Below are 576,716 nucleotides of genomic sequence, written 5' to 3' on the forward strand. Positions count from 1 at the left end.
GAATACACAGAAGAACTATACAAAAAAGATCTTCATGACCCAGATAACCATGATGGTGTGATCACTCACCTACAGCCAGACATCCTGGAGTCCAAAGTCAAGTGGGCCTTAGGGAACATCACTGCGAACAAAGCTAGCAGAGGTGACGGAATTCCAGCTGAGCTGTTTAAAATCCTAAAAGACGATGCTGTGAAAGTACTGCACTCAATATGCCAGCAAATTTGGAGAACTCAGCAGTGGCCACAGGACTGGAAAAGGTCAGTTTTCATTCCAATCCCTAAGAAAGGCAATGCCAAAGAGTGTTTAAACTACCGCACAATTGCAATCATCTCACACGCTAGCAGAGTAATGCTCAAAATTCTCCAAGCCGGGTTTCAACAGTACGTGAACTGAGAATTTCTAAATGTTCAAGCTGGATTTTAAAAAGTCAGAGGAATCAGAGATCAAATTGCCAACATCCACTGGATCACAGAAAAGCAAGAGAGTTCCAGAAAACCATCTACTTCTGCTTTATTGACTATGCCAAATCCTTTGACTGTGTGGATCACAACAAACTGGAAAATTCTTAAAAATATGGGAATACTAGGCCACCTTACTTGCTTCCTGAGAAACTGTATGCAGGTCAAGAAGCAACAGTTAGAACCAGACATGGAACAATGGACTGGTTCCAAATTGGGAAAGGAGTACATCAAGGCCGTATATTGTCACCCTGCTTATTTAACTTATATGCAGAGCACATCATGAGAAATGCTGGGCTGGATAAAGCACAAGCTGGAAGCAGGATTGCCAGGAGAAATATCAATAACCTCAGGTATGCAGACAACCCTACCCTTATGGCAGAAAGCAAAGAGGAACTAAAGAGCCTCTTGATGAAAGTGAAAGAGGAGAGTGAAAAAGTTGGCTTAGAGCTCAACATTCAAAAAACTAAGATCATGGCATCTGGTCCCATCACTTCATGGCAAATAGATGGGGAAACAATGGAAACAGTGATTGACTTTATTTTCTTGGGCTCCGAAACCACTGCAGATGATGACTGCAGCCATGAAATTAAAAGACACTTGCTCCTTGGAAGAAAAGCTATGACCAACCTAGACAGCATATTAAAAAGCAGAGACATTACTTTGCCAACAAAGGTCTGTCTAGTCAAAGCTATGGTTTGTCCAATAGTCACATGTGGTTGTGAGAGCTGGACTGGAAATAAGGCAGAGCACTGAAGAACTGATGCCTTCAAACTGCGGTGCTGGAGAAGACTCCTGAGAGTCCCTTGAACAGCAAGGAGATCAAATCAACCCTGAGTACTCGTTGGAAGGACTGATGCTAAGGCTGAAACTTCAGTATTTTGGTCATCTCATGGGAACAGCTGACTCATTGGAAAAGTCCCTGATGCTGGGAAAGATCTACACAGGAGAAGAGGTTGTCAAAGGATGAGATGGCTGGATGGCATCACTGATGCAATGACATGAACTTGGGCAAACTTCAGGAGATGGTGAGGGAGAGGAAGGCCTGGTGTGCTGCAGTCCATGGGGTCGCAAAGAGTCAGACATGATTGGTTAACTGAACAACAACAACAACATAGCCAATTAGCAGAGATCCCTCTTCTTCTAGGTTTACCTTATAATTCACTAGTCTAGGTGTTGTTTCCTGACTTGATGAATGCAGGTCCTCATGACCTGATGAATAATGCAGGTCTTCATAACTTGATGAATGCAGGTCATCATGACTTGATGAGGGAAGGTCATCATGAGATGATATAGGCAAAGATATATTCAGGTTTTTCATATCATAGTCCTTTCCTTTCTGATCTTCTCCTGAACAAAGAAAGGAAAGAACTGATTAAATGTAAAGGGTTACAGAGGACAGGTTGAAACTTAGTGAGAAAGGTCAAGTTACATGAGGGGAATTTTCATCTACTTTTCCTATTTTAGAGTCACCTCACCTTAATCTCCTATATTAATCACTTTTCTCCTTGCTTTGAAAAAATAACATAGCAAACATGACCCTACCTCTAGGATTTTCCTCAGAAAGTGGATTTTGAAGCAGTCCCCTGCTTCCATACTACTCAGTAAAGTACTCTTCAGGAAAATTCTAAATATATACCACCTACAGAACCTATGCATTGGGATCTATAGAATTAAATTCTTCTATGTTTCAGAGTCTATTTCTTGGATAAAGAATAGTGTGTTATACAAGTCTCATTTTTACATTTCGTATTGTTAGTAATAAATCAGAAATATGTTGGTGTATATAGAAAGTTGTTTAAGACTTTATTGAAGAATGTCATATGAATCATCCCTAGGATACTCACTGTTGGCATTATTTTAAGATTTTTGGTAATTACTCTGTTAATTTCACTCCACAGAATCTTTCATAGAAACCAAGGAAGTTATTTTTCTCTGATCTTAGAGACTGGTTCCAAATAGGAAAAGGAGTACATCAAGGCTGTATATTGTCACACTGCTTATTTAACTTATATGCAGAGTACACCATGAGAAATGCTGGGCTGAAGGAAGCACAATCTGGAATCAAGATTGCTGGGAGAAATATCAATAACCTCAGATATGCACATGACACCACCCTTATACCAGAAAGTGAGGAAGAACTAAAGAGCCTCCCAATGAAAGTGAAAGAGTAGAGTGAAAAAGTTGGCTTAAAGCTCAACATTCAGAAAACTAAGATCATGGTGCCCGGTCCCATCACTTCATAGCAAATAGATGGGGAAACAGTGGAAACAGTGACAGACTTTATTTTTCTGGGCTCCAAAATCACTACAGATGGTGACTGCAGCCATGAAATTAAAAGACGCTTACTCCTTGGAAGGAAAGTTATGACCAACCTAGATAGCATATTAAAAAGCAGAGACATTACTTTGCCAACAAAGGTCCATCTAGTCAAGGCTATGGTTTTTCCAGTGGTCATGTATGGATGTGAAAGTTGGACTATAAAGAAAGCTGAGCATTGAAGAATTGATGCTTTTGAACTGTGGTGTTGGAGAAGACTCTTGAGAGTCCCTTGGACTGCAAGGAGATCCAACCAGTCCATCAGTCCTGGGTGTTCATTGGAAGGACTGATGTTGAAGCTGAAACTCCAATACTTTGGCCACCTGATGAAAAGAGCTGACTCATTTGAAAGAATCCTGATGCTGGGAAAGATTGAGGGCAGGAGGAGAAGAGGATGACAGAGGACGGGATGGTTGGATGGCATCACCCACTCGATGGACAAGGGTTTGGGTGGACTCCGGGAGTTGGTGATGGACAGGGAGGCCTGGCATGCTGCGGTTCACGGGGTCGCAAAGAGTTGGACACGACTGAGCAACTGAACTGAATTGAAGAACTGAGCACTCAGAGTACTATTTCTTATATGGTAACCTTAAACATTATGATTTAGAAATTTGTAACATAGTATATCAACAAATCAATAATAAAAAGTAAAGCATAGTAAACAAGTACTGTAGAAATGGAAAAATGCATTTCTGAATGTGCCAAAAAAGGAAATCAAATAGAAATTATGAACTATAACATGAATTAATTTTCTAAGTATATATTAAGAAATATCAATGAAAGACAACATATTAAAACTAATGTGAAGTAGCTAAGGAAGTGTTTAAAGGGGAAATATATAGTTCAAAAAACAGTTTTTAAAAGAAGAAATGACAAAAATGTGTTTTGTATTCAGTCACAAAGGCCAAGAATAACTGAGGAAATCTCGCAAAACAGAAAGATATCATAAAGAAAAATAACAAACAGAAAATAAGCTAACATAACAGAATAATCAACAAAATCAAAGGTTGTTTCTCTGAAATCAAAGACTTAAAAATACACAAACTTGTTCACTACACTTGATAATAGCAAAAATGAAAAAAAAAAAGGCACAACCACAAATCCAACTATCATTTTAAGAACTAAGAAGAAAATTCAATTAGACAAACTTGGTCAAATGGTAACTTTTATAAAATTATAAATTATCAAAATCTACTCAAGAATATACAGAAAGTCAGAATAGTATAACTATTTAGAAAGTTAAACCAATAATAAAAAGTCTCACACCCTGGAGAAAAAAGGAATCTGAACCCAAACAGATCTCCAGATGATATTTCATCAAATTTCCAATGAACAAAAATCTTTTTCTTATGCAAACTGTTTTAACAAAACTTTTAAGTACTAGTGTTTCATTTATATTAAAAGGTTAGCAAATCTTGATATGAAAACGATGCATGTAAAATACATGTAAGAAAAACTATAAGCCAAATTCAAAAACGAACATAGGTGCAAAAGTCCTAAATAAAATATTACTAAATGATGCAGTGGAAAAAATGCATAGATGAAGATTTATCTCAAGAATTCAAAGTATGCTCAGGTTCACAAAAATCTATCAATGCAAATTGGCATATTAACAAATGTTAACAAAAGAAAGGACAGAAATCCTATTATCATCTTAACATAAAAAGATCATGTGAAAAATTCAATAGTCTTCCAAGGTAGAAACAGAAGAAAACTTCTTTAATTTATAGACAAGTTTATCTAATCAAAATACTGAACTAACATTATCCTTAATGGCAAAACTTTAGACACATTCTCATTGTTTTAAAGAAAATATAAGAAAGCCTACTACTTATTTAACATTAAAGACATAATGACTGGGGGAAAAGCAAGTAAATTATTATCTGCAAATATTTTAACTGTCTACATAGAAAATTAAAGAGACTCCAAGGTCAAATACTAGTAATAATAAGAAAGTCTGACGGAAAAGTTGACATGAGATCAATAAATTAGGACCATTCATAGGCCAACAACCAGATACTGCAAGAAAGGAAAATATGTCATTCACAATAGCAATAAAAATACAAGGTAACTAGAAATAGACCAAACCAAAAATATATAGTGAAAATTGCAAAATTTTGTTAAAAGTTACAAAAATAGAATAACCTATATTTCATACAAATGAAAACTCCTATCATAATAATGGTAAGTATCCTCTAAATTAAACCACAGACTCAATGCAAATCCGATAAATATTCAAGCAGGATATGTGCAGGTATTTGCATGTGTGTGTGTGTGTGTGTGTAAACAAACTAGGAAACAGAAATCTAAGAGCAGGAAAAACGATTCTGGAAAAGGAGAACAGACTGGGTGTATTTGCCCTATAAGATAGCAATACTTATTATAAGCTAAAGTCATCAAAACAGTGTGAATTGGTGTAAGGATGGAAAAGCAGGCCAATATAAAGGAACTGAGATTCAAAAACAGTCTTAAGCATGTAAGAGCATCTGCCATTTGGTAACAATGGCAGTGCAGATTAGACTGGGGAAAATACTAAAATAAATGCGGACAACACAGTAATACAAAGGATCATAAGAGACTACTATCAGCAACTATATGCCAACAAAATGGACAACTTGGAAGAAATGGACAAATTCTTAGAAAAGCATAACTTTCCAAAACTGAACCAGGAAGAAATAGAAAATCTTAACAGACCCATCACAAGCACAGAAATCAAAACCGTAATCAAAAATCTTCCAACAAACAAAAGCCCAGGACCAGATGGCTTCACAGCTGAATTCTACCAAAAATTTAGAGAAGGGCTAACACCTATCCCACTCAAATTCTTCCAGAAAATTGCAGAGGAAGGTAAACTTCCAAACTCAGTCTATGAGGACACCATCACCCCAACACCAAAACCAACCAAAGATGCCACAAAAAAAGAAAACTACAGGCCAATATCACTGATGAACATAGGTGCAAAAATCCTTAACAAAATTCTAGCAAATAGAATCCAACAACATATTAAAAAGATCATACATCATGACCAAGTGGGCTTTATCTCAGGGATGCAAGGACTCTTCAGTATTTGCAAATCAATCAATATGATACACCACGTTAACAAATTAAAAGATAAAAACCGTATGATTATCTCAATAGATGCAGAGAAAGCCTTTGACAAAACTCAATATTCATTTATGATAAAAACCCTCCAGAAAGCAGGCATAGAAGGAACATGCCTCAACATAATAAAAGCCACATTTGATAAACCCACATCAAAATTATCCTCAATGGTGAAAAATTGAAAGCATTTCCCCTAAAGTCAGGAACAAGACAAGGATGCCCACTCTCACCACTACTATTCAACATAGTTTTGGAAGTTTTGGCCACAGCAATCAGAAATAAAAGGAATCCAGATTGGAAAAGAAGAAGTAAAACTCTCACTGTTTGCAGATGACATGATCCTCTACATAGAAAACCCTAAAGACTCCACCAGAAAATTACTAGAGCTAATTAATGAATACAGTAAAGTTGCAGGATATAAAATTAACACACAGAAATCCATACATGAGGCAGGGTGCTCAGGGCTGGTGCACTGGGATGATCCTGAGAGATGGGATGGGGAAGGAGGTGGGAGGGAGGGTCAGGATGGGGAACACATGTACACCCATGGCTGATTCATGTGAATGTATGGCAAAACCACCAGAATATTGTAAAGTAATTAGCCTCCAATTAAAATTTTTAAAAAATTTTTTAAAAAATTAAGTATAGGCTGCACAATACATATCAATACACAAACCAGAAAAATAAAATAAAATAAAATAAAATAAATGGGGCTGGGACAATTGGTTTACCTACCATAAAAGAAAGATCATATCCCTTCCTCACTGCATAAGATCAAAAATCAAAATATACAAAAGGAAGAGACTCTTTGTATTATTTCAGAGTAGAGACAGATTTTGGAATCATGAAAGCACAGTTTACATAAGAAAAAAACTGATATCTGAATATTCATTTAAAAGTATCAAAAATAAGCATTTACTAGGGGAAAATGATATAACTGATGAAAAAATTTATGTAGGATATATAAAGAATTCTTAAAATTCAATAAGAAGAGCAACCAACTATTACTGATTTGAGAATAGAGAAAATTTACCTCATGTCCTCTGGGAAACTCCTTTAACCACTTAAAAAAAAAAAAACTGAGCAATAAGATACGGTTCTCTGAATGATGTGGGATAATGTTTAACACTCCTGATAATGAATGTTAAAATTGTACCATAGCTTCCTAAAGCCTTTGACATTGGATATCACTGCCACTATTGCCTCATATCAAGATTTAAATAACAGTGAGCTCTTCAAACCTAAGAAGGAGTTTCAAATGCTACGGAAGTCAGTTACATGGAAAAAAATGTCTAGAAGAATTATTAACAAGCAATTCATAGAAGAAGAATACTTAAAGACCAATAAATGTATGAAAAACTGTCCACCATCAGTTAATAAAGAAATGAAAATTAGAATAACCTACCACTGACTTTCACTTCTACCCATGAAGGATTTAGTGCTACAAAACTTATTCACAACCAGAAAATAGGACAAAACACATGTGACAACAACTTTCAGATATTGTAAGATAAGCCTGGAGTATCTTATCATGCAATCAAGTGATTAAATGCTCAGAAAACAAAAGGATGGGTTATGTCATAGAGACACAGGAGTCAACCTGAAAGAGCTCCCAAGGGCCCAGACTGGAACAATTTGAACAAAGTAATAGCATAACTAGATTATGATATAAATTAGAAAATATATATATTTTCAGTATGAGTCCATACTGATATAAGCAAATGAATAAATAAATAAGTAGGGGAGTAGAAACAAACCTTCTTTATAAGGTAATCCCAAATAATATACATATACTAATATTACTCCCTCCTCTAGGAGGTAGAGCTTCTTGCTCCCTTCCCACCTATGGGAGCAGCCTTATTTTTTGACCTCTTGAATATTTCTCTCCTCTTCTGATGCCACTAACCATTGTCCAAGTTGTCACCATTTGTCTTAATTACTGCCACTGCCTCTTAACAAGCCTGCTATTTTCACACTTACTATCCATCCAATACATCCTCAACACTGAAATGAGAGAAATAACAGATAACAGAAACAGACATATAGGAGTTCTAGATGTTGGCATTAACAAAGACTTTTAAAGTAATATGTTTAAAGCATAGTCGGAACAAATGAAAATCTAGGAAAGGAGCTTAATGAAAGATTTCTGTGGTTTAAAAGGAACACAACAGAAGCAACCTACAGTAAATGTCCAGCAAAAGAGGAATGGATAAAGAAGATGTGGCACATGTATAAGACGGAGTATTACCATCTTTATTACCACTTATTACATCTTATTATATTTATTACATCTTATTACCATTTATTACCAGCCATAAAAAAGGACAAAATAATGCCACTTGTAGCAACATGGAGAGACCTAGAGACCGTCATACTGAGTGAAGTTAGACAGGGAAAGACAAATATCATATGATATTGCTTATATGTGGGAATCTAAAAAAAGGGTACAAATGAACTTATCTACAAAACGGAAATAGAGCATGTAGAAAACAAACATATGGTTACCTGGAGGTGAGTAGGGGAAGAGGTAAATGGGAAGACTGAGACTGACGATACAGACGACTCTATGTGAGACAGATAGCTAATAGAGACCTACTGCAGAACACAGGGACCTCCACCCAGCACCGTGCAACGGCCTATATGGGAAAGAATCCAAAAAAGAGTGGATATGTGTATAACCGATTCACTCTGCTGCACCTGAAACTACACAGTACTGCAAATCGACTACACGCCAATACAAATTTTAAAATAGTAAAGTAGTTTTGCTCTTGCTTTGTCTCTCTCTTATTCGGGATTTTAAATTCATCCATATGTCTAACTTTTCAATTTTACAACACATTCTCTTTCCTTGAGAAAAGAGATAATTCACTAAGTGGCAATAAAGAATAAAACTATAAATTACTATAACATAATGTAGTTCTTTTTGAATAGAGAAAAATACATTCAGAATCTGAACAGTTCTACCAATAAAATATGAGAATTGCTAATTTTACTTTAATTTCTTTCAAGAAAGCACACCCAGTTGGGCCACTTGCATATTAATTTGCAAGTGTCTTAAGAAAATTAATGACAAGTATTCTTCGTATGCTGTTTTTTGTCCTTTGCCCAGATTCTAAAACAAAGTCATGGAGTGCGTAGGATGTAATAGGAAAGAGGCTGAGTCAAATTATATTTTAAAAGATTCCTTTAAAATTTAAATTTCATCGAATAGAAGGTCAGAAGATAATTAATAGAACGGTTAGTGCACAGTTAGCTTAAAAGGGAAAAGTATCAAGCAGATTTTTTTAAAAATCAGGTTACACAAAAGGAAATAAATAATCCTGGACAGTAAACACAGCAATGTAAATTAAAGAAAGCTCAAGGCATCATTTCAAAACAAGTAAATTAACCACACTTCTTTTTGCTATGATAACACCAAATGTGGTGAGATTACAGTATAACCAATATGTTGCTGGCAATGTGATTTAAACTCTTCTAATAATAAAAATTAATACAAAATTCAGATCCATCAGCTCAAGAATCCCCATCTGGAGAATTTATCCGAAAGAATAAATTGGGCTTCCCAGGTGGCACTAGTGGTAAAGAACCCGCCTGCCAATGCAGGAGACATAAGAGATGCGGGTTCGACCCCTGGGTCAGGAAGATCCCCTTGAGGAGGGCATGGCGACCCACTCCAGTATTTTTGCCTGAAGAATCTCATGCACAAAAGAGCCTAACAGGCTACAGTCCGTGGGACTGCAAAGAGTTGGACAAGACTGAAGCGACTTAGCACACATCCTAAAGAAAGAATTCAAAGAAAGAACAAAAGCTATAAATATTATTAATAAATCAATAGTAGTATTTATAACCAAAGGGAGCAAAAACTGAAAACAACATACATGTTATGAATAAGTAATATCACAATGAGAAAGAAAGCGGCCTCCAGGCCTTTCAGATTGCAAACAGGACCAGAATACTTCTGGAGTCAGACCTGCAAGGCTAGGACAGCAGCCTATGTAGAGCTCTGGCTTAAACCTCTAGCAGGAGGGAGCAACACCCACACTGATTACAGGGAGGCAGCGTAGAAGAGCAACCAGGGGCTAAGCTGAACAAGGAAAGAATGAAAAAAGGTACAAAAGAAATGTTGAAAACTGATGGGAAGCTACTAATGTGTGAGGCACGCACAACAATGACAACATGGGACAGCTAGAGACAGTATCTAATTAAAACACTGCATTAGTATTATACACAAAATTCTTCTTCTTCATGTTTTTGTGGTTTTATATACTTCCTAAAGTACATAGGTATTTCTGCAATACATATATATTATACCTACAATCAGAAATAAACATTATTTAATCAGAATAAATTAAAACATAGGAGTCTAATCCTTGCTATTCTCAGCACGGTGGCTTGTTAAGAGATGCAGAATCTTGGGCCCCACCACAGACCCAGTGAATCAGAATGTGCAGGTTAACAAATTCACAGATGGTTCATACATATTTACAATCTGAGAAGCACTGCTGTAACTCTCCTGCTCCCCGCACCCACCACAGTGCACAGTGCATAAGAACCTACCAGACTCTGCTGCAGCATTTTCCGGTGAAGACATGTCGTCATTCCCAAAAGAGATGGGTAAAAGGTTTCTCCAGGTACTGAGCCTTGTGTTCTGAGAGTTAGACAGACGGTCTAATTAATATCCTGGGGCTGGCACACAATTGTTTTTCACCTAGTCAAACATACAGTGTAAAGGAATTTTAGACAACTCAGGTTCTCAGTTTTGACATATTATTACTCATTTATTTAGTCACTGTTATTCAGCAAATTGAAGGCCGGGAGGAGAAGGCGACAACAGAGGATGAAATGGTTGGATGGCATCACTGACGTGATCGATGGACATGAGTTTGAGTAAGCTCTGAGAGTTGGTGATGGACAGGGAAGCCTGGCATGCTGCAGTCCATGGGGTCACAAAGAGTTGGACACAACTGAATGACTGAACTGAACTGATTCAGCGAATTAATTCTTTTATGCCAAACTTATTCTGAATTAGGTGCTGCGGACTCATTATTGAAGGATAAAAATTAAGTTCAGGGCCTATCTTCAAGGAGTTCATTTACAACCTATAAAAAGTCCTCACATAGGATAAACATTTTTTTCTCTTCTAATCTTTGCCATAGTAGGCCTATAAGATGATGTTATATTGTTCCTATTGGTTAAAATCTAGAGGGTTTTTTGTTTGTTTTTTTGGTCTGGAGACTTTTATCATTAGTTTACTTGCAAATGAAGTAAAGTGAAAGTGTTAGTTGCTAAGCATGTCTGACTCTTTGCCAGCCCATGAACCATAACCTGCCAGGCTCCTCTTTGGAACACTAGAGTGAGTTGCCATTTCCTACACCAGGGGATCTCCCCGATCCAGGGATCAAACACTTATCTTCTGCATTGCAGGCAGATTCTTTACCATTCCATCACAGAAATAAGGTTACCATAACTGAACCTAAAAGTTATTATTTTGAAACATGTATTTTAAAACTTTGTGATACAGTATGTTAAGAATGATTATTTAAAACATGGGAGTAAGACAAAATCATAGGTGGCATATCCTTTCAACATTATATGAGAATGGTGTTTAAAAGGCCTCCCAAGGATTATTTAATTATATAAAGAGATTGTACTTTGTACAACTCATTATTTACTGTTGATTCAAAGTCCTAGACTTAGTAAGAATACATGTTAACCTATAAATTTTCATCCTGTAGGGATACAAATAATTTCCATCTGGATGAAAAAAGATAATACCAAAGATTATAATTTATTGCCCTGTTGGACATAAACCAGGCTTTTAAAATCTGACCTAGCAATCTTACTCTAATACTTCTTCAAAATACGTATAAAGACCTAGACCCTCAAAATGTTCTCAGAACCACCTTTGTCACCTTCCCGGTTGCTTCACTAATAAAAAAATTGAATAAAATCCTAAACACAGTTTCATTTCAAATTTTAATGAGTTACATTTTAAATTTTTTGAAAATTCTACTTTTATGAAGGGGTTTGGGTAGATTTCTTCTTTTTAAAAGGACAGCAGGACTTCCCTAGAAGTTCAGTGGTTCAGACTCTACACTTCTAAAGCAGCGGACGTGGGTTTGATTCCTGGTCAGGGAACTAAGATCTTACATGCCACAAGGCAAAAAAATAATAAAAGGACAGTAGTGGCCTTGTGACTGATACTGAGGTGGTGGACATAAGTGGTACGCCTCCTCTGGAAATAACACTGAAAAGTCAAATATCTTATTGTTAAATAAAACCCACCAAGAATGACGCCCAAGCTTCTGCCTCCCAGATATATGACTGAAAATATTTTAAATGATACAATCTTTCAAAATTTGTTTGACGTATAGTTGATTTACAACATTGTGTTAGTTTCTGGTATACACCAAAGTGATTCAATTATATATAAATACACACACACACACACAATTTTTCATTTTAGCTTCTTACAGGATTTGAGTATAGTTTTCTGTGCTATACCACAGAAGCTTTTGCTTATCTATTTTATAAATGCTACACTGTGCTTAGTCGCTCAGTCGTGTCAAACTCTTTGCAACCCCATGGAGCCCACCAAGCTCCTCTGTCCATGGGGATTCTCCAGGCAAGAATACTGGAGCGGGTTGCCATGCCCTCCTCCAGGAGATCTTCCCAACCCAGGGAATGAACCCAGGTCTCCCACACTACAGGCAGATTCTTTACCATCTGAGCCACCAGGGAAGCCCATTTTATATATAGTAGTTTGTATCTGTCAATCTTAAACTCCTAATTTATCCCTGCCTCACCCCCTTCCCCCTTTGATAACCATAAATTTGTTGTCTATGTCTGTGAGTCTGTTTCTGTCTTATAAATAAGTTCATCTGTATATTTTCTTTTGTGTGTGTGTGTGTTAAGATATAGTTTTATTTTTTATTTTGTTGAAGTATAGTTGATTTACAATGTTGTGTTAGTTTCAGTAAATTGTGTTAGGTGTACAGTAAATTGATTCAGTTATGCATACCTATATAACCTATTTTTTCAGATTCTTTTTCCTTATAGGTCATTCCAAGATATTGAGACTAGTTCCCTGTGCTATACAGTAAATCCTTGTTTAAGACATATTTTCGATTCCACAAAAAAGTGACATTATATATTTGTCTTTGTCTGACTTAATGTGATAATCTTTAGGTCCATCCATGTTGCTGCAAATGGCATTATTTCATTCTTTCTTATGGCTGAACAGCATTCCATTGTTTACATATACCTCATCTTCTTTATCCATTCATCTGTCAATGGACACCTAGGTGCTTCCATGTCTTGGCTATTGTAAATAATGCTGCTATGAACACTGATATGCATGTATCTTTTCAAATTAAAAGTTTTCTCCAGATATAGGCCTAGGAGTGGGATAAATAAACAAGTATTTTTGTAAAAATCAATAAGAAAACAAACCAATTTAAAAATAGGAAAAAAAAGTGAAACTGACACTTCACCCAAGAATATGTACAGATGGCAGGGAATTCCCTGGCAGTCCAGTGGTTAAGACCATGCTTCCACTTCAGGGAACACAGGTTTGATCCTTGGTCAGGAAACTAAGACCCCATACGACCCTCGGTATGGCCAAAAAAAAAAGGTACAAATGGCAAACAAGCATATGAAAAGATGCTCAACAGCATATGTCACTAGAGAATTGCAAAATAAAACTACAATAAGATGTTAAGCGCTAACTATCAGAATGGTTAAAATTCAAAAACATGACAATACTAAATGCTGGCAAGAATGTGGATTCACTGCTGAGAATACAAAATGGTACAGTCACTCTAAAAAAACTATTTAGCAGATCCTTACAAAGCTTTTCCGGTGGTCATGTATGAATGTGAGAGTTCGACTGTGAAGAAAGCTGAACACCAAAAAATTGATGCTTTTGAACTGTGGTGTTGGAGAAGACTCTTGAGAGTCCCTTGGACTGCAAGGAGATCCAACCAGTCCATCCTAAAGGAGATCAGTCCTGGGTGTTCATTGGAAGGACTGATGCTGAAACTGAAACTCTAGTACTTTGGCCACCTCATGTGAAGAGTTGACTCATTGGAAAAGACCCTGATGCTGGGAGGGACTGGGGGTAGGAGGAGAAGGGGACGACAGAAGATGAGATGGCTGGATAGCATCACCGACTCAATGGACATGAGTTTGAGTAAACTCCGGGAGTTGGTGATGGACAGGGAGGCCTGGCGTGCTGTAATTCATGGGGTCACAAAGAGTCAGACACGACTGAGTTACTGAACTGAACTGAACAAAGCTTAAAATAGTATTGCCATATGATCCAGCAATTGTTCTCCTAGTTATTTACCCAATGATCTACAACTATGTCCACACAAAAACACGCATTCAAATGACTATAGTTGGTTTATTCATAATCAGCAAAAACTGGAAGTAATCAAGATGTAATTCAACAGTGGAATGGATAAACTATAGTATATCCACAATGAAATATTATTCAGTGATAAAAAGAAATGTTATCTAGCCAGAAATAGATATGGAGGCATCTTAAGTGAATGTTGCTCTGGGAAAAAAGCCAGTCTGAAAAATGTATGATTCCAGATTGGCAGTATGATTCCAACTCTATGATAAGGCCTTTATCAGATATGTGTTTTGCAAAAACATTTTCTCCTAATGTACAACTTGTCTATTTTTTTTAACATATCTTTCACAGAAGTTTTTAATTTTAATAAAGTCCAGTTTGTAAGTTTTTTCTTCGTTCTTTTGGTGGTGTGTCTAAAAATTCATTGCCAAAACCAAGGTCATCTAGATTTCTCCTATGTGACTGTGCCCTTTAAAGAGCTATTTTAAAGTCCTAACCTCCAGTATCCGTGAATGTGAACTTATAGGGCATTTCCAGGTATAACCAAATGAAGATGAGTTTCTAACCCAATGACTGATATCCTTAAAAGACAAGTGAAATTTGAACACAGATACAGAGGAAGAAATCCATGCAATAACAGAGGCAAAAATTGGAGTCATATGTCTACAAACCAAGAAACTCAAAGATTACTGGCAATCATGAAAAGAGGGAGGCAAGGAAAGATTCTCTCATAGAGACTTTAAAGCCAGCAAGGCTTACTGACAACTTAATTTCAGAATTTTGCCTCCAAATGTGAAAGAATGCATTTTTCTTTTTTTTAATCATCCAGTTTGTAGTATTGTTATGGAAAACCTAGGAAACTAATATATTTTCTGGCACCAGAATGTTGTGCTGATGTAATAATTACCTAAAAATGTGGAATTAGGTAATGGGTAGAAGATGGAAGAGTTCTGAGGTACAGAAAGAACTTAGATTGCCTTAAAAGCACTATTGATGCAAATACAAACGTTAGGGATTTCCCTGGTGGTCTAGTGGCTAAGACTCCACACTCCCAATGCAGGGTACCTGGGTTCAATTCCTTGTGAGGGAACCAGGTCATACATCTTGTGTGGCATGGTCAAAAAAAAAAATTTAATTTTTAAAAATTAAATATATAAATACAGAAGTTAAGGGCAATTTTAGTAAAGGAGTTGGAAAGAAAAGAAGGGAATTTTAGAAAAAGAGCATATCCCAAACATATAAAAAGTTTTACAACTCAAAAAGAAAATCAACCCAATGTTTTTTCAAATGGGCAAAAAATTTCAAAAAAAAATTTTTTTTACAAAGGAAAAATACAAATGGTACACAAACAGATGAAAAAATGCTCATCACCACTGGCCAAAGGAAAAATGCAAAAGAAAACAATACTAAGATATTACCACATACCTATTAGAATGGCTGAAATTAAACATACACACACACACAAAACAATACAAAGTAGTTTTGGCAACAATGTGAAGCAACTGGGATGCTCATTATTGCTGTTTGGATCACTTATTACCCTGTTTATTTTTCTTAGAAGCACTTGTCATTACCTTAAAATTTGCTTACGTTTGTATGGAATAAGTCAAAATTTATCTGCTTATATGTTTACTGTGTATCTCAGTCAATATAAGGACCATGAGACTGGTGACTTGGTCAGTCTTGTTACCATTTTTGTCATCTCGGCACCAAGAAAAATGGCACAAACTGGGCACTCAAAACATATTTATTAAGAGGCAGGAAAGAAAAGAAAGGACACTAAGATAATGAATGTGTGGGGGGAAAGGAACCCAGTCACAATACACTACAGAGGGACAACATACTGTTGTAAAAGAAAATGAATTTAGATCACCAGAAGGTTACATGCAGAGACTGTTAATTTCAGCTGCACGTCAGGATTATCTGGAGAGCTTTGCAAAATGCCGATCCCTACACCAAATCAAGTTGAGAACCATTGAGGAAATGGAACCTAAACTACAGAGCTGCATGTATCTGGGTGTAAATCTTGGACAAGTCACTTAATTTCCCTTTGCCCCAAAATTCTCACCTACATAATGGAAATAATACACACTTCCCAGAGTTATTGTCTAAAATTAAGACTACAGATAAAGTTCTCAGTAAATGTTAATTCTCCTCCCCAGGGAAAACTTGATGAAATCTTCACTGCCCAGTGATAAATGCTAATTCAATCGTTAACTTATTTCAGACAGTGACTGCAGCCATGAAGTTAAAGACACTTGCTCCTTGGAAGAAAAACTATGAAAAATCTAAGCAACATATTAAAAAGCAGTTAACATCACTTTGCCAACAAAGGTCCGTATAGTCAAAGCTATGGTTTTTCCAGTAGTCATATATGGATGTGAAAGTTAGACCATAAAGAAGGCTGAGCTCTCAAGAACTGTTGCTTTCAAACTGTGGTGCTGAAGAAGACTCTTGAGAGTTCCTTGGACTGCAAGGAGATCAAACCAGTCAATCCTAAAGGAAATCAACCCTGAATAATTATTAGAAAGATTGATGCTGAAGCTGAAGCTCCAATACTTTGACTACCTGATGTGAAGAGTCAACTCATTAGAAAAGACCCTAATGTTGGGAAAGATTGAGGGCAGGAGGAAATGGGGCAACAGAGGATGAGATGGTTGGATGGCATCACCAACTCAATGGATATGAGTTTTAGCAAACTCCGGAGGATAGTGAAGGACAGGGAAACCTAGTGGGCTGCAGTCCATGGGGTCGCAGAGTCAGACACGACGTAAGCAACTGAACAACAACAATCATCAATTCATGTTTTTCTTTCTTACTTGATTATTAAATTGAACATCTGCATTGGGTAAATTTAGAAATACAAACTTTTTTACTCTTCTGATAAGATGATGCCTGAAGCTATATGATTCTTCTCAAACCTGGCTGTAGGTTAATTACCTAAGAAGACTTTTTTTTTTTTAATACCAATACCAAATGTCCAGACTTGGCCCAAGTCAACTAACTTAGAATCTCTGGGGGGAGCTTAGAACATCAGCATTTTTTAAAAAGTTTAATTCAACAGTGATTTTAAAACATAGGACTGAAAAGCTCTGATTTGCATTAATGATATCCCATGCTAATTGCACATATGACTCATTCAGGGAGCTCTTAAAAAACAGATTGAGTCCAGAACCCCAGCATAACCTACTGATTCAGAATCTGTGGATATAAAGCCTATCATTTGGCAAAGCTTCATAAAACTCCCCCAGTTATTCCGGTGCACATCCATTGGGAACCGTAACTTTATGCCATGCATTCAGTCTCCCTGTTGTCCACCAGAAAACATCATTTAGAACTTTCACTGGCCTCCTGTGCCAAGCCTGCTCAGTGGCTTTTAGTCAGCAAATGAAGTGACACATCACAATGGGTCTTGATTTTACAGATCTTTTTAGAACATGTTCTTGTGAGATGCCCCTTGACCCAATCGTTTACCATACACTGTGCCCAGCACTAGCTATATAGTCCATTGTCCTTTCCAACCAAATCCCTGTAAGAGGCTGCTGATCAGGTAAGGACAAAATGGAATCACGTTACTCCCCAAGCTTTATTTCCCTCTAAATGGTATTGCAATGCCAGGACAAATTAAATGAATATCACTGGTCAGATGAGTCTGAATGAAATCTGAGTTGTTTTCTGCACTGAGAAGAAAACTGATATGTTTGCTTCCCTCAGAGAGGTAATAAAAGTAGGGAAAACAAAGATGATCCCTGAGTTAAGCGCATTTCCAAACTCAACCTAAATCCAGCAGCAGAAACCTTAGAAAATGATTTCAGGGGTGTCAATCAGTCAGTACACACACCACCATGGCTGCACTACCAGGGAGATAGTAGTGCAGTATTCACATAACCAGGCATTAATTTAGGTTTATTAAGTATATAAATTCATGTGACCCTCACAAGAACCCTATATGTAGGTAATATTATTATTCTTATTTCATGAATAAAAAGAAAAAAGGAACAGAGGTTAAATATTTTGCCCAAAGTCACATAGCTAGTAGGTGGCAGTTTCTGAATCCAGTCAACCTGCTTCAGTCCATTATCTTGTCTACTCCACTACTACGGTATAGATGAGTGATGGCTAAGTTCTTAAAAAAAAAAAAGTTGAAGTCTGCAGCAGAAACTGGATATCAGACCACGTGTACCTAGGGCAAGTTACTTAACCCCTCTGAGCCTACTTTTGCATCTGAAAAATAGAGATAATAATAGTACCTGTCTCACTGAGTTGAGGTGACAATTCAACAAGGTTATGCATATAGTGTGCTTCTAAACAGTGCCTGGCACTTTTAAGAGCTGTCAGTGTCAGCCATTATTATCTGTATCATAATACAGCCCAAGCAGTTAGGGAGAAATTACAACCTATGATGCTGAAAATTTTCCCTGCTGATCTTAGATCTGTAGATTCCCATTACAGCAGAGCCAATAAAACAAGTAATAATATATATTCACAAAATCTTAAACAGTCACTGAGGAAAACCCCCAGCTCCTCCAGTCCAAGATTATGAGTTAGTCTGGAAATGGAAAGCTCTATTTGCTATAGTTTGGCTCTTTTTAGAAAAACATACTCAAGTATCAAGTTGTATAAATGTAACCGCACCAGGAGCTAGACTTTCAAGTAGCTGCAGACTGTGGCGGACTTTTGTTAGAGAATATGTCACAGGAGAAGATTCCCCTCAGGTGGTAAATGTCGCCTTCCTCAGTCACAATTTGTATAAACAAAAGAAAAACAAAGTAAGGATTCAAACAGGTAACAGTCACCATATGCTTGCCATTGTATTAAACGTTTTCCATGTATTACCTCACCTAATCTTCACAACACTTTTCCCACCCACAGGAAGCCAACAACCCCACTGGGTTAATCTCACTTTTAAGTTTACGACTACACATCTCAAACAGGCACTCAGCGCTGCCTAGCAATCCAATTCCATTTCCCCACTTAGTTCACTGTCCCACTCTCCAGAAGGGCTATGTCACATGTATCTCCTAACACCTCTTCTCCTCTCCCTTGCTGCCCTTACTCTCAGCCACTGGCTGCCTTCATAGACAGATGGTGCCTCTACTACCTGTCTGCATCTGTACTTTCCTCAGCTTCCCCTCTAGATACAATGGACTGTATGTTCCTATTCATTTCAAAGCCAACTACTCACCAGCACTGGGGTCTCCTCTCTGAGGTACTCAAGTACTTCCCCTGAAATGTTCCCCTTTCTCATCTGCATCATTTTCCCCTTTCTATGAATTCAATCCCACTAGCACATAAACATATTCTAGTTTCCCCTATCTTAAAAGAAAATTCCACTTGATTTTAAGACCCCTCTAGTCTACCAAAGTATTTCTTGTTAAAATGATGAAAATCCTCTTAATTGCCAAACTATTCTTGCATATTCACTGTGGATGGCCACCATCTCCCTCTGGCTTTCCTTCCTCTTCTCTATGTACACTCTCAATCTAGGTGGTTTCCCCTAGTCCTTCAATTTAAATATCACCTATGTGGTAATGATTCCAAAGACCAATTCTAGCCCTAAAATCCTCTAGGACTTTAGACTCAAATTTCCAATGGCATATTTGACATACCTACTTAAAAATTGACTAGCTGATTTATATTACATATGCTTTACCATAATTAAAAAAAAAAAATCTACCAGATGACTGACAGAGTGATGGAGAGATGAAAAACAAGCATAGCTAAATATTAATAGTAGGGTCTAGGTGGTAAGCATATTCACTGTAAAATTCTTTCCAAGTATATTGTTCATATGTTGTATGTTGGGGAAAAACCTATTAGGAGACTCAACATAATATATTCAAAACAATTTTTGATTCCATCCATTCCAGATGGGAAATCTACCTCTCACCTACAGTGTTCTCCCATCTCATTAAATAGCAAGGGAAAAACCCAAAACTCAGCCTTGAGTGGCTCTCTCCCACCTGGAATATAATTCCATGAAGGCAAGCACGCTGCTCATTTAGAAAAGTCCTAGCACACAGGAGGTGTTCAAAAATAACCTGTGGAATTGATCATGAGTTAATGCTGTTTCTCTCTAAGTCCTACAATCCTCACTGGTCCTTGAGTGAGAACGGAGCTCTTGGCCTCCAAACCTCCCCAGCCCAGGGAGCAGAAACTGTCCTAAGACCCGATTATGGCTTCTTACCCATCATAGCAGTTCCATGCTCCTCAGCGAGAGTTCAACGCCTTTCTTTACCACAGAACCAAAGTGACTCCTGTCCCAAACCTGTGACACACAGAACCCATGACACATGTCACAGCACAGCTGGGCATCACACTGCCCAGGCTATCTTTCCCCAAGGATTCAGCGGACTCTGATCTCACTTTGCCCAGGGCCTGCCCGAATCCAGCCCAAAAGACCTCCTTGTGGTGACTGGGGCCACAGTCCACTCCTTCAGTGGGCACCAGTGGCGTCTTCCTCCCAAGACCATTGACTGGACCCAAGTCTGCCCTCCCCCGCTCCTGGCAGCAGCCCCCTCTACCCTCCCCCGTGTCCCACCTGGCCCCCACCACCTTTCCTCACCTGGATCTGCCCCGCCCAGCCTGGCCCCAACCGCCCCGCCCGCCTCCAGCCCGCTCCCTTGCCAGTTGGGTTCACGCGGGAGCTCTCAGGCCGGCCGAGATCGGTGCCGTCCAATCCTGGAGGCTCCCGTGGGCCTGCGCACGGAGCCTCGCCCGGCTCCAGACCCCTCGGTAGCAGTGCTTCCCTCTGCTGGCCTTCCGAAGCACTGCCGCGATCCCCGCGGACCCCGCGGTGGCTTTCCTGTGGTCCCTGGTCCACTCCTGTGTGTATGCTCGTTCCCAATGCCGGCAACTGTCTGAGCTATGCCCACATCCATTGACCCACTGAGGACTGTGTTCTCTGGGGGTGGTCGCCTGGTTCACACCTGCCCCTAAGCTTCCTACTGAATTGGAGAGGAGCCAGGATAGGCTGCTGGTTTGCAGTGTCAGGATAAGGCAGGTAGTGTTTAGGCACTTTGGATAGGATAGACTATTGCAAAAGGAGTCGCTAGCCTGTGCCAGAATGGCCTGTGCCAGAATGTGAGGTCATTTAGCTGCTAAGTCGAGTGAGACAGTTTCAGCTAGGGTGGTCAGTGTAGGGGGAATCCAGCGTATAGACATTGTCTCAGTACTACAAGCCAGAATCGTTTTATCCTAACAAGAGCACCTCTCTTCATTTGGTCCTAACCAGAGCCACTCTGGTGAACCTAGTTCCCTTAAGGCATGATGAGACCTGCCTCACTTAGCGCACAGCCTGGTCCAGGGGAGCCATATCATTGAACTGAGCTGGGACTGAGCAAAAACAGTCACCCTCTGTCCAGGCATAGGGGTCAATTTCCTGCGTGGTGAGTCACAATAGCTGCCTACTCTCCACCAGAGGCCTGGCCATCCCTCAGCAGCCAAGGCTTCCTCCAATCTCAGGATAGGATTCCTCCTTAAAAGATGGGCTCCTGTTTGATGTTTCTGTTGTTTCTCATCGTGTCTAATGTCAAAAGTCTGCACACCATCACTGTTTCACAAATCTGAGCAGCACAAATGAATCAGAATGTTCTATTGATGTGTTCCTACATATCATATGGCTGTCATGGGGAAACACAGGGAGAAGTGTCGCCCATGGCATAGGGAAATCACTGAATGGAGACTGAATGAACACTTGGTGGAAGTGGTCCCTGAGGTCTCATCCTGTCCCTCAACTTTCTGTTAAACCATATCCTGTTCCCAGTGGTTACATACCCAAGAGGCTGCTTATGTTTTCACCAGTGAAAAATTTGAAGAATTATAAAGTTAGTTTTTCATCAAAATTTCTGCCATTCTTTGGCAGTCTTGCTATCACCAGTAGTACAAGGAGTCTTGCAGGCCAAGGTTTAAGTCCCTCCTTTGCTACTGAAAGGTCCCCTTTCTAGCCTGACTGAGGAGTAGCTTGGTTGTCCCCTCCCTGCTGCCCGCAGATACCACCTTTTTGTATCCTGCTCAGTTCCAGGTCCACTGTGGATTCCTGGGGAAGCTCAACTAGTGTAGCAGCAGTGACCAGCACAGAGGTGATGCAGATTCTGGAACCTCAGTCTGCATTCCTGACCCTGGTCTGAGCACCCAGACTCCCTCAGGATGGACCCTGAAAGCCAGGCATACTTCTGCTGTCCATTGAGCTGAGACCCATCTGCTTTCAACTGCAAGAATTTACTGCCCATATGGCCACTCATCTCAAGCTGTGAGTCTCCAGACACAATCAGAGAGGACCCTTGAGGACCTCCCAGATCCCAGTAAACAGCTTGCACCCAGAACCTCAGGACCCAAAGTCATGTCTTCACAGCCCCCAAGGCCCATGTTCAAGTTCAGGGTTTTCTAAACCTTTCTTGGGGCCAGGTAAGAGCAGGTAATTAAGAACAAGCAAAGCTGACAACAACAACAAAAAATCATTTCAGCCACACTACCCTTCCACAGGCTCCATCGTGGTACAGACCTCTGCTTTACAGCCTGGTTTATTTTTGGATGGTGCTCTTCACACCCAGTACCACCAAGTGTGAGTCAGTGGGGACTGTGAGCTTGGAAGAAGCTGTGGGGCCATTTCTGTGTGTTTCTTTCTCTCTGTTCAGCTTTGAGATACTTCACATAAAAGACTCTATAAAAATAAATTGTGGAAAGTACAAGGCCAATAAAAATCCCAGTGGAAGCTGAACACTGGTTTATTTTAAAAGCCGAAGGACATGCACTTACCTCGTTCTGGATTCCCAGCTGCCTAGTTCCTGGGCCTGGCACATGGTCAATGCCCCATAAATATTAATTGATCGATCCATTAGTTGGTTGCTCCCCCATTTGCAGAGCAACAAACAGTCTACCGCTCTGCCTGCACACACACACAAGCCTAAGGAGAGAGTCCTTAGGCTTTGATGGGAGAGTTGCTAAGTTGGCAAGGGAGTCTGCCACAATGCCCTGCCTTCTACTTCCAGCTCTGCTTATTAAGAGTCAAATAAAGATGTGGCAGAAACTGAATTGCAAACACTGCCAAATTCTGAGAGAGGAGCTGGATGCATGCCTTTTAGGCCTCATGTATTTGGTCCTCTCGGTCAGTGCCAAGCCCTGGGCTTTACAGCAAAAATTCAGATGTTGCCATCTTACTGCATCTTATTAGCTGGACAGAATAGGGTGCGTGCAGAAGGCAACTTCTTTGTTCCTTTCTAATGTCTTTCAAACTCAATGCTTAGATGCATTTTTCCCCCTGGGGTCTTGCATATAAAACCTTGGGCAGGTCTATAACTTTGAGCACCCAGAACAGTCCTTTTCAGTGTAAGACTCCCTCTGACTTCTTATCTAATTCTCAGGCTATCTCTATCTTGAGGCCAGGACTGCTTTGGGCTAGAAATAGGCATGGGAAGTGGGCACTTCAGTTTCTCCTTTCTTACCCAAATTCACACCCACATTCTACCCTCCAGACCCAGCATCTGACACTTCTGCAGCTGGAATCCAACACAGGACCCTCTGCTGACTGTTTGTCCTGAGGAAATCCTGGGCTTTCCCTAAGAATTTCCCTAAGAATTCCTTTTTGAGATACCTCCAAGGGCAGCTCCATGACTGGGGTCATGTTGCCATTCACCAGTTGTTTATAATGCCCTCCCTCTTTTCAAATGAAGGAAGGGCCACCTTCAGGTCATTCTGAAACTTCCTATAGAACCTGCCTTGCCAGTACATGAGTAGTCACGGCATGGTTGAAGCAGAGTAAAGAAGGCCACTTTTCAAAATTAAACTTTTTTATTTTGAGATTATTGTAGATTCACATGCAGTTATATAAAACAATACAGATGATCTCCGGTACTCTTCACTCAGTCTGCCCCTGGTAACATGGTAACATCTTACAAAACTAGCAGAACATCACAGCCAGGATATTGACATTGATGGGATCCATCCCTCTTGTTCAGATTTCTTTTGTTTTACTTTAACTCATTTTTATGTGTGTATTTTAAGTTCTATACAACCTAAAATTTACATACATAATACTGTACATCAGCTGTGTTTCAATTTTTTGAAACAGTTCTACATAATTTTATTATAGGAGTAGGTTCGTGTATCCACCACCACAGTCAAGATATGAAACAGTCTATCACCATCAGAATGGTGCCCCTTTATAACCACACCCACTTCCCTCCTACCTGCCCCTCCTCCCCTGCTTCCTCCTAAATCTAGAGTAACCACAAATCTATTCCCCATTTCTATAACTTTGTCATTTTAAGAATGCTATATAAATGGAATCATGCTGTGAAAACTTTTGCGATTGACTTTTTTTTCAGCATAATTCTCTAGAGATGCATCCAAGCATGAATCAATAGTTTACTCCTCTTGGTGTGAATGTACCAAAGTTTGTTTAACCATTCACCTGCTTGAAGGGCATCCAGATTATTTGCAGTTTTTGGCTGTTACAAATAAAGTTGCTATAAACATTCATGTACAAGTTTTTGTGTGAATATGTTTCCATTTCTCTGAGATAAATGCCTAATATGCAGTTGCTGAGTCTTATGGTAATTGTATATTTACTTTTTTATAAGGAATTGCCAAACAGTCTTCCAGAGTGACTGTACAATTTTATATTCCCACCAGCAATGTATGAATGACCAGTTTATCCATATCTTCACCAGCATTTGATGTTGTCATTATTTTTTACTTAACCATTCTGATAGATATATAAAGATATCTGTGGTTTGACTTTGCATTTCTCTGATCACTAATGAGATTTAACATCTTTTCATATGCTTACTTGTCATTTATATATAATCCTCAGTGAAATATCTGTTCATTTGCTATTTTCTAATTGGATTTTTTTATATTCTACTGTTAAATTTTGAGAGTTACATTCCAGATACTAGTCTTTTATTGGATACATAGCTTGCAAATAATCTCTCCCAGTTTACAGTTTGCCTTTTCATCCTCTTAATAGAAACTTTCACAGAGAAAAGGATAGATTTTTCATTTTTCCTTTTATGGATTGTGATTTTGATGTCAAGTGTAAGAACTCATTGCCTAGCCGTAGAACCCAACTCAGGGTTTCCCAGGTGGCACAGTGGTAAAGAATCTGCCTGCCAATGCAGGAGACACAAGAGATCCAGGTTTGATACCTGAGTCAGGAAGATTCCCTGGAGGAGAAAATGGCAACCCACTCCAGTACTTTTGCCTGGAGAATCCTATGGACGGAGGAACCTGGAGGGTTGCAGTCCATGAACTCGCAGAGTTGGACGTGACTGAGTATGCATGCAATGCAGCAACACAAGAATCCAATCCTTTCCTTTTATTCCTCTAAAATTCTCATGGTTTTACATTTATATTTGAGTCTGTGATCCATTTTGAGTTTGTTTTTGTTTAAGGTGTAAAATCAGTAGGGTTAATGGGGGATTTCTGTTGTTTTTTTGTTGGCTTTTTTTTTTTTTTTTGGTCTATGTATGTTCATTTATTGAAAGGCCATTTTTTTCCCATTAAATTTCTTCTGTACCTTTGTCAAACATTAGTTGGGAATACTTGTGCAGGGTTATTTCTGGGTTCTTTATTCTGTCCCATTGATCTATATGTTTATCCCTCTGATAGATTATACTGACAAAGTATAGATTATACTTTGATTATGGTAGCTATATAGTAAGCCTTATTATTTAGTACAGTGGTTTCCCTCACTTCAGTCTACTTTTTCAAGATTATTTTAGTTGCTCTAATGTTTGCACATTTTCAGAACATTTTTTAAAATAAAATTTATAAAATGGATTTTAGAATAAGCTTACCTATGTCTACAAAATGTTTTCCTGGGAATCTGATAGGAATCACATTAGACCTGTAAATTAATTTGGGGAGAATTGACATCTTTACCATGTTGAGTTGGGAAGGCCATTTTCACTCTGCAGTTTAGTGATGAATGTGTGTATGTTTGAGCAACCTAATACAAATAGTGTGCTGGCAGATAATAGAAGCTTAATAAATATTTTTGGCAGAAAGGAAGGATGGGAGAACCTGGGAAAATCTTGAAAAGCTTGCATCAGTGGTTCCCAAATTTGGACACACATACAATCCTCTGCTGACATTAGTAAAAGTACAGATTTCTGGGTTTCACCTCAGCCAAGCCTGCTGGTTCAGATTCTCCAGGGTTGAGGCCAGCAGACCTCTATTTTTAACACTCTTTATAATTGATTCTCAGGTACAGTCAGGTTTGAGAACATGCAATACAGAAACTAGACATGGAAACAGTTTGCACGCAATGAGCTGAGTCCCTTAGGACCACAGTATTCTTTCTGATATTTGCCCTGAAACAAAGGAAGTGGCAGCTGAAATCAAGTTCACTTAAGGCAAATGAACAAGTCCTTCAAGAAATATGGCTCAAAATGAGTAAACAGCCCTGGAGGGAGGGGGAAGGACCTTTCCTATAAGGAGAAAGATTAGATTCATTTTGAAACTGTAGCCACCCACTTCTTTTCCAAAGAGAAAATAAGAAACCAGAGTTCAGAAGACTGCAAGCAGTTGCAAAGTTGTAAATACTGTTATTTATTCACTGCACTGCCTACTTGATTAATCCCCTAACCTTGAGGTCCATGAAACTGTGCAATAGGGCCCCGAGGGAGCTGACTCCAGCCCCAAGAAGGTTGGAAACGAAACTGTTCAGATGCCTGCAAACTTCTTTCCAAATAACCTATCAGACTTTTCTATTGTAAAAGAAAGTGAAAGTGAAGTCACTCAGTCGTGTCTGATACTTTGTGACCCATGGACTGTAGTCAGCCAGGCTCCTCCATCCATGGGATTCTCCAGGCAAGAATACTGGAGTGGGTTGCTATTTCCTTCTCCAGGGGATCTTCCTGATTGAACCCGGGTCTCCTGCATTACAGGCAGACTCTTTACCTTCTGAGCCACCAGGGAATCCCTTCTATTATAAAGAAAACAGGAAATTAGAAATAAAAGTACTTAGAGAAGAGCTCATAAATTAAATTTTTAAGCACAGGCTTCTTTAAACCTTTGTCATTGTTTTTGTTTGTTCTTTCTCTCTGCTGTTGCACATTTTTTAATTTTCAATGTAAAATTCATTATTTAAGTAATAAATATATAAAAGTAAAGGAATTTTTAAAAAAATATTCCCCTAGGTCCATCACCCAAACACTGGGCAATTTCTACTAATATTCCATTGGTTCACCTTCCCTGCTCTTCATTGTATTCCCGTGTGCATACATGCTTTTCTGTTGCTTTTTATTCAACTAGCATACAATTTGGAGTTATTACGTCAAACATTTTCTTAAGTTGTGACTTTTCAGTATTTATTTTACTTGTTTTCTTGACTGCATAATATTCATTAGTGCTAATATACTAGAACTGCTCTTCTTCACCATGTTGTCTTTAGTATTACCATATTTTATTCTATTACCATTTCTGTTCTATTCTTTTTTTTTACCAAAAATAATTGTTTTTTATATTATTACTGATATATTCTAAGGCATTCCAGCCATTTTTAGTTTGCTGTTTTAATCAAGAATAATGAGACAAACATCTTAAACAGATATTTTCTTATTCTGAATTATTTCTTTGGGATAAATTCTCAGGAATATCATTGTTAGGTCATTGGGCATAAGTATCTTTATGCCTTTAGATATTTATGAGAATACCAAATTCACCAAAATTTTGCAAAAATTGGATAGTATTTTTTAAATTTTGCAAATGTGGTGGATGCAAATGTATATATTGGCATTCATTATTTTTTATTAGAATGTGTCTACCATTTGTATTTTTATCATATACATTGTCAATTTAAATACTTTATTACTCTATTGTAAATTATAATGACCTTTCTAAATATTACAGATAATAATCTGTATTCACAATTATGTAAATGTTTTCCCTATCCACTTCTCCTATTTTTACATTAGTTTTGTCATTGTTACTAAACAGAAGTTTTAACTTTTCCAATATTGTCAACTTTGCAGTTCTTGTTTGTTATACGCTTTGTCTATTGCAGGCTACCAGAGAAAGTTACTATGCCTCTGTAGATCTGATAAAACCAGAGTCTATTTTCTACCAGTTTTCCTATGCTTTTTTTAAAAATCAAACTGTATGTAATTTTAGCAGATGAAGTGAATTTGGAATCTAAGTCATCTTTTCCAGCTCTACCCATGAAGTTGGCCTCTTCCCCCACACTGAGGCACTGACTGCCGTAAATCCCCTGTTATATAGCACTCAGGGTTCCTGGGCTCACACTGTGGTCCCCCAAGTCTGTTTGTTTTGTACATTTGACAGCTCCAAGTTTTGGATTTTAGTTTTTGCTATGGTGGTGGCTATCCGGTAACAGTGGAGCTGCCATTTCACTCTTCTTTTTTTCTTAGAAGGTCCCATCTTATTTTCCTTTCCTATAATTTTTAGAATCAGAGCCCAAAAAGGAAAATGTTCTTAAAAGAATGTATAACCATTTGGAATTGCATGGGGAAAACATAGACAGATAACAAAACATATTACTCCCATGGCTTTGAGCTAAGTCTCTCATCAGATTCCTTCAAGGGATCTGGGGGCACTTTGAATACCATGGAAATTCCTTCAACCAATGGAGAACCCAAAAGTACCAGCTGCAACAAAGCATGTGTCCCAGAAAGTGTGACCAGTGCACACCTACGGTACCGTAAGAACGTACCCTTTACAGGTTTATCTTGATGTGAGAGGGTGATTCTCAAATTCTTTCACCAGGGGAAGTCCCACTTTGAGCTCGCAGGGGCACGTGCATGTGCCTGCATGCACACACACACACACACACACACACACACACACGTACACACAGAGTTCTATTCAACATAAATGCCAGAACTAAAGAAGGTCACAATCACTATTCAAAAAATGAGTTTCAGAAGTGACAGGCATGCTTTTTTTTTTGAAGTTACTTCTTAAGTGGGCCAGAACTTCCATCCCAGGTCACCTTCTCAAAGCCCTGCTGGCCTCCTTCCTGATTGTAGAGTATGTGGGTACATTCTTTAGACCAACATCTGAGGCTCTTCCATGTGATCAGGGTCAGAAGGATGTGCAGGCAGAAGCCCTCGGGTTCTGCCTCTGGAGAATGTCTCACTTTCTCTGCTCACCTAAAACAATCACAGCTTTTATTGGGTTGCTTTGCCTTTTGGCCAACAGCCTTCCTAAAGAGAACAGTTCAATTGTCTTTTTAATCTAACTGGACAGCAATGGTTGTTTCAGCCTCAGAAGAGAGAAGCAGGAGGACGCATGACATGTGATGGAAAGATGTGTGTGTTATATAAGCCCACATGGACAGGCACATTCTAGGGGAAATGTAAAAATGCACCAAAAGGGTAATCAGACAGCAGCGGTGTGAATCTGCCCCTCATAGCTGCATGACCTCAGACAAATTAAATAAACCTTCTAAGCTTCGTTTAAAAAAGAGGAATAAGAATACCACTCAAAGTTGAAACGAAGATTCAATTAAGTCATTTATAGAAAGTACCTATATACTATTACTGTCTTAATATCTAAAAGAACCAAATAAAATAATTTGTTACACAATTTCAAAGGATGCATGACTTCATCCATAAGCAAAGTCCTATAATACCCTCCAAAACGTCTCCATACTTCCAGGATGAAAGAAAATGTATACAACAGAGGCCCTTAGCCTTTGGGAGATTTATTCTCCTGGAGAACTTGGAGAATGTTAAAAGTTACTTTTTCCAAAAGATGCAGCAAGTCAACATTCTAACTATAGAGCTCCCCACCTGCCTGGAAGCACATCTGTGAGCAGCTCCATGGAGCCCAGGCTGGGAACTCACGGCCTGAGCACTCCCCACCCACAGGCCCACCTTCTGTCAGCAGGGAGAACAAGTGACCATGACAGGCCTCAGCTTAACTACATCCCAAGCCATCGTCCATCTGAGGGCTATTCAGTCCATCCTGAATCTTGACATCTCTGCCATAAACTAGTGCTTCTCCTCACCCCACCTGAAACCCCATGCTCGGGCACAAGTTCTTTGTCTACAAGGAAAAAAAGAAAGGCAGTGTATCAATGCATTAATAAGGTTGCAACATCTCACTGCTGTAATTTCCTCCTTTATGATTTATGATTAAAAGTAGCTAACACTTTTTGAGTTCTTACTACATGCCACACAGTGTGCTAAACACGTCACTCAAATTGTCATCTAACTCTCCCAGAGACAGCATGAGGTGGATTTCATTATCTCCACGTGGCAGTAAGTTAGCTGCATCTTGGATGGTTTAAAGGGGTTTCCCTTGTGGCTCAGCTGGTAAAGAATCTGCCTGCAATGCAGGAGACCTGGGTTCAATCCCTGGGTTGGGAAGATCCCCTGGAGAAGGGAAAGACTACACACTTCAGTATTCTGGCCTAGAGAATTCCATGGACTATACAGTCCATGGGGTTGCAATGAGTTGGACGTGACTGAGCGACTTTCACTTCACTTAACTAGATGGTTTAAAAGTCACTTGCTGCAGGCCATTTAGTCAGGAGCCTAGCTTGGAGCCGTGCTCTCATGCGACTCTGATCTCTGCCTCCTCCCTTCAGGGCACTGCAGATCTCCTAGGACATTTCATAAGTACTGACACTTTCAGTCCTTAACTGTTTCCCGAAGGATCCCCAAAGCATTGCTCACTCCATTTTCTTTTAGCTCCCCAGCCCTGAGGAGTCCCCTCTGGGAAGATTGCCCTCCACATATAAGCTGCTCTCTGCTTGCTATACACTTTTGTGAACCCATAATGCATCACACTTAAAGTTGTCAGAGTGTCCAACTTTCCCATAAATGGCATGCAGGGTCTTCAAAGCCTCCATATCATCCTCTCTATTAACGCATTGCTTCCTATTTCAGATAAGAACCAGCCCATTTGTCACATTTGAATTTCAAATATCCACCCACCTTATCAGCTTGCCTGCCACTGTCCTTTGAGAGTCCAGTTCAATCATTTGTGATGAAAATGTAGCTGGGACACAATGAAATGAAAGTGAAAGAGTGTGTTTCAATTATACCTAAATCTTCACAGCCAATGCCTTGGTAAGTTTCAGTGGGTCATGAAAATGTGTTGATGCAAAAGCGTCTTGAACATTCAGCATTTTTCAAATACTGGAACTACCTGTGTTGTAGGCACATGAACAGAACTCAAGAGTTTAACCCTCTCTACTTGCAGTCTGACAGTTTTTGTGACACTTACTCCTTCCACATCTTCATCAATCTGATCTGACTCCAGCCTGGTCATCCCAGTTTCTGGTAGCACCTTGTGTGAACAGTTTGGCTTTCTTGATTAAGAAAGAGCTCACTGTGTTAAAACCACAGGGGCTATTGAGAAGGGCCACATTACATGTCACCAGGACTCTTCTCTGAAATACATTTAGCCCATGGGAAGGCAGAAGCACACAAAGTAACCCACTGAGAGAGAGAGCTGAGGAGAGTGGGCCTGGCCACATGCTGGAGGCAGCAGAGGAGAGCATTGAGCCGGGGGTCCATGAAGTGGGAGACCTGGGGTTGAATTCTGACTCCATCACTTACTTACTAATGACCCTGGGAAAGTTCTGAATGCATCATCAATATAAGGTGATGTGTCAGGGTATAGGGTTGTTGCCTGGGAACATGGAATATGATAAGTACCAAGAAGAGGTATGACCCCAGAGAGGATGCAAGGAGAATGCTGTAATGCCCATGGACCGTCACCCAGCCAAAGTAGAGACACTGACTCCCTCTAGAAGAATTTAGCCCAGCCTCATTCCACCCAGAGTGCTACCCACCTGAGGGTGCTGTCATCTGGGTCCTCGGCCTCCTCAAGGTCTTCCCACTCGCTCTCACTCTCATGGGACACTTCTGGAGGCCAAGTCTGTGAGAAAGTACCCCAGGAAGAGAACTGTGGTAAGGGAATGGTCCCTGAATCTGCCTCCAAACATTCTCCACAGGGTAGTTGGTCTCCCAATGAAGGGTTGATAGTCAGATATGCTTCATCCTCCGAAGTAGGAGAAGGGGTCCCAGGTGGACGGTACATGTCCTGTTCCTCGTTATCACTGTACAGTTCAGGACTAGAAGACAGAAATCCACGTGTCTTCCAGGGTTGATCACAAATCCCGTTCCCCACTTTCCCTTGCCTTCAGGATGCTGGTCATGACATGTCACAGGCAAGCCAGCCAGGCTTCAAACAGTTCCTGCCAGAGACTCCTCTGGGGCCAGGAGGTGAAGAGTGAACAGGGCATGGCCCTTGACCTTGAGGGGTCCGTGATTCAATGGGAAGAGTAAGCAGTGAACAGATGTTACAATCAGGTAGTTAGTGCTATAGTACAGAACGTTATGAGAGTGGGCGTGCTCCTTACTGAGTCCAGGAGATGGTGGGGGGACTCACCAGAGGACATGGATCAAAAGCAGAGCTCTGACCCATGCTTCGTATGGGAAGACAGTCAGACCTCTGGCAAGTTTATTAACTTCTCTAGAGCCTCAGTTTTTTCATCTGAAAAAAATGGGAAGGTCAAGAAACTTATAGGAGTGTTGGAATGCTTAAGTTAAATAATTTTGATACAGCCATCCATGGCTCCTGGTACAGGGTAAGTTCTCAGTAAATGGAGGAGGTCATGATTACTACTATGATTATAGTTCTTTCAACAGAGGAATTAGACGGAAAGAGCCAAAGCAGGAGGCTCAGAACAACTCAAGCATCTGACCTTCAAAGCACTTTGCGCAAATATCAGGTCCTTTTCTGAGCATTGCAAAAGTGCTTATTTGGAGAGGCAGCTAGCTGGAGTAACATTTACTCCCTGTGTGACATAGAAAGCAGGTGAACGGCGAGACTCATTGTCTGGCGACGAAGATGCAGAAGCAATGGTGAAAGAATAAGGCTTCCAGGGGCTTCCAAAGGTCACCACACACTCCTTTTTTATTAGAAAGAGCAGTTCATAAAGATGACAGAGCATTTTGCATAGGGCTTCCAACATGCAAAGAAGGTACTCAGAAAATATCTGTAGAGAGTCTGGTTAGAGAAGATGAGTAGGAAAATCTAAAAGAAATGCAAACAGGTTGATCTTTGTACCAAATACACAAGTCCTTGTGTATCAGCCTCTTCACTCACCCCCATATCAACAGGTTGGTTTTGTCAGTATCCTCTGCCCTCCCGTTCCCTTTCCTGCAATACGTCTCTCCCTGAAAATCAGCGCTGGCAACTCCCTATAGCCAAGAGCTCCCAAACACCCATGCAGGTGGCCCTCCTTCCAGTAGAGCCAGAGTAGCTATCTCAACCTGAGTTTTGCTGTCAAAGAGACATCCTTTTTGCTCATGAGAGATACAGGGTTCAAGTAAATGTGCATTTCATGTAAATATACACACACTCATGTGCTTAAAAAGGGACTATATTCTGTAAGGACATTCACTTTAAGAAAATATTTTAAAATCTCTAAGCACTTTAAGGAAAAAATTGGTTTAAAACCTTAAACTACTTGACCAAATTGTGTAGAAAAATGTGTTTCTTTGTAAATATAGGGAGGGAACGTCATGGAAGCTTTACCAAAGGACAGGAAATCCAGCCTGGTGCCCAGACCCACTCTGTTCCCCTCCCCCAACCCCTCAGCCGCCAACCTGTCCCACCTTCCCTGCCAAGAAGCAGGGACAACAGGGCAGTGCCTGGCTGTCCACACTTCACCTCCCACGACTGTGCTGCTCCAATCTTTCTAATCATCTCCATGCTCTCCAGATTGGATTTGGGGCTCTAGCTACTGGCCCTACCAGGAGAGAGATCCAGGGAGGCCATCAGCCTAAGAGGCAAAGCTGCTGGGTGCCTGGAGAAGGGTTGGTGATCTCCAGGGTGACATGCTGGCCATTCTGGTGACATTCTTACCTCCGGGAGAATCACTGCCTTTCCATCCACCCTTCCACCCAGGCTCCCGACTGCTCTTGGAGCGCTGACCTGGGGTTTGCTTGTGCATGTGGGAAAAGAGAGGTGAGGCAAGAAGGGGCATAGGAAGTCAAATACTGTATTGCTTTCTTACATGTTTTACAGAGATCTACTACTATATGGCAGTAGTATGTGTACAGTGTGGTAAAAGAAGAGAATAGGGCAAGAAACGTAGAATTTCATCTTCTCCATGAACACTCTGGGTTTGCAAGGGTGCTGGCAGCCACTTGGCTGTAGGAAGTAACCACCTGGTAGATGGTAAGATCTGGCAGTTTGCTGGGAATTTCAATTGATTGGGATCTGTCTTTAGCTGGAAATGGCTCAGGAAAGAGAAGGAAAACTAACTTGTGTTGAGTTTTTGCTGTGTGCTAGGTTCTGGGCTAGCGCTCTGCATGTGTTATTTCTTTTGCACGGCACACTTTGGAATTACCGAAGTCTTCATGAACATTTGAGAATCCTCAAGCTCAGAGAAATCAATTCTCCAGACACTCTAGTAAGTAGTATAGCTGAAACCAAGGCTATGTGATCAAGAATGTGATCTTTTTGATCTAAACCACTGAAAGAAAACTTCACTCATGGATGCCAGAAACAAAAAGGCAGTTACCTGGGGCAGCCACTTCAGAATTAAACTGTGGACATTCAAGGGAGATCCACAAAGAACCACAATCCCACCTTGGAATCCTAATTCTAACCCTACCCAGGAGCTGGGGGAACTGTGTCCAGAGATTGCTGGTCATGTGCCATGCTTTTCCTCCTGTAGGGGGAAGTCACGAACTATATGCTTTAAGTGCAAGCTAAGGTTCTACTGGAGGAGAAGCTAACATAGCTGAATTTTGTTTGGCTGGAACAATACACTATACTTTTAAAAAATTCTATCTGGACGCTTCTAGGAAACATGCCTGGCTTCTGTCTGTCACAGATCAAACCCTGTCTAATTGCATTACCCCAATTGCTTTATAGTTTGTGTCACCCACTAGTCCCTATAGATTTGCCCTTATCAGCCTTCTAGGAGGCCAAAAATTAAGAGCCATTTGATGTCAGTGGGTTTACACAATGTCAAACATGAAACATTTTCCCCCATTGTTTGGCTGCTTTGTGCCCATGCATCTAACTAACAACATGCCTAGGAGCAATATCGTACCCTCTCTCCATAAGCGTACCCCTCTCTTTGCTCCTAACAGGTTTCCAAGCACCTAGGATATGTGTAGTAAATACTCATCAAACTGAATGAAAGAGTTTGTTTTCCATCAGAACAGGACTGAGAAGTGGGAATACTCAGAGGTGGATGAGCACAAAAATGCAGACTAAGTTAAAAACAAGTGGCTATTTAAATGAACATTACAGGGCTTCCCTCGTGGCCTGGTGGTTAAGAATCTGTCTTGCAGTGCAAGGGACACCAGTTTGATCCCTGATACAGGAAGATCCCACATGCCTCAGAGTAATAAACCCAGGCACCACAACTACACGCCAGCACTCTAGAGCCTGTGAGCTGCTACTGCTGAGCCCTGCAACTACTGAAACCCGAGTGTCCAGAGCCCATGCTCTGCATCAAGAGAAGCCACTGCAATGAGAAGCTCTGCACACTGCATGAAAGAGTAGCCCCTGCCTCACTGCAAATAGAGAAAGCCTGCGAACAGCAACAAAGATCCACCACAGCCAAAAAATACTATTAAATAAATAAATCTTTTTAAAAAATGAAGGTTTCAGTCTGGTTTTGAAGATGTAGTTCTTTTGGGGTTTTTTTTAGCTTCTGTTGATTATAAAGCATCATATTAGCTACAGAAGTGATGATGCACACAAGGGAAACTCTTTCTTACCACAAAGCTTCAAGAGGCCATTAAGGATGCAGAACAAAGGTTTGTACATGAGGAAGAAATCCCAAGGCCTGCCATCTGTAGTCTCCAAGGATATTGGAGGACCTCTGGGTGGGGTTTGCTTTCCCAAAATCTCACAAGTTGTGATTACCGCAGCTCCAGATTTCAGGTTTCTCTTGCTTCATCCTCTCCTCCAAATGCCCAGAACCCTCAGGCCCAGCAAGCATCTGAGCCATGTTATTAATTGCTTGCTTGTAATTTCTAGCAATGACATGCATACAATTTACAATATGTCTGCAAATGGACTGAGCCTTACCTTCCAAGTCTCCTGATATCACAAACTGAATCGCAGTTTTGCCTCAAATCCTTCTCCAAAGAGGTAGCCAAGGTTGATGCCTCCATTTCTTGGTGAAGTCTGCATAAATGAGGGAAGGAATCCCGAGGACCAGTCAAGGAAGTGGCCCAGGGTCTCTCTATGTCTTGGTCCCACTGTGCCTCTTGGCTGGCTTGTTGGAAAGACTCTGGCCGGAGACCCAGGCCTTCCCCTGTGTCTGGGGAGGCACTGTCCCTCCGGCTGTCCTCTTGATCCAGGCTGGGGCTCTGCTCCAAGTCAGTACACGTTGCTCTGGTGAATTCTTTGTCTGCTGTGAGCACAGGTGTCTATTGAAAGAAATACTATGGATTATTGGATTCATGGTGCACATTGAGCAAAATCTAAATATTGCTTTTGTACCAGTTGGTACCACAGTTGGTACCAATCCACCCCTTTTCTGTGCTTTTCAAATGAGTGCCTAGACATGCTATTTCCGTGTCCACCTCTTCTTCTTTGCACCCACCCGAACCAGGCTTCTGTCCCCATCGCTCAACTAAAAGATTATCTAATTAGTATCTCTAGATACCTACATCTTTCTAAAGCCAAAAGATAATTCTCTGTCTTTATCTCTAACTCTCAGCAATGTTCAACATAATTGGACCCTCCTCCTTCTTGAGAATGTCCTTTACTCATTTACTCTACTTAAACACTGAGTTTACCCTAAGCTCCACCCTTATCTGAATCACCTCCAAGGCTCCTTCTCAGTCTCATGCGTTATCTCATTTCTTTGGACCAGACTACTCAATGTTGGGGTGTCACATCGCTCACTTCTCAGCCCTCTTCTTGACTTTTTTTGTATTCCTCCCCAAGATGATCTCATCAAATTTACAGCTTTCAGTGGCATTATTTGCTGGTAATTTCAAAATCACATTTTCCAGCCCTAGCAGATATCTCCACTGAATGCTCTATAAACATTTGTTTACATGCTATCAAGAACTACTGCTTCTTTCCACATACCTTAAACTGCTCCCTCCAAGTACATCCTATCTTGGTAAGTGGTACCACCATTCATTCAGTTACTTTAGCCAACTCTACTCCCAGTCTTCACACCAATGTCAAATCCAAAAATCATCCCATGGGCTCTACCTCCCAGAGTATCCTAAATCTGACTCCTTCTTACAGCTATCTGGCTATAGCCCGAGTCTAAGACACAATATGTCACCTGAATCACTGCCAGATTACCTGCTCCACTCCATCTCTCCCAGCAACCTAAGTGACCTCTCCAAAGTGTGGACCAGATGAGGCCATATTTCTGCTTCACCATTCATCCTCCCACCTCCCCAGCCCAGTGGCTTCCCATGGCAGCCAGGATGGAATCAGCACATTACCAAAACCTACAGGCCCTACATGATGTGGTTCCCAACCCCCTCTACAACTCCTCCCCTTCCACAGTTCCCTTCATTAACTACTGCCCAGGCACAATCCTTATCTTTGTGTCCTTCAAAAATCTAGGTCATTCCTGTCTCAGAGCATTTGCACTTGCTACTCCTTCTGCCTGAAATGACCTAACTCCAGATGTTTGCATAGCTGCCTCCTTCTCGTAACTATTCTAGTTCTAAACTAAAGTCTCCTTTCCTTGGTCTTCAATCAGACCTCTAGAGCCAAGTGAATGAATGAAAATTCTTCTTCCATGTGGCCCTCAGGTGTGAGGAGAGGAGAAGCATGCCCACCATTCCTCGCCTCAAACCCTCTCCATTGGACACTTCTGGGTTCTCTGGTAGAAGCTCTTCTCCAGGACAGGACAACTGTTTCCTTGGGATTTACCAGATATCTGAACAAAAACACAGGGTACCAGCCCCTTGGCTTGATGACCTCTGAGTGTGTGAAATCTGACCCTCTCCAACCCTGTTCACTTGCTTAACACAGTTGCTATCATCTACCTTCTTTTCCAAACTAGCAGGTCTCTGATTTCCTTCCTATAGCTCTTGTCTCACCAAAGTTGGTATAAAATGCCCTCTTAGAGTCCAAGCATCAAGAATACGTGGGTCACCAAGTCCCTGTGCTGTCTCTACCAACTGTCACCCTCAGTGATAAGTGATTGATTTTATACACGGCTTATCCACGTCTCAGATGAGGAATCAGGAGACCTAGAGAAGTTAGGCAAGTGTCCAAGGTCCTTGCAGCAAACAGAGCAGGTACAGATGATTCCAGGGTGTCCACGCAGACCCTTCTCCATGAGGGAGGTCTGCTGGTTGCTGGTGGTTCACAGCAAGCCCATCCCCAGGAACTGTGTTCAGCTTGAGGGAACTGCCTCAGCCAAAGTTAGGCCCCTCCCTTGGGCAGCTCATACCCCAGTGCTGTTTGGTGGAGATAGCAAAGGTACAGGCTCTTTTGTTCCACTTAAGAACAGCTCTGAGGGGCCATTTCAGCTTCAGAGTTCCCTTTGGGGTCAGCTGAAGCCCCTATTGCAGCTGAAGCTCATTTACTTCCCCTTCCGCCCAGCCCTGCTTCTCTCACCTTCACAAGGGTGTTCCCAAGAGCTGTCCTCATACACCTCCTGCACTCCAGTCTCTATCACAGACTCTGTGTCCTGGAGACTCAACAGGTGGCAATGTGATGGGTAATGTTAAGTGTCAACCTGGCTAGGCCATAGTACCCAGATAACTGTTCAAATACAAATCTAGATGTGACTCTAAAGGTATTTTTTAAATGAGAGTTGTCTATAAATCAGTAGACTTTGAGTGATGCAAATAACCTTCTATAATGTGAGAGAGCCTCATTCTGTCAGTTGAAGGCCTTAGGAGAAAAATGACTGAGATCCCCAAGAAAAAATGAGTCCTGCCTCCAGACTGCCTTAAGATTCACACTGTGACATCAGCTCTCTGCTAGATTTCCAGTCGGCCAGCCTATTCCACAGAATTTAGACTGGCCAAGCCCCACGACAAGGAAGCCTGATGTGCTGCAGTCCATGGGGTCACAAAGAGTCGGATACAACTGAGAGACTGAACTGAACTGAAGCCCCACAATTATCTGAGTCAACTCCTTAATATCTCTCTCTCTCTTTCTCTCTCTACACACATGCACACACATATCCTATTTGTTATATTTCTCCCAAGAACCTAATACAGGCGTCAACATAGCAATCTGAATTTTCCAGATTCCAATGCCTCTCTTCTCTGCACTAGACCATACACGCCTAATTCATGTTTTAGAAGCGTGGACTTAGATCCTTCCTATTTTTCCCCTCCGTTTCATTCTTCAGAATGGAAATTCTTACCTCCCCTTTGTCTGATTTTATATGTACTCCCCTTGCCCCTGGTTTCCCCTCCCTGATGCCTGGCTGCCTCTGATGCCAGAGAACCCAGCTCTAGAAGTTTCACAGTCAAGATTTAATTATGTAACCAACTACGGGAAGACTCAAATATTGGGAGAGGCAGGAGCAGGAAGAGGAAGAGAAAGAAAGGGCGTTATGAGCTTGTCACAGACTAACTGAGGTTAGGGTGGTGAACTACGTTCCTGCCCCAGTGAAATAAGACAGCACTGAACCCTATCAAAGGCAAAAGTTAGGCTTCTCAGGACCCACCAGACAAGAAAGGGGTGCCTGAACATGATGCATGTGGAGAGAGCAGAGGGCAGCACCCCTTACCTGCCAGCCCTGGTCCATCTCAGGCAGCGCACCTGGAGGGGGTCGGCAAAGCAGGAGCGTGACTTCCTGTGAGGCTCCTCGAAGTAAATGGAGCACCTCCTACCAGAAACCAAAATCTGTGGTTAGTTATGGGGCTGGCCTGGCTGTGGGGGTATCCTCGTCTGTGTTCCCCACTATCTCTCTGGCCCCTCCTCTGCCTACCTCGTTCTGTTTCTTGGCTGCAGAGGACTTTGGAGAACACTGCTATGGGCCTGACTTCCCCAAATGCATGGGTCCAAGGCCACAAAATGATGAGCCAATGCTGAGCTTTAAATGAGCAAGGTCTGCTCAGGGCCTTTTCACAGCAGCATCTGCCAATACTGAGGCCTCTTCTTCAGAGAGAAAGAATGATTCTAGCAAATGACTCTTCCCATCTCAGTGTTCATTACTTCTCTACCCCGCTCATATCAGGAGCCATCGGTCACATAAACACCACCACTCTAATCTCTAAAGCTTGACCCTCAGCCCAGAGCTCCTGCCCAGGCTCAGCTCAGGCCTCGGAACTTCTCACCAGTGACACTGCAGTGGCCTCCTCTCTGCTCCCTGGCTCCTCCACCCTCACCCATCTCCCTTCCTCCACATTGCTAATGTGCAATCGTTCCAAAATGCAGGTATCATCAGGTTCTTCTTCTGCTGAACCCTCTCTCTGGCTCACCTCACCCTCAACATAAGCACAGCATCCAGAACCTGGTCTTACCTGCTGTCTCTCTCCCACTTCCTCCTCTCTGCACCCACATCTGTAGCTCCCACCATGGTGAACGTCTTGCTCCAAGCCATCCTCTCAAAGCCCCAGGCGTGAGGTTGCCTGAGGAGCTCTTATTACCTAACTAGACCAGGACTTCTCAACGTCTCAGCACTACTGGCATTTTAGGCTAAATAACTTTGTTGTCAGAGCTGTCCTGTGCATTGCAGGATGTTGAGCAACATCTCTGGTCTCTACCCATTAGATACAATTAGCTGTGACAACCACAAATGTCTCTGGGCTTCTCCAAATGTCCCAAGAGGCAATTTCACCCCTGCCTGGGAATCACTGATCTGGATCCTACTCAATACAGCTACATTGTATACATTGTAGTATACATTGTACATTGTATATTGTACAATATGTACAATGTACAATACATTGTAGTCCAGCTACAATGGACTATCACAGAAGGGGCTCCTTCCTAGCTCCCTTGAGCAAGCAGTGGAGTGTGGGCTTTTCTCTCTCATAACACTTATTTCCCGCAGTGAGTGTTGTTCTCTTGTCTATCCCACCAGCCCCATGAGTTCTGAAACCCTATAAACTGTCCGTCTGTGTGTCTTCAGTTCCTCCTACAGTTGCTGGCCCAGCAGCAGTTCTCAGAGGACAGTTCCTGGATCAGATGAAGGATGCAGGATGGATGGAGACATCCCCCCTCTAATCTTGTTCTGAGGATTCTCCACCCTTCCTCATCACTCCTTCATGCACCTTGCTCTGTTCCCTGGAGGTGGATCTGCATCTTGGGCTACAGAGAAGCTTTCTGCTGGGTTCAGCCAACAAGTGGGTGAGCAGGGGTCAGATCTGAGGAAGAGGGGGAGGTCCAGGTTTGCTTTCCTGCCCATGGGGTTATCATAGAATAATGATATCTCTCAGCTAATTTCATAGCTCGTTTCAGCGAGTCTACTTTACCCAGCTCACTCAGTTTCTGCGCTTTGGCAACTGCTTCTATCCACTCCCTCTGGACTTGAGGGAGAGGGTAGATAACTGCATCCACTGTTCTCAGCCCCAGGGCTCTACACTTTCCCTTGAGTTTCCCAACAACCTCCACACTTTATTAAGCTTTCTCAAATGGTCCAATTTCTGCCAGGACCTTGACTGATATGTACAATATTTCATTGAGATGTTATGTCATAAACATTGTTGTTGTTGTTCAGTCACCAAGTCGTGTCCAACTGTTCGTGACCCTATGGGCTGCGGCACATCAGGCTTCTCTGTCCTTCATTCTGTCCTGGAGTTTGCTCAGATTCATGTCCATTGAGTCAATGATGCCATCTGACTATCTCATCCTCTGCTGCCCTCTTCTCCTCTAGTGTCCACTTTTTTCTTTCTTTTTTATTACATTTTTTATCATAAACACAACCTACACAACTCTACATGTCAAAGCTGTAAATTTAATAGAGAAATGGGAAACAGAGTAGAAAAGGCCCATTGGAACTTCATGCCCATCTCTGGGAGTGAGTATTAGGAGACCTTGGTGGCTCAGCCAGTAAAGCGTCTGCCTGCAATGTGGGAGACCTGGGTTCAATCCCTGGGTCAGGAAGATCCCCTGGAGAAGGAAATGGCAACCCACTCCAGTACTCTTGCCTGGAAAACCCCATGGATGGAGGAGCCTGGTAGGCTACAGTCCATGGGGTCGCAAAGAGTTGGACACAACTGAGCAACTTCACTTCACTCACTAGCACAGAAGTCAGAATTTTATCTTGAGTTTCATTACAAACCTAAGTTGAAACAAGGCTTACTCAAGGTCAGATACCTAAGAATTGAGGTGAAATTTTTAATATGAGGATGTTCTGCCAATTTCTCTCTTTATGTGATTCAAGCTCAGACTCCAGGTGTGATTTCCAGGAGCCAACAGTATTCTTCACTGAGGGTGGGTGGCCCTGAAAGGAATGTTCTCAGCCCACAAACCTTAGTCCACAAACAGGACTTCATCCCTCACGTCCTCCCACCTGGAAGTCCAGGCCTTCCGTGGACCTTCCATTCACAGCCAGGATTATGTCACCAACTGCAATGGCCCCATTCTCCTCCGCCGGCTGCCCAGGGAAGAGCCGCTTAATCATCACAAGATCATTCTTGAGGTGGCCGCAGTGCTCGCTCTCCATCTGCACAAAACTGAATCCCAAGCCACTGGCATTCTTTTTTAGCTTGACTTCAAACTTGGGGCCTGTATATGGGATGTGAATGAGATCCATCCTTCAGTAAACTACAGATGAAATTTGCCAGCCTCAAAATGCAAATTGTCAAATAGATGAATTATTTCTGTTTTATGTTAAAAGGTTTCATTTTATTCACTTTTATATGGAGTCTATTATACATTTTATAGGTCAATGCCATCCAACAGAAATATGTGAGCTGCATATGCAAACTACATATGTAATTTCAAAGTTTAACCCAACATATCTAAAATATTACCTTTTCAACATGCAATCAATGTGAAAAAAATTATTAATAAGGTATTTTACATTCTTCTTATGAACTAAATCTTTAAAACTCAAGTATGTATTTTATCAATTTGGATTGGCCACACCTCAAGCATTCAATAGCCACATGGGCAAGTGGCTACCATATTGGACAGAGTAATTATAGATAGCCAACAAAGTTATATGTAAAGATACAATGTATAGCCATCTACAATAGACCCATATCACTTAATAAAACTTGTATTTCATATATTCCTGTTACCCTTTTAGAACCCCAGTCATGTTTTAGAGTACTTGAAAAAAACTTTTGGAATAAATAGACCATGACAATAATCATGGCCAACTCTATGAAAATGCTTTTGCTGCCATTTTGTTTAGCCCTATGAACTGACCATAGACAAAACAGCTGCTTCTGGGCACCCAAGGTGGACACAGACTCAGGAACTTTTATAGTCTGGCAGCTAAAGAGGCCTCTAGGCCTCCCCTTGGCTGCTTGTACCACCCCAATAGAGGGACAGAGCACTAATTTATAAACTCAGATTTGGGGCAAGAATGAAAGTGTCTGAAGCAATTAGGTTCAGGTATGTCACATGACCATTTCACTATCATCATCATCTGACCACTGTAGCTCATTCTGTAGTCAATTTGTCAAAGGTCCTCAGTGGAGTGAGATGAGGAACAATGAAAGAGGAAACAGGCTTATTTTATGCACACACCTTCCCCCCTCCACCATGTGTATTCAACATGACTTATGCCTTCAGAAAAATCTCTATAAAGAGGTTGAAAAGCAGTTAAGCTCCAAATCATGATGTTTTAAGGGAATAAGTGTCTTCCTAGCAGGAAACAAAACCATCAGTTCAGTTCAGTTCAGTCGCTCAGTCTTTGCGACCCCATGAATCGCAGCACGCCAGGCCCCCCTGTCCGTCACCAACTCCCGGAGTTTACTCAAACTCATGCCCATTGAGTTGGTGATGCCATCCAGGCATCTCATCCTCTGTCCATAGGGAAGTACAGAAAGGCAACCCATCAGAAGATGTGCTATAGTATCCCTGTAAACTGATCGTGGTTTTGCTTTTTTAAATGCTAATAACTAGGCTAGGTTTCTGAGCACCTTCCTCTCCTCACCCACCTCAGCATTCCTTCAGATTTTGCCACAAAAATCTTGGCTGAAATATGGACATTTGGTCAGAAAAGGCATGACCCTTTCATTTCAATTTCAACCCCAAACACTTATACACAAGCATTCCAGCAGCTGATCAGAAAACCTCAGAAGGCTTCGGGGCAGAATTATACCTGGTCATCATATTTTGGACAATGCATTTTTTTCCCCAGAAATATTTCATTAGATTGCCTTCCATCACATCAGAAAGTCAGCCCCATTATAACCACCACTGCTCATTATCTTCTGAGAACCCAGATGAAGCCTTCCTGCTTTCCCTTTGGAGATGACAATTCAAAAGCAGCACAGGATGACATGACAATAGTAACACTCAATTCTCTCTCCTCTCACCATCTGTCGCCGAGACACTGCTTGCGGGCCTTCCAGGCAAGACTGTTGCCAAGGAAACAGCCGTGCACTCATCTCCCATCCTGTCATTAGCAGAAGGACACTGCTGTGCAATCCTGGGGCTTCTTCTTTCTAAGACCAGTCTTGCAACCTAGAAGTGTGGGTGGATGAACTCAATTTACACCTCATATGGCAACCAGGAGGCTCTCCCTCCACACTGAAAATGCTTCATAATTTTTTGATATTTCCAGTAGCTGCCTCATTTGAATCTCAAATCAAAATCTCCAATCTAGCCTATTTGTTGGGGTCCAGAGCCACATTTCCAACTGTCTATTGGACAAATGATCCTGGAAGTAATGCATGTACTTCCATTTCAGTATATTCAAGGCCAAATCATCTTCTTTGTCTCACTCAACCTCCCTGCCCCCTCCTCACTCTGCCTAAAACACTCCTATTCTTGCCTTTGCTCTCTCAGAACCCAGACCTGTCCCTCAGCTAACCTCCCAGGGGCCACACTTGCAGTAGCCCAACTCTCTTCCTTCCACCCTCCAAATACACATCTGGCTTCCAAGACTTGTATATTTTCCACCAGAAACATCCCCCACAATGTTCCCTTCTCCATTCCCTCTCCTGTTGCCAATGGCCAGCTGAACTGGAGCAAGTGCCCTGTCACTTGACGTCCTGGACCCTATCTCCTCTTCTTTCAGTCCATTCCCCTCAAGGTTATTGATGGATTAAAATAAGACATGCGTTGAACGTGCAACACTCTTGATTAAAAGTCTTCAGTGTTTTCCATCACCTAAAATTCAACCCCTCAGGACAGGATCCCAGGCTTATATCAATCTGGCCTCCCCCTTTATTTCTGGTTCAATTTCCCATCCTTCTCCCCCACACTGTGTGCTCCCATTACCCAGAGCATGATCCCATGACCAGACATCACCTGGAAGCTTTTGATTCTAAGCTGCCATTCAGGGAACCCGACCCTGCCAACATCCTCCTGCAGCAATGGTCATTCAGCACCAAGCCTGTGACCCCAGAGTGACAGTTACTACCTGTCACACTGCTAGTAGGTTGGCCATTCTCTAAGCATGCCCATTAGTCAAGTTCTAAAGAATAGAGAATACTAATAAATGATGACTCTGTTTTCAAGATATGTCAACCATGGTCACCAAGACAAGTAAATCTCACCACAAACTAGAAGAATGGTTTGGGCAAGGAAGCAAAAGGAGGCCTTTCCTTGCCTCTATTTGCCAGAGTGGGTCCCAGGGGTCCTCTGCATTTCTGCCAATTGCTCAGTTGCCAAGAGGGAGACCCCAGCTCTCTGGCTTAGGACACTGTGGCAAGCAGAGGCTCCCACCCTCAGATGGAGGATGAGACAGAGGAAAATAATATCCAGATGCTGCCTGGATACTGCACAGAAAGAGAACTTAGAAGTTAACGCTCTGGGCATCTTGATTTCTACCTCATTGTCATTAAAGGACCCCTAGGACAGTGTGTCCTATAATTACACAAGATAATGGAACTGGCATGAACTTGGGGTGCGGTGGGGTGTCGGTGTGTGCTGAGGCAAGTGCTGAGAGGCCCTGAAAGCAGATGGAGGCATTGGTCAGCTACAGCTGGAGCTGAGGGCATGAGGGGATGGCCGGAGCCAGGCAGGAGAAGTCCCTTTGCTTCATCAGCTCAGTCCAACTGTCTGATTCCAGACTCCCGCCAAGCGACAGTAAGATTTTCAGGGCTCTCTATGGGAGGTGAGCTTCCCTGCCTGGGAACATCTGCCTGCTTCCTCCTGACTTTGACATCTCCAGGGAAAAGTGCTGCTAAAAGGTAGATGTGAAAGGAAAAAAAAAGCAGACAGAAAAGAAAGTCTCGTTTGTTTCCTGCCTACCCCTCTCGCACCCAGAGGCAACTGCAGCTTCTGATGTTGCCAGGAAATCTCTGGAGGGATGGGAAGCTCCCCAGTAAGCAGTAATGTTGCACTCACCTGTCCAGAGCCCTTGAGGCACTGCACAGCCTGCTTGTGGGTGAGGCCACACAGACTCATTCCATCCACCTGCAAGAGCCGGTCACCTGGGGGTGGGGGGGAGATGTCATGTCCCTAAGCTCCTCAAGCTGCAGGAAGGACTCTTTGGGGAGACCCTGCCCAGCACCTCTCCATGCAGCCTCAAGAACGAACGGGGAGCTAAGCTGGGAGGAGCCCCGACTGGGCCTGAGTACTGGCCCCTTGTGAACACCTCCACTCCCAGTGGTCTAGAAACTTCTGTCATTGGCTCACAGAGTAATTAAGCCAACTAACAAGCACAGCCTTGTCCTTTCTCTCAACTTCCCATGAGACTATTTTTGAAAGTTTTTGCAAGTCTCTTATGGGTAACATTCATATCTCCAGGATATTTTTTATTTCAAAAAAAGGTCAGGGAGAGCCGGCTGATGCCAGGGATGCTGGAATTCTAGGGGAAATGTATGTAGGTAAGATCTCAGTGCATTTTTTAGCTACATTCTGGTCATTTTGGAGAGCAGTGAAAACCCTCCCCCTTCCTTCAGAGCAGTGGGCTTGAGGAAGGGCAGAGAGGAGGCTTGCTGGTGTTCTCCCCAGATACTAAAGTGGTGGTGACCGATGCCTACTCCATCCTCCATGGGGAGCACTACTCCCATGAAAGCCGAATGGCCACAAGCTTATTTAAAAATCTCATATTTTTAAATCACTTGTGTTTCCAATGTATTTTGAGCCCCATGTTAGTGTCAGGTAGGTGGGCCAGGCTAAATCATCTTTTCCAGGTGAAGAGACTGAGAGCTAGAGAGACAATCATTTGTACAGGGGACAGAGTAAGAGTTGGGCAAGGCTTGCAGGCTGCAACCCCCAGGCCAGGGCTCCTCACACCCCAGAATGCAAAGCCCATCCCTCACCCTGCAGGATCCGCCCTTCTTTGGCAGCTGGCCCTCCAGGAACGATGGATTTCACGTAGATACCTCCACAGAGCACACTTGTGTTAATTCCTCCCTGGAGAATACAATAAAAAAACTCACCAGCCATTTGCTCCCCTCCTGAAGGGTCTTTCCCAACCTCCCTGACTCAGAGAGCCCCCATCTGCCTGCGACTCTATCCTATCACCTCCTCTCCATGTGACACCATCTCATATATTCACCTGTTCATTTAGGCTATATTATCCACTGAGCAGGAAGGTTAGATGCTCATAAGAAGCATAACAATATGAGCTGGATGAGAGAGTTGTGCTGTATCCAGCCCAACACTGGCCCATGGCAGGTGCTCAGAAATGAATCATATCAATGTACCACTTTGTGTCTCCATAAGCAGAGACCAGCAAAGGTGGATACAGCTATGATCCAAAAGGCTGGTGCTTGGCCTGTCCCATATGCTTGTGTGTTGATCTGTGTATGCAAAGGTAGAATTCAACTACACAGTGTTCTGCAATTTACTGTTTTTTTAACTTAACAATAGATCACTAAGGTCCATACCATCACTAGACAAAGATCTAACCTTTTTTCTTATAATTTTTCCATGCATGTATGTACATACATATAAAGATTCAGTGGGATTATATCATTTATGTACAATTTTTATCCTCACTCCTCAGGATCCACCAGATGGAGCTCAGGAATCAAATGCAGTGTCCATCCTGAATAGAAGTCTTGCCAACCTGACTTTGTCCTGGCCTTGGACATGGGAGCATGAGGCCCCACTGTGTCCCTGCTGGGGTGACTGGAGACAACCCCACTCATCTCTGGCTTGTGTCCCTGAATCCCCACCCTGCTACCCTCTCCTTATTGTCCAGTGTAACCTTAATTCCAGCCATGCTCCTTGGAGTGTCTGCTCAACCCAAGTTTGTCATCAGTCCCCCAATTTCACCTTCAACTCCTATTCCTCACTAAGGCTCCCACAGATTTTCTTGGTTCATCACTTCCGGTGTGCTACTTGTACCCAATGGGCACTGGGTTATTAGAGATTGGCATATGAGTGCAATGCCCACCAAGGCTCCAGATGAGCATCTTTTCAACTATTTACTTTTCAAACTCTCTTAGAAATTCTTACAGTCACGCTGAATCCAAGTGTCCCATCTTCTTTAACCAGCTCCACGAAGTAAATTTCGCTGGCATTGGTTTCTGAAGGTGATGGAGGACAGGAAGAACCAGCACCCTGCCACAAGCAAACAGAAAAAGAGAAGGTGTGAAGGCACTGGTGCTGCCTAAGTAGATGGCATGTCTTACCTCTCCCTCGCTCTCAGGAGATAAAGAGAAAAAAAATTGCACACTAAAAAAAATCATGTTTCAGGGTTGGGCCAACAGAGGATTCCTTGTATGAAACTTGGACTTATCTCCTGGTCTCTCCAGCGTTGTTTCCCAATCCACAGAGCTGGAATGAGAGATCTCCTTCTAACAGTGAGTATGAATGGTGCCCAACACCTAACATGGCCTCAATAGATTCCATTCTGTTTCTACTTGAGATGCAAATATTGTTACGAGCACTGAAGTCATTCAGACACGTCCTACACACATGACACCATTCAAGTGAGGGCATGCTGTATACCAGACACATAGCAGCTTCCCCAGCAGAAGAAAACCTCAGGAGGATCTTCAGCCATCTCTAGTGAGAGTAGCTACATGGGTCTCTACTCTACAGTGAGTGAGTGCATGAGGGAAGGACAGAAGAGAAAATTATCTACCTCATCCCAGGCATTCTGCTCAGTGCTGTGACATGCATGATATGTTGAGTCATCCTTCCAATCACGCAATGTTAATTGAGCACCCGCTATATGCCAGGTACTGTAAAAGTTGGGGAGATGGCAGTGATAAGACACACCTGCCCATATTGAACTATTTCTAATGGGGAAGGATCTTTCAATGAACTGTGCCAAGAAGATGGGGCCACAGATACTCCGAGCCTTTTGTCCTACCTGCCTCCTTGACTTAGCTACTTCCTGGTCTACCTTGTCAGAAAATACAATTAGCACATAGAAAATAAACAGACTGAAGTAAGCTTAAAAAAAAATCTTTGATACTAATATTTGGTCTTTGACTTTAGTTCCTAACACAGAGCTCTCAAATCCCTGGGAATTTTCTGGGTAAGGAGAATGTCTTTGGTTCTAAAGAGTGGACTCTGGCTTCCTGTACAGTTTCAGGGTGGGGACTGGTGACCATAAAATCAAACCATGATTAGAAGCTTGGAACTTTCAACTCCACCCAACTTCCTATCCTCTTGGGAGGCAAAATGAGCTGGAGATTGAGCTAATGATCCATCATATCTATATGCTGAAGCCTCTATAAACATTTTAAAAGTATGGGATTCATAGTTGCTGTGTGGATAAACCCATCTTTGCAGGAAGTATGGTACACCCGCACTCTAGGGGGACAGAAGATCGTGCTCTCAGGACCCTTCTAGACTCCACCCTGTGCATCTTTTCATATGCCTGTTTCCATTAAAAACATCCTTTACAATAGATCAGCTATGGTTGATTTCTGTTTGAAACGGAACCGTTTCTGAATGAAATTGTTTTCCTGGGTTCTGTGAGTTGTTCTAGGAAATTAACAAACCCAAGGAGGTGGTTACAGAGAACTCCAGTTTGCAGCCAAGTCAGACAGGAGTGTGGGTAACCTGGAGACTGATGACTTGATTGTGGTCTGAAGTGGAGCCATTTCAAGGAACTAGTCCTTCACCTGTGGGATCTGGTGCTAATTCCAGCCCGTTAGCATCAGAATTGCTTGATATGGAAAACCCACACAACTGGGGTCATGGTGTGTGAGATAAAGGAGAACAGAGTTTCGTTCTAGACACAGGGCTTTAAGGCAGAGTGAACCAGAAGACATACAACTGACACAGCTCCATGGGGCCCACAGCAAAAGGGAAAGAGGTCTGGTGGGGCAAGGAGACCTTTCCATCTAGTGTCAGTGAAACACAGCTGGAGTGTGGTGGCCTGGGAGCTAAAGCAGACAGTTCTCTACACACCAAAGCCAGCCTTTGTCTTCTTCCTCCTTGGTGTGTTGTCAAGAGCAAAGCCAATGAGTTGCAGCTTGAGGGCCAACTCAAGGCCAACAATGAGAGATGTCTGATTGTCCCTGCATTGGCCTTGGCAGCAGCCAGTCATTATCAGCCACAGTTATAATTAGTGACCAGGGTCACTGAAACCTCGAACACTGAGCCCTGGCACTGTACTAGAAGTTTTACCTTTTCCCTTTTATATTTTTTCTCAACAACCATGCACTGTGAGCATTTATTTCCATTTTGAAGATGAGAAAACTGACGGTCAGAGGGGTTAAGTAACCTCTATCCGCCTGACGTGGCAAATAGAGAACAAAGAAGAATTTTTGAGCCAAAGCTGTTGGGCTTCACAGCCTGTTCTCTTTACTCCAGGTTCTAGAGTGAAGCAAGAGGATGATTACCTTTAATGGCAGAGCAGACAGCTGAGTCCTCAACCTGGGCATTAAACTCTGAGTCTGAGCCATTTCCAGTTCTTCGATATTTCTCTCCCGGTCTTGTGTATGTGATGAAAAACTACCCCGGTGCCCATTGCTCAGGCTGTCTGTAGAGAATACCCCTGAATTGGCTGTGCTGTTCTTCTCCTCGCTTGAGGTATTGCCACAAACACCTAAAAAAACAAGCCAAGAGGAAATTGACAGCTTGGAAAAAGGATGGTGTCTCGGCGGCATTTCTATGTGGGGCACCGTGTTTTCCTCCAGTGATGGAGAGATCTTTCATAGCAGCGGGGAGCCGTGTGAGTTCAGCACCTCATGAAAGATGATGCATTTAGAGTAGAGGAAGGGAGGATTCTGGATGTGTTCTAGAAGCTTAAATAGAGCTTATGTGACCCAATTGTGAAAACACAGGAGCAACGGACAGTTATAATGGCAGTTCCCCCTTACTAAGCTCTTGTCATGTGATGGGCTCCAAACACACACATACATATGTACCTTTCCATCTCTTTTACATACCCACCAAGAAGGTGTGACCCCAGTTCAAACATAAGAAAGCAAAGTGAAAAGGATTAAATCTTGCCCAAGACCCCATAACCAGCATGTAGCAGCACTCTTAGAGCTGGCCTCTTCCAGGGTCCCTGCTGATCACACCTGTAATCACTCCAAAATGATCCAAAGATCAAAGTGTCCAGTCACTGGGAGCAACTTTGTACTAACTGACGGTGGACTCCTTTTGGGTGAAGACTGGGCCACTGGTTCCCTTTTACCCTATGTCTTACCCTTGAGTTGACATAAAGCAGAGGAAAGAACCTGAAGAATCAATAGGCAAAACCCTGGACAAGGTAATTCACATTTCTGGACCTCAATTTCCTTATATCTAAAATAGAAATAATATCAACTACTTCACAGGGTTGGTGAGGCTTAGAGATTATATACAGAAAAAGATGTTTATATATGGAGAAAGAGGGGGAGAGAGAGATTACAGCTTAGTATTTGGTACTAAGAGCCTGGATACATGTATTTACTATTCATATGTTAGTATCAGTGATTCAACTAGATCCCAGTATATAGGAGGAAGGAACGCAGTTAGATTTTCTTTAAATCTGGATATGTAGACACATAAGTAAGTTTACAACTTTCGATACAGACTCATCACCACCCAAGAAAGTGCCCAAATCCAATGAATGAACTTAATTTAATGAATTAGATTAAAAGTTGTTCAATCCTAAAGGTATTCAGTAGAGAGTAGTGGAGCTACCATTCAGTAATGCCTCATTTCTGGCCATTTTATTCAGATTCTACTGTCATTGTCCTCTGGCAATGTTGGAAGCATCTGTTCATTTTCTTCCGTACCCTCGACAAGAGATGAGGACAGGACTTATGATTGGATTAAAATGTCAAGCTGTGCAACGTATGTCCTGCCTAACGGAAATACAAGCTAGGAGACTTTCTATGGGTAATTAAAACTCATTTTATTGTAGATGGTGATGACTGCTCCTGAGGGAATGATATCTGTCTTGTTCTTGACCTCCAATCTAGAGCACCTCCCCCAGTAGCACCCCAACCAGATAGAAACTCCTGGCGATCAAGCCTCTGCCCACAGTGACCAGCTGGAGTCTCTGTGAAAACATCTTGCTCCAACAAAGGTAGCAACTGTGTCGAGGAACCCCAGCTGTGACCAGGCAGAGTTACTAACAGGTGACAGGTTCCCAGGATGAGAGTACATGCAATTCAGAGGCACTGTGGGTACTCTATCATCTAAAATTCTAATATGAGACTGTGATTTTGAGCCTCACAGATTTGGGGTGCCACATTTGGTCACCCCCCAATGCTAGCAGACACCCTTGACACAAATGACTCCAGCTCAACTGCATTATGTTTCTTGATTTAAGAAAAGGATGGTTTGATTTCTTCTTTCTGTTTTTCCTGTGGAAAGTGTAGAGGGAAACCAAGGACAGCTAAAATAATGTGGGAAGAACAGTGACAATGTACAAAAGCCAATAAAGCAGTGAGCTGAGACTGGTATTTTGGAAGGGCTGGGCAGGCTCCTGGGTCAACTCTAAATATAGGATGAAAGGCACATGTCTGAGGCCCCAGCTTGGCCACCTCTCCCACTCCCCATAGCTTCTGGACCAGGGGTAGCTGCAGCACCTGGGAAAGCCATCTGGTGATGGTGTACACACATGCAAGAATGAGAGATTTTTCAGTGGAAAAGGCAAAGGGGGCAACTACATTTAGGATCCAGAATTGCTGGCTGGTGTGGCGTGAAGCACTGCTGTACATGAGAGGGAATTATACAAAGCTCCTGAAGTGTGAGCCTTGCTTTGTAGGCAGTCTACTGGCAAATTGCAGGATCATCCAACCAAAAAGCAGTGGAGGACCTAGGTAACTGGGAGGGAAAGAGATGTAAATATCTCCCCATTACTTCCACCAAGCCCCCACTAAATCTGCCCCAGATAAACATAGTAATATTGTTTTTGATAGTAGATAATTGTCATATAGTTATCTAAAGGATGAATAAAAACATTAAAAAAAAAAAAAAACCCTTTACTCACTTGATTGATCTGTAACATGCTGAGCCTTGACGAAGTAAGAACAGAATGCTTGTTATGTGAGTAGCCCCCTGCCCCCATCTCCTTCCCTTTTGATTGCCACACCTATGCCCCAACTATGTAGAAATCCCGCAGCAGCCACTTTTAATGAGGACTTGGGTGACAGAATGCAGATCCTCCCTGTCATGTAAGAAGAGTGGCAGCAAAACACACAATGGCTGCATCTGATAAAGAACTAAGGTACGCTTCTCCCATTCAGCAGGACAAGCAATGGTAGAGCCTGTGCTGGCCCTGAAATTGTGGAGTTTATTGATTTGTGCCAAAGCCATTACCACGGGGAAAGTAATAAACAAGACCTCCATGACTTAGAATCCCAGTCCCAGAAGGTAAAGATGCACTCCTGAGAATAAAGAAGACTCTCCAGCTTCTGAAAGCAGATGAAGACATACCTTTTGACTGAGAAATGATTAATTCTATGTTGTCAGGAGAATTCTGAATCATTCTAACAGCCATATCGAATGTGAAGCCCTCCAGACTGATGTGATTCAGGGCTAGTATCTGCCCTCCTGGAAGAATAAGACATCTCAATCATCCCATCAAGAAAATGAAAAAGAGCAATTCCTTAAAGCAGCATCTCTGGCAATTTAAAAAGACATACCTGGTTTTATCTTTTTGGCTTTTTCAGCTGGTCCCCCAGGTATAATAGAAGATATAAAGATGCCAGGATCGACTTTGCCTACATCTTCCCCCTCATTAATCACAAAACCTATAGTCCAATTATATTAAAGAAGATGATAATGATTTTGCAGCTCAGAGATGTTAGGTTATTTATTTGAGATTATGCAGCTGATATTTGTACCTAGGCCCTCTGATCTTCAAACAGCTCTTTCTACTCTGCCATGACACATGGAGAAAAGTAGATTGTCTCCCTTTCAGAAGCACAAATAAAGCCCATCAATGTGCATGGATTTTGCTCCAATACATAATCAGAGATAAGAAAAAGATGATTTTTAATCAAGTAATTTCTCTCAGTGCCTTATTTCTTGTAAGGTTATAATAAAATTTTTAGGGGTCTTCATATGTGGTAAATTGTAAGAGGTGAAAAATATTGTCTATTCTTTTCCGTCACTAAGAATTTCAATATACTAAGAAATGGTGTTAGGTGAAAAATTGTTTTTCTACCTTGTTCTTAGATTTTCAAGATATGCACTCCAAAATCTTATAGGATCTAAAAAGAAACTTTTGTCCCCAAAGTCCCATTACTCATTAGGCATATTTAAAGGGAAGAAAAAGAAGTGATCACTGAAAAAAGGCAAATTGGAAGAGGACAGGCAGGAAAAGGGAGTAGGAAAGTCTAAAGGGAAGATGGTACACACCTCCTTTCTTCCCAGAGAGAGAGAGACTGGGACTCCTCTACCGGGGGCCCTCTTACCAAAACCACGGTGTGGGTCCCGGCTCAGAGTCACATGCACAATTTCTCCATCTGGTTCAGCTATAAAGCTCCTTCTCCTGTTATTTCGTGATCCTAGATATGGAAACAAAGCCACACACTGTGCTTTTTCCCAAAATTATCGAGATGTAACACAAAAGGTGTGAACAGCATTTCACACACACATGCATGTGTACATGCATGATACTGGATATGGATTACTGAACACATACTAGATGAGCTCACTGGGTCAGTGGTGGCTCATCAAAAGCAGAGGCAAGGCAGGCTGGGCCATGTGCTTGTTTTGCACGACTTATTACAGCTATTCTTTTACTATACTGGTCTTAGGATAAGACAGAATTTGAGCAGAGATGACTTTGCTGACAGGGCTTCCCAGGGAGTACAATGGTAAAGAATCTGCCTGCCGATGAAGGAGATAGAGGAGACATAGGTTTGATCCCTGGGTCAAGAAGATCCCCTGCAGGAGAAAATGGCAACCCACTCCAGTATTTTTGTCTGGATAATCCCATGAAGAGTGGAGCTTGGAGGACTACAGTCCATGGGGTCACAAAGAGTCGGAAATGGCTGAGCAACTGAGCGTGTACAACCTTGCTGACAATGAAAGCTAAAACTAAATTTGGAGCAGAGAGATGAGACAGCAAAGTCTTCCTCTTGTTGGCCCCTCACCACAAGGGGAGACGTGGCCTCAAAGTCCAGCAGAGGCACCCTACAAGTTTTCCCCCAGCTTGGGTCTTGCAGGGGACTCAAGACAGAGCCTTAAGGGGCATTCCAATGCTGACCACAGAGCACATGGAAAAACCCCCAAACGGTAACCCACCCCTCAAGGATTTCCACATCACTCCCTCCCACAAGGCACCATAATGGGACTGGCACACAGGTCATGTAAAGAGCCACCTGGTGGTATTCCAGATCCAGCCCCCAGGCTTAATGCTCATCCAATATAAATATCTTCTCTAATTCAGGAATCTTTATGTCCCACTGGGGACCTTCCTAGAGGATATATGACAAAGGGGGAGGCTGCCTGCCCTGTATATGTTTTCTGGTAAGAAAAAGTGAAAGTATTATTTGCTCAGTCATGTTTGACTCTTTGCAACCCCACGGATTGTAGCCCGCCAGACTCCTCTGTCCATGGACTTTTCCAGCCGAGAATATTGGAGTGGGTTGCCATTTCCTTCTCCAGGGAATTTTCCATGGATTGAACCCAGGTCCCCCGCACTGTGGGCAAATTCTTTACCATCTGAGTCACCAGGGAATCCCCTTTCTGGTAAGTAGTGGGACATGATATTCTGGGACTGCATGAAGAGTTGTAACAAAAATGAATTAAGCATTTTTCTAACCATGCCTCTCCATGGCAGGTATGCCTCTCACGGGACCAGAGTGCTCAGAATCTTGGCCAGTGCTCACACATTTCAGATCGATGTGCCCAGCCCAAACCAAAGGTGGACAACAAGGGCTCTTCTCAACCATAAGTAGTTTTGAGATTAATGGAAAAGCAAAAAGACTGTGAACATTATTGGAGAAGCAAAATGAAGTGATGGCAAAAGACTGAAACCAAGCATGATGTGTAAGGTTTTCTTTACCCCTACTTGGCTGATGGTTGGCCTGTACCTGTGAGCATGCTCTGAGCAGGCTGCCTAGAGAGAGGGTCACAAGTTGTTGGCTTCTGAATCAAACAGAGACGCTCCAGCTGCTCTCGGCCAAGGCAGGGGCTGTGGGGAAAGACAATAAGTTTGATCAGAGGCCCCTGGGAGGCAGCTTCCCACCACTCAGAGTATGTGTGGTGGTCCCATGCTCTATCGGTCAGCAGATCCATAGATGCCATCAAAGGCTGATCTGGTTATTCGAAGTACACTGGAAGGAATGGCTTTGGGAGCTTTCTCTCATAGAGGAGATCCTAGAGTCACCAAGGTCCCCTATGAACCTTCCATTGTCTCTTCTTTGGGTTTGATAAGCAGCCTTTCAAAACCTCCATTTTCTTAACTATAACAAAAGAATAATATTCCTATTTCCCAAGACTGTGATGGCTGCAAACTAAGGTAGTATGTATACAGCACTGCTGCTTTTAGTGGGTCCTAACTTTTTGTAGTTTGCTTTCATTTTCCAGCTGGCCAGCCATGCTCCAGCATCCCCACTGTGATGGCCCCTGAGGTCTTCACACAATAACTTACCTGCTGATCCTTGCAGCTGAAAACAGGAACCTCTCATGCTGGCATTCAACTGAATTTGCTGAGACAGCATTCTAGCAAACAAAGGATGTTCTAGGCCCTAGGAGAATAATGAATGAAGTGGGGAGCCTGCCCTACCCACAGGGCCACCTCTGCTCAACATAAGCTACATTCAGGGATGAACAAAGTAGAGAATGAGCAGGAAGAACAGAGGCAAAGCCACAGGACTTAGAGCCTAGGAAAAAGCCAGCACTGGGCCTCATCTGAAGAAGGCAGGCCAGGAGATCAACCATCTGAACAGATCCAGTAACCCTTTATCACCCAGGGTGGCCCCAACCTCAGGGACTCCACATCTGCCCCCACTGTTTTAGGCAGCTAGACCAAGGTGGAGATGGATGCTGGCAGACAGCTTGCCACCAAGCCTCTCACTGTACCCTGGGATCAGTGTTTTTATGTTACATATATTTGACCACAGTTAAGAGACCCTAGATTTCCCTTTTCATGGAAAGTTATCAGTAACCTCTGATGAAAGAGATGGGAATGCCAGACCACCTGACCTGCCTCTTGAGAAACCTGTATGCAGGTGAGGAAGCAACAGATAGAACTGGACATGGAACAACAGACTGGTTCCAAATAGGAAAAGGAGTATGTCAAGGCTGTATATTGTCACCCTGCTTATTTAACTTATATGCAGAGAACATCATGAGAAATGCTGGGCTAGAAGAAGCACACACTGGAATCAAGATTGCCAGGAGAAGTATCAATAACCTCAGATATGCAGATGACACCACCCTTATGGCAGAAAGTGAAGAAGAACTAAAGAGCCTCTTGATGAAAGTGAAAGAGGAGAGTGAAAAAGTGGGCTTAAAGCTCAACATTCAGAAAACTAAGATCATGGCATCTGGTCCCATCACTTCATGGCAAATAGATGGGGAAACAGTGGCAGATTTTATTTTGGGGGACTCCAAAATCACTGCAAATGGTGACTGCAGCCATGAAATTAAAAGATGCTTACTCCTTGGAAGGAAAGTTATGACCAACCTAGATAGCATATTAAAAAGCAGAGACATTACTTTGCCAACAAAGGTCCATCTAGTCAAGGCTATGGTTTTTCCAGTAGTCATGTATGGATGTGAGAGTTGGACTTTAAAGAAAGCTAAGCATCGAAGAATTGATGCTTTTGAACTGTGGTGTTGGAGAAGACTCTTGAGAGTCCCTTGGACTGCAAGGAGATCAAACCAGTCCATCCTAAAGGAGATCAGTCCTGGGTTCTCATTGGAAGGACTGATGCTGAAGCTGAAACTCCAATACTTTGGCCACCTGATCTGAAGAGCTGACTCATTTGAAAAGACCCTGATGCTGGGAAAGATTGAAGGCAGGAGGAGAAGGGGACGACAGAGGATATGATGGTTGAATGGCGTCACCGACTCAATGGACATAAGTTTGGGTAAACTCCGGGAGTTGGTGATGGACAGGGAGGCCTGGTATGCTGCGTTTCATGGAGTTGCAAAGAGTTGGACACGACTGAGCAACTGAACTGACTGACTGATGCGAGTCATTAAGGGTTGTGAAAAACTGGCATTCATAAACTAAAAGTAGAGGAGTACCAGAGATCACTGAGGACTCTGATTCAGCTTTCGATTGAGAAGGCTGGCTGCCATGCAGTGTTGCCAGTCCCCTCATGGGCATGTACTAGCAGGTAACTGGAAGGGTATTTTGCAGTCAAAACATTCTCAAGATGGCCTCCAGTCAGTCATGGCTTCTTTCAGCTTTTAATCTATCAAGTGAGCTGAGCACACCATCCCAGTCATCCCCACCAGGGGGGTGGGCATGTAGATAAACACAGTCTTGGAGCCTTCAGACCAGTCCAGATGAGTACCATCAAGAGGAGAAGAATCAGCCAGCCAAGCCCTGCCCTAAATTTGTAACCCAGAAAATTGTGAAACAGAATAACAAAATACCTGTTATTTTAAGCCACTGTGCTTTGGAGTTGTTTGTTACACAGTAATAGATAGTTTTGTTTCATCATTATTGATTGGGTTTGCAGTATATGGTGATACATATTTGCATCAACAGAATTGGGAGCCATAATTTTCTATGAATTGCTTTAAGATATAATATATGCATCACAATCCAAATCAACCACCATTTTCTCTTGCTGAAACAGATGTATAACTCATTCCAAAGAACAGCTCCTATAATATCTTCATTGGTCACATGCTGCCTGTGAATCTGTGCTATTTATAGAACTTACCATGTTAGTGCAATCCAACTTATAGGCTATTTTAAAATTTATGGATCATTGTGTTATAATGTAGAGTTATGTTGATAAGCTCATTATTTTCCCTTGCAAATTAAATTACAAGTGATTCATCAACAAAGAAAGCAGCAGTAGTGTAGCAGTTAGGAGTGCAGATTCCAGGTCCAGTTGTGTGTGTTCAAGTCTCAAAATGGGAGAAAATAGAAACTACTTTGTAGGGTTGTGAAGGTTAAAGTCTTTGATGGGTACAGTGTTTAGAATAGTACCTGGTTCATGACAAACCCGAAAAGGCTACTACAGCTTGTTTATTTTGTCCTCATCAATTTCATATCATCACCTAGCTCTTTCTCCACCAAAAGATGGAGCAACATAGTAGGGGGACACGGGATATCTGCCTTAGAGGGTGTAGCATAGATTTGGCCCACAGACAGCCTTTGGGAAATCTCTGTGGAATTAATTGATAATTACCCAATGAATGCATACTTCCCTGAGACATCTGACCTCCTTTAAACAATGTCTTCATTGTTTAAAGGGATTGCTCCAGAGCACCAAGTACATGGTGGTTCAGGCCCAGAGAACAGATGTGTTGAACCCACCTGCCTCTGAGTCTTTGTGCCCTCGTCCCCCTGCTGGTGTCCATGGTGAAGTTATCCAGGGACCTGTGCAGCAGGCCTCCCGCGGCATCCTCCAGTCCAGGTACGAACAGCGCGTTTTCTGAGCATGACAGTCTCTGAATCCAAGTGAGTTGGTTGGACTGGGCCAGGTGTGCAAGACTCAGACTGGCCAGTTGCACACACTTATCAGAGTCTGAAATGTGGCAGAAACAGACAAACATAAAAACCCACAAGAATGATGCTGGGTCCATCACTCTTATGGCAGCAAAAACACATCACAGGCCCCAGGTGCTGTCCTGGCTTTTCTTTGTCTGCATGGAGGGACCTAGTTTTCCTCATGCTGGCTCGTGGAGCTGCTGTGATGAGCCCTGAGAATGCCAAGTCTGCCTCGTTAGCACTCACTAAGGAAAGAAAACTCAGACACACAGGTAGAAAGAGAAGGGATACCCTCCACCCCCCGGCAGCTGACAGGACTTTGAGCACAGTTAACGGCAGTGTCAGCGCCAGCAGAGCCTTGTGTAAAATTAACTGCCGCCACCCGTTCTGCTCGCTGCCTTTACAAACCATCCTCCAAATGTTAACAAACAGGTCTGCAGATTACCTGAGCTCCCAAGATTACTCTCTGCCCTGTGGAACATAATCTTTCATCCCTACACAGCTTAGTTTCCTTACTACTAAGATTTAAGATCCGATTTTCTGAAATATGAATAGATCAGATGTGTTGTCTTCCAGTTTTAACAACGCCCTCCCTCCCTTCTTGCAGAAAGAGGTAACAAATGATTTTGATGAAATCCCTAACGTGAGCCCAGGAATGTGAGTGACTCTCACCACTTCACTGTTTATGTCATTTGTAAGAAACTGGATTCGATAGATTCCTTAAATTAACCAGGATTTATACAAAGCCCAGTTTGTAATTTGAAAAAAGAAAATGATGACTATGTTCTGACTATCAACAGATGGTACAACCCTGCTACAACCAAGAAGCAAAGAATGCTCAGCACACAGCATTTGTGTGGCTCCAGTGGTGTGTGTGAGTGTGTGTGTCTGCGCTCATATCTAGAGCACAGTCAGGTGTCTTCAGTGAGAGCTTGTCCATGAGCATTTATTTCCTCTAGTAAACAATCCCCCTTACCTACAACGGTGCCTGGTTTGTTGTCAGTACTGTACCCACTGAAAAAGGTAGCTCCTTTTTTTTTTTTTTTTTGGCCTCACAACATAGCATGTGGGATCTTAATTCCCTGACCAGGGATCAAACTTGCACTGCCTGCAGGAATCTTAATCACTGGACTGCCAGAGAAGTCCCAAGGTAGCCTTTAAAAAATACTTCGGCGGAACATTCTGTGTCTAGGAGGCATTCAATATCATCATTCACATACAGTAGGCAAGGGAGATGGAGAAGGAAATGGCAACCCACTCCAGTATTCTTGCCTGGGAAGTCCCATGGACAGATAGAGTTACAAAAGAGTCAGACACAACTTAGCAACTGAATAACAACAGGCAAGGAAGGAAAGAAGACTAAACGCAATTTGAATATGATATAGCAGCAATGACAGTAATATCCACACTAGCAGCCTACCCATCCTGTGTGCTTATCACATGCCAGGCACAGTGGTAAGCATGTTATCTGTATTGTCTCATTTAATCCTCACGAGAACCCTGTGGGTTAGATATTATTATACCCACTTTATAGATGAGGAAAAGTGAGGCTAAGAGAGAGTTAACAATTTGCTCAAGGTCCCCAGGTTTTGTAGGTGGTAGAGCAAAACTCACTCAGCTGACTTTACAGCCCATGCCAGAAAATGGATGTACCAAGGACATGGAGATAAAAACAGCATAGGAGATACATCTGAAGCCTGTCCAGCCCCCTCTGATTGCCAAGGTCTAAAGGGACAGCGACCTTAGCCTTAATTATGGTGGATATTTAATACTCACAGGGAGACACTGTAGGGAAAGAAAGTGGTGACAGGGACTCAGCTCAAAAAGGCTTTGTGGGTTTCAAAGAAGCCTATGCATAGAGGTTGGCAGTATGGGAAGAAGAGGATGTGCCCTAAGAGAGGAAGGCTCCAGAAGGTAGCAGAGGAGTAAGATCACCAAGGGCCTGAATTCCCAGCAGAGTTCTGTCCCCAGCAGAAGATGGAGAGCACTGGGGCACCAGAGAGGAAGCCACAAGGAAACGGAAAAGGGAATTAGGGCAGGATGGTGGCTGGTCACTGCAGATCTGTGGAGTCTTACAGCCATAAGCCTGTGGAAGGGCCACAAGTACCCCTGAAGCTTCTGGCCATCTGTCTGAAAGGACGAGAAAAGCCCTGTGGTCCCCCTCTGCAATGCTGACAGATTCTCTCTAATTTAATCCTGAATTTATGCACTTGTAGAAGCTCGGTGATTTTTCTCTCTCCCCAGGGAATCAAATATAACTATAAAGTAATATGCTTGTTGAGACAATTCACAGAAGAATGACTAAGAAACACTTGGAAAATGTCCAACTTCCCAACAGTCAAAGAAATGTCAAGTGAAACAATACTAAGAAATCATTTCTCCCTATAAATGAACAAAGATAAACATGATAATATCTATTCCAGCAAAGATGCAATAAAACAGGCACAATGATACTGGGCATGGGAATGGCACTCAGAAAAACAGCAAAAGCCCTAAAAATGCCCCTGCCTTTGTATCCCCAATTTAAATGAAATCTAGCTTAAAGAAATAATACAAGATACAAAAGAATTTTTCTTCCACTGATGTTTGCTGCAGTATTATTTATGATATTGGAAACTGAAAAGTAAACATCAAATCAAAATAGAGGAACAATTAACTAAATGACTGTGTTTCCACACCAATTATCCAACCATTCATTCAAAAAACATGTGTTAATATTAACCATCTCCCACTTGATACACCTCTGTTTCATGTTGGAACAGTAAAGGCAGGGACCTTCTCCCTACCCTCTGGGAACTCCCAGCTCACTGAAAACTGGAGGTAGACACATCCACAAATAAAAAGGGCAGAACACCACATGTGAGAAGATGGAGCCTGCACCAAAGAAGGAGTAGCCAGCTCCATCTGGGAAGGCAGTACAGAGGCAGTTAACTAGCAAGGACTTCAAGGAGCAGATTGTCCTTGAACTTATTCTTGGAGAATCAGACTTATCTTGGTTGTCTAAGCCTGGTAGAGCATGGCAAGTAGAGGCCATGCAAATATTAGATTCCCCAAAATTCCTATTATGGTAGATTTTGTAGTTTGGGAAAACACTGTATTATGAGCAAAACAGGCTTAAAAAGACTAATTTTGCTAGTAAGCCCACGGTGTCTTTATAAATATTTTATGTTCATTGATATCAAGCAATAAAATAGATACTGATGTCTCACACTTTATCTCAGCAATAACAGGTAAGACTCAATTTACATTCATTATTTCCAGCTCCCTGGAAACATCATAGAAATGCTACTCTGTGACTTCAAAGATATATTTATATATTTATTTGGTTTTGCTGAAAATAAGAGGCCACTTTTATTTTCTGCATTTGGTTCTGCATCCGAACGCTCAACAATTTTGTTTCCTAGTTGATCCCCAACCCCAGGAGGCCAGGACCCAGTGATGCAGCTCCCCTGTGAATTGACTGGTGCCAATCCCTTGGCATGCTGCAGTCTATGGGGTCTCAAAGAGTCGGACACGACTGAGCGACTGGACAACAATAAGAAACAAAACCCCGACAAGCAGGAGCTGCCATCACTAGTCACATAGAGCCATGACCATCACACATTCACTCTAGATGAGCGAGAAACAGCACGGCCCATCCTTGGAGAACAGCACAAACCTGTCGGATAAACAGTTACTCAGCTGAGGACACTGAGGCCCAGAAAGGGCAAGTGAGTGTTCAGAGTCACGCAGCTAGTAAATGGCCTAGCTCTGGGTCTGTTGGACTCCAGGGTCCACATTCCAAGCCCGGGGTTCATCTGCATCCAGATCACCTGGGTTCTTTTACAAGTGCAGATTCTGATTTAGGGGCCTGAGATTCTGCATTCCTAGCTGGCTCTCAGGTGATGCACCCACAGAGACCGCTCTGGGAATATGAATGGTGAAACCACTATATTATATTGCTCCCTGTTATAAATGAATAAGAAATAATGGTGAGAGCTCAACAGTAAATGTGATACACCCAGCCTTCAAACCCAAATAGCTTTAGGTTGAGAACGTAGGGTCTACTCACCACCTGTAACTCCAGGAGAGCTCATCTGAGCGTTAAACCCATGCTGGGCGCAGCACAGGCCCAGCAAATATTTACAGGTCTTGACTGAATCAGTGACAAATGTGTGCTTTTTCCCAGTGATGCTGCTTGTGATGATGAACTTCTTTCGCTGTGGGGAACAAACACTAACTTTAAAATATTGATCATTCTCACTCATCCATCGGAGCACAACTATCCAGAAAATAACCAAATGCAGGAGCTGTCAGTTGGATACCAGTGTAGTAGGCATCCAAAAGGGTACGGCAGATGTTATCTGACTATGGCCCAACATTTTTTCTTAGATTAAATACAATTTTTTTTCCCCTTCATTCATAAATCAAAGGTTTCTTTATTGAGCAATTGCTATCTGCCAAGGACTGTGCTAGGTGAAAAGAATACGAAAAGAGTTCAGTACAGGCATTGCCCTCAGCAAGGAGTGAATATAATTTCCATGTGCATTGGGAAAGGTCATTAAATACAGTTTGCGTTGTCCAAACTCTCAGACATGGAAGGCAAAATCTCAGCTAGCAGGTTTATAGAAAAGATAAAATCGCATCAGTAACCTCATATTTCATGCTGTTATGTGCCAGGTTCTGTTCTAAATCCTCTCTGTGTTTTAATTCATTTCATCCTAGAAGCTACAGAATGAAAGCAGTCCCATCATTATCCTTATTCTACAGATGAGGAAGCAGATGGAGACTCCTCAGAATGCAGCAGGAACTGAGGTCATATCACCAGGAAACACTTCCTCAGCATTTATACCTTCAAGGCCCATGCACAAAGGGATAATTTTTGTACAGCTCACTGAGATAAATTGGAGAGGACTATCTATATGGGCCTATCTATATGGAGCTTCCCAGAAAAGATCCTTAAATGTTTGCAATATATAACTCTAATAAGGACAATGAAATATACAGTAATAGAAATTACTTTAAATACGAATTTATACAAAACTTCCAAATAAAATCTCTATTCTAGATATTTCATAAGAACCTTGAGCTTGCTCCGGTAAAGATAACTTTATAAATACAGGTTTTACGCTTGAAAGGGCACTCTGAAACTCCTGAACTTCTTTAAGGCTAATCCCTTTTAATTTGTGATAGTTACCATTCCCAAGAAACTCCATTCACACAATCAAATATTAACAAAGGGCAACAACTGTTCATTGCTTTCCCTTTAAGAAACTCTTTTTTACCATTAACCTAATTTCAGATAATTTAAGCATTCTCTAAATATCCTTTACTTTTATTAACAAAGTAATGTTGAACCTGTACTAATGTGAATGGATTTTGAATTTGACTGAATTATATCTAGTATTTTTTATTTAGTGAGTTTTCTCAAACATTCATAGATGCTATCCAACTATCCTTATAAATTTTTCCTCAGTATTCAAATTATAATGTCTAAACTCCACTGGTTGATCATTTTATCCATACTTTTCCAAAGTTGATTATTTGCTTAGAATCCATCTACTTTTTCAGTATGCATTGATATGCTTATATACAGTCATGACAATTTTATATTAAGTTCACTCAGGTATCAAAAATCTTGGATAAGTCATTTTTTTAATTGAATAACTCTTCTTTAACAAATTTAAAAAAAGAATTATTCACACATGCACACATGTATACCACATCTTTCTTTCAGACCATAAACTCTTGCCAAACTCTTATGCTTTTGGACCCCAGTGCCCTAAAGTATTAAAAACCCCAGAGAGTAGAATTTCTATCTCATTTCTTGGCATGAAGCTGAAAGAAGTCTTGACTGTAGTGGTTTAGATTTTTTTTTCCACTTTGATAACATCATTTAATGGGAAAACCATATCTTCAAGCCAACTTTCACACAAGCAAACTGCTCTATGAATAAGATGATGTGTAACTTGAATCTCAGGGTTTTCAGCACAAACACAAAAAAATGTATTTACATCTGTGTTGTTACAGACAAAAATACTTGGTGTTTCTGTAACATCATGTTTGTTTCAAAGCATGTTTTATCATTTCAAATATTTCTTCCCTAGTAATTTTGTTGTTACTTCTGTTCCTTTGCAGGCTTATTTATTTGTTTGGCTTGACACATCTTTGCAGGCTAAGATTCTCTGAGACAGAGGCAGATGTGCCCAGCTAAGGAAGTTGAAACTCCAGACCCCTACTTGGGAAGGCCATTTCCTGGAAGGGAACAAGCAACAGCTTCATGTGTTTTTATAAAATGTTAAAAGAAAGATGCTTTCACCACAATCAGTTAAAATCACTGACTCTTCTTTTGACTGCAACTCAGTTTTATTTTTCTCACCAGAGGTAACGCTGCATGATGGAGAAGCAGACCCCACTAAGGAGAAGCTGAAATGCATGGGGCTGCTTTCAATGTAGAGTTAATGGGATTTATTTATGTGATTTGCAGTCTCTCCTGCAACAGTTTATTGCCAGCCATCCCAGAATACTCCTTGCATTGGACCAACTCACCTAAAGTCTCAGCATAAAGACATAGGGCCAGTAGTCATGTAAAACTGACTATGCCCTACAATACCCAGCCTCAGAAGTATGTGGCGTCAGTGCCAGAGGGGAATAAGATTTGAAGTGCAGAGCCAGAGGCCAGTCTGCAGGAAACATTTTCAATCATTAGAAATGAAAACCTGTAATTTAATTCTCAAAAACATCTAATTAAGTGGAATTTTTATCATATCAGGAATGTACTTTGTAATTGTATATACACTGCCTTATCAATACAGTGCACATTTTTTCTTTTTCTTTTTTTTTTTTTTTTTTTTTTGATGGGAATCACACAATATGGAATTTATTTGATTTTCCTGTGTTGGTAGCCTAGAAACCTGCAGTGGCGCTTCAAAGAGCAAGAATGTCTCTGTCGCAAAGCTGCATGTTTTATGGATCTCATCAATAAAAACAACTTTCAATCAGATGTGCTGGGTTTCTCTTCTCTCTAGAAAAAAAGATATTTTGAAAGTATCATCCTATGGGAAAGCACAGAGTGTATGCCACCAAAACTTTGAAAGAGAAAAAAAAAGAATTATAGAGTTTATCAGGAAGTTCATTCAAAAGAATATTAATTCTTTTTACTTTTGTGATTTTGCAGTAGTTGATCTTTTAAAATTCAAGGGTTGTGGTGATTTATTTTCTCATTCTACATGAGCAGTCACTTTAAAACCTTGTTTGTTTTTGGAAATTTGTGTCCTTGTTTTTAAAGAGAGCCCTACAAATGCTGTATCCTCCCAGGCTTCACGCATTTCTCTCCAGACATTTTTAACTACTATTAATATCCAAGAACAGTTATTAGCACGGGTAAGTTCATCATTTCACAATGAATGATTTCGTGATTGAATAATCTTCTGAATCGATGTCTCTGTCACAGGCGGGCTGCCAATGTACCTACAAATCATATTCATTGTAAAAATGGCATTTTTTTTTCTGTTTCCTTGGCTACCTCTCTTCAGGTTGACAAAACAAATGTTAGCAACTGTCTGAAGCGTTCTGGCTTCCGCTAGTAATTAAGCAAATTTGAAACTAGCTTCCTAAGTTGTAGCATGAAGAGTTCAAGTCATTTTCTGTGTAAGATGCTGGGTTTGTGGCAAGCAGTTGGTGACATTACTTCCCATGATGACTTTTCCATATAAAAGGATATTTATGTTGAGAAAGAGACTGGTCATCAGAACATGGAAATCCTAATTAGTGACTGGCTGTTTTAAAGCTACTAAGATTGTTTTGTGAACCAGATGACTTTCCAGCTTTAAACAAGAAATTACTTGTGGTCATGGGGAAAATAAATATCTGTAAAAGTTAAACCAACTTAAATATAAAATATTTAAGGGGGCTGTTAAATTTATGGCTTCAAAAATTCAATTTTTCAAAATTACTTGGTAGGTAGTCTGCATTTCTACAAATGTTTTAAGAGAAATTACACTGAGAATTGAGAATTTTGAACAATCAACTATGAGATAGAGAAAATAGGAAGTAATGACAGCATTGAATATTCAATAATCATGCCCCCACTGTGGCCTGCCAGTCTCCTCTGTCCATGGAATTCTCCAGGAAAGAATACTGGAATGGGTAGCCATTCCCTTCTTCAGAGGATCTTCCCCACCCAGAGATCAAAGCCTGGTCTCCTGCATTGCAGGCAGATTCTTTACCATCTGAGCCACCAAGGAAGCCCTCATTCAATAATTAAATTTCACCAAATAATCTTTCAATTGAAATCAAGTCATTTGAGTCATTAAATTTCTGAGAAGTCCACAAATAAAAATATCAATTACTTTTTTTTTAGGTAAGGTCAAAAATATTTGGGAAAAAGTCAGTTTTCTGATATCATAAAGGCCACTTTAATACAATTATGCTCAATTCTTATTTATTTTTAGATGTAAACTTTTTTCCCTAAGTAAAAATAATGCTTTATTATGAAATTATATTGAGAATCACACTTTAACAAGGTCAACTTCAACAGCCAAGATGGGAGAAAAACAAAAAACACTGAGAAAATGAATAAAACCAATTGTGTTCTGCTTAGGAAACTCTAACATCAGATAGTAATAATGAAGATAAGAACCAAAGAATCAGAAAAAAAAAAAACAAAACAACTTGTTAGTAGGAAAAAATTGAAAACCACAGAAGAAAATTCAGTAGAAAAAAAATGAAAATGTTTACTGAGCCACATTCAAAGAACTTCATGTTTTATAATGAAATCATTGCTGAAGGTATGGGACATGCACTCAGAGGACAGGAGAGTTGATTAGCTAGTGGACCATTCTCTGCTATGGAGACACATAAAACGTTTTTTATGCCAAATTTATTGTTCAGTTCAGTTTAGTTCAGTTGCTCAGTCATGTCCGACTCTTTACGACCTCATGGACTGTAGCACGTCAGTCTTCCCTGTCCATCTCCAACTCCCAGAGCCTACTCAAACTCATGTCCATCAAGTCAGTGATGCCATCCAACCATCTCATCCTCTGTCGTCCCCTTCTCCTCCTGCCTTCAATCTTTCCCAGCATCAGGGTCTTTTCAAATGAGTCAGTTCTTCACATCAGGTAGCCAAAGTATTGGAGTTTCAGCTTTAGCATCAGTCCTTCCAATGAATATTCAGGACTGATCTCTTTTAGGATGGACTGGTTGGATCTCCTTGCAGTCCAAGGGACTCTCAAGAGTCTTCACCAACACCACAGTCCAAAAGCATCAGTGCTTCGTTGCTCAGCTTTGTTTACTGTCCAGCTCTCACATCCATACATGACTACTGGAAAAACCATAGCCTTGACTAGACGGAACTTTGTTGGCAAAGTAATGTCTCTGCTTTTTAATATGCTGTCTAGGTTGGTCGTAGCTTTTCTTCCGAGGAGTAAGCATCTTTTAATTTCATGGCTGCAGTCACCATCTGCAGTGATTTTGGAGCCCCAAAAAATAAAATCAGCCACTGTTTCCACTGTTTCTCCATCTATTTCCCATGAAGTGATGGGACCAGAATGCCATGATCTTCGTTTTCTGAATGTTGAGTTTTAAGCCAACCTTTTCACTCTCCTCTTTCACTTTCATCAAGAGGCTCTTTAGTTCTTTGCTTTCTGCCATAAGGGTGGTGTCATCTGCATTATCTGAGGTTATTGATATTTCTGCCAGCAATCTTGATTCCAGCTTGTGCTTCCTCCAGCCCAGCTTTTCTCATGATGTACTCTGCATATAAGTTAAATAAGCAGGGTGATAATATACAGCCTTGACGTACTCCTTTTCCTATTTGGAACCAGTCTGCAGTTCCACATCCAGTTCTAACTGTTGCTTCCTGACCTGCATACAGGTTTCTTAAGAGGCAGGTCAGGTGGTCTGGTATTCCCATCTCTTTAAGAATTTTCCACAGTTTGTTGTGATCCACACAGTCAAAGGTTTTGGAATAGTCAATAAACCAAAAGTAGATGTTTTTCTGGAACTCTCTTGCTTTTTTGATGATCCAGCAGAGGTTGGCAATTTGATTTCTGGTTCCTCTGCCTTTTCTAAATCCACCTTGAACATCTGGAAGTTCATGGTTCATGTACTGTTGAAGCCTGGCTTGGAGAATTTTGAGCACTACTTTGCTAGTGTATGAGATGAGTACAATTGTGCGGTAGTATGATCATTCTTTGGCATTGCCTTTCTTTTGAATTGGAATGAAAACTGACCTGTGGAGGTATGGGTCAGCAGTGGCCTGCTGCAGGGGCTCTGGGTGCAGCATAAGCCCTCTTGGAGGAGGTCACCATTAACCCCACCATAGAAGAACCACCAGAACTTACACAGGACTAGGAAAACAGACTCTTGGAGGGCACAAACAAAACCTTGTGTACACCAGGACCCAAGAGAAAGGAGCAGTGACCCCACAAAGAAACTGACCCAGACATGCCCATGAGTGTCCAGGAGTCTCCAGCGGAGGGGTGGGTCGGCAGTGGCCTGCTTCAGGGTCGGAGGCACTGAGTGTAGCAATGCATTCATGGGACCTTTTGAAGGAGGTCACCACTATCTTCATTACCTCCACCATAGTTTGGCCTCATGTCAAGCAACAGGGAGGGAACACAGCCCCACCCATCAATAGAAAATTGGATTAAAGATTTACTGAGCATGGCCCTGCCCATCAGAATAAGACCCAGTTTCCCCCTCAGTCAGTCTCTCCCATCAGGAAGCTTCCATAAGCCTCTTATCCTTCTCCATCAGAGGGCAGACCGAATGAAAACCACAATCACAGAAAACTAACCAAACTTATCTCGTGGACCACAGCCTTGTCTAGCTCAATGAAACTATGAGCCATGCTTTGTAGGGCCACCCAAGACAGACAGGTCATGGTGGAGAATTCTGACAAAACATGGTCCACTGGAGAAGAGAAGGGCAAACCACTTCAATATTCTTGCCTTGAGAACCCCATGAACAGTATGAAAATTAATTGCAACTAAATTCAAACAAATGATGTTCAAATGTTATTTCAAAATCTTTACATTTAATAGGTGTGTTGCTATTGTAATTTTTTTAATGACTGACAAATGTTTTCACATCTGTAGTCCATGGGAGACAGCCCAGATGCCTCCATGCTATGTGTGCAAAGGGAAAATTAAAATACAAGGAAAATATTCAAAAGCATGCAGACTCCATTGCGCCTGCTTCAAACTCTTCTTCCCCATCTGCCATTCCCAACCTTGCTCTCAAAATCAGTAGATTCCCCAAACTGAAAGAACTTCACCCAGAGGGAAAGTTGTAGTCCTTTAGGCTAATGGCTGCCCACGGAGGTGAAAGGGGGCTGTGTGAGAGATGGCCAGAAGAAATGGCCTCCAGGGGACTCTCAAATCCCCTGAGAGACTTCTTCCAAATATGCCATAGTCAACGGAGTACAGGTTAGCTGACAGGCTGTGAGCTTATTTTCTTAGGAGAAGATCACCTGACCTATTGTTCCTTTAAAGGGGTAACAGATCAAAGGAAAACAAAGCCTGGGTCATTTCAACTGAGTGACACTCACATAAGCCAAAATCTTTTCAATTTCTCTCCACTGAAACCGTAAAGTTGCAATTCTGGTGTTGTTTCTCACTTCATATACTATGACACCCTTGGCACAGATCCCCAAGGCCATTTCCCCTTCTGGCCTTGTCTTCTCTGGGAGAACTTGGTACACCAGCACACCATATTCTGGGAGCTGCTGAGTGACCTAGAATGAGAACAAGGCCAATTAAGAAGAGACAGGCACATTGGTCCAAAATAATGGATTTCAAACCATTCCATGAGGAAAAAAAAAAAACAAAACCTTAACAGATGTTCTGAAAAAAGAGTAAGATTGCCAAATAAGTTTAGGAAACACTGAGCTAAACATATCTCCTTACTACAGCATTTCTCTGTGCCTCTAATATGATAGTGTTGTTATATTTTATTAATAGAATGAAGGAATCCTTCCCTAATGAAGTACCTTGAGACACTTGGAACACTGATATTAATTATGAAAGTGATACCAAAAAATAATAATATTCTGAACAAGGTTGTAGAATTCAGACTTTTCTGAATCATCTCACAGGGATTTCTTTTCCTAAAGTCTACTGCAGTACTATCTGATACAACTCCTTCATTTTACAGATGGAAAAACTGAGGCCCAGGCACAGAAAGCAGCCTTTCAAATGATCAGCAGCACTATTAAAGCAAAATAACATCCTGCAGAAAAAATGAGCAATCACTGGCATTTCTCATCATGTGGCAGTGATTTAGTGGGGTCCCCACAGCCCAAGATCTGTCTTCAGTTTACCAGTTTAGGAGATAGAATTTCGTCAGGGACCTGAGGGTCAGTCAGAGCTGGGAACTGCATCAGGCTAACCAAAATCTTCACAGACTGGTGCATAAACCTAATACAAATATTTTTTTTTTTAATGTCTGAATGGTAATCATGTCTCTATTCTGGTCTCTGCCATCTTCATCTTCACCTGGTAGACTCCAGTTCTTACTAGAAGATTGATGCACCCAGGCTCAAAGCAGGTAGGCTCAAAATGTGTGGATGTGTTCTCCACACATTTGAAACTCTCTCAGAAGAGTTTCAGTGGTGAGATCTGGTGCTCATCTCTACCCCAGAGCAGAGGGGACAAAATCCTGCCCAATCTCTCTCATCCTCAGGTCAGGTCACAAAAATGAGGACAAATTATGGCTTTGGAGAGCTCCTTTCTCAGGGTCCTTTCTGTCTTTTCTCCCTGTACTGATAAGTAATCTGTGCAGATAAGTCACATTGCCTACAAAACCTACAGCTATTTGCATGATCTTGATTACATTTCTGGACCCTGAGTCTCACTGGTTCTTTTAACTTTGGAAAGACCCGGGCATTGTCACTATCATCATCATCTAAAACAGTATTTATTGGACATTAGTGCTGAAATATCCGATGGCCAGACTACGCATGTACTTAAAGTATGACAAAGCAGGGCCAATCCAAAACAATTGGGTAAATTCTTTTAAAGAATTTGATGTGTTATTTCTTAAAAAAAAAAAATTAAAGCACTAAAACAGTCATCATTAGATGATGAATCAGAGTAGAATATTCAATAGAATAGAATTCTATTGAATATTCATCATCAATAGAAGATTCTATTCATCAATAGATTAGCTTCTATTAGACTTTCTTTTATTTTTTTAATTGTCTAGTATTTATTTTAACTTTTAATTTTTTAATTATATAGAAAGGGATATGATATTGAAGTACTTGGAGCCACAAAATTCTTGAAATGGTTCAGTGCCATTCTGTAACAGAGCAGGACCCTACAGGGCTTTCCTGGGACAGACTTCCCTATCCAATCTCTTTCGCCTGCCTCTTGTTTGTAGAAAACCTTCAGCTTCCTAGGCTTTCCCTCCTTTGACCCTATCATTGCACTTCTGGGAATCTGTCCTAAGAAAATATACCAAATGATCAAGGTCAAAACCCTTTGATCAGAGTGATGTTTGGTGCAGACTTCCAGAGTTGGGTTGAGAAAACTAGTTCCTTGGAATAAATGTTCCTAAAGGCACCACCTTATAGAGTACTTGGAGAAGGAAATGGCAGCCCACTCCAGTATTCTTGTCTGGAGAATCCCATGGGCAGAGGAACCTGGCTAGCTAGCTACAGTCCATGGGGTCGCAAGAGTCGAACATGACTTAGTGACTAAACCACCACCTATGGGGTACTACCTAAAAAGGTATCACCTAAAGGTAAGGGAAGCTGGTGGCTCAAAGGTAAAGAATCTGCCTGCAGTGCAGGAGATGTAAGAGATGTCGGTTTGATCTCTGGGTCTGGAAGATCCCCTGGAGAAGGAAATGGCAACCCACTCCAGTATTCTTGCTCGGAAAATCCCTTGGATGGAGGAAACTGGTGGGCTACAGTCCATAAAGTCACAAAGAGTAGTACACGACTGAGCGGCTAAACACAAAAGTACTACCTTAAAAGGGATTATTGGGCAAGCTTTACAAAGGATATTTACAAAACATTTGTATTTATCTGGGGAATGCATAGGTTATAATGCCAAGTGGGAAAAAATAGAAGGTACAATTAGTATGACTTCAACAACAAAAGGAAAATATTTTAACAGCATATGGCAATCCCTAGTTACGTGGAAAAAATGGCTCCATGGTTGAAGAAGTTTGGAAAACACTGATTTAACCTTGAACAAGTTGTTCTGAGATTAATATGCTAATATAGGTGTGAATCTTGCCATCAGCGGTACCCAAACTGGACTTCCGCCAAATCTGATGAACTGGCAGAATTAGTCATCAGTGAAGCATAGGCCAATAGGTGTCATCTGATAATGGAAAAGGGAGCCACAAGGAGCTATAATTAAATAATCCAGTAAATGTTTATTGGAGTAACTCATCTCTGTGCTGAGTTCTGGGGATCCAAGGCCCTCTGGACATTTACAACCTAGAAGAGGGGACAAGAAATGAACAGAAATATCTGTGATGTAGACTGTCAGCAATATATGCCAACAATGTATAAAATGTTTCTAACCTGTCACCCTGTGATTCTACTCATGAGAGTCTGTCCTTAAGAAACTAAGCAGAAATGCAGTTAAAGACATATGCAGAAAAAAATATGAATCTCAGTGTTGTTTAAAATAGCCTCATATTTAAAATAATTTATGTGCCAAACAACAGGATACTGAGAAAAAATTTGGGGTACCTCATGTGTTGATTCAAAAGAAAGTTTCAAAATTTTAGTGAGATGAGATTTAAAAACAGCCCACAAAACTGACTATATAATATAAATCCAATTTTAAACATAAATGCATGTACACATGTGAATGCAAAGATGACAGAGGGAAGGATGAATATATACAAATTGATTGTACTGTCTCAATGGGGAAGAATGAAGTGAAAAGTGAATGTGTTATTCACTTAGTTGTGTCTGACTCTGCAACCCCATGGACTGCAGCCCTACAGGCTTCTCTGTCCATGAAATTCTCCAGGCTAGTATACAGGGGTGGATACCCATTCCCTTCTCCAGAGGATCTTTGTGATCCCAGGGTCCAACCCAGGTCTCCTGCATTGCAGACAGATTCTTTACTGTCTGAGGCACCAGGAAAGCCTATTTGCATGTGTGTGTATGTGTGTGTGTGTGTGTGTGTGTGTGTTAGTCACTCAGACATGTCTGAGTCTTTGCAACCCCATGGACTGTAGCCCACCAGGCTCCTCTGTCCATGGGATTATCCCAGCAAGAATACTGGAGTGGGCTGCCATTTACATATATATATATATATATATATATATATATATATATATATATATCACTTTGCTGTATATACCTGAAACTAATGGAGTATTGTAAATCAACTACTTTAATTTGAAAAAGATATCCCCCCAAAAAAGTCCCCACACTTTTCCTTGAGTTGGTGGCTTCCTTTACAACTACTGGTCATCCTTCAGTGGGAGGAAGAAGGGACACAATGAGCCAGGCACAGTAAGCCAGGGCCTGTGCAGAGGCCTGCAGACCCAAATCCTTGGCCTCTCTGCTGGCTCTGTGGTCCTGCAGCCTCTCTCCATCAGAGGTGTGCTCATGGCTTTGAAGTCCTCACTTGTTTATTGTCCTGGGAATGCTGCATCCACTTAGCAAGGAACCGGAACAAAGGCTGGATTAGGGGACACACTGAGCGCCTTTCTGCCAGAGCTGCTCAAATGAAACACTCAAGTGTTTATACTGTACGAGGGGCTGCAGAAAGTTCCAAGTGACTGACCAAAAAAAAGGATAGCCCTCACCTCAGCAGTTCTGCTTTCGAAAGACTATCTCTATCAAAGGCTAGAAAACACAGAATATTTTTGTCCCAGGAGACATTGTAAAAAGAAATAAAAACCCTGGAGTTCCCTTTTGAAACTGTTCCCCAGCTCTAGAAGCCCCACCAGGTACATCACCCTGGGGATGCTAGGCGGCCTCCTCCCACATGTCTCTGCCCCACCCCCAGCTCTATCTGCGCAGGCAGAGCGGCCAGCCCCTCGCATCCTGAAGTAGAGTAACTGGTACTGTCACCCTTCTCATTGGGCAGCTATCAGCTATCACAGCGCTGCAAGCCTCTGGGTCCCCTTCTGTCTTCTCTACAAAACTTGAACTCCCCAGAGGCAGAAAGCACATCCTTCCTGCCTCTGTTTCCTGTAGTGCCTGGTCCACTGCGGGTGTTAAGTTGTGAACTGAGCAAAAGCTATTCATTGGAGGCTCTGTGCACCCACAAACAGAAGAGACTTTGCTTTTGGCTCACACTCAAGTTTGTACTTCAGATGTCAAAAGTGTCTCTGTGAGAAACGTGGCCTACCCCCACTCACAGAACATTGGCTGTGTGAGATCCAAGGTTGAAGAAAGGGCCTGCCATACCCACCCTGGCCCAATAAATCCTACTCATTTGGGGGATCATTTCCAATGCCATCTGCTTCCAAAAGTCTCAAGTCCTGTGCTTGTACCTCCCTGTGGGTCTGAGCACATCTAGCCCCAGAGAAATCTCTGGAAGGTATTGCTGACTATGTGCCCTCTCAAGAGTCCAAAGGCCTCACCCTCAAGAACTCCAACTCAGCATCCTCTCCCCAAAGCACAGGACTCAAACGGTGCATCTCTGAGACTTCCACTTGGACCCGGAGAGCCGTCATCCTCTCAATGAGACTTGCAGGGATATAATCTTCAACTCGAAAATAGGCTTTGTTCTCTACCTGCTGGAAAGATGCAGAAGAAAAGGGATACAGCCAAGACACCTTCTATAAGACTCTGAGCAGAACATAAGCTTGTCTGCAGTCACAACTCAGTTAGAGCCCCAGGGAAAAGATGCTCTTTTGAAGTGCCAACTGGGATATCATATTTTACCATATTAGAGGTTGAGCCAAACCATATAACAGAAACAGAAGGGAAAGAGGAAAGAAGCCACTTGTTTTTGACCCCCTTTTGTATGCCAGGAGATCCCCAGAACATATTAGCTCTTTCTATCTTCAAGGTAATCGTAAGAGGACAGTATTATTATTGTCATTGCCAAGATGAGCCAAATGAACAAGAAAGAAAGTCATTTAACATGGCTAAGTTCACACCATTTGGAAGTGACAGAAACAAAGCCCTCACCCATTCCACAATGTGACGCCACTTCCTAAATGGCACAGTGAAATCTTGGCTCTAAAGCTTTGTTTTTATATACTTATTTAGTATTTTTATTTGTATGTGCTACCAGTATACTGTCCCCTCTCACAAGGGAGGCCTTGTCTATGGCACTTTCTCTTCATAACAAGGTGTTCAAGAAGTTGTCCCCCAAACAAGAGAAGATCTGACACCAACAGCCCGCCCCAGGCCTGAGCTTTCATCATCTACTCTTTTGGAAACCTGAGGCTTCAGCCCCACTAGCTGCTGCAGGAAGATCATTATGGTTCATCATCACTCACTGCCCAACACTGAGTTCCCTGGTATGGACTCTGGGGCACGGAGAGGTACACAGACATTTTGGGGGGGTGGTCTCAGGGTTCACAGTAAGGAATGAGGAAGGTAGAGCTTGGCAGATAGAGAAGCTGACCCTTCCCTGGTATTCCTGAATCAGCCCATCTAGTCTCAGGAAGCCAATGCCAGCCTAATCTTGGGCAAGACGCAAGCTGAGGACAACTGTCCATGAGGGAGACAACTGGAAACTGGGAACAACTGGCCACTGGGAGCATCTGGCCTTCTCGGGGCTGGGAATGGGCATGTTGGTCTGATGAGGGGGTCTGACGGGAACAGCACAGCACCCACTACATCCCCATGTTCCTGGTCTGGCACAGGAGTCCCCATGTGGCTGGAGACAGAATCCTCCAGCCTAGGGCTGGCCCATGCCAGTTCTGAGCTCAGCTCAGAGACACTAAGTGGAAGAAATTGCTTGGTAATCCAGTACACAATAAAGCATTCAGAATGCTATTAGAATGGCCCCAATCCAGAAACTGACACCAAATGCTGGCAAAAATGTGGAAGAGCAGGAACTCATTCAATTACTGGTGGGAGTGCCAAATGGTTAAGCCTCTTTGGGAAGACAGTTCTTCAATTTTTTATGGAACTAAACATATTTGTACCATATAATCCAGCTATCATCTCTTTGGTATTTACCCAAAGGAGGTGGAAATGTATGTGCACACAGAAACCTGCACATGGGTGTTTACAACAGCTTCATCCATAGTTGCCAAAATTTTGAAGCAAAAGAGGTCCTTCAGTTGGTGAATGAATAAATAAACTCTGGTACATCCAGACAATGGAATATTATTCAGCACTAAAAAGAAATAAGTTATCAAGCTGAAAAGACATGGAGGAAACTTACATGCATATTACTAAGTGAAAGAAGCCAGTTTGAAAAGGCTACATACTATATGATTCCAACTATATGACGTTTTGGAAATGGCAGAACTATAGAGACAGTAAAAAGATTAGCAGTTGCCAGGGGTAGGGGAGGAGGAGGGTGGAGCACAGAGGAGTTTCAAGGCAACGAAACTACTCTAGGGAATTCCCTGGTGGTCCAGTGCTTAGGCCACTGACAGGGCCCAGGTTCAGTCCCTGGTAGAGGATCTAAGATACTGTAAACCACGTGGTGTGGCCAAAAAAAAAAAAAAAGCCACTATTCTGTATGATTCTGTAAGAGTAGATACCTGTCATTATAAATTTGTTCAAACATATAGAATGTACAACACTAAGAGCGAACTCTAATATTAACTGTGAACTCTGGAAGATAAGGATACATCAATGTGTAGGCTTATCAGTTGCAATAAATTGCAATTGATAGTAGGAGACAGTGATAGTGGAGGACAATGATAGTGGGGGAAGCATATGTGGAGGCAAAAGGGCATATAGGAAATCTCTGCATTTTCCACCCAATTTTGCTATGAGCCTCAAACTGTTCTAAAACAAAAGTCTATTAAACATTTTTTTAAATTGTTAAGGACATTAAATTTTTTTTTTTAATTTAGGACCATTGACCCAGCATCCCTTTGCTAAAACTAGAGAAGTCAGATCAACAGAAGTCAGCATGAAATTAAAAAAGCTCCAGCACAAGTATTTCTTTCTTTGTCATTTATTTTGAAAAGAAAAATTAGAAGCAACTGGAATAATAATAGTAGTAGTTATGAGCACTTCCATGGCGCCTCTAGGTGATGCCCACGAGTGAGAAAACAAATAAGAAAGCCAAGTTCTGGCCCTAGTGAGGCATACCATGTGGTTATCCCAAAAGCTCATTAGGAAGGCCAGGGGAAGACATACTATTGAGTGAGAAAGCTGAATGCAAATCAAATGTGGCAATGTTTACAACTGCATAAAATCCCCGTGTGTGATCAAAGGCTGGAAGAGAATGCACCCAGAGGAAATTTGTTCTGCTGCAATGATGTGATTAAGGAGATTTATTTTTGTACCAAACTGTCTTTGTCTCCCTTTTTAAAATGCAAATGTAATCATGTTACTTACTTCCCAGCTTAGAATTCATCAGTGCCTCCAGTCTTTCATTGCAGTGGTTTCCAAATCATGTTTCTTTCCCCAGCACCATAACCATTTATCAGACAAAATATCCACCCCTTAGAAGGGCACACGAGGTTCCTTCCTGGATCTGACTGGCAGCGCTGCCCAGGCTCGAGGCCCATTAACTTAAGGCTGCCGTGAAATCCTTGCAGCTCTGGATGGGCCAGCCTCCTCCTCCTGCCCACTCAGTGACCCAGATATAGGGAGAGGCCTGCACTCTGAGACCTCCTTATGCCTTTTAATGTGCCCACCGCAGTGCCTGGCACATAGTATAGCAAGGCCCTAGAAATGAGTCCCAACGGTGCTCTCACTAGCTTGCCTAACCTCACAGAGGCACAATTCTTCAATCTGCCTGCCAATGCCAAAGACACAGTTTCGATCCCTGATCCAGGAAGATCCTACATGCCTCGGAGCAACTAAGCTCGTGCACTACAACTATTGAGCCTGTGCTCTAGACCCCGGGAGCCGCAACTACTGAGACCACATGCCAAAACTACTGGAGCCCTTGCACCCCAGAGCCCATCAAGAAAAGCCACCACGATGAGAAACCTGTGCACTTCAACTAGAGAGTAACCCCTACTCACCACAACTAGAGAAAAGCCTCCCCAGCATCTAAGACTCAGGAGAGCCAAAAACAAAGAAATAAATAAATAAAATTATTTTTAAAATTTTTAAAATAAAATGCAATGGAAATAACACCAACTTTGCAGGGTTGACTCAGGCTTAGATGATGCAAGCAAGGAGCAAGCCCTCCATAAACTAGGGTTGAACGAGTAGACGCTCAAATGAATGGGTATGTGTAATCTGCTGCTTTCACACACACACACACACACACACACACACACACACACACACACACACGTGCAAGAAAGGGAAGAGGCCTGCCTCTAGGGGCCACATGGGGGCAGCAGAGAATATCTAGGAACCACACTGGTGGCCAGAGCCGATGCTGAGGTGGAGGTGAGACAGGATCTGAATCAGAAGCTGAAGGTGAAGGATGAGATCCAGGCTGAGGCAGAAACTAGGTGAGGCCAGTCAGAAACTGGGCACATGGTGGGCATAAGGGGTCACCAGAATGGGGTGCCTAGAGTCAGGTCTGGGCCTGGATTGCAGAAAGTGTAGAAGGGTCTGGGCCTATGTGCTCCCAACTGCCCTCAGTGGACCTGGCCTGCTGTTTCTGTCAACTCTCAGCATTAAGTTAGGGTATCAGGTTAAAAATTGTATGTTTGAATCTATAGACTGAAAGTTAGTCTTTGTTTTCCAGCAGAGCACTCCTGAGTCTGGAGTGGGGGCAGGAAAACTTGCAAACAGCAGTTGCGATGTGCAGGGCCTTGGACACACATCACCACCTTCCACCCTGACAGTGGTTCTGACCTACTCTTATCTCTTATTTCCATTTTGCAGATAAAGAGCTGAGACAGAGAAATAATGTCTAATGCCGCGTGGCGACTTAACAAAAGACGCAGGGTTTGGACCTCATTCCGTCGGACTCAAAAACTCCTTCGATCTATAGAGCCTGCTAAGGTCAGCCCAACACTGCCCTGGGAGGCCACACTTCCCTGTCTGTAGGAGCCATCACAGGGCTGGACTAGAGGCTGCAACAAGGATGGTGACTGATTCGCCAGGGCACCCCTGGTTTACAGCACCCTCCATGTGCCTGGGCCATTCTCCTCCCAAGACCCCCTCAAGGTAGCAGCACAAGGGCAGGAGTGAGCAGCCCAGGCATGGTTAGGACTCCAGCTCTGGAGGCGAGGAGACACAAAGGAGCTCCAAGCAGTGATAGGCCTGGAGTTTTGTCAAAGGGGCAGGGAGGGGTTATGTGGGCTAGGCTGGCCCTGGGAGACTTCCTGCCCAGGCAGGGGTTAGGGTGGGGACATGCCAAGAGAAGAAAGTGAAGTCTCAGTCCCTGTAGATGAAGTGGGAGCAGGGAAGTGAGGGTCAGAGAAGGGTAGGGTGTTGGGAACTGAACTACATTTCCCTGACATTAAGTTGCTGACTTTCCTGATGGATGACTTCTATCCACAGTGTTATCCAGCCAAGAGCCTGTACTCAGTTCATCCACCCACTCCTTAGATAAGTTGCTCTTGAGCAAACTCCCCATATTTGAGGCTCTGCTTTGGCGTGAGGGAAATGGCAGAACAAAACAGACAAAATCTTTACCGTCTGGTGGATTCCATTCTAATGGAGAGACTGATAGAAAGACTGATAAGGAAATGGATACTCCATGCCAGACGGTGAAAAATGCAAGGGGATAAAGAGGGACTTAGAAGGCTCCAGACATAGAGGCAACTTCTGAAGATGTGCTGGGAAGAGAGCAAGATATTGGTGAAGCCTGAAAAATGTTTTTCAAACTGCTGCCTGAAATCCATTGGTGACCTGTGAGTGGTTCATAACCAGCATTTATAAATTAACTAGAATAGAACAGGAAATACCAATATGTATCACATAAGTGCATCTTATTTCCTAAACTTTTGCCTCGCTTCTGTTACATGGATACATGTAAACAGGTTGAGTTATAATGTTTGTTTCTTTTTTTAATTGGGGTCATGGCACAAAACATCTGAAAGCCAGTGAGATGAGCTCAATAAATTAGTACATTACTGGCTGTAGGCAAGACTTTAGATTAGAACTACCTTACAATGTATAAACTTGACCTGTTCATTTTTGTATCCCCCAGAGCTTAGCAAAGAACACTTGATGGATATTTGTTGGATGGATAGGTGAATGGATGGATGGATGGATGGATGGATGGATGGATGCAGTTTACCCCAATCTCAGTGGTAGGTACTAAGAACACAGGCTCAGTCTTCACATTTACAACAGTTCCCCACTGTCCCATAACTGCTTCTCCAGTGACCCACCCAAGGGCCCCTGATCTCCACCCCTACCTCCTCTGGATAACTGCCAAATTCAGCCTGCAGGGCAAGGACCCCCAGCTGCAACAGAGTCTCATCATTGCAATACAGCTTCTCCTCCAGGATGTCTTTCCGAAGTTGCAGGTAAAATTGATGCCTTGTCCAGCTGTGCCTGCCAAAGAGATGCAGGAATAAAGGTTACTGGAAGGCTGAAAGCAAAGGAGAACACTAAACTCAGAGGGTTTCCTCAGTCTGTGAAGCAGAAAAAGGAGAGAAGATGGGTTACAAGTCAGCAGGAACCCAGAGGGCAGTACCAGTAACACAAGGGTGATCGTGTTTATCCACACCATGCCTCCTGTCACTCGTTGAGGGCTTTTCTGTGTCCATGACACAGGGTTACTCACTTCCCACAATACCCTGGAGATGTTTGTTCTTGTGGCTCAAGTAAGAAAACCAATACTTAGTCAGATGGTATGTCTAATAAGCAAAGGAACAGAGAAAGTGATCCAGTCCCAAAGCAGTGACCCTCTCCTCCCATCCTCATCACTGAGCTGCCGGGAGGTGGGGCATGTTGGGGTCAGGGGAGAGAGAACTTGACCTTGACTGGCATGTGTTTGAAACAAAAGGGTAAAGTTTTCATTTTGACCAGGGCTTGTCCCCAAACACTTACCTTTTCCCCTTTTCTGTCATATTGGAATCCAGTAAAAAGAAGACCAGATACAATAACTGTTGTAATGTGTACACACATTAATTTGCCAAGCATTGCCTACCCATTATCTCTAATGTCAGCCTGGACAGACATAAACGCCCAGGGAATAAACCAAGAAGTTTGCAGCACTCACTGGAGCAGCCCATAGTGACTCACGAAGAACTTTATCCTTAGAAAGAGCACAAAGTTATTTGGGGAGCTCTTCTTCTGGGGCTGCTCACTCCAGCCTTCAGGGGCTATTTTGCACAACCTGGTTTCAGCATCCAAGAAAAAGAACTCTTTACCTGAAATGGAAGTAGAGAGTGTTTAGAGGGAAAAGCAGTCGGGCAAGCACCACGCATCAAACTCACAGCCCTGAGCTCTGCTCAAAGAGTGAGACAAGAGCCGACTGAGTGTAGGAGAGAGCAGGAAGCAAGTTGTCTGGATTCCTAGTGCCCCAGGATCTTTGTCAGGCCCATGAGGGGCCAAGAAGAGGGAGCAAAGATGAAAGTGTCAGTGAAAAGAAACTTAGCACCCAGAAGAGAAAATATGAATATTTATCTTAGAGGAGATATCGCTTATCATCTGCCTCCCAGTGACCGCTTTATAAAAATAAAATTAAAAAACACAGAACTGAGTATTTATTCCATTTCTGTCATGGGCCAAGTGCTCTGTATCTAGGTGTACAAGGTGCTGCGTCCTAGTCTCAAGCAGTTTTGTTAGAAGGACTAGAACTCGGGGACCTAGACATTGGGCTTCCCAGGTGGCACAGTGGTAAAGAATCTACCTGCCAATACAGGAGACTAGGGTTCAATCCCTGGGTCAGGAAGACCCTCTGGAGTAGGAAATGGCAACCTGCTCCAATACTCTTGCCTGGAAAATTCCATGGACAGAGGAGCCTGGTGGGCTACAGTCCATGAAGTCACAAAGAGTCGGACACAAATGTGTGACTGAGCACACATATCACACGCACACCTAGACACCAGGGTTACCTGAGGCATCAGGGCAGCTGTGGGCTACCTGGGAGCCACTTACCCTTCATGTAAGCCAAGCCAAAGTAGGTGAGCTCCCCAAGGTTGGCAAAGGATACAATGGCACTGAAGACAGCTCCCACTGTCGACGTGACGTCACATTTCACCTCCAGGCACTGCCCGCTCAGCAGCACCACACGGAGGCCCCTGAGAGCCAAGTACGACTTGGCTTTTTTGGTCTAAAAACAAGAACAGTATAAACCGTAACAATAACTCAAAGACATGGAGTCTTTACCATGGGCTAGCTACTGTGCTAACCGCTTTATGTGTATTTTCTCATTCAACTGACAAACAACCTAAGAGATGAGTCTGTTTATGATTCCTGTTCAGCAGATGAGAAGCAAGGTTCAGAGACTGTAAGGGACCAGCCCAGAGTTGTACAGTTAGTAAAAGGCGGAACTGGACTCAAATCCCTGCTCTTGGCCAGGCTCTGCAGGGGCCAGGAAGGTTGGCGGGGGTGGGGGGGCCTCAGGCAGCAGATGTCTCTCCCCTGCAAAAATCCCTGGGGCTCCACTTCCCAAGAGGACTGCTCAGGGCCACAACGGTGAACCATATACCCCCAGAGTAGTGAACAGTGCAATTCTGACCCCAGGTCATCACAGAGCACAACAGAGAGAACTTGGGTGGGCACCTGTCCAAGGAGGAGAGAGGGCTAGAGCTTAGCAGATTACTGTGAACTGAGAAATTGATCAGCAGAGGCACATCCAAAGATGTGGAGCAGCGTCTGCCTTCTGTCCCTGACCCTGCTCAGATTAATTCCAGATGCATCTGCCCCTTGTAGCCCCACCCCGACCACTGCCACCTCCACCGAGCCACTCAGAACAGCCCATCAGTCCGCTCCACAGAAGCTGGTCTGCCACATCTCTGCACACACTGCCCACTGCGCCCAGCGCCCTTCCCCTCCATCCTCTCATGCAAGTTCCCACCAGATTTCCAGGTCAGGCTCAGGACCTCTCGTCTGCAACCTGGAGGACTGAGCCACCCACTCCCTTCTCTGCTGCCCTGGTTCTTAGTGCTCAGGGTCCCTGCTTTCTAAGGATGAGGGCTGAGTATTCCCTGTGCCCCAGAGCCTAGCCTGAGGCCTGGCCCAGACCTCTTCAGAATGTCTTCATTAAAAGACAGTCATGGATGGGCACTGCAGATGGCTTTAGTTCCATCGAGACCAAGCCTGCCACCGCACTATGACCCTCCCACACCCAGCGGCAGCTCCACTCCCCAGCACTGGACTGGGATCCTGTGACAGTGGGATTCCCCACGGTCCCAGGCAGGGGTGACCACATGGCACACCCTAAGCCACTCTGGTCCCTGCTCATCCGCACCTGTGTCACCGGATTGTTGTGTAACACACGTGCTCATGCCAGGGGCGGGGGAGGGTATGGAAGGTGCTTGAAGTGCTCTGTGCTTGAGTTTAATGCTCTGCAGTTGCCCTCTTGAAATTTGTAATGATTGCATGTTTAAATGTACGTTTTCTAAATGACGTCCCATTAGAACATGCACAAAGAGCTTGGGTTCACAGTGGTTCTGCCTGCCCACCTCTGGTAATGGGTTTTGGCTGCCAGCTTCTCTGTTCCCTAGTGCCCCAGGCCCCTTCCAGTTTCCCCCTCCCCCTCCCTACTCTGTAACCTCTGCCAGCCTTCACTCAGGGCAGCTATCCACTTATATAATCCAGCATCTCTCCCCTCCTCCCCAGAAGGCTGGTTCAGGGAGGGTCCCAGTCAAACATCTCAGAGCAAGCCAGCCAGTGGCTGTACCCACAATGGACTAACAACACCAAAGCTCTTTCCTTGAGCCTCAGGAGGGACAGCCTGTCATTCACCCCCAATCCAGGTCTGCCTGGGTTGAGCCAGCAGACCAAGGGAAGGGAGATTGACTTTTCCTCTCCAGAAAATAAATGCATAATGCTGGAACACAACTCCATGTGAAAAGGAGTATCTGCTCTTTTCATATCAAAGAGATCTGGGGTGTGGAGCGTTACCTGACACCTACTAGATGCTTCAACAGTATTTCCTGACTAAATAGGGAGATGAAGACAGAGCTTGTCTGGAAAGACAAGCAGGACTTGGTAAGTCACAGAGGTTTCTTCCAAAAGGGGAAGAGGATGCTGAAGGATGGATGTGAAGTAGCAGTGTGACTTGGCAAGGGCTGGCAGGCTCCTGGAGGAGACGGTAAGCCCCTCAGAGCTCGATCAGCCTCGGGTACTGCTCAGCTGGCCGCTCACCACCACCCTTCAGTCTAACCCAGCAGTTACCACAATTGATCCAGGCAGATACAAGGTCACCGGGGCCTCTCCAGCCATCAGGGCGAACTCCGGCCTGGAGAACTAAGGAAACAGGCAAAGTTACTCTCGGTAAAGAAGAGAAATCAAAGTCAAGTTCCACAGGGCTGGACCCCCAGCTTCAGAACTGAGCTTCCCCCATAGTTTCACCTCCTCCTACCCACTGTCAGCGTTCCCTTCCCCCAAACCAGCAGGAAGCAGGTTTCAATGAGATGGGATCAACTGGGCGGAGGCCCTAGCTAGGCTAGGCATCTCAGAGCAGATGTCTTAAACAAGTAAGTGTGGCTTTGGTGATGTTCTAGCTCTTCATTTGAGTGTCCACTTCATTTTAAGTGTCATAATTCATGCATCATCATATAATCTTTTATATGTCTCAAAATTATACAATACATTATATGTATAAATATATGCAACAAGAGTTTTGGAAAACAAAAATACTTTGAGATTTAGATTCAAAGTAAACATTTTACCTTGTTCTGGATGTTGAATCGGTAGTGTGCCTGAGTATTTATTCTTAGTGTCACAGTACTTCATGTTCATTGCACACTTGTGACCCAGGAAATGCCCTGATGCCATTATTATTTATACCCAGCCATCATCATGGTGCACCCAGTGCACCATGTGGGGTGCACATTCTCAGCCACTTTTGCAGGAAATGGAGATTCCAAAAGGTTAAGAAATTCACCCAAACTAACCCTAGTGGGTCACAGGATTGGGTAGGCCTTTTTTTTTTAAGATTTTTTTTTATGTGGATCATGTTTAAAGTCTTTATTGAATTTGTTACAATGTTGTTTCTGTTTTATGTTTTACTTTTTTGGCCACAAGGCATGTGGGATCTTAGCTCCCCAACCAGGGATCAAACCCGCATCTTCTGCATTGGAAGGTGAAGTCTTAACCACTGGACCTCCAGGGAAGTCCCTAGGTGGGCCTTCTAATGTGTCCCCCATGGGTACCCAATAGGACTTCTGTCTCAAGAGGCCAAAAGTGCAGCCAGGGGGTAATGCATGTCCTGAGAGAGTTGCTAATATTATAGAAGCATTCGATCCCCATCCCTCCAAGCTCATGAGGACCCGAGAGAGGTCTTGGAGGGCAGCAGGGGCTGGAGCGGAATATGGTGCTCATCGCCACACAGGAGAGGATGTCTGAGGCTATGCCAGGCTCCACTCATCCCTAATTAGTTGAGCACATTAAGCAAATCTCTCTGCAACAGACAGACAGGCAGACAAGGCCTGCTGGGAGCTTCTGGGCCTGACATTCCCAAAGGGCTCCTAACGCTCAAACAGAAAGCCAGGCAGAGACAGCCTCATTCGTGAACAGCCTGCTCTGGAGGTGCTTGTCACAGATCCAGGGGTGCCCATCCCCATGGCCACTGTGGCCTTGTGTGGTTAGTTTTTCAGCTAATGTCAGTATCACACATGGAGGGACGGGTGCTTTTTATCTAAACAGTGGAAGTGGCTCTGACTGCTGGCACCAGGGCTGTTTGGGGCAGAAGGTGCAACCTGGGACCACGCCCGATCTCACCCTCCAGCACAGGTGTAGCAAGCTGGCCCCTCAGCTGAGACCAGACTGCCTGCCAGGAGTCTCGGGTCCCCGGAGCCATGAGCAGGGGCCACCCGACATGGTCTCGCCTGTCAGCCTGGACTTCCCAGGGGGGCAAGCCGGCCTGCTACTCTTGAGCCCCAACTCCCCACACTCATGCAAACTCTCCTGCTCTTGTGCCAGCCAGCCTGGAGAATCTCTCTCCCAAACTAGCCCACCCATTCCTTTGCTTCCACACATCACCTGCTCAGAAGGCCCCTTCCAAGTATGTTTGGCCTTGTCAGCTCTCTCACCACCTCCCTTGTTCTGTCCTCACCTCACATCAACAGCTGTGAACTTCCTGAATGGTGGGACCCGGAACCTTCAACCTCCTATCCTACAGAGATTATAGCAAGGCCACTCCATAACACCTATTGCCCTGAATTACAGGGTTGAAGATTATTTCAGTCTGTAAGTCTCAGCCCAGGGAGGCTGGCCCTCAGCAGGATCCTGCCCATTTTCATTTGCTGTGTCAGCGTCATGGCTCCTCTCTCACACCACCTGTGGAAGTGCCCTTCGATCCTTTTTGCTCACCTTTCCCTTTCTTTGCAAAAAACCCCTTTGGGAAGGAGTTGCCGGCCGTGAGTTTTCTGGGAGAGCAGAACCGGAGCTGAGCCGTCGGCCTTCCTGAAGATCTGGGGGAACTTGAACTGGAAGGGCGCTGGCCAGCAGTCAGAGAAGAAGCAACAATTAACAGTGGAAACAGCTTCCCTCTAGGCTGAACACAGCCTAAATTCCTAACACAGAATCAAAAGCTAAATGAGTCATTGTTTTTAACACTGTGTTTTGTGGTTGTTTGTTGTGCAGCTTATGTAACATAGACAGTCTCTACATAACAGCACGCTGTTTCCAAACTGAGCCTAACGTGGTTCCTAGAGGAGAGAGAACGCCCTGACAGCTCAACTGCCATCAGGCCCCTCATCACCTTGAGCTCATATCTGCTTAAATGTGGCTTCTTCACCTGCCAGTGGAATAGGATCAGGTTTTTCTTGAAAAGCAAGAGACTTCTCATTAATAATCAAAAAGAGAAGAAGCAGGGTACAACCGCTCCCACACCAATATCCCACACCAAGTTCACAGCACTCTACACCTTGCTGCCTACCTGTTCACAGAGATGCTACAGCGATCATGTGCTGAGATGTTCAGTCCGGGCTCCAGGGAGCTCTGGGTCTCTGTGCTTCTCTCTGAAACTAACCAAACATCATAGTGAAAGGCACGGGCAGAAGCAAATAACACAGTTTTCTTGCATTAAGCAACTTAGGGTACGGATATCAGCATCACGACTTGATAGCTGTGTGATGCTGACAAAGTTACTTGAACGTTCTGTTTCCTCATGCAAAAAACATAAACAGAAATAGCAGTCACAGACGGTTGGGGGAGTTTGGGAGAGATAAAGCCTAACAAGAAAGAGTACTTTGTTTTAGGGTCAACAGACAGCAACATTATTTTCTTTCTCAAATCTCACATTCATTTGAAAAGTAGAGAATAGTAGAAGATTTGAAGATTATTCTAAAAGGCATTCTTCCGACACACTTAGAGCAACAATAAAAATAATCTTTACAAATTGCTTCTCCTTTCATTCCGCCTAGAAATCAATTAAAGGAAAAATTTTTCTTTGGTGATGTTTGCTTCAATTTGTTTTTATCAACTCGGACAGTTAAAACTCAATATAAAAAGAGTCTAAGTTGGCTATAAATAACTCAGCTAAATTATATCTCCAAGTGAAGCTTTCCTCAGGACACAGGCAGAGTCCTAAGCTCAGTCCCTTCTCTTCAGGGGCACCCTGGAAGAATGGGGCTTGCCCGGGCTTTCTCTGAGCCCACAGCATGGACATCAGGCCATGAAACAACGAAAGGAGCAGGAAACAATACAGCGGATATCATCAGCCCACCCAGGGGATGCTCAGGGCGTACCCACCTCTGCAGCGATGCGGACACCCCAGAGCCCACGCCGCCTGGCTCTCATAGCTCGCTTGATGCAGCCTGTTCCTGAGCAGGTGGCTTCTGTCTCGCTGCCCAGAGGAGCTCTCCTCCACAGCCCTCCTCTCCACCTGATGGCCAAGTGCATCACACATCCACATCCCAAGGTCAAGAGGGAACACTTATATAAAGACATACAGCCTGGCCATCAGTTTAAATCAATGTGGAAGGGTCTGTCCTTCACGATGGGAGTCCAACAAGGAGCACAGTAGCCACCAGAGTGAACTCACCCACATGCTCGCCCACCAACCACACAGCCTAGAAATGGGTCAATTGCCCCCACCCCCCAAAACCTGCCTACCCACGCACTCCTGTGCCTTGGTTCACACCAAGACCCTTGGCAGGCCAGGGTCTCCCTGATGATCGCCCCTGTGCTGCCAAGACTCAGAGCTACATCGTCTCCACTTCTAATCCTCTCCACCTCTGCCCTCTCCATTACTGCTGATACGAATGTCTTCTCATCACCTCCCCTCAGCACTTTACTCACATATGTCTCTATTACACCATGTTGCAACAAATTCACTTGCCTGTCTGCCTCCTGCGACCTCATTGCGTGCTTTACACACCCTTGTAGCTCACCTAGCTCAGTGCCCCCCTTAGAGTTGAATAAGTGATCAAAATCACTTTATAATTTTCTGATGACAATGCTGAGCATCATCACAGTGTTGATCAGGGGACAATGCACGCTGATGGATGGCAGGCTCTAGTGTTTTGCAAATTAAAGAGCCCCTCAGTCCCCACTGAATCCTGTGCTCAGTGGACAGGAGTAACATGTTTACATGCCAAGGGAGAAGTTCCAAACAGGAGGACAGGTTGGGAGAGGCACTTTCTGACTGACTGTGGGCAGCTTCCCCAGCTGCTCCCTCCCCTCCACCCACATGGCTCCCTGTTAGTCTTGGTCTCAATTCTCCAACACGCCCCCTGCTAAAGGGCAGTGCCACACAGCTGGCACCTCACTTGCCCCACCTGAGTCCCAGCTCTGTCCTGGCCTCAAGGGGAATCAAGGCTGGTCTGATTCCTGCTCTGGATCGACTCCTGACACCAGGCTGAGGCCGTCTCCACCCGAGACCACCACCTTACTCCGCTTGTCCCACCCACACATCCTTCCATCACTCCCTCTCCTAGGAGCACCTCCCTAATAACTAACTTGCACAAAAATGCCCTGACTTTGCTTCGAGGTAACCCAACCTAAGCCAAATGCTTAGTATGTGCCAGACCCCTTGTTAGGCGCTGGAGAACACACAATGGGTGCAAGCACACAACATGGCAAGAGGCACAATGAGACAACACAGCAAGGGGACCCTCTGCAGGAATAAGATGGCAGAGGAGAGGGAGGGGCCGGGGACCATGTAGGCACAGTCAGGGAAGGTTTCTCATATCAGGCCTAGAGTTGAATTTTGATAAGACAGCTAACTCGTGGGTCATAAACATAACCATTTTAATGCAAAGAGGCTCTTTTAAAGATCCCAAAGGTCTTGGCCACATTAGAAATCTAAACTCCCCCAAAGATCTTCACCAGAGCTGCCCAATAGAACTGCAATAACAGGAAAGTTCTAGATCTTCCCTCTCCAGCATGGCTCTCGCAAGCTGCAAGTGGCTAATGAGCACTTAAGTGTGGTAGATGTGGCTGAGGAATTGAATGTTTTATTTCCTTCTAATGAACTATAAGTTAGCTCATTTGAATTTCAACAGCCGCACATGGCCAGGGAAAGGCCCCAAGGTTGAAAAGCACAGATCCACACTGACCTCAGAGATGGTGCCCAGGACCAAGCAGACCAGCTGTCTGACGTGGAGATTGGCAGAAGTCGGATGGACAGCCGCTTCTTCCCAATGAATCTGACAAGCTTCCAGGACAGACTGCAGAGGCAGCCGCCTGCCAGGCTGGTCTTCACACATGGTCAGCAAGATGCAGTGCAGGGGTTGGCAAAGCTGCAGGGGCTGGAAAGCGGGGCAGCCCTGTGAGAGGCTGACAGAGCTGCAGCCACTGAGGGCAATGTCCTGTCAGGCGTGCCCGGGGACCAGCAAGAACGGATGTTCTCATTAACTAGACAGATGCCCACTCCTCCTGCGTGGCTTAGGGAGGGACACAGGCTACTTCACCGAGACCACAAAATGCAGAGCAATTATCTCTGCACCAGCTGTGTGCGGTTTGCCGCTCTCTAATCTGGAACGATCTTTGGTGCCTGGGGAGGCCAAACACATGCTTGAAATTGCTACAAAAACAGGTGCTTGACAAAATGGATTTCTGCCTATGCCAAGGACCCAGATCAAACCAGGATCAGCCTTTAACTCACATTCACCTGGGCAGCCTGTCATTTTCTCAAATTATTTAGGTGGTTCTCACTGGGTCTTTCCCCTAGAATGTGAGCTCCAAGACCATAAGCACTGTGGCTTTTTCACTTTGGAATCACCAGTGGTCAGCATAAGGTCAATAATCGTTAGTTGAACTTCATGTCACACGAACTCTTCAGGCAAAAGGAAAAATGGATATTTTATTAAACCCTTTCCTCATGCGTTTAAGTGGCCACCATTTATATGGAAAGGGTGTCAAATTCAGACTCACAATCAGATGTTTTTCTAACGCTCATCCACACTGCGAGTCATTTTTTCAGATGAAGGCTGTTCTACCATTTCCTGCCATGGAGCATCAGCTGTGAATTTCTATCTTCACATGTATGCAGACTACTGAGTCCTACACTCACACAGCACACCAGAGGGCCTCTAATGTGCCTAGACTGCATAGCTACTTGCGATATAAGGTGGGAGACAGTCCCTGTCTTCAAGAGGTTCAAAGTCTAATGGAGAAGATGGTCATTCAAAAAGACAAGCACAGTACAGGGTGATAAGGGCTTTGGTCTTGGGAAGTACAAGACAAGGTCATAACACAGAGGAAGGCACTTGGCCCATCCTGGGGAGGGAGGAGGGAGATGGGGAAGGAACTTGAGCTAAACATCAAAAAGCACACTTGGGTTGATTGGGAGAAAGGTGGGAGGTGAACCACAGATGGAGGAAGCAGTGGGTGCAAAGGCTGGCACATGTCTGGAAGGAAGGGAACCACGGGTAGAACCAGGCCCAGGGCAAAAGGACAATTCCCTTGTTCAAACGGTTAAGAACTTTAATGCAGAGCATTAAATCAAGTGTGGGGCCCTTGCAAGTGCAGTGTGCTCTTACATAGGCCACACACTCTGTGTTGAGGAGTGAAATGCAACCCCCTGGGGAATGGAGAGCTGTGAACAATTCCACAGAAGAGGAAGGTGGCCAGGTCTCTTTTCAGAAGGAGCACCGGAAGCACTAGGATATTGAATTGGAGAAGACAAGGGTGAGATGGAAAAAAGGAAGGGAGGAAGGAGGGTCAAGAGGAAAGAGAGAAGCCAAACAGACTGGATAGAGTTCTCCAACATGTATTCTCATTACACTAGTTTCCACAAAATTGTTATAGCGTTAGATGAATATTTACACATACAAGCAGGCACGTATGCATTCTGTAGTCAAAATTTTTATAAAATGCTATGATAAAGCTTAAAAGTTTCTGCACTTTAAGCCTTCTCAGAGTCTTTAATAAACTACTTTGATAAATCTTCAAGAATAAGACATTGTAGGGAACATTTTCCCTAATGGATTAAGCACAGAACCCTTTTTCATGGAAGCATCTCACTTCAGTAAGGGCTGCTTTAAGACCTTTTCTATAAATTGGTATCTTCAGCATCTATAACATTCTCTAGCTTCCTACTTCCTCTGGACTAGAGTGGCATATAAGTCTTATCTTGCTTGCCAATCCCAAATTGTGGCTGCCTGGAGCGCCGTGTTGAGTAGGATTCTGAGGTTCTTTCTGGACTCAGCAGAAGCAGTTCTTTAAAATCAATTGGCAATCCTTCCTAGAACCCAGGAGGACAGAGTGGTGGTGCATAGCTCAACAGACGTGGTTCCTGCCCTGGAAAAGCAGACTAAATAAATCCAAAGACATCACCTAGCAAGACTTTGATAATCCTGTTCACAGACCTGATTTGGTGGAACGTGAAACCCTGCCGACCAGTAGAGAGTCATTCCCAAAGAATAGACATGCATCTATCCAAGAGAAAAAGCACATCATTAGATTTGTCATTTCTGTTATTCCATGGTCCTGTAAATGAAATACAATTTATTTTCATGTGTGGCAGACACTGTTGGCTGCCTAGCCCAACAACCATCTGCAACTCCTTTAAACACTGCTGCATCCTACTCTAGAGGCTAAAAGTCTCCATGACCATGACACTCATTTTTTGTTAAAGACATGAAGTAGGGGGATTCTGAAAAAGTTTGTTCTTTACCGTCAACAGGAACACATGCATCTGGTCCCATTCTTTCCCCTCTTGTTTCTGACTTGAACACTGATATGATATATGGAATCATGGCAGCCATCATGTGACCATGAGGCAACAAGCATAAAGCCAAAAAGTCAACAGCTAAGGAGGATAGAATGAAAATATACAGCTTTAGTAAATGATGACATTTACTAAAGCTGATGACCAATCTCTTGACTTCTTGTTACATAAATAACTCGTCTGTGATTCCAGCCACTATATTTTAGGCTTTTTGTTTCTTGTAGCCAAAACTGTCTCTACATGACATACTGTGACTCAGTCTGATTAAAAAGTATCATATGTTGTCAGAAAGCAGCATGGTATAACATCTCCATGGAAAAACAAAAATCATCACTGATTTGACATCCAGAAATAATCGATGCAGACATTTATTTTTAGAACCTTGGGCGTGTGTTTGTGTGTGTGTATATACACACCTAAGACCACATACATGTAAATATATATACACATAATATAAATTATATTACATATATTTAATTACTTTTCATGTCATTAAGTTTCTACAGTTTCATTGTAATGCTGTCTTGTTTCATATCCACTCTCACTGGACATTTAGCTTGTTCCCAGTTTGTCACTAATGTAAACAATACAGATAAACATTGGTACAGCTACATCAGTCTTTACTCAAGCCTTGGGATACATTCCATCTGAGGATTTATTGGGACATTTTAGGGTTTTTGCTACCTGCTGCAAGACCATTTACCTATAGTTCTTCCAGCACTTCTTTTTGAGTATTTATAATAAGCTGATTGATTAGGTCATATTACCCCCACTTTACAGATATAGAAACCTGGGGCTCAGAGAAGTTGACTTGCTCTCACCTAAGAGCTAATAAATTACTGGCAAGACAGCCTAGGAATTTTTTTAAAATTCATTTAAAAAATTCATTAAATCCATTCTGCCTCAGTATTCCTTGGAGCTGAGCTGGGAGCTGGGGATGACCTAGGACCAGGCCTTTCCCAGAGGACAGGCCCACAGATGCTGCAGAGACACCATGTGCCTTACCTGAGATGCATCATGCTGCTCATCATCGCTCTGTCCCTGTAGCAGTTCAGGGGCCTTGAAAGGAGCTGCCTCTATATGGGAAATATGATCTTGGAAGGAAAGACTTCCGGTCGCAGAAAGCAAGACTGACCAGGGGCAGACCACATAGTTCGAGGAATCTGAAACCAAGGCAGTGATGGGGGTGTAGAGATAGGGCCACCATCTGGAGCACCATCTGTGGGAGTGCGCCCAGCAGGTGTCTTCCAAAATCCTCTCTGAGATGAACTGTAAGCAAGACCCAGGGAGTGGAAGGAATTCAACCCTGACACATGCAGGCACAGGAGCATGTGTCACGAAGGGTGGCTGCAGCAATGGCTGGGAAACTAGGAAGCACATCCAAGTTCACAGGTGGCCCAAGAGTCTCAAGGCAAAAGGTAAAAAATGATCAAATCGACTTAGAAATTAGCACAAGTCTGATTTCTCTAGAGTCAATTTAGAAACCAAGGCAACTGGTCTTCTGAACATACTCTAGTTGTTCATTAAAGCCTCCAGGGCAGGGAAGAGGAGTGAAGACTAGGAGGAAGATGTAACCAAAAGTACAGGTGCACAGCCTCCCTTCATACCCATGCCAGGGTCCTCACCCTGATTGCATATGTGTGATTTCCCACATGGGGAAACTCCACCGCGGGCTGGCAGGACATCTGAGTGTTTGGCCCAGTTATCAATTCAGTGCCTGGAAATTGCAAATCCATGTTTCAATACCTGCTCCCTCCTTTCACTGCGAGAGTAATGTACAGCTTTCTCAGTAGAGGGCGCTGGAGAGACATGGCGGGAGGCGGGCTCTCCTGCTGTTTCTTTGGGGTTAGCGGCGTGTGCGTGAGAGTGACGTTCTGCTCCTGCACACGCCCTGGACTCTCGGTCCCTAGGCCACCCCTCAGCCTGACCTTGTGAAGTGATAGCGTCGCAACCCTATCTACAGAGACACAGCAGGTTCCCGGCCTCCTGCAGGCATCAGCTCCCGAAGCTGTGGCTCATCTCTGCCTGCCCACATCCAGGGGATCACCCTGCCCCTGTAGGCAATGCCTGTACTGTGTGTGTCCCGTGGCTGCAGACGCCCATGGCCAGGTAAAGCAGAGAATTTCGCCATCATCGTGGTCTGCAAGCACAGCTCCTCCAGCAAATCTGAACCCCAACTTGGAGAGGGGGGCTTTCCTTCAAAGTTTGTCCTTCACTGGGTATGCCCTCAGTTCTAGGAGACCATGTCAAGTTTTCTCATACCTGATGGTTACTTCTCTATCTTAGTTTAACAATTCTTCATATTAACCTCCCCTGTTTAGACAACTGAGTGTGTGGGTTCTATCTACTAACGGTTGCAGCATCTGGCAGGGGACGCCGATGTGGGAATGCCAGCCATCCCCGTGACTGCCCCCTGCCTCCTGTCTCTGGTTCTGCCCAGGCTGCCCAGGTATTGGGAGAGCCCCACAGAGCTCCCAGCCTCTCTCTCCCTAAACGCCATGCCTGGAAAGGCTGCCACACCAAGGCTAAAAGACTTTCTTCCAACTCTGTGGCATGCCATGGGTCCAAGAGACAGAGCTGCCCTCCCAGAGCAGCTCCACGGGGGTGGGGTGGGGATGTCCCTTGCCTGCTCAGTCTAACACCTGGGACTGATGACAGATCAATAAGCTGTTTGGGAAGCTTCACATTCAACTCCCTGTGACTCAACTGCCCCAGACACACTCTCTTACCATCACGAAGGTCCTCCAGGAGCTGCTTAGCCGCCAGGGACAGGAGGGACCAGATTTCCTCCTCAGATAGAGCTTCACCCCGGACCTGGAGGGCACTGGCCAGAGTCACAGAGGCCGGGCTCATACCTGCAAAGACACACATGTGGCAGAGCCCTTGCCTAGTCCAGGAGCATACGTGGGCCAGCACTGGCCATGCCAGCCTGGGCACAGTCCAGCCCCTCTGCAGCACAGCCCCATGTTTTACCACGTGGCCCCAGGGCTGGGCGCAGGGCCAGGCACATGGGAGAAGCTAAAGAAATGTTCACTGGGAGACTGGCTGGGTTTGGCTGGTTCTCAGTGAATGAGCACATCAGTAAATAAATAAACTCCCAATTAAGGGTTAAGTCAATAAATGAATGAATGAACGAACCATGAGAATGGCTCCCTCTGAGCTGGGCGTGCGCTGTCACAGAGAGCTTCCTGCTGGGGAATGTCTCTCGCCTGCTCCCCTCTCTGTCTGGGAAAGTGGGTTAACAACCTTTCTTGCCTCCAATACGTGATTCATGTCTGTTCCTCACTGGCTGCCACATGCAGAGTTGGATTTGGTTCCAGTAGCAGCCCTGTCTGTAACGGTCACTAGCACCTGCCCGAAGGGTGAGAATCACTAGAAAGAATACTAAGCCCTGTGTTTTGAAAAGGTGCAGACTCACAGGGAAGCATGGGACTGATTTGCTGGAGGAGGAGGTAAGGAAGGAGGGTCTCCTCTTCCCTCTCTTCTTAAATATACTCGTTTAAAGCTGACATTTAAATGTCTGTCCCCCTGACAAAGCTGCCACCCACTAATCTCCAATGTGGTGAGCCCCAGGTGCAGTGGCAGCAGGAAGGGGCCAGGCAGGCTTTCCCTAATCCATTTACGTCACTGATCTCTTCCGCAGCTGAGCTCGGAGGGCGGATGTGCAGGGTTGGGGGTGGGGTGGGAAGCATATTATGGCCCGCCATCCCTCTATCCAACATGATAATCCAGGCTCTCCACTTGCCAGCTGCTCAGCTCTCTACATATGCCTCTAAGACCAGCCTCCTGCAGCCTCAGGAAGAGAGCTGGTTTCCCAGAAGAAAGAGTCTGGCTCGCCCATCTATCTATCCCCTGTGGCGAGAAGGGCACTGCAGCGGGACCTAGACGCTTTCTGTACCTGATGTTATTTATCACAAGGAATCTGTGAAGAGGGACTGTTGATCCCATTTACAGGCAGGAAAACAATCCAAGGTTACCCAAGGAAAAAATGATGGAATCAAAGCTGAAACCCAGGCCCTCTCTTGTCTTTCTTTTCATCTTCCTCTGACTTCTTTCACACTTTTCTTAGGACTCATGGACTAGGCATTCTCACTGTGCCATGTTTTTCTAAATCTTTATAAGCACAATGAAAGGCTGCTTAGTAAAGGAAAACCAATGGGACAAGATATTGATTCTCAAATAGGTAAACGAGACCTTTGAATATCAAAATCAAATATCTTACACAAATATCAAATATGGTTTTTTCAAGTTACGTTATGACTAGAAGAAAACTTCATTAAATGTATAGAAAGGCTGCAGTAATTAGTTAATACCATCTTTTCAATACAGTAATTGAATGAAGGAAGGGCAGACTTTTCAACAAATAGTACTGGATCCATCATGAAAAAAACTCACACATTATACAAAAATGAACTCTAAGTGGATTATAGATTAATGTAGAACATCAAAGTGTATGTTTTTAGAAAAAATACAGATAATATTTGGATCTAGGACTAGGCAATGGGTTCTTAGACTTGATACCAAAAGCACAAGCCATAAAAGAAAAAATTGATAAATTAGACCTCATCAAAATTCAAAACTTTTGCTCTCAGAACGGTGCTGTTAAGAGAATGAAAAGACAAACTAAAGACTGGGTGGAAATATTTGAAATATGTGTGAGGTGGTTAATGTTGCCATGTCTGCTTCTTCAGTAGATATAATAGTAAAACTCTAATATCACCTTTTGAATAGCTACAATTGAGCAGAAGAACAATATTTTGCCCATCGCAGGTTTTTGTTCAGGGTTCTAAAATAAGGAGACTGAAAGTGGAGACTTAGTGATTATTGCACGTAATGTAGACAACACTTTCCAACACATGTGAATAGGAGGAGCTAAATATATATGCTGTGTATATCCACATTTTCAATTTACTACAAACCAAGCAGAGACAAATGAAAAACGCACACACAATGTAAAAGAGGGTAGGATAGGGACGTTCCTGGTTGTCCAGTGGTTGAGAATCTGCCTTCCAATATAGAAGATGTGGGTTCAGTCCCTGGCCAGGGAACGATGATCCCATATGCCACAGAGCAACTAAGCTCATCCTGCAACTACAGAGGCCTGTGTGCCATAACAAAGAACCAGTGCTGCCAAAATAAAAATAAATACATTTTTAAAAAAATTAAACAGGGATAGGATAGTGCCTAGCACAAATAGACACTATATACATAAGTATTAACTTTTAGGATTATTACTGGGCAGCACCAACCCAATACTCATAGGGAATTAATACACTATATGGAAATATTATAAAAGGTATTATAGATGTTCTTAAATCATAAACATTCTATATTAAACAAACCAACACATTGAAGTTTTCTTATCCCAATAGCCAGGTAAGAAGGTTTAAGCATGGTTGAATGAGATTTCTGCTCCTATTTTAATTTTGGAGCTTCCCTGATAGCTCAATTGGTAAGGAATACACTTGCAACGCAGGAGACCCCAGTTCGATTCCTGGGTCAGGAAGATCCACTGGAGAAGAGATAGGCTACCCACTCCGGTATTCTTGGACTTCCCTGGTGGCTCAGCTGGTAAAGAATCTACCTGCAATGCAGGAGACCTGGGTCAGATCCCTGGGTTGGGAAGATCCCCTGGAGAAGGGAAAGGCTACCCACTCCAGTATTCTGGCCTGGAGAATTCCATGGATGGAAATGTATTTACCATCCTATCTGAAAGTAAATTTGTTCACATTGTAAATTTGCCCTAAAAATTCATATATTGTGTCTCCCATAGAAGGAACACAGCACCAGCTATAGTCTTACAAAGGGATTAAACCTGAGTCAGATCAGGTCTCTGTATCTGACTGCCATCTTATGACCTTTAGAGGGTAAAGAATATATTGAGCAACATGGAGAGTATGCCATCACAAAATCCACACTTGGGAAACTCTGTCAGTCAAACTGTCTAGGTTTTTCAGTAAATAAATTATGTAAAAAAGAAGGGAGAGAGGAAGGGAGGAAAAGAAAGAAGAAAATGAGGTAACGGGAATGGCAAAGTTAAAAACCTCCACAATCCTCCGTAAAAGCAGTGAAGAAACAAGCAGCCTTGTAGACACCATGAAGGTCAAAACATAGTTGTAAGCTCTTTCAAAACCCCATAATCAGAGAATTATCATTATCTGACCTGTCTGGCAGTTTTGGAAAGCCCCTCGCACGATGTTTGATTTTACTTGACCGAATTCAGAGCTTGCTCCATGCAAGCAGACTTTTCCCAGGGGACATTTCTCAAAAACAATCAACAACAATTGTTTAACGTTGCAGCTGCTGGAGGTAGCAATAACAGTTGGGCAAACAGCAAGCTAATTTAAAAAAAAAAAAATCTTGAAGAAATTGGGAGAACTTCTCTGACATTTCAATGGCTAAGAATCCGTGCTTTTACCATATGGGGTGTGGGTTCCATCCCTGGTCAGGGAACTAAGATCCTGCATACCAGGCAGTGACTCAAAAAAAAAAAAAACAAATGCTAAAACTGGGAAATGCGGTGCCCTTATTTATCTTTGAAAAGCTGCAAAATAGCCTTAGAGGCTAAAGGTCACATGTGTAGATAGGGCTGTGTATATGGCCAAGGTTGTAAGACATGAAAAGGCCCTAAACACTCACCTCTGGCTGACCATGAGACTCTGAGCAAGTCTAAAGTGACAGCTAAGGCAGAGTGTCCTACTGCCTGACTGAGTGTTGAAGGCACGTTCTCACGTCAAACAAAGCCCTCCAGTGAAGACTGGGAGAATTATTGGTTACGAGCCCTTAGAGAAATCCTTGTCCAGTCATTAGATACCCTCTAAATTAATTGAGTGGAGACTTCAGCGGCCACACAGAACAAAGAGTAGAGACTTACAAAATTAATTCATGAAAGTAACTAAACTAAACAGCAAATGGGCTATGAAACAGTCATCGTCAGCCTTTTGCCAGCATGCTGTGATGCCTCTGGGCTTCTCTCCAAGTTTTTCTAAATGGTCTGGTGGGCAAGTCCATGCTACTGCTATATCATGGACTAAAAAGGGGACTGTTAACTGTAAAAAGGATGGAGGGATCCACCCATACAGATAAGCCTAGTCCCCCTGTCAGTGAGGATGCTTGGAGAAAGTATCTAGCCAATGGGCATGCCCTTAGGGGGGAGTTCCATGGCTGCACCCTCATCTCTCAAGCTCACCACCACTGCCTGAGTCCTCTGTATCGACGCCATTCTCTGAAGACTTTTGTGGTCATATAATAACCTAAAAGTCTCTTTTTCCACCTGAAACCCTGTTGGCCGTTCAGAAGATTCCTAGGGCTCCCTTCCGCAAGTTCTCATGCTGCAGTGCATCCCTTCTGCCACCTTCCAGCAGCCTCACACTGGGTCTAGCTTGGCACAGACGCTCCATCCATGACTTTGCTCTTTAGTGCTTCTTCTGCCCTCTCACCTGGGCCATGGGTGGCGGCAGCCCTGAGCTTCACCTGTGATGTTGTTCCCACACCCTTGCTTCAGCCATCCCTTTACTTAACAAATATTTATATATTGTAAGCCCTGGTGACAAATAGAATAGTAGGTCCAATAGAACATCCTACCCTCGTGAGGCTTATATCCTAGGGAGGATGGGGTGGGGGGGAGCAGACAATGAATAGGTAAACAGATAAAATTATTCCACAGAGAGAAGACTAGACAGAACAAATAGACAAGGGGATGCTCTACAGCATGCCTTTGGTATGGGGACACCTGTTGTTCAGCCGCTAAGTCGTGTCCAATTCTTTGTGACCCCGTAGACTGCAGCACTCCAGGCTTCCCTGTCCTTCACTATCTCTCTGAACTTGCTCAAACTCATACCCATTGAATCGGTGATGCCATCCAACCATCTCATCCTCTGTTGTCCACTTCTCTTCCTGCCTTCAATCTTTCCCAGCATCGGGTCTTTTCCAATGAGTCAACTCAGCTTCAGGTGGCCAGAGTATTGGAGCTTCAGCTTTAGAATCAGTCCTTCCAATGAATATTCAGGACTGATTTCCTTTAGGATGGACTGGTTGGATCTCCTTGCTGTCCAAGGGACTCTCAAGAGTCTTTTCCAATACCACAGTTCAAAATTATCAATATTTATTTAATAGCTTGCAGCAGAAATGCAACCCAAGCTGCTGAGTATGGACCAGAGCCAAGGGAGTGACAGTGCCTGGGGGCTAGAGTCTAACACCTTATCTTCTTGAAGCCCTCACCAGTTCTGTACACAGAGATGGCTTTTCTCAAGGGCAAGGCTCACATCTGCCTCCCACTCCCTCAGGAAGAATCATGTCCAAGTCATCTAGACAGCTGCGGAGTGCCAGCTGGCGGATCAAGGCACCTACCTGAGGGTGTGCCTTGTTAATTTGTTGCCATGATATTTTACAGTGTTTATAAAGTGCTGGCTTCTGAAGAACTAAGAATCTCTACTAATCTTAATCATCTATTGACTGACCGTGTAATGGCTTTTGAGCTATGGGATTTTAATCACGTTCCAATATCCTGCCCTCATTTCCCTCCTCTCCCTCACCCTCTGCCAAGGCACCAATGATGATCTCTGGCCTTGAACCATGTGTAGCTAGTATCATTCATAACCCTCTGTGATGCCCTAGAAGACACCCCTGTATTGGGACAGAACTTGGACCAAGGTCTCTGGAGTTTCAAAAACTACAGCCTAGGAATAGAGGGCGTAAATGTGGAAGTGAGGGTTGCAGAGGAGACCTGTCCAGTGGGGATGAAGCACAGCCTCTGGTCTCATGGGGACAAGCCGGTGGGAGAACACGCTCTCCAGGAAACTCTCCTTGTTACTTCAGATTCCTGGCTCCCCCTAACTTTCTCAGCATTCTTTCTCCTTCTCACTGTTCCTGAAATGCTGTCCCTTATGATTCCATCCAAGATCCTCTAATAGTTTCCTGTGGCCATAACGGTAAGTTACTGCAAACTTGGTGGTCTGTAGAAATTATTATCTCAGAGAAATATCTCCAGTTTCATGGAGCTAATACCAGTGTGTGCAGGGCCACACTCCCCCTAGAGGCTCTAAGGGAGAATCTGTTCCTTGTCTCTTCCAGTGTCTGTGGCTGCCAGCACTCTTTGGCTTGTGGCCACATCACCCCAGTCTCTGTCTCTGTAGTCACCTCACCATCTCCTTTTCTGTCTGTTTTGAATTTCCCTTTGCTTGACTCTTAAAAGGACATGCGGGATTAGGGTCCACCTGGATAATCCAGAAAAATCTCCCCATCTCAACACCCTTTAACTTCATCACATTTGCAGAGTCTTTTTGCCTTGTAACGTAATATTCACAGGTTCCACAGACCAGGATGTGGATATCTTTGGGAGACTGTGGGTGGAGGGAGGCATTATTCAGCCTTCTATAGGTTTTTTCATGCAACACTTTCTATCTGTTGGCTAAAAACAGACGAGTTTGGGGAGGTTGAATCCCCAGCCAGGATGTTGTGCTATGTGAGCTTGGGCACAGAGCATACGTGTAACTTCTCTGAGCCTCAGTTTTTTCATCTGGGTAACAGGGTTAATCATGGCAGCTCCCTCATGGAACTGCTGGGGAGACTATACCAAAGTGCTCTGTATGCAAAAAGTGCTGAACCCATCTTATTTCCCTTCTCTTTTCATCTCTGCTCCAACCACCCAGAGAGGAATTTTAAGCATCAGGGCTGCTGAGCAGCTTCCAACTATGAGATTTTTAAGCTATGGTGTTAATTGTTTCCATCTGTCTGCCAGGATTGAGGCACTATAAACTTCCCATTTTCAACCTTCGCAAAAAGCCTAAAATATCTCAATGTCCCCAAAATGACACCCCAGGGAGGGACCAGAGAAGGATGTGGGGCTCCCAAAGAATCAAGGCTTTCAGAATGATCCTCGCTTCTCTCTTCCTTTTGTTCCATGTGTCTCCCTTCATTCCTCTTCCTTTGAATGCTCATTAAAAACTATCTACCTGCACTTGGGCCGAAATCTGAGCAAAACTTTGCAGAAGGCAAATGCCATCTTCCCCTCCAGGAGGAAAAGACAGATTCTGCTTCATCTGGGCTCTGTTTAAAGAGGTAAAGGTCAGGGTTCTTACCTTCCAGAAGTCTCCCACAGTGTGCTAACCTGGCCTCAAGCAACATTTTATACACAGACCCTGGCCTCCTCCCTGATCTAAATACTGGCTGCAGCACCCATGCAGTATGACCATGAATAAGCTGATTCTCAAAATCTTGTTCCCCTTATCCATGAAAGGAAGATGATGCTTCCTACCTTCAGGATGGCTGTGAGAAACAAAACAAGCTAATGGAAAAAGCCAACTAGCAGATGGGCTACCTTTTTCAGTACTCCGAGGTAGAGTCTTGCGTTTCTAGACAAGAGAATGAATATCAGTGGCCAGAAAAACTTTCAGTGTTTTAAAGTAGTGTTACACCCATCTTCCACTTTTACATACCATTTCCCCAGTATTTGCCACCTTCCCATGTTATCTGTCCTAATGAGGCAAGTGTTTTGTTTTTGTTTTTTTTAACTTCATAACATTTTTTTTTTTACTCCCTGCCCTGATGGCTCAGACGGTAAAGAATCTGCCTGCAATGCAGGAGACCCAGGTTCGATCCCTGGGTCAGGAAGATCCCCTGGAGAAGGGCATGGCAACCCACTCTGGTATTCCTGCCTAGAGAATTCCATGGATAGAGGAGCCTGGTGGGCTACAGCCCATTGGGTCACAAAGAGTTGGAGATGACTGAACTACTAACACTTTTTGTTTTCCAGGCAATCTTTCCAACCCAGGAATTGAATCCCATTTCCTGCATTGCAGGCAGATTCTTGTACTGTCTGAGCCATCATGGAAGCCCCATTTTAGAAAGAAAATGTATAATATACTTATAAGAAGTAAAAAAATTAGTATTATTGGACATAGAAGGTTAAGTATAACTAATTTTTTAAATCATTGAGTGCTTGCTAGATAATATTGCCTTCCAAATTCTCTGAGCCCAAGGCTTGATCTTTCACTGTAAAAGGAGCAGTTTGTTCAAGAAATGTGAAAGGCCTTTCATCCTGAACAGACTTCTTGACAGAATCTGAAGAATCAAAGTGAAATGTCAAAAACATAATTCAACATTATTAATGCATCTTGTGTTCCACCTCTGCTCTTTGGTCCTGTGTGTCCTTTGGAAAGCACTGTTACCCTTTTATATGGCCTCAGGACCAGTTATAATGCAATCTGTACTCAGAGGATACCAATTTTAAATACTTACTGTAAAGTAACGCCTTAAATCTTCTCAGTGTTAGCATTCTGCCAGTTGCTGAGTATACCTATTCCAATTACATGTTTCAAAACTGGGTAAACAAGTACAGGATGGATTGGGGTACCGCATCTACAAAACACTTTCACAGCAACGCCCAGATTAGTATTTGACTGAGTAACTGGGTAACATAGCCTAGCCAAGTTGACACATCATAAAGTAACCATACACCTATGATTAGCATTTTATATGCTGTGCTTAGTCCTTCAGTCACGTCCGAATCTTTGTGACCCCGTGGACTGTAGCCCGCCAGGCTCCTCTGCCCATGGGGATTCTTCAAGCAAGAATACTGGAGTGGGTTGCCATGCCCTCCTCCAGGGGATCTTCCCAACTCATGGATCATACCCAAGTCTCCTGCATTGCAGGCAGATTCTTTAGCATCAGAGCCCCCAGGGAAGCCCAAGAATACTGGAGTGGGTAGCCTATCCCTTCTCCAGGGGATCTTCCCAACCCAGGAATCGAACTGGGTCTCCTGTATTGCAGGAGGATTCTTAACCAACTGAGCTACCAGGGAAGGCAGATTAACATATTAAATACTCCTAAAAAAGTAACTATGTTTTCAAAATTAGTTAATTAAATTCCTTTGAATATTTGAACTGCATTTTAAACTTTAATACTTTTAATTAGGCCAAAGTAAATTTATAAACCTATCAGTCCAAGTCTTTATATATATATATATATATATATATTTATATATATATATATGTATATACATATAAAGATGTATAAATTACATCCTATAAATGTAATAAATATAGGTAGACTATCAAATAAAACAAGTTTTCTTAAACATTTGATAATTTTTGGGGGCTGATGCAATTGATGTTATGTTTATAATTTCAAATTCTAATCATCAAAGAACAGTTGACTATTTTTGAATTGTGTATCCCTTAAATTTCCACACATAAACATCATATATAAACTTAACTAGTTACATTCATATAATTTCATATTAAATCAAGTTTGTTGAGTGTTCTCATATATATCATATTTTCTTAGATATTTCAAATATCTTAAATATATATTTCTTCATGATTACAAGGCTTATCCCTAACAGAACATTACAAATATTAATGCTCTGTCTTTGTCTTTCCAAATGTTTTTTTACTTCCCCAGTGAAGGCTACTAGGTCTAAATATTTAATTTATGTATGAGTTATAGACAGAACATGTGTCGAAGTTTTCGCGGAATAACTGGCTGAACTTTTAGCTTTGGAACTTTTCTATTCTACAACACAACCTCTTAAAACTGGAAGTGAACACTTTTTCATGATGTTTGTTTGCCTAAGTTGCACCAGTTGGATTCCTCACTGGCTCATTCTGACTCTAATTAGTGCTTTATTATCCAAGTTACACCATTAAAACACTATACTATCTTTATAAAGCTTTCTTATCTATCTCCTATATCTATTTTATCAACCGCTTCGCCACAGTTTCTTAATTTCCTACAGGTGGCTGAGAACACTCAAACAGCCCACGCTTGTCCTAGCAAGCCTATGCTTCTCAAGGCGCACTCACGGCCATGCAAGGTGAAAGCAAAGAGAATAAGAAGACCCCATGTGGCCATAGTCAGGCCAAGTTTAAGCTCAGCCCTTATGGCACTTTGGCACTGTTTTTGGAAAGTGCCTTCTTCTATTTATTTGGAAATTGTTTACATTCTATGACAATTTCATAGCATATGAAAGAAAATTTGGTAGAGTCTCTCTCATAATCAGCTTACTGAATAGAAGGAGAAAGCTCAAGACCAGAATTTCTGTCCACAGAAATGCCGTGCCTTTAATATTCATGGTTACATATTCCAGAGGAAGAAGGACAAATCATGCTATGATAAGTAAATAGTTGTATTAACACCATTCCTCTGCCCTCAGCAGCTCCCTGTGAGCATTACCCTCCTGTGAGAGTTCGATTTAAGTGAGCAGGAAAGAGGGTGAGTGACAATAACTTACTGTTGTCCTCCAGGCCACAGATTAATAATAACAATAATAATGGCTACACATGTCAAACCTGTAGCAAGAATTATAAATAGGCATGCACACATAAACATTTATCAATAAGTAACTACATACAGGTATGTGGGTGTGTGGTCAGTTGTGTCTAACTCTGTAAACCCATGGACTGTAGCCAGCCAGGCTCTACTGTCTATGAGATTTTCCAGGCAAAAATACTGAAGTGGGTTGCCATTTCCTTCTCCGGGGGATCTTCCCGACCCAGGGATCAAACCCACGTCTCCTGAATCTCTTGTATTGGCAGGCGGTTTCTTTACCACTGAACTACCTGGGAAGCCCTATACATATATGTTCATGCATTTATAATTTCATTTAACCCACCTAGCAACCCCCTATAAGGTAGTTATCAGCATCTTTTCCTATTGGGAATCCAAAACTCAGAGAACTGAAGTAACATGCTCAAATGCACACAGTTGGTACATTAAAAAAAAAAAAAAAAGAGATTAAATTTAAATCAGGTCATTGAAGTCTAGTTAATGATATGCATGTTGAAGTGTTTAGATATAATGTCTGTAACTTTCTTCAAAATGCATCAAAAAATAAGAAGAATTGATGGATTATAGAAGGAAAATTAAAGGACTATCCAATATCAAACCAACCCCCCACCAAAATAACTGAAAATACTGGGTAACAGTTTTAAAATATATTTGAAGGCATCAAAGAGCTAATGGTACAATAAGGACTCGAGAATGGCAAAAATTAAAAAGACTGATAATTCCCAGAATTGGTGAAAATGTTGATTTACTGGAGACTAGTACAATCATATTAGAATATTTATTTTAATGATCTACTAAATAAATACATGTGCTATGACCTTCTGATACTTATCTGAAGTATATGTGTGTGTACCAAATGGTGTGTACAGGCATGTCCATGGCAGCACTATTTATAACAACCCCCAAATGGAAACAATACAGTTAGCCATCAACTATACAGTGGATCAAATGTCACCTCTAACAATAAAATACTAGGCAGCAAAGAAAATAAACTATTTCTATAGAATACAACATGGAGAAGGAAATGGCAGCCCACTCCAGTGTTCCTGCCTGGATAATTCCATGGACAGAGGAGCCTCATGGGCTATAGTCCGTAGGGTTACAAAGAGTCGGACACAAGTGAAGCAACTTAGCATCATAGTATACAACAACATGGATAAGTATCATAGATATATTTAAAGGAAATAATCTGAGTGAAAAATAATACAAGATTCTATTTACATAAAGTTCATAAAGTAATCTAAGTGTTAGAAGTCAAAATTATGGTTATTTTTAGAGAGAGGAGCATATTGACTTGAAGGAAAAACAAAGGAAGGGGTAATCCTGAGGTACTGTTAATGTCCTCTGCTGATCAGGATGGTGGTTACATGGGTATGCTTACACTATGTTATGTTTTAATTAAAAGTTATTAAAATATCAAGAGAATTTTAAATCTAGCATTATTTTTTCATTCATTCAGTCCATGAACATTGATTACATGCCAGTTATATGAAAGGCACTGGGGATATAGCAAATTCCTTTCTTCATGAAGTTTATGTTCTAGTGAGGAAGAAAAATAAATGACTAAAGAAACAACAAACTATAGGCTGGTAAGTGTTCTGCAAAGATAAAAACATGGAAGAGAGTAAACAGCTGGTTTTTTTAGAAAGAGATTTCTCTAAGGAGGTAATATCCAAACTGAGGTCTGAACAACAATAAAGAAGTTAGCCTTGCAAAGATGGCAGAGGAGAGTTGCTGACGTAAAACCGTATGGCAGTAATGAATTGGAACTGTTGAGGAGGGGGTTATAATATCTTAATACAACCTTACTAAAAATTTCTGTTGAAATTATGATAATGCTCATGGTGCTTAATGAAAGACTTCAAATAAACAAATTGCTGACCCAGTGTTTGAAATCTCGAGGTTAGAAAGATAAGGGAGGAGATTAATTATTTACCTATGAGGTATTGCAAAATTTAAGTTAAATTTATATTTATGCTATAGCTTATTAAAAGGGAGGTTCTGACAAAGTACTTGTTTATTTGCTTTTATAGTTAGTCTATAATCTCTGTGACTTCTAACCTTGAACCTATGTATGCTTGAAAATTAAATCACAGTTGTTTGAAGGTTTGCCATAGAGAAGCATGTTTGTTTCATCCAAAAATGACAACAGTGTTTGCAATAGGAAGTTAGGTACGTCCAGTCCTGTAATAACTAAATCACTATAACTGTAAGACTGCTTTACACTGTCTGTTTATCTATTAAAAATACATAGCCAAAGATGTTCTTAAGGGTAAAAATGTATATTAAAGCATTTGTCTTTGTGAAATTTAAGAATTTATTTGCTCTTATAGTTAGTCTATAATCTCTATGACTTCTAACCTTGAAACTAAGTGTGCTTGGAAATGTCTTTGTGAAATTTTGGAAATAATACAAGAGATTTTTTAAATGGACTTTAAAATACTATGCAATATCTTATTCCTTCACAGATCTCTAAGATATGTGTGGGTGGTGTTTCCAAGACCACCCCTAGGTTCCATGATTCAGTAGGAGGATTCAAAAGACTCTGTGTATAGTCCTCGTCATGTTATTATTCAATGCAGAGAAAGAATACAAAGCAAAATCAGTGGAAACAAAAGGTAAATAGGGCAAATCCTGGGGGAAAAAAGGCACAAAATTTCCAGAGTCCTTTTCCAGTTGTTAGAAAGGATGTGCTTGCCAACAATGAGTTGTAATGACATAACTGAAATATTGTCAACCTCGGAAGCCCATTACCCAAGGTTTTTACCAGGGAATGATCCCACATGCACCCTCTGCCTAGTAAGTACCAAAATTCCAGAGTCCCGGAAGGAAAGCATGTACTTAACACAAATCATATTGTTTGCACCATCTAAGCACAGATAACCACTCTGAGCAGTTAGGGTGGTGGAGATTTTCCTGAAAACTAAATTCCCAGACATCAGTCAAGAGCTAAACTTATAAGCAGGCTTTTCAAAGAATAGCAATCAGTTGTGCTTGTTTCTTGTGTACATGAGGCTAATCTGGCTACAATAAAGGAGAGGTACAATGACACGAGATGAGGTTGAGGACGTAAACAGAGATCACATCATAGAGGAGTATTCAGGCCATGGTAAGGCATTTGGAATTTTTCCAAATAAAATGGTAAATTAATGAGGAGTATATCTGTCAGAGATCATCCAGGATAAAAAAAAATTAGGTTTTTCAAAAAGAAAAAAGTTAACACAAAAAATTGACTGTATAAGTAATTGAAGAGCTGGAAAGTCCAGGAAAACGTCCAGCACAGAGAGTTGCAAATATGACCAACATAATAGAATTCATACTTTTGGAAGATCACAGTAGCTTCAGGGTATGTGGTACAATTGGAAGGCTCCGACATTTTTCTAGTGTAAGTTCCAGAAGAGAATGGAAGGACAAGAGAGGAGGACTATTTGAAGAAATAAATGAATTGCTGACGGTTGTCCAGAGTTTAAGAAATATGAGCCCTTAGACAAAAATGGATAAATCAAAATAAAATCACACCTAGACACATTGCAGCAACACTATAGAACATCAAAAACAAAGTCTCTATGTTATCAGATATAAAGATAGATCATTTATAAGGCCATTATACTCGCCCTAGAAATTATCTTAACAGTAGCATATAAAGCTAAAAAAAAAAAACTTTAGGGTACTCATCTCAAAAACAGAAATCCAGTCAATAGTTTCCAAATAGCAGAGGATTATAAAAAGATACAAAAAAGTTTATCAATGCAACAGAAAGCAGAAAAAGGAAAAAACAGGATAAATAATGATAAATAAATAAAACACAAAATAGGACCAAATACATCAATAATATATCAGAAATCAGTATACGTAAAAAGGTTAAATGTACCTACTAAAAGGCTGGTACCTTTACTCTGTTTAGCAAAAGATATCATTAAAGAGTAAAATGATAATTCAGAGCGGGAGATGATATCTAGAATACATATATCAAAAAAGGGAATTTTATCCAGAATGTATTTTTAAAACTACCACAAGTCAATTTTTAAAAAACAGACCAAATAGAAATAAAAATGGACAAAACTTGAACAAGCAGATCACAAAAGAGGATACACAAAAATGGCCAATAAGCATATTAAAAAATGCTCAACTTTATCAATCATCTGAGAATTACAATTAGAATCACACTATACAAGTGTCAGAAAAACTAAATGAAAAAGACAAAGTACCAAGGGTTGATGAAGATATAGAAGAATTAGGACTCTCATATCTCTTTGGCAGAGACATAAATTAGTGCTGAGTGCTCAGTTGCTAAGTTGTGTCTGACTCTTTACAACCCCACGGACTGTAGCCCTCTGGCTAGGCTCCGCTGTCCATGGGGCTTCCCAGGCAAGAATACTGGAGTGGGTTGCCATTTCTTTCTCCAGGGGATCTTCCCAATTCAGGGGCTTAACCCACATCTCCTGTATTGGCAGGCAGGTTTTTTATTACTGAGCCACCAGGGAAGCCCCATAAATTAGTACAACAATTTAAAAAAACTATCTGACAGTGTCCACAAAAGCTAAACATATCCATGAAGTCAAATTTCTACTCTTCGTATATACATGTCCAAAAGGCATGCAGTGAATGGACATAGCAACACTATTCATAGTACCACCAAATTGGAAACTACTCAAATGCCTATAAGCAATAGGATAGATAAATCTTAGTGTACACACATAATAAAATACTCAGCAGCAAAGAGACTAACAAACTACAACTAAATGTACCTGATAAATAGAATGGTGAGCAAAATAAGCCATGCACAAGAGTACATTATCTAAGTCAATCTATAGTTATTTAAAAAGAGGGGTAAGGGGAGGTCAGTTATCAGTTAGAGTGGTGGAGACTTTCCTGAAAACTAAATTCCCAGAAACCAGCCGAGGGCTAAACTTGTAAGCAGGCTTTTCAAAGAATAGCAATCAGTCATGCTTGTGGTCTTTTGTGTACAGAAGGCTAATTTGGCTAATGTACAATGAAGGAGAGCTAGAATGGAACAAGATGAGGTTGAGGAGATAAACAGAGGTCATGTCCTAGAGGAATGCTCAGGCCATGGTAAGGCATTTGGAGTTTTTCCAAATAAAATGGTAAATTAAGGAAGAATACATCTGTCAGAGTTCATTCAGGATAACAAAAAACCATGAGAAGTCAGGATAGAGGTTACCTGGGATAGGGATAATGTTGGAAGAGGTACAAGTAAGGGTTCTGGTAACACTCCATTTATTGATCTGGGTGTTGGTTACGCAAGTATGCTCAGTTTGTGAAAATTCATCAAGATGAGCACTTATGATTTTTGTACTTTATATATCTTTAATATCAAAAAGAAGCTTTTCTAAAAACTGAGTTTATCAGATTAGAGGAAAAAGAAAACTGCTAAAATTGTTTAAACAAAGCTATCTAAAATAGAAAAATGGAAAAGATAGAATTAAGTATAGTAGTTCTATGGAAGCACCAACCAAAATAAAGCTATTAATAGCATAGCAATAGTAATAAAAGACAGAAGTCAAATTTTCGTCAAAATTATGACCAAGAAAATCCTTAAAAAAAAATACCAATCATGAACTTAAATGTACCAAAAATACAACCAGAAAATCTAAAAAGAAAAAAATTGACAGAATTATGCACAGAAATTTAGAAATTGATGGTCATAGGAAGAGATAATAACATTTTTCTTAGAAATTTGTTAAGATAAAATAATAAAAATATTGAAGATGAACAATAACATGAACATATTTCTTCTAATAAACTCCAATCAACAAACACATCTCTATTATAAAAATAACATGATTGGTAAGTTGGGAAAATAAAGTCAATATAATATGGAAATAAGATTGAAAAACACTTCATTAGTCTTTTTCCTAGAGATATTTCACACCACCAAGTAATAACAAACAACGTTAAGTAAAAGAACTGAATTCAGCAAGCTGATGATAGGCTGCTGAAATCCTATCCCCACTCATTTCCTGTACTTCATGTTCACTCACTTGTGCTCTTTGACTCTACTTCGGAAGTATTCTGTCTCAAAGTTTTCTCTGATCTTTGTGCAACATTAGCCAAATGTTGAATGCCAAACATTAAGCATGCAAAGTGGTTTGAAAGTGTCACAGAACCATGCTGTGACATATTTATTTTGGCAAGTGTAACAGAAGACAAGTTTTAACAATAAAAAAAAAAAGCATGAAATTCCAAAGCATTTTTAAAAATTAAAGAACATAAGACATCCCTTGAGCTACTGAGTCAAGGGCATTAGCACTGTTGCACACAATTAGAGACAGTGTAGAAATAAAAGAAAGTTATCTCGCTGGAACAATTGATTGTTTTTTGTTTAAACAAAAATCTAAATGAAGATGAGAAGAATAATAGAGGCAATGGAAAGACCAAAGATCAAACGCAGATGTCATCAGGGGAAAAATTCACAGTTAAAGAAAAATCCTTGGCAACATATAAAGACTTTTTCATTAAAGCTAAAATATTGCAGGTATATTATCCTTTAAGTTCACAGTGGCTGATTTAATGGCTTCAAACCTGGTGTGTTTTCCACAATGCCAGGCTCCCTGGTGAAGGGGAAAGTGCAAATGAAGGCGCTGCCGACTTTTCACTCAGTGTTAAATCAAAGAAGAGTTGTCTTATAAAACCCCTTTGAATAAAACAGTGTGGTATTCACATGTGAAGAGACTAACAAAATATAAAATAAAAATAAGCCAAGTTGAATAAGAAAATTTACTCATTTAAATCAATGAGGAAAGATGCACTGACTAATGAACTGACTCAGTTCAGTCGCTCAGTCATGTCCAACTCTTCGCGACCCCGTGAAACGCAGCACGCCAGGCCTCCCTGTCCATCACCAACTCCCAGAGTCCACCCAAACCCATATCCATTGAGTCGGTGATGCCATCCAACCACCTCATCCTCTGTCGTCCCCTTCTCCTCCTGCCTTCAATCTTTCCCAACATCAGGGTCTTTTCAAATGTGTCAGCTCTTCGCATGAGGTGGCCAAAGTATTGGAGTTTCAGCTTCAGCCTCAGTCCTTCCAATGAATACCCAGGATTGATTTCCTTTAGGATGGACTGGTTGGATCTCCTTGCAGCCCAAGGGACTCTCAAGAGTCTTCTCCAACACCACAGTTCAAAAGCATCAATTCTTCTGCGCTCAGCTTTCTTTATCGTCCAGTGAACTGACTATTCAGCAACTAATTAATAATATTAGGACAACAGTTGTTCATTTGGCAAAAATAAATTCAGATTCCTACTTCATATCACACACAATATTTAAAATTAATTAAAGTACTAAATATTATATATCTATATAGGAAAGAGAAAGAAAAGAGGGGAAGAAAGGGAGAGATTTAGGATATAATAATACTGAATATATAAATGAAGTGGTGAAAATATTCTTCCTTAAACAACATAAAAAATTCAAAATCCATGAAAGACGAGTGATATATTGGACTACATTTTTTTAAAAATAAAGGTTTGGTACAGCATTTACATGAATTAAGTCTTAAAATATGCAACAGGCAGCCTTCCAGTTTCTGCTCCAGCATGTGACGAGCTTGGAAGTCATCACTCCCAATCTCACAATAAGAAAAAAAAAGTGGCTAGAATCAGTACCAGGAAGGAAAAGGGACTATAATTGACAAGCTGCAAAGGCTTAGGGTAGACTAGCTAACTTGACAATTAAAAATTCTGCAGAGCCCCATCTTAGAGGAACCCCACATTTTGTGAGTTTTATCTCCAGGAGTCCCACCAGATTCTCATGGGGAATATGAGAAAATCCTCTTATGCTTTCCAGCAGGAGAAGAAAAAACATAACCATTTAAAAAGAAGGCAAAAGCACTATGATCTCCTCCTTAAGGAAAACTACTTTACCAGAATCTAACCAAAATAAGGGAAGGGAAATACCCAAATCCAGTGCCTCCAGCCTGCCTGTCTCACCATAGGGCAGAAGGAAGCTAAGAAGAATGTGTGAAGGTCACAGCCCAGTGGAGCAACAAAGTTACTAAGAGACAGAGACCTAATCATAGGATTATAGAACATAACTTGTCTTCTGCATTTCACCACCAGGGCTTCCCAGCTGGAACTAGTGGTAAAGAATCTGCCTGCCAATGCAGGAGGCACAGGAGATGTGGATTCCATCCCTGGGTCAAGAAGATACCCTGGAGTAGGAAGTGGCAACCCATTCCAGTATTCTTGCTTGGAAAATTCCATGGACAGAGGAGCCTGGCAGGCTACTGTCTATGGGGTCACAAAGAGTCAGATATGACTGAGCAACTGGGTACACTACTACTACTAACACTTCACCACCACATCAACAGGACTCCTGTATAAAAACCGAAGATGACAGCAAAAGGCTTCTATTTAAGAAGTCATTTTTAGAGAAACCCAAAAACAACTGGGTAAACAAAAGCAAAGGTGCTAGAAGTTGAAGCCTTAGACACCTATGGCTACACCAAATAGTAAAAACAATGTAAACCCTGGCCAGATTAATGTAAGTGCTCACACTAATGGCCTATGTATCTCAGTTCCTATTACTCAATATATCATGTCTGGTTTCAACAAAAAAATCGCAAGTCATATATAAAAGCAAGAAAAAAATCAGTCTAAAGAAATAAAGCAAGTGATAGAACCAGGCTCAGATAAGACAGAGCTCTTGAAATTACCATACCAAGAATTACATAGTATTATAATAAAGGAGTCAATATTCCAAGAAGACATGACCATCCTTAATATGTCTGTACTTCACAAGGGAGCATTCAGAATGATGTTAGAATGGCCAATATCCAGAAGACTAACAGCACCAGATGCTGACAAAGATGTGGAGGAACAGAAATTCTCATTCATTGCTGATGGGAATGCAAAATGGTACCACCACTTTGAAAGACAGTTTGGGGATTTCTTACAAAACTAAACATACTCTTACTATATGACCCAGCAAGTATTTACCCAAAGGAGTTGAAAACTTACGTCAATATAAAAACCAGCACACAAATGTTTATAATAGCTTAATTTATTATTGCTAAAACCTGGAAGCAACCAAGATGTCCTTCAGTAGGTGAGTGGATAAATAAACCATGGTACTTCCAGACACTGGAGTATTATTCAGGGCTAAGGAGAAGTGAGCTATCAAACCATTAAAAGACATGGAAGAAACAAATGCATATTGCTCAACTAAGTGGAAAAAAGTCTGAAGAGGTTACATACAGTTTCATTCCAATTATATGACATTCTGGAAAAGGCAAAACTATGGAGACAGTAAAACTATCAGTGGTTGCCAAGGATTAGGGAGGAGGGTGGGATGAATAGGTGGAACAAAGATGATGTTTAGGGTAGTGAAACTATTCTGTATGATATTGTAATGGTGGATACATGTCATCTTACATCTATTCAAGTCTATGGAACATGTAACACCAAGTGACTCCTAATGTGTACTATGGACTTCAGGTGATGATAAGTCAATGAATATATTCATTGGTTGTTAGAAATCTACCACTCTGGTGGGGAACATTGATAATGGGGAAGCCTATGCATGAGTGGCTTCCCTGGTGGCTCAGCTGGTAAAGAATCCACCTGCAATGCAGGAGACCTGGGTTTGATCCCTGGGTTGGGAAGATCCCCTGGAGAAGGGAAAGGCTATCCTCTCTAGTATTCTGGCCTGGAGAATTCCATTGACTGTATAGTCCATGGGGTCTCAAACAGTTGGACATGACTGAGCAACTTTCACTTCTTGCATGAGTGAGGGCAGAACGTGTATGGAAAATCTCTGTATCTTCTGCTCAGCTTTATGTGAACCTAAAATTTCTCTAGAAAATAAAATCTATTTTTTAAAAAGTTTAATGGGCAAAAGACAAGAAGAGACACTTTACAAAGTAGATATATACACAGTGAATAAGCAAATGGAAAAATCACTAGTTCAACATCATTAGCCACAAGAGGAAGGAAAATTAAGACTATAACAAGATATCACTATCTACCTGTTAGTAGAGAAAAAAGTGATAATACTAAATGTTAGTGAAGATACAGAGAAAAAATAAAAACTATTAGCAACCATAATGTTCTTCATCTGGTGAATGGTTAAACAAATTGTGGTATGGCTATACTACATAATACTGTTCAGAGATGAAAAGCAATCTGTTGAAATCTGCAACAACTTGGATGGACCTCAAGGACATTATGCTGAGTGCTCCAAAAAGAAAGTCTATTAATTAAAATAATAAAATAGTAAAATAAAACTGAATTAAATTGAAAATATAAAATAAATATTGCAACAAAGTTCTTGGAATGGGCATTAACAAGTCAGGTTTCTGGTCCTAGTTCTCCAGATGTTCACCTTGGTCTGTAAAAAGGAACTAGGCTTTACACTTAAACTCAACCATTTCTGCCTGACAACCGAAGACAAAGAGTGATTCCTTTTGCTGATTGCATTACTCCATGGGAGAGGAAAAATGTGAAACAGAGAGAGGTTAAGTGTGTTGGGGGCAATGATCTGTGAATACCAGCTAGCTAGATGGAGTCTTCTGCCTCCAGAGAGGTCCAGGAGCCAGACAAGTCTAGAAGGGTCCCTCTTCACAAAGACCTTAGTCCCCTCTTGTCTCAAAGTGACAACTAGATCAACCTCTGATGGAGGGAACTCAGGCAGAACAGGGACTTTAGTGGGCTCCCGACTTAAGCTGAGAGGAGGCTCACTCTGTCACAAACTCTGCAAAATGAATACTTTGTTTTAAATATTCTTTTGGGGGTCAAGATACATCCTTCAGCCAAATTTATCCATCCAGAACATACCATTAAAGATAACAGCCAGAGGGACTTCCCTGATGGTCCAGTGGTTAAGAATTTGTGCTGTTAGTGCAGGGGCATGGGTTCAATCCCTGGTGTGGGAACTAAGATCCTACACGCCATGCAGCGTGGCCAAAAGATTTCTAAAAAATAACAGTTGGAAAAGAAACAGTCCTTAACTCTTGAGAGTCCTTTGGACTGCAAGGAGATCAAACCAGTCGATCCTAAAAGAAATCGATCCTGAATATTCATTGGAAGGACTGATGCTGAAGCTGAAGCTCCAATACTTTGGCCATCTGATGCGAAGAGACAACTCACTGGAATAGATCTTGATGTTAAGAAAGATTGAGGACAGGAAAAGAAGGGGGCGACAGAGAATGAGATGGTTGGATAGCATCACTGACTCAATGGACATGAATTTGAGCAAATTCAGGGAAATAGTGAAGGACAGGGAAGCCTGGGGTGCTTCAATCTATGGAGTCACAAAGAATTGGACACAACTTAGCGACTGAACAACAATTTATGGAAGAGTAGGTTCTGATGGCTTGGTCTCAAAATCTTCCCCTTGAATGACACCAACCCACCATGAACTCGTACTTTTCCAACATTCTATAAATCTCCTTTCTGCTTCCTTTCACTACCTATTCACTTTTCTTCACTACCTATTCTATTTCCAATAATGTTAGGCTATTACAACCATTTAAACTCAAGGAAATATAAGCAGAAGGTCTACAACCAAGGCAAGAAAAATAAGGGCAATTAGCTATACAGCTGCCTGTGGTCAAGAATAAAATGAAAACCAAGTCTGGGGAAGGAGAGTTAGCCAGTCTCAGGAAGAAGAGTTCTGGGAGGAGAGCAACTAAAAACACTAACTTCAGGGCCAAAAAACTCAGAAGGAAAACAGGAATAGCAAATCATAGTGGCTGAGAAGGCAGGTTCAAAAGTCAGAGTAGGATTGACCGTTGTCTACCTTGGGCAGTTAATTTTCTCTGTGCGTGCATGCATGCTAAGTCGCTTCAGTCATGTCTGGCTCTTTGTGACCCTATGGACTGTAACCTCCAGGCTCCTCTGTCCATGGGATTCTCTAGGCAATAATATTGGAGTAGGTTGCCATATTCTCCTCCAGGGGATCTTCCTGACCCAAGGACTGAACCCACATCTCTTACGCTTCCTTCATTGGCAGGTGGGTTCTTCACCACTGATGCCACCTGGGGAGCTGTGTGATATTGGTTATTGGGTCTGACACACAGTATCATCTCAAGAAATGGTAGCTATTTATATTATTAATGGTGAATAAACACTGATGGCAAGGGATAAAGTAGGGACAAACCCACAAAACTAACACTTGAGAACAGATGTAACTCTATCAGTGGGGCTACAGGTGCCATTGGCCTAAGCTGTACACCCCATTCCTTGCAGCTCAAAGCATGGTCTCTCAGATTAACAATATTGGCATCAATGGGGAGCTTGTTATAAATAGACTCAGGCCCTCCTCTAGTCTCCTGAGTCAGAATCTGCATTTTAACAAAATCACCAAAGATATTTGGGTGGTTCACAGCACATTACAAGCTATAGAGCCCTGCTTGTTCCATTAGCTTGTTTGGAAGAACCAGTGACAAGCAGGCAATGACTGCAGTCAACTAAAATGTGGAGGTATAATTGCCGTGTTAAGTAACCAAGGAGACCCCCAGCTAGGGCTTGTCAATGTTCTGGGTGACTTGGGTAACTACTCTCTCAAATCAAAGAGAAGGAATTTGGTGAAGGACTTATCAGAGGATAAGCCGAGGCCATAAACCAGGACCAGATGCTCAATGTCAATTAGGCTTCTGTGAACACAAAAGGTAGGTTTCTGAACACAAAAGCTGGGTGAAAGAGACTTGCAAAAAAGAATAATGGGGGGCGGGGTGAGTGACCATGAGGGCCAGAGACTAGGGGGGTTGAGAAGGGGAAAAATGGTCAACAGGGCTGCTTTCATTCACGTTCCCATACATGCTCTGTGCCCTGCCCACACTTTCCTGGCCCACCAACAGCACTTTCTCGAGTCTGCAGGTCCTTCTAAGCCAGCCGGATACTTCCTCCATAACCTCAACTTCAATGAGCAAGACTGACAGAGAGGCAGCATGAGTGATGGACAGTCCAAGAGTCTTTCCAGGGAGGTTTACATTGCTTTACAGGTACTTTTAGGCTAAAAACAAGAGTAGCATTACATTCATTTTATAGCAGGGCAAAGTAAACATTCCATTAAAAAAATAAAAGGATCAATGCACAACAACTTGGCCAAATAAACTCTACTGAATGATGAGGAGCCAGATCTGGGGTTTAGAGGCAGGGAATTCAAAGAATAGGATCCCACCAGGGGAGTGAGCACCAGGTCTCTAGGCATCTGAAGAAGTCCAGTGACATTTCTTGAAGGCTGTAAACATTCCCCATCCTCCTCTGTTCTATTTTTAAATCATAGTCCTCTTTCCATATTGGTCTTTCCAAAGAGTTCAGCCTTGACTTGCACCCCTGAATCCATTCCTGTATTTCCTATTTTGATGAGTGATGTATTTGCCCATAGAGAGAAGCAGGTATTCTTCTTAATTCCTGTCTTTGTCTCTCCTTCTTCTATCCCTGCTAATCATATTTCCCTCCCCATGGATTGTGCCTCTTTAAAACTTTCTTTAAAAAAAAATTTAAAATTCTATTTTAAGATTTTTTTGGATATAGATCCTTTTAAAAGTCTTCATTGAATTTGTTAAACTATTGCTTCTGTTTTATGTTTTGTTTTTTTAGCCAGGAGGCATGTGGGATCTTAGCTTCCAGTTCAATTCAGTCACTCAGTCATGTCTGACTCTTTGCAATCCCATGGACTGCAGCACACCAGGCTTCCCTGTCCATCACCAGCTCTCAGAGCCTACTCAAACTCATGTCCATCACATCAACGATACCGTCCAACCATCTCATCCTCTGTTGTCCCCATTGCCTCCCACCTTCAATCTTTCCTAGCATCAGGGTCTTTTCCAGTGAGTCAGTTCTTCGCATCAGGTGGCCAAAGTATTGGAGTTTCAACTTTAGCATCAGTCCTTCCAATGAATATTCAGGACTGATTTCCTTTAGCTTCCAGACCAGGAAGCAAACCTGCACCCCATACATTGAAAGGCAAACTCTCAACCACTGGATCACCAGGCAAGTTCCTCTTTAAAACTTTCTTGGATCCTGTGATGTGCCGAAGAATGTTCCTACTGACTAGTGAGAGGCAGCTATTAAATCTCCAGGAATTTTGCAAGCTGGTTGTTAAACATAGCTATCACAAAAAATTAAGTTATAGGAACTTCCAACTAAATAAATTATATTAATAATATACTCAAACCCACCATTTCCTAATTATTTTGCTATATACTATATTGCAGTCTCTTCTCTTGAGCTTATTTAAATCACCTCCACGTATATGATAGAAATTACACATGATGGTGTAATGGTACATATCTCTTCCAACTTTCTGTCCAGAGATAGAACATTGGAAACTTAGGACTGTCACCTAGGAAGGTAGCCTCTTTGGAATAGTCCCCTAGAGCTATCTGAGAGGCTACCTTCCTAGGTGACTGTCCTAAATAATGCCCTCAGATAAAATACAAGTCTCAACTTTTAGATTGTGCCTTTTTTTTTTCAGTCAACAAGACTTAAGAAAGTGATAAAAAAAATTAACAATGCATATTAAAGCTAAAAGTATGTCATATCTGTAGCTATTATATTGAAAATAGAACAAAATTTGGGGAAATAGTCTTCCAGAATTCAAAACTGTTGTCTAATTCAGCACAAAAGTCATTCATGTCATTGACAATGAGTAGAACCAACACATTCACCTTCATTGCTTAACTTTCTTTTTACTTGTCAATGTAAACAAAAATATCAGTTAAAGTTGAAACTACACACGTTGGTCAATTGCAAACACAGGCTGATAAAGAATACAATAGTTTAGCAAAAATCAATGAATACTTTCCTTGTGAATTCTTTGGCTATACTAAATTAGCAGTAAAAAGTATTGTATATTTTATCACCTGTAAAGTGTGCAATACCCATCCTTCACATCAATGATGCTTATAATGAATTTATATATATATACATATATGTATATATACATATATGTATATATATATATATATATGCACCATTGGTTTTTTCACAGTGTTAGCAGCACCTGCTTGGAGGTTCTCGACATCCCCTTTCTTGTTTCCTTAGGTTAGGCTGAAAGTAAAAGTCGCTCAGTCATGTCTGACTCTTTACGACCCCATGGACTATACAGTCCATGGAATTCTCCAGGCTAGAATACTGCAGTGGGTAACCTTCCCTTTCTCCAGGGGATCTTACCAACCCAAGGATCGAACCCAGGTCTCCAGCATTGCAGGTGAATTCTTTACCAACTGAGCCACAATGGAAGCCATCATTATTCCAGGGTCACTTTTCCCATACCCATATCACTACCAGAATAATCTTTCTAATATTTGTATGCATTCATGACATCCCCCTCATTAAAATCACTAATGACTCTGCAGGACCTTCTGAATGAAAGACAAGCTACAGAAGGGCTTCCTTGATCTGCCCTGTTCACCTCTGCAGCCTCCTCTCTTATCAGATGCCCACACTCACACTTTACTCAAGTTATTCCAAACCGCTTGCTGTTCCCAGAATGTGCTTAACTTATTCATGCCACTGGACTTTTACATCAGCTTCGGGCTTCCCAGGTGGCATTAGTGATAAAGAACTTGCCTCCCAATGCAGGAGATGTGAGAGATGATGGTTTGATCCCTGGGTAGAGAGGATCCCATGGAAGAGGGAATGGCAACACTCCAGTATTCTTGCCTGGAGAATCCTGTGGACAGAGGAGCCTGGAGGATATAGTCCATGGGGTCACACAGAGTTGGACACAACTGAAGCGACTTAGCATGCACGCACAGGCCTTTACATGAGCTTTACTTTGCCTAAGATGCCTTTCCCCAACTCCTGCCCTCCCATCTCTTCCTAGTTCTCACCTAGAATTCAAACAGTGCTCAGTCAGCACCTCTTCCAGGAGCCCTCGCCTCTTCAGCACTTGCTACCACCACAAGCTGTTGTGCAGGTAACCTTGCTGGCTCCTCCACTCACCTGGAAGATCTTCTGAGCAGAGGGAGGTATTCCCGACACCTAGAACCTAACACGGCACCCAGGAGACACCTAGTAAGTGCTTCTTAAATTGATAAGGTCATAGCTTAGTTTCAGCTAATAGCCTATAGCAAATTGTGAGATTTAGCCAGGAGATACTCATCTCGGATTTCAGTTGTTGCTTTAACAACAAAGGTTGTTTAAAGTGTCAAAAAAAACTCAAAACTGAGTGTTTTTCTTTCCTTTAAGCATGCATATTATATTAGATGAATTATTGACATTTTTTTTCTTTTGTTCATTGTTTCCTGGACGTTACATAGACATGACTTGAGACTACCTTAAACCACTGACCTCCTGTAAGAAATAACTGCAACACTCATTCCTAGACGATAGGGACAGTTATCATATATTGGGTTACTGTTATCCTCCAAGCACCTGCCTTCTATATATCACCTCAGGTATCTTCAACACTGCAACAAAGTGTGTACTATTATCATCAGTTAACAGGTGAGGTAACTGAGTCTCAGCAAAGTTAAAGCATTTGTTTCAGTTTGAACAGATGCTGAATAGCAAAATGGCAATTCAAACAAGGGTTGGTCTGACTCTAAACTAAATTCTCCCTTGAGCCCACTCTTTATTTGTTAGAAACAAATGTACCTTCACTTGTTTTTGAATGAGTCCATACCAGCAACCTGAAACAAATAATACTTGAAACAATACTGCAAAGAGCCTTCAACACAAGGCCTAGCCCTGCTGAGCTCTCCTCATTCCCCTTGGGTTTACCCTTTCCTTGATGCAGACTGATAGGAGAAAAGTACCTGTCAAGAAGTCGAGAAGTACCTGTGTCCTGTGTCAAAGGCTGCATCCAAAAAGTCTCCGTGACCTGGTCTAGGCCTTCATCATGGACCACTCTCCAACAAGGAGCAGGGATGTTGTCTCTCCCCTGAGCTGCTTCTGTCGCCTCTGCTGCCGGCTTTGTTTACTGTTTGTTACTAAGCACTCAGTGGCCCAGCAATTGAGTCAACAAGGGCCCTTCCCCTTCCGGCGGATTGGTCTCTGCCCCGAGCCCCGTGCAGCCTCTGGCCTGTTAGCAGGCAGAGCCACCCCAGCAATCTGTGTCCTCAAAGCCAGTGAGCCGAGAGAGCCTCTAAGAGCTCAACTGGATTAGGTGCCACTGAAGGCAATGGGATTGCAGCTCAGCGGGAGCTTTGACCATGATGTCACCTTATCTCCTGGTCCAATCAAAAAATGGAGCCCTGCCAAGAACCAGGACCCGGCCAAGAACGGAGTCTTAATTTCACTAACTCCACCATTCTCCATGCCCTTTGGACCTGCACCAAAAGAACGGAGAAACATGCAAGAACAATGAGAAATAACCTGGAGCTGCCAGTTAGAAGGCCAGAGAAATGTGACTGTGATCATCAGATACACACACATAATAATAGTAACAACGGGACAGGAGGAACTCTGGAGATGATGGGTATGGTTATGGCATGGATTGTGGTGATGTTTTCATGGGTGTACAAGGATCTTTATACGCTTCCAATTGTATATGTTAAATATAGACCGCTCTTTGTATGTCAATCAGCCCTCAATAAAATGTTTTTGTTTTTTTTAAAGGAGGGCTACAGTTGGAGGAAAGGAATTCTCATACTCTCTGGTACTTAGGTTCAAAAAGGAGCCAGTAGACAGAGGGGAACAGCAAGAATTAGTGTGACATTAGCTCTGTAAAGGTAAAGGTGAAAGAGTAGATCGTCAGAGCCCTTCAAATAAAAGGCAGTTTCAAAATGGAGAGACTAAAAAAAACAGGAAACCAAGCATTTCACTTCGTATAAAGACCAAAGCATATAAAAATGACATTAGATGAAACCCAGAGCTAGGTGAGGGCATGCCTGGTGAGCAGTCCCATGTGCCAGGAGTGGGAATGTAGGTTAGTGCAACCTCTCAGTGGGGGCATTTAGCGATATTTATTAAAACTATAAATGTGCATGTCATTCATAAACACAGTTGCAAGGAACTAACCTCATGAATCATTCTGTAAAAGTTCACTCAAGCATATAAAAAAGGATGCTCATCACAATGTTTTTTGTAATAGTGAAAAACTAAAAGTCACCAAAGTGTCAATCAATAGTGGACAGCTAAATAAATTGCAGTTCATATACAGTGGAAAATGAACTACAAAGCAATGTCAAGGAGGCAGGTATATCTGTATGCACTCGCATTCAACACTTGCCAAGATCTTTTAAAAAACAAAAGGAGTGGAATAGGCCTGTAAGATTTCTCTTATTGTAAATATGTACATAATATATATAAATATAAAATAATTATTTATATATAGTACTATTTATGTAATGAGATGAGATGGATGGGTGGCATCACCAACTCAATGGACATGAATTTGAGCAAGCTCCAGGAGTTGGTGATGGACGGGGAGCCTGGCACGCTGCAGTTCACGGGGTCGCAAAGAGTCGGACATGACTGAGTGACTGAGCTGAACTGATGTATGTTATATATATTATGTATTCATATATATATATATATATATATGTATATATATATATATACACACTCTAGAAGGAATCACTAGAAACTTAACAGTGGTTGCTTTGGGGTGTTTTGAGTTGTTATCATTTACTCATTAGTTATTGCTTATTCAGGGAAATTATTATCCATTTCTGGGATTTTTCCCCGTGTACTCCCTTGTACTCTATTGCTCTAAAAAAACTAATAAATATTATATAATGTTTTACAACATTTATCTTTTTCCTGCTCAAGGCTACTTGTTTTCCACACTAGCTAGTAAAGCATGGTACAACCATCTTGTGCTGCTCCTCCCAAATTTGTTTGTTTCCCAAATTTGTTTCTCCCAAATTCATCATTTGCAACCATCTTGTGCAGTTTCTCCCAAATTTGTCAACTCATCAGATTTAAATTAGAACTTGATGAAATGTAGATCTCCCAACACCTCCCCAGAGCTGCTCAACCCTAATCTCTAGGGGAGAGCCAGGGGCATCTGTATTTTAGCTGCTGCTGCTGCTGCTGCTAAGTCACTTCAGTCGTGTCCGACTCTGTGCGACCCCATCCCTGGGATTCTCCAGGCAAGAACTCTGGAGAGGGTTGCAGTTTCCTTCTCCAATGCATAAAAGTGAAAAGTGAAAGTGAAGTCACTCAGCCATGTCCAACTCTTTGCGACCCCATGGATGGCAGCCCACCAGGCTCCCCCATCCCTGGGATTCTCCAGGCAAGAACACTGGAGTGGATTGCCATCTCCTTCTCCAATGCATGAAAGTGAAAAGTGAAAGTGAAGTCACTCAGTCGTGTCCAACTCTTAGCAACTCCATAGACTGCAGCCTACCAGGCTCCTCCGTCCATGGGATTTTCCAGGCAAGAGTACTAGAGTGGGGTGCCTTTGCCTTCTCCATATTTTCGCTAGCCCTAGGTAATTTTTATTTGGTAATTTATTCGGGTCAACCATGTACAGTTGAAGAAACTGAGGCTCAGAAAGAGAACATGAACTGCTCCAGATATGTGGCTGGTTCATGGTAGAGCAGACAGCAGCACGGAATCACGGATGCCCAGGTGTGGGATGGTCTGCCTCAAGTCCCCACTGCATTCACCTTTTTTTGTTACCAATGTTAGCACTCAGCAGTAATCCCCTTCTACAATTATCTCTGTTAAGATTTTACTCATTCACATTAGAGCAAGAAAAAATCCTAATTCAGTATTAAAATTTTTGAAATGGCGTATCTCTAAAACTTCAATTGTTTCACTTTTAAGAACCATGTTAATCCATATTTACCTACTGTTCTTGAGAGCAAGGTATATAGTCAAGTAGAATTCAATAGTAAAACTGATTCCTGTTACACTTTTTATGCTTTTTATCAAGGCTATGTCCAAAGTATAAATTAATCAAATATAAAATAATAAAGTTGTATTATTCTAAACAGAATCCAGGACCTCACATACATTGCTACTGAGAATATAAAAATGGTATGGCCACCCAGAAAAACAGTTTGGCAGTTTCTTTTTAAAAAAAAAAACTAAACATATCTTTCCCAGTAACTAAACTGTTAGGCATTTATCCTAGAGAAATTGAAACTTCTATCCACACAGAAACTTGTAAATGATTGTTTGTCAGCTTTATTTACAACAGTCAGAAACTGTTAACAACTGAAATGTCCTACAGGACACGAATAGTTCAACAAACTGTGGTCTATGGAATCCTGTGTGCCTGCTCAGTCATGTCCGACTCTGCAACCCCATGGACTGTATGTAGCCTGCCAGGCTCCTATGTCCATGGACTTTTCCAAGCAAGAATACTGAAGTGGCTGCGCCATGGTATCTTACTCAGCAGTAAAAATGAATGAATCACTGATACAAGCAACACACAAATGAATCTCAACAGCATTATGTTGAGTGGGAGAAGCCAATTTCAAATAGTCACATATAGTATGATTCTACATATATGACATTCTTTACAAAATTATAGAGATGGAAGTCAAGTTAGTGGTGGCTAAAGGTTAGGGATAGGGTGAGTCATTATAAAGGGATGGGATGAGGGAGATCTTTGTAGTGATGGAATAGCTCTGCATTTTGCTTAAGGTGGTGGGTCTGCAAAGGATGTGCATCTCCGCCCATCCCTGAACCCCTAGCTGGAATATATCTCTGTAGCCTTGACTCACCTGACTGCCTCCAAAGGGTCCAGGAGGCATCTTGCTTGCTTCTCCAACCACTTGTCTTAGCTCCTCCTTCCAAAACCTGAGTATCTTTGAGATACATGACAAGATGCCCTGCCACCCTTCCTGCCATCATCTATCCACTCCTAAGAAGTCCCCTACTCAGACTTAGACAAGAAGACCCACTCCACCCTTCTCTGAAGGCACCTCTCCCCAGTGAATGAGAAGTCCATGGGCCAAGAGTTCATACGGATCAGCCCCTGAGATGAAGGAAAAAAGGAGTATGTGTCTCTTGGGTGAAAACCCAAGAATTCCTGCCACAATGCTGCACCTCTAGCACCCAGATCAAGACTGTGTCTCATAACAGATACTCACTAAATACATACTGATTGGATGAATATTTGGAATATTTGTGCCCTTAAAGACTAAAGTGACAGACACAGGACCCAGACAGTACTCACGATGACACTGTAGAGATATGCTCTCCTTGGTTTAGTTTCACTAGTCTCTCTTAGTTTCACTAGCTCTGTGAAGTCAATGATTTTTTGCTGTTTTTCCAAAAGATGATTAAATCTCAGAAAGGCTAAATGAATCGGGTAAGGTCACCTAGCTGGGAAATGGATAAAGTGATCAAATGCATGGGGAATTCCTAAAGTGGCAGAAACTGCATTCAAGAGCATGGGAACGACTGATGACGAGAGGTCCTACAGAGGCGCAGGACCAGAAACCACTTGCTTTAACAAAAGTCAACTGTGTGTCAAGGCTTTTTATTACATACACATCATATATGATTCTATATGCACACACCCTGGGACATGAGGAGTATTATCTCCATTTCACAGATTAGGAAACTAAGGCTCTGAGAATTAAGATAATTTGCCCAAGGACACATAACTATAAACGATGAATTAGAATTTGAACCCAAATTAGACTTCAAAACCTGTGTACCTCCCACTGGAAGAACCAACACAAGGGAAAGCCTTGGAGAGGTGGAGAGGTCATTCTTTCTTTAAGGAAGAAAAGATGAGTAAATGAGATGAGTGGAGAGATGAGAGGAAGAAGAGAAGAGATGAGAAAGGATGAGGGAAAGGGCATAGAAATGTTGAGGCCAATGGGGAGAGTTTGAAACACTTCATGTCAGATGGCCTCAGTCCTTCCAGGAAAGCAGCTTCCATGTTCTTTCTTCTCATGGCAACGTATTCCAGTTGTTGACAAAGTGCCAGGAAGAGACAAATAACCCCTTGAGAGCCCAAGTGAAAAAGGAAATACCAAATCAGAAAAGAGACCCATTCTTTGGTAGTTTCTCTGCACTCAGTAGGTGAGGAGCAGAAGTTCCTCTAGATTTGTTCATTAGGAAAGGGGCCAGGCACACTCTTCCCATCATTTCTTGCTTGAATATTTTCCTTGATAGATGAGACAGCTGTAATCCATAAATGGCCCACCCAAATAAGGGGAGGAGGCCATAATGAAAAAAAGAGTAGGGGACATTGTCTGAGGTGTTTTTCTTTGCCCCTATCAAGTTGCTAAAAAGAAAGGCTTTCCAAGAGCAGTGACAAGGCAGTCCCATGTTCAACAAGACAGACCCAGCATGCAGTATCCCACCTGTGACCATGACACCTACTGGTCACCACTGGAACTACAGCTGCCTCAGTCATGAAATGCCAGTTCTTGTCAGCGGACCTTAATGGCTGCTTGGCATGTAACACGGCCTGATTAATGCAATTATATTTTAGAATTAAAGAACCTCCTTCCATCTGTCCAAGGACTGATAATGAATTTGACAGGACCAGGGACTGGAAAGGTCACGGTGGCCAAAGAGATGGCAATGAGGTAGCAGATGTGAAGGGTGCTGGAGAGGAATCTGCTTTGTGAAAAGGAGGTGGTACTTTAAAGGTATTTAAGATGCTTTGTTTGAAAAGAGTGTTGGAGAGAGAGTAAGAGAAGAATGGAAGGATTCTTTCCAAGGCCAAGGCAAAATATGGGGCTCTAGTCCTATTTAAGAATTTGATAATGACTGCTTTAAATCTTTAGGTATATCTAGGGAGAATTGGCAACTTTGCAACAGTCTTCCAATTCACAAACATAGTGTATCTCTCCACATATTTATAGGTCTTTTTTAATGCCTTTAGTTAAGTTTTATAATTTTTTTCATAGAGGTCTTGCATAATTTGTTAGATTTATATCTGTGTACTCCATATTTTTAAACTAATTTGAAGTATCTTTTAACTCATTTAGTATTTATTTTATTATGTTTGTTGTTGGCATGTAGAGAAATATAATTAATTTTTAAATGTTGATTACTTTGCCAAACTTGTCTATTAATTATAATAATTAATCTGTAGAGTCTTTTGAATTATCTACATATATATGTTATAGTTCCTTAACAATAACAGTTTGAATTATTCATTTCCAATTCTTTTACCTTTTACTTCTTATCTTGCTTTATTATATTAGAACATACGTTCCAAATAGGAAAAGGAGTACGTCAAGGCTGTATATTGTCACCCTGCTTATTTAACTTATATGCAGAGTACATCATGAGAAACGCTGGGCTGGAAAAGCACAAGCTGGAATCAAGATTTCCGGGAGAAATACCAATAACCTCAGATATACAGATGACACCACCCTTATGGCAGAAAGTGAAGAAGAACTAAAGAGCCTCTTGATGAAAGTGAAAGAGGAGAGTGAAAAAGTTGGCTTAAAGCTCAACATTCAGAAAACTAAGATCATGGCATCCAGTCCCATCACTTCATGGGAAATAGATGGGGAAACAGTGGAAACAGTGGCTGAGTTTAATTTTCTGGGCTCCAAAATCACTGCAGATGGTGACTGCAGCCATGAAATTAAAAGATGCTTACTCCTCAGAAGGAAAGTTATGACCAACCTAGACAGCATATTAAAAAGCAGAGACATTACTTTGCCAACAAAGGTCCAAGGCTGTGGTTCTAGTCAAGGCTGTGGTTTTTCCAGTGGTCATGTATGGATGTGAGAGTTGGACTATAAAGAAAGCTGGGTGCAGAAGAATTGATGCTTTTGAACTGTGGTGTTGGAGAAGACTCTCGAGAGTCCCTTGTACTGCAAAGAGATCCAACCAGTCCATCCTAAAGGAGATCAGCCCCAGGTATTCATTGGAAGGACTGATGTTGAAGCTGAAACTCCAATACTTTGGCCACCTCATGTGAAGAGCTGACTCATTTGAAAAAACCCTGATGCTGGGAAAGATTGAGGGCAGGAGGAGAAGGGGTCAACAGAGGATAAGATGGTTGGATGGCATCACCAACTCAATGGACATGGGTTTGGGTGGACTCTGGGAGTTGGTGATGGACAGGGAGGCCTGGTATGCTGTGGTTCATGGGGTCACAAAGAGTTGGACATGACTGAGCAACTGAACTGAACTGAACAGTACAATATTGATTAAAAATGGAACAAGGCTTCATTATTTGATTTCTGAATTCAGAGGTAAAGTTTTCAGCATTTTGCCATTAAGGGATGACATTTGTTGTTTTGAGTAAACACATAATAATGACTAAGGAAATTATTTTCTATTTAGTTTGCTTAAAATTTTTACTGTGAATGGGTTTTGAAAAATCCAGCACTTTTTCAGAATCCATTAGGATGATCATATAATATTTTCCCTTTCCTCTGCTACTGTAGTCAATTATTTTAATTGATTTTCTAAGGTTAAATCAGTATTCCTGAAATAAGCTGAACCTGGTCATGATAGTTATCCTTTTTATATATCACTGGATTCAGGTTGTTAATATTTTGCCTAGAAACTTTACATTTATATTTGTGTGATTTTAGCTTATAATTTTCTTTTCTTTATTGACCTTCTAAATTATAAAGGTTATGCTATCTTCATAAAATGAGTAATATAATAAGAGGATTATCTGTTCCTTGAATTTTAGATAGGACTTGCTGATAAAGCTTTTAAGGTCTAACAGAGCTGGGTGGGTAGCCCACTACACAAGCCTCCATTTCTTCTTGGAGCTATGAAAACTAGAAAACAACTTGGCTTTGTATTATCTTTTTGTAAGCTATCTGGGTCATCCAGTGCAAGCATCAAGGGGAAATTCTTCTCTAAGTGTGCCATGAGTTCCATTGTTTTACTTGTCCTGGTTTTGGAAGTTCACCCCTCCATTTTCCCCACTACTATTCCACTCAGTGTTCTATAAGACCCTATTTTTGCAATTCTAAGTAGCCCATGTTCCCTAGAAGATAGGCAATGAATGCTCATTACAATAAAGTTTTCACTACCAATGGAAAATTCCCAGAATGCAAGGATACTTGCACACAAGCACACTCATTTTGGAGGTCTTCAAAATTTGTGTTTCATTGGGAACTAGTTCTCCATGCCCCATCAGGGTGGAGAAGAGACAGCAGCATGGCTTGCTGGAGGCCATTCCCAGTGTGATCTGGCCCATCTCTATACTTGTATGTGTATCACATTTGGGGCAGACACCGACAAAAACCCTTTGTAGAGCAATCCTGTGTCTCTTGGATTCTAGTGAGCATTAATTTGGATTGGATAGTTCCATTTTCTCACCCTTCTAACTCTAACGTAGAAGAACTAGCAAGTTCAACGAGGGTAAATTCTCTGTGATCTCCAAGGCCTTCCATCCTTGGCAAGCGTTGGGGAAATGATGGAGTACAAAGGTCAGCAACTCATAAGAAGGCCAAAGAGATATTCTGGGATCCCCAGAGACTGGAGGAATTTGACCAAATACTAAAGTCTTGGGCCTCAGTATTTTCTTGATGTGAACTTTTTCCTGGTACATCCAGTGAGTTCTAATGGAAGAAATCTGGTTTAGAAATATTGGAAATTTTCCTTTTAAAGATTCATCTCTTAAAACCAGAGTGTCTTGGGGCAGGACCCAGGAATGACAAGTTCTGTTTGTTACTGACATCAGAGCCCCCTTAGGAGTCTTCAGTTGGTTTGGGGGAGCAGAGAAAGGAAAGACAAGGTAGAAGATTTGAAGGGCACAGAGTGTGGAGGGAAGATGAGATTCCTGGCATTTTACATGTGGTGGGATAGAATCAGGTTGGAGAGAATGACTAGGGGCTGGAGAATGAATGGGTTCCTGACAAATCCCACCAAAGACATCAAGTCCCTGGGACAACGGAAATGTCCAATTTCAACCTCATGTTACGCAGTTTCTAGATGTGTTCTTTGCTGCTTTCTGCACTGCACCACCACCCTACTTTAGTACTTGCAGGGGACAGGTGGACTAGTCCACACCTTTTATACCTGGCTCTAGGCCAGTGAGGATCATGTTCAAATATGGATACATTTAAACAGTGCAAGAAGGAAATTACACTATCAGCCTCCACCCTAAAACCCTGGTATGTGACCCAGGTCTCTGCCCTGTACCTCCACCCTAAACACACACACACACACACACACACACACACACATACACACTTACACACACAACCAGAAACTGCCTCCTCTTCTCCATGGGATCTCAGGTCCTTGGTTGCTCCTGCCTGCCCCAGGGGAAGTGCAGCCAAGAAAACTAGAAAGCACCCTTCTTTCTGGCTAGCTTTATATTCATAGTTTTGAAAGAATCAGAAATATGTGAGCAATTATTAGCAAGTGATAATTTTTTATTATAATTTTTCTTTACTTCCCAAATTCTAATTTGGCTATGTTTCTTCTATAATATATGTGTATTGACATGTAATGAATTATACATATATCTATATAATATATATTGGAGAAGGGCATGGCAACCCATTCCAGTATTCTTGCCTGGAGAATTCCATGGACAGAAGGGCCTGGCAGGCTACAGTCCATGGGGTTGCAAAGAGTCAGACACGACTGAGTGACTAACACATATTGTGTGTGTGTGTGTGTATACATATATATATAGTTACTTCTATCCTTGGCCAAGATTATAATATATAAAATATGATGTGATATTATATAGATGATAGATATCATATATAATACATATGGAATGTATATAACGGATGGGCTTCCATGGTGGTTCAGTGGTAAAGAATCCACCTGCCAATGTAGGAGACATGAGTTCAATCCTTGGGCCAGGAAGATCCCCTGGAGAAGGAAATGGCAACCCACTCTGGTATTCTTGCCTGGGAGATCCCATGGACAGAGGAGCCTGGCAGACTCCATGGGGTTGCAAAAGAGTTGGCCATGACTTAGCAACTAAACAACAATGACAAATACATATACCATATACACATATCCAGTGCAGAATACCTTGTCCCTGCAGATCCACTCTCCACCCTCTCACCTGCTCTATGCTTTGAGTGGGGTGGGAGGGACTCATCTGTAAAGACTGTATCATGGGCTCCCTGGCCTTCTGCTTGTGGTTCTGTTTGGCCAATGGGAGGCAACACGCAATGGCAGCAGACAGAAGATGAGAAGTCAGGGTATTCATTCCCCCTCTACTTATGTGTTGAGGGTTGTCTGTGTCCTTCTACCACAGACCACAGCTCCTGTCAAGTGGCTCTTTCCTGTAACTGCCCTGGCTTGGTGCTGAAAACCGCTTCTTCTCCTCGCCCCTCGAGACCAGGTGTGTTTAAGGCTCCCACGTTGTCAGTAGCCCCAAGATACTGCCTCACCACCTGGTGGTTCCCTTTAACCCTTCCCACACCTCTGGAGATAGCCCTTATTAAACTCTCCTTAATTACCCCATTTGAGTGAGGCTATTTCCTGTGGGGATATTGACTGGCACAAACAAATAATGCAAATACTTTGTGCAAATCTTAACAGAATTAAAATTTAACCTCCTTGAAGAGTAAGGCAGCCCCCACTTGCAATCTCATCCTTGAGAATAATTCCTTGCCCCTGACTCTACCTTCTCTTGAACCTTGCTGAGGGGAAACAGACCGATCAACAACTCCCTCCCCAAGCGATTCCATAGCGACATTTCTGTAACCTCCTTACCTTGACTGCCCCTGACCTCCCTGAAGACACAGCTGCCTTTTCAGTTCTCATGGCAAGTGCAAGTTCCCATTCCTCATGGCCCAAGCCCTCCTGTTTTGAGAGGTCTACTATTTCTTTACCAAGCCTTCCTTCTGCCCTTTCCATATTTCCTGATATTCACGAGGTATTTGGAAATGTTTCTATTGGCATAGAATATCATATATAACATACATAACATAACATATTATACAATCAGTCTGGGTAAATTCAATGCCCAAGGCAGGGCCAACTATATAATCGCCAGTACAAAATGAGAACGGGAGGCCCCTTTTTCAAAAAGCAGGAAAAAATACATCATTAAAGGTTGTGGTGATAGTTTAGTTGCTAAGTTGTGTCCAACTCTTGTGACCCCATGGACTGTAGCCCGCCAGGTCTCCTGCATTGCAGGCAGAATCTCTATCGACTGAGCCACCAGGGAAACCCATCATTAAAGGTACTAAAATACAAAGTTTTTCCCTTTTAAGTATTTTACTACTTACCGAATTGTGGTGCTGGAGAAGACTCTTGAGAGTCCCTTGGACTGCAAGGACATCAAGCCAGCCGATCCTAAAGGAAATCAATCCTGAATATTCACTGGGAGGACTGTTGTTGAAGTTCCAATACTTTGGGCACCTGATGGGAAGAGCTGACTCATTGGAAAAGACCCTGGTGCTGGGAAAGACTGAAGGTGGAAGGAGAAGGATATGGCAGAGGATGAGATGATTACATAGCATCACCAACTCAATGGACATGAATTTGAGCAAACTCCAAGGGTTAATGGAGGATAGAGGAGCTTGGCGTGCTGCAGTCCATGGGGTCTCAAAGAGTTGGACACCGCTTAGTGACTGCACCACAACAACAATAATGATTCAGGAGTAACAGCATAAACCTACAGATTACAAAAATGATCGCATTTTTGCTGTCGTAATTTGATATTATTTCATATTAATTACCTTTGGTGTCATAATTTTTATAATGAATATAATACTTTGCTATTATGGTTCTTGATTGATCATAATAATTTTCTGACTCACTTTTCTACAAATTCATTTGTCAGGTAATCAAAATTTATAGTTTTAACAACTTTTTCAAAATCAACTTTCAATTGATATAATTGAAAATGACATCAGTTGCTCTTGGCAAGTGAAGATAACAAATAATTTTTTATAATTTTAAATTTGAGGAAAGTTCCTTGGTGCCTAGTGGTTAGAATTCTGGACTTTCACCTCTACAGTCCATGGTTCAATCCCTGGTTGGGGAACTAAGATCCTGCAAACCACATGACATAACCAAAAATAAAAATAAATTTTTTGAGAAGGATCTTTCTGTGGATGCAACAGCTATTGGTGCTGTGGTGAGTATTTTATAGGCTGTGATAACATCAGGATAAATTTCTGACAAATTATTTTAAAATAAAAATGTTAGTACATTTGGAAATGATGATTAATAAAGAAGATTTTTTCTAAAAGAAAAATTAACTCAGTTTTACGTCTTACAGTTTTAAATGTAAATTTATGCAATGTCATTTTAATATTTCCTCTGATACCTTCTGTAACTTGTGCAAAGTTGAACAAGAAATGAAAAGCTGCTTCATGAGTTGTGTGTGATTTAAAACAGCTATTTGTGCATTATTGCTTTATTGCTGTATTATCAATTATAAGGAAAAATCAAGTTTAAAATTGTCTTCCTCATTAATAACTGGTTCATCTGTAGCTTCATGTGAAAATGGTATTCATTTTCATTGAATAAAACAATCCTTAACCTTAATTTCTAAGCCTGTAGATATTTGCTTTGCCATGTCACTGCAGTTTTTGAAACCAGGTATTCTAAGCTTTTTGAAGAACTCTAATAATACCCTGATACGATTTACTGCAATGTCTATGGGGCATCTGTATTTTCTAAAAAAGTACAGTTGTATGGCTAACAAAGTTATTTGAGTAGGAGCAGAGTCTGTCACCGTGCCTGTGCATGTGCACCCATTTGGGTCCAACTGTTTGTGATGTATGGACTGCAGCCAGCCAGACTCCTCTGTCCATGGGGATTCTCCAGGCAAGAATGCTGGAGTGGGTTGCCATTCCCTTCTCCATGCTATTTCCTACTTCAGGGTGTTTTCCTGACCCAGGGATGGAACCCATGTCTCTGGTGTCTCTTGCCTTGGCAGGTGGATTTTTTTTACTACTGAGCCACCAGGGAAGCCCTTCTGTCCTTGAGTTCAAGTCAAAGAATTCATATTTGTGCAGATTCCCCAGGGAGGTGCTCTGGAGACTGATGGGAAGGTGCCTTTCACTGAGGTCCCAGCCCTGCCCTCATGCAGATCCCCCTCCTCACTCCTGGGCCAAGTTCACGGCTGCCACCACGGCTGCTGCTTCTACTACTGCCACTGCCATTGAAACTAGTCATCATTCAAACTTAAAAGAATATATTTGAAAGTATGGGAAGTGCTGTTAATAAATACACTAGGTGTAAACTGGGCCCATCCTGGACAATCGGGGACATCTAGTTCTACCTGTCCAACACAAAGACTAGCAGTTCCTTGACGACTCACTTTATGAGTGATTTTTAGTTCTGCTTCAGATCAACTATTCACAGTGGTGAACATGCCTAGTGGCTGCTCCACGTCAGAAACTTAAACTACAACATCTCATCTAATTCCTCTCTGGCCAGCTCCTTCAGGCACGCCCCTATGTACACTGACAACCATTCTCAGTCCTAAAGTACTGAAAACCCTTGCTCCTTGTGTGAATTTTGCCCCAATCTATCTGTCCTCTACCGGCTTCACCATACTTCTTGCCTCACTGTGCCTCTTGCCCAACCTGGACCCCACAGTCCTTATCCTGATCTTCCCAGGAATACTTTCAATTTCCTTGCCCTCCACCCTTTCATTCAACATGCTTAGGAAAACCCCAGCTCCTGGATACTCTTTCCAAGTGTCTTTATTTCTCTGAGTTGAGAAAGATTCTACAGAAATATCTACCATTAAGCCATTTTGAGGGATTTCCCAGGTGACTCAGTGGTTTAAAAAAAAAAATCACCTGTCAATGCAGGAGACACAAGAGATGCAGGTTCAATCCTTGGGTCAGGAAGATTCCCTGGAGTAGGAAATGGCAACCCACCCCAGTATTCTTTCCTGGAAAATTCCATGGACACAGAGCCTGGTGGGCTCCAATTCACGGGATTGCAAACAGTTGGACACAACTGAGCACATGCACACACACGCCCCCCTCTCTCTCTCACACACACACACACACACACACACACAAACCATTTTGAAACCTGACTTTCGATTGCAATTGAATACCACTCAAAAATCCTTGAACTTGCTATTTACTTGGCACTCTTGTACTTCTTCCCTCAGATCTATAAGCTTTATAGGACTGTTTGGGGTGAAGGGAAGTCTAGTGCCTTGGCTAGTCTCTTCTGGGGGATTTCTTTTCTGTGTAGTTTGTTTTTCTTTTGTGGTTAAAATCTTTGCCCCACAAGCTAGCTCCTAATATTTGATTTGCTCTTTGGCTTGCTTCTTCCAGCCCCGTCCAGTCTCCCTCTCAAGGCTGCTGACCTCTGACACAATGGGGAATTCTACCTCCAAGATCCTGATGCCCACCCTTCTGTGAAGGTAGAATGAGCCATGTATTTGAATCTATCAGTTTGGTCCCATCTTCTCTAAGAATGTGCACAAGAGGATCCAAACAGGGTGGTCCTCATCTATTTGTGGGCACAGCCTTGCTTGATTGCTTGGTGATAGAACCTCATGCCGTGGTCCTGCCTTTGAGAAGTTTACCTGTGATATCCCTATTATTCCTGCTGATTCCAAGGGAAGGGGAGTCCTGCTCTCTGCTCTGCATAGGCTGACATCTACCAACCACACTTTGGCTTTACAAGGAAATAGAACACTGTGAGGGGTAAGGAAAGTGGGCTGGGTTTGAGACCTTATCCGTCTTCGTGTGGTTTAGCAGAAATAATTTTCTCCCCTATTAATGCAGGATTGTTTATCTGTCAAGCATCAGTTGGAGTATAAACTGCCTTAGATTCAGGAAGGAATGCTCACTTTCTTCCCTGTGTAGTTGTCTTTCATTTAAAAGGTCCATACCTTGAAGGGTTATGGCATTTCCCTCTGCCTTTCCTCCACACAGAAACTCTACTCTCCTCTGCCCTCTTCTTAGGTCCACAATAAGCCTCAAGCTGGAAGGCTGATGCAGCTGAGAATTAATCTTGCTAGTTTGGGCATGAGGGGCAATGAAACCTACCCCAGAGAAGCAGAAATGTTTTTGTATGGGAATCTGCTTGGGAACAGGATAAAGGAACTGTAAGGACCATCCTTTACCAGATGGTCTCCTACCCTCTGCTTTCTAAAAACAAGAACATTGTTTCAGGACCACTGGAGACTCCAGATCACCCCTGGAGTCATGGACAGGAGACACATCCTGGCGGGTCTCTTGTCCGGCCAGAGGCCTCTGGCAAGGCAGTCATAGTAAACACCTCTCTTAGCAACACTTCTGCTTTGCAGGGGGCTCAAAATCCTGCCACCTGAAGACAATGACTCTTAACTCTACAGGGATGCCAGAATCTCCTTCTTGCTAGCCAATAACACTACAAAAAGCCTTTCTAAATTTAGCTGGGAGTGGGTAGAACTTTTGGCAGAGGTTGGGAATTCATAGGGGACTCCCTACTAAAAGGTCATTTTCTGGATGCAAGCCAATCTAACATGAATTCCGGTTTTACATCTGAGGGGCAAGGGAGGGAACCATGGAGGTGGTGATGGAGTTGAAGACAGAAATGGATGTAGAGACAGAGATGGAGATGGAGGTGGGGATGAAGACAGAAATAGAGATGGAGATGGAGATGCAAGGGCGATGTGTCCTCCCTAAAACTGTCAAGGGAGAGGGGCCAGTAGTGAATGGCTCTCTTCTCTCTACCACGGGACCTAGATGAATTTTCTGCAGTACAAACAGCAAAATTTCACTGGACTGGAGGAGATGTAGGTGAAAGGATTGTAAATGAGGCACAGAATCCTTGTTGAGACACCTGATGAAAAGTCTTCTTCCTAAATATATATTTATTTAAAACAACAGCAAGGATTTTATTTATTGTTACAGGACTTCAATGACATATTCTTTCCCTTCCACTCAATTCCCTTTTTTTTTCTCCAGGGGATAAATACTGAATACCTTCAAAGCTGGTTGTGGATAGCAAGAGGGCAATTTAGCACAGGTATATCTTAGCTGTGGCAGGCAGGTGTAGAACTTTATTAAAGAACCAGTAATGAAACAACTCCTCAGCTCTTCTTTTACTGAGTCAGCCCTCAATAGGTTCACAAGGAACTACAATCAGTTAACAAGGAAGAATGCCATGAGAAGGAAGGAGGAGGCCTAGAGCCATGTCTGGGTTACAGAAAGGATTTTGAATTTGCAGAATATCAAAGACGATAACATTCGATCACAAGTAGTGAAATGCCTTCTGAAATCACATACATGCACATATACGTATATAAACATGCAGGATGTCTTTTTCTAGATGTAGTAAGTGGAAGCTGACAGTGGAAGGCTGAGGCTTAAACAGAAGCTCTTCCTGTGGAAAGAGAGGCTGTTAACAGCATTATAGAAATAGGTATGAAAATTGGGAGCTCTGTGCTGCAGTACTCACTTCACAACTGCTCTGATTATTTTGTCTTTTGCTACCTCCAGGTGTTCAATATTATCTGGTGGGGAGTAGGAGGTACCTGTCAATACTTCCACCTGCCTGTCCAATCTTATATCCTCCACCCTTTCCTTCACCCTGCTCTCCCAGGAATCTTACACTCATGCTTTTTCCTTCTGTTCCACCTTTCCCTCCTAACAGTCTCCCCACCAGATGTAAATATGCTTGCATCTTCCTTCACTTCCTGACTCATCATTACCTACCATCTCCATTTTCAATCTCCCATTCATTCCTTAGCCCACTTCAAACTACTTCTGGATCTAAGTACTCCAGGATTTTAAGCTTCCTCTTATACTTGATATTATTGATCACTCCTTCTTGAATCCTTCTCCCCTGGTTTTCCTTCTTCCTCTTGGCAGCTCTTTCTCAGGCTCGTCTTTTTTGTATGAATTCAGTGCTGAAGTTCCTCAAGCCTGGCTCCCAGCCATGTTTTCTTCTTGTTCAGTACCTTTTCTCACTCAGGCCTAGGCTGACTGATCCACACCCAAGGCTTCAAGTCATCACTATCTGTCAGTGATTCTTCTCTTATCCACCTGGTCCCAGCTCTGAATACCACCTTCCAACTTGGCATCTCTTTGGGGCAGATCGAAACCTTCAAACTGTTTGCTCTCACAATCTTTCCATGCAACCCCTGTTCTCTTCCAAGATTTCCATCTCAGTGAGCCAGCACACACATCCCATCTTTGGCCACATGCAAAAAACTTATAACTTTTCCATAATAACTCTGTTTCTCTCACTGCCCACCCAAATCCATCACCAAGTTCTGTGTACTGGATCTCCCAAAGGGTCCTTTTACTGTTTCCATGACCACCACCCTAGAGCAAGCCTCCACCATCTGCCATCTAGACTACTCCTGTGTCTACCTGGCCTCTTTTCAACAAGTAATCTTTTCAAGATACCATTCTGACCATGCCACTCCCTTTGCTACAGCATGTCAGGTGCTTCCCATTGCACTTAGGATAAAGCCAAGATTTTCAGCATGAGTAGTATGGCTGTACTAGGTTTGGTTCTTTTCTAATCTTTCAAACATCGTCTCATAGCTCCTTCTTCTTTGCTTTTCCAGCAGCTCTGGTCTTTTCCTCAATTTATCAAACTGACCCTGCTCCCTGTCATCACATGAGTCTTACACACTAAATTACCTCTGTCTGAAACAAGTATTTTTTGCCTAGTTGAATCTGTTCTCAGTTCAAGAGGCAGTTCCTCAAGGAAGACTTTCCTGGCTTTATTAATTTTATCAACTTGTTCCATAATAATATGTATCCATATCATTTTGTATTATAATGCAGTGATCATTTTGCATTTGTTTACTGTTATTATTTCTATATTATAATGATTAAGTCTGTAAGCTCCATCCTATTGCCAGTGTTAGCAAAGTACTTGGCACAGAATGGGCATATAATAAATATTATTTGAGAAATAAAGGAAGGAAGGAAATAAAGAAGCCTGAGAGAGAGGGAGGAATTAGAAAATGAACAAATGAACATTTGAACATTTGAACAAATGAACTTATGTTTCATTTCAGAATCACTGGAAACAGGCCAGCCCAACATGACATGGAAGATAGTCTACCTGAATTCACTCCTTTATTCAATAAATATGCATTATTCATTACTAAAGTAATATACTTTTTTTTTCTGATTATGAACACAATTTGGAAACCACAGGGAAATACTCAAAATATAAAAGAAAACCAATTCACAGTCCAATGATGAACTACTGTTAAAATCAATTCAGTTCAGTCATTCAGCTGTGTCTGACTCTGTGACCCCATGAACTGCAACATGCCAGGGTTCCCTGTCCATCACCAACTCCCAGAGCCTACTCAAACTCATGTCCATTGAGTTGGTGATGCCATCCAACCATCTCACCTTCTGTCATCCCCTTCCCCTCCTGCCTTCAATCTTTCCCAGCATCAGGGTCTTTGCCAATGAGTCAGTTCTTTGCATCAGGAGGCCAAAGTATTGGAGTTTCAGCTTCAACATCAGTCCTTCCAATGAATATTCAGGACTGATTTCCTTTAGGATGGACTGGTTGGATCTCCTTGCAGTCCAAAGGACTCTCAAGAGTCTTCTCCAACACCACAGTTCAAAAGCATCAATTCTTTGGTGCTCTGCTTTCTTTATGGTCCAACTCACATATCCATACATGACTACTGGAAAAACCATAGCTTTGACTAGACAGACTTTTGTTGCCAAAGTAATTTCTGCTTTTCAATATGCTGTCTAGGTTGTTAAAATAATATGCCACGTTTCTTTTAGGTTTTTTCCTATGTATGTGTAGTATATAAGTAGGATCATTCTATGTATAATAGATTTGCTTCTTTCTCTTAATGAAGTATGATGAACATTTTACTGTGTCGTTAAGAATCCCTCGAACACATGGTATTTAAACTGCTAAAATGTATTCTATTGCAAGCATGTATGTAATTTAGACATCTTTCCACTCGCCGGATATTTAAGGGCTTGCCAATTTGTCACTTCTATAACTAACATATACATGCGTTGTGGGGCCCAGAGACAAACAGGATAATGCAATGACTTCTGTAGGAAGTGGATTTAGGAAAAACCGGAGGCAGGTCTTTCCAAGTGGCTGAAGAGAATATTTGCTTGAGGGTTGCTGAGCCCGAAGCAGGTGTCCTCAGAGTGGAACGTACTGCCAGTCATGGTAAAGAGCTTTTTGTCTCTCAGGTGTGAGCCCTAACCATAGTGCCAGATTCCTGGGCGGGTCTGGCTTAAGCGCACCCGACCTTCTAACTCTGGGGCAAGGAGCCCCAGAGGCCTTGGCTAGGACTAGCGGACCGCCCCCATACAGCCGCGGGGCACTCAGGCCACACGCCGCCACGCGCCAGGAACAAATCCCCGCCCCGTTCAGCACTCCGCCACACCCCTCACTGGAGACTCTCGCAAGCTCTTCTCGTAGCTCCGCCTCCAGGCGACCTCCGCAAGTCCTCCCAGCCCCCTGCAGTAGCCCCGCCCCCGGGCTGCGGACTCCGCCCCCGCAATCCGGGCCCCCTGGCTGCCCCGCCCCATGGGCCTGTCGCGAAGCGCTGAGGCGGGGCCCTGCGCGATGACGTGAGCGGGCGTGCGCGGTGACGGCCCGCCGCGTCCCTGTTACTCAGCGGAGCGGCGGAGGCCGGACGACGCGGCCCGGATCGCGGAGCCGCGAGCAGCGCTGTGTAACGGCTGCGGAGACCGCCGAGACGGCGCCGGTTCCCGCCGCCGGGCTTTCCTGTCGCCATTCGCTGCGCTGCCGGGTGAGTGCGGCAAGTGCCTCAGGGCCAGGGCGGCCGGCGGCCCCGCCGTGTTTATGTTATTGTGCCGCCGCCACCGCCTTTGCTCAGCCGTGACCCCCTCCCGGGAATGGGGACGGGAGCGCGCGGCGGGCGGGGGGCGCGCGGCCGGCGGGGGCGGCGCGGGAACAATAGCGGCCGAGGAGGCGGGGGCCTGCCAGGGGGCGTGGGGCTGCGGGACCCAGGCGCCTCCCGGCCGCCCTCTCGGCCCCAGCTCCGCCCGTCGGTCCTCGCGCGCCCTCCTCGCGCGGGTCCCGCGCCCACGTCGGGAGAGGAAAATGGAGCGGGAGGTGGGTGGCAAGTTCTAAAACACTTCGGCAAAGATCTGGATGAAGGCGCCTAGTCGGCCCGCTGCTTCCCGGCTACCTCTCCCGGCGGCAGGGACCCGCAAAGAGCGCTCCGGTGGCCGGGTCGCGAAGCCTGCCCAGCGCCCACGGGGGCAGTGTTTTGTTTCTCGGTGGTTTCTTTGTGCTAATGTTCTGAGAGAACGCAGGCGGCGGTGCCGAAAGAGGCTGGAGTGGCCTTCAGCTCCGGGCTTCGAGGAGGAGCTGGGGCTCGAGGCTTGGGCAGGAGGTGTCCGTCAAGCTCAGCGCGAGCTTCAGTGGTCAGCGCGCATTTCTCGAGGGTCACTCGGTGGCGACCTTTTGACTTTTTCACCCCACCCTCCCTTCTCTTTGTCTTGCACTTGTGTCTCCTGTCGTTCGATGGGAGCCAAGTCTGCTTTAAAGTACTGTGATGAACACTTTTCATTTTAATTTCTGAAAGTTTCCCGTCATATGTTTACTGTGAACTAACTTAATAACATGTTGACTACACGGTATCAGACAATGTCCAATGGTTACTATTTTTGCTCCTGAAACTCACTGATCTTTCTAGTAGAATTCTGGTCTGTCAGTCCATTGTGTTTTAAGAAAAGCATCTAGCAAGTACCTCCTTGGTAAATAGAAAGTCTGTTTATTTCATTCATTCATTCAGGAACTGTTCAGCATTGTACCCAGATGAAGTTTGAGGGCAAAGAGAAATACCCTTTAATGGAAGAAAATACTTTGGCTGAACTGCAACAGATGTACTTATAAATTAGACGATTGTATAAGTAATGTGTGTTAAAGAAGGTATAGTTATGCTTTGGGTCATTTTACTATTTTTTAGTAGAATATCTGGAATTTTTAGTGTAACATTATACTTATTAAGAAGTAGGGTTGTATTTGGTGTAAATGTACAACAGCTTTTATGTATTTCCTTAGTCATTTGTAATATTTACTTCAGAATCCCTTGCTGTGGGTTAAGCCTAGGAGGTCAGATGCTGTGAGTGAACATGTTTAGTGTGTTCTTGATGTAACAAGCTATCAAAATGTGATTTCCTTGAGGACAGGCCTGTCTTGCATCTGTGTCTCTAACACCTAGCCTGGAATATAGTAAGTGTTCAATGAAAATCAGGTTGATGAAAAGCTCTTTAGAGCTGATAACATCTAAACTCAAGGCTTAACAAAAAACATTTTAATGTTCTCTGTATAGTTTGGAAGACTCAAGCAAACTGTCACTTCCAGGTGGCTAAGTGATCAATTCATATATATTATCTGTCACGAAAATAGGGGCTTTTGAATCACTTCAGTATTAATTTTTTCCCTATCACTTCTTACCCATTGACTATCTTAAAATTAAACCCTGTCTAAAATACTTTTTAAAATATGTGTGTGTCTCTGTGTGTGATAAGTACACACAGACAGACACACAGTGATATTTCAACAGGGTCTATAATGATTGTGAATATTACCTTTTGTGAATATTACTTGAAAAGTTTCTGAATACTCTTTTCAGCGAAAAAGTTAAAGGAAACAAATTGCATAAAAGTTTTTGTTAGAAATGTTTAATTCTAAATTCTTCATTGTACTAATACTATTGGTGAGGAATATGGGCCTAAAACTGAAAATAATATTAATTTATCCACCTTACATCTCTTTTCCACTTAGTATATTTTAGCATTTGCTTTGGATATAGAAGAATTTGAGGTGAACTTATTCTCTGATTTAGAGAACAAATAAATAAAATGATACTTTATTAACATAAAGGATGAAAATCATGAGATACTAAGCTTTATTGCTTAGTATATGTCAGACTAATATTTAATATATGTCAGATGTCAGTAAGGGTTACTGATACAGATCCTCACAGTCATGCTATACTTGTGTCAAATCAGAGTTTTTTTGCTTGGTTTTCTAAATTCCGTTGGCTTTAAAAAATAACTTTTTCAAGACACCCCATACTCAATAGCAGTTACTCCTTATTCCACTTTACATTATCTTTAAAGGAAGAGAGAGCACTGATTCTGATAATAAGTATATTCCATTAATGAATTTGAAAAGGGCGCCCCTTAATTGTCCTGGAAGAACAATTTGCTTGGAAGGAAATTAGTTTAAGAGTAAATTCTACCAAAATTAATGAAGTTAGAATCTTAGCTGTTTGCTCAGTGCCTATTTCCATAAGGAAATAACCTTGTGATGATATTCAATGCTTAGTGAAACAATTTGAAGTAATTTATTAAGTGACTAGTCACAAATTTTCCTAGTTGCAATTAAAAGCTTGTTGAATAGAAGCCTGATTCTTAATGTCTTGACTTTGTCAGTGAGTTGAGTTTTGACATATTTGAGTCATCCAGATAATTGAGATGCTCTGTTGCACGTGTATAAAGTAATGTCTGATATTAAGATGCCAGCTCTCTAGAGATCTCTGCTCGAGTCAGTAGTATGGATAGTAATCTTACTGATTCATGTAGTTCAAGGAAGTCATTATAGGCACATAGCTTTAGATAGAAGTCATTTGCCTATTTCTGTGAGCTATGATGCTTATTGTCTTAGTCATGGGTTCTTTACATCAATATTTAGTAGCTTTGTCTTCTTGCTCTAATGCAGATTAACTTGAACTTTGATTTCACAAATGAGTTCTGAGTCAACAAACTTTGCTACTGAAAAGGTGACAGGAGCTTATTAAAGTAAGCTGCCCTTACTTCTGTCAGTCAGGGCCATAGGTAGAAATAGACATTTCACTTCTCAGTTCTGTCATATGAATTTTGTTGTCAACAAGCCCTAGAGCTGTAGACAAGTGGTTTATCTTTTTGGTTAGAATTGTAAACTGAGGCTGTTGGAGCTTTTTTTTTAAAAAAAAAAAAAAGGTTATTCCCCAGATAGTTGGTTCTTTAGAAAACCTACTGGGACAAAAGAGTCCTTCTTGGGTGATACCAAAATCCTGTGTCAAGAACAACAATGAAACTTAGACTTTGTAATGTACGGAAGCAGAGAAAATTATTGAAGCAATATTTTCTGATCAAATATAAAACCTCACTGGCTGAAACTCCTGGAAGCCAGGAGTTCTTTCATCCACTTACTCAGTCATGTCTGACTCTTTGCAACCCCATGAAGTGTAGCCCGCCAGGCTTCTCTGCCCATGAAATTTTCCAGGCAAGAATACTGGAGTGGGTTGCCATTTCCTACTCCAGGGAATCTTCCCTACCCAGGGATCAAACTGGTGTCTCCTTTGGCAGGCAGATTCTTTACCACTGCACACCTGGAAAGCCTCAGGAATTCTTTGGATGGTATATTTTATTCGTTCTGTAGCACCAGGCTTACTAATGAGACTTTGTGCTTTCAGATACTTAGTGGAAAATGTGAAGAAGAAGAGTTTATTAGCCTCAAGAAGCTTATGATCAGGAATAGAACTTAAGGCATATCTAAACAGTGAATTTATGTTCTCTTAAAAGATTATGAGGCTTCTCCCAAATGAAAAAATCTGGTGAGGCCAAATTTTATTGAAATCTAGTCTTTAAAATTATATGTGAGTGTGTATACATATAAGGCCTTTTAGAGTATTTATTAATTGCCATTCTTTTTCAGGGTGGTGGGTTGTATAACAAATATAGCACAAATATTAATATATGTCTCCATTCCATATGCCTTTTATAGTGCATCAGATTTGGTTAAAATCTGCCAATATTTTAGACTGTTAAGGTGTTCAAACTTAGTTGTGGTTGCTAGCATGTACTTTAGAGTCATTCCTGAGTTCCAATTCATACTCCAGATCTGACTGACTATATGGCATAGGCTAGTTCAGTTTATGTAACATTTCTGGATATGTAGCATTATTATCTGTCAAAGGAGAATAGCACATAATCCATAGGTCTGTGAGATTTAAATAAGGTACTGCATGTACAGTACCTGGAAGACTAGATGTAGGTATTAAGGACATTTTAGCTATTGTTATCACTGATTATTTTTAACTTGGAGCAAATGCAAAATGCCAAGTAAATTTAAAACCAATTTGATGTACAGTATCCACTCAGATTCTCCAGAATACACCAGTTTTTTCCCCCTCCTCTGAGTCTCTGGGATTTTATTTAAAATTTTATCATGTCCTCTAATCTGGTTTTTTTTTTTTTTAGGTTTTGTTTTTTTATTGGAGGTTAATTGCTTTACAGTATTGTGTTGCTTTCTGCCATATGTCAACATGAATCAGCCATAGGTATACATATGTCCCCTTCTTGAACCTCCCTCCCACCCCTCTAGGTTGTCAGAGAGCACTGAGTTAGAGCTCCCTGCATCATACAGCAGATTCCCGCTGGCTATCTCTTTACATATGGTAATATGTATGAATGTTATTCTTTGAATTCGTCCCTCCCTCTCTTTCCCCTACTGTGTCCATAGTCTGTTCTCTATGTCCATTGCTGCCCTGCAAATAGGTTCATCAGTGCCAAGTCTACCCTAATCTTAATTGACTGAAATGATTTAACATTTGGATCAGTAATCCTCTCTGCCTTAAAATTTGGAAATGTTACCAAAGCAAATAGTAAAGGAAAATTTTGCCTCATTATCTAACACAAAATTTTGCCACATATACCTTTCCCGCTGCAGAGAATTGCCAAAGCTTTCCTAGGTTTATTTTGACAGATATCTGAAGGAATGGGAATCCAGGAGCTGTGAATAACTTTATCATGTACCCACATTTGAAGAAAATGGAATACTGTCACATCTTTTAAATTTAGTCTTATTGAGATCTTCGATTCTGTGTGAAAAGTGCAAATTTGTTAGAGACTGGGTAACCACAATAGTTCATTAACCATTTTCTAGAGGTTGTTAGGTAGCATCTGGAAATACTGTTTTTCTTTTCTCTGTTTTCTGTGTTTATTTTGGTAGACCAAATTTCTTGTTCCTTCTTGCGTACAGCGACTATGAGGTGATGTGTTTTGCACATGCAGTATTTATTGAGAAGGCACTCTATACCAAATCAGGAATTAAGTGACTGTGTGGGCCACATGAAGTAGAAGTTAGTCTCTGCTTTCAATGAGTGTAACTTTATGGGAGATAAGAACAAACATAAGTGCTTTTAGGTCCTAATACCAAGAATTAGGACCAAAACCAAGTATTGTTAGGCATTTCATTGGGAATTTCTTTAGGCATCAGGCTTCAGAGCTGGCTGGATGTTGGGGCCTTGGGGGGCTTCTGAACCAAGCATCTTTAGCCCTGCCTTTTAAAATATACTGACTAGATAAACCACAAAAAGCAAAATTTCTTCTCTCCTAATTTCTGGTTAAAGTTGAGAGTGTGGTACAGATTATTTAAAATCTAAATCAGAAGAAAAGGCATACCTTCTAGTCACCTCGAATCCACTTTGGAACATAACAGGACATCAAAATAAGTATATGAAAAGTTTGAAGATAGCAGAAAAGGTGCACATCAAATGTTACCTGGAATCCTCCAGCTACTGTATTGAAGCTCTGAATATTGAGAGTTAGATTTATGCTTGCAGCACTTTCTTAAGCCTTTTTCTGATATTGATAAGTGTGGCTTTACTACTTCTTGTTGCTGAGTGGCCTAAGCCACATCATATTGCTGAGAACATTAGAAAAGAAATTAACAGTCAGACACACCTGTTTTGCTTGGCATGAAGCGTGAAAAACCACAGGAGGTTGCTGTTTCCTAAAAGCTATTAATGGGAGTGGAAACCCACCATTCCCTGCCTTGCTTCTGAGAGGGTGATTCTCTCTAAAATGCCATTTGGGTCAACCAAAAGTGAGAGAAAGGAAAGCTACCACTGTATAGATTTCCCTGTGACTAGGAGTCACTTTTCAGTCAAAAAACCAAAGCGTCTGGCTTTGTTACTGTTGAGAATTTAAGAATTAGTGATTTTATTTTATTTACATTTTATTTATCTTTTGACAAAGCAGTATAATCATTTGATTCAGAATTCCAGAGATTTAGATACGTAAACAACAGAAAGTTTCCTTTCCACTCCTTGCAGCCCAGCCAGTCCATTCCCTCATGTGGAGACAGTGTTGAGTTTCCCATGAATCCTTTCAAAGGTTGTTAATGTGTGTGCAGATTATATATATATATATAATTCCTTTCCAAAACCTTTGGTCTGGATGTATTTCAGAATTAAGGTTTGGTTTTTTAGGGGTGGGGAGGAAGGAAGCACTTGTAAAAAAGATAATGTAGTGCTTCTGCTATATTATCTAGGATCACTCACAGGAAGTACTGTACCATTCCATAATTAAGCACATTAGTATTTCTGTATTGAAAGCATAAATAGATAGTAAGGATAAATAAAAATTATAAGTAGTCTTGTGGAATTTTTGGTCAAATAGGTTTGATACCAAATAGATTTGTGCTGAACTTAAGAAACTTGTATTTCTTGGACCTTTATGGATTTCACAATTGCCAGTGGGAGATTGTGTATCTTACGTATGTATGTCTTTTGCCTCCCCTATTTTTTTAAGTTGCAGACCATGCACATAGCCTTCACCTTTTGTTTTTAGCTTAGCTGTGTGGCTTAGAGATGATTTCATATTAGTCTTAGCAGTCCTTAAACAGCAAGCTTATTCTTTTTCTTTTTTTTTTTTTTAGCACCTTCATGGTATAGCACTTGTTTTAGCTTTGGCTGCTGTAACAAAATACCACAAACTAGGTGGTTTAAAAAACTAATATTTATTTCTCACAGTTCTAGAGGCTGGGAAGTTTAAGGTCAAGGTGCTAAGAGATTTGGTTCCTAGTGAGAGCTCTTCTGGCTTTCAGATGTCACCTTCTAGCTGCGTCTTCATATGGAGAAAGAGGGCTCTGCTCTCTCTTCCTCTTCTTGTGACACTAATGCCATAATGGGGACCCCATTTTCATGACCTCTTGTAAACCTGATTACCCTAGGGTATTATGTAGGGAGCGGCTCAGACTGCAACACAAGAATTTGGGGAAGATTAAAAAATCCAGTAACACTCTTATACAGGTATAACATATATTTAAGTAGTCCCTTTTTGAGGTACATTTAGGTTGTTTTCAATGCTTTGCTATCAGAAGCCATAGTGCAGTGGGTTACTTTATGCATATATAATTTCACACTTGTATAGCAATGTGTAGGATACACTTCCAGAAATGGAATTGCTAGGTCAGAGTGTGTATGTGCATTTATAACTTTGATAGATACTGCTGAAGTGCCATCTGTAGGGTCTGTGTCATCTCTGCACATTTTACCAGCACTGTGTCAGGATGCCTGCTTCTTTCCTCATTGCCAGTATGAGTGAGGTTAAACATCCTTCCTTTAAGGATTATTGTATGGAGGTGAGAGTTGGACCATAAAGAAGGCTGAGCTCCAAAGAATCAGTGCTTTCAAATTGTTGCGCTGGAGAAGACTCTTGAGAGTCTCTTGGACAAGAAGGAGATCAAACTGGTCAGTCCTAAAGGAAATCAACCCTGAATATTCATTGGAAGGACTGATGCTGAAGCTGAAGCTCCAGTACTTTGGCCACCTGGCATGAAGAACCAACTCATTAGAAAAGCCCCTGGTGCTGGGAAGGACTGAGCTTCAGGAGAAGGGGACAACAGAGGGTAAGGTGGTTGAGTGGCATCACCAAATCAGTGGACACGAATTTGAGCAAACTCTGGGAGATAGTGAAGCACAGGGAATCCTGGCATGCTGCAGTCTGTGGGGTTGCAAAGAGTCAGACACGACTTAGTGACTGAACAGCAATTGGTATTTTTATTGTGAACTATCCATAACCTTGCCGAAGTTTCTATTGCTTTGTTACTGGTTTTCTTAGATTTGTGGGATTTATTTTTATAAGGAAATAGCTGTATGAAATTTCTTGGAAATATTTTTCCAGTTTACTGTTTGTCTTTTAAATTTGTTTATGATGGTTTTGTCATGCTGACTTTTTTTCTCTAAGCTTACTGGTCTTTACTGACTTCTAAATGATATACCATGGTTAGCAAGTCTTTCCCTAATTCCAGATTATATGAAAAGTTGCAAACGCTGTTTCTCTAGTATGTCTATGAAATGGAACAGAGAAGTGAGTTGTTAGGTAAGAAAAATGTGGGGTTCAGTGAGTAAAGAGGAGCATATACAGGGAAGGAGATAGAGAACACAAGTAGAGAGACTGGCCTTTGTTAGACGTTTCCTCCATCAGATAGGGAATGTGGAAAAACTGTGTGTTCTTCTAAGGGAATTTGGAGGCTGTAAGATGAAGGCTTATCCTTTTAGTTTTTATCTTCTCTCTTGGTTTCTGTTTTCTCAGTGAGATTGGTATGGCCAGAGGCGGGTGGGAGTGTTTAAAGCAGTTTGGTAAGAAGTATTGATTGTTCATTTAAGAGTTAGAAGTCTTGAATTTAAAGTGGTATCAGTCAGCCTGGTTTTGTGATTACTGCTGGCTACCCCAGCATTATTTTTCTGGTTAGATACAAGCACAGATAAGGCAGATGGTTCAGTTCCTCTGGAGTGAGGTTTTGCCAGGTGTGTCAGTCAGAGTTCTCCTGAGAAACAAATCAGCAGGAATTACATTTGTATGTATGTGTATATAGAGAAATTTCGAGGCACTTAGTTACACAGTTATGGGGACTGACAAGTTATAAATCTGTAGGGCAGGCTGGCAAGAATCTCTTGGACAGAAGCTGATGTTGCAGTCTTGAAGCAGAATTTTGCCTTCCTTAGGAAATTTTCAGTTGTGTTCTTAAGGCCTTTCAACTGGTTGAATGAGGCCCACCAGCTTTAAAGAGGATAATCTTTACTCAATTGTGGATGTTAAACACATCTACAAACCTTCACAACAACACTTAGATTACTGTTTGATTAAATAACAGAAGTGTAGCCCAGCCAAGTTGACACATAAAACTAGGTCAGTATAAAAGAATGAAATTCTGCCATTTACAGCAATGTGGATAGACCTAGAGAATATTATGCTTAGTGAAATAAGTCAGACAGAAAAAGACAAATACTGTATGATATCACCTATATGTGGAACCTAAAACATAAAGGAATGTCTGCAGCAAAACAGAAACAGGCTTGTAGATATAGAAAACAAACTAGTGGTTACCAGTTGGAGGAGGAAAAGGAGGAAGGACGTGATGGAGTATGGAATTTAAGAGACTAGCTGCCATGTATTAGATAGATAAGCAACAAGAATATATTATGTATTACAGGAATTATACCCATTATCTTATAATAGCCTTTAATGAAATATAATATGTAAACATACTGAATCACCATGCTGTGCACATGAGAGCAACACAATTATAAAAATTTTAATTAAAAACTTTTTTTAATGAAGAGAGAAATGAGGGCATTTTAGAAGGAGTGTTTAGGGGAACGGTGATGAATCATGGAGCCTATTATGGACAAGAAAGGCGGTAAAGTCAGGATGAATAGTAAGAAAGTGGTAGTATCTACGTATTGGAAATTTTGGTTAGAATTGTTGCTGGTAGTGGTCACATGAAGTAAGAGAAGTATTGGAAATTTTGGTTAGAATTGTTGCTGGTAGTGGTCACATGAAGTAAGAGAACTGGAAGGGTTGAATGTGATGGTCAGAGTGAGATGCTTGAAATAGTGATTTGACAGATATAATAGTTTCTGGCAATGATAATGTCCAGGGTGGCCTTGGGATGGGTTGCTGAGGTGGAGCAGTTGGAAAAGAGGGGGCCAAAGAATTAAAGGGCCTAAAGTATTAAAGGGGTCAGTCAGTCTGCATGAATGATGAGAGGGGTAAGGGTACATACCGTGAATCAGTTGCTGACATCTTTAATCAATGAGGGAGAGTTGGAGGGAAGGTAGTTAATGATAAGGAATTGTAAAGGTAGTATGAATTTTCTGTTTGCTGGTCACAAGTTAGAAATTTCAGAAGGGCAAGTAAAGGATTTGGGGGGTGGGGGATGAGAAATTGGGTGAAATGGAGGATATACAAGCAGTGTGGCAGTGACAGTTCGGGGAATCAGAGGATCAGGAAGAGTGGGACTCAGGGATGTAGGGTGTGGTGAGATTAATCTTGCTAGTAGCTAAGAGAAGGTGGCCATCAGTTCAACTGTTAGAGGACATAGAATGGCAGTGTTTTTGGCAAGACATAGGATTGCTAGCCTTGACCTGTTTGGGGATTGTAGAAGGAATTTGAGGTATCATGACTAGTGTTGTATTTTTAAGTGAAATATAATAGAAAATGTCAGGGTGTATCACAAGTAATAAGGGGCTAAGAAAAGAATTTTTTAGCAACTTTATTGAGATTTCATTCACATATTATTACAGTTCACCTATTTGAAGTATACAGTACAAAGTCTTTCTCATAAATTCATGAAGTAATGCAATCATCACAACTAATTTTAGAACATTTTTGTTACTCCTGAAAGAAACTCTATGCTTATTAGCTAGCAGTCATTTCCTGTTCCTGCCTGTGCACATATACACAACCACACCTGCCCCAGCCCTAGCCCCAAGTAACTACTTACCTTCTACTTCTGTCTCTATAATAAGTTTGCCTATTCTGGACATTATGTAATGTGTAGTCTTTTGTAATGACTGCTTATTTCACTTAGCATAATGTTTTCAAGGTTCATTCATCTTGTAGTATGTGTCAGTATGTCATTATTTTCTGTGGTCTAATATTTGCTTGTACAAATATACCACATTTTCTTTACCCACTCTTCAGTTGAGGGGCATTTGGCTGTAATAAGTAATACTGTCATGAGCATTCATGCACAAGTTTCTGTTTTTTCTTTGTTGCTTGTGCTTTTGGTATTTATCTTAGAAATCACTGCCTGATTCAAGGTCATGAAGATCACTCCTGTGTCTTTTTCAAAGAGTTTTATAGTTTTAGCTCTTACATTTAACATTGTGATTCTTTTTGAGTTAATTTGTGTGTGATGTGAGGAAGGGATCTGATTTCATTCTTTTGCATATGGATATATAGTTATCCCAGTACTATTTGTTGAAAAACACTTGACCCTTGAATGACATGGGTTTGAACTGCGCTAGTCCACTTTTATGCAGATTTCTCTCAATGAATGCATAACTATAATGCTGCATACAAGATGCAGGGTTGAATGAATCCATGGATGTGGATTAGAAGGGCCGACTGTAAAGTTCTATGTAGATTTTCAACTGCATGGTGGGGTTCAAGGGTCAACTACACTGTGCTTTCTTGTTCAAATGTCTTACAGTTCTTGTTTTTAAAATCTTTTTTCTCAACTCACTTTTATTCCATTTATCTATATGTCTGTCCTTATGTCAGTCACCATGTCTTGCTTTTTTTCTATAGCTAAGAACTGTTTTATGAAATTGTGTTTCAATTAAGTTGAGTGTTCTTACAATAGATACACACAGAGGTATATATGTAACTGGTTGTGATGTAAGATGCTTGAAAACATCTGATTTGAGATATGGCGGCTCCCTCTCTCTGGCGGCAACTGAGCGGGGTGTGCCCCACCTTGGGGAATGTACCAGTAGGGCAGGTTAGAGGGCCTGACTGTGAGCACATGAATAGGTTTTAGATTGGAAGGCTGATTTGTTTTTTTTTTAAATTTTAGTAGATATCATGTTCTTTTTGGATGTATGTGGACCAAAGGTTTAGAACAACTGTGAATTTCTAAAGAATCAGTTAGATGAATTTAAGGATTAGGAATGTATGATTTGAAATTTTGATTGAGGTTAGCGGGCTTTTGTACAGGGCCAGCTCACAGTTAAAAAATTTTTGATATATTAAGCATTTCTGTATTGGATAACTTTTATTATCTTGATCCTCTGTGTTTTCCTATAGGCCATTGTCAGTTTTTTTTTTTTTTTATCATGTTGTCTTACTCTCTTCCTTTTTATTAAGATATTATATGTGAAAAATTGCGGCATAATTTAACAAGGATCATCTTAATCCATTTAGAGACAAAAATGTTTCAAAGCTGGGCAGTGCCATTACTGGTCTATTTTATCTTTTCTTTAATCCTAGGATATTACCCTAGGGAGTTCCAAGATAAAACCAAGTGTTTTATTAACCCCCTATTTCTCTAACCCCATACTTCGTTGGTTCCTTACCTCTAATATTTAACACTCGTTCTCCGCCAGCCTTGTAAATCTGAAAAATTGAGCTTGGCTTTCCAGCCACATTTATGGAATTGACAGATGCCCCCGAGAAAATGGCCCTCGCATGCCTGGCTCACCTCTGAAGATTTTCTGGGGTCCCAGATCTTTGCCTCCATACCTTTTTATTGCCTTTTTAGCAGTCTGATACCTTCAAAGAAGTATTTATAATTATTTTTCTAATTTTGCCTGTGAGATGTCCAGTTTTTCTCTTTGCTCTCAGTAAGAGAGTTAATCTAAATTACCCACTTCTCTATTACAGTTGTCATTGTTCAGTTGCTAAGTCATGTCTGACTCTTTGTGATCCCATGGACTGCAGCACACCAGATTTCTCTGACCTAAATTATCTCTTGGAGTTTGCTCGAATTCATGTCCATTGAGTCGGTGATGCTGTCTAACCATGTCATCCTCTGTTGCTCCCTTCTCCTTTTGCCATCAGTCTTTCCCAGCATCAGAGTCTTTTCCAGTGAATTGACTTTTCACGCCAGACAATGGTGATAGACTACTGAAAGGGTTGTTTTTTTTTTTTTTTTGAAAATTTGGGGTGAGGGTATGGCAGAAAAAGATAAAAGTCCCATTTACTAATGAAATCATAGCGTGACGAATTCAGGGACTGGCTAGTGATGCAGTTCAGTTCAGTCACTCAGTTGTGTCCGATTCTTCGTGACCCCCGTGGACTGCAGCATGCCAGGGTTCCCTGTCCTTCACCACCTCCCGGAGCTTACTCAAACTCATGTCCATGGAGTCGGTGATCCCATCCAGCCATCTCATCCTCTGTCATCCCCTTCTCCTCCTGCCTTCCATTTTTCCCATCATCAGGGTCTTTTTCCAGTGTGAGTCAGCTCTTCACATCAGGGTGGCCAGACTATTGGAGCTTCAGTGTTAGCATCAGTCCTTCCAATGAATATTCAGGGTTGATTTCCTTTAGGATTGACTGGTTTGATCTCCTTGGAATCCAAGGGACTCTCCAGAGTCTTCAGCACCACAATTCCAAAGCATCAGTTCTTTGGTGCTCAGCCTTATTTATGGAAAAACTCTCATGTGTTACTTGGCAGTTCACTATTATAAGGGAAAGCAATTTGTTAGCTTAATGAAGGCTTATGTCATGAAATTCCCTTATGTTTGAAATTCTATGAAATTCTATCTGTGTGATTTTAGTTTTGTCTCAGGGTGAGAGTTTGATTACCAGTATTCTTATATATATGGTATATATTCATCATCTATACATTATAGCAATTATTAGAGAAAGAAACCAGGATTAAGATTAGAAAAGGGAAGAAATACTTGTCAGAAAATGATGTTTTTGCAAGGTTTGGGAGAGATGAAGATAAGGTAACATTTTCATGTCTGTCAGGAATTACAAAGGTCAGTCACATACAAAAGCAACTGACATACTTTTGGCATGATATTGTCTTAGTTATAAGGCTGTAGAGTCCTAGGTAGTGTGGAGGAGGCAACGAGAAGTATCTGCATAGTTATGTTGAAGAAAATTTTAAAATTTGGTCTACAGAGAAACCCCAGGGTAGCCATCTAGGTCATTAAATGGAGGGATTGACCTTTGGACTGGACTTAATGATTGTGCCTTATAGCATTATATAAGCCACTAATATAGTAAGGGATTGCAGGGAGAACTTAATTCTGTGAAACTTGTTAATACAAGTTATATGAAATGTTGCTGGTTTTGATTTGGTGTGCCATCTTCATATGTATTTTATATATGTAAATTAACTTATGGTCCTCATGAATCCATTTATGTTGCTGATCCTTCAGCACATTCATATGTTTCTGAAATTTCAGAATTGCAAAAGTTTTTTATCATTCATCAACCATTGCAGTTGAAAAGGGAAATAACCTCTTTTGTAGTCTTTTTTTTTCTTCTGAAGAAATGAGAGATATTGGAGGTGTTCAGTCTTAGGTCATTTTATCAGTAGAGTTTTGGTTGATACTTTAGAAGGTAGGAATTCTTTCTTAAACTGATTCCATCTCTTTCATGTTTTTACTTTCCTAGTATTCATGCAGTATATATGTCATAGGAGACTGACTTAAAATCTGTGTTTCTGTTTCACACCTGCCCATAGAACCTACTATTACTGTCTTCTGGAGGTTTACAAATGGTCATTTAATCAGCATTTTTTTTTTTTTTTTTTTTAATGACTCTATTCTTCCACCCCTACCCTTGCCCTGGCTTTCATTTAAGAATGTTCAAGCATACAGAGAAATTGAAAGAATAGGACAGGCAGTGAACACCTGTATACTGCCACTTGGATACAGTTATTAACATTTTGTTATATTTGTTTATTTCTCTCCTAATAGAGACTTTTTTTGGGGGGGGGGGCTGCATTTGACCCCTAAAGCATCTCCTAAAATTAAACACATTGTTTTATAAATGTCATATTTGGAAGAGGGCAACCTTAATATTTAGCCTGTATTCAAGTTGTCCATTAGTAGTGGGCTTTCTTGAGCCAGAATTTTTAAGTTCATGCATTACATTTGATTGTTGTTTCTTTAGTCACTTTTAACTTCGTCCCACCTCCATTTTTCTCTCCCATGATACTGACTTCTTGAAGAGATCAGACCAATCATTTTATAGAATATTCTTGGCCTTCTAGATTTGTCTGATTGTTTTCTTATGGTATTTGACTTTTATCTCTAACCTTTGGGTTTAAAGGCTGCGTTATATTTAGTTTTTTGACTTAGATCTTCCTGTGTACATTACATTGATTGATAACATAAGACAGGTCTTATCAGATTGTCTACCTGAAATGTGATCATTTGGTTAAGATGATACTCACTAAATCAGTTCATTATAAAGTTGACTTTCCTCGTTTCCCTTTGCAATTAGCAGTTGACCAGTGAGGTGATATTTTGATACCCTACAAATATTGTTTCCCAGGAGCATTTTACCTGATGTTTCTAGCATGTATTGAACCTTATCTAAACCAGTTATTTCATTTGGGCTTGCAGAGTGATGCAAGATCCTTCTGGATCTATTAGCCAGCTGTCCTCTGTTAAAAAGACCCCTCCTGCATCAACTGAGATTGAACTACAATTCTACCCAAAAAGATGATGGATATGCTTATTTTCCTTTGATGTATCAACTCTAACTCTGAGAATTCTTTCAACTCTGAAACACTGAACTAGATTTCAACTCTGAAAATTGGTGACTAGTCATCTCCAAAGGTGTCAAATAATTTTATTTCTCTCTCTTTTGGTTCACAGAAATTTTTGGTTTGGAGGGATGGGGTTTGTAGTCATTTAGTCACTGTTCCTTTTTTTACTAGGCTTTTTTTTTTTTTTTTTTTAGGAATTTTAGATTTATAGGAAAAAAAAAGCATATTACAGAGGGTTCCCATAAATCCTGCACCCAGTTTCTCCTGTTACCTACATCCTACATTATGATGGTACATTTGTTATACTTAGTGAATAACATTGATATACTATTATTAGCTAAAGCCCATTATTTATTCAACTTTCCTTTGATATAATGTCCTTTTCTGTTCCAGGTATGCCATCCAGGATACCATGTTACGTTTAGTTGTCATGTCTTCTTAGGATCTTCTTGGCTTTGAGTTTCTCAGACATTTCTTGAATCTTTTGATGACCTTGATAGTTTTGAGATATTTTGTAGGATGTCCCTTTATTGGAATTTGGTGTTTTTCTTATTTTTAGACTAGAGTTATAGGTTTTAGCTTCCCTGGTGGCTCAGACGATAAAGAATCCGCCTGCAATGCGGGAGACCTGGATTTGATCCCTGTGTTGGAAAGATCCCCTGGAGAAGGAAATGACAACCCACTCCAGTATTCTTGCCGGAGAATCCCCATGGACAGAGGAGCCTGGCAGGCTACAGTCCATGTCGCAGAGTCGGACATGACTGAGCAAGTAAGCCCAGCACACCTGGGTTTTAGAGAGGAAGATCACAGAGGTTAAGTGCCATTTTCATCACATAATATCAAGGGAATATTTTATAAGCATAATTTATGACTGTTGATGTTGACCTTGATTGCCTGGTTGAGGTAATGTTTGTCAGATCTTTCCACTTACCCCTTTGCTGGTTGTGTATACTGTGGGGAAGAAGTCACTATGTGCAACCTTGAAGAATGAGGAATTACACCTTTTCTCCTTGAGGGTAGAGTACATTAGCTATTAAGAAGCCTTCTGCACAAGAGATTTGTCTCATCTCCCATTTGTTAATTTATTCAGTCATTAATATCAGTATAGATTTATAGGTATTTAAACTATTTTGTTTAGATTTTTCTAACTTTGATTATTAAGAGATCTTTCAGTTGGCTGCTGTGCCCCTCTGACTTACCTCTTTCAAAGTGGGTGATTTTGTTTTTGAGGCTGTCTTTACTTTTTGGCACTACAAGATGCTCCCAGCTCATCTTGTGTATTTTCTGTCCCACACCTAGAATCAGCTATTTCTTCAAGGAGTCCTCTTTCAGTTTATTGGAGAATGGTGCTAATTCTCCAGTAAAGATTATAAGATTTGGGTACTAAGTGTGTTCCAATAAAGATAATAAGATCCTGGTGCTAAATGTGCTTGTTGCTTCTGGGATATGGTTTCTTTTAGGCACTCTCAGCAGACAGAGTAAAAAAAAAATGAATATGTATATATTAACACATGTGTATAAATGTGTCTATATACATGTCTATAAATATTTCTTTGTGTAGCCATCTGTGTCAGTAGTAATGTTAATATAAGTTCTTACTGTCTTCCATTTTAATCCATTACCACATGAATCATTCTGGCATCCTGCCCTTATTGGTCATAAATCTCCTCCAACAGTGAGAAACCTGCCTCCTACCATATACCATCCATTTACTTGGCTGTTCAATTCCAGTATGTATATGTGTATAGCAGTATCAAAGTTAATGATTTATACCCAAATAGAAATGACTGTATCAACTAGGATGGGGTTTTTTTTTTGGTCCATTTGGTGGGAATTTATAAATCATCTCATTTGCAAACAAAAGCAGTTTTCTTCTTTTAACAATCTCTGTACTCTGTAATTTCTTTTGTTGTCTTGCTTCAATAGCTAGAACTTCCAGTATGATTGAATAGGAGTGATAAGAAGCCATGTTTATTACCTTGTCTCTGAACTTGGAAAGTATCCAGTTTTTTGAGCTTCCCTTGTAGCTTAGCTGGTAAAGAATCCAATACACGAGACCCCAATTTGATTCTTGAGTTGGGGGGATCCCCTGGAGAAGGGAGTGCTCCAGTATTCATGGGCTTCCTTGGTGGCTCAGACAGTAAACAGTCTACCATGGGGGAGACCTGGGTTCGATCTCTGGGTTGGGAAGATCTCCTGGAGGAGGGCATGGCAACCCAATCCAGTATTGCCTGGAGAATCCCCATGGACAGAGGAGCCTGGCAGGGTCCATAGGGTCACAAAGAGTCTGACATGAATGAGTGATTAAATTAAAAAAAGAAATCCATTTTTTTACCTTTAAGTATAATGTTAACTGTAGACTTTTTTTTAAAGGTGTTCTTTATCAAATTGAGGAATTCCTATTCTCAAATTCTATTTCTAGTTTTCTGAGTTTTTTAAATTTTTAAATCATGAATAGGTATTAGATTTTGTCAAATGCTTTTTCTTCTGTTGGTATGATTATATGATTTTTCTTCTTTATCCTTTTGATGTGGTGGGTTACATTTATAAATTTTAGAACCAGCCTTGATTTCCTGGAATATACACCTTCATTGTGGTATAGAATTCTTTTTATACATTGTTGAATTTAACTGCAGATATTTTGTTTTGAATTTTTGCATCTGTGTTCAGAAGAGACCTGCTCTGTAGTTTTCTTGTAATGTGTTTGATTTTGGTGTTAGGATAATGCAGCACTCATAAAATGAGTTTGGTAATATTTCCTCTGCTTTTGTTTTCTGGTAGAGAGTATAGAGAATTTATCTTTATTTTTTTGTTCCTTGTAGGTTTGGTGAAATTCACCAGTGAAATCATTTGGACTTGGCACTTTTGGCCGAAGGTTAATAACTGCTGATTCAGTTTCTTCAATAGATATAGGCTTATTCAGATTATCTATTTCTCTTTGTGTGAATTTTGGTAGATTATGTCTTTTCACAGATTTGATCTATTTCATCTCCTTTATCATCTATCCTTTTGACATACTTGCAGTTAGTAGTGATGATCCCTCTTTTTGTTGGTAATTTGTCTTCTCTTTTTTTTTTTTTTGCTTAACCTAGCTATACATTTATTAATTTTATTCATATTTTCAAAAAACAGCTTTGGTGTTTTTTTCCCTCATTTTCGTGTCTTCAGTTTTATTGATGTCTGCTTTAATTCTTGTTTTTTTTTCCTGCTTGCTTTAGGTGTCATTATTATTATTATTGATGTTCAAATTGTCTCAGATTTGGTCAGTGGGAATTTCTTATAGTGACTATTCTGTCATTTTGACCTAACCTGATTGGTCACTGAGTGCTTCCTGCCAGTGGAAGATGTCTGTGTTTCAATGTGTACATACTCTGCCTCAATCTGGAACACTTCATTTCTGTAGAAAATTAGTTTCAGTCTTAATTTTATGTAATTGTTCGTTCTTTCATTCACGTTTTGAACAGATTTGCCACACAGGATCATCCTTTCTGCTTTCTTTGGTAGTCTGCAGAACAATTGAGGTCTCTCCAGTCCATGCTAGTATTCAATATGATCTTACTTATTTCAAAAACAGAACATTTTTCTATTCAGTTTATGTGGACATAAAGACATTTTAAGTTACATAAAGCCACATTTTTGTGAAGTCCCTCAAAGTGATTTGTACTTCAGCAATTTGAACTCCTGCTATATTAAGAGATAATTGAACACCACATTACTATACCCTTTTAAGAAGCTACAAAGTTGAGTATACAGTATTCTAAATGATCTGATTTGGCTTTTCTGCATTTCTACAATTATTTTATCATTTATTTTTTAAAGTGTTTGAACTTTAACTTCTGGGCTTTGTTACTTTTTCTTTTAAAAATATTTACTGTGCCAGCATTTTACAAATATTAACACTCATTTAATCTTTTTAACAACCTTGTAGGTAGAGATTATTTATTATTCTGTGAAAGTCACATGGACAGAGGAGCCTGGCAGGCTACAGTCCATGGGTCGAAAAGAATCAGACATAATTGAGTGACTCAGTACTCCTTCATTTTGCAGATGGGGAAACTGAGGCAGATAAAATTAATTCCCCAGGATGGTGGGGCCAGAATCTGAATCCACACAATCTGCCTTAGAGTCTGAGTTTTAATCACGGCTTTGTGCTGCTTCTCTGCTGGTTATGTAAAAGAGTTGTTTGTGCTTCAACATCATGTTCTCTCTTCTCTTCATGTTAATTATGGCATAGTGGGTGCGGCATTGCAAACCAACTGTATAAGTAATATAGTTTTGAGATTTCTAACCAGAAGAAGTTAGAGCCTTGGATTTCATTGCTCTGAGTTATTGGCCCGTTACTGAAATTACTTTTGGCCAAGACACAGACATTGAACAGTGGTAATCTTCAGAAAGACTGAGGTTTCTTTTTTAAAAAGTTTATTAAATCTGTTTAGAGTATGAATTTTAAGGTGCTGAATTCTATGATGATGTAAGATCAAAGGAGAGTAGAGAGTAAGTGAGAATATTTAATAAGCTACAGAGCTAAATATTTATAATAAGTTTATTGGTGTACATAGTTCCTGCTGACACTATATAAGATGTATTATTTTATGAGAAGAACATATTTTACTGGAAATCCTAGGTTTTTGGATCAGAATTCTATATTCTGGTTCTTTGATATGTTGATGTAGATTACACTGCATCCTATTTCCTGGTGGAATTTTCTTCTTATTCTTTCCCTCCTTATAGTTACTAAGGCCTGCTGGTTTCCTAAGGTCAGGGCACACACTCTTTTTGAAAGAAAATTATCCAGTGCTGAAGAGAGTAGTGAGAAGCATTTTCCCATTTAAAAAAAAATCAAATGCAAATATAGAAAATTGAGGGGAAGAGAGAGATAAAAAGATAAAAACTATCCATAATCTTGCTAATAATGTTTTGGTATATTTATTTTCATATATTCCATGCATGGGTGAGAAATTACATATATTTATGTACATGGACTCACATGTATGTGTTTATTATGAGAGATCTAAAAGTCCTATTAACTTATATTAGTTGGGGACTAGAGTAGTGATAATCGCTTTGATTTGATTAGGGATTAAAGTCTAAAAAATATATTTTGCTTTAAAGAAACATGTCCATAATAAAGTAAGGATTTTTATAAAAGAAGAGATTTACAACATTGGTTTCTGTACCTTAGTTTGCTAGTTTGCTAAGGTTTATTATCTCTTTAACAGTAGAAAACATAGGAAGGCATTGCCAGAACTCCATGAAGTTCAGCAATTTTCACAGTAATCCTAAGATGCTATTTGCCTTTTTCATGTTTGTTCTCAAGAGTTTTTTAGTGGCCATATGGCCTGACCTGTGATGTGGCAACAGAGTGAGTGCAGAACCACATAAGAGAATCCAGCTGTCTGAAATTAAACCAGACAGGAAAAGGATTTGAAAAACTGAAACAGTGGCACTCTTCTCACTAGCTTTTTAAAAATGGTTATTTTCTATCCAAATGGTAGTTATATTAACATGCAGTAAGTTTATTTTTAAATAAGTTTTAAAGTGTTCAACTTTAATGTCTAATATAGTAAATATTGATAGGTATAATTCACATAAATAAAAATTCTTTGGTGTTTTCAATAATTTTAAAGGGCTTAAGGGATCCTGAAAGCAAAAAGCTTGAGCTGCCGCCTTCTATAAAGTTAAAGAGTCACTTGTTACTCTCACTGCCTGTCTCCCCAGAATAATCTTGGGAAGCTGCCAAGACTCCCGGGGACAGATAGAAGTTTTCCAAAGTTTTAATTTTAAGTTGAACGTTAGAATTTTATCATTGGTAGTAAATACTGTCACTTGTTTTCTTTGAAGTACTGAGCTGTCATTTTTGAGAAAATGTCTTCTGGATACTCTAGTCCAAGTGATAGTTTGTCCATTTCTTTCAAGTGTTTTATGAAAAAATGGCTCACAACTCAAATAGTTGCATGATGCTGTTATTTTTCAGTATACAAAAGAAGTGCTTGTGTGTACTTCTCGTTTCATCATATAGATAATTTAGATCTTCCTCTTTTATATTGTGCCAAAATTTAACAATTTAACTGCAATGTGAAATCTGGAACCATGTAAATAAAAATTTCTTGCCCTATTAAAACCTATTGGTCTGTCTTACATTTAAATAAATCGTTTGCCTATGCATTGGTAATTTGGAAAATACTGGTTCATCCAGCCCAACATTTCTCATGATGTACTCTGCATATAAGTTAAATAAGCAGGGTGACAACATACAGCCTTGATGTACTCCTTTTCCTGTTTGGAGCCAGTCTGTTGTTCCATGTCCAGTTCTAACTGTTGCTTCCTGACCTGCATACAGGTTTCTCAAGAGTCAGGTTAGGTGGTCTGGTATTCCCATCTCTTTCAGAACTTTCCACAGTTTATTGTGATCCACACAGTCAAAGGCTTTGGCCTAGTCAATAAAGCAGAAATAAATGTTTTTCTGAAACTCTTGCTTTTTTGATGATCCAGTGGACGTTGGCAATTTGATCTCTGGTTCCGTGTTGACTAGCGAGTTCTTTATCAGTAGTACCACCTGGAAAGCCCATGCCTAAAGCAGTCACTTTCAAACTTTTTAGTCTCGGAATATCTTTACATGAAAATTATTGAGGCTGTCAAACAGGTTTTCTTTTTGCGGGCTATAGCAATCAAAATTTACCTATTAGTAATTAAAATTAAGAACTTTAAATAATTTAAAGAACTTTATCAGTTCACTTACAAAATAATAAACCAGTTGCAGGTTAATGTAAGTTAACTTTTTAATGAAAAATAAACTATTATACAAAATAAAAAACAGTATAATACGTTGTGGATTCACAGATTTCTTAGACTCTGGAAAACTCTTGTACATTTGTGAGAGAATGAGAATGAAAAAGAAGAATGATAACGCATTTCTGGATTTAACATTTTTATCTTTCAGCAGTTTAAAGTTAAAGTCTCCTGTAGTTTCTGGCTTGCATGGTTTTAGAGGGAAAGTTGGTTGTAATTTTTGTCCTTGTTTCTGAAAAAGTTTTGGAAACTGTGCATCTATAGCTCTCTGGCAGTTGTCCTTTGCCAGCTTAAGGAGTTTTGCCTTATGCATGTGTAAATTGGTATTTGGCTGAAGACAGAAGAGAGGACTCCTGTGCTGATTTCTGGAGCTCTTTTTCCTCTTAGTGGCTCTCTTCTCTCTACCCTGGCCTCAAGATTTCAGTCACTTTTGCTTTCCTTATCTGACTTCTCAGCTATGTGAGGCTGCTGTGCTCCATTCATTGTGACTGTCTGCACAGTGGTCTGGAAAGGGCCCCCAGGCAGAAGAGGAGGGAAATTACAAGACAACTTATTAGTTTCCCCTTTCTTCCCCCCAGGGTTTGAAGGCCTGATTTCTCTGTTACCTTGTGTCTGATAACAGTATCACATTTTCTCCCCTTCCTCCTTACTTAAAGAGGGTAAATCTGATTCTACTACTCCACCATGCCAGAAGCAGAAGTCAGCTTTATTAATTTTTATTTTTAGAGTTGCTTCAAGAACTATTGTTTTAAAGGAATTGAACTCTATTTAATATATCCATATAATGGGTAATATTGGACAGTTGACATATTTTTTTCTCTAGGTAATCTAGCTGTGGATCTGAGTTAAAACATAATAACAGCAATGGTAACAAAATATAAAAATAGTTCCATGTCTCTCTGGATACCAACATCTGTGGATGCTCAAGTCCCTTATATAAAAAGGCATAGAACAGTCAGCCCTCTGTATCCAGGAGTTCTGTATTTGCAGATATGACGGGCTGACACTAAGAGTAGAAAGCTTAGGTGGCAGTGGAGAGTAAGAAAGATACCTACCTATACCACCATCTGAGAGAACAGCATAAGAAGTGGTGCTTTGAAAGATAAGATTTCATTTAAAGCAAGTGTGTTAGTCACTCAATCGTGTCCGACCCTTTGCGATTCCATGGACAGTAGCCCACCAGGCTCCTCTGTCCATGGAATTCTCCAGGCAGGAATCCTGGAGTGGGCTGCCATTCCCTTCTCCAATTTAAAGCAAAGAATCAAATAAATAAATAAATAAGATTATAGGGGAATTTGGAGCTACAGTTATAGTGGCTCCATACAATGGTTTGGGAGCATTGAGGAGAAGTAGAGGTCTTGGTCAAGGTCAGAGAAGTATAGAACTCCTGTGGGGATGGTGATGAACATTTGGTTGGGTATTATTATTATTTTTTTTAATGAGGAATGAGAACCATGATGAATTTTGTCTTACCCTTTTCTGTGAGATGGTGGGCACTTGACCCAGTTCCCAAAATAATTAACCAACTTGACCTGACGTGAAAGGTTCAGTTGATAGTAGTCTTAACTTGCCCAAAAGTTAAGGCAGACTCTAAAACTTGGATGATTTTTTGTTCTACTGTCTTCAAGAGAAGGCATTTGAGGATAGAAAGCCAGAGTGAAGGAGGCAGAGAAAAGAGGGTAGTATCATACATAAAAATATATGGAAAATTTGTGCTGTGAATGTATTAATTAAAAACCCAACTTAATTTGATATATGGATTTGTAGTAGTTAAATTCTATCTCGATGGATTACCCTTTGAACATAGCACATTTCTGGTATATCCCCAGTCTTTCCCCCATTTAGGATACATTTAAGGAATGCAAATTCAATATTTGGTAAAATAGAGCAATATCAGTATAAATAAAGATCATATGCTATTTTGACTCTATTAAGTGGATTTCCTCAGTGACCATAGATAATTTGAAAACAGCTGTAGTTGGTCAAGTCTTAAAATTATTGTGAGTAAATATGGTCCAGGTGAAGCCTAGTAAGTTTAGGGTAACAGATTTGCTTCTCTATATACATTTTTAAAGCTGCACAGATTTTGTGAGCTACTTTTTTTGAGCTACTTTAGAGTTTACAGATTTTGGTACTATTTATAACTCCCTGTTGTCTATATTCCTAAAGAGCTACCCCTATTTGAGATTGTTGCCAGATTGGCCATCTGCTGTTGTTTCCCACTAGTCATTAGTTTTTCATCATGACTTAACCAAAGCAATTCTGCTCATTCCTGCTTTGGGAGGTTTCACATCAGGCCTCTCTACAGAAACTGATTGAATATCTTGTTGGTAGTCATTCTGAGCATAGATTTCTAAACTGGCAGACTTCTTACTAGGATTTCATTGTTGATATATTCTCTAGCCACACAATGCTTAGTGCAGAGATTAATCTTCCTGATTAATTCAAAATATATTTGTTGGGTATCTTTTATAAATACAGCAATGTATAAGTACTTTGGGAGGCTTTTCAAAAACTAATAAAGATTTTTCCTACCCTCCAAGTGCCTATAGTTTATGGACAGATAATATATATATAAGTTTGTCAAAATCATGCAGTTATAATTGCTAAGACAAAGTTAAAATGCTGTAGGAATTCAGGAATTCTAGGTAAGATTGTGATATGATCGTGTATGTCTCTCATTCTTCTTTTCCTGCTGAAATCCAGATAGAGGCAGAAAACAAAATCATCTAAAACAAAGTGATGCAGAAAGATTAAAAGTTAAAAAACAAATTCATGAACTTTAAAAAAAAGATTAGGAAATTGTAAAAGAAACCAAGTATAATGGTAATATATGATATGGTAGAATTCAAGGCATGAAACATTAAACAGAATAGAAAAGGTCTTTTTTTATTGGTAAATCCTGTTGGGAGACTTTAGCATACTTACCTCTGAGAGTAAAGTATGCAGAAAATAAATAAGATCATAGGAGATGTTACAGATTTCTGCAAGCTTGTCAGGAACTCCCGGTTTCATGGCTTAATCCAGTAGTTTTGTGATTTCCCCACTTTATTTTTCTAGAATCAGTTCTCTCCTAACTGCTGTGAGTCAACCAGTATACAAGTTTTGGGTTCTTTGTTATTTTCTGTTAGAAAGCCAATCCTAAATATTTTGTGAATTTAGTAAAGTTAACTATTATTTGTCGAGAATAAAATGAAATAGGAACACTTATTTTGAGTCTAAGATCTGATTTTTCACATATACACACCTCTCTCCCTATCCAACCCTAACCCTGAAGAAAATATAAAAGTAAACTTAAAAGTGATGCGGTGTGGAGTTCTTCCAGAAAGGTAGAATACACATTTCTCTATTCCTCCTGCTAAGTACAGGTAAAAACCATGGACATTACGAATAAAACAAATGTAAGACTCTGAAAAGTGAAGAGAAAAAGGTAAATAGGCTTAGGACCTCAGAACCCAAATAATAATATGACTGTAAAAGTACTGAGTTTTCTTATTACCTCGTATGTTCTGGTGTGGGTATGGAGAAGCTGGCAACCCAGAAAGGTTTGGCACAAAGGCCTTAAGAAAAATCTGTCCTCTTTAGCCAGGAATTAGGAATGGGATAGCCTAGTGAGACAGAACTAGACAGTAACCATTTAGACAGTAACCATTATACTCCAGCCAGATAATACAGAAAAAATCACCCTGATTAGCAGAAGCCAAGTGAGGACCTAGACTTGCATTCTTCTCAGTCATGACAAGGCAACCCCTCCCTCCTGTGGTGTCAGTAGAGATGATAGATGGGTCAGGGGATGGAGCAGTAATGCGCTCTTCTCAGCCATGGCAGTATACTGATGATCCTGAATTCCCACCTTCACCCACTATAACAAGTTCCTTTTGCCCTTCCCCTCCCATCATCGGTCAGCAAAACCTAGCAAGGAACCTGCACTTCCACCCTTGCCAGGCAATAATGAGGCTATCCTTCCCCCACCAGAGCGGAGGCGGAAGACGCCTACTATAACAGACTTTTAAATACGATCCATAGTGTCATCACATACCCCAGACATGCAGGTTTCAACTGAAAGTATCGTATCAAGAACCAGGAGTGTTTCAACTCAAGTTAGAAAAGAGAGTTAATACACACCAATGGCAAGATAACACAGGTGTTATTCTAACAGATGTCAGAATATCTGACAAGGATTTTAAAGCAGCCACCGAGAAAATTTTTCAACATACAATTATAAACACACTGGTAACAAATGAAAAAAATGTAAATTCTCAACAGCTTTGATAAAACGAACCAATTACCTGGAAAGTACAAGCTGTCACAGCTCCCACATCGCGGTGTAGGTAATGTTAAATGGCCCTAAGCTATCAAGGGAGTGAAATTCGTAATTTCAGAATGAAGACCAGACCTGAATGTTTTCATTAGAGCGTTCTACCACGTTCTTGAAGAATTCACACTATTTCTACACAGTATATATAAAATGAAGAAACCCTTACTAATTTCATTTATGAAGCTAATAATAACCTTGCTACCAAAGTCAGACAAAGACAATACCAAAAAAGTAAAAAACTGCAGACCAATATCCCTTGTAAGTATAGATGCAAACATTTCTTAAATTATAAGTAGAATATAATTCAGAAGTATATTTAAAAAAATAAACTACGATCAAGTGGACTTAATTCCAGGAATGCAAAGTTGGCTCTGTATATGAAAATTAGTCAATATAATCAACCATAGTAACAGGATAGTGAAGAAAAAATCACATGATTGTATCAGTTATTGGAGAAAAGGTTTTGACAAAGTTGAACACCATTCATGACTAAAGCTCTCAGAAAACTAGAAAAAGAAGGGAATTTCCTCAATTTGATAAAGAACATGTGCAGAAAAGATAAAGTTATACTTGATGAAAAGATGAATGCTTTGCCCCCATGATTAGGAATAAGGTGGCAAGGATGTCCATTCTCACAACTCTTGTTCAAGATGAAGTTCCAGCCAGCACAGTAAGATGGGGAGACAAAGTGTACAGAATGAAAAGAGAAATTAAACTGTTCTTGCTTGCCTATGCAGTGGTCATACGTGTAGAAAATCCCAAGAAAGCTGTAAAAAGATCTGTAGAACTAATAAGTGAGTTAAGCAATATCACAGATGTAAGACTGACGAAAATCTGTTTCTGTACTAAAGCAATGAACACGTAGAAACCAAAATAAAAATTCAATACCATTTACAATTGCTCAAAAGAAGAAATACTTAGATATGAATTTAATAAAAATATTTATAGAACTTGTATACTGAAAATTGTAAAATGCTGCTGAAAGAAATCTAAGAGCTAAATAAATGCAGAGGTGTACTTTGTTTATAGGTTGGAAGACTCAGCATAGTATAGAAATCTGTTTCCCCAAAATGGATACACAAATTTAAAAAACTCCTATCAAAACCTCAGGAAGATTTTTTTCCTTTAGGAAGTTTATAAGTGATTTTTAAAATTTTTATTGTAAATATATTTGATTTACAGTGTTTCACACCATAACGTCTAGGTTCATCCAGGTTGCTGCAGATGGAATCATTTTATTCTTTATGGCTGAGTAATATCCTATTGTGTGTGTGTGTGTGTGTGTATCGCATCTTCCTTATCCATTTATCTGTTGATGGACATTCAGATTGCTTCCATGTCTTGACTGTTGTACACAGTGTGCTGTGAACGTTGGGGTACATGTGTCTTTTTGACACATATATTCTCTGGATATATGTCTAGGAATGGAATTGCTGATCATATGGTAATTCTATTTTTAGATTTTTAAGGAATCTCCATACTTCTCTTTGTAATAGCTGCACCAACTTACATTCCCATCTACTGTGTAGGATGGGGAGGAAGATTTTTTAGGTTTAGCAAAATTATTCTAAAATTTATATGGAAAGGCAAAAGAACTAGAGTGGCTACAACAATTTTGAGAAAAGAAGAATAAAGTGGGCCAATTCACTGTACTTAATGTCAAGACTTATTAAACAGCTAGAATAATCAAGACAGTGTGGTATTGGCACATAGATAGTCCTGTAGGTTAATGGAACAGACTAGATAGAAAACTAGAAATAGCTCCACACAAATAAGGCCAACTGATTTTGATAGAGATGCAAAAGACAATGGAGGAAGGATAGTCTATACAACAAATGATGGATATCCATAGACAACCATTTGAACTCCAATCTAAACCTGACACCTTATACAAAAATTAACTCAAAATGGATTCATAGATTTAAATGTAAATGCTGCAACCTTAAAACTTTTAAAAGAAGATATAGAGGAAAATCTCTGGGACCTAGGGCTTGATGTAGAGTTCTTGGATATGATTCCCAAAGCACAGTATAAGAAAAAAAAATGTTCTTCACCAAAATGAAACACATTTGCTCTGTGAAGGACCCTGTCAAAAGGATGAGAAGACAAGCTTACATACAAGGAGAAAGTATTCCCAAACCACCTTTCTGACAAAGGACTCATAACTAAAATATGTAAAGAACTCTTAAAACTCAACATGAAAAAAGCAGTCCAGTTAGAAAATGGGACTAGAGACCTAGAGACCCATCTTAGTAAAGAGGATGGGCTTCCCTGGTGGCTCAGACAGTTAAGAAGCTTTCTGCAATGCAGGAGACCTGAGTTAGATCCCTGGGTTGGGAAGATCCCCTGGAGAAGGGAATATCCACCCACTCCAGTATTCTTGCCTGGAAGATTCCATAGACAGAGGAGCCTAGTAAGCTGCAGTCCGTAGGGTCACAAAGCGTCGGGCGTGACTGAGCAATTAGCACACACACACATACACACACAGGATATATGGATGGCAGTAAGCGCATAAAAAGATGTCAACATCACTGACACTAGGAAATGCAAATTAAGATTATAAGGAGATATCTCTCCACACCTTTCGAGACCATTACATTTAAAAAATGAGAATACCGGGCTTCCCTAGTAGCTCAGTGGTAAAGAATCCACTGGCCAATGCAGGAGACATGGGTTCAGTCCCTGGTTTGGGAAGATCCCATATGCTGCAGAGCAAGTAAGTCCATGTACCACAACTACAGAGCCTATGCTCTAGAGACCTTGGGCCACATCTACTGAGTCCCAGACACCCTTGAGCTCATGCTTAGAGACAAGATAAGCCACTGCAAGGAGAAGTTGGAGCACCACAACTAGAGTAGTCCCCACTTGCTGCAACTAGTGAAAATCCCATGCAGCAACAAAGATCCAGCACAGCCAATAAATAAATAAATAGATAAATTTTTAAAATGACAATACCACTTGCTAGCATGGATGAAGATAACCTGAATCTCTTAAACATTGCTAGTAGGAATGTAAAATGGTACAGCTACTCTGGAAAACAATTTGGCAGTCTCTTAAAAACGAAACATACTCTTATCATATGACCCACTAGTGGCGCTCCTGGGCATCTATCTCAGAAAAAGGAAAAACTGTCTATGTGAAAACATGTACATGATTTTTCATAACAACTTTTTTGTTACAACCAGAAACTGTTAACTAAAATGTCCTACAGTAGATGAATGATTAAACTTACCTGTGGTGTGTCCATACTGTGAAATCTTAATCTATAAAAAAGGAATGTAATATATGCAATGACTTGGCTAGATCTTAAAGTCTGCTCTGCTGGATTAAAAAGACAGTTGTCAAAAAATAGCTGTATGGTTCCATTTATATAAACATTCTTGAAATGACAGAATCACAGAAATGGAGAACAGAGAACTGGTTAGTTGTTGCCAGAGATTAGGGGTAAAGGGTGGAGAGGGAGGTAGATCGACTAAAGGATAGTCTTTGTGACAATGGAATAATTCTGTATGCTGATCATGGTGGTGATAGTCACACAAATCTGCACATGTGATAACATGGCATAGAAATACACATATTGTACCAAAGCCAGTTTCCTAGTTTTGATTTTGTATTTGTAGTTCAGCAAGATGTAATCTTTGGAAGAACTGGGTGTGGAGTATATGGGACCTCTTTGTACTATGTTTGCAACCTCCTGTGAATTCAAAATTATTTCAAAATAAAAAGTTAAAAAGAAATCCTAGCTAAAACATCAGGTGAGAAATTCTCAGAGAAAATAAAAAACCTAAAGGCACAGAATCTCTGAGAAATTAATTGTGTGACAGAAATTAGTTTTCATCCAGAGGGTAATTTTGAAACCTGGTAAACTTAAGTTTCCTCTCCTCAGCCTCAGGAAGCATTGAGAAACTTTGAGGAATAATAAGGTCTGTCTGAGATGATAAATCTAGTAAGTTGTCCTCTTATCCTAAAAGCTCAGCCTTAGAGGATTGAACTGGAAACCCCCACCAATCCCACCATCCTTCAATACTGCAAAGAAAATTGATTTTTCTCTGTGCTTCTCAATTTTTAATTTGCATTAGAATCACCTGGAGGGTTGCTCAAACACGGATTCGTAGTGGACATCCACCAGGGCTTGTAATTCATGAGTATGGGATAAGGCCCGAGAATTTATAGTTCTAACAAGTTCCCAGGTCACAATGATTTTGCTGTTCGGAAACCACACTATGAAAATTACTAGTGTAGATATATGGGGGCAAGATGATTGCTGAGAATTTTGAACAAACGATGGTTGCTCGTGTGGTTTGCAGTTTGATTTCAATACCCTCTTGGTGGTCTAATAGAATTTCCCTGAGATAATTTAATTTGGTACCCCCCTGACAGTAGTGATCATATATTTGCACTGAGTCTCAGTAGGCTCTTGGTAGAAGCAAATATGGATTCTCATAAGAGAAACTCATCTCTGTCCCAGGGCTGAAAGCTTTCCCAGATATAAAATTCCAAGTTAGTAGAGCAACTGACAGTTGAAAGTACAAGCTTAAGAAAACTAAGTACCATGAGCAGGAGTCAGCAGGAGACCAGCTAGGAAGTAAGAATAATCAGACATAGAATATGAAATAACTGCTTAGTAAGTTTATAGACATGTTAAAATATATTCCAAGTTTAAGAAATTATAAAACTATCCCAAAAGATTTTTTAAAGCAGCTAGAATTTAACAGAATTTAAAATTATACTAATTGAAACTTTTAGAAAATCCTCAGTAGTTGAATATAACCATACATGTAAATTTGAAGAAGAGAATAATGAACTGAAACAAATATAAGGAATTATCCTGCATGTTTCAGGAGAAACAGATGAAAACTATGAAAGAGAAGTTGAGAGCCATCTAAGAATATCTAAACAGTTACTTGAATGGCCTTCTGAAGAGAGACTGGAAACAGACAACAGTTGAAAAGATAATGGTTAAGAATTTTGTACAACTTTTGGGCAGTGCTAACCCTTGCATTCAAGAACCACAGGAACCCAAACTGGATAAATCAAAGGAAATTCTCGCTTTGTTTCAGTAGAACAGCAGAAGATCAAAGACAAAGAAAAGACCTTAAAATTATCTAGAGAGGGAAGAGAGGTTTACCTTCAATGGTGTTACACTCAGAAGTCATTGAAACATAAGTGAAAAGAAAAAAAATCTAGAATTCTACACCAAGGGAGAAGGGGAAATTTAGACACTTCAAATAGATGGGAATTCTTCACTAAAGGAAATTCTAAAGAATGTACTGTAGGCAGGAGGAAGGTGATTCTCAGATGAAAGTCCTGAAATGTAAGAAGGAATGAAAAGCACATGAAGTAGTAAGTGGTTTAATAAGTCTAAACAAATAATGATTTGTATAAAACAGTAGTCATGTCTCATGGGCTTTTAAAAATAGAATTAATATATATACTAGCAATAATATATAAGTCAGAGAAGGGTGAATAGCTTTATGTATTCTAAGGTGCTTATTGGTAAGAGGAGTAGAGATATACAACTTTCCAGAGTCTAAATTAATCAGCATGCATTTTATATGAAGATTAGCAACTGAAAAAAACCGAAGGAATGACTTCTGAAATAGTATAAAAAATGGGGTAAGGGAGAACTGTGAAATCCAGAAGAAGAAAAGCAACAAGCAAACACATAAATAGTTCACAGAATAAGTAGAAAATATAAAGTGGTGGACATAAATCCAAACATAACAGTAACTACACTAAATATAAAATATAGTATAAGCCATTAATTTCGAATGTCGGGCTAAATTTTAAAAATTCAACTAATGCAGTTTACCAACCCCCCACCCCCTAGAAAGGAGAGAGTATAAGAAAGTTGAAAGTTGGAAAAAGATGCATCATGCAAACATTGATACCATTATAAATTTTTAAGTGGAAAAGGGGTTACTAGAGATAAATTGAGTTGTTACACACTAAGAGATACAATTTAATAGGGGAATAAAACAGTTATAACTTTACATATCTAATAAAGTGATCCCAAAATATGTAAGGCAAAAAGAAATACCAGGAGGAAAAAAGAAAATCCATAAGCATAGCTTGAGAGTTTTCAGCTTTCTCATTAACTGATAGAACAAGTACACAGAACACTGATATAAAACTTGGTTATAGTGTCCTTTTTGTCTGTTTCGTACCTGTAGCACCTGTTGTCACGTCCATGTTTTCACCGTGATGCTGAGGGGTTTGTGCTTTCTTTACTTTTGCTTAAGTCTCACCAGAGGTTTATCACACTTGTTTGTCTTGTTTTGGTCATTTTGCAGTAATTTAAAGTGCATATAACATGAAGTTCACTATCTGTCACATTTACTACTTTCACAGTGTTGTGTAACCATCATCAGTATGTTGTTCAGAACATTTGATCTCTCCGAAAGGAAGCCCTATGCCCATTAAGTAGTCACTCCTCAGTCTCCCAACTTCAGCTCCTGGCACCCATGAATCTACTTTTTCTCTGTATGGATTTGCCTATTTTGGATAGTTCACATAAATGCAACCATTCAGTAACTTACTTTACTTTACATAAAAAAGCCCTTTATGACTGGCTTTTGTTCACTTACCTGTATGTTTTCAGTTCAGGTCATTCATGTTGTGATGTCAGTAATATCAGTACATTGTTCTGTTTATGTCAGAACAATACTTCATTTTATATATATATTATATAAACATTTTTGTTTATTCTTTAACAGTTGATGGACATTTGGATTGTTTCCAGCTTTTGGCTGCTGTGAGTAGTGCTTCTTTGAATGTGGGTGTACAAGGTTTTGTTTGAGTGCCTATTTTCAGTCCTTTTGGATATATGCCCAGGACTGGAATTGCTAGGTCATATGTAAATTCTGTGTTTAATTTATCGAGGCAGTAGCCAGACTTTTTCACAGTAGTCGCACCATTTTATATTCCTATCAGCAATATACAGGTGTTCTAATTTCTCCACATCCTTGCAGTGAACACTTGTTACTGTCTGTCTGGTTGACAAAGCTAGCCATCCTAATGGATCTCATCGCTTTGATTTGCATTTGCCTGATTGTTAATGATGTTTATGATTGTTAATGATGCTGAATATCTTTTCAAGTGCTTACTGGCCATTTGAGTGTCTTATTTGGAGAATGTTTTTGCCCATTTTTGATTAGGTTGTTTATTTTTATGTTGTTGAATTGTATGAGTTTTTAATATATTCTGAGTCCTGGACCTTTGTCAGATATGAGTTGCAAATATTTTCTCCTGTTTTATAAATTGTCTTTTTAACTGTCTTGGTAATATCCTTTGATGTTTTTAATTTTGGTGAAGTTCAACTCATTCTTCTTACCCCTTTTGTTTCTTGTGCTTTTGGTGTCATATCTAAATCCTCATTGCTAAGTCTAGAGTCAAGAAGACAAAATTTAAAATATCTGTATGCAACAGTAATTATAAACAAAAACTACTAAAAGTGACATGTGTAATAATGAAAACTATTAAAAGTTGTGGGATAAAGTTATACAGTATTTTGATGGAAAGCCAGATCCTTAAAATGCATTTTCTTAACAGAATTAACATTACTTTTTCTTTTATCCACTAGATGGCTCAAGTGCGCTACTTTGGCAACTCATAAAGACATTTGTATGTGTTGCCTGAGATTTCTGCTTTCTGATTCAGTTCAGTTCAGTTCAGTCGCTCAGTTGTGTCCGACTCTTTGCGACCCCATGGAGTGCAGCATGCCAGGCTTCCCTGTCCATTGCCAGCTCCCGGAGGTTGCTCATACTCATGCCCATCAAGTCGGTCCAACCATCTCATTCTGTCCTGTTTCGTCCCCTTCTCCTCTTGCTTTCAGCATCAGGGTCTTTTCCAATGAGTCAGTTCTTTGCATCAGGTGGCCGAAGGATTGAAGCTTCAGCATCAGGACTTCCGATGAAAATTCAGGACTGATTTCCTTTAGGACTGACTGGTTTGATCTCCTTACAGTCCAAGGGACTTTCAAGAGTCTTCTCCAATACCACAGTTGTAAAGCATCAATTCTTCGACACTCAGCTTTCTTTATGGTCCAACTCTCACATACGTACATGACTACTGGAAAAACCATTGCTTTGACTAGACGGACCTTTGTTGGCAAAGTAATGTCTCTGCTTTTTAATATGCTGTCTAGGTTTGTCATAGCTTTTCTTCCAAGGAGCAAGTGTCTTTTAATTTCATGGTTGCAGTCACCATCTGCAGTGATTTTGTGAAAGTCACTCAGTTGTGTCCAGCTCCTTGTGACCCCATGGACTATAATAGTCCATGGAATTCTCCAGGCCATAATACTGGAGTGGGTGGCTGTTCCCTTCTCCAGGTGATCTTCCTAACCCAGGGATCGAACCCAGGTTTCCCGCATTGTAGGCGGAATTCTTTACCATCTGAGCCACCAGGGAAGCCCAAGGATACTGGAGTGGATAGCCTATCCCTTCTCCTGCGAGTCTTCCCAACCCAGGAATCAAACTGGAGTCACCTGCATTGCACGCAGATTCTTTACCAGCTGAGCTATCAGGGAAGCCCTTACAGTAATATTGGAGCCCAAGAAAATAAAGTCTGTCAGTTTCCATTGTTTCCCCATCTATTTGCCATGGAGTAATGGGACCGGATGCCATGATCTTCGTCTTTTGAATGTTGAGTTTTGCGCCAGCTTTTTCACTCTACTCTTTCACTTTCATCAAGAGGCTCTTCAGTTCTTCTTTGCTTTCTGCCATAAGGGTGGTGTCATCTGCATATCTGAGTTATTGATAGTTCTTCCTGCAATCTTAATTCCAGCTTGTCCTACATCTAGCCCGGCATTTCACATTATGTACTCTGCATATAAGTAAAATAAGCACAGTGACAATATACAGCTTTGACGTACTCCTAGAGTTTGAATACCCATTGAATATCCATACTGAGATGATTAAGAGGCAGTTGAAAATATGGAAGGGAGGTCAGGGCTGAAAACAGAATTGGGAATCATAGCTGAAGCTATGAATTTACCATGGAAGGGTAATATATAGAGTGATATGGTCATCTTTGGTACTGTGTATGTTTAAGGAGTGGGAATTAGGAGCAGAGAAAAGGTGCTTGCAACCTTTGAGCAATTTGCAGAGAAACTTAAGTTAAAAAGGAGTTGATGAAGGGACCACTGGATTTGGGAACTCTTGAGTGACTCTCCAGAGGGGTCAAAAAATATTGGAACATGAAAGGAGGTTGTAAAGATGTGAGGGTTAACTGCGACTTTTTGGCAACCTTGGCAACTGTGACTTATTGCCAAACAGTGATGCGTATTATATGCGATTTTAAAATCTCTCTAGTATAATGACATTTAAAAAACATAACTTTGCTTTAAAGTTTTTTATTAGCCAGGTTCTGGCTTTCTGAAATGGAGTACACTGATGATTTACTTTTTTAAGGCCTCAGGAGTGTCATAATTAGTGATTGTTACACATCACTACTGTACCCGGGCCTTTTGAGCACTGTTAGGACTTGTTCTTAATACTGAGTGCTTGCAGTATGCCTTGTTTTTTGAGGCCTTCTCCTCTAGGTCATATGACATAATTACTCAAGGATTTTTTTCCTTCAAAGTACTTCACTGTGTTATAGTTTAAAACTGTTCAAAGAGAGAGCTGTTTAGGAACAAATAAATATACTTAAAGTAGTTAACACTGTTAGCATTTATGAATCAGAAAATCCCAAACCCCAAAAAGCAAATTATTTTATCACTTCTGCCATTTGGTATGTTGGACAGCACATGTTATGTTTAAATTGTCTTCTAAGTGACTTAATGAGATTTTTCTGTATGTAGATTATTGTACTACTCCAGAAAGTCATGTATCTCTTTAGGGAATCTGAGAGGGAAGATTAGAGGAGAAACATTTAATATCTACTGTAGATTTATGTGGGGAAAAAAATTTGTTTTTAGTTTCTGGCTTTTGTTGCTGTTACTGTGTTAGTGAAAAAAGGAGATTTTTATGGCCTCAGCTGTAGGTCTTAGCCAGTGAAGGGCAACTTGAAGATGAGATAGAACTTAAAACTTGAATGTTTCTGAGTGATTGATTATAGTTTTGTAGCTGAACAATTGAACCTTTTTACTAATGTTGCAGATCTTCAACTTAGATTTGTCATACCTGGTTAATACAATCAAATGGAAGTGTTGTTTTTCTTCCCATCTGAAACATGGTGTAATTTACTCTGAAATTCAGGGTTTTGTTTTGTTTTGTCCTGCTGGGAACCTGCATATTTAATTACAGAAAGCTGTTTGTCATGGGATCATTTTCTTCTAATACCTACCTAGTACTTAAAAAAATATATGGTTATAGTTTCATTGCTGGCAAGATAAAGCTCATGGTAATTATATGTGGAATTAACTAACATGAATAAAATTCCCTGTAAGATGCTTCTGGGATACTTCTCATTTGCTGTTCCCAATTTGTGGTTTTAGAAAGTATCTCTGGTGGTGGTTGGATATGATCAACGTTTTTTTCTCTTGTGAACCTGAGAATCTTATTACTAAAAGACTTGGCAAAAGTTATTAGAAAATGTCAGGCATTTGAATCTTTCTCAAGGAGTATTTTGTATGCCCAGTTTTTTGGATAGTGGAAGAATTTGCCCAGGTATTGCATCGTACATAGGTGCCCTTAAAACTGGGTATTCTTTCTTTTAGAAGAACTCATAAAAATGTTATAGGAATTTACATGTATGAATTTTTTAACATTAAAATGAAAATACCTTTTGAAAATCTTGGGAAATAGTATATCCTTACAAGTTAGGTTACTTATTTTTATTTAATTGAATGTCATTGAGAATATTGGTGTTGCATTTTCGCCACTGACATTAATAACTAGATACAGTTGAGAACTCCAGAACCAGTTTCCTAATATTCTGAGGTTTTTGCCATTTTGAAAACAAAGTGATTTTTAAATTTTGGATACCATCTAACTGAAATGTTATAACCATATTGGATTCCATTACATAAAGTTACCATCATTTGTTTAAAAAGTAATCAGACGCATATTACTTTATTGATGAGGACAGTGCTATAAAGTCTTTCTTTAAAAATTATTTATTTTTAATTGGAGGATAATTGCTTTACAATATTGTGTTGGTTTCTGTCATTTATCAACACGCTATAAAGTTGTGAGGTCTTTAATAAGTTACTTGAAGGTGTAAAATCTTGGATACTAATTATGAGGTTTCCATATAGCTGCCTCTGTTTTAGCTAGTCATCCTCAAAATATAAAAATTGTGAAGGGACACCTGTCTTAGCATTATTTGGAATGAAATAAATCTACTCAAGTAAACTCATTTAACGTGTATATACAATGAAACATTACTCAGCCATTAAAAAGAATGAAATAATGCCATTTGCAGCAACATGATGGACCTAGAGATTATCATATTAAGTGAAGTGAGCCAGAGAAAGACAAGTATCACATGATATTATTTATATATGCAATCTAAAAAAATAAAAGATGCAAATTAAACTAATCTACAAAACAGAAATAGACCCACAGACATAGAAAACAAACTTACGGTTACCCAAGGGGAAGGAGGGAGGAGGGATAAATTAGGAGTTTTGGATTAAAGTAAACACGCTACTGTGTGTAAAATAGATAAGCAACAAGACCTACTTTGTAGCACAGGGAACTGTACTCAGAATTTCATAATAACTTAGAGGAAATCGGAAAAATTATATATATATTATATATATTATAATATTTATTTTATATATATATATATATATATATCTGAATCACTTTGCAGTACACCTGAAACTTAACACAACATTGTAAATCAACTATACTTCAATTTTAAAAAATTACACATACAAAAAAGAATTAAATCTATTTTATGGATAGGTCTTAGAAAATCCAATTGCAGAAGTACAAACCATGGAGGGGTGTAAGGGAGGTTCAGGAGGGAGGAGATATATGTATACTTATGACTGGTTCACACTGCTGTACAGCAGAAACCAACATAATATTGTAAAACAATTATCCTCAATTTAAAAATAAATTTAAAAAAATGTACAAACCAGGCCTCTTTGTGGATAGGGGTCAGATTCTCCTAATAGAAGGAATTGGTAGTGGCCTAGTCACAAAAGTTATCTCTTGGCTGGAATAATTTCTTTGTGCAATCAAGGGTAGTTGAAAGAATGATAACTATACTGATGATTAAACGATTTACTCTCTACTTTTTTACAAAGGATCTCTGAGAGTAGATCCTAACCTCTTCTTTGTAAGAAAGCGGTGCCTGTGGAGAATGAAGGAGAAGTAAGAGACTCAAATTTAGAGGGGCATTATTTCAGCCTTCACTTAGGCTCTTACTTTAATAAAGTCTGAGTCAGATGAATTAGTTTTATGATTCTAACTTCTTCCTGGAAGCTTCATTATTTTAATGCTTATGGTAGTGACATTTCATCATACATGAATTTAGTTTTAACTTTGTAGTATCCAGCTATGCATATCTTGCAGATAGATGACAATTTAAATTGTACAAACAATTCTGTCCATCTCAATGAACTTACTAGGCTCTTGGAGGCAGGTATCTACTGTTCTATTTTATTAGTTCCTTTATGTCTCTCATAGGGTGAGCATCTTATGTTTAGTGTGGCCTTAAATGTCATTGTTCTTAAAGTTATCATTATGTTAAGACTTAAGGAATTTTCTGAAAGAGATATCTTATCTTTCTCATTGTATTGTTTTCCTCTATTCCTTTGTATTGTTCACTTAGGAAGCCGTTCTAATCTCTTCTTGCTGTTCTTTGAAACTCTGCATTCAGGGAGGTATATCTTTCCTTTTCTCCTTTGCCTTTCACTTCTCTTTTCACAGCTATTTGTAAGTCCTCCTCAGATAACCATTTGACCTTTTTTCATTTTTTTTCTCTTGGGTATGGTTGATCACTGCCTCCTGTACAATGCTAACCTCAGTCCATAGTTCTTCAGGCAGTCCGTCTATCAGATCTAATCCCTTGAATCTATTTGTCACTTCCACTGTGTAATCATAATGGATTTGATATAGGTCATACCTGAATGGCCTAGTGGTTTTCCCTACTTTCTTCATTTTAAGTCTTAATTTTGCAGTAAGGAGTTCATGATCTGAGCCACAATCAGCTCCCAGTCTTGTTTTTGCTGTCTGTATAGAGCTTCTCCATCTTTGGCTGCAAAGAATGTAATCAATCTGATTTCAGTATTGATCATTTGGTGATGTCCATGTGTAGAGTCGTCTCTTGTGTTGTTGGAAGAGGGTGTTTGCTATGACCAGTGCATTCTCTGGCAAAACTCTGTTAGCCTTTGCCCTGCTTCATTCTGTACTCCAAGGCCAAACTTGCCTGTTACTCCATGTATCTCTTGACTTCCTACTTTTGCATTCCAGTCCCCTGTGATTTGAAAAGGACATCTTTTTTTGATGTTATTTCTAGAAGGTCTTGTAGGTCTTCATAGAACCATTCAACTTCAGCTTCTTCGGTGTTAGTAGTTGGGGCATAGACTTGGATTACTGTGATATTGAGGGACCCCAGGCACGGAAGCCGTCTTAAGTGCCTGAATGGGCAGAGCTATGGAGAAAAACTGGCCAAAGAGGCCTTCTGATCACCAGATACAAGAGGCTCGAAAAAAGACTCTGATAGGGCCATAACTCCTGTGGTGGAGGCAGTCCATTTCCCTGCACACTTGGGGCTGCCAGGGTCCCTGCAAGCCAAGCAGCTGAGCCACCTTCACACTCAACTCTCCCTGGGTAGAGTGAGAGTTGGTCTGGTAGACAAAGTTTTTGGTTTCTTTTGTTCACCGGGTCAGTCTTTCTCACTGGGGCAGAGCTACCACAAGCAAAAAAAGTTTTGTGCCTATACACGCAAGGTCGCTTCAGTAGTGTGTGACTCTTTGCAACCCTGTAGACTGTGGCCTGTTAGGCTTCTCTGTTAGGGAGGGGGGTTCTCCAGGCAAGAATACTGTAGTGTACTGGCCAGTACTGGTTGCCATACCCTTCTGGAGCACTATATTTCCAGCTGCCCTAGCCGCCAACTCCCTTGAGTACCTGGTTCTGCCAGCACCCCTGTGACCCAAGCAACTGCACCACCTCCACACCTGACCCTCACAAGGGCAAACCCAAGTCCTCCAGGGCAGCCTCAGGAGCAGACCCCAGTGGACAACCCACATGCAGAGGTGGAAATAAAACCACAGTTGAAACCCAGGGGCACTGTGACTAAGGAAGAAGACTCAAAACCCTCCCACCAGCTATACAAGCTACAGGTTAAATCCGCACAATCAACTAGGCAGATTCTGTCTATGGAACATATAAGAGGTCACTGAGAGCTCCCACAAAAGAAAACGCACTAGTTCTGATAGCTGTGGACATTGGAGGCAGGAACACAGAGGCGTAGGACCAGATTAGAATCTGAGCTGTCCCCACAGCAGGTCCAGAGATCAACACAGTGTTAGAGTGCATCTTAGGGAGGTGAAGTGGACTGTGACTCCCAGTGAGGGAAAGGACTCTGACAGCAGTGACTCAAGAAAAACATTTATTGTTCTTATGTTTTAAATTGTTCTGTAGATTCTTTTGGAGTTTCTTTTTTTTCCCCCTCTGTTGTAGTTGTCAATTTTATTGTCACTATGAAATCTAATTAAGCTTTTGAGCTTTTTTTTTTCTCAGTCACATTTTTTACTGTCGCTATAAACCTCTGCCTCTGTGTTGAACTTCTGCAGTTCAGGGCAGTTTTGTTTTGTTTTGCTTTTTCTTTTCTCTTTTTAAAAATTTTTAAACCTGTTATTATTTTTTCTACATTTATTCTTTTGTTTACTTTTCCTACTGTTTTTTTCCCCTTACAGTTAATCTTTAATACATATAAATCTTCTTTATCTACTTCTATGTAACTTTGAATATCTATTCTTTCTTTCTTTCCTTTAGTCTCAACATATTTGTTAGTTTTATTTTCATTGCTTTATTCCCCAATTAACACCTTGCTTTAGTTTTGTTCTCCAGTGTGTCTTAGTTAGTTTTGTTCTGGTAGAGATAATTTTTGGTTTCCTTTGTTAGCCGGGTCAATCTTTCTTTTCTTTCTTTCCTTTCCTCTCAACATATTTGTTAGTTTTGTTTTCCTTGCTTTATTCCGCACCTGGCACATTGCTTTCGTTTTGTTTTCTAGTTTGTGCTTTAGTTCGTTTTGTTCTTCATTGGTAAATATAATTTTTGATTTCCTTTGTTTGCTGGGTCAATCTGTTGTACTTTATTTTTGTTGGACTGTTTTGACTTTGCTGATGGGTCTATATGTATATGTGTATATTCCATTATTTTAATTATTATTTGCCTGATTTTGTAACTGCCATTTGTCTGGGGTTCATCTTTGGTTTCTCGTTTTTTGGATATTTGTTTTAATCTCACTTAATGCCATAACAAACCATTTGTGGAATCTTTGTTCCTAACCAAAGGTCAAGCACTGAGCCTTTGGAGTGGGAGCACTGACTCCAAGACCCTAGACTGCAAGAGAACTAACCCTAGGAAGTATCAGATAATGAGAACTCACACAAAGGAAACCACTGGAATACAAGACCCAGCATCAACCAGCCACCAGTAGCACACTGTGCAGGACAAGTCATCTAAAGAACGAACAAAACAAAAATACAAACCCAGTCATCAGTAGAGAGGATTACCGCCTCACTCAGCCTTGCCCATCAGAGGAAAAACAAACAAACAAAAACCCAGCACAATCTCACTCTATAAGAATCTCATACAAACCACTGGACCAACCTTAGAGGGCAGAAACCAAAAGAAAGAAAGAAAATTCAACCTGGAAGCCTGGGAAATGGAGACCTCAAACACAATAAGTTAAAAAAAATAATAATGAAAAGGTGGATAAATACTACACAAATGAAGGAACAAACTAGAAACACAGAAGTCCAAGTAAATGAAGAGGAAAGAGGCAAACTATCTGAAAAAGAATTCAGAATAATGATAGTAAAGATGATCAAAAACCTTGAAAGCAAAATGAAGAAAATGCAAGAATCAGTTAACAAAGATCTACAAGAATTAAAGAATCAACGTACAGAGACAAACAACACAATTACTGAAATTAAAAATACTACAGAGGGAATCAAGAGCAGAAATTCTGCAGCAGCAGAATGAATCCGTGAGCTTGGAAGATAAAATGGTGGAAATAACTTCTGAAGAGCAGAATAAAGTAAAAAGAATGAAAAGAATTGAGGATAGCCTCAGAGACCTCTGGGACAATATCAAATGCACTAACATTCGAATGATAGGGGTCCCAGAAGAAGAAGAGAAAAAGAAAGGGTATGAGAAAATTTTTGAAGAGATTATAGTTGGAAATTTCCCCAATATGAAAAAGGAAACAGTCAATCAAGTTCAAAAGGCACAAAGAGTCCCATACAGGATAAACCCAAGGAGAAACATGCTAAGACACATACTAATCAAACTGACAAAAAGACTAAACACAAAGAAAGAATATTAAAAGCAGCAAGGGAGAAGCAACAAGTAACATACAAGGGTAAGCCCATACGTTTAACAGCTGATCTTTTAGCAGAAAGTCTACAGGCCAGAAGGGAATGGCAGGATATATTTAAAGTACTGAAAGGGAAAAATCTACAACCAAGATTACTGTACCCAGCAAGGATCTCATTCAAAATTGATGGAGAAGTCAAAAGCTTTTCAGACGAGCAAAAGTTAAGAGAATTTGATACCACCAAACCAGCTTTACAACAAATGTTAAAGGGACTTGTATAGTCAAGAAATACAAGAGAAGAAGAAAGATCTACAAAATCAACCCCAAACAATTAAGAAAATGGCAGTAGGAACATATATATCAATCATTACTTTAAATGTAAATGGACTAAATGTCCCAACCAAAAGACACAGACTGGCTGAATGGATACAAAAACAAGACTCATATATATGCTGTCTACAGGAAACCCACTTCAGACCTAAAGACACATATAGATTGAAAGTGAGAGGATAGAAAAATATATCCTATGCATACGGTAAGCAAAAGAAAGCTGGAGTAGCAATCCTCATATCAGACAAAATAGACTTTAAATAAAGACGATTACAAGAGATAAGGAAGAACACTACATAATGATCAAGGGATCAATCCAAGAGGAAGACATAACAACTGTAAATATCTATGCACCCAACATAGGAGCACCTCAATACATAAGACAAACCCTAACAGACATAAAAGGAGAAATAGACAGTAACAGAAAATAGTAGGAGACTTTTAACACCCCACTCACGCCAATGGACAGATCATCAAAACAGAAAATTAATAAGGAAATACAGGTCTTAAATAATACATTAGACAAGATGGATTTCATTGATATCTTCAGGACATACCATCCAAATGTAGAAAAATACACCTTCTTCTCAAGTGCACCTGTAACATTCTCCAGGATAGACCACATCTTAGGTCACAAATCAAACCTCAGTAAATTTAAGAAAATTGAAATCGTTCAAGTATCTTTCCAACCACAATGCTATGAGACTAGATATCAATTACAAGAAAAAAACTGTAGGAAACACAGACACATGGAGATTAAACAACACATTTCTAAATAACTGACAGATTATTGAAGAAATCAAAAGAGAAATCAAAAAATTTTTAGAAACAAATGGCAATGAAAACACAACAACTCAAAACCTATGGGATGCAGCAAAAGCAGTCCTAAGAGGGAAGTTTATAGCAATACAGTCCTACCTCAAGAAACATGAAAAACATCGAATAGACAACCTAACTTTACACCTAAACAACTGTAAAAAGAACAACAACAACAAAAAAAAAAAACCAAAATTAGTAGAAGGAAATAAATCATAAAGATCTGAGCAGAAATAAATGAAAAAGAAATGAAAGATTAATAAAACTAAAAGCTGGTTCTTTGAGAAGATAAACAAAATCAACAAACCTTTAGCCAGACTCATCAAGAAAAAAAGAGAGAAGAATCAAATCAACAAAATTAGAAATCAAAAAGGAGAGGTTACAACAGACTGCAGAAATACAAAGGATTATAAATGACTATTATGAAAAACTATATGGCAATAAAGTGGCTAACCTGGAAGAAATGGACAGGTTTTTAGAAAAGTTCAATCTTCCAAGACTGAACCGGGAAGAAATAGAAATTATGAATGACCCAATTACAAGCACTGAAATTGAAGCTGTGATCAAAAATCTCCCAAAAAACAAAAGCCCAGGACCAGATGGCTTCACAGGACAATTCTAGCAAACATTTAGAGAAGGGCTAATGCCTATCCTTGTAAAACTTTTTCCAAAAATTGCAGAGGAAAGAACACTTCCAAACTTATTCTCTGAGGCCACCATCACTCTGATACCAAAACCAAAGACAACACAGAAAAAGGAAACTACAGGCCAGTATCACTGATGAGCATAGATGCAAAAATCCTCAACAGAATTTTAGCAGACAGAATTCAGCAACTCATCAAAAAGCTCATACACCATGATCAAGTTGGGTTTATTCCAGGACTGCAAGAATTCTTTAGTATATGCAAATCAATCCATGTGATACACCATATTAACAAATTGAAAGATAAAAACCATATGATCATCTCAATAGATGCAGAAAAAGCCTTTAACAAAATACAGCACACATTTATGACTAAAACTCTTCAAACAATGGGCATAGAAGGAACTTCCTTCAACATAGTAAAGGCCATATATGATAAGCCTACAGCAAACATTATTCTCAATGGTGAAAAACTGAAAGCATTCCCCCTAAGATCAGTAACAAGACAAGGGTGTCCACTTTCACCACTGTTATTCAACATAGTTCTGGAAGTCCTAATTATAGCAATCAGAGAAGGAAAAGAAATAAAAGGAATCCAGATCAGAAAAGAAGTAAAGCTCTCACTGTTTGCACATGACATGATACTGTTCATAGAAAACCCTGAAGATTGTATGAGAAAATTACTAGAACTAATCAGTGAATTTAGCAAAGTTGCAGGATACAAAATCAATACACAGAAAACACTTGCATTTCTATATACTAACAATGAAAAATGAGAGAGAGAAATTAAGGAATCAATCCCGTTCACCATTGCAACAAAAAGAATTAAATATCTAGGAATAAGCTTACCTAAGGAGACAAAAGAACTGTACACAGAAGATTATAAGACACTGATGAAAGAAATCAAAGATGACATAAAACAGATGGAGAGATATTCCATGTTCCTGGGTAGGAAGAATCAAGATTGTTAAAATGACTATACTGCCAAACGCAATCTGCAAATTCACTGCGATCCCTATCAAATTACCAATGGCATTTTTCAAAGAACTAGAACAAAAAATTTCACAATTCATATGGAAACACAAAAGACCCCAAACAGCCAAAGCAGTCTTGAGAAAGAATGGAGCTGGAGGAATCAACCTTCCTGACTTTGGATTATACTACAAAGCTACAGTCATCAATACAGTATGGTACTGGCACAAAGACAGAACTATAGACCAGTGGAACAAGATAGAAAGCCCAGACATATACCCATGCACCTATGGGTACCTTATTTTTGACAAAGGAGGCAATAATATACAATGGGGTAAAGACAGCCTCTTCAATAAGTGTTGCTGGGAAAACTGGACAGCTACATGTAAAAGAAGTAATTAGAACACTTCTTAACACCATACACAAAGATAAACTCAAAATGGATTAAGGACCTAAATGTAAAACCAGAAACTATAAAACTCTTAGAGGAAACCATAGGCAGAACATTCAATGACATAAATCAAAGCAAGATCCTCTATGACCCACCTCCTAGAGTAATGGAAATAAAAACAAAAGTAAACAAGTGGGACCTGATTAAACTTAAAAGCTTTTGCACAGCAAAGGAAACTATAAGCAAGGTGAAAAGACAACCTTCAGAGTGGGAGAAAATAATAGCAAATGAAACCGACAAAGGATTAATTTCCAAAATATACAAGCAGCTCATACAACTCAATGCTAGAAAAACAAACAACCCAATCAAAAAGTGGGGAAAAGACCTAAACAGACATTTCTCCAAAGAAGACGTACAGAGGGCTAACAAACTTGAAAAGATGCTCAACATGACTCATTATTAGAGAAATGCAAATCAAAACCACAGTGAGATATCACCTCACACCAGTCAGAATGGCCATCATCAAAAAGTCTACAAACAATAAATGCTGGAGAGGGTGTGGAGAAAAGGGAACACTCTTACGCTGTTGGTAGGAATGTAAATAGATATAGCCACTATGGAAGACAGTATGGAAGTTCCTTAAAAAACTAGGAATAAAACCACCATCAGTTCAGTTGCTCAGTCATGTCCGACTCTTTGCAACCCCATGAATCTCAGCACACCAGGGCTCCCTGTCCATCACCAGCTCCCAGAGTTTACTCAAACTCATGTCCATCGAGTTGGTAACGCCATCCAGCCATCTCATCCTCTGTCATCCCCTTCTCCTCCTGCCCGCAATCCCTCCCAGCATCAGGGTCTTTTCCAGTGAGTCAGCTCTTCACATGAGGTGGTCAAAGTATTGGAGTTTCAGCTTCACCATACGGACCCAGCAATCCCACTCCTAGGCACATACCCTGAGGAAACCAAAATTGAAAAAGATGCAGGTATCCCATTGTTCATTGCAGCACTATTTACGATAGCTAGAACGTGGAAGCAATCTAGATGTTCATCAGTAGATGAATGGATAAAGAAGTTGTGGTACATATACACAGTGGAATATTACTCACCCATAAAAGGAAGGCATTTGAGTGGGTGAACCTAGAGCCTATTCTACAGAGTAAAGTGAGTCAGAAAGAGAAAGATAAATATTGTATTCTAACACACATATATGGAATCTCGAAAAATGGTACTGAAGAATTTATTTACAGGGCAGCAGTGGAGGAACAGAGAGAATAGACTTATGGACATGGGGAGAGGGGAGGAGAAGGTGAGATGTGTGGAAAGAGTAACATGGAAGCTTACATTACCATATATAAAATAGATAGCCAATGGGAATTTGCTGTATGGCTCAGGAAACTCAAACAGGGGCTCTGTATCAACATAGAGAGGTGGGATGGGGAGGGAGATGGGAGGGAGGTTCAAAAGGGACCAGATAGATGTATACCTATGGCTGATTCCTATTGAGGTCTGACAAAACAACAAAATTCTGTAAAGCTATTATCCTTCAATAAAAAAAGAAATTTTTAAAAGAGTGATATAAAATGTAAATTTATTAAATTTAATAGGATTTTTGAAACATTGACTTCGGTGTTAGGCCAGGAGATCTCTTATTATACTCTGAAAATAGTCACACTTCATTAGTTAGACCTGATATCACAGAGACTAACATGCATAGGGCTGTCGTATGAAAGGCTATATTATCTGCTTGCTGAGAAAGCAGTGCTAAGCAATTCCTTAGCATAGATGGATACTGTAGATTGTGGTTCTGCCACCTTGGCCATAACTGATAAGCCCACGGCAGACCTTTGACCTAAGGCTAGTGGTCTGTGAAATTGCCTGGTATGAAAACTGCACAAAAAGCAGTAATGGGGATTCACCTAATCAATCACATACCTCTTTTTTTCCTGTAAGTTACTTCTTGAGAGGAAGAGAATGATGGGCAATTTGTAATGAGAACTTATAGTTACAGTTTGTTCATTTGTTGTTCATTCACCTATTTGAATGGCCAGTTACTATTCTAGGCTCTAATGATTTAATCATAAACAGACCAATGTTTATGCTTTCTTGAAACTCATGTTTGAGGGGACAGATAATTAGCATCTAATAGATGTCAGTAGTGGTAAGTGCTTTGAAGAAAAATGAAACAGGCTGAGGAAGAGGGTATGATTAGAAGGTGGTAGTCTAGGTAGGCTACTCATGTAAGACAGGGCTTCCCAGGTGATACTTGTGGTAAAGAGCCTGCCTGCCAGTGCAGAAGACATGAGAGATGTGGGTTCAGTGCCTGGGTTGGGAAGATCCCCTGGAATAGGAATTGGCAACCCACTCCAGTACTCTTGTCTGGAAAATTGCATAGACAGAGGAGCCTTGTGGGCTACAGCCCATGGGACCACAGAGAGTCAGACACAGCCGAGTGACTGAGTGCACACACACACAGTCATGTAAGGCATTTCTGAGAAACGATGTTTGAGCAGAGTCAGATGTAGAGAGAAAAGGCAGCATGCAGCCACCATGAGAAGCCAAGAGTTACACAGAAGAAACCTTCAGCGTAGAAGGAGAATTATATTAGTTAAGGTTCTCCAGAGAAACAGAACCTAAATGATGGCTGAGTGGCTGGATAGATGGATGGGAAGGGAGGGAGAGAGAAAGTATGAATGGACACTGACAAGTTCCCAGATCTAAGTTGGCATGCTGGAGACCCAGGAAAGCTGATGTAATACTTTAAGTCTAAAGGCCTGATACCCAGAAGAGCTGATGATGTAAGTTCTAGCCTGAAGGCCAGCAGGCTCGAGACTCAGAAAGAGTCAATATTTCAGTTCTGGGCTGAAAGCATGAAAAAAATGATATTCCATCCTGAAGACAGTCAGACAGGAGAAATTCTGTTCTACTTACAGTGTAATAAATTTTTTTGTTCTTATTCAGGCCTTCAGCAGACTGGAAGTGGCCTGCCAACATTAAGAAGAGCAATTTGCTTTACTCAGTCTGTTGACTTAAATGTTAAAGTCATCCAAACACCCTCACAGAATCACCTAGAGTAATGTTACACAAGTATCTCTGTACCTTGTGGCCTAGTCAGTTTGACATGAAGAGTTAACCATCACTGATGGCATCTGTTGGTAGCCATAAAAACAAGATGAGTAAAGATGGATAGGCTCCACTTCAACCCGAGAGACTTATTATCAAGATTATGTGATGATTAGAGCAATCTCGAATTCTGAACTTCGTTGCATTGCCTGAATTATTTCCCTTTGTCTGTGAGACCTGGCTTTATGGCTCTATTGAACTCACTCTTTTTTCCCTAAGTACTTTTTATAAAACTACTAAGTTTAATTTGTTTGTCTCTACATTCAGGCTCACCAGACCAACCATTTCATGGATGAGCCAGCCTGATAGCAGTTGATTCTTGTTTCTTGTATAGACATTACAGAAGTAAACCTTTGGTCATAGAAACCTAATTCAGTCTTTTTTATTTTTTCCCCTACTTATGAAGGAAAACAGTGGTAAAGATAAACAGAACACTTTAATTTGTTACTTTAAAAAGGTTCATGTTCTTGGTTAACATTTTTAGCAGTTATTAAATTTTACCTCTTTTGAAGAGCTGACATGTTTTGTAAATCTGAAGGTGTAGGAGACACAGTCCTTACCCTCAGAAAGGCCACACAGTCTCGTAGTAAAATCTGCATATCCAGGTATACAGCAAGTTAATTTTGATGAGAAATTCGGTTCAAGCTGGAAAAGGCCTCGTGAATATTATTTTTAAGCTAGTCTTTGGTAGATAGAAGGCTTCCCTGGTGGCTCAGATGGTAAAACGTCTGCCTGCAATGTGGGAGACCTGAGTTCAATCCCTGGATCGGAAAGATCCCCTGGAGAAGGAAATGGCAACCCACTCCAATACTGTTTCCTGGAAAATCCCATGGACAGAGGAGCCTGGTAGGCTACAGTCCATGGGGTTACAAAGAGTTGGACACGACTGAGCGACTTTCTCTCTCTCTAATTTACATAGATACAAAAAAAAGAGGTGAAAAATATTTCCCCAAGAAAGAAAGGGAAATTAGTAAATCAGAGCATGAGAGTTTGGGAGTGATAATTTAGCCACGTTGACATAAGTGTAGTGTTCTTGCAGAAGAATATTTTGAAAGCTAAAGCTGAATTCATTATGTCTACAACATTCTGTTGCATGTTAATCACTTTTAGCCTAAGTTACTCATCTATTAAATGGCATAATAATGCCTGTCTTTTCTCTTTTTCCTATGAGCCACATAACCAGTCACATCTAAATTCTCTACCTATACTTTCATTGTTTTTAATCCACAAAGAGGCCTGTTTGAGTAGAAGAATGAGTTATCAGACTCCATATCATTGCCTCCTCACAGTCTTCCTGTTTCAGCTTCATCAAGGAGAGAACAGTATGCCAAATGCATCCTCTCTAAATCTCACCAGTATCCTTAATACCCTTACCTTGGAAAGTGTTCCTTCTGTCTTAGTCCTCTGAAGGTATTTTCTGGTGGCAATGCTACTTTCATATCTTCATCTGTATGGCTACACATATGCTTTGGATCCCATTTCTTTCTATGTTTTCAGAGAGATTATTCTAACTGAAACCTTAGTTTTATTTTTCACTCTCCTCGTCTCACCCTTCCCATCTTTTGCAGTCCTTTCTGTTAACAGGTAAATATGTTCAGGTTGTCTTTGTATTATATATATTATGCATGCTATGCTGTATAATGTTATATATTGTATCTAATCTGATCATCCTTTCTTGACCATATATCATTCTCCATCAGTTTCCTCTCATCTTTGCTAAAGTTCTCTAAAGAAATAGTTACACCCACTTACTTCTAAAATCGTATTTTTTAATTCACACCTAAGCTCATTCCAATCTATCTTCTACTCCCATCACTCTAGTCCCCTTCTGCTCCCGTCAACTTTACTTATTTGACATTTCTATAGCATTCAGTACTTCTCTCCACTCTGTTCTTTAAAACACTCTTCCTTTGGCTTCTTCAATGTATTCTCCTCATTTTCTGTCTGTCTCTGGCTACATCTTCACTGACTTCTTTATTGGCTTATCTTTCTCTAATTGCTTATTAATTGTGGGTACCCACAAAGCTGACTCAAGCCTTTCTTGCTCCAACATCCTCTTGAGTAATACCATTTTTTCTCATTGCTTTAATAACAATGCCAACTCTTAAATTTGTATCTTTCACCCAGACATCTCCTTGAGGTTCATCTGTATCTAGCTAACAAATTGACATTTCCATTTGGATGTCTCAGGGATCTATCTCAGTCTCAACATACTTAAGATTCAACATGTTTATAACTTCTCCTTTTCCTTTACATCTTCTTCAGCACCGAGACTTGTTTATTTTGAACTCAGTATATATAGTGTATGGTTGAAAGACTCAAATCCTCACTCAAAATAAACAGACAAACAAACAGCACAAAGAACTGCTCACTTTACTCCTTACTAACTTTGTAACCATAGGTAACCTTTTTAAGACTCAGTTAGTCATCTGTAAAATGAAAAAAACAATAGATCCTTTCTTAATGTAATGCAACATCAGACAAAAGGAGTATGTGGGACTTCCACTTCCAGATAAGATGTAGTAACAGGGACTGAATTTACTCTCTAGCCATAAGCAGTTATTAATAGAAAACCCTCATAGAACTGTTGTGAGGATTAAAAGAGTATTTATTAAACACTTGAAATAGCACGTAGCATAAAGTAAGTTCTATATAAAATTTTGCTTTTTTATAATTAAATATATGATGGCAAAAAGATCTTTACCATCATAAAGATATGATGGTAAAAAAATTGTTGAATGAAACAATAAAGTGCTGCTTTAAGCATAAATTAATAGTATTCAGTGTGTATATTATAAAAAGCAGTTCTCAAATCATTACTCTTAAGCTTCTGTTTAAAGAAACTAAAGAATAAGAGTAATGCCAACAAAGACAGAAATATAGATCAGTGGAACAAAATAGAAGGCCCAGAGATAAATCCACGAACCTATCAATACCTTATCTTTGACAAAGGAGGCAAGAATATACAATGGAGAAAAGACAACCTCTTTAACAAGTGGTGCTGAGAAAACTGGTCAACCACTTGTAAAAGAATGAAACTAGAACACTTTCTAACACCATACACAAAAATAAACTCAAAATGGATTAAAAATCTAAATGTAAGACCAGAAACTATAAAACTCCTAGAGGAGAACATAGGCAAAACACTCTCCGACATAAATCACAGCAAGATCCTCTATGACCCACCTCCCAGAATATTGGAAATAAAAGCAAAAATAAACAAATGGGCCCTAATTAAACTTAAAAGCTTCTGCACAACAAAGGAAACTATAAGCAAGGTGAAAAGACAGCCTTCAGAATGGGAGAAACTAATAGCAAACGAAGCAACAGACAAAGAATTAATCTCAAAAATATACAAGCAACTCCTGCAGCTCAATTCCAGAAAAATAAACGACCCAATCAAAAAATGGGCCAAAGAACTAAACAGACGTTTTTCCAAAGAAGACATACAGATGGTTTAACAAACACATGAAAAGATGCTCAACATCACTCATTGTTAGAGAAATGCAAATCAAAACCACTATGAGGTACCATTTCACGCCAGTCAGGATGGCTGCTATCCAAAAGTCTACAAGCAATAAATGCTGGAGAGGGTGTGGAGAAAAGGGAACCCTCTTACACTGTTGGTGGGAATGCAAACTAGTACAGCCGCTATGGAAAACAGTGTGGAGATTCCTTAAAAAACTGGAAATAGAACTGCCATCTGACCCAGCAATCCCACTCCTGGGCATACACACTGAGGAAACCAGAACTGAAAGAGACGTGTGTACCCCAATGTTCATTGCAGCACTGTTTATCATAGCCAGGACATGGAAGCAACCTAGATGTCCATCCACAGACGAATGGATAAGAAAGCTGTGGTACATATACACCATGGAATATTACTCAGCCATTAAAAAGAATACATTTGAATCAGTTCTAATGAGGTGGGTGAAACTGAAGCCCATTATACAGAGTGAAGTAAGCCAGAAAGATAAACACCAATACAATATACTAACACATATATATGGAATTTAGAAAGATGGTAACGATAACCCTATAATATGCAAAACAGAAAGAGAGACACAGATGTACAGAACAGACTTTTGGACTCTGTGGGAGAAGGTGAGGATGAGATGATCTGAGAGAATAGCATTGAAACATGTATATTATCAAGTGCGAAACAGATCGGCAGCCCAGGTTGGATGCATGAGACAAGTACTCAGGGCTGGTGCACTGGGAAGACCCAGAGGGATGGGATGAGGAGGGAGGTGGCAGGCGGGGTCGGGGGGGGGATGTTCAGGATGGGGAACACATGTAAATCCATGGTTGATTCACATCAAAGTATGGCAAAAACCACTACAATATTGTAAAGTAATTAGCCTCCAACTAATATAAATAAATGAAAAAAAATAAAAAAACAAAATTAAAAAAAAAGAGTAATGCCAAAACAAAAAGAGGAGTAAAGGCAAAAGCAGAAACCAAAGACATAGAAAAGTACAAAATAAAATCAGAAATTAAAATCTGACTTTTTAAAAAGGTCGATAATAGTGATAAAATTCTAGCCAGTTCAGTTCAGTCACTCAGTTGTGTCCAACTCTTTGCGACCCCATGGACTGCAGCACACCAGGCGTCCCTGTTCATCATCAACTCCCGGAGTTTACCCAAATTCATGTCCATTGAGTCGGTAATGCCATCCAACCATCTCATCCTCTGTCATCCCCTTCGCCTCCTGCCTTCAACCAATATCAGGGTCTTTTCAAATGAGTCAGCTCTTCGCGTCGGGTGGCCAAAGTATTGGAATTTCAGCTTCAGCCTCAGTCCCTCCAGTGAACACCCAGGACTGATCTCCTTTAGGAAGGACTGGTTGGATTTCCTTGCAGTCCAAGGGACTTTCAAGAGGTTACTCCAATCCTACAGTTAAAAAACATCAATTTTTATGTGCTCAGCTTTCTTTATAGTCCAACTCTCACATCCTCACATGACTACTGGAAAAACCATAGCCTTGACTAGATGGACCTTTGTGGACAAAGTAATGCTTTGTCTCTGCTTTTTAATATGCTGTGTAGGTTGGTCATAGCTTTCCTGCCAAAGAGTCTTTTAATTTCATGGCTGCAGTTACCATCTGCAGTGATTTTGGAGCCCCAAAAAATAAAGTCAGCCACTGTTTCCCCATCTATTTGCCATGAAGTGATGGGACAGGATGCCATGATCTTTGTTTTCTGGATATTGAGCTTTAAGCCAACTTTTTCACTTTCCTCTTTGACTTTCATCAAGAGGCTCTTTAGTTCTTCTTCACCGTAAGGGTGGTGTCATCTGCATATCTGAGGTTATTGATAATTCTCCCAGCAATCTTGATTCCAGCTTGTGCTTTTCCAGCCCAGCGTTTCTCATGATGTACTCTGCATATAAGTTAAATAAGCAGGGTGACAGTATACAGCCTTGACATACTGCTTTTCCTGTTTGGAACCAGTCTGTTGTTCCATGTCCAATTCTAACTGTTGCTTCTTGACCTGCATACAGGTTTCTCAAGAGGCAGGTCAGGTGGTCTGGTATTCCCATCTCTTTCAGAATTTTCCACAGTTTTTTGTGATCCACACAGTCAAAAGCCTTGGCATAGTCAATAAAGCAGAAATAGATGTTTTTCTGGAACTCTCTTGCTTTTTCGATGATCCAGTGGATGTTGGCAATTTGATCTCTGGTTCCTCTGCCTTTTCTAAAACCAGCTTGAAAATCTGGAAGTTCACCGTTCACATGTTGCTGAAGCCTGGCTTGGAGAAGTTTGAGCGTTACTCTGCTAGCATGTGAGATGAGTGCAATTGTGCGGTAGTTTGAGCATTCTTTGACATTGCCTTTCTTTGGGATTGGAATGAAAACTGACCTTTTCCAGTCCTGTGGCCACTTCTGACTTGAGCAGGAGTCTTTTAATTTCATGACTGCAGTCACCATTTGCAGTGATTTTGGAGCCCAAGAAATTTTAGTCTGTCAGTGTTTCCATTGTTTCCCCATCTATTTGCCATGATGTGATGGGACTCAATCAGTAGTTATTAAAAAAAAAACAAAAAAAACAAAGAGGATAACACTTTGACCAAGTAAGATTCATTACAGGAATATAAGTTTGGTTTAACATTAGAAAATCAGTTAGTGTAATTCACCATATGAACCTACTAAGTAAGAAAGAAAAACTGTGATTATTGGAATAGATTCAGGAAAATCATTTGACAAAATTGAGTGTTCTTTTGTGATAAAAACTCAGTCAACTAGGACTTGGAAGGGAACTTTCTCAGCCTGTTAAAGGGCATCTAGTAAAATCCAATAATTGGTATCACACTTTACATCACATTCAGTGGTATAAGACTGAATGCTTTTCCCCTGATGGGGAATGGGGGACTGATGTTTGCTCATATCACTTCTTTTCAGGATTATAGTCGTTGTAGTGAGGAAAGAAAAGGAAGTCAAAGCCATCCCAATTGAAAATGAAGAAACGGAACTGCTTGTATATGTAGAACAAAAAAAGTTTACTAAGTAAATAACAAGTGAGCTTATTATGAAGTTATTATACAAATAAATTGTATTTCTTTGTACTAGCAATGAACAACTGAAATTTGAGTAAAAATAAAAACATTCTCAGTAGCATCTTAAAGTTGTTAATACTGTGGAGAAGTTGAACAGAATTTAGCAAGATCTGTATATTGGAAACTATAAAATGTTGTTGAGGGAACTTAAAGAAGAACCAAATGAATGAATGAATATCATGAATATGGATCAGAAAACTGAAATGAATATCAGAAAACTCAAAATTATTATAATGTCATTTCTCCCCAAATTGATGTTTGTTACTCAGTGCAGTTCAAATCAGTATATCCAGGCTTTTTTGTAGAAATTGACAAGTCTAGGGTCTTTCAATTTAGGCAAAGTTAATGAGACTTTTGGTTTCAGACAGTATTCTCTGGAGTATTACATGACTAGTTTAGTTATTGATTTGGAGATGTTCCTCTGGGCTTTTCTTTTATCTAATTAGTTTATTTACCTTCTCAATTGCTTTCAATTAATTTACTTCTCCTTTAAAGCCTATACTGTTTGTACTTTGTGTTTAACTTTTATTTTTAACTCCACATACCTACAACTTAATAATTTTAATTCTATTTCTTTCATTTGTATTAGTTCAGTAGCTCACTAGTTTTCCTCTTCGAGCTCTTGCTCCCTCTCCTCTAACACTATCACCTCCACGTAGCAGCTGACCAAGGCACTCTCTTACTCTGTACTTTAACTTTCTGGTGGTTTCTATCCTACTCTTAAGAATTAAGCTATTAGCATCCAGTTCCTGAACCCCTGCATGATCTGGCCCCAGGGTACATCATAGTGCCTGACACATAGTAAGCATTTAATACACTTCAAATTAAATCTTTGCATTATAAGTCTTATCAGAATTTGGTTGGTTGGTTGTTGTTTCTGTTGTTGTTAGCATTGTCTTAAGACCATACACATAAAAAGTAGTTCTTTAGACCTAATTGGTTTCTCAGTTTATCGTGGGATACGGAAAGTAGGTTGGAACTGTATGGCATGCATTTTCAGGCTCATTTTATTTTGTTTCATCTTTTGGCCGCAGTTCACGCCATGTGGGATCCTAGCTCCCTGGCCAGGGATCAAACCTGCACCCCTGCATTGAAAGCCCAGAGACTCAATCGTTGGACCACCAGGGACATCCCTTGCGTGCATTTTAGAATAGGCTAGTTTTGTCTAGTAAGGATAGATAATAAGGTTTGTCAGTAACCAGTACTCAATTGGATAGAAAAAGACTGCTTTGGCTTTGATCAGACAGATGGTTTAAAAAAACAAAAAACAAAAAGACTGTGGTCAGAAAGTTAAGTTATGCTTTAGGTGACCCAAACAATTTAAAACAGTACTGTTTTGTTTCATATCTCAGTATACTAAATATTTCTCTCACTTATATTTTCTTATTTTTAAAATAACTTTACCTTATCTCTTTTTTTAATCTTATGTTTTCTATCCTAATTCTCACTTTTCAGCCATTACAACCTCAGCATGTACAGTACACCCAGATGTCTCTGTTGGGTGTCAGGAGCTCTGTTACGATGACAGCGGAGTGCTGTGTGTGTGTGTGTGTGTGTGTTTTTGGTAGGAGTGATGTGTGATAACTAGCCCTTCAGTTTGTTCCTTCCACATACACTTAGTGAGATGGTGGACTGTTTTTGAATGAAAGTTTATCAGTTAGAAAAATTAAGATTTTAACACTAAAATCAACACATGAAAAGGACTGGTTTAATTTTTAAACTGTAAGAGACCTTGAAAACATGTTTAGTTGTAATATTTGCTTTTTTTGTTTTTGTCTTTTTTAAGCTATCAGTTATTTCTTAAGTGTAACAGATGCTAACTAAGCTCTGTGGTATTTTTTCTTTCTAACTGTGATTTTTAATGAAGCAGCTCTTTTAACATCTAGCAATCTGTGACCAGAGTAATGACTTGAATTTTAAGATTAAGGAAATTCATTTTATTAACATCACATTTTGTTCCATTTTGCAGCTTCGTGGTGAATTTTTGGATGAAGCCATTAAATTAATTGCTTGCCACCATGAGCAGAAGCAAGCGTGACAGCAATTTTTATAGTGTAGAGATTGGAGATTCTACATTCACAGTCCTGAAACGGTATCAGAATTTAAAACCAATAGGTTCAGGAGCCCAAGGAATAGTATGGTAAGTTTTTACCTCCAGAAGTTAAGCAAAAAAATCATTAACTGCTCTGTTTTCTCCTCTCATAAATTCCCATGGTAAATATTTAGCTTGCCTCAAAAAATTAAATTAAAACTATAAAATTAAAGCTGTAGTAATGTTATTTTCTTCTGACATTAAGGCTTTTTATTATTATTCAGAAAACATAACTTTATAAATCAGCTCTGTCATCTCTAAGTGTAAACTATGATTAAATACTTGGTCTTAAGCCATGTAAAGACAAATATCTGTGTCAGGAAAGAATAAGTGGCATGCTTATTAATTCTGTGTCCATTCCCATAACTGTTCAGTAAGAAGCTTCACTTAATCATTGCTTTTACACTGTAATGAAGTTCTGAAATTTCATAAATCTTATTTTACGCTGGAAATAAAGTCAGCTAACGTCTCATTGTGTTTCAAAACTATATGTATCTTTAAAATTGATTTACAAGCTAATTTCTACTAAAGACCTAGGCTTTATAGATCATTATAATTCCTTATAAACTGAAAATCAAAACACTCTTTGGGACAGTTCTGTTAATGATTTTAGGTCACAAAGTTAGCATAATAAGCTAGTGTTGCTAATAAAAATAAATGGGAAAAAAAAATAAGCTAGTGTTGGGGATTCTAAGCCTCACTCAAGCTTAATTATATCTGTGTTACCTCTTCTTGGACCAGATTTGTTTTTGAATCTATTTAAAAATCCTAAGTGTTTACAATCCTGCAGTTCTCCCAGGTTCAAGAAAAACTTTTTGCATACAGCTCTTGGCATATGTCCAGAAAGAGACATATATAGTGCTGTTCTTTGCAATACCATTTATAATAGCAAAGATTGGTAATAGCATCAAATCTATCAGTAGGAGAATAGAAATACAGTGAAATGCTGTATATCATTTACAATGAACTGGAGCTATATGTATCAACAAGGATAATCAGAAATGTAATGTTGAGTTTAAAAGCAAGATGTAGAATATACATATATATGTAGTTTAGAATATATAAAGCAATATCATGTATAATTTATGAATGCAGAGATGTAAAAGCATTCATAAACACCAAACTCAGAGTAGTACTTACCTCTGAGAATAAGGGAGAAGGAAGGGGCTTTATATATAATAATATATTTCTTTTAACAAACTTCGGAGGAATAATGGTGAAATATTAGAATCAATAAATTTGTGTAATGGGAACAGTAACATCACAAACTTTTAACACGTGTGAATTTGAGCAAATTCCGGGAGATAGTGGAGAATAGAGGAGCCTGGTATATTGCAGTCCATGGGTCCACAAAGAGTCAGACATGATCTAGTGACTGAAGAGTAACAACAAAAATATCTTATTCTCTTTTCTGTATTCTTAAAGTAATTTATGGGCTGTAATTTATACTGTCACAAATTACAAAAGCTAGGTCATTTTATAAAGCATTATTGGCTGACTGGTTATCATTTTAACTAATCACATTTAACCAACCACAAATTAAATTTGAAGAAAATAATGTGGTATTTATCAATATTATAAGAATTTTGAAAGCAAATTCTTGATTCAGATTCTAGCTCTTTGATTTATTAACTTTGTGACACATGGCAAATTAACTCTTCTATAGCCTATTTTCCTACCTAATATATGCATGGTTGTTATGAGGAATATATTATTTATAAAATGGTTAATGGTATTTGAAAAGTATAGTTTCTGTATTATTGAGTCGTGCCCCAAGGCCACAGGGGCAAGCCTTGCACCAGGGCCACAGAAGCAGGACCCAGAACCAGGGTCATCTCCAAAGCTAATTGAGCCCCTTTGTAACTGTTGCCCAAAGCCCCCTGATCATCACTAACAAGCTTCCTGACTCCAAATTAGGCAAAGATGCCCACTCCAGTAAACACCTATAGTGCCCCAACCAATCACCTAGCAACAGCCTTCCAGCAGGAGTTTTCTTTATCTTGAGGCTATAAAAATTGGCTGTTAGCTCACGAAAAATGTTGACTCTACCTAGTCTGTTAGGAGATCAGTCCACTGCATTTGCGGTGCCCACATTATCTCTGCTCTTTGTTCTTAATAAACTCACTCCCTTCTGAAATGCTCTGTGTCTGGAAATTCTTTTCCAACCTGCGCTTGGACTGCCTCAACAGGTACCTTCACTTATCCTCAGGTAAGTGCTTTTTGAAATTTGTATACCAGAATTTTTTTAAAATTGCTGTGGAAGGTAACACCTGTCCTAAGGAATAAATGCCTTCAAATATTTTATTATTCCTTCCAAAACATTACTATGAAATAGACAAATAATAATTTTTTTTAAGTCAATGTGTATTACAGAATCAACTGAAGAACTTAATTTTTTTTTTTAAAGACATTATTTTGGGCCCCAGTTTTAGATAGTAAGATTCATTGGGTCTGGATTGGGACCTCTGAATACCCAGGTGTTTCTAATTTGTGCATATTTGAGAATCAATAATTAGAAATCTAATTTCCTTGGATACAAAACAGTTCAATAGGATACTTGAATTTTTCAATTTTAGAGTTTGAAATATTACTTTGATGTAATAGATAAAAAATAATAGGAATGAAGTTAATGGTTAAAAATAAAACATGCTTTATCTGAAACAATCAAAACTTCTAAACATTTGCATGACCTCTAATTTTTTTGCTTTGCTTTTTTTTTTTAATTTGGGAAGAACATACCTGTAAATAATGGCACTTTCTAATAAAGATAATATGTTTTGGTATGTGTATGTATATATATGCATATAGGCAATAGTTGTGGTATATAATGTATAGATATATCCTTTTATGCAGTGCCAATTTCTTAATACATAATTTCTTCACTATATTTAATATAGTAAAATAGCCACACAAAAAAACTCAAGTTTCCAATTAGTTCAGTCACTCAGTCGTGTCTGACTCTTTGCAAATGCATGAACTGCAGCACGCCAGGCCTCCCTGTCCATCACCAACTCCTGGAGTTCAACCAAATTCATGTCCATTGAGTCGGTGATCCCATCCAGCCATCTCATCCTCTGTTGTCCCCTTCTCCTCCTGCCCTCAATCTTTCTCAGCATCAGGGTCTTTTCAAATGAGTCAGCTCTTCGCCTGAGGTGGCCAGAGTATTGAAGTTTAAGCTTCAACATCAGTCCTTCCAATGAACACCCAGGACTGATCTCCTTTAGGATGGACTGGTTGGATTTCCTTGCAGTCCAAGGGACTCTCAAGAGTCTTCTCCAACACCACAGTTCAAAAGCATCAATTCTTGTGTGCTCAGCTTTCTTTATAGTCCAGCTCTCACATCCATACATGACTACTGGAAAAACCATAGCCTTGACTAGATAGACCTTTGTGGACAAAGTAATGCTCTGTCTCTGCTTTTTAATATGATGTCTAGGTTGGTCATAACTTTCCTTCCAAGGAGTAAGCATCTTTTAATTTCATGGCTGCAATCACCATGTGCAGTGATTTTGGAGCCCAAAAAAATAAAAGTCAGCCACTGTTTACACTGTTTCTCCATCTATTTGCCATGAAGTGATGGGACAGGATGCCATGATCTTTGTTTTCAGAATGTTGAGCTTTAAGTCAACTTTTTCACTCTCCTCTTTCACTTTCATCAAGAGGCTTTTCAGTTCCTCTTCACTCTCTGCCATAAGGGTGGTGTCATCTGCATATCTGAGGTTATTGATATTTCTCCCGGCAGTCTTGATTCCAGCTTGTGCTTCTTCCAGCCCAGCGTTTCTCATGATGTACTCTGCACATAAGTTAAATAAGCAGAGTGACAATATACAGCCTTGACGTACTCCTTTTCCTATTTGGAACCAGTCTGTTGTTCCATGTCCAGTTCTAACTGTTGCTTCCTGACCTACATGCAGGTTTCTTAAGAGGCAGGTCAGGTGGTCTGTTATTCCCATCTCTTTCAGAATTTTCCACAGTTTATTGTGATCCACACAGTCAAGTGAATCCGCCTGCCATGCAGGAGACCCCAGTTTGATTCCTGGGTCGGGAAGACCCCTGGAGAAGGGAAAGGCTACCCTCTCCAGTATTCTTGGGCTTCCCTGGTGGCTCAGCTGGTAAAGAGTCCACCTTCAATGCGGGAGACCTGGGCGCGATCCCTGGGTTGGGAAGATCCCCTGAAGAAGGGAAAGGCTACCCACTCCAGTATTCTGGCTTGGAGAATTCCATGGACTGTATAGTCCATGGGGTCGCAAAGAGTCGGGCATGACTGAGCGACTTTCACTTTCACACAATCAAAGGCTTTGGCATAGTCAATAAAGCAGAAATAGATGTTTTTCTGGAACTCTCTTCCTTTTTCGATGATCCAGCGGATGTTGGCAATTTGATCTTTGGTTCCTCTGCCTTTCTTAAAACCAGCTTGAACATCTGGAAGTTCACGGTTCACGTATTGCTAAAGCCTGGCTTGGAGAATTTTGAGCATTACTTTACTAGCGTGTGAGATGAGTGCAATTGTGCGATAGTTTGAGCATTCTTTGGCATTGCCTTTCTTTGGGATTGGAATGAAAACTGACCTTTTCCAGTCCTGTGGCCACTGCTGAGTTCTCCAAATTTGCTGGCATATTGAGTGCAGCACTTTCACGGCATCATCTTTTAGGATTTGAAATAGGTCAACCAGAATTCCATCACCTCCACTAGCTTTGTTCATAGTGATGCTTCCTAAGGCCCACTTGACTTCACATTCCAGGATGTCTGGCTCTAGGTAAGTGATCACACCATTGTGATTATCTGGGTTGTGAAGGTCTTTTTTGCATAGTTCTTCTGTGTATTCTTGCCACCTCTTCTTAATATCTTCTGCTTCTGTTAGGTCCATACCATTTCTGTCCTTTATTGAACCCATCTTTGCATAAAATGTTCCTTTGGTATTTCTAATTTTCTTGAAGAGATCTCTAGTCTTTCCCATTCTATTGTTTTCCTTTATTAGGAATAGGTTAGAGAATAGGTTAGAGAATAATTTAGGTTCCAGTTATGTTAGAGAATAATTTTCATCCGTATTATGCTACCTTTGGGCTTTGCTAGTGGCTCAGTGGTAAAGAATCCCCCTGCCAGTACAGGAGATGTGAGTTCTATCCCTGGGTCAGAACGATCACCTGGAAAAGAAAATGGCAGTGCACTCCAGTATTCTTGTCTGGGAAATCCCATGGACAGGAGTATGGCGGGCTGCTGTCCATAGAGCTGCAAAGAGTTGGATACAACTTAGCAGCTAAACAACAACAAATGCTGATTTTCCAAACATTACATAAAGAGAAATCATCTTTTATAGTGGTCCAGGATGAAAAGCATGACCTTATCTCTCAGTCTTCTGGACTCAGCTTTGCTTTCAACCTTCTGGCTGACCTTGGACAAATTAGTTAACCTCTCTGGCCCTATATCAGGCAGTGATTAATCCAAATGATTTTTAAAATCTCTTTCATACTGTTTTATAATTTTTGGGCACTTTACCTTACTTGTGCTTTACTTTCTTTGACCTGTCATTTGTGAAATGTACCATTTGGTCAGTGTCTTATTTGAGAGATGACGAGTTAATGAATATAGTGTTATATTTCCCGGAATTATAGGTGTTTCATTAATAGTTATGAAGTGGCTTCTGGTTTCCTGAAATCTAGCATTTATAAATACCTTGATTTTTAATTTCACCTCCAAAACAAATTTTGTGTTTACTTTTATAAAATAATCTTTCATATAGATGCCTTTATATGTACTTTCCTCTTTCTGTGTTTGTTTTGTTGTGTCTGAAGAGGAGGAGGAGGTGATGTACTTAGTAGAATTCTTCAACAAGTAGAATTTATGACCACGTGTATTTTTTATCCTGTCTTTCTTAAATGTCGATTTGGGGTGAGGGATTCATTTAGGCTCTAAGGTATATCTATTGGACTTAAATACTCATTAAAGATTTGTGTATTATGTGCCCATTATATGCTAGATGGATCTTGGATGACCCCCAGTGAACATGCAGTCTCTTTCTTCACAGTTCATTTTTGCTTTTAATCCATTAGTATTTTAAGAAACATGTTGAGTACTAAGGGCTGGAAATTGATTCAGTTGCATTTATCTTTGGAGAAAGTGAGAAATCTACATGTATGTTTCATAATTAGGTTTGCAGATTTTTTATTAAATTTTTGTTGTTTTGGAATTTCTTATTACAGTGCAGCTTATGATGCCATTCTTGAAAGAAACGTTGCAATCAAGAAGCTAAGCCGGCCATTTCAGAATCAAACTCATGCTAAGCGTGCTTACAGAGAACTAGTTCTTATGAAATGTGTAAATCACAAAAATGTAAGTGAACATTTAGAAAATTTCGTAAGTATAAAATCAAGACTTCTTCATAGATACCTGAATATCAAAAACTTTTTAAAAGAGTAGGTGCTTTAAATTGTTCTTTTGGGTTGAAACATTGCTTAAAAGTGTATCTGGATTGTGAAATTTTTCTCAACTTTATTAAATATTAGATGAAAAATACTTTATGAAATGAAGACTGTATAATTTTCTGACATCTACTTTTCAAGAGGAATTTTAAACAGGTAGATGTTTTAGAACTTTATGTAGGCTTTATCTCATCTTCTGCTTTTTGTTTTCTGTTAGGCTGACATTTCAGAAAACTGGAACCTTAGCACAGAGGTGAATTTGTTCCCATTATTCTTTGACATTGGAACTTTATTTAATAATATTGGATAAAGCAGTTTAGCAGAAACTTTAAAAAAATGTTTAAATGAAATTAGTAAAACATTCCTAGTTCTGTTTTCTAAATGGTTATAAAAACTTAGACATATGACTTTCACCCTTTTATATTTTTTCATTTTCAAAATTACCTTTCTGAAATCTTCATATATATCTGGTTGCATTCCTCTAATCTGTTGCTGTTCTTTGTTATTATTGCTATTGTTGTTTCTATTCACAGAAGTAAAGTTTCTCAGTGAATTTTTACATGTTTCTAATAATTTTTACTTCTTTCAAAGTGGTCATATGCCACCCATTTAATCAGTCCTTGACTTTTGTTTGTCCAGTGTACAATTGATGTAATTTTCTTCATTTCTCTTTTGGAAAAGCAAGTCAGCTATCCATTTTAATCTTTTTTATATAACAGCTTTATTCTGATACAATTCACATACTATACAACTAATCCATTTAATTCATTGGTTTTTAGTATATTCGCTGATACATGTGATTATCACCACAGTACGTTCTATAACATATTCATCACCTTACAAAGAAACCCCATTCCTTTGGCTCTCATTCCCGAGAAACCACTGATATCCTTTCTGCCTTTGTATGCTTTTCATCTTTGATACCACACTTCTACTCTGGGATTGCCTAGATATTAATGAGAATGGTTTTACTATTTCTTCAAGTCTCCAAGTGTGTAGTTTATCTGATTAGGAGACATGTTAGGAGGCATTCATTTAGAACAATTTGATACTTATTCCTCTGTCTTAAACAAATTTGTTTTACCCTCTCTGATCTGAAAATTATTTTTCGGAATTTTAACACTGAACATGTACTTAACATGTATTTGGATACCTTCTGTAAGCAAAGCTTTATGCTTAAATGACTAACATGGGTTCTGCCCTCATGAAGTTTATGTCTAGAAAAACATTCTAATTGTCAACACATTTCAAAAATATGTGTCAGGTATCTTCTTGTTTGTCAAAATTGTAAAAAGGAGTAAGAGGCTGTTGTGAAAGCAGGACTATGCTACAGTGTATTAAATGCCATAATAACATAGATGTTGTGGGGCCAAGGTAGAATACTCCACTCTGTCAAGAACTAGGCATTGTCAGACCCTACAAAAGAGGCCTATCTTGAAGATTTAGTAGCATTTAGTAGGAAAGTGACAAACATAGGGAATAGTATATTTAAAGGCCTTGACAGTTTTTTTAAAAAAGCCTTTTTGCTCAAGTATCAAGTTTAATAGAGGGCTTAGCAAGAGATGAAGTGGGTTGCTGTCCTGTCATGGAGGGCTTTAAAAGTACTGCAAGGGAGTTATAGAATTTTTTTTGGTGGCTTTAGATTTTTGAAAAGGTGAGTAATATTATCTTTTTATTGCCATATATTATAGACAGTAAAATGGTAGCTGGATTTGCAGAAAAACATTGTTAGGGAACCAAGTGTTACAAGTTATTACAGCATGAACAGTCTAGATGAGATGTTAGAATCCTCAGCATATGTCGTAGCACAGGGAGTGAAAAGAGGTTGAAATTCACCCTGACAATAGTGAATGGATAGCATTCTGTTATTTATTATGGTGCAAATGGCTACAGTCCATGGGGTCACAAAGAGTTGGACACAACTGAGCAACTAACACTTTCACTTTTCAGATATTGAGAAAAAGAGTAAAAAATCACTCTGCGTTCTGTTGTAGAAAAGAAGATACTGTGGAAAAGTAAGAGGTTTGGGTTGGAAGGGTAATGATTTCAATTTTATATTATTTTGAGAGACCTCATGTGAAGTAGCAGTGAAAATCTGAGACTCATAAACTAAAGAACCTTTAATGAGTGTTTGGAATTATCTACATAGATTTGGAGGGAAAAAACATACATAGTATCACCCAGGAAAAGGGTACAAATAGAGAAGGGAGGAGGATTGAAAAAGAATAGTGGGAAAGATTGCATGCCTATGGATAAACTGGTGAACTAGATGGGAAATGAGGAAATCTGGCTAAGTGCAGTTTTATGAAAAACCAGAGGTTGAAAGGGCTGAGGTTACATAAAAGTATTGAGTTGGATAAAAGCTAGCAGAAAGTACTTAAGATTTGCTTACAGATGATGTAGAGGATTGTATAATATAGGTCCATAATAATTGAATGTTCATAAATGGAATGGATTTTCTGGAGCTCTTCTGTTGGTATAGTTTGTGTGTGTGTGTGTGTAAGACTGTGTTTTTAGAGCAGTTTTAGGTTCACAGCAAAATCTAAAGAAAAGTACAGAGATATCCCATATATCCTCTGCCTGCATACATGCATAGCTTCCTGCATTATTAACATCCCCCATCAGAGTGGTACATTTTTTATAATCAGTGAACCTACATTGACATATACTTATAACCCAGAGTCCAGAGTTTGCATTAGGGTTCACCCTTGGTGTTGTACATTCTGTGGGTTTGGACAAATGTGTAATAATGCATATATCTACCATTACAGTATCATTCAGAGTCTTGTCTCTGCCCTTAATATCCTCTGTGCTCTGCTTCTCTCCCTGCCTCCAACCCTGGCCATAAAGGTTTAATATATAAAATAAGGCAATTACTTAAGCCTAGAACATAAGACTTGAAAACTTCACACTGAAGGGTGGCTTTTTTTTTAATCCATGTATTTGCAGGTTCCAAACGAAAATACTGTTAAGGAATTTCTCATTTTTCTATTTCTCTGCTTTTGCCACAGATAATTGGCCTTTTGAATGTTTTTACACCACAGAAATCCCTAGAAGAATTTCAAGATGTGTAAGTGTAATAATTAAAATTTTGTTAATACATATTATTCTTTGATTGTTACTGCATACTTTAGCTGTTACCTTTTTTCGCCCATAAAGTTACATAGTCATGGAGCTCATGGATGCAAATCTTTGTCAAGTGATTCAGATGGAACTAGATCATGAAAGAATGTCCTACCTTCTCTATCAGATGCTGTGTGGAATCAAGCACCTTCACTCTGCTGGAATTATTCATCGGGTTAGTAGAAAAAACTCATATCTTTTTTTAATCATTGAGGTTAAATTGATGTAACATAAAATTCACAGTGTTTCAAAGTATACAGTTCAATGATATTTAGTGCATTCACAATATAGTGCAACCACTACTGATACCAAATTTCAAAATATTTTCATTGCTCCAAAAGAAAACTACCTACCCATGGTAGTCATCCCTTCTCTCCCCAACCCCTGGCATATACCAGTCTGCTCTCAGTGTCCATGGATTTACCTCTTCTGGATATTTCATATAAGCAGAATTATACAATATATGAGCTTTTTGTCTGGTTTCTTTAACTTAGCATAATGTTTTCAATTTCACCCATGTTAAAGTGTTATCAGTAGTTCATTCCTTTTTACGATGGATGAATATTCTGTTGTATATATTTACCACATTTTGTTTATCTGTTCATCCATTAATGGACACCTGGGTTATTTCCACCTGTTAGCTCTTAGTGCTGTTAAAAACATTAATGTAGAAGTATTTGAGTTCCTGTTTTTAGTTCTTTTGGGTATCTACCTAGGAGTTTTATTGCTGGGTCTTATTTAACTTCCTGAAGAACCAGCAAATTGTTTTCCACAGTGGATACACCATTTTACATTTCCAGCAATGGTACACAAAACTTCCAATTTCCCCAAATCTTTGCTGATTCCTAATGACTTTTTCATTCTAGCCATCCTAGTGAGTATGAAGTGGTATCTCATTGTGGTTTTAACTTGGATTTCTCTAATGACATTAAGCATCTTTTCATGGTGGTTGTGTATTTGTATATCTTCCTAGAAGACATATCTGTTCAAGCCCTTTGCCCATTTTTTAATTGAGTTATTTGTCTTCGTTGTTGAGTTATCAGGATTCTTTATGTATTCTGAATACTAGATCCTTGATATCTGAATATCTTGATCTGATATCTGAATACTAGATATCAGATGAGTAATTTGTAAATATTTTCTCCCATTTTGTATGTTGTCTTTTCACTTTCTTGATCTCTTTTGATATGCAAACATTTTAATTTTCATTAAAATCAGTTTGTGTTTTCTTTGGTTGTTTTGTACTTTTAGTGTCGTATGTAAGAATCCATTGTTGAATTCAAGGTCGTAAAGATTTACTCTTAGTTTTTCATCAATAGTTTTAGCTCTTATGTTTAGGTCGTTGACCCATTTTGAGTTAATTTTTGTATATGGTATGAGATAAGGCGCTAATAACTTCATTCTTTTGCTTGTGGAAATCCAGTTATCCTAGTACCATTTATTAAAAGAGACTATTGTTTTCTCATTGAATGATTTTGGCATCCTTATTGAAATTCAGTTGGCTATAGACATATGTTTTTATTTCTGGACTCTCAGTTCTCAATTCCATTGGTCTTTGTGTCTGTGCTTTTACCAGTACCACTTTATTTTGAGCACTGTAGCTTTGTAGTAAATTTTGAAATGGGGTAGTATGAGTCCATCAGCTTTATTCTTTCTCAATGTCATTTTGACTGTTCACGGCTCCTTGTGATTCCATATGAACTTTGAGTATCAGCTTTTCTATTTCTGCTGAAAAGGCCATTGGAATTGTAATAATAATAATGATTTCATTGACTCTGTAGATTGCTTGGGGAGTTTTGCTGTCTTAACTATATTTAGTATTCCAATTCACAAATATAGGATGTCTTTCCATTTACTTAGGTTGTATTAGTCTATTATGTGTACCATAACAAAACAGCACAGACTAGGTGGCCTAAACAAGAGATATTTATTTTCTCACAGTTTTCGGAGGTTAGAAGTCCAGGACCAACATGCCAGTAAATTCTGTTTCTAGTGAGATCTCTCTTCCTGATGTGGAGGTAGCCGCCTTCTTGCTGTGTCCTCATATGCCCTTTCTTCCGTGCTTGTAAGAAGAGAGAGCAAACTCTGGTATCTCTTTCTCTTTTCTTATAAGGACACCAGTTCTTTTGTATTGAGCCCAACCCTTATGACCTCATTTAACCTTAATTACCTCTATAAGGGTCCTCTCTCCAGATACAGTCACATTAAGGGTTAGGACTTCAATGTTTGCACTTGATTGGGGGTGGGGAATGCAGTGTAGTCTGTGACAGATCTTCTGTGTTTTACAGTTTTCAGTGTTCAAGTCTTTTCATGACCTTAGTTAAAATTTTTTCCTATGTATCTTATTCTTTTGGAAACTATTATAAATGGAGTTATTCTCTTAATTTCTCTTTCAGATGGTCCACTGCTAGTGTATAAGAAACTGGCCCTTCTATTCTTAGTTCCCACTCACATCCCATTGACTAAAATTAATCACAGGTTGGAAAAATGTGGTAAAGAAGATGGAATATTAAGTTAGTTCACTACTTCTGTCACACATTCATACAAGTTCAGTAATTCTTCAGAGATACAGATAGCAATACTAGTAAATATCTGTAGAAAGGTACATATTGATGTGTGTGTGTGTGTGTGTGTGTCCTTAGTCGCTTAGTCGTGTCCAACTCTTTGCCACCCCATGGACTGGAGCCCACCAGGCTCCTCTATCCATGGAATTTTCCAGGCAAGAATGCTGGAGTGGATTGACATTTCCTACTCCAGGGGGATCTTCCTGACCCAGGGATTGAACCTGCATCTCCTGCATTGGCAGGCATATTCTTTACTACTATGCCACTAGGAAGCCCATACATATTGATATACAAGCATGAATTTCAGATGATATTCTTTTTTGAATGTTTCTTTCCCTTAACAAAAAATGACTATTTAAAAATTTCTTTATTTTGTTCTTAACTCTTCCAAAGTAAAGTGTTTAAGGTTGAAATCTTATTCTTAGACTAGAATTCAGTATTACAATGAGCCATTAAATCATTCACCAACATGATAGACTTTGAAATAGCATCAAAGCTCATAATATTTATTTTTGAACATGCAGTGTTTCTTTGCTGAAATATTGCATTTTGGAAATAATGACCACATATTTATAGGATAGCAATAATAAAAATGTTCATCTTCTGTTCCAGTAAGCCTGTTGATATTTATTTTTAATTTGATAAAACCTATAAATGACATGACAAACCTAGACAGCGTATTAAAAGAGTAGAGACGTTGCTTTGCTGATAAAGGTTCATCTAGTCAAAGCTGTGGTTTTTCCCATAGTCATGTACAGATGTGACAGTTGGTCGATAAAGAAGGCTGAGCACTGAATTGTGGTGCTATGGAGAAGACTCTTGAGAGTCTCTTGGACTGCAGGGAGGTCAGACCAGTCAGCCATAAAGGAGATCATCCCTGAATATTTATTGAAAGGACTGTTGCTGAAGCTGTAACTCCAGTACTTTGGCCACCTGATGCGAAGAGCTAGCTCTTTGGAAAAAGCCCTGGTGCTGGGAGAGATCGAAGGCAAAGGAGATGGGAGCTGCAGAGGATGAGATGGTTAGATAGCATTACCGACTCAATAGACATCAGTTTGAGCAAACTCTGGGAGATAGTGGGGGACAGAGGAACCTGGCATGCCATAGTCCATAGGGCTGCAAAGAGTCAGACACAACTTAGCAGCTGAACTGCAACAACAAATAGGTGACATATCTTCTAAATCCATCTATGATTGCCTATCGAAATAGGCTAAAGACAATATACATATTTTGCTGTATATACACATTGCAAGAGTAATTAATCATTATTTTTCAGGCCAGTTTTCTGTACCGTTAATCATTGATATTCAATATATGTGAATTGTAGGCCTGCTTTTTTTGGTCTCTCCATTCATAATAGGATTCATGGTAGCTAAAAGGCAAGATGGGTTGAACTTGAAGCCTTGAGTATTTATGCTGCTGCCTTTTTATGATTGTAGAATAGAATTCCTTGAGGTTGGGTTCATGTGGGTAGGTCTTCACAGACGTTACATAGTAGCATCAGCAGCAAGTAATTTTATGGACAATGATGTCCTACCTCTGTGGGCAGTCAAAAATTGTGTGAACAAATTTGTATGATTTTGGGTGAGAAAACAGTGATGGGAAAACTGATAATGATTACGTTGGTCCTTCAGAGTTGAACATCTATCTGCCTATTTGAAAAGTCAAATGACGTGTGATTGGGTTGACATAGAATGGCCTATTGTTGATAAATAATATCTATATAAAGCTTATTGTGATATTAAAATGAGAATTTTAAAAGCTAGTAATTTAGTGTACAAGTGAATATAAATGCTAACTTATGATTCTCTCTTTATTTAACCATAAAAAGTTCTTACATGAGCTTTGAGATGCCATTCCAGTCGCTTTTACACCCCTTGATTGAAAGTGTCTAATCATATTTTCTAGCAAATAAAACATTACTAACTTCTAATAACTACTATATGTATTTGTAAATTAAAAATGCCATCAAGCTAGTTTCTCAGATTTGCCTATTATGATGAATCTGTGCAGTGGTAACAATTACAGTTTGAGAAAAATGAACAATTAGCATGAATTGTTTTATAAGTGATCTCATTCATAACGTGTGGACTGCAAAATATTTGTTTATATCATAGCAGTCATTTTTTATATTTTTATTTTTGAAGGACTTAAAGCCCAGTAATATAGTAGTAAAATCAGACTGCACTTTGAAGATTCTTGACTTTGGACTGGCCAGGACTGCAGGAACTAGTTTTATGATGACACCTTACGTAGTGACTCGCTACTACAGAGCACCTGAGGTCATCCTAGGCATGGGCTACAAAGAAAACGGTCAGCAAACACTATTTACTTGAAATTCTGTTCAGATTTATGTGCTTTTATCAGATTTCTTATGTAAATACTTAAATTGAAATGCATAAAGAAAATTATCACTGTTTGAAATGTTTATCAAGAGTCTGGAAGTAACTACAAATTTTGTCATAAATGTTTGGAAAAACTTGGGGCCCCTGTTTATTTAAATACAAATACATAATCATCAGTACAACCATCAGATAAAGAATTTGTTACCATGGCCCCTGTAACAGAATGCCTATATAGAATACATACCATTTTCTTGCCTGTAACGTGAAAATGAGGATTCTAACATGGACTCAAGGAAGTATATGGTGGACCCATATCTTCAGTGGTGATCTTAGTTTGCGTTAATGATATTTGCACACGTTTCCTGTCCCGTGACATTAAAGCAGCAGCACTTAGTGCAAACTTTAAGAGCTACAATAAGGCTGTTCTACAAAGCTGATGGATAATTAATTTAAGGTGACCTTTCGAAGGAAATGGTGTTTCATCAAAGCCCTTGTGTCCAGCCTTAAAGAAATGGCATTACTATGTGCGAATATAGCCAGTTACATAAATTAACACTAGAATTAGGTTGAAGAAAATGATCAGGCATGAAGTTCATGAATTTTTAAAAAATGTTATACATACACATATTTATACCTAAGAAATTTTGCTGAATCTCAGTCATTTGGAAGATGAATAAGTCTACACAGGATTTTATTGACTTTAAGTTTTTTAATGTGATAATTCAAAATACTTCATAAAGTAGGACCTAGATATTTTTTCTAGCAAAAGACTCTGAAACAGCAGTTTACTCTGAATCAGGAAACTGTATCAGATCAGTTTTGAGGATTCTTTTTTTCTAAAAGAGATAACTTTGAAGTGAGGGTTTTAGCTTAATATTCTTATCTGAGCTAGTTAAAAACACTTCAAACATTTATTATCAGTATTATTCTTTGGTTCTTAAATAAACATGCTGTTCTGTTGTCTTACTCTTTACCTAAAATTGTCTTATACCCTGTAAAATCCAGTGAGTTAGATTTAGTATTAGACTCTCTTTTTTTTATTTGGAGAATTACTATTTCAAGTGACAACGTGATCATTGTTTTTGTATTTGCTGTAAAACCATTGATTGTCATAAATAATGTGCAGTGTGTCACTTTGTCTTAGAATTGTGATCTTAGGCGCTCCCTAGTAGAAATTAGCACCAAGAAAAACTATCATATAAAGAGTTGACATACTTTTCTTTCTTAGATAAGAATTATATAGGTCCACTTTATTGCATTCCTTTTTTTTTTTTGGCTCCAGGAAACTGAGTCAAATACAATGCTTAATATTGATAACTACATTAGCCAGCAAGGTTAAACATAAGAACTTCCACCTTTTAGTGACACCTCTCACCCATCCTACACCTGTTTTAACAACTTTATTTTATATATATGTCTTTTATTGCAAGCTACCCTCAAAGCTTTTTGCAAAATGAGATAATGGGATATATTTAAACTGCCAAATAGACTAAGCAGTTAGACTTGTAAAGATCTTTTTATGTTTGAATCAGTCTTTTCATATTCTGAGGAAAGTCTTCATTAGCCCAGACAATGCTTGCAATAGCCTCTCATGCTTGCAGCTTTTGAAATGTTTTAAAATAGGTTTTTCTCAGGATTATGTACATAAATTGTGTCCTAGATATTTAACTAAAATTTGCTATTCTCTATAAAATCCACAAGTAAAAATTGTTGTAATAGATTTTTGCCAAAAATGAAAACCTTGGAAAAAAATTTTCTCTGAACTGATAGGTGAAAATTAACTTTCCCTCTAAAATTTTATCCTTGGGAAAAAATAAATGAATAAATAAATAAAAAATAATAAAATTTTATCCTTGGAGGTTGAATTATGCCATAGATACAAAAAGATTTGTATGTATTCTTATGTGAAATTTTAGAGAAACTTTAGTTCCACAGGATTTCCAAAATTTATTCCTAAATATAGCTCCTAAAATTCTGTAATGAACTAATAGTCTCCTTATGAGCGTATTAGAAAGTACAGATTTTAAGTTCTCAAGTCGTCCTGCATGGTTAAAGGTACATCTGTAACATCTATTCCTGCCCTTTTATTCTTTTGCTGTTAAAAGAATTGAAGTCTTCAGACTTCAAAAACAAATGCAAGTTTCTAAAACTTTCCCTTCAAATTGCTCATTCTTCCCCCTCTTGTATTAAACTGTAAGCACCTACTCTTTTTATCTGTTTTCAAACTCAAAAATATAAAGTGTCAGGGTATGTGGTTAGTTTTAATGAAATAGGTGGAGATCCTCAAATTGCTCATTTCTGTGTCTGGCACATTCTTTTCAACATTGGTTGGAACTCTTATTTAAAATTAACAAGCGTCACAGGATTTCCCTGGTGGCCCAGTGGTTAAGACTTGTACTTCTACCACAGGGGACACAGGTTCAGTCCCTGGGCATCCCGTGTGGCCAAAATAAATAAAGTTGGCGAGGGCCAGTGAGTATGGCGACTCTGTAGATAACAAATTTGTGTTCAGCCGAAACAAACCAGAAGTGGTTTAGTTCTATAAGTTTAAAAAACTTTAGGTGGAAAACATGAAATATGCTTTTTTTGCTGTGTTTTCTTGATTATTTGTTCATTCTCCATGTACTTGTTCCTTTTGGGATAGTAGAGTAAATGCAACATGGTGTTGCCAAAAAGACAAATGATTTTCTGTTCAGAGTAAACATAGCACTTCTGAAAACAAATTTATGAACTCCAACTTGAAAATTTTTGAAGACCTTTAGGTTAACTTTTTAACTGTAATTATTCATAGAAACATTATTTCTGTTAAATATTTTAATATGCTAGACTATTTCTGCTCATGCTTTTTTCTTCTTTTATTTTCCTTAAAGAGAGAGTATAATGCACAGTTAAACCTCCACATAGTATCAGGATTTTACTTTTTAAATTTTGGTACCTCATGTACATTTTCAGCCTTATTTATAAATTTGTGTTGGTTCTTTTCATATTTTATAAGTAAATTTTCAGGGGCAAACTATAGGTTTTAAAATCATGTGATTTCTGTGCATAGCTCTCCCTTTAAATTAGATATGTAGCTAAAAGACTACACTTCACATTTGCTTTTGTGAATCAAAGCCTTTTGAAAAATATTTTGTTTTAAATTATTCCATTAGCTAAAATTAAAGTCACTTTTTTCTTTCTGTGATGTTTTGCAGTTTTTATATAATGCAGTCATATTATGCTTCTTTGATTTTAACGACCTTTTGCTTTGCTTTTCCTTCTTTTGTGCTGCAAACATATAGTGGATTTATGGTCTGTGGGGTGCATTATGGGAGAAATGGTTTGCCACAAAATCCTCTTTCCAGGAAGGGACTGTATCCTTGTGCTGCTGCAGCAGTTTGATTAGTTAGGTGATGAACTTCCTTATGTTCTCTAATGAAAATGAATATAGTGTACATTCATACATGTGGGGTTTTTTAAAACAGATGTAAAGTTTGTGGCTGTTATAGTTCAAAAATTTCTGTAATGTTCGTAGGCTGCATTTGGCAGTAGGACATACAGTCTCTGCTGGTAGTTAGAGCACATTCACTGTCACTCATTTTTATTTTATACTGCCTTCTTTAATTTTGAAGTATACATGGTGTGCGTGATTTTTTTTTAATGTTTATATATTTTTTTATTTTAACCAAAATCTTTATGTTAATGTCATTGCATTTTGTTTTCAGTTGACATTTGGTCAGTTGGGTGCATCATGGGAGAAATGATCAAAGGTGGTGTTTTGTTCCCAGGTACAGATCGTATCCTTATCTTTGGCCTAAAATGTAGTTTCTAAAGGTCAAAATGTATGACAGCACTTCAGCTTGATCAGGTATAATGTATTTTGTCTCTCCCTAATAAGAAAGTATTGTTAAATTACTCTTTCAAAATACCACCTGCTATTTGACATAGACTTTCCTTTCCCTCATTGGTTGTCTCATTTGTTAATTCTGAAAACTACTCAAGTTAATTATCCACAATTACTTGTTGGCTTTGAGTTGATTTATTTAACCTAAATCAAAAATCATGGCTTGCATTAAATTTTTCTAATAATTACACACTTGAGTAAGTCTAGAAGTACTTAGGACATAATATAAATTTTGAAATTGTTGTTTCTGGTCATCCTTTGTTTTGTCCTCCCCACCTTCTTTTTTGTTAATGTTCTATGTGTTCTTTGTCTTTCGGTTGTTGTCTCATTTCTCAACATAACATACTGATCTTTTCATCTTGAGAGTTTCAGCAGTAATAGTTGTATATGGTGATGAGTAGATTTGGGTTCATGATTTTTGTTCATCTGACTACTTCTGATATTTACAGTAACAGTGATATGTTATGTGTCTATCAGCTAGTGACACTTAGAATTGTTTTAAGAAGAAGAAGGGGAGAAACCATATTCACTGGGTTACAGTAAGAAAGTTTTAGATCTTAATCCACGGGGAGCACTTGAAGTATAAAGACTTAAAGACTAGGAGGAAAGAAACCAGGGAATTTCTAGCCTTATACCTTAACCAAAATAGTGAGTCATTTTTTCAGATTTCAGAGCTTTAAAATATTTTAGTTAACATAAGCTAAACAAAGAATGGCAAAAAGAAATGCCATCATATTTATTGCTACTGGTTATTTTCTGTTAGTTTAGAAAACTCGGAAAAGCAGGACAGATGATAAATATTTCTTATCGTCTCAGAAATGCAGTCAGATTTTCTGATAAGTTAGAAGAAAAGGCAAATTCTATGTTCAAAATTGTGTCCAGTTTACATTTAGAGTCTATATGGGTAGTAATTACCATTTTTCTTTGAGCTACTCATCATTTGTATTTGGAATTTGTGAGTTTAAGCTTCCATTTTTATGATAAAATCAGTATTAGTAGACACACACATGCACATAATAAATAAGGTTAACAAAGCTTGTTATTGATTCTTTTTGTCCACCTACAGTCATTGCCTTTTGCAAGGTGGCTATAAGATTTATAACTGCCACATTCTTTCTTAGAATTTTAAATTGCTATTATCTTGTTATTTTAACATGGATATGACTAATATGTTGAACAGTAGATACACAGTATTTTTCTTAGCTACTTGATACTAGATATTGATCAGTGGAATAAAGTTATTGAACAGCTTGGAACACCATGTCCTGAATTCATGAAGAAACTGCAGCCAACAGTAAGGACTTACGTTGAAAACAGACCTAAATATGCTGGATATAGCTTTGAGAAACTCTTCCCTGATGTACTTTTCCCAGCTGACTCGGAACACAACAAACTTAAAGGTACTTTTAAAAATATTATCTTTAATTCCATTGTGGGTAGGTGGGTGTTTGTGGAGGAGGTATATGGGGGTTTATTTATATTCTTATGGGATGTAACTCAACATTATTTCTGAGTAATGGAACAGTGTGAGGTTTTAGTTATTTTTAGTTATATTTTTAATCATATGTATGATCTAATTTTATAGTCAATCTATTCTTTTTAAAGCATTTTTTAGTAAATAATAATTTCAGGTTTCTGAAATTTATTGATAATTTTAAAACCTTATGAGATACGTGTACATAAACATCTCATTATTTTTGCAGCCAGTCAGGCAAGGGATTTGTTATCCAAAATGCTGGTAATTGATGCATCTAAAAGGATTTCTGTAGATGAAGCTCTCCAGCACCCGTATATCAATGTCTGGTATGATCCTTCTGAAGCAGAAGCTGTAAGTTCTTTTCTGAATGTTTGAAGAATATATTGTACTCTTAGAGTTAGAGTTGAAGTTAGGTTTGGAGTATATTTTTTTAATTTTAAATAAAAATATAAATGATGATGGTGCTTACTGTTTTTGCATGAAAAATTCTTTAGAGAATGAACATATCCTAGTACCTCCTACACAAAATAAACTTCCCTCCCATTGTTTCTTGCCTTTTTGCCTTATTACCTTGTAAGTTGAACTATTTTGTTGAGCACTTTGAGAAAACATCTTAACTTTGTTGTAAACAAATTACTGTGTCCAAAGCATAGCACAGTTCTATGATGTAAATATAATAGCTGCAAAAACAAGAAAAAAAAGACTTAAGTATCTTTTTTCCTGTCATGGAGTCTTCCCAAATTAGTCTGTCTACACAAAATCACCATTGATCATTGATCAGTCTTAGTATAATGGTGTGTTTTTCCAAGGCTTCTGCATGGTTAATATTTCAAGTAACTGTAAGGAATTTGTATACTTTCAATAAACTGACTCAATTTTTGTTACCTTGTTTTTCAGCCCCCACCAAAGATACCTGACAAGCAGTTAGATGAAAGGGAACACACAATAGAAGAGTGGAAAGGTAACATTCACCAGATTCTTTAAGATGAAGCTGAGAGAGCTCTGGCTTTCTATGCTATTTACTCATCATTTTAGGGAGATGAAAGATAATTTCTGTTATTCATAACTGATATTTGATAATATGATTTAAACTATTTTGCAGAAGTAGAAATTAAACCTCCTTCCTTCACTAACTTAATGCCTTATCTTCCCCACCCCAGACAAAGGCACAATTGTATTTTCAGGAACTTTAATATTCTTTCATAGTCTGCAAATATACAAACCTGTGTGTTTGATGTCTGCCCTTTCTCCTCTCCCACCCTGTTTTAATCACATACAGTTGGATACAACTCACAGTTGCTTTGTTGATATTCTCGTATATTTTAGAGATTGTTCCCTCTTGCTCCATACACCCACTCATCTGCTTTAATAGCTGGTTAGTGATGTGCTGTGCGGCTGTGTCACACGGTTGTTCTAACAACCATTTGAAGAGCATTTAAGCTGGGTCTAGTCTGTTGTTCTTACAGTCAACTCTGTAGTATTCTTGTGCACATCTGAGAATATGCTTGTGAGAAAAATCTTACAAGGAGATTTGCTGTGCCAAAGGATATTTTAGCTGTTTCCAATTACTCTCTGAAGAAATTGTAACAGTTTACACTCACATCAGCATTGTATAGGAATGTCTTTTATCCCCACCCTCATCAACAGAGTGAGGTAGTTTTTAATCTTTGCATATCTAATAGAGTAGTTTTTTTTTTTACTTTGGTTGAATATTAATAATGCTTTGAAAGTCATGGAAATGTTAAAGTATTTCTTTTTTTAAAAGATTCCCTGGGACTTTTGGGCCAAGTTGCCTTTAGATCTCATTTGCTTCTATTTATATTGTTGTCATGTAATATTTTGACCATTTTGTATCCATGACTTTGGAGAAGTCACTTAAAATCAGGTGGACAGAAGGTATGTTATTAAGAGCTAAGAACCTAAATACTTGGAAGACAAAAGGGACTGGGGAGGTATAAACCAAAGCAGGTAACCCATTTACAGGCTTATTTGGGAGGAATGGAGTTGATTCTTTCTTCGGAATAATCAGAAATTAAGTTTTCCCTCAGTTGACTTGGGAGACATATGGTATTAATAAGGTTCTGTAGAGCCCACCAAGATGATAGAATTAGGTAGAACCTAGTGCACCTATCTGTGTAATATGTAATATACAAGAGTATAGAAACTATGGATCAGAGTAGGTATTAAAATATCTAACCTGATATTTTATGTATCATTACATTTACAGTAAACATATATGATATTTCTTGAAATTTTAATAGGCCCCCAGTTGTAAACACACTATTATATACCACCAAGAAAGAGAAAACAGTGCCAGCTCTACTGCACCATTAAGCTAACTGAAAAAAGTACGTCTAAAAATCAATGAAACATGGTATTTTCATTTGTATATTTCCAGGATTTTTGATTACTTTAAACATACTTTTTTTGTTCTATATCTCTTTCTCCTACCCAAAGGCAGTTTAGTAGTTACCTGCAAACTCCCTTTTTAGCATCATAACAGAAAAAATTGATTGCCAAAGCCAGTAACTACAGATTAATCTGTCTACTTAGTACCCCTGATTAGTTTTGGTTCTTCTGCCTTAGTCCCTTTTTACAAAGAGATAACTGTTTTATCTGTCTCTCTCTTTAATTCTCCTATCTGGAATGCTTAGCATTCCTTTTTGTTTCTTAAAAACATCTCCCATTCTTGCCTATATCAAAAGACTTCCTATTTTTCTTCTTCCTAGCCCAAGTAGGTTGCCATCGCAAGCAGACTTCGGTGTCTCCAGCTCTTGTTCATCCCAACATATCCACTTATTTTACCTTATTATCAACATGAATATTGCCATACCCTGTGATCAGAAATCATTTATCAAATGTTTTAATTGTTTTAATTTATCAAATTTAATTTATCAAATGTTTTAATTCATTTAGTTAAATGAATTACAGACTCCTTGAAACTCTGTGCAGCATTTTTTGTTTATACATTTTTCTCAGAAGAGCATTCGTTGCTTTTATGCAGTCCTCAAAGAACTTTATGACCTGAGAAGAATAATGGCAATGTTAGCATACTCCAGAAAGGTCTTCAGTTGACAGTCAGACTCATAAGGCACATCACATTTGACATCAGATCGTGTAGAAGAACACAGGGCAGGGGACAAATACGCTACAGGGCAGTATCTGCTGTTTCTCCTCAGTTGGAGTAGTCCTGCCAGCCATCCACCCACCGTCTAGAAGCCTAATTAAGGAACAAGATTCTCATGAAGAAATCTGTACAGTAATAATATGCCATGCTTCAACTCACAAGGTGTTGAAGTATAGCTACCTGATTGTTTTCCTTTAATGAAAATGTATTGGTATTCTCTTCTGATTAAAAATGGTTCCATATACTCTTGCAATTGTATCTTTTAACAGGTATCTGGGTAAGTATTTACAGTGCCTTGGGAAATAGAAGTTAGTAAGACAAATTTGATTCAAGCCCTCATTGAGAGAATTAAATGAGTATTTGTAATATAGAATGATATAATGTAAAGTCCTGGTGGAGTATAGAAGATAAAACTTCTAACCTTAGATCTATCTTAATCTAACTTTTGGAATATTACAGCAGAAATTTTTTTTCTTTCAATATAGTTCACGGTTGAGGATCAATAAATTGTTAATAACACCTTTGAACCTCTGGTTGACACTTTTCAACCTTCTACCATTGCAAGGACACTATTTGAAGTATTTAATGTGTGTGAAAATTTTTTACTTAACATACACATATCTTGAGAGATTGCCTCTCAAACTTTGAAAAGTTTTTATTTACCTCTTTTTCAGAATTGATATACAAAGAAGTTATGGACTTGGAGGAAAGAACCAAGAATGGAGTTATACGGGGGCAGCCCTCTCCTTTAGGTTGGTTACAATATAAGCTTAGTTATGATTACAGTTTACTTCTTGTGTTATAATCTTCAGTGGCCTGAAACTTTCAGTTCTTTCCATATTTACTACCGTTAGTATCCAAAGTTTAGTAAGTATAAGGAGTACAATTTTTGTGGTTAAATTTGAAAGCACTGGCACACTCTTCTATCAATACATTGTACTAATATATCAGTAACTGACTTCATAAAATACGTATCTTCTTCTGTGATACTGACATCCCATTGAAGAACTGAAATTTAAAACCTTTTTTGTTGGTGGTGGTGTTGTTAAAACTGCTGTTAGAAGGTATTCTATCTCTTAAGAATGTTGCTTTATATGAGTTAAACATTTTCTTTTATCATAAGCTCATATTAACTTTTAGTATTTGTAAAAGCATGAAGAATTTAAGGGAAAAGTTAGATGACAACATGTACATAGTAAGTACATACCACATGATAGACATAGGTAGTTTTTGTACTTCGTTTTATTAAGCCCCGGAAAACCCTGAGGAAGGGATTGTTATGCACATTTTACAGATGAGGAAATAGTTTAGAAAAGTTAAATGATATAAGACTACAAATCTTTTGTGTAGAAAAGTGAATACTTGAGGCCATGTTTTTTATCAGTAACTTCAAGAGGGCATGGTTTTTCCAGCATCCAATTTGGTCTCTGGCTGGCAGCAGAGACTTCTGGGGACAAAGATTAGGGAGAGATTAAATTTGAGCTGAGTCTTGAAGAATACTGTTTCAACTGATAGGTCTTGAATTAGAGTAAAACTGTGTCATCCTTCTAAAACTCTTACACAATAATTCTAAGAAAAAAATTGGATATCATATCTAGCATCTTGTTTATGAAGTAAGGTTTATAACTGTAGTTTCAGGTGCCCAGTTTTTTGTACTGTAAACATATATTTAAATAATTTTTGTAGCTTTCTATGACATTTTTGCTTATATTTTAATTCTTTGTTTTTTAAATCCTTGATCAGAAATGCAACCTTCCAAATTATAACATAGATTCTGTTGAAAATATAAATTGTTTTCAACAGCTTATAGCTACAATTAGTTGTAACAAAGGGTCTGTTATAAATGCTTTTTTTAATAATTGAGTTAATTAATTGGCTTTGTAATTGATATGCAGTAGTCATATAGGTGAATTGTTCATGATGGAGGCTCAAATGGGATTTGAAAAATCCATTATTTAGGAGAGTTTTATACTTTAGCATAATATCCCAGTCAGTGGCACATTGTGTCAAATGTTTGAGTAAACTTAATCATCTCATGAGATAGATACAGCAGTTGTATTTGTTGTTAATTTATAAATGAAAAATTTGAATCCTAGACAACCTTAATTTTAGTGACAAAGTAAGTCAGTGAAAGGACAGGACTACAAGTTTCTAGACATTTTCAGGATTCTCAGTGACAGCTTGCAAAGAAGAGTGTTAGTAAATTAATGTTGTAAAAATACTCTGTTCTTGATTATATGCAAAAACAGAAGAAACAATATTTAATTACTCAAAATATCAGGAATTCACAATACTGTTTTGTCTTTAAAAAGTCTTTTGATTTTAAAAAGTAAATATATAATTTAGCCCCCTGGATTTCCTCTTGTCTTTATTTTGGTTTAGGTAATGTTAAAATGAGTTTGCATGCCTTTGAGTATGTAGAGAGTAACAGAGAGGGAGGTGATGGGTACCTGAAATTAAAGATATCAGATCCAGAAATTAAAGACTTTGAGATACAGATAAAGATTTTTCCATATTATTGCCATTCAGAGAATTTACTGAGAATTTACTATATTGCTTGAAAGGTCCGAAATAAACAAGTTTTTTTTCCTTAGGTATTTGATTTTCAGATTAAAAAGTTAGCTTTAATTTATGATGCATTTAAAATTTAATTTTTATTAGATTAAGAAATTTGGATAAAATTTGGATAAAAAATAGAGGCATGAGAAAGTATATGTGATAAAACACTTTTATGATTTGAATGTTTCAGTACGGGTCTTTGAAGCTATCCATGGGATTCTACACCCTTTAGTCAGAAAAGGTGCAGCCTATAGTGTTGTACGAATTGAACTTTTTTTTTTCTGAAGTGATTTTAATCTGTAGATGAAAGACTCTAAATGATACTCAGAATTGAACTTTTAAAAGTTTAGTATCATCATTTCACTGTGACTTGGGTCTAGAATTCTAGGTTATCACATATCTCCTTTTCTTCTCTTCTGTCAGGCCTGGAGTATCCTGTGCACCTCCTTTGCCAGTCCACCTCCCATCACCTGCTCTGTCCCTTGAGGTTCCATTCTTTGTCTCCCAGTCCCTGCCCCAGCGCCCTAAAGATTTGCCTATTCCAAGTCCCCTAGTTAATTCATTGTTGGATTTGAAGACAAGCTCCCAGAGGACCGTTCATATTTAAATGTTTTATTTCTTGTCATTGGACAGAAAGGAGGGATAATTTCAAACACTGAGGTACTGGGTTCTGGAGCAGTGGTTTTCAACTTGCTAAGTTTTAACATCATTGGGTCCCTGAAACTCACCCCTAGAAATTTTTATTACTCAGTTTGAAAACTGTTGCTTTTTATTCCATAAATGTGTTCTTAAGAACTTCTGTATAACTTGCATTATTTAATATACTCAAATTTGGAATGATTCTTATTTAGTGATCATATAGTTCAAAAGCTCTTATCTATTGCATGAGTCATATTCCCCGCCCCATAATGTTATTCCTTCTTCCTGACCCAGTCTCACTGTGAGAATTCTTCTGTAGGTTAAGTATTCCTATTACTTTTTAAAATCCAGGAAATGCTTGTTAGGCTTTCCTTTTGGTAAAGGAAAAGAATCTCCCTTTCTTTTATCTCTTTATTAAGTCCATATGTACATTTATCAAGTACTTATTAGAACTGAAATAACAAGACCTGAGTTTACCAATCAAGAGCATTTGTGTGGCTCTGGCAAGTCATGTAACCAAATGGGGCAGTTGGACCAAGAATCCTTTGAATTAAAATGATTTTAATCTTTGTCGTGGCTTTTGCTTTAAAACAGGATGTATCAGAAGGATGGTTTGTACTTTACAGTGAGAAGATATCATGAAGCATTTTTTATTAGGGTAGTAGTTTTATAAAAAAATTTTATTGAAGTATAATTGATTTACAATGTTGTGTTTCTGGTGTACAGCAAAGTGATTCAGTTATACATGTGTACAGTAGTTTGCTTTTGCTAATCTCATACTCCCAGTCCAACCCTCCCTCACCCCTCCTGTTTGGCCAACCACCAGTCTGTTCTCTATGTGAGTCTTTTTCTATTTCATAGATAAATTCATTTGTCGTATTTCAGAGTCCACATATAAGTGATATCATATGGTAGTTGTTTTTCTGACTTAGAACAACAGGCCATTCATATTGCTGCAGTTCACACTGTTATTTTTATGGCTGAGTAGTATTCCAAGGTGTGTGTGTGTGTGTGTGTGTGTGTGTGTGTGTGTGTGTGTACACCACATCTTCTGTATCCATTGATCTGTTATTGGACATACAGGCTGCTTCTGTGTCTTGGCTGTTGTGAATAGTGCTGCAATGAATGCTGGTGTGCATGTATCTTTGCAGATTTTAGTTTTGTCTGGATATATGCCTAGGAGTGGGATTGATGGATCATATGGCAGTTTTCTTTTTAGTTTTTTGAGGAACCTCAAAACTTTTCATGCAAAGATGGGCACAGTAAAGGACAGAAATGGTATGGACCTAACAGAAGCGGAAGATATTAAGAAGAGGTGGCAAGAATACATAGAAGAACTGTACAAGAAAGATCTTCATGGCCCAGATAATCACAATGGTGTGATCACTTACCTAGAGCCAGACATCCTGGAATGTGAAGTCGAGTGGGCCTTAGGAAGCATCACTATGAAAAAAGCTAGTGGAGGTGATGGCATTCTAGTTGAGCTATTTCAAATCCTAAAAGACGATGCTGTGAAAGTGCTGCACTCAATATGCCAACAAATTTGGAGAACTCAGCAGTGGCCACAGGACTGGAAAGGATCAGTTTTCATTCCAATCCCAAAGAAAGGCAATGCCATAGAATGCTCAGACTACCACACAGTTGCACTCATCTCACACGCTAGTAAAGTAATGCTCAAAATTCTCCAAACCAGATTTCAGCAGTATGTGAACCGTGAACTTCAGATGTTCAAGCTGGATTTTAAAAAGGCAGAGGAACCAGAGATCAAATGGTCAATATCCGTTGGATCATTGAAAAAGCAAGAGAGTTCCAGAAAAACATCTACTTCTGCTTTATTGACTATGCCAAAGCCTTTGACTGTGTGGACCACAACAAACTGTGGAAAATTCTGAAAAAGGAATACCAGACCACCTGACCTGCCTCCTGAAAAATCTGTATGCACGTCAAGAAGCAACAGTTAGCACTGGATATGGAACAACATATAGTTCCAAATACAGAAAGGAGTGTGTCAAGATTGTGTATTGTCACCCTTATTTAACTTACATGCAGAGTACATCATGAAAAATGCTGGGCTGGATGAAGCACAAGCTGGAATCAAGACTGCTGGGAGAAATGTCAACCTCAGATATGCAGATGACACCACCCTTAAGCAGAAAGCGAAGAAGAACTAATGAGCCTCTTGATGAGAGTGAAAGAGAGTTAAAAAGTGGCTTAAAACTCAGCATTCAGAAAACTTAGATCATGGCATCTGGTCCCATCACTTTATGGCAAATAGATGGGGAAACTGACAGATTTTATTTTCTTGGGTTCCAAAATCATTGCAGATGGTGACTGCACCCATGAAATTAAAAGACGCTTGCTCCTTGGAAGAAAAGTTATGGCCAACCTAGACAGCTAATTAAAAAGCAGAGACATTACTTTGCCAACAAAGGTCCATCTAGTTAAAGCCTTGGTTTTTCCAGTAGTCATGTATGGATGTGAAAGTTGGACTATAAAGAAAGCTGAGAACAGAAGAATTGATGTTTTTGAACTGTGGTGTTGGAGAAGACTCTTGAGAGTCCCTTGGACTGCAAGGAGATCCAACCAGTCCATCCTAAAGGAAATCAGTCCTGAATATACATTGGAAGAACTGATGCTGAAGCTGAAACTCCCAATAGTTTGGCCACCTGATGCAAAGAACTGACTCACTGGAAAAGACCCTGATGCTGGGAAAGATTGAAGGTGGGAGGAGAAGGGGACAACAGAGGATGAGATGGTTGGATGGCATCACCGACTTAATGGACTTGAGTTTGAGTAAACTCTGAGAGTTGGTGATGGACAGGGAAGCCTGGCATGCTGCAGTCCATGGGGTCGCAAAGAGTCAGACATGACTGAGCAACTGAACTGAATGGCAGTTTTCGTTTTAGTTTTTGAGGAACCTCCATACTCTTTTCCATAGTGGCTGCACCAGTTTACATTTATTAGGGCTGTAGTTTTTTAACTGTTTGAGTCATGCATCCCTTGAAATCCTCTCTACAACAAAAATGCAGTACAGACAGTTTTGCATGTATTATCAGTATTATTCACACACAATCTGAAGCCAGTTCATGAATCTTGCTGTAGGACTGTTTCTAAATATGGCTTGGAGTTGACAGTTTCTGTCTTGAATAATTCTTGTCTGAAATTGAAAAATTAGTAGAGAGGGCAGGACTCCAGGTTTCCAGACATTTTCCAAATTCTCACCTCATAGCTTGCAGTGAAAAGTGTTTGTAAGTTAGTGTTGTGTTGTATATCATTTGTGATTATTTTTATTGAGCCTTTTAAAACCAAAAGAAAAATATTGACCACTGGAGGTAGTCAGTACAGTACAAGTAGCTCGATCTGCAACTCTGTCTGCAACTGATTTGCTGTTTTGTTTCTCATAGCACAGGTGCAGCAGTGATCAATGGCTCTCAGCATCCATCATCATCATCATCTGTCAATGATGTGTCTTCAATGTCAACAGATCCGACTTTGGCCTCGGATACAGACAGCAGTCTAGAAGCATCAGCTGGGCCTCTGGGCTGCTGTAGATGACTACTTGGGCCTCGGGGGGTGGGAGGGATGGGGAGTTGTTTAGTCATTGATAGAACTACTTTGAAAACAATTCAGTGGTCTTATTTTTGAGTGATTTTTCAAAAATGTAGAATTCATTTTGTAGTAAAGTAGTTTATTTTTTTTAATTTCAAGTGATGTAATTTAAAACTTAAGTTGTGTTTTAAAACAGCAACAGAACTGTGTATTTTTGCTGTAATTAACTGTATAATGTAAACCTAATTATTTTATCATGGTTTAAAATTTTTGCATATTTGCTTTATCTTATGCTGCTGATTTTTTTTTTACTGAATTTGTAAGATTTTGTTTATCAAAGCAACTATTATGTGGTGACTTGCCTATATCATGAATTATTTAAGATTTTATAGTTTTTTTATTAGAATTTATTTCAAATGTTTTGTTCATGATGCTATCCTTTAGGGTTATGTGCTTATCAATGAAATAACCCCAGAGGAGTGAGGGAAAATAACCTGTAGCCAGTTATATTCAGGAATAACTACTGTAAATGATGAACGTGTTTTTTAAAAAAAAAAACAAACCTCCAATATTTGCTACTTGCCAATTCTAATTTAGTTACATACAATTGATAGGTAATCCTGTGTGAATTTTGGCAAAAGCCCCATCATCTAAATGGCAGAATAACTCAGAGCATGTCTTTGAAAGTGTTGGGCGTCTACCACCACCTTCCTATCCCCATATCCCACCTACCAACAGTACAGTAAGAGAATATGGTGTTTTCTGCAAATTTGTGGCATGCTCAAAGCTTATGATCACATAAAGTCAAGAGGATACTTCATGAATAATACATTTCAATGCAAATAAACAAATGGTTCACCTTTACTAGCTATGAGCCTGTTTTTGTATACACTGAGTTAATCTGCTCAGGCTGTAGGTCCTAGCAATGATCTAGAATCTGGTCTTTCTCTTTCCTACAGCCTCGGGCCCTTGGACCTATTCAGTTTCCTGTTAGAGTGTCAGTCAGTTGAGCACCAGTTCTCAGGGTGTTTCTGGCCATTTGATTCTACCTGTGGCATAATCATATTTATACTAGCTGTTGGGAGGTTCCAAAGCCTACTTAGATTTCTGTAGGTGATGTATAAAATGAGCAATATACCGTTCATCTGAAAATAGTAGCACACAGCCATATATAGGATATCATTTTCTAAGGACTGTTTCTTCATATTGAGCAGAGCAGGCATAAGTGGTAGTTATTTAGTCTGAGTCTTTCATTTTTTTTAATACCTGATTTTCAATAAAACACACGATGTGGATGTTGAATAGTGTAAGAATGGTGCTGCTCCTGACAGTTGTATGTTAATTGTTTACATTTTATATCTGCAAAATTATTTCTCTATAACAGAATTTTTCTTAAGTAAAATGTCATTGAAGTCTCATTATCTCTGAAATATGTTGTCTGTAATGCCCCAGGCACTTTTTATTATTTTTGGAACAAGAGGGATTTCTTGTAATGAACTGGGAAATGCATACTTAAATAAGGAAAAAGTTCTAGGCAGAAAGCCCAATGGAATTAATGACCAGCAGGAGTAGGAACTGGTGCGATTTAATGTATGGCATATGAAAGTCCACTTGGCATGGTATTCATGTATTCAGTGCAAAATTCCTTTTGAATAAGGTATTTTAGGTCATTGTTAATGTGCAATATTTAGGATCAAAATACATTAACAGCCATTTTATATACTTTGAAATAGTAAGATTGTTTTTGATTGTTTAAGCCATGATTTCCAGCCTCTTTTGAAGTGGCAGTCTTTTTATTAATTCCTTTTCCACTCATATGACAGGGTGCATTAATTTTATTAGGCAAAATAAAGTTTTGAGGCTATAACACCTCTTGAATTGTAGAAATAGGATTGGATTTGCAGTTTCAGGAGAATTTGAGCACGAATGTGTTAAGTTTTTATTAGCTTGACAGTTAACTAGCTTTATTTCTATAGAATAGATTATTTCACTATTGCACTTTAACAACTGACATGCTCCCAAAAGATTCCCTTCATTTTGTGTTTCCTTGCTGATAAGCCATCTCTTAGTACAGGTGTTGGTTAAGCAAGGAAAACCAGGTGTTTAACAGTATCATTTATTGTAAATGCCAGCTCCACTTGCCAACCAGCATGTTTCAGTTGATTCAGAGAAAACAAAACTTAATAGTCATGTAGACTCAAGATACATCCTGAAAACAAAGTCTGTTTAAGTGTTGCGTGCCCAGGGTTTTTAAAATGCAGTATCTCAATACTACTTTCCCTCTTCTCTTAACTGTGTTAAATAAACTAAAGATGGGCTAGTTCTTTTTATTTTTAGAAGTTTTTGAACCTTTAAAACATCTTAAACACTTTTCAAAGAAATGGAAATAAGATTTCTGTCAAGCAGTACTTATGTAAAACCACCTTGCTTATCTTATAAGTGGATTTTCAACTTTATATACTTAATATACCCATGGTCTTACTGTCAGAAAATTATTTAGACTTAAGATTTATTATTCAGTGTTATAGGTTAGGAAAGTAATTCTTTCTGTGTATTTCTTCCTGGTTACTATTCTGTTACCCTCTAATATAAACTGACCATTTATTAAATGATTGTATTGTTGGGATTGCTTAATTATAATAGACATAAATAGAGCATCTCAACGCTCTCATACCGTTTGCTGAACAGTTCTCATTTTGTTACACACCCTCAGCCACTGATTATTCCTGGTATGCACGCCCTATGTTGGTAAAGGCACAGTGTATTCACACCAGACTTCCTAAGAGAAATACCAGCCTCTTAAATGAGAAGGCTATCACACAACCCCCTTAATAGCAAGAAGCTTGATTGCATGTAAAACAGACTTTCCCACAAGCCCTTTTGTTATTTTTTTCCATGCTGATCCTATTGTGTTGTCTAAAAAGGTGAAGGTGAAGAGGATGTGGACATCTGATAGTGCAATCAGCAGCAGGCGAATGAAGCCCTTTGAGGTTACAGATAAGACTTGGTATATACTATCGGCCAGTATGTGCTACACTATGAAGATGTAACTACTCATTGTTGCCTAGACATAAGCCTGTACAACATTTTGAGGTAAAAACATAGTCTATTTTAAAAAATACTGTTGTAGTTTGTTTGTGAGTGTTGTTCATTAGTCACACATTAGCTGTAGAGTGAATGCATGACGCCCCGTGACCCCAGCATACTTGCCAGTAGGAAAACCAGACACTATTGTTCTGTCATTAGCAGCCCTCTTAAGTGTTGCCTCTGGATCCTTTACATTTCAGTATACATTGTGTTTCTACTGATCTCTCTTAGGATTTTCCTGAGTCAGAGGAAACTAATTTTTCCTGAATAGCATGAAAGATGAAGGGGTAAAGGGCATTGAAGCAGAAGTGTATAGTTTGGGGTATGATTAAAATACTGGTAAGGAAAAAAATGTCCTAATTAGTTTCAAACTAACTTGCTCTTAGTTAAGTGCTCTTAAGGAGAGTCTAGTAAGAGTAACACTTTCTGGCCATTTCTGATTTAGATTCTCTTCATTACAGAAACTTATGAGAAATATTACCTGTGGATTAGTTTTGCACAATGTTCTATTCTCACAGTAACTTACAAATTAAACTAGGTTTTTATTGAACTACCTCACACTAATTTTCTATGCTTTCCCAAGTAAGCAGTTGCCCTTACTGTTAGATCTTCACTGCGTGTGAATTATGTGTGTTAAGTACTTTATAGCCAGTGTCAACACTATACCAATAAGTATGTAAAATATATACCTTGCATCAGTAAGAGAGACTCACCTGTAAAATCTTTCACTATGTATCTTAGAAAATTGTGTTAGATATGCTTGTTGGACATTATTACTGTCTGTTTTTGTAAGTAGAAACCTGCTCGTGATATCAGTCCATTCTTTACATTTTACAAAAGGAATAAATCTTAGTAAATTTTACGAAGAAATAAATTACTTTTGTAGGCCCGATATTTGGTATATTTTTGAGAAGCTCTTAATCTTTTAGCCGAATGATGAAGTTAAAACTGAACTAGCTGTCTACCTGGACTGTGACATCTATTTTCTCATAGTTTATCCTGTTCAACAGGTTTTGAAACCTGAAACCTAAGTATGATAATTGACATTTGCTTTTCTCCCTGTATGATGCCATTCCTTCTTCATTCCTCTCCCTTCCCTGTGTTCCGTTCCCTCTCCTCTCCCCTCCTCTAGACAAAACAAAATGGGGCACTTTGTAGGGAATGCTGAGATAATTATTGTGGTTTTTAATCATTCATGCCCTAGTCATTAAACATGCACCACTGGAATGTAAACAATGTTATCTTAGTATGTTAATTGGTTATAATATTTTAAATAAAAAAGAAAAAAGTGATATGAAAATTACGAAATTAAGAGTTTTTCATTGAAAACAAAATACAAATTTTTGGTAAAAAGTTTTTCTGGGCAGGTGTCAGATTTCCTATGGATTTGGGATTAAAGGGATGATACTAGGGCAAGTCTCTTAGATTTGGATTTTATATAAATTGTGAAAAGGCTAAACTATCACCCTGGTTTCCTGACTTACCTACTCTTTTCTGATGTTTGAACTTGCTAGAGAAACATTATCTTAAGAAAGGAATTTGCTTCAATGCCCTTAACCTAGTTCTTGGTGACCATGTGAGGCAGCAGTCACATGGACAGCAGATCACTTGACAAGAAGTATTTTAAAAGGATCTCTCAAAACCAACCAGGGATTTCAGCTCAGTGCATTTCCAGCTTTGCCAGGCAAGTGTTCTCTTTGCCTATACCATGCAGGCCAACAGGCTTATTCATTGCATACATACAGTCTGTTGACACTCCTCTGTCTTGCTCAACTCTTGCTCCAGATAACCCTCATATCCACAAGCTCACACCCCTCCTCACCTGCACTCACACTCGCTGGTTCTGAGGAAAGGACAGGCAAGGCCAAGTATCCACCTGACCACTACTGCTCTGCTGGCTGATGCGGTTGCCAGCCTGATGCTCTCTGTCTCATCACAGTCATTGGAGAGACCCCTGGTGACAGACTGGATGGCAAGAGCAGACAACCATGTTGAGTGTTGAGTTAATTTCCACTCAATCATAATACCCTAGTGACACCAAATAAAATGAAGTAGTTCTTATTAATTGAGGCATTAGATTTATTTTAGTACTGCTCCTTAAAAGATCCATTGACTGTGTTATTGCAAGTTGTTTTGTACTGATTTTGTGGATTGAGTTTTGTTTTTTTGTTTTTAGCTTTTATAGCAGTATGTCTTTGGACTTCATTTGAAATTAAAGGATAACTTCAAATACATTCTGTAAAGTTAGACTTCTGACATAATTAATTTACCATATCCTGTTGTCTCTTTCTCTGCTTTCATGATTAGTAACGTATTTCATTTAATTCCATCAGTGTGTGCATATATGCCTGAGACCCTGTGTTAGAAGCTGGACATGAGGAGAGATCTAAAAATGATGAGTCTCGAGTCTAGTAAGCCTGATCGAAGTAAGTTTTGTATGGAGGAGCAAAGACCATGCTGAAGGAACACAGGGAAGGACTGATTCGAGGAAATGAGGGTTTTGCAGAAGAAGCATTTTTTAAGGAAGGTGTGGAGAAAAGGGCATTCCCAGGTAAAGGGAATGAGAAGTGAAGAATGGCCTAGTGGGGTATGACTGTAAAGAGAGAATGTGATGGGAGGTAAGACTGAAAAGTTGAAGATCAGAAGTAAAGCATTTTGAAGAACTTGTCATCATTTTAAAAGCAGTAGGAACTACTGGTTTGTGAATGGAGTTAATATGAATAGACTTAGAATAACTGACAGTGGGTGTGGGTCTGATAAGAGTGGAGGCATGGAGATTGGGAAGCCGGGGATACTCAGTTGAGAGAACTGAGGTCCTCTCTGCATATTGAGAATGGAAAATTGGGGATTCAGATTGCCATCACTTCATCACATAAGTGAAGTTGCCAAGATTAGCATTTGAGGCCAATTGGTCAGCACACAAGAGGTTCAGGGAGAGTACATTGGATGTATTTTACAGTTTGTACATCACAGTTCATGACAGAACACACTTCAGGTATGGCATTAACTTGCCATTTAGTATTCCAGGAGTGGAAGAAAAGGAAAGATTGCTACCTAATTACCTGTCAACCTCTGTCCTCACAGTCTGTTCCTAGTGAAGTCTGCATCATTTGCTTGTGTTGCCTGTGCACCATTTTCATTAGTGTCATTTTGTAGACAGAGGGAAAAGATAGGGGATTCCTGTTGGACGTAACATAAATAAGACTTCTGGAGTTACGTGAACATGTAGGGGCGTAGTTATGATTGCTGAATATTGAGTGAGTGGTAAAGCAGCAGTAAAAAGTACTTTCAAAAAGTTGGCAGGAAATACAAAGAATTAGGACAATGTCTTGAGAGACAAAGGGTAGACTGAGGGGTCAGAACAAGTTAAAAGGGAGAATTCAAAAGCACATGTGACACGGTCTCTTGATGAGACACGGTTCTGGAGAGGGTGGGTTCTACTGAGTCCTATGGATCCAGACTAGCCTGAGCTCCAGATGGAAAGTTTGGTAATCTTGGACAAATCTCAGCTTTGCCAAGCCTGGAGTTGCTTCATCTGTCACAGGATGGGAGATAAGTCTTTCACAGGGCTGCGGAAATGATTGACTGTGTGTACTTCTATCAGGATAATCCATGTAAAGCAAATATAACTGTTGACTTTAGCCGCGGAAAGGAATAGAAATGGTTTAAGATAATGGGGAAATATTGAAGTGAAAGGAATTTTGTGTGGCCTCCCATTTGAGACCTTAAATACATGCTGATCCCCAAGTCATTCTTTTCATCCCCAGTAGTCTCAATCTTCATGTGGTTGGTAAGAATTATTCTCACTTGAGAGAAATGCCTCAATATCAGTATTGACTGAGGATATTTTTTTTATTTTCTGAGAAGTGGGACAGTTAAACATTGTTTTGATTCTTTTGCTATTTTTGTGTATCATTCCTGCCATTCAGTTCATTCCAGCTGAGCCTCCTCCATGACATATACTTTACATCTTTGTGCACATTACTCCTGCCACTTGTTCATTTGAAATCTTCATTGCTGAAGGCCCGATCTGATCGTTTCTCCTCTGATAAACCTTCTCTGCAAGGACTTTTTCTTTCTTGTCCCTATTGCATGTTTCCTTACTCTGTTCATTTGTTCACACACTCCCCATTTTGTTCTGTAAGACAGCAGTGTGCTTTATGTCTCTCCTGTTCTGTGAGGGCATCCTGTGTGCTTATTTTCTACTGGTGCTTCAGCCTGGAATCCTTTGAATGGAAGAGCCTGTTCACAGTGATTGGGAAGTAGGCATTCAATAAATGTTGGTCTGGATAAGTTACTGATGGAGGACCTGTCTTCCATACCGTTTCTATCCTCTGAGATTCAGTATTCACTGCTTTCAAGATCTGGCATAAGGAAACTTTCCATGCAGCACTATGAAATTACTGTAGTAATGTGAGCGTGTGCTGACAGCAGATACCTGAAATTGAATCTGGGCTTCACACTGGTTGCCGCACCTACAGCAGCTTGGGTAAACTCTTTATGGCTCTGTTTTCTCAGAAGGAGTCAGAGGGAGAAGGTGGTCCTGATACAGTCCCTCCATTCATTATCGCTGCCTTGAAGAACTAAGTACCAAATCCTCCACCAGGAGCAGTAACGAATGGGATACAGGGTGACGCAAATAATGAGGTAGGTCATGCTCCAGGGTGTTACTAAGAAGGGAACTAGGAAGATACCAGGAGACCACTGAAGGAGGTCAGAAAGGGATGGGCAAGGGAGGGGGGGCAGACCATGCCGCTGAAGTGGTTATCATGCCCCCACCCTGCCTGAAATCCTTCAAGATCTCAGTACCTAGTAGCGATTCCTAAAGTTCGTTGCACAGAATGCTAGTTCTGTGTTGAATTAGTAGCAATATTCGTGGAGAGCTTACTCCATGCCGGGCATTAAGTGCTGTGAGTATATGAGCTCAGAGTTTTTATAACAACGTTATGAGGTAAGAACTGTTACTCTTCCCTCTTAGGTGATCACCCTGAGGCACAGGGATGCTGAGCAAGTTGCTCAGAGCTACACAACCGTGTGGTGGGGCCAGGATCTGAATCTGGATAGTCTGCCTCCAGTTTTCACTCTGTGACCACTGTGCTCTACTGCCTAAGAAGTCTCATGTGAAAAAAGGGTTTTGTGTTCAAATAAATTTGGGGGCTGCTAATTAAAGGTAAGCAAGTTCGTCGTTTTTCAAGGATCCTCAGACTTTGGTATGCATTTCCGTAAACCTACCTCAACCATGTCCCTGTCTTCCTACCTCTTCTCTTTGAACCCAGCCCTTCCACTTTTCCTTGTCTTTTTTCTTTTTTTCAGAATCACCTCTCCTCGTTATGACACGCTCTTTTCTTCCTCACCAGTCTTTCCCTCTGCTGGATCACTCTTGGCAGCACACAAGTGTGCTCTAGTAATCCCCAGGAAAAGCTCTCCTTTGCCCCCTCCACTCCGCCACCCTGTTTCTCTGCTTCTAGCCTCATCTGCACTTCTGGAAAGACTGGTCTGGGCACAGGGTCTTCTCTTCACCTCTCATTCAGTCTTCAGTCGGTTCCTGCTAGCTTCTGGCCTGACCCTGTACTCCACTTGGCCTGGACCACACTGATAGTTCCCTGACTAGTTTCCCTGCTGCTACTCCTTCTGTGGGCAAATTGAGCCACTGTCCAGCAGTGGCCAGAATCGCCTTCCTTGTTGAATGCAAGCCAATTCATGTCTGTTTATTTAAAGCCCTTGAATGCTTTCCAGTATCCCTAAATAAACGTAACTCTACTGTAAGCGACAGGGAGCTACAGGATCTGGTCCCTGCCTGGCTCTGGCCCTGTCCATCTCCCACCATGCCAGCAAGGGCACTGGCATTCATGCAGACTTCTGCCTGGATCTGTCTAACTGAATCACTGCCCCTTGCTGTCCTTCAGTCTTAGTTTCATCACACAGTCAGTGTCTCATATATACGAGCTCCCAGCTAAGTAAACACGACAGCTATCCCACACCGCTGCTGCTGCCTCCTCATGCTGCCCCTTTGTGGTGGAGCTGTGTAAGGATGGTGGGAGAACTCTCCGGGGTGTTGGGGCCCTGCTCAGGAGGGAGGGGATATTGTTACTGACTCCATTTATTGCCCACAGATTGGAGCGCCTGGTTACCTGGACTCTAAAGTCCTTTTACTGTGTGGAGTGAACACAGTTCATACCTGGTCCATTATTCTACCAGCCAGGCAAAACAAGGAATATCTCTTCCTCTGTTTCTGTCTTTGCCTCTGTCTCTTTCATATACACACATTCTTAAAATTGTATTCTAACATGGGGCATTTGCCAGTCTTTGTAAAAGTAAGCCAACTCATTTTTTTTCAGTGTAAGACTTAAAATTTCCAGTTTTTTCTTTAGAGTCAAACACAAATTTTAAAACAATTTTAAAAATTTAAAAAGTAGCTTGAGAGCAGAATCCTAGAGTTTTTCCACCTATTTTCCACTATTGTATGTTTGATTCATCGATAATTTGACAATTTTTTCTTAGTAAGTTGTGGTTACTGAATCTTTCTAAAGCATTCATGTAGGTTTTCAAAAAATTGATTCCCTATCTTTTCACATTTATAATTCATTGATTTACTTAATATTATTTTTTTCAAATTTAAGAATTTACTATTAATCCCTTAATCTCTAAACTTTGATTACAGAGTTTAGCGGCAGGCTTCAAAAGGCCTTTGAAAGCTAAATTTTTTGTATATGTGGTTATTTTTCTTCTTCAGTGGGTCTATAGCTTTCATCAGATTCTCAAATTTATTTTTTTAATTAAAGTATATAGTTGACTTACAGTGTCATGTTAATTACTGCTGTACGGCTGAGTGGTTCAGTTGTACATATATATGTATATATATATTCTTTTCCATTATGTCTTCTCATAGGATATTCAATATAGTTTTCTGTGTTATACACTAGAACATTGTTGTTTATCTATCTTCTATATAAAAGCTCACATCTGCTAACTCCAACCTCTCACTCCATTTCTCCCCCAATCCCCTCCCTCCTCAACTACCAGTCTATTCTGTGTCTGTGATTCTGTTTCTGTTTCATAGATGAGAGGTTCATTTGTCATATTTTAGATTCCACTAAGTGGATATCACTAAGTGATATCATATGATATTTGTCATTCTGACTTCACTTAGTATGATAATCTCTAGTTGCATCAGTGTACTTAGTATTAAAAGATGTCATTACAATAATAGGAATAAGTTGAATCCCCAGGTTTGGGAACTAAAATGTAACTAAACTGGGGAGAACGTGGTGGATGGGGACAAGGTACTGGGCCAGAGCCCCTCAGTCTCAGTGTGATTTACAGGCAGAGGTCAGGATGTTTTACAAACAAAATGGAGAGTGCTGATTAAATGGAAATTGGAGGACAGAATAGCTACTGAGCACTGCCTAATTTTGAGAAAAATTGAATTTGCAGGTCTTAAGTTTTGCCAGCAGGTGGCAGTGCGGCTTAGAAGCTGGTTTGGGCCAAGGACTTGGCCAAAAGCTGAGCCTTTGCCACTACTAATGGCTAAGACAGATGGCGTCCCTGTCATCATGTCGAGCCCCTTTGGTCATTTCTGCTCCTTTCATAGCCTGGCAGCATTTTTTCTCTAGGTCAAAGTTAGCAGAACTGAGGACCATAAAATACACTGGTGGTCTCACCTATCTCTTCCTGGCCTCAGCTTCTCCACTGAACAGGGGAGCATGTGGTTAATTCCTGTGTTACTGAGTTGTTGTGAGCAATCAGTCACTTCACGCTACTTTCTTTCTCCTTGAACAGGAGGAGGAGGGCAATATTGTTCCCCCTGGGAAAGCTGGTCACCCACACTGCTATGATAGCAATGGGCCTGGGAGCAGATGCAGGTAGTGCTGTCCACCGACCCCACCCCTCGGGATCCCCCCAGAGAATTCTGACCGCTGATGCTGCTGAGGGCCCTCGGCAGGCACCTCTCCTCTTGGCTGGTGAGGCCTGCAGTGACCTGCCTGAGGGCCAGTCATCAGCCTCCTCACTGCCGCTGGAGTTGCTAGTCAGCCTGGGCCTGTGGGCTTGCACCTTAACGATGGAGAGCCAGCACTTCTGGGAGCACCAGCACCCTGCCATTTAGAGCATTGCTGTGATAGTTTATACCTGACTCCAGGGTAGATGGGTAGCTGGCCTGAGTGATTTCTCCAGAGATGGTAGTCAAATCAGGGCACTTTGGTGACCCCACTCCCCCCAAAACTATTGCAGTTGGCTGCTGAGGATCGTGAAGAGTGACAGGGAAGTATACCGTGAGCAGGAGCAAGTGAAGGGAATGGTGCCTGCACTGCCTGCTCTCCAGACGCCAGTCCCTTCTGCTCAGAGGTGGCTGCTTTGGTGCCCCTGAAGGCCCATCCTGAGGAACTCAGGCCCAGGCCCGGGCTGAGTGGGGTGGCAGCCAGGGAAAGGCTTGCTTGAAGGAACTGCCTCCATGGAGCCTTGGGGATGAACTGGAGGACGGAGATAAGCAGGCAGGGAAGGGAGAGGGATTGGCACCAGCTCGAGGGGAATCTGCAAAGGAGGTGGGCACAGCTGAGGTGTGGCACCTGGAGGACAGAGAACAGGCACTGGCCATCACTCGGGCTCCCCCTCTCCATTACAGAGCCATGCCTCATCACCCTGCACGTAACGGGCTCACCTCTCAGTCAATGCTCGTCAACCTGCACGAACCTGGGGGGCAGAAGCAGGGAGTGCAGCACCCCTGCTGAGCTATGACTCACAGCTTCTGGCTCTGCAGCAGAGCTGGGGCCGGGGCCACGCAAAGGACAACAGGTTACAGTAGAAGGCCTGAGAGAAATTCCGGATAGATAACAGCTGCAAAGGCCCAAGTGGCTAGAGGGGGAGCAAGCAGTGAGGAAAACCATCCTGCCTTGAGCACAGGAGATCGAGCACACAGATGTGCCTAAGTCAGCTTCAGTGACCGTGATAACACTGGGTGCTCTCAGGGAGCTCTGCCACCCACTTCTCAAGGCTCCTCCATGCCATTCCACCCATGGGACACCTGGAGGACTTCCAACCCTGTGAGAAATAGAAGAGGTCACTTGGTACCCTCCCTCTGCATGACCATAAAGGAGTCAGGCACCCAGGCATCATGCTTTGAGAGCACATTTAATAAAGAATGCAGAAAGTTCCTGGTGGGCTACTCAGATCCCATGTGCCATCTATTTTGATGGTCATGGGACTGCTGCTTTGATGCCTGCCACACCTTGCACGGTCGGAGCAGCCTCCAGATCCCGAGTGGGGCTTGGGCTCCTAACCGGGTGTCAGGACTTCTCTCTCCAGCCCGGGCCGGCTCTCCTGGCACCACTGAAGCCCAGGTCCAGCTGCAAAGGCTCTGGCTCCACTTGAGGCTGTGGAAGGCTGGGAGGGCAAGCATGCAGCAGAAACGAACTCTGCTGGTTCCTTTACTTCAGCGCTCTGGCACCTTTTGCCCCAACAGTCAAGCTTCCCAGGGTTGAAAAAAACTCCTCCATTTCTCTCTGCAGCAGCTGGTTCCTCTTCTCTGCATCTTCCCGGGCCCGCTCCGAGTTCCTCAGCTTTATTTCCAGCATTGTGTACTTTTTCTTTTCTTGGTCTAGTTCTTCTTCTAGCCGTGACATTCGTTTCCTCAGGTCGGCACTACCTTCTTCGAGTCTTAAAAAAATCAGAGAAGAAAGACACCGTTTTAGACTTGGGCTGAGGTTTGCAAGCAAGCTTCACTGTTGGCAGACACTTGATGGGGTAAAGTAGCTGTTCAGACCTGATAGCAATGGGGACGGATGCTGTGGATTCAGACCCGGTGCCAGGTGAGGCTTCACAGACCACATATCCTCACAAGACTCTGGGGCTTCACCTCCCCTCCGAGATCCTCCTCTCGGCCTTTGGCACTCAAGGCCAGGAGCCCTCCCTGAGTTCTCACTCAAGTAGAAGACCACTTACCCTCCCGCCTGGTTAATGACATAGTGAGGGTTGGACCGCTCGCTGGCAGAGAACAGGACTGAGCCCTACACCAAGAGGGAAGCAGGAAACTGTCGCCTCGTTTGCTCTTCTACAAGACCCACTGAACTCCATCTAGACACAGCAACTCACAGGAAACCCCACTCAGGTTCTCACTTCACCTTCCATTCCCTCTCGGCCTTCATACCCCAGCTCAAATGTCTCACCCTCTGGTAAGCTTCTCTTGATCCTCCCCAGCATGTCAGACACTGCTCCTTTTTGCTACCACAGAGTACAACACAGGCCTTTCATCTTTTCAACCAGATGACCCACTCCTCTAAGGCCTCAGGGACACACTGTGGCTGGCTCTTGGAACCGACCTGACTACAAGATATAAACTGTGGGCAGGACGTAAACTGCACTGAGTCCTGAAAACGCCGGGGATGACCTTCCACCCATGCACTGTAGCTGTGATGGACTAAGGAGACAAGACCCACGGCATATCACCTGGCACATGACGTACATGGAGCAAATACCCATTCCTCCCACCCCCGCAAGGCCTAGGCCTTCACCCTTAACTACTGAAGACAAAGCATGGAGCAGGGCTAAAATCTGGAACAAGAGAGGGAGGCCCACTCTCATTACTTTTATTCAATATACTATTGGAAGTCCTAGACCCATAAATCAGGCAAGAGGCATAAATAAAAGGTATTCAAATTGGTAGGGAAGAGGTAAAACCATCATTATATGCAGATGACATACACTGTATGTAGAAAACCCTAAAGACTCCACACAAAAACTAGTAGAACTGATAAACGAATTCAGCAAGGTAGCAAGATGAAAGATTGCTAGAAAGAAATTGGTTGCATTTCTTTACACTGACAATGAGACAATCCCCTTTAAAATTGCATCAAAAGAACAAGAAACAGACAAAAAACTTAGGAATAAACCTCACCAAGGCAGTGAAAGACTTACATGCTGAAAACTGCAAAACATTAATAATGGAAATTGAAGATGATTCAAAGAAATGGAAACAAGATCCCATCTCTTAGACTGGAAGAATATTGTTAAAATGACCATACTACTCAAAACAATCTACAGATTTAATGCAATCCCTATCAAATTACTCATGACATTTTCCACAGAATTAGAACAAATAAAATTTATATGAAACTGTAAAAGATCCAGAATTGCCAAAGCAATCCTAAGGAAAAAGAACAAAGCAGGAAGCATAACACTTCCAGACTTGAGACAATACTACAAAGCTACAGTAATCAAAATAGCATGGTATTGGCACAAAAACAGATATATGGATCAATGGAACAGAATAGAGAGCCCAGAAATAAACCCACATACCTTTGGTCAATTAATCTTTGAAAAAGGAGGCAAGATATGCAGTGGGGAAAAGACAGTCTCTTCAGCAAGTGGTTTTGGGGAAGTTGGAAGCTGTGTGTAAATCAATGAAGTTAGAACATACCTTCACACGATACAGAAAAATAAACTCAAAATGGCTAAAAGACCTAAATAATAAGACATGACACCATAAAACTCCTAGAAGAGAACACAGGCAAAACATTCTCTGACACTGTGCCTGTGTTTTCTTGGGTCAGTCTCCCAAGGCAACAGAAATAAAAGCAAAACTAAACAAATGGAAGCCAATCAAACTTCCAGCAAAGGAAACCATAAAATTAAAAGAGACTATGGACTGGGAGACAATATTTGCAAATGATGTGACCAACAAAGGATTAATTTCCAAAACATACAAATAGCTCATTTGATAACAAAGAAAACAATAAGAAAATGGGCAGAAGACCTAAACAGGCATTACCCAAAGATGAGGTAGAAAGTGAAAGTCACTCAGTCATCTCCAACTCTTTGTGACCCCATAGACTATACAGTCCATGGAATTCTCAAGGCCAGAATATTGGAGTGGGTAGCCTTTCCCTTCTCCAGCAGATCTTCCCGACCCAGGAATCGAACCAGGGTCTCCTGCATTGAAGGCAGATTCTTTACCAATTGAGCTATCAGGGAAGCCCAAAGATGAGGTAACAGATGGCCAATAGGCACATGAAAAGATGCTGATATCACTAATCCTTAGAGAAATGCAAATCAAAACTACAATGAAGTATTACCTCACATCAGTCAGAATGGGCACCATTAAGCAGTCTACAGATAATCAATGTTGAAGAGGATGTGGAGAAAAGGGAACCCTCTTACACTATTGCTGCGAATGTAAGTTGGTATAGCCACTAAGGAAAACAGTATGGAGGTTCCTCAAAAAACTAAAATTAGGAATTCCCTGGTGGTCCAGTGGTTGGGGGGGGGGGGGCTTCTCAGGTAGCACAGGGGTAAAGAATTAAGAAGATGCAAGAGACACAGGCTCGATCCCTGGGTTGGGAAGATCCCCCTGGAGTACGAAATGGTAACCCACTCTAGCATGCTTACCTGAAAAGTTCTGTGGACAGAGGAGCCTGGCAGGTTAAGTCCATGGGGTCGCAAAGAATTGGACACGACCAGTGCATGTGTGCACGCATGCACACACACACATGTGCCAGTGGTTAGGATTCTGCGCTTCCACCACCAAGGGCATGGGTTCAGTCCCTGGTCAGGGAACTAAGATCTCATAAGCCATGCCACATGGTCAAAAGTTAAAAAAAAAAAAAAAATCGAAAACATATTAAAAAAAGAGCTGCCATATGATCCAGCAGCCCCACTCCTGGGCATATACCCAAACTAAACTCTTAATTCGCAAGGATACATGCACCCCTGTGTTCATAGCAGCACTATTTTACAATAGCAAGACATGGAAATAACCTGAATACCCATCAACAGATGAATGGATAAAGAAGATGTGGTGTGTGTATACACACACACAATGTAATACGACTCAGTCATAAAAAAGAAAGAACTAATGCCATTTGCAGCAACATGGATGGATTGAGAGATTATCATACTAAGTGAAGTAGGCCAGAAAGAGACAAATACCATATGATATCACTTATATGTAGAATCTAAAATATGACACAAATGAACTTACCTGTGAAATACTCACAGATACAGAGAACACACTTGTAGTTACCAAGGGCAGGGTGAGGGGGTGGGAGAGGGAGGGATTTGGAGTTCAGGATTAGCAGATGCAAACTGTGTGTGTGTGTGTGTGTATGGATAGATAAACAAGGTCCTTTTTATAGTACAGGGATTATTTAGTATCCTGGGATAAACCATAATGGAAAAGAATATGAGAAGGAATATATGTATATTAAAACTGCATCACTTTGCAGAAATTAACAATGCTATAAATTAGCTATATTTAAAAAAAACATGGAGAAGGGAAAAAGCCTCCCTTTACTCTAACCTCCCATCTGGGGGGGGACATAGTGTCAGAAGACCCCCCCCAAAGTGGGGGCAGCAGGTCCCCCCATGAGCCTCTTCATTGCTTCTCCTTCCCTCTGGGCTCCTCCTTCACAAGATCCTCCTTGCCCCCTAGTGCTCTGGAGAACGGCCTGGGCCACCCCTCTTCTTTCCATGCCACTCCTAAAGGGATTTTGTCCAGCCTCAGGCTCCAAGCACCACAGAAGTGGTGAGTGAGTGACAGGTTGAGTGACAACCCTCAATCTTTATCTCCCTCAAGTCCACTCAGAAACTTAATAAGCATCTACAGCTTAACAGACCCACGGCTCCTGCTCCTGTGAGTTCCTGTCCTCCTTTCCCAAGTCACCCTCCTACAGCCCCAGTCTCTTCACTCAGAGACCACCTTCTTCCAAAACAAAAATGGTGTCCCTCAAGTCAGTTATTTTTCTCATCCCACAATTGATCAACTGGAAGAACCCAAACATGTTCTGAATCTGGCCACTTGCCCACCTCGACTGCTGCCTCTTAGGTCCATGCCACCCACAGGTCTGGCCTGGATCTCAGCGGCCTCCTAACTGGTCTTTGTCTGCCTTGTCAAGCACTCCTGCACGCAGCAGCCAGCGCACCTCATCAAAGTGATCAAAGTACTCTAGGCCTGCCAGCAGCTTCACATCTCACTGGGAATAAAATCAAAGCATCACTCCTGGCAAAAGGCCTCGCCCCCTACCCCACCCCAACTACCTCACGCTTTCAGAGCCTGCCTGGACACTCAGCAAATGCACAGTGGGTCAAGGATTGAACCCACAGCCCACCAGACAACAATACTGCATTTCCCCTGAGGACTCCAGCCTTCGAGAAGATGAAAGCTTGAGTCCCCTCCACAAATAGCCAAGGAAGTGACAGGTTGATTCTGACCCTCTGAGGCTGCCCTCAGACAGCATCCTCCAAGTAACATGTCCTGTGTGCTCTGTAAGCTCAGCTTCAGCAGTCCTCACCTTCCAGTGAATCTGCAGGGAGTTCCTGCTATCTCTGCCTGGTATATTCCACCCAGTGCTTACCCTGTGGGTTTTCTCCACAATTTTCCACCCTGGGTTTTACTCATGCTGTGTCCTTTCTCATCCTTGTTCAGCCCAGTCCTATTGGTCCTTGGCTCCTATTGAGCCAAGTCCTGGCTCAGATATCACCTGCTGTGACCCCACCTACCCCTGATCTCCCCCATGGCAGTGGCCACTGCCCTCATAGCCCCTCTCCTGCCATCTTCCCCCCATGAACACAGAGCTGGCACACACCTGACACTCCCCAGGTACCCAGGAGACAGCTGCCAGCAGGACAAGAGGGTCAGATGCTGCCATTCCAGCTCCCCGTGGGAATCCCATGCTCAGAAACGGAAGCATGAATCCTTTCAGCCTCCACTGTTTGATGGAAAAAGGAAGCACTCAGAGCCCACTGAAGCCTTCTGCTAGTGGGTGGGACGTGGGTTCATAGGTCAGTCAGCTGATGCAAGGCCTGGGGCGAAAGGAGCTAAAGGGTCTGAGATGTTGATGGAAGCACTGCTCACTGTCTAGTGTCGGCTCTGTGTGTGTGCTAAGTTGCTTCAGTTGTGTCCGACTCTGCAACTCTATGGACTGTAGCCCACCAGGCTCCTCTGTCCATTGGCTTCTCCAGGCAAGAATACTGGAGTGGGTTGCCATTCCCTCCTCCAGGGGATCTTCCGGACCCAGGGATCAAACCTGAGACTCTTATGTCTGTTTCCTGCATTGGCAGACAGATTCTTCACCATTAGCGCCACCTGGGGAGACCCAGAGGCTCTGCTGATGACTATGAGGGAAAAAGCCCTCTGCACGCAGGCGGTGAGAGGACGGAACCAGGGCCCATCAGTGAGCAAGCCTGCAAGCTTTAAAGGGTGGCACGAGGCGTCTTCTGTGACCCGGTAGAAGGGAGGGCTTGGCTCAGCAAGGTCAGCTCCCTCTTCAGAGGAAATTGGATTTCCATCCAGGTGTCCTCACTCTACTTCAGGCCTGACCAGAGTGGGTCAGTCAGGCTGGCCTGGGGCCTGCAGTGCACAGAGGCCCTGCCCCATTCCCAGTTCCTGAACTATAGGACATTCTGGGGGGCCTGCCTCCTCCCTGAGGGTCACACAGGGACCTCCACTCCGAACCTCTCCATCAAAGGTACTCTGAGCAGCTCAGGCTGAGATTCTTACTCTTTCCTTTAGCCAGCTGGCCTCATGGAGTCCTGGCTGCATGCCAGGCCCTCGGCTCCCAAGCTTTCCCAGACAGAGGACCCCCACCCCTCCATTCCCAGCCCTGTCCTAGGGAACCTTCTCCCAGAAAGGCAGCTTCCTGGGGGCTGGCTGCTCTGAGCCCTGCCTCCAGGAGCTATCTTTCCAAGCCAGAGGCTGATTGCCCAGGACCGGTGCCCAGTGAGCTGCTGGCTGCGAGTGCTCTGCCCAGCCCAGGAGTGCCAATCTTGCACTCGCCCAACAAGGCTTTTTACCTTTTCACGCTCGTCTCATACTCAGTCCTCTGCCGGCACAGCTCTGCTCTGAGCTCTGTGACCAGGCCCTGGAGAACCTCGGTTCGACGGGCGTGGTCCTGGGCAGGGCTGCCTGGGTCACTGGGCTCGCTGCTGCTGATGCAGGCGCCCACTCCATCCAGGCCATGGTCCAGATCCACTTCGCTGCTGCTGAGGACAGGGGAGGGCTCAAGGGCCCCCTCAACGTGCAGGGAGCTGCAGGCAGAGGAGTCGCTGGCCCGGCATGCTGTGCAGCTGCTGACCGAGCCCCTGGCCGAGGCCTCACAGGAGGAGACCCCAGACCATGGCAGGCTGGCCACACTGGGTGTGCTGGGAAAGGAGCTCTGCGGGGGCACATTGTCGTAGGTGGAGAGTCTCTGCTCGGAGCCTGAGTCCTTGAGCCGGTCTCCTGATGAGGCCCGGCGGTGGCCTCGCAGGGAGGACAGCCCATTCATGAGCCAGTTCCCTCCAGAGGAGATGATGGGGACCTCCAGGGATGAGGTGCCCACCTTCGGACTCCCCGACCGGGACCCTGACTGCCGGAAGGAAGACCTCCAGTTGGGCAGAGTCTGCACCTTCTTCCCAAGGCTGGTGGCAGCAGGGCTGCCTCGGCTCCCCAGGCCCGTGGGAGAGGTTCTAGAGAGCACCGCCACGGCAGCCCCATCCAGAGAAGAGGTCCTGTGTGAGGGCAGGCAGGGGGCGCTGGGACTGCCGGGCTCTGCCTGGTCGTCCCTGGTGACCTCCTCGGAGCCCCATCCCACGGTGCACGGTGGGCCCCCGCGTGGGGAGGCTGGCCCCTCCATGGTCCTCGAAGTGAAGAGCTGGCTGTGTTTGCGGATCAGGATGGTCATCAGGTGCTGGACCAGAGAAGTGCCTGCCAAGAAGAAGGAATAAGAAAAGGTTAACTGTGAATGCCTCCAGTCTAGTTTCTCCAGACCAGTCAGCAAGCTGCAGCTTGGACCCAGGCACCCAGCTCTGCCAGTAGCCTCAAACCAGGCTACTCCGTAAGTGTGGACTCGACAAGAGCTCGCCATTTTCCACTCCAAAGGTAAGGATGGCCACCACACTTTCCAAATTCAGACAGGGACAGAAGGACCATACCCAAAATGCCCCTCCTCCAATGTGGGGTCTGGAGCACAGAAAGGCACTCAGCCTTCACGCCCACTCCAACTAGCTGGTGGAGGGAGGAGCAGACACAATGCTGGTTAAGGCTGTGGGGTGAGCCAGGGGCAGGCTGAAACTGGAAACCAGGACCTGGATGCCAGGGCCCTCTTGGCTGCCCCATTTGCTGCCCACAATGGCTATGCCTGACTATCCACTCTGGGGGGCACAGGGTTCTGGGACACGGAATTGAGATGTCTTACGGGTGCATGTGGGCACACATACACAACCTCATACACAGAGTCACACACATACACAACCTCATACACAACCCCATACACACACATATAAAACCCCATACACAGTCACATATATACCCATACACAGTCATACACACAACCCCATACATAGTCACATATACCCATACACAGCCCCATAGTCACACACATACACAACCCCATACACAGTCACACACGTACACAACCTCATACACAACCCCATACATGCACATATAAAACCCCATACACAGTCACATATATACCCATACACAGTCATACACACAACCCCATACATAGTCACATATACCCATACACAGCCCCATAGTCACACACATACACAACCCCATACACAGTCACACACATACACAATCCCATACACAGTCACTCACAGACAACTTCATAGAGTCACACATATACACAGCCCCATACACAGTCACACACATACACCACTCCATACAGTCACTCACACACAACCCCATACACAGAGTCACACACATACACAGCCCCATACACAGTCACTCACAGACAACTTCATAGAGTCACACATATACACAGCCCCATACACAGTCACACACATACACCACTCCATACAGTCACTCACACACAACCCCATACACAGAGTCACACACATACACAGCCCCATACACAGTCACTCACAGACAACTTCATAGAGTCACACACATACACAGCCCCATACACAGCCACACACATACACAACTCCATACAGTCACTCACACATAACCCCATACACAGAGTCACACACATACACAGCCCCACACACAGTCACACACATACACAACTCCATACAGTCACTCACAGACAACTTCATACAGAGTCACACACATACACAGCCCCATACACAGTCACTCACAGACAACTTCATACAGAGTCACACACATACACAACTCCATACAGTCACTCACACAACCCCATACACAGAGTCACACACATAGACAACCCCACACACAGAGTCAAACACATAGACAGCCCCATACGAAGACTCACACACACACAACCCCATACATGGAGTCACATATCCACAACCCCATACACAGAGTCAGACACACACACAATCCCATTCACAGAGTCATACACATACACGACGCCATACTCAGAGTCACACATACACAATCACACACAAATGCACATAGCCCCCCCCCCCAACATGAACAACCCCACACACAAGCACATGCCTCCTCTTCCCCAGGCCACAGCCCCTGAGACACAGCCTGTGGCATATGTGGGGACTCAGTTCCTGAGGCTGTGGGGTAGAGAGACGGGTCAGTGACAAAGGGAGGCTTTGCAGAGGGACCATGGTATGTACCCTCCTGTTATCCTCCAGCAAAGACCAGAGACAGGAGGAGGCATCTGTGTGATGAGGAAGGTCAAGTGCTTCTACTCCCACTAGAAGTAATGGAGAGTCATGGGGAGCATTAAGTAAACAATCTTTACTAGGTGAAGCAAGAACTTGGCAGTTCAGCAGGGTGAGCATTTGCCGTCAGGCATTTGTGCAACCTGGCAGGTGGGAGCTCTGGGGAGACTACCAGTCAGGCCAAGGGAGTGCTAAACAAGAGAACAATCCCCAAGGGACACCCCGTCAGCTGGGGGTGGGCCAGGGAAAAGCTCTGCAGCCCACCCCTAGCCCCACGCGCCTCCCCTAGTTCACGTTCCACAGGAACGGCCACTCTGCCCTCAGCCTGCCTCGTGCCAGGGGCAGCAGGCTCCAGCTGGCGTCAGGCAGGCTCTGCGTGAGTTCTGCCAGCCTCTCCGCTCCTTGGCTCGAACGGCTGCAGGTTTCCTGTGAGCAGCTAGACTCTCACACTAGAGAGGATGGTCTTTCTATGGGGCCTCCAAGCAGTGCGCTCATGTCCAGGCCAGCCTGCACCTGTGTGCCCTCTGAAAAGTCAGACTGAGAGAGTCACCTCACCTCTCGCGGCCTGTCTCATCTGTCAAATGGGGGCAGTAACCGGGGGCTTCTTGTGAGGACTGAAATGCGGTGGTAGAAGGAAAGCACTCAGCAGAGGCTCTGATGTGTGGAAAGCGGCTGTTGCTATATTATTTAAAATCTTTTTATTATGACTATTCATTACAGAACATAATATCCCCAGGGTTTGCTGAGCTCTAACATCCAGAAGAAGCCTGTGACAATTACTTAATCGAAAATTACTTCGGTAAAACAAAAACATTTGTGTGTATTCAAGGGCAAGGGCACTGACCTTTTCCACCCCACCTCCACCCCCTCAGCCGCTCCCATCATTCTAACTGCACCTTATGACCCCATCCACAGGGCAAAGCTCCTTTTCCTTTTAGAGCTGACCCCATGGGGGAAGAGGGGCTGGAGAAGGCAGTGAGGAGGTCCAGAGAGGCTGCTTCCAAGTGCCCAGGGGCAGGGCCACCCTTCCTGCTGGCCTGGTGTGAGGGTTCTGAGGACTTGCCCGGGACCGACGTGAGCCCCGAGCACCCAGCACCACCACGTACACCCCCTCCATTACCTTCCATAATGGTCACTGGGTCTTCTACCTGCGGCCGAAGTATATTAGGCCCAAAAACAGTTGCCAGGTTCTGGACGCTCATCTTGTTGACATCTGAGTGGGACTGAACTTCATCCAGAAACCTACAAAGAAAGGAAGAGACAGTTGGCAGAGAAGCAGATCCTGACTCCAGATTTGCTGGGAGCTGCCTGGCCATCGTGCTCAGCTGTGCCCTCAGAAGAGGGCAGAGCTTCCTGAGATCTGGAGGGCCATCAGAAGTAAAGGCCACTGGAACCAGGGCCTGTCGTTGGTGTGGAAGGACATAACTCCCCCAGCTGCACTGGGTACAGCTGCCTAGGAAGGCTCAGACCCCCAGATGCAGGGCTGGGTGAAGGTTCACCCTACCTGTCCTCTCCTGGCACCCTGAGCCTAGGTCATGGTCAGGAAGCAGACCCATGGGGAGGGGCGATGAGAGGCACCCAGGGGAGGTAGAAGGAACAAAGGCCATCTCACTTTCCTTCAGGAATGATGTACTCAGGACTTTATAACACTGCCTGCTCCAACCAGGACTATGATAAGCTCTGTAAGTGCAGAGACTTCTTTTATATCCCCCACTGGCTTGATAGATGTGTGGGTGGGCCCCCCGACCCCTGTGAAGGGCATAGGGAGCCAGACTGCAGGAGAGGGAAGCCCCACCCCTAGTCACTTACTTGCAGATATATCTGAGCAGGTTGTAATTGACCAGGGGAAGGCTGCTCACTTGCTTAGCCAACTCCAGAGTCCCCTTGGGATTGAGAGAGAAAAACAGCATTTCAAAGATCAGCAGGGAGGCCCCAGGCCTTCTCTTGCTGGAGGCAGATGAGGAGGGGGTGGGAATCCGAGTCCAGACCTCCATCCACAGCCCACAGGCCTGGCCGCCAGTGACTAGAGGGCACCACACTTTCATCCCCCTGGCTGGTGACCTCTGGGGGGAAAGAGATTTACTTTCAAGATGCTGTTGTGAGGGATGTGCCTCTGCAGAGCCACAGAGGAATGTCAGGGCCAGCGCTCAGCTCACTTATCGAGGCACAAATATTTGCTAGATAAAGACCCCTCATCTCCCACACAGCCACGGGGAGGGCAAACAGTTCTTCCCCAGCTGGAGCCAACCAGGGCTGCAGGCAGAGGGCTCTGTCCTGGGGGCAGTCTCAAATTCTTTTGGGAGGAGGCAGGATAGAAATAGATGAAAGGTCTGGTTGTTTCTGAATCCCAAGGCCAGCCTGGGTAGCCTGAGTTAAGATGTGGGAGGAGGTGATGGAGCAGGAGTGCCTACTGAGTGGTGGTCCAGCCTGGGCAGGCTGCATTCAAGAGCATGGCTGGAACACAGCCTGCTTCAGGAGGTACCTGTCCCTCCTAGAAGGAGGGCTGCACACAGGGAGGAGATGCTCCAGGCTTCCCACCCCAGAGTACCCTCCTGCCTAGCGGGGAGATATTCTAGCCCGCCCCAGATTTGGAGCTTCTAGGCCTGCCCCCCATCCCCAACAGAGCAGGCTACAGGATCTATGTACCATGAAAAGTCACGAAAAGTCCTGTTTCCACACGCACCACCCCCCATCAACTAGCAGGCCCACTCCCCCAGCATGGGTCCCCGTGAGCCACTAACCTCCCCCTCGTCCTTGGTGAGCAGCTGGGCGCAGTTAAGGAAGTCCTCGTACCTGGCGAAGGGGACCACAGGCTCGGGGAGCTCCCGCAGGTACAGCTTCAGCAGGGAGGCCACCGTGTGCACGTCGGTTGTGCTGCAGACGGAGGGGACACCCGTGAGGCTGGGCACCAGAGAACCGCAAGGTGACCAGCACCTCGCCCACCCCCCTCAGGGGTAGTCTCTGCTCTCACATCCGTGTATGTGTGTGTATGCACACGCACACACTGTGATGACCGGCTAGGGAACAGGTGGGTGTGAAGGGCCACCTCCCACTGGCCTGGTACCTGCCCCAGGGTACTCTGGGGTCGGGGAGCCAGGGGCACAGCTGTCCTTTGGCCCAAGTCTGAGCCTGCTCTTCTGCCCAGGCTCACCCTCTAGTAGAAGCAGGAGGACCGTGTCAAACATGCCCACCATGCAGGGCTGCCAAGCCCCTTGGAAAAGGGCAGCTGTTCTTGGGCACCTAGGCTGGGCAGGTCAGAGGTCAGCATCTTTCCCCGGCTTCTGGGCTCCTATTCACACTACAGATGTCCCATTTCCAGTGCCCCAGAGCCCCATATGTCCACTCCCAGGCATCAGTCTCCTGCTTGCAGCTCGGAGCTGCCCAGGCTGAAGTGGGCCCTGGAGAGGATGGTGGCCCTGGGCCTGTTTGGATTCTGGGGTCAGGTCCTGGGCTGCAGTCCTGGTACCTCCTCCAAGCTTGCCTTCCAGGCTGGGTGGGCCCTGGGTGTTTCATCTGCTTTTCTGGATCTGCATTTCCCTCATGGGAGGTGTTCAGGAAAGATGAACCACAGGCCAAAAGTGGCTGTGCCATTAAGGTGCTCCTGGCCTGCTGTCCATCTCATCACTGAGATGAGCCCTGCGGTCCCTCCCACCCTGGCATTTGGAATTCTGGGGTTCCACAGGGCTACATGCACCTCAAATTTGTATCCCCAGAGCCCCTCCCTGCCTCAGGACTGGTGGCTCTTGATGGCTCTTGGTCTGGCCAACTGAGCAGCCCCCATTCCTGCCCCCACCTCCCCTCTCCAGCCAAGCACACGGCCACCCTCACCCTTGTCTGCCTTCTCCCAGCCACTCCTCTGCTGACACCCCCATTTCCTGGAAGCTTATGTCCCCAGTGGATACTTAGCCTTGAGCCCTAGTGACCTTCCACCTGGGGACCCCATGAGTTCACTGCCAGCCACTGCATGAGCAGGAACCCCAGGAAGATGAGGGGAGGGATGGGAAGCTAGGAGGATGAGCAGCTTTCCTTTGGACAAGGGCCAGCCATTGTGTCTCCCCCTGGTGGGGAAGGTGAAGCATTTCTGATCTGGGCAAGTAAACTCAGAGGGTGACCCCTCTGGACTGCAGACCTCGTGGCTCTCCCCGAAACTTTGGGCGTTCCTGCCCAAAGCCCCATCCTGACTCCTCCTGGCTGCCCGAGGTTACAGTACTCCTGGTCCTGGGAGCTTGGCTCAGCCCTGACTGCCTCATCTTTCCTCCCTCTAGAAATTCACTTCCTCACCCTCTCCCCACTCCACACTGTTGGCCCAGATAAAGGAACCCCTGTGCCCTCTCTGGGCAGACCTCTTCTGGGAAATGGTGATCAGACCCACACTCCACATCTGAAAAAGATATTGATAGACTCTCCTGGCTGCAGTGATGGTGTGGGCAGATGCTGGAGGGGCTGGCGGTGTTCTGCCCTGAGAGGAAAAGACCTGAAAATGCCAGGGCTGCCAGCAGAAACCTGTGGGCCTATGCTGCAAGGCGGGGGGCCTGTCTGCCCCAGGAGAGGGTAGATCCGAGAAGAAGGGGCAGAAGCTCCATGGGGGTCAGGGCTGGCTGGCTGGTTCTGTCAGAGACATGAGGCCCCCAAACAGCCACCTCTCCTCTGCTCTTAGCCCCTGGGCACTCAGTGAGGCTGACTCTATCCCAGGGTGGAGCCTAGGACCCAGTAAGCCCCAGTGATGGAGTAGTATGGGTGCTGGCCGAGGACAGGTGGAGGAGACTCGCTCCCCTGCCCCTGAAACTTGTGAGGATGTGCATCTCAGTATTGGCACCTAAAAAGCCAGGAGGTGGGGGAATGGGTCACCCTGAGACAGCAGAGCCAAGAGACAGACTGTGGGCTTATGAGGGGCATCTCCACAGTGGATAGAGCCCGCATGGAAGTAGCAGGATCCACCCAGGTGGGAGACCCAGGGCTGCCACATTGGTTCTATGCCCCACACTCTGCCCATCAGGAGGGCTGGCTGGGCACATGTGTGCCAGTGTGGGGCATCACCCTGCCCTCCATCCTGCACCCAGGCCTCTCAGCTGGCATCCTGAGAGGAGACTCTTCAAGGGTAATGGACAGGTGGCCCTATCTACATCTCCTCCCAGGAGCTCACCTGTCAAACAGTGGCTTCTCCCCACAGTCAAAGGAATCCTGCAGGTCCCTCACCAGGTTGGCCTGGCCGGGCATGCGGAAGAGGCCCTCCTCGGTGAGCCCGCGCTCCCGGATGAAGTCCACACACTGCTCCACCAGCAGCGGCGCCAGGCGGGGGCCGTACTTCTGCTCATGGTGGACTGTATCCTCCAGCCGCTGCCCAAAGATCCCTGGGCACAGAGAGGAGCTGGTCACACCCTCAGCTAGCTGACTCACCAGTGGGGAGGACGCTGGGGACAACAGCAGGCAGGCAGTGCTGTCAGGGCCCAGGGTGGCGCCCCCGCCCCCGCCCCGGGGAAGCAGATTAGAAACTGGGAAGGCAGGCAGCAGGCGGTTGGGACATGGCAGAAGGGCATATCGGACAGCAGCCTAGCCTGGCCTGTGGAGCCTGTCCAAGCTTGAGGACCCTTTGGGCCCTCGGGGAGCATGCATCATACATTTTATTTATGTATTGGTTTATATATGCAATATTAACTTTCAAATGGCAGTGGCTTGCATTTAACAACCTAACACCATGGCCACCAAAAGACACACTCCAGAATGTTCTTAGTGGCACTCCCTGCAATCTCTCTGAATGAGAAACCGCCTAATGCCCATGAGTGGCAGAATGAGCGGGATCATCATGGTCTACTCATACCATGGAGCACAGGACAGCCATGAGTACTGCTGAGGTACAAGCAACAAGACAGAGGACAGATAATACGAAAGCAGAATCACGACCCAACATTGTAGATCATTAGGGAAACTCGAGTCAACACTATCTCACACCCGTGAGGATGGCTACTATCCAAAAAGCAGAAAACAACGTGCTGGTGAGGACGTCGCGAAATTGAATGCTTGTGCCCTGTTCATGGGAACGTAAGATGGTGCAGCCACTGTGGAAAACAGTACGGAGGCATCTCAAACTATTAAAAGCAGAATTACTGTATGATCCAGCAATTCCACTTCTGGGCACATACCCAAAAAAACTGAAAGCAGAGACTTGAGCAGATATACAAACACCCATGTTCACAGTAGTATTATTCACAATATCCAAATGGTGGAAGCAAACCAAGGGTCCATTGATGGACGGATGGATAAACACAATGTGATGCATATATACAACATAATATTATCCAGCCATAAGAAGAAGGAAATTCTGACAAATGCTACAACATGGGCAAACCTTGAGGACATTTTGCCAAGTGAAATAAGTCAGTCCACTAAAACACCAGTACTGTATGATTCAACTTATATGACATACTTAGCATAATCAAATTCATAGAGACAGAAAGTAGAATGGTGGTTGCCAGGGGCTGGAGGACAGTGGAATGGAGAGTTATTGTTTAATGGGTACATTAATGATTGTCTATTTTTGTGTATTGTGTTAGAGAATGTTCTAATTTCATTCTTTTACATGTTGCTATTCAATTTTCGCAGCACCACTTACTGAAGAGAATATCTTATTTTTTTTTCATTGTATATTCTTGCCTCCTCTGTCGTAGATTAATCGACCACAGGCATGTGAGTTTATTTCTGGGTTTTCTCTCCTGTTCTTTTGATCTATATTTCTGTTTTTATGCCAGTACTATACTGTTTTGATTACTATAGTTTATAGTATAGTCTGAAGTCAGGGAGTCTGATTCCTCCAGCTCTGTTTCTCTTTCTCAAGATTGCTTTGTCTATTCATGGTCTTTTGTGTCTCCATACACATTTTAAGATTTTTTTAGTTCTAGTTCTATAAAAAATGCCATTGGTGATTTGAAAGGGATTGCATTAAATCTCTAGATTGCCTTGGGTAAGTGAACTGTCACTGTTTGCAGATGACATGAATATTATACATAGAAAATCCTAAAGATGCTGTCAGAAAATCATGAGAGCACAGTGAATTTGGTAAAATTGCAAGATACAAAATTAATATACAGAAGTCTCTTGCATTCCTATACACTAACAATGAAAGATCAGAAAGAGAAATTGAGGAAACAATCCCATGGTAAAACAATTTACCATCTCATCCAAAAGAGTAAAATACCTAGTGGTAGATTTACCTCAGGAGGCAAGACCTATACACTGAAAAATATAAGATGCTGATGGAAGATATTGAAGATGACACAAAGAGATGGAAAGATATACCATGTTCCTGGTATACCAACACTGGAAGAATAAACATTGTCAAAATGACTATACAAAGCAACCTATGGAAATAAACCTGAAATGGGTCAAAGACCTAAATGGAAGACTGAACATGATAAAACTCTTAGAGGAAAACACAGAATACTCTTTGACATAAATTGCAGCAGTATCTTTTATGATTCACCTCCTAGAGTAATGAAAACAAAAACAAAATAAACAAGTGGGATCCTCGTTAAACTTAAAAAGTCTCTGCACAGCAAAGGAAAAAATAAACAAAATGAAAAAACAGAATGGGAGAAAATATTTGCAAATGGAGTGACTGCCAAGGGATTAATCTCAGAAGTATACAAATAGATCATGCATCTCTATGTCAAAAAAAAAAAAAAAACCTAATAAAAAAATAGGGAGAAGACTTAAATAGGTATTTCTCCAAAGAAGACATACAGATGACCAAAAGGCACATGAAAAGATGCTTAACATCACTAATTTCCAGAGAAATGCAAATCAAAACTACAGTGAGGTATCACTTCATACCCATCAGAACGGCTATTATCAAGAAGTCGACAAATGATAAATGGTAGACAGGATGTGGAGAAAAGGGAACCCTCCTACACTGTTGGTGGGAATGTAAATTAGTACAACTACTATGGAGAACAGTATGTAGGTTCCTTAGAAAACTAAAATTAGAGCTACCATATGATCCAACAATTTCACTCCTCATCATATATCTGGAGAAAACACATGATCTGAAAGGATACACACATACCCCAATGTTCATGAAAGTGAAAGTAAAGCCACTCAGTCGTGTCGGATTCTTTGTGACCCCATGTACTATAGCCTAGTAGGCTCCTCCATCCATGGGATTTTCCAGGCAAGAGTACTGGAGTGGGTTGCCATTTCCTTCTCCAGGGGATCTTTCCAACCCAGGAATCGAACCTGGGTCTCCCGTGTTGCAGGCAGATGCTTTACCGTCTGAGCCACCAGGGAAGCCCTCCAATGTTCACAGCAGCACAATTTACAGTGGCAAAGACATAGAGGCAACCTAAATGTCCATCGTCAGAGGAATGTTAAAGATATGGTACATACACACAGTGGACTATTACACAGCCGTAAAAATGAATGAAATAATGCCATTTGCAGCAACATGAATAAACCTAGAGATTATCATACTAAGTGAAGTCAGAAAGAGATTATTATGTATCAATATCATATCACTCATATGTAGAATCTAGTTTAAAAAATAAAAGTGAACTTATTTACAAAACAGAAACAGACTTACAGACACTGAGAACAAACTTATGGTTACCAAAGGGGACACATGGAGGGGAAGGATAAACAAGGGGCTTGGGATTAAAACACACACACTACTATAATAACCAACAAGCACCTACTGTACAGCACAGGGAATTCTACTCAGTATTCTGAGATAACCTATATGAGAAAAGAAGCTAACAAGGAATGAGTGTATGTATATTATGTATATAAACCTGGATCACTCTGCTGTACATCAGAAACTAACACAACATTATAAAGCAACTATATTCCAATAAAATAAAAAGTAGAAAAACAAAAGAACCCAGGCAGTCTGGCTCCAGGTCTGGGGAATATTCCAGGCCACATGGCTACCCTCCACCCTTCCTGGAGCATGGATACCTATGTGATGCCATTACCCCACCAGTCTTGCTTCCCATGTTTCTCCTGTCTTTCTTCACCAGTAGCTCCCAAGGATGTGGTCATTTGGACAACAGGCAGAGGTAAGCAGAGGCTAGAATACTGACAAGAAAGGAAAAATCCAAAAAAAAAAAAAAAGGAAAAACTGTCTGCCTTCTGGGATCTGGACAGCTCAGCTGCCCTTGCCCACTGGGGTGTAACCTGTAGACAGTGTTGAACACAGGGGCGGGTGCTGCCCAAAGACTGGCATGGGGCTGCCTAGGGCAACTCTGAGGTACCCACCACCAACAGTGTCCTGGCCTCTCTGCCCAGTCCAAGAGTGGCCTAGGCCGGTCTGGAGACACAAGGACACTCACTGTTCCTTCTACAACACACTTAGGGCTCAATCACGTATGCCCAACAATGAGCTATATGGGTCCACAAATGTTCCTGTTTAGCTAGGCAGATGTTTGAAACATTTTAAAATTAGTTACTTTATACTTTTATACTTTATAAAACATTCATATAAAAAAAATCTGGACCATGTAAGAGATTTTTTATTCATATAAAAAATCTGGAAAAAATTCTCTTAAAAGCAGCCACAAATCTGGTGGTACCAGGCTGGAATTTCCAAACAATCACACTGACGGAGTTCAGTGGCCCCTCTGTCTTTCTGGAGAAGGAAATGGCAGCCTACTCCAGTATTCTTGCCTGGAGAATCCCATGGAGGGAGGAACCTGGCAGACTATACAGTTCATGGAATTGCAAGAGTCAGATATGACTTAGCGCTATCTTTCTTCCTGTCCTTCTGATAGCCCATGTATTTGCTAATTCTCCACAGTCCCCATCACCCGCTACTGCCTAACACCCAGTCCACACTTCACTCCTGGGGCTTTGCCAAACACTCACCTCTTTTCCCTGGCACAGACTTGTGCTTCCGCACCGGGCACCAGGTCAGAATGAAGTAGGAGAGGAGCCCTGACTCACAGAAATGGGAAGTCAGGCCTGTTGTGACCAGGGGCATCGGCTAGGACCTCAAATAAGCAGGCAGAGAACATACAGGGGGAACTGCCCTGGAGCAGAGGGTCCTCCGGAAGGGGTGGAGCCAACGTGGCATTGCAGCCTGGGCGCCCACCTCCTCCCTCCCTCCCCACTCAGGCAGACGCCCCGTCCCTTTCACTTCTGCTTTACCCACTACTTGAGCATCTTCACTACCTCTGCTCTCCTGCTGCCTGGCCTGGGCAGAGGAGGTCTCCTCCCTGTTCACTCTGTGCAAAATTCTGGTTAGCCCTTGAGATCAGCTGTCACGGATCCTTTCTTCAGCACGACCACAGGGCTCTTGGGCTCCCTCTCTGGCTCTCTATCACAGACCATGCGAAGATGCTTGCCTCTGCCTGGTTCCTCACTGGGAACCAGCCTTTCTCCCCAGTCACAAGCCAATGCTGGGCTTGGAGGGGAGGTCAAGGAGTGCTGAGTGAGGGAGGTTGAACACATAGCCCAGGACGGTCTACCATCCCGAGTTCATGCACTCAGCTTCCCACCCTTGGCTCACAGGTAACTAAAGGCCACAGTCAGGGAAGAGAGACACTGAGGAAAAGAACTCTAAAATTCTCTCTGCTGCTGCTGCAGCTAAGTCATGTCAGTCGTGCCCAACTCTGTGTGATCCCATAGACGGCAGCCCACCAGGCTCCCGTCCCTGGGATTCTCCAGGCAACGATAGTGGAGTGGGCTGCCATTTCCTTCTCCAGTGCATGAAAGTGAAAAGTGAAAGTGAAGTCGCTCAGTAGTGTCCGACTCTTCGAGACCCCATGGACTGTAGCCTACCAGGCTCCTCCGTCCATGGGATTTTCCAGGCAAGAGTACTGGAGTGGGGTGTCATTGCCTTCTCCAAAATTCTCTCTAGAGAGTCACAAAGCCTGGGCAAATCTATCTAGCCTCCTCTTGGCCCCAACCCTTTCTGCTCTCCAATTTCCTGTTCCCAGGACATCTGCTGTCCACCTGTCCACTGGTCCATCCATCCTTCCATCACTCTTGCGTTTGTGCCCCACCCTGTTCTAGGTATTAGAGGGTCTCAGATCTGTCCAGAGGACTAGAAACATGTAAATACTACCACAGGCTCCTCTGCTGAAACCCCTTGTTGCCTCCCTCCTCCCCACCCAGGATAAAATCTAAACTTGGAAAGTAGATAGACAAGGGCCTGCCTACCTCTCCATCAGATTCTGAGGTGCAAAAGAACCTGGGTCAGGCAGAGGGCAGCTGCTGCATGGCCAGCCCCGCTGTTTGTGCGGTCACACAGCTCCCACATCTCCAAAGCCCTCTTTCAACATCATCTCAACCACCACCCACTCCCCTCCCACCCTGGTGAAGCTTTCCAGCCTACTCTTCCAGTCAGTCCCCTGAACACGGCTATGGCTGTGGGAAGTCCACAGGGTCCCAGGTGCTTCTAAACAGAGGTGATTTAGAGAAGGGGACATCAGGACTGGGGTCTAAGAATGAGCAAGAGATAGCCAGGAAGGCAGGGGTTGGGGTCTGGGGGCATGCATGAGCAGAAATCCCCAAGGCAGACATGGGGAGGGAGGTCTGATGAGGACCCTGGGGGTTGGAGGGTGCGTGTATGAGTGAAGAGGCTGGGAACATGGCAGTCTCGGGTCCTGACAAGAACCATAACTCCTGGTGAGCACTGGACTGACTTCATGCAGGGCTCAGGGGCTCTGAGAAATGACAAGACTTCCCCAGAGGCCCTCCCAAGTGCTGAGCCTGGTGAGGGTGCTAAGGATAGGGGTGGGGAACACAGGAGGCAGGTGATGCTCAAGGCTGAAGGCCATGGAGACAAAGATTTTGAGGTCGCACCTGCACATCCTAAGCCACTGTAGAGTGAAGTGGCCTCCCTTCCTATACCTCAGTTTCCCCATCTATAAAATGGGGACGATGACACTTGTCCTTAGGGGTGACCCCAAGGCCCTGCCCCCAGGCATCACCAGGCCTGGGGCTGACCCTACTTTGCCAGCGAGGCAGCGTGGAGCCTTGCATCAGACCTTGTTCAGGCTTCAGGTGCAAGCTGCCCCCTTACCTTGAGGGCACATCTCCCTTGAGGGGGAGATGCTCCCGGAGCCCCATAGGAAAGGATGGTTCCAGCTCCACCTCCCAGGGCTTTGCTCCCACCTTCCTCCTGCTGGAGGCACCGTGCGCTCAGGCAACAGACCTGGCCTCCCTCAGCCAGGGACCTTCCCCACCACTCCCCTTCTCAGAGGCTCTTGGGCAGAGCCTGGCAGGGCCTGGGACGGCTGTGCTGAACTTCCTCAGCCCTCCTGGCATGTCTCATGGGGGAGTGTTGCCAAGAACCAGCTCTAATAGGTCTGTCAGATCCCTGGAAACCCAGCCAGCCAGCGTGTGGGTTCCTCGAGGTCCCAGCCCACGCTCTTTACAAAGCATCAGCTCTGCCACCGGAGAGGAAGCTGGCATGGACCTCTGGATGAACCTGCTGACGGGTTCAAAGCTGGGCCAGGCCTCCCCTCCTGCCAGCTGCTCCCTGGCAAAGCCTGGCCCTCACTCCCCTCTCCCCAGAATCCCATGCAGGGGCAGGAAGGCACAGGCCCAGCACTCAGCTGACTCAGATCCCTGTCCTGGGTGACCTTGGGCATGTCCTCAATATCTCTGAGCCTGTCTCTGCCATGTCATAGGGCTGGCAGTAACTGTGGAAGAGCCTAATGGAAGCAGGTGCTTGATCAAAGTGGACGTCTCCTGACCCAGGAGGGCCAGCCCAGGACTGGGTGGGCTTTGCCTGCCCTGGGAGCCCAGCAGGAAAGGAAGACAACCAAGATTCTCTCTTGGAGCTGATCTCCGAGTGGCGACGTCAGGCTGGCTCTCTCCAGTAAAGGGGAGAGGCATAATAGCGGAGAGACGCAATGAGGAAAATAGTTATTAAATTCTCTCCAGAGATTCACAAACCCTTCCTGTTCTCTACTCCGCTCCCCAGGACACCTGCCATCCTCCCTGCATGCAGCCCACGGTGTATAAATCCACTTTCCATCACTCCCACACTTGTGCCCATGCGCACTGCCCTCCTCTAGGTACTGTGTGCGTGCTCAGTCGTGTCTGACTCTTTGCGATCATATGGACTGTAGCCGCCAGGCTCCTCTGTCCATGGAATTTTCCAAGCAAGATTACTGGAGTGGGTTGCCATTTCCTACTCCAGGCGATCTTGCCGACCCAGGGATCAGAAGGTGCCTCTCTTGTGTCTCCTGCGTTGGCAGGCAGATTCTTTATCACTGAGCCACCTGGGAAGCCCCCTTTAGCAGCCTCAAAGCTGCTCTGAACATCTGTAACAAATTGGCTGGGCTGTAACCAAGTCTCAACAACCAACAGGCTGAAAATCAGCCAGGGGAGAGAAATACAAGGAGAAGCTAACATCTTAGGGGGTTGTTCTGCCCAGGGCAAGCCCATCCTCAGGGCAGAAGTGACCTCCACCTTTCTGGCATTAACCAGCCCACAGGCATAGGGGACTTTCTGAAGTCTGGAGAGGCCAAAGTGGGCTGAGCAGTGGACTTGAAGTTGGTAGCCGAGAGCTGGCATCCTGCCTGGTTCCCTCAATAGTGGTGATCTTTTGCAAGTCCCCGTGCCCTGGAAGGCTAGGTTCCTCATCCGTGCACGGGGGCTGCCCACCACCCGGGAGAGGGGTAGGAGGAAGCGTCCGAGCTCTCTTCCCCTCAACACGCGTGCTCGCTCCCCCAGCCCGGCGACCGGTTCCGCTGCTGCCCCCTACCCGCTCCCGCAACCGACCCGTCTCCCCGCTCCCTCCCGGACGCCCCGCGTCGCGCCGGCTCAACGTTGTCCTGGCACAAGCGCAGGATCTGCGTCCAAGCGCGCTGTCGGCCTGGGACGCGGCTTCCACTCGGCTTCGCGGGGCGCCCGTACCCTCTCCCGCGCTACCTGGGGCGGCCGGCGCGCAGCAGGCGGGCAGGCGGCAGGGCGGCCGTAGGCAGGCGCGGCACCCTGAGGAGGCCCGCGCGGCCGGCATCAGGCCCATGGCGCGCTCCGGCGCGGCGGCGCGGCGCGGCAGGAATGCCCGGCACGCGCGCAGGTAGCGTCTTGCCCGCCGCCCGCCCCGGGCCCGGACCCTGGAGCGAGGGAGGGAGGGCCCGGGACCTGCGAGTTTCTGAAATGCTGCTCCTGGAGTTCAGACTTCTGACCCGCTTCTTCCTAACGCTCGATGTTACAGCACCGTAGGAATACTAGCAATTCCCAGTGATCCGCCCCTTCTTCCTAAAGGACTCGCTTTAGAAGTTTCCGCTCCCAGCAGAATGGAAGGCAGGTGTTCCAGGTGGAGGCAACGGAGGCTCAGGGAGGTCAGGTGACTCGGTTTGGGTCAAGCAGCGGGAAGAGTGCTGAGCCTGATCTATAGCAGGGCTGCCGACCGTGGAGATGGTGTTCTGGGCTCCAGCCCTCTGCCCTACGGAGGGGCCAGCGCCCCATTGCCACGGAGGGTTAGGCGTCCTGTGCAGTCCTGAGCGGTATGAGTATTAATGTCCCCATTTTACAGATGAGACAGCTGAAGCTCAGAGAAGTTATGTAATTTTCCTAAGGCCACACAACTAGTAAGAGACAGATCTTCAATTCAAACCTATACTGTATTTCTGCAAAGCCTGTGAATCCAGCGAAAAAAGCCCACAATCACACACTTCCAAGGGTGCAAAGTGTGAGAACCGACATGGGTGCACAGCCTTCACCAGGAGGGAAGGCATTCACCAGGAGGGAACGTGGACAGAGAGGCAAAGCTGGGGCCCTGCAACACCAGAAGAAGGAATGGAGATCCCCAGGGGTCTGTGGGAAGAAATCTGTAAGGGAGGGGCTTAGGGGAGCCCTGGGGGTGGAAGGGGTGGGGGCTCATCTGAAATAAATTTGTGTTATTTTAAACTGCTAAATTTGTGACAGAGCAGCAATTGGAAACTACCACAATGGATTTTTTTGCATTACTTTTCATTCTAAAAAATTACAATAAAATATTCATTTTGATCAGAGTTTTCTGGTGTCCCAGGCCAGTGAGGCCCATTAGTCCTGGTCCTGACACTAATGTGGGGGTGCGGGCTGAAGTCCTCCCAAGTGCTAGGAATGTGTGGGAGGGGTTCGTTCAGTGTTCTTCCCTCCCAGAGTCCAGGTAAGCGTGAAGGTTGGGAAGGGCGATTCGTGGAGACAGGGGGCTGTAAGTCAAGGAATATCCTGCCCTAAATCTGCCCCCAAAAGCCCGGGCTCCCAGGGCCCACAGTCCACAAGGTCTGATCAGCTCTGTCCACAGTAGAGAGAGAGGTCCAGGGATTTCCCTGGTGTTCCAGTGGTTAAGACTCTGCCTTCCAACACAGGGGATGAGGGTTCAATCCTTTGTCGAGGAACTAAGATCCCACATGCCTCAGGGCAGCTAAGCCCAAATGCCACAACTAAGTCCTGATGCACCTAAATTAATTAATTAATTAATATAAAGTACAAAGAGAAAGGTCCGAGGGCTCAGTGGAGGCACCTGCTCCAGCAGCAGGGGGCCCTACCAGTTAGGCTGACTGGCCCTGGTACTGACTTGCTTTCTCTTTTCTGAGCCCCAGTGTTCCCACCTGTGTGGTTAGTTAGACTGGCCAATCTCTAGGAAACCCCTTCACCTAACTTCCTGTGCCTTCGCCCCCTACATTCCCAGGTGGATGGAGGTCTGCAGGTGCCTCCTATTTAGAAGGCTCTGGACTCTGGTGAGCACTGCCATAATGAACTCTAGGATAAACCCTGGCTAGGTCAACACCCATGCCACCATGTGGGGCTTTTTTTATCCATGAGGCCTGGAGTGAGGGGTGGGTGTGCAAAGATAGTTATGAAGCTTTCCTCTTGGGCCAGGACCAGGGAGCTGAGAGGCTGGGAGCGGGAGTCCTGTCCTCTCACATGAACAACTGGGGATAGATGACTTCTTGAGCTGGGCTGGCTCTCACTTCTGGGCAGGGTCCAGTCCCTTGGGGACTACCTCCGTCCTCAATCTTACCTCCCTTCCCCTGTCCCCACACCACTTTTGAGACAAGGCAGATCCAGAGGCTATGGTGCCTGGCAACAGAGCATCTTTGGATGGGCTCAACCTGAAGGCCGGCCGGGCCTGCTCTCAACCCTGCTGTGTGCTGTGAAGGCAAGCTGCTGAACCTCTCTGGGCCCTGGTCCCTCTCTATAATCTAATTTTGATACAATAAACCCCTGTCAAGAGTAGCAAATGGCAAGCATGAGATCACTTCCTCTTTCCTCTGGCTGACATGGAAGACCAAGGCTGTCGGGGAAGAAACTGAGGGCCAGTGAACCTGACCACAGGACATCCCGAGAGGTCCTGGCATCCAGCTCTTCTAGAACCAGCATCCAGCCCAGGCTCGGAGCTCCAGCAGACCTGGGTTACAGCGCTGGCTTGCTGCTTACTCCTTTGGGACCTGGATGGATTACTTGAACCTCCCTGCTGCTCAGTCTCCTCACCTTAAAAGGGGCTATAGTGGGACTGATTCCAAAGGGCCACTGTGAGGGTCAGTCGGGGTTGCAGAGCCTACCACCGGGACACGCTGAATAAACACTAGCTGTTCTGGAGAGTGGCCCAACTTCTCCCCTTGTGGCTGGTGGTCACCAGGACATCACACAGTGTTGCTGGCAACAGCCTTCAGTGGCCTCAGCTTAGCAATGACCATGACAAGCTCTTTTCTAGCCCTGGGATCTGAGCTCTTCTTAGCACACACAGGAAGCCAAGCAGGCCCAGTTGCAGGGGCATTTCCACCACAGTTGCTGGGAGGGAAGGAGGACTCAGTGAGCCAGCAAGGTGGGCAAAGGCCAGTTAGTTGAGCAGTTGAATATCACAGGAAGCAGTGGCGAGCTGCCCCTTATAAATCACCCTCGCTGGCTTGCCAGGCTCTCCCAAGATAAGGCAGCAGCTCCTCCGCCTTGTTCCCCTGGTAAACCACCCCAGGATCCCTGGCTGCAGATCAGTGGGGCCTGCGGTTGGAGGCTATTTCCCCTGTGGGGATCTAAGATCACAGACTCCCGGGGCACTGCAGGTGAGAAGCCTTGAGGGCTGCAGAAGAAGGAGGCCAAAGGGTGCTGTGTACTGACCCTTATACTTGTAAGAGGACTGATCTGGCCTCTGCAAGCCTGGGGCTGGATGGGGTTCAAGGCCTGTGGGAGTGATTCCTCTTCCACTTGACATGTGGTCCCTCAGGGCCCACCAGAATGGGCCTGGGGTACCAGACTCAGGTTCAAGTGCCCCCTTCTCCTGGTGCAGTGACTGAAGCCCAGTCCAGGTCAGCAATAGCCGCATCTTTCTCCTTTTGGAAAGGCTGCCAGGAAAGGTCCAGGCCCACTGGTTTGGTGGGTTAAATTCAGAGGAAATGGAGATAAGATGTTCTCTTCCTGAATCTCCCGAGAGCTGGGATCTGGAGTAAGTAGTGCTGGGCAGAAGGCTCCACCACTGCCAGCCTGGGCTGGGGCCAGTGACCTTTCATCTTCAATCTGTGCCTGAGGGCTTCCATTTGGAGATATCATTCCAGCAAATAATGACCACAACCAGCTGGCCTAACAAGGATGCTTTGTGTCTCTCCAAGTTGTCCTGAGGCTGGATTTTCTCCATGTCAAGTGTCCTGCCCCATGGCCTCTGGGAGCTGCCTTTGTCCCCCTCCTTCCCTCCATGATTTCTGAGGAATCTAGGACAGGACTGTCAGCTCTGGGGGGAGGGGTCGGGGAAAGTCTGCAGAGGCCTGTGAGAGTCACACACACACCGGGGTGGGGCCGGCAGGGGGAGCGCAGGTCTGATGGCCACGGCGGGCTTGCTGCCTGGCCCTTCGTGCCCCTACTCAGTATGGAGCTGTCACTCTGGGCAAGGACACCATGCCCAAGCCAGGCTCCTGGCATCAGGACTGCTGCCCTGTGCTGCAGCCTGTAAGGCTGAGACAGTTTCTGGGCTTTGCTTGGCAGTGTCCGCTGGGTAGGGGGGATAGTTACTATGCTCCTAGTTACTGAGCTGCAAACCCCGGTCCTCAGACTCCTGCATCCAACTACCCACTCAGGATGCCTGCAGTGGGCAGCAGTGTAATGACTAACAGGCACTGCAAACTCCCCTGTGCCCAAATGGAGCTGTGGTCTTGCTGCACTGTCCCAAACCTGCTCTAGGCTGTCTTCCTCTCTTGCTTAATTCCAGTTCTTTCTTGCCGCTTGATCAGACCCCTGGGTGTTCACCTTCACTGCTCCTTTTCTCTCAAACCCACATCCAGGAGATCTTGTAGGTCCTATTTTCAAAACAGATTTGGAATCTGCTCACCTTCACCACCACCCACCATAGGGGAAGTACTCTTGCTTATTGCCTACATTACTGACCCATTGTGGTCAGCAATCAGAGCTGCCCTTTTAACTATTTATCAGAGCACGTCCTTCCTCTGCCATCAGGCTCCTTTCATGCTCCCTGTCCCTCACTCCTTCAGCCCACCTGCCTGTGCGTGGGTTCAAGGTCACATCAGTACTCTCTGCTGCTGCCCAAGCTGCTGCCTGGGTCTGACACACACCCACCCTACGTCCTCCTGGCTCACTTTCACAACTTCTTCCAGGCCTTGGGTGTCACTCTCTCGTTAGGACCACCCTCACCATTGTGTTTTGTTGTTGTTCAGCGGCTCAGTCGTGTCTGACTCTTTGTGACCTCATGGACTGCGGCATGCCAGGCTTCCCTGTCCTTCAGCATCTCCCGGAACTTTCTCAGACTCATTTCCATTGAGTCAGTGATGCCATCCAAACATCTCATCCTCTGTCATCCCCTTCTCCTCCTGCCTTCAATCTTTCCCAGCATCAGGGTCTTTTCCAATGAGTCAGTTCTTCACGTCGGGTGGCCAAATGGTTCTGTATTTTTCTTACCGTAACACTCACCACCTTCTAACACAGCAGTTCTCAAAATGTGGGTCCTAGACCAGCAGCATCAGCATCACCTGGGAACTTGTTAGAAACAAATTCTAGCAACTTAGAAACGGGTTTCCAACTCTCAGTCTCACTTTACAAGCCTTCTCCTGGGTGGCTGGTATGAGAACAATTGTCCTATGCCTTGGAGAGCATAGAATGGAACCTCCGTCTGATCCTTGCTGGGTGCCCAGCCTACATGCTGCTCTGTGTTGAATAAATAGAACTCTTCAGAACTGAGACTGCCGGGCACTTTGTATCCATTTTCTCTCTTAATTCTCATGACAATTCTGCAAAGAAGATGTTCTTTTTCCCATTTTGCAAACAAGAACACAGAGAGAGTTAAGTGGCATGCCCAGGGTCACACAGCAAGCAAGGGCAGAGCCAGATCACATGCAGACCACAGCCTGCTGCCAAGACCTCTGCTCACTCTGCCTCCTTCAATACTTCAGCTCAAAAGGCTTTGCTAATAAGCACTTTCCTATGCACATAAGACACACTTTCAAGCACTTGCTGGCTCGCTCCAGATAACCAGGCAAGATAGAACTCACCGCAAGCACTCAGCAGATGCTGGGTGACTCTGGTATCCCATGACTCCTTCTCTCCCCGTTTACAGAGAGCTAGCTAGGAGGGACCGCCCAACAGAGCCTCTTGGGGGGCTGTGTTCCTAGAGTTGGGCCTGGAAGTCCAGAGACTCACTGGGGACTGGGGCCCTCTTCACACTATCAAGTCTTCTGATCCATGAACAAGGGCTACCTTTCCCTTCATTTAGGTCTTCAATTTCTCTCAAGAATGTTATTTTCAGAGTATTAAGTTTTGTACTTCTTTTGTTAAATTTATTCCTTAGTATTTTGTCTTTTGGATACTATTATAAATGAAGTTTTCTTAATTTGTTTCCTCAGTGCTACTGTATAGAAATACAGCTTACTTGATCTTGTATCTTGCAATCTTGCTGAATTTTTTATTAGATCTAAAATAGATTTCTTAAGATTTTCTACATATGAGATTATGCCATCTGCAAATAGATTACTTGTTTCTCCTTCCTAATCTGGATGCATTTTATTTCATTTTCTTGCCTAAGTGCTCAGCTTGAATGTCTAGTACAATGCTGAACAGAAGTGGTAAAAGCAAGAATCCTGTCTTGTTCCTGAAAAGCATCCAGCTTTCTCCATTAAGCATGATGTTATCTGCAAGTTTTTTTATAGATGCCCTTTAGCAGGTTGAGAAAATTCCTTTCTATCTCTAGACAGTTGAGTGTATTTACCATCTTCAAGAAAATTAGAGATACCGAGGGAACATTTCATGCAAAGATGGGTTTGATAAAGGACAGAAATGGTATGGACCTAACAGAAGCAGAAGATATTAAGAAGAGGTGGCAAGAACACACAGAAGACCTGTACAAAAAAGATCTTCATGACCCAGATAATCACAATGGTGTGATCACTCACCTAGAGTGATCCAGACATCCTGGAATGTGAAGTCAAGTGGGCCTTAGAAAGCATCACTACGAACAAAGCTAGTGGGGGTGATGGAATTCCAGTTGAGCTATTTCAAATCCTGAAAGACGATGCCATGAAAGTGCTGCACTCAATATGCCAGCAAATTTGGAAAACTCAGCAGTGGCCACAGAACTGGAAAAGGTCAGTTTTCATTCCAATCCCAAAGAAAGGCAATGCCAAAGAATACTCAAACTACCGCACAATTGCACTCATTTCACACGCTAGTAAAGTAATGCTCAAAATTCTCTAAGCCAGGCTTCAGCAATACGTGAACTGTGAACTTCTAGATGTTGAAGCTGGTTTTAGCAAAGGCAGAGGAACCAGAGATCAAATTGCCAACATCCGCTGGATCATCGAAAAAGCAAGAGAGTTCCAGAAAAACATCTATTTCTGCTTTATTGACCATGCAAAAGCCTTTGGCTGTGTGGATCACAACAAACTGTGGAAAATTCTGAAAGAGCTGGGAATACCAGACCACCTGACCTGCCTCTTGAGAAACCTATATGCAGGTCAGGAAGCAACAGTTAGAACTGGACATGGAACAACAGACTGGTTCCAAATAGGAAAAGGAGTATGTTAAGGCTGTATATTGTCACCCTGCTTATTTAACTTATATGCAGAGTACATCATGAGAAATGCTGGGCTGGAGGAAGCACAAGCTGGAATCAAGATTGCCAAGAGAAATATCAATAACCTCAGATATGCAGATGACACCACCCTTATGGCAGAAAGTGAAGAGGAACTAAAAAGCCTCTTGATAAAAGTGAAAGAGGAGAGTGAAAAAGTAGGCTTAAAGCTCAACATTCAGAAAACTAAGATCATGGCCTCTGGTCCCATCAATTCATGGGAAATAGAAGGAGAAACAGTGGAAGCAGTGGCTTACTTTATTTTTGGGGGCTCCAAAATCACTGCAGATGGTGATTGCAGCCATGAAATTAAAAGATGCTTACTCCTTGGAAGGAAAGTTATGACCAATCTAGATAGCATATTAAAAAGCAGAGACATTACTTTGCCAACACAGGTCCATCTAGTCAAGGCTATGGTTTTTCCAGTGGTCATGTATGGATGTGAGAGTTGGACTGTAAAGAAAGCTGAGCGCAAAAGAATTGATGCTTTTGAACTGTGATGTTGGAGAAGACTCTTGAGAGTCCCTTGGACTGCAAGGAGATAAGTCCTGGGTGTTCATTGGAAGGACTGATGCTGAAGCTGAAACTCCAATACTTTGGCCACATCATGGGAAGAGTTGACTCATTGGAAAAGACCCTGATGCTGGGAGGGATTGGGGGCAGGAGGAGAAGGGGACAAAAGAAGATGAGATGGCTGGATGGCATCACTGACTCGATGGACATGAGTTTGAGTAAACTCTGGGAGTTGGTGATGCACAGGGAGGCCTGGCGTGCTGCGATTCATGGGGTCGCAAAGAGTCGGACACGACTGAGTGACTGAAATGAACTGATCATAAAATGGTGCTGGATTTTATCTAATGCCTTTTTTGAGTTGATTGAGATGATCATGTGGTTTTTGTTCTTTATTCTACTGATGCATCACATTAATTAATTTTCAGATGTTAAACCACTCTTTCATTCCTATGATAAATCTCATTTGTTCATCATGTGTAATCCTTTTATAAACTGCTGGTTTCAATTACTTTTGTATTTTGTTGAGAAATTTTCCATCTGTATCCACAAGATATTGGTACTCCAGCAATTCTTCTCTCCCTCACTTGCACCATCATTGCTACTTTGTCTCCCAACTTAAAAAAATAAAACTCTCTCTTTACCTGACTCCCCACTCCAGCTACTGTCCCATTTCTCTGTTTCCCTTTACAGCAAACTTCTTGAAAGAGTTGGCTATGCTCACACTTCAGTTCCCCTCCTCTCATCCTTTCTCATGCCCACTATCATCTGGCTTTACCCCCAGGACTCCACCAAAACCACTCTTGTCCAAGTCACCAGTGAACTGTGCTCTCCACCTGTTCTCTCCTGGTCGATCTACCAGCAGTTCATAGACACGTCTTCCTTAGGTGGTCTCTTCACTCAGTTCAGGAACCACAGTCACTCCCGGCTCTCCTTAGCCCCGCTGCTGGCCCCTCCTCTCTTCCTGTCCTCCTACTTGAGGGCAGCTCAGGGCTCAGCCCGGGTCCTCTGCTGTCTCTTCACTAGCTTCGTGATGTCTCATCTAGACTCATGGCTTCAAAACCCCATCTGTGTGTCAACGGCTCCCAAATCCCCTTTCCAGCCCAGTCCTCCCTTCTGATCTCTAGCCCTAACTGTCAGACTGCCTACTTGATACCTAAACTTGAGCCTCTAACAGGGACCCCAGACTAAAGTCCAAAGTGAACTCTCCATTTTCCTTCCAAACAACTGCACTTCTCTCTTCTCTCTTGTCTCAGTGAATGACTAATCCATCCTTCCAGTTGGCTTAGGTCAAAACACCTTAGAATTACCTTTGACTTCTCTCATTCTCTTACACCTTTCACCCTTTCCAGTGAGGGAAGTACTATTGGCTCTACCTTTAAAATATATCAAGAAATCTATTATTCCTCATCACCAGTGCCATCTGGAGCCAAGCCACCATCATCTCTCACCTGCCTGATTGTATAATGAGCTCCTTCCTAACTGGCCTCCCTGTTTCTGTCTTTGCTTCTTTCATCATTCTCAACACAGCCGCCAGAGGGACCCTGTTGGAACCTGAGTCAGACTCGGCCACTGCTCTGTTCAAGACCTGCCAATGGTACCACCTTGCCAGAGTCATCACGGTGACAAGGCCCTCCTGATTTACCAGCCTCTACCTCCTCTCACTCCCTTCACAGATTGCTCTAGTCATGCTGGCTTCCTTACTGCTCTTCCAACTTGGACAGCCCTGTCTCTACTTTCAAAACTCTCTGCCCAGATATATGTGTAATCACCCTTTCATCTCCTTTAGTCAAATGTCACTATACACTGAACCCTCCATCCCTCCCACTTGCCCTCCCCATCCCAACTTGCTTGCTGTCTGTTTTCTTTCCTAGAATGTGTGCTCCACAAGGGCAGGGACCTTGTCTGTCCTACTCATTGCTGTGATTCCAGCCCCTAGAACACATCCCCCAATGAATGACTGGCTGGTTGAATGAATGAATGCCCAGACAAAGGCACTCTATCAGGGCCACTCCTGGGCAGGCCATCAGCAGTAACCAGCTCCCTTGACCCACTGGCCAGCCCCATTTTCTTTTTGGGGCAGCCAGGCTCTCCCCTGCCTGCAGTAGGCATGTTGCCCATTTGTGCCTGTCAGAGGTGGTCGCTTTCTGCCAGAACAAACATACTTGAAAGGGTTCACAGGCTCCGTTATTAAACAGTGAAAGAAGGGCTGATCCCCTAAGCCTCCTTTGCAGGGGGACCCAGGCTAATAACAGCTTTGCCAGGAAACCTGCAGAGGCGGATGAAGCCCCCCCTTCGAGAGCCCACACTTGCCTGGACATGTCTGTCACCACTAACCCCTGGGATTTCTGCATTTCCTCTATACTTCTGGTCGAAAGGAGATAAGCGCCTTTGATGGCGGTTCCTGTTTAAATTCTTGTGAGTTCTTCAACACACAGTGCACTGCCTGAGAAATCTGTAAATGCTAGGGGAAGAAGGCTGGGGGAGGGCAAATCTGGATTCTATGTGGGATTCTGCAAACGGTCCCCATTCGGCAAGCACAGAGACAGACAGACAAGCACATGTGTCCAGGGAGTCAACACACCCTGAGTACAGGTAGACCATGTGTGATGTGACAGTGTCCTGATGGGCTGGGACGGAGCACAGCTTCAGAGGTCAGAACAACTGCCTGTTTCTCAGTTCCAGATGACTAACTCTGTCATCTTGGGCAAATTATTTAGCCTCTTTGACCTTTAGTTTCTTTCCTTTCTTGGTTCTATTTAGTTTTTGATTTTTTAATATAGTGAAATATGCAGACATTCAAAAAGTATTTAAAGCACATATTCACAGATATGCATAGTATTAAAAATGCATACCCTTGCAACTAGGCCTGCTATCCTGACTTTACAGCATTCATCTCTTTGTTTGACTTTATATTTTTTGCTGCCTAATTATTTGGCCATAAATAGTATAGTTTCGGGAGAAGGCAATGGCACCCCACTCCAGTACTCTTGCCTGGAAAATCCCATGGACGGAGAAGCCTGGTGGGCTGCAGTCCATGGGGTCGCTAAGAGTCGGACACGACTGAGTGACTTCACTTTCATTTTTCACTTTCATGCATTGGAGAAGGAAATGGCAGCCCACTCCAGTATTCTTGCCTGGAGAATCCCAGGGACGGGGAAGCCTGGTAGGCTGCCATCTATTGGGTCGCACAGAGTTGGACACGACTGAAGTGACTTAGCAGTAGCAGCAGCAGTATAGTTTCCCTCTGCCCTATTTTCTAAAAATTTTTATTTTTATTATGCCCCAAGGCATGTGGGATCTTAGTTCCCCAAGCAGGGATTGAACCTGCATGGAAGCTCTGGATCGCCAGGGAAGTTCCATCTTTCTGCCCTATCTTTGACTTTATATAAATGGAATTGCTGCCCTAGTCTCACAGTATGACTTTATATAAATGGAATTCCTGTCCTAGTCTCACAGTATGTTTTTAGGGTTCATGCATATTGTTGGGTGGAACTGTAGTTCATTCATTCTCACTGCTGTAGAGTTTTCTGTTGTAAGAATGAATCATTTATTTCTCCATTGCATGGCTGCTAGACACGTGGTGCTTTCTGTAACTCATTCAAAGAGCCTCTTGCTAGCCAAGATCATGGCAATGGTCTCCTTTCCCTATTGCTCAAAGGTGCCACCTGAAAGTCCAGCTGCATAGGTGTCTTCTCTGGATTCTATTCTCCTCCACTGGGTCACTTTCAAATACCTTGCACATAAAGGAGCCTGTAGAGGCTGCAGAAGTTCCTTGATGGGCTTAAGTATTCCCAGGCCATTAAACTGGGGCTGTGGGTCAAAGGCGCCATGATCACCAGGGGGCAGGGAGGCCATGGCTAACAGGGTGGGGCCACTTAGGAAGCCCCCAAAGGTGAGCTTCTGCCCCGGCCTGGATGGTGCATCAATCAAACACTATGCAACATGGAGAGAGAGGATGTTCATGGCTCGTGTGGTTAGGACATGGCTGGTCCTGTCTCCATACTCAGTGGCAAGTTGGTGGCCCCAGCCCAGCCGACATGGTGATCCTTCTAGAAGCCCTTTCCATGATGACTGCACAGAGACACCAACCTACAGAGAACAGCACCTGCGCAGCTGGGCATCACCATTGCTTTCTGTGCCCCATGTCCAGACCTTCAGCACACCCTGCAGCCCCATCTTCAGGATAAGTCTCAGCTGACCGTTCTCCATGTCTCCTCCATTCCCACTCATGCCCAGGCCCCACATCCTTGTCAGATGAGAGTCTCAGCCTTGTCCTTCTATGGCCCACCCTTCACATGGCAGCCAGAGGGCTCTTATAAGTCAAATAGTGTCTGTCTCCTGTTCAGAGCTCTCCCTGGTGTTCCATCAATTTAGAAGGAAATCTGAAATCCCCACTATATCCCCAAGGTTTCAGGTCCTCCATGTTCCCAACCTCACTCTTTCAGACCTTCTGATCTTCCTCAGAGTTCTCGTGTTTCCATGGCCCTTTCCCAACCCTTTGCACTCACTGGTCCCTCTGTCTGCATCTCTTTTCCATATCCTTGGCTTTCCCGGTGACGTTACTAAGTTGACTTTATAAAGTCTGTCCTTCCGTGTGGCTCTACTTGGCTCCCTTCATTTCTCCCCAGGGGACATCATGAGTCACCTTTACTTGCCTATCATCTCTCTCTCCCAGGACAAGGGAAGGGGGAGGGGAGGGTAGAGGCATCCTCTGGTTTAATTCTTAGTACCTGGAATACCACTCCATACACGGCAGGTACCCAATAAAAGTGTAGAATAAAGGAGCAGGTAAGTAAATGGCAACTTTCGTTTTCAGGTCAGGTCCAGGGCTATGTAGGCCATGAAGGGGCCACAAGTCGCAGCAGAGGGAAGGACTTGGTACCTCACCATCCAAAATGACCCTGAGTGCCTACTTCTGGCCTCAGACACACCCAACACTCAGCAAGGATCTGGACACAGAGGGAAGCACACACAAACCACAGGACTTTCAGGTCAGAAGAGGGCACGTTTTTGAAAAGTGGCCCAAGTCTCCCCTGCTAGGACCTGCTTGGTCCACCAAGGGTCCTGAGGACCGGCAGCAGAAAAGGACAACACTGCCTGTCTGTCTGCTGCCGCAGGAAGCATGGGACTCAGCCAGCAAGTCCTGAGACAGAGGGATCTTGCAGGCTCAGTGTGGGGAGGAGGGGCGTGATTACCTGAAGGCAAGGGTTCTAGAGGGTGAGCATGCGCGCTACGGGCAGTACCTCGGCCAAACGGGGCCCAGATGACCCGGCGGATGGCCTGCACCCAGTCTTCCATGTCCCGCTGGGAGCTGGCCATGAGCAGGAGCGCCTCGGGGTTGGCCGGCACCTTCTCCCGCTCCCCGGCACCACCTGCAAGACAGAGAGAACAGGCTTACTGCAGGCACCCGGGCAGACATGGGGTGCCTCCCCCACAGGGCTCTCTCCGGCCCAACACCAGGTGGCTTTCATTCCCTGGGGTGTGAGACGGCCGTCTCTCCAAAAACCATTCAGCAGCAGCTGTGCTTTCTGGTTCTATATTTGCACATCTTCATACCTCGCACATCTGTCTTTGGGGCCCTCTTGGGTTTCTCCCTTAGCCTTCTTGGTTATTTTTCCCTATTATTAAAATCATCCTGGGGTACTATTAGAAAAAAGCATGCAGATTTGACAGCAGCTCAGAGAAGCTCAGACACCAGAGGAGCTTCAGTACGTATTTTGTTAAATCAACTTTACACATCTTTAAACCCAGCTAAATGTCACTAAGTGCTTTTAACATGGGCTGTGACATCACAGCCTGCTCTCCCATCCCTGAAAACAAGGCCTGATTCTTCACATGTATTAAAGTTACAGAGGGAATTCTCTGGCGGTCCAGTGGTTAGAATTTTGCATTTCCACTGACAGGACTCTGGGTTCAATTCCCATTAAGAGAAATAACATCCTGCAAGCCATGCAGTGCAAACAAAAAAAAAATTTTTTTTTAAGTTACTGAGACGATATTAAACCAGGATGAAACAAATACTCCAGAATTCTCCATCTGTCCCCACTCACAGCTAGATACTGGATTATTATCCAAAGGCAGAAAGATAGGAATGCCCAGACAGTTTTTGATGAATTGACTTTTTCTACAGTAGCTCCAGAGGTTCTTGAGTTTTCATGTGCAAGTGAATTAATTTTGGAGATATACCTAAAACAATTTATACTGAACTGAGGTCTATATACAGGCAATTTAAGGGATTTTCAAGAATAATCTTATCTTTATGGCCCGTCCCATAGCATATAACTCACTGTTACTTGCTAAGGTCCTAGAACCTCAGACCCTAAGTGGGTTTACCTGCTGATGGGATGAGTCCCAGACATCTCTGTTCCCAAAGGAGTGGGATGAAAGGAGAGCTGTGAGACCCAGGCCATTCCTTCTGGAACCCTCAGCCCAGTGATGGAGACCAGACAGGAGTAGTGAACCAGAGAATATATGACTCTCCTGATGAACAAAGCTGACACACATCTGTCCTTCTAGGATTCTTTAATCTTCACAATGACCCTGAGTGAGGTACTGTTACTATTTTCATTTGACAGGCAGGGAAACTGAAGCACAGAGTGACTATGGGACTTCTCTCAATTCACACAGCTAATACATGGCCCAACCAGTCCATCCTAAAGGAGATCAGTCCTGGGTGTTCATTGGAAGGACTGATGTTGAAGCTGAAACTCCAATACTCTGGCCACATCATGGGAAGAGTTGACTCATTGGAAAAGACCCTGATGCTGGGAGGGAATGGGGGCAGGAGGAGAAGGGGACAAAAGAAGATGAGATGGTTGGTTGGCATCACCGACTCAATGGACATGAGTTTGAGTAGGCTCTGGGAGTCAGTGATGGACAGGGAAGCCTGGCGTGCTGCAGTCCATGGGGTCACAAAGAGTCGGACACAACCGAGCGACTGAATACATGGCAGAGCCTGGGATTCAAAGTCCCGGGCACTGGGCTCTGATCCAGCCCATGGTCCTGTCGTTTCTCCATCAATGAGGCAGCCCTCTGGGGTCAGGCTGACAGCGCCCAGAGCAAGGCAGCTGAGGACTGGGGAAACCGAGGAGGCTGCTCTGAGGGCTGAAGCATGGGATGAGATGCATCCTTGCTGAGACGATACACATGAGGCCTGGAGGCAGGGTAAAAGGAAAGCGTGCTGATGGGGCCCATGGAGCCTAAAGCTCAGAAGAGCGGTGAGCCAGGGTCCTAGGATGCCTTCTGAGCTCTTCAGGACACACACAGGAGTCCGACTCCTTTCAGCCCAGGCAGCAATGCAGAGGCAGAGAGGAAGGAAGCTTGAAGCAGAGACAGCAGAGCCTGGAGCCCAAGAGACAGTGAGGCCAATGGAAAACAAAGACTGGAGGCATGGCTGGGGCAGCTGTGTGGTCATTCACAGGGCAAGGGCACCACCACCGAGAAGGGGCTGGCTCTGCATCCTTAGGAGTCAACACCACATGCACTATGAGGCAGGGCTGGCTGCGTGTGGGGACGGGAAGGTTTTCTATGTTTGCTTTTCTGGAGAAACATCCCAAAATAACTCAGAAGAAAAGGACCTGGAGATCGACGACTCCAAGAATATGTTGTGGTTACTTGTTTGTCCTAAATGAATACTCAGGTTTGTATATAACTGGAATTTCTCATTTTTTCACTTCTTTTTTTCTAAAGACGGTGACCCATGTCAAACAAGCTCAAAACCTGGCTCTGCCCTTCCCGCAGGTTGACAGATTCTCTCACGTCCAGTTGCACCTCGGCCTAGGGTCCTGCTCTCCTGGTGCTCTCAGCCTGTGGGTTTAACTTTTCAAGTATTTTTCATGTGTGTGCATTTATCTATGTGTATTTCTATATAGCATATTTAACTTTTTAAGAAATTGCCATAACCTGTTCTCCAAAGTGATTGCACTACTCTATGCTGCCACCAGCAATATATGAGGGTTCCAGTTTCTCCACTTCCTCACCAACACTTGCTGCAGCTGGTCTCTTTACTTCTAGTCATTATAATGGGTGTGTAGGGGCAGAGTATCATGTTTGAATTTGCATTTTCCAAATGACTATTGATCCTGAGTATCTTTTTATGTACTTAATTGCCATCCATGTGTCTTATTTGGTGAAATATCTGTTGAAATCTTTTATCCACTTTTAAAATATTTATTTTTATTTATTTGGCTGAGGCGGGTCCTAGCTGCGGCCTGCAGGATCTAGTTCTCTGAACAGGGATCAAACCCAGGCACCCTACAATAGGAGCTCAGAGTCTTTAGCCACTGAACCACCAGGGAAGTCCCTATCCATTTTAAAAATCGGTCGTTCATGTTTCATTATTGAGTTTTGAGAGTTCTTTACATCTTCTGGGTGAAAGCTCTTTATCAGATATATGCTACGTAAATATCTCTCCCAGTCTGTGCCTTCTCTTTTCATTCTATTAACAGTGTGTTTGCAAGAGCGGAAGTGTTTAATTTGGATAAAGCTCAACTTATCAATTTTTTCTGGTTGTGTATCTAAGAAAATTTTGCTTAACCCAAGGTTGTAAAAGTTTTCTCCTAGATTTTCTTCCGGAAGTTTCATGTTTTAGGGTTTATGTTTAGCGTATGAGTTAGTTTTGTAGATGGTGCAAGATAAAGCTTGGAATTCATCCTCTTATACATGGATGTCCAGTCGTTCCAGCACCATTTGGTGAACAGACTATCCTTCCACACTGACTTGGGCACTTACACAGGTGATCACATCACCTGCAAATAAAGACAGTTTCACTTCATCCCTTCCAGTCTGGGTGCTTTGTATTCCTGTTTCTTGCCTAATTGTGCTGACTAGAGCCTTATACCATGTTGAATAGAAGTGGTTAAGAGTGGACATCTTATCTTATTCTTGATCTGATAGGAAAAGCATTCAACTTTTCACCATTAAGTTTATCTGCTGCAAGTTTCTTACTGATGTCCTTTCTCAGGTTGAGGAACTTCTATTTCCAGTTTGCTGGAGAGTTTTTTTGTTTTTGTTTTTAACAGAAATGGATGTTGGGGTTTTGTCAAATGTTTTTTTCTCTAGCTTTTGAAAAACCGCATTTTATGTTTTTAGTTTGTTATTACAATGAATTATGCTCATAGATTTTCAAATGTTAAACTACTTTTGCATTCCTGAAATCCCAACTGGTCATGATGTGTTGTCCTTTTTATTATTGCTGGGTTCAATTTACTAAAATATTGTGGAGAATTTTTCATCTGTATTCACAAAGGATATTGGTAGGCCGTTTTCTTTTATGTCTTATTTTGGTATCAGGGTAATACTGGTTTCACAGAATAAGCTGGTAAGTATTCCCTTTTTCAATATTTTTGGAAGAGTCTGTGTAGAGTTGCCATTGTTTTTAATATTTGGTAGAATTCATTGTGGGAAGGTTTTTAATAGCAAATTAAATTTCTCTAATATAGACACCTATTTCTTTTGAGGGAGCTTTGTAGTTTGTGTCTTTCAAGGAATTTGTCTGTTTCATCTAAGTTGTTGAATTCATTGACATAAAGTTGTTCAGAATATTCCTTTACTGTGTTTTTAGTATTTGAAGAGTCTAGTGATGTCGACTCTCTCATTTCTATCATTGGTAATTTGTGTCTTCTCTTTTCCCCTAGTTAGTCCTCTAGACGCTTACTGATTTTATTAACCTCAAAAAAGAGATTTTTGTTTTACTGACTTTATGTCTTTGTTTTTCTGGTTAGCAACCTTTGAAAGGGCTAGAGTAAATATTTTAGGTTTTCAGGCCATATGGTCTCTGCCAAAACTACGTACTCTGCTGTTGTAGTTAAAAAGCAGCCACAGACAACATGTAAGTGAAAGGGCAGGGCTGTGTATTTGTGTATAAATTTGATTTCAAAAAGGGGAAGCCAGTCCGCAGGTTGTAGTTTGCCAACTTGTGTTGTATCTCATTAATTTACACTCTGATCTTAATTGCTTCTCTTTATCTGTTCACTTTGTGTTTAATTTGGTCTTATTTTTCTAGTGTCTTACAGTATTTAGTATTATAATTGCCCCCTAAGTATGCTTTAGAGGCATGCACAAAATTTGTATATTGTTTTTTTCATCTTTATTCAGCTCAAAATGTCTTATCCTTTGGATTTCTTCTTTGACCTATGCATTATTTAGAAATGTGTTATTTCCAAGTTTGGGAGGATTTTCCAGAAATCTTTCTGTTAACTGATTTCTAAGTTAATTCCCTTATTTTCAGAGAAGATACACTGTCTGATTTGAACATATTTTTGGCTGTACCACACGGCTTGCAGGTCTTAGTTCCTGGACCAGGGACTGAACCAGTGTCCTCAGCAGTGAAAGCATGAAGTCCCAACCACTGGACTGCCAGGGAATTCCCGTGAATATGGTCTATCTTGCTAAGCGTTCTGTGTGCACTGAGAAGAATGATTCTGCTGTAGCTGGGTAAAGTGTTTCATAAATTAGGTCTAGTTGTTGACTTTTAAAAATATTTTACATATTCTTACTGATTTTCTGTCTATGTCTTCCTATATATTTTGTTTCTAAGACTTATTTGGTGGGTCCAGAGTTCTCAGTATAGAGCAAACTATCCCCCACTGCTGAGAGAAAACACTTCTGTGCATTCTATGCAATGCCCCAGGAGTCACGAGGTCTGGCAGACAGCAAGAGGCACTATTCCCTGCGCTGTATCAGAATGCTCAGTGTGGCCTCTAACCCTTTCTAGTGCTTCTCTCTTGGCCTCGGGGATTTTCCGCACACTCCTGTGCACGAGGCAATGAGCTCCAAGGGAGTTTCCTCTCCGAGCAGCACTTTCCTCCTTGGTGCTCTATTCTGAACACTTGAGATGCTCTGGTCTCCCCAGCTGTCTCTCTAACTCATGGAGCTCACTGGGTTCCACCTGGGTTTCCCCTTCCTGCATCACAGCCTGAAAACTTTCCCAGGGCAGTAAGCTATTGCATGGTGTAGGGCTCACTTCCTTTGTTTCCCATCTCTTGCAGGGGGTGGATGTCAACAGTCCTTCACTGCCTAATGTTTTGAAAGTAAGTATCTTAAAAATCATTGTTTCATATTATTTGTCCTTTTGGGGGGATTGTTTTAGGTGGGAGAGCAAACTGGTCCCCATTGATTGTGCATAGTAGGGTGTATAGAGCACCCCTGGCCTCTACTCACTGGATGTTGGTAGCAGCCTCTCCCTCCTCCCCAGGTTTGACAGTCAAAAATGTCTCCACCTGTTCTCAAATGTTCCTTGGGGGTCAAGGCTGCCCCCAGTTGAGAAGCATTGATATAGAGCAATGAGATCTAGACCTCCTCTGAGCCTAAATGACTATGATCCTACAGCTGTAGGCACAATATGGCTTGTCTGAAAATCATAACTGTCTCACCTATCACACCAGCTTCCTACTGTGTTTCTGTCTTAGTGCTGGGTCTCCAGGTGCCCAGAGCAGAAAATTGGGAGTCACCTGACCTGTTCCTCCCCTTGTCCCCTTCCTGTCCCATACTGTCCCCTGATGAGCTCGTCCAGTCTCAGGGCTTTAACTGCCATCCCTAAGCCGACAACTTCCAGACTCACTCTTTCCCTGCCCTCCAGATCCTTCTGTGCCCCTCCCCAGACAGCTCCAATGAGATGTCTCCAGGCATCTCCCAAATATGAATTCCATCTCCACATCTGGGACCCCTCCCCTTCCCAGGTGAGGTCAATTCCACCTTCTGGTTACCCAAGTGGAAACCAGACACATCCTCAGCTCCACTCTGTCTCATAGCCATTCCAATGAGTAAATTCTTTGTTAAAAATTAATTAATTAATTTTAATTGGAGGCTAATTACTTTACAATATTGTACTGGTTTTTGCCATACATTGACATGAATCAGCCATAGGTGTATGTGTATTCCCCATCCTGAACCCCCCTCCCACCTGCCTCCCCTTCCCATCCCTCTGGGTCATCCCAGTGCACCAGCCCTGAGCACCCTGTCTCATGCATCGAACCTGGACTGGCAGTCTATTTCACAGGTGATAATATACATGTTTCAATGCTATTCTCTCAAATCATCCCACCCTAGCCTTCTCCCACAGAGTCCAAAAGACTGTTCTTTACATCTGAGTCTCTTTTGCTGTCTTGTATATAGGGTCATCGTTACCATCTTTCTAAATTCCATATATAGGCGTTAATATTCTGTATTGGTGTTTTCCTTTCTGACTTTCTTCACTCTGTATAATAGGCTCCAGTTTCATCCACCTCATTAGAACTGATTGGTGAGGAGAAAAGGGAACCCTCTTTCACTGTTGGTGGGAATGCAAACTAGTACAGCCACTATGGAGAACAGTGTGGAGAGTCCTTAAAAAACGGAAATAGAACTGCCATACGACCCAGCAATCCCACTGCTGGGCATACACACCAAGGAAACCAATGAGTAAATTCTATTGGCTCCTCCTTCAAGACCTTCAAAATCTGGCCACTTATCACTGTTCCACCTGGTCCAAGCCATCATCATTTCTCCTCTGGATTATTGGTATGGTCTTTAGGCTCCCTCCCTTGCTCCCAGTGGCTTATTTTCAGTATGGCAGCATAGTGAGCCAGCTCACACACCTCTGCAGTGTCCACCCCTCAGCAAAGTCCTTGCAGTGATCTTCCAGGGGCCTCGATCTCTTGCCCATTACCCCTCATGCCTCATAGCTGTTCTCTGCTTTGCTGTCTGCCATTTCCCAGAGAGCGAGACACTCCCCTGCCCAGGGTCCTTGCGCCTGCTCGCCCTTTGCCTTTGCTCTTGCTCAGAACGCCGTTCTTCCAGACACTGCCATGACTTGCTCCCGCATCTTCAGGTCTCCCCTCAAGCATTACCTTCCTGGGGGATCCTCCCTGACTACCCGATGAAACCTCGCCTACTGCATTCCACATCACCCACTGCAACCCGGGCCCCTTCCCAGCCTTAAACTTTCCATATAAGAGTCATTCATTCAGTCATGTCCAACTCTTAGAGACCCCATGGACTATAGCTCACCAGGCTCCTCTGTCCATGGGATTCTCCAGGAAAGAATACTGGAGTGGGTTGCCCTTCCCTTCTCCAGGGTATCTTCCTGACCCACATTTTGAACCTGAGTCTCGCGCATTGCCATAGCACTTATGGAAATCCATTATACATATATTTTATGTGTTTATGTGATATGCTTATTGACACTTTATTTTCAGCCCACTCCTGATATGTCTGTTTTATAAACAACTCCAGCACACTGAGCCGTCCCTGGCATGGGGAGGGCTTGCATGGAATCTGCAGAGAATGGAAGAATAATAGCAGCTGCAAGAACCAAGGTGACAGGCACACACAGAGCACCCATTCTAAGGCAGGCACGATCTTCACAAGCTGATGGCAAAGTGGTGTCATGATTCCTATTTTAAAGGAAAGGAAACTGAAGTCCAGGGATATCTAGAAACATGTCCAAGCTGTAAAATCAGTGAACAATGACTCCACGCAGCCTGATTCCTAACCCTGACCCCACTCTGTGCTCACTACTTCAACCTATGGCTTGTATAAGGGTACTGGCCCCTACATGACCCTGTCAGGATCCAGCCCAGCTCTTCTTGTTTCCAGTTGGGCTTTCCTCCCTTCTGGGATCCTGGATTTCAGAACTTCCTTTTGTGTTTGAATTTCTCTTTCCACCAGCACAAGGGGTTTGGGGTAAGGAGGTGACTCCAAAAGGCAGCAAGTCCTGGCAGTGGTTCCAGGACAAGAACTCCTATCTTTCAATTCTGCTATACAAGAATTTTCACAATAAAATGCAAAAAGAGTAAATGATATCTGTAAAACCATTTTGTAAACCACTGTAGCCCATGGAACTCCTTCTATGACATTCAGGTCAAAAAGCTGTCATTCTTATGTAATTAATCAAATGATATCTGAATTAGTCCAGGATTTATGGAAAATGTTTAAAAATCAAAAGAAGTCACTATTTAAAGGTGACAGCAGCTGCAATGTATGGTGTGTCACAGGCCCGTCATCATTCTACAAGTTGCCCAGGGGAGCAAGGAACCCCAGGGGAGGCTCCAACACCTGGATTCCCAGGGGTGAAGGCCAAGCATGGGGATGTAGCTGTCCAAAGCAGCATAATCCAATGGAAAAATACAACGTGAGCTACAAGTATAATTTCAAATGTTTTAGTAGCTACATTTAAAAAAGAAAAAGAACTTGTTTTGAACAATATATTTTTGTTTATCCCAACAGATCCAAAATAGTATTAGAACACATAATCAGAAACTGCTGAGACAGTACGTTTATGTACTTTTTGTACTAAGTGTTCAAAATCTTGTGTGTAGCTTGTACTAACAGCACACCTGCTCTAGGTACATTTCAAGGGTTCAGTTGTCATATGAGGCCTGGTGGCTGAAGGCTGGACAGCTTTCAGGTGGGTTAGACTGAGGCTAGAGGGGAGTGGGAAAGCCCACCATCCTAATTTCCTGAGACTCATATGCGTGTGTGTGTGTGTCTGTTTGTGCACACGCACGTGAGTGTGTGCATGCAGCTAGCTCTGGGCAATGCTTCATTGCCAGCTAGGCTTTTCTGCAACGTCCCCAGGGGTAGCCTTCCCTGCCTATCCCTGCCAGGCTGCACCGGGCTAAACTCGAGCAGCAGTTCCAGCCTCCCGCGTATCCCTGTTGTCTCATCTGTACCCTGCTCCTCTCACTTGGAGCCACCAAATGCCACTTGCCCTTCAAGGGTTAATCACCCCCCAGTCTGGTGTCCTGCAGCTGGCTCTTGGCCTCGGCTGTACACTTACCCCTAGGCAGCAGCCTGCTCCTCTTCAGATGCCTGGTGGGGCAGAAAGGCATGGTGCAAGAACTGGCGGGGCTGTGGTAGCAGGACGGCAGCAGCCAAGCTCGCCCAGGAACAGATGCCAGGCGTACGGGGTGCTGGCCGCACCAGGTCGCAACCTCCTGACTGCCTGTGCGCTCTGCCCGAGAACTGGGGACCAGGCGCTTTTAGTCTCTCCTGGGGAACTTCTGTACTTCTCAGTGCCTCAAAGCCAGGACTGTCCCAGGTGGGGAGGGGCGAGGAGGAACTGGGTTCCTGCAGGGGTGGGCCCTCCAGTTGGTACTGGTGCTGAGTCAGGGCCTGTCCGGGTGTCCTACAGTGGAAACCCCTAGGCAGGTCCCAAGTGCCTGCCACCCTGCATGCTCCTTCCCGTATTCTGGGACTGAGAGCATAGGCTGGACCCCCAGGCCCACCAGTTTTGTGCCTCCTGGTCTTCCTCTCCAAGTGGAGCCTCCAACCTCCTCTCCTGGTTGGTAGAGATTAAGTGAATACATGGGAGAAGGCTGAGAAAACATAAGTGCTTACTGGTTCACATAACCGTTCTGCTTTTCCATTTCTTCATCAGCAAAATGAGGCCAATGACTAAACCTACCTTGGGAGATTCTGGTGAGGACTGAATGAGGCAAGGAGGCCAGGGGCTGGGCAGGACCCTGCACGTGCTTCCTAAGTGCTGTCATACCCTCTGTCTTCCCTGTGTGATGACAGGGCAGCTGGGGTTCCCAGTGGCCCAGGGCCACCCGGCCGGGAAATGTACAATAGGATTTGGATTTAGCAATTTTGGATTTTTTCCATGAATTAGTTGCCACCCCTTAGGCTCTATCCCTGATCCTGGGGGCACAGAGCCTGAGACAGCTCCTTGCCAGGCCCGGCTGCCTCTCCTGTATCACTCAGTCCTCCAGGGCACAGTGTCAAGAGTCTGGACCAGCAGCTCTGCAGATACCATCCTAAAGAGCTGGGACAGGCAGCAGGCATGAAACTCTGGTGAGAGCACAGGGCAAGAGGCTGCATTTGAGTTGATGTCACCTGTTTATCTGCCCATCTCTCCTATATGTCTACATATCCTCTCCTAAGGCTTCCCGGTGGCTCAGATGCTAAAGAATCTCCTGCAATGCAGGAGACCTGGGTTTGATCCCTGGGTTGGGAAGATCCCCTGGAGAAGGGAATGGCTACCCATTCCAGCATTCTTGTCTGGAGAATCCCATGGACAGAAGCTTGGCAGGCTACAGTCCATGGGGTAGCAAAGAGTTGGACATGACTGAGCAACTTTCACTTTCATCCTCTCCTATCCATCTACCTCTCCTTTCCTATATGTCTACCTATCTATCCATCCATTCACCCATCCCTTCAACAAAGAACAGCCACCAATAAAAGCAAAGCACATCGGCTTAAAATTCCTAGGAAGGCCTACTGTTCCTGGAATAAAATGCATCTCCGATGTGGTCCTGGGCCTCCAGGTCCCCTGGCCACACCTCCTCCCTCTTGCCCACCCTTTCACTGCCATCAGCCATCCTGGGCCCCTTTCTCAAGCTCATCCTCTCCCAACGAGAACCTCTCAGTTTCAGGTTCTTAGTTTCTGGCAGGGCTGGCCCCCCTCTCACCTTCAGACGTCAGCTTAAACATCAGTTAGCGAAAACTCCCCCAGGTGGGAATCTTTGTCAAGCAACTGCTCCTTCTGACAAATGACATTCCCACTCTTTTCTCTGTATAATGTAGCACAGAGGAAACTTAGCTTCTTTATTTATATATTTGTTGATTGTGTCTCTGCTAAAAGCATATAAATTTCATGAACGATCTTGCCTCCCTTGACCTCCCAGAATCCCCAGGCCTGGAAAGGGGCGGGAGTTCAGTGACTGGCTGGTCACTGTAGGGACACATGGAGGGCTCTGTGCAAGTGACAGGCAGTCTCTCCTAATAGAACACTCAAGTTTTATTGGGTGTTTATCACATACCAGGCACTGTTTTAAAAGCTTTGCACAGCTCAGCTTCATATCCTCAGGACAATTTTAGAAGGTGGTACAATTAGGATACCCATTTTCCAGATGCAAAAGCAGAGGCTGGGGGAGGTTGAGCAATTTGGCTGAGGTCACAAAACTAATTGGAGTGGCGCTTCCCAACTGGTCAGCAAGGGGAAATCCCTTGCCAGTTGGTCTTCTAAAGTGTTGGCCATTCACAAGGCGCCCTTGGAGGTTAAGGATCTGAACCCTGGCAGTCTGGCTGCAGTCTGTCCTCCTGGTTCCAATCACTGTGCTGGGCAGCCTCCAAGGTGGCCCCCATTGAACCCTGCTTCCTGGTATTCACACGCTTGGACAATCACCCCCCTTGGATGTGGTTGGGACCTAGTATCTTACTAGAACAGAACAGGGCAAAAAGCGACAGGATGTCATCTATGTGACTGGTGTCTTGTGTGCCCTCCACTGCCCCAGCCCTCAGTTGGGGGTGTGAGGAGGCTGATACCCACCTCTGCATTGCTCGGCAGCTTATTTTATTGTCATAGATGCAGAGAGAAAAAGGGAGAAAGGGCAGGTGGGGAGGGGAGAGTAGAAAGAATGTTGGGCAGTCATCTGACACAGGGCTCGAAGAAAGTAGGGGAAAGCTTGACTCAGGGCCTAAATGTGTGCCACAAGACACCTCTGAGTTTGTAGGGAAAGAAGCCACCCAGCAAAAACAGATATGGAAGAGGACTGCTAGTGACACAGGAATGAAGCCTGGGTAGTCTGGCATCTGCCTGTCAGATGCTCCTGTCAAGCGAACTCAGTCTCCCTGCGTTTCTATTATCACAGTGACAGCAGGCCCCCAGGTCTCACAAATGCTCACCCTCCCTCCCCATCCTGCTCTATCCCCAGCAGAGCACTGCAGTGGGCACCCCAGAAGTTACTGACTGTCCCTGGGGAGGAGAGCTGGCTGGGAGACTGGAGGGCAGACCCTCTAGGAGGGGAGGAACAGAGACTTCAGGTCCCCATGATTCCTTCAGGGCTCTCTGGAGTCTGGGGTTGCCACATCGCACCTGAAGGAAAAAGGATGCAAATCCCAGGGCAGGTCCTCAGCCTGCACAAAGCTCCATGCATGTAATATCTACCTGGGCCCCTGTGCTGTTTTCTGAGAAGGATCCTGTGAAGAAGAGAGAAAGCTTGCTCATACAGACGGGGGACAAACAGGGACCCCTGTTCCAGCACAGACTGCACCCCATGTCACTACCCTGGGGCACATGAAAACTACACTGGCCTCTCTCTTCCTGGATCTGCACTGGTTGAGAAGGCTTTTTTTAAATCCCAGATAGTGAACACCCTGAACAGAGTGCCCTGGGTGTCTGGCTTCCTCCAGGCCCCTAGATATTCCACATTAGGGCCAGAGCAGGCAAGGAAATGGCTGACACCTTGAACAAGTGTGCCCCACCCCCCACCCCAGTCATGGGCAGAGAATTAGAGCCCCCACCCCCAAGCAGTCAGCATGTAATGGACCCCCTGCAGACTCCCCACGGCCTGAGCCCTGTCATTTGTGGGGTTCTGGGCCCCGACTCTGAGCTTTCCACTGCACCTCTTGATGAGCTGGAACCAAAAGTAAAATTCTAACTCGCCGGAGAAAGGCAGTGGTCACAGCAGCACCCAGAGTGTTGGGAACTCAAAACGCCCCAACAGGAGGCAACAGCAGAACCCAGTGCAACAACGTCGGGGGATGGCTCAGGAAAGTGGGTACAGCAACCAGAAGGAATCATATGTAGCCATTAAAAAATGAGTGCTTAAGGAAGATTTTTATTTTATTTTATTTTTTAAATTTTTTTTTTTTTTTAAGGAAGATTTTTAAAGAAACAGAAAGCAGTTCTACTTCACAGGCTGACTGGAGGATGCAGCCTCTGGGACACAAGGGAAGTCTCAGATTCCGAGAAAAGCTTCCTGACTTCTAAGAAGGACCTCACCAAAAGTCTTCTCTTTTCGAGGGGGTGACCTGCTTGTCTGTCTCTGGGACGTTTGGTGGTCATGTGACCATGGGACCAGCCCCCAAAGCCAACCAAAAGGCCAAGGAGGGTGGGGGAAGGAGGGGCCCACATTCTTGCTGACTTGGCTGAGTCCCTGAATTGCTCAGCCAGGAGCTGCGTACCTCAGGGCTTCTCGATCTGTGAGAATAACACATCTCCTTTGATTTAAGCTCATTAGGAGGGTTTTTCTGCTCCTTGCAATGGAAAGTATCCCAGTCCAGAAACGAGAGCCCCCAGACAGCCCTTCACTGCTGCACCAGCTTCCCCAGGAGCTGCCAGGCAGGGGCAGGTCTGGGGCCAGCAGGGCACCTGGTAGACCCACAGCCCGGGTACAAGAGAAAACTCAGGAGGCACATGAGAACACTCAACATCCATTTTGACAGAAATTCTATGTTAAGTAAGAACAGATGGATCCTTCCTCAACATGGATGTACCCAAAGCCAACCCTGGGAGAGATGCTAGCAGCATTCCCATCAAAGTCAGCCACAAAACAAGCCTGCCCACATCACCACTGTTATTTACCATTTTCCTGGAAGTATCTGCCAGTGCAATTACAGAGAGAACATGAAACTATTAAAGCAGGAGGGGAGGGTATTATGTTATCATCATTCCTGTTATTATTTATATGTGCGAAAAACCTAGGTCAGTGATATGAAAAACCACTACAAGCAATATGCAATTCAGTAAGGTAGCCAGATACAAAATATACAGAATATACAGAAATCACAATCTACTTATAAATGAGAAGAAAGAGAAATGCACACCATCCATAGAATAGAAAAACTCTACTGGACTGGAGATACTCTACTGAACTGGAGATACCAGTTCCCCCTAATTTAGTCCATAAATTTAACACAATAAAGTACGAATAGCATTTCTTTTTAAATTAGACAAGTTGATTCAAAAGTTCACAAGCAAAAACAGCAAATGCATTTTTGTAAAAAAGAATAAGGAAGTCAAACCAGCCCTACCAATTATTAAAACAGAGTAAAGTATACCGCAATAATAATTAAAACAGCATGGTACTGCAAAACATGAACAGAGATAGACTCAAATGTATTTGAGAGTTTGGAACAGAATTAAGGAGTTACTTCAAATGGGCAAAGACAAGACGGATTATTTAATAAATGAAATAGGGACAACTGGATAGTCACCTGGAGAAAAAATGTCAAGTTGGATACTTACAGCACATCTTACAACAAAATAAAAAATCATGATTAATCAATGATTTAAAGATTAAAAATGAAACTGCAAAAGTACCAGGATCAACTGTGGGAGAAGTTTTGTATAATCTCAAAGTGAGAGAGGCCTTTCGAATACTACCCCAAAACCAGAGCCCATGAAAAAAATTTCACTACAGGAAAGTTTAAAATATTTTCAAGGCAAAGAAAAGAAAGTGAAATGACAAAGACAAAAGGAGACGAAAGGGATAGATATTTATCAAATGTGATGATTTGCAGGTTATTATTTCACTGTAGCCAGAATGTCCTCTGTTAGATACTGTTAAGTGAAAAAACAAAAGGAAGAAGAACACGCGGTCATTTTTGTAAAGGAAGGGAAGGAGGAAGGAAGAACAGAAACATACAGGGTTTGTACAAAATATCACTGGAAAGAGACAAAGACATTGGGAGCAGCAGTTGTTTGGGGGGGAAAGTGGACAGCTAGAGAAAAAGGGTGCAGGGAGACTAACTTTGGCCTTTTGATATTTGAACCATGATATCTGGAACACTAGATGAAAACAGAATTTAAAGTGGCAAGTGAAAGAAACCTCACATCACGTGTGGGTTGTGAGCTGCAGACTGTGCATAGTGGGAAACAGGTTGGGTGCTGGGCACCCTGTCACCTTGGAGTCACTCAGAACCAGATGGCCAGCTCACCAAGGGGTGTGGGGCTCACAGCTGGACACACTGACCCGGGGCAGACAACAAGAAAGTCAACAACTTTCTTCATTGTAATGAATAGTAATATGGAATTTCCTACAGTCTCTCTGTGCTACATAACTTGATAATAGCCCTTCACCCCCACATTCACTGGGGATTTGCTCCAAGACACCCAGCGGATGCCTGAAACTATGGATAGCATAAAGTGTAATTTATAAATTAGGCCCAGTAAGAGGTTAGGGCTTCCCAGGTGGCACTAGTGGTAGAGAACCCGGCTACCAGTGCAGGAGACATAAGAAATGCAAGTTCGATCCCTGGGTCAGGAAGATCCCCTACAGGAGGGCATGGCAGTCCACTCCAGTATTCATGCCTGGAGAAATTCATGGACAGAGGAGCCTGATCAGCTATGGTCCATAGTGTCACAGAGTCAGATATGACTGAAGCTACTTGGCATGTACACAAGAGATTAACAATGAACAACAAAATAGAACAATTATAACAATATACTGTGATAAAAGTTACGTGAATGTGATACCTCGACAGCCTGATGACCGAGTGGGCTGCTAAGTATATGTACATTGAGTAGCTGGGTATATGTATACATGGAGCCATTGGACAAAAGGATTAATCTCCAGGGGACAGAGCAGGACAGCACAAGATTTCAACTTGATACTGTGTGCAATCTAAAACATATGTGTTTTATTGCTGGGATTTTCCATGTAATGTACTTTCACACTGCAGTTGGCTGTAACTGAAACCACAGAGAATGAAACCACGGGAAGCAAAACCACTGACTGGGGGGCACTACAATATCTATCAAAATTTTAAATGACTCAGCAGTCCATTCCTAGGGGATTTATCCTTCAGATAAATTTGCACATGTGCCTAAGGAGACAGTAAGAATAACAGGATAACAGCCCAACTGTCCATCAGGTTAAATATATAATGTGCTGGTTAAATAAGTGATGTACATCCAAAAAAAGAAGCTCATGGAACTATGTGATACAAGATGATACATTATTATGCGGAAAAAGCAAAATACAGCATCAAGCACATGCTGCCAATTGTGTGAAAGTGATGTGGGCACATGGGGTGGGGGTGGTTGTTGTGCTCCATCTCTGGAAGGACAAGGATTCAGGGAACCAGGCTCAGCTCAGGAGAAGAGGCAAGGCGCTCAGGTATAGGAGGCTTCAGTTCAGCCGCTCAGTCTTGTCGGACTCTTTGCGACCCCATGGACTGCAGCACACCAGGCCTCCCTGTCCATCACCAACTCCCAGAGCTTACTCAAACTCATGTCCATAGGAGGCTTACTTCTTGCTATAGGCTCTTTGAAGTGCTTCTATGTGTGTTATTGTGTGTGTGTGTGTTATTGCACGTGTTATTGCGTGTTGTGTGTGTACTATTGCGTGTGTGTGTTATTGAGTATGTGTATTATTGTGTGTGTGTTCCCACAGGCACAGATTACTTTCTTGAATAATCACTGCTTCTTTTCATTGTTAAGGGAGATGGTAGCTCCTGGTTTGGCCCTGGGGAAGCCAGACCTACCCTGTGCTCGGAGCACTTTTAATTTAGAAAAATGTCCCAAAGGTCCTCCAATTGGTTTGCATTCCAAGTTCCCCTTCTGTCGCCCATCCCCTCAGCAGAGTTTCATTTCTCAAAACCAGTATCTCCCTGGGAAATCTTCTTTTGTGGTTCTGGGGATGTTTGGGTTTTTAGGGAATCCGTGTTGACCTTGCTCAGGGTAGCACCCTGTAGGAAAACTGGGGCTGCGATTTTTCTCACAGGGACAATTGCAGAAGTGAGGGAAGAACGTGGGGCCAGCTGGGGAATGCTTGGGTCTGGCCAGAGTGTTCCCTCTGAAATACGAAGCAGGTCTCTCCCTTCCCTGGTAAAAACTCCACATTACTGCCTCTCTCCTTTACCTCCAGGAAACGTCCCTGCTCACTGCTTCCCCCTGGGGCTCCTCTGTGATGAGCTGAGGGGATGTCCTCAGCCCAGCCAGCTACTCCTCCTATCACTGGACCCTTCAGGCACTCCATCCTATTTCTTGTTCCCAGGATACACCATGTGCTTCATGCCTCTGTCTTTGCACATGCCATTCCCTCTTCTTGGGATGCCTTTTCCATTTTGTCCACCTGGTAAACTCCTACTCATTCATCAAAACCCAGCTCAAGTTCACCTTCCCTGTTTGCCCCTCACCCACTTCCAATTTTCCTTATCCCATTCCCTCTTCCACAAAATGTGTGTTACAGGCCCACCACGTGCCAGGCATTGTGTCATGTGCTGGGGACACACAGTGACACAGGCCCTGCCTCTTGGATAATGCAGCCTGGCCGTGGGGGGCGGCGGGGGGGGGGGGGGGGGGCAGGCTTCAGCCATTACCACAAAAGCAAATCTGCACCTTCAGAGCATAAAGGAGGCCAGAAGGGAAGGCGGAGGTGAAGGGCGGGGCTGAGCGTGGGCGTGTGGGGGGCAAGACCACACTTTGAGAACTGTATCGCCAGGGCCACCCCCCACCAACAGCTCAGCTCGCTGGGCTCTGGGCCTGGCCTGACTTAGTTCCTCTTGTCTCCTGACCTCCCAGGAAACCCAGAACAGGACTGGAAAACACCATTGATTGTAAGGACAATGTCCTCCCAGCAGCCTACCCCCTCATTTAAAAATAACTTTTGCGTAGAAAAAAAAATAAGCTAAAAATAGCAACATACAAAAATGGAATATCCCAACTGTCAGATGAGGAGGAGGTTCTAAACTGTTCCAAGGTGGGGGTTGCAGAGGGGGAGTGGATCTGGCACTTTCAAATGGGGGGGGGGGGCGGGAAATGAGATTTATGCTCAGTGACCTGGAGGGAAAATTGGCTTAATTCATTATTCTAAAGAAGAAAAAAGGGAACTAACATTTATGAAGTGCATGCTCTGCCCCTGCTTCCTTGGTTAGTACCCATGAAGAGGGATTAACTTCTACAACGTTGCAAACATCAGCTGCAGAGAGAAAACAAAGGCCCTCCTGCAGCTTCACTAGTCCTGCCATCCCCACACTGCTGGTACTTGCAAAGATGGGTACCCCTCCAAGTGACTTTAGGAAGTCAATGTTCTGATCACATTACCATCCGTACTATGTGCAGGAGAAGCTGAGGCCAGTGGCTTGGTTTCCCAAGCCCTGTGTTTGTGTGTGTTAGTCGCTCAGTCGTGTCTGACTCTTTGCAACCCCATGGACTATAGCCCACCAGGCTCCTCTGTCCATGGAATTCTCCAGGCAAGAATACTAGAGTGAGTTACCATTCCCTTCTCCAGGGGATCTTCCCTACCCAGGGATTGAACCCATGTCACCTGCATTGCAGGCAGATTCTTTACTGTTTGAGCTACCAGCGAAGCCCCTCCCAAGGCCCAGGATCTGGTAATAGCGCAAACTTGATTTGCATCCAAGACTCTCCTCAGTCTCCCACCAGTCCCAGGTTCCCAGCCTCCTGGGTCTCCCCTCCAAGGCTTCTTCGGGTCTGAGATGCATCCCCCTGCACCTCTCCTGACACCTAATAGAGAGCTTTGTCCAGGTGGGCGTGTGGACATTGGTTAAATAGCTGCAGCACTCTGGGCTAGCAGGAGCTGTTTTTAAACCACATGGAACTGGTGTCTTCTGTTACTTCACATTACCTCTGAGAATGTTTCCCCCTAACACTGTGTGTCTTAGCCTGCCTCCCCCAAAACCAAAGTTAGAGAATAGTAGTGGGCTTGGGAAACAGGGCAGGAAATGAAATGGGGAAGGAGGGACAGCCCACCGCGATGTGAGATGGTGAGCGCCACTGTTTGGGGGCCTGGGGCCTCCATTCTGCTGGCATGGTCAGTGCAGCCTCCTGAAGTGTGGATCAGAATTGCCAGCCAGGGGACACAAGCGGAGCAGGAACCCAAGGCTTCCAGTCACGATGGGTCATGGATGGGCCCAGGGAGTTTAACATCCCTCTCCCACACCCCCAGCCCCTGCCCCTTCCCACCTTCTCTACAGGACTTGACTGATGCAGGAAATCTCAGTGGGCTGGGTGTGGCCTGGCCAGCATGTGTACGGAGGCCCTTTCTTTCAATGAGGCAACAGATACTCCTTGAGGCCCTACTCTGTGCCTGGCACAGGAATGGGGTGGAGGGAGTGCCCTAGGGGAAGGGGAGGGCAAGGCCCTGCCCCCTGGAGCTTACTCTTGGTGGAGATGGACAAAGGATGAGGGAGCGAACCAAAGAGGGAGGGGGTGCAAATGGGTGACTGCCACAAAGATGGGGTGGGCTTGCTACTTAAACAGGGGGTCAGGAAGGGCCAGTCTTAGGGGTCCTTAAGCCCAGAACTAAGTGACTTCAGGGGCTGGTCCTGGCATGGAGGGAAGGAGGGTAGGCAGCAAGTGCCAAGGTGGAAAAAGTCCTGAGGTCCTCTGTGTACCTTATTGCACCCAGGAGGGCGAGAGTGGGTCCAGAGGTGGGAAGGATGGCAGATGTCTGGGGAGAAGCGCTGGTGTGAGTGAAGGGGGTGACAACATCTGGGTTCAGGATCTGTCTTGTTCTCGGTGGTGATCTGGAGGAAGTGTGAGGACAAGGCTAGGCTTCTGGGGCTCCAAGCCCTCCCACCCTCGGGGCATAAGTAAAGCCTAGGCAGGTACTATCTTCCCTGGTAGCTCAGCTGGTAAAGAATCTGCCTGCAATGCCGGGGACCCTGGTTTGATTCCTGGATCAGGAAGATCTGCTGGAGAAGGGATAAGCTACCCACTCTAGTATTCTTGGGCTTCCCTGGTGGCTCAGATGGTAAAGAATCTGCCTGAAATGAGGGAGACCTGGGTTTGATTCCTGTGTTGGGAAGATCCCCTGGAGAAGGGAACAGCTACCCAATCCAGTATTCTGGCCTGGAGAATTCCATGGACAGAGGCGCCTGGCAGGCTACAGTCCATGGGATCACAAAGAGTTGGACATGACTGAGTGACTTTCACTTTCAGGCAGGTACTGAACTCCTTGCGGGGTGGGGGCGGGGGTGGCGGGCCGTGTCCTAAGCCCCACTGCACCTGTTAGGGGAAGCACACTGATTGAAACCGCCCACCCTGGCCAGGCACCATAGTAACCATTTGCATGAGTTATTTTATGGCAGGAGATCCTGATAAGGAATACGGAACTAATAAGCCACCACCAGCCGGAAGAGTTTGGGAAAGGTCGAGAGGAGACACTACCTGTCCGTCCACTTCCCAGAATCCCTCTTGCTAGCATCCATCTTGGCTGAGCGATGCGTGTGCCACCAGGAAAGACTCTGAATTAGAATGATTGGCCAAAGACCACCCGGAAACTAATCCCATCACCATAAAACCCAAGACTGCGAGCCACGCAGCAGAGCAATTCTCCTGGGTTCCCTTACCCTCCTGCTCTCCACCTGGGTGCCCTTCCCAATAAAATCTCTTGCTTTGTCAGCACGTGTCTCCTTGGACAATTCTTTTCCGAGTGTTAGACAAGAGCCCAACTTCGGGCCCTGGAAGGGGAGTCCCCCTTCCTACAACACACCCTGCTCTCTGTCTCCAGAAACTGCACAGTTAGATTCTTAAAATCACTTTGGGAGACTTCCCTCATGGCTCAGTGGTAAAGAATCCACCTGGCAATGCAATTCCAATCCTGATCCGGGAATATCCCACATGTCACAAAGCAACTAAGCCCATGCATCATAACTACTGAGCCTGTGCACTAGAGTCTGAGAACTGCAAGTACTGAGCCCTGGAGCCCTTGAGCCCATGCTCTGCAACAAGAGAAGCTACTGCAATGAGAAGCCGGCACACTGCAACTACAGAGTAGCCCCCACTCATCACAACTAGAGAGAGCAGGTGCAGCAAGGAAAATCCAGCACAGGACAAAAATAAATTAATTCAAACATTTTTTGAAAATTACTTTGTAATTACAAGCATCAATTTAAAAAAAATGCTAGTGGCATCCTCTCTCATCCCTCTCCCAAATGATCCCCACCTCTGGTTCAAGCCCAGCTGCTTGAAAAGCACAGACCCAGTACACCTGCCCTGAACCCCTTTTTCTGGCTGTGTCCTCCCAGTGCCCAGGCGCCCCAGCCTGGCACCATGGGGAACAGCCTGGGGCCTGATGCAGGGGCTGATGCTGTCCAATGACCCAGATTACATTCTTATCATTGACACCAGCCTATGCACATTGGCAGACAGCCTGTGCCTACATCTCCACTCCTCCCACCACCAGGAGGAAGTTCTTGTTTGTCCCCAGGTGCCCCTCTGGACAGGTACTTGAGAACTGCTGCCCTGATGGACAGTCTCGAATCCTATCCTGAACAACCTACCAGACACCATGCTAGGGAACTGGGGACACAGAGATGAAGCCCTGGACCTCAGGGAGTCAAGGGCAAGTGGGTCAGCCACAGACTGGGAAGCAGCCCAAGAAGCCAAAAGAGCAACAAGGACATCCGCTCTTTCCTTCAGAGTCTGGGAGAATGCACCGTCTCTCTGCTCTTTATCATGGAGATGCTCCTAGGCCCCTTCCCCTATTCTGCATCACAAAACCTCCCCATTACAGGAATTCTTCCAAGTGGGGGAGAAACCTGCCTGGAGCCTGAGTTACCTTGGAGCACTTGGAGGAGTGGGGGAGGGGGCGTTCCTACCTTTTCTGCCTCCACCAAAGGTGGGTTCAGCCCCCTCCCCAAGGCCACCACAGGGAGAGCCAAGGAGAAGGGCTGAGTGAGGAGACTGGGCCTGAGGAAAGAGACCTGCCTGACAGCAGTGCAGTGCCTGGGGGCCTATGGGACTCCCACCCAGCACTTCATAGTCAGTCCAACTTTCCCAGTTCCTTTCTGCTCTGCTCGTCGGTCATGTGGACGTTTGTTGAGCCACAAATTCTGTGCTGGGCACATGAGAAATCCTTTGCTTTGATACAGACACCATGGATCTCTGATGCTCTTTTCCTTTCGGCACGGGTTCACCAGAACGTGGGCCCATCTTCAGCAGGTGTGTGAGACCTCAGAGCTTTAGCTAACATTCTCCCCAAACTCTTCAACCAAATTCTTCAGATTCCTTAAAAAACAACGTACTATTTTTTTTTTAAAGTTGCCTCCTTCCTGGAGGCCAGTTATAAACAATCAGAAAAGTAAGAAGTCCTGCTAATGCCAGGATGGAAGTTTAATAAGTTCACTGTTACTGGGTTTGATCCTTGGGTTGGGAAGATCCCCTGAGGAGGGCATAGCAACCTACTCCAGTATTCTTGCCTGGAGAATCCCCATGGACAGAGGAGCCTGCTGGGCTACAGTCCATGGGGTCGCAGAGTCAGACATGACTGAGTGGCTAAGCACAGCACAGCTGTTAGCCAGCACCACTCCCCCACAGGACTCCAGCAGGCAGCCACTCACATGGTACTCTAAGTGCCTGGAACCCTCTGGAAGCAGCCATCCACCTTATAGTTTGAATGAATGGGACACCCCTGGAGGCCAACACTCAAGCTGGAGTCAGAGTGCTTGCCCACCCCTTCCTCCCGCCAGGCAGCCATTCTCATTGTAGTCTAAATGAATGGCGCCCTCTGGAGGCCCCCGTTCACACTGCAGCTTCTGTGAATCCCACCTGCAGGAGTTACGCAACAGTCTTACCTTCCCACGTTCTACAGAAGAAAAGTGCCCCAAATCTCCAGCCAGAGGGCCAAAGCTGAGATTTTATGCCTCACCAGTTTGCTGTCCAGTGCTTTTCCCTTCAGCAGAGCTGGTGGGGCTAGGGATCAAAACCTCAGCTCCTCCCACCTCTCAGGGCCTGCTACCCACCAGGTCCCACAGCACCCCCCAAACTAGGTCCACTGCAGGCTCAGCCTCAGGCAGAGGCTAGGCCAGCTAAGATGCCTCCTTTGGAAGAATGTCTGATTTTCTATGCAACACATGGCTAGGTACCAATGAGAGGGAAAGACAAAAACCAGAAAGTCGTCAAAGCTTTTGAACAGATGGGTACTCCTCCTGGGGCTCCCGCCACATCCACATTCTGGAGGGGCCACAGGAAGGTCCGGCTAGAACATCACTGCTCAGCCAGCAGCTGTGAGGAAGGGCCTGGAGGGTAAGTGCAGGGGGCCCAGTCCATGGTTCTTTGGCATGGTAAAGGCTCCGAGAGGTCCAACCGCAGAGAAAACACTCAGCTCTACTGAGCACTTCCCAGGTACCAGAAAGCACATCATTAATGGTGACACTTGTTAAGATACTGAGACACGCCGAGAGCAAATGTTCCTGAGAAGATGCTGTGGGTACTGCTGAGGTGGGGGAAGAGAAACACAGTTGATGAGGACATTGCTGTGACACATCTCATGATGAAACTGAGAAAAAACATATAGGGAACTGAGATGCCAGAGCCTTTGACGCTGGGCGCAAAGGCTACATCTTTATGGGTCCCTCCCTGATGACCCTTTACTGATCTTTGTTTCTGTCCATCCACACTACTGTCCTTGAGCAAGCCTGGGTGTGGCCTGCTGATGGGATGGACTAGACCTGACCTCCCCATGAAGAGCCACCATAAAGTGCAGGATTTTACTTACAGAGAGCCTAATGCCATCCTGCACTCCCTCTGCTGGCCAGCCTGGTCCAGGATGCACTCCAGGCCAGAGTGAGGGGCCAGAGTCCATGCCTCAGGAGCACCCAGGACAGGGAGAGCCTCGGCTTCCCCGCCCACCAGCGCAGCGGAGGGCTGCCCTCTGGCTGAGGCCTGAACGGGATGCCGAGCACAGCAGAGCTTTGTTCCCGCCTCCGCCATCGATCGCCGTGCAGACGTTCCGTGAATGGCACTGTTGTGGTATTTTAAGAAGATTCTACAAATAGCACCAACTCAGAATCGGCCTCAGAGCCAGCTGATGAATGCTGCAGCGGCAAGGGAAGGCCAGCCTGCGAGCTCGAGCCAGGACAATGGGGCCTCACAGGGGAGACAGGGCAGGATGTTGGGTGACCCGGGCCTTTTCCGGGGCTCCGTGGCCTCATTTCCCCCAGACTCAACAGGCGGAGCACTCCCCCACCCTCGTCGCCCAGTCCTGGTTGGTAGATTGCTTCCTGGGAGTTTATTGGGAAGGAGTGACCCCCCCAGACTCTGAATAAAGAAAAGGGGGCCCCTAACATCCTTTTGGTGTCTGCATCTCCTGTATTTCCAAGCTCCGCCAATGTCCTGTAGGTCATGGAGGAGGGGGTCACAGGAAGGGAGGATATCCGTGGGTTTTCATCAGAAATCACTTTATTAGGGGGCCAGAGAAACCTCAAAGGCCCACAGTCCTAGCAGCCAGACTATTAATTGGAATCGTTCCAGAAGACTCCATTCTTAAGACTTGAAAGACAGCTTAGGGAACAGATAAATAGCCTGAATTTGGAGTCATTCAGAGCAGAGTTTAGACTTAACTTGACCACCAACTGGGTGGGCTGGGGCACATTATTTACCTTGCAGGGTCTTGATTTCTTCACCTCTAAAATCCATAGCGTTGGACGTCCCTTGCAGGGAAGGCTGAAGCAAACCAGAAGCCAAGCGTGCGCTATGCTTGGCACAGTTGGAGCTCAACAAATGTTGGCCTCTCTTCCTTCCCAGATGAAAGACCATTTATCTAATACATGTGTGCATTCCATTCATAAAATGTTTCTGAAGTACGGAGGGGAAACCTGGAAGGCATTAAGGGAACCCCTCTCGACCCTGTGAATCCACAAAGACATCAGGGCTGTGGTATCAATGCAAATGAGCAAAGCAGGACAGTAGAGAGGCCACAGCCTGAGCGAAAAAGAGGCTTACGTCTAAGCCCGTCTGGTACTTGGAAATGTTGAGACAACAAAGGAAGGATTTTTAACAGAGCTACTTGGACCTTCCTCCCCTCCCCCAACTCTCCCCAGCACATTCTAAGTTGGGGCGGTGAGGGGGCTCTATGGCCAAGGGGCTGACTGCCCATCCAGCTGTCAAGAGTGGCCTGAGAGTGGCTCCCCATCAGCTCCCTGCCCCACCCTCACCCTTGCCTTGTATGACCCCTGTATGCCTGGCTCCCTCCTTCTAGTACTCTATTTGGAGTAATAAGGTGTGATAACAGCCCTGTAAGTGGCCCAGCACAAACCTGTCCTCAATTCAAAATTAAATGACTAAATTAGAGTGAAGTTACTGCTGCTGCTGCTGCTAAGTCGCTTCAGTCGTGTCCGACTCTGTGCGACCCCATAGATGGCAGCCCACCAGGCTCCCCCATCCCTGGGATTCTCCAGGCAAGAACACTGGAGTGGGCTGCCATTTCCTTCGCCGATGAATGCGTGAAAGTGAAAAGTGAAAGTGAAATCTCTCAGTCATGTCCGACTCTTTGCAGCCCCATGGACTGCAGCCTACCAGGCTCCTCTGTCCATGGGAGTTTCCAGGCAAGAGTACTGGAGTGGATTGCCATTGCCTTCCCCCAGAATGAAGTTAGGCAGCCTTATTCAGAACCAAGAGCAGGGGGTCCCTAGACCCAAGGGTGAGGTCCCAACTGGGTCACAGATATGGTGGGGGACCTTAGGCAAGTCATTTTTTCTTTAGGGGGCTTTTAAAAACATTCCCCTAGAAAATGAGGTCAGACTAGGTGAATCTCTGAGGATCCACCCACTCCTGCCCCATCTGAGCCCGTAATCTCTTAAGTCCCCATGATTCCATCATTAGCAAGATGAAACTCAGAGTAGATGCTCTCCTTACCTCTCCCCAGGAGGCCTATACTGGAAAAGAGCTTTCTTGTTTCCCACACTGAATTGGGACGAGGTAGGTAGGGGCCTGTTTGTAGGTACGTGGCCACTGAGTCAGAGGTGCAGGTGTCTCGCAGAGGACTCCAGAGCCTTCTGTCCTAGGGAAGACTGGTGGACTCTCGTCCTACACAGGCACTTTCCCTCCATGCTCTCACTGCATGGGGACAGCCTGGTGAGGCAGTGATCTCCTAGCCAGGTGACACCGAGGTCTAGAGTCCAGGCGTATGGTCAGAGGCACTGCAGGTCAAAGTGGGCGAGTCAGGACTTGGGCCCAAAGCAGCCTGACTCCAAAGCTGTCCCCTCATCTGCACCACCTTGCAGAGTGACCTGGTCTTTTTCAGTCTGACTGTCTTCAACAGTAAACTGAGGAAGTGGAAACGACTTAAGTTCAAAGATCTGTCCGTGTTCAAGTTTCTCTACCTCCAGAAGTTGCTGATGCAAACTTTGGAATGCAAAAATTTTTGGAATCCTCAAAAAAGGCTCTGCAGGAACCAGGATCAAACAGAACAAAAGTGGGCCATAAGCCACGTCTGATCCTAGGTGGCCAGTCCTAGACAGTGGGGAGGCTGCGGGCAATGACAATTTACTAACTGGTTTGGGAATGTTTCAGCAGTTTACAAACCTCTGAGCTCTTCTGGTGAGCTCCCTCTCTGCATGTCTGCCATGCCTGCAGCCCTCCTGGGCAGGAAGGTGTCTGGGAGCTGGGAGGTGAGGGCCCTCCTGGTGAGAGGCTAGGAAGGAAGGTAGGGAATGGGTGCAGGGGGCCCCTGCGCCAGCTCCTGAGCTACACCTGGTGCTCTGCACTTGCGGAGACAGTCACACGACAGGCGGGGCCACCATATCTCAGCGATTGTGACTGGGCTGGTTATAGGAGACTGAACTGAATCCCGGGGGCAACCGCATCTTCATGGCCCTGGTGTATCAAAGTGAGCACCAAGTTATTAACCATCCCTCCCGCTGCTGCCAGCTCCAAGGCATTCGCATGGAGAGCTAACAGGAGAGGGGGTGCAGGGCTGAAGGCTGCAGCACTCCCTCCACCCCCAACAAGCCCTCAGTCCCTGTGAAAGTCTGAGCAGGTTCAGGCAATGGCTGTGCTTGGGACAGCGGCCAGCTCCAGGGAAGGGTTGCAGTCTCCAGCCCAAGAGGAACTCCAACGGGGGGAAGGTCCTGCGTGTGCCTGATCTCAGAGAGGAAGCTGGCTGGGTGTTGTGGCCTGACTGAAGCTACAAAGGAGAAGCTGCTGGGTTGAGACTACCCTCTGACTTTTTCCAAAGTGAATGTGGCTCGGGAGTATCCAGTCCTTTCATTCCCAGTTTCATCAGTAAAGGGCAAATGCCACTTTTCGTTTTACTCTCGCTTGAGTGTTCTCCACTGCAGTCATCAAAGTGAATACCTGGCTTGGAGCTGTGTGGTATTAAAATGAAACTGTGCGTGTGAGAATGGCAGACTCTGGTGCCAGACAGCCTGAGTTGGATTCTCAGCTCTGAGTGGCCTGGGGCAAGGGCCTCTATGCCTGTTTCCTCATCTCTAAATGAGACTTGTTCCAAATGAACTTGTTCCAATGAACCGGTTCCAAATTGAGAAAGGAGTACATCAAGGCTGTATGTTGTCACCCTGCTTATTTAACTTATATGCAGAGGGCATCATGCGAAATGCCGGGCTGGATGAAGCACAAGCTAGAATCAAGATTGCTCGGAGAAATATCAATAACCTCAAATATTCAGATGACACCACCCTTATGGCAGAAAGGAAAGAGGAACTGAAGAGCCTCTTGATGAAAGTGAAAGAGGAGAGTGAAAAAGTTGGCTTAAAGCTCAACATTCAGAAAACTAAGATCATGGCATCCAGTCCCATCACTTCATGGCAAATAGATGGGGAAACAGTGACATACTTTATTTTCTTGGGCTCCAAAATCACTGCAGATGGTGACTGCAGCCATGAAATTAAAAGACACTTAGTCCTTGGAAGAAAAGCTATGACCAACCTGAGCAGCATATTAAAAAGCAGAGACATTACTTTTTACATTACTTAGGTCCATCTAGTCAAAGCTATGGTTTTTCCAGTAGTCAGGTATGGATGTGAGAGTTGGACCATAAAGAAAGCTGAGTGCCGAAGAATTGATGCTTTTGAATTGTGGTGTTAGAGAGGACTCTTGAGAGTCCCTTGGACTGCAAAGAGATCAAACTAGTCAATCCTAAAGGAAATCAGTCCTGAATATTCATTGGAGGGACTGAGGCTGAAGCTGAATCTCTAATATTTTGGCCACCTGATGTGAAGAACTGATTCACTGGAAAAGACCCTGATGCTGGGAAAGAGTGAAGACAGGCAGAGAAGGGGACGACAGAGGATGAGATGGTTGAATGGCATCACCAATTCGATGGACGTGAGTTTGAGCAAGCTCTGGGAGTTGATGATGGTCAGGGAGGCCTGGTGAGTTGCAGTCCATGGGGTCGCAAAGAGTCAGATACAACTGAGGAACTGAACTGAACTGAAATGAGACTTGTAAAAGAATCCACTTGAGGATCATGGTGAGGACTAAATGAATTCTTATGTACAAAGCACTTGGGATAGGGTTTGGCACACAGTGGGTGCTACGTGGTTTATCATTGCTTTCATTTCAACAAAAACAACACTAGCCTCATCATTTTTTAGAGTCTTACCCTAAGCCTTAAGACAAATAATAATCATTTTCATGATTGAACATTTTTCTGTGTGCAAGCAGCCTCATATACAGAGACTAATTTAAATTTTCCCTTGACACAAACTGGTGAGGTTGCTGGTATCCCAATTTACAGACAAAGGCATCCTTCTTTGACTCAGAGAAGTAACTTGTCCCCAAGGCTGCAAGGACAGTAGAAGGAAGAGCCAGAATTCAGCACCAGGTCTGTCCAACTCCCAGATGCAAGAGCTTATAACATTTCACACTACCCATTTGAGCCCAAGCCCTCAGGCACCTTAACTCACCCCCAAGTCATCACTTAGCATCTAGGTAAGGTGAGGTAAGACGGACAAGACCTGAACCAGAGAAGAGCCAAGGACCTACCCACATACCCTGATGAAACAGCATCTTAGAAAGTCCTATCCTGGAACACTGTCACAATTGGACAACTCCCCAAAAAAGCCCCATTTACAAAGCATGGTCATTATTTGACCTCACTCTGTGGAAAAACCCTATCTCCAGGGCATCTGTCAAAAGAAGTCGGTAGTAATTCTTTAATATTACAGCTGCCTAAAACTGATACTAATTGGGGCAAATAAGTTCTAGCCAAAAAGAAGTTATGGGGAAGGAGAAATATACTGGGGGCTCTGAAGAACTCTGACATTTTTCTGGATACCTACAAGGCCATGTACATGTGTAGACTTGCGTCTATGAGCAGTAAAGACTTGGGAGGTCCCCAGTCTCTGACCTCTGGCCAACTTTAGGTCCCTGCGCAAGTAGGAAGTGAAGATTAAGTCACAGTCATAAACTACTTAAGCACTGAAGGTGTGCCCCAACACACACACACACACACACACACACACACACACACTTAGCAAAAAGTAGAAGACTTATTGGTTAAAGGCATTTAATGGTATCTCTGACAAATCGTTAGCTGACCACTAAACTAATCAAGGAAAGACTTCCATGGCTGTACACTCCAGATTTTATAAATTCAGTCTAGGCAGGTCACTAAACAGCTACAACAATAACAACAAAAGCAGGGGAGGGAAGGGAATCTGATTTGCAGAGTTGACGCATTATATTATTTACAGTGTCCCCTTTTCAACAAAAGATTATAAGATACATAAAGAAAGAAGAAAATGTGGTCACAACGGGGAAAAAAGCTATCAATAGAAACTACTCTTGACTCAGATGTTAGATTTCCTAGACAAAGATTTCAAATTGGCTATTATAAATATGTTCAAAGAAATTATGTCTAAAGCATTAAAGGGAGATATGAGAATGACATCTCACCAAATAGAGAACATAAATAAAGAGATTTAAATAGAAAATTTGAAGTTTAAAAGAACAATAAGTAGCATGAACAATTTACTATAGAGATTCAACAGCATGTCTGAGCTGGCAGAAGAAAGAATCAGTAAACTTAAAGATAAGTCAACTGTGATTATGCAATATGAGGAGTAAAAGAAAAAAAGATGATGAAAAATGAACAGAGCCTCTGAGACTAATGGGATATCATCAAGTGTACCAAGATACACATAGTGGGAGTCTTAGAAGGAAAGAAAGGGGTAGACAGAATATTTGAAGGAGTAATGGTCAAAAGCTTCCCAGGTCTGCTGAAAAACATTGTTGATCCAAGAATCTCAATGAATTCCAAGTATGATAAACTCAAAGAGATTCATACCCAGATATATCATAGTTAAACTATCTAAAGACAGAATCTTAAAAGAAGCAGAATGATTCATCACATACAAAGAATTCTCAATAACAGTTAATATCTTATCAAAAACCATGGAAACCAGAAAGCAGTGGGATGACATTTTCCAAACACTAAAAGAAAAGAGGCTGTCAACCAAGAATTCTACACCTATCAAAACCATCTTCAAAATGGAGAAGAAATTAAGACATTCCAAGATAAACAAAAAATGAGAGGATTCAACTCTCTGTCCTTGCAGATCAGTAGTACAAGAAATTCAGAGGTGAAAAAAAAGGACATTGGATAATCACTTGGATCTACATAAAGAAATAAAGAATATCAATAAAAGTAACTATAATTAAATGTAAAAGACAGTATATATGTATTTTTCTGTAGCACTCTTCTTCTATCTGATCAAAGGAAAACTGTATTAATTACAAAACTGTGTAATGGACTTATAATGCATAAAGATATAGTAAGTATGACAATAATGGCACAAGGGAGAGACAGGGAACAGAGCTACACTGGAGCAAAGTTTCTGTATGCTAATGAAGTTAACGTAGTATTACTCTGTACTGCAGCTGCTGCTGCTGCTGCTAAGTCACTTCAGTCGTGTCTGACTCTGTGCGACCCTACAGACAGCAGCCCACCAGGCTCCCCCATCCCTGGGATTCTCTAGGCAAGAACACTGGAGTGGGCTGCCATTTCCTTCTCCAATGCATGAAAGTGAAAAGTGAAAGTGAAGTCGCTCAGTCGTGTCCGACTCTTCGCGACCCCATGGACTGCAGACTACCAGGCTCCTCCATCCATGGGATTTTCCAGGCAAGAGTACTGGAGTGGGGTGCCACTGCCTTCTCCATTACTCTGTACTAAATTGCTTTAAATTAAAAGACTAATTGTAATCCCCAGAACAAAGAGTAAGAAAATAACTTTTAAAATACTGTAAAGAAACAATAAGGAAATCAAAGCAGTACATAGAAAATATCTACTTAATGCAAAAGTAGGTAGTAATGAAAGTATAGAAGAACAAAAAAAGACATGTCACATAGAAAACAAATAGCAAAATGGCTGGCATTAATCTACACTGTCAGTAATTACATTAAATGTAAATGTATTAAGTACTCCAACAAAAAAGTAAAGAATAACAGAATGGATTTAAAAAGCAAACTATATACTGTCTATAGTAAACACATTTAGATTTAAAAACACGAGTAAACAGAAAGTGAAATGATGGAAAAAGATATACCATACAAACAATACCCAAAGAGAGCCATAAATATTGAACAAAATAGACTTTAAGACAAAAATGTTAGTGGAGACAAACAAGAAGATTTCATGATGAAAAAAGGCTGATCCAGCATAAAGACATAAAAATTATAAACAAATATGCCTTAACAACAGAACTCCATAATTTATGAAGTAAAAATAGAATTGAAGTAAGATTCAATAATAATAGTTGGGAACTTCAGTTCTCCATTTTCAATAATGGATAGAGCAACTAGGCAGAAAATCAATAAAGAAACAGACAGCTGAACGACATTAGTAACCAAGTAAGCCTAACTTATAAGACACGCCACCCAACAAGTGCAGAACACACATTCTTCTCAAATGCACGTGGAACGTGTTCTAGGACAGACCATGTGTTAAATCATAACACAAGTCTTAAACATTTAAAAGGGTTGAATGAAACAAAATATGAAAGTATACTCAACGATGATAGAATGTAGAGTATAGATGATAGAATATAGATGATAGGGGAATGAAATTAAAAATCAATAAAAAAGGAAATCTAGAGAACTCATAAATATGTGGAAATTAAACAACTCACTCTTAAATAAAGAAGAAATAACCACAGAAATTTAAAATCCATTTTGAAATGAATGGAGATGAAAACACAACATATCAAAACCTATGGAGTACAGCATGCTTTGAGGGAAATCTGCAGCTATAAATGCCCACATTATAAAATAATAAAGATGTCAAATCAAAAACCTAACTTTACCCTCTAAGAAACTAGACAAACAACAAACCAAGTTCAAATCAAACAAGTAGAAGGAAATAATGAAGATTAGAGTAGAAATAAGTAAAACAAAGACTAGAAAAATAGAGAAAATCAATAAGAACAAGGTGTGGTTCTTTGAAAAGATGACCATATCTGACAAAATTTAACTAGACTGACCAAGAAAAAGACAGCAAGACTTAAATTTCTAAAATCAAGGATGAAAAAGGGGACATCACTGCCAACCTTATAGAGATAAAAAAATTACAAGGGAATGATATGAACAATTTTCTGCCAACAAATTAGATGGCTTAGATGAAAAGAAAAATTCCTAGGAAGACATAAGTATCAAAACTGATTTAAGAAGAAATTGAAAATAGAAATAAACCTTTAACATAAGACTAAGTTAATAATTTAAACATCCCCCAAAATGTTTCACTAATGACTTCTACTAATCATTTGAAGGATGAATATCAGGTAGTTTCACTGATGAATTCTACCAAACACTTAAAATGTTAATATCAATTATTCACAAGCCCCTCCAAAAAGCACAAGAGGAGCAAATGATTCCCAATTCCTGTGCAGCCAGTATTCCTCTGATATTGAAAAATAAAAACAAAGACACAGCAGAAAAAAAAAAACAACTATAGACCAACGTTCCTTGTGAATACAGATATGAAAATACTCAACAAAACACTAGCAAAATACAGTCTAAATGCTCACCAGTTGATGAGTGGATGAACCAAATATGGCATAATCATACTATGGACTGTTGGTTCAGTGCTAAAGAATCCACCTGCCAATGCAGGAGACACAGGTTGGATTTCTGGTTTGGGGAGATCCCCTGGAGGAGGAAATGGCAATCCACTCAAGTATTCTTGTATGAAAAATCTCATGGATAGAGGAGCCTGGTGGGCTACAGTCCACTGGGTCGCAAAGAGTCGGACACCACCACGCATGGACTATACCCAGCCATAAAAAAGAATGAAGTAGTGATAACATGCTACAACATGGCTGAACCTTGAAAATATTATGCTAAGCTAAAGAAGCCAATCACAAAAGGCCACATATGGTACAAAGGTATGCTGTTAAGTGGTTGCCAGGGCCTGCAGGATAAGGGGGGAGGGTTGTCTTAGGAATGGGAAGTGACTACTAATGGGCAAACGGTTTCTTTCTGGGGTAATAAAACTGTTCAAAAATTAGATTATGGTGATGGTTGCATAACTCTAAATATATTAAAATAATTACAGAGCTTTACAGTCTAAATAAATGCATTCTATGATATTTGAAATATATCTCAAAAAAGATGTTTAAAAGAGTCAGGTGATGAGTGGGGGAAGAGTCCAGCAAAAGGTCTAATTCAGGCAGGATGCCCATGAGCTACATAGCTGGGTTGGGGCAGGTGCGATAAGGAGAACTATTTAGGGGTTCACTTTACTTGGATGCTCCCCATTTGGGGTCCAGCATTTCTGAAAGGGCATCCCTTTATGATGCAAGGACCTACAAACAAAGAGGATGGGAAAACATACATCAGCATTTTTTTGCCCTCTCCCTCCAGGAATTTAGGACTTGAGCTCTCTGGGAGCCTTGCTGCCCTAATGGCCAAGGTCAAGGACTTCAGGCTCCTCCAGGACTGGCTCCTCTTCAGGCCATAAGTCCACCCTCCAACCCCAGCCACAGCAGTGTTGACCATGGCTGTGTGCTGGTTAAACAGACCTGCTCATAAACTCTGACCGCTGACCTATCCTTGCCATCGCTCCTTCACCCCTAGATGAGTGCTGGCTGAGCCCCTCTCTGAGCAGGTAGGAAAAGGCATTTGACCTTCTGAAGCCCCGTTGCTAAGAGCACAGAGCAGTTCCGAGCTTCCTCAAAAGATCATCTGAGGTTCAAGCTGACAGGGACCTCGGAGATCATTCAGTTTTGCCTCCTTCCCTCTTTGGAGATGAGGAAGTTGAGGCTCGGAGTGGTAACTCAGTTCGAGAAGGGTAGTACTAGGATTGTCGTCCAGCCTTCTGACAACCCGAGAGGCTGGCATGCCTGTCGCCATTTACAGGTGAAGATGCAGAGGCTCAGAGAGGTGAGAGGTGGCCTGGGGTACTTGGCTAGGAAATGGAACCAAACAGTTCACCAGAACCTGCTTCCCTTTTTGAGAAACCCACAGGACTGCTACCCCAGGACATCTGAATGGGGAAGAGGTAACAGATGGGGACACTTCTTGGAAAGCAACTGTGACCCCTCCAAGCCCTGAGCCACAGATAGGAGGCCTCCAGGCTCTGGGCTTCAAGCACAATCCTACAGCATGAGGCTCAAACACTGACACACCCATCCCACCTCACACCCATCCTCTTCAGCTCATCACATCGTTAAGGTCGAGTCAGGCTGCTGGGCTCTCTCGCCTGGCTTCTGCCAGCCTTCCCAAAGGAGAGAAAAGACAGAGCCTGTCTTGCCTTCCCGCCAGGGGGCTTCACTTTGTGAAGGGACAGGTTTTGCAAACTGACACACAAATACTTATTCATTGTGATAGGTGTTTTAAAGGAAAGGCAAGGGATGGCATGTGCACAAATACCAGGGGTCAGAGAGGGGAGGGCCTCTCAGGAAAAACTGACACTGAGAGTTCACAGTGGGTGCCATTGGAGTCCCTTGAGTGTTTCTGATCAAGGGGCAACGGCACCCCAAGGGTCACTGGAGCAGGTTCTGGCTGCAGCTGGAGGATGGACTGGAATGGGGAGGGTCCAAGCAGAAAGACCGGGAGACCACTACAGTGGTTGGGCGGCAGGCTGGTGGCTGGACCCGGTGAGCTCGCATGGATGGAGACAGTAGAGAAATTCAGATGGATTTTGGAAATGCAACTGGCAGAACCTGGCATGGGCAGATTGGAGGAGGAAAATGGAAGCGAGTGTTTAGATCTAGCCTGATCAGCTTTGGCCACTCTCTAGGCCAGGAGACAACCAATGGAGGCGTCAAGTGAGTCTGGTGCTCAAAGTGAGGCCTGGGCGGAATAATCACTGTGATTCTGAGAAGGCTGCCAGCAAGAGGGCCGAGTGGATGGGGGCAGAAGTGAGTCCACTGTCTGCTTGTGCAGGAGCCTGGAGCAGCGGCAGAGAAGGAGCAGCTGGGGAGCTGTACTGCTGGGGCAGCCTCGACCTGACCCACCTCCGCAGGCCTGGGAAGCCCTTCCCTATTACGTCTGTTGCTCTGGCTGCTCGTCCTGTGAGACTCAGCTTGGGCACCAGCCCTCCCAGAGCATGCAGGCCTGCTGCTCTCCCCACATTTCTTCTCAGCCTGTAACATCACCTTCTGCGGCCTGGGTCTCTGCTTCGTCAGGCTGTGAACACAGTGGGGGTGGATACTGCACCCTCCCAAGCTCTTTATCTTCATGCCAGGCACTAGGCCTGGTGTGGAGCGAGTGCCACAAATGATCGTTAAATGAACTGCCCGAGATGGCCTAATTTAGCAATCTTGGAAGAGTTTGCGGAAAATGGAACTGTCTCAAGAAAGTGGGCTCAGAGGTTGTACAGACGTTTACAGAGGAGAACCTATGTAACCCTGGGATGGCATCCCAACCCTGGGATGGCAGCCCCTTCCTCCAGGTCAGCAAGGGGCACCTCTGCCCAGCTTGAACTGTGTTCAGTCGCAGCATTCCTGCCCCGCCTACTGGCCTCTGTGCCCTGGCCACCAGACAGCCAGACAAGCCCTTGGATATCAGGAAACGGACAAGGAGTCCATGTCAATGCCTCACTCTCACTTGGAGAGCTACACCAGGTGGGGCTGGACTCTCCCAGGTGGACTGCCTCTGGGACCCTGGGCGTCAGGAGACGGAAACAGGTGCAGGTGAGCACAACTGTCTCCCTGTTCCTGCTGCACCAACTGCTCTCCTGCCAGCTTGTCTGCCAAGTGCAGGGCCAGGTCACAGAAGTGACAAGACAACTGTCAGCTAGGGGGCACAGACCCACACCAACCAGGCACTAGACTGAATGAAATGCACCAGGCTCATGGGTCAGGGTTTCAGAGCTGCTTCCAGATGCAGGCCACCTTCCTAGAGCTCAACTGAAGGCATCATGAGAAGGCATGGTGTTTGCAGGGGCCAGGGAGGTCCAGGCTGTGTGGCGGGGGGAGGTTGGGAAGGGGCTGGGGAGGGGTATCAGGCAACACCAGCAAGGCTAAGAAGCTGGGCTTTCTTTTGTAAGCTCTGTGAGGCCAAGATGCGGTTTGAGGAGGGACATGAGGTGACAGGAGCCATGCGTGGGATGCTGGCTTGGGCAGAGGACTAGAAGATGCAGGGATGAACTTGGAATGACCAGTTGAGAAAGCCAGTACAGTTGAGATGATGAGGGTCTGCACAAGCAGTTCAGTGGCCTTGGGGGTGGGGTTGGTCACAGCCCTGGGCAGGATCTCAGGAGCTGTCAGCCTTTGGTCATGGGAAATGACCCTGGGAAGGGCTGAGAGCCAGGAAACTGGGAGAAGGGGCTCCAGCTGGGGTTCTGGATCTGCAGGCTGGAGGTGGGCATTGCACAGGTGAGGGGCAGAGGATCTGGGGGCTCTTTCCTTAAAGGTGATCAAAGCCACTGGGACCTGGGGTGAGATGTGTGGGAGAGACTTATTGCAGAGTTCAGAAGGTGAAACAGAATTCACAGCCAGGCTTGGTGTATGGGTGGGAGAATAGCTGGCCAGGAGAGGTATGAAGGACCAGGCAGGCACAATCCGGGAGGAAGGGTATGGGGCAGGCTCTCAGGTGCTTGGAGCAGTGGTACTGTTCACTAGGTCCACCACTAGTGTGGGGTCACAGGTAAGTGCAGGAGGAGCAGAACGGGAGGCAGGGCCAGCAAACTGTTCCTGGGGAGGGTGTGGTGGTGATGGAGCGAAGGAGAGGTGGGCTAGGCCTGTGGAGCACCTAAGGGCAAGAGACTTTAAACAAAAAAATGTTCTGATGAGAGATGGAAAGCAGGTTCACCGGCTGCTAGAAGTCAGTGGAGGGAAGCGCGAGGGTGCTTGGTCAGAACAGAGAGGACACGACGGGGGCAAGATTCCCGAAGACAGGAGGGCTCCCAGTGCTGAGACCAGCAGGAAGCATGACTGCAAAGAGTAGCAATGAGGGGTGACCAGCAGACCTCAAAGGTCTCAGGGTTCCCCAGTCTGCCTTTGCCCCTTCCCCGGCCTTGGACAAAAGTTGCCTCAGTGCTGCACTCGTGGAACACTTCTTCCTCCAAGTCCTGGCCTTGGGTCCCGATGCAAAGTTGAAGACAATGAAATCTGCCACTGAACAGACCCACCACAGAGCTTGATACAGCAGAAGGGTCTGGAAATGTCATCCAGAAACAGTGAAATGAGACAATGTCCTGAGACTTCAGAGCAAGCTTGCTCACCTCTGCTTTTAGAAGAGAGTAACCCTTCTCTGCACAGCAGATCCTGCTCTCTGACCTTTGGGCTTCTGCAGAAGCACCAGGGACCAAGGACTGCTCCAATTGTATATGGAGAGAGAGATGTATAAGAGAGGCTTATTGCAGAGTTCAGAGGGAGAAACAGAGAATTCACAGCCAAACTTGGCGTATGGGTAGGAGAATAGCTGGCCAGGGGAGGTAAGAATGACCAGTCAGGCACAATTTGGGAGGAGGGACGCGAAAATGATAGCACCTGCATGTGATAGTGAATGGATTTATATTATGCCCCAAAAAAGTGTCTACAGTAATCCCTCCCCAGGTCCAGGATGCCCCCTACCCCCGCAACTACACCACCACCAGGAGAGAAGGTGTCCTCTAGAGAGAGTGCCAGGCTTTGGATTTTAAAGACATTAAGCCCAGATCCACTACAGTGATTCTGGCACGTGATATATTTTTGCCGCTCTCTTTATGGAATTTACTACTTGAGCCTGCTGATTTTATCAAGTACACTTCTACTCAGGGACAACAAGGTCAAATATCCTGTTGTGAAAGTCTGATTCAGAAATATCCAAGAATGAAATCGATAACAATATCTGTTGTCTTGGGGAAATGTATACCAATGACTAATGGATTCTCTTTTGATCTTAAAGAAAAAACACACACTTTTCTAGTCTGGAAAGTCAGAAAGCTTCTTCACAGGTAGCTTGTAACAGCTACACAACCCACACACACCTACATACACAACCCTTGAAAATAGATGGACTGTGTCACTGCTATGACAACTGAATCACAGACCAAAGAAGTGTTTCTCAAAACGTGTTCAAAGATACAGATGCCATGAGATGCTCTACAAAAGGCAGGTTCCCTGGGCAAAAGTTTGAAGACTGTATCTGTTAACACTCTCCACCTGATTTGGAGATGCACATTTGCATCAATTAATATGTTGAAAGTTCTGAAGTCTTGCAGTGAAAAGCCTCCCAAAGTTTAATAACTCATGATTTCTAAGGTTACGGCCAAGGAAACCTTGCTCACCTGTTTATAGTAGAACTAATTTGGAACAATGATCCAAACTGTCTCCTGCCCAGCCAGACTGGTCACATGGGTTCAAATTTGTTCAATGAGGCAACAACATTTAAACATTTGGAGATTTTACATTAAAAAACCAAATATTGGAACTCCCCTAGTGGTCCAATGGCTAAGACTCCGCATTCCCCATGCACAAGGCCCGGGTTTGATGCCCTGGTCAGGGAACTAGATCTCACATGACACATGTAAAGATCCCACATGCTGCAATGAAACTGCAAGATTCCACACCTCAACTAAGATCCAGTGCAGCCAAACAAATAAATATATATATTTTTAAAGCCACAAATGTCTCCATTTCTGGACCATCCTTCCTGCTTGCCAGTGGCTGGCTGCCTGCTCTGGACAGGGCAGGTGCACTCTGCCCCTCTCACTCCAGGATCGTCCAGCTCTGCTACTTTAGGTGGGCTTCAGGACTTTGTGAGTGATTTAGACTGGGTCCCTGCTCCCAGGCTGCACTGGCCAGCTCTGCCTTAGGAAGGGTTGGGAGGATGGGAGCAAAGTGGGAAACATGCCTGTACCAGGCCTGTTTCTCACATAGATTGTGCAACCTGGGGTCCACAGTCTCAGAAGATAACCCCAGCAGGAGACCCTCTTACTGCTCCTTTCTGAGGCTACTAGTTGAGTAAGTACCTTTCCTAACCCAGCCCTGGCAAATCCACCTTTGCTTCTAGGATTTAAGTTCCACCTCCCAACAGGATTTACTGAGAAATGGTCCAGAAAGACCAAAGCTGATCAAGGCCCCCATTGAAATTCTTGCTGCTCTGTTCTGGGCTCTGGCCTGACCTCTGTCAGCATGAGCCAGATCCTGCCCTCTGAATCCTACGGAGGTCCTGGTTACTTCAGCAGCCAAGATACACTTGCCCTCCATCTATTCCTTCCAAACACGAAAATGCACATGCAAAATTCTTTTTTCTTGTTAAAATCAAAGTTAGGAAAACTGTTGCTCTAGGGCAATGAGAACCACGAAACTCGTCTTATTTCATTTGAGCTGCACAAAAGCTCAACCACAGATATTATCTTATGGCCAGATTAACTGAAGGGGGGGGAGGGTGTCTTTCTCTCTCTGCTCTATATGATCTGTTGAAGTGTAGGGCCCTATTTAATTTTGTTATATTTACTTCTTATGTTAAAAACGACCTCAAACTCTTTGTGAAACAAACCAATACATTTATCATCACCTGGACAAGAGTTCTTCAAGCTGCTTGACACATTCCAACCTTTCTTTATCAGGATCCAGAATATACTTTTCAAAGAACAAAAACCTGGTGCCCATCTGGTAAAGCCGGCGCCCACCTTATAGTTTACAGGCAAGACTTCCCAGACTCACCTTGTCACACCAGTCACTTAGGGAAGCCCTTAAACACACAGCCTCGCAGACCCTTCCCCAGAGCCTATCCAGAAAGTAGGTCAGAGTGAGGCTAGGCAATCTGTTTAATAAGCAAGGGACAGGTGGGTTTTAGGTTCCCACGAGCTTGGGAGGCGCTGCGGTAAAGGGTTGCATTATCTTGTCTCTGGCAATCCACAGGGATAGTTTCAGCCAGTCAAGGGTTAAGTTAGAAGGGCCACTGCCCATGGAGGCCGGACCTCCGCAGCCGCCAACGTCCTCGGCGCGTTTCTCGGCTTGGAACCCTCTCCAAGCCCGTTGCATTCCACAAGCAGCTCCCCGCGACTTTTGGAAAACTCTGAGTCAGGGCCCCTGGGTCCAAGTTTGTGACAGAGGCGGGCGAGGAGAATGAATGGCCCCGCTCCGAGGCGGTTAAGCCGCAGAGGCGACGACGGGAGCAAACCAGGCTCTCTCTGCAGAGGACCTGCGGGCGGGGCCGGGAGCCAGGGGCTCCGCCGACCCAGCCTTGGACTTGGCGGACCAGCAGCCGGCGCTCACCGTCCGCGCCGTACCCCGTAGGGCGGGCTTTCCCCTCCTCTCGGCTCCCCTCCTACCCTGGGACCGGACCCTAACCTCCAGCCGGACTCCGCCGAGCAAAAGGAGACTCTGGACGCGCGCTCCAAAGTTCGGTCACCCGGGGGAAGTTGCAGCCACATCTGAGCCCTTTCCACGGCGGAAGCAGGTGTCGGGTGGCCCAAGGGAATTCTGCGGACAAATCCCCGAGGCGGGACCGGCAGCTTCCACAGGCTGCAGGAGGGAACCGGCGGCGCGCGCCCCTCGCCTGAGCGCATAAGTCCCGAGTCCGCGGCGCACGTGCACGCCCAAGAGTTACCTTTGGGCGCTCGCAGGTGTCCCCTCCAGTCTTTGCAGCAACACAGCCCCATAGCAACCGCCTACGCCCGCGGCTCAGCTTCGCTACCTGGCGCGCCGCCTGCTGCACGCACCCCCGGAGCAGGGTGGCCGATGTCCGGCTGGCGGACGGTGCCCAGCCGGCACGGGGCCACAGACCCGGCAGCTCCGTCTCCCTTACGCTCCGTACCGGTCCCGCTCCGCGGGTATCCCGGCCTCCGGGCAGACCCTGCTAATCAATAGGAGAATGCGCAGATCGCGCCAGCCGCCCGGCCGGCCCGCTTTTATCTCCGCGCGCCGGGGCGGCCCCTGCGCCGGCTCCCTGCCCTCGCGGGCGCCCTCCCCACGGCCCGTTACTCTCCCGGGGCGCCGGGCTGTGCGCTCGCGAGGGGCCGCCAGGGGGTGCTGTGCGAGCGGGCGCGGTCTGCGGCTCCCTCTACCCGCAGGGAGCCCGGGACGGGTAGTGGGGGATGCTGGCAGACCGGAAGGAGAGGTCCCCTCGCACTGCAAGGGCGGCGCCACCCCTCCCCCAGCATCCTCTAAGTAGTCGTCTCATGGTGACTTGGGAGGTGTCTACGAGGGCCACCCTGCTCTCAGTTTCCCAGCCCCCTGCACTCTATAGCTGAGGAATTGCCCAGGCTTCTCCCAAACCTGGCTGGGCTATGGACTGTGTGACTTTGGATAAGTCACTTCCCCTCTGAGACTGCTCTCCTGAGCACAAATTAAAGGTTTGATGGTGTCAAGTTACTTAAACACTCTGTGCTCAATTTCCTCAGCTATCAGATAGGAAGAATAATAGAAATGCTTCGAGGGATCCTTGCGAAGATTTAATGCATAATCGTTAAAATGATCTAGGACACATCTGGCATTTTGTGAAGTGCTTTGTAAGTGGGATGGAGAAGGAAATGGCAACCCACTCCACTATTCTTGCCTGGAGAATACCCTGGACAGAGAAGCCCGGTGGGCTACAGTCCATGGAGTCGCGAAGAGTCGGACAGGACTGGGCAACTGTCACTTGTAAGCGGGCACTACCATCATCGTCAAGTGTTGGTGAGGGCTTGCTTTGGTGCCATCACTCTGGAAGGTAACACGCGAGGTGCTCATTAAAACTAAAAATGCTCATACCCTGCTGCTACTGCTGCTAAGTCACTTAAGTCGTGTCTGACTCTGTGCGACCCCATAAACGGCAGCCCACCAGGCTCCGCCATCCCTGGGATTCTCCAGGCAAGAACACTGGAATGGGTTGTCATTTCCTTCTCCAATGCATGAAAGTGAAAAGTGAAAGTGAAGTCGCTCAGTCCGTCCGACTCCTAGGGACCCCATGGACTGCAGCCTACCAGGCTCCTCCATCCATAGGATCTTCCAGGCTCATACCCTGGAACCAAGCAATTCCATTTTGCAGCAAGAAATCAGCCCACACTCTGAGGAAAACCCATATCAGGCTTTTCACTGCAGCCCTGTTTGAAACTGCAAAAAATTGCAACCAAAAAGATGTTTGCAGTAAAGGGATTATCAAATACACTGGCATTTCCATAAAATGAAATACTATCAAAGGAGGGAGCTGCAGTTGGATGTTGAAGATCTATGGATTCATAGTACTTATGTAAAACACACACCTTCAGAATATTATTCCACTGTATAGCGCCCATTGCATGCCAGGCACTGCTCTAGACACTTGGGCCAGGAAAAATATTTGGGAAGAAAACAAAATAATCAAGTGGTTCCCTCCAGGAAAAGGGCAAGAGATGGGAATGGATTGCAAGCGGGTGTCAAGGGAATTTAGCATTCTTATGGTGGTCTAATTTTTTAAAAGGAAGGCATATTCATATATTATTGTAGAGTTAAAGTCAAATGAGAAAAATTATTTCAAGTGTCTGGCACAGAGAAGGATTCTTAATATTAGATTCCCTCTCATCCATCCAGTTCCTAGGTTCTGTTCCTGCCCCTAAAACAGGGCCATGGTCAACCTCTGATGGCCTCTGCTCGACTGGAATTTTCTCCTTCCCTCCCTACCTCCATCCCATCTTGAGAAAATAGACACAGTCTGGAGGAGAGCAGTGGCAAGGCCAGGCCCAAGGCAGAGGCTGCCTAGAGCATGGAGCAGAAGAATTAATTGTTGGGGGTGGGGGGAGGCAGGGGAAGGGAGGAAAGAATGACTTGGAATAGGGGAGAGTTTTCCCAGGAGTTAAGTCTCATTCAAAGGAGAGATTAACAACAGTGGGACAGATTTCTGCTTCCCTCTCTAACTCTCCAGAAAGACCCGGGTGAGGCTTCTTCAGGGAGAGAGGAGGGCTATCCTGCACTAGATCCGGAAAGGAAGATGTTTTCATTTCATGACATGAAGGCGGGGGTTACAAAGAGAGAGTAACTGAGAAAAAACAGAGAGACCTGACTTCTGGTTGTTGCCAAGTCATTTTAAACAGTTTTAGCACCAGGCAAGATCACTTAGTCACAGCGGGCTTAATGAGGCCCCAGGAATTCCAAGCTAGAGCTTCCTGCATTCAGGGAGAGCATGTGCGGGGAGCGAGCCCCCGGGTGATTGTCCAACAGCCAAGTCCTACATTTGGAAAGCAAGATTTAAAAGAAAACATCACAGCAGCCATTGTGGGCTGCTTGTTTATCTTTCTAAGAGGAAGTAGCAAAGCAGGATCATTTCAAATGAACCTATTATAGAGGGTCAGCATCCCCATTGAACCGTTCAAATATATTTTGGGATACTCAACTTTTCAAATATATTTTGGGATACTCAACTTTTCAAAGTGGCTTTAAATATCAACTCCCAGGGCAGTTTATGAAACAGAATGCAAGGCAAGAGTTTATAGTATTACTGCCTTTGGTTTCACACACTTTTATTGTCCTGATTATATATTGTCTTTTTATAGTTTGCTAGTTGTGTGTCTATTTCTCAAGCGGGAAGGAAAATAACATTAACTATGTGTTTTCCACCATGTTTATTTACTATGTATTTTCCACTAGGCAACTCACATGTGCTATTATCTCAATTAACCACAGGACTACCCCATGAGGCACCATTAGATTCAATTTACTGAGGAAGAAACTAAAGTTCAGGAAGGTGAACAGACTTGCCTAAGACCAATGAAATGACAAGTGTCAGAATCAGGATGGATGGATGGGTGGATGGGTAGACAGACAGCTGGGTGGGTTGAGTAGGTGAATGGATAGATGGATGAGTGGGTGAGTGGGTGGATGGGTGGGTGGGTGGATGGATGGGTGGGTGGGTGAGTGGATGGGTGGGTGGGTGAGTGGATGAGTGGGTGGGTGAGTGGGTGGGTGGGTGGATAGATAAATGGGAGAATGGCATTTACCCTGTTAGGCATAGAGTCATGGGTTGCAATTGCAAAAGCACATACTGAGCACAGAATTCACCTGAAAAATTAAACTCTGTGAACAAAGCCCTTGAATTGATAATGATACCAGGCCCTCTTGAATTGAGCCAAAACATCAGGATCACTCAGTGTTCCAAGGCTCCAGCCAAGCTCAAGCCACCTGACTCTAGAAAACTGAGCAGGGAGGTGGGGGCCCCTGAGATATATTCCTGAGTTGCAAGGCCAACACATCATGGGAAAGCAGAGCCTGAACTAGGGGGTGGGTATCCAGTGAGTACGATGGGCTCTCGGGGGAGGGCTGGACACCAGGTTTGGAGGACAACGATTCTGTGGGGCTACCCCCACCCACCCAGACCTCCACTTCCTGCTGCTTTAGTCAATTTCTCTGAAAGACTCAAAGTTTGCTAGTAAGAATATGGGTTTATTTTTAAGGAGGCTGCTGCTGCTGGAATCTTAGCCGTCTAGAACCTGAGTGTCAGACATGTGCAGGCCATTCAAGAATTTACTTAGGAGACTCAGTACTTGGCCTTTATACCCCTCTGCAGGAGGGTGGTTTCTCCTCCCAGCTCATACCCAAGGTACCTCCAGGGTGCCATCTCAAGGTGTGAGCTCAGCCCTGGGCAGCTCAGGGAAGAGTAGAAATGGGGACATAAATGTAGCTTTGTAGGGCTGCTATGATCATTCATTCATTCTTTTATTCATTTATTCACCCAGGTACCAAATGAAGACTGAACACAACCGAACACCTGAGTAGTGTCCAGGACTGCCCTCTGGGGATGCCAGGAGGACACCTGGGAGCTCTGGGGGGGAACGGTGCCCCAGTCTACAAAGGGTGGTCAGAGAGGCTCTCTAGAGGAGAGGTCTCTGAGATGAGAGCTGAGATGTGATGAGGAGTCTAGCACCTGAGGGGTGGCATGGGGATGTTCCTCCAATGAGCAAGCAGTGTTATCACATGAAGAAGCAGGGTTCTGGTGTAGGAAGCAGCTCAACAGGACATTTAGAGTATGATGCAGTCTGTGATTCTGACTGATCAGCCTGGTGCTGGAGTGAAGGGGGGACGAGAAGGGGGAGACCAGAGCAGGGAAAAAGCCAACAAGCAAAAGGCATAAGGCAGACAAGAGATGCAGCGCAGAGGAGATGGAGATCAAGCTGAGCTATGTACTAGCAAGGTGGTCCCCAGCAATCCACACCCTCTGTGCTCCTGTCTCCTGAAATCTGGGCTGCCCCACGACTTGCCTTAACTAACAAGGTGACAGAAGTAAAGTGACCCTGGGCCAGCCCTGGGCTAAATCCTAAGACGCTTGGTAGCTTCCACTGTTGTCTTCCAGGGAGAGCAGTGGGACTCTCCTGATCCTGCCATGCTCCAGGAAGCTGGGCCCAACCAGGTCAGGCTACGCGAGTGAGGCCTTCCTGGAGGCGGATCCTCCAGCTGATAGAGGGAGAGCAGATCAGAGGCAAGCTATCCATGCTGAGCCCTGCCCACGCTCTAGAACAAGAGCAAATAAATGTTTAGGTCACTAAGGTTGGGGCAGTTTATTAGGCACTATCACACCTGAAACCTGGGGGGTGGGGGTAAAACATCATCCTAATAGCCAGTGCTGCCTGGCTAAGAGCACGACAATCCATTGAATTTCAGAGCTATCCCGTGGGTTCCCTATCTTTATCATTTCCACTTTACAGAGGAGGACTGAGGCACAGAGAGGTGAAGTAACTGGCACAAGTAATTCACACAGCTAATTAGTGGCCCAGCTGGGCTTAGAACCCAGTCTGTCTTGTTTTGGTGGCTCTGTTCTTAACTCTATGGTAGATATTTTGAAGGGAGAAGGAACAGAGTTGGTGATGCAGGCCCCCACAGGTCTAAGGCATGTTCATAGATGAGACATATAGTAAAAAAGATAGCCCTTGGGGAGTGCTGGAGGGCATCAGAGGGCATCCGTCAGTAAGGCCGTGTGAGGCTCACTGCTGTGTTAGCTTTTCAGAGTAATGTCTGTTCCCTGGTGGCTTCCCTGATAGCTCGGTTGGTAAAGAATCTGCCTGCAATGTGAGAGACCTGGGTTTGATCCCTGGGTTGGGAAGATCCCCTGGAGAAGGGAAAGGCTACCCACTCCAGTATTCTGGCCTGGAGAATTCCATGTGCTATATAGTCCACGCTGTTGCAAAGAGTCAGACATGACTGAGCAACTTTTTCACTTTCACAGTTAGCCTTGACACCTAATTAGAGGGGGCTTCTTGAAGATAAAAGCACTTTGTACAATGCTTATTACAAATCTACCCCTACTGGTGCTGTTATCTCATTTAATTTTCACAGCAGCCTCATGATGATGATATATCATAACACTCACTTTAGAGGGGAGAATAGGAACACCTGCCCAGGTTATATGAGCTCTCAAAGTCACAGAGCTGGAGGGTGGGAGAGCTTGTCCTTGGATCTGGGTAGACTGACCACCACAGGACACCTTTTAACAACCAGCCCCCTGCCTCCTGCTTTTTGGCCTGTGTTCCCCTCTCTCATCTTCTTCTCCTATCATAGTTCCAATCTTTGATAGGAATTTGGCCAAAATCCAATGTGCATATGCCATACATTCAACACTCACAGATGTTCTGGAGTTGGGAGGGACTTTATACATTCTAATACAGCCTTCTCATTTACCATGGGAAATGTGAAGTCCAGAGATGCTAGATCCACTCCTCATAAGCATTTCTTCAGGGCCTATGATGTGCCAGGCACTAAAGTTGAATTAGTGACAAGTTAGGGCTTTCCCCAGTCAACCTCAGTTTTTGCTTTGAAACAGATGTAGAAATATGATAAGCAGAAAACAGGCCTCCCCTACAATCTCTCAAAATAAGTTTTGTGCACTATTACCTCAGTACATGGAAGCCAACTGATGTGGATTTAACTATGGATGCTTTCAAATTGTGGTGCTGGAGAAGACTCTTGAGAATCCCTTGGACAGCAAGGAGATCAAACCAGTCAATCCTAAAGGAAATCAATCCTGAATACTCTTTGGAAGAACTGATGCTGAAGCTAAAGCTCAAATAATTTGGCCACCTGATGAGAAGAGCTGACTCACTGGGAAAAATCCTGATGCTGGGAAAGACTGAAGGCAAAACGAGAAGAGGGCAGCAGAGGATGAGATGGTTGGATAGCATCACCAACTCAATGGATATGAACTTGGGCAGACTCCAGGAGAGAGTGAGGGACAGGGAGGCCTGGCATGCTGTAGTCCATGGGGTTGCAAAGAGTCAAACATGACCTAGCAACTGAACAACAGCAGCAATCTGGTTAAACATGTTAACTCCCTCACATACCCCCATTATCCCTCATCAACAGCACTGGTGTTATTCACTTTACAGACTCATTGTTCTGTGTTCTTTTCTTTCCTTAATGAAGAATGTCATTCTGGGGAAGACATAGTTTATTTAAAGCAAGCCCACACTGCTTTGTGCTAGAAAAGGCTGTGGATTCCATATGGATTGGTATGTCTTTTCCTTTCTCTTAATGAGACTTAAGTCTCATTTCTCTTCTTCCTTTGGCTACCAGGATGCTCAGGGAAATTTTAAAGGTCAATTTTGGCAAGTATGAAGGCCCCAAAGTAGGTTTTCACATTTATGTTTTTGTTTCCTGATTTTACTTTTCTACTTTTATTTGCATTTTCTCAGGTCCTTAATTTATAAAATCATTACTATTGCATTACCTTCATTTTAAGTGTTCTCATTAGAAGCCATTTCAAACCCTTTGTGGAATAACATAGGAGTATAAGTTAATAAGTGAATGTAATACATTCTATTTTAAATAAGGAATTGATCAACTTATTTTAAGGGGCAGATCATAAATGTATTTAAACTTTGCCATGTTGTCTCCATAGCAACTACTCAACTCTGCTCTGGTAGCGTGAAATCAGTCATAGACAATACAGAAACAAATGGGTGTGGCTGTGTTTCAATAAAACTTTATTTACAAAAGCAGGTGGTAAGCCATATTTGGCCCGTGGGCTTTATGTAGTTTGCTCTCTGTTTAGAATTTTAGAGCATTGGGAAATTGTTTCCTCTTGACTTGGGAAGTACTTGGCTTAGAAAAAAAGTGAATTCCCATCCCTAAGAGGTGGGGATTCTGTCCAAGATGTCTAGTTTCCACTTCTGGGTGACAGATTAGGGAAATGCAGCTGCACAAACTGTCTGGACATCTGGCTCTCGGGAGAGGCCCGCAGTGCCCAGGAAGGGCCAGTCTCTGACACGGTGGGATCTGAAGTCTGCCAGCCAGAGCCTATTCTCCTGCACATTTGCTGTGCCCAGTCCTCAGGGAGGAGGGGGCCCTGAGGGCAGGGCCCTAGAGGTGCATGGCCAGCTGGTTTCCCCAGCTCTGGCCAATGGGCCTTCAGCTGCTGCGGATGTTGTTCATGCAAGGAATGTGTCTGCAGCTCCAAATTCTCACAGAGAAAGACAAGGGGCATGGTTGGGGAGAAATTCCTGGGCCACATTTTTCTTGCTGTTCATGTGGCCTGAAGCCATTAAACTTGGCCAGACTGCCCAAGAGGGATTTTACAAAGCTCATTGTCTTTCCCGGAGTCTCACCCGCAGCCCTGCTCCCACCTGCTCTTTCTGCTTTTCTTTCTCTACTCCCCCAGCCCCAGGAGAAATGCAGCATGGGAAAGAGCAGGAGCCCACAGCCATGGTCCTGGGGGCTTTTGTTTCCTGTCCAGGTAGACCAGCTGCAGCAGCCGCTGCAGGGAGCAGGGGGTGGAGGGCACTTCCTGGCGGCTGTGATGGCATCAGACCTTTCTATGGGCTGCGGGGCAGAGGTGGTCTCAGCTGCTTCACCAGGAGTCACCCAGTGGGATACCTCCTTCAGTAATAAAAGCCACAGGTATTGAGCACCTGCTGTATGCCAAGCACTGAGCATTCTACATATATTAACTCAAACTCCACCAGAACACTATTAAAACTCCCGTTTTACTGATGGGGAAACTGAGGCACAGAGGTGCTAAGTGATATACCTGGGGTCCCACAGCTAGTAAGTGGAAGAGACAGGATTTGAACTGAGGAGCCTGGCTCCTGTGTGGCTCTTAACCTCTTTCAGTACGTGCAACCCCCTCAGCTCGGCATTCTGTTACAGATACTGCCCTAATGGCTAGTCTCCACATTATTAGCAAAAATCCAGGTGCAAAGCATTTGCATAGGTGGGATCTGTGCACCTTTGAAGACTCCCAGTATCCCCACTTGGCCCTCCACCATGAGCTTGGCCCACCTGCTGTTTGGTCTGCTTAGCTGAGGGCAGGGCGCTGTAACCTGGGGGTCAGTCAGTCCTACTTGTGTTGTTACCACTGCTGCTGCAGATACTGAGAGTGCAAGGGAGCGGCCTCCATTACCTGGGGATGCTCTGAATGTTCACAGTGCACCAGCCCCAAAGATTGGCGATTTGAACACACTGTATGTCATAGACACAACCCTGAGACCGAGTGTAGAAAACCCCATGTTACAGGCAAGGAAGCCAGCAGGTTAATCAGAAATTGATGCTGGCGGACAATACAAAACAACCACAAATCTCAGAGTCTTAACCCTATAAACAGACACTTTTGTGCTTAGGTTACCACCTCAAGTAGGTCAGCGTGAAGTGAGGGAATGAACGAGAGGGCTCCGCTCCAGGCAGTCTCGCAGGGACTCAGGCTCCTTCCAGGACCTCAGAGTCCTCCCCTGGATCCTATCAGAGGAGGAAGGATGGAACAGGGAGCTCTCAGGGGATTTTAGGGGCTGAGAGCAGATTGCAGCCAGACTCCCACCCACATTCCACTGTCCAGAGTTCTGTCACGTGACCTATCTTACTGCGGGGGAGGCTGAAAAACTGCATGGCCACAGAAAAATGAGTTTGACTGCCACCCTGGGGCTCAGAGAGGTGAGGTGCCTTGAGGGGCAGTTGGGCCATTTGGTGCCCAAGGCTGTGTCTGGCCTCTGTAGTGCCTTGACTGAAACAGAAGTGAACTCCAACCTTCAAAGACCCTCAGTCTTTCCGTGGGGCATTGGATGGGGCTGAAGGTGCTGAAGGGCTGTGAGGATTAAGTGAGGCACTGAGAGAAGAGATCAACGGAGTAAGCAAGTGCCCCGAAGCCTTCCCTCTCGTAGTGTGGAACTGTGGCCAGGACTGCTGGGCAAGGGGAGGGGAGATGGTAGGGAGGGACTGGGAGAGTCTCAGCCCAGAGGAGAGAAGTGGGGATGACCGAGTCCATAGAGAGGGGTTCAAGGACTTCTGCTTGCTGCTGCCACCTAGCCGTGGAAAGAGAAAGGGCAGGACAACCTGGCTTCCCGATTCTGGTTCTGGTCGGTAAGCGTCCAGGCCACTTCTGTCCCATCCTGATGACCATCAGGTTTCTTAGCAGAAGCTGGCCTTGGCGATGTGTCTAAGGCACAGGTGCCAGGATGGATGAAATCCCCATTCCCCAAGGTTTTGCTGTGGAAATAGAAACTTCTCCAGGGTATTCTGCTCAGGCCTCAGCATTCCCCTCAACGGGAGGGCTCTCTGCCTGCTAAGGCAGGACCTCTAGGGTATACTCAATGGATAAAGAATCTGCCTGCAATGCAGGAGACACAGGAGACATGGGTTTGATTCCTGGGTTGGGAAGATATCCTGCAGAAGGAAATGGCAACCCACAAATCCCATGGACAGGGGAGCCTGCCAGGCTCCAGTCCAAAGGGTCGCAAAGAGTCGGACATGACTAAAGGACTAAGCGCTAGGGTATGACTATGGCTTCCCTGGCCGAGTGCTACCAGAGGGCTGCCCCCGGACGGTGGGCATGGGGCAGGCCCCTCCCAAGCTGGCCTTGGTGGTGGCAATGAGATTACAGCTGTGTGGGAATGGATTGCTGGGCATCTCGGAAATATCCCCAGGGTATAGAGAGGGCCAGCAAGTCTCTCCAGGGACACACAGCACCTCTGTAATATGACCTGGATGGGGAGAGAGTGCAGAAGCTAGTGTACTCCACTCTGTCAAATCACACACAGACACAGTTTCCAGGGCATGTTGGCCTCAGATAACCTGATCAGACCCAGTTTTAGTACCAAGGACCACCATTTTTCATCTCTCTAGGTACAGTTCCAGGTGGAGCTCACTAACACCAAAGTCTCTATTTCCACAGCAGCAGCATCCTTCCCACAGCCAGGCCTTGGTCCACCCAACAGGTCTCCTGACCACGATACCCCAAGAAGCATTTTTCAGACTATGGACTCCAACCCAATAAGGAGTCATGAAATCAACTCAGTGGGTCTTGGCCTGTAGTTTTAAAAACGAGATAGAATCACAGAGTGGAAAGTGCCAGATGCATGGCATATAGAAACAGTAATGTCCTGTGAGACCCTTGCTTCCCTGTGTTCCTGAGCCCTCACAAGTGGGATGTAACGTTTCTTGTTGTAATAAAAAAAAAAAAAAGTAAAAACACGGTGGGGAGGTAGCCATCTTATTCCTTCCAGAAAGCCTGGGCTCTTTGTGTAAATTAGTCCACACATTTCTCTTCCTCCCCATTTCTCCCCACGGATCCCACTTCTCCTGCATGCCAAAGAAGGGCAGGATTTTTGCCAAGCCACTCAAAGATACAAAATAGGACCCAGCACTACTAGGCACAAAAGGTCCCTGGTTAAGTACTGATCCCAGGATGCTGGGTGCCTACTTGTCTTGTATTTGCATCTCTAAAAAGGCCACTTAAGTGACCCTTCACAGAACAAAGAAGGACAGCTTCTCTCAATTTAAAAGAAAAGAAAACCCTCCACGCTGCACATTCCTTCCTTGGAGGCTCCTGCGCAGTGGGCTGGTCTGGCAGCACTTGGTTCTGACACATCTGGTGGGTTGTTCGTTCCCTCTCCAGCATCATTCCTGAGGCAGTTATTTGTGGAGCGCCACTCTGTGCCAGACACGGGAAACCACAGACCCGAGCCCCCTGCCCGACTCAGCCCGGCCTGCGTGTGTGTGTGTGTGTGTGTGTGTGTGTGTGTGATGAAGACAGCGGCTTGCAGAAGAAGGCACCCCCCACTGCAGGTGTGTTCTGGGGCCCACCTGCTCCAGCACTGCCGTGGTCTGTCAGAAAAGACCTAGCTCTCCAGGATGCCCGGATTCTCATCATTCCTGCCCTGGGGGTGGGAGAGGGCCCTCACGTGTAGGAGCGCAGATGATGTACCGCTGCATCCTGCATTCCTGCCAAGGCCCATCAGGGTCATTACTGCCACCATCCAATGAGGCTCAGGAGATGAGGTGACTGTTCAAGGCTAGTGCACAGCCAGGAAGAAGCCATTCCTCTCCCGGGAGTCCTCTGGGGCTCCTGGGGCTCTGTTCTTCCCTCTGGACCACTGGCAGCATTTGGAAGTGACCAGGCAGTGCCACAGATAGAGCAAATGAAGGGCCATAATTGGGGCAGCAGGCTGCTCAGATGGAGGGGCTGTGCAGGAGGATGGGGGACCCTCTGGGGAGAAGAGGAGGGAGGTAAGCCAGGTTTTTGGGGTTGGGGGCCTTAAGAACGTAGGCTGAATTCTCCAGGCCAGTGAAAGTCAGTCCTGCTGCCAAAGGACCATTGCTCTGGCCACCTCACTCCTAACTGCATGACTGTCCCAGTTTGCCAGGGCTACTGTCAACAATTGCCACTAACTGGGTGCTTGCAACAACAGAAATCTGTTCCCTTAGAGTTTGGGAGGCTAGAAGTCCAAAATGGAGGTGTTGGCAGGGCCATGCTCCTCTCTGCAGGCCCTAGGGAAGGCTGTCCATGCCTCTCTGCTAGTTCTGGCATCGTGCGGAATCCTTGGCCTTCCCTGGCTTGTAGCTGCACCGCTCCAGTCTCTGCCTCATCCTCACATGACCTCCCCTGTGAGTGCTTGTGTGTCCAGATTTCTTCTCATAAGGACACGTCATTTAATTTAGGACGCACCCTATTCCAGATCTCATCTTAACTAATTGCATTGGCAAATAAGGCTACATTCCAAGACTTCCGCTGGACGTGAATTTCAGGAGGACAACGATGACCTCTCTAATGACCTCCCTTCTTTCCCAGCCACAGCCTCCCAGGCTCTGTGTCCGCTCATGCAAGTCTGCAGAAAAGTGTCAGGGGCAGCCGTGCCCTTGGAACTCAGGAAGGTGTCACTGACCTTGAGAAGAGCTTCCAAATCTGGTGGGGTGTTTTATTTAGTGGTTGTAACTCCAGTTTTTAACATTCTGGTATTCCAGAATAGTGTGATTTTAAAACACACTGAACTACAGGTATTTTGTGATATGTTTTTAAAAAATCAGAATCATTTACACTTGGGGAAATGCTTCAACAGAAGTTTGGATCCTGTAAGGAAAACTTATTTAGAAAGTGGTTTTCTATTCCTCCATAATCCACAGGGGGAAAAGAACCAAGGCGCCTCTATCACAACAAAAATCCTTATTCTGGTTCAAAGACTTTCTAAACCAGTGGCCTTCAAGTACAGCTGTTCCCTGCGACCCATCCACCAGACCCATGGAGTCACCTACCCAGGAGAACACTGCAGAAGGTGAGACACACTGGAAATGGTTCTTATGAAATACAACTGGGCTCATGATCAATTAAAAGATGTAGCCCCTGCTAACCAAAAAAAAAGTTAAAAAACCCCTCTAGAATACTGAATAAGAAAAAAGATTATTTGAAGATAAAGTACTCAAAGGATAATATTAGTTTGAAATTTAGTTTAGAACAATCCCCTCAAAAATTTTATAGCAGTTAGAAAAAATGGGCACCAAAATATGCTCATGATTCAAAAATAACATCAAATAATGTGATTTCATTTCAAGGGTTCATTATTATTAAAATTTTCTTTGTTTTATAGGGCTTGGTTTATTATTTTTGAATAACATTTTATTAATTTCATCTACCAATAATTTTTATTAGAAGGGTAATACTTTTAACCTTTATATTTCATAAGTTTATGTTTTCATTTCATGCTTTCCATATGCATATAATTTCTATTTGAAATGTATATTTAGCTTCACTGAAATTAACAATTTTATGTATTCTATATGCCTTTTGGTAGAAAGTGTTGATAACTAATGCCTATATTTCAGCAATGCAGGGAACAAACACCTGCATGCCTGTGTGTTATTTTGCTCTAGCAACCATAATTACTAACATCTTACTAATCAGCTACTGCTAACTATGTTCCAGGGACAAGGTTTAATGCTTTACATAAAGCTGCTTTTACTGAATCCATTTTACAGAAGAGACTGATGTTTAAGGGGTAATGTGACTCCCTCAGGACCCCAGACCTGGGCAGAGGCTGAACCAGAACTGAATCTCAGACAGCGTGATGGAACACCTCACCCTAAATTACAGCTGCACAGACAAATAAATAGAGGCATCGAATGATTCAGCCAATACACAGTAACTATCATTTTCTAGCCATCTTTTCATTATCTACACTAGAGTTCACAGACTCAAACTTTTATAGAGAGATCAGACAGGTAAGGTGTACCGAAAAAGCAGGTATCAGGGTGGGAGGAAGGCTGGGATGGGGCAGTAGGAAAAGGTGGGGATTCTGGCTAACTAGAGGATACTCAGGCTCTGTCAAAAGGGGCAGTTATTACTGAGCTCCTGTTAATTGTTTGTAGGGGGAAAGCAGCCCCAATTTCACCCTATAGAAATCTACATTGAATGCATGCGTGCTAAGTCGCTTCATTAGTGTCCAACTCTTTGCAACCTTATGAACTGTAGCCAGCCAGGCTCCTCTGTCCATGGGATTCACCAACTAAGAATACTGGAGTGGGTTGCCAAGTCCTTCTCCAGGAGATCTTCCTGACTCAGTGATCAAACCCACATCTCTTATGTCTCCTGCATTGGCAAACAGGTTCTTTACCATTAGCGCCACCTGAGATCTATGGGTAAAATCGTTTGCACATAAAAATACTCCATGAGCCAAACACAATATGTCTTACGGGCCAGAATCAGCTCATGGGCAATCAGCCCTGGTTCACAGCTTGGCTTGCAGCCTGAGAACTAGACTCAGTGTCTTGTCACTGTTTGCCTCTCTCTACCATCACTTTCAGCTTCCTTCCTGCTTTTGAGTTGCTGCTTTTTCATAATTTTAGTTTATCAAACATCTTGAAAAGCCCAGCACCAGGTCCTGCGTGCACTGTTGTAAGTCCCTCTTCCAGGAGGTCGTAGTCCAGGGTTGCGTAGTATTGGTGCTGTTTCACTCGGGAGCATTGCTTTGCATTTTAACATGGACATGAATCCCTCAGGACATATTCCTATAACCCATATTCTGTTTCAGCAGTTCTGGGTGGGGCCTGAGAATCTCCATGTCCAACAAGCTCCCAGATGATGCTGATGCAGCTGGTCCACGGACCACACCTTGTTTAGGAAGGACCTAAAGAATAGCCCTGCGTCTAAAGAAGTTCCTAAGCTGAAGGCTCCCCGTCAGAGGAGCCTCTGTACCTGGGCTTGGCTTCCCAGAGGTGACCTGGGTCATCCAACTCCCCACCACTAATCCCCTGCCACATTCCTCCCCACATCCTAATTTATCTAGAGATTTAGTCTAGCTGAGATCACTCATAAAGAATTTTATCTACATCTTTGTTCTGAGCTGGCACTGAGCATACTGCACATCACCCTTTCCTATCCGGTATGCATATCTCTAGCTGAGGAATTTCTGTCTGCGCCCCTCCGTGTCTCAGAGCTGTGGTGCCCAGCACCCGCCTCAGCTCCTGTTGGCAGCCTAGGATGGGACCCTGAAGGGGGACTCCCCAGGATGGACCTCAGACTCCATCTTGTACTAGTCATGTGACTTTGGGCAAGTTACTCCTCTGTGCTTCATTCACCACATCTGTACAATGGGAGTGTAAGGTCTACTCACTGGGTTTCAGGGAGATTGAACCAATGCACTGTATGGTGCCCTTCCCACTTCTATTTCTAAAAAGGAACTCAACAGATGACTTTAAGAATCTCATGTTGCTTGTATCTCGTGGAAGATGTTAATATAGGAAACTTACTCCTATTGCTATCCCAGGAATAACCAGTTGCTCTTGAAGGAATTAACAAGTCTCCTTGAGAGTGGACTTCTATTCCATCAGTCAGCAATCATGTTCCTGTACCTGCTCTGGGTCAGGGCACGCAAGAGGCAGCCATACAGAAGGTGGGCAGACACATGAACAGTCACCAGGGCTGCAGGAGTGCCGCACACAGGTGTCGGAGAAGTCATGAAGTATCAAATGAGCCACTCAACACCACATTTGCCAATTTTCAAATAACATTCTCAGTGGTTTTTTTTTTTTTCAACTGAAATACTTCTGAGAAACAAGGGACCTGGTTGTTGATCAATCAGTAAACCATAGAATGGCCAGAAAGTCACAAAATTAGGAGAAAGTACTGTATTTGTCATACTTTTTAATATAAACAGCTGGACCCATTCATTTAGGTTTAGAGACATTCTGGCTGAAAATATATCTGGAGGTGGAAAAACATACTGAGACTATCATTTGAAAAGGTTGCTAACTACTTTTTAAAATATGTTGATCCTTTGTTTCTTGATGGTAGACACCTTGCTATAATACTTGCTAAACTTTACCGAATACTTAACACAGGCTAGCATTGTCCTAAGATATAGATTATCATATCCTCAAAACACTATGGGATATGCACTTTAAAAAAGTTTTCTTTTGAAATAATTCTAGATTCACAGGAAATTGCAAGGAACTGTACAGCAAGGTCCCATGCACTCTAAACCCAGCCTCCTCAAGTTTTAGCATCTTACATAACTACATCCCACCATTGAAACCAGGAAACTGATCTTGCACAATCAGTCCACAATGCTGATTCAGATTCTGCTGTTATACACACTGGTGTCTGTGTGTGTGTGTGTGTGTGTGTGTGTGTACTGAGGTGGGCGAGGGGTCTATATAGTTTTATCACACATGTAGTTACATGAAAGTATCACCACCATTAAGATACTTAACTATACCATCAGACTAAGGCTCCCTCTGCTCCCTCTGTATAGTCACATCCAACTGCTTCACCCCTACGCCTAAGCCAAGGATAGACACTTTATTCTCATTTTATATATGAGGAAACTGAGGCACAGAGAAGTCAGCAACTTGACCAAGTGCACGTAGTTAAGTTCTGGATCTGTTGTTTTAAAAATATATATATATATTTATTTGGTTGTATTGGGTCTTAAAATAGTCGCAGCATGCAGGCTCTTTCATTGTGGTGCACAGACTCTCTAGTTGTGACACTCAGGCTCAGTAGTTGTGGCATCTGGGCTTAGTTGCTCTGCAGCATGTGGGATCTTACCTCTCTGACCAGGGATCTAACCAGCAACCCCTGCATTGCAAGGTAGATTCTTAACCACTAGGCCACTAGGGAAGTCCCTGGGTCCAGTTTTTGAACTCTGTCATTAAAGAGACTCATTGTGGGGAGGGGTTTGCAGGAAGCGTGTGGAGTCTGGAACGGCTTCCTAGATCCTTGATCTCGGCCTTGAATGGAGAAACCGCATCACTTACAGTGGGGGAGGGCTAGAACATCAGATGCCATGGAAGCGAAACTGAGGGTTCGAGAAGCCCTGCTCCCTGCAACATCGAATCCAGGTGTCACAGTCACTGGCCTGGGTTTCTGGGACCTCACTTTGACTCTATCATCTTTATCCCTGAATTACTGCTCCCTCCCTCTGTCCTTTCTTAGTTGGCCATCAACCCGGCAGTCATTCTGGATTCTACTTCCAACATCCTGTCCCTCACCAGGTCTGAACATTTCACCTCCCAGCCATCCTCCATTTTCCTGGCCTCTGCTTGGTTCTAACTTGAGCAGTCCCTGCTGCTCTATTAAAATAGCACACCACGGCCTGCCGCCCCCCCACCCCGACCCCCGCAACACTGGTTCTGGGTCCCTCTTGTTACCCCCTGCTCAATCCAGTCTTTTCACTGTTGCTAAATATGATCATAACTTTCCCCTGTGGTTCCTCATTGCTTATAAGACTGTCCACATGCCAAGGCTCTCTGGGATCTAACCAAGCGAATGGCTCAGAGTTAGCCAAGCTGTTTCCTGCCCCAGGATACTGGCACAGCTGTGCGTGTCTCCTCCAGGGCTCCCCATCAAGGCCAGACCCAGAGCACTGGGCTGAAGTTGGAGATGTGAATCCTTGCATCTAAGGAGACCTAAGTCTGATGAGAGAAACATAACTGCCCACAAAAGAAAAGAAGGTAAAAAACCAGGGGGTACTTTTCAAATCATGCATGAAAGGTGCAACCACAGAAGCAAGTGTAGGTTTAAATGAGAAGCCCCAGTATGGGAGAAGGTGGGTCATCTGGCTGGAATAAGGACGACAGTGGCAAGCCTAGAGCTGGGCCCACGTACCTCTCCCAACCAGGGCACGACACTTCCTGGAGTCCCCACAGGCCATGCAGGTGGCCTTCACAGTGCAGATCAGAAGGCTGTGGGTTAGAGAGTCAGGAAGAATGTCATACCTGCCGAGGTGAAGTTGAGCCAGTGCACCGGGGAAAGGACCGTGTTACACACTTAGGAAGCCAGGCTGGGCTGCCTGGTGGCAGACAGCCCTGGGTGGGCCACTAAAGGTTCTTTCTGATTGGCTCGTACAAGAGACAGCTTCAGTCCTATCACCTAATGGACCACAGTCTTGACTTGCAAGCATGCAGGTGGCACCTCCCAGGTCAACATTCCCTGATGCCCTCTGTGGATACCAGGAGATCCACTTAAAGTACCCCCTGCCTTAGGAGTTTAGGATGTGGGAGAAGTAGAGACTTGCAGCAAATTCAGGAGCATTTCTATCAACAGGACCGAAAGGAGAGGACAGAGGGCAGCAATGGCCTTGGACCCAGGGCCAGGGATGGACGGAAAGAACGTGGGGCTGGGCCGTGAGGGGTGGAGTACACTCAGCCCCTGGAGAAGCCGTACCCCTTCTGGGTGCCAAGTTTATGGATGGGATAAGGACACTGGTAAGATGTGGACTGAATTTATTTATGACTGGAGGCTCCAAGGGCTAGTGAATTTGCAAGAAGAGGTCAACAAGAGGTGTTAGGCTGCATTCACAGGCTGGAGCCTAGTGCAAAAGAACAGACAGGTCCTGCATTTACATCCAGAGGCCCACAGTCAGGGCTGGCTTCAGGGGCCTGTGATCAGGGCAGGTACAAAGGATCTCCCTGGGAAGGACCCTGCGCTAGGTATTCGGTGTTTCCTGGTGGCTGTCTTGAGGTTGTCAATCATTTTGTCTTTAAATTTGTATTATGTAAGTGAGGTCTGATGGGCCACTGGAGTGTATTCAAGGGCTTGGAACCTCAGCCCTCCTGTGGTTGGTCCTGCCCCTGAGCCTCCTGCCTCCAGGGATGCTCAGCCACCCCCTGCCTCCTGGTGCCCCGGGCCAGCAGCACACCTCTGCTTCCTCCCAGTGACTGCTGCCACCCCTTTCCCTAAGTCTGGTGGAGGGCTGGGGTCAGGAGCACATGCCCGGCAGAGTCTCAGGGTGGAGCACGGTGGCGACAGTCCCTGGTTTGGTTGACAGCGCCAGTGCATGGGGTAGGTCATCAGGCTGTGGGGAAGAAGATGTCGGGATGGACTTTCTTGTCCAGGATGGGGCATGGCACCATGGTCCAGTGGCTGTTGGGAGGGAGACCTGGCAGCTGATGGGCGTGTGCACTGCACCTTGGGGGACCCTGGGTGCCTGTGAGTGGTCTCCTCTTATCCCACGAGTATCCCCATGCCCAAGGGAGTATGCTATTTAAATAGCAAATAAAAAACCCCATGCCTGGTCTGTCTGTGGCCCCCACGAAGCACAGCTATACCTGCTCCTGCGTTGCAGCATTTCACATCTATTGTCTGGCCGTGAAGTCCCTTGGAGCCCTTTTCCCTCCACAGTGGAGCAGCTCAGCCTTGCTTGCATTGGACCCTCCTAGGACAGTGCCAGATCATCACCTCCTTTATTCCAGACTCATGTCTCCATGAACAGAGCCTCTGGGCTCCTCACTGCCCCTCCACTGTGCTCAGGACCAAGTACATAAATTGTGGGGCCTAGTGCAAAGTAAAACTGCAGGACTCTGTCTTCAAAAAGCAGGAAAAAGCACCGTTAAGGGCATTAAATATGAAATTTCTCCATTTCTTCCATGAGCTCCCATTCAAACTGTCTAATTATCCCAGGCCAGCAACAGTGGCATTATCTGGGAGCATGTTAAAAAAACACATCCTCCAGCCCCATCCTAGATCTCGGAACCTGTAACTTTGGGGATGAGCCTAGTACCCAGGGTTTTTGACGAGCGCTGCAGGGGCTTGGATATACAGGAAAACTTGAGAACAACTGCTGGAGGACTGGAATTTGTTTTGAAAGCCACAAACTAAAGAAATGTGAAGTTTGCTTGTATATGGCAGATAAAAGAGAAGTTGAAAGATAGGGAGAAAGGGAGGTAGAGAGAGAAAGAGGAGAGAGGAAGGAAAGAAGAGAGAGAAAGAGAAAGAGAGGAGGGAGGGAGGGCGGGGAGAGAGAACTGGCTGGTGGAGAGTGCAGGTCCTCTGCACGTCCACATATCTTAGTTCACTTGATGTTCACAGCTTTCTTGCCAAGTAGGTAGTTTTATTTCTACTAGCAGAAGATGAAAATGAGACAGAGAGAATGTAAGCTACTGGCCCGAATTCTTGGCTTTAGTGAGTGGGGGAGCTAAAATGTGAATCTCAGTATCTGACTCCAAAACCTCGGCTTCCCCCCAGTCCCTCTGCTCGTCCTCCCCCACCCCCTTCATTTTTGGAGCACCTGTTGAGCACCTGGGCTTCCCAGGAGACACAGTAGTAAAGAATCCACCTGCCAAGAAGGAGACACTGATTCGATCCCTGGGTCTCGAAGATCTCCTGGAGGAGGAAATGGCAACTCACTCCAGTATTCTTGCCTGGGAAAATCCCATGGACAGAGGAGCCTGGAGGGCTACAGTCCTTGGGGTCACAAAGACTCAGACATGATTTAACAACCAAACAGCAACAGCAATGAGCTATTCTCTGTCAGGCACGACATCCAGTTGCCTCCTCATCCAGGCCTCCACCATGCAATACGGCTCTACCAGACACATGTGACTGCTTGGAATACAGCTGGTGTAACTGAGCCAGGGGATTGTCGATTTCATTACAAACGTGGCTTGCTTTGTATTTCTATCGAACAGGGCTGCTCTAGAACATGATTTTGGCCAAAGGGATGAACTGTAACTTCCTCTGCAAGAGCATGTACTTCCAGGAACACCAGTGGGGGTTCCCCGTACCTGGTCTGGTGTTTAGTTAAGAAAAGTGAGGTTAAAAAAAAAAAAAAAGAAAAGTGAGGTTAAGACAGGAGGGCTAGACCACAAAGCAGGGAAGTACCGGAAACCACTCTCGTATTTGTTGATTCTCCCACCCTCAGGGGTGGTGAGTGAATTGCTCATCTAATTTCATTTCTAGTCATTACCCATCGTCTGGCGCGCCGCAGGCAAACTCAGCGGGGCCACACGGGGTCAGGCTGATACGCTGGCTGGCTGGTACCAGGTGCCGAGATAGGCTGAGCTCGGCATCCTGCTCAGGAGGCGGCTAATGAGATGAGTGATGCTCCAGGGATGTCAGGAGCACCGTATCAGTCTACTTCTACAGAGTGATCTGTGTGTGCTGGCTTTACTTCAAGGTCAGGCCATAGAGATAGCAGGCAGCAGAGATAGCAGGCAGCAGTTCTCCTATCTGCTCCAAGCTGCAGGCGAATAACGATGGTTAGCTGTAAGCTCAAGGCTTGAGAGAGGCTTCAAAGACCCAGTGCAGCCCTAAGAAATTGCTGGAACCCATTCTTCTGGGGGAAGCTTGGTTGTGGAAGGATACTCTCCTGGGGCAGGTAGACACCTCGGAGGCCTCCTCATCTTACAGTTGGGGAAACCAAACCAAGGACATCTGCTCTGGCTGCCCCCAGCAAGTTAGAGGCTGGGCTGGGTCTGTCGTTGCTGTTGTTTAGTTGTTAAGTAGTGTCTGATTCTTTGCGACCCCGTGGACTGTAACCTTCAGGTTTCTCTATCCATGGGATTTCCAAGGCAAAAATACTGGAGTGTGTTACCATCTCCTTTTCCAGGGGCTCTTCCCGATCCAGGGATCAAATCCGCCTCTCCTGCATTGGCAGGTGAACTCTTTACCACTGAGCCAACAGGAAAGCCTGGGCTGGGTCCGGGACCCACCTAAACAGACCTCAAAGGCATGTGCATGATCAGGATCCCCTTGCAAAGAACTTGGCACATGAGCTTGGAACTACACAGGAAGAATTAGAGCTTGACTTTAATCAGTTCAGCTTCTGAGTTGCCCCCTCCCATCCCGCTCACTGGTGAGCATTCTGGCAGGGGAGGGTGGTCTCCTCCATGGACACTGTCCAGGGCAAGGGTCGGGGCAGAGGGTGACAGTGAGGAGTGGCAGTTTACCTCATCTCCTGCCTGATCCTTGCAATCCCCCCACCTCCCAATCACTACATCAGTGGCTCTTCTAACATACAAATCTGGTTTTAACCATCCCTCCTGCTTGCTAAAGATGTGCAGTGGCTAAGTCCAAGCCTCTTTGTCCAGCATCCAAGGCCCTTTATGGCCAGACCCCCACCTTCCTTTTCCACTGTGGTCCTCTACACACCACGTCTCCTGCACAGCCTACTTCTCCTGCTCTCTGTGCCTTTGTGTACTCTCTCCTCCCTTCTGGACCATTCCAGGGCTGATCTTCTCTTGTTTGCTCAGGGGTCATTTCCCCTTCCCTGTCAAGGCTTAGCTCGAGTGAAATCTTCCCCAACCACCCAGGTGAGCCACCCCCACCCTCTGCTCTGGGCCCTCAGCCCCGTGGATACCCTTGTTGGGGCATGCATCAAATGGTATTGGGATTGATAACTTACAGGTGATAGCTAAGCGGGAACTGTGTTGTTATCATTAATAATAAGGATAAACAGACAGACTGCAGAGAGTAGGGAAGAATGAAAAAAAATATCACCGTCAATGCTGAGCCAGGCTCTGGGCTCTTACTGCATCCTCACCAAGCCCAAGGCACTTGGCTTTATAATCTCCAAGTTATAAGTGATGAAATGGAGGCACGGGGACATTGAGTGACTTGTCCGAAACCAGCAGGCCCTGGGTGGCAGGGACGGGCTTCTGACCAGTTCTCCCTTTGGAGACTTTGGAGAGGACGGTTGGGAGCTGGTCAGAGCTGGGTGCTGTGGGGACACATGTCCTGCTGGGAGACGCAGAGAACAGGCACAAACAGTGGGATGGCACATGGGCTCAGCCTCCGACTCTCTCCCCTGGAACCTTCCTTTCTGTGTGCAGACGCCTGCCTCTAGGGAGCAGAGGCATTGCTGGCAAACCTGGGTTCAACCCACCATCTCCCCAACTTCCACAGAGTGCTACTGTTCACTCTCTTCATACCTCAGCCCCCAATGCCTGGGTGGAACTGAAAACCCAGGGCCCCAAAGCCATCCCCACCCAGGCCTGTTGCCTGCAGGATGCCCCCCCAGTGTCTGGGGAGTAGGTGGGGGTCTCAAACAGTATGTTAGGGGGAGGGTACCTGCCAGACCTCTGAACGGGGCAATGTCCCCCACCAGAGGTTCCAGCACTTTATCTTGAGAAATGGGGTCTGCAGGGCCCAAAGCAGACAGGCGCTCTGCGATGGGAACCAGGCCCAGATGTCAGAGCAGTGTGAGCCCCTGTGTATCTTCCTCCTGCTCCAGAAGACAGCACCGTCCTGCTCTGAGATTCTGGGCAGCCGTTCACATCTCACCTGGGTTATCCTCAGTTCTGCACACTGGGGTCCTCGCCCTCCAGGAGGAAATGCTGCCTGGAAAGGGACCCAGACTTGGGGCCTTGGTGTGGATTTGCAGAAAGACCCACGATCAGTATGACACTTGGCCCCCAGAGAAATAGCCAAGGACTCTGATGCAGAGTACCTCCTCTCTCTTCCCTGGAAGCACCTGAGTTCAGTTTGGCAGGAGTAGGAGTGGGGTCCTTGTGCCTACCAGGGGTAGGTTCACGGCCTAGACAAAGCCACTCGGACCTCAGACCCTGAGCCATCCTCACCACCTGGACTGAAGACACCGGCGTCCCTGGCGCAGCCCTCCCTGCACGGAGCCCCTCGCACTCTCTGTTCCCGGCTCTGGGGGGTCTGCGCAGCCCTGCTGCTGCCCCTCTCCACACCTACCTCTCCAGCTTCCCGGGGGTTGATTCTGCATGGCCCCATAGCTTCTGGCTATTTCCCCGTTGCCTACATTGGTCAGAACTGGCTTCTGCCACCTGCCACTGGGGACTCTGGAAAGATATGCCCAGCAACAGAGGAGCGATGATAGGCCAGCAGTCACTCGCCAGCAAGACTTAGGGCTACCATCTGAATTCCTGTAGTCAGTGGGCTGTGTAGCATCAGGCTCATACCAGAAGGATGTTAGCAACGAGTTATACTGCTTTACGGATCACCGAACTCGGGGTACCAAACACGAGCATCTTGTGAGTTTAGCAGCTTTTTGTCCAGAGCACTACAGCAGGCCTCTCCTTCCTACTTCTAGCCTGTAGATTCGGAGGAAGGCCTGTGTTTGGCCTATGGCCAGATGCCTGGTAGGCCAACAGGATCAAGTCAACACAGGGCAGACAGCTCTCAAAAGGCTGAGAGGGCTGGGTTTTGCCAGACAACTTGGGGCTGGAGAAGAGGTCCAGGTGGGAAGGAGACCCAGGGTCCTTGAATCCCAGCCCCTTCCGGGGGCCTGACTCCTTCAGGCCTGACCCAGGAGCCAGCCTTGGAGTGCCGGTGGAGGTCAGGTTTCTGCGGCTAGAACTGGCTCAAGCTGCAGCTCCACTATTCAGTGACTGTCGGGGTCTGTCAAGAGTCAGAGGTGCTGCCTGGCTGAGAAGGCTGGGGGCTGGCTGGGGGAGGAGCTGGAGGACACGCGCAGTCGGCTTAGAATTGGCAGGTCTCTCCACTAGATGGCGCTCACAGTATAATTTTTCCTCATTTTAAATTCTATCTTGATGAAAAGTTGTGATTCTTTTTAATACCGCTGAAGAGCACAGATGACTTAAAATTCATGTGACTGATCTCATGCATTTTCATTCCTGTGTTTCTGTCACGTGTCCAAGAGTTGTCACGTTTCCCTCCCTCTGGGGTACTGGGTGTGGCCGGCACGCACCACTGCCTGGCTTTCCCGGGCCAGAAAAATGCATCCAGTGCAGGTGATCAAGTCTTCCCTTTTCGGCTCTCCCCAAAGGTCGTGTGGACCCCTCACCGCCTACCACCTGATCCGCTTTCCCCGAGTTGTCTCACAGCTGCCCTCACCATCGTTCCGGGCCTTCAGGAGTGGTTCAAAGGCAAGAGGACAGAGACAGGCAGGCAGTGCTTGGAACCTGCATGCATCTGGTGCTACAGCCATTGCTATGCTTGGGATAAAGGAGTGTGGGGAGCCTTAATTCCCTCCCTAGACCTCTCCCGCCCAGGTAGGGAAATTACCAGATGTGTACGAGATGCCTGTGTTGGAGGACTTTGGAAGTCAGGTTGTCCAGGTACAAGTCTTGACCCCACTGCCATCCAGCTGTGTGTTGTTGGGCAAGTGACCAATTATTTTTAATCCCCAGTGTCCTTTTTTATAGACTGGGCACAGAAGTACCCCTTACCTTAGTGGGATGTCTTGAGTATTATGGCAGCAGAATAATGGCCCCACAAAGATGTCCACATTCTAATCCCTAGAATCCTAAGGCCAATCATCCCTAAGGTTGATTACGTTACCTTACATGGCAAGTGGTCCTCTCCCCCACAGAGTCCAAGACATCTTTGTAAGCAGCTCTGACCAGATAAAGAGCATGCACACCTGTGATCATTCCCATCTGGCCCTTGGGGCACATGCCCAGGGTCTTTCTGAATTTATGGTGGTGCATATTGACCTCTACCTTTTGGTTCTGGCCTCACCTCACTCCTCCCCAAGTCCTAGGCCCAGGCCCCTGGCCACTCCCCCAAGCCTTCCTTCCATGAATCCAGCTCCTCCTCCCCTACACTGGGAGCCCTGCCTGCCAGTCCTCTCTGTCATTTCTTCTCTACCTTCTCAGCAGAAGGTACCTTCTCTACTTTACTCCTGATCCATAGTCAACCAAGCCTCTATTTTCCACTCCATACCCTGGGGTCCCTCTGTTGCCACCTTCCAATGTGCACTTTCAGCATCAAGATTCTGCAGTAGATGAAATAGTCAAATTAAACCATGGGTACTTGAATTTTCAACATGGAGCATGCAGTTGGGAGGGTCTCCCTGCACTTAACCTGCAGACTGTGTCCTGGAGCTCCCAGTATGGACAGAGCAAAGGTGAATACTCTTTGTCCCAGGCTTGGATTCATTCACTTCCACTCCTAATGTGCCATAGCTTGCTGGGCTGATCTGTGCCTGGGCTGACCTGTCCCGTGGCCAGGTCACTTCGTCAGAGTGGTTGGGTGGCCTTGCCACTTGGGACCGTACGTGTACTGGCTCACGGATGCCAGTGAGGCCCTGGCACACTCGGTCCACAGCCACGACTTCCCAGAAGAAAGTCAAAGTTCAGATGGCGCATGATCGGATGTGATGATGAGCTGCCTGTAACTGACACTCTTGGTGCCCTGCCCAGACCCCCCAACACTCACTTGTTTCCATCCACACTGGGGGCCTCTTTCCTTAAGTACCTGCAACTTTGCCTAAAGACTTTTTCTGAATGCAGGGAACTTGGCCAAGTGCAGGGCAGGCCGGAAATGCCAGAGTCAGCCTCCCATGGAGCAGCTCTCAGTGAATGGCTGGTGGGAGTTGGTGGGTAGACCCGCAGCCCTCTCACTCCTTGGGTGAAACACCTCTGAATCCTTCCATTGGAGCTGAGCCCCGGTGCTCACGTCAGCACTAGCTCACTAGTACACCCTGCTGGCTCTTCCCTCTTCCTGCTCCTTTCCCTGTTGTATGTGCTTTCTTCTCCAGAAAATCACTCAGCTTCCTTGTCTGAGGCTCTGCTTCTAGGATAGGTCAAACTTAGTAAAACGCCACCTCTCTGTAGAAGCTGGCCCGTCTGTAAACAGACTGATTCATTTGCAAGATGCATTGACTTAGTAAGAATCACATTTTAAAATTGGGAACTTTAAAAACCTGCTCTGTAACTGCAAATATAATAGCAGTTCTTTGAGTTAAATTATTTCCCTACATCTCAGTTTTCTGTTCTGGGATTCATGATAGAGCTTATTTTAATGCTCTAAACCTGTGCTCATGGTTTTCCTTGGATTTATTTTCATGCGACTCAGATATTGTGTTTGGACCTTCACTCTAAGGCATCCTCATTGATTGCTTTCCTCTCTTGTTTCATTTTGAATTTTAAAATCCACATTTTCCTCTCATCAAAGCTAACTACCTAGATAATTGATTGAGTTTTCGAAATTCTCCCCAAATTTACAATATCGTCTAGATTTGACCCGAATCTCTGAATTGTGCCTAGAGACAGAGCTCACTTTTGTGCAGAGAGGAGTGTTGTAAAGATGGCCCTTCCCAGGCCAGAGCTGCGGTGACACCCCCACTGGGGTCACCAGGGCCAGCGCCAGCACAGAGCTAAAGGGTGCTCAGGCCTACCTGGGCTGATCTCAAAAAGGTGCTTTCCTGGGTCCTCGGGGCCAGGAAGAAGTTCAGTCACCTGGGTCCCTTGTAGAGAAATAAAGCCCTAAACAGAGAGAAAAATACAAACATGAGATGGCTGGGAAAGGGCCTCTGTGGTCAGGGTTCTGGGGGGAGGATGAAGCTGAGGGTCAGAGTCCCAGTCCCCCAGGCCCTGGCTGGGTAGGTTGGGAGCAGCACAGGCCTCCTCTCCATGGCAGGGATGGGGTACAGAGGAGGCCCTGCATGGGGACCCCACTCAAGTGGAATGGCACTACCTTCTAACACTCTTGGAGGTACCTGACTCACAGGAGACTGCCCAGGGTTATCACTCTTCTGGTTAAGGCATCAGTAAGCATCTGGTAAGCCCATCAGCAGCAGGGAAGGAGACTCCACATTAGGGGGGGCCCCCTGTACCACTGTGCCCATTTTAGGTTTTTGGAGGCAGGAGTTTTAGGTGGGAGAGAGTCCAGGAGAGGAAGGTATAACTGTCCAGGAGGTGACATGGGGGAAGAGATCTGTATGAACCCAGCTGGGCCCCCTCCTGGCTGGCTGAGACTTCATTTCTTTACCCGTTACATGGGCATCAGCTAGCATGCAGAAGGTACCCAGCACAAATCATGCCTCAAGCCCGGTATATCCCTGTATGTACATTACAGGGGGTGGGGCCCTGTGGGGCCCACCCTCTTCTCTAATGCTGAAATCTGGTAGCCAGGCTGAAAGACGCAGAGAAAGAGCATGGGATATAGAGACCTGCAGGTTGGGTTTGAGCCTCTGTGCTGCACTTCTAGGCTGGGTGACTCCTTAACCTCTCTGAACCTCAGTCTGCATGTCTGTACAATAGGATAGTAACTCCCACTTCTCAGGGGCACTGAGATACCAGATTCCCATTGAAGAAATCCTGTTCTAAACAACAAGGTGCTGTTATAACCATCTTGACTCACCCTGTCCCCACACACGGGGCTAGGAAGGACCTCCTTCATCCCCTTTCTCGGTGTTAGTAACTGATGTCAACTGAGGCCTTTCATTCATGCTCAGATTTGTTCAACTCAGACTACATACAGCTCTAACTACACGTTATTGGTTCTCTCCATGGGAAATTCATTTTAAACTCCATACCTACAATTTAACTACCAGGGTTCAGATCCTGGCTCAGCTACTTCCTGGCTGTGTGACCTCAGGCAAGTTGTTTAACCTCTCTGCGCAACCTCCCAACCTAAGAAGTAAGAATAATAATAGTCCTTTGTCAGTTTGTTTGTGAGCACCAATGAATTAGTACTTGGGAAGCCCTCAGAGGAGTACCCGGCACAGTGAAAGCTGTACATTTGCTACATAAACCCCAGCTCTAACTCTGTGTCAGGGTTCCATGCCAAGTGAAGAACATCACCTCTACCTGAACTTGCCCAGGTGACTGGCACCGTCTACATGGTGGCCTCCAGGCCCCACTCTCACATGTGCTCACAGAGCACTCTTCTTTCCATCCCTATCTTTTCCAGGCAATTTCTGGCTTTAAAAGGTGACTGGAGGCTCCACACAGGGGATTCGCAGATGGCTCAGTGGTATAGAATCTGCCTGCCAATGCAGAAGATGCAGGTTCAATCCCTGGGTTGGGAAGATCCCTTGGAAGAGGAAATGGCAACCCACTCCAGTATTCTTGCCTGGAGAATTCCATGGACCGAGGAGCCTGGCAGGCTTCAGTCCATGGGGTCGCAAAGGGTCGGACACGTCTGAGCATGCACTCGTGGAGGCACCACATGGCTGCTGAAGTCTTGTGCTGCACGAACACGTAGAGATGCCTTTTCTCACTTAAGCGATGTGAAGGCAGAATGGCATTTTTACCCATGGATGCTTGCTTTAGAGAAATTACAGCAATAAACCAGAGAACCAGATGGTAATCACTGTAACTGAATTAAGAGTTTCTTTCCAGGGAACCTAGAGCTAGTGAGAATAAATCAGGACCACAACCCCAGGAAGGGGATACATGTTCATTGCAGGATGTGGAAGAGATCCATCACTGGCTAATGGGAAGGGTCTCTTGTGTGAGCTGTTTCAGTAACTGTCTCGGTATAATTTTTGAGCACTTTGCTTTTTTTTTCTTCTATGCTTCAATATCTGTCATCCATAAAATGGGAGTAACAATATTGACACTGACATTATTTTCTACTCCAGCTAAATGGAAAAGCAGCAATAACTCCTGTTTACAGAACTTGTACTATATTCCCGGCTCTTTGCCTAAACTACTGGATTTAATCTTTCCAGAGGTCCCATAGTGGAGAGTACTACTATTCTCATCTTCTTGGACAAGCAGATGGAGGTCACGGAGGTGAAGTAACCAGTCTCCATGTACCACTGCTGGCAAGGGTGAGTTGGGATGTGTACCCACGGGTGTCTGATGCCGGAGTACTTTGCCTCCACATTTGTGACAACAGCTGCCGGCTGACTTTGTACGCAAGAAGCTTGCCTGGAGAGCCACCAGGCTCTGGGACCCATCAATCAGTGCTCAGCCAGAATCCCAGTGTGGCTCCCATCACTGCGAAGGGGCCTCAGAACTGGCTTTTCTGTTTCCGGCATGATATTTGTGATGAAAAACACATAGGAGTCAGTATGAAGCCTCCAGCATCCTTGGGCTAGGTCTAAACCTTGAGCAGGCATCAGAGTCACCCCAGGGCTTGTTAAAACAGAGTACTAGGTCTGGTGGTGTTGTGGGAGATGTTTAACAACAGGCTCTCTGACATAAACAAGGCAATCTGATTTGCAGTGTCTACCAACTTCTGTGATTTACTCCCCATGGCCAATTTCATGTCATCATTGAATGTGACTCCGAGAAGAAATTTACTGCAGTGTTCCTGCTACACAAATATGATAGTGGTCAACAGGCTCTGTTCTGTTGCTGTTCAGTTGCTAAGTCATGTCGGACTCTTTGTGACCCCATGAACTGCCACACACCAGGCTTCCCTGTCCTTCACTATCTCCCTGAGTTTGCTCAAACTCATGTCCACTGAGCCGATGATGCCATCCATCCATCTGATCCTCTGTTACCCTCTTCTCCTTTTGCCCTTAGTCTTCCCAGCATCAGGGTCTTTTCCAGTGAGTTGTCTCTTTACATCAGGTCACCAAAGTATTGGAGTTTGAGCTTCAGCATTAGTCCTTCCAATGAATATTCAGGGTTGATTTCCTGGTTTGATCTCGTTGCTGTCCTAGGGTCTTTCAAATGTCTTCTCCAGCATCACAGTTTGAAAGCATCAATTCTTCAGTGCTCAGCCTTCTTTATGGTCCAACTCTCAAATCCATACATGACCACTGGAAAAACCAAAGCTTTGACTATATGGACCTTTGTCAGCAAAATGATGTCCCTGAGCACAAACAGTAGTAAATGAAGTCAAACAATTGGGGATGATACATTTTGAGGACTGATTACTTTTGTTTTAGTTATTTTTTAAATTTATTTTATTGAAGTATAGTTGATTTACAATGTCATGTTAGTTTTATATGTACAGCAAAGTGATTAAGTTTTCATATTATTTTCCATTATGGCTTATTAGAGGATATTGAATATAGTTCCCTGTGCTATACAGTAGGACCTTGTTTATCCATTGATTATCTTTGTTTTTAATATAATTTATTTAATTGCAGGTCTGTATGATTTAAATTCTAATAATGGAAATATTTAACAACTGGCTGGCAAGCAATAGCACTGATAGACCCATCCTTGGGGTTTCTGATTATAAGTGGAGAAAGAAGGAGAATATGAGAAATTCCCTGGTAACCCAGTGGTTAGTACTTGGGACTTTCACATGGGTTCAATTCCTTGGGGGAACTAAAATCTCAGGAGCCTCGAGGCTTGACCAAAAAAAAAAAAAAAGGAGAATCTGCATTTCCAACCTGCTTTCTGACACTGCTGGCTCCCAGGAATACACTTTGAGAACTAGTTTAGGGGTAAAACTTAAAGTATCCAAAGGAAGGTGCCTTTTCCATAAACTTAGTCTGCACGTCGGTTTCCTCATGTGTAAAATGCGGATAATAATAGTATCCACCTCATGAGGCTGTTGTGAGGGTTAAGTGAGTCGACGTTTTCATGCTGGCCTTGGACAGCCAGGCTTTGGTGGAGCTGCTGCGCCTCCGACACCTGCAGTTCCCGAGGACAAGCGGTGCCTTCAGCGCCTCAAACCACGCTCTGGACTAGAGCGGTCCGGGATCTCCCTGAGGAGCCCAAAGTGAGCGTTAGCACTTTGCAGCAGGAACAGCATCTTTAAAGGCAGTGAAAAAATCTGTCAACTTTATATTCTAAATCCAGAGAAAGTACCCCTCAAAAATAAAGGCTAAGTAAAGATCTTTTAAGATATACAAAACAAATATGAAATAATGCATCATTAGCAGACTCATACTACAAGAATTGTTAAAGACAATCACACAGAAGGAAAATTATATTAGTTGGAAAAAAGGACCAAAGGAATGAAGATTAATGGAGAAATAGAAAATAGAAATATTACTGTCTGAACTACCAGGAAAGCCCCAATTATAGTAAAAATATCATTATCTATTTATCAAGAATCTAGAGAACAAGCAGATAAAAAAAATCAGTAAGGATATAAATGACCTGAAAAAACAGTTTTGACCAATTTGGCCTGATTGCTGCCTCCTCAACAGTAGAATATGTTTTCAAATGCCCAGAAAACTTTTACTAAGATGACCATGACATGACTTATTAAATGGAAAAAGGAATTAAAATATAACATATGTTCTCTGACCACAATGAAATTAAGTTAAAATTCAATGACACAAAAATTTCTGGAGAATCCTCAAATATTTGGAAACCAATTAATATACTTCTAAATAACTCGTACATCAAAGAAATCAAAAAGAAATATTAGAAAGTACTTTGAACTGGATAGAAATGAAAACACAACATATAAAAATTTGTTACATGACTCACTGACTTACAAAGCAAACTTTTGGTTGCCAGGGGGCAGAATGTGGGAGAAGGGACAGTTAGGGTGTTCAACATGTGCACTCTGCTATATTTAAAATAGGTAACCAAAAAGGTCCTACTATATAGTATAAGGAACTCTGCTAAATGATATGTGGCAGCCTGGATGGGAGGGGAGTTTGGGAGAGAACAGATACATGTATGTGTATGGCTGAGTCCCTCTGCTGTCCACTTGAAATCGTCACAACATTGTTAATCGGCTATACTACAGTATAAAATAAAAAATTAAAAAAAAATTGTTACATGCCTCTAAAGGAGTAGTTGGGGGTAAATTACAGCACTAAATGCTGATATCAGAAAATATGAAAGGCCTCAATGACCTCAGCTTCCACCAAAGAAACTACACAAAGAAGAGTGAATTAAACCCAACATAAAAGAATGAAAAAATAAAGAGCAGAGTAGCTATAAGTAAGTGAAATAAATAAAAATGAAAAATAAAAAGTAATAAAATCAATGAAACTAAAAGCTAGTTCTTATCGATAAAATTGATAAGCCTCTAGCTAGACTAAGCAAGAAACAGAGAGAAGATGAATTGCCAGTATCAGGAATTGAGAGAGGTGACCTCGGTACAGATTCTTCAGTTATTAAAAGGATATAACGTATAATAAGATAATGTTAAGAATAACATTATGCTAATAAATTTGGCAGTTTACATGAAGTAGATAAATAAACACACAAACTACTGAGGTTCCCTCAAAAATAGTTAAGTAGCCTCATATCTGGTAAGGAAATGGAATTTGTAGCCAAAAACCTTTCCACCAGGAAAACTCCAAACTCAGATGGAATTTTCCCCCAGGGAAAACTCCAAATTCTACCAAATATTTAAGGAAGAAATAACATCAATACTACACAAGCTCTTCTGAAAACTGAAAAAAAAAAGTCATGGTTTCCAGTGCATTTCATGAGGCCAACATTACTTGCATATAAAAGCAGTCAAAGACATTATAAAAAAGGGCCACTACAGACCAACATTGCTCAGGAACCTCTCCCAGCCTCAGTTTCCCTCTCTGTTCAATGGGCTTCTCTGGGAATCAAATGGGACAGAGTGGGCAAAGGGCCTGGAATGGAGCCAGACGATAGCAGCCACCCAGGAGGGCGGTTGTCACCAGGAGGGTGGAGGTGTCACTAGTGAGAGCTTACAACCAGGGCTCAGACTGGGCCTTCAATGCCTGAGCAACAAGGTGAGCCTCAGCTTCCTCCTCTAGGGTGATGTGTTTTGAAGCCTTCACAGCATTGGGTTGGATGCCTGGTGAGAATAAGTGCTGTTGTTGTAATTTGTGAATTATTATATAGCCAAGGAATAGAGCCTGCTTTTAACCATTTTACAGGAGTTAGAATACATATACACATTTAAAAATAATTATCAGTTCAGTTCAGTCATTCAGTTGTGTCTGACTCTTTGTGACCCCATGAACCGCAGCATGCCAGGCCTCCCTGTCCATCACCAGCTGCCGGAGTCTACCCAAACATATGTCCATTGAGTTGGTGATGCCATTCAACCATCTCATCCTCTGTCGTCCCTGTCTCCTCCTGCCTTCAATCTTTCTCAGCATCAGGGTCTTTTCAAGATAATTATAGGGGTTTGTAAGTATTGTGATGTTACCACTTAATGTGGGACTCAAGCAGGTCCAAGACTGAGGCTTGGTTTTCTTACCTGTACAAATGAGGACATTAACCTCTATCCTTTGTGCCTCACTAGGCTGCCTGAACTAGTGCTTTGTAAAGTGGTAAAGGTTGAATGAATACAAGTACTTGTCACAATTATTATTTTAAAACCTATGTTGATCTCTATATCTGTTCATTTGGTTTGGCCCTAGGAACAACCCCCTCCCCACATAACACCATCCTTTGTGCCATAGAATAAGGTACAGTGTAGATTCAGCAGGCCCAGGATGGTGAAGGACGGGGTTCCTCTTTCATAATTTGTGGTGACAATCCTGGGGGGACCTCCTGCAGGGCCAGGGGTGTCTGTACTTCTCCCACCAGTCTGGGTTTTGAGCTTCACAATTGTTCTGTGATCTTCACACTCCAGTCCAGTTCTCTCCCTAAACTGATCAAAGCTGGTTCTCTGGGAAGTCTTCATTCTTCATCTTGATGAGAGGGAGACTATCTAAAGAACCAACTTCTGAAATGCTTCCTAGCAAGTGGCATGATACGATTTTCCACCAGCAGAACCTTGGAAAGTTGCAGACACATTTTTAAAAGTAACCACTTGGGGTTCTTTATCTCCTGTAATTCAGACTGTGGCCTCAGATCAATCTTAGAAAGCTTTAGCCTCTGACACCCAACCAAGAACTGAATCGCTCCAAATTCTAAATAATACAGATCAGAATGAATTTCAGTGCCAAGCAGGGAACCATTCTCCTCTTTCCTTATCACACAAGCCTGTAATCACAGTCCATTACTGTCCAAAATGTAGATATTTAAAAAGGCAAACTAAAAGTTGGAGACAAATTGCTTCTTAGTTGGGGTACTTTCTCTCCCTAAGGATTTGAGATGAGTCACTTGTCTGGTCTCATTCTTGGCTCCAGACTTCATCCTGAAGCTTCTTCCAACAGATTCCAGAGTGACACCACCTCCCATGCACTCCAAATGCACTTGGTGTACTTGACGCGTCCCCACGCCCTGCTTCACCACCGTGTCGTGGGCCACACCTGGTCTCCTGAGAGAATCTGTCAGCCTGAGAGGTGTGCGCCTTGGGGCAGAGTATTGGAGGGACAGTACTATGCTTTGCAGAAAGCAGGGGCTTGGGGTCTCAGCACCAGCTTCCTGCACCTCCCTAGATGATCAGAGGCCCTGAAGCCCTCACTGGGAGGCTGCCCACCCCACGACCCGAGCCCACAAAAATCTAGCTAGGATCAAGGGTGAGCCTGGGGCCTGGGGTCTGGGCAGAGCCCTCAGCAACCCTCCAGCCTCAGAGCCAACAACCTCTCCCAACCCAGGAGAGAATGCTCTTTCCAGGGTGGGTGGGTCCTCCTTCGATGGTCTTGGATTTCCCTGTGGTTAGCTCTGTGTCACTCCAGGACCCTGATCTAGGTTCTGCCCCAAATAACGAAACCCTGACTGTCCCTGAGGGACACCTGGGGACATTTCTTCAATCAGTCTCATCTCACTCCAGAGGCTGTGGGATTGAGGCTGTGCCCGTGGTCCCAGCACTGTGACACCTCGGGCTCCACCTAGGCGAGAGGTCCCGACACAATCACCCCCCAGGCCCTTGTCATTAATGCTGTGATCATGTTCATGAGAACAAGGTTCGATCCTATGTTGCAAGGCGTCTGTGTGAAGCCAGCACTCACTAGGTTTAGTATCCTGGCCCCTCTGCATCACTGTGGCAGGCCCAATACTGCAGTGCCGAGTAGCTTTCTAGAGACACAGGGGAATGAATGCTTGTGATGAGGGCCAGCATGCTTACATGGGGGCTTCCTAAATCCTCTGGTGGAGACAGGGCTCTGGCCAATCAGGACTGGGCGGAAGTGACATCATCCACTTCCAGGCCTGGTCCTTTACAAACTCTGTGTGACTTCCAGCCTTCTCTCTTCCCTCCCTGCCTGCTTCAACCTCGGAGGCCACAGAGATGGATGAGGCTGCCGTCTGGTCCACAGCAGACTTGCCGCAGCAAGAGGTAAACTATTATTGCATTTAGGTGCTGGGATTTCAGGATTTAGCACTGTTTAACTGATTAGGTATACTGAGCAGATACATTTTACGTAACTTTGCCCCAAACCGCTCACTTGGCACAATAAAATTTTTAATACCATAGTACTGTTGAAACACTCTATTTCTATGCAAAGCCACTTAACTAACAACAATTATCCTCTTGCTCCTCTGAATGTTGGGAAGGAGAACCAACGAGAGGGCAGATCCATCTACTCATGACACAGCCTTGGGGGGGCAGGGAAAGCTGGCATCTGCCTAGCTCTGTGGTCAAAATGCTGAGCAGGACATGGCAGAAGGTCTGGGTTCTGGCCTCCAATCACAACAGGTGGAGAACCCCCTTCCTCCCTGACCCTTCGGACTGGAGCATGGGAAACCCAGTAAGGATACAGGTCACTATCCAAAAAGGGTGATGGCTCCCACTGTCCCTGGATGAATGCCCAGCCTGTAAAGGATCCCCGTTGAGCAGTGGCAGTCCTGGGAGTGTGAAAATGCCCCCGTTTCTCCTTGGCTCAATGGACTGAATAGGAGGTCTCTTTGCCTCCTTAAAATACCTGGTGTGCAAGGTGAAGTTTAGGGAGAACTACCCCTACTTCCGCTTGCGTCCTTGTGATGATGGCTGCATTGGTTACTGCAATCAAGAGCGGATGCACTTAGAAGAGAAGCAACCATCAGAGGGCATGAGCTCTGAGCTTTCTAGCAGGGAATGAGACTTCACCGGTCAGCCACTTCTTTCCAACACATTCTCTGACCCAAGACTCAGGCAGATGTTGGTGTCAACTTCTGCTGCACCTAGGTGCCCTTGGCCTTCAGACCCCACGTGGCAGGTTTGGAGAAGCCTCTGCCTCAGAACCAGGAGCCCTTGATAAGCAGCACTGCCTGGCCCCTGCCCATGTGGTGAGGAGACCGGGGGACGTGGCCACTCCACAGCCAGAGTCTGCAGCACTGAACCACAGAGCTGCTCTTCCATGCACTGTCCCTGCCACGTTCCTGGGGTTACACCGCTTCCAGCCTTCTCTGCTCATGATGGGCAGGCTGCCTTAGAGGCTCCCCTACCATTCAGGTTGGCCTGGACCTTGAAGCTCACTCCCTGGGAAGCTTCTTTCTGCTCAGAATACCTACTGTTGGGACATGCCAAGTCTGGGTGCTTGCCTTGGGTGGGAGGGGCCCCCTCTTGACTGGAAGTGGTTTGGTTCTGTCTTATTGCTCTCCAGGCCCTGCAATATTGCTATGCTCTGGGGTCTATGGTCATCTGGGAGAGGGTCATCTGCTATGCTGTTTAGTTGAGAGCAGGTTAGCCTGACAAACACGGTGTAGATTCCTTTGCACTGATCCCTGCCAGGCTGTCTTGCTGAGCAGACTGCTGCTGAGAGCTCATGCTGCTTTCTGCCAAGGAAGGCACACTCCCATCCCGATCCTCTGTGAAAGATCATTCGGGAAGCCTACCCACTGTCCTCAGCAGACAAGGCAAGGCAGCAAAGTCACAGCAACACCCTTAATCAGCTCCATTTTGCTGATAAACTGTAATTCAGTCCTCAACTAATGTATGAAGGAGCTGCTGCTATTAAGTCACTTCAGTCGTGTCTGACTCTGTGCGACCCCATAGACGGCAGCCCACCAGGCTCCCCCGTCCCTGGGATTCTCCAGGCAAGAACACTGGAGTGGGTTGCCATTTCCTTCTCCAGTATGAAGGAACTAGAAGGTACCAAATACAGTAAGTAAGTTATGCTCATCTAAACAATGAATAAGATATGTTTTCCATGCTGCCTCAATGGTATTTGATTCCATTTTTTTGACTTGTAATTGACCAATGAGTCATTTACCAATCAGTCTTCCAGCTATTACTGTAAATTAACTGGGTTCAATTGAAAGCCAAAGGATTGATCTATTTTAAGTGGAAGGCATTTAAATACTGTAAGCAAATATCCGTGCTGACTTAAATTAGCAGACCCTGAAAGAAGCTTATTATATTTCCACCAACAGGCAGACACACTGGAGGAAACATAGAAGTCATTTTTAGAAGGTGAAGATCCATTCTGTAGGCAGTGACAGTCTGAGCGCAAAATAATTCAGGGCAACCAAGACACTTGGCAGCTGTGATTTACATACTCCTGAGCAAGTCATCAGGCTTCTTAACAACTGGGTTTTCTTTCCCCACAACAGTGGCAAAGTCTCACCCCATATTGACGAGCTGTAGGTACTCCTAAGGTATGGGGTCATTGCTACTCCAGGGGTCACTTTCAGAATCACTGCTGAATGGTACGAGATAAGCTTGAACACATATTTGGGGATGGTTATGTTTTTCCTTGACATGTCCGATGCAGAAAAAAAAATTACTTTAATGAAATAGCTTAAAAATCGTTCAAAAACGACTTGGCTGCTGTAGCCAATTCTAAATTTACTAAATACATTTCTGTTTGATTTTAAATAACTATTTGGTAAGAATTTTCATTTTTATCTGTTAGTGGAGCAGAGTTACATTTCTCAAATAGCTACAAAAATATAAACTATCCCATAAAGAAAAGCCATGCCTTCTGATATTGGAACCTAAATAAATGATTTTTTTTAAAAGAAAACATAAGACTCTGGTGAGTAACTCTTCACAAAAGCAGCATTTGAAATTATCCCCAAGGGCATTTGAAATAAGAAGACATTTATTGTTTAAGTTTTCTTCTGCAGCACTAATGGCAACGTTAATACCAGTATGCAATTAGCTCATGGTTATTTCTATCGCCCTGTGGAGGACATCTGCATAACGGCTACTGAGCTCTTCTGAGGTGGCGAGTGGGCCTTGTCCTTCCTCAAACTCATGCGGGTTCCTTCTGAGCACAGCTGGGTCATTTGGAATTTGCTGTGGTGAGATCTATGGGGGCAATTAGGGAGGTAATTCAGCATCAGGGACTGGAACAAAGTACCCTTCATATTTGGAGGGGGGGGCATGGTAGCCTCTGTGCAATTCTATTTGTTCTGACTATGGCTTTTGGAGGTTCACAGAATAAATGTAATCTTGTTTGCATAAGGGTGCAGGGGCCTGATCTAGTACCTTTCCCAAGATTTCTCTTTAAATGATTTATTAAGTTTGTCTCTCATACGGGTAGTTCAGTTTCCTGAGCATCCTGGCTGCTGGTGATTGGAATGGGCTAGAAGGCCCAAGGATGTCTCATTTGGGGCCATGAGGTCTGTCTCCTCATAACTGTGTGGTCTACTCAAGCATCCTCACAGTATGGCAGGGCTTCCCAGAGCAAAAGCAGAAGCTGTTTGGTATCTCAAGGACTGAACCTAGAACTTGCATGGCATCACTTCTGCCTCATTCTATTGGTCAAGTAATCACTAGGGCAGCTCAGGTGCAGAGGAGAGGAAGGAGACTTTGTTTCTCATTGGGCTCATACGCAGGTAAGTGTTAGCTTTCATTTAGATTCAAACCCATGAAGTAAGGCAGGGCCAAGATCAGGGCCATGCTGCATGCCACTGGATTTCTCTTGCTTGACTGAGCTGGGTGATTGCTAAACCTTCACTGGATACAGTTCCACCCAGGTGAGGAGGTCACCTCTAGGGCATAATCTTACTTTCATAGCAGCCCTATAAGGTAGGTGTGGGTATGCTCACCTCACAAAGAGAAAACGGAGGCTTAGAGAGGGCAATAACTTCTCTGGTTACTAGCTAGTAAGCCAAAATCTAGAAATCTGTCATTCTCTGTCATGCAGGATTCAACAACCCACTGAAGTCTGGACACCTGTGTGTCCATGATGGTCTTGATGCCCACTGGTCTGAAAGCCTAGTTGGAAAAGGTAATACAGGGTTGCTCTCAGGGAGCCTCATGGATTCAGGTGGTCCGCGCTGCCAGGATCTGTCACCTGTTTTCACATTTCATTTTAGAAGCCTCCTTGGAGGACTTCTATCTTAGATACCATTCCAAGGATTACAGGAATCTTGTCTCCGAGTGTTTCGGCAGCACTGACATCACTACAGCTACCAGCTGCCATTTGTCCAACCCTCAGGGCAGCCCCAGAATATCACACCAAATATGGGAGCAAGAAGGCTACAATGATCTGTACAAACCTACAACTCGTAGGTGGTATAAATGGGATTTGAACCCAGGTTCTCCAATTCCAAATATTGTTTTCTTTCCATGGAATGAAAGCCTCCATTCCACCCTTCTGAGCATCACTTTCTCCACCTGCACAATGGAAATGGATTGTATCTGCCCTTGTAGGGTTGCTGTGAGGCTCAATGGAAATTATGAATGTTATTTAATTTAGAGTAAAAAATTATGAAATTATTTAAAAAGTATTTATTTAGCATCTACTAGGAGTCAGGCACCATTCTGGACACTGAGGACACAGGGAAAACCAATCAAACAAAATCCTGACCGTGATGAGCTTACATTCTAATAAGTGAAGGCAGTAAAATAAGTTTCTTGCCACCTATCGAGCACTTTACAAGAACAATGAAACATTTTCCCACCAAGGATCTAATACAAGGCTAGATCAGAGTGTTCACTCATTTAGTCAATTTATTCATTTCTTCATTCATTCATGTAAGCATCAAATATTACTGAATCAGTTATGGGTCAGGCACCATGCTAGGTGGTGGGAAAAGATAAGTGGTAAGTAGACAAAAGGAGAAGGGGGTGACAGAAGATGAGATGGTTGGATGGCATCACTGACTCGATGGACATGAGTTTGAGCAAACTCAGGGAGATACTGAAGGACAGGGAAGCCTGTCCTTCCGGTCCTCCCGACTCTTCCACAAAGAGTTGGCCACAACTTAGCAACTGAACAACAACAACAACAAAGATAGATAGAGGTCCCACTTGAATGAGGTTTACAGCCTAGAATGAAGATGATATGAAGCTAAGAAACTTTTATAAAATACCAGTAGTAATGTCAACAGTGCCAACAACGATAACAACAATAATGACCTCTAGGCTGGTTTGAGTAACAGTTTACAATCAATGAAGGATGCTTAGTTAAGGTTTACTGAGTCAACTCCAGCTGAGTTGAACTTACAAGGTCTAGCTGTGAAAGAGCGTCTGACACAGAGCTTGCTCTGTGACTTGCTGTGAGCACAGAGTGGCTCAGGCCAGCCTGATGGTATCTTAATCTTGCCCCCAGATAGAGCTGAGATAAGGGCAGATCCTTACTAGCCAAAGCTGTGAGGTTCTGCGGGCAGACATTAAGCAGACTTCAGGCGCTATGGTAACATACTCACTAACCTAGGCCTGATGCCAGTCCCCAGTTCCCTCATAGGGAACATGGAAACAACACAGGCACCTTTCTCAGGGGCCAGGACCCAAGAAGCCAGCTCACGACAACACTGGTTTTGTCTTTGACGTTCAAGCTGGTAAACAAAGCCTGGAGGAAAGGGGTGACTGGCTGCCTGTTGGAACATTCCCCGTGACCTTCAAGCTCTGGGGTCAGATGGTGTCTTTCCTCCCTTGAGGTTTTCTCTTTCTTAAAGGCTGCAGGTTTCTGATCGCCTAGTATTAATGTCTGCTCCTAGAAGTGCATCTGCTTTCCCATCCATCTTGTCTCTCTTCCTCCCAATTCCAAGCTTTTACTCTAAATTAAATCAAACTTTAAATCAATCTTCTCTCCCACTGCTGAGCCTCCCATTACTTATGCTCCTGGAAAACAAAACAAAACAGAGCTTAGCCTGCTCTCAAAGTGATGTTTAAATTGCCTCTGCTAGAACCTACAGCTGCATCAGCCACCCGGGCGTAGATTTGAGACTCTGCCACCCCGGGATGCAGGCATCACCTCCCACACTTTGTCCTCTGCTGCTTCCACGGTTCCTCAGTCCCTTAATTCAACACCTGGAAGTTTTCAAGGACAACAGCCCCATCTGATGGTTTTTCTGCCTCCAGCCTGGCGCCCTCCCAACCCCTGCCTGGGCTGTTGTAGATGATTTTCCTCTTGGAGCACCGAAAACTAAGTCTGAGCCCCCAAAGCCCACAGCCCCTCAGTGCTGCCAGAATAAGGATCCAGCTTCTGAGTGTGGCACTCCAGCCCTCCACACGCAGTTTTTGGTACCACGTGCAGGTTGGGTTCCTGCCAACACAATGAGCCTGGCACTCCTGCTTCAGAGACCCAGGGTTCCTCCCTGGGTGTGAGCTGCCAGACTCATGCCCCCCTCCCCCAAGTTCATTTTAAACACATTTTCTTAGTACCTTCCATGTGCCAGGGCCAGCTCTGCAGGGGCGGGCTGGGCTTGGCGGCTCTGTCTGGAAGGGGGCGCCCATCGTCTGACCTCTAGGCTGCTCCCCTTTCTCGTTATCTGAAGAGAACTGTCTGGGGCTGTGTCCCTGCTGCATTCCTTTTCTGCTTTTCATTTTTCTTTTCTTGTTTAACTTAAAATATTTTAAAATATAGACTTAAATAAATATAGCCTCCCTGTGAGAAATTTAAAATGCAATCACCCCTCAGTACTGGTGGGGAAGGGTTCCTATACTGCTGCTCCCCCTGTGAAGTTATCCAAACCCTTGGATTCTCAAGTCCCTTATATAAAATGTGTAGTATTTGCATATAGGCGCTTCCCAGATGGCGCCAGTGGTAAAGAATCCGCCTGCCAACACAGGAGACACAGGAACTCAAGCATATCCTCCCACATACTTTCTGAAAGCATCTCTAGTACAATGTCAATGCTGTGTAAATAGTTCCCGGTGTATAGCAAATTCAAGTACTGCTTTTTGGAAACTTCTGGAAAATTTTTTTTCTGACTAGTTTTAATTCCAGTTAAGTTCACGGCTGTGGAACCCATGGATATGAAGGGCCAACTGTAACACAAATAAATCTCAAGCTTTTTGATCATCACCCCATTCTCCATGTTCTCCCCAAAGTCTTGCCCTACAGCTTTGAATTGTAGTAGTCATATTCTGAAAATTCGAAAATTATTTTAGCTTTATTTCCCTTATTTTTTTAAGTGCAAGTTCTATCTCATACTAGTTTTAGAGAATCAAGTAGCTCTGCCAGGCTTATTACAAGGCAGCAATTTCTTCCTCTTCTACCATTGCCCACATCTTAGTCACCACTTGCAGCTCTTTTAGGTGAGTTGATTTCTTTTCTTATGTTTATTTCTAAATATACGCTTATATCACTGTGTATTGATTTAAAATTTAGGGATTGGGAAGCTCCCTGGCAGTCCGGTGATTAAGACACCCTGCTTCTACTGCAGGGGGTGCAGGTTTGATCCCACATGCTGTAGAGCAGCCAAAACAACAACAAAAAAATGAAATCAATAAATGACTTCTGTGTAAAAAATTTTTTAGGCATTAGCTATGGAATTCCCAGGATGGAAGTTTGAACTTTTGCTTTATTTAACTCCCCTCCCAGTCCTATTCCCCCTCAGTGTGACTTCCAGAGCCTCCGCAATACCTTTGGTTTCATCACTCAGCACCCACTGTTTACACTCTCATTCTGGGAAATTTAACTTAATTGGATAGCTTTTCCAAGGATTCCTTTTTTCTCTGTTTCTAGAACTCCTTCTCAGATGCTGAGTCGTCTTTCCTCTTTTCCTCTCTGTTCTTCTTTCTGAGAGATTATGTTAAGTTTTCCATCCAAGCTTTCATTTGAGTTTTTGTTTCTGGTATTTTATTTCTCAATTCTGGGAGCTGGTTTGTGCTCTGGCTGTCCATTTTATAGTCTCTTTCTGAGGATGTCAAAGATAGTTTTATATACAAGTTTTCTCCCCCTTGCATAGTTTTTATTGCATCCAAGTTGCTTTTTTAATTTTGATCCTTTCCTGTGTTTCTGTCCAGTCTTTATATGTGATCCTTCCCTTAAGTGTCTAGTGACCCAAAGCTCTTCATACCTACTAGTCATTGTTCTCTAAGCAACTGTTTGGAAGTTGTATGAGGGGAAGGCTGGGGATGCTTACATGGCAGGCTGAAAGGGAGAAAGAGAGAGAGAGAAAGAGAGAGAGAGAGAGAGAGAGAGGAGAGAGATCTGCCTGGGCTGTGTCATGGGGGACCCCTACTGTCAATATGTTTTGTGTTTTTCTTCTTGGCCTATCAGATTTTCCAGTGAAAATTCTTCATTTCCTTCCTGAGGGCTCTTCCTGACTGCTGGGATCTGGGAGCCGAGTGTGGGATGAAGACTGGAAGAGCTAAGTAACTGGTCTGCATGTCCACCTCCATCTGAGCCTCCTGCTCCAGACTGGTACCTTCTCCCACCTCAACGATAAGGCCAGCATCCTCAGTGTCCTTCCCAGTTATACCCCAATGAAGGAGGGTGGTCACGGCTTTACACCAGATGGTTCAGGAGATCTGGGACCTAACTGCTTTTTAAAGTGACTTTCAATCAGTCCTGTATGGAGCTCTTCATTTGCCCTCATTTTCAGAGATAATTGGTCCTGCCAGTGATCTGAGTCTTTGCTGAGGGGCCCACCCCCTCACCCCCCAACAACCAGACATTGCAAACCAGATGCAATTTTGTGCTCTCTGTAGTGCTGGTTTGGAATTGAGCTCACTAGGGTCTGTTGAATCCTCCACCTTCTGCCCAGCTGATGTCTAGCCTCCACTAGCGGCTGTCTCTCTCCTGCCATCTCCATCTAGGTGCGTCCACACCTTCACAAGCACGCGTTTAGTGCTCTATACTGGAATTCTGGGGTTTTAAAATCTGTTATCCTTGACTAGAAGCTTGAATTTAAGCTTTGATTTTCTATTAAGTGTTACAAAGTGTGTGTGTGTGTTTTATTTCCACATGTACAGATTTCTCTATTGCATACAGGCCCTCACTCACTACCACTTTGTTCTTAATTTCTAAGTCTTCTTTTTGTTCTTTTGCACTATTGTAAGTCTCTATAGTTTAATTTTTCTTAAAAAAATGGAAAACAATGAGAATTTTTTCTTTGTTTATGTATCCTTCAAAGCTATGTCACTAAGAGCATAAAAGTTCACAGCTGATCTATTTTCTTAGTCAGTTTTTATTTATGTTATAATGAAATTTTCTCCTTGTTCTTTTTTTTCCCTACCACCTTGAATTCTACTTGATTTTGATGTTCTTAAATCTGCTTTCTTTTTGCTGGCATACCTTTTTCCCTCATGGTTTTGTTTTGCAACCTTTATGTTTATTATTTTATTACTTTCTCTTTTTTTTTTTTAAAGCCAGACTTCTACTTTCTGTCTTTTAAGAGACAGATGAATCTGACCTATTCATATTTATTATGACAAGTGAAATGTTTGTTCCTATTCCTTGCTATCTTATTTATTTACTTTTTGTTTTCTATTTACCTTTTTCTCTTGTTTCCTGGCCCCATCCATTCTCTGCCCATTTGTTGAACTGATGGCATTTAACATTGTTACATTTTTTCCGTCTTATGTTTTGGAAGTTATACTTTCCATTTCTATTCTATTCCATCTCTATTTGGAGCCAAGAAACCCACAGTGAAGAAGGGGGATAACTAAATTTAAGTGAATCCTCAAACAGTGGAAACGGACTGGGCTGATCAATAAAGAATGTGGCAGGAGTTTTCATGGTGCAAGAAACATTTTGCAGAAGCTAAAACCATTTAACAGGAAAAGACCTGGAATCTTCTATTAGTAAAACTGTAGGATCTGTGTGCTGGAAACTATTATGGAAAAGTGTTTGGGAAAGCTGGAGGGACAGGGCCACACTTTCAGGTTCAGTTTTAAAGCACCTTTGCCTAGTTTTTCCATTTGCGTTTCCATCTGAGCCAGTTCTTCCGCCATCTTGGATTTTCCCCATCTCTGCACTCTATGTTCTCTGCTGACCTTCCTGCCAGTGAGAAGGGCAGAGTGGCAGAGATAGGGCTCTGGAGAGAGAACAAGAATGTGGGCTAGGAGTGATCCTTATCACACACATGTGCTCTGGGCAGCATCAAGGGTAGCTGGACATCCCCCCTCTCCACAATTATATCTGCTGGACAGACAACAGGCCATCTGTTAGGAGGGAGCTCACTCCTGGGCACTTCTGTCGCTGTCAACAGGGAGCAGGGCCCATTTTCCAGGAACCAGATATTGAAAATTAGTCCATTACATGTAGTTCATGCAATTAAAAGGAAATCTCTGGGCTGTTTTGCCAGAAGGCATGCAGGTTTGAGATCATACTATAAAGCTAAGTGAGTCAAATTTAACCAAGAGTCTCCTTGAGATTGGGAACCTGAGCAATGGGGCTGCTAGAAAAGTCAGGCTTTGTTGGGGAGGGGAGATTCTGGAAAAGAATAATCCCCCATGAGGGATTGGCAGGGTCACTGAGACCCTGGAGAGTCCAAAAGAGGAGCCGTGGGCATGACCCTGGCATCGGCTGGGAGATGCTGGCACCCTTTGGGGACCCAATTGCTCCCTTTGTGACAGCTGCCCTGGTCTAGTTTGGGTGGCACCCCAGGGCTCCTTCTGTGTCCAGGCTGGTGACTGGGATGTTCTATTAACTGTTAACTATTCTATTAACTGTTTCCACCAGAAGCCATTGACTTCTGGAAAAGGTGACAGGTGAGGGAGAAGACTGTCCAGGTTGGGAAACCTGGGGGGTGGAGGTTCATTATGGAGCCGCAGTGATGGGCACGGGCCACCTCAGGCTCATGGTGAGGAATATGTGGGAAAGCCTGGGGCAGGGGTCCACACGTAGCCTGGGTGACCTCAGTATGTCACTTTAGTCCACCGAGTTCACCCAGAATCATGGTGCATTTCTCCCAGGAGACAGTGCTGTGAGCTGAGCCAGGAGGGGGATGACGGTAGGGACCAGAGGCAGGCCTCTGACATGCTAGGGGCCCTGGCAACTTGTGGCCACCATCATCAGAAGCACATGTCACTAACAGCACAGCCAGGAGAGTAGAGATGCTATTAAAGGAGGCTGGTCTTCACCACAAAAGCAGAGGCCAGAAGGAAAATGGTGGGCAAGCCAGAGTTGTGGTTCCTGATCTGGGGAGAAGGCTGAGTGGCAGGGATGGGGAGACAGGGAGCAAGGCAGAGGCAGGGCTGAGGTCATATAAGGGTACTCAGACTTAAGTATCCCATGTGCTAAGATCTGTGTTCAGTTGTGTGTATGTTCTACAATCTAATCCTTGGTGTATCTCTGTGAGGTAGGTAATAGTGTCTCTATTTTAGTAATGATAAAACTGAAACAAACAAAACACTTAAGTGACTTGTTTCAAGTTATTCAGCTAGCATGCTTGACCTAATTCAGATCAGATTCAAAGTTCCTATGTGGTCCATTCCACCTCTCTTCCCTTCCTTATAAAGCCTGGGAGGTTGAACGAGATCAGAGTTCCTTAAACTTTAGCTTAGATCCACCTTCATGAATTTTGTCATCTCCACCTCTCATCTCTACTGTTAATGATTTAAAAGTTTTCCTTAAATAAGTCTCACTTATTTGTGTGGGTGTGTAAAATGCACATAACACATATTTACCATCTTAACAATTTTTAAGCATATAGTTCAGTAGCATTAAGTACACTCACATTGCTGCGCTAGGGTTTTTGTTTTAAACTTAGATATAGTTTAGAAAGAAAAACAGGCAAGGACTCTCACGAACGGAAATCAGTATGACTTTCCATAAACAGAAGTTAACCACTAGAATAAATACAGTGAAGGCAGAGAGTTATTAACTTGCAGCTGGTGACTAATGTCACTGAGGTCTCTGAGATGAGGGCTGTTCCTTCCCACCCTCAAAGCCCCATTTAAAAAATTTATTTATTTATTTTTTTAATTGAAGGATAATTGCTTTACAGAATTTTGTTGTTTTCTGTCAAACCTCAACATGAATCAGCCATAGGTATACATATATCCCTTCCCTTTTGAACCTCCCTCCCGTCCCCCTCCCCATCGCACCCCTCCAGGATGATACAGAGCCCTGCTTGAGTTTCCTGAGCCATACAGCAAATTCCCTTTGGCTATCTATTTTCCATATGGTAATGTAAGTTTCCATGTTACTCTCTTCATACATCTCACCCTCTCCTCTCCTCTCCCCATGTCCATAAGTCTGTTTTTAGAGCCCCATGTTTTTAAGGGAGGATCCCAAGTATTGGAGAAGTGTTAAAGATATGACAATTCCTTCTTCATACTCAGAAAATCTGGAAGAGGAGTGACTTTTCCGAGAAAAGAGGGTCATTGTCTCGCCATGATGTCAAAGTGACCCTGCACTGTGCCCAGGTACCTCCTCCCATCTTGCCCATCACTGAGCCCGTTCCCAACCTCCCAAAATTCTGTGATTCCTGACCCCAAAAAAGGTGATCTCACTTTACTTTCCAGTTTGGATCAATGACTAGGTGCAACCTTTCTTTGGGAGAAGTCCTTCAAGTTCTTCCCCATTTTCCTCAAGAGAAACAAGGGTAGCTCCCAGACTTTCTTTCTCTGTGTGAATCCCATAACAAGGGTTAACCTGCCTGATCACCACAAGCCCAGCCACCTTGGTCGGCAACTTGCAGAGCACTTGGTTACGATGTCTGCATGGGGCGACTGTGAGTGGGACACACCATGATGGATGAGGCCAGTGGCGGCTCTGAGTGAGTGAACTTAGTGTAACTGAGTGGAAAGGCAGATGTGTTAAGCACCAAAGGTGGAGCTTCAAGCACTGGTGAAAACAGAAGCCATCCAGAGGAGCAGAGGCCTCTGACACAGGGGTTTCAAAATGAGCCAGACTTGAGTATGACATTAGATTTGCCTGGGTGCCTGTTTCCCGGCACAGTCAAAGAAATGGAATCTGTGTGTCCTCCATGGAAGCACTGAGAGGTTGAAAAGGACATGAAGAAGAATTTTTTTTTTTTTTTCTGGCTATGCCACAGGACATGTGGGATCTTAGTTCCCAGACCAGGGATTGAACCCTTGGCCCCTGTTTTGGAAGCACAGAGTCTTAAGCACTTGACTACCCTTTGGGTGGTTGTTCTTTTTTAAAGTCATGCAGGGATGCTCTCTATCAGCGTAAGAAGGAAACATTTCAAAGACTGAAGCTATAGATGTGTTGCAGTAAAACCAGGTGTGATCCCAGGAATGTGAGAGCTGAGGATAAATCTCACTTTGGAAATCCCAGTGAAATGTGATGCTGAGCGGAGTCAGGGGCTTGGTGCCTGAGGGGTGGAGGTGCTGATGGGAGGGTCTCTCTCTGCCATCTCCCCTCTCCTGGAGACAGTTAATCATGCCCCCTGGAGCCCCCCCCCCCGCCATGATGCCCACTGGACACAGGATGTGTGCTTCTCACCTGGGGCTTGGTCTCATCTTTGTCCTTGTAGTAGAAGAGCTGATCCCCACGCAGCACGAACCAGCGTTGCTGCCAGTTCTTCATGATGCTTCTCTGCTTCTTCAACCAGCCCGCCTTCAGCACAGGGCCCAGCCTGCGAGGGCAGGGCGGCCGCCCGGGGCTCCGGCTCTGCTCTCCCATCACCAGGCTTTTGGAGCGGGCTAGAAGCCAAGCACACACATAATGAACACAAACGATGGCAGGCCATGGTCAGTCCTTGCCCCACTCTGCTATCCCAGCTGCCCAGTAACACTGTTACGGGAGCTTCAGCAAGCAGGGCGTGATCGTGCTTGGCCTACCTCCTCCTCAGGTTGAAAGGGGCAAGGGCTGGAGCCCACCAATACTGTAGCCAAAGGTCATCCACTTGGGGTAGTGCACAGCTTACTGCCTGGTTAGTTTCTTCTGCCTCCGTGGGACCCCAGATTCTCCATTTCCCCAGGTTTGCTCATCCATCCATCTATCCGTCTTTCCAAGAGTTCAATGACTCACTTGTCAATTCAGCAACTAATATTTATACAGTATCTACTATGTGCCAGTCACTGTTATAGGTGTAGAGAAACGAGCGATGAAATAAGAAACATAACCATCTGGGTCCTACTCGAAGGTCTTCACCTTCTTGCAGGGCTCCTGTCACTCAGGCCCCAAGGGAGCTGGCCCCAGCAGACTCCCTCCCTGGATTCTGCATGGCACCCCTCCTCTGGAGGCCTCACCGTTGCCCAGAAGCCCCCACCCCACCTGGCAAACTCCCTCGCTGCTTCCCTGGGATCATGCTGGTGGCTGGGCCTGGCCAGCAGGACCTCAGCTGCACTTGCCTGCTGCGACTGGTTCATGGCTCCCTGGCAGAACAAAGGGGCCGTCCTCCTACCTCAGAGCCTCGGAGGGCCTGTGAGCTCTTCTGCCCTGCAGATGCCACGGGGCAGCACTCTGCCAGAGCTGGTACTGCCTTTCACGGTACGGTGACTGAGTTCTTGCCCCTCCCACACCTCCCTGACTCTTGTCTCAGGCAGAGCTCCTCTTCTCTCTCTCTCTGGCGAATGTCAAGGAGATTGCTGCAGGGGTCACTAGGAAGGCCAACCTGGACTTTGGAGGAATAACTCTGAGTCCAAATGTAATCACACTTGTAATCACATTTGCAATCTCTAGACCATAGATCCTAACTTGGGATTGGAATGCATGGTCCCCACAACCCACAACTGTTGCACTGTACCTGCGATTCTGTGTGTGTGTATCTGCCTAAGCTTCTCTCATCACTCTAGTGAGTGCAGTTCCTTAAGCCTATCCGACCTCTGTCCATGCCATCCCACTAACCCAGGCCTTTCTTGCATCCCTTGCCTACTCAACCCCTGGCTTTGGCTGCATGCTACTGCTGTGCTGTGTGCAGTCGTGTCCGACTCTTTATGACCGCATGGACTGTAGCCTGCCAGGCTCCTCTGTACATGGAATTTTCCAGGCAAGAAAACTGGAACAGGTCGCCATTTCTTCTTCCAGGGGATTGTCCTGACACAAGGATCAAACCTTTGTCTCCTGTAACTCCTGCATTGGCAGGCAAATTCTTTACCTATTGAGCCACCTAGGAATGGTGATCTTCAAATCCAACTCCACAGAACCTTCCTTCTGATCTCTTCTAGATAGTCATTCCCTCCCCTACCAGGACATGAGATCCATGACTGGTAATAATCTGTGTGGTTGCCTTTCTGTCCCTCTTGACTGAAGGGGAAGGTAGGGAAGGACATGATGCCTTATCTAGTTCTGCATGTGTGGCTCTCATCACCATGCCAGGCAGGTAATGGATGTCAAACATGGTTGTCAAACATCATGGGCTACTTTGACTTACTCTCTTTTTTTTAAATTGAAGTATAGTTGATTTACAGATTCAACTCTACTTGGCAGAAGCAGGGCTCTTGTGGAGGAGAGAAGAGGCCAGCTCTGCTCCCCTCAGCTCACCAGGGAGGCGCTTGCTATAGATGCTACTTAGGCTGCCAAGCCAGCCTGGGTTGTCCTCCAGCCACTCAATCACACAGATACTACTTATAAGGCCCATAGAGCAGCTTGAAAGGAAAATAATTGCTGTTATTATTTATTAATAACCACTGTTCCTGTCTTCAGCACTTCCTTGAATCAAGCAATTCAGTTCTGTAAACATTTAAGCTGAGATTTCAAGTCAAACAGCTCTGACATTCTAAGGTTCCAGAAGCAAGGGGAACTTCTGGCCCAGGAGCAGGTTCATGACCTGAGGAGGAGGAGGAGGGTGCTTTCTGCCCGCCTCAGGGTCTGGCTCTTCAGCTCACAAGCACAATCATTCATTCACTGACTCATTCATCCACGCCTTCCAAGTCTGCAGAACTCCAGGCATGGGGCAGAACCCCGAGTTGCTTGTGTTCCCCTAGGCTGGCAGGGGAAATCAGCCACAAAGAACAATCACATGGAGATGAAAGAACCACGGGCCATGTGGACAGGCACAGGCTGCAGACACTTAAATGAAGGGGCACCTTTCTGCTGTAGACATCAGCAGAGCCACCTGGAGAAGGAGCACCTGGGCTAAGCCTTGTAGGATGAGCCCCACCTCAGAAGAAGGGGGCTCCGATTTGGAAGGAACAGGTGAGGCATTTGCTACCTCTTGGCTCAGATCAGCATTCGGGCTGGGCTGACGCTGTCACCTATTCTCACAGTTCCAGTCTCTCCTTCTTCACCCCTCAGTCCCTGCCAACCCTTTGCATTTGGAGATTCTGTCCTCTCCTGAAACAGCTCTGATCAAATCCAACAGTCTGGTTCTGATTCTCAGCCTCCAAGATCCTTTGGTGCTCAGTCACCACTGATCACCCTCTTCCTGAAGTTCTTCCTCTTGCTCTGCAGAGCCAAACTGCCTGGTATACACGTGTCTCTTACTACCTGCCCAACGTGTTCTGACTTCAGTTCCTTCTGTTCTCCCTGAAAGTCCTGCTATTGCCCAGGATTGCCCCAGATGCCCTCCATTCTGTCATGAGACCAGGTCTTTATTTCTGCCTGGGTCCTTCTCTGGGATTCCAGGATCACCTGTTAAATCATCTGAGGGACATCTCATAGGGATGGTTCATGATCACCTGTGCAATCCGTCCAGCCATGCACCTGCTGCCCGGCTCTGCACCTGCTGTCCCCGGTCCTGCAGGGCTTCCTCTCAGCCCCTTTGTTCTTCACTCAAATGCCATTTTCTCAGTGAGGACTTCCTGGCCACTCTTAAGATGTATCCCCAACCCTTCCATCTCCCCTTTCCTGCTTTAATATTTACTTAAATTCTAGTACAGCAGTAGAAGAGGGCAAATCACAGAACAATATACAAAGTATAAAACTATGTAAAAACGGAAGAAAAACACAACCCTTTAACAAAAGACATCACAAGATATATTCAGTGGGTACATGCATTTATATAGAAGGAACATGTCACACCTGTAACAGTGACTATGGTCATGGAGGAGAGGATGGGACTGTAGTATTGTAGTTTTATACAGGAAAGAATGTGTGCATTGCTTACATGAATTAAAATAAAACCTTTAAAAGACAGAGCTTTTTTGAGAGGGAGCTGAATCCCCTTCAGAGATCTAAGATAGCAATTAAAATGTCATGAGTTGGATAAACGTTTAAGCATATTTATCTGCAAAAAGCACCTCACTAAGCTGTGGACCACAACATAAACAGATGCCTAGCCTCCGCCTACTCAGAATTTCCAGGCTGAACAGATGATCCTTCGTGGAAGCGCTTCTGGCTCATCTGCAGACCTTCCATGGGATCAGGTCAGAGGGACCCTCTGTAGGTGAGCCCTTCCGGTGGGCCTGCTACTCCAGCCTTCGTGCTCCATCCCATTTCACATAAGAGAGAGGCTCAGAGAGTGTGTGAGTCACTCACTCCCCCAGTGTTGCCACAGGAGCACCTGGCAACTGCGGCATCTTGGAAATGGCTGGGAACACACGCAAGATACCTGACACAGTGGATCATGTCAGAGTTCTGCTCAAATTCCCTTGATTCCTTGTCCCTGTTTTTAGGCCCCCTTGTTTCCAACAGCTTTCCCTGGGTGATTTTTCAGGGCTGCTGGCCTGTTTTAGAGACTGTCCCTGGGTTATTGGGGCCATTCTGAGCAGGCACTGAGAGAACCGGAAGTGCCCAGGAATTTACACCCCTCCCTCACTCCCCAGCCCTTGGCCAAAGACTCCTGGCTGTGGGGGCTTGAAAGCCCCTGCAGTCTTGTTTCTAGTTTGAAACTTCTAGGAAGCGTAAGAGGCACAATCCACATTCGAAACTCCCCAGGGGCTCAGGCTGATTGATACCCACCTTAACTGGGCCTTGCAGCCCAATTTGGACCTCCGCTTCCTGGTCCTGCTCCCCCATCCCCTCACCGGTGTCCCTTGGGAACACCTCTTCAAGAAATTGCTGCAGACAAGCCTCAGCTCAGGGCCTCTTTATGAGATCCACGCGAGGCACACCTTACTGTTTTCAGGGCCTTCTGACTAGGCTGTGGCAGCACCGGCCTCCGCAGCTGCCAGGGCATTAGCGCCCTGTTTTTCCATCTGTAGCTCTCCTAGCGCGGCCCTGAGAGCATGGAGGCGTGGCTGCACTTGAACTAAAACACAATTGATTTATAAAAGTCAATGGGATTTTAAAGCCGGGCTGTGGAAACAGCAAGACAGCTCTCAGAGCTGAATTGATTTAAAGGGTAAGTATCGAGGCCGAAAGATTGATGGAGAAGAGAGAGGTGAGGTAATGGAAGGGGCGCTCCGGAGGGGGGCAGACGAGACAGTTTCATAAAGTTAATGCAATTTGCCACCAAGGGCAAGGGGGCCTCGTGAGGTTCCCAGCTGTCCTGAGAGCCTCAGATGATTTATTACAGGATGGTTCCTGAGTGCTCGCTACCTTAATTTTTTTTTTTAAACCTGTTACTTAGCTTCTTTCTGGGCTCCACTTGATCATCTGTTCTTTGCTAAGCTCCCCACCTGAGGGGTCTAGAGAACCAGCAAGGCTCCCTTAATGGGTCTCACTTCAGGACCTGGAAGGTGAAGAACAAGGAGGAAAACTAGCCCCTCAAAGTAAGAAGTGTTAATTCTAATATAACTATGAGGAGGTTCTAGAAAGTTTGGATTATTTTCCCCATAATGATGATTTTAATGCTTTAAAAACATCAATTTAAAAGATCACATTCTTAACAGTTATTTTCGTTGGCTCTTCCTGGGTCTGTCTCTTGATTTAGCTGGTGCTGGTCTTCAGTGAGGGGGTGCAGAAGGGAGGCGGCCCCCAAAATGCCTGACCCTCACTTCCACACGGTGTGCACCCATAGGTTCAGCTGGGCTTAGTCCTCATTTATCCATTCACGGAGCTTATGGGGCCTCCTGGGTGTCCACCTTGTGTGAGCCACTGGGGTGTGGAGATAAAAGGCACATATCTGCCCTGGCAGAAGGAAAGGGGGAACAGAGACACCCAAATACAAGAGTCTGTCATCTCGGCAAGTATAACGGGAAGTGAGAGGCAGATGCATGGAAGTCAGGCTGGGAGGCCAGAGGTGGGACGGAAGCTGGATGAAAGAACAGAGTGAGCCAGAAAGAACAGAGGGGATCACCACCCCAAAATATGCTACTTTGGCATATTGATTATTTTGAGCTGAAGGCAACTGAGAAAGAGTACACAGCGGGAGCTCTTTCCCCTCTCCCTTTCTGCCTAAAAGCAGGGCATAAATTTCCCTTACTGAATAAAGGTGCCTTGCCACTCCCATACCAGGAAGAGAAGAATGAGATTCTTATCATGAAGAGGTGACTTCAGCCTGCATAATGAACCTCACTAAACCACCCTTACCTGCCATACTTTTCCCAGTCACCTTCCCACAGTGTATGCCCCTGGGTTTAGCTGCCCCTTTTCTATGAAGCACCCCCTCACACACTTAAAATAATCAATAAAATTTATATGCTTTTTCTCCTGTTAATCTTTTATCATTTTAATTAGCAGTCCTCAAGTACATAGCTTAAGAGGGTAGAGGGAAAGTTTTTTCTCCCCTACACTATGGAAGGCTGTGGGATAAAAGGATGTGCTCAGCAGAGGGAGCAGGAAGACATGCAGGATGAGAGGGCATGGGGTTAAACCCAGGAAGTCTGGCTCCCAAGCTTTTAACATTGACTCTCATGGACCCATGTTCCTGCCTTAGAACAGACCAAACCCTAACCTCTTCCCACTAACACTAATGAAACATCCTTTCATTAATCCTTGAGGAAGACAAGCCTTATGGATCTCCTCTAACCTCCATCCACAGACTGGATCTCCAACCATCATCCCATGGCAGGGTCCCTCTTCCTGCATCTCCTTTAAAGAGGCTGTTTAGCTATCACAACATGGGTAAGAAGTTGGGAAGATGACAAGACCTCTGTGAGTCAGTGAGCATCCAGGTCTCCAGATTGACTTCCCACTCATAGCACACACTCTGCTCTTTCCAGATCAATGACTGGTCCCCACAAAGGCCATTTTGTGCCAGATCCCTGTACCTCTGTTGCTTGCCAGCCTGATGAGCCCTGTCACTCTTGAAGCGTCAGTGCAGCTGTTTCCTACTGTGTAAGGACTCATCTAGTAGGTTCCCAAAGCAGGGTCTTGCCTGCCATCCATTATGACACGCCCATAGAGGGCACACACCTATGGCCAGACAAGTGCCTGTCTATGCTGTTTTGATTTGTGAGCTTCTAATGGCCAGAGAGGGTGCCCTCCTCATGATTGATCCCTAGAATGTAGCACAGAGTGGCTCACTAAATGCTTGTTGAAAGCATGAATGGACATGAAACAGGAATCTTCAAGTTCAAAGAAGATGGGCAAGATCAAACCCAAGGGACTTTGTGCCTCTAGAGATGATCTTGGCCTGGAAGAAACCCGACAGCAGGATTTCTACTGCCCATGGCCTGTTTCCACATGATGAGACGTTAAAGGGCACGGTTAAAGGGCCATTCCTGTTATCAGAGAAGCAGCAAGTAGAAGCAGGAAACAGAATGCCGTTTTCCTACTTTTCCTAGTTTGGCAGTGGGAGGGGAGAGGCTAACTGAGGTTGTGGAAGGGGAACAGCATTTGGAGGCTCTTTAGCCACTCAGAGTCCCAGATTTCCAGATAAAATGGGAACAAAATACAAATCTTACCCACTACCTAAACTGTGATGAGGAAGAAGTGAATGGCACTCTGAAAGTGTGCTGCAGAGACGCACTGAATGGATGAATGGCTGTTAGTATTGTCTCTCATTGCTACAGGCTGAGGCCTTGGGAGGCTGTTTCCCCTCTTTCAGAGGCTATTTCCCCTCTTTCAGAGGCTGTCTCCCCTCTTTCAGACCTTGTCCAGCAGCAGCTGCCCTAGGTTTGCTGCCTCTGCTCCTGTTCAGATTAGCAAGCCATTCACCAGGAGCTGGAGATCGGTGGAGTTGATGTAATTCAGTATTGATTATAAATTTCATTTCTGCCTGCCTATGGGCCATTAGCTTAGATCAATACGTTCTCCACCCTTGGTTAAGTAATCATTGAGGCTGTTGATTTCAGCAGTCAGGGCAGGTCCCTGGCTGTCTTGGTTGAGAGGAGTCAAAGGCAGCCCTCCCAGCCTAGGTCTAATCCTGCTCAGGCCTGTCTTGCAAATAAATCATTTATTTCCACCTGCAAACATGAAGTTCATGGCCAAGTCTTCAGTTCTGTGGGGACAGAAGTCCTTTCTGGAGCTCCTGGAGCCCAGCATCTAGCAGTGCCTTAGATTCTAAGTGTCTAAGGGTGCTGGTTATATTCTCTGGGCATCTTCCATGGGGAGAACTCAGTTTTCCCATCAGCTGGTATCTGTGAGGAGAGGCATGAGGAAAGAGAAGGAAATCCTACCACAAGGGAATGCAGATATCTCTTGAGATCCTATTTTCATTTCTTTTAGATACAAACCCAGAAATGGAATTGCTGGGTCACATGGTAGCTCTATTTTTAATTTTTTGAGGAACCACCATATTGTTTTCCATAGTGACTGCACCAATTTACATTCAGTATACCAGAGCTCCCTTTTCTTCACATTCTTGCCAATATTGTTACCTCTTGTCTTTGGATAATAGCCATTCTAATGGTTGTGAGGTGATATCTCAACATGGTTTTCGATTTGCATTTCCCTGCCGATTAGTGCTGTGAGCACCTTTTCATGTACCTCTTGCCCATTTGTATATATTCTTTGCAAAAATGTCTATTCAGTTTTCTGCCCATGTTTCAGTCTGTTGTGATTTTTTTGCTATTGAGTTGTAGGAGTTCTTTGTATATTTTGGATATTAGCCCCTTATTGGATCTACGATTTGCAGATATTTTCTCCTATTCTGTAGGTTTCTTTTTCATTTTATGGGTTTTTGCCTTTTCTATGCAGAAGCTTTTTAGTTTGATGCAGCCCCATTTGTTTATTTTTGCTTTTGTGTCCTTCGCTTTTTGTGTCTAATCCGAAAAATGACTGTCACCACTGATGTCAAAGAGATTACTCCATATATTTTCTCCTAGGAATTTTATGGTTTCAAGACTAAATGTTCAAGTCTTTTGAGTTGGTTTTTGTGTATGGTAAAAGGTAAGGGTTGAGTTTCATTCTTTTGCTTGTGAATGTCCAGTTTGCCCAACACCATTTATTGACGAGACTGTCCTTCTCATATACTGCCCATTGTATATTGCTGGCTCCGTTGTTGTAAATTAATTGACCACACATGCATGGATTTATTTCTGAGTTCTCTATTTTGTGCCAAATAGTTTCTTGATATTTTTTCCATTTTAAATACTACCTATTGACTTCTAACTATAAAAGATGAGGATTTCATTTATTTCACTCTCCTACCCCATCACACGTAAGTACCCACTCCATCCTCCCAGTATAGTTACAGTGTATTTTTAGTTTGATCAATATGCAGAATTTGCATTATTAGTACTATGTAATTGCTAGTCCCAGTTGAGCTATGCAGTATACTATAATATTTCATGAACCACTTTTTGTTTTCCCTGGAGTTCATAATTGCCTTGCCTTTTAATTTGCTTAGTATTCTACTGCATATCAATAATTCAACCTTAAATATTCTAACAGTTGTTTGAATCTACTTTCCATGTATTCATAGGTAGTGGGAATCTTCTTAAAAATCACACTGCATTTCATTACTCAAAGAATTTATAGCTCTCCTGGGGCCAGCAGGGCCACCTGCAGTGGTGTTTGGGTAGTGTGAATCCCTGTGTTGGGTTAGGGAGAGGGCATATGCCTCAGCACTGGACAGACATGAATTCCAGCACTTGTTGGCAGGGTATCCACAATTCTCCTTGCACATCTGTTAAAATGGGAATAATGGTGCTTCATCATAGTATAGTCATGAGAATTAAATAAGTACAATAAAAATGCCTGGAGCATGGAAGGCACACAATAAATGTAAATTTGTTTTCTTCAGGGAAAATCAAGAAAAATAAGGCCAGTGAAAGTACTTCATCTCACTCATAGAGCTTTTTCTCTCCATCCCCAAAGTATTGACCAGGCTCTGCACATTCATCAAGGCTTCTAAGACATTGATACTTCTTCGAAGGAAGATGGCTCAAGCTGCTGGAGCTGTGCTCATCAGGCTAAAGATTTCCTTTAAAAGAAGGAGCCTCCTTAATAGCAACATCAATTTTATTTTGAAATATTTTAAACAAAGGCAGAAACTCTAAAAGGAAATATTGATAGGTTGATGACATAATAATTAAAAACATGCATACGTCTGGGAAAAAAGACCCTGATATAAAAATTAAGGGCAAGAAACAAATTGGGAAAATATTTGCAACATATAAATCAACCAAAGGAGGGCTGATTTTCTTAAGGACCTGGACCAGTTAGGTCCAGAGACAGTGCTTCAGCCTCCTAGGCTAATGCTTTCTCTGCTATTAGTTCACTCAGTCACTCATCTACTCACACATTCATTTATTCACCATATATGTATTGAGTACCTACCAGATGCCTGGCATTGGTGTATAATGATACCTAAACACTGAAATGGGCCCTGCTCTCCTGGAGTGCAAAGTCTAGTGGGGTGACTGTTATTCACCAAATAGTCACACTGAGGAGTGTACACCTACAACTCAAGATAAGTGCTACAAAGGAAAGGAGGGCCCAGAGCAGAGGACTCGGTTTAGACCGGGGGTTGCAGGAGCACTTGGCTGGCGACACTTGAGCTGAGAACTGGAGGGAGAACGGGAGTTAAGAAGTGTGTGTGTGGGTGTGTGTGTGTGTGTGTGAGAGAGAGAGAGAGAGAGAGAGAGAAAGACAGATAGACAGGCTGACAGAGAGAAGGAGGCATTCCAGCTGGGGAAACAGAGTGTGCTCTGGCCCTGTGGTAGGAGGCCCACGGAACATGTTGAGGAATGGGAAGGCCAGTGTGGCTGGAGCTTGGAGAGTGAGAGGAGGCTGGAGGTTTGGCCAGTGGCTAGACTGTAAGAGGGGTCTTCCTGTGAGTTGGGGCTGGAGGAGGAGCCTGGTGGTGGGTACACTGTGGATTTAAATTTGAAAAGATGGCTCTGGCTTTGGAGTGGAGAATGGATGGGAGTGGGTGGGGGTGAGGCAGAGTATTACTGCCACAGGTTAGAAATGATGATGGCTGGGAGAGGATAATAACAGGAGACTGAGACAGGCAGAGTCAAGAGCTCTTTGGGAGGTAAAAGGCATGGCTGCCTCCCATACCTTACCCTTGTGAAACAAAGCAAGGCCAAATCAATAAATCTTTATTTGGGGCAGTGCTAATGGGCACAGAAGAGGCCTCAATCAAAACCGGGGACACACAAATCTTTGAAGAAGGGCCCGTGTCAGTGGGATTTCAGGAAAGAGAGCAGCCCCAGGGAGCTGGGGTACCATCAGGGTCTAGCATTCTGCAGCTATGTTCTGACGACCTCCTGGGGCTGTGTGAGCGGTGGGTGCACAGAGGACACAGCACTCACAGAGTCTGGAGGGGGGCGTGAGGGTACAGCCTGGGGCTCCGCTGCCTTCTCTCACCCTGGAAACTCACAGGGAGAGGGTGCCTATCTTATATTTCTGTTATCTATCTTAAAAAAAATAAAAGGCCATTTTTACAGTGTCACAGAACACATGCATTTGTGACTTGCTCCCCTGTATCTGTGATAAATTCATGGATTTTTTTGTGAGTTTATCCTGTTTTCCCTCTAGGAAAACTGGCAGGGGTGGGGTGACGGTCTCTTCTGTTCCCACTCTGGAAATATGGCAACAAATCTCAGTGGAGTTAGAGCTTGCCAGGCATGGCATCAGGAAAGGCTCCCTGAACAGGACCCTAGGAGATAGGCAGGAGCTAAGTGAGGTAGAGCCAACAGCACCTGGGTCCAAATGGCCTCGTCTGGCTTCCACAGGCCGTGATAAGCTAGGGTGAGTCTGAGCTGGTCCTAAGCAGGCAATGGCAAGCTAGAATCACAGTATTAATGGCCAGTATGAGCTGGTACCAACCAATCTGGACCACTTTCTTGAATCAGTCTGAATTATATGATGTGCTTAAAAGCAAGCACACTGTTTGAATTTACAGGCTTTTTTGAGACATTTCCTGCTGATTTGGGTGCCTCCCTATTTTTTGAATTATTGTCCTCTTCTGTGTGTGTGTACAACATCTGCCTCACCTGCCTCTAACTACTTCTTGGAAATAGAGCTCCGATTATTGAGCAAACTTAGTTTTATATGTGGGTAAGTACCGGGTGGTACTAGTGGTAAAGAACCCGCCTGCCAACGCTGGAGGCATAAGAGACCCGGGTTCAATCCTTGGGTCGGGAAGATCCGCTGGAGGAGGGCATGGCAACCTACCCCAGTATTTTTGCCTGGAGAACCCCATGGACAGAGAAGCCTGGTGGGCTACAGTCCATAGGGTTGCACACAGTTGGACATGACTGAAGCAATTTAGCAAGTAGCAAAGTGATAGTAGGGTTTTTCCTGGGAGGTTCTCAATCCTGACAGCTCCTCCTCCCTGGGATAGAGACACAAGGATGTATTTAGGGTGATGGCGCTCTGTGCAGCAGTATCAGAGCTGGCCTGGATGGGGACCTGCCAGGAAGTTAACAGCCAACTGACCTTGGGCAAGGTTTCCTGGGAAGCCCCTACTGCAGAGCAGCCAAGGCTTCTGAGCCTTGTTGACCTGGGCTGGTTTTCTTAACTATTCCAGAAAGTGACCCCAGGTCTTTTCCGTCAACCCTTTGTAACCAGGTAGTGGTGCAATCCGGAAGCGTGTCTGGCACATGTATCGCCTGGAGCAGCCTGGGCAAGGCAGTGTGTGGATCTCAGGGGCTGTGATTTGTATCCTATAGGCTGGCAGGGTTTATGACATGAAGCCTGCCCAACTCCTAAAAGATGCCAAGGGGGATGAATTTTGAGGGAAGTTCTACCAGAGCCCAATTTCTTAGAGGCATGCATATATAATTTTGGTCTGTATTCCTCCAGAAATGTCCCTGCGTGCTCTGACTCTTGACCTGGTCTCCAGGCCCAGCCTGTTGACCCTGTGCACAGCCCTCCCCCCACCACCAGCACTGGCACGTGCCAATCGCTGCCTGTAATGTGGCCTCCCCCCTCCACCACCCTTGCCTAGGTAGCCCCACCATTCTTCAGCTCACAGCTCAAGCACCACTTGGTTCCTCTGAAAGCTTCATTTGTTGTATATGCTCTTATGCCCTTAGAATGCTTCTTGTCATGGTTTATGATCATGTATTTCTATGGGCAGTGAGTGAAACTCACTTAGTCGTGTCTGACTCTTTGTGATCCCATGGACTATACAGTCCATGGAATTCTCCAGACCAGAATACTGGAGTGGGTAGCTGTTCCCTTCCTATGGGATCTTTCCAACCCAGGGTTGGAACCCACATCTCCCACATTGCAAGTGGATTCTTTACCAGCTGAACCACCAGGGAAGCCCATTTTTATGGGTAAGTGGTTATCTTATAAATGTCTGATATATAGCACCATAAACTCTATCTTTTAACATACAATACAAGATAATGTCATCTGGTATCTCAGTCTGAGCACTACTGACATTTAGAGTTAGAGAATTCTTTGTTGTGGGAGCTGTCCTCTGCATTGCAGGATGCTCAGCAGCATCCCTGGCCTATATCTACTAGATGCCAGTAGCATCCCTTAGCTGGAACAACCAGAATGTCTCCAGCCATCAACAAATGTCCCCCAGAGGGCAAAAGAGCTCCTGGTTGAGAACCACCGACCCAGAACAAATGTTTCTAGGAAGACTGAGATTTCAAAGGCAGGCTTCCTGAGAGCCGTTTGCAAAGCACTGGTTTTTTTCCTAAACCAGCCCCATCCAACAGAAACATAATGTCAGCCACATATGTAATTATAAATGTTCTAGGAACAGCATGCAAAGCAAGTAAAAGAAAAAACAGGTGACTGAATTCCAATCAAACTTTTATTTAACCCAATATATCCAAAGTATTGTCACTTCATCAGGTGATCAATGTAAAATAATCATTGAGATATTTTACATTCTTTTTCCCCCAAGTCATCAAAATCTTCTGCATATTTTTCTCAGTTTGGATTAATCACATGTCAAGTGCTCAATAGCCATGTGTGGCCAGTATGCTAGCCAGGAAGGGGAGAGGAGACCCAAGCTCTCTTAAGGGGCCTGGCCCGGCCCACCTGTTGCATTGTTACCAGGCTGTACCCCTACCCCTGATCAAAGCCATGCACAGCCCTCCTTTGCCCACTGGGGCCCACAGGTGACAGCCCATTCCAAGCATCCCATAGAGGGATCCTGATGGCTCTAACTATGCTCTAGAGGGCCAGCCTGCCCAGGAAAGTCATCCAAATGCCTGCAGTGTGCTAATGAGATGGGTGTGTGCCTGTGAACTCACGAAAGCCCAGAGGATCCCTGCCTCCAATATACAAACACTGGGTGAGACAAGTACTGGTTCCAAGTTCCCTGGGCAGAAGCTCCACCTACTTCCAAACCACTCTCCTCATGCTCCTTACTCACAAGGAAGGTTCAGCCCTCCACAAACGCTGGTCACATGAAAAGACATATTCTATTTTTCTTAAAACACAATGCTGTCATCTAACATGACACTTGCACTGGCCAAGAAGTTGCTGTCCAGGCAGATGCTGTTCTGAGCCCCAAGACCTGTCCTGAGGCCCCAGGCCATTCTGCAGGGCCACATGCTGGCTGGGGTGCTAGCCCAGTGCTGCAGATCACCCCTGCAAGGCTCACCTGCATCCCTTACTTATCTCTGGATCCGCTCCCCCAACACCAGCAACTCCAGGCCCTGCTGCTTTCTGGGACTTCTCCCCGACAGAGTCCCTGCCTGCCTGCCTGAGGAGTTGCTTTCTGCAGCCCAGCTGTGGTGGGACCTGGCTGTCTGGAGAAGTCAGGGCATTGCCTTTCTTGGTGACAGCTACTTTTGCCTTAGCAGCTAGGGCAGATCTTAAGCATTCAGCATTTCCCTTTTAGTAATAAATAAATAAATAAATAAAGTTTTTCCAAAGTTGTCACCTCATCACTTTGAGCAAGCCAGGGACCCTGTAAAACGTGGAATGTGAGCTGAAACCTGCCCGCCCACCGGGGCGCTAAATTGGCCATCTCCCTCTGACAGCATCAGGTCTGACCCCCATAGACCCCAGGCTGTCTGTCACCCAGATGCCTGCCGAACGCCCGCCCCATGTGACCGCAGCATGCAGCCAGCCGAGTATCCGCGCCCATCTGCCAACAGACTCACCACTCTGTGCCCAGATCGGCCGCAGGAAGTCGGACTTACCCCTCCTGGCTTGCCTGATCTTTGGGCTCAGCATCTTCCTGCCGCCACCTGGACGGGATCGCTGGGCTGATCATGCTGTCATCCACTTCCCTTTTCTCTTCCTCTCGCCCAATTGCCCCCCGTGCCCTGCTCCGGCCCCCATGGCCGCTGGCGTCACCAGCAAGGCTCCCTCGGCTGCCTCTCCCGGCTCCGGACCGACGGCTTGCCTTGGACAACGTAAACCTCAATGCATTATTTATCCATCTTAGAATTAATTCCCATCCAAGTAAACCATTAAGAGGCTCAGTAACCGTTTCTGATCAATCACCGGGCCAGGGCGGGGCGGCCTGGCTGTCCCTCCGCCTGGCCAGGGAGCACGCCGCACTGCCCATCTGCGAGCGGAGCCGGCGCGTGGTCCGGGCGGAGGCTCGGGGAGGGCGGGGCTGGAGGAGCCAGGCGGAGCGCGCGGTCCCAGCTGGACCGACGGCCCCGGAGGGCGGGCGGGCTCCAGGATCGGATCCGCCCTCTGCGTGGGGAGGGCTCCTCGAAGTGCTCGCCGCCCGCTAGATTCCAAGAGGCCGCAGGAAATGCACGGACTCTGGCCGCCCTGGGTCCCCGGTCCGCACGCACTGCCACGGCCGGAGGTAGGGAAGCGGTCTGTCCTTGGGGACCTGCTCTGCCCCATGCTTCCTGCCAAGAGGGACCAGGAGGCTGTCTATGAGGTCACAGTTCCAACTGTGAAAGGCAGGTGTGTCTTAGAAAGAGGTACAGCCTTGGCATATTCAGAGTCCCAGGGGACTCACCCAGCAAAGCCGGTTAGAGATGTTAACTTTTTTTGCTACTTAAGTAGGGTGAAAGGAGTAAGAATCCTGTGAAACCCTTAAGTTAGGGCCCACATATAGTAAGTAATTAATGCTAAGCCTCTTAGTCACGTCTGACTCTTTGCGACCCCATGGACTGCAGCCTGCCAGGCTCCTCTGTCCATGGGATTCTTCAGGCAAGAAGACTGGAGTGGGTCGCCATTTCCTTCTCCAGGGGATCTTCCAGATCTTACTAAAGACTATTCACTGAGTAGTGAATCTCTGCCAACTGCCATGTTCCAGTTTAATACTAGCAGAGTTCTAAACAGTGTGTAGCGGGGCTTTGGGAAGGTTCAGGCTCAAGATCCTAAAAAGTGCCCAAGAAATGCAATCACAGGAATTGTTGTTATTTATTTATTTATTTTTTTAATTTTTTTTTTATTTTTATTTTTTTGTCATACATTGATATGAATCAGCCATAGATCGGCACCTACTCTGTGTCCTTGAGGTTGGAGCTTTATATTCTGTACCTGTTTCAATTCTCAGATTCCCTGAGGCAGGGAAGCCTTTGTCACGGTTCTTCAGATGAAGAAAATAAGGCACAGAAATGTTATGTATCTTGCCCAGAGTCAGGGCTGGGGCCTGAACCGACCCTGTCTCTGCAGCTCATGCCTTTCTGTGATGCCAGTCTAAGTACCCTGATGCCAATAATTTCTCGTGAACATTCCTGGCTTGAGAGCCCTCAATGAATTTGTTGGATAGTACGGACCAGCCTTTCTGCTCCTTAAACCTCCCCCCCCCCCCCCCCCCCCAGGTGCCCTGTTAGGCATTTGGGCTGGGTTCTTTGGGCCTGGGTACTGTGTGATATCCTCTTAATAGGTAGAAGATGAGGGTTTTGAACAGGGTCCCCTCTGCTTTGATTGGCCATGCTCCTACCCTAATCCTCATAGTGCCCCTATGTCCACTGGTCCCCAAATGGTGGACTGACGTGTAATCTTTAGCAGCTGGAAGGGAAGAGGATCCCGAGGCTGGGGGGTCCACTGGGAGCCCAGTGCAATAGTCCATGTGGGAGAGGACAGGATACGGACTGAGGAGAGGAGGGAAGGATGGGAGAGGTTAAGGACTCACCAGGATGTGGCGAGTCAAGTCCCCAGGGTGAAGGGAGAGACAGTATCCCTAGAGACAGAGCTGTCTTACTCAGCATCCAGTCACCTACTCTGACCCTCAGATGCTCCTCAGAAGGGATGAATAAGTATAAGAAAATTTGCTATGACATCCAAGGCCTTTGATGGTACTGGCCAATACTTCCTCTGTGACCTCTCCTGTAATGCTACACACAGCCCTCTGCATGCACAGTCCCTGCTCCTGCGTGCTCCCACTTCCTTTTCTCTGGGTGTGTTTCCCGTCACACAAGTCTGATCATTCTAAGCAAGTCTCCCAAACTGTCGTGATTCTGCCTCCAGAAGGGGCACCAGCACGCACTTCCTCAGGGCTCTTATCTGTGTGCCACAGACCACCCAGTGCCCCTCCTGTACAACAAGCCCTGAGCCTCAGGTAGGACTGAGGCCAGGAATCTCATGAGGAATATTGGCTTGATGCGTAGATTTGAGAAACACCACTGAATGCCAGACTTGCCCTCCTGTTTCTTTGGGGCCAGGAAAAGGTCAGATCAGGATGGGACAGAGACCATCTAGCAGGAGAGGAAAGGACACAGAGCTGGAACATCTCAGGTTGACATCAGTGTTGCAGAGGGAGGTCCCGTGGCCAGTGACAAGGTCTTGAGCAATCACGAAAGCCTGTGAGTAATGCAGCCTGGACCACTTCCTCCAAACCAGAGGCAGGAAAAATGCCCCAAAGGCTTAGTTTGGGTCCACTCACACTTGTTTTGGTTACGAAACTACTCCCAGGCAGTTTTTCTGTGCAGCTCTTTCCCTGGATGATATTTAGCTGCTGAGCTTACCCGCCTGCTTTTCTGGGGATCTGTGTTGGAATTGGGCAAAACCACAGAGGCTCTAAGCTCAAGCCCAGAAGCAAAGCTGGGAAAATGGCAGAGCTAATCTGAACTCTGCACCAGAGAATGGTGTTGGGGGTTGGGGGGGCGGTGTGGGACAGGGGCTAGGTAGCTCTTTCCTCTCTGTCCTCAGACCACACTCCCAGTACTTCTTTGGATGAAGGGATCCATGTGTTCCAGCTGGAAGGGACGTTAGCACCCTCTCCTTCCTGAAGTTTACAAACCTTACACCGCAGGACCATGCGAGCCCTCCAGTTCCCTTTGAGACCACTGGGAGAAGGGGTGAGGTGAGGACAAGAGCAGGGCCTCCTGAGTAAGTTTTTATTTGAAGGGACCACTCCACTCCTCTTACACAGGCAGTAATCTGAGGCCAAGGAGAAATAGAGGTCTCAATTAGGAGTAGAGACAGAGAGACTGCCCCTTTACCCACTGTCCTTACAGCACTGTACCTCCCGGCAGTGGTCCTTGCTTCTCCCTTTGCTGGTTCCCTGTCCTGCATCATTCCTGCATTTTCTAAGGGGCTCCTCTGGGTCAGGCACCTCTGGGCACTGCAAGGCGAGTGGAAAGGATTGGGAGGGCAGAAGTGTCCAGAAGGCTTTGGCAGAAATGCACACCTCTTGGGATGATCACCCACCAACATCATTGGCCCAGAGCCAGGATAGCTCCAAGTCACTGGTTCTTAGCCTTAGCTGTGTATTGGGGCATTCTGAAAACTAGTTTCTGTGTTTCACCTCATCAGTTCTGGTTTAACTCATCTGGTGTGGACACTGGTCTTTGGGAGGTATAAAAGCTCCTCCGATTATTTAATGTGTGGCCAGGGTTGAGAACCACTGCTTTATTAGATAATTACATATCCATGAGCCCAAAGCCACCAGAAATAGTCTTTGCCTGCTCTTGCCTCAGGGAGGCTTCTTCTGAGGGAAGGGCACATTTATCAACCAGCCTCTCAGTTAGAAAGTGGAAACGGGCCTCTATCTCAAGGCTTAACATGAGACAGCTCCATTCCACGCAGAGCTATAGGTACTGTTATATAAGCTGTACACTGTGCAAAAGTATCAATAGAAAGGGGAGTAGGACTGGGTTTGGGCTCTGCTGGCAAAGTCGTGTGTTCTAGCATGGTGACAAGGGCAAGCCTTTCTCTAATTTATACCAAGATGTCATATAGATAGGAAAGCCCTGAGTCTGAGATGCCTGCTCAGTGGTCGCCAGTACCCAGTGTCCCCAGACTCCCAGTTTACGGCACTCACAATCTCTGTTGCCAGGCAGCTGAAGCTCCATCTCCCTAGCATACCACATCTGTCCATCCTGGGTGTGCTGGACCATCCAGCTGGTCCCAATAGCCCTGAAAACTGATTGGTGAATTTTTAGGAATTTTGTAATTTTAACACAGACATCATTAGAAATTATATTATGAATTAAAGTTACAATTAAATAAACTATTTTAAACACAAAGGTAATACATACTCAACAGACATGACTTTCTAACTACTGACAACATTTCCCTGTTGTTGAACAACTTCCATTCTTAGGATTATTTCTCCCTATCCTATCTGTATGATGAAAATACTATTGTGATGGTTGATTTTTATGTCATCTTGACTGGGCCACAGACTGCCCATACATTTGGTCACATATTATTCTGGGTGTCTCTGTGAAGGTGTTTCTGGACAAAACTAACATTTGAATCTGTAGATGAAATAAAGCACATTGCCCTTTTGGAGGTGGCTGGACTCATCCAGTCAGTTGGGGGCCCAAGAAGAAAAGAAAGGCTGACTCTCCCATGAGTAGAAGGGAAATCTTCTGGCCTGAAGACCTCGAGCTGCGATACTGGTATTTTCCTGCCTTCGAACTAGAACCACCCCGAGTCTCCTGTGTCTCCAGCTTGCCAACTACAGATCTTGGAACTTAGCCTCCATAATTGTGTGGGCCAATTCCTCGTTATAAATCTCTTGATATACACAGACAGTCCCTGACTTATGATGGTTCAACTTAGGATTTTTAGACTTTGTGATAGTGTGAAAGCAATATGCTTTCAGTAGAAAACTGTACTTCAAGATTTTGAATTTCATCTTTTCCTGGGCTAACCACACACCAGATGGTACTCTCTCATGATGCTGGGCAATGGCAGCGAGTTGCAGCTCCGTCAGCCAGGTGATCATGGCCAGGAACTTAGAATAGATACACTTACAGGCATTCTAGACCCATATAACCATTCTGTTTTTTCACTTTCAGTACAGTATTCAATAAATCACATGAGATATTCAACTAGTTATTATAAAACAAAATTTGTGTTCAATGATTTTTGCCCAACTGTAGGCTAATGTAAATGTTTTGAGCATGTATAAAATAGGCTAGACTAAGCCATGATATTCGGTAGGTTAGATGTATTGAATGCATATTTTTACTTAATGATGGGTTTATTGGGACATAATGCCATTGTAAATTGAGGAAGATCACTGTATATACATATAATCAAACACTTCATATGTCCTTGAGGTATGTATGTATTATATATATGGTTCTGTTTCTCTGAAGAATTCTAATTCAACTACATATTGAGCTGCTACTACATATCTCTTCCCAACTCCTTGTTCACCGATCATGATGGTATGCTGGTAGTTAGAAGCTAATGGTGGTGGGAGTATTTATGCCAAGAAAATCAGCAAATGCTACATATTGTTCGAAAGAAGACAACCAGAACTCCTGCTAGAAACTCGAGATACATATCAGACCCTTACCCTCTTATAATTCATGACAACTTATTCCTCAAGGATGAATATTTCTTTTTCAGTGTCAGAACATAGAACTTCATGGCTTTTGCTTTTATAAGCTCCTGTTTTTGCTCTTCCCTGAAATACTCTTTGGAATATGTGTTGCTCAAATTGCAATTCATAAGATGCCCAAATAAAGTTCTTTGTTCTTTGCAGCCTCAATATTGATTACTGTTTGACAAAATCAGGGCTTACATTTTTTTTCCTTCCAGAGAGCCAGTTGTTAGACATTTGCTAGTATAGCTCTGATCATTCCCTACCAGGCTTGCTCTGAATACCCCAGGCACTGTTGACTCCCCACTGTGGGCAGGGGGTGCTTTCTTTCCAGCCAAACTGTTCTCTCCTTTCTCCTGGGCACACCCAGATGCTCCAGATTTCCCAGCTACCTTGCAGTTTGGTGTGGCTGGGTTCCAGTCATTGTTCATGAGCAGATAAGTTGTGGCCAGTTTGATGTCTGGCCCACAAAACTCCTCCCCTCAACACTCCTCCATGTTTGTCTCCCTTTTCTGGGGCCACCTTGGAAGCCCCATGTAAAAGAGGGCAGAGGCCCATAGTCTGGGTCCCTAAGTGACTGAGTGAGCCCAGTCCCCATTGTCAACCAGAACCATCTCAGACATCTCAGAAGAGCCATTACTTAGTCAGTCTTCTTTACTACACCTGACCTTCCCACCAAATAAACACTCTGCCTGTCTTTCTTCACCACCTAGATTTTGATGCATCCATTTGGACCCTGTTTCAATATCACCTGCCTATCAGAGCCTCATGCCAAGAGTTCTAAACCTCTTATACCTCCCTTATCACCCCCACCTGAGGCCACATGAACCTTCTAAAACTTCTCTCACCAGACCCTATTAAGCCCTTACCCATAATTTATATATATACAATTTAAATTCTCATATTTATTACCCATAAAATTGCCAACATCTGTTGGATCATAAAAAAAGCAAGAGAATCCAAAAAAACATCTATTTCTGCTTCACTGACTACACTAAAGCCTTTGACTGTGTGGATCACAACAAACTGTGGAAAATTCTTAAAGAGTCTGGAATACCAGGCCACCTTACCTGCCTCCTGAGAAATGTGTATGCAGGTCAAGAAGCAACAGTTAGAACCTGACATGGAACAATAGACTGGTTCCAAATTGGGAAAGGAGTACATCATGGCTGTATATTGTCACCCTGCTTATTTAACTTATATGCAGAGTACATCATGAAAAATGCTGGAATCAATCAATCCATAAGCTGGAATCAAGATTGCCGGGGGAAATATCAATAACCTCAGATATGCAGATGACACCACCCTTATGGCAGAAAGCGAAGAGAAATTAAAGAGCCTTTTGATGAAGGTGAAAGAGGAGAGTGAAAAAGCTGGCCTAAAACTCAACATTTAAAAAACGAAGATTATGGCATCCAATACCATCACTTCACGGCAAATAGATGGGGAAACAATGGAAACAGTGACAGACTTTACTTTCTTGGATTCCAAAATCACGGCAGATTCTGATGCAGCCATGAAATTAAAAGATGTTTGCTCCTTGGAAGAAAAGCTGTGATAAACCTAGACAGCTAATTAAAAAGCAGAGACATTACTTTGCTGACAAAGGTCCGTCCAGTCAAAGCTATGGTTTTTCCAGTAGTCATGTATGGATGTTAAGAGTTGGACCATAAGAAGTCTGAGCACTGAAGAATTGATGCTTTTGAACTGTGGTGTTGGAGAAGACCCTTGAGAGTCCCTAGGACTGCAAGGAGATCAAACCAGTTAATCCTAAAGGAAATCAACTCTGAATATTCATTGGAAGGACTGATGCTGAAGCTGAAGCTTCAATACTTTGGCCACCTGATGGGAAGAGCTGACTCATTAGAAAAGACCCTGATGTTGGGAAATATTGAAGGCAGGAGGAGAAGGGGATGACAGAGGATGAGATGGTTGGACCATGGCATCACCAACCTGATGGACATGAGTTTGAGCAAGCTTCAGGAGTTGGTGATAAACAGGGAAGCCTGGCATGTTGCAGTCCATGGGGTCGCAAGGGGTCAGACACGACTGAGCAACTGAACGACAATTACCCATAATTAAAAAATTAACCCATAATTTAAACATTATAACCTAGAATTTAAATGTAAACTATAAATAAAACTTATAGTATGCTGTCTTTGAGATATTCTTTCTAGATTTTTTTCCTAGATTTTTTTTTTCTAGATTTTTTAATCACAAAATTGTGAGGGATTCATCTGAGGTGAACCTTCTCCTACACTGTGGCCTTAACTTGCTGGCCTTAGCTTCACCTTTGGGCACCTGGGTTCCGCAAGTTGCTATGTCCCCAAGGGAAGAGGGCAGGGCTTCTCTCTTGGCCCACTGTACCTGGCCTTAGTCCTGTTGCCTTTGGCCTGAAATCCGTCTCTGTCCTTTGGCCCAATGCCTCCTCCAGATGTGTAGCTTGGCTTTAATTTCAGTCTTGTCCACCCACGACAGTCTACGGTACACTCTCTCATATATGGCCCAGGCCCCCAGAATGGGTCTAGTGCTCTGGACTCTTACTATTCTGAGTCTTTGGTATCCTGGGATCCCGGGCAGAAAGTCAGAAGGACAAAGAGGCAGAATCCAGGGTTGGGCATTGGAAAATCACCAGACACCCTGAGCCAGTAAGAGCATTCAGACCAGAATACAGAGGCTTTGCTTGGAAAAGTCACTTACTTGTGACCCGTAGCCTCGGGCATGTTTTCTTGAGTCCTGCAGCCCTGGATTAGGGGGAAAGGTGGCTTAGGGTAATTAAATGAGCTGGTTCAGAGAACATAACCTTTGGTTTGAACCTCCATTGTACCATTGGTCACCCATCACCTTTCTCTTTGTAGCAGCTAGAGGCCAGACAGCTGATGTGCAGGGGGGCTTGGTGCTGAGAGGATGGGTGAGTGGTACACCCGCTGGGTTCTCCAGTGGCAGATGCAAAGATGAGAGTTTTATGAGGGATGAACACTTGTTCAGCAACGGGGAGGAGGCAGGAGTGGGGAGGGAGAGGTGGGTCTGAGTCATGTGCATACCTGACAGCTTCTGCCAGCCCACCTGGGGCTCTGAGGCAGATGGCCCAGAAGAGGCGTCTAGCTTTGGGTGGAGGTGGTTCTTCTCATGTACTGCTGTCACTGGCTCAGGGCCTTCTCGAAAAGGAGTGCGACCTTGGCTACCACTGCCTTGTACAGTCGTTGGCTGGGAGCCACCCAAGAAGAACATAAAGTTGGCTCAAAAACTGAAGTTGACCTTAAAAGAGCCAACAGCTGGCGGTGTCAGCTGACCCCACTCCTTGCAGCTGGGGGAGCAAGTCTTTTCCTGAAGAGGCTGCTGAGTAGCTCAGCTGTGTGTACCTGATGGGGTCCTATGAACCTGGCAGGCCTCATTTTTAGGCCTCTGTAAAAACTGGGTTAAAACTAATTCTACTCACCTAAGACTCTCTGTTCCATTTAGCCAGGCGGCTTTCAGATAAAGTTTTATTCGGCTGCGATGTCTCACTGTGGTTTCCTCAGAAGGGAAAACAGCTTCCATTAGAGGCTGTGTAGAGCCAGCAGTGGGACAGGCCCTGTGGGAGCAGGTGGAGTCCCCGAGGGGCACTGTTGGGAGTGGCAGCAGGGACCGCAGCCCACTGGCCCTGACACCTTGGGCCAGGCAGGGTCCCCCTGCTGAGTTCCTGCTTCTGGTAGTCAGAGGCTGAGAGGAAAGAGGGAAATGATACTTCGTTAGTGGGTTTCTGGGTCCTGGGAACGTGAGGTACTGAGGCTCCGAGGAGCTGTCACCCTTCCTCTCCGGCAGAGGGTGGGGGACCTACAGGTGGGCTTCCCACCAGCATCAGCCAGCCCAGGTTCCAATGGCAGCCTCTGTCCTCACCCAGGTCCAACAAGGAAGTAGGTCTGAAATGATTTCCCCTCCCCCAAAGAAAATGATGAATCACCACTCGAGTCAGTTTTGCATTATTGAAAAACAAGTCTTCTCCCTCGTGAGAACACCTGCTTGCTGTGGAATGGCAGGGATTGGAACAGATGGAAAGAATGGAAATTTCCCAGGCGCCTTCTCTCCCAACTCACATCCTTCCACAAAGTCCAGACTCCTCCTGTGCTTGACCAGCCCCTCCCCCCGGGCACACAACCTTCATCTGCTCCTCCAAACATTTCCCTCCTTTTGCATCTTTAATCCCTCCTGCTCTCATTGGCTCTCTTCTCTAAGCTGACAAACACACTCAGGTCTTCCTGTTTTGGAATGACTCCCTCTCGCCTGCCCCACCGCCCTCACCTCCCACTTTGGTCTGCTCTGGCCCTGTAGGCAGCTGACTGTGGCCATGTGATGTAGGCTCAGCCCATCAGATGGTCCTGCCTGGGTCTGGTCTAATCTTGAGCATGTCATGAACAGACTGGCAGATGGGTAAAAGCACTTCCCAGCACGGGGAGGAGTACGACATCCTGCTGTGAGCCTGGCGCCTTCTCCTATGGTGAAGGCATCCTGCAAAGATGTCCCGACCATGCCATCCCTGCAAGAAGTGCTCCTCATTTTTAGGCTCCCTGGAGCCACCATCATTTGGGGCTCTTTTCCAAGCCTGGTTCTCCAGCTTCCAAAGGATTTTTGTAAATCTCTGATACATTTTGAATAAATTCCCTTTTCTGGCTTTAGCTGGCTTAGGTTGTCTTTCTGTGACTTGCAACGCACAGAATTCTAACTGGTGTCCATATCATGCCTCTCAGCCCCTGTTTTCACATGGCTCTCCTCTCTCACTTTCTAGTCTTCCTAACTCAGCACAGATGACATGATCTCCCAATTGTCTGTTCTCTCACGGATGGTGTTTCCTTCCTTATTTCCCCAGTTATGCCACCAAGCTCAGTCTCAGACTGGAAACCACAGGCCATCCTTCCAGACCATGACTAGTTTTCTACAGCCTATTTTCATGTTTCCATGACTGACAGCACTCACAGTTCACCCCAAAGGTACTGCTGGATGAGGCTCTCCCACTCCAGCAAACTCCTCTTTCCTCCCAACCTTGGCTTCATTCTCATCTGTTTCAAATCCAGCTCCTGTCTGGGTATACACCTCTGACCCTGGTGAGGGTCTGCTGCACACATGCTGCCTCGATTCTGCCTGCAGCACAACAACATATTCAAAGGGCTCCATGAAAAACTGTCAACCCAAAGTTCAACAGTTGGCAAAATCATTCTTCAAAGTGAGAGAGAACTTAACAGATTCTCAGATAAACAAAAATTGAGACAGTTAATTGTTAGCAGACCTGCCCTATAAGAAATGTTAAAAGGAATCCTTCAGGCTGAAATGAAAGTGATTCAAATTATTAGACTGTGATTCAAATCCACATGAAGAGATAAAGAACACCAGTAAAAGTAATGGTATAGGTAAATATTTAAGATAGTATCAATGCATTTTTCTTTGCAACTTCTCTTTTTCTCTTATCTGATTTTAAAAAAATAACATCATAAAAATGATAAACCTGTGTTGATTGATGAGCACACAATGTATAAAGCTGTAGTGAATGATGATGAAGAATATAAAAGTTTTTGCTCAACAGATGAACATAAAGATGTGGTGTATATATACAATGGAATACTACTCAGCCATAAAAAAGAATAAAAATTTTGCCATCTGCAACAGCATGGATGGACTTGGAGGGCATTGTGCTGTGTGAAATAAGTCAGACAAAGAAAGACAAATACTGTATGATATCACTTATATGTGGAATCTAAAAATACAACAAACTAACAAGTATAACAAAAAGAAACAGACTCACAGATATAGAGGCTAAACTAGTGGTTACCAGTAGGGGGTGGGGAGGGGCAAAATAAGAGTTGGGGGTGGGAGACGTAAACTTTGATGTAAGACAGGCTCAAGAATATATTGTACAACATGGGGAATATAGCCAATATTTTATAACTGTAAATAGAGAAAAACCTTTCAAAATTGTGAATGACTATATTGCAAACCTTTAACTTACATAATAAGTTATAGGAGCATCAACAACTTAGTGGAAAAGAATTTGAGCAAACTGGGAGATGCTGGAGGACAGAGGAGCTTGGCATGCTGCAGTCCATGAGGTCACAGAGAGTCAGACACGACATAGCAACTGAAGAACAGCAACTAACATAATATTGTACATCAACTATACTTCAATAAAAAATAAAGTTTTTGTATACGGTTTGTATTAATCCAAAATAGACTGAAATATATTAAGATGTAATCCCCAAGGCAACAACTAAGAAAATAACCCCCAAAATATACAGTAAATGAAAACACAAGATGATTAAAAGAATATGACAGACATTATATACATTTAATACAAGAGAAGTCAGTAATTGAGGAGGTGAGGAACATAAAAGATATGACATATAGGGAAAAAATAGCAAAATAGTAGGAGTAAGTCCTTTCTTATCAGTAATTACATTAAGTATAAATGAATTAAACTCTCCAAATAAAAGGAAGAAAATCCAACAATTTTTTCTCTAAAGAGTGTTACTTTAGTTTTGAAGACACAAACAGGTTGAAAGTGAAAGGATTTAAAATGATATTTCATGAGACCAGTAACCAAAAGAGAGCTGTATGGCTATATTTAAATCAGGCAAAACAGACTTTAAGACCAACAAGTATTATGAGAGAGAAAAAAGGACAATATATATTAATAAAAGGGTCAAATACATCAAGATGTAACAATTATAAACATATATTTGCCTAACAATAGAGCATCAAAGTCCATGAAGCAAAAATAGATAGACTCAAGGAAGAAATGGACACTGCAACAATGGTAATTGGAAACTTCAATATTCTATTTTCAGTAATGGACAGAATATCAACAAAGAAACAGAGAACTTGAACAGCACTATAAACCAACTAGATCTAATATACATCTCCACCTGACAGCAGCACCTAAACATATTCATCTCAAGGGTACTGGGAACACATCCTTGGGTAGACAAACGTTAGGTCACAAAGTAGGTAACAGAGTTTTAAAAATATCTTCTCTTACTAGTCTACATTCTACTAGAGGTTTTAGCCAGGGAAATTAGGCAAGAAAAAATAATAAAGGCAGGGCCTGTTGCAGCCCATCCTGGGCCCAGGCTCAGGACTGAGTTTGAGAGTGGGCAAGGAACAAGGGACCATGCAGTGTCCTGTTCTGTCCCTGGGTAAGGCAGTGAAGGGTAGCTCCAGCCTGTGCCCATGGCATCTTGCTCCTCTTTCTAAATTTCAAATGTGAATTTCAGTCTCCACTGATATCCAAGGGATTTAGGAAGATCCCAACCTGATAATTTTGGGCATACACTAAGGGCCAATAGGTGGAGCTGAGGATTTTAGGCCCTATCAACTGTACATCTGGCTGAAGAACCATGGGGAGGGGTGCGCTGCTTAATAAGCCACAGGTGTATGCTCTGCTGAACAAGTCTGATCTTGCAGCTGGCTCAGCCTGGAAGAACAGCCACCTTTGTCTTTTGAGAAAGGCACTGTCCAGACTCAAAGTTCTTCTCCTGCACTGTGAGTTCTGAAGAATCAGCCCCCCAAGGCTTGCACACGGAACTCTGGAGCTCAGAGAAAGGTGGACAACGGCCAGAGATGGCACCATGGGAGCTAACATGGGGCCTAGGCTCTTCTTTGCAGTGGGCATATGAATCAGGTTTCAAGGGTCCAAAGGTGTCTGTCCAGGCACCTCTGCTGAGGATGGGCCTGCCTTCTCAGCCCTGTATACATACAGCCTTAGAAGAGGCCCTGACATGTCAAGGAGCACACTGCCTGGGGGCAACATTTCCCTTACTCTGGTTGTTACCATCATTATTATTCTAGCATTATCTTTCTTGACCACCCATCTAGTACCTGGCCCCATCACCACTGTTCACACACAACACCAACCAAAGGTGGTTTGCTAATCCTGTCTTAAGAGGAAAGTGAGGCTCAGAGGCCGTGTGTTATATGTACCACATCCCCAGCTACCAGGGGTTAAGCTGGTGTCTCAGCCCCAGCACGCCAGGGTGTATAATATCAGAAGGCCCTCATCTTGAAATTATCTCATTTTGAAATTATTTCACCAATCTTGGATATTCTGTCTGCTTTTTTATTCTTTTTTTCCTTTGCATTCAGTTTGAATTTTCTATTGACAAATTTTCAAGTTCACTAATTATTTCCTTAGCTGTGTCCACCCTACTGGTGAGCCCATCAAAAGCATTCTTCACTTCTGTTGCAGTGATTTTTATTTCTAGAATTTCTTTTTTATTCTGTCTTAGAATTTCCATCTCTCTGCTTATATTAGCCATCTGTTCTTGCACGTTGACTACCTTTTCTATTAGCACCCTTAACATTCTAATCATAGTTAATTTAAATTATCTAACTGATAATCCCCAAATTGCTGCCATATCTTGGCTATTATGTTCTGAACTCCCCTATGACTCTAGATTTGGGGTAGTGGTTTGGTCTGTGACTTCAATTCTCTGATGGGTAGAAGAAGTCACTGATTTTAAGTTTACTCGCTTTCTTCCTTACTGTAAGGGTGGGAGTGATTATGTTTAAGCTTTTTACATATCAAAGGTAAAACCAGAAACCTGGGTCTTTACATTTTAGTAGCTGTTGCATAATGACTTCTTTTTCAAACAACTTCTTCTGCATCTCCCACCTCCCCATCCCTAGACAATCCTGATTCACCTCCCAGAGGCCTGTGATCCACATGATCTTCAGAGGGTGCTTTAGACCCTCCCATTAGATTAATGGCCAATCATCATCTCCCCTTTATAGTAAGGAATCCAAGTGGAGAGATTATATCATTGGAATAAGATCATGGAGCAAGTAATTGGTGCAACCAAGATTTATACCTAGGTCTGACTTTCTGGCTTTCTTTAAGGACTATACTTATCTTTTCAGAACTGAAAAAATGATGCCATGTCAGGGTGGGAAGGTTGACTTTGCGCATTCACTGGAAAGTTAACAAGGACTGGATCATGACATAGGGCTAAGAAGAGGAGGGGGTAAGAAGATGTCTGGGTAGAGGACAGAAAATGGTTTCTCTTGTTGGACGACAGAGAAGGGGAACAGAATGCTATTTTAAGTATAGTTATTTACAATGTTGTATTCATTTTAATGTACTATTTACCATAGCCAGGCATGGAAGCAACCTAAATGTCCACCAACAGATGACATTTGAATGGATGACACATGAATGGATAAAAAAGATGTGGTACACACACACATATACACACACACACAGGAATATTACTCAGTCATAAAAAAGAATGAAAACAGTTTATCAGCTGAACACTAGGCTGAGCTGGTCTTTAGGATGCACTGATTCTTAGACGGCATTTAGGGCAGGTATCAGAGAAAGTCAATGCTATGAGCATCTTTGTCTCCATATTAATCCTCACCTTCTACTCAGGCTACCAGGATGCCACTATGGTAACTGACTGGCAGTCTTACATGCCAGCCATTAAACATGCTGAAAGAAGTCCATTTGTACCACTAACCCAGTCATACTTTGGAAAGCCGGATGGATACACATTCCAGATGTGGGTAGAGGACTTGATGGCTATGGCCAAGGGGTGTAGCTTATGTCCCTGAAGGCAGAGGTACACCTACAAATGAGGTGAGGGTAGAGGGGTCAGCTCAGATCTGGGCTGAGTCCTGCCTTTGCTGCTCAGTAGTGGGGTGCCCTTGGGACTCATGGGATTTCCTGAATCTCAGCTTTCTCATCTGGCCAACAGGGAGAGCTGCTCCACCCCCAGAGAGCTGGGGCAGTGGTAAACAAGACCAAGGGGAGTGCAAAAGAGCTCTGAGCCCCCATGCGGTTTTGCCATTTCGCAACCACTCTCGGGGTCGAGTCATTTCTCCCAAATGTGCAGGAACAGAAATCAGCATAAGAAACTGCTTCCCTAAGGAAGCCCCTGACTCAGTCTCTATTTGGTTCAGTTGCTGGGGGTGAGTAAGTGTGGGCTTCCGCTTGGCTCCCAGAGGCAGGGTGTCTGGCAGAGTTTCTCTCTAGACACTGGCTGAGGGCTCTGCCCAGCCTCTCCCCAGCCTCTCTGTTCCTGGGGCACAGATGCCTCACTATTCCTCAGCTCAGAGTCCAGGAAAGCAAGAGGGCTCTCCTCTGCTCTCATGGGCTGAATTGTGCTCCCCCACCCCACATTCATATGCTGAAGTCCTGACCCCCAGTACCTCAGAATGTGACTGTATTTGGACATGAGGTCTTTAAAGGGGTGATTAAGTTATAAATGAGTCATTAGCAGGGGTCCTATTCCAACTATCACTAGAGTTCTCAGAAGAAGAGATCAGGACACAAACTTGCAGAGAGAAAAGACGTGAAAACACAGGGAGGAGATGGCCATCTAACAAGCCAAGGAGAGAGGCCTCAGAAGAAACCAAACCTGCTGATGCCTTGATCTTAGACTTTAATCCTCCAGAATTATGAGAAAATCAATTGCTGTTGTTTTAGCCACCCAGCCCGCCACCCTTTGTTATGGAGCTTGAGCCCAGTAATCAAAACTGCCCTTCCTTCTCACCGGGAGTGAGAGGCATTACACACTCTTCTTAGGTTCCTGCAAAAGTTGGTCTGTTGCTGACAGCACGACCTTGATAATGTCCTTCAGACAGGCCCTCCCTTACTCCATGTCTCACCCCTATCCCCTCATTCCTGCTTCCTGACATCATCTTCCAAATAAACCACCTGCACCCAAGCCCTTGGGCTCGGCTTTTGGGGAAGACAGATTTGGACACAGCATCGGGTTGACTGGAGTTTTAGCTTAATTCTGAGAGTTCCTCCGGCATGAAGGGCCAGAGTGGGTGGGGGGACAGTCAGAGAAGCTGCCCTCTATGTACACAGTGCCACCATCCCTACCAGATCAGTCTCCAGGAAGCTGATCGCCTCAGAAGCCAACCAGACCTTTGGTTGAATGCTGTCAAGTTGCCTGTGGATAGAGACAGGCCCCAGTGCAGTGTGCATGGTATTGGGTGCAGGGGGCAGGTACCATGGGTCATCGCTTGTATGAAGCTGGGGAGTAGGTGTCTGTCTTCATTCAGAGGTATTGTCCAGAGCAGCCCACAGGGCACACATGATGGATGGATGCAGGCATGCATGATGAAAGGGGACAGTGAGGGGACAGAGAATGCTAGAAGGGTCAGTTAGGAATGGCACCAAGCAGCGCTCCCCATACCTGTCCCTTCTTCTGTCCCCCTCCCGACAATGGCACCTCCTCCCTCCAAGATGCCCAAGCAGAAGGTTAGGCCTTGACTTTTCTCCTTCCTCAGGAAGCTTCCACAGGAGCCAGATACCCAGCTCTGCGCAGTTCATATTCTTAGGCTGTTTTGTCACCTCCATCACTCTATCGGCCCAGCATCTCATCAGCCCTTCCCAGAACTGTTGAAATGTCTCCCTGTCTTAGCCTCTTCTCCCCTGCTCATCAGCTTCCCTTCCCAGAGTCATCCTGCTAGAATCTTAGCATGGCTTCACATCTTTCATTGGCTTCCCACATTCAAAACCAAAGAATAAGAACCCATGACGGCTTTCTGGCAAGACTGGCAAGTCCCTGGCAAGACTAAGAGACATGTTCCAGGGTCCCCTTTCTTGTATGTTTCCCATAGGCTGGGCCTCAGGGAGATTCCTGGGGGATCTGAGAGACTGAAAACGAAGCATCAGCCATTCTGTAGCCCATGGGCGTTGTTGCTGATAAGCTGACTCACCTCACTGGGAGGAAGCAGCAACTGGACCTGCCATCGTCCCACCTTCCTACAGAACCTCTTAGTTTCTCTGACTCCCGGGCCACGTATGTGTTTAGCTCTGTGATAAAGGGCTGGAATTCTGCAGAAGTATTTTTACAACACCAAAACCAGCTGCATAGACATCCACAATGCCATCCCTGTCTAGTACTTTTCTTGTCCATCATTTTTCTCCATCATCTCTTGAGCCCACTGTCCCTTTCATATTGTTACTGACTTGGATCCTCAAGCAGGCCACCTGACCTCCATTCATCTTCTCTCCCTGCTATTCATTCATTCAACAGTTATTAAGCATATACTGTGTGTCAGACATCATTCTAGGCACTGTGAAAACAGCTCCAATGTTAACCTTACTTTCCCTCCTTACTCTAAGTGTGCTTGAATAGTAACCAAAGGGGTAATGGCAATAAAGCCTGTAGAGTAGAGCCTGTATCTTGATGGGAGAGGGGAGGCAGATCAGAGGTGAAAAAAAGCAGGAGGCAGGGCTTCCAACTACGTCTGAATGATGAGGTCAGCAAAACCTCTTCTCCAAATGCAACTGTAAGTCTGGACAAAACTGACAAAAGAACCATTTCCATACTCTGAAACTGATCAAAGGAATGCAGCAGTATGAAAATCACTTAATGCTTGGAAGACTGCTCTACTTTAGCTAAGAACAGTGAGAGTCTGTGGAGTTCTTGCCAAGGGGTGCTTTTATCCCACTTTCCCCAGCTCAGTCCTCAACAGAGTTTCTGCCAGGGTGGGATACATCATGGAGACCAGCAACTCTGCTGAGGAAGTCAAAAGCAGCTCATTCAATTTTGAGCAGTGGGTGATGCCCAGAGTTATTGTCGGTGGAATAGACGATCTTGGCAACAAAGTGTACAGGGAGAACTAAGACTGTGTTTGAGTTTGCAATCATTGATGCGGCCATTAGGCTGCATGTGTGTACAGCTGAGATCAGAGGGGGCTGAGGGCACCCATATACTCCTGCCAACCCTAAGACTGTGGGCATGTGCAGAGGTCATGTGAAGAGTTCAGCAGACAGTGAAAGCCAGGGCAAACCTGAAAAACTTGAAAACAATCTGAACTTTGATAGCATTTCCCTACCTCCTGCATATCTATTAGCAGAGGATGGAAGCTCTACTGGCTTAGTGTTTGAATACAGTATCTGTCTAATCATTGGTTGACTACTGAATTACACAGAAACAGGTAACCCCTCTAGGAAGCCAAGTTTAAAAATAAAAGGAAGAATAAAAAACAAACAAAACCAGAGATATTAGTGACTACATATTGTGGGGGGAGACAGATTTAACAGACTTATCCCAGGCAAGTTACCAAACAATTCAACAACAACAATGTTTAGGTGAATAAATTATACTTCTGAGTTCCTACAATACGTTACCAAATGCCCAGTTTTTAATTAAAAAGTTATGAGATGTACAAAGGAAAAGGGATGTGTGACCCATACTTAGGAAAAAAGCCAAGAGAAACTCTCCGAATATTCCCAGATTTTTGTATTTAGAATATGAATACTTCAAAAAAAATCTATGTAAATACATCTAAAGAACTAAAGGGAACATGTTTAAAGAACTAAAAGGATGCACAATAACAATGAATTAACATATTGAGAATCTCAATGAGATAGGAAAAAAAAGAAAATGAAAATTCTTGAGTTGAAAGTCCAATAACCGAAATGAAAAATTCACTAAACGGGTTCAACAGATTTGAGATGGCAGAAGGAAGAATACAAGAACATTAGGATAGAGCTACAGAGATTACCCTATCTGAAGAATACAGAGAAACACAGAACAGGAAAAAGAACAGACATTTAGAAATCTGTCAAGTACCAGCAAACATGCCAATGTCTGTGTAATGCAAGTTCTAGAGGGAGACAAAAGAGAGAAGTAGAAAAATCATTTAAAAAGAATAGTGACTGAAAACTTGCCAAATTTGATGAAAAAGTATCAGTTTTCACATGTAACCAACTTTAAAAATCCCAAGCAGTTTTAAATACAAACAGATATATAGTTCAATACTTTAGAATTCAACTGCTGAAATGATAAAGAAAAACCTTGAAAGCAGCAAGAGAAAAATGACTCATGACAGGGGAGGGGGACATCAAAATGATTAACTGACTTCTCATCAGAAACAATGAGGCTAGAAGTAGAAGGTCATATTCTAAGGGCTGAAAAATAAAAACCGCTAACCAAGAAGTTTATGTCCCAATAGCTATCCTACAAAAATGAAGGCAAAACTAAGACATTCCCAGATAAACAATGACTAACAGAATTCCATGCTGGCAGACCTGCCTTATAAGAAACACTAAAGGAAGTTCTTCAGCCTGAAAGGAAGTAACACCAGGTGGTAACCAGAATCCAACGGAAGAGATGAAGCACACAGGAAATCACAAATATGTGGATTAATATGAAAGACTCTATAAGTATATTTTTCTCATTTCTTTTCTTAGCATCTTTTAAAGACTTAAGTGTGTATAAGGCAATAATTATAATAGTGTCTTTGGGGCTTATAATACATAGATGTAATACGTACATGACAAAGATAGAACAAAGGAGGAGAGAGGAAATGGAACTACCTTGGAGCAAAGTTTTTATATTTTACTGGAATTAAATATTAATCTGAAATAGATTAAGATAAAATGCATATTGCAATCCTTAGAGCAAACACTAAGAAAATGGCACAAAAATATAGCAAAAAAAATCGATAAAAGTTAAAGTAGTATACTAGAAAATATAGAATACCAAGAAGATTATAAATGAGGAGCAGAGGAACAAAAATAGAGGAGATATATTGAAAACAAATCACAAAATGGAAAATGTAAACTCAAGTATATCAGTAATTATATTAAATGTGAGTGGTCTAAACACCCCCATTCAAAGGGCAAAGGTTGTCCTCATGAAATAGCAAGATCCAATTATATGCTCTCTATAAGAGATACACTGTAGATTCAGTGATATAAACTGGTTGAAAGGAAAAGGATGGGAAAAGATATGCTATGCAACAGGAACCATGAGACAGCTGGAGCCAGCAATATTAATATAAGATAAAATAGACTTTAAGAAATGAAACATTACAACAAAGAGGAGCATTTTATAATGATAAAAGTTGAATACATCAGGAAGCCATTACAATTAATAACATACACAGACTTAACAAAATAGCCTCAAAATACAAGAAGCAAAAAAATGAGAGCAGACAATCGAATAATAAGAGTTGGAGAATTCCCTACACCAATAGGGAATGTCATAATGTCATTTATTGTCATCTCAGTAAATGACAGAACAGTTGGATGGAATATCAGCAATGATATAGAAGGCTTGGACAACACTATTAACCAATTCGACTGAATCGCTATATATAGGACACTCCTCACAATGACAGTGGAATATACATTATTTTCATATACATTTGGAACATCCTTCAGGATATGCCCTAAAATGATAAATCAACTGGTGAACAGATAAAAAAAAGCACATCCATACAATGAAGTATTTTCAGCTAAAAAGGAATAACTACTGATACATACAAGAACGTGAATGGACCTCAGAACCCTGATGCTAAATGAAAGAAGCCTAATGCAAAAGACCACAAAGTATTCCATTTTCATAAAATGTACAGGAAAGGCAAGTTTATAGAGACATAATGTAGATCAATGGTTTCCCAGGCTGGGGGGCGGGAGTGGGATTAACTGCAAATAGTCAGGAGGGAATTTTTCTGTGCCATAGAAATGTCTAAAAACTGGATTATGGTGACAGTTGTATAGCTCTATAAATTTACCAAAAACTATTTAATTGTTAGTTTAGAATGAATGAATTATAAACTAGAATGAATGAATGAACTATTCAGAATGAACTATTCTAGAACTTAGAATGAATGAATTATATGCTATGTAACCTACATGTCCACAAACTGTTAAAACACAGAAATATGTGAGATAATAACAGATGCTATGAAGAGGAGTAAAGCGAAGAAGTAGGATAGGAACGTCAGGGCAGGATTCAATTTGTGTAGCCATTGGTGTGTGGTTTGCCAAATACTTCCAGTCCTCCCTTCCACACATGCAGCTGGACTATGCTTCCTGGACCCCCTGTGGTTAGCCAGAGCAAGGAGCTGTGAGTGGAGGGAGCCATGTGTGACTTCCAGACTGAGGATTTCATTGCTGATATAAGACCCTTCTAGAGCTCAATGTCTCCCTTTGCCATCTGGTCTGTCTACCGGCACCACTTGAGATAAAGGTTGTTCCATTAGCCTGGGCCTTTGAATTACTGTGATGGGAAGAGGACATGTGACCCAGTTATGGTGTAACCTATCCCACTGTGACACAGGCATGCAGTCAGTGAAAGCCTCAAGAGAAGGTGACATTTGGGTAAAAATCTGAGAAGTGAGTTTGCGAGTCATGTACATATCTGAGGGGGAAGGGTGCTCCAGAGAGATGTGAGAGCACAACAAAGAGCTGGTATGTCCGAGGATTCGCAAGGAGGCTGGTGTTGCTTGTGCCAGGCAAATGGGCTGTGTAGGAGAGGAGGTGATGAGTAACGTTGGGCCAGGTGGAAGCGTGACATGGAAATTCACTGGGGTGTGTTGAGTGAATGACAGATCTAATCTGATTTGGTTTAAATGCCTTATTCCATTTGTAATATTAAGAAGAGATGGACAGGCCATGGGTAAAATCAGGAAGACCAGTGAGGGGACCTTTATAAGAACCCAGGTGAGAGCTGAATTCATGCCCAGCTGCCATGTCATTCTTCCTGTAAACAATTCCGATCAGTCCTGTGTTTACAACTTTCAATAGCTCCCTACCTCCCATGAGAAAGAGCCCAAGTTCCTCAAACTGACATCAACCTACCTTTCCCCTTGCATCACCCACCACTCCCCTTCCTACCACTTCAGCTCCCCTCTCTCTGAGTGTCCCATCCTCCCAGGACATAGTCTTGCCTTCCCACCTGGGTTCTCGTGGTCTCCTCCAAACCCTGTATCACTGCAGGGCGGGGTAATGGTATGCTCCAGAGGAAGGACAAGTCAGCAAAGCCACAGAGTTGGAAAGGCCTGGGAAAGGGATGTGACAGAGGATGCCCATTCCAAGCTGCCCCCTGGCCTTGGTTCTGAAGGTCAGATTGTGGGTGGAGGAAGTGGGGGAACTGTAGGAATGGCTAGATTCAGGCCTGCCTTCTCCTTCTCTGTGGACTCTCTGGCCTGGTATGAGCAGAGGCCATCATCTTGCTTCCCACTATGATTCAGATGCCCATTGGCTATTCATGGAGGGTCAGCTAAAAGAAGTCACCAGTCCTGGAGAGAGAACCAGGCAGCTCAGTGACCAGGTATTTGGGAAGTTGGAAGCGAAGAGACTGTAGCTGGTCTGACCAAGCAAGACCGTGGCATGGGGAAACGTCACAAGAGGTAGATTTAAGGCTGGTGCCCATGCCTGGGTGAGAGTTTTAGCACAGGGCCCCCAAGTGAAAGGCCAAGACTTGTGTAGAAGCTGGCCTCTGGCTTCCTGCTACACGGCAGGTTCACAAGTTGGTAAAATTATGGGCAAAACAATTAAGTGAAGTATAGCAGCTCAATTTAACCCTGAAGAATCTTCTGTTTGCCCCAATTTTCTGAAAATTTCAGTTAAAAGCAAGCTCAAGTTCCCCATCAATTTCCTCTAGAATGTATCCAGGTGAGAGAGAGAAAAAAGGAGGGTCAGAGTAAGACAGGCAGACAGACAGAGAGAAACAGGGAGAGGGAGAAGAGACAGGGCTGACAGAAAGACCAGAGGTGGGGTGGAGAACACATCCCCTGTGTTGGATGACTCTTCTGTCCTTTCCAAAGCCTTCCCAAGAATAGCATTGCTGCTCCTTTTATACGAAGCTACCAAGCTGTGGTCAGATAATACTTTAAAAATTAATTCAATCTAAAGGAATAAAGTTCCGATGCATGCTATAATGTGGATAAACCTCAAAAGCATTACACCACGTCAAAGCAGCCAGACATGAAAGAACACACACTGTATGATTCTGTTTATAAGAAATATCCAGAATAGGTAATCCCACAAAGAAAGAAAGCAGACTAGTGGTTGCCAGGGCTGGGGAAGGTGGGGAGCAGCTGTTTCATGCAGATGGGTTTTTTGGGGGAGTGATGAAAATGTTTTGGAACTAGAGAGAGGTGATAGTTGTGGGACATCTTGAAATTGCCACTGAATTAATTATTCACTTTAAAATGGTTAATTTTATATGAAGTTCATCACAAGAAAAAATTAAATTCTTTAAATTTAGGTATCTTGGGCAAGAGCTCATTTGCTGTTTTCTCAAAGAATGAGCATCCTCTGAAGGCAGGGGACATCTGCCACACCATGGAAATCTGATAGCTGGAACCTTTCAAAAAAGTAAGTTTGTGGTTAAGTTTCTGTTTGCCTCAGTCTTCAAAAATTTCAGTTAAAAGCAAGCTCAAGTCCCCCAGTAATCTCCTCTAGAATGTACCAGGGTGAGAGAGATGATCCCATAAATCCATCTGAGAGAAAAATATCTGGAGATTTTACAGCATCCCCTACGCCCCCAACCCAATGCATTAGGCCTGAACAGAGGTCAAGCCTAATCTCAGCTGCTCCCCACCCCCTACTGTAAAAAGGAAGGTCCAGAGGAGTTCAACATGTGACAAGGACCGCAGCATGTGTCCAGCCCAGGGTGGGATCCCCGGGACCTGGCTTTGTGAACACAGGACTTGATTCCACATCCGTGTGGACCCCTGTGCAGACCGTAGCAAAGGCTGCCTGCCGTGTGATCTGGGGCCTCTCTGGGCTCTGTCTGGTGGCCTGGCTACACACAGTTCATTTGGCAACTGCTGATGCCCACAACCCACCGCACACCAATGAAGCCTGATCTCCAGTACTCAAAAATGCCCGGGGAGGGACATCCCTGGTGGGCCAGTGGTCAAGGTTCTGCACTTCCACTGCAGGGGACATGAGTTCAATCCCTGGTTGGGGAACTCAGATTTCCCATGTTGCAGAGTGCAAACAACCCCCTCCCCCCCAACTTCACCACCCGCCTCAAAAATGCCTGGGGATTTTTAAAAACTCCGGCATGATTCTAACATACAGCCAGGCTGAGTACCACTGACTGTGTTTCTCTGTCTAGCATCTGGGATTTCAGTCATCACCTGAAGGCGCTGAGGTCCAGAGAACAAGAGATGTCACTGCACAGCCACTCAGTCAGCCAGGTATGACTCTCCCCCCTAGTCATCGCGTGTATGACCACCCAGTGGTTGTCCCACTTTGTCTAAGTTATCTCCTGGGCAGCCTCTTGAAGACTACTGAACAGTCCTTGCTGTTTCTGAATTAACTGCTGGGCTTGACTGTTTCCAAGCAAGATACAGGGCAGACTCAGGATGCACAGCCTTCCCTGTGATGACTTTTTGCACCTGCGGTCTGTGTGCACAGAGATTCTTACAGAATCTGACTGTCATCAGAGCCCTGAGCCACTGCAGCCAGGGCCCCTGACAGCCATGGTCATGTTGAAGGCTCTATTTTTCAGGCAGACATGAACCAGCTCCTGAGTTCAGGGGTCAGAGCTAGGCCATCAGTCAGTGCCCGAGCCCTGACCACAGACACCCCTACATGCTGTCAGCTTATAAGACCAAGACAGCTCCTCTGGGTGCATCAAGTGACCCCATCCCCCAAGCAAGAAGCTAAGAACAAAGGTAATCATACTCTACATAGAATAAAATCAACTTCTTACCGAAATATCTGGCTGCAAATGTTCTTCTTTTGCTGGAAGCTGTCGGCAGCATAACGAAGCTGGCAGTCTATGTGCAAGTTTTCTTGTATATCCTTTTTATAAAGAACCAACCACATCCTCAAGCAGACAGGCTAATTCCTGTTTTCCAGTAATAGGAGATCAGCATCTATAGAAAAGAAATATATTTAGAATGCCCTTTATCTGGTGCTTTCTTGGATTTCAAACAAGAAGCTTCTCTATGAGGAATTAGTCCTTTAAATGCAAGCGTACTAGGGATTGTGGAATGGCCTTGGGCAAGTCACAGACCACTGGGTATCAGTTCCTCAAATCTGCAAAATGGGAACAGTGATGAACCACACCTCATAGTGAACGGAGGGTCAATAAGATGGTATAAAATGGCAAAGCCCTTCACACATGTCAGATACTATGTCTGATCTTTTCAATCAGCTGGCCTCGATTTAAAAGGAGATGTGTTTTCCAGAGAGCCTCAAAAACAGCTACAAACAGTAACCTGCAAATGTGAAGTGTGATTTCCCAAGCCCTCACCGGGTATGCACAGCAGTCCTGTTAGTGGGGAGATGAAGGACACGGACCCCACACCCAGATGGGGAAACAGAGCCCAAGCAGCACCCACGGCAGACCCTCACCCTGGTACACTGCTGCTAACAGCCTGGCATCTCATTCTATTTCTGGAAATTTAGCCTCATTATCGCATATTTTATAGCTGTGGAAAATGAAAAAGAAAAATCCTGATTAGAAAACAGCCAAGTGACGTTTATGTAGCCCTCAATGTCACTGACATCGTGGTCTTGGCAACCGACGGAAAGGCAGCTCCAGGGCAGGGGGCATGTCATCCTATTTAAAAATGTAGGGAGTTTACACAGACTGAGAATAACTCCTGGCAGGAGGGACAGCCAACAGAACATTCTCTCAACCGCTTTTCTTGTCTTCTTTGCTCCCCTGCCTCGGCTGTGCTGAATTTGCTTCATGTTTGTGATTATAGAACCGATCACTGTTTCTTTTTAAAGATTTTTAAAATATGAGCCATTTAAAAATTTATTTTATTGAACTTGTTACAATATTGGTTTTGTGTTTTGGCCTTGAGGCATGTAGGATCTTAGCTCACTGTTCAGGGATTGGACCCACAACCCCTGCATTTGAAGGCAAAGTCTTACCCACTGGACTTCTGGGGAAGTCCCCCAGTCACTGCTACAGATAGAACCACACAGCCAGCACTCGCTGTGGGTATATCCCTTCCACTCCGGGGCTGCGGGCTGCACTGGGGCCAGGTCACCCTGCTCCGTGCCTTGGTGACCAGGCACAGCTCCTGCTCCTGGTGCCCTCAGGGGACCGTGGGGATAGTTCTGTAGAGGGGCCAAGCGTGTTCTGGGGACTGACCCGGGGAAGCTGGGCACAGAAGCTGGTGGGTAAGAGTGAAACTGCTCGAAGAGAACAACAAAGCCCCAACCAGAGATGGCAGCATGTCCGTGGGACCAAGTGAACAGTGGTTTGGCTTGCAAAGGGAAGTCAGGGTAAATAGCAGAGTGAGAAGAGAGATGGAGCCCAAAGTAGAGAGGCAGTGACAGAGCAAAGCCAAGGAACGAGAGGCGCGTCAGGCCTGAGGACCTTGGAACTGGGACAGACCTCAGAGAACCTTGGGGACAGAGTGACATCTCTTCACACGCTCTAAGCGCACAAGGCTGGCAAGGTGATGGAGGGCGTGGGGGGTGAGAGGAAGACTCCCATTGCATGACCTGGTGTAGTAGTGGCTTTAGAATTAAAAACTCTGGGTTTGTGTCCAGGCCCATTTTTTTTAAGTAGTATAAATATGGATGTGTGGTTGAAACAGGGCTACCAGACTTAGCAAATAACAATATGGAATGCCCTGTTATATAGTATAAATGTGCTACAAATATTTCAAGGGACATAACATCTACTATAAAGGTACTGTTGCTATTCATTGTTAGTAACTGATCTAAATTCTGATTTAACTCTGTGACCTATATTTTATCTGGCAACCATATGCCTTCTGAGTATCCATTTTTAGCTTGGTCAAAAGAGGGTGATTAGGTAAGATTCTTTCAGTCGCTGGAAACAAAAAAGACAATTAAAATTGGCTTAGAAGATAAGAGGAGTATTTTGGCTTCTTTATTGAGAAAGCTCTCATGACACGGACTTCAGGTATGGCTAGATCCAGCAGTTTGACAATGTCAACCACGTCAGACTCTCCCCCTGCCCCTGTTCTCTTGTTTGCTTCCTGGGGTGTCTGCTTCATCATCATCAAGGCTGCCTTAATAAAAAATGCTAAAGTGGAGATCAAAGTGGAATAGAAGGACCTGAAGCACGCCTCCTCCCACAAAAACATCAAAAATACATCTACATGTAGAACAGTTTTCACAGAATACTCACTGGACAGTGGCAGAAGACCTCATAAAACCAAAGCTGCAAAAAGATTACCATATAACTAGGTAGAACAGAAGGAAAAAAAGGAATTGGGATGGGACCTGTGTACCTAGAAGGGAGCTGTAGAAGAGGAAAGGTTCCCTCATGCTGGGAATGCCCTTCATCAGCTGGGAGATCAGCCAGGATAGACGGGGGACTTGAGAGGCTCAGAGGTGAGGGCAGCAGCCAGCCTGTGGCGGGTAGGGCAGAGAGAGACCAGCACAATGGTCCTGGCTACCTCACTGCACTCCCCAGCCCGAGATGCACGCCTGCCAGTGTGTGCAGTGGCTGGATACAGAAACTCAGGCATCAGCGACAGACCAGGGGAGAGGACCTGATTTGGCTGCACAGACAGCGGGAAGGGCCTGGAGTGTGGTGCAGAGGTATATGCAGCATGGATCCTGGGTCCACGTAGGAGCCCCACTGTCAGCACATGTGAACGGAGGGGATACTCGGCCCTGCCATACCAGCCTTGTTCTCGGCATGCTCAGGGCGGGCACAGCTCTACCATCAGAGGCTCTGGGAGCACATAAGTGCAGGGAGATTGCTCACATATGGAGGCCGGGCTGAAATCTGAGCCAGTTCCCCATGGGTGCACAACTTGGAAAGTGGGGATGAAGTCTGAGTTGATTTCTTGTGGCTGCCTGAGAGATTTAGGCGGAATATGTGAGTGCAGCACCTGCGGGACATCCAAGCGGATTACTGGCACACCCCTGGCTGGGGCGGGTCTCCTATCAGCCGTGGTGGGGTTTCAAGGGTACACTTACTCAGAGAAAGGGCCGAGGACTGGGCCGATTCCCAGCATTACCATGGAGGGTCTGGGTGCACGACTGTGGTGGGTGCTGGTGGATCTGCACCAATGGCTTTCTCCGCACAGTGTCTGAGGGACATCTGGGTGGATGGTCTGTATTCTCAAGGCTGAAGCGGGGCAGTGCCAACAACAGTGCAGTCTGTAAGCACGCACGAGTGACGGGTGACATCACAGAGCGTGTGTCCCAGTGGACAGCTCCTGTGGAGGAATACTCACTCGCTCCACCCCCAGCGGGACTCTAGTCCCAGTTATCTCACATTGCAGCTTAGAACTGGATCTGGGGGCTTCTAATTCAACTGGGGAGCAGACTCTGCCCTAATGGGCAAAGAGGAGGCCCCACTCAACACTCACTGCAAACTCTGTTCACCAAAACACCAATCATATCCCCTACCAAGGGGTCAATGACCAGCACACCCTAAGGAAAAGACATGGCAAGCATCCATACCAAAAACAGCCCTTGAACCAAAAATATTAGACTCATGCAGGCAAATATTAAGATATTAATATTTATCAATATTAAAATATTTAACATATTAGACTCCCATATAAAAACAGCCCTTCAAGACCACAGTAGATAACTATTTTTCCTAAGTTCAGAGTTAGAGAAATATAAGAAAAATAAAGAAGGGGAGGAAGTACTTCAATAAAAGAACAAGAAAATCCCCTGAAAGAAACAATGAAATAGACCTTTCCAGTCTACCAGACCCTGAGTTCAAAAGAGGGTAATAAAAATACTGAAAGGATTAAGAAAAGCTATTGATGGAAATGTTGATCACTGTAACAAGAAACAAGGAACTATAAAGAGGAGTCAACCAGAATTAGAAAACACAACTGCTAAAATGAAAACCAAGCTAAAGACAACAATTAGAAAACTAAATAACACAGAAGAATGAATAAGTGGTCTGGAAGACAGAAGAATGGAAATCACCCATTCAGAATAGCAGATAGACAAATTTAAAAAAACAACACAATATATGAAACTTATGGGGTAATATAAAGTGTGCCAATCTATGCATAATAAGGGGTTTCAGAAGGAGAAAAAAGAGAAAGGGGACTGAAAACAGCAAAAGTTAAGACAAAGGGAGGATTCTAAAGGCAGCAAAAGAAAAACAAAGAGTAACAAGGAAGTTATCAGCTGATTTCTCTACTGCAGGACAGAGGGGTGTGGCAAGATGTATTCAAAGTCTTGGAAGCGAAAAACCTGCAACCTATATTGTCAGGATACTCTAACCAGCACGATTATCATTTAGAACAGAAGAAGAAATAAAGAATTTCTCAGGTAAGTAAAAACTAAAAGAATACAGCAATACTAAACCCATTGTATTAATAAAAGAAATATTGAAAGTTTTTCTCTAAATAGAAAATAAGCAAAAATCTACAGGAAAGAGAAAAATCAAATCAGGAAAAGCAAATATAAAAAAAGATTGTATAGAGATCACTTAAAAAGCAAGTACAGTACATAGATAAAAAAATTAAAAATTTTAATGAAAGTGATTATAACTACAATGAACAGCAAAAGGATAACATGAAGATGTAAAATAGGACATTAAAATCATAAAATGTGGGGAAGGAGAGTAAGAAAATTAATTTTTTTTAAAGAATGTGTTTCAGCTTATATGACTACCAGCATAAGCCAAATAGATATAGTAGTGTGTTAACATACTTGAAAACCAGAATAACCATAAATAAAAAACATAATAGATTCACAAAACTAAAAAGAACAGAACTCAAGCATAATGCAAAAGAAAACCATTAAACCACAAAAGGAAAAAGAAAAAGAAAGGAACAAAGAAGAAATACAAAATCAACTGGAAAGCAAGGTTTAAAATGGCAATAAACATATACCTATCAATAATTACCTTAAGTGTCAATGAACTAAATGCTCCAAACAAAAGACAGAGTAGCAGTTGTGGTTCAGTCGAAAAGTTGTTTTCTGATTCTTTTGGGACCCCATGGACTGTAGCCCACCAGGCTCCTCTGTCCATGTGATTTCCCAGGCAAGAATATTGGAGTGGGTTGCCATTTCATTCTCCAAGGGATCTTCCCAACCCAGGGATCGAAACCATGTCTCCTGCATTGGCAGGCAGATTTTTTACCACTGAACTACCTTGCATTTCTTTACATTAACAATAAAATAGAGAAAGAAAAAGTAAGAAAAAAAAATCCCTTTTAAAATTGCATAAAGAATACTTAGGAATAAACGTGACCAAGGAGGTGAAAGACTTACATGTTGAAAACTATAAAACATTGATAAAGGGAATTGCAGATGATTCAGAGAAATGGAAAAATAGCCCATGCTCTTGGATTGGAAGAATTAATATAGCTTAAATGGCCAGACTACCCAAAGCACTTTACAGATTTAAAGAGATCCCTATCAAATTACCCATGACATTGTTCACAGAACTAGAACAAATAATCCTAAAATTTATACTGAGCCACAAAAGACCCTGAATTACCAAAGCAATTCTGAGGAAAAATAATTGAGCTGGAGGCATAACCCTCCCAGACTTCAGAGAATATTACAAAGCTACAGTAATCAAAATAGCACAGTATTGGCACAAAAACAGACATATGGATCAATGGAACAGGACACAGAGTCCAGAAATAAACTCACACACCTACAGACAATTACTCTTTCACAAAGGAGGCAAGAATGTACAGTGGAGAAAAGACAGTCTCTTCAGTAAGAGGAGCTGGTAAGACGGGGCAGCTACATGTAAATGAATGAAATTAAAACAATCTCTAACACCATACACAAAAATAAACTCAAAATAGATTAAAGACCTACATGTAAAACCAACCACTATAAAACTACTAGAGGAAAACATAGAACACTCTTTGAAAGAAATTGCAGCAATATATTTTGATCTGTCTCCTACAGTAATGGAAATAAAAGTAAAAATAAACAAGTTGGACCTAATTAAACTTAAAAGCTTTTGTATAGCAAAGGAAACAGTAAATAAAATAAAAAGGCAACTACAGAATAGGAGAAAATATTTGCAAATGATGAGACCAACAAAGGATCAATTTCCAAAAACATACAAACAGCTCATATATCTCAGTATTAAAGAAAACAAAACCCAAAATCTTAAAGATGGGCAGAAGATCTAAATAGACATTTCTCCAAAGAAGACATACAGATGGCCAACAGGCACGTGAAAAGGTGCTCAACACCACTAACTAACTGTTAAAGAAATGCAAATCAGAACTACAATGAGATACCACCCCACACTGGTCAGAAAGCCCATCATCAAAAAGTCTATAACTAATAAATGCTGGAGAGAGTGTGGAGAAAAGGGAACCCTCCTACATTGTTTGTGGGAACGTAAATTGGTACAGCCACTATGAAAAACAGTGCAGAGACTCCTTAAAAAGCTAAAATTAGAGTTAGCATATGGTCCACCAATTTCATTCCTCAACAAATATCTGCAGAAAACTCTAATTGAAAAAGATACATACTCTCTAACGTTCATAGCAGCACTAACTACAATAGCCAAGACACGGAAGTAACCTAAACACCCAACTACAGATGAATGGATAAAGGAAACAGGACAGCGGGCCTCTGTCTCATCTGTGTCCAGTGCCCTGGGCAGATCCCTGCCTCTCACTGCCCACCTGCATCATGAGTATAGGGGGCACGACTGTACCATATATATGTGTGTATCTCTGTACATATATATATATGATGGAATATTACTTAGCCGTAAAAATGAACAACATAATATCATTTGCAACAACATGGATGGACCTAGAGATTATCATATTAGATGAAGTAAGGCAGAAAGAGAAATGTAATTTCATATGATATCACTTATATGTGGAATCTAAAATGAAGCAAATGAATTTATATACAAAATAAAAATACACATAGAAAACAAACTTATGGTTATTACCAAAAGGGAAAAGTTGGGGGGAAGGATAAATTAGAAATTTGGGAATAAGAGATACACACTACTAAATATAAAGTAGATAAACAACAAGGTCCTACTGCTTAGCACAGGGAACTATATTTGATATATTGTATTAACCTATAATGGAAAAGAATCTGAAAAAGAATATATATGTATATTCATTACATAAAACTAGATCACTTTGCTGTACACCAGAAATGAACACAATATTGTAAATCAAGTATACTTCAATTAAAAAGATGTCAAGGTAAATCAGCAGGAAAAGGATAGTCTTTTTCATAAATGACATTGGAAAAAAATAGACACAAGGAACAGAATGAATATCATACACAAAAACTAACACAAAATGAAGCATAGCCCTAACATCTACTTCTGCTTTATTGACTATGCCAAAGCCTTTGATTCTGTGGATCACAACAAACTGGAAAATTCTTAGAGAGATGGGAATACCAGACCACCTGACCTGCCTCCTGAGAAATCTGTATGCAGCTCAAGAAGCAACAGTTAGAACCGAAGATGGAACAACAGACTGGTTCCAATTTGGGAAAGGACTATGTCACGGTTGTTTATTGTCACCCTGTTTATTTAACTTATATGCAGAGTACATCATGCAAAATGCAAGGCTGGATGAAGCACAAGATGGAATCAAGATTGCCGGGAGAAATATCAATAATCTCAGATATGCAGATGATACCACTCTTAAGGCAAAAAGCAAAGAGGAACTGAAGAGCCTCTTGATGAAAGTGAAAGAGGAGAGTAAGAAAGCTGGCTTGAAACTCAACATTCAAAAACAAAGATCATGGCATCTGGTCCCATAACTTCATGGCAAATAGATGGGGAAACAATGGAAACAGTGGCAGACTTTACTTTTTGGGCTCCAAAATCACTGCAGATGGTGATTGCAGCCATGAAATTAAAAGACGCTTGCTCATTGAAAGAAAAGCTATGACAAATCTAGACAGCGTATTAAAAAGCAGAGACATCACTTTGCTGACAAAGGTCCATTTAGTCAAAGCTATGGCTTTTCCAGTAGCCATGTATGAATGTGAGAGTTGGACCATAAAGAAGGCTGAGTGCCAAAGAATTGATGCATTTGAACTGTGCTTCTGGAGAAGATTCTTGAGAGTCCCTTGGACTGCAGGAGATCAAACCAGTCAATCCTAAAGGAAATCAGTCCTGAATTGGAAGGACTTGATGCTAAAGGTGAAGCTCCAGTACTTTGGCTACCCAATGCGAAGGACTGACTCACTGGAAAAGACCCTGATACTGGGAAAGGCTGAAGGTGGGAGAAGAAGGGGATGACAGAGGATGAGATGGTTGGATGGTATCACCAACTCGATGGACATGAGTTTTAGCAAGCTCCGGGAGTTGGTGATGGACAGGGAAGCCTGGTGTGCTGCAGTCCATGGGGTTGCAAAGAGTCAGAGACGGCTGAGCAACTAACACTTTCACTTTACTTTTTCTTCCAAATATTATAATTTCAGCACATAACCAATAAAAGATTACTGATGAGAAAAAAATTGCTGGGCACCAACTTCAGGAGCTAATACTTCCTCCTTCATGTGTATCCGGAAGAAAAAACATGTCCCCTAGTGAGTCTCTCAGAAGTGCTGGGGAGCTCTCCCTATCTATTTCTTCAAACATCTCTTCCCTCATGACCTTGACTGGGCAAACAATCCATCCCTGAAATAATCCTGATGGTTGTGGAAAGTGGTGCGTCGATTGTCTAAAGCATCTGGTCTCATCTGCTGGGTGATGTTGGCTCATACAATGCATCTGGGCTGGTACAGAACAGAGGAAGATGCTAAAAGAGATGCCAGGGCACTGTGATCAAGAAGAGGGGAGAAGGGCTCTAAAAATACAATGTCCCCTGTAGGGTGCTCTAACTCTAAGGGTAAGGTAATGAGACTGACCCCCGTGTGAGTGTGTGTGTGTGTATGTGTGTGTGTGTGTGAGTGTGTGTGTGTGTGTGTGAGTGTGTGTGTGTGTAATAACCTCAGTTCTTCCTCTTGGATGTGTGGACGGCCCTTCTTACCTTCCCAACCCCTGCCCTTCTCCTGGCCAAGTCTGTGCCCCAATCTCAGCTCTGCTATCTCAGAACAGAGGCCTCCCTGGGAAACTATAGCAGGGCCTCTGTCCCACCCTGCCCCTCACTGTCCACTTGCACCATGGGGGGATGTATATGTGTATGAGTGTGGGGGGCATGATTTGCATCATGAGGGCTCTGGTTGAAGGCATGACCTTCACTGACCTCAGCCTGCAGCAGAATGACAAGGCCCAGGGGTATGGGCATCTGCTTTGAGGAAAACATGGGTGGAAGGGCTGGTATGGTGGGTTCTGCTCTCCAGCTGGGGGAGAGGGGCAAGAGAACTGCTCACTAACCACCCACCCCAGCCCTTGCCTGCCCCTCACCTACCTTTCTGGGCAGCTGTGTTCCAGGGCAGGCGACAGCCCAGTTAAGCTCAGCACAGAAGGGGCACAGCTCCCCTGGCTGTGGCACTGTGCCCTGAAGAACAGTCCTGGAGAGCAAGCTGGGGGATGTCTCAGCCAGGAGCAGCTCTGGTTGGCACCGGCCACAGAGCCAACGGGCTCACTGTAGGGGTGGGTCTGGGAGCACCAGGTCTTCCTGGATTCAGGCCACTGTGCCCTGTCCCTGGGCATCACCTCACCCACAGGCATTACTAATAATGACAGCTAGCACTTAAAAGGCAGTGGCTGTAGACCAAACCCATTAAGGTGACAGCACTCAGAGGTAAATGTTTCAGTGGGATTGTGAGTCACCCCAAGTCACAGAGTTTAACACAGTGAAGGTGTGGGGATCCAAACCCAGGTTGCTCTTGCATTCCCTGCCGTCCCATTCTTCATGGTCCTAGACTGGCCTCCCCATGTGTCACCCTGTGGCTCCTCACTCATCTCCTAGAGGGTTCCCTGCTGCCAGCGGGTGTGAGCAGGAGGCACACGACACCCATCACCGGGAGGACATCTGGGCCCAGAAGTCAAGGGGCTGGCCCAGGTTTCCAGGAAAGCTGCCTGGGGGTTGCCAGGCCAGGGTCTGCTCACCTGCTATCGGGGAGCTGGACGCCTCCATTTCCCAGAACCTGTTCGGAGTTCCCTCTTTTTAAGACACTGCCTGGAGGAAGCGCCGGCTCCCTGCCCCCTCTCGTCACCCCGGCGGCCCTCCACGGCCTTGGCCCTGCCCCCAGACCCCATGTGACCAGCGGGCAGGGGAGGCGGGCTGGACTAGGAGGAAGCTGCCCAGGACGAACATCGTCAGTCGGCTCCAGGCTCCCCGGCTCCTCGGGGCCTCTGGGGATGGTGCGTTGATGGCCGTCCTTGGCCTGCTAAGAGGCTGCCGCAGCCTCGGCTCAGGAAATATTCCACGGCTGAGGCCGACCTCTGCCAGGAAAGGATGGGGCAGGGCGGCTCGCAGTCGCGAGCCTGGGGTTTGACTTGGTGCAGCGCGCCCCCTGGTGGGCACCCTCACGCACTGCTTCCCACGCCCCTGGACCTCTCCCTCGCAGCCCCATCTCTGCATCCCTCCCGGCCCCTGGACCCACAAATGCCAACTCGCCCCACCCTCATCTGTAGCCTTACCTTTCCGGGTGCCAGAGGCGGCTCGCAGGGTATACGGCCTTCCCGGGGCTTCCAGTGCAGGCTTCCTCCAAGCAGAGGAGCTGAATTGCGCGCAGCTGATCCAGTTCTGTCTGGAGTGAGGGGAGGAAGTTGGGGCTGGAAAGTCATTAGCAGGGGAGGAGCCCGCAGGTTGCAAAGGGAGGAGCTGAGCCACTTCCCGAAGTTCCAGTATCACCCAGATCTCCCCAGTCTGTGGATTGGGAAGCAGGTCAGAAACGTTCAGTCTATCTCCCAAGGTGACAGATTGCATCTCTGAGACTTGAAACCAAGGTCTGCGGCTGATTGCAAAGCGTTTGAAAACCAAGGCTAAGGAGGGAAGTAGGCAGGTGGTCCTCAGTCTCCTACCTCCCAGTGGGGCACTGGTAGGCAAAGAGCTACCTCCCCCTCTTCTGGACTCAGAGTGGCCCCTCACTCTTGTCCTCCCTGACCAAGGCAAGGGGAACTGGCCATGGACTGGTAGTCTTGGAAAGCCTGATTTGGCGTCTGGGCAGAGCAGGGGCTGGGGGGAGGCTCCATCACTCCAGGCTCAGGGAGGGGATGATGACCAAGGCGGGTGATCACTCACCCTAAGCACTGTGATAACCTCTTGCCAGCCCTTGGGGACTGCTGGGACGGGGGCGGGGTGGGCCATGGTGGAGAGGTAGGTAGAAGAAACACTGGGATGAGGGGCATTCGTGCCCCAACCAAGAGGGTCCCATCTGAGAGCTACGGTAAAGCATCTTCCTCTCTTGTAAGGTCTTGGGGACCATTCCCCAGTGCTCATGTTGCTACTCACATACACATCCCAGCTTAGTAGATAGTAGTGGTCCAGTGGTTAAAACTCTGTGCTCCCAATGCACGGGGCCCAGGTTCAACCTGTGGTTAGGGAACTAGATCCCACATGCCACAACTTAGAGTTCATGTGCCGTAATGAAGGTTGAAGACCTCATGTGCTGCAACTGGAACCCAGTGCAGCCAAACAAACAAACAAATACTAGAAAGAAAAGAAACACCAAGCTAATTATAATGTGAAAGTGTTAGTTGCTAGCCCACCAGGCTCCTCTGTCCATGGAGTTCTCCAGGTAAGAATACTGGAGTGGGTAGCCATTCCCTTCGCCAGGGGACCTTCCTGACCCAGGGATCAAACCCGGATCTCCTGCATTGCAGGCAGATTCTTTACCGACTGATCCACCAGGGAAGCCCAATTATAATAGGGGTACTGAGTAATCCTGACTGTAATTGGCAACTATGGCCACAAGATGGCAGTCTCCACACACTACTTCCAGCATTCCTGGTTGGTTTTTTTTTTTTTTTTCCCCAGCTGTGAGCCGCCACCAATAGTCCTTCTGTGGGGTGGGAGAGGCTCTGTTGGCCTCAGGGAGCTCAGAGGAGTCACCTGCATAGCACCTATTATGCAGGGAAACACATACTTCTGGGGGAGTTCAGGGCTGGGACTAGGGTAAGGCAAGTGAGGCATCTAGGGTACAAATTTTAAGGAGGCTGTGAGTGTCTCACTTGCTTCACCCTCATCCAGGCTGAATTGATGCTTTTGAACTGTGGTGTTGGAGAAGACTCTTGAGAGTCCCTTGGACTGCAAGGAGATCCAACCAGTCCATCCTAAAGGAGATCAGTCCTGGGTGTTCATTGGAAGGACTGATGCTGAAGCTGAAACTCCAATACTTTGGCCACCTCATGTGAAGAGTTGACTCATTGGAAAAGACCCTAATGCTGGGAAGGATTGGGGGCAGGAGGAGAAGGGGACGACAGAGAATGAGGTGGCTGGATGGCACCACCGACTCAATGGACATGGGTTTGGGTGGACTCCGGGAGTTGGTGATGGACAGGGAAGCCTGACATGCTGCAATTCATGGGGTTGCAAAGAGTTGGACATGACTGAGCGACTGAACTGAACTGGACTGAACTGAACTGAATCTATTATGTATGTACATAGAAAGGTCATCTTAGGATGTTAAAAGTTTGCTAATATATATTATTTATCATCCTTTTAAAGATTTCTCTAAAGATCAAAAGGCAAAATGCATATGATAATTAGTATATATAATTCCCCTTCTCTCATCAAGAGGTGGGACATGATGCTCTGAAATTTCTGCACATAGCCTCTAAGAAATCTGTCATCTTCATTTTCTCTCCCTGCGAGTCCAGCTGCCCTGTGGTTAAAAGCCTGTGTTCTAGTCCAGTGAGTGAGAAGAGGCCATGTGGGGAAAGAAAAGTTGCCAGGAGCCCCAAAGTACCAGTCTTGTGAATAAAGATTCTTGGGTATTCCAGCCCCTCCCAGCCCCCGAGTGAATGCAGGTAGTGGCCCCCAGGCCGCACTATGTGGAGTGAAAGAACTGCCCAGCTGAGCCCTGGCTGCTTCCTGTCCCATGGAATCATGAGATACAATACACAGCTACTATTTTAAGCCATTATATTTTGTCACACACCAGTGGTTATCTGAGACACTCTTCAATAAAACTTGGAAACATTTGACAATTACATGTTTGATTGAGCACCTACTGTTTGCCAGGTTCTGTGCTTGGGGCAGGGGCTACAGAATGAGCAAGAAAGAGTCCCTGACTCAAGAGTTCACAAACTGGAAAAGCAAGGAGGCAATACTAACAGCGATTTGCAGAAGAGATGCAGTGGGCAAGTGTAAGGTGCTATGGGGGCAGGGGAGGAGAAAGAATCCTACCCCAGAAAGGCAGGAATGGGGATAAGACATCTCTCCCTGTTGCTACACCCTGCAGTAACTTCTAGGGGCATTCTGTGACATGTCCCTTTAGTATATTATGTGGACAGATTTTGCCATGAATGCAACAATAATGCTGGTTATAGATAATGCTGAAGACTTGCCATATACCAGGTGCTGAGAATCCCCATTGTCCTCACACCCACCCATGAAGAAGGGTATGGCTGGGGTCCCTTGTACCGATGAGAAAGCTGAGGCTTAGGGAGCTGAAGTGACTTGCCCAAGGTCAGGCAGCTAACGAGGTGTGGAAGCAGGACTCAACCCAGGTGCACTGATCCTAGGGCCGGTCTCACAGCCATAATGCTGCCAATCTGCTTCTTGTTGTCTGGTCACTGTGTGTGTGTGCTAAGTCACTCAGTCATGTCTGACTCTTTGTGACCCATGGGCTGTAGCCCTCCAGGCTCCTCTGTCCATGGGATTCTCCAGGCAAGAATCCTGGAGTGGGTTGTCATGTCCTCCTCCAGGGGATCTTCCTGGCCCAGGGATTGAACCTGCGTCTCCTGATTGACAGGTGGATTCTTTACCACTGAACCACCTAGGAAGCCCCAATTTGCTCCTTAGCTGAACATATAAATCAAGCATTTCATCATGGTATTAAAAATAACATCTGAAATGGTGTATTAATGACTGTATAACAGGTTGTTTTAAAGTCTTCTGTAATCAAACATTTCACATTATTTCCAACATGCAGAGAGCACATTTTCACACAAATGTTTGCTTTTGCATTTACTTATGTCTCCACCTTATTCCATTATTTTAGAAAGATCTGAGGTAGATATATAAGAATTTTTTTCTGAATAGTGGGTCATTTCCTTAGAATAGATTCACAGAATGGTAAATAAAATGAAGTTTGGGGTTTTCTGAAAAGAAGGTCTGAAGGAAAGGGGCAGTCTCTGTGGGTCATAGTCACACAGTCATGTCCACCCCAAACAGCGAGCAATCATTCCCACATTTTACTGTTCTCCAGAAGGACAGAAAGGTGCCTCTTCAGAGGACCCTGCCATAGTGAGCTGTAACGAAACTGCCTGTCAGTGTTCCTTCAGAACTTGGTGAACCTGCAGCTAAGGTTTGAGAATTCAAATGTGCTCCCTGGGCTGCTACCTCAGTGGGTGTGAGCAGAAAGCAGAAGTGGCCTTGCCTCCCTGTCCCTTCCTCTTCCTTCAGAATCAGGCCCAGCCTCTGCAATGGCTCCGGTGCTGGCAGCTTCCCATGGTCTCTGGGGGAGCCTGGCAGTGGGTGACCCTGTGTTGTTTGGGCTACAGGTTCTGTTGGTAGCTGGTGGTGGGGACAGGGACACCTGCCTTCAGAAGCAAGCCCTTCCACTGCCGACTGCACATACTCACAGATGCCCCAACAGGCCAAGGGGGTGGGATCAGCAGTCCCTTTTTAGAGATGTATGGGTGAAGGCTCAGAGAGGCATGACTTGCCCTGTCAGCACTGCTGTTTCCCAGCCTTTATTTCCCTGTCCTCCATGAAGAGTCCTGGCTGTCCTTCTGATGAGTGCTGTGGTCCCTGGGACCACGCTGGCCTGAAGCATGGGAGGAGAAGGCATTTCTCTCCATTTCCTCCTAATTTCCTATGTGATATAATGGTGGAAGCAGCGAGCCTCTGAGATAGTGGTGTGCTGGTAAACGCTAACAACTGGCTCTTGAACACTCTATCTGCCTAAGTTTATTATAAATTTTACTGATGTGTAGCATATAATTTAGAAATAATAAGGAAATATATGATTTTCTATTGCAAATTCTATATGACCAATTGATTCTTATAGAAAACACTCATTAATTTTTGCCAAACTCTTGACTATGTAGCCAAGGTATAGTTTCAATTTAGCCAGTATTTGACAAATGATGTTGCATCCTGATACACAAGGCTTTACCAAATAATTTGTAGTCATCAAATCTAGTATGTAAAACTATTTCTCATCCTCATACAGATTATATTCCTTAAACAATTTTCAGATTTAGCACTATGTATGTCAGAACTTTTCTCCATTGCCAATGTTCCAAGTGACTTTGTTGAATTGGATAATCATTTTCAGACACTGGAAAAATATTTTCTCAGTTTTTTAAGTGCTATTCACAACACGATAGCTATAGACTCAGCACAATTTAACTTTAATCTACATTACTAATACAGAATGCTGAGCTGGATGAAGCACAAGCTGGAATCAAGTTTGTGGGGAGAAATATCAATAACCTCAGATATGCAGATGACACCACCCTTATGGCAGATAGCCAAGAAGAACTAAAGAGCCTCTTGATGAAGGTGAAAGAGGAGAGTGAAAAAGCTGGCTTAAAACTCAACATCCAAAACTAAGATCATGGCATCTGGTCCCTTCTCTTCATGGCAAATAGTTGGGGAAACAATGGAAACAGTGAGTGGCTTTATTTTTTTGGGCTCCAAAATCACTGCAGATGGTGACTGCAGCCATGAAATTAAAAGATGCTTGCTCCTTGGAAGAAAAGCTATGACAAACTTAGACAGTGTATTAAAAAGCAAAGACATTACTTTTCTGACAAAGGTCCATCTAGTCAAAGCTATCGCTTTTCCAGTAGTCATGTATGGATGTGAGAGTTAGACCATAAAGAAAGCTGAGCACCAAAGAATTCATGCATTTGAACTGTGGTCCTAGAGAAGATTCTTGAAAGTCTCTTGGACAACAAGGAGTTCAAACCAGTCAATCCTAAACGAAATCAACCTTGAATATTCATTGGAAAGACTGATGATGAACCTGAAGCTCCAATACTTTGGCTACCTGATACGAAGAGCTGACTCATTGAAAAAGACCCTGATGTTGGGTAAGATTGAGGGCAGGAGGAGAAGGGGATGACAGAGGACAAGATGGTTGGATGGCATCAAAAACTCAATGGACATGAGTTTGAGCAAACTCTGGGAGATGGTGAAGGAAAGGGAAGCCTGGTGTGCTGCAGTCCATGAGGTCACAAAGAGTTGGACATGACCAAGCAACTGAACAACATTACTAATGCTTTCTCCGCTACCGTATTAAGGTCAGTCAACAAAATAATAATTTTAGCACTTGTTGGTAGCATTTTCCAGTTTCCATAGTGTAAATTCTCCCACCATGGCCAGTTTAAAAAATACCAGCATGACATCAATAAGTGCAGAGATGGGAGCTGTGCATCAGGCCACCGTTATAAAGCATATCCACCACACAGATATGTGAGGTACTGGTGACCTCAACAGAACCAAAAGCAAAATGTAACTAAGTGAGTTGATTCTGAGTACTTACTACCTTTGTTTTAAATATAATTTGTCTATTGATAAGTTTATATAACATGTAATTAACTGTGAAGTTTTAATAACAGGAATATTTTCCTTCTCTCTGAGTCAATTATGTTTTTTGGTTCTAGAGTGAATATTATATTTGAAACCACAATATTGTCAATGTGGTTTATTCATTTTCTAGTTTTCAGAGTCAATGTATTGATAAAGCAAGGAAAATTCTTTTAGTTAGCTAACAGAAATATTTTAAACCATGATGATATGAAAACAATGATACAAGAAACAAAAATAAGGGGAGGAGGAAAGAAGAATAGCTAAGCTAGTATCCTTGTCTTGCAGAGCAGTAAACAGTCTTAATTGAGTACATGGAAAAGTGAATATACTATTCAAAGTTAGAAAGGAAATTATTAGAGGGAATTATAAAAATGCAATGAACAAAGCTGGAAAGGCAATATTTAGAGGAATAAAATAAAAACATAATTACAAATCAGGAAGGCATATAGGAGTGGAAAAAAATAGTGTAAGCATGCTAATTTTCTTATTTTTCAAGTCTGCAAGTACAGTCTAAAATTAATCCTAAAGGAAAAGTATTAAAGTTGTAATGGTAACCATCAGAAGATTGAAAAGCAATCGCTTCTAGTCATTATTTGGGCAAAGGAGAGAATGGTCATAGACAAAAGGGAAACTACTTTTTATGTTCTTATAAACTGAATTTTACTTCCATGTGTAGGTATAATTTTATAAGTAACAATTACAAAAAAACAAAAACATAAGTACTGTTAAAAGCGGTGGCTCAGATGGTAAAGAATCTGCCTGCAATGCAGGAGACCCGGGTTCCATCCCCTGGATAAGGGAATGGCAACCCACTCCAGTATTCTTGCCTGGGAAATCTCATGGACAGAGAAGCCTGGCAGGCTCCAGACCATGGGGTTGCAAAGAGTCAGACATGACTAAATGACTTTCACCATCACTTTGCACTGTTAAAAAAAAGCAACTTTTGGCCTGGACCCTATATATTTTGAGGTAATCCCTTTTACAGTATAGTTTGCTTTTGACCACATATGCAAACATCCCGAAAGGCCCGAAGTCATATTTAATCCCTCTTTCCAGTCTCCATGGGCTCCACCTTTGCTTGCCAGCCAGGGGGATTGTCTTGTTACACAGGGGAGTGGCCGTGCATATTCACAATGTGCTGCGCATTGCACTTGGCCATGTGATGCATTCTTATAAATTATTCTTCATTACCCTAAATTCATGTGCATGAAAAGGAAAGTCCAGGGCGGTTAAACTCCTTACTCCGAGCCCTACGTTTTGGCGGCTTATTATGGCAAGTTCCTGTTTTGGTCATCCCTCCTCCCCTCCAGGAAATGCGGTGCTTCCCTAAGTAAGAAGTCCATGCCTCAGGTTCCCACCTTAGAGAACCTCGCGGCTCACAGTACCTCCAGCAGGGGGCAGTATACAGCCTGTAGGGGCGGGGGCTGTTTCCCAGAAATTTAGGGGCAGGACTGGGCGAGGAAGGAACCCCCCGGCCCCTTGTTAGTCCCTTGAGGTCCCTCGAATTGTTCTCTGTAGTCACCCCAAGCAGGGCCCTGGTGGGAAGCGGAGGGTGCCCTGACCTGCCAGCTTTACGCAGTGACGCACATTTAATTTTCAACACACAGTCCGTATGACATTGCTATAACTGTCTTCATTTTCAGATGAGGAAACAGCCTGTGATAGCTTTTTCCCTCCTGCGCTTCCCCATCCGCTCCCCAGCACGATGTGGCTGGTCCTGGACGCGACCCTTCCTCGGGAAGGCCTTGTGGCCGCGGGGAACGATGCTCTGGGAGTGGGGGTGGGGGTCGGGGAGACACAGGGTCCGTGTGGCTCAGAGTCTCTGGTGGGACGTGTGGCCGCCCTGCTCCTGCTGCAGTGTGGCGCTCACGTTGATCTCTTCCGCAAGGTCTTGTTCTGCAGGGCACATCCGGGAGCTGCGCCTGAGCGGAGGCCCCCAGGGGCCGCGGACCACCTGGCAACGCGGCTGCTGAAGCGTGCAGCCAGCCCCATCTGCAGTACCCAGTGCCCGCCTCGTCCACTGTAACCGAAAGTCCCTACCGGAGCGGGCTGTGCCAAAGCACAGGGGCCCCCAGGAAGGCTGTGGAAGCATTGGGGTCTGCGCCCCGTGACAGAGGACACAGGACCCCAGGACTGGCCCTGGGACATGATAAAGCTGCTTCCCTTCCTTTACATCATCTCATCAGTCTTGGCAGGAGCTAGGAGGGAGGCTCCTCCACAGAGAGGCATCCGACCTTGACAGACAAGGGTTCACACCTCCAAGAACGGAAGCTCGCTCGCTCGCTCTGCTCTTCCTGCTCCACCGCCCTGCCTCTCAGTGATGTTCTTGGGGGAAGGGTGGGGAAGTGCTGCTAACCTCACCCAGCCCTTCTGAACCCACCAGCCTCAGCCTCCCAGGCCTTGGGCTCCCTCTCCCTCCAGAGTCAGACACGGCAGCATGTCACCCAGCATCTCCTCCAGCTCAAGGAGAAAACATGCTTGGCTGTCTTGGCAGTGACTGGCTGCAGATGGCCGCTTTGGGGTGTGAGCATCTGGCGGTCACAGATGAGACAGCCTCCCCTGCACCCCCTTCCCCCACCCAGCCTGCACGCCATTGTAGCCGGGCAGCCAGGTTTGCTCACTGTGAGATGGGCGGGCATTTGCACCACCAGTGATTGTTCTGACCAGGGGCCTGACCCACTGGCCCACAGTGACCTAATCACAGTCACTTCCCAGGTCCCATCCAGGCCACATTTGGTTGGTCCAGGTGTTCACTGATCCACACAGAGATGGAGAGTAGACAGCGTCTCTGTGAGGCTGGACCTCGTGTGGGGAAGACATGGGGCTGTGTTCTGCTGTGAGTGCCGTGAGCCAGCGAGGGAGCCAGCCAGAGTCCCTCATGTGGAAAGATGCAAAGGGTGGGGGGTGAGAGGACAGCACCTCCTGCTCACGAAGACCAAGCCAGCCGCTCGTTTGGTGCCTCCCACCAAAAACCTACCCAGTAAGTTGTGTAGAAGAAGCACCAAGAATCTAGGTAGCTGGGTGGGTGTTGAGGGGTCAGGGTGTTGAGGATTCATCTCCCATCCAGACCATTTCTAAGGCTTCACTAAGGAGAGTGGGGCAAAGTCTTATCTCGGGAAACTTCTCTTCATTCTCTGCTCCAGCCTCCCTCCAAGATGTCCAAGCCACCATGCCCAGACACCACCGCCCACCAGCATCCTCATTTAGCATTTGCCCATGCAGTCAGTCCAGTTCTCAGCCTGGCCTCTGAGGGTGCATATCAGACCCTTGGGAGCCCCTGGTCTGTTTCATCCTACTGGTCACCACCCGGGAAAGCTGAGCATGGTTCCATCCAGTGCTTCCCATAATATCTGCGCTGGGAACACTGGCCTCCTGCACATCCCCGAACCCTTCCTCAGGGTGTCTCCCCCTTCCTGCCCATCTGCTTCTTGGGGAAGAGAGGCCTCCAGGGCCATCTCCGAGAAGTCTCTGTCCTCTTGGTGCCAGGGGAGGTGTTCCTGACTACTTCGACGTGCTTGGAACTTTATTCTCAGGTTACCTAGGTACTCTCCTAGGAGCATTAGAGTTTTAGCTTTTCCTTTTTTTTCTTTTAAAGGGTTTTTCTTTTTTTTTGATGGTGGCCCATTTTCAAGTGGTTATTGAATTTCTTACAATATTACTTCAGTTTTATTGTTTGATGTTTTGATCAGGAGGCATGTGGAATCTTAGTTCCCTAACCAGGGATCAAACCCACACCCCCTGCATTTGAAGGCAAAGTCTCAATCACTGGACCACCAGGGAAGCCTGTAGCCTTTTCATTTCAATGTAAGAAACACCTTGATTTTTTTTTTTTTTTCCTATATGGTATGAGGTAGGAATGAGACTGATTTATTTTTGTCATGGAGATTCATGTTGTTTCTATACCGTTTCTTGAAAAGGTTTCTCATGAATCTTTTCAAAAAGCAGTATTTCACTTTCCTTATTGCCAGAAGTTACAGTCAACTCCAATTTCAAGTCTGGTTCTTCCTGATGCTCTCACTCTGGTCCCATGAGATCTCCCCGAAAGTCAAGAATCTTTATGGAGGGCCTAATTTCTGTTAGTGGCACATTAATGGTGAGAGGGCATAAAGTCACTCAGAATTAAACTGAAGTTTCAGCCATCTATTCCTACTTCCCCAAAATAAAACCGTTTTGGCGTGACAGATGTGTGGCTGTGCATAGTGGCTGAGATCTGTATGGTGTGTGTGTGTGATATCTGTAAATTCCCTAAAGATAGGCTGGATCTTATCAGCCCAACAGCTTGCACCGTGTCAGTCATACGGTGGTGCTGAGGAGACAGAGGTGGAATAAATGGAAGTGTCAACCCTGAGAGGCCTTAACCAATGCCTTACAGAAGCTCACACCCACAGTGATGCAATGTCTTCTCATCCACCAAAGATAAGTAAGCTTACATTTGCAGCAACATGAATGGAACTAGAGATGATCATACTAAATGAAATAAGTTAGAAAGAGAAAGATAAATACCAGGTAATATCACTTATATGTGGAATCTAAAATATGACACAAATGAACCTACCTACGAAACAGAAACAGACTCACAGAGAGAACAGACCTGTGGTTGCCAAGAAGGAAGGCAAGTGGGGCAGGAATGAATTGAGAGTTTGGGATTAGCAGATGCAAGCTATTATATATAGAATGGATAAACAATAAGATCCTACTGGATATCACAGGGAACCATATTCAATATCCTATGATAAACCATAATGGAAAAATGTTTTTAATGTATATATATATAACTGAATCACTTTGCTATACAGCAGAAATTAACACAAAGTTGTAGATCAACTATACTTTAATAAAAAATTTTTTTTCTTTAAAGAAATATAAGTAAGTTTAGCCTAAAAGTTGTTCTTGGTTTGAAGGTTCCTTGGGGAAGGCATTGCTACCTATCGTTTGTGCCTGTAGAACTTAATCCAGTTTAGGACTTAATCCTGGCAAATTGTTATGCTGACTGAAGTGCATTGAATAGCCTGCATTTAACTGAATCATATCTTCTAATTTTTCTTGATCTTTTTGATGGGCTCCTTTTGAGTATTATGCCAGTACTGCCTTTGCAGAAAGGATTTATAGATTCCAACCTCCAGCTGTTTTGGAAAATTAGATTAGTTGCCCACTTGTAGTTTTCCAATCCTCTCTCCCTTTTCCAAGTCTCCCCACATCAGCAGCAGTAGCTAGCATTGTTCCCATGGGCTCCTGGTGTCCCATGGAGGCATTTTCCAGTTGTTCCAGGACTGACACCCTTCATCTCTGAGAAAATACCCTCTTTTTCTGGAGTTCATCATAGTCCTCATGGGGAATGTGGAAATACAACTAGTTTCAAGAAAGTTGCTTTCTCTCCAGGTTTTAAAAAAAAATACCCCCTTGCTGTGTAAAAAGTCTTCCTTCCTCTTGATCCTAACTTGGTGTAAAAAATACATTGTAATAATGAAATGCAGAGAGTTTATGATGAATTAAGTGAAAAAAAGACCAAATAGGCTATGAAGTATAATTTAAGACATAATTTTAAATTTATTAAGAAAAAACTGAGATCAAAGGAATACACTTTGGCCAACATGGAAAAATGTTAAGCTGTTCTCAACATGGCTAGTGCTTAGCTGTTTAGGATACTTACAGTATTAATAACTTTTATTTTATTCTCTATTTCTTATACTTTTTTGTATTATGTATAAAATTACAATGGCTTATTTTAAAAGTCAGAAAAATATTATTAATTTTTTGTACGTTGTTCAGAGTATAGACATAATGTCTTTGAAAAGAGTATGACAGAGTATGACAGAGACTAATAGCCTACCAAAATGCATTCTCCCTTAATAGTAGGTTAAGGCTGACATATTACTGGACTGCCCACTTGAACAACTGTTGTTAAGTTTGCCTCATTCAAGATTGCTCTATCTCTGTTTCTCTAGGATCTAGCTGGGATCTGGCTCCGAATAGATGCTCAGTGTGAGTTTGTTGATTAGAACTGAACTATGACTTTCTTGACACCTTCATCACAAAGTTATAAATACCATAGTTTTGTTATTACTTAGAGTTTTAAATAAAATAGTATTTCCTGTAAAATGTGAAAACCTCACAACAGCTTGTTTCCATTCATTCCATCTTTTGTGCAGTTGTTGTCATCTATGTTTCACCTACAATTTCTACGAACTGGAGATGGTATAAATTCCAAAGTACAGTGTTACACTTTTTGATTTAAGCAGTTATAGTCTTTTGAAGAAGTTAAGACAAGAAAAAGTACATAGTTTATATTTGCTCACATATCAGCCATTAATAGTGTTCTTCTTTCCTTTCTGTAGATTCATGTTTCCATCTGGTATCTTTAGCCTCAACAACTTCCTTTAGAATTTCTTGTAGTGCAAATCTTTTGGAGATGAATGATTTCAGCTGTCATCCATCTGGAAATAACTTTATTTCATCCTCACTTTTTTAAGGATAACTGGGTTAACAATTTTTTCCCTCTAGTATACAAGAGATAGCTATCCATTGTTTGATGACTTCCATTGTTTCTGATAAAACATATGCCTAATATTGTTTTTGTTCCCCAATGTGTGATTTCTTTTCTCTAATTGTTAAGATAATTTTTTAAAATTTCTGATGTTCAGGAGCTATCCATTTTGTTCTTCTTGGAGTTTGCTAAGCTTATTATATCTGCAAGTTTCTGTTTTTCAACAAACTGAAAATTTCGAACATTTTTCTTCAAAATTTTTTTTGGTTCTGTTCTCTCTCTTCTTTCTCTCTGGGACTCGCATGTATTATACCATTTGATATTGTCCCAAAGACAACTGAGTGTGTGTCTATTTTTCTTCAGTCTTTTCTCTGTTCAGATTGTTTGTTCAAATATTTGTTCAGATAGTTATGTTCAAATAATTTCTGTTCATCAGTCTTCAATTTCTTTAACTTTTCTTTTTTAAAATTTTTGCTCACTGATCTACTCTTGGGCTATTAGTAAAATATTCTTTTCAGATATGTTTTTCACTTCCAGAATTTACATCCAAATCTTCTTATTATACCTTCCATCTACTTCCTGAAATATCCCACCTTTCAATTATTATGGCCATCTTTTAAGTCATTGAATATATTTGCAATGGCTGCTTTACAGTCCTTATGTGATAATTCCAACATCTGATTCATCTTGGGGTCTATTTCTACTGACAGTTGTTTTTCTTCTTATGAGTCACATTTTTCTGTTCTTTCAGATTTCTACTAATTTTAGTTGTTTGCTGGACAGTGTGGATGCCACATGGAAGGCTGCTGCACTGTTTTCTTCCTTTAAAGAATGATGAGTTTTTTCCTGGTTAACAGTTGAGTAACTGGAATATCCTTTTGGTTTTGCCAGACTTGCTTTTATTCTCTGTTACTGCTCTTTCAGGCTTCCCTGATAGCTCAGTTGGTAAAGAACCTGCCTGCAATGCAGGAGACCCCAGTTCAATTTCTGGGTCAGGAAGATTCACTGGAGAAGGGACAGGCTACCCACTCCAGTATTCTTGGGCTTCTCTTGTGGCTCAGCTGGTAAAGAATCCACCTGCAATGTGGGAGACCTGGGTTCAATCCCTGGGTTGGGAAGATCCCCTGGAGAAGGGAAAAGCTATCTACTCCAGAATTCTGGCCTGGAGACCCCATAGTCCATGGAGTCACAAAGAGTCAGACACAACTGAGCGACTTTCACTTTCACCTTTCTTTTCAGTGCTCTTTTGTTTCAAGTAAGAACCTGTTCTAGTTCATGACTCCTACTCTAGGCTCTAGTTCTTAGTTTTCAGATTTGGCTTTTCTGGAGTATAAAACGAAATCTCAAGATGCTCAGGGAGGTCTCGCCACCCTGGATGGTATGGAACGCCAGCATAGCTAACAGTGCCTGATCTCTATTACCTCAGTTCTCAGCCTTGGAGCAGGTGATCTTCTCTATGTCTTTTGGTGTCTCACCCCATGCATGTATAACAACCCTTGGTCGAGGCCATACACAGTGAATTCCCATAAAACACACTCTTCTCAGGGCCCTGCTCTGAAAACTCTAGCTTCTTAGGAAACCTGGAACTCTCTGACTTAAATCTTTTTAGTTCAAGGATACTACTGCCCCTGGGGCTTCACTTCCATGTACCATGGCAGAAAAGCACCCATAAGAAGAAAGGCAGAGCAACAGGCTCACCTTCTTTGTTTTTCTTATTTCAAGGGTTGGTCTTATGATGCCTGCTATTCAATGCCTGAAACCAATTGTCCCATATATTTGTCCTATTTTAGAGTAGCCTTCAATGGGAAGTTATCTCTTGTCGTAACTGGGAGCAGAATATCCTTCCTATTTTTAGATATTTTTTAAAACTACAGAATCTCACATTTCCCCTCAACAAAAATACATATTTCCATGTATGTACATGTTCAGTTCATGGTTGTCCTGGCAGCTTCAGTGTCTAACTAAGCATGGGCAACTCTCTCAGTAATAATAGCACATATTTGTACAGCCATTTTTATTTACTATTTGTTTCTGGCTACGTGGCATGTGGGATCTTAGTTCCCCAACTAGGGATTGAACTTAAACCCCCTTCATTGTAAGTGTGGAGTCTTAACCCCTGGACCAACAGGGAAGTCCCCACTACAGCCATATTGAGCATTTAAAAAATCCTCTTAGAAATATTACTTCATTTATTCTGTACATGGCATTGGTTCCATTCCACAAATAAGAACCAGACTTGAAGATGTTAATTCCTTTTGGGTAGCAATGAGAATTTCAACCCAGATTTTTTACCCAGAAGCCTCGATTCTACTTATCATTTTAGTCAACAAAAGCAGATATCTCCCTAGGAAAGGGTCTTGCACCAGATGCTGAAAAAATTAACACTTTTCTTCATAATGGTACATAATATAGCACAATGGCTCTTGCATATAGTATAACCATGGTCTTCATTGGTTGCTAAAAAAATTAGAGCCCATTCTGGCTTGAGAAGATGATATTTGAGCTGCTCCACATGCCTCTTCCATGTCTCAGGGTCATCTGTGATGCCCTCCTATCTACAACCCTTCCAGTCTTCATTCTAGCTTCCTTTCTACTCATGAATGGTGGAATGAGAAATGAGAACTTGAGCAGAGATGTTGGTACCTGTGACTACTTTTGGGGAATGGGTACAAGGTCAACATGGGCATGTGACTAAGGACTTAAACTGGACAAGTCTCCTAGTTTGGTTACTATCTACTGTCAGTCTTTACTGGCAAGAGTTGAGATATTACTACAAATGTTTTCATTATTTTAACCCATCTCAGAGCCTTTTTGCCTCCCATAAAAGATGATGTTTCATCACTAATAGTTAGTCATAAATGGTCAGTTTGTTGCGAACTAGAATCAGGTGATGAGCTAGCTTTAAGGATCAGGCCTTCATGCTAACGACTGCTCTTGCCCATGTGGCTCGGGGAGACATTGTATTTGAACGGACACACTGGCTGGTCCTACATGGATGATGCTATCGAGAAATGGTATGAAATGATTCAACCTAACAATCCCAAAGGAATAAGAATCTTGATGCTTAATCCTAGAGAATGTTATTGTATGACTTAAACTTTTCTTTCATCATCACTTTAATGTTTCTCACTGTTGGTCATCTGAGGACTCCCTTGATGTGTGGTCCAAGTTAGCCTTGAGGATGGAGGAGGAGGGAATCCAAGTAAGAAGCTCCTTCTGGGCCTGAAAGCCTTAGGGAGGAAGATGATGAACTCATGCAATGCCCACAGATGTATTTTAGACACACTTCTAATTAAATTCACCTAAACACCATTATTTGGAGAAAAAAATGGCAACCACTCCAGTATTCTTGCCTGGAGAATCCTTCCAGGCTCCTCTGTCCATGGGATCGCAAAGAGTCGGACATGGCTGAGTGACTAAGCATGAGCATGAAACACCATTATTATCTTTATTTTCCCAGAGGCTCAGAGAGGAGAAGTGGGGCCAAGCAAAGGAGGAAAAGCCCAGCATCACAGCGCAGGGCTGAACAAACTCTGGGTCTACTCTTATTAGCTTTCTCTTTTTTGCCCTTAGCCCCACCCAGCACTGCTTAACCATACTGCCCCAAGTGGCCTTTCTGCAGGGCCCAAGTCACCAGTCAGAACTCAGGCAACGCTGCTGATGGCTGGGAAGTGGGCAGAGTCAGGCATCTGCCGACTCTCCACTTCTGCTTTCTCCAGGAAATGAGCAGAAACCCAGTGATTCATAGTGAAACGCAGTTAAAGACTGAAGATTCTGAGCTGGGTCCTCTTCCCCTAAGCCTGAGGGGGAGGTATGGGGGCGCCCATGCCATCTGACATCTGCAGGCCCTGACGGATACACTCCAGGTAGGTAACCCGGTCCTTGGCCATGCCAGGCCAGCCTAGAGGTGGGCATGGGTGTCCTGTCTTCCAGGTCAAGCCGACTGGCCGCCTCCTGGAAAGCTGAGCATGGGAGCGCGTGTGACCACAGTGCCTGATCTGAGTTTGTGGATGTGGGAGAGGAGATAAGCTGAGGAACAGGAAGTGTGTGTAGGACAGGGGGCACATATGCTTAGGGCTCCTCCAATGTCTGAGTCTACTGGGGTGTCCCACTGTTGGGATGTCTTACTGTTGGGGTGTCTGTCACTGTTGGGCTTTGCTGAGCTGGGCCAGGCTCCAGCACTGTTCCTCACCCTCCTACCTCAGGTCAAGCCCATTCTCAGGGTTCTGCTAAGGAACATGACCTCCCACACCTAGGTGAGGCTGGATACGGGCCTGTGTGAACCAAATTTGGAGTGAGAGGGCTAGCCAAGAGACCCTCTGTCCACCTGCTGTGTGGGTCTCTGAAAGATGCTGAACAGTGGGGGTCACTTCAGACTGGTCACCAAGAGAGATGGCTCCGACCTGGCCCTGTGGTTACTCCTAGGTGTCTGATAAGTAGGTGCCCCTTGGGGCTGTCCTTCCCTCACCTGATTTACCGCATTAAAACCTTAGAAACATCAGTATTTTTGAATCAGCAGGACCACAGGGGTTCAAGAATTAAATCTTTTCTTCCCACCTAAAGTTGCATCTTACAGAACACACAACCAATCCTTTGTCCCAACCTCTCTGAACCATGAGGAGTTACTCTGGTAACTAAGAAGTTCACATGTTACCTTTGCCATGAAGTTTCAACTTTGATATGATTTTCTGCATAGTCATCCATTTAATTGGTCAACAAATATTTATGGAGAGCCACTTCCTGCCAGACGGCTTCCAGTCACTTCCTAAAGACAGCTAGGTCAGTGGTCAGGGGTGGGTGGTGCTGGGTGCCGCAGGCTCCAGTGGGTTGGAGAGCAGAGGGTAGGGAGTGGGGGTCAGGAAGCCCAGGAAGGCACATGTCTTCTAAGTGGAGGCCTGAAGGAAGGGAGGGCCTGAGCCAAGTGTGTTTCTGAGCTGTGCTCTTGGCAGGGGGACCTGAGAAGGTCAAGGTGCAGAGGAGGAGGACTGGTGGAGGCCAGAGTGGCAGACAGGGGTAAGGAATACGCCACGTGACCCGGCCAGAGAGGGCTGGGGTGGGGTCAGGTCAGGGAGGGCCTTCCTGTCCAGTGTGAGGACCTGGGCGGTAGTCCCCCAGACTTGGGAAGTCTTGAAATAGTGAGTAGATAGAAAGGAAAATTTAGAGAACATATGTAAACTGTAAGCAATGAAAATGGCCCTGTGTGTTGTCACCTTAGTTTTGCTTCAAAGAGCGCCAGCATCTGTGAAGCCATCTGCGTGCTCATCCTTCTCTCTCTTCAGAGAAAGCTGTGGTTCTGAATTTTGGGCTTATTGTTCTTTTTGCTTTTCCTTTCAATTCGACCTTGTATATTTAAACTGCTAAATATGTTATTTGCTTTCTCATGGTTGTGGACTTTATCGATAGTAATTAAATATTCTTTTACAATTTGCTAATTTCATCAACATTATGGGTCTGACATTTCTTCATATTATTGAATATGTCTCTAATGCATTCATGTTTGTTGCTGGATGTGCTAAGTTGCTTCAGTTGTGTCTGACTCTTTGTGACTCTGTGGACTGCAGCCTGCCAGGCTCCTCTGTCCATGGGATTCTCCAGGCAAGAATACTGGAGTGGTTTTCTATGTCCTCCTCCAGGGGATCTTCCCGACCCCAAGGATCAAACCTGTGACTCATGTCTCTTGCATTGGCAGGTGGGTTCTTTTACCATTAGCACCACCTGGGAAGCCCTCTTATTGCTGGATAGTATTCTGTTATACAAGAATATACCTCAGTATACTGCAGTGGGCGCTTGGGATACTCCTAGGGTATTTTTTTTTTTTTTCTATTATAAGTTGTTTGGTGCTGTTAGCACCAGTAAGCACTGCTGGGTCTCCCCTTTGTGCATATATCCTGTGGTGCATGTGCAAGAATTCTCTAGGGTACATATCCTAGAAGTAGCATTGGTGGGTTGTAGGGTATATAAATCTTCAGCCTTATTGGATAATAGTGAAACCTCTTTCAAGTTGATTGTAACACTACCTACCCATCAGCAATATGTAAAAGTTTCTCTTGCTTTACATCTTCACCAACATTTGATCTTGTTGGAATTTTATACCGATTCAGAGCAAATGAAAAGCCCTCTGTGTTTTAAATTTGCATTTTCTGAAATACTAAGTTTGGTCATCTATTTATATCCTCCTTGCCCATTCTAAATTCTTTTTCCTGTTCAAATCTTTTTCTCTATGGGGTCATCTGTCTTTTATCTTATTGGTTTTCTGTAATGCAGTACATATTCTGATGTTAATTCTTTGTTATTTATGTATGTTGTAAATGCTTTTCTCTTGTTTGTGCCTTGTCTCCTTATGTTATTTGTGATTTCTATTAATGATTGAATTTCTTAGTTTCAAACAAGCTTAATTTACCCATATGTTCTTTTATGATATATACTTGTATATTATCTAAGATATTCTCCTCCACTGCAAAGTCATAAAATTATTCTTTTTTATTATTAAATTAAAAGAAATAATTTTGCCATTCATATTTAGTCTTTAGTCCTACTTAGAAATGATTATTCTGTAGGGTGTGAGGTAGTGGGTAAAGTTTTATTTTACTTAGTCCTTTCCATATGGATAACCAAGAGTGTTAGCTCCATAAGTCAAAAAGCCATTCTTTAGTCACTAATCTATAACAACTCTGTTGTAAATCAAGTTGGCATGTGTAGTGGGTCTGTTCTTGAGCTCTCTTCTGTCAATTTGTTTTTCTATGCTTTGCCAACACTGAATAATATTATTAACTAGAAGCTTATAGTAAGTTTTGGTATCTGGAAAGTGTCACCTCATTTTTTCTTATTCTTTCATTCTATCTTGACATATTGTTTCCTTCTTTATTAATGTGAATTTTAGAAACAGCTTCTCAGTTTCAACAAAAAAGTTCTGTTCAGATTTTATTAGAAATATAATTTGAAGAGAAGTTATATCTTTATGAAAATGACTCTGCCAATTCATGAATATTGTTTGTCTCTTTTATAAAATCAGTGCATACTTTGCCTAGATTTATTCCTAATTGGTTTGTTTTTTATATTATTGCCCTTGTCTTCAAAAATATGTTTTTTTGACTCTTGCTGATACATGCTCCCTTGAAGAAAAATCACTTTCTGTGGATAACAAAGGAAGAAGAAATATTATCAGTTAAGAGGCTGTTGTTATAACCCAGGCTGAAGGTAACAGTGGTTTGCCCCAAAGTGATAGTAACAGAGGTAATGAGCAGCTATGAGAGTGGTGAGATTCTAGATATTTTTTTGAGAGAGATTTAACAATGTTGCAAGTGTTGGGTGTAGAAGAGAGAAGTTAAAGATGAGTCTAGAGCAACAGAGAGAATTTGTCAAGGAACATATTTGAAAGGTGGTGATTATTCCAGAATATCAGTTTGAACATATAAAGATGGGGATGCCAATTAGACATCAAGTGGAGGAATGAATTCTTGGCACCGTCTCCCTCAAGTGGCCTTTTGGTAGAAATCAAGGCCATGTGGCCACTTGGGAGAAGGGTTGTTGTTACATCAAACAAACAAACATTGGAGTTTAGTGCAGAGAAAGGTTTATTAATCAAGGAGGCGCTCACTCAGAAGACAGGAGTTCTAGGCTTGTCTCAAATTCATCTTGCTAGCTGGCTGGTGCACAAGGTTTTTAAAGGCAAAAAAAAGTAAAAGGGAGAGGGTAGTAGGACATGTGATCAGTTCATGAACCTTCTTCTGATTGGCTGGTGGTGAGGTAACAGGGTGATGTTTTGAACATCTCAGTCATCAAGTTTCTAGTTCCAGCCAGTCTGGGGTCTACATGCCCAGCATGTGGTTACCATCCCCCACCGGCGGGCGGGGGGTGGGGGGTGGTCCTTAGTTTCAACAGAGCAACTCAAAGAGATGCATCAGATTGTTATCTATTTCTCTTCGCGGGGACTTGGAGTCCTCTGACTCTGTTTTCCTAATCATTAACTGCGTGAGTCTGCTTTTTGGAACACACAGAAGGCTTAGGAGAATAAAGTCTTTTTTTCTCACTGTAAAGAAGACATGAGGGACATGGAGGGTCTTCTTTACCCATAGGGCCCTGTAGGGTCCTGCTTGGTTTCAATTCCCCTTTTCATTTGCTACTCTTCAGTCCTGAGAGGAACAGGTGCTGGACAAGATCTTTCTTATTTTCTTTCAAATAAAGTTTTGGATAAAGGGGTTAATGGTAAACTCATCAGAGGAACTTGATTTTAAGGGGACTCAGTTTCAGGAGGCGAGATATTTTGTGCAGGAGAGGAAGGGGGAAGATGAGCACCTCAGAGGTCCTTGAGCCACACTGTAGAGCTCACATCCATTTTATTTACAACTAAGGCCTTACTTTGGTTGTCTCCCTCCAAAGGTCCTGCAAACTATCAAAATGTCCCTGCATTTTACATGGGAAATGATGTCTCTGGGTAACATTTTTAAGCCCTTCTTACACTGTTAAACACTTAAGTCTCAAAGTCCAGACCTACGTTGTCCAATACAATAGCCTGCAGTCATCCCTGAAAAGTGGCCAGTCTGAGCTGAGATGTGCTGTAAGTTATAAAATGCACCTTGGATTTCAAAGATATTACAAACAAAGAACAAAAGAAATATAGACTATCTTTACTTGAAAATATTGATAACATACTGAAATGATAATACTTCAGATATATTGCCTTAAATAAAATATATTTTAAAATATATTTAAATAAAGAGATTTAATTAATTTAACCTATTTATTTTTACTTTCTAAATGTGATTGCCCCCAAATTTAAAATTACACATGTGGCTTGAATTTGTGGTTGGTTTTATATTTCTGCTGGGAAGCACCCTTCAGAGAAATGATATTTCTTGTTCCATGGCTAAGACTTTCATGAGGAAAATGGTTCAAGAAGGATGGGAAATTAGAGAAGTGAAAAGTCCCTCATCCTAAATAATTCCAAGGAGAAAGTATGGAGGATAAGAAGAATGGATTTAGTACTTACAATAAGCCAGACATTGGGTAGGGCACTGGTATTTGCAATCTCATTTGATCCCCACAGTGAGATCAGTTTCATTACTCCCATTTTACAGATGAGAAAATGGAGGCTCAGAGGTAAAGTCCTTTACCTTCAGACATTAAATGCCTTGATTGGAATTTGAACCTAGTTCCACCAGATGTTAAAGTCTGTGTGCTTTGCCTTAGCTACCACTAAAAAACTGATGGAACATTTCTAGAAATATGTAGTCAGTGTGTGGCAGAAGTGTGAAAACTGCTCTTCTCTATTGGGCAATGGCTAACCCTTCTTTTGAAAATTCATCTTCATAGATAATTTACAGCAAACAAAGAGATTGTGAGGGGATCTTTCCTCTCAGCCCTGCTTATAGCAACAGTGGAGATGCCCTCAGCATCCTGTTCATAGACAGTAAGAGAATCAGTTATGGGGAATCGACCAAGAATCCTTCTCCATTATTAAATCTCATAATTTAAGGAGAAGGGCAACATAGAAAATATTTATGGTATGATGATAGGCACTTACTGCGTTGAGACTTGGTACATAAATTACAAGTAACATATGCTTGGATGTGAAAAGTAGTATACAAAAAAAGGGCAGTAAACACTTGTTGATTTTTGTATTTTCAATATTAAGAATATAGCCCAAGTAGCACCCCAATGTCAGCTTTTTAAAGGATATGCACAAAATACGATATAAAGAGATGTACTGTCAAAGACGAAAAAGAGAAATACACACACGAAGAAACTGTTATAGGATGGTCAGAGCATGTCAGGAGTTAATAATGCTGAAACGCTACCGTGAGCGCACAGGGCTTTCCCCCGAGCTCTTTGAGCGTGGACCAGATAAAGTTGAGAGTGGCGCCAGGTGCAGAAACCAGGTGGTCCCAGGGGCGGGGGTAGTAGGGATGGGGCAGCTGGGAGACAAGTGTATTAAAGGCAGGGCCTACTAACATGCAGCGACCTTTAGAAGTTGGTGGAAGGCAGTGATGGAAGAGGGCGCAGCAGCCCAAGCTGGGGAGGGTGGAGCCACGCAGCTCCAGGCTCCTCCGCAGGTGCGGAGGCTCCCAGGGTGCCGGAGAGCCTGGCGTCCTGCGCAGGCTTCCTTTGGGTAGAGCGAAGGGGGAGAAAAGAACCAGGACAATGAGGGTGGGCAAATATCCAGACATTCAAAAGAAATAAAAAAAAATCAGAACCCACAGTCTGTTATTTTACTTCAGGTTTTCCTTGCATGCACCTGTCTCCCGGAAGCATTCCATTATATAAGTGACATATTTACCACACCAGGGAAACTGAAATGGGTCCAAGGCTCCGTCTTGCGCCTGGGGTGAGAGTGGGAGTGCAGTTACCCTGCAGAGTCATTCTACTGCTTCCCCTTGTGCGAAGGGACCCCTCTCCCAAAACCTGGCTACAATACCACCTCCCTCCCCAGAAAAATGTCTTTCCTCACGTGATTTTAAATGTCTGAATACTATCATTTTTGATGTATGTGTTTAATACCACCCCAACATGAAATAAATTATTGTGACATTTTTATATGGATAAAAATTTAAAGTTGAGGAAATGCAGGAATGAGTAGGAGAAAGTGTCTTCATGAATAAGGTCAACACAAGGAGAAAAGTGGTAAGTGCAGCAGTTACAGGCAAAAGGTACTGAGTGAAAATGATGAATTTGGGAATTACATAATGTGGACTTTTACCCTGTCTGACCTCACAAATCATGTCTGATCACAGTGACTTTCACTCTCAGGCTCCCCTTTCATCTGTAGGTTATCTTTTTTCCATTGTGTAGCCTTGCTTCCTTTGTCACAGATGAATTGACCATAGGTGCATGAGTTTATTTCTGGGCTTTCTATCATGTTCCATTTATCTATATTTCTGTTCTTGTGCTGATACCTTACTGTTTGCTTCCCAGGTGGCGCAGTGGTAAAGAATTCATCTGCTAATGCAGGAAACGCAAGAAATGTGGGTTTGATCCCTGAGTTGGGAAGATCCTCTGAAGTAGGAAATGGCAACCCACTCCAGTATTGTCTGGAAAATTCCATGGGCAGAGGGGCCTGGCGGGCTACGGTCCATGGGGTTGGGAAGAGTTGGACATGACTAAAGTGACTTAGTGCACACACACACACACACTCATATTAAATCTGTAGATTGCCTTGGGTTGTATAGTCATTTTGACAATATTGATTCTTCCAAACCAAGAACATGGTATATATCTTTCCATCTGTTTGTATAATCCTTGAAAGAATTTTTTTATTAAATGAATTCCATGAGAATTAAGAGATGCTTAATTTCTTACAAGTCAGGAATGCATACCTCCAGGTATGTTTGAAAGTTTAATGAGTTGTTTTTGTGTTTATTTTCTGACCAAATAATACTTAAAATTTAATAAGCTAAACAGGCCGATTATATGAGCTGACCAATCCTGGAAATATTTCATCTCTCACCTGAACATGTGGCCTGAGAATAAGGATTCCACAAAGTCCCCAGAGATGTCACTCCCCCAGGGAGTCCAGAAGGTGAGGAATGGGATGGGGACAGCTCAGGATTGGGAGACCTTTGTGCCCTAGCCTCTGCCCACACTCTCCACCCTACTCCTACCCTGCATCCCTCAAAGAGGCACAAACCACCCGTGTTTCAGCCTCACGTCTCTCATCTCTCGTTCCCTTGTGTGCCCTTCCCCAGGAACAATTCTCTCTAGCCTCTCCACAGTCTTGCTTCTCCTTCCCTTATGTTCCCTCTCCCAAGACTCTGTTTCTGTGAACACTCTCTTACTTCTCCCACCTTCACCACCTGTCCATTATCCCCAATAACCAGCTCCTTTCCTCTGTGCCCTTAGTGCTGGATTCCTGCTCCAAAGGATATATTTCAGACATTGTATCATAGCATCCTTCTCCCTGCCTCCTGTTGCCCACAGGCTCTGAGCACCGGGTTTGGGGGAGGGGGCAGGGGCTGGGCCCTTTGGGCAGGCCCAGCATCTAGAAGCGAGTCTCTGTATGCCATCTGTGATGCTCCCTGCTGAGAGCTCCACAGGGACTCCCATGACACTGCATGGGATGAGGGCCATGTCCATGTCCACACTGGCATTAGAGGTCCTTTTGCAACATACACCCTCACCCCATCCCGCTCCCCGTGATGCAGCCTTGAACCCTACCCACATCCCTGAACACACATGCTGCCTGGAGTGTTCATCTGCTTTGCTTCAGATACATCTCCTCCTTATCCCTCAGTGCCCATCCCGGGTGCAGTCCATCCTGAGAAGCCCTTCCAGACCACCACACCCCTCTCTGGGCTGGGCCATGAGCCTCTTCTGTGCCCCACAGCCAGGCACCTCCCTGCCCAGCTCCTACCCTGCTGTGTCTGCTTCCTCAGTGCTTCCTTGACTGTGAGGTGGACCAGGGTGTGGACCAGGGGTGATTCTGCTTCTTGTACATTTAACAGTCAAACAGCCCACCATGCAGAGAGAGCTGAGTAGAGCTGCAGCTCTGGTGGCTAGCCTGGAGGGTGAGTGATTAACACTGGGTGTGCCTGGAAACTGTGGCTCCCAGAGAGTAGCTCTACCCTGGGAAGATGGCAAAACCAGAGGGTCCCCTTCTGGGCCTGCTCACCTACAATGTGAGGGGGCCAGAAGGCAGTATGATGCTAAACCTCCTATGCCCAAGGGTCAGTGGCAACTCTGCAAGACCAGCCAGAGCACCCCTGCAGTGCTGGCAGTAACAGTGTCCAGCGGGTACCTGAGGTGCCCCTGAGGTCTGTTGTTACCACTGTTAGCCACTGTGTCAAGCCAACCTAGAGTGATGAAAGGAGGTGAGGACTTTGGAGTAAAAAAAGCCTGCATTTGACTTTGATTCTAACACTTATTAGCAGTTTGATTTCAGATAAGTTACCTGTTTTTCTCTGAGTCTTGCCCTCCCTGTCTGTATAATGGACATAATAATACTTCCTTTACAAATTTTCTAAGATTAGGGAACTCTGATGGCCTGTTAGATGCTCACTCAGTTATGGCCATTTCTTACTTAGGCAGCATCTCCTTAAGTTCCAGTAGAGGGCAAGCCACAGATAAACTCCCTCGCTGAGGAGGCTCCTAGTTACAGGAACTGGGCTGCTTGTTCACCAGCCCACATCTTTGTGCTGGCAATGATTGCTCAGGGGAACTGCTCCCTGGCCATTTTTGGTAATGTGGAAGTCAGTACACATACCGAGATATAAAACTAGGTCCCTTCCCCAGCACACTGTGAGTTCCTATATTTTATTGCTGTTGCAAAAACCACAGAGGTGTGTGCTGGCCAGGAGTGCACGGAGTGGAATCAAAAAAAGGAAGTGTTGAGAGCCATGGGAGGTGTCGCCTCACTTGCCTGATTCCTGCCAATCAAGTCCCCATCTTAGTCTTCAAGGGAATTCTTGTACTTCTGGAAATAACCTGAGTGGCCTTCTTCTCTTCTTGAGTCATATAACACAGGAGATAGGGCCCAGGGCTCTGCTGTTTTCCACCTGCTGGTACTCTTCTCCCTTGGCTGATGTAAGAGGAGGGGACTCTTGCTAACTGGAGAGGGTGGGGGCCACACCAAGGTGATCACTAGTCCTTGCTGCGAGATCATCTTTTCTCTTGTCTTTCCCTGTTCCAAGTCTGGCTTATGCCAGCTAGGAATAACCATTCTAGATTCATGTTGCTGTGTTCTCCTTTTCTAGGTGTTTAAGATCTATTATTTAGAACTCCACATCTGTGTCAGCCACTAGAACTTGGCTAAAGCGTGATTTTCCCATCATGCCTGCATTCAGCCCTCTCCTGTCTGGGGACTCCTCTGTTGCTCTCATGGAGCTTGGGGAGCCCAGGGTTCTGGTCAGACTCTTTAGTCTGGTTTGTACAGATCAGATTGGGATGCTGGTGAAACCCTCTTTGAGCGGCAGCCTCAGTAGAAGGAGCAGGTGAAGGGCCTAAACCCTTAGCCTCTAACTTCTCTACTGGTGTTCCTTCCATCTGCATATTTATTGTTTTGGGCTCCAAAATCACTGCAGGTGGTGACTGCAGTCATGAAATTAAATTAAGTCATGCTTCTTAGAAGAAAAGTTATGACCAAGCTAGATAGCATATTAAAAAGCAGAGGCATTACTTTGCCAACAAAGGTCCATCTCAGTTCAGTTCAGTTCAGTTGCTCAGTCATGTCCGACTCTTTGCAACCCCATGGACCACAGCACGCTAGGCCTCCCTGTCCATCACCAACTCCCGGAGTTTACCCAAACTCATGTCCATTGAGTCGGTGATGCCATCCAGCCATCTCATCCTCTGTCGTCCCCTTGTTCTCCTGCCCTCAATCTTTCCCAGCATCAGGGTCTTTTCAAATGAGTCAATTCTTCACATCAGGTGACCAAAATACTGGAGTTTCAGCTTCAACATCAGTCCTTCCAATGAACACTCAGGACTGATGTCCTTTAGGATGAACTGGTTGGATCTCCTTGTTGTCCAAGGGACCCTCAAAAGTCTTCTCCAACACCACAGTTCAAAAGCATCAATTCTTCAGTGCTCGGCTTTCTTTATAGTCCAATTCTCACATCCATACATGACTACTGGAAAAACCATAGCCTTGACTAGATGGACCTTTGTTGGCAAAGTAATGTCTCTGCTTTTTAATATGATGTCTAGGCTGGTCATAACTTTCCTTCCAAGGAGTAAGCGTCTTTTAATTTCATGGCTGCAGTCACCATCTGCAGTGATTTTGGAGCCCAGAAAAATAAAGTCAGTCACTGTTTCTACTGTTTCCCCGTCTATTTGCCATGAAGTGATGGGACCGGATGCCATGATCTTAGTTTTCTGAATGTTGAGCTTTAAACCGACTTTTTCACTTTCCTCTTTTACTTTCATCAAGGGGTTTTTTAGTTCTTCTTCACTTTCTGCCATAAGGGTGGTGTCACCTGCATATCTGAGCTTATTGATATTTCTCCAGGCAATCTTGTACTTCCTCCAGCCCAGTGTTTCTCATGATGTACTCTGCATATAAATTAAATAAGCAGGGTGACAATATACAGCCTTGACGTACTCCTTTCCCAATTTGGAACCAGTCTGTTGTTCCATGTCCAGTTCTAACTGACCTGCATACAGATTTCTCAAGAGGCAGGTCAGGTGATCTGGAATTCCCATCTCTTTCAGAATTTTCCACAGTTTATTGTGATCCACACAGTCAAAGGCTTTGGCATAGTCAATAAAGCAGAAATAGATGTTTTTCTGGAATTCTCTAGCTTTTTCGATGATCCAGCGGATGTTGGCAATTTGATCTCTGGTTCCTCTGCCTTTTCTAAAACCAGTTTGAACATCTGGAAGTTCACGGTTCATGTATTGCTGAAGATGTCTAGTCAAAGCTATGCTTTTTCCAGTAGTCATGTATGGATATGAAAGCTGGACTATAAAGAAAGCTGAGTGCCAAAGATTTGATGCTTTTGAACTGTGGTGTTGGAGAAGACTCTTGAGAGTCCCTTGGACTGCAAGGAGATCAAACCAGTCCATCCTAAAGGAAACCAGTCCTGAATATTCATTGAAAGAACTGATGCTGAAGCTGAAACTCTAACACTTTGGCTACCTGATGTGAAGAACTGATTCATTTCAAAAGACCCTGATGCTGGGAAAGATTGAAGGTGGGAGGAGAAGGGGACGACAGAGACTGAAATGGTTGGATGGCCTCACCGACTCGATGGACATGAGTTTGAGTAAGTTCTGGGAGTTGGTGATGGATAGGGAAGCCTGGCGTGCTGCAGTCCATGGGGTCGCAGAGTCGGACAAGACTGAGCAACTGAACTGAACAGAACATCTCCACATATGTGTTTTTTCACGTCAGTTTGATGGACATGTGATTTACATACACTATTTTACCCCTTGCAATGTGCCCTTTGGACACACATACTCAGTTGTGTGACCACCACCGAGGTCAAGACATAGAACTTTTCTCCCACCCCAGACGTTCTCATTGCCCTTTGGAGCCACCCTCCGATCTGAAATCCCTGGCAAGCACTGATCTATCTTCCGTCCTTGAAATTTTGCCTTTCCAGAGTGGCATATAAATGAGGTAAGGCAGTGTGCAGCGTTCTGGCTCCTGTTACTTGGCATAAGGTCTTCATGACCCATCCAAGTTGCTGTGGGTCTAAAGTGTGTTCCTTTCTACTGCAGAGAAGCATCCCACCATACGGAGATATGTGTTTCTTTATTCATTCACCCCTTGATAAAAATTTTGCAGTATTTCCTAGTTTTGGCAGCTATGAATAGACCTACTATAAACATTCATATATAGGTTTTTATATAAACATCAGTTTTCATTCCTCTAGGGTAAATACCCGGGAAGGTAATGGGTGAGAATATGTTTAACTTTCTCAGAAATTGCTGAGAAATCCAAAGTGGCCGCACCATTTGCATTCACAGTAGCGAGAGTGATAGTTGCGGTTGCTCTGCATCCTTGTCAGCACTTACCGATTTTATTTGTTTTTTTAAAGACATTCTCATAGATGTGTCCTGGTATATCAGCGTGGTTTTAGTCTACCTTTCTCTAATGCTGATGTTCTTATCTGCCTCAGTGCTTTTGATTAACAGTAGGCTGTGGAGTGAACAGAGCATCCTTGTTACTGTAACTTCTGCCCACCCCTCCCTATTTTCATTTGCTTGTAAGCTCTCCTGTTAATATGAAATGGTGGGGAAGGAAGTGAGGCTGAGCCCCACCCTGCAACTGTTTTTGGAACAATATTGGTTTTGTGATTTTTTTCCCCCTGAGAGCTCCAGGTTGAGGCCAGCCTCTTGTGGACACAGGAGCAAGAGCATTTGGATCTGCTGACATACAATGAGGAACTGACTTTTGAATGGAAAGGAAAGCAGGTCGTTTGCAGCAGTTACATGGAAAGTTGCTGTTCTGTTCTCTGTCACCTGGTTTAGAGGCTCCCCCAGCTCTGGGACCTGGGGACCATGCCCGTGATGTGGATGGTAATAGGTGTGCCTCTGCACTGGGGGGTGTGCAATCCAGAAAGGGTTAACTTGTACAGGCTGACAAGAAATGGGGGGCACTTCAGTCTTGAATTTTATCTTAGCAACTCTGCCACTGGGTCTGAGCTTCCACATAGAATGCAGTGAGTCCCAGGTTTCTTCTGACATACACTGTTGGAGTGTGGCTCCACACACCTTCTTGCTCCATTTCCTCCAGAATAGCTTCCCGGCATTTTAATTCCCAGGGCTGCTAAATCAAATATAACATCCTGAGACTTCCACCCATTGGCAAATCATCCCACAGGAAGTCCGGGATGAAGCTGAAGGTGGGTTTAGCAGCCCAAGCGTCAGTCACCCAGATGATTCTTCAGGCTCCAGATGTTGGCCTCCTGCATAGCAGCTGTGAGCAGGATGCCCTGGATGCATCGCTTCTGAGACATTATAAAGCTCCGATGATGCTAGGGACCCATGCAGGGTAGGTGGACACTCCCAGCCCCAGTGTCCCTGAGGTCATAGGGAATTCCCCTTCTCAGGTCACTGCAGACTTGTCATCTGGCTCCTATGTAGCAGCTGGCCTGCGCCCTTCACCACACACACCCCACAGGCTCTCAGCCCACTCAAGTACCTCTCCAGCCCTTCTGCACTGACTCACTGGCCTGCATCTCTTCTGTGGTCAGTGCGTAAAGGCCAGAGGGTGGAACTGAGATTACCGGGGCCAGTTCAACGAGGAGAAACCTCAACTCAGAGAGGGGAAGTAGCTTGCTTGAGGCAGCACAGCACCCAGCTGGGACTGGACTCTAGGCCTTTGACTCCCACCTCAGCCCTGCAGCCCCCTCTGCCTGGGGGCGGCATGAGTGGGCAGGTGCTTGCACAGCTGCCCGTCTCGCACAGCCACATCCAGGCTGCAGAAAGGCAGGGCCTCGAGTCCGCCTGGTGAGGCACGGGGAGGAGACATGGCTAAGCTGGGCTACGTGTCGCATGCCCTGAGCCTGACCTGAACTGGGAAACGACTTGTCGGCACAGAGTGGGGCCTTGTCTTTCCCTGGAGTCTCCTGGGACCCCGTGTAACCTCCAGCCTTCTCATCTTGCCAGGTCATCTTTCCCTTCATCCCTCCCCAAACTTCTACTTCTCCGAAACACTTTCTAGCATGGTACCTGGCCAAGCCCCTATCTCTTCCCTGCACCCTAAGTGAGCCCTTGTTTGAGCTCAGCCTCTGGTGCGCAGAGCTGTCTATAGACCCGGGGTGGACCCACCTTGGGCTGCCGGCTCACAGTGGGACCTTGGGCAGGTCACTTCTCTGCTCCGAGCCTTAGTACCATCTGCAAGCAAAGGCTGATAGCTTTGACATCGCTGGATGGCAGGAAGGTTACATGAAGGGATGCAGGTAAATCCTGTACCAAGGAGGCTCTAATAAATGCCATCCTAGAGTTCTGCCTCAATCCCCTCTGAGGGGCCCTGTGATTATCCCATTTCACAAATGAAGACACTGAGGCTGGGACAGGTGTTTCACTTGGTCTAAGCCCATGAGATTTAAACTGGACCAGCCTGGTTCCAGGGTCTGTGCTGGTGCCCGCACCTGTTTACAGAGGAAAGAAGACACTCCTGATAACAGAGTGGATTAGAATGGCTTCTTCTTGCTGTTCTTCATACAGCCCTGACAGGCTGCTCCCCAGTTCCTTCCTTTTACAAACAAAACCGGAGCAGATCGACAGGACAGGAGAGAAGGCCACAACTTGATATTTGAGTCAGACAAGTTCTCCACACGATTCACGGATCCCGTTTTGTTAGAAATTCTTGTTTTTTTTTGAAAATCTCAGTCTTTTCAAGGGAACACTTTAGTAAACGTGGCTTCTTAACTTCAGAGGAGATCTGAGGGGCTCTGATATTTCCCCTGGGTGTTCAGCTTTGTTCCCCAGGATCACATTTTCACAGCTTGAAACTCACTTTTTCTTCTCACCTGCTTATCCTAGAAATGTGGTGGGTTAGCAGGACCTCTGATACATTTTATTGAATGAATCATTTAGTAGCACCTGCAGATGTAACCCCATGATGACTTTTATGTGATACAGCCAAGCCTGGATCGACTGTAGCCTCCATCCTATGTACTGGGATGTCTGTGCTGGACTTAGGTTGGTTTTGTTGATGATGAGAATGTCTGTTTGATTGAGATATAATGGCTTTCAGAGTCTGGGGGAAATCCAAGTAGAAAAAGGACTTATTAGAAGAGAGGTCTGGGCTATTGAGAGATTTGGCTGCCATCAGCATATAGGTTCATTCATTCATTTGTTCATGTATATAGTAATATTTTATTGAGCTTCTACTTCATGCCAACCCCTGATGAAGGTTGGAGAAGGAAATGGCAACCTACTCCAGTATTCTTGCCTGGAGAATCCCAGGGACAGAGGAGCTTGGTGGGCTGCTGTCTATGGGGTCGCACAGAGTTGGACACGACTGAAGCGACTTAGCAGCAGTAGCAGCTGATGAAGGTGCAATGGTCTTCTTTCACAAAGCTAACATTTAGTGGATATGTGGCTCTTGAGGGTAATTAATGGCAGGGGAACAGCTGGGATTCCCCTACAGGGAACTTTTGAAATGAGAACATGTGGCATCTATCTGACACCAGAAAACCACCACAAGGAGCCTGTTAAGGACACTGAATAGCAGACAGACAAAAACACATCTAACAAAATACATAGTGAGATACAACAGAGATACACAGCGATTCACAATTTTTAGAGGTTATACTCCACTTATGCCTATTATAAAATACTGGTTATATTCCTCATGTTGTGCAACCTATCCTTACAGCTTGCTGCTGCTGCTAAGTTGCTTCAGTCATGTCCAACTCCTTGTGACCCCATGGACTGTAGCCCATCAGGCTCCTCTGTCCATGGGATTCTCCAGGCAAGAGTACTGGAGTGGGTTGCCATGCCCTCCTCCAGGGGATCTTCCCGACCCAGGGATCGAACCCATGTTTCTTATGTCTCCTGCATTGGCAGGTGGGTTCTTTACCACTAGCTCTGCCAGGGAAGCCCCATCCTTATAGCTTATTTTATACCTAATAGTTTATACTTCTTTTTCTCCTACCACAATATTGTCTTCCTTTCTTCCTCTCCTTCCTGGTAACCACTAGTTTTTTCTCTGTATCTGTGAGTCTATTTCTTTTTGTTGTTGTTGTTATATTCACTAGTTCATTTTATTTTTTAGAGTCTATGTATAAGTGATACCATACAGGATTTGTCTTTCTCTGTATGACTTTCTTCACTTAGTGTAATGCCTTCCAAGCTCATCCATGTTGATGTAAATGCCAAATGTTCATTCTTTTTTTATGGCTGAGTAATATTCTTTATCACATCTTCTTTATCCATGGATCTGTTGACAGATACTTAGGTTGCTCCCGTATCTTGGCAATTGTAAATGATACTGTTATGAACATTGGGTTGCATATATCTTTTCAAATTATTGTTTTGTTTTTTAATACATACTCAGCAGTGGACTTTCTGGGTTATGAGGTAGTTCTATTTTCAGTGTTTTGGGAAACCACCATACTGTTTTCCACAGTGGCTACACCAATTTACTTTTCTACTAACAGCCTACAAGGGTTTGCTTTTCTCTAAACCTTGTCAATATTTGTTATTTGTGTTCATTTTGATGATAGCCATTCTGACAGGTGTGAGGTGACAGTTTATTGTGGATTTGATTTGCATTTCCATAACGATTAGTGATGGTGAGCCTCTTCTCATGTGCCTGTTGGATGCCATTTAATCAGCTTTTAAACTAAATCAGAAAGAATAAAAAAAAAAACAGTAACTAAGGAAGTGTCAAATCTGGCACATGCTTGGTAGGAAGACTGTACATTGATGAGGTGTTTTGGGAAAAGCTGTTTGGAAATACGTGTCAAGAGCCTAAAAATTTTACCTATCTTTAAATCCAACTATTTCCTTTTTGGAATGTACCACAAACTGTTATTTAGTCATGAATAGATGGAAAGGCTTAGACATAAGTATTATTGTCACAATGTTGTTTACAGCAGTGAATAATTAGAAATGACTTACATGCTTACATGTAGGGGGTTAGTTAAATAAAGGATCAACATGGTTCTACAAGCACTACACACCATTAAAAATGAAGAATGTAGGGGATTTTTAACAATATAGGAAGTAGTCATGATACTTTTTTGTGACATAAGAAAGTCATGAACTAATTTATGAGGAAATGGATTGAGAGAAGATACTAGCGATTTTTAAATGCAACACGGGATCTGTTTTTAGAATATACTCTCAAAGCAACAAGAAAAAGATAGGCAAAGACAAATAAGCAAAGATTTTGAGTGGTCATTTTTCAGAAGAGGAAATTCAAAAGACTATGAGTCATATAAAGAGATGTTCAGACTCATTGGTGAGAGAGATGCAAATTAAAATGAAGGATCACTTTACTTCAATCTGATTGGCAAATATTAGAAAGCAGGGTGATGTCAAGCAGGGCTGTGGAGGAGATGGCAGAGGACCCTTTGGAGGTGGGGGAGTGTGGCTCGGTGCCAGCTTTCTGGAGGCATCTTGGCCGACTGTACTTGGTTGAATCAAGAGACATACCTTATTGACTCAGCTTTCCTGCCTAGGTGTTTGTACCCAGAGCCAGTCACATGCAGCCCTGTGAGGGGAGCCTGGTGGGAATGTCCAGGACAGGATGGAGGGCAGTACAGGAAACCTCAGGCAATCTGACCATCCACTGTGGAGTGAACAAATCAAGCAGGCACATGATGCCCAGTGTGTAACATGGAGCAACAGTTAGGGGAAATGCGGTTGACAAATACAGAGCCACATGCTTGGGTCTGAAGTCATAATGTTGAGTGAGAAAGTAAGTTGAGAAAAGATGCAAAAAGCCATTTGGGGAAATTTAAATGCCTTCAGAAATCATGCCATGTTTTATAAGGACCCATGCTATCAAGCAGGTGGGCTGGGTGGGGTGGGCTAGACGGGAATGGGGGATGAAGAGTCTAGGGAAAAGTGAATAAACAGTCAACACCTGGTCAGGAAGGAGACGGTGCTGAGATGGTGTGAGGCAACTGCCACCTGCCCCTGAGGTGTTGAGTGCTTGCTCACTCAGTCCTGTCCATCTCTTTGCAACCCCATGGACCAGAGCCTGCCAGGTTCCTCTGTCCATGGGATTGCCCAGGTAAGATTACTGGAGTAGGTTGCCATTTCTTCCTCCAGGGGTCTTCCTGGCCCAGTGATTGAACCCTCATCTCCTGTGTCTCCTGCATTGCCAGGCGGGTTCTGTATCACTTAGCCACCTGGGAAGCTCGGCAACTGAGGGTCAAGACCCAAATGGAAATAAATAAACCCCAGTGAAGTCCCAGCCAACCAACCAATGAAAGCAAAAGTACAAATAAAAAGTTTGTTCCAATGATATTATTAAACAATATATTTGTAAGAAAAGCTTGAATATCAATGGTCAGCTTTCTAGATGTAGGCCTGCTTGATATTCTTCCTGATATTTTTTTCCTTCCCAATTTTTGATGCTGAATGTACATGACTTTTGTATAAGAAAATGACTTCTGCAAATGAAGTCTGAGAGTAATAAGTATGTTTGATAGAAGAAGAGCAGGGGCTCAAGGAGTTTTGTGCCTAAAGGGTGAGAACATTTCAAAGAAGGATGGCTCATCTGGCCATGTGATCTTTAGTTAGTGGGAATTCTAGCCTACAAGGATTCTGTGTTTGGGCTAAGAATAAAGCATGATGTACCTCCTCAGCTTCTTAGCCCAGAGCAAAACATTGTGGACCCACCTCTGTGTCTATCTGTCTGGTTGCCATCCCTTGATTGGTGGCTGTCAGTCGCTGGCTGGATTCCAGGGTGGGCACTTATGTGGTGACATGGGGACATCATGGTTGGGGAGGGATTCTTGCTGGGCACCTTGACACTCTGGTCTCTGCTCAGAGTTTCCAACACTCCTGACAAACAAACAACAAACAAACCTTTATTGTGCTGTGAGCCTGTCCTGCCTCAGCTACAGAGTATGGCAATTGAAAAGTCACAGACACAAATAACAGTACTTTCTCAAGGCTACCTATCTGGCAAATAAGCCTTGGCTAGTTTTATGGGCTTCCCAGATGGTCCTAGTGATAAAGAATCTGCCTGCTAATGCAGGAGACACAAGAGACATGGGTTCAATTCCTTGGCTGGGAAGATCCCTTGGAGGAGGGCATGGGAACCCATGCCAGTACCCTTGCCTGGAGAGTCCCATGGACAGAAGAGCCTGGCGGGCTACAGGCCGTGTGTGTGCAAAGAGTCAGACACGACTGAACGACTGAGCATGCACACATGGCTTAGATTCCTGTCCTCAGGCCTACTGCCCCCAGCTTCCCAGCTTGTAAATGTCGGTTTTGTGTGTACTAACACAGAAGTTCTTTTAAGTTAACTTGGGGATTTCAAGAGTCATTTTGAGGGTAAAGTTCTCTAAAAACATTGAGTGTGAAGCTAATAATGCTGAGAATGAAGAACTTGCATCCTTTTAGTCTCATGTGATGGAGTTAAAATAGAAGATATGGAATTACATGCCTCTACAAATATTGAGAGACATTTACATGTTTCTTCTATTTACTCAGCATTTTTAAAGAGGAATAATGTCAGATAATAAATAAAACCAGATTTGGTATTAAAGGTTTACATTTCAGCTGGACGTCTCATTGCCTGGGTGAGTTTTGGATCATCAGTTTCCTTACTTAAATAAAGAAAATAAGAGTACCCATGTCTCTTGTGAGGGAGTCTGTGTAAAGAGCCCAGGATGGTGCCTGGCAAATGTTAGATTGTCAGTATGAGTCACATCTAAGTTGGAATCTCTTTCTTCAGAAGTGTTCCTTATTTTAGTCAGTTTCAGATTCTTAGAGGAACCATCTGCTATAGGAACTGGACTAAATGAGAATGATATTTCGTTCCACAATCAGCTTCATCAGAAAGTGTTGTGATGGGACTGTTCAGTTTTCTTGTTTGTTCTGAATTCAGATCTGCTTTGCTGAGGCATGGAGGCAAAAGATGTGTCAGAGGCTGAAGACAGAGCTGAGGATCCAGGTTCTAAAAATAAAGGCCAGCCTGATGCTGCACAACCTGATTTCCCACCAGGAGGGCAGACCCCTGGCCCCACTGCCCTCTGGGAGATGCTAGAAAGGAAATTTCTGGAATACCAGCAGTTGGCTCCCAGAAGCCCGGCTGAGCAACAGAAGAGCCTGTTGAATCTTCTCCCACTGTTCCTAAAGGTTGGTATTCTCATTTTTGAAACTGTAAAAAGATGATACAGCACTCTGGGGACTTTTCAGGGATGATTAGAAGCTGGAGTCAGTGGTTTTAATATCATCACGAGTGGTCTCTGGTTGCTTAGAGGAGAGTGTTGTGCTATTTAATAAAGATAGCAGCAAGGCTTATCTCCAGGGTGAGGATGGACTTGGAAAGGATGGACTTGGAAAGGATGGACAGTTGGCTCTTTTTTTTTTTTTTCACCAGAGTAGGACCTTTTATTTATTTTTTTTTCTTTTTTTTTTTTTAAATTTTTATTTATTTATTTATTTATTTTTTTGGTCATACATTGATATGAATCAGCCATAGATTTACACGTATTCCCCATCCCGATCCCCCCTCCCACCTCCCTCTCCACCCGATTCCTCTGGGTCTTCCCAGTGCACCAGGCCCGAGCACTTGTCTCATGCATCCCACCTGGGCTGGTGATCTGTTTCACCATAAATAGTATACATGCTGTTCTTTTGAAATATCCCACCCTCACATTCTCCCACAGAGTTCAAAAGTCTGTTCTGTACTTCTGTGTCTCTTTTTCCGTTTTGCATATAGGGTTATCGTTACCATCTTTCTAAATTCCATATATATGTGTTAGTATGCTGTAATGTTCTTTATCTTTCTGGCTTACTTCACTCTGTATAACGGGCTCCAGTTTCATCCATCTCATTAGGACTGGTTCAAATGAATTCTTTTTAATGGCTGAGTAATATTCCATGGTGTATATGTACCACAGCTTCCTTATCCATTCATCTGCTGATGGGCATCTAGGTTGCTTCCATGTCCTGGCTATTATAAACAGTGCTGCGATGAACATTGGGGTGCACGTGTCTCTTTCAGATCTGGTTTCCTCAGTGTGTATGCCCAGAAGTGGGATTGCTGGGTCATATGGCAGTTCTATTTCCAGTTTTTTAAGAAATCTCCACACTGTTTTCCATAGCGGCTGTACTAGTTTGCATTCCCACCAACAGTGTAAGAGGGTTCCCTTTTCTCCACAGCCTCTCCAGCATTTATTGCTTGTAGACTTTTGGATAGCAGCCATCCTGACTGGCGAGTAATGGTACCTCACTGTGGTTTTGATTTGCATTTCTCAAATAATGAGTGATGTTGAGCATCTTTTCATGCGTTTGTTAGCCATCTGTATGTCTTCTTTGGAGAAATGTCTGTTTAGTTCTTTGGCCCATTTTTTGATTGGGTCATTTATTTTTCTGGAATTGAGCTGCAGGAGTTGCTTGTATATTTTTGAGATTAATCCTTTTTCTGTTTCTTCATTTGCTATTATTTTCTCCCAATCTGAGGGCTGTCTTTTCACCTTACTTATAGTTTCCTTTGTAGTGCAAAAGCTTTTAAGTTTCATTAGGTCCCATTTGTTTAGTTTTGCTTTTATTTCCAATATTCTGGGAGGTGGGTCATAGAGGATCTTGCTGTGATTTATGTCGGAGAGTGTTTTGCCTATGTTCTCCTCTAGGAGTTTTATAGTTTCTGGTCTTACATTTAGATCTTTAATCCATTTTGAGTTTATTTTTGTGTATGGTGTTAGAAAGTGTTCTAGTTTCATTCTTTTACAAGTGGTTGACCAGCTTTCCCAGCACCACTTGTTAAAGAGGTTGTCTTTTTTCCATTGTATATCCTTGCCTCCTTTGTCAAAGATAAGGTGTCCATAGGTCCGTGGATTTATCTCTGGGCTTTCTATTCTGTTCCATTGATCTATATTTCTGTCTTTGTGCCAGTACCATACTGTCTTGATGACTGTGGCTTTGTAGTAGAGTCTGAAGTCAGGCAGGTTGATTCCTCCAGTTCCATTCTTCTTTCTTAAGATTACTTTGGCTATTCGAGGTTTTTTGTATTTCCATACAAATTGTGAAATTATTTGGTCTAGTTCTGTGAAAAATACCGTTGGTAACTTGATAGGGATTGCATTGAATCTATAGATTGCCTTAGGTAGAATAGCCATTTTGACAATATTGATTCTTCCAATCCATGAACACGGTATGTTTCTCCATCTGTTTGTGTCGTCTTTGATTTCTTTCATCAGTGTTTTATAGTTTTCTATGTATAGGTCTTTTGTTTCTTTAGGTAGATATACTCCTAAGTATTTTATTCTTTTTGTTGCAATGGTGAATGGTATTGTTTCTTTAATTTCTCTTTCTGTTTTTTCATTGTTAGTATATAGGAATGCAAGGGATTTCTGTGTGTTAATTTTATATCCTGCAACTTTACTATATTCATTGATTAGCTCTAGTAATTTTCTGGTAGAATCTTTAGGGTTTTCTATGTAGAGGATCATGTCATCTGCAAACAGTGAGAGTTTCACTTCTTCTTTTCCTATCTGGATTCCTTTTACTTCTTTTTCTGCTCTGATTGCTGTGGCCAAAACTTCCAACACTATGTTGAATAGTAGTGGTGAGAGTGGGCACCCTTGTCTTGTTCCTGATTTCAGGGGAAATGCTTTCAATTTTTCACCATTGAGGGTGATGCTTGCTGTGGGTTTGTCATATATAGCTTTTATTATGTTGAGGTATGTTCCTTCTATTCCTGCTTTCTGGAGAGTTTTAATCATAAATGAGTGTTGAATTTTGTCAAAGGCTTTCTCTGCATCTATTGAGATAATCATATGGTTTTTATCTTTCCATTTGTTAATGTGGTGTATTACATTGATTGATTTGCGGATATTAAAGAATCCTTGCATTCCTGGGATAAAGCCCACTTGGTCATGGTGTATGATTTTTTTAATATGTTGTTGGATTCTGTTTGCTAGAATTTTGTTAAGGATTTTTGCATCTATGTTCATCAGTGATATTGGTCTGTAGTTTTCTTTTTTTGTGGCATCTTTGTCTGGTTTTGGAATTAGGGTGATGGTGGCCTCATAGAATGAGTTTGGAAGCTTACCTTCATCTGCAATTTTCTGGAAGAGTTTGAGTAAGATAGGTGTTAGCTCTTCTCTAAATTTTTGGTAGAATTCAGCTGTGAAGCCATCTGGTCCTGGGCTTTTGTTTGCTGGAAGATTTTTGATTACAGTTTCGATTTCCTTGCTTGTGATGGGTCTGTTAAGATCTTCTATTTCTTCCTGGTTCAGTTTTGGAAAGTTATACTTTTCTAAGAATTTGTCCATTTCATCCAAGTTGTCCATTTTATTGGCATAGAGCTGCTGGTAGTAGTCTCTTATGATCCTTTGTATTTCAGCGTTGTCTGTTGTGATCTCTCCATTTTCATTTCTAATTTTGTTAATTTGGTTCTTCTCTCTTTGTTTCTTAATGAGTCTTGCTAATGGCTTGTCAATTTTGTTTATTTTTTCAAAAAACCAGCTTTTAGCTTTGTTGATTTTTGCTATGGTCTCTTTAGTTTCTTTTGCATTTATTTCTGCCCTGATTTTTAAGATTTCTTTCCTTCTGCTAACCCTGGGGTTCTTCGCGTTACAGGCTTACATCAAGAAACAAGAAAAAAACCAAATAAATAACCTAACTCTACACCTAAAGCAACTAGAGAAGGAAGAAATGAAGACAGTTGGCTCTTGAGTATTATTGTCTCTTTAGTTAAAAAAGGACATTGTTCAACAATGATATCGTTCAATACCTGCTTAGGAGCCAGAGGAGAAACCTGCTCCTTTGGAAGCTAGGAAAGGAATCTGTGTCCTGACATGTGAGTGGCAGGGTGGCTGGTAACTCCAACACCAGGGCCTGGGAGAGTCAGAACATAAGTTGTGTCGATACGCAAACTGAGATATAATCAGTGGGGAGCAGCAGAGCAGTATTCCCTTCCTTGGTTGTAGATACACAGGAGAAGCCCAGCCTGTCCACTGGGCTGGCACTCTGGCTGGTGGCAGCTGGGAACAGTTTGGGCACAAGGAATTTCCTTTATTGTCTTAGAATAAAGTTCGTGCCAGTGAGGTCTGCCTTGGAGTTGAGTATGTTAAAATCTAATTGTAGAGTTGGAAAAGCATCCTTTTTATGAAGACTTAGTTTTTGCTTGACCACTGATTTTGGGATATTATTGCAAAATCCATGTACTTAACATTCAAAGTATGGAGAATATGAGATACTTTCACATTTGAAAATAAACTTGGATATCCAGGTGGAGGCTTTGGCAGATTTTTATTGGGAAATCCCTTTGCTAATATGTTTCATCTAACCTATTAACCAGAAATACTTAATGATTTCCAAAGATGACTCAGAATTTTCTTGGGATCATATTTATAGGATGCACTGAATACTTAGGCATGCCTTTCTGTAAAAAATTGCCAAGTAACTTATTGTTTATGAATTCATAATTTTCTCCATGTTTTAGACTGGTATTCTCCATAAATCCCATTTCACAGGTTGGATAACTGGTGCATAGGGAACATACTGGAAAAGAGCAACTAGATACAGAGAGGCCACTTAGGTTTCTCATTCCCAGCACTTCCTGTTCTGATGACTCCAACTTCTGGGAGGCAGTCTTACCCAGTTCTCAGATCAACTTTGCCTTATAAAAGGAAACATGTGAGAATCGCTGCCTCTCACCCACCAAGTCACTGGGAAAGTATATGGATTCAGCCATAGAACTGTATCTTCCCACCCCTCTGAGCAGCCCTAGCTCTGATGAAAGGACTCTGCACCTGAGAGCCAGGGCTTGATACCTCTTTGCCTCTCTCCAAATTGTTGATTTGAGAATTCATTCTTTTGTTGTACAAATATTTGGGCTTCCCTAGTAGCCCAGATGGTAAAGAATCTGCCTGCAATGCAGGAGATCCAGGTTTGATCCCTGAGTTGGGAAGACCCCCTGGAGAAGGGAATGGCTATCCACTCCAGTATTCTTGCTTGGAGAATTCCATGGACAGAGGAGCTCTTTATTGAGCTCCTATAGCCTCTTTTGGGCCTGGTGCTATGAAAGTAAGGAAGACCAATAGAGGTTTTACCTGTAACTGTCCAGAGCAGAGGATACTGAGTAGGACCTAAAATGTGTTTGTTTGACTTCTAGAGATTAAAAATTAATTCAGTTCAATCGCTCAGTCATGTCCAGCTCTTTGTGACCCCATGGACTGCAACACACCAGGCTTTTCTGTCCATCACCAACTCCCGGAGCTTGCTCAGACTTATTTCCATCAAGTCAGTGATGCCATCCAACCATCTCATCCTCTATTGTTCCCATCTCCTCCTGCCTTCAATCTTTCCCAGCGTCAGGGTCTTTTCCAATGAGTCAGTTCTTCACTTCAGGTGGCCAAAGTATTGCAGTTTCAGCTTCAGCTTCAGTCCTCCCAGTGAATATTCAGGACCGATTTCCTTTAGGATTGACTAGTTTAATCTCCTTGCAGTCCAACGGACTCTCAAAATTGAATTCATTCAAAAATGAATTGGTGCCATTTCTTCAAAGTGGAAAGTTTTCATGTGAGACTCAGATTTCACATTCCTCTTGAAAATATTTGTAGCTGCAATAGTGATAATTGGATGGAGATGGTTAGGGGCACTTCTTTAAACAGAAGATGGTCTTGGTCTCTTAGTTTACCCTAGTTCCTCACTCCCTAATACACCCAATCCACATCACTGATTTATGTTATCTGACCCTATATACACATTGACCTCTTGAATAGCAAGTGGTTCCTATTATCACCTAACATCGATATTGGTTCATATTTCCCAAACCCTTTCCTAATTACAGGAAGAATGATGGCCCTATTGTTGAACACATGGGATTTCGAGTCAAACAGTAGGGCTCCAGTCCCAGCTCCATTACTTATTAGCTGAGCATCCTTGAGCAAGCTACTAAATTTTACTGAGCCTCAGTTTCCTCATCTGTAAAGTGGAATCAATACCACTTTGCTAGGATACTGTGAAGGTGAGATCAGATGAGGATTGTAAAGTCCACAGCACATGGAAAGTAGACATGGTGCCCATTTCCTTTCCACCAGTCTCCTGGAAACTGACTGCACATGTGCAGTTTGAAATCCCATTAGTTACCATGATCCCCGAAAAAGGTGACAATATCTGTTATGTTTTGGATCTCTGGAGTCCATCTCTGAGGCAGACTATCACCAGCTTTCTTTTTTTTTTTTTTTTATCATTTTCTTAAAATCTATATTCTTTTAAGGCCCATACACTTACAAACCTGTTGTTCTTATTAAGATTTGACCAATAAAATCCTGCCAGAACTATAGCTCTCAAGCTTCTTAATTAAGAATTGGTAGCAGAAAGGAACACGGGGAAGGTGGGAAGTTGTTTTTTGGGGGGGAAGGGGTTTTAGTGCAGATAAAATCTGAGCTGTAGATGAAGCCGGAGGATGGCCATTGGATTACAATGTAAGAAGTCAAGCTTGTAAAAACTCTCTTCTGAATTGTAATATCCATAAAACAGAGTTCTTTAAGTTTGTTTGCAAAGAACCCTCTTAGGAGTATCAGGACTTAAAAAGCCATCTCCTGTGGCATGTGTCCAATCAAGACTTTCCTATATCTCTTTGAGTTCAGAAAGACTGCCACCCCTTGCGCTTGTGTTGTTTAGGGAGTTGACTCCAGGATGTTGCAGACAAGGAGGTGTTTTTATTGCATCACGCAGGAAGCAGCACAGAGCCAATGAATTCCCAGGATGCAGAGTGGTGCTGGCAGTAAGGATTCAATGGACCATTGTTCTTTCCCTGCCAAGAGCCTTGGGCTTTGGTCTTTCTGAAACCTTCCTATCATAAGCTCTTAGAGCAAGAGAAGGCCTTCCTCTCACAAGAATGGGCAGGTCCTGTTGGCCTCCAGTTGACTTTGCTTTAGGGAAAAGGGAACCTCTTGCATTCTCTCATTGCATATAGATATTGGGTAATAATAGATGGAGAAACTATAGTTACAGATGTAGTTATTGTAGATTGTCCCTAGAATATGTACTTTGAGAGAAAGCAGGCAGCTAAATGATAGGGATTCCTTGGCAATTAGTGTAAAATTCCTCCCTGTCTGGGACAGACAGTCTCAGGGGTGGGATGACCTGGGGAAAAAGGCAACTCTGTGCATTTGGTAGATTAGGGATACTGCTAATAGGTTCACACTGCTCCCTTCAAGATGTGACATCTGTGTCCCCTCCTCTGGAACCTGGATGGGTTTGTGATGGTTTGACTAATTGACTAGGGCAAAAATGACATTTCCAGGCTCAGGTCTCAAGAGAATTGTAGCTTCTCCCTGTCACTTGGAATACTTGCTCTTAGAACCCTGAGGCCATGTTGTGAGGAAGCACAGGCAGCCCTGAGTAAAAGCCCATGTGGAGAGAACCTAAGCTCCTGACATTGCAGCTGCACTGCTGCTGACAGCCAGAACCATTTGCCAGCCATGTGAGCGTGCCATCTTGGATCTCTTAGCCCTTGTTCACCGCCCCAGCTGAGTGAAGCAGAGAAAAGCTGTTCCTTCTGAGCTCTGCCCGAATTGCAGGTCCATGAGAAAAATAAATGATTGCTGTTATTTTAAGCCACTCAATTTGGGCTTGTTTGTTATACAGCAATAGATAATCAGAACAGTGGGTAACACAGCAGGAATCCATTTATTTCCTAGTGCTGGGGGATTGGAATTAAAACCAAGTCAGTTGTATTTGTGTGTGTGTGTGTGTGTGTGTGTGTGTGTGTGTGCATGTACACAGGTGTGCATAGGTACTCTTAGGCTAACTGCCCGGCCAGTGGTACAGAGTTTATACTGTTGGATGTAGTCAATTATTCTTATATAAACCCAGCATGGACTCAACTGACTATGGAAGAGAGAGAAGTGACATTAAATATAATAGCAAGAATGACCAAGAGTTATTTCCAAGTGTGGTATCCAGAGGGGATGGTGAGGATAAATACTCCTTCTTGTTCATCTCTGGCTCTAATCCACTTCAGAATGGGGCCTGCAACATGGTTTATTCCCTTCTCAGGGGAACAATATTTTTGTTATGTTAATAAACTTTTGATGCATCAGTTTTTTCTGCTTACAAAGGAGAGAATTAGTTAGCAGGGGAAACTCATGTAAAGTATCTGAAATGTTTGAGTTTACTTAAAGGCCAAGTCATCAAACTCTGCAGCAATGAAGAAATAGCGATACTGCAGTCACACTTGAAAACTAAGGTTCTCTGTCTTTCAAAGCCAAAGTTTTCTCTCATTTCCTCTAGAGCTTCTGTCATTCCTTATGCTCTGGAGACCAGAGCATCATTTTCTTTTTCTTTCTTCCATGTGAGGGGACAGCCATAAGACATGATGGTGCAGCTTAGAGAATGTAAGTAAATAAAATTTTTTAAAAATATTGAGCAATATTCTCCCAGCATGCAAATCCCAATTTGGGGAAAAAATTAGTTCCTTTTGAAAGCTGCCTTAACTCTTCGGGGTCTCCATGGTACCATTCAGTAAATGATTGCCTCTGTGCATCAAATAGCACCCCAGTGGCCTGAAAGAGTTCATGGGGCCTCCAGAAGTAGCCATCATGGTCCCAGGAAGGAGTGTGAGCCTTGGGAGAATCTGGCTGAGTGTACAATTACTGTTCAGCTCACAGTGGCCCAATTTGCTTTATTGTAGAGTGCCTCCTGGAGTCCCACTGCTCAAAGACAATCTCAGTGCCTCTGAGTCAACTGCCTGCAAATCAGCCTTTCGGGGGTTTGCCAGCCCTGGGAGGAGGCACAGGCATTTGTTAGGAAGATATCATAGAGTTCTCAGTCCTGGGGAGGGAAATAATGTTACCACTGAAATTCCCAGCTAGAAGGACTGACTTTTCTCTCCAGAGATTAACTTTTCCAGGTGATAGCTGGTTTGCAGGTGGTAGCCATACATTTCTTAGACATGCACATGCTACTTCAGTGTGTGTGAGATGATTCAACTTTTTACTCTGCTGCTTAACTGGTTATCTCAGGTTACCGTGTGGTTCTGCCTCAGTTTCTGTAAAGTAGGAATAATAATTATACCAATCCCAAAGGTATGTTATGTGGATTAGTGAAAACAATGCATGTCAGTGCTTGGCATAGTATTTGGCACAAAACCAGCAACACATTTGGCCATTATTCTGCATAATGTGGGTCCCATCATCATATGTTCACTTATTAAATATTTGTTGGAGGTCTACTATGTAAAATAGTGCTTAAAATTCACCTAGTTGTTTTTGTAGTTTTAGCAAAATTCTGATGTACTGTTTTTTTATTTACTTTATTTTATTTACAAAGGAAAGGTGTGACTATGTTCATTTATAGGGCTAACATTTTTTTAACTATTTCAGATACAAAGTTATGTTCAAATCAAAATAAATAGCCAGGTACTCACAACCCATATGGGCTTCCCAGGTGGTGCTAGTGGTAAAGAACCTGCTTGTCAAGGCAGGAGAGGTAAGGTGCAGGTTTGATCCCTGGGTCAGGAAAATCCCCTGAAGGCAGGCATGGCAACCCACTTCAGTATTCTTGCCTGGAGAATCCCATGGACAGAGGAGCCTGGAAGGCTATAGTCCACAGGGTCGCAAAGAGTCAGACATGACTGAGGCAACTTAGCATGCACACATACATATACATACACACCCATATAAAAGAAATAAAGCATTTCAGATAAACTAAAGCCACCTGTGTATAAATTCAAGGACTTATTTCCCTTCCGCTCACTCCCAATGGTAACTCCCAACCTGCTGAATTAACATGCCCTGTGTGAAATGATATCCAAAGAGACAGCAAGTTGTAAAAGTATATTATGGTATCATTCTAAGATACCTATAAAACTGTATGGGGAACACATGTAAATCCATAGCTGATTCATGTCAATGTATGGCAAAAACCACTACAATACTGTAAAGTAATTAGCCTCCAACTAATAAAAATAAATTTTAAAAAAGGAAAAAAACTGTATGTAAATTATACAATAATATGGATGTATTTTTATAACCATAAGTAATACTATCATGCAACTTATGTATAGTCTCACAAGTTTTTGTAGCTCAAACTTTAATATACTTTCACAATTTGCTTTTTCCACAACATTCTGTTTCTGGGATTTATCTGTATTGATTCAGCTCTATTTTTTTTTCTTTTTCAGTTCTATGTGATATCCTTATATAAATTTGTCACAAATCATTCATTATCCTATTGATGAATGTTAAATTTTTCCCAATCAAAAATAACATTGCATAAATATTTCTTATCCATGTCACCTTGGGCACACAGGCCAGCTTGTTTAGGGATATACTTACGAGACTTCTCCCTAGCACTGGAATTGCTGGGAGGTTGGACATGTGTGCCCCCTTAGCTTTATTTAATTGTGTTAAATGCTTCTTCAAAGAGGTTCTTTCAAGTAACTCTCCAGCATAGGGTATGCGGGTTCCATGGTTCCTCACTTTCCCTACATTTGGTATTGTCAGATTTTTCATTTCTGCTAACCAGAAAAGTAGAAAATATCTTCTTGCAGTTATAGTTCGCATTTCCCTGATTATTAGTAATTTTCTATTTATCTTTCGATAAGTTTCCTGTTGCTTCATTTGCCTGTTTATTAAAAATCAGTCTTTTTTTAAAATTGATTTATAGGGGTCTAAATACCAGCCTTTTGTCAGTTACATGCATTGCAAATATTTTCTCCCAATCTGTAGTCTGCATCCTCTTTTTGTATATAGTGTCTTTTCATATCAAGAAGAGTTTTAAAGGTTTTTACTTTTAAACAAACATAGTATCTATTGCAAGGAAACATACTGAGAATGATTTCCCTTTGGAAATTTTATGTCTTTCTCACCCTTTCTAGAAGGAGGATCTCAGCTTAAAAAAATTGGTCATGCCTTTGGAAAGGAATATAATTTAATATGGCTGGTGAGAGGGAGCAGTGGACAACAATCTAGCAAAGTTGCATTTCAGAGTGGTCACTAACTGCCAGGAATGGGCACAACAGCTTATCTCCCTGGTGGGAACCTGGGGTGAGGAATTGCCAGGAACTCAAGTTCGGGGCCAAGGATAGTCACTCTGCTCTGTACTCAGCCTGTGACAACATGGGAGAACAGAGGGAAAGGACTCACATGAAAAGCAGACGTAGGAACAGGATTACTGTGGAAACTGTGGGAAATTCTGGAAAGAGCCTGGCATCCCAAGCAGAATTGTAAGACTTCTATTAAATAGCATTTTTAACAATAATCAGGCAAAGTCTGAGGAAAAAGAAGACCAGATGGGATAGAGATGAAAGGGACAGATAAGAGAGGATTTTAAGGAAATTAAAATAAACGGGAAACTAAAAACAATGACAGCAACAACTTGGACTGGGAAAGGATTTCCTAAGCTTGGAACTAAATCCAGAAAGCAAAGGAATGGACTGAGAAATTTCATTTCATAGGAATTTCAGATTTCTGTACAGTTTACCAAGCAATACCACATTTAAAGATGAAATGACAGATTCAGAAAAATTGAGATAATGTTATAGACCAAAGGTTAATGATTTTTGTACATAAAAAGATTTTTTAAATAAATAAGAAAATAATGAAAACCCCAATAGAATAATAGGCTAAGAGTAAGAACAGACAATTCAAAAGGCATTAAAAGTGTTTGTCCACTCTAGTTACCCAAAGATTGCGACTGAAATGAGATATTTTTTCTTCTGTAAGTTTTCTTATTTAAGATGAAAAAGCACCACAGTGCTCTATGTTGATATGGGTGGAAAGAAATCAGCCCTTTTCCAGAGAGCCGTTGGAGGCTAATCTGTTAAACTTTTTCTGGAGAGTGAGTTCGTAGTTATTAATAGTAATAGGTACCGATTCACTAAAAAAAGGGGGAGAAAAAACACTCTTTTAATTGGATGGTATCACTGACCCAATGGACATGAGTTTGAACAAGTTCCAGGATATAGTGAACGACAGGGGAGCCTGGTGTGTTGTGGTCTGTGGGGGTGCACAAAAAGAGTCGGACACAACTGAGCGACTGAACAACGGCAACAATTGAAAATCCCACTTTTTTAAACCTACAATTCCATCTTTTAGAATTTATCTGAAAGAAATACTTGCACTACTAAACTAAAATATCTGCATGAGGTTTGACAAGAGTGTAAGAGGAGAATCAGTGAGACCCAGCAGTTGATGGTGAGGAAGGGGAGGGAGGAGGGACCTAGAGAATTACTCTTGGAATTTCCTACTAGAGCAGGTGAGTGCTTGGTAGGGTCATTCACTGAGACAAGATACACTGGGTTTTGGGGGAAGGCAATGGATTCAGTAAAGTATGTTCGGGGTTTCAGGAGCACGAGTTCAGGGGAGATGTCCAGAGTCAAAGCTGGATGTGTTTGGAGCTCAGCAGTAAGTTGAAGACTTCATAAGCACTAGTGTAGGGAGACAGTGGGAGTTGGAGGGTAGGTGATTCACTGGCTTTCCAGTGAACCTGGGAAAGTGACTGAGGCTGGCGGGGAGGTGATTCTGGTGCCTAGCTTTGTAGCTTTGACATCACTGAGTGAATCCTGCATGTTGCACTTCAGGCCTGGGAACACTCCGTGGGGATCATCTGCTTTCCCAGTCTTCAACGCCTGGCTGAAGATGTTTCCAACCAGTTTGCCCAAGAAATACAGAAGGCACTTGTGGGAAAGCCTGCAGGTAAGAGAAGAGCTGTCCTGGAGAACTTCATGGAGGGCAAAACAGCTCTTTGGGCTCCTCCCAGGCCTCTGGCTAAGCCCCTCCCTGCTTTCTAGGGGAGTTAAAGTAGAGCCTTTGAAAATGCACAGCAGGCCAGGTTCTGATACTGAGGACCCTGGAGAACAAAGGAAAAGGCTAGAAGAGGGAAGAGAAGGGGGACTTGGGAAATTTTGCTGCTCTTGGGAGGAATACACAGACACACACACTCACATCATTGACCCTACCCTATATATGTGTGTGTGATATATATACACACATACACACACAGACACCACTCCTTTCCCCCCGCCCCCACCAACACATACACACACACGAAACCAAAGTCAAGCAAATTTCCTGCTATAGGTCCTGGCTCACATCCTTTTCTTCACGGAGTTGGACCCCCAGAGCCTGGGCTATAGGGCTGATAGCAGAAGGAGATTCCAGGGGGAAGGAATAGCTTGAGCATGGTGTAGATGGAGGAATCCCTGTGACAAAAGGGGCTGTGTGACATAGAAAGTGGGGAGAAGACACTGGATTGTGGCAGGTCCACTTGCTGAGGAGCTTGTTCTTATTGTTTAGCAATAGGGAGCCACTGATGGTTGTTGAACAGGGATGGTGGCATAATAAGAGCTATCCTCCAAGGAGATTAATGTTGACAGAGTATGAAATGTTTGGTACAGATACAGGCATCACTGTTGGGCGTGCAAGAGGTGGAAGTTCCGTAAGGATGCTAAGGCATACCTTAGGGAGAGAGGGGCCCAAGGGGAGGGAGGGAAGCTGGGTGACCTGGCCACTGCACCGCCTTGCTGGTGACACTTTCTCTCCTCCCCACACTGTTGCCAGAGCAAGCACGGGTAGCAGCTGGGAAGCTGCTGCGATGGAAGGGAGATGTGGACGTGGATCAGGATGGTTACCTACTCCTGAAGTCGGTGTACGTGCTCACGGGGACAGATTCCGTAAGTTCCAGGCCCCACTGGCCCCGCCTCCCTGCCTGGGCACTTCTCACCAATGTCCCAGCACAGGGCAGTGGAATTTCTCAAGGGTGCTTTCTTTCCACGAAACTGATTTATTGTTTTTCCTCCTCTACACCCCCTTGGATAAAGAACATGGACTTCAGAGTCTGAAATCCTGCCTATTCACATCCTGCCTTTCCACCTTATGTGCCACTTTTTTTTGCATCTCTGTTGTGCTGTTAATTTTAAAATTAGGGATAATAATGCTTCCGTTCTAGGGTTAGTGTGAGGATCAATGATGGGTGACATGTGTAGACTATATTTCCTGTGTGTCAGGGTGGGGCTGGGGGCATGCCATGCATTGTACAATTAATCCTCCCAAGACCCTAGGAATCTGAGTACAGTGATGCAGCACTGGCGACAACAGTCAGGTCTGCCTGTGATGTGCAGCCTCTCTGACTCCATGCTTTGAGCCCCTGCTCTTTACCGCCTCCTGCTGAACTCAGACTAAAGGAGCCAGGCCTGTAGGCACCTGCCCTGTGCCGCACCAGAGATGAAAACAACTACTCTTCCTTCTTACCACCCAGGCCCCATCCTGGCTGTATTCATCCCACCATGAATTGGGGACCTTGAGTGATCTGCCGATGACTGATGGCCTCTCAGGCAGAAGCAGCCCCCAGAAGCTGTGGCCATCAGCATAAATGACCCAAAGTCCTGTGCAGGGCAGGTCCAGAGGTGCCTCTGTCTAGCGAGAGTGCCCGTCTGTGAGTGTCCTGGTGCCCAGACTAGGAACAGCAGGGAACCAGGCTGCGGCGGTGGCTGTCCTCTGTCTAATGGTGAACACAGGCATCTGACGGGCATTTGGAGATAGTACCAGGAAGGGGGAGAGGAGCACGGCAAATAGTTGCTCACCAGCGGGGGGACCACCCACCTGACATTTCCTCTCTGTGAGCTGCCTGGACCACCATCAGGGACAGTGACCTGGAGCACAGCGCCAGGGCTCTTCACTCCCTGAGGAAGGACTATTTTCTGCGTGAGCAGTAAAAATTAACCTAAAGCCTTGTTTTCTGCTGGGAGGAGCCTGCCTGCAAAGCAGTGAGAGAGGAAGCAGTTGGCTTTCTGGGGCGATGGTGCAGTTCAGAGGACAGGGAGAGACACCTTGAGCGCGGCCACGCAGGGACACATGTCCAATGCAGGGGACAGACATTACCTGCAGTGAAAACTTCTAGGCACCAGCAGCCTGGTGCTGGCCCAGACTGTACAGTCTTCCTTTCTCTTTTCTAATGTACCCACCGTTGTCTGTCAGATTAGTCAGTCGGGTGGGATATTGCACACTTTATATTAACCACACACGTGTTCTCTCATGAGCATGTATGTGTGCACACACACATGCAGAGGTCACCATGCAGTGGAGCTGCAGGCAGAGCCCATGGAGAAAGGCCCCGTGAAGCTTCACACTCAGGCTGATCCCTCTATTCTGACTCCTTGTCTCCTCTCTGTCCGGCAGCCCTGGGGCTGTTGAGGTGTGTGGCTCACCTACATAGGTGCTCACCTAGAGGGCTGTTTGGGTCAAGATGAGGTCTTGGATCTGAGCAAGGGGATGGAAAGGGCCCTGATCACATCCTTGATTCAGATGCTTGAACTTGTTCTCAGCCACCGCTTCCTGACTGAGTTCCCAGTTCCCTCATCAGGAGGAAACCTGTCAAAATCAGCAGTGTGATTGCCAGGAATGCCCTTGATTTCTGCTCTGCAGCAGCCCTCCCCCTATCCTTCCTATCATCTCTCTATCATGTAAAAGATATGTCTACCTAGCACACAATACACACTTTATGTAAACTTAATCGTCACAGCTGCCCCACTGGCCCTAAAGTTGTCTCCATTCTTAATTGAGAATGTGTTGCCGAGAAAGAGGAAGTGGCTTCCCCAAGTTCGTGGCTGAAAAAGCGGAGTTGGATGACCTCTCTGGTCTGGGTCTGGAGCTGTGTTCTGCAGCCCTGGGTCATGTCTGAACTTCCCTTGCAGGAGACGCTGGGCAGAGTTGCTGAATCTGGGCTCCCAGCCCTGCTCCTCCAGTGCCTTTACCTGTTCTTTGTTTTTCCTCTGGAAAAGGATGAGCTTTTGGAGAGTGATGTTCAAGTTCAGAGGATGTTTGTGCAGGTGAGTAGGGGGAGGGCTGGACTTCGTGGGCCAAGACCAAGCTTCTTCTTGGTCCTCCAACCTGCTTCTCCAACCTCCTCTGGTCTCTCTCTATCCCTAGCTCTGAGCCTCCTCTATTGTCCTGGAGGGCTCAGCTCACCCCTTCGTCCCTAGGCTCTGCAAATGCTGTGGAATCCCATGCATTTGGAAGAAAGAGTTTCTCTCCACCTCCTTGTACCTCTGTGCTGCCCTTGTTCTCTTCCAGAACAGTGTGCTTCTCTTCCTCCTCCACTTGGCTGCACCAATTTCTTGTCCTCCAGTCTGTGCTCTAGGGTCCTGCCTGCCCTCCTGGTCACCTGGAACCTCCTGTCTCTGGCCCCTGTACCTCTAAGAACAAACTCGCTAAGCCCCCCTTATGTAACTCTATAAGTGCTTGCTATGACCAGCCTTGTGCCATAACCTTACACCCATCACCTCCCTGAGTCCTCTCTTTCATCACAGGATGTGCGTGGTATTGTCATCTTCATTCAGTGTAATCTAAAGTATGGTGAGTAAACACGAGTCCAGAGTCCAAGTGTGGCTCAGTGGTAAAGAATCCACCTGCCAAGCAGGAGACATGGGTTCAGCCCTGGGTAGGGAAGATCCCCTGGAGAAGGAAATGGAAGTTTACTCCAGTGTTCTTGCCTGGGAAATCCTATGGACAGAGGAGCCTGGCAGGCTATGGTCCGTGGGGTCACAAAACAGTGGGACATAACTTAGCAACTCAACAACAATAAGGGTCATAGAGGAGGTGAGTGGGGGCAGGGATTGGAACCCTGGGAATCTGGCTTCTGAGTCTGCATTTAACCACCCTGTGGGGTCACCTCCATCTCTCCTCTCAGACACCATTTCAGGCCACTATCACATGTGGTGTGCTCATGTCATTACCCATCTTTCCTATCTTCTCTAACTGGCAGAGACTTTTCACGTAACTTCTCACCTCTCTCCCCTACCCCTTTACCGACAAGTTCTGCTTTCTCAGCTTCTGGTGTGCTGTGTTCTCCAGAAAACTCCTGTTGCCTCTCTAGTGGAGGCGGGGTGCTGTCTGTCTCACTTCTCTTTGTGCCTTGGCCAGGGTATCACATGGAGCAGGTACATGGGACCATTTGGGAACTGCCAGTGCCGCTGTCCACTGAACATGCATGTTCACATCCGCATCCACGTTAGGCCAACGCTCAAGCCAGAATTACCAGTGGGTATCTCATGAGTTCTGCCAGATTCCACTTATTCAGGGCCATCCCCTAAGCTTCACTTGTTACACATTTAGGCCTCATTTGCCCACATATAAATCATATTTTGAGTGGTGGTCAGGACACAGTACTGGGTACTGAAACAAGTCTTTACTGTGTGGTTTCCACGTGCTCTTCAGGGAATTAATGTAGCCCTGTCTTCAGTGGTCCTCTCTACGTGTGGACAGAATGTGAGCCAGAGCGATACCACCTCAAGGTTCTTCAGAGTTTCCTTATTTCATCCCACAAAAATATACGGAGCTCCTCTTGGGTGCATCTCTGAACTAGACCCACACCCTCTCATAGAGATGACAGAGAGATGGAGAAGCCAACTGGGGAGACCAATCACAGGAATAAAGGAGCAGGGTCCAATTTTTTAAATGCTCTGATGGAAAACTGAGAGATGTGCTGGGAAATGAGAGCCGGGGACCTGACTTACGGTTGAGCATAAGTGGAGACACTTCTGAGGAAATGGCATTGAACCAGGGAGCTGAAGGTTGGGATGGAGATGTGAAGAAGGGAGGAGACAGGAGAGGAGAAGAAACGGCTGGCCAAGTGAAGGGTCACACGGCCACCATCACCTGCCATCTTCAGGGGAGACCAGAAAAGGGGATCTGTCCCCAGTTCCATGACTACCCAGCTGAGACTCCATCACTGCGCAAAAAGGGGCTCAAGGATTTGGACAGAAAGAGCTTTCCATATTAGCCAAAGTGGAAGAGGGTCCCCTCAAGACCACCAAGAGCCAAAAGGAGAGTGCGTAGGATAACGTGATGGAAGAGGCAGGGCTGGGCCATGCAGAGCTCTGGGAGCCGTATTAGAGTGCTTGGTTTCCATGCCAGTGCACAGGAGGTTTTCAGGAGGTAACCATAGGAACAGGGGATGGGTGGGGGCAAGAAGTCCAGCTAGGAAGTTACAGGATAACGCTCGTAATCTTACGGAGAAGTAGAGGTTGAGTGCCAGCCAGGGATTCAGGAACATGACTCTCTTTTTAAATAGCACCGTTAATTCTGTATTTTAATCACAGGTGGCATTTTCTGCATTTCTATATAATAAGACACTTCTCTAAGTCAAACATTTTTGTGCTATTCTGGAGTGGAAAGGATAACCACTGCTTGTACTGGGTTAGGAGTCCACATTTTCACCCTGCCACCTTTTTATAGGTGGCTGTTGACCATACCAGTCTCAGGCAGAGGGTGATCATCCACAATTCTATCTCTCCTGCTGAGACAAGGAAAAGTAAGGAAGAAATTCATTACAGGAAGGAGGCTTCCTAATCAGAGACTTTGTATTTTTCCCCCTCAGATGTTGCTCAACATTTGCGGTGAGGCTCAGGGTCTGGAGGGACTTCTCTCAGGAAATGAGCTCCAGTCTCTCATGATTGCCACGACGTGTCTTCGGGAGCACAGCTGCTACTTTTGGAAGGAGCCCACCTTCTGTGTGCTGAAGACCATCTCCAAGGCCCAGAATGTTGGCGTCATCCAATACCTACAGGGTATGTCCCTGGGAGACCAGGGATGGTCTGTGGGCACACTTTCTAGAATAAGACTCTGGGATGCCCTGGCAGCATTAGCATAGATTCCAGGGATCAAAAAAGAGATGAACAAACAGGGTTTTCACTGATGCCCAATTATGCCTAGTAGGTGACCCTATATTACTTAGGTCCATTCACGGCAGGGCTTTTACTGTTCATTTTGATGATCCATTGGAAGGGAGGGGGAAAGGCAACTTATTTACTATACATACTGTCAAACACATACTATGCTGAGCTCATTTGTATATTATCTAATTTTTTTGAGCTAGATATTGATGAGTAACGCCATTTTGTAGTGAGGAAACATGATTAAGCGTGATAGAAGAATTTGCCAAGGCTCCCCAGCTAGTGAAGAAGAGGATCACATATTAAACCCGAGATGCCCAATTCCAGTTCCTTAGGTTCTGCTCTGGACAGTGTGTGTAAGAGTTAAGGACTTAGATTCTGAGGTTAGACAGCCAGGCTGTGGGCTCCTGCCCTGTCCTCCTAGCTGAGTGACCTTCAGCACTTTACGCCTGTGTGCTTCAGTTCCTTTGCCTGTAAAATGGAGATAACAATCCCGCTGATCTCAGTGGATTGTTGTGATGCATTAATGAGTTGGCACATTTGAAGCCCTCAGACAGTACCTGGCAGTGGATGCCCCATTGGTCAGCATCCCAGCATCATTACTTGGCTGTGATCAAAGGTTGTACCCTGAGGGAATCAATGCTTTAGCTGTCCCAGGACTTCCCTTAGCATTGTCTATCTCCCAAGGACTCAGGTAATGCTGGGAAGCACGGACACCACTGTGGCCTGCAGAATCTTGGGAAAATGTACTGGCCTCCGTTCAGGTGCTGGCCCACCGTGGGGCAGGGAGGGAGGCTCTGCAAGGATAACTTGGATGAGTAGGTTTTAATAAAAGTCTTCAGCTGACCTTCCCACCACCGTTGTTCAGCTTCACCAGCTGAAGTGCCTCTTAGGAACATAACCATCCATCTCTTGGGTTAACTCCAAAGGATCTGAGCCTGCCAATGTGACCTGCTTGTCCACAAGCACTTGTCCTATGACCTGTCTTCTTTCTGGGATCTCTCACCCCCTCTTATGTCAGGGGGTGAGAGCTGGGCACACACAAGTCCCCCCTCTTACTGTAACTGAGCCCTGGGATGAAACATCATCCCCAGTTTCATGACTGAAATTTCCCAATGAAGTTATGGTCCAGTGGTAATAGTGTAGGGCTGAGCCAGGCCTGAGGTGCTCAGCAACCCATGCACCCCTCACAGACTAACCCCGCACAGGGGTTTCTCGGAGACCCCTGAGAAAAAGCTGCCTGCCTTGCTGGCAGGGGTCTCTCACTGTAGTCATTATTCTCAGCTGGAAAAAAAAAAAAGCCATGTTATGGAGATCTAGTCACCTAGAGTCCTGTGCCCAGGGCCCCTGCAGGGGAATGAGTATTTTCCATGGGCCTATAGGCTGAGGAGAAGGCCAGGAAGTGAGGACTAGGTTGGTGTTTCCCTGCCAAGCCAGCAACTCTCAGTGCTTCCCTGCCCAGCATGCAGTCTTGAGATCGTGTCCTTGGCCTCACAGGTGAGGGACTGAACATGTCTTATCTCTAATTTTGGGAGACACTTTTCCTGAACACTGGCGTGGCTTTCCTGGCATTCAGAAGAGGCTTCTCCTAATGAAAGAGCCCTAAAAACAGTGATCCATCAAAATGCAAACCCAATGGCATCTTTCTGCTGACTCAGTTCTTCCCCTGGCTTCTCACAGCTCTGGGGTAAACAGTGCATTCCATAGCAGGCCGCATACCAGCTGAACCGTCTTCTGCCTTCTACCTTGTGGAACACACTTCCGGGCTCCAACCCTCTGGATTCTTTAGCAGCTGAAACACACCATCTTTTTGCCCATCATCTTCCCACGTGTTCATATATCCTTCCCTGCACTTTTCATCAAGCTAATTTCTGCACAGCATTGCTTCCTGAAGGTCTCGTGTGACCCTCAGGTCTTGTGTCTTACATCTTGTTATTTAATGGACCTGCATCCCTCTGCATGCTGGGAATTAGGGGCAGAGGGCTAAGAGACTTTCTTCCTCTTCCTTTTTTACTTACTCTCCATCTGGGCCCCAGAGTGTGGCTCTCAGGATGACACTTCTCAGAGAGGAGGCTTCTTCTTGATCCAAGAGTCAGCAGAAGTGTTTTGGATGAATTGTTATTCACATCTTGACATACAATTTAAAGTCAGGTGGGGAGGGAATGACCACGGCAGCAAAGCTATTGTCTCTGAACTCAGCATGGGTGTGTTTCCCCCTACAGCCATGGATTGCATCAAGATCTCCCTCCAAAACCTCTCCAGGCTCGTTGACACCCTCCCCGCTCCTGAGGTGAGCGAGGTAGTGAGCCTCGTCTTGGGCTTTGTGAAGGACTCCTATCCCATCTCCTCAGCTCTGTTCCTGGAGTTTGAGACGGGGGAGGGCTACCCTCTGCTGCTCAAAGTGTTACTTCGGTAAGTGGCTGTGCTTGGTGGGAAAGAAACGGCGGAAGCTGAGGCCCTCAGAATCACATATGGTGCTCTGGAGAAAGATATTGAGGCTTCTCAGAATGTCTTCTGAAATACAAATCTCCATAGATGGTGTCCAGAGAGACTTTTATTGCAAAAGTAATACAATGTGCAGCTGAGTTTGAAGCTACTTCTTTAGGAAACCAATGGGTGATCTCAATAATAGTTTTACCAAGTCCATTTGGTGGCATGTACTGCCGGCATGCCTGCTGCTCTGACAGTCACCTGTCAGGGTCTACATCCTGTTTGGAAGGCTTTCTAGGATGGCTGTGATGAGCTCTGCCAGTATGATGAGGGGCAGGAAGTGCCCACAGATCAGCAAACATCAGGACTAGCCCTCTACCAATGACTGGTAGAAGCTGATGGATATACACCCAGCAAAGTTGCCCCTTGAGTGGGATAGCTCTACTTTGCCTTCCAGAGTCCCCAGGAGGACTAAGCTCCAACTGCTCTTGCTTGGTAATGTTCCTGTGCTGGCTTCCTTCCATTCCCTGTCTCAGAGGGCCTTTCCCCTACTGTTATTCTCAAATTATTCATCCATGGGAAACACACAAAGATGTGACTCAGCAAAATCTGGACTAATTTCCTCCACTCTGAATTGCTATGTCCTCTTCAAGTTGGGTCCAGGGATTTGATAAACCAAGGGATGGAAGTGAAAGAAACTTGGGGATGGCCCAAACTCTTCCACTGGTTATGGGGAAGCTCTATAAGGGCAAAGCCACAAAAATTCCCTTGGCTTAGCTCTGAATATGAGCAGCGTTGCTCATCTGCAGGGTGCAGATTACCATTGCGCTTTACAGATTTTGCTACAGTCAGGCTTTTAGTCTAGAGGGATGACTCGGATAAGGGGACTGAAATCCCAAAGGAATGGAATTAGATGACAACAGCCAGAGGACCTTCCTCCAAAGGCACACACAGAATGAATGTCTCTATGTGCTTAGTCTGTCAGACTCAGACTTAGTCTTCAACAGACTCAGTCGTGTCTGGCTCTTTGTGACCCCCTGGACTATATAGCTCACTGTAGCTGTCCATGGAATTTCCCAGGCAAGAATACTGGAGTGGGTTGCCATTCCTTTCTCCAGGGGATCTTACCAATCCAGGGATGGAATCCAGGTCTCCTGCATTGCAGGCAGATTCTTTACTGCCTGAGCCACCAGGGAAGCCCAAGGAACGTCTCTACAAGAATGCCATATTTTACACGAGTCTGGACCATCACTGACTGGTGACTGCTACCATGGACGTCTCTGTCATAGCAGTTCCTGAATATCTCTTCGGTTAAATGGCTGGTTGGTTTTCCCCAGACTTCTTGTGGAAGGCAAGAGGGAAAATAAACTGTTCAGGGAATGTCAGAAAAGACCCAAATCGGCTCATTTGTTTTCCTTTCTGCCTTAATGGAAGTCACACTGCGAACACTTTTACCCTTGACATGACAATGAGACTTAAGAGACCATTCTCCATGAGAAGAGCAAGGCAGCCCACTACACATAAGTAGGTGAAAACGAAAGAAATACCCACCCTTGAAATAAGCATGAAGAAATCTAATAAAGTCCAATTATTTCCCATGGGGTTTGTATTGTTGCTCTTCTGAAATATCAAATCTCTCATTTTGGGAGTGCTTCTGCCCTGTCAGTGCCTGAAGCCCATACATTTTGGGAGTCCTACCACGGAGAGCAGCTCTCCTGTGAGCAGATGCTGTGGCTCTTCACAGGTTTCTCTGTATTGTATCTCTGCAAGTCCTTATATCTAGGGCTGATGCTTGCAAACAGAGTGACTTTTATCCACCAACCCCCCCTGCCCCGCCCACCGCCATGCCTTCTGGTGCTAAACTGGTGGAGATCTTTGGGGTCATGCCGAGCATTGTGATCTTCATTGCCTCTGCCTACCTGTGAAAAGCACCTTGAGCAAACCTGGCTGTTCTGTCCAAGACATCCAGGGAGCTGGTCTCGTCTGTCCCCACAGGTACGACGGACTGACCCAGAGTGAGGTTGACCCCCACCTGGAGGAGCTTCTCGGGCTGGTGGTATGGCTGACAACCTGTGGGAGGTCAGAGCTAAAGGTGTTCGACAGCATCACTTACCCGCAGCTGGAAGGCTTCAAGTTCCATCACGAGGCTTCTGGTGGGTCTCTGGGCGTCTCTGGGTGCCTTGTGCCCTGACAAGGCTATGCAGATCATTTCCTGATTCTCTGTGCAGAAACAAACATGTGGCACCTGTCAGTGACTCAGTAGGGTCTGATTCTGTCATGCCTTTGGGGGATTACCTATGTATTTAGAATCTCTCCTTTATACATTTTCCCAAATGCCCTGGGTGAGACTTAAAGGAAATGTTTGCTCAAATAATGGAGACAATCTGTGATTTCCATTCTCACCTCTGATGTGACTTACTCGGTGACATCTGCTTGTCTAACAGGGGCTGGTGGCCCTGGAATAGCAACCCAGGCTCAGAGTCAGTGCCTCCTTAGTTCTATGATATTTTGATTGATTGATTGACTGATGAATTCAATCAACTTCTGTCCAGCAGCCACTCTGCACCATGCTGGAAACCACGGTGAACAGGCCAGGTGTCTCTGCTTTAAAGATTCTCTACAGACACTGTCACATAAACCCCAAGCTATAATCTATTCAGTAACTGGCTGATAAAATAAGAACAGAGGTGACACTAGGGGTGAGGTTTAGCTCTGCCTGGGTCAGTCAGGAAACTGTACAGAGAGTCTCATTCAAGAGAGGTTTCAAGGCAAAGGATGGGTGGGCCAGGAAGGAAGGAGGGGGACGAAGTGGAGGGTAAAAAGCTGTGGGGCCAGTGTAGGAAAAGCCACTGGATGTGACTCCAGCAGACACACAGGGCAGTGTGTGGATTAGAGAGGAGTTTCAGAAACATTTCGAGTGTCTGAGGCAGAGAGAGCTGGAAATGGAGAGTTCTGTGAGGAAGTGTCTCAAGGGCAGGATAGAATGAGACTTGACCTTGTATCTGGAGAGAAAAAGGGGGATGGTCTTTTTATTTAACAGCTTGTCTAGAAATGAAACTGACTTTGCTTAGTAATCTTTAACATCATTTGATTTTAGCTAATTAAAACCAGTCCTCCAGCCCTGTGCTGCCCAATGGAAATATAATGTGAGCCACATTACATAATTTTAAATGTTCTAATTACAAAATTGTAAAAATTAAGAAGAAACAGGTTAAATTATTTTTCATATTTTCTTTAACTCTATATAGCCAAAATATTACCATCAAAAATGTGATCATACAAATAACCGTTAATGATTCTTTTCATCGTGTTCTTTTCTTTGTGCTATGTCTTAGAAATCTGGTGTGTATTTTTAACTCAGGCACGCCTGGGTTCACAGTTGCCACATTTCAACACTTAATCAGCCAGCACATCTTGGACAATGCAGTTATAACCTTACTCATACCCTATGCAGATGGCTTCTCTGGACTTCTGATAGATATTTACTATAGGAATTAGAAAGTAGAAACTTTAAATGGCACATCCTCGTGATAATTCAATCACATATTTCTAGGCATAGTCAGGAGAAATGGCTTGCAGGATGATTCCTTTTTGCATCTTCAGGGGTGACTGTGAAGAATCTTCAGGCCTTTCAAGTCCTGCAGAATGTTTTCCACAAAGTCAGCGACCCCATCCTCTGCACCAAAGTCCTGTCATCCATTAGGACCATGTGGACCTGGAACGCCCGCAACTTCTTCCTGCTGGAGTGGACCCTACAGCCCATCTCACAGTTTGTGGAGATCGTGCCCCTGAAGCCGACCCTGGTGCAGAGGCACTTCTTCCAAATGCTGGAGGCCCTGGTGTTTGAACTGCGTTACGTGCCCCATGAGATCCTGCGGAAGGTGCAGCGCCTGATCCAGGAGAGCCCAGAGTCGCTCTGCACCCTCGTGGCCCTGCAAAGCATCCTCAGGATTGCCGGTGGCGACCCGCTCTTCACTGACATCTTCCGGGACTCGGGGTTCCTGGGTCTGCTGCTGGCCCAGCTGCGGAAGCAGGCCAAGATCCTGAGGAAGTCAGGTGCCTCCCTGGAGTGTCAGGAGGGGAAGTGGGGAATGGGCCGGGGTCAGTGTTAGCTGGGCCTGGTCTGTGTGCCAGCCTCACCACCCATCAACATAACAGAGAGAAGTGAGTGTGCAAGAGTCGCCTGGTGCCATGAAGGTTAGAGAGAGTACCCTTGGGATATGTGGCTTCACAGAGCAGGCAGCCTCCCTGTTTTCCGTAACTTGCTTGCTCTTCCCCATGATAAGTTGAGAGGGCTAGGTGTAACTTTAAGCCAACTCATGGGCTAACTCAGGCCTGATGATTTCTAAGCTATCAGATACCTCCTGCACAGGTTATTGTCTGCGTGCGTAGATGGGTAGATGGGGCGACAACACGACAAGGCCTCAGGAATGCAAAAGGGAAAGGGCTTTCAGAGAGGCCTGAAGCTCTGGGTGGGGGAAATGTGTGGGGTCAGCTCTGGGGTCTACTGGAATATGACCACCCTGCTCACATGGTGCTGTAGGGCCCAGTGATCTCCCACTTGGAATAGAGGTCAACAACCAGGGCCTTGCTGGCCCAGCTTGCCCCTCTAAACTTGGCCACACTTTTCTGTGCCTTGCTGGGTTGTATACCCATGGCTTCTTGGAAGCATCCCCTCACCTCTGCCTCAAGAGTGCTGGCCTGGTTCTTTTCCTGCCTAACCATGCCCCATGTACATACCTTGGATTTTTCTATAAGCCTTCCAGGGAACTCTGATGCAATTCAAGTTGGAGAGCTTCTGATGTAGGGATTGTAGGGTCACATCTTACAAGTTGGGATGCACACTCCTTTACAATGGAAGCATGATATTCATCTTTTTTTAAGAAGATAGACAGTGGACATGTCAATGGACATGAGTTTGAGCAAACTCCAGGAGACAGTAAAGAACAGAGAAACCTGGTGTGCTGCAGTCCATGGGATCGCAGAGTTGGACATGACCTAGTGACTGAACAACGACAACAAAGAGGATAGAAAAGTAATAGAATTGGAGATTTGGGGCCATATCACATGTACTTAAATTTTGTTTTTCATTGTTTCTTAAATATGGCAGGAAACAAAGAGTTCAATCCTGGAGTTCAAGATACAGAAAGAGAACTGACTTGTGTGATGCTGAAAACTGTGGTCACGCTTCTGAAAGGGTCAGTTAGGAATGCAGGTGAGAATGGTACCAAATTCACATTGTGACTGCTTGGGGAAACACTGACTATTTCCTGATGATTTATGTCAGTGTTCAAAGGCTATATCCAAAGAATAGCCAGCACTATGGCTGTGGCTAATGTCCATTTACTGCTTTATGTCTGGTGATCATCAGTAAATTGGTAGACACATCAGTTGACACTTTTTACTGTTTAGGTTGCTAAATAAGGTTGTGAGTCAAAGAGTTATCTTAAATTTATGAGACCACAGAAACCCCATTTCTCTCCAGTAAAATCTTTTAATATCCTGCTGCACTGATTATAGTTGCATTTATAAAAAGATTCGAATTGTAAAATATTGTCATCATTTTTAGAGATATAATTTGATGTGCTTCTAGCCCATGATGGATTTCGTAGCTTCATTCATTAAAAAGAAAAATTTAGCTTCCTGAGATCACGTGGCTCTCATGTTTAAAAATACATGCATGTATGTTATACTATGAAGCAGATGCATCAAAAAAGTGACATGAGTGGGTTTGGTGATCTGGTGCATCTTTACCTGGGGCCCTCACAGTCAACTATACCAACTGTGAATGACTATTTCATTATGGGAGAGCATCTCTAATGGGAGACTATAAAAGATTTCCTGGAGGTTCTGGCTAAAAGGGAGATACATATTCCTAGGCTCCCTCCCAGAGATCTAATTATCAGGTCAAGGTAGAGCCCAGAAATCTACTTTTAAACAGGCCCCCTAGGTGATTCCATGTAAGGAATCCTTGGCCCATAATTGGGAAATCCTGCTTCATGGAGTTGACCAGCTCAAATCTACATCATGCCATTTGAATGATCCAGTTACTTCCTGGTTCTTATTCTACATGTGATTACTCCAAAGATCAATCCTGGGGAAGAAATTCTTAAGATTACTTTTAAACAAAAAACATACCATTAGCCATATTTCTTTGATTCTGCTCCCCCACCATCCCAAGAAACTGCCTATGAATTAAATTCATTCTTAAATTCTGGCTTGCTTTCAACAAGACTTTAGGCAGAGATAAGAATTGATAAGATAAGAATTGCCCTCAGACGGTAAAGCATCTGCCTACAATGCGGGAGACCCGGGTTTGATCCCTAGATCGAGAAGACCCCCTGGAGAAGGAAATGGCAACCCACTCCAGTATTCTTGCCTGGAAAATCCCATGGACTGAGGATCCTGGTAGGCTACAGTCCCTGGGGTCGCAAAGAGTCAGACACGACTGAGCGACTTCACTCACTTCACTAGATTAGGGAATTATGTGGAAATAAGTTTCAGAGGTATGTCCAATTAAAGTTTATATTACTTAGAAAAGGGGGGGGGGAGCGTGGTTTCAAAAGCAGAATTCTCACTAGAGAAGTAAGCGGTTTTTTTAAAAATTCTCAGCTACATAGTTTCTCTATTCCTCTTCTTATTTTAACAGTAAGTATTGATTTTGAAAAAAAAAGTTTCTAATGGGTGGAAAAAACACATACATATGTAGCCAAACAAACTTGGAAATTGTAAAGAAAAGCTGTCCTTATAATTGAAACTAAGGTGCCAAGGCACCCATCACTCTAGCAATACTGTCTGTCTGGTCCCCAGTTGTCCTGAAAGACCACGGCATGGTGCCCTTCATCAAGATCTTCCTGGATGATGAGTGCTACCGGGGAGCCTCACTCAGCATCTTGGAGCAGCTCTCAGTCATCAACGCCGAGGAGTACATGAGCATCACTGTGGGCGCTTTGTGCTCGTCCACTCAAGGGGAAATACAGCTGAAACTGGATCTCCTGAAGGTGATGTCATGTCCTCCTTTGTGATGGGCTTTCCTATGGACATGCAGCAAGTGATCGGCATTTGCCCGTGCATTCATTCCTTCACTTGGTCACTTATCATACAGGTAGAGTAGTACTAGCTGCTGTCACAAATAAATCCCACCTACTCAATAGCCTGGCACATTAGAGGTTTCTTACATATGGTCCAATCAGTAATTGGGAGGAATGTCATTCAGGGACTACTGCCACCTAGGCATCTAATCCAGCCAGCAGACAAAGGAAGGGAGGGCAAAGGAAATGGCACACATTCTTTTTCTGGCCTAGAACTGGTGCGTGTCCAATTTTCCTTGGGCAGGATTCACCTGGATGCATGAGGTGCCAGGAAATGTAGCCCCTGGTTGGGCAGTTACTTCCCAGCCACACTGTAAACTATGGATGTGGAGCCCGAATCGCTGGTGGCCGAGCTGCTGCCTTGTTGACTTGCCCAGCCTTTAGTGAGCATCTACTAGTTACCAGGCCTGATGCTGAGTGCCCAGGACACACAGTTGAATGAAACTCAGCCTTTGCTAACTGGTAGCTCTAGACTAGGACTAATATTAAGTAAGCAATCATGGTGATGCAGCATGGTTATGCCCTGGTAGATGCTGAAAGCAGGCTGCCATGGGAACAGAGAAGTAGAAACCAGAGTTGCCTTGCATGTTTGAGGAAGGGTCACAGAGGAGCAAATGTCTGAACTGGGAAGAGGAAGCCAAAGGCAGTCAAAGGCACAGTAACAGTGGTTACACAAGGAGAAGTCAAACTAGGGTGTCACCTTTGGACAACAAAGAAAAGCATATATTTTTGTTTTTATAATATTGTTAAACATCATCAAATTGTCTTAAAATAGTTAAAGATGATAATAAGTATCATCAGCCTTACAGCTCTCACAATTTTCTTTCTGTTCCTGCTTTTCCATTTCTTTTGTCTGTGGGGGCTTATACCTTTAACTAAAATACCCTATCTTTTGTTTATGGCTGTTTAAGAGAAAAGCAGACTGAAATGCAAATATCCCCCAGGGAACTGATTTGGGGACCTATCACATCTATCAGACCTATCACATCTGCAAAAGAACCCTGTATGCAATACACACGCCTGTTTCATTACCATGTTATACTGGACCACTGGTGAATTTTGTATAACACAAAGTTGCTCTCACTTCCAAAATTAAACCCTCAAATGTATTTAGCCATGACTATGTCAGTACAAAGCCATTTTAACAGTTAGAGAACGACATTTAGTTTATTTTACCTACTTAATTTCTCAGCAAAGCCAGTGTCAGGCACTGATGTAGCTGTATTCATGTAATCTGATGACCTAAGCCTGTAGAGCTCACCTTAGCCAATGTGTCAGGAGAAGCCCACTCAAAAATGACATTTTAACTATAGTTATTGTGCATTTCATAGATGACAAGAATCAAAACAGTGATTTAATCACAGAGTCAAAAAGTCAGTGAAGGTAATGGAACAAAAAAGGAAAGTTAAAGGTCTTTTGAAAGATACTGGAGTTCCATGGTTATGTGAAGCAACAGGTCTGAAGGGAGCATGTAGAGGGGAGATTAAGGGAGAGAGATAGCAAGAATTAATGAGAGTTTATAGTTGGAAAGCACCTTGGCTTCATGTGGTCCAGTCCTGACGTGGCAGTAGAGACAGACCTGGAGAGATTCTAATACTCAAAGATGAAGTTGAATTTGAGCCTGACTAGTGACTAAAAATTTGGTGGTCTTTTCTCTTCACCATGCTCTTTGTTGAATTTTTTTCTCATATGTCTCTGTTCACCTTAATTTGAATGAGGAACAGGGAAGGAAGGGAGCAAGGCAGTCAGGACTTTGATTTTCTATGAATAATTGGAATCCCTAACTGTACCTGGCATTTTCACATTTATAGTCAAACAGATCCATGGAGAGGAAAGTTTTGGAGAATACAGTGTTTTTGTGCCTATTACAGAAAAACTCTCTGCTTTGCTCCAAAGTTCATCTTGCTTATCTGATAGCCCAGAGGCACCTTACTGGAGTGTCAGACCTTCGGTAATAAGGCTGAATTTCCAGAATTAGCAATGTGAAGCCATGGTGTTTTACAGATTTAATATCATTTCAGTATCACACTACCAAGAGAGTACATTAGGGATGAATACTGTGTGAGCTTTTTTAACACAGTCATACCCTGGGCTTCCCTCATAGCTCCGTTGGTAAAGAATCCACCTGCAATGCAGGAGCCCCAGGTTTGATTCTTGGGTCAGGAAGATCCTCTGGAGAAGGGATAGGCTACCCCCACTCCAGTATTCTGGCCTGGAGAATTCCACGGACTGCATAGTCCATGGGGTTGCAAAGAGTCAGACACGACTGAATGACTTTCACTTTCACTTTCACCCTGCGCTCAATGTGCTGACTTCTTCCTGGGTACCAAGTTACTGCTGGGCAGTGGGGAGGGTGCCTGGAGCCTCCATGGCTCTTCTGGGGCCAGGCTGATAACACACTGAAGCTCTGGTGAGTTGTGGGGAAGGATTGGGTCCGAGAGCCTGTTCCAGCCTTGCCCACCATCGAGTCCTATGAGCAACTAGCCAACATTTGCTGGAATCTGATATGAGATAGGCCTTTGTTCTAAATCACTTTGGGAACCCCTTGGGAAACAAAGATGTAAAAGTAGTTCTGGCTAGATTTCCCTTTTTGGTCCCTGAGAGTGTGCCTGCCCTGTGCCTGCAAAGTGGGTCAGATGTAGAATGAAGGGGAAGTGATGGAATGTGGGGACCTCAAAGGCAGGACCTTCCACCCCACCACCTGATAAAGGTTTGCCATCTCTGAAGTATACTCACATCATGGTGCCACCCTCGCTTCCTTTCCCTGAGAATTAGCCAGCTGCCCTGGAGGAGAAAATTCCTCCAGAAACATGTGACTTAAGGCAGTTGCTTCCAAAAATCCAGTGGTGCTTCCATACCAATACAGAAGCACATGTGACTTCACCACCTAATTCTGGCAAATGATAACCGAGTTAAAGAATAATGTAAGCAAATGAATTTCCTCTCCACGGCCAGTGGGACCATGATTGGGTTATGCACAAATTCAGATTGATTTGCTAATATACATTTAGCTGTTCAACTCTGAGCTTAATTGCATTACCTCACCCGTCTTCCAGCATGACACATGGAAAATTATGAGGAATAACAAATAATAGAATGTGAAATAAATCCTGTTAGTCCTAACATAGTTAGCGCTTTGCAGCAGACATCCATTTTATAGATTCAAGCTGGAGGAATACTAACTCAGAGACGATGACATGGTAACTGAGTTAAGGAGGAGAAAATGTGCTTAACGCTGACCTTTCTTGAAATGTGTCAACCCTAGCCTGATTACTTTGACTTCAGCTGATTAAATTTACTCCCTTCCGCAGACTTGCAAGCCTAGGTGATGCATTATCATGCAAAGTTGAATGACAGTAATGGAGACCCTCCTCCTAGGCCCCCAGTTCCTGACAAATCGTTTCCCGAAGTAGCGCAGTATTTATTTTCCTTTATGATAGAAATGTTTCTCTTTAGTTGCTATGAAATTAAGTCTTTGTAATTAGATTTTGGACTCTTTACTTTATGACTCTGCAAATATGAAATTAACCCCATCCCAAGAAATAATAGAGAAGCCTGAGTTCTAATGACATTACCCCCATTTTAGATAATGACTCTGAATTTAATAAATCAAACAAAGCAACAATTAAGGACAGCCATTCCTTTTTTTCTTCCCCCCTCCCTATAGGAGGAGAGAAGTGCCATCTAGGAATTAAGGGGATAGACCCTCTGAGAGACACAGATCATAAGGATAGCTATTATTGTGTTGATCTCTTTTTAAAATATCTGCTCTCAGCACTTGGAATGACGGAGATCTGTTGAGCAATATTTGGTATCAAACTGGATAATTGGAAGGTGGTTTCTTAAGGGAATAGGGGAGTTTTAGTGGTCATCTAGCACTCAGACAATTGCTTATAATCTGATTAGTTTTATTTGTTAATCATTCTCTCTTTTGGGTGTTTATTTTGTCACGTGTCATGTGATAAGCAGAAGACTTCCATTCATTCCATTTGCCCTGAATAACGTAATAGTGGTTTTCAGAGCTATTGAAAGCACTCACATAAATTTAGACAGTCTAACACCCTAGAGCCTCAGATTTCTGGATGTATTGGTACTTTATTTATTTTTTATGGCACTAGTCACATTGAGACAGGTTGAGATAGACAGTGTTGAACCACACGCTAATGGTCAGTCAGCCTTTCGTGTGGATTATCAGATGGCAGGAAGAGACTACCACCACTCAGCATACTTGAAGGTTAGAGCGCATTTCCACCTTAGTAAAGAAGTGTTAATTCTGTCTAGAGTGAGTTGCTCATACAAGGCAGGCACAGACAACTGGCCCCAGAATCCCAGGGTTGGGGGTGGGATTTTGGGACGGCAGCTGTGGTGATGCTGTGTATTCAGAGAAAGTCCCTGCCTAGTCTAGGGAACTCTGTGCTGCTAAGCCATAAGCTTTTACATTCACCAACATTACCATCCTGGAGAATCTGTTCTAATAGTCTACAAATAATCTTCTCTGTAAGGACCTGTCTATAAATGCAATCCTTCCTGAGTTTTGAGCCAAAATACAGAAGTAGTTGGACTTCCCTGTTGACTCAGTGGTAAAGAATCTGCCTGCCAATGCAGTAGACACGGGTTTGATCCCTGAGTCAGGAAGCTCCCCTGGAAAAGGATATGGCAACCCGCTCCAGTATTCCTGCCTGAGAAATCCCACAGATGGAGGAGCATGGCAGGCTACAGCCCATGGGGTTGCAAAAGAGTCGGACATGACTTAGTGACTAAACAACAACAGAAGTAGCTAAGTCATATCCTCACCTAGGAGGAGAAAGCGTTTATCACTAGAAACACTAGTCTTTACTGTTTCAATTTGCCTCTGTCTGTCAGACAGTCTGGAAAGCCCATTTCCCTGAAGCATATCCCATGACTCTGATTTGATCACCTGTAAGTGGGTGACCCTGATGTTGGGTTTCTTTTAAAGAACAAAATAATTCAATTTCCCCACAGCCATCCCCCTGAGCTGTGGTGGGCAATGATTGATCTAACCACCATAAGTCATGCATTTCCTTTTCCTATAACTGGGAAAAGATCAATTGACCCATACTGGTAAGGATGAATCTTTCTACCTCACCCTATATGATAATTTGTCCATTTTGAGCATAATCATGACCTTTGGCCTTGTATAGATCCTCCTAGTTTCTACAGTCTTTGTTTTGTTTACTTGAAATATCATTGATGGGGCAGTGGGAACACTTTAAGCAGCTTCTTGGTCATCATTTCTCTCCATCTTTGAAAGAGTCCTAGGTTGTGTGCATTAGCTTAGTTCTGGCTCATTTCATCCTTTCCTACCGCATGCCTGGGTTCACCGTCCGCCAAGCAGTTCAAGCTTCTTGTAGCAGATTATAATCTTAGATAATAAAATTTGGGTTCTAGTGGTACACGTTATATTGTTTCAGACAAGCACTAGTGTTAGGTTAGAGTTATCAGCATTTTAGAGATAGAACTAGAAAATTACTTTCTCCCACAAAGTACATGACTTCATATTTCATATTTACCTATAACTTTACTGAGTTTCTATTTGACTTTCTCTATATGAGAATTTAGAAGTCTAGTCCCTTCGCTCCCTTTTCTGACCCATCAATTTTCTCTTTGTCGTTGGATTTTTATGTATTATGCCACAGACTATCACCCTAAGCCATGTATTTAAGACACAGCTTCACCCCTCTCTCCCAAATTAGGAACTTTTTTTTCTTTACTTTTTTCTCTTTGAACCTTGTTTCAAGCATCCTGAAATTGACTTTAAGTTGTGCCTGCCAAGAAAATTCTCTTTCCTGTGTCACTAGAACATTAAACATCATAAAGGATGAAACAATTCAAATACTCCTCCAGCACCTACTAGCAAAACTACAGGGACTAGTCATTTTCTGGGAAACATGCTTAAGAGACCTGGGTGTTTGATGGAGTCCCATTCAATTTTCATGAGTAATAAACAGCTAAATACCAAAATTTCAAGGCTTTTGATATTTATCTAAAATCATCCATCCATTCTTCACTCTTAGGTGTGAGACTTTAGCCCAGAATGAGAACTTCTTAAGAGCAGTCCTTCTTTCCTTCTAAAACATTTACTGAGCACCTAGTGTATATCATGGATACTAAGAGCAAAGAATAGTACATCAGAAGGGCTTAGTAAATGTTTGATTTCAGAGGGAATTAAAAGTTTGGCTGTCCAGAAAAACCTCAGCAGTCTTGCAAAGGTAGATTCTACTATGTGCATTCTAACAGCCTAAAATCCGCACATGGTCTATATTATATGCTATACCTATATGTTTCCCTCCATTAAGGATTTCTCTTTTCCACCTTAATTCCCTTGTATATTAACACCAGGTTTTAAGCAGATTTGTCTGACTATCTTCCATTTATTAGAAGTACCTGCGCTTGCACATAGAGGAAGGTAAATAGTAATAAACTGCTTTATATAGATTTCACTGTTTCCTTTTGCAATATAGAAAGTGGTTCATTCCATGAGTTTAGCAAGTATTTATTAAGTAGGTGCCACAATCCACAGCAGTGAGTAAGCCTGATTTCATGTCACTTCAATCTAGAGGAAGGCTGAGGGGCAACCCGAAACTAAAATAAAGAGGAACAGTACTGACCTTCCAATATTTCAGAATTGCCCCTGGGTAACTCGCTATTCCTCTAGCACGGATCCTGGAGGAGCATCAGGAATGCTCTGGCAATGCTGGGCTGGAGCTCAGCATTAAAGATCTGCTGCCTGGACCTCACACACTTTTATCTCATTGGTTTCAGTCTCTGCTCCGGATCCTGGAGACCCCCAAAGGCCGCGCTGCTTTCAGAGTCTCCAGTGGGTTCAACGGGCTGCTGTCCCTCCTCTCTGACCTGGAGGGGTCTCTCCAGGAGCCCCCACTGCAGACGTGGGGGGCAGTGTCCCCCAGCCAGACCCTGGACCTTGTCCTGCACACCCTCTGTGCTTTGTCTGCTGCACTGTACCTGGACCCTGTCAACGGTGACTTCTTTAGGAGGACAGGGCTCTTTGAGAAGCTGGCTGAGGACCTCTGCTTGCTGGGCTGTTTTGGGGCCCTGGAGGAAGAAGACGCCCCTCCGCCCTCCTGGGAGGACACAAAGGCCAGGCCATTTGCTGACCTGCTGAGTGCGGCCTTTTCCTCTGCCAGCCTGCTCCCACCCAAGATCCAGAGCTGCCTGCAGATCCTCAGCTTTCTGGACAGCATGGCCCGAGGCACCCTCCACCTGCGCAGGGACCTGAAGGATGCCCCGAAGACCAGGCAGGAGCTAGTGGTGGACCCTCAGAGGGGAGAACCTGGCTGTGACCCCCAGGGAAACTTCAAGCAGTGGCCAGCCCCGGAAGAGAGGTAGAGCTTTGCCGCCTGCTTCCCTAATCCGTCCCCTGTGTGTCTGTCTCCTGCGTCCCCTGCACAAATCCTGCGCATGCGTAGTACAAAGTGGGTGTGCGGAAAGTTACATTGCTACTAAACCCTCCTGAGTCCCTTCCCAGCAAGGGCCCTCCTACCTGATGTTTAAGCCAATAGGAGACCGAAGCGGATTCAGAAGCAAAGGAAACCTTTCTTCTTTTAACAGAGAATGGAGAGCTGCAAGCTCTCTTGCTCGCTGGACAAGCCTGGGGCGGGGCTGCCTTTAGGGATTCTGTGTAGAGGGGAGGGGAGGAGACCGCAGTGCTGGGCGCACCGACTGAACGTGGCCCACTGCCACCATCTTGAGTATGGCGCCCCTCGCTTCCGCACCGGATCTGCGGGTTGCCGTGTCCTGCACCGGGAACTCCGGTCTGAAGTGCCTGCCCTGTGCAGGGCCTCTGCATGCAGTAACCAATGAACACGTGAAACTAGACTAAGCACAAAGGAAGAGGTTAGACCTTATCTTATCACCTAGATTCCATCTTATGTTTCCTGGGGATCCCAGTGGGCTTTGCTGGTGACAGCACGATTTTCTTTCCTTTAAATCAAGTTCACTTTGTCTTCGTTAACTTTGTCTTTTCTTTAAATCAAGTTGACTTCACCCCCCTACCCTGAGAGCTGGCAGAAAACCAGTCTGACTCAGTTCAGGGTCAGGGGATACGGATGAGTCCCACGAGAACCAGGGACGCTTACCTGATCTTGGAAACTGAGGGCAGAGCTCTGCTGCGCACAGGCTCACTTTCTCCTTTGGCATCTCTGCTGTGCCTAGGAGCCTAGGTGCCTGGGCCCAGCCTCTTTGGTGTGCTGAGTAGCCTTTGCCTTCCTAGATCGCGTCTCCTGCTGCCAGGGCACTGTCAGGGCGTGGGTGAGGTCCTTGACTTGTGAGACACAAACCATAGCATCCTTCCCAATCATGGGACTCTTCTTGTTCTTTCTTGCTGCTTCCATTTCCCCTAACAAGGACATCTCTTCTGCAGGCCAATCTTCTCAAGGACCTGACTTTGATAAACAACTTTTTACTTTCCTTCCTATAGCACAGAATTCCACTAAAGTGAGGGATCACAAAGAACCGCCCACCTCCCTTGGATCAGGAGGGGGATCCCATGAAAGAACAAAGCAACAGAATAGTTGGTATCTTTTTTTCATTCCTCTGAAGCATCAATGATAAGACAAAAATTAATATTGCAGTAAACTATCCTGCCTTCCACCTCTCAGGTCACGTCGCCTTTAACACCACAGGATTCTCTTCTGAAAGACATTGCACATGTTTGTCCAAAGTGAGCACCGTGTGTGTCAGCCAGACGGCAGTACTGGGAGCTAGTGGTGAGGGGGTCGGATGTCAGTTCTCCAACCACTGTGATAATCGTGATTGTTCTTGTTTCACCAGTTAATCTGGTAAATCAATTTGTTTTCTGACCTTGCATTCCTTCAGAATTTGCTCATGATGTTAATTATTGCTGGATTTGATTTGCTGACTTTTTAAAAACATTTTTTGTTTGTGAGAAAGTTCAGCCTTTCACACTTTCTTCACTATTTTTACTGTCAAATTTATGCTAGTCTAATCAGTTGGGCGGTGTTCCCTCTTAGCTATGTAATAGAACTTGCCAGTAAAACCTCAGGACCCTGATGTTTTCTTTTGAGAAAGTTTATTCTTTTTTCTTCTTTTTTTAAGAGCAGCTTCTTTATTGAGACATAACACCATGAAATTTGCCCATTTAAAATGTACAATTGACTGTTTTTCTTGTATATTCACAGAATTATATGATCATTACCATGGTTGATTAGAACATTTTTATCACACCGAAAAGAAACTCCATACCCATTATCCATTATTTTCCATTTCCTCCACCCCTACCGCCATTCCCAGGCAATCATTAATTTATTTTCTGTCTTTACTGACTTGTCTATTCTAGATATATCATGAACAGAATAGTAGAGTATGTAATTTTTTTGTTTCTGGTTCTTTCATTTAGCATAATGTTTTCAAGGTTCATCCATGTTGTAGCATGTATCAGTACTTAATTTTTTTTATTGACAAATAATATTCCAGTGTGTGTACTGCAGTTAACGTGTACATAACAGCTGATGGACACTTGGGTTGTTTTCACTTTAGGGCTATTATGAATAATACTGCTATGAACATTCATGAACAAGATTGTTGTGGATACACGTTTGTGTATCTCTTGGCTAGATACCTAACAGTAGAATGACTAAATTGTATGGTAACTCTATGTTTAACATTTTGAGGAACTACAAATCATTATCCAGAGTGACTGCTCCATTTTATGTTCTTACTAGTAGTGTGCGAGGGTTTAGTTTGAACATCTTTTTGTCAACTCTTGTCATTTTCTCTTTGACTATAGCCCTCCTAATGGGGATGATGTGGTATCTTATTGGGCTTTTGATTTTCGTTTCCTTGAAGGCTGTTGATATTGAGAATCTTTTCATGTGCTTGTTGGCTTCTTGTGTATCTTCTTTGGGCAAAAGTCTATTAGACTCTGCACCTTTTAAAAATTGAGGTGACACTGGTTTATAGCTATTTGTTTCATGTGTACAACATTATAATTCGACTTCTGTATATACTATAGTGTGATTACTACCAAAAATCTTGTTTCCATTTAGCACCATACAGTTGATCCATCTTACCCATTTTGCCCTCCTGCAACCCTTCTTCCCTTCCTCTAACCACCAATCTGTTATCTGTATCTATGTTTTTATTTTGTTTTCATTTTTAATTTTTTTGGCTGCACAGCATATGGGATCCCCTGGTTGGGGAACTGAGATCCCTGCAGTGGAATCATGGAGTCTAACCACTGGGCAGCCAGGGAATTCCTTCTATGGGTTTGTTTTGGTTTTATTCTATTTATTCACTTATTTTTGTACTTTTTATATTCCACATATGAGTGAAATCATACATTATCTTTTCCATCTGACATTTCAAGTAACATAATACCCTCAAGGTCCGTTTATATTGTAAATGGCAAGATTTCATATTTTTATGGCTGTGTAGTATTCCACTGTGTATGTGTATGTGTGCATGTGTATGTGCATGTGTATCACATCTTCTTATCCATTACTCTGTTGATGGGCACTTAGATGTTTCCTTATCTTGGCTATTGTAAATAAAGTTGCAGTGAACGTAACAGTGTATATATCTCTTTGAATTAACGTTTTCATATCCTTTGGATAAATACCCAAAAGCAGAATAGTTGGACCATATGGTGGTACTATTCTTAATTTTTTGCAAGATCTCCATGATGTTTATTTACATTCCCACCAACAGTGTATGAGGGTTCCTTTTCTCTGCACCCTTGCAAATACTCGTTATTGCCTATTTTTTTTTTTAATAATAGCTACCCTATTGGGCATGAGGTAATATCTTACTGTGATTTTGCTTTGCATTTTCCTAATAATTAGTAATGTTGAACATTTTTTCAGGTGCCTGTTGGCCACCTGCATGTAATTTTTGGAATGTCTACTTAGAGTTCTGTCCATTTAAAAAATTTGTTCTTTTGTTGTTGAGTTGCATGAATTCTTTATATATGTCTTGATTACTATAGCTTTGTAGTATAATTTGAAATTAGAGAGTGTGACACCTTCAGCTTTGTCCTTTTTTTCTCAGAATTGCTTTGGGTATTCAAGGCTGTCTGTAGTTCCATACAAATTTTAGAACTTTTACATTCTATTTCTGTGGAAAATATTGTTCAAACTTTGATAGGAATTGCATTGAAGCTGTAGATTTTTTTGGTAATATGGAAATTTTAACAATGTTAATTCTTCCAATACTATAGTAAATAAGAGTGGTGAGAGTGGGTATACTTGTTTCTTATCTAAGAGAGAAAGCTTTGTTTTTCACTGTTCAGTGAGATGTTAGCTGGATTTGACATATGTTATTTATGACCTTTATTCATTTTATTGAGAGTTTTAAAAATCATAAATGGATGTTGAATCTTGTCAGATGCTTTTCCTGCATCTGTTGAGATACTCATATGATTTGTATCCTTTTGTTTGTACGGTGTATCATATTGATTGATTTGTGGATGTTGACTCACACTTGTATGCTTAGAATAAATCCCACTTGATGATGGTGTATAATCCTTTTAATGTGCTGTTGCATTTAGTTTGCTACTATTTTGTTGAGAATTTTTGCATCTATGTTTTAAAGACATTGGCCTATAATTTTCTTTTTTTGTTTTGTTCTTGTCTGGTTTTGGTATCAAGGTAGTGCTGGCCTCATAAAGTGAGTTAGGAAGCATGCCCTTGTCTTCAATTTTTTGCTTGATATCCTTCTTTTAATGTTTGGCAAAATGTGCCGGTTGTCTGATCCTGGGCTTCTGTTTTTTGGGATATTTTTGATTACTGTTTCAGTCATCAATAGTGATCAGTCTGTTTAGATTTTCTGTTTCTCCATGAATCAGTCTTAGAAAGTTGTTTGTTCTAAGATTTTGTCCATTTCCTTTAGGTTGTCCAATTTGTTGATGTATAGCAGTTCAGAGTACTCTTGTACAATCCTTTGTATTTCTATGATATCTGTAATAATTTCTCTTGTTTCTGATTTTATGTGAGCCTTCTCTCTTTTTATCTTGGTGAGTCTAGCTAAAAATTTGTCAATTTTGCTTGTCTTTTCAAAGAACCAGGTTTTAGTTTCATTCTATTGTCTTTTTAGTCTTTAATTTATTTCCACCAGGTTTTTTTGTTTTTTGTTTTTTATTTCCTTCCTTCTACCGACTTAGGGCTTTGTTTCTTCTTTTCTACTTCTTTAGGTGTAAGCTTAGACTGTTTTTTTGGAGATTTTTCTTATTTCTTGGGGTAAGCCTGTGTTGCTATAAACTTCCCTTTTAGAACTGTATTTGCTGCATCACATAGATTTTGGTATGGTGTACTTTCATTTGAATTTGTCTTCAGGTATTTTTTTATTTCTCTTTTGATTTCTTCATTGACCCAATAGTTGTTCAGTACCATGTTGTTTAGTCTCCCCGTATTGTGATTTTTCCATCCTTTCACTTGTAATCAACTTATAGTTTCATACAGGTGGTTGGAAATATGCTTGACATGATTTCATTCTTAAATTTATTAGGACTTGTGTCCCAACATATAGTCTATCCTGGAGAATTTCTATGTGCACCTGAAAAGAATGTGTATTCTGCTGATTTTGGATGGAATGTTCTGTATTTATTTAAGTCTGTCTAGTCTAATGTTTCACTGAAGCCCTGTGTTTCCTTATTGGATTTCTGTCCAAATAATCTAACTGTTGATGTGAGTGGGGGTATTAAAGTTCCCTACTATTCTTATGTTGTTGTCAATTTCTCCCTTTAGGTTAGTTAAAATTAATTCATATATGTTGGTATTCCCATGTTGCTGCTGCTGCTGCTGCTAAGTCGCTTCAGTCGTGTCCGATGGTTAGGTCCATGTATATTAACACATGCTATGTCTACTTGAGGGATTATCCTCATTTTTTCTCTTGTTATCTTTTTTGGCTTGAAGTCTATTTTGTTGGCTATGAGTATGGCTACACCTGTTTTTTTGTTTGTTTGTTTTTGCTGCCATTTGCCTAGAGTATAATTTTCCATAACTTCACTTTGAACCTATATTTGTCTTTAGAGCTGAGATGAGTCTCCTGGAGACAAGCATATAGTTGGGTCTTGTTTTTTAATCCACCCAGCCACTCTGTCTTTCAACTGGTGAATTCAATACATTTACATTTAGGGTGATTATTGATATACGAAGTCTCAATATTGCCATTCTACCTTTTGTTTTCTGGTTGCTCTGTATCTTCATAGTTTCTTTTCCCTTGCTTGTCTGTCATTTCAGTTTGGTGGTTGTATATGACATTTTTCTAAATTTTCTGTTGTTTGCGTTTCACGTCTCTGCTCTGGGTTTCAGTTTTATGGTCACCGTGTGGTTTGTGTAAACTGTTCCAAAGGTTGCTGTGCTGTGTGTGCTCACTTGCTCAGTTGTGTCCAACCCTGTGATCCCACAGACGGTAACCCTCCAGGCTCCCCTGTCCATGGAATTTTCCAGGCAGGAATACTGTAGTGGGTTGCCGTTTTCCTACTTCAGGGGATCTTCCCAACCCAGGGGTTGAACCTGTGTTTCTTGTATCTCCTGCACTGGCAGGCAGATTCTTTACCACTGTGCCACTTGGGAAACCCATTTCATAGGTTGCATAGTTCTTTTTCTACTGAAAAGTTGTCATCTTCATTAGCTTATACAGATTTTATCTTTTTATTCTTCCCTTTTAGTTTTGTCGCCACAAATTATTCCCTTTTGTGTTGTGAGTTTATTATCAAATTGAAGTAGATATTTTTTTTAAATGCTTTTATTCCCCCTTTGACCTGTATGTGCTAATTGCTTAACAACTTAATCTGATACAGCTGAGTTGCAGCTTTCTGATTCTGTCTATCACCCACTCAAAGTTCTGGGGACTTTTGCTCCTTTGTTTCAGTAGAAGAGCTCCCTTCAACATTTCTTATCAGGCAGGTCTAGTAGTGATGAACTCCCTCTACTTTTATTTGTCTAGGAAAGACTTTATTTCTTCTTCATATCTGAAGGATAACTTTTCTGGGTAGAGTATTCTTGGTTGACACATTTAATCTTTCTGTATATTGAGTATATTATTCCACTCTCTCCTGGCCTAGAGCATTTCTGCTGAGAAATATAATAACCTAAAGGGGGTAACTTGTAGGTTACTGTCTGTTTTTCCCTCCTGATCATCTTTAAAATTCTTTTTTTTTTATCCCTGACTTTTGACAGTTTTAATGTCATGTGTCTTGAAGAAGATCTTTTTGTATTGGGAAATAATTGGGAGTTCTATTAGTTTTATGGACTTATATATCCAGTTTCTTCCCAGATTTGGAAAGTTCTCAGCTGTTGTTTCTTTAGGTAAACTCTCTTCTCCTTCAGGGATACCCATTAGAAAAGTTGCCTTTTCTAATCAAATTGGATAATTCTTATAGAGTTTCTTCATTAAAAAATCTTATTTTCTTACTTTTTTAACCAAATCATTTGTAGATTTCTAACTTTGAGCTCTCTAATTCTCTCTTCCATATGGTCTGCTTTGTTTCTAGTGCTTTCTAATCCATTCTTCATCTCATTTATTGAGTTATTCAGCTCCAGAATTTCCATTGGTTGTTTTTAAGAGTTTCAATCTCTTTGGTAAAGTATTCCTTCTGTTTATTAATTTTACTCTTTACTCATTGAGTTGCCTTCCTGAGTATTCTTGTAGTTAATTGAGTTTTCTCCATGGCAGCTATTTTGAATTCTGTCAGTTAGATCACAATCTTCTGAGGCTTTAAGTTTAGTTTCTAGAGAGTTGTTATTTTCTTCCTGTGATACTGTGTTATCCTGGTTTTTCGTGGTGCTTGATGAGTTGTTCCTCTGCCAGTGCATTTGAAGGAGGAAATGTCCTTCATATTTAGGTGAAGTTTTGTTTACTTTGAGTCTAACAATTCAAGTTCCTGATTAGAAGGCCTTTCTTTTGTGTTTCAGTAGGTGGTGCTGTAGCCCCAGTTTTTGGTTTCTCTTGGTGGCCTCTGGCTGTATTTAACACCGGCACTTGGCACCCTGCAGCCCCTCTGCCAGGGGTGCCCCTGTGGACTCACCTCACCGCTCTTCCTCTGGGATGGCTGGTGCCTGGGTGCTGCCAGGGTTGCTGCTGTCACTGGCACTTCGCCATGTCTGGGGTCGCCTGGGTCATGGGCACTGCTGCCGCGTGGGGAAGGGGAGGAACCAGGGTCACTGGTGTCTTCACCGCTTCAGGGTTGCTGCGCTCCTAAGTGCTGCTGCTGGGAGGAGGGGAGCCTGGAGCTGCGGGTGCAGCTTTGGCTGGAGGGACCAGCGTCCTGGGTCCCACTACTGTCGCTGCCCAGCTCCCTGTGGCTGTGGGGGTCTGTGTCCTATGTGCCACCTCTGTTGCTGCTTCAGTTTCACTCAAGCTATGGGCTCAGCTGCTGTGGCTGTGGTGGGGGGGCCAGGATCCCAGCACTGCCTTTGTCCCTGGTTCTGCCTCCTCCCCCTGGAGTGTTCTTGCCTGAAGAATCCCATGGACAGAGGAGCCTGGTGGGCTGTGGTCCATGGAGTCACAGAGTTGGCACAGCTGAGTGACTAACACTGCCTCCTCCATGTGTCCCAATTCACTCACCTTCGGATATAAAGATGTGTGGATCTCTCCAGCATCCTGGTGGGATGAGCACAGGAAGCATTGTAGAGGTATGGATGTTTTACTGAAGCAAGAGAAACAAAGGGAGCTTTTCACAATACCATGGTGATGATGTCTACCTTCAAAGCCTCTGAGTGTGTGTGGGGGGGTATGTGGGTATGTGTGTATTTGTCCTGCTTTTTCTGGATACTCCCACAATAATAGTGATGATTTGCTAAATGTTCTGACTCAATAGCCTGCGATTTAAAGTTTGGGCATTAACTTGTAGATGGCATCAGGCCTGATTCTTTATGGATAACTCCTCGGTCAAATGTCATCCTGATTTTACAATGAGTAATTTTTAAATGTATGAGAGTCAGATTTCATAAATAGAACAATTTTTTCTCGTTAAAATAAATACGTCACTCTTGACCTTCCCTAATGGTTAGAAAAGAGGAACTGAAACCCCAGCCTCTTCTGAGAGAGTCTGTGGGGTAAAGGACAGGGCAGTGTGCTGGACATGGGGGACGGGGTGCCCATCTGTGTCCCCCACCACACTTGGCATCCCCCTGGGCAAGCCACTTGGCTCAGCTCCGTCGTCTATACAGTGGGCCCTGGTCTCCAGGAGGAAGACAAAAGCTGTGGGCCTTGGACTCAGGCCTGTGTATTCTACACCTCAGTGGCCGTGTTCCTTGAGACGTTTACTTCATCTCACTGTGCTTCGATTTCTCAGTTTGAATGTGGGGATAGTAAGAGTATCCACATGGAGGGCTGTTGTGAGCTGAGCCCTGGAGACGGTGCTGTTTTTAGTCACAGTGATCACGCCGCTGTTGACTGAGCATTTGTGTCCAGAGGTTGTGCCTTGCTCTTCAGAAGCATTGTGGGTGTGTGTGTATTAGTCGCTAAGTCGTGTCTGATGCTTTGTGACCCCATGAACTGTAGCTCACCAGGTTCCTCTTTCCAGGCAATTCTCCAGGCAAGAATACTAGAGGGGGGTTGCCATTTCCTTCTCCAGGGGATTTTCTAAACCCAGGAATTGAATCTGGATCTCCCCCATTGCAGACAGATTCTTTACCATCTGAACCACCAGGGAAGCCCTCAGAAGCATTAGTTAATCTATATAACAACTATGATGCAGTAACATTTTTTACAAAATGGAAGATATATATTATATAAATACCAAATATATACTGTGACTTCCAAAATACAGAATCTATAGTACCCATGAAACACACCCACCACCCCCCTCACAGCATGCATGACACACACACAAACACACAACACCACACACCACAGTAGAGCTCAATAGACGGCAGCTGCCACGGTGATTAATCATGCTGACCTCCTCTGGTGTTCACCAGGTCCTTCTGCCTGGGATGGATGACGTGCTTCTGGGCCAGCCAACCCACAGTGTGGGTCTGGAGAAGGTGGACAGGACATTGGGTCAAGTGTTTTTTTAAATCATGAAAGGGTATTGAATATAGTCAAATGTTTTTTCTGTATCATTTGAGATGATCCCTTTTTTCCCTTGTTTATTAATGTGGTGTACTGCACTGATTGTTTTTTTAATGTTGAACCACTCTTGCTTTCCTGGGATTAATCCCCCTAAATCATGTTATATAATCCTAGGCTGTTGGATTTGTTTTGCTAGTTTTTTGTTGAGGGTTTTTTGCACGTATATTAATGAGGGATATTGGTCTGTAATTTTCTTTTCTTTGTGCAGCTTTAGTATCAGAGGAATAATGCAGGCTTCCTTGCTGCTCCTCGAACAGGTCAGACATATCCCCACTTTGCGGGCTTTTGCACTGGCTATACTCTTTGCTTAAAATGTTTTTCCTCTGGATATCTGCATCCCCTTTGTCAAATCCATCCAAATGTTACCTTTTCAAATAAGCCAATTCTACCACCCAAGTTAAAATTGTCAATTTTTTCCCTCTTACACCCAATGTTCTAAATTCTTTTTCTTTTCTGTTTTTTATATAACATTTATCATCTTTCTTCATAATATGTAATTTCTTTTTTATTATTCTATTACATTATTAAATATACTATATAATAATATATGACATGTATTTATATTTTACAATGCTATTTATAGTATAGTATAACTTATATAACAATAGTAATTTTTATTATCTGTAATTTACCTATTTATTATGTTTATCTTTATTGTCTATACCCTTCTTCTCACTTATCGGGTATGGGTTTTACTTTGTTTAGCTTATAGGTGTATCCAACATGCCAGGAAGATATGTAGGTCAACAAATATTTTTTCAATACTGAACTGGATAAGTTAACACCAAGTGTTAGAAGCACTCCTGGCACCTTAGACATTTTTCAGGGCTGGTGGTGCCAAGAACAATATCATTGTAGGTTGTAAAAGCAATGCTAGAGGCAAGATGTTTGAAAATCAAGTGTTTGTGATTCAGGATTAGTCTTGTGATTTTTTTCCCTTTGTTTTTCTTCTTATTGCTATTTTTCCCAATTAACATGCAGTTAAAGCCTTTTTCTTGGTGTAGAGTTCTATGGGTCTTAAGTCATGGGTAGTGTCACGTGACCGCCACCACATTTAGGATACAGAACAAACAGTCCCACCCCTTCAGATAGTTCCCAATGTTGTCCCTTCATAATGAAACCCTTTCCCAACCCCTAACCCCATGCAACCACTGATCTATGCCTTTAGTTTCGTCTTTTTCAGAATAACATATAAACATAAGTGTGTAGTCTTTTGAAGCTAGCTTTTTAAACTCAGCACAAGGCCTTTGAGATGGATCCAGTTTGTTGTATCAGTAGTTCTTACATTTTTATTACTGAGTAGTATTCCACTGTGTGAATGAAAATATTTTCTCCCAGTCTATAACTTCTCATTTCATTTTTGAAGTGTCTTTCACAGATTGAAATTTAATGATCGGTTTGCCTATGTCTACAAAATTCCTGCTGGGATTCTGATTGGAATTGTATTAAAAAGCATCTATAGATGAATTTGGAGAGGATTAAGACCTTAACTACATTGAGTATTCCAATCCATAAACATAGACTGTTTTTCCATTTATATAAATCTATGATTTTTTTTTTTTAAATCAAGGTCTATAGTATTCAGCATACAGAGCAAGCACATTTTTAAAATTAGGTTTATTCTTATGTTTTGGGAGTATGGTTTTAAATGATATTTTAAATGTTTTGTATCCCAATTGTTTACTTCTAGTGTATAGGAATGTGATCAATTTCTGTATGTCACTGTGCATCCATGCTAATTCATTTATTTTTTCTAGGAGCTTTTATTTTTTTTTTAAATAGATTGCTTGGGATGTTTTTCTATATGACAGTCATACCATCTGCGGATAGTGACAGTTTTATACCTTCCTTTCCAATCTGTTGTTTCAGCATGATGTTGCATAGGAATGGTGAGAGAAGACACCCTTGCCTTGTCTTTAAACTTGAAGAGAAGGTCTTCAGTCTTTTGTCATCACCTATTCTATTAGCTAAGTTTCTTTGGTAGATGTACATTGTCAAGTTATGGATGATTCCTTCTATGCCTATTTTACCGAGAGTTTTTTTTAAAAATCATGAACAGATGTTGAATTTTTTTTTTTTTAATTTTTTTATTAGTTGGAGATGTTGAATTTTTTAAATGTTTTTTCTGCATATGATCATATTTTTCTTCTTTAATTTAATAATATAATAGGTTATATTGGCTCATTTTGACCAGTGAACCAGTCTTGCAGGTTAAGGCATATTGGTCACAATGCCTTATTTATTTTATGTATAGTCATATTTGTTTTTGCAAGTTTGTTGAGAATTTTGCACCTATTTTTATAAGTGATGTTGGCAGGTAGTTTTCTTTTCTTGTACTGGCTTTGTCTACTTTTGATATCAGAGTCATACTGGCCTCATAAAATGCATTTAAAAGTGTTCTCTTGTATATTTTGAAGGAAGTTGTATAGAATTGGTGTTATTTATCTTTTAAATGTATGGTAAAATTCACCAGTGGAAACATCTGGGCCTGGAGTTTTCTTTGTGGAAAGGTTTTAAACTACATATTCAGTTTTTGTAATAGTTGTAAAACTGTTCTGTTTATTTCTTCTTGCTTACTTTTGTTACTTTGTAGCTTTGAAGGGATTGGTCTGTTTTATCTAAGTTGTCAAATTTGTGTGCACAGAGTTATTTGTGATGTTTTCTTATCCTTTTAATGTCTGAGGGGTATGTATTGGTAGTCTCTCTTTCATTTCTAATATTGGTTATTTGTGTCTTTTTTCCTTCTTTGCTAACTTAGTTGGTGGTTTTTCAATTTTTTAAACTTTTTCAAATAACTAGATCTTTACTTCATTTTTCCTCTATTGTTTTTCAATTTATAGTTTCACTGATTTTTGCTATTTTCTGATAATTCCAACCACTGTGTCATCTCCAGCTTGGCATCTGTTATCTTTTTCCATGTGAGATATTGTGATTTCCCTTCTTTGTTCTAAGCTGAGTAACTTCAGATTATATCCTGGACATTTTTAATGTTATGAATTCTGACCCTCATTGTCAGATTTTGGAGAATGTTGATTATTTTGTTTTAGCAGGGAACTGACCCGATGAGGTTCAAGCTGCAAATTCTTATCCACCTTTCTTGGACCATGTGTCCAGTATCAGTCTGGTTTTCAAAGATTTTACTGGGCAGGTTGATGTACCTTCTAATTGTCCCATGCCAGTCTTGGGTGGTAGTTTATCCCTGAGTTCAGTTCTCAAAGTCTTTGGAATGTGGTTTAGGGTCAGATCCACTCATGTGCAGCTCAGAATAGAACCCAGAGGTTGATACACAACTTAATGATTTCACTTTCTTAAGTCTCTTCTTCTTCATCATTTCCCCAACACTTTCTGGCTCCTTGGGGTCCCTTCCTTGCTCCTCTGTCTAGAAAGCTAGAGCTTTAGTTTATCTGCTCTGCCACACACTGCATCTGTCTCTGGGGCCAAGCCAGGAGAGGAAATAGAGAGATAAAAGCAATGGAGATTTGTGCCTGACTCTTGGGACCAGAACTCCTCTGGTCAGAGAGAAGGGTTCCCCTCCCCAAGAATTTCAGATACAGTCTGACTGCTGCTGCTGCTGCTGTGAGATTTCTTGAAGGATGGGTGAGAAAGAATGGATGGAGAAGTCCAACAAAGAAAATTCCAGGGATTCCCCTCCATGCTCTGTGACCTGCTGAAGCCTCCTTTCCCATGCCTTAGACCAGAAATAGAGCCTTCTCTTAGAGCCCAGTCTGTCCTGTCCACACTTGCTACACAGTTCTTACTCCCTATAAGCCCATTCCAGAGGATGCTGGATGGGGAAGCCCCAGGAAATGTGTCACTGGTTGCATGATGCTTTCGGTTTGGTTTCTGTCTCTGCTGCGGTTTACTTTTCAGTCCTTGGAGATCTGCTCATGCTTTCTATGTGGGTTTTAAGTTGCATTCAGTGGGTGGGGTAGTGCTTACACCATTTTGAAGGAAGCCAGAAGTGCTCTGTGTGTGTGTGTTTAATAAAGAATGAGAGCTTCTCCATTTCCCACCCATGTGGAGAGAGGGTAGGGGTCCAGGAAACTAACTTCCAGTGAACATCAGCTCTGTGCTGGGCGCTGTGCCTTAGCACACAATGGCGTTGTTCTATGACTCTATGCAGAAAGTATGGTGTTGCACAGCTCTTGTACAGTTAGGGGGAGTTAGGCTCAGATTAATTAGTTCAAGGTCATATAGACAGGCTTCCCTGGTAGCTCCGCTGGGAAAGAATCCACCTACAATGCAGGAGACCCTGGTTTGATTCCTGGGTCGGGAAGATCCCCTGGAGAAGGTATAGGCTACCCACTCCAATATTCTTGGGCTTTCCTGGTGGCTCAGATGGTAAAGAATCAGCCTACAATGCAGGAGACCTGGGTTTGATCCCTGGGTTCCAAAGATCCCCTGGAGGAGGGCATGGAAACTCACTGCAGTATTCTTGCCTGGAGAATCTCCAAGGACAGAGTAGCTTGGTGGGTTAAAGTCTGTGGGGTTGCGAAGAGTTGGACACTACTGAGCAGCTGAGTGCAGCACAGCTTAGCGTATAGATAATAAGTGGTTGGCTGCAAATGGCCTGTCTTAGAGAGATCCAGAAATGATGTCTGATGTCCTGCTTCCCTCTCTCAGCAGGACAGATGACAGTGATGCTGTGATCATGCACCCCGGGGTCCTGTGCATCATGGTGAGGCTGCTGCCTCGCTTGTACCACGAAGATCACCCTCAGGTACTTGTTGATGAACACACAGGTTTGTCTTTTTCACATGACTGATCTTTTAGGCTCCTCTGGCCAGAGGCTCCCTTTCCCTTTTTTTGGCCTTTGCCCTCGGTCCTCTGTATTAGCAGAGCCTCCCTCATGAACTGTCCCTGCGGGGGAGTATCAGTGGTTCTGAGACCTTTGACTGAGTGCTACCCACCCTTCCATTGCCACTCAAAACAGATTGCTCTGTTGATGAAGTGACCATCTAAAAACAACAACCAAGCAAAAATTGAATGAAATGATGTACCTTCATGAGGCAAGCCCAATATAAGTGATGCACATAGCACTGGGCATTGGTGGGACCAGAAGTCCTTCAATTCCCATTTATTAATTCATCACTTGGATACTGGCTCTTACCCTGGCTCAATGCTGTGTAGGATGTGCAGGGCTAAGGGCATGAGCACTGAGCACTGTCCAAGGAGCCTGCATCTGTGGTGGGGACTGATGGTGTGGAGGTGGTGGTGGGGCAGACAGACTAAGTAACTAAGCTCACAAATGACGACACAATTAAAATTTGTCACAAGTGATATTAAGGGGGAAAAATGGGATGCTGAGTGTGAATAATGGGAATGGAAGTGGGGGGGAAGACCTAATTAAAGATACAAAGAACTGACTCATTTGAAAAGACCCTGTTGCTGGGGAAGATTGAAGGCAGGAGGAGAAGGGGATGACAGAGGATGAGATGGTTGGATGGCATCACTGATTCAATGGGCAGGGGTTTGAGTAAGCTCCGGGAGTTGGTGATGGACAGGGAAGCCTGGCGTGCTGCAGCCTGTGGGATCGCAAAGGGTCGGACATGACTGAGCAACTGAACTAGATGAAGGGGCAGAGGTCAGGGAAGCCATCTCTCAGTGACATTTCAGCAGAGCCCTGAAAAGTGAGTAGCAGTTATCCAGGTGGGGATGAGCCTGCTGAAGGCAGTTGGGGTGAGAGCAGGAGAACTGAACATGGGCCGGATGGCGTGGGCGGAGGAAGGTGCAGCCCTGCCGAGGGGCAGGTTTTATCCCACGAGCAACACGAAGTCTCTCTCGAGTGGAGGGGTATGCCATCAGGTTTTTCTATTATAATCTCTCTTGTTGCCTGGAGGGTGGCCTGGGGGAGTTAGAGAGCCTTGTCCACAGTCTGATGATACGTGGTGGTAGCCCAATTAAGGTGGTGTCTGTGGGAAAGTGTGAAGAGCAAGGAGTCAGGAGACCTATTGTGAGATAGACTCAAGGCCCCGAGATGAACAGGATTCAGGGAATGGGACGATGGGGAAGGCAAGGCATCTCTCAGCTCCTGACCCAGCAGCACTGATGGCCCGAGATTGTATGAGCAAGAGCGTCGAGCCTCAGAACAAGACAGATTCTCAGGAAGTGCTCGCAATTTGTAAAACACGTTCTCTAGAGGTTCTAAGAAAGAAACTGGAAGCTGAGGAAACCCTGGAAGACGTACATTTGAATTAGCAGCAGGTGAAAGGAAAGGACTTGACCTGAGCAGCTACCATGTAGCAGGCCCCGTGTTACCCCCTTTCCCTGACTGATGCTGCTAAATGGCTTCAGTCATGTCTGACTCTGCAACCCCATGGAGTGTAACCTCCCAGGCTCCTCTGTCTATAGGATTCTCCAAGCAAGAATACTGGAGTGGGTTGCCATGCCCTCCTCCAGGAGATCTTCCCGACCCAGGGATCGAACCGGCATCTCTCCTGCATTGGCAGGCGGGTTCTTTACCGCTAGCGCCACAGTGGGGAGTATAATTGTTCTAGCTTCATCCAGTGGCAAACGGAGTCTCAGACAACATGCATGCTGTTTAACGATTCTGAGTTGGTGGACCTGGTGTTAAATGTGGTCCTACCTACTGCCAGGGCTCCTGGTCTTTCCCCGCACAGCTGTGGCTTCTGTCGGAGAATGGGAGTTCACAGGGATGCAGGTCCAGCTTTGCCTTGTCCTTCGTTTAAGCCGTTGGGAGGATCCTGACTTCTCTTCCATGTAGCTCTCTCCATCTGGCCTCTACCTGTATCCCTACATCTGATTCTCTAGCAGGTCACACAGCAGCTCAGGGTTCCCAAAGCACAAACAGAGAAGCTGCCAGGCCTTCCAGAGACCCCTGCCCGGAACAGGCCAGCATTGCTTCAGTAGCATTCTGTTGGTCAAAGTGAATCACAGGTTCAGCTTGGACTTGGCAGGAAGGGACATATGTCTCTTCTACTGATGTGAGGGGTGGCTTGTGTGTCCTAAAGGAGCAATTGTTGGGGGGCATCTTTAAAGACCAGCCACCATGCTTGCCTCAGACATCTAACTGATGGATAAAATTATCTGAGCCCTAAACCAAATGTCTTTGAGTCATTTAGTTATCTAAAGCCCAGGACCTCACTATCTTTACATTAGTCTTCAGGACAGAGTCTGCCTGGAGCATGTTGGAAACTAACACACAGGGAGGGCTCTGTTCCAGGAGCATTATTTAATCAATATTCATAACAAGTCATTAAAGTACATGAAATTCTCCCCAGTTTATAGGTGCTTGAAGCTCAAGAAAGTTGTGCAGCTTCCTAAAATCATGGGGGTGGTGAGAGGAGATCTAAAACTCACTTCAGGCCCAAAGTCAAGTTGTGTTTGATGAATAAACCTCTCCTCTCTGCAGCTCTTGATGTGAGGTTGTGCATCTTGGCATTGTACACTTTCCCAGTGGCATTTGCCTTACTGTGAGGATGTCTGTATTTCATACCATGCAATGCACTTGCAAAGGGAGCAACCAAGCCTGTGGTTTGGGTGATTAGCAATCAAACTGATTGCTGATAAACATGTTATTGCAAGTCTCCACCGTGAGGATGACTGATGAAGTGATGCAGAGCAGACAGTGGCCTGTCCTTCTGTCTCCTAGTATATGAAGACTCTGTGGATGAGCCTGGGTTCCCGATAAACACCCTGAGTTGTCACATCAGTGTGTGGGGAAGAACTTTCTCTCACCCTGCGATGGTAATTGGCCAAATTAAGTATGCAAATGAGACTTCCACTTGGTAGGATACTTTTTCTCTATTCAGGTCACAGTAAGTAATTTAGGAAAATTCTAATTCTCACGCACTGTCTCTCAAATATGCAAATGAAATGTAGTGGTGCATTTTCTCAAAAATGTCCTGCAGATGCCAAATCAGCAGCTATTAAAAGTTGGATAATTACAGTAATTAATTTCTGGAAGGGAGGGTGGGAAACCTCACGGCAACAAATAGAATAGTAAATCAGATGTGAAATGAGACCCACGCAAGAAAATGCTGAAATGAAACTAACTGCGGGATTGCAGATGTGGGAGACAGAGAAAGGAGCAGAAAGTTTCAGTAGATGGCAGTGTTACTAGAAAGATGAACTGTGAGTTCCCACTCGTCTCTTTAGATGGGCCTGGTGGGTCCCTATAGTTTTACCCACTGTACGTTCCTCAGAGGCTCTTCCTACCTTATGGGTGAGAAACTGATAGCTTTCCAAGGTACAGGTATCATTTTAGAAAGCAACTGCTTAACTACTTATATGGGTTGTCTGGTTTATTTCTAATTGTGGCCACATTGCGTGTGTTCTGTTCAAGACCAAAAGGGTTTTTGTTTTCCCCCCTCTCCAAAATGCTAGCTCTGCAAGTTGCTCTTGTAAACAGATAATCCAGCTAATTTTTTTTCTTGCCTCTTGTAGCATCACCAGTATTAAAATTAGACTGTAGGAATTTTATTATGCCTAAGCATAAGGCAGAAATGGAGTCCAGCTCAGTTCTCTTGGAGCTGAGTTGGCCCCAGGCAGAAATAACTCATTGAGAAGAAAAGCCTTTACTCTTTCATGATGCTCAACAGCCACGTAGGCCTTGCCATAGGGATGTAGCTCTGGACTAGAACTCTAATATTGGAGGCCTCTCCACTCCCCAGCAATCACTGCACTTCCATTCGGGTTTTAGCAGAGGGTTATTTGCTGTGTTCATGACAACAGGAACTCAGAAGCTGGGTAGCCAGATCCAGTTTTCCAGAGGTGGAGCTCAGCCTGTGTTGGGGCAGCCAATGCTGTGCGTGAATGTCTGTGAATAATTACTCAACACTTACTAGGTTCCACTGGGGATTCAGAGACAAACATCACCAGAATGCATAGTCTGAATTTGATGGTGGGTGCTCAGAGGAATGGAGAAGATAGACAACACTCTAACGGCAATAAAAGTTTTCCCACAGGGTCTCGGGAGAGAAGGAAGGGAAAGCCACACAGAGATGGCAACCCTGGAGCCAGGCTTTAAAGAAAAGACCTGCCTATGTCAGATCAGATAGAGGAGGGACAGACAGGACACTCAGACACAGACAGAGGCACACATAAAGATGCCCATTTGGGAACTTCTTTTCTATGGTGTTGGAGAAGACTCTTGAGAGTCCCTTGGACTGCAAGGAGATCCAGCCATCGTAAAGGAGATCAGTCCTGGGTGTTCATTGGAAGGACTGATGCTGAAGCTGAAACTCCAGTACTTTGGTCACCTCATGCGAAGAGCTGACTCATTGGAAAAGACCCAGATGCTGGGAGGGATTGGGGGCAGGAGGAGAAGGGGACGACAGAGGATGAGATGGCTGGATGGCATCACCGACTCGATGGGCATGAGTTTGAGTAAACTCTGGGAGTTGGTGATGGACAGGGAGGCCTGGTGTGCTGCGATTCATGGGGTCGCAAAGAGTCGGACACGACTGAGTGACTGAACTGAACTGAACTGAATAGTTCAGCTGGACTAGGATAAACCATGTGGCTAGACAGGCTGTAAGTGGGGCAGGAGAGGTAGGTTGAAGCCACATCGTGAGGGACCTTGAGTACCATACTAAGACAGATGAATTTTATTGGATTACCATCCTTTATTATTGTTGTTGTCATCATCACCACTATGTTGGTAGGTTGAAGCCACATCGTGAGGGACCCTGAGTACCATACTAAGACAGATGAATTTTATTGGATTACCATCCTTTATTATTGTTGTTGTCATCATCACCACTATGTTGGTAGGTTGAAGCCACATTGTGAGGGACCTTGAGTACCATACTAAGACAGATGAATTTTATTGGATTACCATCCTTTATTATTGTTGTTGTCATCACCACTACGCTTCCCTAAACCACTCTATGAGGCTCTGAGGACAACAGATTTGGGTCAAATCTCAGCTGTACCACTTAACAGTTACAGAACCATGGGGAATTATCTGATCTCTGTGACCCTTAACTTCCTTTGCTGTAGTACGGGGAGAATAGTACCATCTTCCTCATGGCATGATTGTGAGGATCGGCTGAAGCAATGCAGGAGCACTTAGCACAGTGAGCAGAGCATCCTTGGCACCATGGGAAGCACTTGCTGACCCGTGTAGTTCCTACTATAATTTTCCACAACTCCACAAGCATTTTATCATTTGATCTTCATAATAACCCAGCAAGGTAGACATCAGTATTCCCATTTTGCAGATGAGGACTGGAAGCTTGTAGCAGTGAATTGACAGAGTTAACATCCTAGGTAGGTGGTGGATGTGCCTGATGGAAGGCCCTGGGACCTCCTGCTGTTGTACCATGTTGCCTTCCCTGTAGATAAGCGGTAGCCATGGGTGGGAGGCAATTGGAAAGGAAGGACATGATCAGATGCTAGAGAGACTAGGCTGTCACCAGTCTGCACCTCCCCTCGTTGCTGGGTGTGTTCATTTCTGCTGTGACTGAAGCCTCCTGCTCATTGTGACAGGACAGGAAGAAGATCAGGCTTGGGCTGTGTTCATCTGTTGACTGACGTGCACCTCAGTTTAGAAAGGGCACCATTTTCTGGAATTAGCCTGTATTTCAGACACTTTGAACTAATCATACAGGTTTCAAATAACTAAAGTATCAACAGCATTAATAGCCCTGGGTAGGATTATGTAAGGGCAAGCTATCCGAAAAGAGTCATTTCCTTCAACAAGGAAATTGGCAAAGTAGGAGTCTTATTTTGTCAAATTACAACACAGTAGAAATTTCAACTGTGTTGAATTTCTATATTTCTTATGCTTTTTCATTCTGAACCCCACCCGCATGTATTTCTATCGTTCCTGAGTGGGAAAATGTCACATTCTAGTCAAAATCCAGGATACTTCTTGGGGTTATCTCTTAAATAGAGCAAATAGACATAATCTTACATGGAGATGAAAAGCTTCAAAAGCAAGTGACAGTGGACATAGAATGATGGAGTGCAAGTGAAGTTGATAGGCTGAGCTCTGGTCCAATTATCTGGTGACTTTGCTTCTAGTCTGTTACCATCATTATTTATATGACTTATATGGTCCACCTCCCTTCTCTGCACATCAATTTCAGCTAATCAGATATGGCCTAGATCATAGGGGTTGCAGACACAGTGTCTTGGGGCCAGAAGTGTAAAGTAAATGTGTGGATGTAAACAGTAGGGAATGGTGAGGTCTGTGGCCATTGGGAAGGGTACTTGCCCAGCCTAAAGGTACTCACATCTAGCTAGGGGGAAATTAAACAGAAGCCAAGCCAAACTACCCCGCCAAGTAAAACATTTATACAAACCCTCAGTGTATGCCTCTTACGAGATATTGAGTTCCCTTCCTCATAATGAGTGCATTGCACAGTGTTAAAATCATGGGCTTTGACGTAAGACCAGGGTTGCGGTACCAGTTCTGCGACTCATTGGCACGTCACTTGAGGAAACTGATGTAACCTTTTCAGTGGGGAGTATAGTTGGAGAGTATTTAGAACCTTACCTGGCACACAATATGTGCTATTATACCTTCTCTCTTTCTCTTCTGGTTTTTGTGACTTTGTGCTTCTAGGATGCTAAGTCACAGTATATAACATTTTGGAAATATTAAATGAAAGATAATATATTTTACATATATTTTAGGTATATTTCCAGCTTCTGTTATACAATTGATAAAGTAATTGATGAATACAACTGATAACTAATCAGGGCTTTTACTGATAGACTGCAAGTAAAAGGGGTCAATATTCTGAAAACACTTGCATCCTATAAGAAAAAGTATTTTCACAGATGCAACTCTGGTTGACTCTCCCCAAAATCACAACAGACAATGAGGGAGGTATTTTCAATGTTCTCATTTTAAAGCTAAGGAACCTGAGGCTTAGGGAAAGTAAGTAACTAGCCCAAGCTTCCCATTAGTATCAAATCAATGTGAGTCCCTACTTCTGGGTAGGTATTTGAGTGCCCTGTGCCAAGACGATGAAGGAAGGGTGAATGTTTTGTTTGGAAGCTCAAAAGCAACATGCCAGGGCCGGAGCCCCAGGTTTCTTGGAAATGGATCCCTCATCTTTACAAAAGACTGTGTACTCTGCAGTCTTGTTCGAGGAATCTTCTCCAGGCAATCATGTATGGAAATCTGTTAACAACAGCAACAACAAAAAATCTGTTTAAAAAGTATATCTTGAAAGAGTTGTGTCAGTAATTACTTTGGCCAAAGCTATAGGGATCTTCAGGGTAAGTTAATTCCTCCTTTCCTGAGCTCCTTGAGGATGTACCAGCCACAGGGGGAAGGGTTCTGGCACAAAGCTGATGTTGGGTCTCATGGAGCCCTGTTGGGCTCCTCTGCTTACCTGACCTAACTATTGTGGGGTGAGGGTGTGTGTGTCCAAGGTCATGGAAACTCTTCACAAATGTTTCAGGTTTCAGACTATGCAGGCATCTTCCCAGATGGATGTTTATCAGCTGGTTTCCCCGGTGATGGTCTCATGCGGCATCTCAGGGCTGACCACAGGCTCACTGTTGGGGAGGGATGTGGAGCAGAGGGTGATCAAGCCTGGCTGGCAACTGTCTGTGATCCCCAGGTTTTCCTTGAAAGGCCAGACTCACTCTTACCCCTTGGCCTTTGCACCTACTGTTTCCTTTCCTGGAGAGATCATTTCCCCTGGTGACCTGGCTTTGTCCTCATTGTACTTCAACACTCAGTTGGTTCATCACCTTTTCTGACCACCTTCTCAGTCCTCTGGGTCTGGTGCACCTGCTGTGTCCTACTACACCCTATGCCCTTGTGCTTGTGCTTACTCGGTGGCTCTTGTGTTTGAGACACAGAGAGATGTGCTAGGGAAACAAGGATGAAGAGCCATTGTCTCAGGCATCAGTTCACAGTTCTTGATAAATAGGACATAGATACGTAGGTAGCTTGTCATAGTGTGATGTTTATAATGATTCAAGTGTGGACACAGTGCTGGTTTGGATAGTCAGAAAAGTTTTATTAAGTGAAAGAACATGTGAATTGTCCCTTGAAAAATAATTAGGACCTCATCAAAGGGATGGGATTAGAAAGGATAGTCTCAACGTTGGGCATTACTCAAAAAAAGTATTCAAGGGTGAGGATGTTACTGGCGTAGAGTATGGGGTAGACCAAAGGGGATGTTGGGAAGTAAAGTTGGAAAGAAACTAATATTTTATAAGATCCCAGGCTCCTGTTATCAGGAAATATTGGCCATCGTATGGATGTAATTCGTAAAAGAAACAGAAGATTTAGAGCAGGCACCCACATGCATCTTGGTCTTTATTGCAAATTTATACAAGGGCATCCATGAAGCCATGCCTTTAGACATGGATCCTACCGATTCATTGGAATTTGGACCCTCTTACACCTAAACCAAGATCACAGCCTCCCATACCTACAAGGCTTTGTGGACACCACAAATGAGTCTATCAGGCTGGTGGGGACTGTGCAAAATGAAAAGTTTATGCCCATGTAAAGAGAGCACTAATTCTAAGCAAACAAGATGAAAAGCACAATAGCTTGTCAAATAAAACACATCTGTGGGTCCTGTTTACCTATGATATCTCTGAAGAGCTGAAGTCACTTAAAGTGTATCGCTTCTCGTCCAAAATTATCAAATAAAGAACACTACAACCAAATTGGAATAAGCAACTAATCCAAATTTAAGTAACTCAGTAGAAGTCCCTAGTTCTTTCTAAGTGTCTAGGGGAAGGAGACACTGGTCATCTGATGGTTTCTAGAATGTGTCAGGATTGTGTGATTAATGTCCAGAAGACACGCTCTGGACTAAGGTATTCAAAGCCCACACCTCCTTGGAGGGACCGACTCCGTCAGGACCTAGCCCTCACTGGGCTCTGGAACTGCTGTATCAATCTGGACCAGGAAAGAGGCGGGTGGGGGACAGATAAAGACTAAACATCCACACCTGGACAAGGACAGACATGAAGACTCAGCTGCTAAGTGGAGAAAGCAGAAAACTCCTACAGGCAGCCCCACATGTCTCTCTCTGTGATAATTTGCCTTGCGGGTCCAGTCCGCTGGTGACCCTAAGCGCTTACCACTGAGTCCTAATTGAACCACCATCCCCTTCCTGCATTGGAAGTAATGCGCGTTAGGAAAATCAATCCATTTGTAGAGGGAGAAACCAGACTGGTTTCCTGCTACTGCTCATATTTTCACTAAAACCCCATTTTACTGGAACCAACATTGAAAAAAAACCAGCACATTTTATTCAAAACAAGGCAATATTGGTATTGACAGAGCTGCAGCGATAATGAGGACGATCAATTTTCCCTCCTCCATTATGGGGTATTGAGCAATTTTGGAGTAAACTTGTGGCATCATTAGACAACATCAGCATTTCTGTTTTTCCCTTTTGAAAACTTTTTATTTTTTGCATATTTAGATTTTCAGTATTCCTGCTCTGGTGGGGAAAAAAAAAGCAAAAACAACAAAAAAGCCAAAAGTTCCCAAAGCAATAAGTGAAGTGCTGGTAATAAAAATTGGAGATTGTAGACATTTGTTTTTAATTCTTATTAATAATACATTGTGTTGTTATTTTTGCATCTTGCTTCATGCAGACTGTCTCCCCAACTCTCACCCCAAATTAAAAGACTGCAGTTACCAAATAATCAAGTTCTTGGAGAGGGAGAGTTCTAGGCAAGAGGATGGAAGCAGCTCTTCTGTTTTGAGAAGAGGAGAAGGAAAGCAGAGGTACAGGCTCCATGGATGCAGGAAGGGATGCTTAGAACATCAGAAGGAAGATCTGGGGAAGGGAGTCAAGGAGGTTGGGTAGATTTCCACATGGAAGAGTATCTTAAAGTAAAAGTCATGGAATCATTTAGTATAACTTAGATCTGGCATTTCTTCCTTCCATTTCTGGTCTCTGTTGGGTTACGTGTCCCTCTAGCAGTTCACACTGGCGGTGCAGATGCCACAGTGACAGAGAAGGGGATTGTCTTCATCCATCCAGGCTGCTATAACAAAATGCCATAGACCAGGGGCTTACCGACAACAGAAACTCATTTCTCACAGTTCTGGAGGGTGGCAAGTCCAGGATCATGGTACTGGCAGAGTCAGTGTTTGGTGAGGACCCATTTCCTCACTCATGCACTCTTCTCGCTGTACCCTCACAGTGTGCAAGGGAGAAAGGAGTTTTCTGGGGTCTCTCTCCTAAGACCACTAATCCCATTCATGAGGGCTTTACCCTCAGGTCTTCCTAGGTGGCGCAGTGGCAAAGAATCCAGCTGCCAATGCAGGGGACACAGGAGATGTGAGTTTGATTCCTGGGTCAGGAAGATCTCCTGGAGGAAGAAATGGCAACCCACTCCAGTATTCTTGCATGGGTTATCCCATGGACAGAGGAGCCTGGTGGGCTACAGCCCACGGGGTCTCAAAGAGTTGGACATAACTGAGCACATACGCAATACTCCCAAAGATCCCTCCTCCAAATGCCATCACACTGGGCAGTAGGTTTCAACATCTGAATTTGAGAGGTGATGGGGCGAGGCATAAAGATTTCATTGCAAGGACCATCTTCTTCAAGTAATGAGATCTCTCCTTGATATCAGTGATGTTGGCAGAGTGATGAAATCCTACCTGGAAGTACTCCCCTTGAAAAACCATTCTACTGTAGTTTGCATTTAAACTAAAAGTAGTCTAAAATTTGAAGTTGAAAACATTACTGGAGATATTGTAACAATGGGAATTTCACCAGATGCCATCAGTTTGAGGAAAAAGCTGTAGGTGTCATGCTTCTGAAAGGCGTGGAAGGGTGGAAGGGTGAGCTGTGCGACCCCTTCATTTAAAAAAAATCTAGAAACTGATGATTAACTGTGTATATATGTTTCACCATACATTGTAATCCTTGAAACATATATGCTACAAAACTGTGTTCACAGTCTAAGGAAAAATGCCATCTTATTGAATTCTGTCCCTTGGTGACACAGACATACTCTGAACCATCTCTGGGCAGGGTGGCCTTGAATGACTACACGCACAGGGAGGTGATGATAGAGTAAGGTAATCTTGATTGTTGGGTTCAGAGTCCTAAAGTAAGTGCCTCATGGTGACTGCTGGCTTTACATTGGTGGACTAGCCTCGACATAACCTACTTCATCATAGATCCCTTTTCTTGAAACTAGAGACTAGGGCAAAGGTGTGCAGTATGCAAAGCAAGCTACAGCCTTTAGTTGTGTTCCTCAAAGTAGAGTCCAAGACAGGGTACCGGTGTATGAGGTTTGTGGAGGGAGGCTCAGGAGAAGGGAGGTGAGGGAAGCAGGGTGATGCAGGAGAAGCAACTGAGTGAGGATGAGTCCACAGGCAGGGGTCTCAAGTGTGAGGGGTCTCAGCCACGGAGGCTGAAGGGCATGGCCCCATTGGCTATCGTCCGGGGGTGGTGTATATATGTGTGTGTGTGTGCCCACTTTTATGTATGTGTGCATGTGTATGTACATGTATACACTTGTATGCACACGTGAAGATACATATGGGGCTACCTAGCAGGCCAGCTACCACTCAGGGGAGCTGACGCCCACCGGAGGGGCAGCTATGACGGGTATCCTCACCTGCAGGAGGAGGCCCCCATAGCCTCCACTGCAGGATACCTCCTTTAAGATCAAACTGGTATCCTGGTGATTTCAGACAATCTCATACAAAGTCAAAGAAAAGGAGGACAATCTGTAGAGATTTTGTGAAGGAAATTCCCTTTCAGTGGAGGCTGGGAATGCCAAGGGGTTATCTTTTTATGAAGAAAGGAAGATTTTGAAAATAATGTAATGTGTTTGGATGAAATGCTGATGAGGCTGACTCTATGCCTGTATCCTGTGGGCTTCAAGGGCATAAAGATGGTAAAGTGAGTTGAAATCTGGCAGGGGGAAGATAAGAGGGCAGCTGTGTGTGTGTCTGAATGCACTTAGCCCAGAAAGACAGACAAAGGAAGTGGGTTGGAGGGGAGGCTTCTCCACAGAAGCTGTGACTTCAGGAGCTTGTGTAGGCTGGTGTGGTTTGACCTGAGAATATGGAGCAGGCTACAGATGCCACAGGATTCCACCTTCTGGGCCAGGGGTGCAAACTGAAATGGGACTGTCCAGTGAGAGATGCCAGTGGTTGGGGGGTAAGGTGTGGGACCCTCTAGAGGGCACAGCTGCTGCCCAGCTCCAACTACTTCTCAACAGACTCACAATGGCAAATGGCCTGACCAAGTCTTTCCACTTTTTAAGAGAGGTCACATATCTGGACTTCTGTGTGGAATCGCCAGTATTTTAAGTGTTAGCAATTCAGAAATGTCGTATGGCTCAACCACCACCTATCTCAGACTGAAGCAGGCTCTCGCCTGCTGGATTGCAGTCTGTTTTAAGCTGTCTACCTATTTGGCAGCTCGTGTGAAAAGGGTACCTCTGAGAGTGGCCAAGACAGACTGGGGACAGTGAGAATAGGCTCTGGGGGACTCAGTCTCCTCACCTTACCACCAACACAAGCTCTAGCTGGGAGGTGATGAAAGTGGCCCCCAGAACATGCTGACCTGCAGGGCTCACCACTTGCTTGCTTTGGTTACTCTAAGCTTTCCAGGGAGATCCAGTGCTCCATGGCCAGTCACATCCAGTCCCTGGTGAAGTCGGAGAAGAACCGTCAGGTCATGTGTGAGGCGGGGATGCTCAGGACCCTCATGACTTCTTGCCACAAGGCCCTGACCACCAGCAGCAGCCCCTTGCACTCAGGCCTCATCAGGATTTTTGAAAAGCTTGCTTCCCAAGCCATCGAACCAGACGTGTTAAGGTACCATGTGTTGCATGTTAAATCTTGCTGGCCCCTGGTAGCCGAGCTTGTTCACAGTGGACAGTAAGAGTATCCCGTGCCTCTCCTGCCTTCCCAGCATTGGTCACTGCAAGCCCAGGTTGGAGTCTTGGGTCCTTGGGTGATGTGCAGCCCGCAGAGTGGACGTAGCTCCTCTCATGGAGCTGATGGTCTAGGGGGTGAAGCAATAAGCCAGGGGTCCTGTGGAAAATTCAGAAAGTGTTGGGGAGGATGTTAGTGCAGTGTGAGAGCTCTGTGGAGCTGCGAGGACCACAGCTGGGAGTTTGGGTGTAAAGAGGGGACTTCAAGGGATCAGTGGTGGCTGAGATCTATGGCCTGTGCAGATGGTCACCAATCCAGGAGAGGAGAGAACCAGGCATGTGAAGACACCCTGCTGAAAGGGGTGGTGGGGCCTGGTGGTGGGGTAGTTATGAGATCTTGGCTGCCAAGAGAAAGACTAGACCACAGGGAGCTTGACCGGCTTAAGGGGTAGTGACGGGACACGTGACATGGAGGGGCCAGAGGCAGCACCACTGTATCCTGTGGGGCCTTCTCACTGGTAGACCCTCCACGAGACCACATGTTTCCTGGAGAGTCCCAGTAGCGAGGGGAGAATGACAGGGAGGATCAGACACAGAAGACAAAAAAGCAGAGGAAAGAAAGGCAGGAAGGAGGTCAAGGGTCTCTTAAGTACGTGTGGCCCTAGAGGGTGTAGATGTAGGAAGGGTGGTGCTCAGGGCCACAAGCTGCTGGACCCCTGGAGGCATATAGGACCAAGTGCAGGGGGATCAAAGGCAACCCCTCCAGCCAGCAGGTATGGGACCCAGGGGCCAGGCCAGCCTTTTCCGCCTCTATCCATGGGGCTGTCAGACAAGGCCACCGTGCTTAGTTCAGCTGATCAGTCAAGTCCATTAGAAACTTAGAGTATGGCAAAGTTATTTCCCAACAAAATCCTTTTCCTCTCCATGTCCAGTTTGGGGCTTCTAGCTGGTCACTGGTTAAGTCAAAAGCACCTAAATTCACCAGCTCTCTGGTCTGAGTGCCCGGCCAGGGACACCCTGGTTCTGTATGGCCTGAGGAAAAGAATTCCAGGCCGAGAGGGGAAGGCATGGTGGGGGAACCAGCGGGCTCTAGGATCTAGGACAAGTGTTCAGATGGAACTGGAGGAAACTTTTGGCTGAAAATGTCATCATTTGGTTCTCTTGTTTGTTATGATATGCAGACAGTTTCTAGGCCTTGGAATTGCTTCACCTCCATCGGCTGCAATGAAAAAACTCAGTTCGTCTCATGTGCATGGAGGGGACTCTGGATGCCCAGGTGAGGACAGAGGAGAGAATAGGGGCCGGATAATGGGATTTAAAAGAGAACATGCATTTCCTGTAAGGAATCCTTTACGGAATATGGGAAGCAGAGAGATTTAAAAATGGTTTTGCCTGCTGCTCGATGAAGCAAATGAGGATGAGCAGAAAGATCAGATCCGTGGTCCCCAGATAAAGACCAGATCTGGAAGGAGGAAGACTCTTAGCCCCATATAAGATGGTGATGGTGAGCATGGACTTGGCCCCTTTCTATGCCTGGAGCATAGCAACCTTCATGTCACAGCATATGCAGGGGTACTTAGCACTGCCCCTGGACAGAAGAACAGGGTCAGCTTCACACAGCTCACAGTTCAGCAAGGAGTTAGGGGGTCTGGAGGACAAAGCATTGGCCTGGTACCTGGCAAGATGCTGGTCCAGGGAACCAGCTTGGAGAAAAGAAAGCCATGGACATGCTGAGTATAAGATCACATAGGATGTTAAGGCTCGGAGGCCCAGTTGAAAAGCAAGGATGGAGAGTCAGGAGTGGGCCAGCCGCTGGAGGTGGGAAACAGACCCTTTGAGGAGACAGGCTGTTGTGAAAGAGTTGGAGGTCAGAGAGCCAGGACAAAGCCCCAGTGAAGGACAGCTAATGGGGCAAGCCAATGACAGCCACAGAAAACGTGTAGTAGAAAGGAGTGGCGGCAATGATAGAATTAAAGGGAGAAGTTTCCAGGAGGAGCAGGTTGTCACCATTGATTCAGTGTTATCAGCATCAGCAGAGGTCCCAGGCAAGAGGGTGAGTGGGAGGGCCCAGGAGGCCACCCTGGGGGTTTGGGAATACATGGTGCTCTGCAGAGCCCTCCTTGGGGGCTGTGGCAAAAGGGTGGGGGCTGTTGACAGAAGAGGAGTGGAAATGCTTTGAGCAAAGACCCAGCTCTTCTCTTGGTTGCGACCCTAGGATCACAGGCAGCGACGCCAGTGCCTGCTGAGGGTTCTGCAGTGGCCCCCAAGGATGCCAGCCCTCACTTAGCAAGCACACAGGCCCTCAGGCCCATGGGGCCATCCCAGAGCTCGACCATCACCCTTCAGACGGCCCTGAGCCTCATCTCCATGACCTCCCCCCGCAACCTGCAGCCTCAGAGGGCGGCCCTGGCTCCATCCTTTGTGGAATTCGACATGTCCGTGGAAGGTTACGGGTATGACAGGCTTTCATTAATTTCCCAGTGCCTTGGGTGAATTATAATGTTGATTACAAATTGTAGTTTCTATCAGCTCTTACAGTGAGCTGTGAAAAATGTCTGGGTCACAGACACCCCATCTTCAGGGGCAGCATCCCCAGCCATCTAAGGCCAGGACTGTCTCCTTCTGATTGTCTGCATTCTAGGCTGCCCTCCCCTCCAGCCTCCAGACCAGGTTCCTTTCTTAGGGCCATGGTGCCAGCATCAGTCACTTTGTGTCCTGGGGGCCCCATGATCTAGGAGGGAGTGAGGCCCCTGAAGACAGACAGAGGGGCAGACATCACGTCAGAGGCTGGCTTACAGTTCAGTGATCTGAGACACTTTCCTATTCCAGCTGTTTGTTTGTTCCGACCCTGGCTACGGTGATGGGAGCCAGTACCGAGTACTCGATCTCCGGAGGGATTGGGACAGGTATGTGTTTCCCTGGGGGTTTAGCTTGCTGAGGCCCCCTGCCCCTGACCTGGGAGTAAGTCCTGGGGGAGTCTCGATTTCAGATTTCCTTTTGGCATTTCCAGAAAGCATGAGTCTTCCTCTTGGTCCCACGTGTCTGTAGAGAACGCATCCTTCCCTTTGGTTGTTTCTGTCTTGAGCCAGGGGTTTCCTGTTCACTGTGTATCCCAAGGGCCCAGCCCAAAGCTCTGCACATATTGGGGCTCAGTGAGCACTGACGGGCTCAGACGGCTGACTTGGAAGCTGAGCCTTGGTTTTGATGCCCTTTGTCAATGACTGACAGAGGCCAACATGAACACCTCACCCCACCTGATGACTCTAGAGAGGAATGTGAGCTCTGTGCCAATGGCCACTGAGGAACAAGCCTGTCCTTGACTCCTGTGGGGATCAGCTGGGCCTTGGCATGCTTTGTACAGTGCCGCCCTCAGCTGAAGACCAGGCACCCCCTGTTAGGAGAGCCAGGGTCTGGGTTTCTGTGGGAGGGTGGGTGTTGAGGAGCCGTGGCATTTACAGCTCATCAGCGCAGAGTTCCAAGCCTGATTCTGCCCATTCAGTGAGGACAGTGGACCCCACCTGTATTGCCAGCCTGGGTATCCCTAGAGTGAGCGCTCCCCAGGCAAGGTTTAGCTTAGCTAGTCTGGCTTCCTCTGCCCCACATAGCACACAGGCCGGCTTTAGACCAGCTGACCTGTGGGCCACGTGGTGATGGATCTCAGGGGTGTGCTCTCTCTCCACTCCGTTAGCAACGCAGCGTAATAGGTGGGTCAGAATTGGAGAGAGGCTCTGAAGATCTAGGCTCAAGTCCTGGAGGGAATATGACGTATTCTTGTGAGTGTGATTAAGGAAGGAGACAAGAGCGTCGTGCTGCATGGGTCACTGTGAAGTGGGTGTGGGTCAGTCAGGGCCCAGTAATGGCACAGAGCAGGGCCACCCCTGGGCCGAATCAGAGCCGCAGTGAGTCTAGACAGGCTTGCACAGCAGGACGAAGCCTCAGGGCGTGCTTGTGTTCTGACCCCAGGTGCTGCCAGGTCCTTCCCTCCGCCTGGGGGCCTGACCTTCTCCTGCTGGTTCCTGATCGGCAGGCACAGTGCAGCCACGGAGGGCCATCCACTGCGCTTCCTGACCCTGGTGCGCCACCTGGCCAGGACCGAGCAGCCCTTCATCTGCTTCTCTGTCAGCCTCTGCCCGGAAGACTTCTCCTTGGTTGTGTCTACAGAAGAGAAAGAGTTTCAGCCCCTGGGTAAGATTTCGCCCACACCTGGGGGATGTGGGACTGAGTCAGCAGCTCTTGGCCCAAGAGCCTGGGTTGCCTGCCTGCCCTCAGCTGTATAGGTAGGTGGCTGATTCTGATTCTGCCGCCTAGAGCTCAACCTGGATCTCCAAGCTCACCTGCCTGCAGTGGCCCAAAGTGTACTGTGATGGCCAAGCCCAGGGTGTTATGGCCATGCCTGTTTTTTGTGCCCTGTTTCATAGTGAGACATCGACTTTGGAAGGCCCAGGATTTGGCTTGGTGTCCTTCACACACAGCCCAGCCACCTAAGCTCCTTCCCTTCTGGGACTTTGCCAACCCATGTGTGTCCCTATAGAGGCAGTCTAGTGATGGGTAGACCCAGCCTGACTCCTGGGTTTGAACTCCAACTATGCAACCTTAGGCAAGTTACCCAACCTCTCTGTGACATGGGAATCATGATAGCACATACCCCAGTGTCTGGCACAAAGCAATGAAACCTCCTGCTGCTGTTAGTTTTCTATGGGAGGCTCGGCGCTGGCTCCACTGGCTCTAGGGCCCCTGGTGCTGGCCCCTGACACTGCAGGTGAGGTCTGTGCTTCCGTTCTCTTCCAGATGTCATGGAACCCGAGGATGACCCTGAGCCCTCTGCGGGACGCCAGCTTCGGGTCAGGTGTGGCCAGCTGCTGGCTTGTGGTCAGTGGCACCACCTGGCTGTGGTTGTCACCAAGGAAATGAAAAGGAATTGTACGGTGTTCACCTATCTGGATGGACAGGTCATCAGCTCGGCTAAGGTGAGATGTTTACCCCAAGCTGTGCTTGCCCCATGGCCATGCCTCCTAGTCACAGAGGTAACCGGAAGGATTCATCAAGAGTATTAAAAGAAAAGTCCTTCAAAATGTAAAGTTAACTTTTGTCTTCAATTGTTAACAATTCTTCTTACTTGCACCTTCCTTTCTTCCTTCATTCCTTCCCACATTAAATATTTATTGAACACCTAATATATATGTTAGGTATTGTTTTAGATGTTAGGAACTATCCATGCCCACCAGTCAAATACCTCTAGGAGCATGCATATAGTACAAAACAAGAGGTACATTTATGAAGCTTGCTGTAGCAAGAGCCTTCTTACCCTCCTTAGCATGGAGTAATAAGGCGTTAGGAGGAACTAACAGGATTTGGGCTCACTTTAGGTGATTTTGGGGAGGGTTCAAAAAAGTGGAGGTCAGTCAGTTCTGAATGGGGTGCTGTCAGAGAGAAAATTTGGTGTCTATGTATGTTCAGAACTTTTAATCAGGAAGCAGAAAGAAAGGGAAAGGGCTTAAACTGTCACTGGAGAAAGAGCAGTGGTCACTCACGTTAGCCAGGATGAAAAGTGTGGTTACATTTGTGGTCACCCAAGGTCTTTTTTTTTTTTTTTTTTTAATCTCTTTAGGCATAATTACAGAGTGGGCTAGTTTTGGTCCTCTTTCACAGAGTATATTGGTATCCAGTCTTGATTCATAGAATAGATTGTATTCTCTGAAGTAGAACATGTATTGTGAGGCTAAGAGCCTTGTCCTATTGATATCTGGAACTTGCTTTCACCTAGCACAGGGACTGGCATATAGCATGCTATATACACTTGATGAATCGTATTGAGTTTATAGTTACAAGGCTGATCTGTTGTACAGTGAATTGGCACATAGATGAACATCCAACCTCAGGGGCCTGCTAAACCAGAGTGAGTCAGCATGGAGGTTAAAAGGGATGAGATGCCATGGGGATATGTCAAAATATGCAAAATATGGCATGGAGAATGGCCAAGGGCCAAGACTGACAGAGATGACTTTCCAAGATGATTTCAACCAGTTGGGTCAGGATCAGCAAGTGAAATTTAAATGGATAAATATAAGGTCTGTGTTTAGATGCAGGTGTCTGTTGAGCAAGAAAAAAGATGGACTTAGGTTGGAGATGAAACAGCTGTTCTCAAATGTTAGAACCTTATTTGCAACTTGTATATCCTCTTTAGTGATGTCTGTGTATATGTTTCACTCATTTCTAATTGGATTGTTTACTGTTTTACTATTAAGTTTTAAGAGTTTTATCTAAATATTTTAGATAATGGTCCTTTGTTGGATATGTAATTTTGTAAATAATTTCTCCTAATCTATAGCTTTCTTTCATCCTCTTTCACATGGGATTTTGCAGAACAAAAAAGCATTTATTTTTCTTGTGAACAATTGTAGTTTCTGCATGTTCTTTGTTAGTCTATAGAATGCAATTTATTTTTACGTGTTGATCATATATCCTGTGACTTTGATGAATTCATTTATTAGTTTTTTTTGTGTGGATTCCTTAGAAATTTCTACATGGACATGCCATTTGCAAATAGAGACAGTTTTCTTTCTTCCTTTCTAGTCTGTAGCTATATTTAGTATGTAAAGCTTAATTAATGTGCCAACATTGGACTTTAAAGTTCTTTGTGAAATGACTGGAGAAAAAGATGAACCTTTTAGTGACACTTCATATTTTTTTATCACATTTATTTCCAAAGGCACAATGTCAGTTTTTTACTCCCACATGGCTTCCCAGGTGGTGCTGGTGGTAAAGAATCTGTCTGCTATTGCAGGAGACTCAAGAGACTCAGGTTCCATCCTTGGGTTGGGAAGATCCCCTGGAGGAAGAAATAGCAACCCACTCCACTATTCTTGCCTGGGAAATCCCATGGACAGAGGAGCTTGGCAGGCTACAGTCCTTGGGGTCATAAGAGTTGGACACAACTGAGAGCTCATACACACAGAGTTTTTTTTATAAACTGTTTTATGCAGTGTTTCTCAGCTTTGAGAGTTATCTTTGTAAAGTTTCTGACTAAAATTTTTACTTTGAGAGATGAATAAGGTACATCATTTTTTGTTTTATGTATTTATTTGATTAATTCTGAGATTAAATAGTCCCATCTACCCCTTTCTCCCACCTTTTTGTTTTAACAGATGTTGTACATTCAGGCCTTACCAGGACCATTCCTTTCAATGGATCCATCCTCATTTGTGGATGTTTATGGATATATTGCTACCCCTCGAGTTTGGAAACAAAAGTCATTACTAATATGGCGTCTGGGCCCCACCTACTTCTTTGAAGAAGCCATCTCAATGGAAACCCTGGAAGTTATTAACAAACTTGGCCCAAGATACTGTGGTAACTTCCAGGCTGTACATGTCCAAGGTATGGGGTGTTTTGATTTATAATGACCTTGCTGATTCTAATTTTTAAAAAGACATCCAGTTATTTATAGCTTATTTATAAGGAAAAAAACTCATCACAGGCCAGTCATTAGGGAAGTCCTCTGTAGCTGGATTATTATATATTTACAAGCCAATAGAAAATGTCGCAGAAAAGGAAATGACAATCTCCTGTAGGTTTCAATTCCAGAGTACGTAATAGAGAAAAGTGGGTAGGTAATATCATCAGCAAAGAAAGACGGAAGAGAATGAGATAAATAAGTTACATTCCTTTTAATGAAGAAGCTTTTTAACTAAAGTATACTGTTGTCTTCAATTATTAAACAGGCAGACAAAACATCCACATTTTCATTATTGATTGTTGGCTGTTCAACAGGGAGTATTGCTCTCTGTGCTCTGCCAAGTCGAGGGGGTCAACTCTCATCTGGGAAGAATGATAAATGAATCTATGTACTGATGCTTTCCTGCGTGGTGAAGGGTGACTGAGCACTGTGGAGCATTTCTGTCTTTAGGCTTCACGTGTTCTTTGAACTTCATTTCCTCTAGCAACGAGCACTGGCAAGGACAATGTGAGGAGGCCAGGTCTGGAGCCAAAGTGTCATCAACTCTTTGTTTACACCATGCTTCTCAAGTAGCATATCTAGCTCTCCTTGAGTGAGCTCACTCTCCCTGAGTGAGCACCTGTGTGCTAAAACCAAGGGAGGTGTTTACCACGGACATGCAGCTCACTGAAAACCATAGGACTTTCAGCCCAGCACTTTGGTTTTGGGGGTGAGGTTACATTCACAATAGATGTCTCAAGACTTAGTATTAGTAATTTCATACCTGGACTGCTTCTATTTTGTAGTAGGGTTAATATTGGAGATTTCTCTACAGTTTTCTATGTGTCAGAAATGAGACATATGTTAAATGACATAAAATGTAATAACATATAATAGCTACAAACATTGCTCAGTGATGACTTTGCCATGTAGCAGTAGATGCTCACTCTTCTGAGGGTTAATTTCCTACTCAGTAAAGTGAGAGTAGAAATAACTGAAGATGTGTTGTCATAGGAGCGGATCCTGGTGTGGAAGTGACACCCCTGGTTGCAGAGGAAAAGGTTTCCTTTGGCCTTCACATAGCCAGCTCCTCCGTCACCAGTGTTGCAGACATCAGAAGCACATACAATGAGGTGGACAGCCGTCTGATTGCCAAAGAGGTACACCTTCTAATGTTACTTGCTGCTCCTTTTTGGAATAAAGATCTTATGGCTTGCTGCAGCTTTCAGGGATTAAATGAACACTAATTCACATTTAGGTGTGTGTGTTGACAGACACACTTCATTTGTGAAAATATTCTATGACTCCTGCCCATTCACACTCCTGAAGACCAAATCTCTTCTTTCAGAGAAGAAAGTAGGTACTCTTCATTCTCTTCAGTATAGCAAGAACAAATGGAATATCTAAACAACATTTGTGACACTGGGAACACTATTAAACTTCTTTTTCCTGGGTGCTACTAACCCCTAAGGTTGTCTTTGAGTCATTGTGTTTAAGCATAAATTTGCAAAGCAACAAGCAGACAAGTTAGTTAGGTAAAGAGGCCACTAGATTTCCTATTTCCTAATCCCCTGCATAAAGAGCTCTTTTACTGTTGATGAATTTGGGCTCATTTGTCTCTATTCTTGCCACCCTCACAGACAGAGGGTCCCCTCCCTTTCCTGAGGAGGCGGGATCATGGGTTAAGTCCTGTTGAGCACTAAAACTATGCCTTACCAGCACAGAGTTTTCTGCTAGAAGAGGCCAGGGTCCCGTCTTCTGGCCCTTGGAGACCAGTGATGCCAGGACTTGAAGAGCTGGATGACCCTAGACAGGAAAGAAGGCAGACCTGGCCTTCTCAACACTGTTATGCCTCTAAGTGTCCTCAGGGCCTTCCTACTCTCATCAGCTCCTCGCTGTGAGCATTTGTTTAATTAGTGACCATGTGGGACATTGGTGGCACAATTGTATAATGAAAGGTTCTCCATTCTGATTAAGCCATAGACTGGGAGGCAGGACAGAACCTGAATTTTGGTTTCAGTCCCTCTGATGTTGGTTCAGTTATTATTTATCCAATGGCTTACACTAACGGAGTGCCAGGCCTCGGGATGCCTGCCCTCCAGGAGCTCCTGAACAAGACCTCCTCCTCTGCAGGAAAGTTGCTTAGGACTAACTGTTGCCAATTTCTCTAGATGAACATTTCATCCCGTGACAGTGCCATGCCTGTGTTCTTGCTAAGAAATTGTGCTGGTCACCTCTCGGGTTCTCTTCGAACCATTGGAGCTGTTGCTGTGGGCCAATTAGGTATGAACTTTTACTGCTGTTTGGGAAGAAGAGCATGTGGCTGGCATCACTTGTGCAGCCTGGAATTCTGGGGTGGTAGGCAAGACTGAGTGAGCTGAGAAGCTCAGACGGTGAGAGTAAGAGTTGAGAGTTAACCCCACCAGAGAGTCAGCTTCCCTGCACAGATCAAATCACTTTGCTGTATCTGACAACTGGTAGTGAGCTTGCTACTAACCAAGCTGGCATCTATGCACAACGGAGCCTTTCTAGTGAGTATAGTGGGGCCTCTGAGCAGAGGCAATTGTGGTGGTGGTTTGGGTGAAAAAAAGAACTGGTGACTGTGCCTTGTGATCAGGCAAGAGCAAACCAGAGAGCTGGTGCCAGGGGCCAATGTGCAGAATCTAGAGCCCAGACAAGAGCCAGAGGTTGTCAGAGCAGCCAGCTCAGAGGATGGCTGGCTCATCTGGCACTCTGGACTAAGACAGAGGGTGGAGGTCTGAAATCCCCTGGGCTGTTTCAGCCTTCTATGACTCAGAAAGGACTCAGCACAGGATCTCTCAGTGACCTAAAACTTTTAAAGCCCCTACTCTTCCTCCCAGCTTGTCCTGTGCACAGGCCCCATGCTGTAAGTGGATGATGTCCCTGATAGCTTTTGCATGCTGCCAGAGGAATGTCCACTGCAATGAAGCTGTGGTGTACTCAGGAAAGTCTTTGTCCCACACAGGGGTAAGGGTGTTCCACTCCAGCCCTGCTGCCAGCAGCCTGGACTTCATTGGCGGGCCTGCCATCCTCCTGGGCCTCATTTCCTTAGCAACGGATGACCACAGCATGTACGCGGCTGTGAAAGTCCTGCACTTGGTTCTGACCAGCAATGTCATGTGTGACCGCCTGATGCAGCACATCTGTGGGTACCAGGTAAGTCCACCCTCCCACCTGAGTCTGCAAATTCCCCCCACCACCCAGAAAGAAGCTGTCATCCCTGAGGAACGGGGAGGAGCCCGCTGGCCCAAGTAGACATTCCTATCAGTATGACTTTTGGAGAAAGGAAACTGAAAGTTCCTTGGTCCCTCAGCATCACCAGAGCAGAGGGCCAGGTGACGACCAGCCAGAGAGGGGCTCTGATCAGGACGGGGGTGCTCACCTGTCTGTGGCTGCCAGCATCTTTCACTGATGAATTCAAGAATCATTTGCGATCCCCCTACTTTGCATCTAGCATGACTGCTAAGAACCCAGACCTTGGAACCAGAGTGCTAGGTTGAAATTGAGCCTCTTCCTAGCTTTCTATTTAACTTTTCCTGAGTTACTTACCCCTCTCTGTCTTGGTTTCCACATCTGTACAATATGATCTATTGTTTTTCCTGTATCATGAGGTTGCAGTGAGGACTCAATGATTTAATACAGGTGAAGGGCTTAGAATTATGTCTGGCCCAGACGAAATGCCCTAGAAATGTTGGCCAACTTTAGTTCTTAACCTTTGTGCCTCAGTTCTCTTCTGTGTAGGATAGGAATAATAACAGCCCCTATTGTGTAGGATCATGATCACAGAATTAATATATACTGAGTGCTTAGAAGCATGGCTGCTCAGAGTAACTGCTGTGTGTGTGTGCACCATGATTATATTGCTATTTACTGTTCATAATGTCAGATGAGACACAGACACTGTCTTCCAGGAGTGCCCTGCCTGGCTGAGAGGCATCCAAGAAAGGAAGCATGGAGGGCAGAGACTAGGGTCAAAGTCTAGACAAAGTCACTGAGGCACAACAGCTGCAGGTTCCTTCTGGGCCCAGTGTGGGCAGGAAGGAGCCTCCTTCTCTCTTTGGTACCCAAGTCAGGGTCTTAGAAGAAAGCTGTCTGGTGTCACATCAAGCAATCCCCTCTCACCTGGACTGTGGCCACAGCTGGACCACAGTCTATGTCTCCTGCCTCTCACTCACTCTACCTCATCCATTTCTAGCACCTTTTCTTGCCTTTTCCTACTATGCATGCTCATGTGGCATGATGTATATGTACTTGTTCCTGGTGACTCAGCAGTAGAGAATCCACCAGCAATGCAGAAGATGCTGGAAACTCAGGTTCTATTCCTGGATCAGGAAGGTCCCCTAGAGGAGGAAATGGCAACCTGCTCCAGTATTCTTTTTTTTTTTTTTTTTAATTTTTTATTAGTTGGAGGCTAATTACTTCACAACATTTCAGTGGGTTTTGTCATACATTGATATGAATCAGCCATAGATTTACACGTATTCCCCATCCCGATCCCCCCTCCCACCTCCCTCTCCACCCGATTCCTCTGGGTCTTCCCAGTGCACCAGGCCCGAGCACTTGTCTCATGCATCCCACCTGGGCTGGGGATCTGTTTCACCATAGATAGTATACATGCTGTTCTTTTGAAATATCCCACCCTCACATTCTCCCACATAGTTCAATAGTCTGTTCTGTATTTCTGTGTCTCTTTTTCTGTTTTGCATATAGGGTTATCGTTACCATCTTTCTAAATTCCATATATATGCGTTAGTATGCTGTAATGTTCTTTATCTTTCTGGCTTACTTCACTCTGTATAAGGGGCTCCAGTTTCATCCATCTCAGTAGGACTGGTTCAAATGAATTCTTTTTAATGGCTGAGTAATATTCCATGGTGTATATGTACCACAGCTTCCTTATCCATTCATCTGCTGATGGGCATCTAGGTTGCTTCCATGTCCTGGCTATTATAAACAGTGCTGCAATGAACATTGGGGTGCATGTGTCTCTTTCAGATCTGGTTTCCTCAGTGTGTATGCCCAGAAGTGGGATTGCTGGGTCATATGGCAGTTCTATTTCCAGTTTTTTAAGAAATCTCCACACTGTTTTCCATAGCGGCTGTACTAGTTTGCATTCCCACCAACAGTGTAAGAGGGTTCCCTTTTCTCCACAGCCTCTCCAGCATTTATTGCTTGTAGACTTTTGGATAGCAGCCATCCTGACTGGCGAGTAATGGTACCTCATTGTGGTTTTGATTTGCATTTCTCTAATAATGAGTGATGTTGAGCATCTTTTCATGTGTTTGTTAGCCATCTGTATGTCTTCTTTGGAGAAATGTCTGTTTAGTTCTTTGGCCCATTTTTGAATTGGGTCATTTATTTTTCTGGAATTGAGCTTCAGGAGTTGCTTGTATATTTTTGAGATTAATCCTTTGTCTGTTTCTTCATTTGCTATTATTTTCTCCCAATCTGAGGGCTGTCTTTTCACCTTACTTATAGTTTCCTTTGTAGTGCAAAAGCTTTTAAGTTTCATTAGGTCCCATTTGTTTAGTTTTGCTTTTATTTCCAATATTCTGGGAGGTGGGTCATAGAGGATCTTGCTGTGATTTATGTCGGAGAGTGTTTTGCCTATGTTCTCCTCTAGGAGTTTTATAGTTTCTGGTCTGACATTTAGATCTTTAATCCATTTTGAGTTTATTTTTGTGTATGGTGTTAGAAAGTGTTCTAGTTTCATTCTTTTACAAGTGGTTGACCAGCTTTCCCAGCACCACTTGTTAAAGAGGTTGTCTTTTTTCCATTGTATATCCTTGCCTCCTTTGTCAAAGATAAGGTGTCCATAGGTTCGTGGATTTATCTCTGGGCTTTCTATTCTGTTCCATCGGTCTATATTTCTGTCTTTGTGCCAGTACCACACTGTCTTGATGACTGTGGCTTTGTAGTAGAGTCTGAAGTCAGGCAGGTTGATTCCTCCAGTTCCATTCTTCTTTCTCAAGATTACTTTGGCTATTCGAGGTTTTTTGTATTTCCATACAAATTGTGAAATTCTTTGGTCTAGTTCTGTGAAAAATACCGTTGGTAGCTTGATAGGGATTGCATTGAATCTATAGATTGCTTTGGGTAGAATAGCCATTTTGACAATATTGATTCTTCCAATCCATGAACACGGTATGTTTCTCCATCTGTTTGTGTCCTCTTTGATTTCTTTCATCAGTGTTTTATAGTTTTCTATGTATAGGTCTTTTGTTTCTTTAGGTAGATATACTCCTAAGTATTTTATTCTTTTTGTTGCAATGGTGAATGGTATTGTTTCCTTAATTTCTCTTTCTGTTTTTTCATTGTTAGTATATAGGAATGCAAGGGATTTCTGTGTGTTAATTTTATATCCTGCAACTTTACTATATTCATTGATTAGTTCTAGTAATTTTCTGGTAGAATCTTTAGGGTTTTCTATGTAGAGGATCATGTCATCTGCAAACAGTGAGAGTTTCACTTCTTCTTTTCCTATCTGGATTCCTTTTACTTCTTTTTCTGCTCTGATTGCTGTGGCCAAAACTTCCAACACTATGTTGAATAGTAGTGGTGAGAGTGGGCACCCTTGTCTTGTTCCTGATTTCAGGGGAAATGCTTTCAATTTTTCACCATTGAGGGTGATGCTTGCTGTGGGTTTGTCGTATATAGCTTTTATTATGTTGAGGTATGTTCCTTCTATTCCTGCTTTTTGGAGAGTTTTAATCATAAATGAGTGTTGAATTTTGTCAAAGGCTTTCTCTGCATCTATTGAGATAATCATATGGCTTTTATCTTTCCATTTGTTAATGTGGTGTATTACATTGATTGATTTGTGGATATTAAAGAATCCTTGCATTCCTGGGATAAAGCCCACTTGGTTGTGGTGTATGATTTTTTTAATATGTTGTTGGATTCTGTTTGCTAGAATTTTGTTAAGGATTTTTGCATCTATGTTCATCAGTGATATTGGTCTGTAGTTTTCTTTTTTTGTGGCATCTTTGTCTGGTTTTGGAATTAGGGTGATGGTGGCCTCATAGAATGAGTTTGGAAGCTTACCTTCATCTGCAATTTTCTGGAAGAGTTTGAGTAAGATAGGTGTTAGCTCTTCTCTAAATTTTTGGTAGAATTCAGCTGTGAAGCCATCTGGTCCTGGGCTTTTGTTTGCTGGAAGATTTTTGATTACAGTTTCGATTTCCTTGCTTGTGATGGGTCTGTTAAGATCTTCTATTTCTTCCTGGTTCAGTTTTGGAAGGTTATACTTTTCTAAGAATTTGTCCATTTCATCCAAGTTGTCCATTTTATTGGCATAGAGCTGCTGGTAGTAGTCTCTTATGATCCTTTGGATTTCAGTGTTGTCTGTTGTGATCTCTCCATTTTCATTTCTAATTTTGTTAATTTGGTTCTTCTCTCTTTGCTTCTTAATGAGTCTTGCTAATGGTTTGTCAATTTTGTTTATTTTTTCAAAAAACCAGCTTTTAGCTTTGTTGATTTTTGCTATGGTCTCTTTAGTTTCTTTTGCATTTATTTCTGCCCTAATTTTTAAGATTTCTTTCCTTCTGCTAACCCTGGGGTTCTTCATTTCTTCCTTCTCTAATTGCTTTAGGTGTAGAGTTAGGTTATTTATTTGGCTTTTTTCTTGTTTCTTGATGTGAGCCTGTAATGCTATGAACCTTCCCCTTAGCACTGCTTTTACAGTGTCCCATAGGTTTTGGGTTGTTGTGTTTTCATTTTCATTCATTTCTATGCATATTTTGATTTCTTTTTTGATTTCTTCTATGATTTGTTGGTTATTCAGAAGCGTGTTATTTAGCCTCCATATGTTTGAATTTTTAACAATTTTTTTCCTGTAATTGAGATCTAATCTTACTGCACTGTGGTCAGAAAAGATGACTGGAATGATTTCAATTTTTTTGAATTTTCCAAGACCAGATTTATGGCCCAGGATGTGATCTATTCTGGAGAAGGTTCCGTGTGCACTTGAGAAAAAGGTGAAGTTGATTGTTTTGGGGTGAAATGTCCTATAGATATCAATTAGGTCTAGCTGGTCCATTGTGTCATTTAAGGTTTGTGTTTCCTTGTTAATTTTCTGTTTAGTTGATCTATCCATAGTTGTGAGTGGGGTATTAAAGTCTCCCACTATTATTGTGTTACTATTAATTTCCTCTTTCATACTCGTTAGTGTTTGCCGTACATATTGCGGTGCTCCTATGTTGGGTGCATATATATTTATAATTGTTATATCTTCTTCTTGGATTGATCCTTTGATCATTATGTAGTGTCCTTCTTTGTCTCTTTTCACATCCTTTATTTGAAAGTCTATTTTATCTGATATGAGTATTGCGACTCCTGCTTTCTTTTGGTCTCCGTTTGCATGAAATATTTTTTTCCAGCCCTTCACTTTCAGTCTGTATGTGTCTCTTGTTTTGAGGTGGGTCTCTTGTAGACAGCATATATAGGGGTCTTGTTTTTGTATCCATTCAGCCAATCTTTGTCTTTTGGTTGGGGCATTCAACCCATTTACATTTAGGGTAATTATTGATAGGTGTGGTCCCGTTGCCATTTACTTTGTTGTTTTGGGTTCACGTTTATACAACCTTTCTGCATTTCCTGTCTAGAGAAGATCCTTTAGCATTTGTTGGAGAGCTGGTTTGGTGGTGCTGAATTCTCTCAGCTTTTGCTTATCTGTAAAGCTTTTAAATTCTCCTTCATATCTGAATGAGATCTTTACTGGATACAGTAATCTAGGTTGTAGGTTATTCTCTTTCATTACTTTCAGTACGTCCTGCCATTCCCTTCTGGCCTGGAGGGTTTCTATTGATAGATCAGCTGTTATCCTTATGGGAATCCCTTTGTGTGTTATTTGTTGTTTCTCCCTTGCTGCTTTTAATATTTGTTCTTTGTGTTTGATCTTTGTTAATTTGATTAATATGTGTCTTGGGGTGTTTCGCCTTGGGTTTATCCTGTTTGGGACTCTCTGGGTTTCTTGGACTTGGGTGGCTATTTCCTTCCCCATTTTAGGGAAGTTTTCAGCTATTATCTCCTCGAGTATTTTCTCATGGCCTTTCTTTTTGTCTTCTTCTTCTGGGACTCCTATGATTCGAATGTTGGGGCGTTTCACATTGTCCCAGAGGTCCCTGAGGTTGTCCTCATTTCTTTTGATCCTTTTTTCTTTTTTCCTCTCTGCTTCATTTATTTCCACCATTTTATCTTCTACCTCACTTATCCTATCTTCTGCCTCCGTTATTCTACTCTTGCTTCCCTCCAAAGTGTTTTTGATCTCATTCATTGCATTACTCATTTTTAATTGAGTCTTTTTTATTTCTTCTAGGTCTTTATTGAACATTTCTTGTATCTTTTCAATTTTTGTTTCCAGGCTATTTATCTGTAACTCCATTTTGTTTTCAAGATTTTGGATCATTTTTATTATCATTATTCTAAATTCTTTTTCAGGTAGATTCCCTATCTCCTCCTCTTTTGTTTGACTTGGTGGGCATTTTTCATGTTCCTTTACCTGTTGGGTATTTCTCTGCCTTTTCATCTTGTTTAGATTGCTGTGTCTGGAGTGGGCTTTCTGTATTCTGGAGGTCTGTGGTTCCTTTTTATTGTGGAAGATTTACCCAGTGGGTGGGGTTAGACGATTGGCTTGTCAAGGTTTCCTGGTTAGGGAAGCTTGCGTCAGTGTTCTGGTGCGTGGAGCTTGATTTCTTCTCTTTGGAGAGCAATGGAGTGCCCAGTAATGAGTTTTGAGATGGGTCTATGTGTTAGGTGTGACCTTGGGCAGCCTGTATGTTGACGTTCAGGGCTATGTTCCTGCGTTGCTGGAGAATTTGCGTGGTATGTCTTGCTCTATAACTTATTGGCTCTTGGGTGGTGGTTGGTTTCAGTGTAGGTATGGAGGCTTTTGGACGGTCACTTATTACTTAAAGTTCCATATAGTCAGGAGTTTTCTGGTGTTCTCAGGTTTTGGGCTTAAGTCTCCTGCCTCTGGATTTCAGTTTTATTCTTCCTGTAGTCTCAGGACTTCTCCAGCTATACAGCACTGATAAGAAAACTTCTAGGTTAATGGCGAAAAGATTCTCCCCTGTTAGGCATACCCAGAGAGGTTCACAGAGTTACATGAAGAGGAGGAGAGGGAGGAGGGAGATAGAGATGAGCAGGAGGAGAAAAAGGGGGACTCAAGAGGAGAGAGACAGATCTACGCAGCTGTCTGTTCCCAGAGTGTTCTCCGTAGCCCAGTCACCTACAAAGATTCACAGAATTGGATTGGGAAGAGAAGGGGAAAGGAGGAAATAGAGGTGTTCTGAGGTAGAAAACAGAGAGTCAAGATTGGGAGAGAATAATCTTCGGTTTAAAAATAGGGCTTCTCTTCCTTTTTTTTTTTTTTTGTAAGGTTATAGTGTATTGAAAATGAAAATTAAGGAGTAGTAGAGGAGTACTAGAGGACTTTAAAATAAGAGGAAAAGAAAAATAGAAAATAGAAGAGAAAAAGGAAAGAAAAAGAAAAAAAAAAAAGAAGAAAAAAGAAAAAAAAAGAAAAAAAATTTTTTTCCCCTAATTAAAAAAATCGTAAAAATCTATGAAAATGAAAGTTAAGGAGTAATGGGGGAGTAATAGGGGATTTTAAAGGAAAATAAAAGAGAAAAAATAAAAAATAAAAAAAGAAAAAAAAAGAGAAAAAAGTAAAATTATATCTAGGAGTTTCTCTAGAGCTGTTGCGGTCAGTGTGGGTTTGGCTCAGTTTCAGATAGCTCCTCGTTCCAGCTTACACTTCTCGGTATCTACAGGCCCCTTACGGTGTAGTCGGTGTTTTCTAGAGGGATTTTAATCTGTTGCACCAGTCCCTTCTGAAGCGGTTCCCTTTGTTTATTTGACTTCTGTTTGCGGTCTCTTCGGAGCCTCATTTCCGCCCTGACACAGGCGGGCGGAGGTGGACTCTTATTCAGGTAGCTAGTTCCGTCGCTCTGCGGGGAGTGGCTGACGCTGCGGGGATGGGCTGGCGCTGCAGGGAGGGGCTGGCGCTGTGAGGGCGGGCTTGCGCCGCGGGGACGGGCTGGCGCTGCCGGGAGGGGCTGACGCCACTTTCTCCGTCTGCGCTGCTCAGGCTCCCGGCTGTTCTATATGGAGCGTGCCCCGCGCTGCGCGAGGTTCCAGCCCTCGGGTGTTCCACAAAAGCGCAGAGCGAAAAGCTGCGCCTGCCCTCTGTGCCTTCCCCGTCAGAGCGGTCCAGGCAGCCAGGGGCTTGGTGGGCGCACTCTCCCCAGGTGTGGCGCGCCCACTCCCTTCCGCGGACCCAGTCTCAGTTTCCGCTGGCGCCAGTCGGGTGCGCGCGCCTTCCGCCCTCTGCGTCCCCAGCCCCAGTCCCCGCCCACACCGGTCGGGTGCCTGCGCCCTGTGTCTCGCCGCGACCTTCCCCTCCCCCCTGCCTCCTGCCTCCGGCGGGGCTGGGCCGGTCCGCAGCCTGCGAGCTCTTCTCTGGACTTTCTCGGTCTCTTTGTTTTGCGAACGGCCGGCAGTGTGTTCGGGCCGGTTAATGTACTCTCTCTCTTTTGGTCTCCCACAGTTCAAGTTGGCACCTCACAGAAGCTCCCTCCGATTGTCCTCAGGGCACTCAGGCCCGGACCCTACCCCAAGCAATGCCGCCCAAGACTCCCTTCCCGGGACGAGTCTCCGTCCTCAGCTCTTTTGTCTCACTTTTTATCTTTTATATTTTGTCCTACCTCCTTTCGAAGACAATGGGCTGCTTTTCTGGGCGCCTGATGACCTCAGCTAGCGATCAGAAGTTGTTCTGTGAAATTTGCTCTGCGTTCAGTTATTCTTTTGATGAATTTGTAGGAGAGAAAGGGGTCTCCCCGTCCTACTCCTCCGCCATCTTGGCTCCTCCTTTGCTCCAGTATTCTTGTCTGAAAAATCCCATGGACAGAAGAGCCTGGTGGGCTACACTCTGTGGGATCGCAGAGTCGGACTTGACTGAACAACTGAACACAAACACACATATGTACTTGTTGTCGTGTTTATCAGGAACAAAGTGACAAAAAAGAGAAATTTGGATGGAGCTAGGACAGGAGAGTTATCCTATGGAGCAGGCAAGGGGTGGGTTCCAGAGGGCAGGTGAATGGAAACCCGGGTCGTGACAGGAAGGAATGCAGTGCAGGCATTTGTGGAGCTGGTGGTGAGGAGATGAGGGTGTTCGTGTCTGGGTTCTAAACTCTCAGCTGTGTACTGGGTTGGGTGATGGTGGTGGGAAGTTGTGGAGAGAGGAGAAGAGTTGAGATCATCATCTGTAGGATGAGGAAAGCCAGCTTACAAAAAAGCAGAATTGGACTGCCAGGCCAAATTGAATACCAATTTGACATTTGACACTATTAATGTAAAGTGAAATCAGTCAACTTGAGTGATTTTTCTCATGCAACTTTCAGCCATTCTAATTATGTCCTGGTAGCGGAGTGAGGAATGGTAGATATGCCAAAGAAGTGACTGGAATAGTCTGAAAAGAAACTATTTGCTGATTTAAATTGTCTCAGTTTTGGCTGCTATAACAGAATACCATAGACTGGGTGGTTTATTAGCAACAGAAATTAATTTTCTCATAGTTCTGGATGCTGGTATGTCCACAATCAGGGTGCCAGCATGGTCAGGTTGAGTGAGGACCCTCCTGGATTGCAGATGGCCAACTTTTCATTGTATCCTCACATGGCAGAGTAGAGAGAGGAAGAGTGCTCTCCTGTGACTCTTTTGAGAGTACTAATCCCATCTGTGAGGGCTCCACCCTCATGCCTTCATCTAATGCTAATTATTTCCCAAAAGACCTGCCTCCGAATACCATCACACTGGGGACTAGGGTTTCATCATGTGGAGTTCGGGAAATACAAACATTCAGCCCATGACAACAAGTGAGACTTCCTGATGACACAGTGGAAGAGTATGTCTAAGAGGACGGGGGGTGGACTTTGTTAGATCCAGGAGTGGGGAACTGAGCTGTGAATGAGCTGAGCTGAGACTCTCAATGTAGTGGATGACAACCCAGATACAAGTGGATGGTAGGTCAGCCTGACTTTTGTGCTACTGAGGTCAACAGAGACAGGAGGCGAGGTTAGATCCACCTAGTCCATCTCTGAGATGAGTGTGGGCCACTGGGGTTCCAGTGCCTGGACCCTGGTATGGATGTCTGTGTGTTGCCAGTTTCCCAGGGCCTGGCACAGCAGAATGGCAGAATGGTACATCTGGAGGCAGCAGCCTGAAGTGAAGCTGATGTAACTGGGTTTGTGGGCAGATGGTGGCTGCCTAGTGATACAGCATCATCTGTGTAATGGGTATGAATGTAGGACCCCATAAAGGAAAATGAGAAAAGCACAGAAATGTGGAAGGAAACCAGGAGACCGTGGCATTCTGGAAACGTGGAAAATTCAGGAAGGAGCCGGGGCCCACAGTGAGAGGTGAAGCCACATAAGTACAGAGGAGTGGACACTGGTGGGGAAGCAGCCACAAAAGCTGGTGTCTGTTTTCCTTCTGAGAAAAAGGCAATGGATGAGGTAGTCCCGGAGAACAGAGTTTTTTCAGACTGGGCGGACAAAAGGTGCTGGTAGGAACAGGTGGATGAGGGAGAGAGTCCTGATGATGCATTCATTAGAAAACTGCTTTGTGTTTTAACCTTTGCAGATAATGGCTTTTCTCCTGAGGAAAAAGACCTCTTTTCTAAACCATCGCATTTTTCAGCTGATCCTGTCTATCACTGGCACTGCAGAACTGGGCTTTGGGTCCTCTGTAATCACCAACGTTGGTGTCTTTCAACACGTCCTCTGCAATTTCGAGGTAAACTGGAGGTTGGTCACTAGCCCTAAAGAAGCAGGTATGTGATGATACAGAAAGCTTGGAGCCTCCTCTAAACCCAGCGAATCAGCTTCCTCCATGGTCAAGGTGGTAGTGAGAGAGAAAACCACAAAGGCTCTGGAGCTCAGAGTCCCTGCTCTTTTAACTCCTACCACCAATAGGCTGTATGGCCTCGGGCAAGTCTCTTGACTTCTCTGAGTTTGAGTCTTCTCCTGTGTGAAAGGGAGGCCATCATCTCTCCCTCACAGGCTGGTGTGGGAGTCAAATCCGCTACTACCTGGGAAAAGATTTTAAAACTGTAGGCTTCCATACATCAGAGGATATTAAAGCATCCCATTTCCTTTGGATGATGCTTTGCTATTTAGAAATGCTCCTGTAAAGGAATGAGTGAGGGATCCTGAGGGCACATAGGAGGCTGAGTGAGGAGTATTGGACAGACCTTTGGGTAGATCCCTTCACAAAGCATCATTTATTGAATGCTGGTCACATGCTGATGTGTTCTGGAGGTATGGTGATAACCAAGACACAGCTCCCACACACAGCCATCTGGGCCCAGGACAGGACGTAGCTGATGCTACTATGTGCTGGGTGCCAGTGAGGGGGGACAGGGCCTCTGGGGAGTCTGAAGAGGGGACAGTCAGCTCAGCTTTGGGGCTGAGTCTGGCAGAACATATTCAGTGGGGGAATGTTCCAGGTGGAGTGGATGCCACTGACTCCCAAGAACAACCACAGGCATTTGAGAGCATGTGGCTTGGGGCACCTGCAGCAATGTTATTGCAGATAGAGGTGACTCTTTGCAGCCCCATGGACTGCAGCACTCCAGGCTTCCCTGTCCTTCACCATCTCCTGGAGCTTGTTCAAACTCACATCCATTGAGTCAGTGATGCCATCCAAACATCTCGTCCTCTGTCGTCCCTTTCTCCTCCTGGATCTGGAGATTGCTGCAAGGATTGTCGGGGAAGTCAACCAGACCTGGGATATGGGCTCCCAGTGCACAGCAGGAAGCAGATATGCAAAATAGCCTCACCACCCTGGTAAACAAGTCAGCGTGCCTTGACCACACTGCTGCCCCTTCTAAAATGCCATGGCCATGCTCAGGCATCTTGGCTCCTCTATATCATTGCCACCAGCCCAGCCCAGGAATTACCCACACAGGAACCCACCCGCCTTCCACTGCCTGCTCCTGGAACCACCATGGGCACCACCCATCCCCTCCCTGAATGAACTAGCCCCTCAGCTGAGCTGGTGCTTTTCACACTTGGGTTAAGAAAATAGGGAACTAATAAAAACAAGCAGAAAAGATGCTTTAAAAAATCCATAATAAACCAATGAAATGACATGACATTTTTAAAAGATTGAGAGGAGAGAATTTTAAAAAGAAGAAGGATTTCCCCAGTGCTGGCTATGTCAAGTGAAGTCAGGGCAGGGATGTGTCTGTTGTGTTTGGAGGTCACTGACAGGCCCAGGGAAAAGTAAATGGTGGAATTGGACGTCAGGTGAAGAGCAGGGAGGAGGCTGGAAGGAGACAGTTGGTGAGTTTTTGAAGAAGAGACAAGGAGAGAAGAAAATTAAAGAAGTGTTTCAGAACTTAGGAGACTTGAGCAGTGAAAAGGGGGCATCTAAAATACCAGTGTAAGAATCAACTATTGATGGGACAAGTCCTTCAGGGAGAGGGAAGGTTTGGGGAGCAGAGAGTAGGTTACAACAGAAGGGGCAGACCCTTGATGACTGGTTTGCAGCAGAGGGGAACAGGACATTGAGAAGCTGAAAGGGACAGGAAGTTGAAGTCATGCATGCCTTAGGCCTGTGGCTTCAGAAAAGGCCACCCCTTTCTGAGACTGAGGTCGTCATAGGGGTGGGGAGAGAGCAGAATTTGACACATTATTCATTTGATATTCAAACTAACTTAATACAGACATCTTAATACAATCTTTAGTACAGGGGTTATGTGACATAGAATAACATCCAAAAGATTCAGTTATGCATGTTTTCCAAAATTCAAACAGTTGGCATTATGTAAAGTAATTTCTAAAAGAACTGGGTAGCCTCAAGTGTGCTGGGGCAACTTATTTTTCTAAAGTTCTGGAGCAGAAGACAGGGGGAGGCATATGCTTCAGGGTGTCTGGATTACTTTCTCAGCTCCCCCAGTTCCCAACACAGAGCCTGATGTATCATTTATTCAGTGACTGCCTTCATGAATGAATGCATGAATTTAAGTATGCAAAGCTCTTGGCATCCTCTTGAGTATGTTGGGGTGCCGTGTCTGGTTACCTCTACCTTCCCGGGAGCCACATTTATCCACACCAGCTCTCTCAAATGACAGCTGCCCTACGTCTGTGTGTACCTGGCAGTGATGGTGCTTTCAGGGGCTGGAAATATGTCAGGCTGTTTTTGGCTTAAGAGTATTCCACTTGTCTTATTTTGGTTTACTTTGTATTCACTCTTTTAAAAAAGGGAGTAGATCCTTATTAAGAGGTCACTACATGGCATGTATGATGCTGAGCCTTGCGGATTGGAGAGGGACAGTCTCTGCCTTCATAATAAACTTAAAGCCACTGAGGTTGTTCCACTTTTCCCCCTAAGTAAATGGATGGAGCCATGACTACTTGCTTGGTTCAAGTGAGGTTGATTATTGACTCTCTGAGTCACTGTCTGCAGGAGATGCCTGTGGGGGAACACAGCAAGAAGGAAAGAGTGTGGGCTCCATGGTCAGACAGACCAGGCTTTGAAGCCAGTCTCTGCCAATTAAAAACCGTGGGCGCCAGACAAGTCTCAGAGACTCACCGTTCTTATCTACTAAATGCGGATAATGATTTGGTTTTGGGACTTTGTGCGATCCTTCTTGCCTCCAGCAAATGGTACCATTTGTAAGTGTGAGCTCCTTTTGCTGCTATAAGAGTGCACTCTTTAAACTCCCACATCTGAACTTTCTTGATTCTGGGATTTAGGAAATGTCATCATTTAGATGAGAATAATAGAGCTCTCTAAAGGGAAGTATTAATAGAAATAAGAATGAAGGCACACTGTCACCTTTGCCCCAGAAGAATGGGGAGCAGCTGCATTTTGTTTACAATAAAGAAAATAACCTGAGTGATAAACTTCCCTCTTAGAATCTCAGTGCCTTTCACAAGGGTGTGTCATTCACAGTTCTGTTGCATAGGAGCTACAGGTTCTATAGATAGGGGACCTGAAGAAATTGCACACACAAGCTGAATGCATAGTTGCTGCAGTATAAAACCTGAGAGGTGAGACTCAGCTCCTAATTCCAGTTCAATGACTTGTTGGTGGTAAGGGACCTGTTTCTCAAAGGTCTATCTTACCTTCTATTTTCATGTCTAAATTGGGAACACTGGTATTTGCCTTGTATAGTAGGATCCTATGAGGATGAGATGCATTTGCTGTGTTGATGCACAGGCTGTGAGGCCCAGGGTGGGACACATGTAGAAGATGGTCACTGTAGGTGTCCTTGGTTTGAATCTAGATCCACAGCAAAGCTCCAGACAGCAGCAGAGATGGGGAAGACAGGAATGGTGTTTGCACTTTCTCCTGGGGGTGGTGCCCTCTATATTTTCTAGTGGTCAGGAGAACTGATATGATTCTGGAGCTGGTGAGCTGTGTTAGTGATTCCAAGCCAAAGAAGACCATACCGAGCTCCTCACTGGCTCACACTGCCTGCAACCCTTCCCTTCACACACTTGATTTCATTGTGTTCTGTCTTCTAGCTCTGGATGAATGCTGCTGACAATTTGGAGCTCTCTCTCTTTTCCCATCTAGTGGAAATCCTTCAGTCAACGAGGTAGGCTGGGCTTTGGCAGCGTGGGGGTTGCAGCTAAGGTTTCATGCCAAGAATAGGACTAGGAGGACAGGACAGCCAGTTGCTCAGTAACTATGGACTTCTCCAGTTCCCAGAGCGTGAGGTCCCCAGGGGGCAGTAGGTCTGTCTCAGTCTATTCAGCTGCTAAGACAGAAAATACCATAGGCTAGTTCAGTTCAATTCAGTTACTCAGTCATGTCTGACTCTTTGTGACTCCATGGACTGCAGCACTCCAGACTTCCCTGTCCATCACCAGCTCCTGGAGCTTACTCAAACTCATGTCCATCGAATCGGTGATGCCACCCAACCATCTCATCCTCTGTCCTCCCCTTCTCCTCCTGCCTTCAATCTTTCCCAGCATCAGGGTCTTCTCCAGTGAGTCAGTTCTTCACATCAGCTAGCCAAAGTACTAGAACTTCAGGTTCAGCATCAGTCCTTCCAATGAATATTCAGAGTTGATTTCCTCTAAAGGAAATCCTAAGGAAGTACTAAGATGGACTGGTTTGATCTCCTTGCAGTCCAAGGGACTCTCCAGAGTCTTCTCCAACATCACAGTTCAAAAGCATCAATTCTTCAGCATTCAGCTTTCTTTATGGTCCAGCTCTCACATCCATAGATGTCTACTGGAAAAACCATAGCTTTGACTAGACATGCCATTGTCAGCAAAGTAAAGTCTCTGCTTTTTAATATGCATCTAGGTTGGTCATAGCTTTTCTTCCAATGGAAGCCATAGACTAGGGGACTGACAAACCACAGAAGTTTATTTCTCACAGTTTTGGAGGCTGGAAATCTAAGATCAGACTCTGGCAGATCCAGTGTCTAGTGGGGACCTGCTTCCTGGTTCATAGTTTGCTGTCTTCTCACTACAACCTCAAGTGGCAGAGGGGTAAGGGAGCTCTCTGATGTCTCTTTTATAAGGGCACTAATTCCATTCATGAGGGCTTCACCCTCAAAACCCAAGTATCTCTCAAAGGCCCCTCTCCAAATGCCATCACATTGTTACTTTTTGAATTAGTCAAGGCTCTTTTGATAGCAAATGGCAGAAACAGAACTCAAACCAACTTAAAGAAGAAAGAAATAGAGGGTGAAAAGGAAAGCAGAGAAAGGGGACATTTATTGGCTTATACAGTTGACAGAGGCAGATCTTCACATGTTGTCTGGATGATGCTTATATTACTTTATCTGAGATCTATCCCTGGTCTTGTCTGTGCTTTCTTCCATGCTGGTTTCATTCTGGCTGGGCAACTTCATAGAGTGTCCTCAGCTCTGTACAGTCAGCAGACAGGGCTTTTTTTTCACTCAATACTCCTAGCAGTAGGATGGAGTCTCACGGGCCATCTTAGGTTATGTGGCCAGGCCAGGAGCATCTCTTGCCCTCTGGAGTGGGTGGAGGAGAGTTAGAAAGAGGTAAGTCCCAAAGAAAACCAGGGATTGTGATCAGAATAAGGGAAAAGGGAGGCAGGGAAGCCAGTCTATCAACCCACCTCCTTCCTTACACAGTGGGCTGTTCATATCCACCTCCACCTGACTCCTTACAGATTGACTGTCCTAGTGATCATTAGCACCTTAGTGTTCGAAGGTGTTTGCAACCACCCTTTCATTCATTCACTCATGATTGACTATCTGTTATAACCCACTCCACTTCTTAGTGCTGGAGGTTCAGGGAAGGAAAAGACACAGCCCTGTGGAGAAGGAGTGCAGAAAGCAGGCTGCTCAGTGCTGTGATGAGAGCACAAAGGACATTGGGGACTTATAGGTGATGAATGCACATCTTCCCATTGAACCCATGAGTGCAAGCCACACACAGAATTGGCTGGTTCTACCTCTTCTGTGTATCAGGGATATGGGGCTCAGCAGAATTCAACACAGCAGTACTGAAAGACGGCTCAAGAAGGAGCAATCCATCCACATTCATTCTCCTCTAGTTTCTTTTCTTTCCCCCTTGCCACTGTCTTTCTGTACCTGTTGTTTTCTAAGAGATGGACACTCACCCTGGGAGCTGTTTTCTTTGGGGGAGTAGAATTTACAGGAAATTGTATTTGTGATTATCCTGAGGAGGGGGTGCGGAGGCTTGAATCCCATCTCTCTCCCCTTTGACTCTTAGCGGCGTGTTCATCCACTTTGTGGTTTGGGGCGAGCAGGAAGACACACATGCTGACGGGCTGGCCGAGGCCCGCGTTCCGGCTGTTGGGAAGTGCTCCGTGGCTGTGCTCCAGTCTGCTCTTTTTGTTCTGAGTTTTCTGAGACCAGCATTAGTTTTCCCTGAGGCTCAGAATTTAAAAGTCAATAACTGGTGGTTGTCTTTGAAGGCAGTTTCCGGTGGGGGTGGGGTTGCGGATGGAAGGGCATGGGAGGCTCACCCCCAAGTGACTGGGGCACCGAGCAGACACATATTTGATGGGTGTCTGACAGCATTTTGATGAGTTGCCAGGAAAGCATGAGAGTCAGAGGGCCGGCAAACCCAGACTGTGGAACCTTTTTTAGCAGAAACACAGCAAATTTGGTTCATTCCAGTAAAAGCTTTTACTGCCTCTCTCCTGGGCTCACCAGGGAAGGACCCCGGAATGCTGAAGTTGCTCACCAGGCACAGCTTATTCCCAAGCTCGTCTTCCTCTTCAATGAGCCAGGCCTCACCCCCTCCAAGATGTCCACCATCATTGCCATCCTGGGCTGTCAGCTGAGGGGCCACTTCAGCCTCCAGGACTTGCTCAGGTATTGTGCCAGCTCCCCGGGAGAGAGGGCAGAGCATCAGGGCTGCTTCATGAGGGAACGTAGACCCCAGCTCTCTCCTTTCCACACTCAGCAGCACTGCCCTTCAATGCAGCAGCAGGTTCTATTTCCCTGGACCCTCCTAGAAACATTTTCTCTGTTCATGGCTTGAAAAAAGGGGTGGGTCCCCTAGACTCCTCAACAGGGCTGTGAGTTCACTGCTCCCTGGCACTCAGACACACCTACCAAGAAACCCAGAATTTCCATGAGCCCGGCCATCCTCACCAGCCAGTGACCCAACATACCTGCCTTTTGCAGATTTCCCAGCTGATAGGACATTTCAGCTGTTGTGTCCTCAGCCATGTCTGTCCTATTGACCTGGCAGAGCCAGAGTCAGCTTCTCTGATGAATCCTGACAGATTGGAGAAGTCTCTGGAAAGATCACACTGATCAGAGTAACGCGATTCCCCCTCAAGTCCTCCCTTGAAGCTGCATTTGGGTAGATCTGTGTAGAAAACATTCATGGGTGCTCAGGAGACATGGGCCAAACCCACAGTTGAATGTGTCCTTCTCTTTCTGCCTTAAGAATTGGGCTGTTTGTGGTGTACACCCTCAAGCCTTCGTCGGTGAATGAGAAGCAGATCTGTGTGGACGGAGCCCAGGACCCTTCCCTGCCTGGTGAGAAGACCTTTCCCACGGTCTGACAGCAGCAGGACGACACCCACAGCAACCCTGACAGGCACATGCCGTGGGGCCAGTTTGAGTGAAAGGCTGCGGGAAGGGAGGGGAAAGCACCCACAGCACAACCGAGATGTTCCCAGGTGCTGTCTTCTGAGGTCACAGCTGTATTATTAGAGTCACAAATAAAAATAAATTGTGTGTCCTTCCTTCACAACCTGGAATGGCTTCCAAGCCCTGCAGGATAACAGCGCCCTGTAGATCGGCAGGTGGGCGCCTTCACGCCCCAGCCTCTGCCTGGCTCCCTTGGAGAGCCCCAGCTTCGATACCCTGTGGCACTTACACATTCTAGTGTGTGGTGGTCTGCTGTCCACCCACTCTGCCCTGCTGTTCCCTCTGCAGGATCACCTCCCCTGCCCCACCCCACCCCCACCTCACCCCACTAGGCCAGCCATTCCCAGTCCCACAAACCAGGTTAGGTCACCTTCTCTAGGCTTCTAGAGTCCCTGTGCTTACTCTCATGCCAAGGCTTGTGATTTGTTTCTTTGAGTCTCTCTCTCCTCAACCAGATTCAGAACAGCAGCTGCATCAGGTTCTGAATTCCCTCTGCTAGGGGCAGACGTGAAGGGGACTATTACTGACCACTTTGTCCTGGGCCTCCTGAATCTGCTTTGTCCAAGATGGGAGCCTCTAACCAAGTGTAGCCGTGTAAATTAAATTTATTGAAATGAAATGCGACTAAAAATTCAGTTCCTCAGTTACACTAGCTGTGTTCCAAGTGCTAAATAACCATGTGGAGCTAGTGGTTACTGTATTAAACAGGGCAGCTAGAGAGCACTCTTATCACAGAAGATTCTCTTGGCTAATGTCATTCAATACAGATAAATTATCTCTTATCCTTAGATCAAGCCTGAAAAGTAGGAATTGCTATTCCCATTTTGCAGATGAGAAAACAGAGACTCAGAGACTAGGAACTTAAAGAGAGAAGGGGCCAGAATCCAAACAGAGGGTACTCTGACTCCATTTCTCCAAGCTGCCTCATCAGTTCTATTTCTACAGCATGCTGTGTGCCCTGAATTGGCGGTAAAATAACTGGCCAACCAAGGGGCTGAATGAATGGATAATTAGCCAACAGTATACTATGTAGTCAACCCTCCTTCTCATGGGGACTCCATTCTAAAACGTTTATCTAGCTAATTATCTACAAAGACAGTATTTGTTTGTCCTTCAAGGTCATAATAACACTTCAGAAGTAAAGTTTCTTCTCCCATTGGATCCACATACCTCTTGCTGCAATTCAAGCTCTATTTTTTAGTGCAGCATAGACACGCAAAAGTCCTAGACTAGAGCAGGGACCCAGATTGAGTACCATAATCTTCACCACTCTGCTCTCACTGCCTTGCATAATGCCCAGCACATAGTAGGTGCTCAGGAAATGTTACAGTCCATGATAATTTTAAAACTCTTTCTACTGGAAGAAAAATTTGACCCTATCATTTTTAGGATTTTTTTTTTGGAGGGGGCTGAGCTATGGGGAGCATCATAAACATCTCTAGTTAAAGGAAACTTCAGAAACATTTCCAGAAATTCTTTTTAAGCATTACATGGAAATCTAGAATTGAAAGCCAAAATTTCAAGTCCCATGCATGTCTCAACTCCTGGGAGAAGTAAGCATTTGGTGAATATGATTGCCTACTGCAGCAAATATTATGTCTCTTTACATCCGTTTTCTCTCAAATCTGAATTTTCTTTTTTTGTAGCTGGAAGCCAAACATCTGGAAAGACAATCTGGCTCAGAAACCAGTTGCTGGAGATGCTGCTTGGTGTAATCTCTTCTTCCCAACTTCATCTGTCCTCTGAGTAAGTAGTTCCAGAAAGAGTGATTTGCCACAAGGCTGCTTCATACAGGGTGCAGTATTAAAACCTATTCTTAATGAAAAGTTTAGCATCTCTGAGTTGGTTTCCTGCACTAGTCAGAAAGAAAATTATATTCTCTCCACCCAATAAAGCAGACCTTGCCCTAAGATATTCTGATGCAAATGTTAAATGGCATGAGTAACTCAAAGCAGATTTGCTATCATTACAATAAACTCTTCTTGTCACCATTGCTATAGTGTAATTGTTATTGTCTTGGCAGTTGTGATAATTACTGATTTTGATGTCCTATACTTGGCAGACAATAGAATGGAGAAATGGTTAGCCTAAATAACATCTATCAAGGAAAAGGCTTGCCAAATTCTTCTGCTATTTACTGTTAACCATTCAGTTATTTTTCCAAGTTGGAAAAAGAAGTATCTGCCTTCAGTTAACTTTCAAAACAACATGCAGTCATAAAATTCCATTAACTCTCTTGGACCGCCTGCTTTATCTCGGCTCTGGGGTCACTAATTCAATAGCTATTTGTTGAGTACCTACTGTGTGCCAGACACTGTTCCTCCTTCCGAGAAGGCCATGCTGAAAAAGTCATTCCAGATCCTACTCTCACTAAGCTGACCTTTTAGTGTGTATGTGGTTTGGGCTGGGAGGCGTGGGGGTGGGGAGTTACCCCTCAGTAAATCAGCCTTGTACATAGTGCTTTAAAAGTCTCCAAATTTCTAGAATCAGTGCATAGTAGAGCTGGAAGATGCCCTGGAGGTGAGCTGCATGCGTGCTGAGTCGCTTCATTCGTGTCCGATTCTGTGCGACCCAATGGACTGCAGCCTGCCAGGCTGCTCTGTCCATGGGATTCTCCAGGCAAGAATACTGGAGTGGGTTGCCATGCCCTCCTCTGGAGGATCTTCCTGACCCAGGGAGATGAGCTAGTCTCTACCTTTTCACCTTTTTGAAAAGGAATGTAATGTAGTGCTTAAGCACTTGGGCTCTGACAACTTCACCTCCTGGGTTCAAATCCCAGCTCTGCCCTCAAGGACCTTAGGGAGGTGACCTAGGCCCTCTATGTCTCTCTTCTACTCATCTTTGTGAAGATAAAAATAGTAGCTTCCATAGACAGAAATGAATAGATGGATAACTCTGAGCATGGTGCCTGGGATACTATATAAACTCCAACAGCTAACTACCATCACCATCGCCACCACCACTGTCACCACCATCATCCTCATCATCATCACCACCACCACCAACATCATCTCCATCATCCTCATCGCCACAGTCACTTCCATCATCCTCTTCATCATCATACTGAAGGAAGATGATCAGAGTTCACCAAAGTCATCCAATTACTAAACAAAGTCATGACTAAAAGAGAGGACCATCTCTTGACTCCTGGTTTCAGTGGCCATGCCCTCATCTCACCTAATCTGCAACTGATGCTGAGAATGCTGCCCAGCCAGGATGGACCCTTTCCTGGCTCTCAGGAGACTCAGGTTTTGCTGAACAATTGCCCTTGAGCATCGGCTCCCATCTCTCTGTCCTCCAGTTCCCTCTAGCAAGTCTGTATTCTCTAGACACATCATTTTAAAGTTCACTATTGAAAGTGACAGTTAAACATTTTTTTTGTCTAAACTGATAAAGATGCATAAATAGTGAACTATTCCATTAAGATTAATTCTGAACAGTGTATTTTAAAAGGGGGTTAAGTAATCATGATGTCTTTTATGTGACTAGGTTGATGTAATTAGTGGGTGGCCAGTCAGACACTGTGTAAGTATGAATATTAGTGAGCAGGGCTTTATCATTTGGTACACAGTTTCCAATATATTTCAAAAGCTTTGGCCAACTTATGCTTCAGCCATTAGTAGGCAAATTCATCTCTTTCACAGCAGCCTTGCCAACATTACCGATCTTTTAAAATGTAATATATACTTTGCTGAGTGATGTCCAGATGTTAACCTTAACCTGCCTTTTCTAGGTGACTAACGAAGCTGGATGTTATTTGCATTTTCTGGACATGTCATTTGCTTACGGGCTGATAGATAATTTATAGCATTTATTGACCCCCTTCCCCACCAGGATAAAGGAAGAGATGTTTCTGAACCTGGGGTCCGACTGGTTCCTGCTCTTCGTGCAAGGCCATGTGCACCCCAGCACAGTGGTGCTGGGCTTGAAGCTGCTGCTGCACTTTTTGTCAAGCCCCTCCCTCCGCGGGCGATTTAAAGATGGCCTGCCTGCAGGTTCCTGGGTGGAACGCAGCTCCGAGGGCATGGACATCGTGATGGGTGAGTGTGTGGCCATCTCCAGGAGACAGGGTGCAACCTGTGAATGAGGACCTGCCAGGACTAGGGAGCCTTCACATTGCCTGCTGTAGCGTCACCTTGACCTTGACCCCTTCCCCCACCTCTAACTTCCTTTTTCAGACTCCTCCCCACATGGCCTCACTGCTCTTCAGATGCTGGGGACTTCTTCCCACTCCTCAAAGTCTCCTTAACTCTTTCCTTCTTGCAGAGGTGCTTCCCCAACCCTCAACGCCAGCACGGCTCTCTGGGCTGGGTCTCGATTTTATGTCACTTCCTCCAGGAGAGGAGGGTCCCATGTCAATTAGGGCACCTCTGTTATACTTTCTTTCTTTCTTTTTTTGGGGGTAGGGTTTATCATAGTTTACAAGCATATTTTTATTTAGGTATTTAATTCTGTAATGTCTGTTCCTCTCACCACATTGTAAGTAGTTGATGAAGGCCCAGGGTTCTGTATATTTTATCAGAACACTACATTCTTATTGCCTATGCAAAGAGGCCTTGCTATCTCTAAGGTGGTAGGCACTAGATAAGCATCTGTGTTTGAATGAATGAATGAGCACATCAGAAATAGGAAAAGAAATTCTTATTGAGCACATTCTTGTGCTCTATATGTATGACGTATTTCCATCTAGCAGGTCTGTAGGATGGGTTGGTGGGAGAGAATCCCTTCCTGTGCCCAATCCCCATGTTGACCAGAAGCAATTGTTCTCAACTGGATTTTGTGCGCTTCTCCCTGATTGATAGATAACCTGAAGAGCCATCCTGCAACGCCTGACCAAAGCCCCTGCTTGCTTCCTGGGTTCCGAGTCTTGAGTGACTTTTTGGCCCGCCATGTTCATATTCCAGAAGTCTACCTCATCGTGTCCACCTTCTTCCTACAGACACCACTTACAGAGCTGGTGGATGGGCCCAAGGTAGGCTCTAGGGGCTCTCAGGATGGAGTGACAACACTTGGGTTTCTGATTTCTGTATCCCCCAAGACTCTCCTCACCTTCCTCCATGTCTTCCAACTTTCATCCTGACCCACTTCCCTCCTTAGCAGTCCCACCTCCTTGCTTGCTCTTCGAATATCCTTGACTTCCTCAGCCTCTGCCTCCCTTGTCCCTCCCAGCAGATCCCTGTTTTTTATCAGTTCCACTTTTAAGTTTTTCTCCTTCTGGGTAGACAAATCACATGATGGTGGGGGCGACATGGGGAGGTTGAATTGCTGCCACCGCAGGCATAGAGCCTCATTTTATCACCTTCAAAGAAACATGTCCCTGTACCTTAGTAATGCCCCTGCATTCTAGTGTGAACCTTACACACCCTGAGTCTTCTGGCCCACAGCTACCCTTTGCTCAGATGACTTAAATAACGGTAGAATGGAAGCCCCCATGAAGGGGCATTGCCTCAGGACTCCGCCTTCCATCACTTGTGTATTCCAAGACCATCTTTATCACCTTCTCTCACTGTCACTAGCAAAGTCACCTTTTTAAGGCTGATCTGTGTTCCTTCCACTCCATTCCCAAGTGACTGCATGCCTTATTATCCTTTCTCTGTATTTTCAGCATCTCCTTTTCTACTGATTCTTTCCTCATTGACTATAAGTATGATAAATTATGTACCACCTAAAACCAGAAGCTGCCCCCTTGGCTCACACTTTTGACCAACTGCTGTCCTGTGTATTGCTCTCCTGTTCCTCCTCCAAAGAGGAGTCTCCACTCACTGTGGATACCTTCTCACTAGCTTCTCACTCACTAGCTCACTGACTTGCACCAAATCCGAGGTTTCATTGGCTCCTGTTCCTGTGGGATCAGAGGATCAGAATCCCCAGGCAGCATCAAGCCCCTCCCTGATTGGGATTTCACTTGTCTCCCAGCCCATCTTCCTTTCTTATAGGCCCTTTGTTCTGTGATCCTCCAGAGTCACCTCCCCAGTAAGACCACCTGCTTTGCACTTGCCTGCCCTGTGCATTTAAGGAGCCCTCTCCCATCTCACCTTCCTGGAAAGCTATCTTTCCTTAGTTCTCCACTCAGATGCGACCTCGAGCTGAGACCCCCTAGACAGTGGGAACCTTTCTATCTCAGGCCTCATCACGCCTTCGCCTTGTATAAGCACCAGCACGTTTATGGCTGCTTCTCTCCATAGATGCTGAGCACATCAAGAACAAACCCTGCCTCTTGCCCACCCTCCTGAGCACCTGATAAACAGACTCAGAAATTGTTTCTTGGTCTTGATAGACTTGAGTTAAACTGCACTGTATTGACGTCATTGGAGGGGCACAGCTTTGCTGAGGACTGAAAATTTCACTTCTTGCATATCCTTATATTTGACCTATCTCAATCTTGATATATGTTAATAGTATTACAGATCACACTTCAAAATCAAGTTCTTAACATACTCTGATAAATTCATCGAAAACTTGTATTTTTTTTTCCATACTGTGGCTCAGGAAACAAACATTTGCTGAATGTCAGGACCCGTGACAGATGTTTTACATATTTTATTTCACTTGATATTTATAACAATCCCATGAGGCAGATAATGTAAGTTTCATTTCACAGAGACGGAGACTGAACTGCCAAGAGGCTAAATAGCTTGCATAAGCCCAGCTTTTAAAGAAGCAAAGTCAGATCGTCCTGCTTGTCAACCCCATGCTTTCTCTCCTGATGGCACTTGCCCTGAATTTGACATGTTTTCTGCAATCTCATTTACAAAAATTCATTAAAGTTGATTGGGAGATTGAGTATTTCTTATGTCAGACCCAATGCCAGTTGCTGGTGGGTCTTCAGCCTATTTTAGATATGTGTGTTTCCCTTATGCTCCATCAGTGGGCTGAAATGCCTCTAGTGGACCAGCCACCTGTGCTGTTTTGTCTTTCTCACTGGGGTCCCCAGAGAAACATGGCATACTGGATGGAAAGCCAGTCACTTTGGTGGTACACACAGGTCTCTGACAGCACTTGCCTCCTCTTTCAGGACAGCCTGGACGCCATGCTTCAGTGGCTCTTGCATAAACACCACACAGAAGAAGTCCTCCGGGCAGGGCTGTGCACTGAAGGCGCCCTGCTGCTCCTAGAGATGCTGAAAGCCACCATGAACCAGGTGAGATCCGTTCCCCACATGCTGAGAGGGGTTCTGATGGGAAGACAGGCTCAGAAAAGTCACCCTTGACTTTTCCCAGCAACTTTCTGGTAGTGCTGATAATTTGCAGCTATTATTCAGAACTTTTGATAGAAGAGGCAAGGTGATAACTTAGGAGCTCAATGGGAAACCCAGCCTTAATGTCCCCAGTGGAGTTTATGTGTTCTTACCAGAAGACGTCTGTTTTCCATTTGTTTAAACATTTGACTTTCTTCACTGGGAGATTTAAGGCCTCCAGTCAAAGGGAACATTTCTGGGCAACTGCTTTGAGTTGAGAGTTTCAAGGGCCCTGTAGTCCCTTCCCTTCAGGGGCCTCTTCCCTCAAGAAGCTCACCTCTACCAGGATAGGTGGGCCTCTCATGAGGGACCCACCAGACAGAGACCTGTCTTAGAGAAGACAGATGCCTGCCAGCTGCAGACGTGACATGGAGAGCCTTTGATTCAGGCCTTCCAGGTCCACCTTGAAGGTAGGTGGAGAGGTTGTTTTAGAACTGAAGGCAAAGGCCGTGTGGCTTGTGAGCAGAACTAATTGTGGACCAGGTAACAAGAACACCCATGAAAAATTCTGGCTTCATTCTATAGACTCTAAAGGCAACTGGAGGTTTGATATGTGTGGAAACCTGATTGCTTCTGTAATATGATGCATGATTACCTTTAAAATAAGGGAAAAAAAGTAGAAAGTAAAAAGCATACCCAACCAGAGATAACCACAGTGAATATTAGTAGAATATCTTTCAGACACCTAAGAGTATACCATGTCCTTAGGGAATCAGACCACATAAATTCCTGAAAGTGTTGGTCACCCAGTCATGTCTGACTCTTTGCGACCCCACAGACTGTAACCTGCCAGGCTCTTCTGTCCATGGAATTCTCTAGGCCAGAACACTGGAGTGGATAGCCATTCCCTTCTCCAGGGGATCTTCCCAATCTGGGGATTGAACCCAGGTCTCCCACATCACAGGAAGATTCTTTACTTTCTGAGCCACCAGGGAAGCCACATATTTCCTCTTGCCTTTTTTCCCCCAACATGTTGTTGGGAATCATCTATATTTGTAGATGGAAATTTGTATTGTTTCTCAGAACATTCGTTGTTATAAAAAGTCTGTAATGAGCTTTCTTGAGAAGATATCTTTTCTTTCTAGTTTGATGACCTCCTTGGTATAAATTCCAGGATGTGGGATATTGGTTCAAGGTGCACTTCACGTGTTCTCTTTCTCAGAAGCTCACAATAGACATTATATGTATATATTCCTCTTGACATACATCCCACATTCTTATACAGATATGCTTGGCCCGGTCCTCACAGCCTCAAGAGGGACGGGACATATATCTATATACACTTATGGCTGATTCATGTTGCTGTATGGTAGAAACTAACACCATAACATTGTAAGACAGTTATCCTCCAATTAAGATTAAATACAAAAACAAAAAAATAAATACTCTTTTAGCAGGTATTTAGATGATTACATTTTTTTTCTTTTAACCAGTTACCTCTGATGAATTATATCAATAGGTTTCCTTGCATTCTTGCAAAGATCTCACTTTGTCACTCTGTTCTTATTCTTTTAGCATATTTCCTTATTCTGCTTGTAAATATTTTATTTATGATTTTGCAGTCATGTTCATAAATGATATTAGGTTTCAGTTTTCTTTTTTCACATGTTGTCAAGTTTTGATATCAGTATTATGCTAGTTTTATTAAAAAAAGATTCTTTTATTCAAGAAGATGCTAAATCCATGACTCTTATATTATTTAAATCATTCCTATGAAACAGCTTCGGCCTGAATTTTTTTCTTTTATCAACTTGCTTAGGCTTTTAAATATCTCCTTGACCTAGTTTAGGTAATTGATATTTTAAAAAAAATCTTCTCAAGTATTCAGTTTGCATAAATGGTCTCCTTTAATTCATTTAATTTTCCTTGTGATTATTTTCCTCTTCTTATTCTTAATTTGTAAGTTCATGCCCTTTCTTTACCTCACCCATCCTATTGCTTAAGGAGCTGAAGATTTGTGGATTTATAAAAAACAACTTTGGATATATATGTCATTCCCCTTCATTTTTTTCTGGCTAGTTCTAAAATTTTGATATTTGACATCTTCATTTTTTGTTGTTGTTTTCTAGTGCTTCTGTGGTTGCAGATTTAAAGAAATTTTTTATTAAAAAAAGAGACCTTTTTGATTCCTCTTTTTCAATGTCCATGTAGTTAAGCTTTTTTTTTAAATTGCTGTTATTTATTTCCAGTTTATTTTTGTCCTAGTCAGAGCAAGCAATCTTTACACTTTCCATCTCTGGGAAATTTATTCATGGCTCTCTTGTAGACCTAATGTGCAGTTAATTTGAGGATGCCTGAAAAAATTTGTTTTGCAGCATAGAAAGCTTATTACTTTTTAAATCAATGCTATTTAGAAAAAGCAAACCAAAGAAATAACATGAAAGCATTTCAAGTGAAGAAAATACCTAGTATGCTGACAGAAGTGAAAAAGTAAGACCAAACATTTACTTTATAACAGCAAACATAAAATGGTTAACTGCTGTATAACAGACGTCACCCTTATAACAGTCTTCTGGGATCTGACAAACATATAACAAAAGCAAAGTCAGAGGCAGACTTTGGTTCAGTGAAGCTATCTGCCATGAAAGCATCATTTACCAAATATGGTAGACAAGCATCAAAATCTAAAAGGCAAAAACTGAAAGGATAAGAGAAGATCAGAAGTAAAATTGTAGTGAATATCTTTCTCAGTTTATTTATTTTGCTTATAACTTTGCTTGCTGTTATTCCCTTGCACAGTGGTAACCATAGATTTGTTTGCCTTTCCTTGAGCTTGGTATCAGTGGAATCCTACAATATGTACCCTTTGGCATCTCGCTTCTTTCACTCAGGGCTTCCCTTGTGGCTCAGCTGGTAAAGAATCTGCCTGCAATGCAGGAGATATGGGGTCGATCCCTAGGTTGGGAAGATCCCCTGGAGAAAGGAATGGCTACCCACTCCAGTATTCTGGCCTGTAGAATTCCATGGACTGTATAGTTCATGGGGTCACAAAGAGTCAGACACGACTGAGTTCACACAACATGAGTGGAATTTGCTTGTGTTGTATATGTTCGTAGTTCTTTCTTTCTTTCTTTCTTTATTTTACTGTTCAGTAGTATTTTATTGTGATAATGGATCAGCATTTATTCCTTCTGGGTTATTTCCATTTGGAAATATTATGAATAAAGCTGCTATGCACATATCTTTTGGTGGACATACACACTTCTTTCTATTAGAAATATACCCAGCATGAAATTGTGGTTAAGCTGTACATATGATTTGTTTTAGTAGATATTGCCAAACAGTCTCCAAAATAAAGAGTCAATTTACACTCACTAACTCTTATTCTGGGAAGGTTCTAGTTGCTCCAGTTCCTTGTCATTGTTTAGCATTGTTGGTCTTGCAGATGTTAGCCATTCTGCTGTGTGCAACTATCCTTGGGAGCAGACAGCATTTTCTTCCTTGTGCAAATATAGATGCTGTGGAGGTTAACTCACTCAGGCAGGATCACAGGGCGAGGGCACGGTGGAAACACGTGTGTCCAGCATTAATATTTCATTCTGGGGCACCTACCCCCAGGGTCCAGCCTGGTGCCTTGCCTAAGCACCTTCAGGGGATGCCTGATCAAATTCTTCCAAAAGTCCAAATCCTCTCTGTGAAGTCGCTCAGTCGTCTCCGACTCTTTGCAACCCCATGGAGCCTACCAGGCTCCTCAGTCCATGGACTTCTCCAGGCAAGAGTACTGGAGTGGGTTGCCATTTCCTTCTCCAGGGCATCTTCCTGACCCAGGATTGAACCTGGGTCTCCTGCATTGCAGGCAGATGCTTTACCATCTGAGCCACCAGGGATCTGACCTTATCTCCCTGCTTCTTCTATATTTACCCTGTACTAGTCACTGTGAAAACAAGCTTGAAGCACTAACATGTCTCATTTAATTCTCACGACAATCTTAAGAAATAGGTCGTATTATTACTAGGAGTCTTGCAATAAGGTGTCTTGTTGAGAGGCTCAGAAAGGAGGTCTCTCTAGATCTCAAGTCCTCTGGCTCCTATGCAGCCCCAAGTCGTGCCCCGACGTGCTGCCTCTCATGAAGCATGTCCTCAGCCCTCGACAGGTTCTGGAGATAGCGCCTGGGAACGGACATTCCCGGCCAGTGTGTTGCAGTTCCTTGGCCTTGTGCATGGCACCTACCCCCAGGATCCAGCCTGGCGGGCCCCGGAGTTCCTCCAGACCTTGGCTGCAGTCACCTTCCCCCTGGGAACCCAGAAGGTAAGACACACCTCCGCCTTGCCCTGGTGAGAGCAGGGGTGAGCATCATCACCCTTCAAGGACAAAATGCCTTCACACCCCTCCCCAAATGAAAATACATTTTAAGTCAACCTAGCCAAAACCTTAAGTAAACAACTCCGGTAGTTTTCCTTCTCTTTATGAGGTACAGCTTCAGGTCATTTTCGGTTCTGAGATTCAATAAGTTTTTGAGTTGTCAGGAATCTCAGTGATGAGAAACTTGATGGTAGATTAAGTCCAGATCAACACAGAATACCCACACATGGAGCATGAGGAAACCACAGATTGCATTCCAGGAAGCCCACAGCTGGTGCCCCGGCTAGGGGAGGGGTGGAACTGCCACAGGGTCCTGTCTTCTTTGCAGGACCCTTGTTCTATTTGCAGGCTCTGGTGCCTTTCAATCAGAGGGCTTGCCGAGGCCCAGCTGGGAGGGCAGAGGGACCAACTGCGTCTTGAGGACAAGGTGTCAGTGTGGGGGTAGAGAGGCCACTACGGGAAGAGATATGAGTGAGTTTGAGAGCAAGAGCCAGTCCCAGCTGGTCAAGGGGACTCATGAGTGTGGAGCATCTGGGAGCTGAGAGAAGCAAGTGAGGACCAGTGTGAAGGGAGGTGCTGGAGAAGGAAGGGCAGAAATCTGCTCGTTACCTGCCTTGGTGGAATAGGAGCTGAGATCCAACCAAGGAGAGTGAATTATCGATTCCTGTCTGCAAATCAGTAACTGTATCCAAAGGAATATGTTAGGCATATTGGTAAGTAGAGGATCCAGAAGTCATCCCAAGCACAATGAGGGCAAGTAATGTTTGCTCCATAATTATTTGCTAAACGGCCAAGTGGATGAATATGCTCTTTTAGCTAAGCCTTTCTGGAAGTGTATTCATGGTGCCAGCCTCCATCTCCTGAGCCTGGTGCTTCACATCCCCCTAACAGGCCCGATGCAGGTGTTAAAGGTGGAGGCGAGATTCAGGGAGGTGAAGCTCCACAGACCAGCTCCCTCCCGGGTTAGTGGGGCCATGAGACCCATCTCACGAAAGGGTCGAAAGGGTTGAAAGGGTTGAGGAAATGAAACATGCCACAGCTTATGTGATTCATAGGTGACTAAACCAAGATTTACACTGCAGTCTCTCACCCTGAAACCTATTCGTTTCCATCAGTCAGTTTAAAATAACAATAAATGACCTAATAAAATTTAAGTGTTTAGTTTTAATAAAAAGACTAACTATGAAGACCAGAAGATTTGCAAAAAGATAAGATGTTTTGATGGGTTAATACCAACTAAAGCAACATACTAGAAAAGTAAGTAAAAAAAAAAAGATGCAAAAAAGATCAAAGGCAGCACTGGAGGGGGTGGGGGATGGGACCTCTGCCCAGAAGCTAGGCGCCCCCGCAGCCCCCCAGCCAGGCAGGGAGGAAGCAGGGTTCTACAGACAGCCCCTCACCATTCCCCTCACCTGGAGGGGGACAGGACCTTAAGTTGATGGTCTGACTTTCTGAGTCCAGATCACCACCTCAGCCCCTATGCCCACAGGCCAGGCTCACCATCTGCTGAGTTGGGGTTCCAGCCAGCTCCCCGCCAGTAGCCACAGAGCCCTGATCCAGGGCTCTTCCTCCCCACACTCAGTAGTTCCCACCTGAGGGAGAGCCTGGCCCAAGGTCACCTCCCAGTCGATGGTGGATGAGACAGGCCCTGGTTCCAGAACTCTTATCCCAGCACCTCCTGGCCTCCTTTCAGCTCCAAGTCAGCTCCAAAAGTCCTTTGTTGCACAGAATATGTGACAGACCCGTTTTCGTGCAGAAGGCAGGTGGCCAAAAGGATTTCTATTTGCTACGATTTTATATGGCATCTATCCAGCCAAGGCCACATGGAGCTAATTAATACAGTCAACCACCTCCCTAGGTGCCATTAAATTCATTTTACAGCTTAATTAAGAATGGCTGCATTAATTTTATGAATGAGCCAAGGGAGGTGCCAGCAGATGAACTTGCATGAAAAGTTCATGGGCCAGGAGTCAGGAGTCCCTGGTCGCATGTCCTTGGGTGTGTCATCTGGCCTCCCAGCATCTCCATGTCTTCCCAGACGTATCTGGGCTAATGACTCCCATCACATTTATCTCCCAATATTTTTGTAATGTATAACTGAGAAAGTGAAGCCCAAGGCACTTCAGGGTCTTGGATGTCAGGACTGGCTCTAGTCCCACTTCTCTTTCCACCTGAGGGTCAACAACATCAGAGCCTGGCAGGCAGTAAAGGTGAGGACCCCACAGAAAGGTGGGAACCAGCTATCTTGACCATATACCAGGGGCAGGCATGCTGCATGCAAGATTTCTCATCTCATCCTCACATGTCTTTGTGTGTTCCTTTCCATCATTACCACTTGACTGATGGGGAACTATGGCACCGAGGAGGGAAATGCCTTCCCCGGGACACATCCTGGGCTTCCTCGCTGAGTGCTACTGGTTTCTCTACCTCTGTGCCCAGCTTCTGCCCACCACAGGTTCAGAAGTCACAGCAGGCCACCTCTGAGCCCGACTACCTCCTCAGAGCCTCAGTTTCCTTACGTGCTAATGGTTTGATGAGAATCCCACCGTGCACATGTCAGATGTGAGTGCTTTGGGGCAGGGCAGGCAACTCATGCTGGTATTCTCTTGTCTTTGAGGGGGTCATGACTGAGTCTGCCCAGAACCCCAGCAGTCCCGAGGCCGAGGCTGAAGGTGACAACACCGCAGAGGGTCTACAGGCTCCTGCCGAGTCACATCCCACCCGGAAGCAGCTGAAGGAATTCATGCAGCTACTCTTGAGGGAGTTCTTGCTTGGGGCTCCAAACCCCAAGCAGTGGATGCCCCTGGAGGTGCTCCTGGAGGTGAGTTAGAAAGGTCTTCATTCGGGCCTGTGTCATGGGAACAGACCGGGGAGGGTGTGGGCATTAAGAGGGTGGGGTACGCCCAAAGAGCCCCGAGGGCCAGTCTCTTGATAGAGCTCACCCAAGCAGGTGCATGCCAGCTGGTTGGTGGTCAGGAACATCTCCCGGGACTGCAGTGATTGGTGGGAGGGGGTCTTCAGGGAACCACAGTCCCCAGCAGAGGGAGCTCGCCAAGCAACAGGTGAAGAGATGAATGAGGGCAGGTCTTAGCCAGGTCTCTAGAAACGGAGTCTGAGGTGGGGATTTTCTGGAAGTGATTTATTGGGGGCGGTGCTCTCAGGAAAGCTGAGAAGGGATGTAGAGGATGATGAGGGAGAAACTAGGCAGGACCTGGCTTCAGAAGTAGCTTGGTTCCAAGGGGAGCTGAGGTTTGCTATATCTGCATCTCAGAGTTGGCCCCACCTTGAGGTACATGCAAGGTGGTCATTACCTGTTGCCCCTCCTCCCACCACCACTTGTCCTGGGAAGTGGGCATTGCTTCCTGGGTGAAGCAACTTGATCAGCAGAGGGCAATGCCCCAGAGAAGGGGCACTTGTGAGCTGTTGGCTGTCCACACTCCCAGCAGCTGCAGTGTTAGCATATGGATCAGGAGAGGGACTGAATGGACATGATGGGCACTGAGTGGAAATGATGGCCATGTGGCTGGTGTCTAGTTCAGGGTTTGCTTCCAGGCTTCTCCAGACAATGCCACCAGTCAACAGAAGCGAGACTTTCAGTCTGAGATCTTGCTTTCCACCATGGAAATATTTCACTTGATGAGTGGAGGTCATGCATCGATGCTGAGAGGTAAGTGCGGGTGGATGACTTATTCCTCCTGGTTTATGACACAAAGTTGCTGACAGCTGAGTAAGAAGCCACCTCCTGCCAACTGCTGACCCCAGAACCCTAGAGGAAGACTAGGCTGCAGGACTGTGGATGCTTTAGGAACCACAGGAAACTGCCCTCCACCTGTCTGCAATAAGAGCTCAGTGACTCTGCCCGGAGACCCGTGGAATGGCCTTCTTACTACTTTCCATGTCACCCCTGCCATTCCTGATTCAATCAGAGACAGAAAGCCCTGTCCTCTGAGCTAACATCAGTTATCCTCTAGCTTCAGTATAAAATTTTCTTCTTATGAGGGGAGTCAAAATGTCCACCTGAATTGAACATTTTTTTGCTCCCCTATGCCTGGGCATAGTAAACAATTCTTAAATGAATGAACTTGGATGAAGATGCTGCCATTGCCCCAAAGAAGTTCAAATTGAAACTTCATTCAGAACATTTGGGTCTGGGGCAGCTATAACTTCCCAACAAGACTGTACGAAAGTTCTTTCTGTGGTTCCTGAGCCATGGAATCCTTAGTGACATGACTGGTATCCTGGATTCCTCTTGCCCCACAGTGAGGAAACCCTGACTTTTGGTTTTCTGGGCTATCTGAGTATGGTAGGGTAGTGGAGTGATTAAAAGTGTAAGCTTGGTAGCCCAGTCCTGAGTGTCGCTCTATGACTGGATGGTGGCGTTACTCCAGCCAGAGGCCAGACCATGTGAGTGCGGAGGACAGTTGTGGGTAACTTAGAGGGTTGTTAATGAGGATTAACTGAGATGCTTGCATCCATATCTGAGCACAACATGTGCTGTGTTGGTAAGCACAGATGGGCGATCTGATCCTACACCTTCATCCTCTCCCCCACATAACATCAGGGACTTGGGTCACCATGACAGCCTTCCCACTACCTATGCCTTAAATTCCCATCCACTCTTCTTCCAAATGGTCACTGGAAGATGTGCTGCTCCTCACTTGCTTCCTCCCACTTGGTTCATATCACTGATTGTTCAATATCTCTCTGCATAAACACGTATTCATTGGGTACCTACAGTGTATAAGATCCCGTTTTTGAAGCAACGGTTATACAGATTACAATGAGATGTACAGAGGTTAAGATGTGGCTGGTTTCCAAGAGGAGCTTGGAGACTGTTGGACAAAGAAGGCAATTCAGACTGCTGATTTCTCAGCCTTGGTCTGTCACCCTCTCCCACCCTCCAGGCAGTAGAGAGCCTCAGCCGAATGCAGAAGCTGCTGCTGCTCCTTCACTTGCCAACATCTCCCACTTCATCCAGAAGCTGGTGGAGAAGCTGTACAGTGGAATGTTCTCAGCAGACCCCAGACACATCCTTCTCTTTATCACGGAGCACATCATGGTGGTAAGAACCTGACATTGGCCGTGGTGGTAAGGTGCCTGCTGAGGAGGTGTCTGTATGACACACTGCTGATTGCTGGCCACTTGGTCCAGACTGACTGCTGTCCTTCCTGGAAACAGAATCTGAGATGGGTGGGAGGAAGGGGGAGGACCTTTACTGCCCAGGTAACTCTTAGTGGCTGTTGAGCACCCTGCAGTGTTCCCACCTTGGACCACCTGAGATACACCTCAGTGACCGGGGACACAGCCTGCCACACACGCACCTCAGCTCTGTCCTCTCCCAGACTCTGCATACCTGTTTTGGGTTTTTATTGTGAATGTTAGTTTAATCTTTGTTGTTATTGTTGTTCAGTTGGTAAGTCATGTCTGACTCTTTGCGACCCCATGGACTGTAGTGTACCAGGCTCCTCTCTCTTCCACTATCTCCCAGAGTTTGCTCAAATTCATGTCCATTGAGACGATGATGCTATCTAACCATCTCATCCTGTCTCCCCTTTCTCCTTTAACCTTCAGTCTTTCCCAGCATCAGGGTCTTTTCCAATTAGTTAGCTCTTCACATCAGGTGGCCAAAGTGTTGGATTTCAGCCTAATTATTATTCCTCATCAACAAACGGTCAAAAAGGTCTTTACAGCCAAAAGTTCTATTTCATTTTCTTCTATAAGATCCATTTCTGTTTGTCATATTTGGGCCTTCCTGAAATTGAAGCCAGAGTGTTTTTATCTGGTCCTATTTTTCTTGCATGTGCTCTCTCTCTCTCTAGATCTACATACATATCCACACATGTCAATGCATGCCTGCAAATACATGCTTATATGTAAATCTGTGTGTGTGCGCGCATGTGTACACATTCTTTATTGTATGTGTGTACACATGCATACACACAGATTCATAAAATCTCAGAATGCCAGAGTTGAACTCTGTTTTGGTCCTTGCTGCTTCCCATTTCATTCTGGAAACCTTTCCTGACAAGTGGCCGTTCACTTTTTTGTGAGGAGCTCTCTGTGGTATGAGGGGGTTCAAGGCAGCAGGACACCTATGATGGTTGGAGAACACTTTCTCTTACAAGCTGAGATCTGCCTCTAGAAGCTGTGCCCACAGCTCCCGGTGTGTTCCCTGCAGCAGGATCCAGGGAAGCCCCTCTCCTTCCTCTTCACGCCTTGTAGAGACAGTGACACCAGCACCCCCAGCACTTCTGTCGTGGAGGCACCTGCATACTCCAGGACAGGGCCTTGGCTCAGTTCCTCGGGTGGTATTCAGTCTGGCTGAATGCACAGTTCTAGGCAACCTGAAAAGAAGATATTCAGAGGCTTCTTCAAAAATAACTCCAAGAAGGCAGAAATATCCCTTGTCGGCTCCAAGCGGTTTAAAATCAGATTATTGGGAGGTTGTGTCGAGAATGAGAGTAGCCACCAAGTTCCTATCTTAGTGAGTTTGGGTTCCTATTACGGAATGCCTTAGACTGGGGAACTTAGCAGCAAACGTTTATTTCTCAGAGTTATAGAGGTTGGGAAGTCCAACATCAAAGTGCCAGCTGATCTGGTGTCCTCTGAGGGCTCTTTTTCTGGTTTTAGAGATGGTCTCATTGTACCCTCAACATGATAGAGAGAGAGCATGCAAGCTCACCTGTTTCTTTCTATAAGGGCATTAATCCCACCCTGAGGGCTCCATCCTCACGATCTAATTACCTCCAAGAGATCCCATCTCTAAATACATCACATTCCATCTCTGAACACATCACATTACAATACTAGAGTTTCAACATAAGAATTTGGGGGTGATACTAACGTTTAATCCATAGCAGCTCCCTGGTGATCAAAGCAAATACTCAGAGCTAATAGCAAAGGGTTGGTGTCTCCTGGGGCTGATGTGTGTTCAGCAGGGTGCCAGGCCCCAGGACTCTCACTGCCCACATCTACCACCCTTCTCTCCCACTCACCACCTGTGACTCTCACAACTCTTAACCTCACTTTGAAAGATGTGACCCATATTTCAAAGGAGGAGAGGATGATGTAGAGGAGGAGAGGAGGATGATAAAAACATGAGCTGCAAATCCAGCATATTTAAATAACACTTAATTAGTATAAAACTTGCATTATCTGTGAAATTTGAAGAGAGCAATCTAAAAGTACCAAGTGACCCTTCTAATCTACTGGAAAGTTTTGCACATAGCATTTGTTCTATGGATTCTTTTCAACGAAGTCAAACAGATGGATGGCTTCAATGTTCAGACCAGAAATCAGGGCGTTCTGCCTTAACCCTCTAAAACCTCTCACATACTGAAGTCCATGGATATTTGAGTGCACATCTCCTTTAGAAGATACAGTGGTTAAGAGGATGCCTCAAGTGTTTGGTATAGGTTTTACTCTTGCTGACCACCTATCTCTCCCATCCCTCAAACTCACAGCCTTTTTATCCCTAAAGTGTGATAATCTTAGTGTCTACTTCATGATGTTGTTATGATGTTTAAATGAAGCAATATATGTACACATATGCAAACAAATGCAAAAATACTTAGCATGGTAACTGGAATAGCATAACAATCTATGCCTGACAACAAGTATTGATAGTTAATAACATGTTTTTAACACTAGATGCTATTAGTAGCTCGTTCTTGTATATGGAATGTCAACTGTGTTACGTTGGTAACACAGAAATCTCTGGTCCCCATGTCTGCTTTACATAATTTGACCGTGGTAAACTTTTAATTTTTTATACCAATTTTGGTGAACTTAAATGTTTGAATTCCCTTTATTGGTCATCCACTTAAATAGAAGATCCAGGGTAGAGGAAGTAGTCCTTTTTTGATTTTAGAAATGTCACGTTTTGAAATACAGAAAAGAATCTGAGATTGTATCATTTTCCTGATTAACTGGGTTGGTATCTAAACTTCAAAGTGTTCCCAAGTATGTGTGTGTATGTGTGTTTATTTTGTGACACAGGTCATCGAGAATGCCTCTTCTCAGAAGGACACTGTCATCAATGCTCTGTACAGCAGTTTAAATAAAGTTATTCTTTATAGCCTCTCCAAGCCCCACCAGTCCCTCTCCGAATGCCTCAGCCTTCTCAGCATCCTGGACTTTCTTCAGGAACACTGGGACATTGTGTTTGCCACCTATAATTCCAACGCCAGCTTCCTCATGTGCCTCATGCATTGTCTTCTGCTGCTCAGTGCTAGAAGGTTAGAGCTGCTCCCCTCAAATCCCTCTATGTGGCAAAGAGACCTCCAAAACCCAAAGGAACTTTATCCTAGAAATTTCAATAATGGGCATTCTCATACACTGGTATTTTTTCATATCCTTGTTTCTCATTTTTGGTTCAATCCACAAACATGTTCTGTCTCTTCTGCTTGGTTGGGTGATGGGCCCAGAGAAGAGGGTACTTGGACATGAACACCCCCAGGAAATCTGGAGCACGTGGCCCATAGGGAACCTAAGATGTGAACCGCTGCACCCTGCTTAGAACCAGCTATATGACGTGTGGGTTTTCAGCAGAATATAAATACAGGGTTCTTGTTCAAAAATTACTAAGAATTTCGAGATTGCAACAGCAGAGCCCAAGCATGGGACCCTTCTGAGTGAGGCCCATACACAATTGCATGAGTCACAGGCCCATGAAGCTGGCCCTGGCCCCATTCCACAAGGAATGAGATTAGTGCCAAGTAAAGGCAGATTTCAATGTTTCAGGAGTCTGCAAAAAGAAATGACCACTTCTCATCATGGGAAAACCAAGAGAGGGTGGAGGGGGCCTGTTGGGAGCATAGATGGGATTTAATAAGATAGAAATAAAAAGACAGCTTTTTTAATTATTATTTTCCAGAATGCTTCTATAAAATATCTGTCATGGAAATTGTCGTAGATGCTTGCTCTAACTTGATTAGACAAGTTTATTTTTTTTCTTTTTTCATGTTGATGTGTACTGAGTTTGCAGGATAATTATTTGTAACAAAGAACAGTGAAATGATCCCAAAGAAACTGGAGTTCATGATGAACAATCTCTTCTCTACTAGTTATCCAGAAGGATTTGGATTGGAACCCAAGCCTAGAATGACTCCTTATCATCAAGTCTTTCTTTCTCCAAATGAAGAAACAAGAGAAAAAAGAGGGGAAGAATTCCCAAGCTTGAGCGATGGTACATTTTATTTGTTGTTTGTGGAGGAGTAGATGGATAGTGGTAATTGCTAGGGCTGCATTTTTCATTTTTTTCCCCTAAGACAAGGGAGCAAATACTATGAAGAAGATTCTTTAAAGCCAGAAGAGGTCCTAGAACAATGTAATAATATAGCAAGGTAACGTGGTAGAAAATAAAATTGGAATGATCTTTGTATACAAGAAATAGAATGGATGGACGTATGTACGGATGGATAAAGGGAAAGTTCTGTGGACTTGGTGAGACTAAGAACTTGGTATACTATCTAAAGTCTGAGAACTTCACTGTAAGTTGATTTAACTTCTTAGCTGATCTCTTGACTTTTCTTTGGACCACTAGATGTGGAAATGGGTATGCTATCTCACTAGTTCAAGCCATTACCTAGCTGTCTCTCAGCTTTCTACTTTAGAAAATGGGAATGAAATAAAGCAACTCATTACTTTATAAGATATTTGGCTTACTGGATTTTATTCTTGGATTTGATAGCATCAAATCAAGTTACAGGGATTGGCAGTTTGTGGGGGGAGGAAAAGGCAGCCAGATCCCTGTATCTGAGAAATTTCTCCCTCTTTATCCAGAATGCCTCAGCAGACCTTCTTCCACCACTTTAGCTGGCTGGCTGTGACACTTACCGTGTGATGTCTTGTGATGCCAGGTGGAAGGGACAAGGGCCCTTATTTTCTGGTCAGACCTGTGCCCAAAGCCAGTGCTCAAAATCTTGTGTGTTTAGAGTTTACATTGCTACAGTCTTAATTACAGCATGAATACTTGCATTTTGGGATTTAACTAGCAGAGTGGACTGAACAATGTCCATTTCCCTGGGGTGAGAACAACAAACTATAGAGGCTGGTACTGAAGAGGGAGCCAAGTGACACAAAATCAGAAGACAGGCACAGTTAAGAGTAGAAGGTTAGGCGCAGAACAGTTACAACTGGCTTGCTAGATTTATCCATCTCCCTGAAAATCCTGGGCACTGGATGGGTAGGTAATTGGAAGTATGAACAGAGAGGACTGGCTTGGTTCCTGGTCCCCTGGGTACAATCTTAGGTTCAGTGTCCATCCCCCTGAGGGGCTGACATGAAAGTCAAGGTTGGAAGGAGCTGTTTTTGGGGGGCTATTTTGTTACCTAGAGCTTATACAGGGTATCTCTCTGTTTGGTATCTAACAGAATTGGAGATGGGAGAAAGAGGCTCATTGAGCCCATCAGTCATGTTTCCCAGCTCTGGACATGTGAGGCAGGCAGGACTTGATGGTGGTGATGGGGGAGAGGCCAGGTCACAAGGATGTTGGTAGCTATTGTCCTTGTCCTACAGCTCTACGTACTGACACCTTTCTGGCTGGAGCTTGCAAAGCTGAGATGATGTCCAAGAAAGATGCACATAAAAGGAACATGATATGCCATCTTCTGACTTTCTCTGTGGGAAGCACTGAGGCTGCTCTGATTGTGCGATGTACTCTCTCCATTAGTTCAGCACAATATCCAGAAGACTGTACGGACTCTCTGGCAGCAGCTCGTGGCACAGAGGCGGCAGGAACTGGAGGATACCTTCAAGATTGATCTTTCTGTGAAACCTGGAGAGAGTGAAGTGAAGATTGAGGAGATCACCCCACTCTGGGAAGAGACAATGCTCAAGGCCTGGCAGCATTACCTAGGTCTCTGTCTACTTGGCTTCAGGGAACAGAACTTCTGAGTCTCAAAGAGCCAGGCTCCCCCAGAGTTCCACTCAGGGCCCAGAGCCTTTTATACCACACCTTCTCTCTCATCCCTTTGGTGGGTGGGATTTACATCACTGAAGCCTCATAAGTCTTTGCTCAAAGAACTAATGCTGCTTTGCATCTCAGATGAAAGGAAGGCCAGAGGTGCCAACCAAGCAAGCAGACTCTAGTAATCTCTTAGAGGAAAGGGCCACACGTTGGAGCTCTAGCTTGGACTCTGGGGTTTAGGGCTTTAGGTCCTGCCCTGATAGTCACATATCCAGTTTGAAACCTTGTGCCAAGTCATGCAGTGACCTGGAGTCTCAGGTTTTTCAAGTTCCAAGTAAAAGTCTTCATCCCAAAGATATTAACATCTTTTGCATTCTATCAGCGACTCAACATTTTTACTCTCATATTAGTCAATGCCATTGTAAGAATGGTGTCTTAAGTTTCATTTTAAAGAGGTCATTACTCACAAGTTATGACTCACATACTTGTTTTTAAGTTTCTCAGCATCAAAAAATTCATAATGATTCAAACTTTTAGGCTAGGTTGTTTCCCTTATTGGAGATAGGCACACTGGGCTTGTGCCCCTGGATGGCCCTTTGAAAGCCAAGCAAGCTATAGAAATCATGTGTGTCTCCCTCTTAACTTCAGCTCTGATGTCTTTGCTTCTCTATCATCAGCATCTGAAAAAAAGTCACTGGCCAGTCGCTCAAACGTTGGACACCATGGCAAAGTTTCTTCATGGAGTGGAAGCTTGTCCTCAGCCATGAGGCTGATGCCTGGGCGGCAGACCAAGGACCCTGAGTGCAAAGCAGAGGTGAGCCCAGACCCATTTACCTTAGACATTTGCTTCAAATACCCATATGTCACGTCTTCTCTCTCTCTCTTGTCACCGGATATGGTCTGCTTCCGTGTTCTTCCAAACATTCAAGGGTAATGCATGTGGCTTCCCAGTAGAGGCTACATCTAAGGGAGTCAGGTCTTAGGTTAGCTTTAGCTGGAAGTTAATATGGGCTCCACTTGAGTGCCAAGAGCAGCTGTTCCTTAAGGCATTAAAACACAAACCAATCCTCGTGCCCATTTTCTTTGAGTCAGGTGTACTACAAGAGCCCTAACCCACAGCTCAGCAGGAGCTGGGTGTGTGAGCACAGCAAAGGGGGACAGAATAGCTGGTGCCATTTTTGGGAGACATGGTGGTAGGTCCTCTTGACCATGTGGGGATGAGCCATTGGGGTTTTCCAATCCATGTCTCAAAAACTGCATATCAAACCAACCTAAAACTCAATAATACTGACATGATTTTGTGTATGTGTGTGTGATCGTGCATGCTGTGGTAAGGAATCTGGAGCACAGTAGGAGTTAGGGGTGTCTCTACTCCATGATGGCCTTAGGTGAGATCATGGGAAAACTCACTTACACATCTGGGGTTTGCTGCTGGCTCTGGCTGAGACTGTTGACCAGAACACCTACACATGACTTCTTTATGCCTCTTAAGCTTCCTTACTACCTAGTGGTTGAGTTTTACATTTCCATAGTGAGGGTGAGGAAGAGAGAGAAAAATGGAAAAAGGGAGAGAGAAAGGTGGAGGCCCCATTGCCTTTCATAACCCAGCTTTGGAAGCTATGTAACATCACCTCTGCAGCAGTCGTTTTTGGTCCAGACAAGCACAAAACTCTTCCCAGACTCATGGGGAAGGCAAAAGACCCTACCTCCTGGTAGGGAGGTGGCAAGGTTCTGCAAGAGCACATCGTATTGGAAATAATGCCGAGGCTCTCCTTGGAGAACACAATCTGTCATATATTCTAATGCTGCGGTCACTGACTTACCTTTAGAGGCAGAAGGTAGTCCTTCAACAGTCATAGCCTTAGGATCAAGAGACCTTTGGAAATTTACTTAACTCCTCTGAGTCATTTATCTCCTGACCTCCACAGTGGGACAAATACCTGTGGGAAACTGTGAGAAGGGACTCCCCAGGAATTGGGGTAGATGGTTGGCAGATACATTACCCAATTCAAACTCTGCTCATATAACTTTGGAGAGTGAGGTTGGCTCCATATGCTATGTGCTCAGAATCTAGGCCCTGCTGTCACCACGGGTCTGTTGTCCACTCTGGTCAATGCATGATGGGGAGGGCACCATCGTTGGATGCTGGGAGAAGAGAGGAATGAGGGGCTGCCTGCAAGTGCCCAGACCTCCTGGGGAAGGGGAGCTTCTTCTTTCCAAGCTTCAGAAACAGGAGACTTCAGGACAAGCAGAGAAAACCCAAGATGGAAAGGAAGACAGAAAATGAAATTGACTAGGCTGGCTGGGCCCGTGGTGTTCAGAGCTGAAGGCAGGCTGTGTCCTCAGTGAATTGGCTTGTGGAAGACACTGCTCATTATATTTGTCTACAGACTTACTGGCTGACTGAGTGAGTGAATAACTGAGGTTTCTGTGCCAGCTACATCACACAACTATTTTTAGTCTCATTTTATAGACATGTGATAAAATCTAAAAAAAAAAAAAAAAAGTCAAGGGCTTTGCAGCCAGGAAGTGGCAGAGTGGAAATAGGATCTTCATTCATAGTCTCTGCACTGCTGAGCACACACTTAGACAACTTCATAACCTCTCAGAGCTTTGATTCCTGAACTTCAAACCAGAAATGTGCTCTGCTTACATTAGACTATGTGGAAGCACTCGGAATATGTAAGTGCTTTAGAAATAGAACAGTTTACAAAATTCCAGTTTACTTTATAGCTCAAGGTGAAGACCATCCCACACATGGCTCAGCTACCCCAATCTTGGAAGCAGGAACATCCCTCCTTGTGCCCAAGCACTTGCTCCTGACCAGTGTCATTTGTAGCAGGAAGGGTCCAGCCCCTCTTCCCTGGGCTTTTCTGAAGCTTCTAAGTCCTTGACCAAGTTAATTGGTCATTGTCCCCAGGAGGACAGGTTAGTCTGGCTGGGCAGCTTGGGAAGTGACAACTGGGATTCTGGGTGTTCACATGTATTTTATGGGAACCCCTGCACTACTGATACTGTCTCTTGCCAGGTCACTGTCACTGGCACAGTTTAGTAGCTCTGAGTCCTAGGGAGGTCTGTTGAGAAACAGCACATCTGAAAGAAGCTTGAGTAGACAACAATGTTTGGAGCCATGTTGGTTTACAGATGATTTGTATAGTAGCAGTTTGTTCTTGACTCACATTGAGAGATCTGGAAGAAAGAATATTTGAAGTTGGCTTTGTCTTTGGTGAAGGCAAACTGCTGAAGATGTCTTCTACAGCAGTTGAGGTCTCATCCATCCATTCATTCACTCCACAAATTTTTACTGAGTGCTTATTCAGTCCTCTGCTCTAAGTACTGAGATTACAGAAGGAAAAACCAGCATATTTTCTGCTTCCAAGGAGACTGCATTCTAGGAGGTGAAGATAGACAATAAACAGATAAAGAAGTTTGTAATGTTGGGGTGCTAATTGCAACATGGAAAAATGGAGCAGTAAGTGGGATGGGGTGAAGAGAGAGGTGCTGGGCCACTTAGATGGAAGTGGCCAGAAGTCTTCTCTGGGAGGGAGGTGTGAGAGCAGAGAAATAAGGAAGGATAGGAGCCTTGTGACTCTGGGAAAAAATGGTCAGGCAGGGAGGGCCACCGGGCACAGGCACCAAGGCAGGAGTGTGTTGGAGGTCCTAGGACAGCAGAGGCCAGTGTGGCTGGACGGCAGTGGGGGCCAGACAGCCTCAGGGTACGTGTCCCTCAGCTGTTAGCACCAGGAAGGACTGTGCTTTTCTGCAGCAACTTATAAAAAGGAGAACTTCTGACACCGTTGTTTTCCTCTTTCATTTGGGCACTTAGAAGCCGGAGAGATAAGGGTGGCCCAACTTGGGTAACCGCACATGCCCAGTGGGATAAATTTTTGCAAACACATGTATAAGCACACATGTGTTTGCACACACTTCTTCCTTCTTGGTTGAACCCCGTTTTACCTCCAGCCTATCTTTTCTATAGCTTATTCTGTCTTGTGGAATTTTAAAAGACAAATCATTTTTGAAACAAAGTGGACCATGCTTTAATTTAAAAAGAGTAACTGCATCTTTGCTGAGCAGCATCTCCTACCAGTAACTCAGTCTGGGATGGGTACAGTGCCTGACAGTACATAGAAGGTTCCTAAAGAATGTGTAGGGAGCTGCCCAGGGCTCTCCCTTCTTTCTGTGGGAAGAAACTCACCAGCCTATAGAGCCCGCATCCGTCACTCATCCACGCTAGATGCCTTTGTAGCTAACAGAAGGCACAACTTCTCAGGTACATATGTACACTGTGATGTCATAGGATAAGAGCACAACTATTTGCCCTGGGGTCTGTTTAATTATTTTTAAAAATTAATTTTGATTATTACAGCTGATTACACCTCAGTGAGCAATGTAATTGATATTTTCTAATGTATCCCAAGGAACATTTTGTACAACACGTTTTTTGTTGTTGAAGGTTAAAGACTCCGTTATTGGTTTTTCCCTAAATATGCCCACATCATTAGTCCCTCCAGTGAGAAGGTCGCCATCTGGAAAAAGCAGCATGGAGACATTATTCAGGCACAAGTGCATGAAATTGGTGTTTCTGCATCTTTTGTCTCTCTTCTGGAAAGAAGAGGCTTGTAATTAAAGGAGTTGGTTTTGGAGGAAACATTATTCATTTGGTGTTATTCCTTATCATGTCAGCAGCTGACAGCTCTATAGCACTGATAAATTGTTTCTTGGAGGGAGACACATAATGTACGATTCCTGATGCCTTTTACCTAGCTTCATTTTCAGTAGAAAATGCTTTCTTCTTGGCAGGTGAGCTGAACTTTGAGGCAAGACTGATATGATAGATGGTATTTCTTCTTTTTCTCCCCCTGACCTCCATCACAGTCCCTTCTGGGATCAGAGTGTGAAGTCATGGTCTCTACCAGGGTGAAGACTGTGGGCGTAAGTTTATTGGACAAAGGTTGGGACCCTGGGCTCCCTTGAGGTCACCAAAGGCCAACTAAGGGTGTCCAGGAAGTCACTTTATTATGCCTCTTTCAGCTTGGAGATATCCAGAGGGCACACTCTGGCCAGCCATCCCTCTTCACAGCAGTGGGAGTGACTTTGGTCACCTGCTTAGCTTCAGGCTTTCTTCGTTAAAAATAGTTTGGAAAAACACCAACAACCAATGTTGGTTTCCTAGTTTTGGCAGACACACCTTGTTATGGCAAACTAGGTGAGGGGTTGACAGGGATTCTGTGTGCTATCTTTACTACTTTTCTGTGGATCCAAAATTATTCCAAAACATAAAGTATACCATCTTCTGGT

The 576,716-nt window shown here is 43.6% G+C and overlaps 4 protein-coding genes across 23 annotated transcripts in view; 2 read left to right on the forward strand and 2 right to left on the reverse strand.

The window, feature by feature from the left end:
- Positions 1 to 33,203: 33,203 nt before the first annotated feature.
- FRMPD2 (FERM and PDZ domain containing 2) lies at positions 33,204 to 97,374 on the reverse strand. The gene is made up of 28 exons (XM_043925908.1): positions 97,233 to 97,374; positions 95,509 to 95,666; positions 91,889 to 92,080; positions 90,081 to 90,213; positions 89,266 to 89,353; positions 88,698 to 88,824; positions 86,559 to 86,630; positions 84,315 to 84,489; positions 83,434 to 83,584; positions 82,625 to 82,763; positions 76,790 to 76,942; positions 71,775 to 71,960; positions 64,306 to 64,443; positions 60,316 to 60,343; positions 60,071 to 60,281; positions 56,658 to 56,758; positions 55,032 to 55,124; positions 54,258 to 54,365; positions 54,049 to 54,165; positions 51,015 to 51,220; positions 48,670 to 48,774; positions 47,526 to 47,619; positions 46,606 to 46,691; positions 44,628 to 44,775; positions 42,647 to 42,861; positions 39,917 to 40,015; positions 36,274 to 36,617; positions 33,204 to 33,252 (listed from the first exon to the last, which is right to left on the reverse strand). Exons 1-28 carry the CDS (start codon positions 97,372 to 97,374, stop codon positions 33,204 to 33,206), a joined length of 3,858 nt encoding a protein of 1,285 aa, XP_043781843.1.
- Positions 97,375 to 144,083: 46,709 nt separating this feature from the next.
- MAPK8 (mitogen-activated protein kinase 8) lies at positions 144,084 to 235,884 on the forward strand. Of its 7 annotated transcripts, none has more exons than XM_043926944.1 (13): positions 144,084 to 144,255; positions 202,116 to 202,286; positions 208,439 to 208,568; positions 208,875 to 208,910; positions 211,669 to 211,727; positions 211,817 to 211,955; positions 216,492 to 216,657; positions 219,971 to 220,042; positions 221,790 to 221,972; positions 222,276 to 222,400; positions 222,947 to 223,010; positions 225,851 to 225,928; positions 231,784 to 235,884. In XM_043926944.1, the coding sequence occupies exons 2-13, from the start codon at positions 202,165 to 202,167 to the stop codon at positions 231,927 to 231,929; spliced, it is 1,320 nt and encodes a 439-aa protein (XP_043782879.1). In that variant the 5' UTR covers positions 144,084 to 144,255; positions 202,116 to 202,164; the 3' UTR covers positions 231,930 to 235,884. The 7 variants fall into 7 exon arrangements, with proteins under 7 accessions (XP_043782879.1, XP_043782878.1, XP_043782881.1 ...); XM_043926943.1 differs by lacking the exon at positions 219,971 to 220,042 and adding an exon at positions 220,394 to 220,465 and having other exon boundaries at positions 144,086 to 144,255; XM_043926947.1 differs by having other exon boundaries at positions 144,090 to 144,255; positions 231,779 to 235,884.
- An 8,236-nt stretch (positions 235,885 to 244,120) lies between these two features.
- Positions 244,121 to 420,828, reverse strand: ARHGAP22 (Rho GTPase activating protein 22). Of its 10 annotated transcripts, none has more exons than XM_043926933.1 (12): positions 420,726 to 420,828; positions 409,968 to 410,133; positions 389,005 to 389,106; positions 370,194 to 370,393; positions 348,381 to 348,468; positions 280,266 to 280,442; positions 258,703 to 258,910; positions 256,301 to 256,433; positions 255,369 to 255,442; positions 254,680 to 254,801; positions 250,791 to 251,682; positions 244,121 to 244,661 (listed from the first exon to the last, which is right to left on the reverse strand). In XM_043926933.1, exons 2-12 carry the CDS (start codon positions 410,017 to 410,019, stop codon positions 244,433 to 244,435), a joined length of 2,277 nt encoding a protein of 758 aa, XP_043782868.1. In that variant the 5' UTR covers positions 410,020 to 410,133; positions 420,726 to 420,828; the 3' UTR covers positions 244,121 to 244,432. The 10 variants fall into 10 exon arrangements, with proteins under 10 accessions (XP_043782868.1, XP_043782867.1, XP_043782869.1 ...); XM_043926932.1 differs by lacking the exon at positions 420,726 to 420,828 and adding an exon at positions 420,192 to 420,432; XM_043926934.1 differs by lacking the exon at positions 420,726 to 420,828 and adding an exon at positions 420,192 to 420,417 and having other exon boundaries at positions 280,314 to 280,442.
- Positions 420,829 to 436,948: 16,120 nt separating this feature from the next.
- WDFY4 (WDFY family member 4) overlaps positions 436,949 to 576,716 on the forward strand; it is a 255,952-nt gene continuing 116,184 nt past the window's right edge. Inside the window, exons 1-39 of one of the 5 annotated variants that reach the window (XM_043926460.1) lie at positions 436,950 to 437,142; positions 457,233 to 457,483; positions 469,890 to 470,004; positions 470,869 to 470,981; positions 473,001 to 473,135; positions 475,685 to 475,874; positions 478,202 to 478,391; positions 480,405 to 480,562; positions 482,013 to 482,465; positions 483,520 to 483,624; positions 485,220 to 485,410; positions 492,284 to 492,864; positions 507,200 to 507,296; positions 520,108 to 520,322; positions 521,563 to 521,657; positions 522,597 to 522,834; positions 523,211 to 523,287; positions 524,345 to 524,566; positions 525,170 to 525,348; positions 527,527 to 527,758; positions 528,831 to 528,976; positions 529,988 to 530,099; positions 530,803 to 530,993; positions 541,482 to 541,634; positions 545,375 to 545,448; positions 548,017 to 548,178; positions 548,762 to 548,853; positions 550,614 to 550,713; positions 552,802 to 553,007; positions 553,770 to 553,939; positions 555,983 to 556,108; positions 560,288 to 560,452; positions 563,124 to 563,327; positions 564,059 to 564,173; positions 565,411 to 565,568; positions 568,505 to 568,743; positions 569,572 to 569,693; positions 571,179 to 571,364; positions 572,093 to 572,229. In XM_043926460.1, coding sequence (XP_043782395.1) covers positions 457,250 to 457,483; positions 469,890 to 470,004; positions 470,869 to 470,981; positions 473,001 to 473,135; positions 475,685 to 475,874; positions 478,202 to 478,391; positions 480,405 to 480,562; positions 482,013 to 482,465; positions 483,520 to 483,624; positions 485,220 to 485,410; positions 492,284 to 492,864; positions 507,200 to 507,296; positions 520,108 to 520,322; positions 521,563 to 521,657; positions 522,597 to 522,834; positions 523,211 to 523,287; positions 524,345 to 524,566; positions 525,170 to 525,348; positions 527,527 to 527,758; positions 528,831 to 528,976; positions 529,988 to 530,099; positions 530,803 to 530,993; positions 541,482 to 541,634; positions 545,375 to 545,448; positions 548,017 to 548,178; positions 548,762 to 548,853; positions 550,614 to 550,713; positions 552,802 to 553,007; positions 553,770 to 553,939; positions 555,983 to 556,108; positions 560,288 to 560,452; positions 563,124 to 563,327; positions 564,059 to 564,173; positions 565,411 to 565,568; positions 568,505 to 568,743; positions 569,572 to 569,693; positions 571,179 to 571,364; positions 572,093 to 572,229 — 6,678 coding nt within the window. In that variant the 5' untranslated portion in view covers positions 436,950 to 437,142; positions 457,233 to 457,249. Of the gene's footprint in view, positions 437,143 to 438,171; positions 438,290 to 457,232; positions 457,484 to 469,889; positions 470,005 to 470,868; positions 470,982 to 473,000; positions 473,136 to 475,684; positions 475,875 to 478,201; positions 478,392 to 480,404; positions 480,563 to 482,012; positions 482,466 to 483,519; positions 483,625 to 485,219; positions 485,411 to 492,283; positions 492,865 to 507,199; positions 507,297 to 520,107; positions 520,323 to 521,562; positions 521,658 to 522,596; positions 522,835 to 523,210; positions 523,288 to 524,344; positions 524,567 to 525,169; positions 525,349 to 527,526; positions 527,759 to 528,830; positions 528,977 to 529,987; positions 530,100 to 530,802; positions 530,994 to 541,481; positions 541,635 to 545,374; positions 545,449 to 548,016; positions 548,179 to 548,761; positions 548,854 to 550,613; positions 550,718 to 552,801; positions 553,008 to 553,769; positions 553,940 to 555,982; positions 556,109 to 560,287; positions 560,453 to 563,123; positions 563,328 to 564,058; positions 564,174 to 565,410; positions 565,569 to 568,504; positions 568,744 to 569,571; positions 569,694 to 571,178; positions 571,365 to 572,092; positions 572,230 to 576,716 lie in introns of those variants that run through there. The other 4 variants (XM_043926457.1, XM_043926459.1, XM_043926458.1 and 1 more) reach the window with 4 other exon arrangements.

This window comes from Cervus elaphus, chromosome 15, assembly GCF_910594005.1.
Source record: "Cervus elaphus chromosome 15, mCerEla1.1, whole genome shotgun sequence".
Taxonomy (NCBI): Eukaryota; Metazoa; Chordata; class Mammalia; order Artiodactyla; family Cervidae; genus Cervus; species Cervus elaphus.

Bases quoted from the DNA above. Each gene is read 5' to 3' on its own strand.
- ARHGAP22 (XM_043926933.1), bottom strand. From the start codon at position 410,019: ATGCTGCCGACAGCTTCCAGCAAAAGAAGAACATTTGCAGCCAGATAT. The intron at 389,107-409,967 runs GTAAGAAGTTGA...TTCACCAATCAG, and splicing joins ATTTGCAGCCAGATATTTCG to TTTTCAGGGCTATTGGGACC. The intron at 255,443-256,300 runs GTTAGTGGCTCA...CTCAATCCCAAG, and splicing joins TCACCAAGGACGAGGGGGAG to GGGACTCTGGAGTTGGCTAA.
- MAPK8 (XM_043926944.1), top strand. From the start codon at position 202,165: ATGAGCAGAAGCAAGCGTGACAGCAATTTTTATAGTGTAGAGATTGGA. The intron at 208,911-211,668 runs GTGAATTTGTTC...CTTTTGCCACAG, and splicing joins ACTGGAACCTTAGCACAGAG to ATAATTGGCCTTTTGAATGT. The intron at 225,929-231,783 runs GTTGGTTACAAT...CTCATAGCACAG, and splicing joins GGGGCAGCCCTCTCCTTTAG to GTGCAGCAGTGATCAATGGC.
- FRMPD2 (XM_043925908.1), bottom strand. From the start codon at position 97,374: ATGTGTGTCTTTGCAGGTATGAGCCCGGCCTCTGTGACTCTGGCCAGT. The intron at 88,825-89,265 runs GTAGGCAGCAAG...ACTGCTGGCCAG, and splicing joins TGTAGCATCTCTGTGAACAG to CGCCCTTCCAGTTCAAGTTC. The intron at 83,585-84,314 runs GTAAGTGGCTCC...CTTCCATTTCAG, and splicing joins TGGCTTGGCTTACATGAAGG to GTAAAGAGTTCTTTTTCTTG.